Raw genomic sequence first — 576,716 nt, 5'->3', positions numbered from 1 at the left:
ATATAAACAAGATTGTTTTAAGTTGCTGGCTTGTTCGTTTCAAATGCATTTCAAATATCCTGCACTTGTACTCTCCTCTCATAATTACTAGTTTTGATATCATATTTGTGTGTGGATGATTTCCTACCTTTACTGTATATTTGCCTTTACAAGTGAGCTTTCCCATTTCATAATTTTCCACTTTCTAGTTGCAGCCTTTTCTTTTATGCCTAGAGAAGTTCCTGTAGCATTTGTTGTAAAGCTGGTTTGGTGGTGCTGAATTCTTACAGCTTTTGCTTATCTGTAAAGCTTTTGATTTCTCTGTCAAATCTGAGTGAGAGCCTTTCTGGGTAGAGTATTCTTGGTTGTAGGTATTTTCCTTTCATCAGCTTAAATATATTGTGTCACTCCCTTCTGGCCTGCAGAGTTTCTGCTGAAAAATCAGCTGATAACCTTATGGCTTTGATCTATGCCCTCATCTGCTCTCACGGCTACGTGGACTTTAATTACTTTTCCTGATTTCCATTGCTTACCCTCTCTCTGTTTCTTGCCTATGGCAACATTTATTTTAGCCATTTTTTCTGCTCTTGCAGTAAAGCATCAGAACTAAGAAGGCTTCATGTGACAGAGGTTGTGGTAGGCAGTGTTAATGGTCAATAAAAAAAATTTCCCAAACCATTCTTTCTTTGCTGACTTGCAATTTGAAGCTGGAAAAGCACCTATTTATCTTCTCAATTGCTTGGGCAGTTAGAATTGGCCATGTGATACAATTCTGCTCAATGAGACTTGAAAGGAAGTCTGTTAAAAGGGTTTTGGAAAATAATACTATCTATCTCCCTGATAAGCAGAAAAGCTCCTCTTCCTCTAAATTCCATCCCACTCCCCATTCCTGACTTTCTGCCCCTGACTTACCATGCCCCTGGCATTGTAAGTGTCTGTTAACAACTTGGGACCCTGGGGTGAAAAGCAAGAATAAATTTAGCAAACAAGCATAGAAGCGCTTATGGAGGGAAAGGGACCAGGTCCTTTATGATACTGTTGGACAGCCAAGCAAAAGCCAAATATTTACACTTTTTTTTTTAACTTTTGGGGCTTCGTTGCTGTGTGGGGGCCCTCTTCTAGTTGCCACCAGCAGGGGCTGCTCCTCATTGTGGTGTGTGGGTATTTCATTGCACTGGCTTCTCTTGTTGCAGAGCACAGGCTCTAGGCGCATGGGCTACAGTAGTTGTGGCGCACAGGCTCAACAGTTGTGGCCTGTGGGCTTAGTTGCTCTGTGGCATGTGGGATCTTCCCGGACCAGGGCTCAAACCCTTGTCCCTTGCATTCGCAGGTGGATTCCCAACCACTGCACCACGAGTGAAGCCCTACACAGTTCTTTTAACGGGGGAATTATGTAGCGGAGAAACCCATTACATAGCCTTTATGGGGGAAGGGTTTAGCTTCCTTAAACAGAGAGAAATTGGCACCAAATATGGTCCTTTCAGCTTTAGCATATTTCTTTCTCTTTTGTTGCACAGAACATTTCACCCAAAAGTGGGGTTGGAAGGTGGGAGATGCCAGTGCAGTTTGACATTTTTCCAGGAACCACTCCTTGCTTCCAATCTGTAAGCTCTGACCCTTGAGTGTGGTCCATATAAAAATGCTCCTTCACATTATGAAAGTTTCTTCCTGAAAAGTTTTCTGAGACCTGTTATTTTTCCATCCAAAATGTCTTAAACCAGGTATAGCAGTATGTGTCTGAACCTTTAGAATAGCGTTTAAGCTCTTTTCCTTGAAATTGTGGGTCCCAGATGAATCAGAGCATGTGATTATACACGTACTGATTTTTCCAATGATATATGATTATTAAATAAATGGCAACAGGACAGTATAGGTCAAACATTTAAAGTACAGAAGATACTTATGAACTATTAATTTTTGGTATAAATGAGTATTTTGAACATTATCTGATCAAGAGAGGAAGAAACTAGTAAGTTCAAATTACTAAGAAAAAAATGAGGGAAGTGTCTTGTGATTTTTCATTACAGAGAGAGATTGATCTATTAAGTTATTAAGAAGATGATAATCCAAAATAATAGACAAATAGGTTCAAGAAGGATCATTGGTGTGTTCTGATTTCAAGGAAGTTAGGATACATAATTGCCATGCATTTATTTGAAAACAAACACTTACATATTACTTTCTTTCAAAAACTTTTCCCAAAAACTTTTAGACATACTCTTCGGGAACAAAAACAAAAGATTGAACCACCATCTTTTTCTGGGAGAATACTTTTTTGAAGCATTTTGGCCTATTCTAAAAATACATAAAGCTATCTTTGATACTGAAGGAAGTTATGTATTAAAACTGAGAGAGATTGCATATAACATTTTATCAAGCATTATAAAATGTAATAATCCAGGAACATTTAATTTATATGTTTGAACAGTGAACCTAATGTCCTCAGTAATTTCTCAAATATATGAGGAAATCCCTGCATCCTACATATGGAACCACTAAAACATTCTTTAGAATTTAATTTTTCAATAAGCAGTTTTTTTGAAGTGGACTTATAAAGTAGGGAGAAGAAACCAATACATTTTGGCAGTAGCCCAAAAATGTAGTTAACATCATGGACTCCAGACCAAGAGAGAACGGCTAATAATTCTTGGCAGTTAGTCTGTTGGCAACTTTCCAAACTTCTAAACATCTCAGTTCCCTTATTTGAGGTAAGTAAGACTGATAATAGTTTCTGTTTCCCAATGTCATTGCAATGGTTAGGGCTTAGCACAGTGCCTGATAAGTGCATATAACAGAGCACTACCTAATGCCTATAGCATCTCATTTAAACTCCACAGGAACTCTATTTAAAAACTCTTATTTAGAACACATATTTTGGTGAAGAAAATGTTTTCCCAACAGAGCTATAGATATGCTTTTCTTTTTTTTTTAATTGAAGTACAGTTGATGTACAATAGTATATAAGTTACAGGTGTACAAATACAGTGATTCACAATTTTTAAGGTTATACTCCATTTATAATTATTATAAACATTGGCTATATTCCCTGTGTTTTACAGTATATCCCTGTAGCTTATTTTATGCATAATAGTTTGTACCACTTACACATATTGCCCTTGCCCCCTTCCCTCTCCTCACTGGTAACCACTAGTTTGTTCTCTAAATCTATGAGTCTGCTTCTTTTTTGTTTTTTTCCCTAGTTAGTTGCATTTTTTAGATTTCATATATGAGTGCTACCATACAGTATTTATCTTTCTCTGAGTTATTTCACTTATAATAATGCCCTTCAACTCCATCCATGTTGCTTCAAATGGCATTATTTCATTCTTTTTTAAGGCTGAGTAGTATTCCATTGTGTATATATATATACACCACATCTTTTTCATCTGTTTATGGACACTTAGGCTGCTTCCATACCTTAGCAATTATAAATAATGTTGCTATGAACATTGGGGTGCATGTATCTTTTAGACTTAGTGTTTTTGTTTTTTTTGGATATATACTCATGCGTGGAATTGCTGGGTCATATGGTAATTCTATTTTTAGTTTTTTGAGAAATCTCCATACTGTTTTTCATAGTGGTTGCGCCTATTTACATTCCCACCAACAGTGTTGGAGGGTTCCCTTTTCTCCACATCCTCACCAAAATTGTGTTGTTTGATGGTATCTCATTATGGTTTTGATTTGCATTTCCCTTATGACTAGTGATGTTGAGCATCTTTTCATGTGCCTGTTGCCCATCTGCATTTACTCTTTGGAAAAATATCTATTCAGGTCTTCTGCCCATTTTTTGATTGTTTTCTGATGTTGACTTTTATGAGCTGTTTACAAATGTTGGATTTGTAACCCCTTATCAGTCATATCATTTGCAAATATTTTCTCCCATTCAGTAGGTTGTCTTTTGTGGATGGTTTCCTTTGCTGTATCAAAGCTTTTAACTTTAAAAAGTTTTCTTTGTAGGCTCAACAGGATACTCTGTACCACATGTTTGCCATACTCTTTCTGGGACTGTCAGGCCACCTGAATATGTAATTCTTTTATCAATGGCAAAGTACAAGAGGGGAAGCACAATGATGTAAGAATTTTGCAAGTTTATGAACACATCATACCTGCTAACATTATATTGACTTAAGCATATTCCATGCCTAAACCCAAAGTTAAAGGGCAGAGAATACTCTGCAATTTCTAGATAATAATTTAATCCACACAGTTGTATTTTGAATTTACATCATCTTCCCCAAAGGAATTGCCCTCCCATGCATTCTAATGGATATCTGAGGTATTTAAGCACTGTGTTAATATCATAGTAACAATACTTCTCCCTGTATCAAGAGAGAAGCTAGTATATCTTAGATTTCTATACTAGTTTTTGTAGAGTCATGTGATCATTTAGAGATATCAAGAAATGTTAAAGTAAGCTCTTTTTAAGTAAGCTCTGTTACTTAAAAAGGATTTTACCAAAGGAGGTTATAGAGTCTTTTCAGATCCAGCAAACATGTACTATACACCTATTGAATAACAGATTTTTGAAAACGTTATCTCGCTTAGTCATCATAACCATGTGGTCATTATAATTACCATTGCATCAGTAAAGAAAGTGAGAGTCATCCATAGTATCACAGTTTAATTGACATGAACAGAGCTGAAATCCAGGAATTACTCTTCTAATATTCTTTCCCTTGTACCAATCCCACTGCCCCATAAAGACCAATATGCCTTACTTTTTATATAACCTTTTTATATGAAGACTAAAATTTGAGGCTATAACTCAGCCTTGCTGATTCTTTTGGAAAGGGAGTTTGGCAGATTTACAATGTATTCATTTAGTGAACAAATATTTGTTGAAAGCTCAAATATTTGTTGAAAGCCTATTATTTGACAGACATTGTTCTACTTGCTGAGGATTTGGCAGCAAACAAAAAATCCTCTTCCTCAAGGGTATTACATTCTAGTGCAGAAGGCAGATTATATGCAAATAAATGAACAAAAAAGTTCTATATTTATGTAATATACAATATACTTACAAAAAGTAAATAAATACATAGTTTTATACTGTGTGTTCAAAAGAGACAGATACATACAGAGTAAAGTTCCATGTAAGAAAATAAAGCAGGATAAAAGAAAATAAAGGAGGATAGCGTCACAGGAGTGCTACTTTAGATAGGCCATTTGTCAGGAAATTTCTCACCTAAGATGTGACACCTGAGTATAAACCTGAATAGTATCAAGGAAATGTATCTAGGGGAAGGGTTTTCCAGGTGGAGGAAATAGGAAGAGGAAGTGAGAAAGGCCTGAGGTGGAAAGCAGTTTCCCTTGTTTGAGCAGGTGTTTACAAAGTGGTGTCCTTGAACAAGCAGTGTCACCATCATCAAGAAACGCATTAGGCAAGTTTTTGGCCTCAACCTACTAAACCAGAAACTCTGGAATTGGGCACTGCAATCTGTGGCCTAGGTGATCCTAATGTTACCTAATGTTTGTTGAGAAATAGTGTGTTTGAAGAACAAAAGGAAGCAAAGGTGCTGAAGCATGACAAGTGAATGGGAAAGTTTTAAGAAATGAAGTCTGGGCTAAATAATGGAGGACTTTGCAAGGCTCTTGTAAGTAAGTCCTTTGGATTTTACAAATTATCATACATTTTCCAATCATACTACAATAGCATATTCATCCTATAAAGATAATGTAAAGATAATCACATTCTTAAATGGCAACCCACATTGTGTGTATATATATATATATATACACACACACACACACACACACATACACACATATATAAGCAAAATTTGTAATGAAACATTATAACTGACTATTTGCATAATTTGAAAATAAGTTATGCCTGCTGAATTTATAAATACAGCTGTAAAAATTCTATATAAAGGGTTGAGTTGTAAGGAAAATATTTACAAAGAGTTAACATGTAATATAAAAACTTATATCATGGATACAAGCAAACTGCCCATGGATAAATATTTGTGCATGAGGGTCAGCCTAAGAAAGTACACTAAATTCTTGGATCTGGCATGGGATTTGTGTAGTTTAAAAGCACATTAAACAGAGTGAATGAGCACATGAGCCCTGGGGACCTCAGCTTACAACCGGCAACTTTAACTAGAACTTACATAAATCATCCAGTGTCAAGACAACCCTTTCTTATATGGTTGCACCTGCTGGCTGCCTGAAGAAGCAACTAATCTTTTCCTTTGTTTCTAAGCAAAAGCTAGTACCTTATAATTTCATAAATGCAAGTTTATTTCCTAAAGTATGCCATCAATGAGTGTCTCCCAGGAAAGAAAGTAAAGAACACTGAAGCCACCCTGACAGTGTGAGAAAGGATTGATCCAAGTTCCATCACAGTAACATGATTTGGGGTTCTGTTGGTTTTGAACCGAATGCCAGAAATTACTTAACAGGTAACATAGCAGCTATTTTAATGTCTCAAATTCCACCCTCTCTACTCCTTCATTTTATATAAGGGACTTGAGCATCTGTGGATTTTGGTAGGGGGAGTGGGGGATCCTGGAACCAATCCCCCCCACCCACCCACTGTATACAGAGAGAAAATGATATTTTGGAATATCCATGACCCCATCTCTCTAGCAAAAAGGTAACACTAATTTAACTGCTATACCAGGACTGGGTAAAGTTCCTTTTGATAATAACTAAAAAAAAAAGTGCTTCTTCCAATAAATGTAAAGGGAATAGAAACAAGTTTTCATGCATAGACTGGCAACTACATATGATTTTTTCATTTGTATAGGGAGACATTACATTCTGTATCAAATTTTTAAACATGTTCCTTAGGAAATAGTTACTCTGAATTTTATTTTCCAAATAGACAGTTCTTAATACATTAATATAACCTTTTTATTGTGCAAATGCATCACTTAAAAGGGGACTCTCAATCAGTCAAACTTTCCTTTCCAGGAAGAGAGGAATGAAAATGGAAGAAGAAAGAGCATGTAACAACACATTAACTACAGTAATAGTTACAGTGAAACAAACATAAGAAAACAGAGAAAAAGCTGAATAAGAAATCTTAAGTAGACATCTACACGTGGAACAAATCCTACAGAACACCTACTGAACGCTGGCAGAAGACCTCAGACCTCCCAAAAGGCAAGAAACCCCCCACGTCCCCGGGTAGGGCAAAAGAAAAAAGAATAAATAGAGACAAAAGGATAGGGACAGGTCCTGCACCAGCGGGAGGGAGCTGAGAAGGAGGAAAAGTTTCCACACACTAGGAAGCCCCTTCGCGGGCGGAGGCGGGGAGCTTCAGAGGCACGAAGGAGAGCACAGCAACAGGGGTGCGGAGGGCAAAGTGGAGAGATTCCAGCACAGAGGATCAGGGCTGACTGGCACTCACCAGCCCAAGAGGCTTGTTTGCTCCCCCGCCGGAGCGGGCGGGGCTTCAGTCAGAGTGCAGGGAGAGGACTGGGGTTGGCAGTGTGAACACAGCCTGCAGGGGGTTAGTGCATCACAGCTGGCCGGGAGGGAGTCTGGGGAAAAATCTGGACCTGCCGAAGAGGCAAGAGACTTTTTCCTCCCTCTTTATTTCCTGGTGCTCGAGGAGAGGGGATTAAGAACGCTGCTTAAAGGAGCTCCAGAGACGGGCGTGAGCCGCGGCTAAAAGCGCGGAACCCAGAGACAGACATGAGACGCTAAGGCTGCTGCTGCCGCCACCAAGAAGCCTGTGTGCGAACACAGGTCACTATCCACACCTCCCTTCCGGGGAGCCTGTGCAGCCCGCCACTGCCAGGCTCCCAGGATCCAGGGACAACTCCCCCAGGAGAACACACGGCGCGCCTCAGGCTGGTGCAACGTCATGCTGGCCTCTGCTGCTGCAGGCTCGCCCGGCACTCCGTGACCCTCCCTACCCCGTCCCCCCTGGCCTGAGTGAGCTTTGCTTCCACCATTTGTTCCAGGGTTCTATCCATCCTTTTTTATTTTAATAACTTTATCATCTTTCTTTCTTTTTTTCCTTCCTTCCCTCTTCCTTTCTACTTCTACTAATTCTTCCTACTTTTTCTCCCTTTTCTTCTGAGCCAGGTGGATGAAAGGCTCTTGGTGCTGCAGCCAGGAGTTACTGCCGTGCCTCTGAGGTGGGAAAGCCAACTTCAGGACACTGGTCCACAAGAGACCTCCTAGCTGCACATAATATCAAATGGCAAAAATCTCCCAGAGATCTCCATCTCAACACCAGCACCCAGCTTCACTCAACGACTAGCAAGCTACAGTGCTGGACATCCTATGCCAAACAACTAGCAAGACAGGAACACAACCCCACCCATTAGCAGAGAGGCTGCCCAAGATCATAGTAAGTCTACAGACACCCCAAAATACACCACCAGACATGGACCTGCCCACCAGAAAGACAAGAGCCAGCCTCATCCACCAGAACACAGGCACTAGTCCCCTCCACCAGGAAGCCTACAGAACCCACTGAACCAACCTTAGCCACTGGGGACAAACACCAAAAGCAACAGGAACTACAAACCTGCAGCTTGCAAAAAGGAGACCCCAAACACAGTAAGATAAGCAAAATGAAAAGACAGAAAAACACACAGCAGATAAAGGAGCAAGATAAAAACCCACCAGACCTAACAAATGAAGAGGAAATAGACAGTCTACCTGAAAAAGAATTCAGAATAATGATAGTAAAGATGATCCAAAATCTTGGAAATAGAATAGAGAAAATGCAAGAAACATTTAACAAGGACCTAGAAGAACTAAAGATGAAACAAGCAACGATGAACAACACAATAAATGAAATGAAAAATTCTCTAGAAGGAATCAATAGCAGAATAACAGACACAGAAGAACGGATAAGTGACCTGGAAGATAAAATAGTGGAAATAACTAATGCAGAGCAGAATAAAGAAAAAAGAATGAAAAGAACTGAGGACAGTCTCAGAGACCTCTGGGACAACATTAAACACACCAACATTCGAATTATAGGGGTCCCAGAAGAAGAAGAGAAAAAGAAAGGGACTGAGAAAATATTTGAAGAGATTATAGTTGAAAACTTCCCTAATATGGGAAAGGAAATAGTCAAGTCCAGGAAGCACAGAGAGTCCCATACAGGATAAATCCAGGGAGAAATATGCCAAGACACATATTATTCAAACTGTCAAAAATTAAATACAAAGAAAACATATTAAAAGCAGCAAGGGAAAAACAACAAATCACACACAAGGGAATCCCCATAAGGTTAACTGCTGATCTTTCAGCAGAAACTCTGCAAACCAGAAGGGAGTGGCAGAACATATTGAAAGTAATGAAGGAGAAAAACCTGCAACCAAGATTACTCTACCCAGCAAGGATGTCATTCAGATTTGATGGAGAAATTAAAACCTTTACAGACAAGCAAAAGCTGAGAGAGTTCAGCACCACAAAACCAGCTCTACAACAACTGCTAAAGGAACTTCTCTAGGCAAGAAACACAAGAGAAGGAAAAGATTTACAATAATGAACCCAAAACAATTAAGAAAATGGGAATAGGAACATACATATTGATAATTACCTTAAATGTAAATGGACTAAATGCTCCCACCAAAAGACACAGATTGGCTGAATGGATACAAAAACAAGATACATATATTTGCGATCTACAAGAGACACACTTCAGACCTAGAGACACATACAGACTGAAAGTAAGGAGATGGAAAAAGGTATTTCATGCAAATGGAAACCAAAAGAAGGCTGGAGTAGCAATTCTCGTATCAGACAAAATAGACTTTAAAATAAAGACTATTAGAAGAGACAAAGACGGACACTACATAATGATCAAGGGATTGATCCAAGAAGAAGATATAACAATTGTAAATATTTATGCCCCCAACATAGGAGCACCTCAATACATAAGTCAAATACTAACAGCCATAAAAGGGGAAATCGACAGTAACACATTCATAGTAGCGGACTTTAACACGCCACTTTCACCAATGGACAGATCATGCAAAATGAAAATAAGCAAGGAAACACAAGCTTTAAATGATACATTAAACAAGATGGACTTAATTGATATTTAGAGGACATTCCATCCAAAAACAACATAATACCCATTTTTCTCAAGTGCTCATGGAACATTCTCCAGGATAGATCATATCCTGGGTCAAAAATCAAGCCTTGGTAAATTTAAGAAAACTGAAATTGTATCAAGTATCTTTTCCGACCACAAGGCTATGAGACTAGATATCAATTACAGGAAAAGATCTGTAAAAAATACAAACACATGGAGGCTCAGCAATACACTACTTAATAACGAAGTGATCACTGAAGAAATCAAAGAGGAAATCAAAAAATACCTAGAAACAAATGACAATGGAAACATGACAACTCAAAATCTATGGTATGCAGCAAAAGCAGTTGTAAGAGGGAAGTTTATAGCAATACAATCCTACCTTAAGAAACAGGAAACATCTCAAATAAACAACCAAACCTTGCACCTAAAGCAATTAGAGAAAGAAGAACAAAAAAAAAAAAACCCCAAAGTTAGCAGAAGGAAAGAAATCATAAAAATCAGATCAGAAAGAAATGAAAAAGAAATGAAGGAAACGATAGCAAAGATCAATAAAACTAAAAGCTGGTTCTTTGAGAAGATAAACAAAATTGATAAACCATTAGCCAGACTCATCAAGAAAAAAAGGGAGAAGACTGAAATCAATAGAATTAGAAATGAAAAGGAGAAGTGACACTGCAGAAATACAAACGATCATGAGAGATTACTACAAGCAACTCTATGCCAATAAAATGGACAACCTGGAAGAAATGGACAAATTCTTAGAAATGCACAACCTGCCAAGACTGAATCAGGAAGAAATAGAAAATATGAACAGAACAATCAGAAGCACTGAAATTGAAACTGTGATTAAAAATCTTCCAACAAGCAAAAGCCCAGGACCAGATGGCTTCACAGGCGAATTCTATCAAACATTTAGAGAAGAGCTAACACCTATCCTTCTCAAACTCTTCCAAAATATAGCAGAGGGAGGAACACTCCCCAACTCATTCTACAAGGCTACCATCACCCTGATACCAAAACCAGACAAGGATGTCACAAAGAAAGAAAACTACACGCCAATATCACTGACAAACATAGATGCAAAAATCCTCAACAAAATATTAGCAAACAGAATCCAACAGCACATAAAACGGGTCATACACCATGATCAAGTGGGGTTTATCCCAGGAATGCAAGGATTCTTCAATATATGCAACTCAATCAACATGATACACCATATTAACAAATTGAAGGAGAAAAACCATATGATCATCTCAATAGATGCAGAGAAAGCTTTTGACAAAATTCAACACCCATTTATGATAAAAACCCTGCAGAAAGTAGGCATAGAGGGAACTTTCCTCAACATAATAAAGGCCATATATGACAAACCCACAGCCAACATTGTCCTCAATGGTGAAAAACTGAAAGCATTTCCACTAAGATCAGGAATAAGACAAGGTTGCCCACTCTCACCACTCTTATTCAACATAGTTTTGGAAGTTTTAGCCACAGCAATCAGAGAAGAAAAGGAAATAAAGGAATCCAAATCAGAAAAAAAAAAGTAAAGCTGTCACTATTTGCAGATGACATGATACTACACATAGAGAATCCTAAAGATGCTACCAGAAAACTACTAGAGCTAATCAATGAATTTGGTAAAGTAGCAGGATACAAAATTAATGCACAGAAATCTCTGGCATTCCTATACACTAAGGATGAAAAATCTGAAAGTGAAATCAAGAAAACACTCCCATTTACCATTGCAACAAAAAGAATAAAATATCTAGGAATAAACCTACCTAAGGAGACAAAAGACCTGTATGCAGAAAATTATAAGACACTGATGAAAGAAATTAAAGATGATACAAATAGATGGAGAGATATACCATGTTCTTGGATTGGAAGAATCAACATTGTGAAAATGACTCTACTACCCAAAGCAATCTACAGATTCAATGCAATCCCTGTCAAACTATCACTGGCATTTTTCACAGAACTAGAACAAAAAATTTCACAATTTGTATGGAAACACAAAAGACCCCGAATAGCCAAAGCAATCTTGAGAATAAAAAACGGAGCTGGAGGAATCAGGCTTCCTGACTTCAGACTATACTACAAAGCTACAGTAATCAAGACAGTATGGTACTGGCACAAAACCAGAAATATAGATCAATGGAACAGGATAGAAAGCCCAGAGATAAACCCACGCACATATGGTCACCTTATCTTTGACAAAGGTGGCAGGAATGTACAGTGGAGAAAGGACAGCCTCTTCAGTAAGTGGTGCTGGGAAAACTGGACAGCTACATGTAAAAGTATGAGATTAGGGCTTCCCTGGTGGCGCAGTGGTTGAGAGTCCGCCTGCTGATGCAGCGGACATGGGTTCATGCCCCGGTACGGGAGGATCCCACATGCCGCGGAGCGGCTGGGCCCGTGAGCCATGGCCGCTGACCGGAGCCTGTGCTCCGCAACGGGAGAGGCCACAACAGTGAGAGGCCCACGTACCGCCAAAAAAAAAAAAAAAAAAAAAAAAGTATGAGATTAGATCACTCCCTAACACCATACACAAAAATAAACTGAAAATGGATTAAAGACCTAAATGTAAGGCCAGAAACTATCAAACTCTTGGAGGAAAACATAGGCAGGACACTCTATGACATGAATCACAGCAAGGTCCTTTTTGAACCACCTCCTAGAGAAATGGAAATAAAAACAAAAATAAACAAATGGGACCTAATGAAACTTCAAAGCTTTTGCACAGCAAAGGAAACCATAAACAAGACCAAAAGACAACCCTCAGAATGGGAGAAAATATTTGCAAATGAAGCAACTGACAAAGGATTAATCTCCAAAATTTATAAGCAGCTCATGCAGCTCAATAACAAAAAAACAAACAACCCAATCCAAAAATGGGCAGAAGACCTAAATAGACATTTCTCCAAAGAAGATATACAGACTGCCAACAAAAATATGAAAGAATGCTCAACATCATTAATCATTAGAGAAATGCAAATCAAAACTACAATGAGATATCATCTCACACCAGTCAGAATGGCCATCATCAAAGAATCTAGAAACAATAAATGCTGGAGAGGGTGTGGAGAAAAGGGAACCCTCTTGCACTGTTGGTGGGCATGTAAATTGATACAGCCACTGTGGAGAACAGTATGGAGGTTCCTGAAAAAACTACAAATAGAACTACCATATGACCCAGCAATCCCACTACTAGGCATATACCCTGGGAAAACCATAATTCAAAAAGAATCATGTACCAAAATATTCATTGCAGTTCTATTTACAATAGCCAGGACATGGAAGCAACCTAAGCATCCATCATCGGATGAATGGAAAAAGACGATGTGGCACATATATACAATGGAATATTACTCAGCCATAAAAAGAAACGAAATTGAGCTATTTGTAATGAGGGGGATAGACCTAGAGTCTGTCATACAGAGTGAAGTAAGTCAGAAAGAGAGAGACAAATATGCTAACACATATATATGGAATTTAAGAAAAAAAAATGTCATGAAAAACCTAGGGGTGAAACAGGAATAAAGACACAGACTTACTGAGAATGGACTTGAGGATATGGGGAGGGGGAAGGGTAAACTGTGACAAAGCAAGAGAGAGGCATGAACATATATACACTACCAAACGTAAGGTAGGTAGCTAGTGGGAAGCAGCCGCATAGCACAGGGAGATCAGCTCGGTGTTTTGTGACCGCCTGGAGGGGTGGGATAGGGAGGGTGGGAGGGAGGGAGACGCAAGCAGGAAGAGATATGGGAACATATGTATATATATAACTGATTCATTTTGTTGTGAAGCTGAAACTAACATACCGTTGTAAAGCAATTATACTCCAATAAAGATGTTTAAATGGAAAAAAAAAAAAAAAAGATGCTCAGACATTTCACCCTCCCTGATGAACACTCCTTGGGGCACCCCCTGGACCTTATTACACTAACAGAGTGTCCTCCTCTGTATTCATAACTTGGTGTGTTCCTGACCCAGGAGGAGGAGAAAGGAGGAAAGAAAAAAAAAAAAAAAGAAATCTTAAGTAAAAGAGAATAATTAATGGTTCTAAATAATACTAATTTCAATAGAAAGCAAAAAGCCTCTCTGTTGGCAACCTATTGTTAAAATTTCCAATTCCAGCCAATGTTCTGGCTGGAATGTTCTACATATAGGTTTTACCAGTGTTGAGTAGATAACAGCCTAAGCATTCCTCAGGCTCTAGTACTTCCTGATGCCTCATGATGGGGCACCTGTAGGAACTTCTTAGCACTGACATATAGGAAACCTGGAAATTTCTCCGGGAGAACTGATGTCCCATGGAGAAATCCTTGGTCAATAAAGAAACTCACTTTAAAGATAAAATAGATGAAAAGTAAATCTATAGGGCAAAGTATACCATGCTAATACTAAAGAAAGCAGGAGTAGCTACATTAATTTCAAACCAAAAGACAGAGCAGATTTCAAACCAAAGAAAGCTTCAGGGATAAAGAAGTTCATTTACATACTAATAAAAGTTTCAGTTCTTTAAGAAGACATAACAATTCTTACTGTGTGTCAATCTAACATAATACTGTCAAAATAAACAAGGCAAAAACCATTAGAAATGCAAGAAGAAATAGATGTATCCATTATCATGGATGGAGACCTTAGCACTCCTGTCTCAGAAAGGGACACAACTGGCAGGCAGAAAATCAGTAAGGACATAGTCCAACTCAATAATACCATTGATCAATAGGAGATAATTAACATACATAGACTACTTCATCCAACAGCAGTGGAATATACATGTTTGTCAAGCTCATGCACAACATTCACAAAGATACACTACATTATGGACCATAAAACACACCTTAACACATTTAAAAGAATAGAAGTCATACAATGTCTGATCGCTGATCACAAAGGAATTAAACTAGAAATCAATAACTGACAACTGGAAAATCCTAAAATACATGGAGATTAAACAACACACTTCTAAGTGACACATGGGTCAAAGAAGAAATCTCAAAATATATTTTTAAACACATAAATATGAAGAAAAACCTCACAGTTTATGTGAGACAGCAAAAGCAATGCTTAGAGAAATTTTATAGCATTGAATGAATATATTAGAAAAAATCTAAAATCAGTCATCCAACTTTCCACATTAGGAAACTAGAAAATGTAGAGCAAATGAAATCCCAAGTAAGCAGAAAAATAATATAGCCAATATTTTATAATAACTATAAATGGAATATAACATTTGAAAATTGTGAATCACTGTTTTGTACACTTGATACATATACTATTGTACATCAACTATACCTCAATTTAAAAAAGAATTAGAGCATAATTCATGAAATTGTAAACAGGAACTAGAGAAGAATAACAAAAGAAAATCTGGTTCCTTGAAAAGATCAACAAAATAAGCTTCTACCTAGGCTAAGGGAAAAAAACACACCAGTTACTAACAGTAGAAATGAAAGAGGGGACATCACTACAGATACATGGAAATCAAAACAATAAAAAATGAATACTATGAACAACTCTAAGCCCATATTTGATAACCTAGACAAAATGGATTGTACTTTCAAAGACACAATCTGCCAAACTCACACAAGATCAATGATCTGAATAGAACTGCATTTATTCCATAAATTAAATAAATAAATATAACCTTCCAAAATAGAAGGCACCAGGCTAGATGGGTTCATGGTGAATTCTACCAAACATTTAAGGGAGAAACTATACCAATTCTCTACAATCTTTCAGAGGACAGAAACTGAGGAAATACTTTCTCATTCTGTTAGGTCAGCATTATCCCAATACCAACACCAGACAAAGACATTACAAGAAAATAAAACTTCAGACCAATATCTCTCATGAACATAGACACAAAAATCCTCAACCAAATATTTGCAAATCAAATCCAAAAAAGTATAGAAAAATTATACACCATGACCAAGTAGAATTTATCCCAGGTATGAAAGGCTGGTTCAACACTTAAAACTCAATGAACGTAATCCATCACATCAACAGCCTATAAAATAAAAATCACATGATCCTATCAGTACATGCAGAAAAAGCATTTGACAAAATCTAACACCCATCCATAATAAGAATCAGTAACCTAGGAATAAAGAGAGACTTCTCAATTGGATAAAGACTCTTCAAAAGACTAATAGAAACTCAAAGCTTTCCCACTGAGATCAGATACAAGGCCAGAATGTGGCCTTTCACCTCTCCTTTTCAACATCATGTTGAAAGTCCTTGTTAATGCAAGAAAAGAGGGAAAAAGGAATACAGATTGGGAAGGAAGACAAAACTGCCTTTGTTTGTAAAACACATGTCATTTATGTAGAAAAGTCAAAATAATCAACAACAGCAACAAAATCCTGAAATAAGAAGTGATTATAGCAAGGTTGCAGGATACAAGGTTAATATACAAAAGTCAATTTCTTCCCTATATACCAACAATGTAGTGGTGGAATTTGAAATTAAAAACATAATTCCATTTATATTAGTACTTCCAAAACAAAATACTTAGGTATAAATCTAAAAAATAATGGATAAGATCTATATAACAGAAACTAAAAAACTCTAACAAAATCAAAGAAGAAATAAATAAATGGAGAGGGCTTCCCTGGTGGTGCAGTGGTTGAGAGTCCGCCTGCCAATGCAGGAGACACGGGTTCGTGCCCTGGTCCGGGAAGATCTCACATGCCGTGGAGCAGCTAGGCCCATGAGCCATGGCCACTGAGCCTGCGCGTCCAGAGCCTGTGCTCCGCAACGGGAGAGGCCACAACAGTGAGAGGCCCACAAACCACAAATAAATAAATAAAAATAAAATAAATGGAGAGATATTCTATGTTCATGGATAGGAAGACTCAATATTGTCCTGATGTCCGTTCTTGCCAACTTGATCTATAGATTCAATGTAATCTCAATCAAAATCCCAGCAAGTTATTTTATAGATATTTTATAGATATCAGCACATTGATTTTAAAGTTTATATGAAGAGACAATTGACCCTGAATAGCCAACACAATACTGAATGAGAAGAACAAGTTGGAGGACTGGTGCTACCCAACTTTAAGAATTTCTATAAAGCTATAATAATCAAGACAGTGTTGTATTGGTGAGGGAATGGACAAGTAGATCAATGGAACAAAACAGCCCCAAAGTACAACTCCATAAAAATAGTCAAATTATCCTTGACCAAGAAGCAAAAGGCAATACGTTGGAGCAAAGACAGTCTTTTCAATAAATGATGCTGAAACAACTGGTCATCCACATGCAAAACAGTGAATCTAGACATGGACCTTAAACCCTTCACAAAAATTAACTCAAAATGGATCATAGACCCAAATGTAAAATGTCTGTCTTCTAGAAGATACCACAGGAGAAAACTTAACATGACCTTAGGTATGGTGACACATTTTTTGATACAACACCAAGGATACACTCCATGAAAGAAATAATTGATAAGTTGGACTTCATTAAAATTGAAAACTTGTGCCATGAAACACAATGTCAAGAGAATTAGAAGCCATAGACTGTGAGAAAATTTTTGCAGAATATTCATCGTTTATCCAAAATGGATAAAGAACTCTTAAAAATAATAAGAAAACAACCCAATTAAAATGGTCTAGAGACCTTAATGGACACCTCATCAAAGAAGATATACTGGTGGCAAATAAGCATATGAAAAGGTTCCCCACATCATATGTCCAGGGAAATACAAAATAAAACAACAATGAGATACCACTACACACTTATTAGAATTGCCAAAATCCAGAACACAAATAACACCAAACACTGGCAAGGATGTGAAGCTCAGGAACTTTCATACATTGGTGGGGAAAATAGTCACTTTGGAAAACTGTTTCTTACAAAACTAAACATACTCTTACCACACAATACAGCAATCGCACTCCTTGCCATTTACTCAAAGTAGTTGAAAACTTACGTTCACACAAAAACCTGCATATTTTATGGAAACGTTATTCATAATAGGCAAAATTGGGGGGAAAAAAACAAGATGTGGAGGTAAATGGATAAATATACTGTGATATATCTAGACAATGGAATATTATTCAGCACTAAAAAGAAATGAGCTATCTGGCCATGAAAAGATATGGAGGAAACTGAAATGCATATTACTAATCTGAGAAAGCTACATTCTGTATGATTCCAACTAAATGACATTCTGGAAAAGACAAAACTATGGAGACAAAAAATATATATATCAGTGGTTGCCAGGGGTTGGGGTGTAAGGGGACAGATGAATAGGCTGGGCATAGAGGATTTTTAAGTCAGTTAAAATACTCTATGTAATATTATAATGATGGTTATATATCATTATACATTCATCCTAAACCATAGAATGTACTATACCAAGAGTGAACCCTAAGGTAACTATGGATTTTGGATGATTACGATATGTCAACGTAGGTTCATCCTTGGTAACTAATGTACCATTCTGTTGACTGGTGTTGATAATGGGTAAGGCTATGCATGTTTTAGAGCAGGGGATATATGGAAAAATCTCTGTACCTCCCTCTCAATTTGGTTGCAAACCTAAAATTTCTTTAAAAAAACAAAAAACGAAAATTAATTTTTTCATTGTTTTCAGAAAAAAATCAATATTGAAATTTAAAAATATTGTATATAACATCAAAAATATGAATTACATTGGGATATACCTGACAAAAGATGTACAAGACTTCTACAGTGAAAACTATGAACACTGCATAGAAAAATTAAGAAATAGAATCACCTTGTCCATTTATTGGGGAAGACAATGTTGTTAAGACATTAGTTCTTTTCACATTCATCTATAAATTCTGTGCAATACAAATCAAAATCCCAACGTGTATATTTGTAGAAATTTTAAAGCAGTTTTAAAACATATACAAGTGCAGAGGACATAGAGTAGCCAAACTAACAGTGACAAAAAAGAAAAAAAGTTGGAGGACTCATGATGCCTGATTTCAAGACAATATAAAGCTGTAGAAATCAAGACTTGTGAGAGTAGGAGGACACAGACTAACAGAGAAATTCAGGCCCCAGGGAATATTAATCAGTGTGAGCTCTCCTGGACATCCTCATCTTGGCACCAAGACCCAGCTCCACTCAACAGCCAGCAAACTCCAGTGCTAGTGCCCCAGACCAAACAACCAGCAAGAAGGGAACACAGTCCCACCCATCAAAAAAATTGAGATGACAAAAAAATATGTTACAGACAAAGAAGCAAGGTAAAAACATACAAGACCAAATAAATGAAGAAGAAATAGGCAACCTACCTGAAAAAGAATTCAGAGTAATGATAGTAAAGAGGATCCAAAATCCCAGAAACAGAATTGAGGCACGGATGGAGAAAATATAAGAAATGTTTAAAAAGGACCTAGAAGAAATGAACAAAAAAACAGTGATGAACAACACAATAATTGAAAAATGCACTAGAAGGAATCAATAGCAGAATAACTGAGGCAGAAGAATGAATAAGTGAGCTGGAAGATAGAATGGTGGAAATAACTGCTGAGGAGGAGAATAAAGAAAAAAGAATGAAAAGAAATGAGGGCAATCTCAGAGACCTCTGGGACAACATTCAATAAACCAACATTCGAATTATAGGGGTCCCAGAAGAAGAAGAGAAAAAGAAAGGGTCTGAGAAAATATTTGAAAAGATTATAGTCAAAAACCTCTCTAACGTGGGAAAGGAAACAGTCACCCAAGTCCAGGAAGTGCAGAGAGTCCCACACAGGATAAACCCAAGGAGAAGCATGCCGAGAGATATATTAATCAAGCTAACAAAAATTAAATTCAAAGAAAAATATTAAAAGCAGCAAGGGAAAAGCAACAAATAACATAAAAGGAAATTGCCATAAGGTTATCAGCTGATTTTTCAGCAGAAACTCTCAGGCCAGAAGGGAGTGGCAGGATATATTTAAAGAGAGGAAAGGTAAAAAACCTACAACCAACATTGCTCTACCCAGGAAGGATCTCATTCAGATTCGACAGAGAAATTAAAACCTTTACAGAGAAGCAAACCTAAGAGAATTCAGCACCACCAAACCAGCTTTACAACAAATGCTAAAGGAACTTCTCTAGGAAGGAAACACAAGAGAAGGAAAAGACCCACAAAAACAAACCATAAACAATTAATAAAATGGTAACAGGAACATACATGTAGATAATTACCTTCAATGTAAATGGAATAAATACTCCAACCAAAAGACACAGACTGGCTGAATGGATACAAAAACAAGACCCATATATATGCTGCCTACAAGAGACCCACTTCAGACCTAGGGACACATACAGACTGAAAGTGAGGTGATGGAAAAAGATATTCCATGCAAATGGAAATCAAAAGAAAGCGGAGTAGCAATGCTCATATCAGATAAAATAAACTTTAAAATAAACACTGTTACAAGAGACAAGGAAGGACACTACATAATGATCAAGGTAACAATCCAAGAAGAAGATATAACAATTATAAATATTTATGCACCGATATAGGAGCCCCTCAATACATAAGGCAAATGCTAACAGTGAAAAAAGGGGAAATCAACAGTAACACAATAATATTGGGGGACTTTTAACACCCCACTTACACCAATGGACAGATCATCCAGACAGAAAATTAATAAGGAAATACAAGCTTTAAATGACACAATAGACCAGATAGATTTAATTGATATTTATAGGACATTCCACCTGAAAGCAGAATACGCTTTCTTCTCATGTGCACACAGAACACTCTCCAGTATAGATCACATCTTGTGTCACAAATCAAGCCTCAGTAAATTTAAGAAAATTGAAATCATTTCAAACATCTTTTCTGACCACAACACTATGAGATTAAGAATCAATTACAGGAAGAAAAAAAGTAAAAAATACAAACACATGGGGGCTATACAATACACTAATAAATAACCAAGAGATCGCTGAAGAAAGCAAAGAGGAAATTTAAAAAATTCATAGAAACATGACAATGAAAACACAATGACCAAAAACCTATGGGATGCAGCAAAAGCAGTTCTAAGAGGGAAGTTTTTGGGAATTCAGTCCTACCTCAAGAAACAAGAAAAATCTCATGTAAACAATCTAACCTTACACCTAAAGGAACTAGAGAAAGAAGAACAAACAAAACCCAGAGTTAGCAGAAGAAATCATAAAGATCAGAGCAGAAATAAATGAAAAAGAAATGAGAAAACAAGAGCAGAAATCAATGAAACTAAAACCTGTTTCTCTGAGAAGGTCAACAAAATTGATAAACCTTTACAGCCAGACTCATCAAGAAAAAAAGGGAGAGGACTCAAAGCAATAAAATTAGAAATGAAAAGGAGAAATTACAATGACACCGCAGATATACAAAGGATCATAAGACACTACTACAAGCAACTCTATGCCAATAAAATCGACAACCTGTAAGAAATGGACAAATTCTTAGAAAGGACAACCTTCCAAGACTGAGCCAGGAAGAAAGAGAAAATATAAACAGACCAATCACAGGTAATGGAATTGAAACTGTAATTAAAAATCTTCAAACAAACAAAAGTCCAGGACCAGATGGATTCACAGGTGAATTCTATCAAACATTTAAAGAAGAGCTAACACCCATTCTTCTCAAACTCCTCCAAAAACTTGCAGAGGAAGAACACTTCCCAGCTCATTCTACGAGGCCACCATCACCCTGATATCAAAACGAGGCAAAGATATCACACAAAAAAAGAAACTTACAGAGCAACATCACTGATGAACACAGACGCAAAATAATAGCAAACAGAATCCAGCAACACATTAAAAGGATCATACACCACGATCAAGTGGGATTTATCCCAGGAATACAAGCATTCTTCAATATACACAAATCAATCAATGTGATACACCATATTAACAAATTGAAGAATAAAAACCATATGATTATCTCCATAGATGCAGAAAAAGCTTTTGACAAAATTCTACACTCATTTATGATAAAAACTCTCCAGAAAGTGAGCACAGAAGGAAACTACCTCAATATAATAAAGACCATTTATGGCAAACCCACAGCAGACAGCATTTTCAATGGTGAAAAACTGAAAGAATTTCCTCTAAGATCAGTAACAAGACAAGTATGTCCACTCTCACCACTATTATTCAACATAGTTTTGGATGTCCTAGCCACAGCAATCAGAGAAGAGAAAGAAATAAAAGGAATCAAAAATTGGAAAGGACGAAGTAAAACTATCACTGTTTGCAGATAACATGATACTATTACAGAGAAAATCCTAAAGATGTCACCAGAAAACTACTAGAGCCAATCAAGGAATTGGGTAAAGTTGCAGGATACAAAATTAATGCACAGTAATCTCTTGCATTCCTAACACTAACAATGATAAGAAAGAGAAATTAAGGAAACAATTCCATTTACCATTGCAACAAAAAGAATTCCTAGGAGTAAACCTACCTAAGGAGGCAAAAGACTGGTACTCACAAAACGATAAACACTGATGAAAGAAATCAAAGGTGACACAAACAGATGGAGAGATATACCATGTTTTTGGATTGGAAGAATCAACATTGTGAAAATGACTATATTACCCAAAGCAATCTACAGATTCAATGCAATCGCTATCAAATTACCAATGGCATTTTTCATAGAATTAGAACAAAAAATTTTACTGTTTGTACGTAAACACAAAAGACCCCAAATAGCCAAAGCAATCTTAAGTAAGAAAAATGGAGCTGGAGGAATCAGGCTCCCTGACTTCAGAATATACTACAAAGCTACAGTAATCAAGACAATATGGTATGGGCACAAAAAGAGAAACAGATCAATGGAACAAGATAGAAAGCCCAGAGGTAAACCCACGCACCTATGCTCAACTAATCTATGACGAAGGAGGCAAGGATATACAATGGAGAAAAGAGAGTCTCTTCAATAAGTGATGCTGGGAAAACTGGACAGCTACATGGCAAAGAATGAAATTAGAACACTCCGTAACACCATACACAAAAATAAACTCAAAATGGATTAAAGCCCTAAAGGTTAGACCGGACACTATAAAACTCTTAGAGGAAAACATAGGCAGAACACTCTTTGACATAAATCACAGCAAGGTCTTTTTTGACCCACCTCCTAGTGAAAATAAAAGCAAAAATAAATAAATAAAATCATTTGCACAGTAAAGGTAACCATAAACAAGACAAACAGACAACCCCAGAATGGGAGAAAATATTTGCAAATGAAGCAATTGACAAGGGATTAATCTCCAGAATATACAAACAGCTTATGTAACTCAGTATCATAAAAACAAACAACCCAATCAAAAAATAGGTGGAAGACCTAAATAGACATTTCTCAAAGGAAGACATACAGTTGGCCAAGAGGCACATGAAAAGATGCTCAACATGACTTTTAAAGAAAGGCAAATCGAAACTATAATGAGATATCGCCTCACACCAGTCAGAATGGCCATCATCAAAAAGTCTACAACCAATAAATGCTGGAGAGGTTGTGGAAAAAAAGAAACCCTCTTGCACCATTGGTGGGAATGTAAATTGATACAGCCATTATGGAGAAATGGAGCCTGTATGGAGTTTCCTTAAACAACTAAAAATAGAACTACCATATGACCCAGCCATCCCACTACTGGGCACATACCCTGAGAAAACCATAATTTAAAAAGATACATGTTCATTGCAGCACTATTTACAATAGCCAGGACATGGAAACAACCTAAATGTCCATCGACAGATGAATGGATGAAGAAGATGTGGTACCTATATACAATGGAATATTACTCAAGCCATAAAGAGAATGAAAGTGGGTCATCTGTAGAGTTGTGGATGGACCTAGAGTCTGTCATACAGAGTGAAGTCAGAAAGAGAAAAACAAATATCGTATATTAACGCATGTATGTGGAATCTAGAAAAATGATACAGATGAACCAATTTGCAGGGCAGGAATAGAGACGCAGATGTAGAAAACAGACATTTGGACACCATGGGGAGGGATGAATTGGAATATTAGGATTGACATATATACACTACCATGTGTAAAATAGATGGCTAGTGGGAACTTGCTGTATAGCACAGGGAGCTCACCTTGGTGCTCTGTGGTGACCTAGATGGGTGGGATGGAGGGCTGGGAGGTAGGGGATATATGTGTACATATAGTTGATTCACTTCATTGTACAGCAGAAACTAACACAACATTGTAAAGCAACTATACCCCAATTTTTTTTAAAAAAAGAAAATGGGCAAAGTGTATCCACAGTAAAATCACAGGGGAGAAAATGCAAATGCTCAACTTAACTCAAAATTAAACGAAAGCTAAGACAATAATGAAATGCTTTTTAACCTATCAAGTTGACAAAAAAAGTTTTAAAGTATCTGGTGTCAATAAGTGTGTATGGAAATCTGTACTGGAGGGTGTGCAAATATGAGCAACCTTATTTGGAAGATAATTTGGCTACCCCTATTAAATTTTAAATGTTAGAAATGTGGTATATACATTCAATGGAATATTATTAAGCCATAAAAAAGGAAACCTTGCTATTTGCGACAACGTGGATGGACCCTGAGGACATTATCTTAAGTGAAATATGTCAGAGAAAGACAAATACCACATGATGTCACTTATATGTGGAATCTGAAAAACAAGAACAAGAACAACAACAAAATACCAAGCTAACCAAGCAAGCAAACAAAGAAAAACCCCAAGCTCACGGATGCCAGAGGCAGGAGGTGGTGGGGTGGGAAAAGTAGGAGAAGGGAGTTAAAAAGTACAAACTACCAGCTATAAAATAAATGTCATGAGGTTGTAATGTACACCATGGGGACTATAGTTAATAATACTGTATTGTATATTTGAAAGTTGCTAAGAGAATAAATGTTAAAAGTTTTCATCACAAGAAAAATATTTTGTAACTCTGTGTGATGATGGATGTTAACTAGACTTATTGTACTGATCATTTTGCAATATATAGAAATATATATTGCAACAAATAGTAATATTAACCTAAAAAAATACTTGTGAGAGTGGCATAAATATAGCTAAATAGATTAATGGAACAGAAATAGACTCATATATACAGATAACTCAATTTCAACAAAGTGAAAAGGCAGTTTAGTGAAGAAAGGATAATCTTTTCAAGAAATGATACTGGAACAATTGTGTATCTCTATGTAAAAAAATAAACTTCAATCCACTTATAGCACTGTATATAAAATTAACTGAAAAATGGAACATGGAGCCAAATATAAAGCATAAAACTGTATACTTTCTAATGTATGGAAAAATAAAAGAAAGTCTTAGTGACCCTGTGATAAGCGAAGATTTTTAGATATGGTACAAAAGTGTCATCCGTAAAAAATCAATAAAGTTTACTTGTATCAGAGAATGAAAAGACGATCCACAGTCTGGGAAAAAATATTTGCAAATCATATATCTGATAAAAATCACATCATCCATTACATATAAAGAATACCTAAAACTCAAAAATAAGAAAACAAACAACCTGAAAAAATGGGAAAAGATTTTAAGCAGACATCTTACCAAAAAAGATATATAGGTGGCATATAACAACAAATTCAACATTGCTGGTTATTAGAAAAATGTAGATTAAAGCCATGATAATATAACTTTTCATACCTCGTAAGAGATGAAAGAAAGGGAGAAAGGAAAAGAAGAAAAAAAAAGGTAAAAGAAGCAAAACAAACTTGACCCTACCACATGCTTATGAGGTGAGGAGGAACTAGGACTCATTATTCACTATTGTTGGGAATTCATTCTTGTTGGGAATGTAAAATGTTACAACTACTTTGGATAACAGTTTGGCAATTACTTAAAAAGTTAAATATACATGTACCACATGATACAGCCATTCAATTCCTAAATATTTACTGAAAAGAAATTAAAGCACATGTTCATACAAATACTTGTGTGTTAATAACAGCTTCATGTGTAATAGCCAAAAACTGTAAACAACCCAAATGCCCATCATCAGTGACTAGTTAAACATACAGTGAAATAATACTCATCAAGTCAGAGATGAACTACTGATAGTGTCAACAATGTGGATGAATCTAAAAATTATTATCCTGAGTGAAAGAAGCCAGAAAAAAAATGCACACTCTTATGATTCCACTTACCAAAATAAAGTATAGAAAATGTAAACGAATCTGTAGTAACAGACACATCAGTGGCTACCTGGGAATGAGGGGAAGAGATGGGAGGGAGGGATTACAACAGGGCACAAGGAAATTTTAGGGGCAATGAGTATGTTATTACCTCGATTGTGATGATTTTTCAAGTGTACGGTTATGACCAAAATTGTCAAGTTGTACATTTAAAATATGTACAGTTTACTGAATATTATTTATACCACCATAAAGTTATTAAAATTATATAATAAAGAGAATAAGTCACAGAAAAGAAGGCTTTTATGAAGCTATCCTAAGATTTGTTCCCTAAGTATTGTAGTTAAGCAAAGTTTTACTATACAATGTAACCAAATATAAACCCTTGCTCTCTACCTATTTATAGAAAATTTTCCTACCAGAGTTTGTACAATCCCTGCTCCCTGATCTTTTAAAAATTAATGTATTAATTTTCCTATATTGTTTTAACTCAATGTTTTCTCCTAATAAATTAATCATCACATTTTCTTTATAGTTGTTTCTTCATGGGTAAAATTTAACACACTCATATCATATTTAAGTGTAATCTTTCCCTCGTGAACATCAAATTTAATTGTTATTTGTATTTAAAATAATTATTTTAATATCTGCTCTTGCCTAAGCACTTTGAAAATTAGTCCTCTAAAGACTTTTGCTTTACATAAATTTATCTCCTGTGTTTTGGATAAATATTATTATATAGTAGAATGAGGTTAAAGGGGAAATATGCAATTAACCCATGCGCCTTATTATTAAAAACAGGCCCTATAAGGTAAGTTTTACTTCTGTGTCGATTGGATGGGGGATAGAGACTTGCAATGAAGACTTTTGGTTTCCATTTTTTCATCAAGGTAATAAGAATGATCCAGATCAGTCGTATCTTGACATTAAGGCATGTTTAATTAATACGTGGAGTTACTGTGCCTCAGTGGTAGGAAACTTTGTTCCTGGCTCCTTTTTGCTCTGTTATTCTGATTCATCAGACTCTTCTGGTTTCTATCATCAGGGATCAGGGAAGGATCTACTATGGGGTAAAGGTCCTGCTTTCTCTCTCTCTCTCTCTCTCTCCCCCCCCCCTCTCTCTCTCTCTCTCTATATATATATATATATATATCTCCTCCACCTATAAGCAAGGGGTCAAGTTAGTTTCTACTGCAAGTTTTCCTCCAATTCAAGGCGGAAGAATAAAAGTTCCCATTTTGGTTTCACATCTATGTCCTCCAATGCAGTTTTTACCAGAAAAACTTCATTTATTAGACATTTTACAGTTCTTTATAAACCAAACATTTATTTTCTCATTTGACTTCAGTTCTTTGCATATATACTTTTATTTGTAACAATTCCAAAGGGCATAGGAGAAAGTCCTAAATCTTTAACAAGGTATGATAAATCAAGTATAGTCATTAATATGGACAAATGATGACCTATCTGAACTATGGGGGAAAATGTACATTTTCGCTGTGCCTAGCACTATGCTGTACATTACACATATGCTGGATTTTACTTCATCAACTTTGTTATGCTGATGAGTATGTTTTGAGAATCCCCTTCTCAGTATTGTTCCACATAGGAGCTAGCCAAAAGAGGAACTTGTTTAAGGTTTTAAAGAGGATATTAAGCAGCAATATTATTATGTGAAGGCCTTTATGATCAGGCAAAGGAGGACTGATGCATGCAAATCTGTCTGGCGGATTTCAGTGTGCTCTAGCTTTCTTTCTTTCCACATCTACTTCTTTCTGATGGCTTGTCCTAATAAGCCTGCCACCAGCTACTTGACTGAGGATCCTCAGAGGTGTAGAAGCAGTCACTACACAGAGGCAATAGCCTCCCCTAAACCTCTCCAAAACTTCCTTCAGGACCCACCATGGCAACTAGAAGTACATTTGAGACAACTCTCAGATTCCCCTGTAAAAATCAACTTGTGTCCACAAAAACCTCTGGGTTAATGCTGGCTAGTGTCCCCTCATATCCTCTAACTTCCTCTTCTAGACCTTTTCTTGACCAGCTTCTTCCACAGTTGTTTAAAATCACTTAAAAAGGGCTTCCTTGGTGGCGCAGTGGTTGAGAGTCCGCCTGCCAATGCAAGGGACACGGGGTCGTGCCCCGGTCCGGGAGGATCCCACATGCCACGGAGCGGTTGGGCCCGTGAGCCATGGCCATTGGGCCTGCGCGTCCGGAGCCTGTGCTCTGCAACGGGAGAGGCCACAACAGTGAGAGGCCCACATACCGCAAAAAAAAAAAAAAAAACCTCATCCCATAGTCCATATACCAGTCATTGCATACAGACATTAAGCTTTAGTGTTTTGAGACAGCAGCAATTATTTCTTTTGTTTATAAATCTGAAATTTGGACAGATTTCATTTGGAATGACTCATCTCTGCTGCACAAAAATATCTGGGCCCTCAATCAGAATAATTCAAATGTCTGGGGCTTGGAATAGTTGGGGCCTGGTCATTAACCTCTCTCCTTTCTTGTAATAGCATTTCCCTCCATGTGGTATCTCTAACTCTCAGTCAATTTCCCAAGAGTGAGTACTTGAAGGAAGAAGTATAAGTCACCAATATCTTTAAGGCCAGGGCCCAAAACCAGAACAGCATCGCCCTGCCCTGTTCAGGTGGACAAAGCATTTCCAGAGCAGATCCACATTCAGGAGGAGAGACATAAATGCAGACTCTCAGTGAGAGCAGTGTCTTAAAATCTGTGGTTATTTTTAATCTGCCACATTCATAACAGTGGCTCTGCTTCAATAGAGTTTACAAGAGAGTTCATAAGAGTCAAGAATCCAACCAACTCTGCATAGAATCGGGAGCCCATTTTGAAAAACGTGTATGCCTGGCAACATGCTGTCTATGTTTACACGTATTCTCATTACATGCAAATCATTGAAATCTATACATCAATATTTTTTAGAGATGAAAATGTTAAGGCTCAAAAAAAAAAAATTAACTGCTATTGCCTATTAGTCAATGAAAGAGCTGGAGTTCAAATCCAGCCCTCTCAGGCAGCAAAACTTTGCATTCAGTCCCTCAGCACCAACTTTCCCATCCTCACTGTCTGCTGCTTGGAAGCACATCATTTCCTGAATAGTCAGAAAGCCTTATCCCCCATAGAGCAGGGGAATATTTTATATGTATATATGATATCCTCTGAAAATGTATATCAGTTTCTTTCCTTGGAGAAGATTAGGCAGAGATCATCTGGTCATTTCCTCTCAGTCTCAAAGAAGGTTTTTCCTTGCCTTTGGGAAGAGTAGATGCCTGGCTTAATGTCTACCAAGCCTTGAGATCCCAGCTGCTTCCCCACCCGCTTTCAATCCACTTGAGAGAACAGGCTTCCCACTTGAGGAAACCGAGGGTCTGTGAATGAAGTAGTACAAAGAAGTCATTGAGAACACAAGATTTAATGAATCTGATACCTCTGTGATTTAGTAGCAAAAAAGTTATTAACCTTCTAAGGTTCCCTCAGTGAGAAGATCATGATAAAACTAACTTAATAGCATTGTTACAGTGTTAATTTTTATCAGTTAAGATTTTTATTGACTCCTTTGAGTATGAGGACCAAGAGATGAGTTCCACAATCTTTTCTTAACAAATCACTGGTATGGGGGACATATTACTATGATTGACTTACTCTAATTTCTGGAATGGATATTGGGAACAACATCTACAGCGACTGCTCTACTGATATTTCAGTGTACTAAGCTTAATGCAAGGTGCCAATACATTACAAGGTCTTTGATCAAAGTTTGAAATGTTATTAAGCAGCAGCCATTATAGAACTGTATAAACAACATTGATGGAATAGAGATCAAGAGAATACAAGTCACTTTTTTAAAAGAATGGATAAATTGAGTAGCATAGAACTCACTCCTATGCAATTTTACAACTTTGGTTAAAGATCTATTCAAGTCTCAAATGTTTAAACTAGTTATTTGTGTGATGCATGAATGTTGAATGTTTTTCAGCTGTTCATTTTTCTGTCAATTTTTATCTAAAGTATTAAGACACCATCTTATCTTCTTTTTGTTTTAAACTCCTTTTTTTATCCATTTCTGGTTTGCCAAATAACATTTTAATTCAAAGAAAATAGCTAGAGAAGAGAAAAATTCTGTTTGTTTTTCTTGAATTCTTCATTGAATTAAGTTGTAATTGGGCTAATTTTCAAGGGGCTGGTGTCTGCCCTTGAGTAACTACAAAGCAGGAGGTGGAACATTAAATTGTGTGTAAAAATAGCTTTACAACAAATGATTACAAAGGGATTTCTGCCAAATCATTCATTTGGAATTGGAATCTTTGAGCCTTCCTACTGATGTTGGAGTTTAAGTTCTGACAAGAAGATACTGTCTGGTCTTGGCCTTTCTTTTCCATATACTGGAATTAATTCCATAAAACAATGACATTTGCAGCAAGAACTGCTGAGACTGGAAGTAAAATCTGTACAATGCAAGCCAAGGTAATTTCAAATGATTTGTAATTGGAATTTAGCAAAGAAAGATTTTACTTTGTAATAATTTTTCTTAACTTCAGCATAAAACAACTATGTGCTTTGATATCATTAAACAGTAAACATTAAGTATAGAAGTTTTAATACAGTTGAAAGGCAGGTTGGCTTTTATTATTAATGAGGACAAAGAATTTCATAAATCCCTATACTTATAGTGAGTTTTCTTCACCTGGACAAATTAAAGTCCATGAGCTCATGGAACCTGATACCTGACCTTGCCAGTTCTCTCATTAGCTATAAGGGCACTCAGAGAGTGTGTATAATTTAGCACACACTGTTAGTCTTGGGCTCACAGTAATATCTGGGTGCTTAGGACAAATAATATACAAATCAATGTTTCATTTTTGTATTTGCATGTACACAGAGGAGTATGACATGGAGCTCACCTCCCCCCACAAATACATCATAAATACATCCATATACAGATTGATTCTCACAGAACATCTACTGATCACTGGAAGAAGACCTCAGACTCCCCAAAAGACAAGAAAATCTCCACATAACTGGATAGGGCAAAAGAAAAAAAAAAAAGAAAAAGAGAGAAATTGGGAAGGGACCTATGCCCCTGGGAGGGAGCTGTGAAAAAGGAAAGGTTTCCATACCCTGGGAAGTCCCGTCACTGTCAGGGAGATCAGCTGGGACAGAGGGGGATCTTTGGAGCCTTGGAGAAGAGTGCAGCAACCAGCTTGTGGAGGGCAAAGTGGAGAGAGACCTACACCTATGGTCAGTGCCTACCGGCACTCCCCAGCCTGAAACACTCTTCCTCTGGGGTGGGCAGGGGCTGAGTGTTGAAGCTCAGGCGTTGGAGGTCAGACCCTGGGCAGAGGATTGGGGTTGGCTGTGTGGAGACAGCCTGAGGGGGCTAGGGTGTGGTGTGCCACAACCAAGGGAGTACAGGAAGGAGCCTGGGCCCACCAGAGAGGGGGCCCAGGAGGGCATTCAAGGAGAGGGGTGGGTCCACCATAGGAGCTTCTTTCTCTGTGCATGCTCTCAGGTAGCACAGCACTGCCTACATGAGTTCTGGGGGCAGCTGTGAGCCACTGCTGCCATCTCAAACTCCAGAGGCAGGTGTAGACTGCTGCCACCACCAAGGATCCTATGAGCAGGCACAGGTTGCTGCCCCCACCTTCCTGGGAGCATGCACAACCTGCTGCTGCTGCCATGGCCTGGAGCAAACTGCTGCCCCTGCCTTCCTAGGTGCATGCATGGGCTGCACACCTGCACACCTCCTACAAAGGGGATAATGGGCAGCACATGCTGAAGAAACAGATAGCAAGCATCCAAACCAAAAACAGTCCTCACACCAAAAAAAAAAAAAAAAAAAAAAAAAAAATTTACATATATTAAACCCACACAAGCTATGCAGGGATGCTACTGCATTTAAAAAGCCCTCCAAGACTACAGTAGAAAATTATTTCTGCTAAACTCACAGAGTAAGAGAAATATAAGCAAAATGAAGAAGCAGAGGAACTACTCCCAGTTAAAAGACCAAGAGAATTCCCCTGAAGGAACAAACAATGAAACAGACCTCTTCAATCTAATAGACACTGAGTTCAAAAAGGATGTAATGCAAATACTGAAGGAACTAAGAAAGGCTATTGACAGAAATTCAGATTACTGTCAAAAGGAACTACAAACTATAAGGAGGAACCAAGAAAAATGAGAAAATTTATTTGCTGAGACAAAAGCTGAGCTAAAGGCAATGAACAGCTGAATGAATAATGCAGAAGAAAGAATAAGTTGTCTGAAAGATAGAATAATGGAAATTACCCAATCAAAACAGCAGACAGAAAGCCAAATGAATTTAAAAAATGAAAGCAATATAAGAGACCTATGGGATAATAAAAGTGGGCCAATCTACACATAATAGGGATTCCAGAAGGAGAAGAAAAAGAGGATGGAAAATGTATTTGAAGAAATTATGGCTGAAAACTGCCCAAACCTAAAGAAGGAAACAGATATTCAGGTACAGGAAGCATAGAGAGCCCCACATAAGATGAATCCAAACAAACCAACACCAAGACATATTATAATAAAAATGGCAAATTTAAAGATAAAGAGAATTCTAAAAGCAGCAGAGGAAAACAATGAGTTAATTAGAAGGAACTCTCATAAGGCTATCAGCTGATTTCTCTACAGAAACACTGCAGGCCAGAAGGGAGTGGCAAACTATATTCAAAGTTTTCAAAGGGAAAAATCTGCAACCTAGAATAGTCTACCCAGCAAGATTATCATTTAGAATAGGAGGAGAAATAAAGAATTCCTCAGACAAGCAAAAACTAAAAGAATAAAGCAATACTAAACCTATCCTGAAAGAAATATTGAAAGGCCTTCTCTAACGAGAAAAGAAGCAAGAAGATATAGGAAGGAGGAAATCACAATTGGAAAGTTAATCACTTACATTAGCCAGTATACAGATCAAAAAAGAAGAACAACAACAACAAAACCTATTTGTGAAAGTGATGATAAACACAAGGAACAGCAAAAGAATAAACATGAAGATGTAAAAAAGGACATCAAAATTATAAAATGTGGGAAAGGAGAATAAGAAAATGCAGTTTTTTTTAAGAATGTGTTTGAGCCTATATGACTATCAGTCTAAAGCCAGCAGATATAGGAAGGGGTTAATATACTTGAAAAACAGGGCATACACATACCAAAAACATACAAGAGATTCACAAAAACCAAAAATAACACAAGCATAAAATAAAAGGAAATCATCAAACCACAAAAAGAAAAAAAAAAAAAAAAGAAAAAGGACCAAAGAAGAAACAAAGAATCAACTGGAAAACAAGGCAACAAATACATATGTATCAATAATTACCTTAAATGTCAATGGACTGAATGCTCCAATCAAAAGACATAGAGTGCCAGACTGGATAAAAAAACAAGAGCCTATAATATGCTGCCTACAAGAGACCCACTTTAGGACAAAGGACACACATAGATTGAAAGTGAGGGGAGGAAAAAAGATATTTCATGCAAACAGAAATGACAAGAAAGCAGGTTGTCCAATACTCAGACAAATAGACTTTAAAGCAAATGCTATAAAGTAAAAAAGGACACTATATAATGATAAAAAGATCAATACAAGAAGAGGATTTTACACTCCTCAGCATATATGCACCTAATATAGGAGCACCCAAATATATAAAACAAATACTAACAGACATAAAGGGAGAAACTGATGGGAATACAATAATAGTAGGAGACTTTAACACCCCACTCATATCAATGGATGTCTCTCTCCAGACAGAGAATCAGTAAGGCAACAGAGATCCTAAATGATACAATAGAACAGTTAGACTTAGTTGATATTTTCAGGACATTACATCCAAAAAAACCCAGAATACACATTAAGTGCACACGGAACATTCTCTGGGACTGACCACATACTAGGGCACAAAACTAACCTCAACAAATGTAAGAGTATAGAAATTATTTCAAGCATCTTCTCTGACCACAACAGCATGAAGCTAGAAATCAACCACAGGAAAAGAAATGAGGAACAAAATTAATGGAGACTAAATAACATGCTACCAAAAAACCAATGGGTCAATGAGGAAATTAAAAAGTACCTTGAGACAAATGACAAAGAAACCACAACCATACAAAATCCATGGGTTGCAGCAAAAGCAATTCTTAGAGGGACATTCATAGTGATACAGACCTTCCTCAAGAAACAAGAAAAATCTCAAATAAACAACCTAACCTATCACCTAAAAGAATTAGAAAAAGAAGAACAAACACAAATCAGGGAGGAAGTAAATAAAATAGAGATTAAAAGAAAAAAGAATCAATAAAACCAAGAGCTGGTTCTTTGAAAGGGTAAACAAAATTGAGAAACCTCTAGGCAGGCTCACCAAGAAGAAAAGAGAGAAGACCTAAGTAAACAAAATAAGAAATGAAAAAGGAGAAATCTCAACTGATACCACAGGAATACAAAAAACCATAAGAGAATACAATGAACAATTACATGCCAACAAATTTGACAACCTAGAAGAAATGAACAACTTTCTAGAAATATACAGCCTACCAAAATTGAATTAAGAAGAAATAGATGATTAGAACAGACCAATCAGTAGAAGTGAAATAAAGTCTATAATAAATAAAAAACTTCCTAGAAACAAAAGCCCAGGACCAGATGTCTTCACAGGTGAATTCTATCAAACATACAAAGAACTTATACCAATTATTCTCAAACTCTTCCAAAAGATTGAAGAGGAGGGAATGCTCCCAAAGACATTCTATAAAGCCACCATCACTCTGATACCAAAACCAAAGACACCACCAAAAAAGAAAATTACAGGCCAATATCTTTGATGAATACAGATGCAAAAATTCTCAACAAAATATTAGCAAACCAAATCCAAACACATAAAAAAGATCATACACCACAACCAATTGGGATTCATCTCAAGTTCACAAGGATGGTTCAACATATGCAAATCAATCAATATAATACACATTAACAAAAGAAAAGTCAAAAACCACATGATCATCTCAATAGATGCAGAAAAAGCATGGGAGAAAATTCAAATTCATTCATGATAAAAACTCTTACCAAAGTGGGTAGAGAGGGAACAGATCTCAACATAATAAAAGCCATTTATGACAAACCCACAGCCAATTTAATATGCAATGGTGAAATGCTGAAAGCCTTCCTGCTAAAATCTGGAATGAGACAAGTATGCCCACTCTTACCACTTCTTTTCAACATAGTATTGGAAGTCCTAGCCACAGCAATCAGACAAGAAAAAGAAATAAAATGTATCCAAATTGGAAGGGAAGAGGTAAAACTGTCACTATACGCAGAAGACATGATACTGTATGTAGAAAACCCTGAGGACTCCACACAAAAACTGCTAGATCTAATAAGTGAATTCAGCAAAGTAGCAGGATACAAGAAAAACGTTCAGAAATCAGTTGTATTTCTTTACACTAACAATGAAATATCAGAAACATTACCTTTGAAAATCACACACACACAAAAACAAAAACCTAGGAATAAACCTGACCAAGGAGGTGAAAGACTTATATGCTGAGAAGTATAAAATATCAGTAAAGGAAATTAAAGAGGATTCAAAGAAATGGAAAGATATCCCATGCTCTTGGATTGGAAGAATTGATACTGTTAAAATGACAATACTACCTAAAGTGATCTACAGATTTAATGCGATCTCTGTCAAATTACCCATGACGTTTCTCACAGAGCTAGAGCAAATATTCTAAAAACTTATATGAAACCATAAAATACCCAGAATTTCCAAAGCAATCCTGAGGAAAAAAATGAAGCAGGAGGCATAACTCTCCCAGACTTCAGACAATATTACAAACTTGTAAATTGTATTGGTATAAAAACAGACATACAGATCAATGGAACAGAATCGAGAGCCCAGAAATAAACCCATACACCTATGATCAATTAATCTTCAACAAATGAGTCAGGAATATAAAATAGGAAAAAGACAGTCTCTTCAGCAAGTGGTGCTGGGAAAGTTGGACAGCTGCATGTAAATCAGTGAATTTAGAACACACCCTCACATCATGCACAAAAATAAACTCAAAATAGCTTAAAGACTTAAACATAAGACATGACACCATAAAACCGGTAGACAAGTTTTTTCCTAGAATTAGTTTCTCTACAAAACTACAATGAGGTATCACCCTACACTGGTCAGAATAGGCATCATTAAATAGTGTACAAATAATAATTGCTGGAGAGGGTGTGGAGAAAAGGGAACCCTCCTACACTGTTGGTAGGAACGTAAGGTGGTGCAACCACTGTGGAAAAGAGTATGGAGGTTCCTCAGAAAACTAAAATAAAATTACCATATGATCCAGAAATCCCACTCCTGGGCATATACCCAGACAAAACTATAATTCTAAAAGATACATGCATCCCTATGTTCATAGCAGCACTATTCACAATAGCCAAAACATGGAAACAACCTAAATGTCCATCGACAGATGAATGGATAAAGAAGATGTGGTACATATATACAATGGAATACTACTGAGCCATAAAAAGAAGGAAATAATGCCATTTGCAGCAACATGGATGGACCTAGAGATTATTATACTAAGTGAAGTAAGTGAGAAAGAGAAAGACAAATATCACATGATATCACTTATATGTGGAATCTAAAATATGGCACAAATGTACCTATCTACAAAATAGAAACAGACTCACAGACATAGAGAACAAACTTGTGGTTGCCAACACGGGAGGGAGGGAAGGACTGGGAGTTTGGGATAAGCTGATGTAAACTATTATATACAGGATGGATAAACAACAAAGTCCTACTGTATAGCACAGGGAGCTATACAGTAAGTTCCCTACATATGAACCTTCAAGTCACGAACTTTCAAAGATGCGAAAGTGCCCCTGTATGCCAGCTGTTGTACCATATTACTGTACTTTTCAAGGTACTGTACTACAAGATTAAAAATGTTTCCTTTATTTTTTCTGTTTGTTTTTTATGTATTAGTTGTATGACAAGTATTATAACTCTATTACAGTACAGTACTATATAGCCGATTGTGTTAGTTGGGTGCCTAGGCTAACTTTGTTGGACTTTTGAACAAATTGGACTTAAAAATGTGCTCTTGGAATGGAACTCATCTGTATGGAGGGGACTTACTGTATTCACTATCTTGTGATAAACCATAATGGAAAAGACTATTAAAGAAAATAAGTCTATGTGTATAATTGAGTCACTTTGCTGTACAGCAGAGATTGGCACAACATTGTAAATCAACTATACTTCAATTTTAAAAAAAAGAAAACTGAAACAGATAATTTTGGTGATTAAAATCATGTGCTACAGAGTCAAAAGTTTAAATTCCTCCTATTCAATGCTTACATTTAAAGCTTTGCAATGTTTATGTTTAAAACTGTCAAAATCACTTTCATTTCTTCATGTCTCTTTAAATATCTATACTACCATCAAGCTTTTGTTCAAAGAAAAGACACCTGAAGAGAAATTTAAATTTATTTCTTCCTTAGTAGCAATTTGGAGAAAAAGATGAGACAAAAAATTATTCTGGTAATTTACAACTTAAGTGAAATATAAGTGAAATAACACTATCTTCTCCAAAATTATGTTTGTGATTGAAGTAATTCTCTCAAGTGTAAAGTTTAAAGGATACATTTCACATGTAGTTACACATGTTTAATAGTAAACAAAGTACGTTTTTGCACTAGAAATTTTTGGAATTGCAAAAAAAAAAGAAGCCACTGAAGAAATTTGCCATATCTAGAAGAATCAAATTTATTTTTGTCTATTTTTTGTCTATTCTGATTAGTTAGTGGTAGATTCATTGTTTAACAAACTAAGTCATAAATATTCAGTATCATTAACTTCTCTTATCAGCAGAGAGGAGTGCCTTATAAAATACAGTCTCAACAACAATGTATTTTAAGTCCAAGTGTCTTGTTTTATATATTCATTAATTATTACTGAATCCCTGCTTAATGGGAGATTCACAATTCTAATATTATGTTACCTTTCCTTGATCAGAGAGAAGTTGTGTACTTTTTTTTTCTACTTTCTACAGAGACAAGAAAGACATTTCAACAAAAATTTCCACAACCCCTTACTAGCTACATAGGAAAAATCTTTAATCACTCTGAATCTTATATTGAATAACTACAAATTAGAAATAATAATAGCATATTGCTCTTGGGTTAATTGGGTGAATAAGATGAAATATGCCCAGAGATAAAGTGCTTTGAACAGTTTCTGGAACCAAGTAAACAACAAATAATAGTTAACAATTATTATTTTTATTATATTACCCTCTCATTTGAAGATTTTCAGAATTTCCACTGGTTTTAGTACCATATACAGAAATTCTCTCCTGAGCACTCTGTGCCTTTTTATCACAAGGCCTGTGAAATGTGTAATGATGACACTTGCCTGATTACCAGAAATCTTAGAGCCAGATTGATGCCCAAATCCCCTAAACATATTTATATGAATCAAGAATAGCTAGGTTATTTTATGGTAGCAAAAAAATCAACTTTTCAGTGGTTTAATGAGACAATAGTTTATCTCTTACTCCCACAAAGACCACTGTGAACTCTGTAGAAGCTGGAAACCATAAGTTGTTTAAACATTTCAGGCTGAATTGATGTTATGGCTCTCTTTTGTACTGGAGCTAACTCATACTCTATCTCCAGCCAATTGTCAGTATTTCTTCCCCATTTCAAGTTCAGTGGCATAATGTTGGTAGCTTGCAATCAGGAGTCATTTACGCCTCGGATATCACTAAACACTACTAGAACTTTTTTTCTTGTTTCAGAAAGCCAGATGCTGAACATTTACCACCACACTTTACGATAATAAGCACTCTCCTGAGCTTCCTTGCAAAGTTAGAGCATGGAAATTTACACACAGGCTTTTAACTGCTTCCAACTAGAATTTAAATGATTCAAAATAAGTAAAGATGGTTATGGAAGTAATAGTTTAGATAGAATGAGTAAGGAAGGCCTCTCTGAAAGGGACATATTTAAATAAAGTAATGAAGCAAGCCATTTGGCAAAAGGGAAACAGCAGATGCAAAGGCTCTAAGGTATGTTTGAGAAATAGCAAGAAGGCAGCCTGGCTAGAGTGAAGAGAATTACTTGGAGAGCAGTAAGAGATAAGGTCAGAGAAGTAGCCAAGGGCCAGTTCTGTAGGCCCTTGTATGTCAAACTAAAAAATCTGGACTTAATTCTACAGAAAATGAAGATTCACTTGACAGTGTTGAGAAGAGGAGTAACATTGTATCTTCATATTTTAGCAAAGTCATTTTTAGTTGTCCTTCTAAAGACTGATGTCTGTGTTTCTGGATTGAGCAACAGGAAAATGGTACGTGTAATTCCCTGAGCAATAAACACTGGAGGAAGAGCAGGGTTCGCAGGGCAGAGGTGTAGCTCAGTTCTTTGTAACTGTCAGACTAGGATTTGAGTATGATACAGAAATAGGAAACTAGATATGTTGATATATTTCATTCATGTATATTGGCCTACTTTGGTTTAAGAAACATACTATGATGAGAATAAAAACTAGAAAGATTTTGAACATCTGTGCAAGGGGAAAGATTTGTATGCAGTATATTTAAGACAATTTCTTACAATGACCTTCACAGAAAAGGGAAAAGACTGAAACCAATAAGCTTGGAAACTCTGGCTCTGAGGCCATTCAATCAGGAAACAGACTATTTCAGATATGTCCCTAATAAGTATGCAGAATGATTCACCCTGTTAAACAATGCTTCTATGCCTGAGGTCCAGTTTTGGCTCTAACTAGTATGCTTTTCCCAATCCTCCTCAAAGAATTTTCTTTCACTAAAAAAAGAAAATAAAAACATTTCAGGTAACACCATCTAATCATTCCATTTATATGAATTTTATGAAATTAAAAAAAAAACACTTTGTCTAGGGACCATTTTATTTATTCAAAGTACTAGTGGGAATATATTATCTAGATTCTTGTTTACGCCTAAACAACATCTCAGTGCTCCACTAAATCATTAAGCATTTTTGATGCTTTGGTAATCAAACAACTTACTTAACTCTTATAAATTGTCTGCTAGTCTCCCATACACTTCGGGAAATATTCTCAGGGTTTGCTTTAGTTTGTTGTTTGGATATGGCAGACAGACACAAATTTATTATTTATAGTTATTCACTTTAATCAAATCATTCACGAACATGAAAGTTTTCTTTAGCTTAAAGATTTTCCAGGAAGACCTTCAAGATCGCGGAGGAGTAAGACATGGAGATCACCTTCCTCCCCACAAATACACCAAAAATACATCTACATGTGGAACAACTCCTACAGAGCAGCTACTGAAAGCTGGCAGAAGACCTCAGACTTCCCAAAAGGCAAAAAACTCACCCACGTACCTGACCATGTGGCTGACAGGGTCTTGGTGCTCTGGCTGGGTGTCAGGCCTGTGTCGCTAAGGTGAGAGAGCCTAGTTCAGGACATTGGTCCACCAGAGACTTCCTGGCTTGATGTAATCTCAAAAGAATAAAGCTCTCCCAGAGATCTCCATCTCAACACTAAGACCCAGCTCCACTCAACAACCAGCAAGCTACAGTGCTGGACAACCTATGCCAAACAACTAGCAAGATAGGAATACAACCTCATCCACTAGCAGAGAGGCTGCCTAAAATCATAAGAAGGTCACAGACACCCCAAAACACACCACCAGACATGTCCGGCCCACCATACAGACAAGATCCAGCCTCATCCACCAGAACACAGGCACTAGTCCCCTCCACCAGGAAGCCTACACAACCCACTGAACCAACCTTAGCCACTGGGGGCAGACACCAAAAACATCAGGAACTACGAACCTGCAGCCTGTGAAAAGGAGATCCCAAACACAGTAAGTGAAGCAAAATTAGAACACAGAGAAACACACAGCAGATGAAGGAGCAAGGCAAAAACCCACCAGACCAAACAAATGAAGAGGAAATAGGCAGTCTACCTGAAAGAGAATTCAGAGTAATGATAGTAAAGATGATACAAAATCTTGGAAAAAAGAATGGAGAAAATAAAAGAAACATTTAACAGGGACCTAGAAGAACTAAAGAGCAAATACACAATGATGAACAGCACAATAAATGAAATTAAAAATTCTCTAGAAGGAATCAATAGCAAAATAACTGAGGCAGAAGAACAGAGAAGTTACCTGGAAGATAAAATAGTGGAAATAACTACTGCAGAGCAGAATAAAGAATAAAGAATGAAAAGAATTGAGGACAGTCTTAGAGACTTCTGGGACAACATTAAATGCACCAACATTCGAATTATAGGAGTCCCAGAAGAAGAAGAGTAAAAGAAAGGGACTGAGAAAATATTTGAAGATATAGTTGAAAACTTCATATGGGAAAGGAAATAGTCAATCAAGTCCAGGAAGCGCAGAGAGTACCATAAAGGATAAATACAACGAGAAACATGCCAAGACACATATTAATCAAACTATCAAAAATTAAAAACAAAGAAAAATATTAAAAGCAGCAAGGGAAAAACAACAAATAACATACAAGGGAATCCCCATAAGGTTAACAGCTGATCTTCCAGCAGAAACTCTGCAAGACAGAAGGGAATGCAATACATATTTAAAGTAATGAAAGGGAAAAACCTAAAACCAAGACTACTCTACCCAGCAAGGATCTCATTCAGATTCAACAGAGAAATTAAAAATTTAACAGAGAAGAAAAAGCTAAGACAATTCAGCAGCACCAAACCAGCTTTACAACAAATGCTAAAGGAACTTCTCTAGGCAAGAAACACAGGACAAGGAAAAGACCTACATTAACAAACCCAAAACAATTAAGAAAATGGTCATAGGAACATATATATCGATAATTACCTTAAATGTAAATGGATTAAGTGCTCCCACCAAAAGACATAGACTGGCTGAATGGATACAAAAACACGACCCATATATATGCTGTCCACAAGAGACCCACTTTAGACCTAGGAACACAAACAGACTGAAGTGAGGGGATGGAAAAAGATATTCCATGCAAACAGAAATCAAAAGAAAGCTGGAGTAGCAATTCTCATATCAGATAAAATAGACTTTAAAATAAAGACTATTACAAGAGACAAAGAAGGACACTACGTAATGATCAAGTGATCAATCCAACAAGAAGATATAACAATTGTAAATAATTTTGCATCCAACATAGGAGCACCTCAATACATAAGGCAAATGCCAACAGCCATAAAAGGGGAAATCAACAGTAACACAATAATACTGGGGGACTTTTAATACCCCACTTACACCAATGGACAGACCATCAAAACTGAAAATAAGGAAACACAAGCTTTAAATGATACATTAAACAAGATGGACTTAATTGATATTTCTACGACATTCCATCCAAAAACAACAGAATACACCTTCTTCTCAAGTGCTCATGGAACATTCTCCAGGGTAGATCATATCTGGGGTTACAAATCAAGCTTTCGTAAATTTAAGAATGTTGAAATCGTTTCAACTATCTTTTCTGACCACAATGCTGTAAGACTAGATATCAATTACAAGAAAAAATCTGTAAAAAAATACAAACACAAGGAGGCTAAACAATACACTACTTAATAACTAAGAGATCACTGAAGAAATCAAAGAGGAAATCAAAAAATACCTAGAAACAAATGACAAAGAAAACAAAATGACCCAAAACCTATGGGATGCAGCAAAAGCAGTTCTAAGAGGAAGTTTATAGCAATATTATCCTACCTAAAGAAACAAGAAACATCTCAAACAACCTAAATTTACATCTAAACTAATTAGAGAAAGAGGAACAAAAAAACCCCAAAGTTAGCAGAAGGAAAGAGATCATAAAAATCAGATCAGAAAGAAATGAAAAAGAAATGAAGGAAACAATAGCAAAGATCAAAAAAACTAAAAGCTGGTTCTTTGAGAAGCTAAAGAAAATTGATAAACCATTATCCAGATTCATCAAGGAAAAAGGGAGAAAACGCAAATCAATAGAATTAGAAATGAAAAAGGAGAAGTAACAACTGACACTGCACTAATACAAAGGATCATGAGAGATTACTACAAGCAACTATATGCCAATTTAATGGACAACCTGGAAGAAATGGACAAATTCTTAGAAATACACAACCTTCTGAGACTGAACCAGGAAGAAATAGAAAATATGAACAGAACAATCACAAGCACTGAAATTGAAACTGTGATTAAAAATCTTCCAACAAACAAAAGCCCAGGACCAGATAGCTTCACAGGCGAATTATATCAAACATTTAGAGAAGAGCTAACATCTATACTTCTCAAACTCTTCCAAAGTATAGCACAGGAAAGGACACTCCCAAACTCATTCTACGAGGCGACCATCACCCTGATACCAAAACCAGACAAAGATGTCACAAAGAAAGAAAACTACAGGCCAATATGCTGATGAACATGGATGCAAAAATCCTCAAAAAAATACTGGCAAAAAGAATCCAACAGCACATTAAAAGGATCATACACCATGATCAAGTGGGTTTTATCCCAGGAATGCAAGAATTCTTCAATATACACAAATTAATCAATGTGATACACCATATTAACAAATTGAAGGATAAAAAACATATGATCATCTCAATAGATGCAGAAAATGCTTTTGACAAAATTCAATACCATTTATGATAAAAAAAAAAAAACCCTGCAGAAAGTAGGCGTAGAGGGAAATTACCTCAACATTAAAGGCCATATATGACAAACCTACAGCCAACATCGTTCTCAGTGGTGAAAAACTGAAACCATTCCTCTAAGATCAGGAATAAGACAAGGGTGTCCACTCTCACCACTATTATTCAACATAGTTTTGGAAGTTTTAGCCACAGCAATCAGAGAAGGAAAAAAAATAAAAGGAATCCAATCAGAAAAGAAAAGGTAGAGCTGTCACTGTTTGCAGACGACATGATACTATACATAGAGAATCCTAACGATGCTACCAGATAACTACTAGACTTAATCAATGAATTTGGTAAAGTAGGATACAAAATTAATGCACAGAAATCTCTTGCATTCCTATACACAAATGATGAAAAATCTGAAAGAGAAATTAAGGAAACACTCCCATTTACCACTGCAACAAAAAGAATAAAATACCTATGAATAAACCTACCTAAGGAGACAAAAGAGCTGTATGCAGGAAACTATAAGACACTGCTGAAAGAAATTAAAGATGATAAAAACAGATCGAGAGATATTCCATATTCTTGGATTGGAAGAATCAATATTGTGAAAAAGACTCTACTACCCAAAGCAATCTACAGATTCAGTGCAATCCCTATCAAACTACCAATGGCATTTTTCACAGAACTAGAACAAAAAATTTCACAATATGTATGGAAACACAAAAGACCCCAAATAGCCAAAGCAATCTTGAGAAAGAAAAGTGGAGCTAGAGGAATCAGGCTCCTGGACTTCAGACTATACTACAAAGCTACAGTAATCAAGACAGCATGGTACTGGCACAAAAACAGAAATGTAGATCCATGGAACAAGATAGAAAGCCCAGAGATAAAGCCACACACATATGGTCACCTTATCTTTGATAAAGGAGGCAAAAATGTACAATGGAGAAAAGACAGCCTCTTCAGTAAGTGGTGCTGGGAAAACTGGACAGCTACAGATAAAAGAATGAAATTAGAACACTTCCTAACACCATACACAAAAATAAACTCAAAATGGTTTAAAGACCTAAATGTAAGGCCAGACACTATAAAACTCCTAGAGGCAAAGCATAGGCAGAACACTCTTTGACATAAATCACAGCAAGATCCTTTTTGACTCACCTCTAGAGAAAAAGAAATAAGAACAAAAATAAACAAAGGGACCTAATGAAACTTAAAAGCTTTTGTACAGCAAAGGAAACCATAAACAAGATGAAAAGACAACCCTTACAATGGGAGAAAATATTTGCAAATGAAGCAACTGACAAAGGATTAATCTCCAAAATTTTCAAGCAGCTCATGCAGCTCAATATCAAACAAACAAACAACCCAATCCAAAAATGGGCAGAAGACCTAAACAGACATTTCTCCAAAGAAGATATACAGATTGCCAACAAACATATGAAAGGATGCTCAACATCACTAATCATTAGAGAAATGCAAATCAAAACTACACTGAGGTATCACCTCACACTGGTCAGAATGGCCATCATCAAAAAATCTACAAAGAATAAATGCTGGAGAAGGTGTGGAGAAAAGGGAACCCTATTGCACTGCTGGTGGGAATGAAAATTGATACAGCCACTATGGAAAACAGTATGGAAGTTCCTTAAATATCTAAAAATAGAATTACCATATGACCCAGTAATCCCAGTGCTGGGCATATACCCTGAGAAAACCATAATTCAAAAAGAGTCACGTCGCAAGAAGGAAGATATATAGGGACATATGTATAGGTATAACTGATTCACTTTGTTATAAAGCAGAAACTAACACACCATTGTAAAGCAATTATACTCCAATAAAGATATTAAAAAAAAAAAAGTCATGTACCAGAATGTTCATTGCAGCTCTATTTACAATAGCCAGGACATGGAAGCAACCTAAGTGTCCATCGACTGATGAAGGGATAAAGAAGATGTGGCACATATATACAATGGAATATTACTCAGACATAAAAAGAAACAAAATTGAGTTATCTGTATGAGGTGGATGGACGTAGAGACTGTCGTACAGAGTGAAGTAAGTCAGAAAGTGAAAAATAAATACTGTATGCTAACACATATATGTGGGATCTAAAAAAAAAAAAGAGAACGGTTCTTAAGAACTTAGGGGCAGGACAGGAATAAAGACGCAGACATAGAGAATGGACTTGAGGACACGGGGAGGGGGAATGGTAAGCTGGGATGAAGTGGGAGAGTGGCATGGACTTATATGTACTACCAAATGTAAAACAGATAGCTAGTGGGAGGCAGCCACATAGCACAGGGAGATCAGCTCGGTGCTTTGTGATGACCTCGAGGTGTGAGATGGGAGGGTGGCTCAAGAGGGAGGAGATATGGGGAGATATATATATATATATATATATATATATATATATATATATATATATATATATATAGCTGATTCACTTTGTTATAAAGCAGAAACTAACACACCATTGTAAAGCAATTATACTCCAATAAAGATGTTAAAAAAAGAAAAATTTCCAAAAACTGAAGTTATAATTCTCTTTGTTGTGAAGGAGGATAAAACACCACCTCACTTTTATGTAGCACAGCCTCTGTCTCTGCATGTGGATGGAGCTTGGAGTCTAAGCTGTCCTTTTCAAAAGGCTGCAGCCCTTGAAAATGACAGCCCTCTGTCATTTTCCATAGCAGGGAAACTTGTCTGAGGATCATTTGGACATTGTTGGAGGCTTATGTTAGTTATTCTGTTTTGCTCTTTATTCTTCCTATGTGATTCAAAGACTATCCTTTCTTTCTATGATTCATTATTTTGAAGTATAAATTAACAGGAATAATGGATATTGGAGTTGCTTTTTTATCAGCAAATGTGAACATAATCATAGAAATAAATATATAAGCTGAGATTAATGAATTGATTCTAAGTGCCTTGAATGCTATATTATTTCTGAAATCAACCCTATGAAGTGGTTAGTATTAATAGTACCATGTGATAGATACTATAATGCAGGCATAAAATTAAACTTGTTATAGACCACACAGGTAGTATACAGGGAGTCCTAATTTGAACCCAGGAAATCTGACACTAAACTAATTTCTTAGCCGTTAGAGTGTAATGATTTACTCTATGCTATACTGAAATGCACATCAGAGGTAGAAAATCAACTAGGTGTCATATATTATGAGGAACTCTGGCAACATAAAAAAACTAGTAAGTCATGTTTTCACAAGTTTCTTAGGTAATGAATTGCCACCTCAACTTTTTGGCAGTAGAGTATATTTCCTGACCTCAAAACTAGTAAAGGGCTTCCCTGGTGGTGCAGTGGTTAGGAGTCTGCCTGCCAATGCCGAGGACATGGGTTCGTGCTCCGGTCCGGGAAGATCCCACATGCCGCACAGCAACTGAGCCTGTGCACCACAACTACTGAGCCTGCGCTCTGGAGCCTGTGAGCCACAACTACTGAAGCCCGCACGCCTAGAGCCCATGCTCCACAGCAAGAGGGGCCACCGCATTGAGAAGCCCGCACACCGCAACGGAGTAGCCCCCACTCGCCAGAACTAAAGAAGGTCCACGTGCAGTAACAAAGACCTAATGCACCCAAGAATACAAATAAAATAAATACATTAAAAAAAAACTAGTAAAGTAGCTGATTCTTCTATTAAAGTGACTCTTATTGACTTCTGATAACATTTAGCAAACACACTTATTCCTTCACCTTTGCCCAAGGTGGGCTTTACTCACTTCCTAAAATTCATGTTGTCCTTTTACACCCTTGCTACCTTTCTTCAATTTGAGAAATAAAACAGCAACCCTGACGGCCTGAACATGTCTTGGCACTATCAGCTATACCTTGGTGTTGCTAGGAGCTGGTCTACAGCTAGGCCTTGGTGTTCTACTGAACATAAACCATTTCACATAACACCAATTCAGACAAGGCCATTCTGTGACTGTGATGGATCAAGAAAAAACAAAAGCACTAATCACAAAAATGAACACATATCCCGTTACATCTGCTAATATCTGTGACTATGGCTCCTTTACCTTCTGTAGCTTTAGCCTAGCTTCATTCCACCAACCATTTACATAAGATTTATTCAGGAACCAATCGTGGACTTACCCCCACATCCTGACAGCATCCAATGCAAATCAAAGACCTACTTCTTGAACACTCCCCCAAAATACCTAAGTTCAAATCCAAAAATAAGTACTTTCTAATATCCTCTCAATAATACACCCCTGGGATCCCTATATTACATATTCTCCATCATCGCAATGTGTCAGTAAACTCCATTTTGGTCAATTACAGGTGTGCTACAGGTGATATTTAACTTGAGGACATTAATGAGCTTCTAGTATATCTTTGTAATCTTACTATTTTACCTAGAGCAGCATCTGGAATACTTATCTCCTTAAAATCTACAGTCTCAATAAGGGATATAAAACCTTGCTGAGTAAGGTACCTAACATGCATACAAATTCATACACTCTGGTCCTTGCACACATACCTTTATGCAATAATCAAATTTCTACTAAAGTCATTTCTGAACTCAACTGAGGATTTACCTCATTTTTTTTTTTTGTATAGTTCAGGGGTTCCCACTACCCCTTCAAGTTGGATAATTCAGTAGAATGACTCACAAAACTCAGGAAAGTTTATACTTATGATTAAAGTTTTATTCTAAAAGATAGAAATCAGAGCGAGACAAATGAAGAGAAACATAGGTTTAGGTTTAGAAGGTTGCCAAACATGAAGCTTCCATGTCCCAAGAACATGTCATCCTCCCAATAGATTTGTCATGACTCAGGTTGCAGAGTTTTTATTGGAATGTTATTACTTAGGCAAGGTTGAGTGAATCACTGGCCACATGACTGAACTCAATTTCTAGCCCCTCTCCCCAACCCAGAGGTTAGGCTAATATCACCCACCTCAATGCCCCAACACTTTAATCACATGGTTGGTCTTTCCTGCATGGCCAGCCCCCATCCTGAGTCATTTCCTTAACATAAATCATGTATAGATATATAGTCCAAGGGACCCACCATAAATAACAAAACGTTTTATCACTCAGGAAATTCCAAGGATTTTGAGGTTACAACAGAGAAACCAGGGACAAAGGTTAGCTAAATGTTTTATTATACAACACTGGCATTGTACATATATATCCTAACATACTCACTTCAATTTACGTTATCTGTCTTTACAATTGCCATCAGAGAATGTTCCAAGTGAATGTTAGTTATGCGTCATTTGAAATACTGTTGCTCTACTTTTCCCCCCATAAGCTCCTCAGCCCATCAGCAATATGGTAGCCAATGTTTCTTAACTGATTTTTGAAGATGAATAACAAAACTGAATGTCTGCCATATACCTAGAACCAGGGAATGTAAGGGTGAATTCATTAAAAACATCTATACCTGGTAAAGGTTATTCTATTCTCTAAACACCAGACATATTTCTGGTATCAAAAGATTCTGAGTGGGCTACAAATATAACTGAAAATTTTATGGCAGTTTTCCATATCTATATCTGTATGTATCTATCTAATCTACCTACAATATATATAGTATATGTATATTCTGACTTCATTAGTTACTTACAAGGTGCCAGGAATAGTGTTAAAGTTTTTATATATAATTCATATATTTCATGTAAAAAAACTTATCAGGTAAGTCATATTAGAACCTTTTAGCAGATAATAACATTGAGCCTAAAAAACTGTGAAAACTGCAAAAAACCACACACCTAGGAATTGGCAAATCAAGGATTTTCTAATTACAAATCCAACATTTTTGGAATTTCTGCATAGAAAAGGAAGGTGCTAAATACACACAAACATTTCAAGCACAAATGCAAATATAAAAATATTTCCCAAGTTAAAGGTGTTTTCACTGCTTTGACTGTTTCTCCTTGCTCCTTCGGCTAGAATTTGAATGGGGCAACAGCATAAGGAAAGAAAGGGGAGTTAAAGTCACATTTCCTTGATATTACAGTAGGCAACACAAATTCTCTGAATTCTAAACCACTTTCAGGCTAGTCATTAAGCATATCCTTTTAACTAACAACATCTGGGCTAATTAACAGTAAAAATATTTGTATAAATGAAGTGCCCAGGGTGTAGAAATAGATGTCCTCTATCACTGTAGTCCTCCCAGACCACTGCAGTACATAATGGGAGTGAGGTGTTGCTTTTGATCCTGTCAGAGCAGAGCAGGGTCTCACAGGATGACAAAGTGTTTTTTTGCTACTGCATTGCCTTTCTTACTAAGTGCCTGAATTATCAGTCAAGAATAATTTAATAGAATAATACCTATAGGACCAACATATAACTGAAATGCTTATACCCATCACACTCTCTTAGTTCTTCAACCATGCTCAGTATCAGCGATGCCATAAGCCTTACCCAGGCAAAAGGAAACAGAGTCTGTGCTCAGGAGAGCTGAACCCTATCTATGCCTACATCTTTAAAGCTTTACAGAAAGCCCATAAATCCGCAATTCTATGCTCAGTTTTGGTTTAATCTCTCTCTTTTTTTTTAGTATATTTATTTAGTTAGTTAGTTAATATCTGTATTAGAGTATAATTGCTTTACAATGTTGTATTAGTTTCTGCTGTATAACAATCAGCTATATGTATACATATATCCCCATATCCCATCCTGCTTGCATCTCCCTTCCACCCTCCCTATGCCAACCCTCTAGGTGGTCACAAAGAACTGAGCTGATCTTGCTGAGCGATGCAGCTGCTTCCCCAAAGCTATCTATTTTATATTTGGTAGTGTATATATGTCAATGCTACTCTCTCACTTCAGCTCAGTTTACCCTTCCCCTCCCTGGGTCCTCAAGTCCATTCTCTATATCTGTGTCTTTATTTCATCCTGCCCCTAGGTTCTTCAGAAACTTTTTTTCTTTTTAAATTTCATATATATGTGTTAGCATACAGTATATGTTTTTCTCTTTCTGACTTACTTCACTCTGTAGGACAGACTCTAGGTCCATCCACCTCACTACAAATAATTTCATTTCTTTTTATGGCTTAGTAACATTCCATTGTATATATGTGCCACATCTTTATCCATTCATCGGTTGGTGGACACTTAGGCTGCTGCTATATCCTGGCTGTTGTGAATAGTGCTGCAAGGATCAATGTGTTACATGACTCTGCTTGAATTATGGTTTTCTCAGTGTATATGCCCAATAGTGGGATTGCTGAGTCATATGGTAGTTCTATTTTTAGTTTTCTAAGGAACTTCCATACTGTTCTCCATAGTGGCTGTATCAATTTACATTCCCACCAACAGTGCAAGAGGGTTCCCTTTTCTCCACACCCTCTCCAGCATGTATTGTTTGTAGATTTTTTGATGATGGCCATTCTGACCAGTGTGAGGTGATACCTCAGTGTAGTTTTGATTCGCATTTCTCTAATGATTAGTGATGTTGAGCATCCTTTCATGTGTTTGTTGGCAATCTGTATATCTTCTTTGGAGAAATGTCTGTTTAGGTCTTCTGCCCATTTTTGGATTGGGTTGTTTGTTTTTTTGATATTGAGCTGCATGAACTGCTTATATATTTTAGACATTAATCCTTTGTCAGTTGCTTCGTTAGCAAATATTTTCTCCCATTCTAAAGGTTGTCTTTTTTGTCTTCTTTATGGTTTCCTTTGCTGTACAAAAGCTTTTATGTTTCATTAGGTCCCATTTGTTTATTTTTGTTCTTATTTCCTTTTCTCTAGAGGCGAGTCAAAAAGGATCTTGCTGTGATTTATGTCAAAGAGTGTTCTGCCTATGCTTTGCCTCTAGGATTTTTATAGTGTCTGGCCTTACATTTAGGTCTTTAATCCATTTTGAGTTTATTTTTGTGTATGGTGTTAGGAAGTGTTCTAATTTTATTTTTTTACATATAGCTGTCCAGTTTTCCCAGCACCACTTATTGAAGAGGCTGACTTTTCTACATTGTATATTCTTGCCTCCTTGATCAAAGATAAGGTGACCATATGCGCATGGGTTTATCTCTGGGCTTTCTATCCTGTTCCACTGATCTACATTTCTGTTTTTGTGCCAGCAGCATTCTGTCTTGATTACTGTAGTTTTGTAGTATAGTCTGAAGCCCGGGTGCCTGATTCCTATAGCTCCGTTTTTCTTAAGATTGCTTTGGCTATTTGGGGTCTTTTGTGTTTCCATACAAATTGTGATATTTTTTGTTCCAGTGCTGTGAAAAATGCCATTGGTAGTTTGATAGGGATTGCATTGAAACTGTAGGTTGCTTTGGGTAGTAGAGTCATTTTCACAATGATGAGTCTTTCTATCCAAGAACACAGTATATCTCTCCATCTGTTTGTATCGTCTTTAATTTCTTAATCAGTGTCATAGTTTTTATGCATACAGCTCTTTTGTCTCCTTAAGTAGGTTTATTCGTAGGTATTTTATTCCTTTTGTTGCAGTGGTAAATGGGAGTGTTTCCTTAATTTCTCTTTCAGATTTTTCATCATTAGTGTATAGGAATGCAAGAGATTTCTGTGCATTAATTTTGTATCCTGTTACTTTACCAAATTCATTGATTACCTCTAGTAGTTTTCTGGTAGCATCTTTAGAATTCTCTGTATATAGTATCATGTCATCTGAAAACAGTGACAGCTTTACTTCTTCTTTTCCAGTTTGGATTCCTTTTATTTCTTTGTCTCCTCTGATTGCTGTGTCTAAAACTTCCAAAACTATGTTGAATAATAGTGGTGAGAGTGGGCATCCTTGTCTAGATACTGATTTTAGAGGAAATGGTTTCAGTTTTTCACCACTGAGAATGATGTTGGCTGTAGGTTTGTCATATATGGCCTTTATTATGCTGAGGTAAGTTCCCTCTATGCCTACTTTCTGGAGGATTTTTCTCATAGGTGGGTGTTGAATTATGTTGAAAGCTTGTTCTGCATCTATTATCATATTCTTTTTATCCTTCAGTTTGTTAATATGGGGTATCACAAAGATTGATTTAAATACACAGAAGAATCCTTGTGTTCCTGGGATGAACCCCACTTGATCATGGTGTAAGATCCTTTTAATGTGATTTTGGATTCTGTTTGCTAGTATTTTGTTGAGGTTTTTTGCATCTATGTTCATCAATGATACTGGCCTGTAGTTTTCTTTTTTTGTGACGTCTTTGTTTAGTTATGGTATCAGGGTGATGGTGGATTTGTAGAATGAATTTGGGAGTGTTCCTTCCTCTGCTGTATTTTGGAAGAGTTTGAGAAGGATAGGTGTTAGCTCTTCTCTAAATTTTTTTATAGAATTTGCCTGTGAAGCCATCTGGTCCTGGGCTTTTGTTTGTTGGAAGATTTTAAATCACAGTTTCAATTTCAGTGCTCTTGATTGGTCTGTTTATATTTTCTATTTCGTCCTGGTTCAGTCTCAGAAGGTTGTGCTTTTCTAAGAATTTGTCCATTTCTTCCAGGTTGTCCATTAAATTGGCATATAGTTGCTTGTAGTAAACCCTCAAGATTTTTTGTATTTCTGCAGTGTCAGTTGTTACTTCTCCTTTTTTATTTCTAATTCTGTTGATTTGGGTCTTCTCCATTTTTTTCTTCATGAGTCTGGCTACTGGTTTATCAATTTTCTTTATCTTCTCAAAGAACCAGCTTTTAGTGTTTTTGATCTTTGCTATTGTTTCCTTCATTTCTTTTTCATTTATTTCTAATCTGATACTTATGATTTCTTTCCTTCTACTAACCTTGGGTTTTTTTAGTTTTTCTTTCTCTAATTGCTTTAGGTGTGATGTTAGGTTGTTTATTTGAGATGTTTCTTGTTTCTTGAGGTAGGATTGTATTGCTATAAACTTCCCTCTTAGAAATGCTTTTGCTGCATCCCATAGGTTTTGTGTCGTCATGTTTTCATTGTCATTTTTTTCTAGGTATTTTTTTGATTCCTCTTTGATTTCATCAGTGATCTCTTGGTTATTTAGTAGTGTATTGTTTAGCCTCCATGTGTTTGTATTTTTTACAGTTTTTTCCTGGAATTGATATCTAGTTTTATAGGATTGTGGTTGGAAAAGATACTTGATACAATTTCAATTTTCTTAAATTTACCAAGGCTTGATTTGTGACCCAAGATATGATCTATCCTGGAGAATGTTCCATGAGCACTTGAGAAGAAAGTGTATTCTGTTGTTTTCAGATGGAAGGTCCTATAAACAATTAAATCCATCTTTGTTAATGTACCATTTAAGACTTGTGTTTCCTTATTTATTTTCATTTTAGATGATGTTTCCATTGGTAAAATGGGGTATTAAAGTCCCCTACTATGACTGTGTTACTGTCAATTTCCCCTTTAATGGCTGTTAGCATTTGCCTTATATATTGAGGTGCTCCTATGTCGGGTGCATAAATATTTACAATTGTTATATCTTCTTCTTGGATTGATCCCTTGATCATTATGTAGTGTCCTTCTTTGTCTCTTATAATAGTCTTTATTTTAAAGTCTATTTTGTCTGACATGAGAATTGCTACTCCAGCTTTCTTTTGATTTCCATTTGCATGGAATATCTTCTTCCATCCCCTCACTTTGTCCGTATGTGTCCTTAGGTCTGAAGTGGGTCTCTGGTAGACAGCATATATACAGGTCTTGTTTTTATATGCATTCAGCCAGTCTAAGTCTTTTGGTTGGAGCATTTAATCCATTTACATTTGAGGTAATTATTGATATGTATGTTCCTATTACCATTTTCTTAATCGTTTTGGGGTTTTTTTTGTAGGTCTTTTCCTTCTCTTGTGTTTCCTGCCTAGAGAAGTTCCTTTAGCATTTATTGTGAAGCTGGTTTGGTGGTGCAGCATTCTCTTAAGTTTTGCTTCTCTGTAAAGGTTTTAATTTCTACATCGAATCTGAATGAGATCCTTGCTGGGTAGAGCAATCTTGGTTGTAGGTTTTTCCCTTTCATCACTTTAAGTATGTCCTGCCACTCCCTTATGGATTCAGAGTTTCTCCTGAAAGATCAGCCGTTAACCTTATGGGGATTCCCTTGTATGTTATTTGTTGCTTTTCCATTGCTGCTTTTAACAGTTTTTCTTTGTATTTAATTTTTTATTTATTTATTTATTTTTTTTGTGGTACGCGGGCCTCTCACTGTTGTGGCCTCACCTGTTGAGGAGCACAGGCTCTGGACACGCAGGCTCCATGGCCATGGCTCACGGGCCCAGCCACTCTGTGGCATGTGGGATCTTCCCGGACTGGGGCACGAACCCATGTCCCCTGCATCAGCAGGCGGACTCTCAACCACTGCGGCACCAGGGAAGCCCTGTATTTAATTTTTGATACTTTGATTAATATGTATCTTGGGATGTTTCTCCTTGGATTTATCCTGTATGGAACTCTGCACGTCCTGGACTTGACTATTTCCTTTCCCATATTAGGGAAGTTTCCAACTATAATCTGTTCATATATTTTCTCAGTCCCTTTCTTTTTCTCTTCTTCTTCTGGGTCCCCTATAAATTTAATGTTGGTGCATTTAATGTTATCCAAGAGATTCTGAAACTGTCCTCAATTCTTTTCAATCTTTTTTCTTTATTCTGCTCTGCAGTAGTTATTTCTACTATTTTATCTTCCAGGTCACTTATCCGTTCTTCTGCCTCAGTTATTCTGCTATTGATTCCTTCTAGAGAATTTTTAATTTCATTTATTGTGTGGTTCATCATTGTGTGTATGCTCTTTAGTTCTTCTAGGTCCCTGTTAAATGTTTCTTTTATCTTCTCCATTCTATTTCCAAGATTTTGGATCATCTTTACTATCATTACTCTGAATTCTTTTTCAGATAGACTGCCTATTTCCTCTTCATTTGTTTGGTCTGGTGGGGTTTTACCTTGCTCTTTCATCTGCTGCATATTTCTCTGTCTTCTAATTTTGCTTCACTTACAGTGTTTGGGGTCTCCTTTTCACAGGCTGTATGTTCGTAGGTCCTGTTGTTTTTGGTGTCTGCTCGCAGTGGCTTATGTAGGTTTTCTGGTGGAGGGGACTGGTGCCTGTGTTCTGGTGGGTGGGGCTGGATCTCGCATTTCTGGTGGGCAGGGCTGCTTCCAGTGATGTGTTTTGGGGTGTCTGTGAAGTTATTATGATTTTAGGCAGCCTCTCTGCTAACGGGTCATGTTCCTTTCTTGCTAGTTTTTTGGCATGGGGTGTCCAGCACTGGAGCTTGCTGGCCGTTGGCTGGGGCTGGGTCTTAGTGTTGAGATGGAGATATCTGGGAGAGCTCTCACCTCTGTGGCTCTGAAGCTTCCCCCCCCGCCCTGCCCACCCCCCCGTCTTCGCCAGTGAAGGGGCTTCCTAGTATGTGGAAACTTTCATTCTTCACAGTTCCCTCCCAGTGGTGCAGGTTCCATCCCTATTCTTTTGTCTCTGTTTGTTCTTTTTTCTTTTGCCCTACCCAGGTATGTGGGGAGTTTCTTGCCTTTTGGGAAGTCTGAGGTATTCTGCCAGCGTTCAGTCCGTGTTTTGTAGGAGTTGCTCCATGTGTAGATGTATTTCTGATGTATCTGTGGGGAGGAAGGTGATCTCTGCGTCTTACTCCTCCACCATCTTCTGGACTAGTTGTGGTTTAATCTTTTACATGTGGCTCTTATACTCAGCTTGATTCTAGTACCATAATCACAGTATTATTTCTCTACAACTGATTTCAGTACATCTGCAAAAATACCCAGAGATGAAAATCCCAATGATTTAACTGTTCTTACTTTGCAAATCTCCTAGGCAATATAGTTAATAGCCTTGATCTAGAGCACAATTCTTTTGTTTTAGCTCTACTGAGCCCTTTGGTTACAAGTGATAGAAATCCTCTAAAATTAATTTATTGTTTATTATTTGGATGGAGATGACTTGTAATTCAGGAACAAGAAATGCAACTGAATGGTCACCTAATCTATGACAAAGGAAGCAAGAATATACAATGGAGAAAAGACAGTCTCTTCAATAAATAGTGCTGGAAAAACTGGCCAGCCACATGTAAAGGAATGAAATTAGAATACTCCTTAACACCACACACAAAAATAAACTCAAAATGGATTAAAGATCTGAATATAAGGCCGGATACTATAAAACTCTTAGAGGAAAACATAGGCGGAACACTCTCTGACATAAATCACAGCAAGATCTTTCCGGATCCATCTCCTGGAGTACTGAAAATGAAAATAAAAGTAAACAAATGGGACCTAATTAAACTTAAAAGCTTTCTTATAGCAAAGAAAACCATAAACAAAATGAAAAGACAACCCACAGAATGGGAGAAAATATCTGCAAATGAATTGACCGACGGGATTAATATCCAAAATATACAAACAGCTCATGCAGCTCATTATCAAAAAAACAAACAACCCAATCAAAAATTGGACAGAAGATGTAAATAGACATTTTTCCAAAGAAGCATACAGTTGGCCAAGAGGCACATGAAAAGATGCTCAACATCACTAATTATCAGAAAAATGCAAATCAAAACTACAATGAGGTATCACCCCACACTGGTCAGAATGGCCATCATCAAAAAGTCTACAAACAATAAATGCTGGAGAGGGTGTGGAGAAAAACGAATCCTCCTATGCTGTTGTGGGAATGTAAATTGGAATAACTATTATGGAGAACAGTAGGGAGGTTCCTTAAAAAACTAAAAATAGAACTACCATATGATCCAGCAACCCCACTCCTGGCCATACATTTGGAGAAAAACATGGTCTGAAAAGATATATGCACCCCAATGTTCATTGCAGCACTATTTACAATAGCCAGGACATGGAAGCAACCTAAATGTCCATCAACAGATGAATGGATAAAGAAGATGTGGTACATGTATACAATGGATTATTACTCAGCCATAAAAAAGAACAAAATAATGCCATTTGCAGCAACATGTATGGACCTAGAGATTGTCATACTGAGTGAAGTCAGACAGAGAAAGACAAATATCATATGATATCGCTTATATGTGGCATATTAGAAAATGGTACAAATGAACTTATTTACAAAACAGAAAGAGTCACAGATGTAAAAAACAAACATTATGGTTACTGGGGGGAAGTGGAGGAGGGATAAATTGGGAGATTGGGATTGACACAAATACAGTACTATATATAAAACAGATAACTAATAAGGACCTACTGTATAGCATAGGGAACTCTATTCAATACTCCATAATGACCTATATGGGAAAAGAATCTAAAAAAGAGTGGATGTATGTATAACTGATTCACTCTGCTGTACAGAAGAAACTAATACAACATTGTAAATCAATGATACTCTAATAAAAACTTTTTTAAAAATGCACCTGAATCTGAGAGCTGGGACTCTGCTGGGGAAAATAGAGGAACTTTTTCTTCATTTCTCATACATTAGGGCAGTATTTTTTTTTTCTCTCACCTCTGCTTATTTACCTCATCTTTTCTAATTCAGGTCTTCTGCTTATAATGGCCCAATAATATTACTAGCCCTAAAGCTAAATAATTTTATGTGTGGAGTTAATGATTTGCTTTCTTTTGAGTCAGATATCCATTTTGGTCCAGTCAGCTGTGGCCAAGAGTTGTTAAATCACGCAGTGTAGACATACCTCAGAGAAGATGTTTGTGAGCAAATTCTCTATCTTTCAAAGCTTAAGTTAAACTTCCATCTTTAACGTTTGAATAGTGTAAAAAAAAAAAAAGGTGACTTCCACAGAGTATTCAGGATATTATGGAGATTACTTAAGGGCTAATTGGGAATATCAGGTAGTATAAAGCAATTATGCTCCCAAACATTCAACTTTATTTCAGCCAAAGACATCTACCACTTTTGTTTTCTAAGACTTCCTCATAATATTTTATTTGAAAGATGGTTTTTAACAGAAAAAACAAATAAAATAAAATCACCATCTAAAGAAAAGGTTGTAATTCTTTCCCCTTATTTTGATTTTATTTTATACAATGTATAAACCATGTTGATAAAGTGTACTTGAAAATGATATATTAATAGAAGTCCCTTAACCTGAGAGTTATAAAGTGAAATCTTACTTACTCAAGAATACAAAAGTCAATATACTTGCCATTGAAATTTGTCCAGAGAGACCACCACATTTCCCATTAAAGATGATTATGGCCAATATCATTTCAAGTATTATAAAAGTGCATTTTAAATTTAATAGTAGTATGCATAGTGTGTACACTCAACTGTCTAATTACAGAACATTTAAAATATATATGATTTATTAATGCATGCTTTTATTCTTTTATATTACTATAGGTATGTATCCACACATTGCTGAAGTTGAATAAAACTGAATGTAAAACTAATAAGCCCCATGATATTTCAGTATAAAATAATCTGATTCAGGTATATAATCAGGAGAAATAAATTCAAGAAAGCATAGAAAAGCACATGAAATATAAATATGGTTATGTTGAGAACATTTTCACTACTGTATTCTCTCCATTACCTAGAATATTGTTGGGCATATAGGACAACTAAAGAGGACAACATAGAGACAAAAATAATGTGTGCATTAGAAAACATGTGATCGTTTTTACTACTTACCACAGAACCTAGAACAATACTATATAGGTAAGAGTCACTTAAGAAACAGTTATGTGGAACCTAGAAAAATGGTGCAGATGAACTGGTTTGTAGGGCAGAAATAGAGACACAGATGTAGAGAACAAATGTATGGACACCAAGGGGGGAAGTGGCAGGGGATGAATTGGGAGATTGGGATTGACATATATACACTAATATGTATAAAATAGATAACTAATAAGAACCTGCTGTATAAAGAATAAAATAAAATTCAAGAAAAAAAAAAAGAAACAGTAAGCCCCCTATATCTGTGGTTCAACTTCTGCAGATTCAATAAACCCTGGATCCATTCATTCAACAGATACCAAGGGCCAACTGTACTATGACAGTTTATTTAAGAGACTTGTGCATCCATGGATTTTGGCACCCCCCATGAATACAGTGGGACATTGTTGAAAAATTGAATAAATATTAAAAATATATAAAGGAGGATTTTAGAATTTAATACATCCCTTGTTAAGTATGTGTTACTACATGATTTAATAAGCTTCAAGAAATTATTCCACATTTCATAGTATTGCTTCACATGGTATACTAAAAAAAAAAGGAAGATAGATAGGGTTCAAGGGTGGGAGAGAAGTGGTTGTGGTTATAAAAGATAAATAGATGATAGATATAAATATTTATTACATATGGATTTTTCACATGTATATGCTTATGTATTGGTATGTAAAAACTTAAAACAAATTATTCCTTCAATTTAGACATTCACATATATGTGTATGTATTGATAGATGTGTGTCTGTATGTACATTATATATTATACATATTACATACACTAAAAGAGATATACAAAAAGCACTATTCATAATAGTTCAAAATCAGAAAATGCAACACTTTACAGCAATGAGAACTACTGATACAATGCAACAGCATGGATAATTCTTAGACACGTAACATTAAGCAAAAGAAAAAAAGCAAAAAGAATACATACTGTATCATTCCCCTTTTGTAAAGGACAAAAACAGGCAACAGTGATTAATGGTGACAGAAGTCAGCTTCTTGACTACCTTGGGGGCAGTAACTGAAGGGGCAAGAGGGTGAACTTTGGGGTGCTAATAATGCTCTATTTCTTGATTTTGGTTGTAGTTCCCTGGATGTGTTCACCTTTTAAAATGTACAGAGTTGCAATCTTATGATTTGTATGCTTTCTGTATATTTCAAAAATTATTAAAATAAAGTGGTTTAAATTTGTATTTGCCTGATGGCTAATGGTCTCAAACATCTTTTATTATGTTTATTTGACGTCCATATATCTTCTTTGGTGAACTATCTCTTCATGTCTTTTTTTCATGTTCAATTTGGTTTGTTTACTTTTGTATTATTTAGTTTTGAGAGTGCTTCATATAGTCTACATCCTAGACCTTTATCAGAAATATGGTTGAAAATATTTTCTTATACTCAAAACTTGTCTCTTTATAACTTGTCTCTTTATCCTCTTATTGGTGTCTTTTATAGAGCAAAAAATTTAATTTTGATAAAGTCCAATCTTCAGTTTTTCCTTTTATGGATTGTACATTCTGTGTCAAGTCTAAAGATTTTCTCCTACGCTTTTATCTTCTAAAAGTTTTATTGTTTTTACATTTTCATCAAGTCTGAGATTCATTTTGAGTTAAATTTTGTGCAAGTTCTTAGGCTTGTTTGCCTATGGATATCCAGTGACTCCAGCATAAATTGTTGAAAAGATCTTTCCTCCATTAAGGTACTTTTGTACACTGTCAAAAATCTGTTGGGCATATCTGTATGGGTCTATTTCTTTGTTCTCTGTTTCACTGATCTTTGGGTTTATCGTCTGTCAACACACACAGTCTTAATATAGCTATATAGTAAATCTTGAACTTTGGTAGACTAATTTACCCTCTTCGTTCTTCTTTTTCAAAATTGTTTTATCAACTCTAGTTCCTTTGTATTTCAATGTACATTTTAGAATAATATTGTCTATACCTACAAAAAACCTTACTGTAATTGTGATAAGAATTATATTTAACCTGTATATCAGCTTAGGGAGAGTTGGAATCTTTACTATGTTTTCTTCTAATCCATTAATACAGTGTACCTCTCTATTTATTTAGACCTTTGATTTTTTTCCCATCAGTGTTCTGCAGTTTTCAGCATCCAACCCCTGTCCATGTTTGTTAGATTTACATATAAGTATTCCACTATACACCTGTTATATAGCTGTAATTATTTTAAAAATAGCAAAAATGCCCTATGCTGGCAAGGATGCAGAGAAACTGGATCACTCATAAATTGCTGGTGGGACGGTAGAATTGTATAGCCATTCTGGAAAACTGCTTTCCAATTTCTTAAGAAAATGAAACATGCAAATACCATATAACCTAGCAATTATATTCCTGGGAATTTATCCCCAAGAAATAAAGATTTATGTTCACACAAAAACCTGTACATAGAAGTTTATAGCAGCTTTATTCATAATAATCAAAATGTGGAATTAACTTAGATATCCTTTGACATTAAATAAACTACAGTAGACTACAACCCAGAAGTCAAACATGAACAAATATACAAAACCACTGACGCAGTCAACAAACTGGATGAATTTTCTGAAAATTATGTTGTATGAAAAAGCCAGTGATAAAGGATCATGTAGTACATTATCCCATTTATATAAAATTCTTGAAATAACCAAATCATGGGAATGCAGAAGAGATTAGTGGCTGCCAAGGTTTGGAGGAGGTAACTGAGAGGATGTGACTGCTGCCAGTTGACCCCAGAGCTGGACCCAGGCAATCAGAGGATTCTCACCACCTCCCCTGTCCTTGGAATGTACACTCTGCCTACTATTCTCACAGTAGGAGCTATTCCAAAGATATAGCCTTAAGAGAGGAAGGTGTTGTTGAGACCATCTGGACTGTGTACATGACTGGACCCAGTTAAGACCTCTCTGTAAACTTTTAAGATTCTAGCAGGCTGGTGTAGAGATCTACTCATCTTGTAGTCACCCAAGACAAGCCCCATAAACAAGTCTCCCTGCTTATTAAACCTGCCACCTACCAATCAGGAGTGGTCTGCCTCTTTCATTGGTCTCTCGCTGTTCTCTGTGTACAGGGCCAGTTTGCAAACCAACATAGGAGTTGAGGAGGGTTTGAGGGTAGGAGAGAAGTGGGTGTGGCCATAAAAGAACAACATGAGGGACCCCTGTGGTGATGGAAATATTGTTTCTTAACCATATCAATGCCAATATCCTGGTTGTGATGTTGTTCTACAGTATTGCAAGGTATTATTACTGTTGGGAGAAACTGGGTAAAGGGTACTTCAGATGTCTCTTCTTTTTCTTAAAATGGCACGTGAATTTACAACTGCCTTTAAAGAGTTTAATTAAATAAAATGTGCCAATGCAAAACAAGAAAAAAGGAGAGAAGACACCAAAATGTAGAATGTGAATAGTGAAAAAATTAGAAAATGCAAGATTCAAAAAAAGCAATTGAAGAAGTAATCAATGTCCAGTAGTATCAGACTGCAAAATCAGCAGACAGGGATTGTTTCCAAGGTATTTACTTTGTATTACAAGGTATAGTCCAATAATCAACACCAACTATACACTGTAGAAATATTGTTTTAAATACTGAGCAAATGGAAGAATGTCAAATGCCTCAGAGAGGCAAGTTGTATTCGGATTAAGGAGTGATAGACTTTGAAAATATTACTTAACAAATATTAGAAGGAGGTTAGTGATGTCATGCATTTAAAAGGGGAATAGTAAGTGAAGAATAAGAAACTGGGACTCAAACTAAATTCAAAAAAGTTTGCCTATGAAGAGTAGGGTGGAAATAGATTTTTGCTGAAAGAAAACATTGAAAAGTGTTTTTGATAAAAACATTTTCTATGATTTCTCTGTATTAATGCATACTTTTAATCTGGTGTTAATATGGAAAGTAAGCAATAAGTTGGATATTTAAGTTGAAATTACAAAGATAAAATAGTACTGCCTGGATACCCTGTTATATCAACTTGATACCCATCATCTCACTGTTCACCTAATTAAAAGGTAATAAGAAGACTTACATGCAGAGAAGTCATATAATATAGTCACAACCACTCATTTACTGTGGGGCAGTATCAATACCTATTGTAGACTCCAGAACACATAGGGGGCTCAATAAATGTATGTTAAATGTAGAATGAATGGCAGAAAAAAAAGAACAAGAAATGTACTAACAAACAGATCTTTCTTATCATAAAGCCCATGGCTTTTCTCCTATGCTACTCTGTGTTATGATTAGATCTTCTTGTAAGGGAAATAACAGCCTCCCTAAGTATTCAGTAACATAGTTTAAAGTAAACGAAAAAAAATCAAAACCAACACCTTTTTTCTAAACCATGTTGGTACCTAAGATATGCTAATGTGAGAAATAGACATTCTGAAATCAATGTTTTTATTTTTTTATATACAGATTTCCTTATATCATCAGTTAATCTGCAGGTTAAATTTTATGCCATAAGCTTCAATTTATACACACAAGGCTAATTGTGTGAACCCTGTGTCCATCCCAGAGCTAATCAACTAGAGTCTACATTTAGAATAAGATTAACAGCTTTGTGGAAAGAAGGAAGCTTGGGTTACAGCAGCTCATCATTACTCATTAAATATTATAATAATATTTGTGTCTATGATGACTAAAGAAAGCAAGGTAAAAGATAATTAGTTTTATGGTCCTATGTATCATCTTATCGTTTTTCACCTTGTATAACTCACACAGTTACTTTATATCCGTTTACAGCTCATAATCTTAAAATTATAATTATTGCATAATTTAATTAACTATAACTAGGTCATCTCATTTAACTCTCATTACTTTGACATTTTCTAAACTCACAGTCCATTGGAATTAGTTTTCCAAGTCATTAGATACTTATGGATCCATTTTAGAAGTTTCTAAAAGCATTACATTTAGAATCTCTCTTTTCTTTAATAACATCTCTGAAGCTCAAAACTTTTAGCTTTCATATATTTCTTTCTTTAAGTGTTCCAATATAGATGTTGACCTATTGAGTTTGAGCCTACAGATTGTTTATTTCTCTAAACCTTGAATGAGAAAAAAAGGAGTCTCAGTATATTCACATAGCAGAATAGATGGTTAAAAATGCACTATGCAGTAAGGTTCACCATTTGATAGTATCTGCATTTCCATGCCTCAGCAGTGCTCACTCCCTCCTGATTTTATTATTCCTCCCCTAAAAATCATTAGACAAAATCTTTAGAAAATATTGGCTCCACGATGTGACTTGCAGAAGGAGGAGTGCGGATCACATTAACAGCAATAACCTTATCATGGTTCAGTTTCCCTTTCCTCAAATTCATCCCTGGATGTTTTCTATCAGTAGGTTTTGATTTTAACAGATAAACAATCTCTCCATCCTCCTCCCGATGCATAGTGATGGAGTCCCAGGCACAATTCTTCCAGTTAAGTCTTTATGTCATTTACAAAAGCCTAATAGCAAGACTCTGTATTGCAGAACCTGATATTGATGCTTACGCTTTTTTTATATACATTAAGCTGAAAAGTATAAAATGTTGCAAGACGGTAGTAAAGGTAAATTCTCTAGAGCTGGGAAGACTCTGCTAAAAAACTTAGTTTGCCATTTCAATGTTTTTCATATGAAAATGTTATCAGAGTTCACTCACATCTATCATGTCACAAGGCAATTTATTGTTCAGTCTGTTGGCTTTAAAAAAGTGAGCACACAACTGCACCTTGATCCAAAGGAGTACTCCACTGCACCTTGAAGTAATTAAAGCCAGAGTTTCATATCTGTTACTTTAACTCACAATTTACAATTCACAGTGTCCTTGAGTTACTCCTTACTGAAATGTTTGTGAGCCATTTATGTTTTCTTCTTTATTTCTAATTTGGTAATATCAGTTCTGCTGTTCTAAATAACCATGTAGCCATTTCAGAAAGTGCCTGTTACTCTGTCATATCCAAATATCCTCCTACTATGCTCCTCACCCAAGCAGCTGAACACGGTTACAGAAAAACACAAAATAATACTAACTTATCTCACTTTAAATTTATAACCCTATGAACACTCTTAATTATATCCAGAAGGCACACTGTATTTATCTAGTCCATTCACTCTCCCACTTTCCCAAATGACTGTCCCAAACATTATCATTTTTCTCCTAAAATCTTAACCACATCTTTTCTACTCTTCATTTTAATTGATGTACTTGCTTCCTAATTACTGAGAAAATTATACCACAGAACATTTACAGATACTCATCAACACATCCACTCACCTACTACTAGCATCTCTCCTCATAATTTCTGCTTCCTAACTGTGCTCATAAATTATGTGTGTGTATGCACGTGTGCATATTACTTCCAACGCAAATTCTTGCCGGTGTGTTACTGATCCCATTTTCATTCAGCTACTCAAAGATATTGCTTCAATACTTTGCTCCTCTCTTCCCTTTGCTATTAATTACGTTTCTTCTTTACTGAATTATACCCTTCAGTTTACAGACATTCTGTTATTTCTTCCATTTAAAAAAAAGGCACACTTAAAGGTATGATTAGAAGGTGACTATCAAATCAAATAGCTGTGGACATAAAACTAGCCCATACAATTGCTAGTAGGTGACTTCCAAGATTCAATCTTTTTCTAAAAGGCAGATGGTAATTCTTCTCTTACAAGGTTGTTGTGATGTTGAAATGGGATCATATAAAAGTGACTTTGGGGGGCCGTGAACCAAGATGGCTGAGTAGAAGGACGTGCTCTCACTCCCTCTTGTGAGAACACCAGAATCACAACAAGTTGCTGGACAATCATTGACAGGAAAACACTGGAACTCACCAAAAAAGATACCCCATATCCATAGACAAAGGAGAAGCCACAATGAGATGGTAGGAGGGACGCAATGACAGTAAAATCAAACCCCGTAACTGCTGTGTGGGTGACTCACAGACTGGAAAACACTGATACCACAGAAGTGCACCCACTAGAGTGAAGATTCTGAGCCCCACGTCAGGCTTCCGAACCTGGGGATCTGGCAATGGGAGGAGGAATTCCTAGAGAATCAGACTTTGAAGGCTAGTGGGATTTGATTGCAGGACTTTGACAGGACTGGGGGAAACAGAGACTCCACTCTTGGAGGGCACACACAAAGCAGTGTGCACATCAGGACCCAGAGGAAGCAGCAGTGACCCCAGGGGAGATGGAAACAGACCTACCTGCTAGTGTTGGAGGGTCTCCTGCAGAGGCAGGGGGTGGCTGTGGCTCACTGTGGGGAAAAGGACACTGGCAGCAGAAGTTCTGGGAAGTACTCCTTGGCATGAGCCCTCCCAAAGTCTGCCATTAGCCCCACCAAAGAGCCCAGGTAGTTTCCAGTGTGGGTCACCTCAGGCCAAACAACCAACAGGGAGGGAACCCAGCCCCACCCATCAGTAGTCAAGCAGATTAAAGTTTTACTGAGCTCTGCCCACCAGAGCAACAGTCAACTCTATCCACCACCAGTCCCTCCCATCAGGAAACTTGCACAAGCCTCTTATATAGACTCATCTACCACAGGGCAGACAGCAGAAGCAAGAACTACAATCCTGCAGCCTGTGGAACAAAAACCACATTCACAGAGAGACAGACAAGATGTAAAGGCACAGGGCTATGTACCAGATGAAGGAACAAGATAAAATCCCAGAAAAACAACTAAATGAAGTGGAGATAGGCAACCCTCCAGAAAAAGAATTCAGAATAATGATAGTGGAGATGATCGAGAATCTCAGAAAAAGAATGGAGGCAAAAATCAAGAAGATACAAGAAATATTTAACAAAGACCTAGAAGAATTAAAGAACAAACAGAGATGAACAATACAATAACTGAAATGAAAACTACACTAGAAGGAATCAATAGCAGAATAACTGAGGCAGAAGAACGGATAAGTGACCTGGAAGACAGAACGGTGGAATTCACTGCTGCAGAATAGAATAAAGAAAAAAGAATGAAAAGAAATGAAGACAGCCTAAGAGACCTCTGGAACAACATTAAACACAACAACATTCATTTTATAGGGGTCCCAGAAGGAGAAGAGAGAGAGAAAGGACAAGAGAAAATATCTGAATAGAATATAGTCGAAAACTTCCCTAACATGGAAAAGGAACTAGCCACCCAAGCACAGGAAGTGCAGAGAGTCCCAGACAGGATAAACCCAAGGAGAAACACGCCGAGACACACAGTAATCAAATTGGCAAAAATAAAAGACAAAGAAAAATTATTGAAGGGAAAAACGACAACTGACATACAAGGGAACTCCCATAAGGTTAACAGCTGATTTCTCAGCAGAAACTCTAAAAGCCAGAAGGGAGTGGCATGATATACTTAAAGTGATGAAAGGGAAGAACCTACAACCAAGATTACTCTACCCAGCAAGGATCTCATTCAGATTCAATGGAGAAATCAAAAGCTTTACAGACAAGCAAAAGCTAAGAGAATTCAGCACCACCAAACCAGCTCTACAACAAATGCTAAAGGACCTTCTCTAAGTGGAAAACACAAGAGAAGAAAAAGACCTACAAAAACAAACCCCCCAAAATTAAGAAAATGGTCATAGGAACATACATATCAATAATTACCTTAAACGTGAATAGATTAAGTACTCCAAGCAACACACACAGACTTGCTGAATGGATACAGAAAAAAGACCCATATATATGCTGTCTACAAGAGACCCACTTAAGATCTAGAGACACATACAGACTGAAAGTGAGGGGATGGAAAAAGATATTCCATGCAAATGGAAATCAAAAGAAAGCTGGAGTACCAATACTCATATCAGGTAAAATAGATTTTAAATAAAGAATGTTACAAGAGACAAGGAAGGACATTACATAATGATCAAGGGATCAATCCAAGATATAACAATTATAAATATATATGCACCCAACATAGGAGCACCTCGATACATAAGGCAACTGCTAACAGCTATGAAAGAGGAAATCGACAGTAACACAGTAATAGTGGGGGACTTTAACACCTCACTTACACCAATGGACAGATCATCCAAAATGAAAATAAATAAGGAAACAGAAGCTTTAAATGACACAACAGACCAGATAAATTTAATTGATATTTATAGGACATTCCATCCCCAAACAGCAGACTACACTTTCTTCTCAAGTGCACATGAAACATTCTCCAGGATAGATCACATCTTGGGTCACAAATCAAGCCTCATTAAATTTAAGAAAATTGAAATCATATCAAGCATCTTTTCTGACCACAATGCTATGAGATTAGAAATGAATTACAGGGAAAAAAACGTAAAAAACACAAACACATGGAGGCTAAACAATACGTTACTAAATAACCAAGAGATCACTGAAGAAATCAAAGAGGAATCAAAAAATACCTAGAGACAAATGACAATGAAAACACGATGATCCAAAACCTACGGGATGCAGCAAAAGCAGTTCTAAGAGGGAAGTTTATAGCTATACAAGCCTACCTCAAGAAACAAGAAAAATCTCAAACATTCTAAGGTTACACCTAAAGGAACTAGAGAAAGAAGAACAAACAAAACCCAAAGTTAGCAGAAGGAAAGAAATCATAAAGATCAGAGCAGATATAAATGAAATACAAACAAAGAAAACAACAGCAAAGATCAGTAAAACTAAAAGCTGGTTCTTTGAGAAGATAAACAAAATTGATAAGCCATTAGCCAGACTCATCAAGAAAAAGAGGGAGAGGACTCAAATCAATCAAATTAGAAATGAAAAAGGAGAAGTTACAACAGACACCGCAGAAATACATAGCATCCTAAGAGACTACTACAAGCAACTCTATGCCAAAAAAATGGACCACCTGGAAGAAATGGACAAATCCTTAGAAACTTATAACCTTCCAGGACTGAACCAGGAAGAAATAGAATATGAACAGAACAATCACAAGTAATGAAATTGAAACTGTGATTAAAAATCTTCCAACAAACAAAAGCCCAGGACCAGATGGCTTCACAGGTGAATTCTATCAAACATTTAGAGAAGAGCTAACACCCATCCTTCTCAAACTCTTCCAAAAAATTGCAGAGTAAGGAACACTCCCAAACTCATTCTATGAAGCCACCATCACCCTGATACCAAAACCAAAGATACTACAAAACAAGAAAATTACAGACCAGTATCTCTGATGAATATACGCAAAATTCTCAACAAAATACTAGCAAACAGAATTCAACAACACATTTAAAGGATCATACACCATGATCAAGTGGGATTTATCCCAGGGATGCAAGGATTCTTCAATATATGCAAATCCATCAATGTGATACACCATATTAACAAAGTGAAGAATAACAACCATGATCATCTCAATAGATGCAGAAAAAGTCTTTGAAAAAATTCAACACCCATTTATAATAAAAACTCTCCAGAAGGTGGGCATAGAGGGAAACTACCTCAACATTATAAAGGCCATACACAATAATCCCACAGCAAACATCATTCTCAATGGTGAAAGCATTTCCTCTAAGATCAGGAACAAGACAAAGATGTCCACTCTCACCACTATTATTCAACATAGTTTTGGAAGTCCTAGCCGTGGCAATCAGAGAAGAAAAAGAAATAAAAGGAATCCAAATTGGAAAATAAGAAGTAAAACTGTCACTGTTTGCAGATGACATGATACCATATATAGAGAATCCTAAAGATGCCACCAGAAAACTATGAGAGCTAATCAATGAATTGGTAAAGTTGCAGGATACAAAATTAATGCACAGAAATGTCTTGCATTCATATATACTAATGATGAAAAGTGTGAAAGAGAAATTAAGGAAACACTCCCATTTACCATTGCAAAAAAAGTAATAAAATACCTAGGAATAAACCTACCTAGGGAGACAAAAGACCTGTATGCAGAAAACTATACAACACTGATCAAAGAAATTAAAGATGGTAGAAACAGATGGAGAGATATACCATGTTCTTGGATAGGAAGAATCAATATTGTGAAAATGACTATACTACCCAAAGCAATCTACAGATTCAGTGCAATCCCTATCAAATTGCCAATGGCATTTTTTACAGAACTAGAACAAAAAAATCTTAAAATTTGTATGGGAACACAAAAGACCCTGAATAGCCAAAGCAGTCTTGAGGGAAAAAAATGGAGCTGGAGGAAGCCGACTCCCTGACTTCAGACTATACTACAAAGCTACAGTAATCAAGACAATATGATACTGGCACAAAAACAGAAACATAGATCAATGGAACAAGATAGAAAGCCCAGAGATAAACCCACACACCTATGGTCAACTAATCTATCACAAAGGAGGCAAAGATATACAATGGAGAAAGACAGTCTCTTCAGTAAGTGGTGCTGGGAAAACTGGACAGCTACATGTAAAAGAATGAACTTAGAACACTCTCTAACACCATACACAAAAATAAACTCAAAATGGATTAGAGACCTAAATGTAAGACTGGATACTATAAAACTCTTAAAGGAAAATATAGGAAGAACACTCTTTGACATAAATCACAGCAAGATCTTTTTTGATCCACCTCCTAGAGGAATGGAAATAAAAACAAAAACAAACAAATGGGACCTAATGAAACTTAAAAGCTTTTGCAAAGCAAAGGAAACTATAAACAAGATGAAAAGATAACCCTCAGAATGGGAAAAAATATTTGCAAATGAGTCAACAAAGGATTAATCTCCAAAATATATAAACAGCTGATGCAGCTCAATATTAAAAAAAAACAACCCAATCCAAAAATGGGCAGAAGACCTAAATAGACATTTCTCCAAAGAAGACATATAGATGGCCAAGAAGCATATGCAAAGCTGCTCAACATCACTAATTATTAAAGAAATGCAAATCAAAACTACAATGAGGTATCACCTCACACCAGTTAGAAGGGGCATCATCAGAAAATCTACGAACAACAAATGTGGGAGAGAGTGTGGAGAAAAGGGAACCCTCTTGCACTGTTGGTGGGAATGTAAATTGATACAGCCACTATGGAGAACAGTATGGCGGTTCCTTAAAAAACTAAAAATAGAATTACCATATGACCCAGCAATCCCACTACTGGGCATATACTCTGAGAAAACCATAATTCTAAAAGACACATGCGTCCCAATGTTCATTGCAGCACTATTTACAACAGCCAGGTCATGGAAGCAACCTAAATGCCCATCGACAGACGAATGGATAAAGAAGATGTGGTACATATATACAATGGAATATTAATCAGCCATAAAAAGGAACGAAATTGGGTCATTTGTTGAGACGTGGATGGATCTAGAGACTGTCATACAGAGTGAAATAAGTCAGAAAGAGAAAAACAAATATAGTATTATTAACGCATGTATGTGGAACCTAGAAAAATGGTACAGATAAACTGGTTTGTAGGACAGGAGTTGAGACACAGATGTAGAGAACAAATGTATGGACACCAAGGGGGGAAAGCGGCGGGGTGGGGGTGGGGGGTGGGGGGTGGGGGTGTGATGAATTGGGCGATTGGGATTGACATGTGTACACTGATGTGGATAAAATTGATGACTAATAAGAAACTGCTGTATAAGAAAATAAATAAAATTAAATTAAAAAATTTTTAAAAACGTGCCTTTTATAGAATCGGGCACAAAGAAGATATTTAATAGATTGGTAGATGTTGTTTTTGTGGGGGAAAAAAGACACACATTCTTAAATTCCAGTTTTCCACTAGTTATCAACCTTTCCCTGCTCCCCTTCCAGCAATTTCCCATGCCATGGTGTATCTTCACTGTTTTCAGTTTTTCTCTTATTTTTCTCTTAAACCGAAAGCAATTATTTTTTTCCTTCAAGACTCTACTAAAACAGTTTTTTCAAAATCCCCAATGTCCTTATTGTCAAAAACAGCTTTGCCAAGGTCACCAATTTCTTTTACTTTGCTAAAAATATTGATTAGTTGTCAATCTTCCAGTAACTTGAGTTACAGGAACATTTGATGGAAGGAGTATCTTCCATCTTGATATACTTTTTTCTTTTCGCCTTTACATGCTTACAGCTATCAAAGTTACAGATGGCACAACTACTAGGGGGAGCTGTTTATCATGTAGTCACTGTATATTTACATACTTCTTATTTCCTTTTTCGAGCAGATGGCAGTAGGTGCCATAATAAAAAAGATTGTTTTCTGATGTCCCCCCAGAATGGCCATTTGTGTTTGCTGAAGCAAGAGACCTTACCTTCTTGATATTCCTCCTTCCTCACAGGCTACTACTCCTCAGTCTCCTCTGAGAGTTTCTTCTCTTCTCTCCAACCTGTTAATGTCGGATTATTCTAGGGCTTACTCTAGTCTCTTTTGGGCTTATATTACAACTTTAAACACTATATGACAGAGATTACTATGTTTATATCTGCAGCCCAAACTTCTCTTTTAAATTCCAAACATTTATATACAACTGCCTACTATATTTCCAATTGTGTATCTATTTTAACACAGTTGATCATTAAACAATATGGGTTTGAACTGAGCAGGTCCACTTATACACAGACTCTTTTTCAATAAATATGTACCATGCAATCCGTGGTGGATTTAATCTGAGAATTCAAAACTGCAGATAAGGTTATAGGGCAGACGATCAAGTTATGCATGGAGTTTTGACACCACAGGTATCAGTGCCCTATCACCCACCCGTCATTCAAGGGTCAACTGTCTATATGTCCAATATAACAAGCTTAACATTAAACTCCTGGGCTTTTCCACCACCCTGACTTGATTCCCCTAGTGTTCCCAACCACAGCTGATGATAGCAACTCCAACTCAGGCCAAAAACGTCCTGTTAACTTTCACTCATTTATTTTTGTTCACTCATGCCACAAGCAACTCATGAGGAAATATCCAGAATCCACTGTTCTTCCCCCCTTTGCCTTTATTTATCAACTTACTACCTGGTACAAGCCCCCATTATTTCTTATCTGGATTTGATTATCTTCTAACTAATCTCCCTGTTTCCGTCCCTTGATTTCTAATGTCTGTTCTCAGCCTAGAAACCAGAGGAATTAAACTAGATATCTGTCTTCTGCTCAAAACTCTCCCTGGCTCCCCATCTCACTAAAGTAAAACAGAAGAAAATCCTTATAATGGTCTCTGCTAGGTCCACATAATCTGACACTCCATTTCCTTTCCAACATCCACAAAGGCCCTCATCCTTTTTTGTTCCACTCCAGCTGCTGGCTGGCTTGCTTGCTTGCTGTACAATCAGGGACATTGTACAGGTAGTTCCTCCTGACTAGGACATTCTTTGCCCAAATATCTGCATAGCTAACTACCTTTGTAGGGGCCAGGGGTGCTAGAAAAGCTAGAATATTGCTTTTTCAATAAAAATCTGGATATAGTAAGTATAATTTCAGTCAGAGTAGAAATTTCCCTCATGCACCTTTTCTGATCATCCCCCACTCCAGAGGTAACTGCTGTTCTAACTTTGGCCTCTCCCGTTGCGGAGCACAGGCTCCAGACGCACAGGCCCAGCGGCCATGGCTCACAGGCCCGGCCGCTCCGCGGCATGTGGGATCTTCCCGCACCAAGGCATGAACCCGTGTCCCCTGTGTAAGGCCAACTGGCCCGAGGCAGGGGAACACAATCAGATTCACAGGTTGCATCAGACAGAAATTCTCTGCACCACCCAGTTCCAGAAACTGCCCTGGAGACATTCCAGACCACCCAGTTCCAGAAACTGCCCTGGAGACATTCTGGACCACCCAGTTCCAGAAACTGCCCTGGAGACATTCCGGACCACCCAGTTCCAGGAACTGACCTGGGGACTTTGAACCCAGCCCAGCCTTCCCGCCTTTCGAGGGGCGGGACCAATGGTCCCCCAGGATACCCGAAAAGACCACCAAATAAGGAATACCCTGCGCCCTCCCAGATTCACCACACCCTTTTCCCTTCTTCCCCTATAAAATCTTGCCCAACCCTCGCCCGGGTGCGACTTCTCTGGCCCCTTTCTCTCGGACCAGTGAACCTCGCCCGGGAGCACTCCCTAATAAAGCTCACTTGAAGCTTTCCTATGTTTCGCAGTGCCGTTTGTTAAGATCCGACCTTACAACCTGCATCGGCAGGCGGACTCTCAACCACTGCGCCACCAGGGAAGCCCTGTTCTAACTTTTGTCATCATAGTGAAACCAAGTGGGGCCCTGTGGAGCTCCCAAGCACAGAGGCCCTTTTGTCCCTCGTTTCTTGTAGGCCAGACTCCAGCCTCCATGACCTTCCCTGAGTTCCAAAGGGCAGATTCAAACAGTTGCTAAACAGGGGAGGAGTAGCCAAGAAACCACCTAAGGCCAGATTAAAGGGACCAGAGAAGCTCCTCAAGATTAGGAGGAGATGAGGTTAAGAAGTGCAAGTCCTGCTCACACCCTAATCTTGTCAGAGACCCCACCCAGAGCCACTATTATAGAACCCTTCATCAAACCCTCCCAGGTTGGGACACAGCTTTTCAAGGCAGGAGCCCCCTGTGTCCCCCTTTGCCTGGCAAAGCAATAAAGCTATCCTTTTCTACTTCATCCAGAACTCTGTCTCTGAGATTCAATTCGGCACCCGTGTAGAGAAGCCGAGTTTTCGGTAACAGCAGATTGCCTTTATTTCTTAATATCATATAAATGAAATTTAAGTAGAAACTCTTTGTCTTGGCTTCTTTTTCCTCATTTATGTAATTACTTTGTATCAATAGTTTGTATCTTTATATTGGTTATTATTCCATTCTATGAATATATCAACATTTATTAATTTTTCTTCTTTAAAGGGGCATTTGGGTTGTTTTCAGCTTTTGATTATGTATACAATGACGGTAACATTCTTATATAAGTCATTTTGATGACATATCCTTTTTCTTTTTAAATACCCGAGGGTCATAGGGTACATATATGTTTAATTTTATAGGTAAACACCAACCAGTTTTCCAAAGTTGTTGTATCACTATACACATCCTTTAAGAAAGTCTGAGACACTCCCACTACCCATGTTTACCAGGGCCTGGGACTGTTAGCTTTCTTTTTTAATGTTAGCCTTAGTAAAGTTTTGAAATTTTGTTTCACTGTCATTTTAATTTGTATCACCTAATTATGTTTGGAGATGTTGTTTGTTTATTGGGCATTTGTATATATCCTTTATTGTTGCATCAGTTCAAGCATTTTTCCCCTTTCTGTTGGAATATGTAGGCCCTCCATTGCTACTATGCGAGTCCAACAATGAGATATTTTAGCATAGAAATCGATTTGAGTCACAATTTGAAAGGAAGTTAAGAATGCTTTAAAAGTTTTCGTGGACTTTCAACCCTACTCTTAATTGAATATGCTTCAAAACGCCTTAAAATTTCACATTAAAATGGAAGGATATTTCACTCTACTTTTGAGGATGAAGGGGAGCAGCATACATCACCACAAAATATTTGTCTTTGGCATAAGGATTATCTTTAGCTGATTATTTTTAAGAAACAGCAGGCATAGGAGAGTCTCTAAAAACCAAGTAGAAGTTACCCTTCTGAAAGTGACATTTTACATTTATAAGGGAAATCTCCATTTATAAGGTTCTCTCTCTCTCATACTAGGAAGAGGGTCATGGCTAAATCTCTAGAAACTCTCATCAATGGAGAAGGCAACCAACTTAAATCTGTATAACAACTATATCTTTGTTTACAGTGCTTTGCCAGGTAACCTCCCATAACTGGCTTCCCTCCCCTTCAACATCGTCTTTTGTCTTTTGTTGGTGATGGTATTCAAGGTGGTGGTGTGGGCCATTTTGAGGAGTTACTCAGTTTTCTTGGGAATTTCCCATGTATACAGAAAGTACCCATGTTATTAAACTTTTCTTTGTTTTTCTCCTATTAATGCTTTTTTTTTTTAAATGGGGGTGTGGGTCTTAGCCAAAAACCTAGGGTAGAGGGAAAATTATTTTTCCTCCCCTACAAAGATTATTTCGATCTAAGAAGCTATGAGATACACTGGCAATTATAGGCAACCAATGCAAAGACTTTCTTATCACCCCGAAAGAACTTTGACCATCAATTTACTTCCAGGTGTATCTAAAAGTGGGGACTACAGATTATAAATGCGTTAACAGTTGAACCTTAGCAAAATTTTGGAGTAACACTGGGAACCTTATTACTATGAAGTGTAATATAATCTAGAGGTACTGGCATATAAAAGTTATTATCTTTATATATAGATTATCACCCTGTCAGAGAGGAAGAAATTTTCCTCTATCCTTCTAGGTTCTTCTGGCTGGTCTAAGAATTAAATTGACATGAGGCAGATTAACAGGAGAAAAATCAAACAAAAGTTTGATAACGTGTACACATGGGAGAGACCCAGGAAAACTGCATAACTCACCAAAACGGCTGAGACCCTAACCTTAAATGCCATCTTCAGCAAAAGAGGATGTTGTGGGTAGTGGTTTAGGACTTCAAAGGAGAGGAAGGCAATCCACATGAAGATGGAAAAGCAAATGTTTGGTAAACAAGTGTTTGTTGGGCCAGGCAGAGACAATGGGACACAGGGAGGAATTTTAACAAACTTTGTTAGCTTTCTCCCTGCCTACCATAGCTAGTTTATATTATAGTTATCTATGGTGATAGTTCCCTTCCTGGAATACGTCCTCTATTTACATTCTTTTAGACAGGGGTAAGGTCAAAGTTTCTTTCTGAGTCTTTTGGGCTTGGACTGTTTTCAGCTTGAAATAAAACACATGCCAAAGACACATTTTGGGGTGGCAAGTTTTGCTCCCCTACAACCCCTATACACAGAAACATTTACTGTTCCTGCCAGATGCATAGCTCAGAAATGAGCATAGTCCAAGATGCATAGCTTAGGAATGAGAAAAAATATTATCTTTTAATGTAAGCTAAAACAGATAATATGTCAATGTCTACTATAGCATAATTATTTTATTTTTGAGTTGGTTTAATGGCTGGCCAATCACTTACTGATAATATTCATAAGCATTTTCTCAATTACTTAGTAAGGGAAAAGTTTACTGAGATCTTAATGGCTGAAAGTGACTCCCTGAAAATTTGCAACTACCTACTTTACATTTTCTCAGTTGTCAACTGCTGTACAAACAAACGACGTGCATTTAAGCATTGATTTTTTTAAAGCACTTATGAGCTTATTTGGCACTTATTTGGAATTACTCAATGTAACTCTATTTCCTAAAAATTGCTAAAATATATAGAGTATTCTCATTTCAAGGTATCTTTCTATCTCATAAGCTGTTTCATTCTGAGAAGACAAATACACTAGTTGAAAAATGGTACAGATAGAATAAAAGAAGGCAAAAGTTTGCAACTTGATGAATTAAATGTGAACAATCTGCCCATTTGAACTGCTAACCACATAGGTAAACAATTTAAATAAAATAATAAAAATAAGAATAAATAATATGAAAACAGAACCTTTACCTTAACTCTTTCTGAAGGCTGATAGTATCATCAGGGAAAAAGAAAGAATAGAAAAAGGGAAGGGGAAGTGGCTGGAGACGTATAGAGAGAAGGCTATGATTTGCATAGTGACCTTTACTTCCAGATGCTAAATCATAGCCCAAATGCTCCTGGTAAATGATTAGTTTTGCCTCAGTATTGACAGTTATATTTTTCCTACATTAAACTTAAGTTCAATTGACCTTGTGAATTATTTTTTTTCATTTTTACTTTTTTTTTTTTTTTTTGGCTGCGTTGGGTCTTTGTTGCTGCGCACGGGCTTTCTCTAGTTCACGGGCTTTCTCTAGTTGCGGCCAGTGGGGGCTACTCTTCGTTGCAGTGTACAGGCTTCTCATTGCGGTGGCTTCTCTTGCTGCGGAGCATGGGCTCTAGGCACGCGGGCTTCAGTAGCTGTGACTCACGGGCTCTAGAGCCCAGGCTCAGTAGTTGTGGCGCACGGGCTTAGCTGCTCCGTGGCATGGGGGATCTTCCCGCTCCAGGGATTGAACCTGTGTCCCCTGCACTGACAGGTGGATTCTTAACCACTGCACCACCAGGGAAGTCCTGACCTTGTGAATTTTAACCCAACCTTTATTTTTAACCTCCCTCTCTCCTAAAAAATCTATCACCCTTTCCAGACTTTTTCTATACAAGAAAAAATACTGAAGAATTGAATTTTCTAGGTAGTTTGCTCTATGTGGCTAATCTACCCAGTCTCGGAATTAGGCTCAGGACAAATTGCTCTAAGATGAAGTAATTCATATTAGATTCTCCTCGCACTATAAGCAACTATACAGCTGGATGATATAAATGACAAAAATAAAATTAAAATACTCTTTACTGATATCAAACAGTTGATAGCATAGTACTAGAATGATTGAAAGAAAAGTAGTATACAAAATGAGCTTCACATTTATGCTGAGTTTGCCTTGAGGACAATTTTCGAACACGTAGGTATGGTGTATGAAGCAGTAAGGGACAGTCTCACTAGATGGAGGAAATACAAATTGGAGTTCAGGGATGCTAAGATGAGCAAAGATGGTAGTGATATAAGTTACTAAAGTAGGGGGGACCACACAGAAAGATTCCCCAAAATTCTGTGCATGGTTTACCTTGGGATCTTGGTTAAAACATAAGCTACACAGGCAGAGAATGGATTCTGAGGAAGCAGCTTTGGGAAGACTCAGAGCGAAAGTGATTTCAAAGGTAGCACACATAATATGGATTATGCTGACCATAATGTCATTCAACTGAAAAATCAATGACAAGACAATACCTGGAAAATACACAAACACTTGGAAATCAAGCAATACTTTTGTAAGCAATCTGTAGGTCTGCAATAAATAAGCAAAAAATACACAGAGAATGAAATTAAAGAATAATTTTAAAAAGATATCAAGATTCATGGAATACAGTTAAAGCAGTGTGTAGAAGGAAAAATATAGCTTCAAATGTATAAATTAAAAAAGAAAAATATTTAAAAGTGAATAACCCATATTACCACCTCAAAAGCTATAAAAAAAGAAAATTGTTCCCCTAAAATAGACATCCAAAAGGAAATAATAAAGGAATAAGTAGAAATCAAGAGAAAAATGATATAGCAAACATAAAAGTTGTTTTATTGAAAAGATTAATAAAATCGGTAAATTTCTAGCAAGACTGATCAAGAGAAAAGAGAAATAACCAATATCCAGAAAGAGGAAACTTCACAACATCTCATGAAGATATTATGATGTGAAGGAAGACTGTGAATCATTGTAAGTCAATAAATTTGACAACATCAAGAAAATGTATAAATTCTTTGAAATATACCATTTTATGAAATAAAACGTAAAACACAAGGAACTGTCTGGAGTGGCCTCATCTCTTAAAGAAATTGACTCTGGAATTACAAACTCTACACAAACTGAACTCTAGCACCAGATAGTTTCACTGGTGAGTTCTGTCCAACATTTAGTAATGTAATAGAAACAAGCTTACTCAGACTCTTTTAGAAAACAGAGAAGAAATATTTTCTGAGGCCAACAGAGCAATGATATCAAAACTGGCTACAATATTTCAAGAAAAGAAAATTACAGATCAATATTCTCAGACCCTTAGACACAGAAGTCTTAAATTCAATATTAGAAAATTAAATCCAGGATGATATAAAACTGATAAAACCTTAGGACCAAGTGGGTTTCATCTCACTACTATAACTGAACAGTGAATTTAGTAAGGTTGCACATATGAAAAATACACAAACTGCTTATATATATAAATTAGAAAATGCAATAAAATATAATACTACTGGAAATCACATAACTTAAGAAATCCAAGAAATAAGTTTAACAAAGGTTGTGCAAGGACTGATCAGAAAAAAAAAGCTGCTACTATTTTAATGTTATCAAGGTCTATGCTTAAATGTTACTTCCTCGTGTAAGTCTTCACTGTTTCCCTCATTTTACTCTACTTGATAAGCTAATTTATATAATTATTTATATGCTGTATATAAGTGTGTGTTTATAATTATAGGTGACATATGTTAGATTTTATAGAGTCAAGGATATTTTAGTTTTTAAAGGTAGAAATCTAATTCCTAATAGTTTAAGAACAGAGGGACTTTATTGATCCATTGCTTCATGTAACTGGAAAGTTCAGGGATGGTAATATTTCTGTTGTTAGATCTAAGTGTTTAAACGAGGTCTCTCTGACACTCAACAGACACTATCTTTCTATCCCTCAATCTTTTAGCTTTACTTTCATTACTGTCTCTCACTGAAGAGAGTTTTCTTTCATACATTTTGGAGAGTTTCCACTCATTTTCAGAATCTCAATGTTCAAAATTCATGGGCAGAATTTTGATGACAGCAATAAGATGACTCCAAATGCTTTCTGTCTTGGTATCTTGGTTTAAGGTTCATTAAATATATACATAGCTCCATCACGTGAGAAAGGAGGAAGAGATGCTATACAGATAGAAAGAGTAGATATTCATTACAGAGTAATTTAAACAGCAGGAGGCAGGTCCAATGGCTATAACATTTTTATGCATTTTTTTTCAGGGATTAATCCCCAGTACTTAGCACAGTTCTTGACAAAAGTTATTGGTTACTATTTGCTAAATGATTACAGGTGAATCCCAGATGTATTTCACTTATTCCTTAGTCATTGTTAAATTGCTTTCCTCACTTTTATTTGTAAATTTTATTAATTGTGACTTCAGTGATATTTGCCCTTTTATATCACACAAATAGGAAAGTATGTTAGACTGTTCTTAATAGAAAAATATCAAAATCAGGACATATTCTAATTTTTCATTACTGCGGTCTTTAAGTTGTAAATAAAGTTCATAAAATCAGAAAAGAGATGGATCATTTAATGCATTAAGAAAATGAATAATAAATTCTTGTCTTATTAATTCACGTTAATAGGCCTCTTCACTAAATATCTGCTCTGTAACTCAGGTCTAAAATGTCCTACTCACACTATACCCTTTCTCCATCTTATTTGTATTTAGTGAATTAGTTAAAAATCTACACCCTTGATTTAACCTTCCCTAGGTCCCTACCACTGCACTTCCTTATCTCCTTTGGTGCCCACAGCACATTGTATATGCCCCTGATGGTATATACCCACTCTGTTGTACATATTGCCTCTCTCCCTCATGAGAGGAAAATCTGTACCGTCATTTGTTTTAAGTTACTTCAACAGCTAAGAGTTCTTCAGCATGTACTGTGTGTCAGGTATTATGCTAAGTAACAGGAATGTAAAGATACATGACCATCCACTAAGGAAGCTCTTAGGCTACAAGTTACACTCGTTATTTAATATCCAGTATTCCTTGCTCACGGTTAGCTTTCATTTCAGACTAAAACATTTTTAAATGTTGGCCCCAAATTCTTACCTCTTTAGCAGGGTTCTTCTTTTATCTTTACTTATTTTCCCCTAGTATAATTTTTGGCCTTCCGGACAGTCTTTAATTCAACTAGAATTTTAAAAAGAAAAGAGCCAAGAAGCACCTATTACCTCTGTAGGTAAATCATCATTTTGAAAAGTAATTATATCCTCAGAATTTCATCATGTCACATCAGGGTTACAATAATAATAATTGTATAACCAGTGCTCTTGTCTAAAGTTTTTCCTCTTCCAGTCTGTTTCTTATGATGCTTGTCAGATTAACATTAAAATTTGGCTAAAGCCATTGCCATTTTCCTCCTAAAAAATGCCCCAGTTGTTCCTTCTTTCTGGAATGCTGTACATTTAGTTTCTACTTTTATAAATTCTAGCTCTTATCCCAACTCCTCTGTGCTCCTTCCCTTATAGAAAGCACCAGCAAGACTCTTCCCTCTCTGAGATCCTGTGGCCTGAAGAATCTTTTAGAGCAACTGGTTTGCACATTGCATATATTCTCACATATTATTTTGCTTGTCGTAGCTTTTTAACTAGCGTGAATGTTTGTTAAGATCCATATTGTGATAAATTTCTGTGTCAAGTAAATAAAGAACCTTCCAAAACTGATGTATTCAAGAAAAAGTAAGTGCTATCATTAATAACGATAGAAGTGACCTAGAAAGGATTTAGCATTTTTATGATATTAAAACACATAGTTCCTAAACATATTTAATTTCATCTTATCTAGTTTTGTGTCTTAGATTTTAAGATGATAAAAAAATGTGTGTTTTAATTTTATAAAATATGATCCCACATGCATGTAATCATTAGGACAAAGAAAAATTAAATTGTGAAACCATGGATCAATAACTCTTCAGACAATAAAAACATGAAATGAAACAAAGTATATCATGGGTATTTCAAAATAGCAATACTATTTTTTTAGACAATTGAAATGAATATTTCAAATGAAAGGAAAAAAAAGACTACAGAGAATCATTATTTTCACTTTTATGCTATATCCAATTAGGTGAAATTATCTAATTCATTAGAGAGAATAAATAGTGAAGATTAAATTATAGCTTTAACTAAGTCTGTTATGAGGTAAGGAGCCTTATATATGTGATATTCTTATTTTTGTAGAAAAAAATGAAGCACTGCATGAAGGGAGGTTAGTATAGTACTTAATACACTACGTTGTGGTGGATTTTGATTTGAATCCTGGCCTTACCTCCTAATACATGTTTGATTATAAGGAAGTCATATATTCTCGCTGATTGTCAATTGTCTCACATATAATTTGGTATAATAATATTTACCTCAGAAGGTTGTCGTGAGATTTAAATAGTGCATAGTAAAGTGCTCATCATGGTGTCTGACACATATTAATAACCCAGAAATTGGGAGCTATCAATATTTTCAGATACCTTGCAACTTGAAATCTTCTCCTAAAGCACTTATTTCTGTAACAACAGGGAGGTCCTGCTCCATTGTGAAATTTATTCTAAAAATGCCCAGATTTGGGGAACCACATGAGCTGATATTAAAGGAGGTAAAAGCTGAGGGAGTTTCTGAAATTCAATAGCAGATTTGATGATTAAAGCTATAATCTTAATTATAAAAAAAAGATTATTAATACCCCCATTGATTTGTAGCTACCTTTGAGCACAGGATGTTGACTGGAAAGGAGCAAGAGACTAATTTCTGGAGGCATTTAGAATGGTTTGTTTCTTGATGTGGGGCCTATAACATGGTGTTGATCAGTTTGTAAAAATAAACTGAGCGATGCATGTGTGTTATGTTCATACTTACGTATGTATGCTATACATAATAAAGTTTAAATTCCATTTATTTATTTATTTTTGTCATTCATTCAACAAATAATGTATTTTGCAAATATGATAAAAGTGTTCAATTGTATATTGTGTCATTGAAAAACACAAATCCAATAATAGTTCATTTTTTTGGTTGAATAATCATTTTTCAAAATCAATATTATACTTGCATTGATCAAGTGTATGTTCATTGAAATTGCAACAATGTATATTTAATAGTAATAGAGTGAATTTTTAAATTAGAGACTTATGTCCACTACAGAATATTAAATTTCAATGAGTATACATAGTATTTGTTAGAGAAATACGGTAAGGTTATCAGTACAAGATATAAAAGCACTAAAAACATCACATTATGATAGAAAATCCAAAAAGGTGGATATATTAGTTTGTAGATATAAATGGTATATTTTAAAAGTTAGATTAATTATATAAAAATAAATGAAAAAAATTAAGACTTTGTAATGTTCAGACTAGGGCCTAATTTTCCAAGGTAGATTTTCTTTGGATAGGCCAGCTTATCAAATATGAGTATTTTATTTACTTCCTGTGGTAGTTACATACCCTTTGCCTTACTTGCAACAAAATCATTTATCTCAATTAATTCTACATTAAAAATCATAATTTAATTTGGGAGCTGATCATTACATTTCTATGACACTTCAGCTTTGGCTGCCTCCCAGGATTGAACCTATGAAGGCAGGTTTTGAGAGTTTCCTGAAGTGGTAAATGTGCATCACATACCGTGAGCTCTCTTCAACCATAAAAACCTGACATTATTTCCTTCCTGGCTATCAGGCATGCCAATCTTGTACAATAACTATGATTTTTCCCTCACACTTTAAACTGGGCTCTGGTCTTATAATCCTTTTAATGTAATAATATGACATCCTAACAACAACAAAAACTTTGTAATTTGCCAGACTCTGACTTACTATTTACCCCTTATAAAAGTGGTTCTCTTGAGTGTACAGAATTACTCATTATGTAATACAAATTTAAAGCTAGTTCTCATAAAAAATGAAATGTCAGCTAATGAAGTTGGTAATGAAATTTGGAACTATCAAGTGTTTATACTTTTATAATAATTTGAATTAAATGACTTTGATGATTCTAACATGATTTAGGCATATTTATTCTCAACATGACTTACAGTCTTTGCAAGATTAGTTTATTTTACCAACTAAACAGTTCTATTAGAATACATATAATTCATTATGATTATAATTTAGTAAAAAGCTCTGAAATCATAACAGAAAAGGAGGATTATTTCTAAAACTAAAATGCACCCATATAACTATATACCTAATAAGTATCTTCACTGTCTGCTATATTCCCTTACCTATTTACTTAAGACATTCGATCATTTATTATTGTAACTGTCTTTTAATGTTTCCATTTATTCATTCAGACCGTGAGCTACTTGAGGGAAACTTCTGCATCTCATTCTTCTTTGACTTTCCAGATTCTTTATTAGCATCTGAAGCTAAGTTTAGTGCTCCTTAAATATTTTCTTTATGAATACATGAATAAATGAATGAATGAAATATAAACTGTAAATTTTACCAAAGTCTCCTATCTTCTCTGATTTGCTTATTGTTTTGGATATCATAAAGGCACAGTAGTCACCTTCTGTTAATCAATAATGTAATTTCATTTTTAAGAATCAAAGAAAAGGCTGACGTAAAATCAAAGCATCCCAGAACATATGTTGTTATCTCCAATTACTAATAAATTGTAAGATAATTTTAAGGAATTCTCCAAAATGTAATCCTGGCCTTTCAAAGAACAGAAACTGGTTTTATGCATAAGTATAGCTTACAGTCTACAAGAAATATCGTATTCATGAATTTCATGCAATCATGAAATCTGGGAAGGCATTAACAGAATAATATGGAAATTTTTCATTTCTGGTTGGAAGGTGATTGGGACTACATTGCACATTAATAAAATTGATCTGATAATTGCTCAATCTACACTTCGTTTTGTAGTGAATAGCCTGAGGATCAGAACTCAGGAACTTTCGAAACAAAATCAAGAGAAATAAAAAGGCTTTATGAAGATCAGAGTCTTCTAAAAAAAGAGACATTACATAAGCCTAGTCTTACATCCTATTTTCTTTCTACTACACCATTCTTCACTATTTTATGATAAAATTCCTCCAGTCAAAAGGTTATGATTTTGAAAAACATTTTAAACTTTGTTGATGTAAAAAATACATACTGAAATGAGCAAAAGTGCACTAACCTTAAGTGTGCAATGAAAAAAATTTTTTTTTTTTTTTTTTGGTGAGGGAGGGAGAGACAGAGCCTGAGTGATGGAGGGTGAGAGGGAGACTGAGTGAGAGGGGATGAGAGGTAGCCTGAGTGAAGGAGGGAGTGAGGGAGCCTGAGTGAGAGAGGGTGAGAGTAAGTCTAGGTGAGTGAGAGTCAAAGGGAGCCCGAATGAGGGAAGGTGAGAGGGAGTCTGAGTGAGGGAGGGAGAGACGTAGTCTGAGTGAGAGAGGTTGTGAGGGACCCTGTGTGAGTGAGGGTGAGATGGAGCCTAGGTGAGTGACGGGGAGAGGGAACCTGAGTGATGGAGGGTGAGAGGGATCCTGTGTGATCGAGCTACAGGGGCAGGCGTGAGCTGCAGCTGCCATGTCAGACTCCAGAGGCAGATGCGGACATGCCAAGGGTCCCTGAGCCGGGGTGCAGGTCACTGCCCCCACCTTCCTGGGAGCCAGCACTGCCTGCCACTGCCGAGGGTCCTGCAATCTGGGGCCAACTTCCCCGGGAGTGCGTATGGCCCCCGCAGCTGCTGAGGAGGGACCCACAACTAGGTGCCAACCACTGTCCCCATCTCTGCCGGAGTACATGACCCGCTGCCACCCCCTGGGGCCTCACAATCTGGGTCTAACTTCCCTGGGGGATGTGCAACCCATTGCCATCACTGCAGAGGGACCCACCACCAGGAGCCAACCACTGCCCCTGCCTCCCTGGGAGCGTGCACCTGTGCATCTGCACACCCCCTATCAAGGGAATAACAGCCAGCACATGCTGAGGAAAGTGAAATCAAGCATCCAAACCAAAAACAGCCCTTGTGTCAAAAAAAAATATTAAACCCACACAAGCTACTCATGGACACTGCTGCTTGTAAATAGCCCTCCAAGTCTACAGTAGATAATTGTTTCTTCTAAACTCACAGAGTAAGAGACATATAAGCAAAATGAAGAAGCAGAGGAACCACTCTCAGTTAAAAGACCAAGAAAAATTCCCCTGAAGAAACAAACACTGAAACAGCCCTCTTCAGTCTAATAGACACCAAGTTCAAAAGGCAATAATGAAAATACTGGAGGAATTAAGAAAGGCTGTCAGCAGAAATGCAGGTTATTGTGAAAAGGAACTAGAAACTATAAGGAGTCAAGAAAAATTAGAAAATTCATTTGCTGAGACAAAAGCTGAGCTCAAGGCAACTAATAGCAGAATGAATACTGCAGAAGAAAGAGTAAGTGACCTGGAAAATAGACCAGTGGAAATTACCCAATCAAAAGTGCAGACAGAAAGCCAAATTAAAAAAAAAATGAAAGCAATATAAGAGACCTATGGAATAATATAAAGTGGGCTAATCTACACATAATAGGGAGTCTGGAAGGAGAAGAAAGAGAAAAGAGGCAGAGATGAGAGTTTCCCAAACCTAAACAGATATCCACATACAGGAAGCACAGAGGGTCCCAAACAAGATGAACCCAAACAGACCTACACCAAGACATATTATAATAAAAATGAAAAAATTTAAAGATAAAGAGAGGATTCTAAAGGCAGCAAGAGAAAAACAGAGTTCTTCCAGGGTACCCCCATAAGGCTATCAGCTGATTTCTGTACAGAAACACTGCAGGCCTAAAGGGAGTAGCAAAATGTATTCAAAGCCTTGAAAGAGAAAATTCGGCAACCTAGAATATTCTACCCAGCAAGATAATCATTTAGAATAGGAGGGGAAATAAAGAATTTATCAGACAAATAAAAACTAAAAGACTATAGCAATACTAAACCTATCCTAAAAGAAATATTGAAAGGTCACTTCTAAATAGAAAAGAAGCAAGAAGAAATAGGAAGGAGGAAATCACAACTGGCAAGTAAATCACTTAAATTAGCAAGTATACAGACCAAAAGGAAAAAAACAAAAAAACCTATTTGTGAAAGCAATGATAAACATCAGGAGCAAAAGGGATAAACATGAAGATGTAAAAAGGGACATCAAAATCATAAAATATGGGGAAGGAGAGTATGAAAATGCAGATTCTTTTTTTTTTCCAAGAATGTGTTTGAGCCTATATGACTATCCCAAAGCAAGCAGATATAGGAAGGGGTTAACATACTTGAAAAACAGGGCAACCACAAATCAAAAACATACAATAGCTTCACAGAAAACCTAAAGGAAGAGAACACAAGCGTAAAATAAAAGGAAATCATCAAACCACAAAAAGAAAACCAGAAAAAGAAAGGGCCAAAGAAGAAACAAAGAATCAACTGGAAAACAAGGTTTACAAGGCAATAAACACATATGTATCAATAATTACCTTAAATGTCAATGGACTGAATGCTCCAATCAAAAGACATAGAGAAGCAGACTGGATTAAAAAAACAAGAGCCTATAATATGCTGCTTACAAGAGACTCACCTTAGGACAAAGGACACACATAGATTGAAAGTGAGGATGGAAAAAGATATTTCATGCAAACAGAAATGGTAAGAAAGCAGGAGTTGCAGCTTTTTTTTTTTTTTATGGCTGTGTTGGATATTTTTTGCTGCGTGCAGGCTTTCTCTAGTTGCAGTGAGCAGGGGCTACTCTTTGTTGTGGTGAGTGGGCTTCTCATTGTGTTGGCTTCTCTTGTTGCAGAGCATGGGCTCTAAGCACGTGGGCTTCAGTAGTTGTGGCATGCAGGCTCAGTAGTGTAGCTTGCAGGCTCTAGAGCACAGGCTCAGTAGTTGTGGCACATGGGCTTAGTTGCTCCACAGCATGTGGGATCTTCCAGGACCAGGGATCGAACCTGTGGTCCCCTGCATTGGCAGGCAGATTCTCAACCACTGCACCACCAGGGAAGCCCCACATATCAGACAAAATAGACTTTAAAGTAAAGGCTATAAAGTCTAAGAAGGACACTATATAATGACAAAAGGATCAATACAAGAAGAGGGTTTTACACTCATCAACATATATGCACTTAATATAGGAGCACCCAAATACGTAAATACTAACAGACATAAAGGGAGAAATCGATAGGAATACAATAATAGTAGGAGACTTTAACACCCCACTCACATCAATGGACAGATCTTCCAGCCAGAGAATCAATAAGGCAACAGAGGTCCTAAATGATACAATAGAACAGGTAGACTTAATTGATATTTTCAGGACACTACATCCAAAAAATAAACTGAATACACATTCTTTTCAAGTGCACACAGAACATTCTCTAGGACTGACCTCTTGCTAGGGCACAAAACTAACCTCAACAAATTTAAGAGTACAGAAATTAATTCAAGCATCTTCTCTGACCACATGGCATCAAACTAGAAATCAACCACAGGAAAAGAAACAAGAAAAAACGATTACTTGGAGACTAAATAACATGCTACTGAAAAACCAATGGATCTATTACTCAGCCATAAAAAGAAGCAAAATTGAGTTATTTGCAGTGAGGTGGATGGACCTAGAGTCTGTCAGAGTGAAGTAAGTCAGAAAGAGAAAAATACTGTATGCTAACACATATATATGGAATCTTAAAAAAAAAAAAAAGGTTCTGAAGAACCTAGGGGCAGGACAGGAATAAAGATGCAGATATAGAGAATGGACCTGAGGACACGGGGAGTGGGAAGGGCAAGCTGGGACAAAGTGAGAGAGTGGCATGGACTTATAAATACCACCAAATGTAAAATAGGTAGCTAGTGGGAAGCAGCCACAAAGCACAGGGAGATCAGCTCAGTGCTTTGTGACCACCTAGAGGGGTGGGATAGGGAGGGTGAGAGGGAGACACAAGAGGGAGGAGATATGGGGATATATGTATACATATAGCTGATTCACTTTGTTATAAAGCAGAAACTAACACACCATTGTAAAGCAATTATATGCCAATAAAGATGTTAAAAAACAAAACAAAACAATGGGTCAATGAGGAAATCAAAAAGGAAATTAAATACCTTGAGACAAATGACAATGAAAACACAACCATACAAAAATCTATGGAATGCAGCAAAAGCAGTTCTTAGAGGGACGTTCATAGTGATACAGGCCTTCATCCAAAAACAAGACAAATCTCAAGTAAACAACCTAACTTATCACCTAAAAGAATTAGAAAAAGAAGAACAAACAAACCAGAACTCAGCAGAAGGAAGGAAATAATAGAGATCAGGGAGGAAATTTTAAAAACAATAGGAAAAAAAATCAATAAAACCAAGAGCTGGTTCCTTCAAAGGGTAAACAAAATTGACAAACCTCTAGACAGGCTCACCAAAAGAGAGAGAACCCAAATAAACAAAGTAAGAAATGAAAAAGGAGAAATCTCAACTGATATGCAGAAATACAAAAAACCGTAAGAGAACACTATGAATATTATATGCCAACAAATATGACAACTTAGAAGAAATGGACAGCTTTCTAGAAAGCAAAATTGAATGAAGAAGAAATAGATAATTTGAAAAGACCGATCACTAGAAGTGAAATAGAATCTGTAATAAAAAAACTTCCTACAAACAAAATTCAGGACTAGATGGCTTCACAGGCGAATTCTACCAAACAAAGAAGTTAAACCAATTCTCCTCAAACTCTTCCAAAAGATTGATGAGGAGGGAACACTCCCAAAGACATTCTATGAAGCCACTATCACCCTGATACCAAAACCAGACAAAGAAACCACCAAAAAAGAAAAACTACAGACCAGTATATTTCATGAATATAGGTGCAAAAATTCTCAACAAAATATTAGCAAACCAAATCCAACAACACATAAAAAAGATCATACACCACGACCAAGTGGGATTCATCCTAGTTTCACAAGGATTGTTCAACATGTGCAAATCAATCAATGTAATACACCATATTAACAAAAGAAAAGTCAAAAACCATGTGATCATCTCAATAGATGCAGAAAAAGCATCGGACAAAATTAAACATCTATTCATGATAAAAACTCTTACCAAAGTGGGAATAGAGGGCACATATCTCAACATAATAAAAGACATTTATGACAAACCCACAGCCAAAATGATACTCAACAGTGAAAAGTTGAAAGCCTTCCCACTAAAATCTGCAACAAGATAAGGATGCCTACTCTCACCACTTCTCTTCAACATAGTACTAGAAGTCCTAGTCACAGCAATCAAACAAGAGAAAGAAATGAAACGTATCCAAATCGGAAGGGAAGAGGTAAAACTGTCACTATATGCAGATGACATGATACTGTATATAGAAAAGCCTAAGGGCTCCACACAAAAACTACTAGATCTAATAAATGAATTCAGCAAAGTAGCAGGATACAAGATCAACATTCAGAAATCGGCTGTATTCCTTTACACTAACAATGACATATCAGAAAGAGAATGTAAAAAAAAAAAATACCTTTTAAAATTGTACCAAAAAAAAAAAAAAAAAAACCTAGGAATAAACCTGACCAAGGAGGTGAAAGACTTATCCACAGAGAATTATAAAACATTAGTAAAGGAAATAAAAGAGGATTCAAAGAAATAGAAAAGATATCCCATGCTCTTGGATTGGACAAATTAACACTGTTAAAATGGCAATACTACCCAAAGCAATCTACAGATTTAATGGAATCCCTATCAAATTATCCATGACATTTTTCACAGAACAAATAATCCAAAAATGTATATGGAATCATAAAAGACCCAGAATTGCTAGAGCAATACTGAGGGAAAAAAACAAAGCACGAGGCATAACTCTCCCAGACTTCAGACAATACTACAAAGCTACAGTAATCAAAACAGTGTGGTATTGGTTCAAAAAAACAGGTATATGGATCAATGGAACAGAATAGAGAGCCCAGAAATAAACCCACAGACCTATGGGTCAATTAATCTTCAATAAAGGAGTCAAGAATATAAAATAAGAAAAAGACAGTCTCTTCAGCAAGTGATGCTGGGAAAGTCGGACAGCTGCATGTAAATCAATGACGTTAGAACACACCCTCACACCATGCACAAAAATAAACTCAAAATGGCTTAAACATAAGACAAGGCACCATAAAACTAGAAGAGAGCATAGGTAAAACATCCTCTGGCATAAATTGTACCAATGTTTTCTTAGGTCAGTCTCCCAAGACAATAGAAATAAAAACAAAAATAAACAAATGGGACCTAATCAAACTTACAAGCTTTTGCACAGCAAAGGAAACCATTAAAAAAAAAAAACTGAAAAGACAACCTACAGAATGTGAGAAAATGTTTGTAAATGATGCAGCAGACAAGGGCTTAAGCTCCAAAATATACAAACAATTCATACAACTCAACAACAAAAAGACAAAATAACCCAGTCGAAAAATGGGCAGAAGAGCTCAATAGACATTTCTCCTAAGAAGACATACAGTTGGCCAAGAGGCACATGAAAAGATGCTCAGCATCACTAATTATTAGAGAAACACAAATCAAAACTGCGAGGTACCACCTTCCACCAGTCAGAATGGTCATCATTAAAAAGTCTACAGATAACAAATATTGGAGTGGATGTGGAGAAAAGGGAACCCTCCTACACTGTCGGTGGGAATGTAAGCTGGTACAGCCACTATGGAAAACAGTACGGAGGTTCCTTCGAACAGGGGTCCCCAACCCCTGGGCCGCAGGCTGTTAGGAACTAGGCCGCACAGCAGGAGGTGAGCATCAGGTGAGGGAGCGAAGCTTCATCTGTTGCTCCCCATCACTTGCATTACTACCTGAACCATCTCCCCATCCCCCAATCTGTGGAAAAATTGTCTTCCACAAAACCAGTCCCTGGTGCCAAAACGGTTGGGGACCACTGCCTTAGAAAACTAAAAATAGAATCGCCATATGATCCAGCAATCCCACTCCTGGGAATATACCCGGACAAAACTATAATTCAAAAAGATACATGCACCCTATGTTCATAGCAACACTGTTCACAATAGCCAAGACATGGAAACAACCTAAATGGCCATTGACAGATGAATGGATAAAGAAGATGCGGTACATAGATACAATCGAATACTACTCAGCCATCAAAAGAATGAAATAATGCCATTTGCAGCAACATGGATGCAACTAGAGATTATCATACTAAGTGAACTAAGTCAGAAAGAGAAAGACAAATATCATATGATATCACTTATATGTGGAATCTAAAATATGGCACAAATGAACCTACCTACAAAACAGAAACAGACTCATAGACATAGAGAACAGATTTGTGGTTGTCAAGGGGAGGGAGGGGAGGGAGAGGGATGGACTGGGAGTTTGAGCTTGGTAGATGCAAACTATTACGTTTGGGATGGATAGGCAAAGGGTCCTAATGTACAGCACAGGGAGCTGTACTGAATATCCTGTGATAGACCATAGTGGAAAGGAATATGAGAAGGGAGCGTCTCTATGTGTAGAACTGAGTCACTTTGCTGCATAGCAGAGATTGGCACAGAATTGTAAATCAACTCTACTTCTATAAAAATTTTTTTAAATGCTTAGAAACATGAGATTCTGGTTTTATCATCAGTCATGTTTAACTAGAGTGTTTGCTTTATTTTTTTTTTCCCTGAAAGTGACTGTTTTTAGACTCTAAAATTATCCCAACCTCCTGTTACACAGACACACACACAGACACAGAGTACTCAGGCTCTCTCTCTCTCTCTCTCTCTCTCTGTGTATAAATTCTATAGCTCTCTCTCTCTCTAGATCTGTATATTTATCTCTCTGTCTCTCTCGACACACATACAAACACACACACATATATATAACTGCTAGAGTGATGGGGCAACTGATGGAAATCAGTTTTTGACTACTAATACTTTTGTCCCTGTTACTGTTATGATTCCCTCTGTTTATAGATATTGGCAACTAACACTAATACAGGTTGTCTTATAATACAAGTCAATAGGTCAGTCTAATTTAGGCTTTACAAATTCTCATCTCCACAGCATCCTTCCTTTTGTGGTTAGTTTGGTTTCCAGAGCTTCGCATCTTTAGTAATGTATTTTCATAGGTTTGAAAATACAGTAAACACGGTAACACAAGTTTTGACGTATGGGAAGTAGTGATAGTCTGTCATCTTCTGCCCAAACCTCCTATCTGCTCTGGGGAGCAGGGAGGTGGATAACAGGGGCCTTTGGCAAGTGACTGCCAGCTGGCAACCTGTGAAACTCTTATTTATATAAGGTGAGCTGATTCCCTATCTTTAGTTTTGTGCTCTTTAGGGACAGAATATACTGATAACAAATCCTTGGTTTTATTAAGCTTATATTATTAATATTATGACCCTGAGGTAATGGGATTGTTTTTCAATACCTATCTATTGGGATTATGTTTTCCAAGCGGAAAAAGACACCAAAGCTGATCTTACCTTACTGTGTATCTCCCAACCTAATTATTGCAAAAGGAGGAAAGGATTAGAATAATCCAAACAAGGTGCAGAATCTATAAATATCAGTAACCGTGTAGCCAGGTGGATAGGGGTGATACGCACACACCAGGAAAACATTAAAGTCTGACACAGGGGCTGAGGATACCTGGGAAATAGTAGCAAGTAAGGAGAGCAAGAAAGTACCTGAGGGAGAGACGTCTTGCTACAAAGCATGCATTTTCAAGAGTTTTTAAGAAATTCAGATTCAAAGTTCCAATATTGCAGAGATGGTTTTTAATGTGATTCACTGAGAATGCATCACAAATATATTTATATCTTTACACCTCTGACTTCCAGAAAGTATTCTAAAAAGTGTTGTTACTTTGTGTATCTCCTTATGTATCAACTTAAACACATGTTTAAATAATCCGCAGAATGATGAAAATATAAACAGTCATCTTCAGGAAAGCAGGGAGTTTTTAGTGGCTGGATTTTTATTCTGTTTACTTCCTTAGCATTTAAAACCATGCAAGAGAATGCAGATAAACCAGCAATACCCCCAGTTATTCTAAATGTTAAATTGACCTCAGTTACTGAAATCTGAAGCTGGATTTGTATTGATCTTTTCAAGTAATTTGTGATTTCCCTTCAAGAAATCACTCATGTATGTTGCACTACCATACAAGTAGAAGCCACAAACCAGTCTGTCTATTGCTAACCAAATCACTGCCCAGTAAAAGGAAGGAGCAAATTCAACTGTAGTCCATTCAAAGTATTGACAAATACCTTACAGATAAAACATCTGAAATATGGACAGTCTTAAATTTACTGATTATATTTTGTATAGAATTGATTGGTAGTTCTTGCCATCCTTCTTGGCCCAAATAAATTCCTGTCAAAATTCCTGTGTCCATTTCACTCCTGTTATTTGAAAAGATAGCTAAGAATATGCAATGTCTTAAACATATTTATCATGAGTAAAAAAGAGTCTGCAGACTGTTTGCCAATTATTGGGATAAGGCACTAAAGATTGAAATCTCAAACCTGTCTTTCCATCTCAGCTATTAACTCACCAAACATAAGCTTGCATTATGATGAAGTAAAGTCACAAAGTAAAATGAAATAATTAAATATCAATACTTCACATTTAAGCTTCCAAAATGTGTGCACTTGTTATATCCATTTGAGCCTCAAAACAACCCCAAGAGATGGGAGGATTTGGTTATATTATTATTACTTTGTCAAAAGGATGTCAATTCTACTCTCTCCTGTCAAAATGACAAGGTACATAACACAAGAGACAAAGGTTTGGATATTTGCCATTCAGAGCCTTAATTTCTTTCCCATATCATTCAAATTACCAGGCTCTTCAGTCTACTTCTGTACAAATTGAACATAACGCTTGAGGATTTCAAGTCAAAAAACCTGATATAAAAAAAGAGTTTAAGTCTCGTATATGAGGAAAAACTAGATAGAGGAGAAATAGCCTAGAGCAATTCAAGGGAACCACATATGAAAATAAAATGCTTTTATGTAAGCACGGAGCTATTTAGTTTTGAAATAGAATATTCAGCCTCAGGAAGAATAGAGAGGAAGAATTTTCAAAATTTTTATTCCTTAATTGCCAGTTCACTCTAGTTCTAATTAAGTATTTTCTAGAAGTTTCCTTAAAATGTTTTCTACCTCCTCAGTTCTTTTGTCCTATCATTCAAGAGGTCATGTCAGTGTAGTTTTTTCTGCAAGTTTATATATAGGTACAGATATATAGATATAACCTCCACATTATTTCCACCATCATTAGCCATGGTCAGGGATTTGTCACATCACCCTTAGATGTCCATCGCAATCCTCAAATTCATCTTCTTGCTACTGTTGGCTCCTATTGCAATCTATTCTGCTTCCACTGCCAGATTAATCTTCCTAATACCACGCTCATTCCAAAGAAATCACCTTAACTTTTTAGAAGATAAAAGAAAACATATTTGTTCTTAAAATCTTCCACAATCTGACACCAAATTACTGCCAGATACTCTCTGAAACCTCTCCTTTACTTTGGCAGTTTAGTGCCCTAGATGTTCCTGTAAGGAATACAGGTGTTTTGTGCCTTTCCAAGATGCCTTCATCTGATGGTAAATGAAACCATCTTTACGTGAACAACCCATTTCATAAAGTTCAGGTAGGATCTTCCTCTATCACCACTTGAGAAATGGGCCTATTATCCCAGTCTAAACCACAATATTGTATCACTCAGATCACAATCATTAGTTCAGTGATAGATGACAGAATCAATCAAATTTTCTAAAATCTAATTTTCTAATGAATGTTGTATATATGTATATAGCTGCCTTCTTTCCTACTACTTAGGCAGAGCCTATCTGAAAACATCAGTGAATGGAAGAAATTGGATCCCAGAGATGGAAAGAGAGAGAGAGAGTCCTAATTATATTGTTCACGTCCCAGGATTCAGCAATGCCATAATTCATAGCTATGCGAGCCAATAAATTTCTTCTTTAACTTAGTTTAGGTTGGGTGTTTGTCATTTACAAACAAAATGTTTTAGGTTAATATTTCTTCCAGACTCATCCTGATATTCAGGTACGTACCCTTACTAACACACTTCCCCTTTGCCAGGAAAGAGACCTCTCTTCCCTCTACCAAGACAAACACAAGTTATCCTTGAAGGCCCAGATAATTCCTTTGCATTGGGTACAGATTTCCCTGACCATCCCTTGCTCGTAGAAATATCTTTATCCTTTGATCTATCAATTTAACTAATTTACTCTTGAAATAATTTATATGTTAAACAGTTTTATTTTACAATTATATAGCTTATATTCCCAACTATTTAAGCTATTTGGTGGAACAAATAGTGTCATACTTTTTAAAAGTCAACAAGGTTTCTAAAATACTGCCTTGAAATAATATCTATCATTCTTTAAGAGACTAATGTCTAAATACACACTAACTACAAAAGAAAGATGGTCTTATTTGATTTGTTCTTAGGAACATAATTATTCCTCTTTATTCAAGTGGGACCACTCATTTCTGTATCTAAGGCTTTCATAGTCATTAAAGCCTATCAGCTAGAGATAATATGCTTAACATTGGAAATGTGTGACTTCCATACAATTATTTTATAGAATATTATCATAGTTACAAAGTTTTCTTTTCATTATTCATCGTACTCAAGGTCATTCAAATTAACAGCTAGCAAGATTTAGTTTGATATGAGCACATTAAAAACAAAAGAAAGGTTGTGGTAATTATATTCTAAGCACATTGAAAAATGAAACCTTATCTTACTGGTTGCATTAACTTGTATACACTCTGCTATAAAACAAACATGTTTATTTTGATGCAGGTAATAAGTAAATAAAAACAGCATAGGCGACATTTTATTTAATACTTAATATTGTGATTGTTAAACATTTTCTACATTCAAAATGTAGTAGAAAATACTTAGGCTTAAAAGTTCAAAGGAATAAAATGGCTTGCTAAAACCATAGTTTGAGAAAATTTTTAGGGCCCCAGAATTGAGCATGTGAGCATATGAATGACAGTGTGCCTACTTTATTGTCAACTTGAATAAAAATGAGGGCAAAGGGCAGTCATGAAGACATTTCAACCCCTTCTTCAAATATCACCAGCCTCCTCATTCACCATTCCAGTCCAAATAATGATAGAATCTAATAAGACAATGAAATTACACTATAAGATGCTTCACGAAAAGTCCCCTAGCTCCCCTTCTAACCAGACTGCCACTCCTAAGCTCTCCCTATACAGAACTTGTTGGGCTGCCACTAATTAGTTGCTAAATAGATATTTGTGGAATTTCATGATAATGAGGGGATAAAGGAAATATAGGAGGGGAGAAATGATGGTAGCAAAAAGGATAGCAGCAGAAGTATACTATGAAGAAAATACAAACTCACAGAATCAAATGTGAGAAAATTCCTAATCTTTTAACTTTTATATTTCATTCTGTGACAGAAATTGTTTACCAAACCTATTTCCTCCTCCTTCTGGGAATACTGCATTTCTCAGCATTACTTGATGTTAGATGTTACCATGTGTCTGATTTATAGACAGTTAAATGTGAGCAGAAGTAATGTGTGCCCCTTCCAGGCTTGGCCCAGTAAAACAAACAAACAAACAAAAAACCTCTTCATCACACTTCCTCACTTTTTTTTCCCTCATTTTATCTACATGACACAGATGTGTATGATACACAAGAAAGCTACAGGACAAAAGGATACTGAAAATCAAATAACCTTTTTGCTTTTAAGACTGTCTTAACATTCCTAGTCAAATTAATGTCTCTTTTCTCTAGGTTAGTATAAAACTGATCTGGAAACAGCATCTGTTAACATATTATGAAGGGAGAATATCTTGGTTTCTCCTGAGATCATAGAAAACAAACTGGCAATCAGAAAGGCTTATTATTCCCTCTACCTCTTCTTCCTTAGTAAAGGATCAGTCACCAAAGGGTTCATTTGAAGCTATAGGAATCTACTGAGTTGAAGAGAATCTTTCTTTGCGATCTACAACTGGCTATATATTTTCAAAGCTAAAAAGTTAACGCAGTGAGAAGCTGTATAGTATATTATTATTTATAGTAAGCTGCCTTCTTATTATTTTTGTGCATTTGATTTCAGAGCTTTGGTTTTACTTATGAAGATTTGTGTCAGAGAAGCTGTCTATAATGAAGAATCTGCATCCTATTTTGGAGTTTATAACTACTTTTATCACCAGAAAAATGCATGAGTTTAGTGAAGACTTTTTGGAATTTGTTCATTTATTAATTCATTTAGCAAATACTTGTTGCACACCTTCTATGTGATAGACCACGTGTGGAGCACTGCAGATAAAGTAGTGAACTAAAAATAGCCAAAAATCTTATTCTCATAGAATTTATATTCTGATTTGAAATATGCCTTCTGAAAATTGACAAGATGTAAATAACCATGCCTGAAAATCAAAGTATAAGCTCTCAGAAGCAAGCTCAGTGAGAGGAGCAGGTGGTGGAGAGGTCTCTGGGCTCCAACGATTAAGAACGATTTCACTGAACATAAGGATTTTAGACAATAAATGAGTGAAAACAGGGACAGAGGTTCTAGCCAGCCTGCTGAGGCCAATAGGAATACCCATAAATTAAGTGGCCCATCAGACATCCCCCACATGCCCTATGGCCAGATGAGGGACCAGAAAAAAAATAAATAAATAAAGTATGAGCTCGCAGATAATCTCAGACAATGTGGTGTGGGCACCACATTGCTATCCAGAAAGTCATTGCACATTTCCACCCAAAGGATCTTTTTATTTTTTCCTCCAAACAGCCAATTCTAGTAGAGGTAGTGCTAGGATGGACACATAGACTTTGTAATTGAAATGGATTATGTTTCACTAAGTCTGAATCTGTCTGCATTTTTTTTTTTTTTATTTTTTATTTTTGGCTTCATTGGGTCTTCATTGCTATGTACGGGCTCTTCTCTAGTTGCAGCGAGCAGGGGCTACTCTTTATTGTGGTGCACGGGCTTCTCATTGTGGTGGCTTCTCTTATTGTGGAGCATGGGCTCCAGGCATGGGCTTCAGTAGTTGTGACTCGCAGGCCCTAGAGCACAGGCTCAGTAGTTGTGGCGCACGGACTTAGGTGCTCCGCAGCATGTGGAATCTTCCCGGACCAGGGCTCAAACCCGTGTCCCCTGCATTGGCAGGCAGATTCTTAACCACTGTGCCACCAGGGAAGTCCCTGCACTTGTTCATTTGAGTACAGCAGAGGCCCTAGTTTACGACAAAAGCTGGGCTGGAAGTGATTTGGTTAGTGGAGCAATAGTATGCGAGGATTCTAGAGAGAACCTTTCAGTTCCAAGTCTTCAGCCTGTGAAAAGAGTATGTTTTCCAGAAGGAATGGTGGGTATTGTGTTTTCAGATGGGTCAGTGACATGGAAGTCATTTAAGAAAGCTTGCACTGGATGTCTCTATTTCATACCATACTTTGAGGCATGATGAAAACAAATAGGGTGCATCAGAAATTACACAGTGCTTGGAATCAGAAGCACGAAGCCTAGCCTGGATAACAAACAGGAAGAATCTGTATGATCTTGTGGCCTCTCTGGAAATCACTATCCACAATTTAAGTATTGGAATAATATTTTACAGTACTTAGAGTTTTCCAACAATAATAATAGTAATAGCAAATCACAACACTATCCAGTTCTCTTCCTCAATATGCAGGCAGTTCAGCATTGTTGCTAATTACATGGCAATGCCTGGTGACGTTTCTTGGGGAAGGAGAAATTTCTCCCTCTACCCCTACTGAGTTCTTATGGTTGGAGTAATAATAAAATTGACACAGATGGATTAACAGGAGAAAAAGAAACAAATGTTAATTCCTGCGCATGGAGGTCTCATAGAAAATGGGACCTAAGAAGTAGCCAAAGCAGGCGGCTCTTATACTTTTTAGACAAAGAAACAATAAATTTCTGAGGAATTGACCAGACAAAGAAATTTAGGCTTTGGGTGCTTAATTAGTGAAGAATCTAAGCAGAGTTTGGGCTTGTCTGGTAAATTAAAGAAGTAACAAAGTTTATTTATATAAGCTTCTTAGCTTGAATTCCCTCTCTCTGGCAATAAGAGTATCCTTCTACCTCCAGATTCAGGGAGTGGACCTTTCATGTTAGAGATTTATTTTCTGCTTCCAGGGAGACAGAGAGGAGAGTCAAAGTGTCCCTCTTGCACTGGCCATTTCTTAAGTAACTTTAACTAAAAATAATCAATATGCCATTGTGGCACATAATAGAGAAGCCATCCCTGGGTACCAACAGCTTCTTGACACTACTTTCTAATAGTTGAACCACCCTAAATAAGTGAGAATATTTCTAAGTGTCATTTTCTTCATCATAAAGTGGTGTATGATTCTAGTGTCCTTTTAAAAAGGTTTATAAGGATTAAATGAAATAATCAAGAGAACAGCATGTTTCAAGTGCTCAAAAATCATGCTGTTATGATTATTTACTTTTTTGGGTTATGAGTAGGGAATTAATGAAAAGGTATAGAAAACTACATTAAAAACTGCAATCACTTTATAAATGCCATGTATTATTGTGTAATTTGGTTACAGAAAACCAAAGCACACCAGTTTTGTCAGGTTTGATTCTCTTAGGCACACCTACATTACTTAAAGTGATTCTAAATTAGTATTCCCTATTCCCTAGGAATTTTCTTATTCTCTAGCTTCTGGGTTCATAAGACTTCCCTGAATAATTTATTAATTTCAATCTAGAATTTTTTAAGGTATTTATTATTACTCTTTAGATTTGCAGGTAACATTTGAGTAGTTTGCTGATTAGAGAAAGTAATGAGTTTCATTTTGTTGCAAATGAAACTTGAAAGCTTCAGTGATTACAAATGTCTGACTATAATTGCTTTTATTTCAGAGGCTAAGGTAGATTACTGAAGATCAAATTTGCCGAAACTCCCTAACAACAGTCTAATGATTTACAGTGGGCTGGGGGAGTAAATATGCAATCCTTGACTACTGTTTAAGTTCAGTGTTCTTAGAATTACAGAACTTTGGCTCTGGAAGGGGCCACAAGGAGATGTTTAAAAGCCTTTCTTTTAGCTTACTGACCAGAAAGCAGAGGATAAGACAGGCCGTGTGATTTGATCTGGGCCACAAATTATTATAAATAGAGCCGAGATGAGAACCAAGAGGAGACATCTTCTCGCTGTGTTATGCAAAAGAAGAAATTAAATCAGAGAGAGAGAGAGACACAAACTAGAGGCATTGAGACAAATAGAATCCCATTTCAGAAAATACAGGCTGTGAAAGAAAACATAGAGGGAAAACCAGTTTTTTTTAAGAGTACAAATCATAGAAAGTATTGAGTAATTTTTTACTACAGTTAAATATATTGAATTTTATTATTTATTATATCATTTGTTGTCTTAACAAATGTCTTAGAACTCACTACCAAAAGTCCATTAGTGAAAACCAAATTAGAGATGTGTGATATAACAATATTGCCACCATAGTAAAAATAGAAAATTACCAAGTCCATCAAGAATGGGTGAAGATAATAAAATGATTCAAGAGTGTAATACTATCTTTTTCATGAAGTATGACATACAAACTCATAAGGACAGTTGCATACATACTTATCAAGTCAGAGTTTCTAAGAACTCATGAATGAGTGCTGTGTAAGCAGAAGTGATTTGTGTCACTTCCTGCCCAAAATAGTTACAAAGCTCATGTACTTTTCCCCACTCCCACATCATCTTCTGTGTGAATGGAAAGGCCTCTGAGAGCTTATACAAGGGCAGAATCCACATATAAGAGTGTCTATGTCTCTGAATGACCAATGAAAGTGAGAAATAAACATTCATTTTATCAATTCACTTAGAATTGGAGGTTAGATTTAAAAAGCTAGCATAACCTTGTAATACAGTTTTAAATCTAATATCACATATTCTAATAACAGGTGTTACTTTTAGATAATACCATTCTCCAGTTATCTACAATATTTTATTAACCATTTGGGTAAGGTCCTGCTAAATGACAGCTAAGTCTAGTTCACATTTATTTTGTTTCTCCTATTTACAATTGCTCAAAATATTTCTCTATTATACACTCAATCACATTCTTGGCACTGAAGGTGTCTACATATGCAAAACAATTCACAGACAACAAGAAAAAAATAGTTAAGAAGACTGCTGATTCACAAATCTTGCTCTTTTGTTTTTAACTTAACAGAGGTCATTTTCTGAAGAAAAGTAAATCTTTAGATTAACTGGATTAGTTTCCTAGGGCTGCCATAACAAAGTACCACAACTGGGTTGCTTAAACAACAAAAAATTATTTCCTCACAGTTCTGGATGTTAGAAGTCTGAAATCAAGGTGTTGGGAAGGTTGCTTCCTTCTGAGGTCTCTGAAGGAGAATCTATTCCAAGCCTCTCTTCTAGTTTCTGATGACAGATGGAAATGTATCATTCCAAATCTTTGTCAACATCTTCATACAAAGTTCCACCTGTTTCTCTGTCTTCTCATGGCCATCTTCTTTAAGGACACCAGTCACATTGGATTAGGGGCCTGCCCTACTTAACTGATTACATCTACAACTACCTTATTTCCAAATAAGGTCACATTCTGAGGTATATTCTGAGGCTAGGACTTCAACATATGTTAAATAGCAACCAATTTAATTTTTCTGAAAAGGCTGACCAGAATGTAAAGTTCATAAGCATACTTCTCTATCTTAGCCTTACAATTCTAAATATTGATTCACAAATGAAAATAAGGGTAAGATCTACATGTCTATTTCTTTTCCTAAATTGTTTGAAAAAACTCATTATTACTGTTAACCTGAAACGAAGATGGCTCATTTGCTTGTTTTTGGTTTTTGTTTGTTTGTTTATCACACTTCAGTTCCTCCTACTCCCCAACTCTTGCACTAGGAAGAAGGAAGATAACAGTGGAACCCACAACACTGAAAATTTTCTAGCAAATTTAAATTTCAATGACCTAGAGCTTCAGTGGTCTAGCACTGTTTTATCATCTATACCAAAACAAAAATTTCTAAGTTTTCAATAAACCTATAGATACCATCGCCAGGCGCTAGTTCCAATTTAGCCAAAGAACACATTTATTTCCTACTTATTTCTTATAGTTTCTATAATGTGTTGCAATTGTTTCATTAAATTTTGTAGGTCATGCTTAATGAATGTTTTTAATGTACTTATCAAAGAGTTCTAGGTAGTTTCTTCAATCTAAAATTTAACTCATAAATTATTCTTATTTTTGGAAAAGTATTGTTCAAGATCTCTGGGTGCTATAGAACTTGATTTATTGGCTCACCTTGTTCAAGTGAGACCATAGGAAGAGAGACATTGAAGCTAAGAGTATTTACCCTAGAACTATCAGAAAGCTATAGCTGGTGGCAGGCAACATTTTGGTAGGGAGGAAGTTTTATTTGTCAGATTATTCTCTATCCTTTCTAAGTGAGCTGCAAAGACAATAAGGTACTTGCAAAGATTTTTGACAGCACATTACTTTAAAATCTCATCTGTTTCTTCACAAAGCCAGAAATGTGGTTCCACACAAGAAGCTTTTTTGTTGTAATGATCATTTGTGTAGAGTTATATTTGTATTCTTTTTTGATTGAATAAAGAGAGATATCTAATTGTATGTAAGGTGTCAATATTTTAAAAATGCATCCTCGGAAGGAGACAAGATGGCAGAGCAGCAGGACCTTGAGCTCATCTCATATCACAAGCACACCAAAATCCAACTAAATGCTGAAAAACCATTGATAAAAAAGACTGCAATCTACAAAAAAAAAGATATCCCACATCCAAAGACATAAAGAAGAAACCACGAGATGGTAGGAGGGATGCACATGCAAGATAATCAAATCCCATACCACCCAGGTGGGTGATGCACAAACTGGCAAATAATTGTATCACAGAAGTTCTCCCACAGGAGTGACATCTCTGACACCATGCCAGGCTCCCCAGCCTAGGGGTCTGGCATTGGGAGAAGAGGCCCCCAGAGCATTTAGCTTTGAAGGCCAGCAGGGCCTGACTGCAGGAACTCCACAGGAATGGGGGAAACAGAGACTCTACTCTTGGAGGGTGCACACAAGGTCCTGTGTACACTGGGTCCCAGGGAAATAGCAATGACTCTATAGGAGCCTGGGACAGACCTACCTGCTGGTCTTGGAGGGTCTCCTGGGGAGATAGGAGGTGGTTGTGACTCTCTCTGGGGTGATAAAAGATGGTGAAGGCATAGCAGGGACCTACCTGAACTCTGGCTGCAGGCAGATATTTTGGGTCTTTGGTACAGAGACTGGCCCCATCCAATAGCCTCTAAGCACCAGTGCTGGGATGCCTCAAGCCAAACAACCAACAGGGAGGAACACAGCCCCACCCATCAGCAGACAGGCTGCCTAAGGACTTCCTGAGCCCACAGCCACCTCTAGACATGCCCAGTGACACAGCCCTGCTGACCAGAGGACCAAGACCCAGCTCCATCCACCAGTGGGTGGGCACCAGACCCTCCTGCCAGGAAGCCTGCAGAAACCTCTAAACCATCCTCATCCACCAGGGGCAGACACCAGAAGTAAGAAAACTATGATGCTACAGCCTGCAGAACTGAGTCCACAAAGACAGGTCAGAAGCTACCCTGGGGCCAGCTGGTCCCTGGCCCTTGGGTGAAGAGAGGGGAGTATACTGCTGGGACACATAGAACAATGCCTACAGAGGGCCACTTCTCCAACACTGAGAAATGGAACTAAGCTACTACATATACAAAACTACAAAGAGAAATTTAAACAAAATGAGACAGCAAAGGAATATGTTCCAGGTGAAGGAACAAGGTAAAACCCCAGAATAACAAGTAAGTGAAGCAGAGACAGCCAGTCTACCTGAGAAAGAGTTCAGAGTAATGACTGTAAAGATGATCCAAGAACTCAGGAAAAGAATGGATGAACAGAGAAAGAAGTTACAAGAAGTTTTGAGAAAAGAGTTAGAAAATATAAAGAACAACCAAACAGAGTTGAAGAATACAATAACTGAAATGTAAAACTACACTAAAAGGAATCAGTAGCAGAATAAATGAGGCAGAAGAATAAATCAGTGAGCTGGAGGACAGAGTGGTGGAAATCACTGCTGCAGAACAGAATAAAGGAAAACGAATGAAAAATAAATAAGGACAGTTTAAGAGAACTCTGGGACAATGTCAAACACACCAACATTCACGTTATACGGGTTCCAGAAAGAGAAGAGAGAGAGAAAGGACCTGAGAAAATATCTGAAGAGATAATAGCTGAAAACTTCCCTAACATAAGAAAGGAAACAGTCACCCAAGTCCAGGAAGTACAGAGGGTCTGATACAGGATAAACCCAAGGAGGAACATGCCAAAACACATTATTTTCAAGTGCACATGGAACATTCTCCAGGATAGATTTCATGATGGGCCACAAAGCAAGGTTTGGTAAATTTAAGAAAACTGAAACCATATCAGCATCTTTTCCAACCACAATGTTATGAGATGAGAAATCAACTATAAGAAAAAAAACAAAACACAGAAACACATGGAGCCTAAATAATTTTCTACTAAATGAACAATGGATCATTGAAGAAATCAAAGAGGAAATTAAAAAAATACCTAGAGACAAATGAAAACAAAAGATGACAATCCAAAACCTATGAGACACAGCAAAAGCAGTTCTAAGAGGGAAGTTTATGGGGATAGAAGCTTACCTTAGGAAACAAGAAAAATCTCAAATAAACAACCTAACCTTATAACTAAAACCACTAGAGAAAGAAGAACAAACCCAAAGGTAGTAGAAGGAAAAAAAATCATAAAGATCAGAGCAGAAATAAATGAAAGAGACTAAAAAAAACCAAAAAAAGATTGATGTAAGTAAAAGCTGGTTCTTTGAAAAGATAAACAAAATTGATAAACTTTTAGCCAGACTAATCAAGAAAAAAAGGGAGAGGGCTCAAACCAATAAAATCAAAAATGAAAAATGAAAAGTTACAACTGACAACAGAAATATAAAGGACCATAAGAGTCTACTACAGGCAACTATATGCCAATATGGACAACCTAGAAGAAATGGACAAATTCTTAGGAATGTACAATCTCCCAAGACTAAACCAAGAATAAATAGAAAATAGGAACACACCAATCACAAGTACTGAAAGTGAACCTGTGATTAAAAACTCCCAACAAACAAAAGTCCACGATGAGGTGGCTTCGCATGCTTTTAGAGAAGAGGTAACACCTATTCTTCTGAAACTATTCCAAAAAAGTGAAGAGGAAGGAACACTCCCAAAGTCATTCTATGAGGCCACCATCACCTTGATACCAGAACCAGAAAAAAAAAAATTGAAAAAAAGAAAAAGAAAAGAAAATTATAAAAAAAAGAAAATTACAGGCCAACATCACTGATGAACATACATGCAAAAATCCCCAACAAAATACTAGTAAACTAAATCCAACAATACATTAAAAGGATCATATACTGACTAAGTGGGTTTTGTCCCAGGGAGGCAAGCATTTTTCAATATTGGCAAATCAATCCACGTGATCCACCACATTAACAAACTGAAGAATGAAAACAATATGATCATGTCAATAGATGCAGAAAAAGCTTTTGATAAAATTCAATATCTATTTATGATAAAAACTCTCCAGAAAGTGGACATATAGGGAACATACCTCAACATAATAAAAGCCATACATGACAAACCTACACCTAACATCATACTTGATGGTGAAAAGGTGAAAGCATTTCCTCTAAGATCAGGAACAAGATAAGGATGTTCACTCTTGTCACTTTTATCAAACATAGTTTTGCAAGTCCTAGTCACATCAATCAGAGAAGAAAAAGAAATAAAAGGAATTCAAATTGGAAAAGAAGTAAAACTGTCACTGTTTGCAGGTCACATGATACTATGCATAAAAAATCCTAAAGATGCTACCAGGAAACTACTAGAGCTCATCAGTGAATTAAGTAAATTTGCAAGATACAAATTAATACACAGAAATCTGTTGCATTTTTACATACTAACAACAAAAGACTGAAAAGAGGAATTAACGAAGCAACCCCATTTACCATCACATCAAAAAGAATAAAATACCTAGGAATAAACCTGCCTACAGAGGCAAAAGACTTGTACTCTGAAAACTATAAGATGCTGATGAAAGAAACCGAAGATGACACAAACAGATGGACAGATATACCATGTTCTTGGATTGCAAGAATCAAAATTGTCAAAATGACTATATTACCCAAGGCAATCTACAGATTCAATGCAATCCCTATCAAGCTACCAATGGCATTTTTCACAGAACTAAAACAAAAAAAATTTACAATTTGTATGGAAACACAAAAGACACCAAAAAAGCCAAAGCAAACTTGAGAAAGAAAAATGGAGCTGGAAGAATCAGGTGCCCTGACTTCAAACTATACTACTAAGCTACAGTCATCAGAGCAGTATGGTACTGACACAAAAACAGAAATATAAATCAATGGAACAAGATAGAAAGCCCAGAAATAAACCCATGCACCTATGGTCAATTAATCTACAACAAAGGAGGCAAGAATATACAATGGAGAAAAGACAGTCTCTTTTATAAGTTGTGCTGGGAAAACTGGATAGCTACATGTAAAAGCATGAAATTAGAACATTCTCTAACACCATACACAAAAATAAACTCAAAATGGATTAAAGGCCTAAATATAAGACCAGACACTATAAAACTCCTAGGGGAAAACATTGGCAGACATTCCTTGACATAAATTTCATCAGTATCTTTTTGGATTCACCTCCTAAAGTAATGAAAATAAAAGCAAAAATAAACAAATGGAACCTAATTAAACTTAAAAGCTTTTTCACAGCAAAAGAAACCATAAGCAAGATGGAAGACAACATAAAGAATGGGAGAAAACATTTGCAAGTGACACAACCTATAAGGGATTAATCTCCAAAATATACAAACAGCTCATACAGCTCAATATCAAAAAAAAAAAAAAATCATAAAACGACAGACTATCTAAATACACTTCTCTAAAGAAGACATACAGATGGGCAACAGGCATGTAAAAGGATGCTCACCATTGCTAATTAGTAGAGAAATGCAAATCAAAACTACAATGAAGTACCATCTCACACCAGTCAGAATGGCCATTGAAATGTCTAAAAATAATAAATGCTGGAGAGAGTGTGGAGAAAAAGAAACCCTCCTACACTGTTGGTAGAAATGTAAATTGGTACAGCCGCTATGGAGAACAGTATGGAGGTTCCTTAAAAAACTAAAAATAGAGTTATCATATGATCCAGAGATCCTACTCCTGGGCATATACTGAAAGAGAGCTATAATTTGAAAAGATACATGCACCCCAATGTTCATTTCAGCACTATTTGCAATAGCCAATACGTTGAAGCAACTGAAATGTCCATTTACAGATGAATGGATAAAGAAGATGTGGTGTGTGTGTATACACACACACACACACACACACACACACACACACATATACATACAATTGAATATTACTCAACCATAAAAAAGAATGAAATAATGCCACTTTCAGAAACATGGATGGACCTAGAGATTATCATACTAAGTGAAGTAAGCTCGACAAAGAAAGACAGATATCATATGCTATCACTTATATGTGTAATCTAAAAAGAAAAACATATAAATTAACTTATTTACAAAAGAGTGAGACTCACAGGCATAGAAAACAAACTTATGGTTACCAGGTGAGAATACATGGGGAGGAATAAATTAGAAGATTGAGATTAACATACGCACAGTACTATATATAAAATAGATAACCAACAAGGACCTATTGTATAGCACAGGGAACTATACTCAACACTCTGTAATAACCTATTTGGGAAAAGAATTTGAAAAAGGAAAGATATAGATGCATGTATAATTGAATCACTGTGCTGTACATCTGCAACATGACATTGTAAATCAACGATACTTCAATTTTTAAAAAAAGAAAAAAAAGGAGTTAATTGCCACAAAATTTCCAAAGTGTGTTGAAGATGTCAACATATGGATTGAAGAAGCTCGAAAACTCCAAGAAGAATAAATACAAACAAGCACTATCTTAGCACCTATTACTCAAATTGCTGAAAGTCAAAGAGAAAATCTTAAAAGCAGCCAAATGAAGAACATTTTGTGTAGAGACTTTTTTAAATTATTAAAAAAAAAATTATAGCTAACCACTCATGACACTAGACATGATAGATGCCAAAAGTCAAGAGAAGACATTCTTAACATGTTGAGGAGGAAAAAAAATTTCACACTAGAATCTTCCATTCAGTGAATATATTCTTCAAAAATGCAAGTTGAGTAAAGACATTTTCAGTGAGAAATTTGAGAGTTTTCTCAAGGCTATATATATATAAGATCATACAAATAGATGGAGAGATATACCATGTTCTTGGATTGGAAGAATGAACATTGTGAAAATGACTCTACTACCCAAAGCAATCTACAGATTCAATGCAATCCCTATCAAACTACCACTGGCATTTTTCACAGAACTAGAACAAAAAATTTTGCAATTTGTATGGAAACACAAAAGACCCCGAATAGCCAAAGCAATATTGAGAACGAAAGAAGGAACTGGAGGAATCAGGCTCCCTGACTTCAGACTATACTACAAAGCTACAGTTATCAAGACGGTATGGTACTGGCACAAAAACAGAAAGATAGATCAATGGAACAGGATAGAAAGCCCAGAGATAAACCCATGCACATATGGACACCTTATCTTTGATAAAGGTGGCAGGAATGTACAGTGGAGAAAGGACAGCCTCTTCAATAAGTGGTGCTAGGAAAACTGGACAGGTACATGTAAAAGTATGAGATTAGATCACTCCCTAACACCATACACAAAAATAACCTCAAAATGGATTAAAGACCTAAATGTAAGGCCAGAAACTATCAAACTCTTAGAGGAAAACATAGGCAGAACACTCTATGACATAAATCACAGCAAGGTCCTTTTTGACCCACCTCCTAGAGAAATGGAAATAAAAACAAAAGTAAACAAATGGGACCTAATGAAACTTAAAAGCTTTTGCGCTGCAAAGGAAACCATAAAGAAGACCAAAAGACAACCCTCAGAATGGGAGAAAATATTTGCAAATGAAGCAACTGACAAAGGATTAATCTCCAAAATTTATAAGCAGCTCATGCAGCTTAATGACAAAAAAACAAACAACCCAATCCAAAAATGGGCAGAAGACCTAAATAGACATTTCTCCAAAGAAGATATACAGAGTGCCAACAAACACATGAAAGAATGCTCAACATCACTAATCATTAGAGAAATGCAAATCAAAACTACAATGAGATATCATCTCACACCAGTCAGAATGGCCATCATCAAAAAATCTAGAAACAATAAATGCTGGAGAGGGTGTGGAGAAAAGGGAACCCTCTTACACTGTTGGTGGGAATGTAAATTGATACAGCCACTGTGGAGAACAGTATGGAGGTTCCTTAAAAAGCTACAAATAGAACTACCATATGACCCAGCAATCCCACTACTGGGCATATACCCTGAGGAAACCATAATTCAAAAAGAGTCATGTACCAAAATGTTCACTGCAGCTCTATTTACAATAGCCCAGAGATGGAAACAGCCTAAGTGTCCATCATCGGATGAATGGATAAAGAAGGTGTGGCACATATATACAATGGAATATTACTCAGCCATAAAAAGAGACGAAATTGAGCTATTTGTAATGAGGTGGATAGACCTAGAGTCTGTCATACAGAGTGAAGTAAGTCAGAAAGAGAGAGACAAATACCGTATGCTAACACATATATATGGAATTTAAAAAAAAAAATTGTCATGAAAAACCTAGGGGTGAAACAGGAATAAAGACACAGACGTACTAGAAAAAAAAAAAAGAAAAGAAAAGCTTAAAGAAGTAAATTAAGTTAAAATGGTAAGAGATCTTTGGAATGTTTGGGAAGAAAGTAAAATCATAAATTAATAATAGTATTTGATAAATCAAGAATTTATATTATAACATCTAATGTAATCACTAAGACTAGATTTTAAACGTACACAACTTTCAAGATGTTAGAGAAGTGAAAATGAAATAAAAAATATTCAATCCAAACAAAAGTAAAAAGAAGAGAAAAAGACAGGAAGGAAACAGACAAACATTTATTGGATGGTATATTTAATTTCTAACATATCAGTAATTTTCTTACATATAAATCAACTTAATCCAGTTAAAAGAAAAAAGGAAAAATTAGATTAAAAAGATAAATACAGGTTGAAATACATTCATCTAAAACAAGAAAATTTTAAAGTAAAGGAAGGGAATATATGTATACCATGCAGAAGTTAACAAAAAGAAGATTGGAAAATCTGTATAAATATCAAACAGAGTAAATGTTAAGGAGAAAATTATTACTAGAGATGAAAGGAGACACTGAATAATGACAAAATATTCAAATGCTTTCTGCACCCACCCTCCCACCTATCCCCAGATAAGGTGAAGCTATTAAGCTTTAAAATTAATTACAGCCTGGAGCTCTCCCAAGGACAACCTTCCCCATTTCTAAAAAATAGCGACTTCACAATAACAGCAAACATCTAGTTGGTATTCACAGTTCTCTGAATACTCAAAATTATTTTCAGCAGTTGCCATTCAGATAGGAACCAAAAAAAATCCACAATTTGGCTGACTGTGACATCTGTCTTTAACAAAGTGTTTCTTTTTCCTCTTTTTTCTTCTTTCAGTTTATTTGTTAAATATAAAATATTTGTTATATTTAACAAACTATAACTTCTGTTTGTCCTACAGAAGTCCCTTATTCTAGATTTTGCTAATTAAATTGCCATGGTTAAATTTAGAGGTTTATATGAATCAACCTAAAATTTTTGTCAAGAATACTGTATAGGTGATTATGTGAATCACACCAGAAGAACCATATTACCTGGTTGGTATCTGTGATATTAGAAGTATTCGTGGTCTTTGTAAAGATCCATCATTTCATTAGGAGACTGTAAAATGGTGTTATTCTAATAATATTTGATATTTGTTTTGTTCCAGTTGCAAAAATACATTGCTTGTCTACAGAGCACTAATCAGAATGTGCCCAAGTGTGATGTTCCTAAAAAGAATGTCCTATTATGGCCCCTCCTTAGTTAATTTATTGAGCATTTAATACATGACTGGCTTTCTCTAGACTATAAAAACATGGCCAGGAGCAAGAGAGACAAGATCAGTGTTCCAGTGTTCCTGGTACTATGTTGTGGGAAAAAGACAATGAGCTGGTAAATAAATAACCAAAGTAATTTCAGGTTATCATAAGCAGAGTGAAAGAAACTAACTAGGTGAAGTGATAGTGACCTGAAGAAGAGTAAACTTTAAATAAGGTGGTCCAGTTCCCCCTTATATCTTCTCTGGCCATACACTAATCCCCAAAAGCCCATATGCAAGACTTCAGGTACAGAATGAAAACTATTGTCTTAGGACAGAGAGCAGTCATATAAAAATGAAATGGTTAATTCAGGTATGGAAAAAAGAAAGGGGGAGGAGAAATTTTTTCCTGATACCCATCATCAGAGCATCTGCTTTTAAATTCATCTTTTTGAAACTCCTGAATCCTGATTTTTAAAAATTGAAATATACAGAAGTTATGGTTTGATCTGTCACAATCTCCCCATCTTAGTTATTAGAGCAGTGTACTTGAAATAACTGAGAATAAGCTTTTTAAAATCAAGTTTATTTTTTTCTCTATGAACAAGTCTTGTGACCAGACCCCAAAGGAGGAAATCTTGTCTTCTTTTTCTCCCTACTTCCTCAGTCAGAGTCAACCCCACTCTCTTCGAGGTTCCATTCTTAGAAGATGGGAAGGAAAAAAGAGGCAAAGTGGTGACCATATGTGCGTGGGTTTATCTCTGGGCTTTCTATCCTGTTCCATTGATCTATATTTCTGTTTTTGTGCCAGTACCATACTGGATTGATTACTGTAGCTTTGTAGTATAGTCTGAAGTCAGGGAGCCTGATTCCTCCAGCTCTGTTTTTTGTTCTCAAGATTGCTTTGGCTATTCGGGGTCTTTTGTGTTTCCATACAAACTGTGAAATTTTTTGTTCTCGTTCTGTGAAAAATGCCAGTGGTAGTTTGATAGGGATTGCATTGAATCTGTAGATTGCTTTGGGTAGTAGAGTCATTTTCACAATGTTCATTCTTCCAATCCAAGAACATGGTATATCTCTCCATCTATTTGTATGATCTTTAATTTCTTTCATCAGTGTCTTATAATTTTCTGCATACAGGTCTTTTGTCTCCTTAGGTAGGTTTATTCCTAGATATTTTATTATTTTTGTTGCAATGGTAAATGGGAGTGTTTTCTTGATTTCACTTTCAGATTTTTCATCATTAGTGTATAGGAATGCCAGAGATTTCTGTGCATTAATTTTGTATCCTGCAACTTTACCAAATTCATTGATTAGCTCTAGTAGTTTTCTGGTAGCATCTTTAGGATTCTCTATGTATAGTATCATGTCATCTGCAAATAGTGACAGCTTTACATCTTCTTTTCCGATTTGGATTCCTTTTATTTCCTTTTCTTCTCTGATTGCTGTGGCTAAAACTTCCAAAACTATGTTGAATAAGAGTGGTGAGAGTGGGAAACCTTGTCTTGTTCCTGATCTTAGTGGAAATGCTTTCAGGCAGGAATGTACAGTGGAAAAAGGACAGCCTCTTCAATAAGTGGTGCTGGGAAAACTGGACAGGTACATGTAAAAGTATGAGACTAGATCACTCCCTAACACCATACACAAAAATAACCTCAAAATAGATTAAAGACCTAAATGTAAGGCCAGAAACTATCAAACTCTTAGAGGGAAACATAGGCAGGACACTCTATGACATAAATCACAGCAAGGTCCTTTTTGACCCACCTCCTAGAGAAATGGAAATAAAAACAAAAATAAACAAATGGGACTAATGAAACTTCAAAGCTTTTGCACAGCAAAGGAAACCATAAACAAGACCAAAAGACAACCCTCAGAATGGGAGAAAATATTTGCAAATGAAGCTACTGACAAAGGATTAATCTCCAAAATTTATAAGCAGCTCATGCAGCTTAATGACAAAAAACAAACAACCCAATCCAAAAATGGGCAGAAGACCTAAATAGACATTTCTCCAAAGAAGATATACAGACTGCCAACAAACACATGAAAGAATGCTCAACATCACTAATCATTAGAGAAATGCAAATCAAAACTACAATGAGATATCATCTCACACCAGTCAGAATGGCCATCATCAAAAAATCTAGAAACAATAAATGCTGGAGAGAATGTCAAGAAAAGGGAACACTCTTGCACTGTTGGTGGGAATATAAATTGATACAGCCACTGTGGAGAACAGTATGGAGGTTCCTTAAAAAACTACAAATAGAACTACCATATGACCCAGCAATCCCACTACTGGGCATATACCCAGAGAAAACCATAATTCAAAAAGAGTCATGTACCAAAATGTTCATTACAGCTCTATTTACAATAGCCAGGAGATGGAAACAACCTAAGTGTCGATCATCGGATGAATGGATAAAGAAGATGTGGCACATATATACAATGGAATATTACTCAGCCATAAAAAGAAACGAAACTGAGCTATTTCTAAGGAGGTGGATAGACCTAGAGTCTGTCATACAGAGTGAAGTAAGTCAGAAAGAGAGAGACACATACCGTATGCTAACACATATATATGGAATTTAAGGGAAAAAAATGTCATGAAGAACCCAGGGGTAAAACAGGAATAAAGACACAGACATACTAGAGAATGGACTTGAGGATATGGGGAGGGGGAAGGGTGAGCTGTGACAAAGCGAGAGAGAGGCATGGACATATATACACTACCAAACGTAAGGTAGATAGCTAGTGGGAAGCAGACGCACAGCACAGGGATATCAGCTTGGTGCTTTGTGACCGCCTGGAGGGGTGGGATAGGGAGGGTGGGAGGGAGGGAGACGCAAGCGGGAAGAGATATGGGAACATATGTGTATACATAACTGACTCATTTTGTTGTAAAGGAGAAGCTAACACACCCTTGTAAAGCAATTATACTCCAGTAAAGATGTTAAAAAAAAAAAAAAAAGAGGCAAAGTGGGAAGATTACTAGGAGCTGAGATGGAGATTGTGTCCTCTAGTTAAAATGTAATGGGAAAACTCCTATCTCAGATGTTTTTACTTCATGATCCATCAGTAATGTTGATGGAGGATACTCCTCTTTTCATGCTCAGAGTTCTTCAGTTATTACCAGGTTGAAGATTAAAATCTTCTCTTTGAGTTCATACAGGGAAGACATTAGGTGAGGGCATAGATTTTGGTGTCATACCAAAATGTGGTTCAAATTCCTTCTGTACCTTTTAAAGCTGTGTGTGACCCAGACAAGTTATTTAATCCCCTAAGCCTCAGTTTCATCATCTATAAAGTGACAGAACACTTTGTTATGCTTAATTTTTTTTTTTTTTTTTTTTTTTTGGCAGTATGCGGGCCTCTCACTGTTGTGGCCTCTCCCGTTGCGGAGCACAGGCTCCGGACGGCGCAGGCTCAGCGGCCATGGCTCACGGGCCCAGCCGCTGTGCGGCATGTGGGATCTTCCCAGACCGGGGCACGAACCCGTGTCCCCTGCATCGGCAGGCAGACTCTCAACCACTGCGCCACCAGGGAAGCCCCTGTTATGCTTAATTTTATGTGTCACCTTGACTGAGCCCAAATAGTTGGTAGAACATTATTTCTGGGTATGTCTGAGATATCTCCTGAAAAGACTTAGCATTTGAGTCAGTAGACAGAAGAATCTCACCGATGTTAGTGGGCATCATTTGACCCATTCAGGGCCTGAATGGAACAAAAAGAGGGAAGAAGGGTGAATTCACTCTCTCTGCTTGGGCTGAGACATACATCTTTTCCTGCCCAAGGATATTGGTGCTTCTGGTTCTTGGGTTTTCAGATTTGAACTGGTACTTACACCATTGGCCCTCCTTTCTCAGGCCTTCAGACCTTAGTGGATAACACCTCTGGCTTTCCTGGTTCTCTAATTTGCAGATAGCAGATCATGGGACTGCTCAGCCTCCACAACTGTGTGAGCCAAATTCTATAATAAAGCTCCTTTTATGTATCTATCTATATATCCTCCTGGTTCTGTTTCTTTGGAGAATGCTAATACACACTTATATCTCATAGCTGAGTTTCTTGTGAGGATTATGTGAAAAGCAGATAGCACAGTGCTTGATACATAATAAATATTCAGAAGAAACATTCAGAATCTGTGGGCCATTACTTTCTCAACCCCAGGACTACAAAGGCCACACTCACTCTCCTGAAAAGGAAGTATTATCCACTACACAGAACTTCTGAAATACACTTCCCAGAATCCCAAAGAAGTAGTAGGGCTACATCCTAACCTTCCCCGGGGCAGAAATGCTTCCAACTAAAAAGACCATATGAAGGTATTTTATCCAGCCTTCTTTACCTAATCATATAAATCATAATATGGCATATTCATCTTTAAAAATTATTTTCATAAAAACTATAATTTCATTAGAGGTATCTAAGATTCATATACAACAGAACGGTGTGTGGAGGGGGCCCAGTAAGGCTTAGGGACTCTGTTTTTCTTACCAAAGAACAAAATAGTGATAGGTTCTTATTTTACTGATACTAAAGTTTTCCTACAGTATATCGTATTGACAGGTGTTAAAACTTGGCTTGGTTTTCTTCCTCCTTGACATAGGTTAAAATAATTTGTTAGCCACCTGAATAAGGAGCCCTCAAATTCACACATAAATCTCACATCAGCAGAAGGAGCGAAAGATATGCCTCAACTGCTTCAGAGTCATCAAGATTTCATTCAAGAGGAAACAGAGCTCAAAGATGGAGAGAAAACATTCATGTGTTTCAGCAAAGGTGATGCCTGCTGGAGAGGTGAGAAGTATTTGCTGCTTCAATGAGTCAGATGAAACCTACCAGCCTTGATGGAGGCGGACAAGCTTTGCAAAAGATTTGCTTAAATAAACCGTGTCCCTCGCATGGCTCCTAGTGGCTTTCTCTTCAGATGATACCCCTCTTAGGTGCAAAGTTCAGCATCCACATTCAGTCCAATCGTCAGACCTTGGGAGAGAGGTTATAGAACTGCCTTCTGTGAGAAAATGTGGTTTACTCCATGCGGGCCTGCCAACCCTTCAAGAGCTAAGTCAATATAAATTTACAGAGAGGCTGCCCCTTAAACAGTTGACGTGTGTGGGGAAACTGAATTTAATTATATCAGATGACTAGAAAAGCTTTTCATAAATATACAGTGCCTAAGAGAGTGGGCATTACTATCCTAATGTGCATAACGGCCTAGAGTACAGGGATGCAACATTGCCCAAGTTCTCGAGAAATAAGAGAATGCCTGGGATAAAACTGTTTTCTCAGCCTGTACTCCTCTGATATTCACTCTGTATCATATAACCTGAAAGGCTCAAAGTCTCATTTTCAGGTTCAGCCTAAATTCTAACACAAAGTAAATTAGAAATCAATTAATTTAATCAATTGATTTTTTTTTCTGAGACAGAGAACACTACTGACACGTATTGAAGAGATTAGGCCATAATTATTTTTTACAACAAACAATTTTGGAATATGCATGGGGATTTTAGCTCATTGTTAACATCGCTGGTTTTTCCCAAACAAGAAAGTTCCAAAAATGCCAAGGAGAGAAAATGGAATTTTATTTGCGCTCAAGCACTTGGTCAGATGATTTTAACCCAGGACCTCAGTCGTAACTTCATGTATGTTGCACATGAGCACAGGCACACATTTAGTAGCACAAACACTCTTCAGTTGCTCTTCCAGATAGTCTTGAACCCAGTCCTGAGATGTAGCCCTGGGCTTCTCATTCAAGACGTACCACTCTAGACATACCAAAAAAACCAGGAAAACAACCAATACAAAGCCCAATTTTAAAGTTAATTTTTATTTTTATTCCCTTTAACCTGTGTACTACTAATACTTAATCTTTCTCAAGAATTAAATGCCTTCAAATTGCCCTTTGGCTATCAAAATTGTGCTCAGTGTGAGTGCCTTGGGCTTCCCTATCTTCTAATGTCACACTGATATCTAGCAGGACCCTGTGGGGCTACTGGGCACATAGTCTTCATTTCAGCCTCCGTGACCTTCCCTGAGTTCCAGTGAGCAGGTTCAAACAGCTGCTAATTAGGAAAGGGAGGGGATGTGGAGACAAGGGAGGAACAGTCAAAATAAACAATAGTGCAGCCTTGGGACAAGGTCCTGGCTCCCCATCAAGGGATACACATCACAATATCATTGAGCTGTTTTGCAGATACTGAAACCCCCACCAGGTGGGAGAAATTAATGGTATGCTGCCCACAAGCAAGCAGTCCCCAGACAGGCTGGAACCAGAAGGTTGATGATGCTGACTCCCACTTACCTCATTACTAACCAGTCAGAAGAATGTCCACGAGCTGATCACTCCCTCTTTGAAGCGTTACTGTAAAACTTCTCACTACTCCCTCCAAGTTGGGACACACAGTTTGAGGGCATTAGCCCGCTGTGGCGCGCTTTGCCTGGCAAGGCAATAAAGCTATTCTTTTCTACTTCACCCAAAACTCTGTCTCTGACAATTCAGTGTCGGAATACAGAGGCCAGATTCAGTTTCAATATGCTCTGCAGTTACATCTCTTTTTCCCTTTTCCACAAAGCTCCCCACTCTCTCCTTGTGTGAGCCTAAAATCGATGTTAGGAAAGCACTCTCATTGGACTAAAGCACCTGAGCAAAGAATTTCTGATGTGACACCTTCCCCTTAGCCAATCCTTATATCTTCCCAAACAAATGTATATTTTAATCCTAATGATTTTAAAATTATGTAAGTCAAGGCAAAAGATATTTGGGAAGAGATTTCTTTAAAAAGAAGTCTTGGTTTAATGATTTTCAAACATCTTATTTTTAGCTCAAGAACATTTTCTTCAAACAAAACTTATGCAGAATCCCAATGTATAAAATACTCAAAAAAAAAGGCAAGCGGAACTTCTTGTTGAAGTAATGGCAGGAGGACATAAAGGCTAGCTCTATTATTTGCTCTCTCAGGAAGAATAGCCCTAGACACACATCCTCAGAATCTTTAAGAGTTGCTTTCAGAGTGAACTTTGAAAATGACTGAAAATTCATTCTAACATGTCTCAGCTTTCTCTGAGCCTTAGTTAGGAAGAAGAGAGGCAGATCTTCAGCAACGTGCTTCCACCATATAAGACAAACTTAGGACTACAAATACAGTTACACCATTCTCACCCACTGCCAATGTCCTATCTATAGTCTAATCTTCTGTTAGAAGGAATCACAGAAAAACCACTATTAACACCTTTTTCCTTCCACTACAAGACCTTTTTCTAAACTCTGATGCCTGGAGGACCTCAGTTTAATCACTGACCTACTACATAAAAAGGACAAATACCACAAGTGTTGAGGAACACCATACTCTTAAATGAATGTTTGTGATAACCCTGTGTTGAGCAAATCTAGCCGTGCCACTTTTTCCAACAGCGTTTGCTCTGGCTTCTTTCAGGATATTTTCTTTATCTTTGTAGTTTGAAATTGATACATCAAGGTGTAGTGTTTTTTTGGTATTTCTCCAACTTGATATTCTCTGAGGTTACTGGATCTGTGGTTTTAGGAAAATTCTCAGTCATGATTGTTTCAAATATTTCTTCAGTTTCTTTCTTTCTTCTCCATCTGGTATTTGTATCATGCATATGTTATACCTTTTGTAGCTGTCCCACAGTTCTTGGATATTCTTGCTTACTCAGGCTTTTTCCTGGTTGCTTTTTAGTTTTGAAGGCGTCTATGATTGATCCTTAAGAGCAGAGATTCTTTCCTCAGCCAAGTCCAATCTACTAAGGAGCCCATCAAAGGCATTCTTCATTTCTGTTAGCGTTTTTGATCCCTGGCACATATTTTTGGTTCTTAGTATTTCCATGTATCTGCTTACATTGCCAGTATATTTTTGCCTGCTACTTTATCCATTAGAGCCCTTAGCATATTAACCATAGTTGTTTTAAATTCCTTGTCTGATAATTCCAACATTCCTGCCATATCTGATTCTGGTTCTAATGCTTGCACTGTCTCTTCAAACTGTGTTTTCTGCATTTTAGTATATCTTGTAATTTTTTTTATTGATAGCAAGACATGATGTACTAGGTAAAAGGAAGTGCTATGAACAAGCCTATAATTATGTGGCATTGGGGCGTGTGGGAGGCAAACTATGCTAGAGTCCCATGACTAGGGCTGTTTTTCAGCAAGCCTGTACTTCTGGGCTGTGAACCTCACACATGCTTCTCAGCCCCGGCTCCAGCACCCTTAGGTGGGGCTGAACGGCTAGAGTGAGATGGAGTTGGGTGTTTCTCTTCCCCCGGCTCTGATAAGATCCCAGCTGGTTAGGTTTTGGTTAAACAGTTTCCCCTGAGGGTAGGCCTTATAAAGAACAGATGCTCTGGACTATTTCAAAACAATTCCTTTTCACCTCCCCGACCCCCCACCCCCACCCCCGCAGTAAGTATAAGGGGAGATTTCTCTGATATTCACCGTGAGAGCCCAGTAGAGCTTTAATAAATAAAACTCCCCCAAATGTGAGGTTCTCCCCAAATTGGGTCCCCCTGGAGATTTTATCTCAGAGTCGCCCTCACTGAGCCTCCAGCAATGTGTCCATTACCCTTCAGGTTTTCCTACTCTGGCACGGGTTCCTGCAGAGCTTTCTCCTCTGGTAGGTTGTGATTATCTGTATTTACCTGTCAGTTTCCCAAATCTGGGTGACAGTGATTTGCCCTGTGATTTCACTTCTTTTAAAGATCTAGGCAGATATGCTGACATTTCAGTTTGTTCAGCTTTTTACTTGTTAGGACAGAGTGGCAACTTTCAAGCTCCTCACATGCAGAGCCAGAGCCCAGAAAGCTCCTCCTTCCATCTTTGCTGAACCTTGAAAGTGAGACCTTCACGAACCACACAGTGCCCACTCTTTACTCAGGCTGTCCCTAGCCCCCTCTCTGAAAAGGGATTCTCTAGCTACAGCCTTCTCTGATGAACCCATCAGAAAAGGGATTCTCTAGCTACAGCCTTCTCTGATGAACCCATCAGAACCACTGGGAGTAGGATAATTTCTCACTTTTCTTTCCATAGATAATTATATGCGATGTGGCCAAAAAATGATTGTCTATACAGTGACATAGCCATGGGTCATCACCAGTCTCCCTTTTTCTATAAAAGGGAAGCTTTGACTCAAAAGAACATAATTTAATAGAGATTTTGTCCCTAGATCCTAGTAAAAGTAGATATTAATGTCTAATATAACCCTTTTATGATTCACCTGGGCCTTGAAAACAGAGTAAAGACAGAGTCCCTCAGAACAACAATGGGGACCCAATGACTCCAAGCATACACCAGAGACCTTCACAGTCTCAATGTGAAGAAAACCTTCATCTCTCTCAATATGAAATAACTTTAAAAAATAATATTTGCCCTTGGAAGAGGTGATTAATGTGTCATAAATTTAATAATAACGGTAAAGGGCTAGCAGGTCTGGAGCCCCAACTAGAGGAAGTATTGAAAAGGCAGCTTGAGGGAAGGGCATTTTTCTGCCTCACTGGATGAGCACAGGAACCCATATTCCCACCTCATCTCCACTTTCTTCCAGCCCCCAGTGCCTGTAAAGCATGGGGTCAGACAGCACGAATGCCGAGCATATTTTAAGGCTGTGTAGCCCAGAGCTGGAGAATTGTATGGGCAAGGATGGAAGTGATAGGGACAGAGTAAAGAGACAAAGTAGGTGATTAAACAGTTAATCCCACTAGGGGACTGTAAGTAAAGAAAAAAAAGTATGGGAGACCTCTGTAAGTTAATGATTACTCAGGAAAGCAGGCTTGCTCAGGAACAAAACCATGCAACAGAAGCATAACACATGCCCCCCAAACAACAAAACAATGGTGGCACGAGACCCACATCCTGCCCAGTGAACTCAGTGAGTTAATGACTCTTAGGACACGCTCTCTGCACACATAAAAAACAATAATTTATGGAAAGGTGACATTTCAAAGTGAAAGACCCTCATTATACTGAGACCTTAAGTAATTTTTCCATAGTGCCATGACAGTCCTGGCTTGACCATGTAGGGACAAGAAAACTCCCCCGTCCAACCTGAAGGAGGAGCTGATAAGGGAAGCATGACATCTACTCAAGAATGAGGAAGAAGGTGGTCTTTTCCCCCTCCCAACTTTTCCTTTGAGTATAAAAACGTAGCCCACTAAGTTCTCGGGATGTGGCACCCTCTCACCCACCCATTTTTAAGCCTCACAAGCGTCCCATTCTAATAAATCCCTTCTTATCTATCACTTTGTCTCTCACTGAATTCTTTCTGCACTGAGACATAAAGGACCAGAGGTCCTCAGAGCCCCCTGAAACACCACCTAGCGGTTTCAGAAGGATCCTTCCAGCGCAGGTTTCTCACTGTGGAGAGGGACTGGAGTTGCACACTGAGGAGAGTGAACAGAAGGCTACTTAGGAGGCATGTGCAACCTGAGGGCAACAGAGCTGAGTCAGGAGGGAGGTCAGTGCCCTGGAGACTGTGTTCCTGGCTCCAAAGGTAAGACCTAGTTTGCTGGGACTTTAACTGGAAATTCTTATAATGTAATGCCTTTCTGGAATTGCCTTAATCTTCAGCAAAAATATATATATATATATATTATATATATATATGTACAACAAAAATACATTTTAGTCAAATGCTGAAAGGCAGAGTATTTAAATCAAACTTCAACCAAGCAAAGACTGAAGCTGAATATCTTTACCACAGAATAACTTCTGAGATGAGAGTACAGTTGACTCTTGAACAACATAGGGATTAGGGGTGCAGATCCTCTGTGCAGTCAAAATTCCACATATAACTCCCTCCAAATTTAACTACTAATAACCTACTGTTGACTGGAAGTCTTACTAATGACAAACAGTTGATTAACACATATTCTGTATGTTATATGTATTGTGTACTGTATTCTTACAATAAGGTAAGCTAGAGAAAATAAAATGTTAAGAAAATCATAAGGAAAATACATTTATAGTACTGTACTATATTTATCAACACTAAGTTTACATCATCTGTTTACAAGATGAATCATCTGTCAGTACCTATATCAATATTGTCTTATATTATACAAAACAGTGTAGATGTTATATATATAGCTAACGATGGACACCAAAAATGAAAAGATAAACATGGATTTTGTTTTCACATTATTTACAGTATAACAATTAATTCATGCACTGATAATAAAGAAGCAGCACTATGACTGCTTTATGGTAGCCTAGTGTAATCAATAGGATTGCTTCATGGCAGCCTAGCCTATGAAGTGAATAGGCTTCATATTGTTTTTTCTGTGTGCAGAGAGCGTGTCCTAAGAGTCATTAACTCACTGAGTTCACTGGGCAGTGATGATATTCACTCATCACTTTATAATGAGTGAATCATTATAAAAATTTGATGGCATTTAGTATTATTAATACAATCATATTCATAATACAGTATTGAAAACATTGTTACATTTAAAAAAAAACCTGTCATGATAGGCTGATACACAGTTTCTCCAATTATGAGAGAGAGAGAGAGAGGGGAGCATACTGTTCAGTAATGTAACCCTGAAAGCAAAGTTATAAAAGTGAACTAATACACTATTAATTTTATATTAAATATCACTCATTTTATGCCTATGTAAGGATAGGCATCCATTGCAATACAAGTCTTGCATATCATGTTCTACACAATGACACTTAGGTGATAATAATGATGACATAAAACATCTCATACGGTTCTTGCCATACAGACAAGTTTATTGACTGTATGCATTATAATTAGTTATGATTCATTAAGGGGATCATCATAAAAGTTTTTATCTTCATGTTGAGTAGGCTGAGGAGGAAGAGGAGAGGCTGGTCTTGCTGTCTCAGGGGTGGCAGAGGCAGAAGAGGTGGACAAGGTGGAAAGAGAGGTAGGAGAGGCAGGCATGCTCCGTATGACTTTATAGAAACACATCCATACTATATTTCACTGCCTTTGTTGCTTTTTCATTTCTCTAAAAATGTTTCTATATGGTACCAATCCTTCTTCCACCATTTCCTTTAGTTTCAGTGCCTGTATCATAGAAGAGTCCATGTCATAAAAGAAGTCAAAAGCAGTCCTGAATAATCAGAACCCTTCTGCCAGATTGCCTAATGCCAATTTGTTTTCCGGCACTGTTTCTTTTACGTCTTCTTCCTCATCATCTAGCACTGGTTTGGAAGCACTCATCTCCACCAAGTCATCCTCTGTTAACTCCTATTAGCTCTTGAATCTATCCAAGATCTATACCTTGAAACCTTTCACACACACTCACCCCTTTTTGCCATATCCACAATCTCTTTCATGATTTCCTTGATTGGCTCTGTTGTAAATCCTGTAAAGTTGTGCACAACCTCTGGACACAGTTTTTTTTCCAGCAGGCTTGATAACTTGTTTAGGGCTCCATAACTTTCACAGGTTTTTTTTTTTTTATAACAATGGCATCTTCAATGATGTAATCCTTCCAGACTTTCATGATGTCCTCTCTACCGGGGTTCTCTTCCATAGCGTTTACAATCCTTTCCCTAGAGTATTGTGTGTAATAAGCCTTAAAGGTTCTTATGACCGCCTGACCTAGAGGCTGAATTAGAGACATTGTGTTTGGGAGCAAGTAGATCACTTCAATACCTTCAGTGTTGAACTCATGAGGTTCTGGGTGGCCAGGGGCATTGTCTAATATCAAAAAAACAAAAAAACCCAAAAAACTTTAAAAGGCAGTCCCTTACTGGCATGGTAATTCCTGACTTCAGGAACAAAGCATTGATGGAACCAATTCAGAAAAAAAGGGTTCTCCTCGTCCAGGCCTTCTTGCACAATCAAAAGACTAGCAGCTGGTGTTTCTTTTCCCTTCAAGACTCAGGGGTTAGCAGCTTTATATAAGGGCAGTCCTGACCATAAACCCTACTGCATTCACATGAAACAGCAGAGTTAGCCTATCCTTCCTGCCTGCCTTAAATCCTGGTACTCGCTTCTCTTCCTTACTAAATAAATGTCCTTTGTGGCATTTTTCTTCTTCCAGAAAAGGGTACTTTCATCTGCATTAAAAACATGTTCAGGCAGATATTCTTTCTCAGTGATTTTCTTAATGGCATCTGGGAACTCGTCTTCTGCCTCCTGGTCTGCAGAAGCTGCTTCTCTTGCTACCTTGACATTTTTTAAGCCAAACCTCTTTCTAAAATTATCAAACCACCCTTCGCTTGCATTGAATTCTCCAGCTTTAGACCCTTCACCTTCTTTTGCTTCAAGTTGCTATATAATGACTTCACTTTTTCTTGAATCATATTAGAGTCTATAGGTATGCCTTTCTTATAGCATTCCTACACCCACATAAAAGCTAAGCTGCATTCTAAACATGGTCCTTATGCTGGATTCATTTCTGTTGGAATGGCGGGCAGCTGTAGCTGTAGATCTCAATCTGTGGTACGTATCAAGCAATTCAATTTCTTGTAACATCATGACTTTTCTCTGCTTCTTGGAAGCACTTTTAGCATCACTACTGGCACTTTGTATGGGTCCCACGGTGTTAGTAGGTTTATGGTGTTGCACTAAACATGATGAAAAATACATGAGAACTGCAAGAGATCACTTTATACTGGGATACACAATTTACTCCAGAGAGAAACTGCTCAGGCAGAGAAAATCAGCATCACATGGCATTTAAGTGAATACCTGCAACATTTGAGCTCACCACAGCAGCAACAGGAGGTGGCTAAAATATTATTACAGTAGCACAGTGTGTACTACAGTAAATTTTATGCAGTTATAATATTTCATCTTTACATTTGTTTACATTTCTCAACTGCAAATGATGTCATGTATGGTCTGTAAGTGTGTGTGTAAATTTTAATAAATTTTAACTTTTTATAATAAATTTGTGTGTATTTCATGGCAGTAAATAATAGACTAGTATCTACATATATTTTATGTACTCATAACATACCATTTTCTTAATTTTTTTTGATATTTCTAGGCTACATAGTTCATCTGTATTTTCAAATTGTCACAAAACTCCAAAATATTTATTTTAAAAACATCAGCATGTAAGTGGACCCACACAAACCCCTGTTGTTCAAGGATCAACTGTATATCTTAATTTATATTCAAAATTGTGAAATAATATTTGACTATAGGCTATACTATACTGTTACCATTATAATACAATTGACTGTCTTAAAATATAACAGGTTAGATTTTTTAAAGTTTAGCACTAAAGAGAAAAGAAGAAAACCTCAGCACAATCACCAGCTAATGGCTTCTGCAGCCCCTAAACTGCACATTTGCAAAGCTAAGTCAAAGCTCAAGTCCAACCACGGTGAGTGGAATAAGTGAAATATATCAGTTCTGCCTGTATTGTTTCCTGTTGCTGCTGATTATGTTGGCACTAAGTTCTTAAGAATTCTTTTCCTCTAGTATCTCTTCTTTACCTCCTGAACCAAACGTTGATGGTGATTATGCTGATTAATTTTGTGTATCGACCTGACTGGGCCATGGGGTCCCCAGATATTTGGTCAAGATTATTCTGGATGTTTCTGTGGGGGTATTTTTGGATACGGTTAATATTTAAATTGGAAGTCTGAGTAATGCATACTGCCTCCCCCACTAAGGTGGGTGAGCCTCAGTCAGTTGAAGGCCTGAAGAGAATAAAAAGGCTCAACCTCCCCCAGGTAACAACAAATACCTTTTACTTGATTGCTTGCAAACCGGGACATCAACTTTTTTCCTGCCGTCGAATTTGAACTGAAACACTGGCTGTTCCTGGGTCTCAAGCCTGCCAGTCTTCGAGCAGGAACAACACCATTGACTCTCCTGGTTCTCATGCCTTCAGGCTTGGACTGGAACTAAACTAACAGCTCTCCTAGGTCTCCAACTTGCTGATTCATCCTGCAGTCCTTGAGACTTTTCCACCTCCATTACCACAAGTCAATTCTTTATAATAAATCCATATATATGATATTTATTGGGGGGGGATAGAGAGAGAGAAATAGAGAGATACAGGTATAGAGATATAGATACAGATCTCCTATTGGTTCTGTTTCTGGAGAACCCTAACTAACATAGTGATGTTACAGTTTCACCGATGCATTCCCCAAAGGTTTGTACACTGCTTGCAGAAGATGTAAACTATTTTCAGAAGCAAATTTAAGACCCTAACTTATTTTTATTTCTAATATATTTGCAGGTCCTTAATGTTTCACACATTTGAGAAAAATTTGTCTTTAAACCCCAAACAGAAATATGTGGTAATGGAGATATAAACTTGAGTTTCAAGATAACAAAACTGTCTCCAAATTGCCAACTGCAATTGTCATTGCATATATACCCATTTTACCTTTTTTCCTGGAGTAGAATAGGAGGACGATCAAGCAAGCATTATGTAACAAAATACCTGCCCTCACAAGAAATTTCAGCAAGTTCTGGAAAAATGAACTATTTTTTCCTAGGCCAGCATTGATTGTTCATATGTCTATCCTGGTATTAGTAAACCATTTAGTTCATAGTTATGTAAGTAATGTTAACTGCAAAGTACAGTATTAAAGCTATTTGTCTCAAGCAGTGTTTTTTACATGTAATTGCAGTTATTCCAAATTATTTGAATATCATAAGGCAGTTCTGAAATTTCTTGCATATCATGCAGTTTGTCTATGACTGAAGAATAATGATAAAGAGGCCCATTATCTCTCTCGATATGACCAGTAATTCTGGAGTATGTTCTGTGCTATGTTTTCTTTCTGAACACCCAACTGAAAAGTGTGCATAAACATGAGAGGCTTCCCATATCCTTCACAGCCCTCACCATGTGCATTGCCATTAATAACACTTCTATGATGTTAAAATACATATGCAGTTACTCAGTTTCCCAAAAGGTAAGCCATACAGCAAATTTGTGCAGATACTGAGACAAGTCTAAAACTAAGATTTAGTGGCATCCCAAAAGTCAGGCTGGGAGAGTAAAGCAATTAGGAGCCAAAACTATAAGAAAGGCTGGCCCATCCTATCTCCTGGATCTGGCAAAGAATAGCCACTTGCCAAAAGTAGTAAGCAATGACTCCGATCTCTGGGTGGTGATCAGTGCTACTAGAGGTGACCCACAGCTAATGCCCAATGACAGTGCACCATGAGGACATTCCAGGGACTACATGGGCAAGATAGAATCCACGACAAACCTTCCGGTTATACCCAGAGGTTAAAGGACAGTTTCCTTTAATGACAGAAGGGCCAATAAGTAACTGAGTTGCAGTTCAGATTATCTTATTTACAAGGTGACCGACATATGTGTTTCTACATACATCCGTAATGGACATATCACAACCTGGCAATAAAAGATGAGAGTACTGATGATAACATCAAGGCTTCCTTTTTTTTTTAAATCTCTTTAATTTTGGTTTATAAATGAAAGTGAACTCAACTTGATTAATTAAAACATAAAAATAGGAGTTAAAATGGCTACTTGTCATAATCATGTAGAAAAATGGCCTCTAAAAGTAAAACATCCCATTATCGAAGAAAGGTGAGCAATTCCCACGATGAAAAGTTTGCTCCCTTGTTTAATTTGGTTGTGACCAAAACTAATCTGGAATCAAACTCAGGGCAGATAAATAATGAATCGCTGAGTTTTTTTTTTTTAACCAACTGAACCATTTAGATAAGAAAAAAGGGCTTATCTTTTAAATGCTGCACTCATTTCAGACATTTTGCTTCACTGATTTGGGGAAGTAAGACATTTATGTGCTTTTATGAGCTTTGTGATAAGACTTTATACAAAAATGTTACAATATGCATTTGCTTTACTGTGAGAACAGCTCTTGTATCATTGAAAGAGGACCATAAGTCACAATTACCATTCCTTTCTACATGCCAAGTTTTCTGGGTTATTTTCTTTCATAACTCTACTTGGCTACTGACCAAATAGATCACTAATTCTATCAGAGTCAACAGCTGAAGTTGAGTGTGGGTAAATTTAACTTCTCCTGGGTCATTACAAAATTCTCACCTATTAATATGTTTATTGAATTTTGCTTATTACTCAAATATATGTTCAATGGAGAAAGTTTAGAAAACATGGATATATAAATGGAAAAAAAACAGGCACAAATATGATAAACTCTACGAAAAATAATCATGAATAAGTAGGTTTATAAAACTATATTGATGAATCACCAAAACATTGTTACACAGAAGGTAGACACAAAAAAGTACATATAGTATGATTCCATTTTTATGAAGTTCAAATAAGTAAAAATCACCTATTATAACAAGAATAATCACAGTGGCTGCATATGGGGATGTTGACTGGAGGAAGGCACAGGGGAACTTTCTGAAGTAATGAAAATGGAAATATTCTGTATCTTTATAAGATATGGGCTACATGGTTCTATGCATTTGTAAATCTTATCAAATTTCATACTTCAGATCTGTGCAATGCATTACATGTGAGTTACAATTAAACACATCATGCTGTTATGGATTTTCCAGGAGGGCTAAATGATTTGCATCATTGTACTTTGTTGTCAGGTTATTTATAAACTTTTTTAAAAGCTTACCTTAAAATTATACATAGAAAAGCTTTATCAGAATACTGTTAGTTTGTTTTAAAAGTGAACTTTAGGACCACTAGCCATTTCTTTGGAAGTTGGACACAACAGTGTTACTAGAAGAACTTTAAATGGTCCCACCACCAGCCTGGTTAAACAAGTTATCTAATAGTTATTTGAATCTATAAAAATAACTTTATTTATTGCCTTATTATAATTAATTAGGGCATGTGAGCCAATATGAATGAGCCAAATTCAGTCACTTGCCATTTAAATATTTGCTACATCAATTTAATTTCTAGCAGTATTAGTACCAATACCTAACACAGATTAACCATTTATAAAATTCTTTCACACCTGTTATCTTACTTACTGCTCTTAACAACTCCATATGGTGCGTACTTTTAGCCCCATTGAATTGACCTGACATGAAAATGGGCAATCAGTCACGTTAAAGGATTTTTCCAAGAACATGTGTATCAAGTATGAGAGTCAAGATTCAAAACGAGATCTTCTGTTTCCATACTTTGTGCTCCATCCAACAAACTAGATCTGACTAGCGGATGAAAACAAGGTTATTTCTCGACAAATTCATAAAAGCAAGAAGAGAAATGACACACTCTGCTGCTTTAGGGTTAAGACAGTTGCCATGTCTTAAATCATAGACTAACAAAATATCTGAAAAATAATTTTAGATGACTTTAAACAGTATGCAAAATTAAATTGTTTAAGCCTCAAAAAAAGATAACACTGAACTTCATTTTTCTAATCTTTACCTATCCAAACAATGTTTTTATAAAAATTATTTTATTATATAGCTTTCTCCTTATCTTGTTAGTTTAAACTAACTACATATGGTGTACTCATTGCAATTGTATTAACTATTCTTTTACAAAAGCATTTTAAGAGCTACATAGCATTCTACTGTATGAGTATGCTATAAAAATATTTAGCCATGGAATTATGCATTTGTAATTTGATGATGGATATGTTTAAGTTTTTAAAAATCAATGATGATTCAAATTGCATCTTTGATGCATTCGACCATTTCTCTTCTAATTACTGAAAGTCATAAAACTGGTAGAGATTTTAAATTATCCATCAAAGTCTATTCTCCCCTTCTTCCTGGAAACATAGCTGGGGACCAACTACATCCTCCAAATCCCCTTGCTTCTAAGTGTGGAATGTAACAAGAAAATGTGCCATTTCCAGGCCTTGACTTTAAAACATTGCACATGGGCTTCCCTGCATTCATCTCTCCCCAACCACATCCCATTCCACACATGCCTCAACTGAAACCAAGAATTCACAGCAACCCATCTTTAATCAAAACAGATGACTACATACCCTAGAATAGTGCACTGACTTGAAAGGATCCTGATTCCCTGAATGACTGAGTGGAAGGTAACTTCCCCATACAGTTCCAGGACGACTGTGAGGGAAAGAAAATAATGTACAGTGGCCCTTGGTATCCACAGGTTCTGCATCCTCAGATTCAACCAACTGCAGATTACATACTATTACTATCATCTGCAGTTGATTAATGTGTGGATGAAGATCCACAGATACTGAGGGCTAATTATGAGACTTGAGAATCCATGGATTTTGGTATACTGAGGTAGGACTATATTTGTTCTTTAATAGTAACTTTTTATTGGCTCTCTGTTATAGGAGCAGTTACACCTAATTCACCTTTTACTTGTCCAATGGTGGTTCATCTAATAATAAATAGTAACCCCATTTTAGCTTGGTCTGTAATTCATTTCATATTGGAATTTCTTCTTCCTAAAGTCCTAAGATCTATGTGAAGCAACTCAATCAGTTTCCATTTCTGCATCTAGTGGTAATAATATGGAATAAGCAACATTCCTTTTGCCACAAATATGGAAGGTTCTCAATGTTATCTGCTTCCACTAGAGCTTATTGACATTTGACAAAACAAGGCAATACCCACCCTCACCTCAAGAAGCTCACTAGCCCTGTCACTGATACCAAGTTGCTATTCATATAATAATAGGATACATGTGCAAAGAAAGTCTGGAAATCAAGTTAAGGGCCTACTTTTCACACATACAGAAACTGATGTCCAGAGAGGTTAGGAAGCTTGCCAACGGCACATAGATGTAGATGCCACGTAAGTACCAGAATTGGAATTCAAATCCTGATCTGGTCAAGAAAACATTTGACCGCTCTAAAATACGCAAGCATAAAAATTTTCCAAATGTTCTGACTTTGAATATCCAGCCATATTTCCTTTTTTCCCCAATGTTACCCTTCTTTGAAGCCAAATATACTGCAGTCCAGTACACACAATCCTATCAGTTCTTCCAAGCTGAGTGATAACCATTCATTCATTGATCAATTATTACACAACCACCATGAAGTTAGTGCTAGTGAGGCAGATAAAATTTCTGTCTAAGGAAGCATACATCTGGAAAGCTAGAAATTATAATACAATACTCTGAGTGTTAAGAGCTATGTAGGATGGGGGAAATACAAAATGTTTATGGTTTTATATAATCACAAACCCTAACCCACTCTTGAAGGTCATGGAAGGCTTCCTGGAAGGGTTGCCATGAAGTTGATTCCTAACAATGTATAGATGATAGACAGAGAAGGAGGGAAGATGGAAGCACCACATATAATGGAACTCCAGATGAATCCAGTTTAACAGCTATGCCCATCTCCTTCAAATCCATTACCTTCTTACCCTCCCCATATGCTTCTCCTCATATTCCAATTTCTGTTCTAAGTGGTGAGACAATACTAGTCATAACCATGAAAAAAAAAAAGTAAAACACCTACAACACCACAGACTCCAATTTAAATTAAAATTGTTGGAAATAACTTCATTTTACTGCCAATTTACAATTCTTCTTACCATCACATTAATATTCTCTACAAAACTGAAATATATGTGCTGAAAATATTCAGGGTTTTCATGCATCAAGGACCATGATTTTGAAACTTTTCTCTGGAGTTCCTTAAAAGCTTGATGAAGCCTGTAATCATTTGTCTGGATGGAGGTGGTAAATGGGCCTGCAGTGGTGTCTCTGGGTCATGTAATCATCTGCTTCTCTAGTCTCTAGAGTTAAACATGGAACGTTCCCGATTGATAGCACAGGTGCAAGTTATCTCACGTAACACTAGCTTTCCCAAAAAACCTCTTAGTTATAGATGTGGAGGTTTGTTGCATTTTATTAAATGCTTAAATAACTATGAAAAAGATTTATACTCCATGCTTGATAATAAAATAATAGAGTTAAAGATCTGTTAAAACATTACCAATAAAACTTTTAAAGCAGCTTAATATAGGTAAGGAAATATGATATTGTATTTAAAAACATATCATGGAATGTGATATATATATAAAATGATGATGTACAAAATACCTAATGTGTCAACATAATGAAGTCTTCTTTTCAAGGATGTACAGATATATACTAAAAATTCTTTAATGATATAATCTTGTGATTATGCCAATTTTGAAACATTCCAACCTGACATAACAATCTTAAATAATTATTAGAAACATGAAATGGAGCAAAATTAAATATTTTCTACCCATTACTGAAAAGCCAATTTATTAATGATGCACACCAAAGAAACTGTGCTCTGAAAAGACATGGAGAAAATTCAGTATGTATCAGTACTATGAAAAGTTACTGAATGAAAAAGTTAAAATTTAAAACCAGACCAAGTGATCACATTAGCGTAGTCCAATTTTAAAATAAAAGTTTACACAATGAAAAAGCCTCATTAAGAAATCCTTATGTTAAAAGCCACAGATGTAATAATACCATGATAAAGATGCAGTTCTTACGAATCAAACATTTCCTGTTTTGTGGGAAGGAGTACGCTCAGAGCAGGATATTTAAAAGATTTAATAATTAAAGCCTTCATTTTACAAATAGCAAAACGGCAATAATGGTGCTGTTTCCATCACTATCGTTAAGTGCAAGTTGTGTAAGTGCAAGTTGTGTTCTACTGCTCGCAAGAGAAAGTGAATGTTCTCCAATGGGTTCTGCTATCCTCTCTTCTGCTTCCAATTGATTAACTATCACATGGTTTGAAAAAATTAGTAGTTACACAGGTTTAAGCATAGAAAGTTGGAAAAACAATAAGCCACCACCTTACACGCTCAATGTTTTTATATAATGCCATATAATATTTATATAAAACAAAGTTCTTTATTCACTTTTATATGTAATAAGACAAATCAAAGAGGAAAAAAACTTAGAATTCAAAAAGATGGACTGCATAATGTCTCACCTTGACTGTAATAATTACTTTGATCCAGTTTATCAGAGATGTCTCTCAATTGTTTTAAGTATCAACATCAACAGTTCAATTCAAACATTAACAAAATGTTCCTTCTATAAGATAAATGTATTCCCTCAACCCCACCTCACCTTACTAAGTCTCTCAATTTTATCTAGTGTTTTAGATCCAAACAAATGCCATTTCCATGAGCACATCCCCAATAATTTGAGAAATTCAACTCCTAGTCACCTCCCATGGAAGTTCCTTATTCACTCTAAGGCAGTGGTTCTGCTGCTTGAGTCAAATTTGATGAGCTCAATAACAAACAAACCCAAAAAAAAGCACATCTTTTCCTCTAATGACTATGTCCTGACAAAGGTAAAACATCCTACCCTGAGTGTTATGTACTGGTTGGTTACTAAGTACCCCTTTCAAATACACCATTTGAACAGCAAGCCTTCAATTGCATGAGCTGCCCTTTGGGAGCTGTACAATTTACCGTCAGGCTTAGTGTGGCGTTGTTTGCCTACTTTCCTTCTGTCAACATCAACCAGATGACTACACCCCACCTGTTCCAGTGTCCCAGATAGTCCAATAAGTCCTGTCTTATTCTGATTACCCAATATCAACCCTTCTTCTCTGACTTAACCCACCTTTTAGTCCAAATTCAACTGCATTAATCATTTTACACACCTGATTTGACTCTTTCATTAGTCTCAGAGCACCTAGATTGCACTCAGCTGTGTACCCCTGTCTGGTGCCATTCTGTGCATCTGATCTTGCTTTGGTGATGCTGACACCTTTTTGCCTGTTAACATAGAGGTGAGCAGATCCCCCTGCTGGCTCACGTTGGACATGCAGAATTAGCAAGAAAAAAACTTATGTCAAGCCACTGAGATATTTGGAGCGGTTTCTTACTTCTGCATAACACTGCCAATTCTGTCTAATATAGGAATTAAAAGAAGTGTAAAGGATAGATTTAAACACACTTGTATATCTAACAGTATCTGTAATTAGTTACAACTAAGTGGGTCCTTTTAGCATAAAGCAGTGAGCCAAAAATCAGTTTCCATCTACTTAATTTTAAATAGAAATTGATTGACATTTTCTCATTTCAACTGAAAAAAAAATGGTAGTGTTTAGACTCCAAACTTTCATCATTTCTTCTAAATTAATAGTATAAGAAATAGTATTTTTATTCCATAACATCTGTAAAGAGTGCAACTCTACAAGGACACAGTTAACCAAAGGAACAACACTCAGTTTAGGGCTCTAGTCACACATTTGATATTAAACTAGCTATAAATTTATCTGCAGATTCATTATCTACAGATTTACAGATTATAATTTGATACATTTTATGGAATTATTGGAAATCTGTCTCTGAATACTAAAACTATTCTCAATGTTCTTATTAATAAAATGCTAAAATATATTATTCATTTGCATTAAACAATGAAAAATCTCATGATCAAACCACCCAATGATCAAACTCTTTAGAGCAACATGTTATCTTCGACTAAATACTGCAACCTGAAAATATCTACCAAAGGATATTTAGTCAAAACGTGTACCCATAGCTTGTTAGAGGTGTTAAAAAAGATCAGTTTTGGAACTATCGCCTTTTGACTATGTGGGACATGATTAAGCAAATGAAAAGAAAGGTACTTGCTGCTGGAAAAGCTTAACCAAATTCATTAGTGCTCATAATAGGAACATATTTTTCCTATTTTATATTTTTCCACTTTGCTTTAAATTGTTTGCATCCAGTACTTCTATTTATAGTCCTTTAGTGTCTTCAGACATAGAGAACAGACTCATGGCTGCCAAGGCGGGGTGTAGGTGGGGGAGGGATGGATTGGGAGTTTGGGATTAGTAGATGCAAACTATTTTATATAGTTTGGATGAACACCTACATCCTACTGTATAGCACAGGGAACTATATTCAGTATTCTGTGATAAACCATAATGGAAAAGAATATGAAAAAGAATACATATATGTGTATAACTGAATCACTTTGCTGTACACCAGAAACTAACACAACATTGTAAATCAACTATATTTCAATAAAAAATAAACTTAAAAAATAAATAGTACTTTAGTGTCTTGCTCTTATTTCTTTTCTATTTCATTTTCCTCTGTTCAACTTAGTCATCACAGAATTTCATTGGATTTTTATAGTCTGATATTTCTTCTCATGATGCAATAATTTTTGCGTTTCTCAGGATTTCTATGCAAATTTCCACCTTTGTATAATTGTAAAAAAAAAAAAAACAGTGGGAGAGGTTGTGCTTCTGCGGAGGTAAAGGGCATATAGAACTCTATTTTCCACTCAATTTCACTGTGAAGCTAAAACTGCTCTAAGAAATAAAGTTTCTTTTCTTTTTTTTTTTTTTTTGTTAAATCAGCCCAAGTCCCATAAGGACAGACGCACCATACGAGGGCTGAGGATTACCACCGTTCAAACCTCATCAGTGTCGTACTGCGGGGTGGGGGGTGGGTGCGGAGCAGAGCGTTAGCCTCAGAAAGACGGCCTGCTGGGCAAAGGCGGGCAGATTACCCAACAAGCCTAGAGAGCACGACAACCGGCGCAGGTGCACAGGAGCGAAATGCGCATGCACGTACCTTGCTGACTCAGCATCCAGGCTCCCGGGATCCGTCTCTGGGCCTGGACCATGTAGCAATAGGGCACAAGTGGAGATTTCCGGGGGGCAGATCGGGCTACCAGGGTCCTTCCCGTTCCAAAACAGAGTTGCTAATTCCCCTGAAGCCAGCTCTCACCGGAATTCCTTACCCTCGTACTGGGCCGTGCAGGGGAGTCCGCTAATGAGAGACACCTGGGAGACCTGGGTCCCGCAGACGGCCGGTATATCTTCCCAAAAGAGGGCCAAATTGGTCTGGCTCAAAAGACGTTCACTGTCCTGTACCAGGCGTGCTGTCCGGGGAACCGCTGGCCCAGGAAGATGGCCTGCTGGGTGTGGGCAGCCCATGTCCATGCAGAGCTAAAGGTCCTGGTGCCTGAGGTTCGGTGAGCAGAGCGAACTCCACTGGCGCGTGCTGTGTCACTCTGCTTCCAGGCTCCTCGGGAACAGTCCCAGGTCCAGGAGTGTAGGGGTAGGCTGGGGCCACAGGTGGGGACTTCAGGGCGACACACCGGCTGTCCGCGTCCAACCCAGGACAGAGTTGCTAATTCCCCTCAAGCCAGAATTCGCAGGATTTCCGAAGCCATTAGAGGCCTGACCAGGGCTGCAAGAGGTGGGAGACAGCTGCGAATCAAGATTGTCAGACAGGCCCCAAGTTCCATAAGGACAGCAGGGCCACATGCGGTCTAACGGCTGCCACGACGCACTGCAGAGAACCGCTCGCCCAGAAAGACTGACTGGTGGGTGCTACCAGGCAGTATATAACAGGCGGAGAGGTGCTAATGAAAAGCAGGTGCGTCGACGCCAAAGACGCTGCGCTTGCGCAAACGACGCTGACTCAGCATCAAGGCTTCTGCGGAGAGATCCCCGTGCTCTAGCCACGTCAGAATAAACTGGCCACAGGTGGGGGCTTCTCCGAGACACGCCGGGCTGCCAGGATCCATCCCGCTCCTAAACAGAGCTGCGAATTCCTAAATCTCGCGTAAACTCCTTTGCCTGGCCATCACAGGTAGTACCGGGAGTCCACTGATGAGAGACACCTGGGAGATCTACCCACACAGAGGGCCTGCTTATCTTCCCAGAACAGGGCCTTAAGTGGTCTGGCTGAAACGGTTTCCCTGTTCCAGAGGGGGAAAAAAAAAGAAGAAAGAAGGAGAGAGAGAAAGAAAGAAAAACAAGTCACCGGTATTCTACAGGCCATTTGTATTTTTACTGTGTTAGGATAACGCAGACACCTCTATGTAACGGAGCAGGACCCAATGGGGCCTGCCCAGAGCAGGACTCCTCTCCCCGCCCTCCCCCCCACCCCACCATATCCTCCACTGCCTTTTGTCTGTAGAAAAATGTAGTCAAGGAATCAATTTAATCAGAGAAGTGAGAAAATGCAGAAAGGAAAACAGTCAAGCAAGACAAATGAGTAATAGTTTAGCCTTTAAACAAAGTCAAGGACATTTAGTTCCTCCTCGAGGGCTATAGGTAATATTCTGAGTCATGTCCTTTAAGCTGTTTTGCAGGTACGTAAACCCCCACCAGGTGGAAGAAGTTAACTTCCTCCAAATGAGTTTGCCTATAAGCACGGAGACCCCAGACTGGCTGGAACCAGAAGCTTGATGATGTTGATTCCTAATAACCTCACCACCAACAAATCAGAAGAATGTCCATGAACTGATCACATACCCCACACTCCCTTCCCTCAACCTGTCTTTAAAAACCTTTCCCTGAAAGCCTTCGGGGAGTTCGGGTCTTTAAAGCACTGGCTGCCCTGGACTCTTTGCTTGGTGCCCTGCAATAAATGCTGCACTTTCCTTCCCCACAACCCTGTGTCAGTAGATTGGCTTCACTGCGCTCGGGCAAACAGACCCAAGTTTGGTTTGGTAACACCTAGAGAGCCATGGCTACTAAAGGATGGATATAGCATGGGTAATAATATTCAAAACCATAAGTATGATTTACTATGGTTTTTAATTTTTTTTTCACGGGGGGGTGGGTAATGACCTTAAAGGTAGGCATGATTATTTTCTTCACTTAATAATATTGATCAGGGGCTTCCCTGGTGGTGCAGTGGTTGAGAGTCCACCTGCTGATGCAGGGGACACAGGTTTGTGCCCTGGTCCGGGAAGATCCCACATGCCGCGGAGCGGCTAGGCCCGTGAGCCATGGCCGCTGAGCCTGCGCATCCGGAGCCTGTGCTCCGCAACGGGAGAGGTCACAACAGTGAGAGGCGTACCACAAAGAAAAAAATAATAATAATAATATTGAGCAGTATTAGTGAAGCCATTTGCAGCAACATGGATAGACCTAGTGATTATCATACTAAGTGAAGTAAGCGAGACAGAGAAAGACAAATACCATATGGTGTCACTTATACATGAAATCTAAAAAATGATACAAATGAACTTATTTACAAAACAGAAAGAGACTCACAGATATAGAAAACAAACTTACGGTCACCAAAGGGGAAAGAGGGTGGGGGGAGGGATAAATTAGGAAGTTGGGATTAACATATACACACTCTATATATAAAATAAATAACTAACAAGGACCTACTGTGTAGCACAGTGAACTATACTCAATATTTTTAATAATCTGTAAGAGAAAATAATCTGAAAAGGAATATATATATATAAAACATAACTATATATATTTATATATATAAAACTGAATCACTGTACTGTACACCTGAAAACACAATATTGTAAATCAACTAGACTTCAATTTAAAAAATCTTAAAAATGTTTCCTCAAAATTAGAGTATCTAGACAAAGTTTTACAAATGAAAAACAGATTAAGGATAAGGGTGGAGTGAAGTGGTAGTAGAGTAGAGGGGAAGGGATGTTGTTTTAAAATGTCCACCTAAGGGATACATGTGGTGATGGAATTCTGTTACCTTGATTCTGTATTGTGATGGCAGTGGTGGTTACATGAACCTACATATTTAATACAATTTTATCAAAGTAAAGACACACACATAAATGAGTACAAGTAAAACTGGTGAAATCCGAATAAGATCAGTGGATTGAATCAATCTCAATATCCTAATTGTGCTGTCATTTTATAAACCGTTGCTATTGGGAAAAACTGAGAAAAGGGTATACAGGCTTTATCTGTATTATTTCTTACATCTGCATGTGGATCTATAATTATTTCTATAATATTTCAATTGAAGTTATATTATTTTTAAAATGTCATATTACAGTTAATTAATTTATGATCCACTTTAAGATTACTTGAATGTAAAAATATACAAGTTAAATTATTTTTGATAATTATACCTAGTCATTATAATCATAGATCATAGATCAGACACCTAACAGGAGCTTAGACAAACAAGTATGGCTTTGCCTGTTGTGAACAAAGGATATTCAAATCTATGAAAAAATAACAATCTCAAATATTAAAACTAATTGTATTTTTAAAAGATAATATTTCAACTAGACATACTGTTTATTTTTAAAGATAACAAATTTGATATTCTATTTGATATTTTATACTATTAAGTTATCCATGTTTATGATGAGCAAAAGGCAAAATTGGGCCTAACCATAATCATTTGTCAAAGTTTCTTTTATACTTTCATTAGAGACTAACTAATAACTAAACCAATTATAACTTCTAAACATTTCTTGAGTCTTCACATTTAATTTTTCTGAAAACATAAAAACTACAGATTCTAAAATGATTTTGACAGTTTTCATTCTCTTTTAACCAGTTACTGTATTTTATCTTAGGAACTTGGAGAGCTTCTGATTCTTGAGCATGCTAATCTAGTTCTCTGAAGATGACTTTTTATAGTTATTTATAAAGCTCACTCTTTGGTTAAAAACAGAAAGTGGTAGCATTTGTCTTTGTGGTCCTTAAAAAGAGAGTGATGGGAGGGTAACTGGAAGGTTAATTATGAGGAAGCTTAACCTGTAGGCAACAAGTGTAATTATTGTTTTTCATAAAATTAAAATCTTGTATCTTTGAACTGTGCTCATAAAAGCGCACAAAACCCTAGAGATTGGGATTGTTGACATTCTGAGCTCTTCATTTAATTCTAGCCAATGTAACTATATGTGAACGTTTCCTAGAATAAGCCTAGAAATATTTTATCCTAGCTTCTGTTTTTATTAAAGCTCAAGGCCAGGGATGTTTAGCTAATTATCTCATAAGATCACAACCTATGGGCTTAAAATATAAAGTCAAGCTCACAATCACACTACAAGTTATTTTATGAATAATTCTGTGTCTCAGGTCAGTATGTTGGCAACCACTGTTAGAGTTACTGAGTTCATTACAAATTCACATTACAATGTTAATGTTATATAATACACAATATTAACATTTTCCTCAACTGTATTCTTGTGTCCCTAAACTTCAAACCTGAGAAAACTCTCAGAAAGATTTGAATGACGATAGACTCAAAGTCCTAAAGTCCTGTCCATGAAAACTTACTTCCTTATGGATCTGGCAACAAATTATTAATTAGTGCCTTTTAAAAAAATCAAACAAAATAAAACACAACAAAATTTTTTTTAAAAAGAGGATTCTGGTGAATTAAGGGTTTTTTTTGTTTTATTTTGTGATAGCTGCATGTTAAGATTTTTATTTATTTTATTATTATTATTTTTTTTGCGGTACGCGGGCCTCTCACTGCCGTGGCCTCTCCCGTTGCGGAGCACAGGCTCCGGACGCGTAAGCCCAGCGGCCACGGCCCACGGGCCCAGCTGCTCTGCGGCACGTGGGATCCTCCCGGACCGGGGCCCAAACCCATGTCCCCCGCATCGGCAGGCGGACCCTCAACCACTGCGCCACCAGGGAAGCCCTGCATGTTAAGATTTTAATCACCTGCACCATCTATATGGGCTGTGAGGAAATTGTAAAACACCATGGAAACATTTAAGTTTTAAAGCCCTTAGAACCAAATAAGGGGCTATTTTTAGATGTCTAAATTACCTCTGGGAAGGGAAGGAGTGGCTCTTAATAAATTTAATTATTATTTGGGGGCTACAGGAAGGAGTCATATGGTAAAGCTTACAGAGTTCCAAATCTCGATTTGCTATCTCTTCATAAACTCTTTCCATTTGTTTCTTATTCCCTACATCTCAGATTGATCACAAAAACAACTAAATGTTCCATTTTTTACTTTAGCATCAATTGATAAGCAGGTTTAGAAGCTTCATACCCCTACACCAACCCCAAAGAGTTTCTTAAAGTATTTCTCATCTAGACTATTCTCTCCCTTGAATTTTTTTTTTTTTTTTTTTTTTTTGCTTCTCACCGCTGCGGCCTCTCCCGTTGCGGAGCACAGGCTCCGGACGCGCAGGCTCAGCGGCCATGGCTCACGGCCCAGCCGCTCCGCGGCATGTGGGATCTTCCCGGACCGGGGCACTAAGCCGCGTCCCCTGCATCGGCAGGCGGACTCTCAACCACTGCGCCACCAGGGAAGCTCTCTCCCTTGAATTTTTTTTCCTTGTTACATTGAGATATGCTTTTTTTTGAGTAAGAGAGGAAGTAAGATTTGAGTTAGAATTAATGAGCCAGAAATTGTCTGCCTGTGTGTACCCTTCTCCTTGCAGTTAAGTTATGCATCCATCTTAAGTGTCTTAGAGAAAAGGTGGAAGTGCTGATCCTCTCCAGCACTGAAATGCTACGTTTCTAAGAAGACACCTATAATCTTTCCCTATCTTGATAACCTGCACAGTCTCAACTTAAGGGGCTACTAAAAACAAATAAACAGCAAAATGTTTTAAGCCCTGGTGAAAATTTTAAAGCACATGTAAATATGTAAAGAAAAATCAGTCTATAATCCAGTCCTATGCTTTGCTTGGGTGAGTGGGAAGATCTTCTCATAGAAAGATGAAAGAGTAAGTTGATTAATTAATTAATTAACATGAAAAATTGAAAATTTCTTGTTTTGTTTTGGCCCCTTATCTGATGTTTTCTTATTGGCTATTTGACCTTGATGGGATAAAAATCTCTCATATATAAATTTCTCATTTATATAAGTTAGATTGTTTCTAAAATGTCATTCATTAATCAATTATTATGTTCTCATTCAAAAATCCAGCACCATTATATTATCAATACATCCAATTTTTTTCTGTCATACTGGTGAACCCAAAACAGGTATTATTGTTTTCCAGATCTCTAGCTATAAGTGTACTTATTCTCATTAGAAAAAACTGATTATTATTGTATAAAATGAACATGAATTTTAAAAATATGGTCAAAACAAAGCTATAGCCATGATAGTTACCTCATATTCTAGGTGGTTCTAACAAACACTATCACAATGGTAGATTTTAATAACTTGCCCTTTCCCCATAATGAATTGGGTAAAAACACTATTTTATATTAAATAACTGAAAAGTCTATTTTTTTAAACTAAAATGTCAGAAATTACCCCTTTAAAACTGCAAAACAAGCAGTCATTAAACTCTTAAAACTGCAGGTTAAATTTGACACCATATCTAGATAGAAAAAGAATGCATAAAGTCGGCAGATTTTGTTTGAGTTTAGGTGCTTTTCTTCTCTTCTCACTAAGGCCCCAGCCATGTGAGTAGTGAAATTTAAGTGCCATTAAAAAAATCAGTGAATACGGGGTTCTCAAGAAACTTAGATTAGCCAGTGTGAGAATTTTTGAAATTAGTAAAACCTCCTACATGGTTAGGGACATTATCCACACTGAACATAAATGTGATCATTTTGGAGTCCTTTGAAATCCATTTCTCATAAAAGTATTTGGGTGATAACAACACAAATGATTACAAAGTTTTGGCATCACTCTTTCTTAAAGCTTTCCAGAAAAGGAATTCTCACTTTCCATAAATAATATTTTATATTTACAATGAATGTAATCTCTTGTAGTAGGTTAAATTAATTTTTTTTCTTTTTGTGATCAGAGGACATGGAGAACAGTTGGCTACATTTTAATCGCAAAATAAATCACGGTGTACAATCCACAATTTTCAGTTCTGGTTTGCCCCAGTACTCCACAGTATTAGGTGATTTAGAAAAATCACCTAAGTTTTCATTGCTTTCTATTAAAAAAATGTTCACCAAAGTTCAATGCATACCAGTATTTATTTTTGCAACAAATTAATTGGAGTTAAATAACTGAAAACAAAAAACTGGAACTTAAAAAAGTTATTAGGAATCATCATGTTAGATGCAATAATCACATTTTCAATCTGTGTTGGCTTGGGTTAATATATACTTAAAAGTCATGGGACTTCCCTGGTAGTGCATGGTTAAGAATCTGTCTGCCAATGTAGGGGACACAGGTTCCATCCCTGGTCTGGGAAGATCCCACATGCCGAGGAGCAACTAAGCCCGTGAGCCACAACTACTGAGCCTAAGCTCTAGAGGCCACGAGCCACAACTACTGAACCTGCATGCCACAACTACTGAAGCCCGCATGCCTAGAGCCCGTGCTCCACAAGAGAAGCCACTGCAATGAGAAGCCTGCGCACCACAACGAAGAGTAGCCCCCGCTCATTGCAGCTAGGGAAAGCCTGCACACAGCAATGATGACCCAATGCAGCCAAAAATTAATAAATAAATTAATTAATTTTAAAAAATCATGGGGATCTAATAGTTGGAAACTAACTTCATGTTTAACACACACATACACACACACACGTGTACACACATACATGGAACTGAAACAAAAGATTCATGGAGATATATTTACCTATAAATCCTATGCAGTGTTTTCTTTCGTATTTCATTAAATAATGCTTTTTATAACACACTAAATTAATAATTTAAATAATGTGTTGTTAATTTAACAACACATTAATAGATGTGGATGCAACCTTCAGTCAAAAGAGCTAGACTAGAAAAGGAGGCAGATGTGTGCTGAATACTTACAAAGTAATATTGTATGTGCTAACAGAGAATGTACCAGCTGCAACTAGAAAGAGAGGGAAATATTTTTATTTAGGGTGGAAATGTCAAGAAGATCTGCTGTAAAAGGTGACGTGCTGATTCTTAATATATAAATAAGAATCAACAATGGCAGGGATGAGAATGTGGGTAGATGAAGAAAGAGGAAGGAATGTCTGTAGAGAGAAGATGATATTTGAGCAGCATCTTGAAAACTGAACGAGCGTTCTCCCAAAATCCAGTGGCTCTAAATTATAAAAAGTCTCATATACCATGCTGAGGAGGTTGGCCTTTATTTTTTAATAAACAGAAAGATGTAGAACACACATAATGGTTATGACTGTAGGCTTTGGGGTCAGACTGTCTAAATTGAAATTCTGGCCTCACTACCTAGTAGCTATGCAACCTTGAGCTGGTTACTGCTTTCTGTGCCTGTTTTCTCATGTATAAATGGGGACAATAATACTGTTTACCTTACAGAGTTGTAAAAGTTAAATGAGTTAATACGTTTAAAATTTTGTTTTGGCCTATAAAAGCCACAATAAGTTTTAGTTGATATTTATTTTATTATTAAAGCAGGATGCCATATAAAGAAGTGAAAGAAAATGAGGACTTATTGCTGGCTGGTTTGTAAGGGATTAGCAAACTACAATCTGGGGGCCATATCTGGCAGTGGCCTGTTTTCTTGGGGTCAGCCAGCAAAGAATGATTTTAACATATTTCTAAGGGTTGCAACAAAGAAGAAAAAGAATATGCAACAGAAACTGTATATGGAGAATAAAGCCTAAAATATTTACTATCTTGCAATTTCCAAATAAGTTTGTCAATCCCTAATTTCCAGAGTGGGATTTCTTCCACAAGGGTAATAGCAAGTATTTCATTAAACTTGAAGTGTCTTGTTGTCACTTCAAACTATTTGTGCCAAGAGACTAGCAAGCAAGGAAATGGGTCACCATCCAGCCAGGAGTCACTGACCCTGTTCATATTGTGTGCTGTACACAGTAAGGACAGGGAAAACATGTTTGTCACACAGGGGACTTATTGTTGGTACTTTTCTTGCACAATTTTGATGATATGTGGACAAGTGTAGCAGCCAGTTTGAGAATACTGTGGTGACTAGGGGACTAAGATCTCTCTGCAGTGGTGTGGCAGGCAGAATTATGACACCCAAGATGATTACACACCCTAATCCTGTGAATGTGAATATGATGAAACACTACCATCGCCAATAGGTTGCTTCATGTCATAAAAGGAACTCGTGATGTAATTATGGTTACTAATTAATGAATTTAAGATAGAGATTCTTCTATACTACTTAGGTGGATCTACTGTAATCACATGAATTCTTAAAAGTAGAAAAGAAAGGAAGGAGATAAGATTTTAGGACTCCAGGTGCTACAGCTGAGAGAGCATGCATTTGAATGCAGAGTTACTAGCCAGTTACTAGCTCTGAGACCTTGGGCTTGTTGCTAAAATACTCTGAGCATGTTTCCTCATCTGCAAAGTACAAAACAGAATATCTGCACAAAGAGTTCTACCAGAAACAAATTAAACATAATAATTCATGAAAGGGGGCCATACACAAGGTACTCAACAAATATTAATTTCCTTCTCTCCTCTAATTTATTGAATACTACTACATGCAAAAAAACTATGAGGGAATACATAAAATGTATGAGGTTCTACCTTTTAAGGAGCTTAGAATCTAATTAAGGATAGATTTTTTATATATATATGTATATATGTATATATATATATATATATATATATATATATATATATATATATATATACACACACACACAAATATGGCAAATATGACATTTTAGAATAGCCATCTAGGCCTTTGTGAAATTTTATCTCTATTTGAAACTAATATTGGAATTAGATCCATACAACCTTATAGTAATTCTTTTTTATTATCATGCCTTTGCTTCCTGTGTTCGGTTTCCTTCGCACCAAATTTATGCACTGAGAAGTGTGTGCCCTCTCTCCCTAGCATTGCATCCATAGCCTTTACTGCATTCGCACTGTGTGTGATGAATAGATCGAAGTAGGAATGTTTGTCTTCCCAGCATGTTGTTCTCTCTCTGCACCTGCTCCTCTTAACACTTCACTCCCAAACACAGATAATTTCCCCCTGTGGCAACTGTTTCTGGAATGAGCCAAACACAGAGCCAGCCAAATGAACCCATTTGAGATGAATAGGAAATCAAAGGGATTGGAAAAGGAACCATCCCAGGAATCCTGAGCCAGTCTGACCCAAATGGGAAACCTTTCAGACTAGGGGAGCTGCCTCACCAAGGTTACTGCACGTGATCCCGCAGCAGAGCCTGCGGGATCCAGGGAACACCGAGTCCTCCTAACATTGGTAATTACGTGCTGCTGTTTTCTCACTGTGAGCATGGCAGGACTCGCATTGTCACTCTTAGGAGGCTTCGTTTCTCACCTGTCCTCGGATGTTCATGGAGCTGCAGGTCTGAGCCAGACAATAACACTGCAGCAGAGACTGTGCATGGGGTTTTGATTTTTACTTGCTACAGGCAGCCTTGTAGATTACACTGGGGGCCTGCAATTTTTTTTTTTTTTTTTTTTGCTTGGCTCTGATTCTGAAAGAATTTCAATATCCAGGCAACGAAAACCGAAATTAGAACACTCAACAGGCATCACCAAGACTTTGTAGACATCTCTGTTAGCAGATGGAAAATGACTCAACATCTAATGACTGTAAACAGACCATGGTAAGGGTTGTCTGTAGCCCAGCAAGGAAAGACTTTTCCATTTCAGCAGTGGACTTCTATAGCTAATAACTACTACAGGGTTAACTCCTTAGTGATTTTTGACTTGGGGAAAGACAGGTTATTAAGGGGGATATTTTTACAATCTTCTTTTTAAAGAGGGTTATCTCTGATTAATCCTTTAAAATATTTCAAGAGCTCCTGTAAACTAAATGTCCACTTAAAAAAACAAAAGCAAAACAAAAATAAGACTCAGAATTGCCATCAGTCCTTAGGTAGAATAGTAATACCTATGTGCAGTTAGTCAGGGATATTGGTTAATAATTTCTCTGGTTTGGATACAAACTAAAGAGAGTAAGACAAAAATATTTCGAACTCATGTATTTTTTAAAATAACATTTGTTTTACTTTATTATGAAATTCACATAGATTATTGGGGAACATTTACAAAATGCAGACAGGTAGTAAGAAAAACAAGTGCCAACTGTAATCCCAGCATGCAGAGATAACAACTTTTCTGAAATGTAACTTGAGAGCAGGGACCATACAGTGGTCTTGTGCCTTGCATAAATTAAGTCAGCACTTCTCAAACTTGATTGACTATTGGGTCAACCCTGGAACTAAAACACAAACAGCAACCAAACCTACAAACTTACTAAGTCACATTTTCCAGGTGACTGTCCTTGTTGTCTGTGTTTTCAGAAAGCTGCATAGGTGATTCTGGTGCACAGTCATGGGTGAAAATAACTGGATTACATACTAAGAATGATTTTTTAAATGGTGATAAGTAAAATGAAAAGATATTGCATCAAAAGAAATGTGAGTGCATAAACTGGATATGTGATTTCTTTTTCTCAATTGCAGAATGTCCTTATATTGCTTAAAGCCTTAAATCAGCAGTGGAGAACTCCTGCTGCTTTGTGCCAGAAGAACTCCAGCCTTAATCATCTTGAGACTGTTCCATCTGCCTTTGACTAGCTCCTGACCAAAAGCTTTAAGCATCAGATGTCTGTTTTCTGGCTATGGCCTCAAACCTCTCCATTAACTGGTGACGTGCTGTCTGGTATATTCATTTCCTAGTTTTCAAACTCCTGACTCCAAGTCCTGGATTCAGCATCCCTTTTGTATTATTTTTTTCTTTGGAAACAGTTATAACTCATCTTTTTTTTTTTTTTTTCTGCAGATTAGGAAGAGGGTCTATAGTATGTCTCTGGTTTTGGTTTAGGCTTTTTGTTTTCTTCCTCTTAGAAATTCCTCCTTCCTGCCCTGGCCTGGTGGAACTAGCCAGGCTAACCACCTTGGGCTATTCAAAGGCCAACACTCTTGCACATGAGGTTCCTTGGAACTCAGATTCTAAGCCATAAAGAAGAGTTAAATAAAAGTGCCCTATTGGAGATCCTCTTTGGAGGGCCTCTTTCATTCTTCTTCAAGACTCTATGCATAGGTTTGTATTCACTGAAGTGTACCCCTTTATTCATTCCTTAAACAAAGCGATCTCCAGAGGCTACACTGAAAGGGGAAGGACACATGGCAAAATCAGAGGCCAAATCCTATATGGAATTCCGAGGTTTTCCACCAGTAAGCCAGCAATAATAAAATGTAGGTTGGGAGATCGCTTCAAGATGGTGGAGGAGTAAGACGTGGAGATCACCTTCCTCCCCACAGAGACATCAAAAATACATCTATATGTGGAACAACTACTACAGAACACCTACTGAACGCTGGCAGAAGACCTCAAACTTCCCAAAAGGCAAGAAACTCCCCAAGTACCTGGCCGTGTGGCTGACAGGGTCTTGCTGCTCCAGCCAGGTGTCAGACCTGAGCCTTGAGGTGGGAGAGACGAGTTCAGGACACTGGACCACCAGAGACCTCCCAGCTCCATGGAATATCAAACGGCAAGAGCTCTCCCAGAGATCTCCATCTCAATGTTAAGACCGAGCTCCACTCAATGACCAGCAAGCTCCAGTGCTAGACACCCAATGCAAAACAACTAGCAAGACAGGAGCACAACCCCAAACATTAGCAGAGAGGCTGCCTAAAATCATAAGTTCACAGACACCCCAAAACCACCAAAACAGGACCAAACGCAGTCCTGCCCACCAGAAAGACAAGATCCAGCCTCATCCACCAGAACACAGGCACCAGTCCCCTCCACCAGGAAGCCTACACAACCCACTGAACCAACCTTATCCACTGGGGGCAGACACCAAAAACAACAGGAACTATGAACCTGCAGCCTATGGAAAGGAGACCCCAAACACAAGAGTTAAGCAAAATGAGAAGACAGAGAAATACACAGCAGATGAAGGAGCAAGGTAAAAACCCACCAGACCAAAAAAACGAAGAAGAAATAGGCAGTCTACCTGAAAAAGAATTCAGAATAATGATAGTAAAGATGATCCAAAATCTTGGAAACAGAATGGAGAAAATACAAGAAACGTTTAACAAGGACCTAGAAGAACTAAAGAGGAAACAAACAATGATGAACAGCACAATAAATGAAATAAAAAATTCTCTAGAAGGAATCAATAGCAGAATAACAGACACAGAAGAACGGATAAGTGACCTGGAAGATATAATAGTGGAAATAACTACCACAGAGCAGAATAAAGAAAAAAGAATGAAGAGAATTGAGGACAGTCTCAGAGACCTCTGGGACAACATTAAATGCACCAACATTCAAATTACAGGGGTCCCAGAAGAAGAAGAAGAAAAAAAAAGGGACTGAGAAAATATTTGAAGAGATTATAGTTGAAAACTTCCCTAATATGGGAAAGGAAATAGTCAATCAAGTCCAGGAAGCACAGAGAGTCCCATACAGAATAAACCCAAGGAGAAACATGCGAAGACACATATTAATCAAACTATCAAAAATTAAATACAAAGAAAAAATATTAAAAGCAGCAAGGGAAAAGCAACAAATAACATACAAGGGAATCCCCATAAGGTTAACAGCTGATCTTTCAGTAGAAATTCTGCAAGCCAGAAGGGAGTGGCAGGAAATATTTAAAGTGATGGAAGGGAAAAACCTACAACCAAAATTACTCTACCCAGCAGGGATCTCATTCAGATTTGACAGAAAACTTAGAAACTTTACAGACAAGCAAAAGCGAAGAGAATTCAGAACCACCAAAACAGCTCTACAACAAATGCTAAAGGAACTTCTCTAAGTGGGAAACACAAGAGAAGAAAAGGACCTGCAAAAACAAACCCAAAACAATTAAGGAAATGGTCATAGGAACATACATATCGATAATTACCTTAACTGTGAATGGATTAAATGCTCCATCCAAAAGACACAGGCTTGCTGAATGGATACAAAAACAAGACCCATATATATGCTCTCTACAAGAGACCCACGTCAGACCTAGGGACACTTACAGACTGAAAGTGAGGGGATGGAAAAAGATACTCCATGCAAATGGAAATCAAAAGAAAGATGGAGCAGCAATACTCATATCAGACAAAATGGACTTTAAAATAAAACTATTACAAGAGACACTGAAGACACTACATAATGATCAAGGGATCAATCCAAGAAGAAGATATAGCAATTGTAAATATTTATGCACCCAACATAGGAGCACCTCAATACATAAGGCAAATGCTAACAGCCATAAAAGGGGAAATCAACAGTAACACAATAATAGTAAGGGAATTTAACACCCCACTTTCAACGATGGACAGATCAACCAAAATGAAAATAAATAAGGAAACAAGCTTTAAGTGACACATTAAACAAGATGGACTTAATGGATATTTATAGGACATTCCATCCAAAACAACAAAACACACTTTCTTCTCAAGTGCTCATGGAACATTCTACAGGATAGATCATATCTTGGGTCACAAATCAAGCCTTGGTAAATTTAAGAAAACTGAAATCATATGAAGTATCTTTTCCTACTACAACACTATGAGACTAGATACCAATTATAGGAAAAAAAATCTGTAAAAAATACAAACACATGGAGGCTAAACAATATGCCACTAAATAACCAAGAGATCACTGAAGAAATCAAAGAGGAAATCGAAAAATACCTAGAAACAAATGACAATGGAAACACGATGGCCCAAAACCTATAGGATGCAGCGAATGCAGTTCTAAAAGGGAATCAGAGAAGAAATAGAAATTAAATGAATCCAAACCAAAAAAGAAGAAGTAAAACTGTCACTGTTTGTAGATGACATGATACTATATACAGAGAATCCTAAAGATGCTACCAGAAAACTACTAGAGCTAATCAATGCATTTGGTAAAGTAGCAGGATAGAAAATTAATGCACAGAAATCTCTTGCATTCCTATATACTAATGATGAAAAATCTGAAAGAGAAATTAAGGAAACACTCCCATTTACCATTGCAAAAAAAGTAATAAAATACCTAGGAATAAACCTACCTAGGGAGACAAAAGACCTGTATGCAGAAAACTATAAGACACTGATGAAAGAAATTAAAGATGATACAAACAGATGGAGAGATATACCACGTCCTTGGATTGGAAGAATCAATATTGTGAAAATGACTATACTACCCAAAGCAATCTACAGATTCAATGCAATCCCTATCAAACTACCAATGGCATTTTTCACAGAACTAGAACAAAAAATCTTAAAATTTGTATGGAGACACAAAAGACCCCGAATAGCCAAAGCAATCTTGAGAAAGAAAAACGGAGCTGGAGGAATCAGGCTCCCTGACTTCAGACTACACTACAGAGCTACAGTAATCAAGACAGTATAGTACTGGCACAAAAACAGAAATATAGATCAACGGAAAGGATAGAAAGCTCAGAGATAAACCCACGCACATATGGTCACCTTATCTTTGATAAAGGAGGCAAAAGTATACGATGTAGAAAAGACAGCCTCTTCAATAAGTGGTGCTGGGAAAACTGGACAGCTATATGTAAAAGAATGAAATTAGAACACTCCCTAATGCCATATACAAAAATAAACTCAAAATGGATTAAAGACCTAAATGTAAGGCCAGAAATATAAAACTCTTAGAGGAAAACATAGGCAGAACACTATATGACATAAATCACAGCAAGACCCTTTTTGACCCACCTCCTAGAGAAATGGAAACAAAAATAAACAAATGGGACCTAATGAAACTTCAAAGCTTTTGCACAGCAAAGGAAACCATAAACAAGACGAAAAGACAACCCTCCGAATGGGATAAAATATTTGCCAATGAAGCAACTGACAAAGGATTAATCTCCAAAATATACAAGCAGCTCATGCAGCTCAATATCAAAAAAACAAACAACCCAATCCAAAAATGGGCAGACGGTCTATACAGACATTTCTCCAAAGAAAATATATAGATTGCCAACAAACACATGAAAGAATGCTCAACATCACTAATCATTAGAGAAATGCAAATCAAAACTACAATGAGCTATCACCTCACACTAGTCAGAATGGCCATCATCAAAAAAACACTAATTCTGGAGAGGGTGTGGAGAAAAGGGAACTCTCTTGCACTGTTGGTGGGAATGTAAATTGATAGAGCCACTATGGAGAACAGTATGGAGGTTCCTTAAAAAACTACAAATAGAACTACCATATGACCCAGCAATCTCACTACTGGGCATATACCCTGACAAAACCATAATTCAAAAAGAGTCATGTACCACAATGTTCATTGCAGTACTATTTACAATAGACAGGACATGGAAGCAACCTAAGTGTCCATCAACTGATGAATGGATAAAGAAGATGTGGCACATGTATACAATGGAATATTACTCAGCCAGAAAAAGAAACGAAACTGAGTTATTTGCAGTGAGGTGGATAGACCTAGAGTCTGTCATACAGAGTGAGGTCAGAAAGAGAAAAACAAATATGGTGTGCTAAAACATATATATGGAATCTAAGAAAAAACAAACAGTTCTGAGGAACGTAGAGGCAGCACAGGAATAAAGATGCAGAATTAGATAATGGACTTGAGGACATGGGGAGGGGTAAGGGTAAGCTGGGATGAAGTGAGAGAGTGGCATGGACATATATACGGTACCAAATGTAAAATCAATAGCTGGTGGGAAGCAGCTGCATAGCACAGGGAGATCAGCTCGGTGCTTTGTGACCACCTAGAGGGGTGGGATAGGGAGGGTGGGAGGGAGACCCAAGAGGGAGGGGATATGGGGATATATGTATACATACAGCTGATTCACTTTGTTGTATAGAAGAAACTAACACAACAATGTAAAGCAATTATACTCCAATAACGATGTTAAAAAAAATGTAGGTTGGAAATAAAATTCTCTAATGCAAAAAAGAAACAAACAAACAAACAAAACAAAGAAAACAAAGTGATGAAGCACTTACTATCTGGGGCTTTGGGGCTATACTAGCCAATAAACCATACAGTTTCCTCTTGCACATGAGGGCTACAATCTAGTGGGGGCTCACAGACAAGAAACCAACAAGTAGGTAATATGTCCGGTGGTGATTAGTGCTAGGAAGAAAAATAAAGCTGCTTAAGAAGATGTGTTGAGTGGCCATTTTATATAGAATATTTATGAAAAAGTCCTTTTTGAGAAGTTGGGTGACTGTTGTTAATAGGGTGTGCTGATATATAGGATGAGGGAAAGCTATGTATGTGTAGCTGGAGCACAGTGGCAGCAAAAAGGACAGGAGCTGAGGCCAGTGAGATATTGGAGGAGTGAATTCAATTTGAATCTTATAGACTAGAGTTTGGAGTACCAAATTTACTCTTAGTGACTGGGAAGCCACTGGAGTGTTTTGAACACAAGAGCAACATTATCTGACATATTTTTTAAAGAAGGACACTGGTTGCTGGGAGAAGAGCCTGTAGAGGAGGCAGAGTAGAGGGTCTTACAAACATTTAAGTGAGGGTTAATGGGTACTGGATGGGAATTGTGGAAGTGGAGGTTGGGATAAAATGTCAAGTTTTAAAGGTAGAACTGACCAGATTTGTGGGTGGATTGGATGAAGATATGAGAGAAAGAGTAAAGGAGAACTTTAAGGTATGTTATGTTTTTCTGTATCACAAATAATGCTGTTGTAAATATTTCTTGTACATGTCTCTTTATTTAAAGATGGAAGGTCTCTATGGTGTATATCTAGGAGTATAATTTTTGAATAATTTTATGTATGTTTTAATTATTTAATATTTCAATATTGCATTCAAAGTGGTTATAAAAATTGATATCCAACTGTTTATGGGTGTCTTAGTCCATTCAGGCTGCTATAACAGTACAGAATAGACTGAGTGGCTTATAAACAACAGATGTTTATTTTTCACAGTTCCAGAGGCTGAGAAGTCCAAAATCAAGGCACCAACAGATCTGGTACCTGGTAAGGGCCTGCTTCCCAGTTCATAGATGGCTATATTCTCCTGTGTCCTCATATGGCAGGGATGAGGAAGGCTCCTGAGGAAGGCTCCTGAATCACCTCACAAAGTCCCCACCTCCAAATACCATTACACTCGGGATTATATTTCAACATATGAATTTGGGGGGGGAAACAAACTTTGTCTATAGTAATAAGAATTTCTGTTGCTCCAATTCTTCACCAATATTTTGAAGTGTTGGACATCTTAATTTTTGCCAATCTGATGGATGTGAAAGAATATTTTATTACTGGCTTAATTTGAATTTCCCTATTAATGAGTATGTTTTAGATTTATTTACCTTTCATCTTCTCTGTCTTCCTGGTTCATATCTTAGGTTAATTTTTTTACTGGATTGCTTTTTATTATTATTAATTAATGGAGAGTGTGTGTGCGTGTGTACTTAATTTGTGATACATTTTGTGCATCTCTTCTATCTGGCTGTTCCTGAGCTATATCCTTTTATAATAAACTGATAATCTAGTAAGTAAAATGTTTCCCTGAGTTTGCCGCTCTAGAAAATTAATCAAACCCAAGGAGGGGGTTGTGGGAATCTCTGATTTATAGCCAGTAGGCCAGAAGTACAAACAACAACCTGGGCTTGGGACTGGCATCTGAAGTGGGGGAGTGGTGGTGCAGTCTTAACCTGTAGAATCTGACACTATCTCAGGATGGATAGATGTCAGAACTAAGTTGAATTCTTAGACACGCTGCTGGTGTCCCAGGAATTGCTTCATGGTGTTTGGGGAAGCCCAACCTCTCCCCTCTCCACCAACACAAATTGGAATTGGGTCCAAGAACCCAAAGTAGAAGTGCTCAATATTGATGTTTCCAAATTTATCAACTTTCCTTTTTTTGTATGTATTATTTATCAGATCCTTCTAGGTGCTGAGTTCATAAAGTTATTCTTGTTTATCTTTTTTTTTAAGTTTTGCTTTTCTATATTTAGGACTTGATTCTACTTAGAACTATTTTCTGTGTGGTTTGAGATAGGGTCGATTTTTTTTTTTTATTTGAATGATTGTATCCATCAGGATGAACTACTTTTGCAATGGTAACAGTTTTTTAAATAAAAACATTTTTTATATTTAAATTTTTAAAGTTTTCTATACAGTTTTTCAAGGTTACACTCTATGTAAAATTATTACAAAATATTAGCTAAATTCCCCGTGATGTAATACAATACATCTTTGCAGGCTATCTTACACCTAATAGTTTGTGCTTCCCACTCCCCCACTCTATATTGCCCGCCCCCTCTCCCCACTGGTAACCACTAGTTTGTTCTCTATATTTGTGAGATTGCTTCTTTTTTGTTATATTCACTAGTTTGTTGTATTTTTTCGATTCCACATATATGATATCATATGGTATTTGTCTTTCTCTATCTGACTTATTTCACTTAGCATAATGTTCTCCAAGTCCATCCATGTTGCTGTCGATGGCAAAACTTTGTTCTTTTTCAGGCTGAATAGTAGTGCAGCGTATATGGATACCACATCTTCTTTATCTATTCATTTGTTGATGAACACTTAGGTTTTTTCCACAACTTGGCAATTATGAATAATGCTATGAACATTGGGGTGCATATATTTTTTCAAATTAGTGTTTTTGTTTTTTTGGGATATATACCCAGGAGTGGAATTGCTGGGTCATATGGTATTTTTATTTTTTTGAGAAACCTCCATACTGTTTTCCACAGTGGCTGCACCAATTTACATTCCCATCATCAATGTACAAGCGTTGCCTTTTCTCCACATCCTCATCAACATTTGTTGTTTGTGTTCTTTTTGATGATAACCATTCTGAGAGGTGTGAGGTGATGTCTCATTGTGGTTTTACATTTCCCTGATGATTAGTGATGTTGAGCATCTTTTCATGTGCCTGTTGGCCATCCGTATGGAAAAATTTGGAAAAATGTCTATTCAATTCCTTTGCTTATTTTTTAATTGTGTTGTTTATTTATTTATTTATTTTGCATTACGCGGGCCTCTCACTGTTGTGGCCTCTCCCGTTGCGGAGCACAGGCTCCGGACGCGCAGGCTCAGCCCAGCCGCTCCGCGGCATGTGGGATCTTCGTGGACCGGGGCATGAACCCGTGTCCCCTGCATCTGCAGGCGGACTCTCAGCCACTGTGCCACCAGGGAAGCCCGTGTTGTTTAGTTTTTGATGCTGAGTTGTATGAGCTGTTTATATGCGTTGGATATTAATCCCTTATCTGCAATGGTAACAAATTATTGCCCAGATTTCAATGTCAAGACTAGTTTATTTCTTGATATTGGTATGTATGAGCTGTTTGTATATTTTTGAAATTAATCTCTTATTGGTAGCATCGTCTGCAAATATTTTCTCCCATTCAGTCAGTTACTTTTTCATTTTTCCAGTGGTTTCCTTTCCTGTGTAAAAGCTTTTAAGTTTAATTAGGGTATTCATTCCATATTTTTATTCCACTGTTCTATTGGGCATGTTTTGTACTATTATTATTACTGTTACTTCTTAATAAGTCCTTGTGTGTGGCAGGTGGGCCGACTTCTTCAATATTGTCTTTTTGCCTATAATTAGCTCTTCACTAATGTATAAATTTTAGAGGCAATTTGTCAAGTTCCGTAAAAGATCATGATGAGATTTCAGCTAGAATTGCATTGACTTCATAGATTTACTGGGGATAAATTACACATTAAGATACTAAGTCTCATAGTGCATGAACATGTGTATCTGTCTCCATTTATATAGATTTTAAGTCCTTCAGTAACGTTTTATATTTTTCTTCATAAATATCTAGCAAATCTTTCACTAAATTAATTTCTAGGTACTTTGTCTTTCCTTTTTTTTTACCTGTTCTATTTTAAATGGTGTATTTAGTCTGTTTACAGAAATGCTATTGACTGAACGTAGATTTTGGGTCCAGCAACCTTGCAGAACTCTCTTCATTTTTAATTTTTTTGTACACTTTTTGGCTTTCCTACATGGATAATCATATCATCTTCAAAATCTATGCCTTTTCCCCCCAATTCTTCAAATTTTTCTTTCATTCTTTGTATTTCTTGATTCTTTAGCTAAGATCTCCAGTCCAAAGTTGGGTAGAGTCATTGATAATGTCTTCCTACTGACTCTAAAGGAAATGCCTTCAACATTTTACTATTCAGTGTGTTGTTTAAGGTCGGTTTTCTGATACACCTTTTAGCAGGTTAAAAATTCCCTCTCTGTTTATATTTACTTGAGAGTTTTATTATCAATAATTAATGTTGAATTTATTGCACCAGAATTTCATGTGAATAAAATATCCTATATCTTTGACTTTTTTCCTCAAAGATTAAGATGTAGCTTTTTCTATCTATTAATTATTTTCATATCTGGCCTTTATATTACCCTCTGGTTAATTTTCCAAAAATATTTCCAGTTGCATATGGCAGTTTAATGTTTTTTGCTTTCTAAAAAGTGATATCTCAATGAGTTTATGGGCACAGATTAGTTCTTCTTTAAAGCTGATACAATTTAGTGTTTTATGTTTGTAAATCTATATGCGTGAGTAAAACACATGTACCCCCTACAAGTTCTGGCTCATTATATTGCTTGCTAGAGAGACCAATTTAAAAGTCAGAATTTTAAGTTAAGCTAGTAATGCCCTATTAATTTCAAATTCATGATAATTTAATAAAATTGAGCTGAGATCTTTGAATATTCAAAAGACCATTTTGGTTAAGACATTATCAGGCAATGGAAAGTGAGCTAGAGTAAAGGAAGCAGCCAATTACTTCTATTTTCTTTTGCCATAGTTATAAATGTCTCTCAGCTGCTGCATTGCTGGGGCTGTAGATTAATTGCAGGTATTCCAAGACATGGGCATCCTTTTCTGAATTTTGCTTGTTGAGGGCAGAATCAATATCAGCTTCTTTGTGGCTGCTTCCTCATTAGAAACCCTATCTCTATCACCAAACTTTCTTAAAGAGCCAGATGACTGTGGAAGTTCCTTGGAAAAACAAAACAGAAAACAAACAAAAAGCCAGAAGTGGATTTTATTTTTCATTCCACCCCTGCAAAAGGAAGAGAGAAACAATTAAATTTAAATCAAATCACTAGTTCAGTCTTAGGTCCTTCCTCCTCAGAGTTCAGGTCCAAATATTTTGGTGTGAAAAACAGAACCTTCTCAGACTCCTATTTCCTGACTGGTTTACTGCTCCAGTGTTATCACGTGGCTGATAACCTCCCAGTCATTTTTACTTGAGAGCAGGTTCTATCCATGTATATAAATTAGTGACTATGGGCATTAAGTCTTAAAAATTGCCTGGGTGGTAGAAAATATCTGTCTAAAAATATGGTCAAATCTCCATTGGCATAATTCCTAAGTGTCATGTAAAATTGATAAATATGGTATACAGTAAGTCCCCTACATACGAACGAGTTCCGTTCCAAGAGCACATTTGTAATTCCAGTTTGTAAGTCCAACACAGATAGCCTAGGTACCCAACTAACACAATCGGCTATATAGTACTGTACTGTAATAGGTTTATAATACTTTTCACACAAATAATACATAAAAAATACAAAAAATGAAACATTTTTAATCTTACACTACAGTACCTTGAAAAGTACGGTAGTATAGTACAACAGTTGGCATACATGGGTTGGCATCGACTGAACAGGCGAGAAGAGTTACTGACTGGAGGAGGGAGAGGAGGTGGGAGATAGCAGAGCTGTAGGATTGTCAGCAATAGGAGATGGAGGGTAAGCTGCAATTTCGCTCACACCTGATGCTGATGGCACAGGTTCTGTTTCCTTGCTGGATCCAGTTATATCTACTCTCTTAAAAAATTGATCCAGTGATGTCTGGGTAGTAGCTTTTTTTTTTTACTAATAGATGACATCCTGGGCTTGAAATAAAGATATTGTACTACTGTACTCTATACAGTACTGTACTGTAAAGTACACAAAAGCACAACTTGAAGGTTCGTATGTAGGGGACTTACTGTAATATGGGATGAAAGGTTCTAGATGTGTTGCAAGACTTTGATCCTTATTGAAATTTTTTTTAGGAAAAGAGGAAATAATCACTCATTAACCACTTTTTCTTTTTATAGAAGGTATAAAATGACGCTTAAAGGAAATGGAATAGCCTGGACTCTGTTACAAGTTAATAAAATCTCTACAACCTCTACCTCTGGTATCAACTTAGGAACTATGTTCCATATAATTACCAGACCGATGACTAATTAACTCACCAGAGTTATCAGTTTGTCTTCCAAAGTATATTACTTTGTAAATGAACAGCTGAGTATATTGAAAGAACTGTGTATATACCCTTGCTTCTCAGCAGAGAGCACTGTCAGGTCAATTGCCTGTGCAAAATCTCACCTAAGATGTGCGTATTCTAGGCCAGTTAAACAGTAACTGCTGGTGACACCAAGCAAGGTAGGGTATTGCCAAATCTGTAAACCTTGATTATTGCCATGCCATTGTCTGTTTTTCCTTAGAGTTTATACCTCTATTCCCAAATAACTTATTCTGGCAATCCATTTGCTTAAGAATGTTTATAGCATTCTTGATTATGGTACATTACATCAGTGTGGTTACTTTCTCATTTCTCATTGGGAGAAAACAGAATCAACGTCCAAGTGGCCATAAATACTACTTTTTCCCCTTAGTTTTCCAGCCTTTTGGAATGGTTATTTATTTGCAAACACATATCACATTAGCTGAAGTTATTTGTTTGGTTCCACAAGCTATAGTGGACTCTCAACTTTTAAAGAGCAAGCACTTCTTCATGTTCATCTTTGTATCTCCAATTCCAATCATATAGATAGCATTCAGTAATTCTCTTCATACCCCAGTTGAAGTGCGCATTACAGTGTAAAACAATGATTTTTTAATTTTGGTTTGCACCAGATAGTTACAGTTTAGGCCAGTGTTCTAGTACAACTATTATTTTTTTTTAATAAATTTATTTATTTAATTTATTTATTTTTGACTGTATTGGGTGTTGCTGCACACGGACTTTCTCTAGTTGTGGTGAGTGGGGGCTACTCTTCATTGTGGTGTGTGGGCTTCTCATTGTCGTGGCTTCTCTTGTTGCGGAACACAGGCTTTAGGTGTGCGGGCTTCAGTAGTTGTGGCATGCAGGCTCAGTAGTTGTGGCTCGTGGGCTCTAGAGCACAGGCTCAGTAATTGTGGTGCACGAGCTTACTTGTTCTGTTGGCATGTGGGATCTTCCCGGACCAGGCATAGAGCCTGTGTCCCCTGAATTGGCAGGGGGATTCTTAATCACTGCATCACCAGGGAAGTCCCTCTAGTACAATTATTAACAGTGATTCCCTTCTTACTCAAAAGTGTCCCAACTTAGATGGTAAATTATATGGTCACACCATTTATGTATGTTTTTCTGCCACTTAATGGAGTTCCTTTATGGCAAAGGCCATCTTTGCATCCTCAGGATTTAGCTCAGCATCAAACATAGCGGACCCTTGATAAAGGTTTTCAAAACTGATTAGGTTAAAAAATCATGAAATATCATAAGTGATTTTCCACACATGAAAAATTTTTGAGAAAGAAGTAAAAAAGTATCTATATCATTCAGGGAGCTGGCAAGACACAGAGTGCACATTCAAATTGGGTGAGAGTTTAATAAATGGACTCTGTATAAAGAGGTGGAAAAAATGAGGGAAAGAATAAAGGTTAAAATAAAGGAAAGAATAAAAAACATAAAGGAAAAAATAAAAGTTATTCTGTGTAAAGATGTGAAAAAAAATGTAAGGGAAAGAATAATGGTGATTAATAAGGGAGGAGCAAGACATGACCGTCTAGGCTGATGTAGGAGAGGTGGAAACAGTTAAATTCAGGGAATAGGAAGGTGCTTGGAGAAGGCTTCATTATAAGAGCTATGGTTTTCAGTTAGGGAATGCAGCCAGCCCGTGTTGATGCTGCTGACAGGAAACAAAGAGATACATAACCTATTCTTACTCTTCCTTTCTTCAATCTTTTATTGGCTAAATGCAAGGAGAAGCCAGAGGGCAAGGAAGCTTGTTGATATCCATTCATGTCAGCCTCTTGGAATATAGAATATGGTAGAGAAAGAAGAAAGTGGGCCTTTTGGGGGTACACATAAGACTAGGAGCAGAACTAGGAGAGGAAAATTAAATAATATTAGACATGTGTCATGAGATGGCTGGCCAGGGCTAGACTTCCCTGCATGAAGCAGTACCATCTGTGTGCAGCTAATACCTAACAAGCAGTGACAATACATGTGTTGATAGATAATATCATTTGGTTTCTTCAGAGCTTTAAGAAATAAAAATAATATTCTGACTCTACATTTATTAATTCAGTGATTTTCCCTGTGGTCATCTCTGATTCATGAGCATGTAAAGACAGTAATCCAGGGGCTCCTAAATATGCCTTCTTTCAAAATGGAAATATTTTTATTTCTCTGATTGAAAAAATAATGTTTTTTAAAAGTGATGGAAAAATTTAAGAAAAATAGTAAGTAAAGAGCTATAATTCCACTATTCAGAGATAGTTTCCTTATGCATATATGTGCCTGCATATGTATGTATTTTATATTCATGTGGGCATATACACATTTGTAAGTTTTAAAAATATATTTCTTAGATTGACATATACACACTACTACATATAAAACAGATAACTAATAAGGACCTACTCTATAGCACAGGGAACTCTACTTAATACTCCACAATGACCTATATGGGAAAAGAATCTAAAAGAGGGTTGATATATTTGTATGTATAATTGATTTACTTTGCTGTACAGCAAAGTAACACAACATTGTAAATCAACAATACTCCAATAAAAAATTTTAAGAAATATATATTTCTTAAAATATATTGTGTATATATATATATATATATATATAAAATAACATACTTTTAAAGGAATATTTCTGTGTAGATCTTATCCCCTTGTACCTAAGAAATAACTGAGATTAAAATAGATTGCATGGCAGCTCCATGGGCAGATCTGAGGTTTAAACTAAGACATGTCTGATTTCAAGATAGTCATTGGCTCTTTCACTTTAAAATCTTATCTTCTGCAATAAGGGGTGTTCACAGAAGCACAAAATTTAATATCACCTTTTCAAAGTACCCATTTTGTGAATGGTGGGATTAGATGCTGTGGCTCAGTGATTAGTCAGTTTTGAGGTCTGCGATTGAGCTGGTAGGCACTTAAGATCAATCAAAAGACTACATATGTAGCAAATGTACCAAAGTTGCCTGAATAAATTGTCATGACTTGGAATACATCAGAAACTCTACAACTAGTATTTCCTCAGGAAAAGACATATAAAGCAAGCAAGCAAGAAAGAAAACCCACCCACATCCCCAAAATAAATAAATAAGTAGAACAACTTAAATTCTGAAATTTTCAAATAGAATTTTTAGGTTAGGTGCACTAAACATTTCCCTTCCATTTATTGTTCTATCAATTTCTCTTGTTTCTTTCTTTCTTTCTTTCTTTTTTTAATGCCAAGGAAGAATTACAGGGAGACCATATGAAATAACAGCAAATGTAAATAAAATAGCAGTGATTTATGTTTTAACAGGTGCAATAAGTTGATTAGAAAATTGTACTGGAAACTGCTTATTTGATAAAATATATATTTGAAATAACTGGTAAGGAGTTGATAATAAAGTTTTTTTTTTAATATTCTAGCTATTGTACAATAGCTTTCATTTACGGCAAAAAAAGAAAAAAATCATGATATTAGTGCTGAGTTGTTCAATCTTGTACATGACTTTTCCAAAGTCCAAATTATGACTTTGGCCAGTCAGAATAGTTTGCTTTATTTTGGTTGTAATTACGTAGTAATGTTTTCGTGAAAAAGGCTTAGAAATGAAAAAAAAAAATTATGTTTTGGCAAGTTACAACTCCTGAGATCCTCAGTTTCCCAATCTAAAGATGAAAAGAAGGCATCAAATATACACATTCCCTTTGACTGGAAAGAGACCAAAAAGTGGATATGTTGACATAAATATATATCACTATATATTGTAGAATTAACCAAAACAACTGCTAGAAACTACATTGAGAATGATGGTGCTAAACTAATAGCAATTTATAACTAAAAAACAACAGCAGCTAAAACCATGAAAGCCTCAAAATGTACTGTCTTCCTAAAAATTTTGGAATTCCCAAAGTTCATGTGGTTAGTGGGAACTTTGCTATGTTGTTAAATGTTGCCAAGATTTAGCAGTAGATTAATGAAATAGGTTCTTCAGTAAACTCTTGCAACGTGAAACTTTTTGTAACAATTCATAACTCAGCAGTCACAAATAAGAAGCTTTCAGTTCTTATAAGTGAAAATTCATGGTTTGCAGTAAGTGAACTCACAGATCACCTGACCCTCTTCACCAAAATGTGTCTTTAGCTCCCTTGATTTGAAAATGCAGTGTGTAAAAATGAATCGTAAAGGCTTCCTAGGGACTTAGAATTGCTACAGTGCACCATAAGTTACAACCAGCTGGGGATAAACTCCTTTATGCTTTACCAATTTCTACCAAAGATCACAGAGTTAATTTGTGATTTTAGGGTTAGGCAGTTGCACACAAATATGATATTTACTTTGTCTTAGAGTTTGCTTATGATACGAGATATGTGTAAAATTGGGAAATTGTCAAAGGAGAACTAAAAAAAATGGGATGGTTGTTTTTTATAAAGTGGATTTTCATGGAACATTTTGGCAAAGGCCAGTTCAGACCACACACCTTCCAAACTTGAGTCTTGTTAAACTGCAAAGCCATGGATGGACCCAGTATAATTCAGAAGTTTCACAAGTCTCCTAAAATGACTTCTCACCTGAGCCAGGCATTCAAGTGCAGGCCACTTTGTATTGTTTCACAGCAGGATCTTGCATTCTTTGAGTGATGTTGCCCTTTGTTGGAGTTCCCAGCAGGGCAGCTCTTCCACCCAGTTGCAACCAATTTCACTGATCAGTAGTTCCTGGTTAGCTTCACCCTATATATTCAATAATTCATTTGGCAGGTGCAAAGTAGACAGATCTTTAAGAAAACTCAAGATTTTAGGAGAATCAGAAAAAGACTCACTGATTATTTGTTTCTTGATTCTGACATTTAATTTGGATATTGAGGAGGATTTACTAGTCTCAAAGTGTTTATACTACAGAGATTTTTATTACTTAATTTTTATTCTTCTTTTTAAAAAAAACTTCATCCCTGTTGTCTATTTAATGCCTTGGATATCAATAGGTTGTTCAGATCTGCCCAGTCATTGGACTGTGGATTCAGATTTACGAAACATGGAAACAGGGAGTATTTGCTTGCAGAAACCTCTGCCCCAATATGCCCAACATTGTCTGGGGTTATTTCTTAGTTCTGCTACTAATAAGTGGGGTAAACTTGAGGGAGGTAGATAAACCTCTCTGTACTTCATCAATAACCTGGGGTACTAATAATATCACCCTTGTACTTCAGGAGACTAATGATACTAAAGTCATTTAATTAATTAATATATGTATAAAATACCTTAAAGCAGTAGTAAGCATATAGTAGGCACTTAGTGAGTGTTAACTCATTATAATTATTATACTCACTTTTGAATAAATATGTATCTATCATTTGGTAATTGCTTTCCTATGTGACCACAAATTGCTGTTTCTGTTTTATTTTTAACATATATTTTTCTTAAATAGGTAATACATTTTAAAAAGGTAAAATGCTAAAGGATATATAGTGAAAAGTAAGTTTCTTGTCCTCACAGTGCCCCAATTGCTATTTCAACCAGTGATGTTTTATGCTAACATCTATTTATTTAAGCTTTCATTTGAAGCATTAAAAGAACATGGTGAACACAAAATGAAGGATGTTATTCAAAAGGAAATACATTTTTATCTCATTTTTGTTGTTTATAATGATAGTAATAATAATAGAGTAATCTTGAAAAAAAACTGTTTTTGATAGGGTACTTGTTATGTAGCAGGCATTCTGCTACTACTGTGCTTAATGCATTATGTCATTCAGTAATCACAATTTTGTGAGATAGGTGCTATTATTAACGCAATTTTATAGATAATATCTTAAGCATAGCCAACTGGGATTAAACATTATGCTTTTAAAATTTAAGTTGTTTAAGTTGCCAGAGAGTAGAGAAATCCAAATACATTGTGTTTCTTTGAAAGGAATCTTATAGTCTACCTTTGTTTTCTATTCCCTTTTAAATACCACCCACTTTTTTTTTATCAAGTTTATCTAATTTTTCTTGTGCTTTTGGTGCCAAATCTAAGAAACTATTGCCTAATCCAAAATCATGAGGATTTACTCCTGTGTTTTCTTCTGAGTTTTTGTTTGTATGTTTTGTTTTTTTATTAGTTATCTATTTTATACATATTAGTGTATATATGTCAATCCCAATCTCCCAGTTCATCCCACCACCACCCCCTTGTCCACTTTCCTCCCTTGGTGTCCATATGTTTGTTCTCAGTATCTGCATCTCTATTTCTGCCTTGCAAACCAGTTCATCTGTACCATTTTTCTAGATTCCATATATATGCGTTTATATATGATACTTGTTTTTCTCTTTCTGACTTACTTCACTCTGTATGAGTCTCTAGGTCCATCCATGTCTCTACAAATGACCCAATTTAGTTCCTTTTTATGGCTGAGTAATATTCCATTGTATACATGTACCACATCTTCTTTATCCATTTGTCTGTTGAGGGGCATTTAGGTTGCTTCCATGTCCTGGTTATTGTAAATAGTGCTGCAATGAATATTGGGGTGCAAGTGTCTTTTTGATTTATGGTTTTCTCAGGGTATATGCCCAGTAGTGGGACTGCTGGGTCATATGGTAGTTCTATTTTTAGTTTTTTAAGGAACCTCCATACTGTTCTCCATAGTGGCTGTATCAATATACATTCCCACCAACAGTGCAAGAGGGTTCCCTTTTCTCCACACCCTCTCCAGCATTTGTTGTTTGTAGATTTTCTGATGATGCCCATTCTAACCGGTGTGAGGTGGTACCTCATTGTAGTTTTGATTTGCATTTTTCTAATAACTGTTGATGCTGAGCAGATTTTCATGTGCATCTTGGAATACCACCTACTTTTGATGGAGGAAATAACCCCAATCTAGACTCCTTGTCCAGTCTCCAATTCACTTTACATTGTCAACAGTTTGTACATTCCAAAACTCCAATGTTATGAAGTCTCTTGTTTGCTCAGAAGACCTAACTCCCCTCTGCTGAGATATTTACAAACCACTTATCCTGACTCCCAAGGTCTTGATTTGCCTACATCTTAACTAGCAACTTTATTTCCCATAATGCACCTACTTTGGCTTAATTAATAAAGGTTACTTAACAATTTCCTTATCACACAGCTAAAAAATACTAAAACAATTCTCTTTAGGATGTGGAATGATGAAATTCAATCTTTCGGTTTGGATAATTTGGATAGTGTAAAACAAAGTTTTCTCGCATCTACATTCATTTTTTAATTAGGAGATATTGATGAATTATTGCTTGAGGATTGGGAATATAAGCAAGCACACATTCTGATTAGACTTTTCCTGGGAGCCAGAGCTGTACCATGACTGTATTCCTCATCAGGCTGATCAACTCTTGGTGTTCAAGTTTAAAATGTGTAATAGTTCGGTGTGGCCTTGGGTGCTAGGGTCTGATTTGAAGATACAATTTACTCTGTAGTGTGGAGAATGGAAACCATCACTGAAGAGCCCATTTTAGAATTCAGAGACACACCTGCTACCAGAGGAATTTTACATAGAGGCCTACTTAAGGGAAAACACATTGCTGATAATTTTTTTCTGTTGTGATTTTTGGCAAGGAATATTTCACATTTTTTGGAAGCACAGATCATCTGGTCAGGTGAATAATTTCCTCTCCAGTAAATCAATAGTGCCTTGTATGAAACCATAGAAGTCTCATCCATCCCTTTTAAATAAGAATGTTTTGAGATCCCCAAAGGCTGGAATTATGTTTCAGTCATCACTTTATTCCCCTTGCTAAGTGCCTTTCCTGGCACCAAGGAAATGTATTTTGAGTAAATGAATGTGTTCATGCATTGTCTGTCTGTAAAGGGGGCTTTGGATATCAATCTCTTGGAGATGAGTCTACGAGGATTGCTGCAAATTCCCTGGCACTAGAGAATTCTATGATGTAAAAAGAATTTCTGGCTCCTTAACAAAGCCCAGGGATTTATAGGACTAGATAAAATTGCTTCCAAGGCACGCTGGTGATGTACATGTGTTGCACATAAAGTATCTTATTTGAGTCCCAAATGCTCACTACTATATCATGGAACAGTGCCCAGAAGTGTACTTCTGAGCAGAGGCAGACAATGTACACTGTGTTTACTTTGATCTGTGGTGTCAGTGAATCATTTTGTTTTGACCTCTCAATGATTGATCTCAACAGAGAAACAGATCTTTAAAGGAACGTCATAGACCTTAAATAGAATTTTTTATTTGTTTTCTTAAGGGTAGGCTTGGGAATTCAGAAATGTGGAGGAAAGAAGGGCAGATGGTTAGTGTTGAAAGCTCAAAGGAGTTTAAGGAAGAAATTAGTAGAACAGGGCAAAATAATGAAACAAGAGAAATTGTGTTCAGCCCATGTTCCAGAGCTTCTCTTTTTGTTTCCTATCAGATGCAATGGTGCCCTTTTAGTTCCCTTGGTATCCAGGGAACTAATTTTCCCTCTATTTTTCTATTAAATCTTGCTCTTGGGAAACAGCAAAATAGCTCTATGTTAGAGTAATGATAATCTACTTCCTCTCCAAAAATACTTGCATGTTAATGGGAGAGAAACTTTGGATTAAACAAGGAATAAATTGCTCCATATGGTTTTAGACAACAGTGAAGTAGGTGGAGGAGATATTTTAAGGTACATGAAAAGAGACTTACCCAGGCCCTCCTGAAATGATGTACCATAGACAACTCTAGCAGTAATGTTGCTCCCCCCTTAGAAACCAACAGCTGCCTTCCAGAATTGCCCTTGACTCCTAAGAGTTGGAAGCAATTCAAATTTGTTCATGGGATTTTCCCTAATCTGCACTGTGAAGACTGTCCAAAATAGTTGCTTTCTCTGAATTCAGATACTTCCATAACGTAGCAAAAGTTTAATAATTTTTACAGTATAAACTTGAAAAAATTATTTCCTTTTCCTTTGAATTTTATTTTATTTATATTTTTATACAGCAGGTTCTTATTAGTCATCCATTTTATACACATAAGTGTATGCATGTCAATCCCAATCTCCCAATTCATCACACTGCCACCCACACCCCCTGTCGCTTTCCCCCCTTGGTGTCCATATGTTTGTTCTCTACATCTCTGTCTCAATCTCTGCCCTGCAAACTGGTTCATATGTACCATTTTTCTGGGTTACACATATACATGTTAATATATGATATTTGTTTTTCTCTTTCTGACTTACTTCACTCTGTATGACACACTCTAAATCCATGCATGTCTCTACAAATGACCCAATTTAGTTCCTTTTTATGGCTGAGTAATATTCCATTGTATATATGTACCACATCTTCTATATCCATTCATCTGTATATGGGCATTTAGGTTGCTTCCATGAACATTGTGCTGTAATGAACATTGGGGTGCATGTGTCTTTTTGAATTATGGTTTTCTCTGGGAATATGCCCAGTAGTGGGATTGCTGGGTCATATGGTAATTCTATTTTTAGTTTTTTAAGGAACCTCCATACTGTTCTCCATAGTGGCTGCATCAATTTACATTCCCACCAACAGTGCAAGAGGGTTCCCTTTTCTCCACACCCTCTCCAGCATTTGTTGTTTGTAGATTTTCTGATGATGCCCATTGTAACTGGTGTGAGGTGATACCTCACTGTAGTTTTGATTTGCATTTCTCTAATAATTAGTGAAGTTGAGCAGCTTTCCGTGTGCTTCTTGGCCATCTGTATGTCTTCTTTGGAGAAATGTCTATTTATGTCTTCTGCCCATTTTTGGATTGGGTTGTTTGTTTTTTTAATACTGAGCTGCATGAGCTGTTTATATATTTTGGAGATTAATCTTTTGCCCGTTGATTCGTTTGCAAATATTTTCTCCCATTCTAAGGGTTGTCTTTTTGTCTTGTTTATGGTTTCCTTTGCTGTGAAAAAGATTTTAAGTTTCAGTAGGTCCCATTTGTTTACTTTTGTTTTTTTTTCCATTACTCTAGGAGGTGGATCAAAAAAGATCTTGTTGTGATTTATGTCAAAGAGTGTTCTTCCTATGTTTTCCTCTAAGAGTTTCATAGTGTCCGGTCTTACATTTAGGTCTCTAATCCATTTTGAGTTTATTCTTATGTATGGTGTTAGGGAGTGTTCTAATTTCATTATTTTACATGTAGCTGTCCAGTTTTCCCAGCACCACTTATTGAAGAGATTGTCTTTTCTCCATTGTATATCCTTGCCTCCCTTGTTGTACATTAGTTGACCATAGGTATGTGGGTTTATCTCTGGGCTTCCTACCCTGCTCCATTGATCTATATTTCTGTTTTTTCTTTTTTTTTTGCCAGTACCATATTGTCTTGATTACTGTAGCTTTGTAGTATAGTCTGAAGTCCAGGAGTCTGACTCCTCCAGCTCTGCTTTTTGTCCGCAAGACTGCTTTGGCTATTCAGCATCTTTTGTGTCTCCATACAAATTTTAAGATTTTTTGTTCTAGTTCTGTAAAAAAAATGCCATTGGTAATTTGATAGGGATTGCATTGAATCTCTAGATTGCTTTGGTTAGTATAGTCATTTTCACAATATTGATTCATCCAAATCAAGAACATGGTATATCTCTCTATCTGTTGGTATCATCTTTAATTTCTTTCATCAATGTCTTATAGTTTTCTGCATACAGGTCTTTGGTCTCCCTAGGTAGGTTTATTCCTAGGTATGTTTTTCTTTTTGTTGCAGTGGTAAATGGGAGTGTTTCCTTAATGTCTCTTTCAGATTTTTCATCATTAGTATGTAGGAATGCAAGAGATTTCTGTGCACTGATTTTGTATCCTGAAACTTTACCAAATTCATTGATTAGCTCTAGTAGATTTCTGGTGGCATCTTTAGGAGTCTCTATGTATAGTATCATGTCATCTGCAAACAGTGACAGCTTTACTTCTTCTTTTCCAATTTGTATTCCTTTTATTTCTTTTTCTTCTCTGATTGCCATGGCTAGGACTTCCAAAACTATGTTGAATAACAGTGGTGAGAGTGGACATCCTTGTCTTGTTCCTGATCTTAGAGGAAATGCTTTCAGTTTTTCACCATTGAGAATGATGTTTGCTGTGGGTTTGTCATATATGGCCTTTATATATGTTGAGGTAGGTTCCCTCTATGCCCACTTTCTGGAGAGTTTTTATCATAAATGGATGTTGAATTTTGTCAAAAGCTTTTTATGCATCTACTGAGATGATCATATGGTTTTTATTCTTCAATTTGTTGATATGGTGTATCACATTGATTGATTTGCATATACTGAAGAATCCTTGCATCCCTGGGATAAATCCCACTTTATCATGGTGCATGATCTTTTTAATATGTTGTTGGATTCTGTTTGCTAGTATTTTGTTGAGGAGTTTTGCATCTATATTCATCAGTGATATTGATCTGTAATTTTCTTTTTTTATAGTATCTTTGTCTGGTTTTGGCACCAGGGTGATGGTGGTCTCATAGAATGGGTTGGTAGTGTTCCTTCCTCTGCAAATTTTTGGAAGACCTTGAGAAGGATGGGTGTTAGCTCTTCTCTAAATGTTTGATAGAATTCACCTGTGAAGCCATCTGGTCCTGGACTTTTGTTTGTTGGAAAATTTTTAATCACAGTGTCAATTTCCTTATTTGTGATTGGTCTGTTCATATTTTCTATTTCTTCCTGGTTCAGTCTTAGAAGGTTATACCTTTCTAAGAATTTGTCCATTTCTTCCAGGTTGTCCATTTTATTGGCATAGTGTTGCTTGTATTAGTCTCTTAGGATGCTTTGTATTTCTGTGGTGTCTGTTGTACCTTCTCCTTTTTCATTTCTAATTTGATTGATTTGAGTCCTCTCCCTCTTTTTCTTGATGAGTCTGGCTAATGGTTTATCAGTTTTGTTTACCTTCTCAAAGAACCAGCTTTTAGTTTTATTGATCTTTGCTATTGTTTCTTTCATTTATTTTTCATTTATTTCTGCTCTGATCTTTATGATATCTTTCCTTCTGCTAACTTTGGCTTCTGTTTGTTCTTTCTCTAGTTCCTCTAGGTGTAAAGTCAGATTGTTTATTTGAGATTTTTCTTGCTTCTTGAGGTAGGCTTTTATAGCTATAAAATTCCCTCTTAGAACTGCTTTTGCTGCATCCCAGAGGTTTTGGATTATCGTGTTTTCATTGTCATTTGTCTCTAGGTATTTTTTGATTTCCTTTTTGATTTCTTCAGTGATCTCTTGGATATTTAGTAACGTATTGTATAGCCTCCATGTGTTTGTGTTTTTTATGGTTTTTTCCCTGTAATTCATTTCTAATCTCATAGCATTGTGGTCAGAAAAGATGCTTGATATGATTTCAATTTTCTTAAATTTACTGAGGCTTGATTTGTGACCCAAGATGTGATCTACCCGGGAGAATGTTCCATGCCCACTTGAGAAGAAAGTGTAATCTGCTGTTTCTGGATGGAATGTCCTATAAACATCAATTAAATCTATCTGGTCTATTGTGTGATTTAAAAATTGTGTGTCCTTATTAATTTTCTGCTTGGATGATCTGTCTATTGGTGTAAGTTAGGTGTTAAAGTTCCCCACTATTATTGTGTTACTGTCGATTTCCTCTTTTATAGCTGTTGGCAGTTGCCCTATGTATTGAGGGGCTCCTATGTTGGGTGCATATATATTTATAATTGTTATATCTTCTTCTTGGATTGATCCTTTGATCATTATGTAGTGTCCTTCCTTGTCTCTTGTAACATTCTTTATTTTAAGGTCTACTTTAACTGATATGAGTATTTCTACTTCAGCTTTCTTTTGATTTCCATTTGCATGGAATACCTTTTTCCATCCCCTCACTTTCAGTCTGTATATGTCCCTCGGTCTGAAGTGGGTCTCTTGTAGACAGCATATATATGGGTCTTATTTTTTGTATCCATTCAGCAAGCCTGTGTCTTTTGGTTGGAGCATTTAATCCATTCACATTTAAGGTAATTATTGATATGTATGTTCCTATTACCATTTTCTTAATTGTTTTGGGTTTGTTTTTGTAGGTCCTTTTCTTCTCTTGTGTTTCCCACATAGAGAAGTTCCTTTAGCATTTGCTGTAGAGGGGTTTGGTTGTGCTGAATTTTCTTAGCTTTTCCTTGTCTGTAAAGCTTTTTATTTCTCCATTGAATCTGAATGAGTTCCTTGCCAGGTAGACTAATCTTGTTTGTAAGTTCTTCCCTTTCATCACTTTAAGTATACCATGCCACTCCCTTCTGGCTTGTAGAGTTTCTGCTGAGAAATCAGCTGTTAACCTTACGGGAGTTCCCTTGTATGTTATTTGTCATTTTTCCCTTGCTGCTTTCAATAATTTTTCTTTAATTTTTGCCAATTTGATTACTATGTGTCTCAGCGTGTTTCTCCTTGGGTTTATCCTGTATGGCACTCTCTGTGCTTCCTGGACTTTGGTGGCTATTTCCTTTCCCATGTTAGGGAAGTTTTTCACTATAATCTCTTCAAATATTTTCTCAGGTCCTTTCTCTCTCTCTTCTCCTTCTGGGACCCGTATAATGCAAATGATGCTGCGTTTAATGTTGTCCTAGAGGTCTCTTAGGCTGTCTTCATTTCTTTTCATTCTTTTTTCTTTATTCTGTTCTGCAGCAATGAATTCCACCATTCTCTCTTCCAGGTCACTTATCCGTTCTTCTGCCTCAGTTATTCTGCTATTGATTCCTTCTAGTGTAGTTTTCATTTCAGTTATTATATTGTTCATCTCTGTTTGTTTGTTCTTTAATTCTTCTAGGTCTTTGTTAAACATTTCTTGCGTCTTCTCGATCTTTGCCTCCATTCTTTTTCCGAGGTCCTGGATCATCTTCACTATCATTATTTTGAATTGTTTTTCTGGCAGATTGCCTATCTCCACTTCATTTAGTTTTTTATCTGAGGTTTAATCTTGTTCCTTCATCTGGTACATAGCCCTCTGACTTTACTTCTTGTTTTCCTGTGAATGTGGTTTTTGTTCTACAGATTGCAGGATTGTACTTCTTCTTGCTTCTGCTGCCTGCCCTCTGGTGGATGAGGCTATCTAAGAGGCTTGTGCAAGTTTCCTGATGGGAGGGACTGGTGGTAGGTAGATCTTGCTGTTGCTCTGGCGGGCAGAGCTCAGTAAAACTTTAATCTGCTTGACTGGTGATGGGTGGCCTGGGTTGCCTCCTGTTGGTTGTTTGGCCTGAGGTGACCGAACACTGGAGCCTACCCTGGCTCTTTGGTGGGGCTAATGGCAGACTCTACGAGGGCTCATGCCAAGGAGTACTTCCCAGAACTTCTGCTGCCAGTGTCCTCATCCTCACGGTGAGAGAGAGCCACCCCCTGCCTCTGCAGGAGACCCTCCAACACTAGCAGGTAGGTCTGGTTCAGTCTCCTATGGGGTCACTGCTCTTTCTCCTGGGTCCCGATGTGCACACTACTTTGTGTGTGCCCTCCAAGAGTGGAGTCTCTGTTTCCCGCAGTCCTGTCGAAATCCTGCAATCAAATCCCACTAGGCTTCAGAGTCTGATTCTCTAGGAATTCCTCCTCCCATTGCCAGACCCCCAGGTTCAGAAGCTTGACGTGGGGCTCAGAACCTTCATTCCAGTGGGTGGACTTCTGTGGTATAAGTGTTCTCCAGTTTGTGAGTCACCCACCCAGCAGTTATGGGATTTGATTTTATTGTGATTGTGCCTCTCCTACCGTCTCACTGTGGCTTCTCCTTTGTCTTTGGATGTGGGGTATCTTTTTTGGTGAGTTCCAGTGTCTTCCTGTCAGTGACTGTTCCGCAGTTAGTTGTGATTCTGGTGTTCTCGCAAGAGGGAGTGAGAGCACGTCCTTCTACTCCGCCATCTTGAACCAGTCTCCTGAAAAAATTATTTCTTGACCAATTCTATTGACTCTTCACTCTGAGGTTCCCCCACGCTTCCTGGAGGTCCCATGGTACTTTGTAGACATCACACTCTGTGAATCACTTCATGCTTAAATTATTCTCATTTTTTTTGTCACCTAATCTATTAAACTTTTGTGTCTTTTTTGGACAGGAGTGATATTATCGTCATCTCTGTATCCCCAGGGATGGTACAAACTAGCACAAAGGAGTTGCTCAAGAAATGTTTGAACAAGTGAATGAATGATCTCCTCTCACGTACAAGGTACTAACATGGGGGAAAATGTTGTAGAAATAGCCAGTACTTCTTTAGTGCATATATAACTGCATCTTTGGACAAGCATGACACATCAAGGGATATACTTAACACAGCAATTTATTTTTATCTCCTGGAGACTTTTTTTAAAAATAATTAATTAATTAATTTTAACATCTTTATTGGGGTGTAATTGCTTTACAATAGTGTGTTAGTTTCTGCTTTATAACAAAGTGAATCAGCTATACATATACATATATCCCCATATCTCCTCCCTCTTGCATCTCCCTCCCACCCTCCGTATCCCACCGCTCTAGGTGGTCACAAAGCACCGAGCTGATCTCCCTGTGCAATGCAGCTGCTTCCCACTAGCTATCTATTTTACATTTGGTAGTATATATAAGTGCATGGCACTCTCTCACTTCATCCCAGCTTACCCTACCCCCTCCCCATGTCCTCGAGTCCATTCTCTACGTGTGCATCTTTATTCCTATCCTGCCCCTAGGTTCTTCATAAGCATTTTTTTTTTCTTTTTTAGATTCCATATATATGTGTTAGCATACGGTATTTGTTTTTCTCTTGCTGACTTACTTCACTCTGTATGACAGACTCTAGGTCCATCCACCTCACTACAAATAACTCAATTCCATTTCTTTTTATGCCTGAGTAATATTCCATTGTATATATGTGCCACATCTTCTTTATCCATTCATCTGTTGATGGACACTTAGGTTGCTTACATGTCCTGGCTATTGTAAATAGAGCTGCAATGAACATTGTGGCACATGACTCTTTTTGAATTATGGTTTTGTCAGGGTATATGCCCAGTAGTGGGATTGCTGGGTCATATGGTAGTTCTATTTGTAGTTTTTTAAGGACCCTCCATACTGTTCTCCATAGTGGCTCTATCAATTTACATTCCCACCAACAGTGCAAGAGGCTTCCCTTTTCTCCACACCCTCTCCAGCATTTATTGTTTGTAGATTTTTTGATGATGGCTATTCTGACTGGTGTGAGGTGATACCTCATTGCATTTTGATTTTCATTTCTCTAATGATTAGTGATGTTGAGCATTCTTTCTTGTGTTTGTTGGCAATCTGTATATCTTCTTTGGAGAAATGTCTATTTAGATCTTCTGCCCATTTTTGGATTGGGTTGTTTGTTTTTTTTAATATTGAGCTTCTTGTAAATTTTGGAGATTAATCCTTTGTCAGTTGCTTCATTTGCATATATTTTGTCCCACTCTGAGGGTTTTCTTTTCATCTTGGTTATGGCTTTCTTTACCGTGCAAAGGCTTTTAAGTTTCATTAGGTCCCATTTGTTTATTTTTGTTTTTATTTCCATTTCTCTTATCTCCTGGAGACTTTAAAAAAATTCTCTCTGTTGAACTGTATCTTCCTCTGGTTCATTAAGTTATAGTTACTTGAAAAGAAGAGGAGATTCTTCAGTCAGTAAACAAAATGTTCATGGTTGCATTACAGTCATACTTTGAACTTTTTTTTTCTTTCAATATGGAGCCTTCTTCTCAGGCCTGCTGTAGGGGGTCAAAGTGGGGGTTTGAGAAGACCTGGAGCTGTGTGGGCCAGGAGTCTCTTTGTAGGCCTGTGTGTGCAGCTGAAGGGTGTCTCAGTAAAGGTTTTGACATTTGGGAAAAGATGCTAAGGTCTCAAAAATTAATCCCAATCCTGTGCATTTATAAGGTATCTTATATTTTGAGGCTAAGAAATGTTTTTATTCTCTACTAATTTTGATACTGGATAGTGGTTATTGAGGGTAAGCAATCAGTTTGCCATCTTGAGACTGTTTTGTGGAGCTATGTGTTTTATTATTGTTTTTATTATACTTTTTTATTATTATGTGTAGTGGTTTCCCTCACAGCCTTTGGAGTGGCAGGAACTGATAGAGGCAGATGGAGTTCAGGTCCAGCTGGAAAGAGCTGAAGCCTCTGTGGAGTTATCTCTGAGAAGCCAGTAGGCCCAGTGGAGGCCTTTTTACCTTTGCAGCACCCCTTCCTCAGGAAGAACTATAAAACACATAGTCAAATGGGAGATGCTGCTCTGTCATGTTCTAAGGTCAGAACCGCCCTGAGGACCTCAAGCACCTGTCAGGCCTTTCCTGGGCCTTGAATCCACTTCACAGAGACATTAGGAACCTGGCTCTCCTGCCCCAGAGCTTTTGTCTTTGAGCCCAGTGGTGTTTTGTTCATACATCTGCCTTGTGGGGACTTTTTGCCAAGGGAATGTGGGAGTTTTGTACGCTGACTCCTTCTCCATGGAAGAGGCAGGACTAGGTGGGAAGTCTACTTGCTGCACTGTATAGAAAAGATGCCTGTCACAGATGCTGACCTCCAGTCTTTCAGTGCAACCCTGCTTTCATCGTCCCCTCTCTGGGTTAGTGAGGCAGTGACAATCTATAATTCATGCTAGAATAATTCAGTTACAAGTGAAAACCATTTCCTCTAAGTGTCTGGTTGTGGCACCTTTTAAGGAGCTTTTAAATTTGGTAGGTTGAGTAATAGTCACTTACCACAGCAACACAGCACACAACTTGGATGGAAGTCACAATGCTTTGGTTGTATCCTCACCAAGGAAACCCAAGTCTTCCAGACATACCTCTTTGGTCTTCATTACTTTCTCTTGTGGGGGCCAGCATCGCTCAAAAAGTTTCCTCTGGGTCTCTCCCTTTATCCATATTTCATGTGAGATTGACTTCTAGATCCACCAGTAACCAGTGGCAGGATCTTGAACTGTTGCCTGGTTATAGCCGCAGTTTCTTAATCTGTAAAATTTATGATAACAATATACCAATATCATAAGGTTGTTGCAAGGATTAAATGAGATCAAATACTCAATATACTAAACCAGTGCCTGGCATGGTAAATTATAAAGACTACGATTATGACTGTGATTAAGTTTAACTCTGTTCTGTTTCAAAGATATCCACTCGTAATTTAAGTACTACTTAAAACACAATCCCTGTTTTTCAAAAGCAAATACATATGAATAAGGTGCATCATTCATGTACGTATGAGTGTAAAGAATGAAAATATAGAAGCCAACCTGTCAATAGTGGCAATCTCTCTGTTGTAGAGCTACAGGTGTTCTTATTTACCTCATCTTGACTGATTTAAATTTTCTAATTTTTCTAAAGTTAGCTATTAAAATAATTTCAGTAATAAGGTAAATGATATTTTTCTTTATTTTTAATTATTTAATTTTGTAGGTAGAGAGTTTCAGAGAGCAATTTTCCCAATCAAGGGTTCTAAATCTGGTCAGTGTTTTCTGTTACCCTGAGCACTGAAGAGAATTCCACGATGAGACACTAACTATGTCAACAGGTAATAAAAATACAGAGGGAGGGAAAAGACAGTGAACCCATTGTATACTATTGATGATATTCTATTCACTGTTGAAGAGATGTGGCTTTATTCCTAAACAGGAAACACTAGTAAGCAGCTACTAACTTCAGATCTGATCTGACTTCAGAGTTGGAATGAAGCCCTTTCATCTCCCCAGAGCTTCTCTCCCTCCAGATCTTTGAATCCTATAATTCGAGATCCTCTGCAGTTTGCAGGGTTTGATAGATTTATCAGCCTACAAGACAGGGGAAAAATCTTTCTTATTTTCACTATTATCTTTCTTAGCACAGTAACATGTATGTAGGAGGATTTGAATAAAATTTTTGGATAAAAGAAAAAACAAACTACTCTTCTACATATTTGTGCAAATGAGTTCATCAAGTTTCTTCCAGAAAGCAGATTTTGATGGAGGAAGGTTGGAAGGAAATTGAAGTCTACTTTGAGTATATGTGCCCATTATGGAAGGTGAGAATGGGAAGAAACTGCAAAGGAAAGACATGTGACTGAGGATGGAATAGGCTGTGCGGGGAGTGGGGAGGAGTTGTGGGGTGGACATCAAGCTACCTCAAAACTCAAACAAGCCCTGTCTAACTCTGCACGTGGCCAACTGTTTATTGTGGTTGTTTATTGGTGGCAAGCAATAGACTTGATTCTGTTAATTAAAGGGAATAAAGGGAGACTTGCTGGGAATGAAAGAGACTCATAGAAGTGAAGGAAAAACTGAAGAAGAGGGTTCAGCATCAGAGAGGTCAGGGGCCAGTATGATCCCCAAGATGGTGAAAACTAGTTGATAATCTCAACAGAGACATGCCTCTGGGATGAATTTGATCATTTTGTTTTGCCATCTTGGTGTATCTATTCAAGATTCAAAGTCTAGCAAGAGTGTGACTTTGGCCTAGTTTAGATCGTATGCCCATCCACTGCAGGGGGAAGACAGAGAGCTTGGTTAGTGCTTCTCCAGACAGTATGCAAGGGAGAAGGGTATACCCCTTACTCTAGCAAAATTTGAGTTTTATTACTGAAAGGAAAGTAGTTATTCTGTGGCAAAACAACCAGTAATGATGACACCATTTTTTTCTCCTCAGCCACGTGCCTTGTAATAGCTTACACGTTTTCTATTTTGAAAATGGGCATAGCAATACATGTCCCTCTGTAACTCCTGGTTTGGTTTGAGGTCAAGAAAGATAATGAGTTTTGCAGTGAGATGTTATTTAGTAAGCTATAAAGCAGAGATTACAGCCTGCAAAACAAATACGATAAAATAAGAATAATCACTGTTCTCTCCAGAGTTTAGGATCTGAAATAAGGTGAACATTTATCTATCCAATCTGGTAAATAAGAGAACAATCTTTAATGATCCAGTATTTATATTTTACTAGCTTGTCTTCTGCCTAGCAGGTAAACAGATATGATAAATTCAGTCAGAATCTTAATTCATTGCTCAGAATGACTTGCTACTCATCCTGACCTGAGGCTGTGGCTATCATCTCTTTCTCTCTCTCTCTCTATTTTTTTTTCTCTTAAATATGTTAGAGGACATTTATTATTTAATTGTCATCTTACAAGGGAGGAAATACCTATACAGTATTTCAAAAGAGTTGCTAACATTGTAGAAACTATGTTCCTAAGCCTCTTTTCTATCATTGAAGAGGACCGTGAGGATTGAATGTCTACCCTGATATCTTTCAAAGGAGCTCCCTCAGAAGGAGTGATTCAAATGTGGAAGAACTGACATTTTCTAGGTTGCTCTGAGATATGTTTTTTTAAGGAAGAGAATCCTGAATGGAGGGCCTCTGAGAGGTCACAGTTGAACTCAGGGATCAGGAGACAGAGGCTCTGTAATCTTCATAAAATTTATTCTGTTTTTTATAGCAAGGTGTGGTGTTTGGCTCTTTTAAAGAAATAAAAAAAATAATTACTTTTTATTGATTATCTTCTATAACTTGCTTTGTACTCCCAACAATAAGCCTCTGAGATATTTTTTCATGTCAGTACCTTATTTTTTTATATATTAAATAGCATTTCATATTTGGAAATGCCATAATTTGTTTCATGATTCTAGTTTTGATGGACAATTTGTTTCAGAGTTTTTATTATTATAAATAATCATGAGATGATTTTTCATCTATGCACCTCCTTGTGCACATGCATAAATACCTCTAGGGGTAAATGTGTGTAAAACACACATGCACACACACACACGTAGAGTCCTTAATCAATTTCAAATTTTTGTTTATGAATGGATAATCAAAATTTTCAACACTTCCTGAGCTGTTCATCTTTTCTCCACTGAATTGAAGTTCAATTGTATACTAAAATAATAAAAGTAGCTGTACATTTCCACATTCATCTAAACTGTCTAGCCTGTTCAATAGCTCTATTTAACTTTATTCAAATATTTTATTTGCATTATTATAATTTATCATATCATAATTTGAAAGTTATCTTGGCTATTTTTGTACATGTACACTTCTATGAGAAGTGTTGAGAATTTGATTGGAATTGAATTTTCAGATAAATTTGGGAAGAACTGCCATGTTTCTAATACTGTCTTTACATTCAAAAATATTTCCATTAAAAAAAATATTTCCATTTATTCAATCTTCCTTTACATCCTTCATTATATATTATAGTGATTGTAATTCAGTCCACATGTTCATTGTTAATACAGAAATGTAATTAATTTTTGTGTGTTGATTTTGTACCTGTCAATTTGCTGAACTCACTTATTAATTCTATGAAATTTTTTATAGATTCCTTGGGATTTTTCTACATAGGTATTCATTTCATCTGCAAGTAGAGACAATTTTATTTTTCCCCTTCTTATCTGTATGCCTTTTATTTTTTTTTTTTGCCTTGTTGTAGTGGCTAGCACATCCAATATTATGTTGAATAAGAGTGGTGATAGAAGTCCTTGCCATATTCTCAGTCTTACAGAGAAAATATTGTCTCTTACAGTTATTTTTGTTAACTGTAGTTTTTTTTCAGATGCTTTTTATCAAGTTGAGGAGGTCCTCTATTATTTCTCATTTGCTGAAAGTTTTTATTGTGAATGGGTATTGAATTTTGTTAAGATTTATTTTTCTGCATCAATTGATATGATGATATGGTTTTTCTCTTTTAATCTGTTGATTTGATGAAGTACATTGATTGGTTTTGAAAGGTTTAATCAGCTTCATGTACATGAAATAAATCCCACTTGGTCATGGTGCATAACTCCTTTTTCTATATTATTGGATTAAATTTGCTAATATTTTATTTAGAAATTTTGTGTCTATATTCATGAGAAATAGTGGTGTGTGTGTGTTTGTTTCATATTAGCTTCTCGGCGTTAAATAAGTGGAATGGGGAGGGCTTCTCTGAAGAACTGAGTTTGAAGCTAAGACCCCAATAATGAAAAAGGCTGACTTGGAGAAAATTTGAGGAAGATCAATCTAGACAGAGGGAGCAGCAAGGGCAAAGGGTGTGGGGACAGGAATGAATCTGGAGTCTTTGAAGAAAAGAGGGAAGGTCATTGTGATTGGAATACAGTTATGGGGTGGAGGGGGGGATGATACAATATAAAAGTCAAAGAGGCAGGAACAGGACAACTCAAGTTGGGTCTTGCAGGATAGCTAGCTAGCTTACTTGCTTTCTTCCTCTCTTCTTTTTTAATTAAAAATGCAAAATGAAGACCTTAGAGAGTGTAAGAAGATGAATGAAATGATCTGATATACTTTTTTAAAAGCTGCCTCAGGCTTATAAGAATAACTGGATTGGTATAGAGTGAAAGAGAGAAAGCAAGCAGGAAAACAAGTTGGAGGATGCTGTAGTGGTTAGAAAGGGTATGGTAGAGTAAGTGTTGTCATTTTCATTTTAGAGTTGAGTAAGAAGCATAATTAGTTCCAAGATCTTAGTTTCCAAATACCACGCTCTACCAAATGAAATCAGGTCTCCTTGGAGAAATGTTCAAACTTTACAAGTACAAGGTGAACTTGGAATATCTTGTGGTAGATACTAAGAACATACTAAAAATATGATGGAGACATATCAGAAAGATGCCATCTTGAAATGGTTCACATTGGCCAAATATAGTATAATTAGAGCATCAAAACAAATAATGACATTATCACAATACACAACACTGAATAAAATAGGAATACACAAGTCCATTGTAAATATAATAAAATAATAAGTAAACAAATATGGGAAAAGGAAATATCTTTAGTGTAGAATGCCAATCAATAAGCAACATATGCCTGAGAAGCTTAATACCCATTCATTCATTCATCGACAGCAAATTTTTTGTGTGTAACCGGTGGATAACTCCATGTAACAAAGCTCTTACAGAACTAATTTTCTCACTGTTACGAAGTGTTTGCAGGAAAATTGTATAACAATAAATTTCAGCTTTTATTTTCTCTTTCCACTTTTTCTTGATGGTAGTCGGGGGAGGGGGGAGAGATTCATTCTGTAGGAAGTGATTTTTTCCACACAAAAGTTTTCAATCATTAAAGTTTTCTAATAATAAATTGCAATACATCACAGTGATTATCAGCTGATAATTTTCTTAAAAAATAGCATCTATTTGGATCAATCCCTTTATAACCTTGTTTCCCTTTCCAAATGAGTTAATAATCAATATAAAATTGTTTCTAACTGAGCAGACATTAGGATTCCAATACTGAATTTATTGACAAAAATCAATATAATCTAATTTTGCCTGATGTACGTTTGTAATTTTAATGCTTATAAGAAACAACTTGTTATGTCAAGGCAGAAGCTGATGAGGCAAATATTTTGTAATAAGTTTTTATTATTATGGATTATTTTGTATTATAATGTAACTATTTCATTATATCTTGGCATATACATAAAATTAATTTTCTTGGCAATTTCTCAAGAATGACGGTGCTGGTACTGTAAGGGTTTCTAGTGAGTCATTTACTATAATTGTTCTAGTAACTACTTTATAAATGTTTATTTTCAAAGACTTCCCCACTTAACAAGTAATACCATATATGTTCTACCCAGGCAAAGGGAGGTGGTAATAATGATACACTGACAGACAAAACAATTCCTTCTAATTTAAGGTTTCTCTTTCAATGATTATACTAGGTGCATTAGAAATATCATTTATTGGAAGCACATTAGTAAAGCATGTCATTTATAACTGCAGTTGCATTTTAATTGAGTTCTGCAGGATTCCAGAAGTGAAGTAGCTTGCTAAACCATGTCACTTATCGGCTCTATTTCACCACTGACTTTCCCACTTTTTACTAATAAACCTTTCCCATATTTTGCATTTAGGGAAAATTATCTGCAAAATTTCTCCAACTATTTAGAATCTTTATTATATCACTTCGTTATTTTCTACATTGTAGAACCTGTTCTTCTAATGCCATCATATGGGAAAGATATTTTAGAAGGGCTAAATGACAAGGTTACTGTGTTCCTTCTTTTCTCTTCTTTGTTTTCACTGTTCTGTACTGCTAGCAAAATAAAGAAGTTGATAAATCAGACAGTGTGGGCAAAGATTTATTGAAATAACTTATTTATTAATAAGCTAGACCGGGTACCCAGCTGCTTATTACTGTATTAAAATACATTTTCTACCACAAGGGCAAATCTTCATTGTAAATAAGATTGAAGTATTTTTGAGAGTACATGAAAATAGTGCTATAATAACAATTTTCAAATGTGTTAGATTATTTACATAAAGAAATTGTGAGAATTCAGATTTAAGAGACAGAGGTTCAATAGATCTGAGACCTTCATTTTGTGTTTAGGTATTGGACTAAATGGTCTCTTGGCCTCCTTAAACTCAAATGTCCTATGAATATTGGCATTTCTAATTTTGAAATTTATGTTTCTTATTAAATTTTCAAATCATTCTGCTTAAGCTTGGGAACAATTATCTACTTGATGATTGCAATTTGATAAAGTCAATTCAAAATAGCAAACTTTATGGCAAACCTATTATGAGCAAGGAATAATAAAGAAATGTCCTTATGAATCAGGTCAATGATATTATTGCATCAGAATTACTGGACCTGGACAAGATCTTAGGGAGTATGACATATAGAAAACCTTGCTGGTCTTATGGGGCTGACCTGTGTTCTCTCATGAGGTGGTCTCTATAGTTCAGAATTGGACTTTTCTGTCTTTTGAACCAGCAACCAACTCTCTCATATTTGGGATTGAAACAGCAGGCACTACGTCAAACACTAGGAATCTAACTTAAAAAAAAAATTGTCCATTTAAAAGTAAAAGGAAATCAAAAAAGGCTTGTTCACCTGAGGTGGTTACTGTTGAATCTACCAGGTAGTGTCCTGAACCTAGTCTTGACATGGAATGAAAAAAATTCAGATTATGCCACAGTTCTTTATGTATGTGTGTCCTTTAAGTGTGAACAGACTTCAGGGCAAAGATCAGGCTAGTAGTAACTCAGGGGATCAAATAGTGCCCACAAACACAGCACTGTGTATCTGCTCCTAATTTTCAGTGAAATGTAGTTTGAAAGTATGGTGGGGAGGAAGAAAGGAGGTTATTTCTCCCCTTTTCTCCAATCACTCCTGCAGATTACTCACCCCCCAGCACTGGCCTCCTCAGTCAGAGGTCCCCCAGCTTGACTTTCATTTCCTTCCCCCCTTCTTTCTGCAAGACCCAGCTCTGCTGCTTTAACTTAGAACTTGGGTTCATCTTTGTGATAAAAAAAATCAGTAAATGTGAAGTCTGTTTTTCTTTTTACGTGCTAACTGATCTTTGGGTCTTTAGAAACCCACAGATTTATGATTGCCAAGATGTACAGAATATAAAAGGCCAATCATAAATGTGGGAAGACATAGAGAGAGAAGCTTTATTTCCTCATTTTTATATTTTTGTACATAAAATGTACAATACACTGTGGGTGTTTAGTTCAGAGATGACTTGGTTGGGGAAAAACTATGAGACTTTCTTCTGTTCCACAGAGTGGAAGAGAGAAGAGGGAGGAGAGAAACACTGGCCAGAAACAAGAATTTTCACAGAAGAATAATGATGAGGGCGGAAAAGGCCGCATCTCCTGATGCTCCTTGCTTAACACCCTTGGGAGGACCTGTCTCTAACATTCAGCCACTACCTATCAACTAGTCTCAAGGAACATCTCTCCTAGAACAACATACATGGTTTGGAGTAAGGGAAAATATCAGAAGCTAGAAGGGGCTGCAGTTGCTGACCTTGCCATAGTAATAAGACAATTGAAAGGATGTTCCAGTAAGAATCTCGTTAATAGGCCAGGTTCTACAGAGCAACGTTTTGCAGTCAATAATTTACCTCCAGGAAATTAATTAACAGCTGTCCTGATATTTAGATGTTTTATAAAATACTCAGGAGAATTTCAGAAAGTCACAATTAAGGAAAATGTGTTTTTCTTCAAGGGTATATTCTATCCTTGTTACCAAAGGCCTAAATTCAATATTTAACACTCTACTTTCAGAGTTGATTTGTATTAAAAAAGGAAATGTAGAAAGCTCTATTTCTCAAAAAAACAAATTTGATTGTACACAACTACTACTCTCTGCATGCACTTGGGACAACATATACATTGTCTTGTCATTCAGGCAGATTTATGAGATCCACTTCTCCTTTATTCATACAAAAAGGCTGGCTAAGGAAATAGGTTTGAAATCCAATAAATCTGAGTCAAATCCTTAGTTGGCTACTTGTTAGTTGAGTGATTTCAGGCCATCTACTTAGCTATTTTGGGCCTCATTTGCAGATGGGAATTCCATTTCCATGTATAGATGGGAGTAATGAGAGTACTAATCTCATAGAGTTGTAAGAATTAAATAAAACAGTAAGTTTTAAATAAGTGTTAGTTATCATTATTATTAATAGTTTGGGTCAGTACCCGTTATTGTTTTGGAGGTAAGATTCAAAATCAGGTAGTCTGGCTTGATAGCTTGGTCTCATAACCACTGCATTATTCTCTATATAAGACATGAGGAACGTTTGGAGAAGGAGAATGGCCAAGATGAAAGAGGAAGATGCTTTTGCTCATTGAAGTATCAAAGATCATCTTAGAGACAGAAACATTTAGCTTCGTAAAATTTCTATTAAAACGCTAAAAATTTGGAAGCCGCAGGGGGAAAATGGTGGACGGGAAGGCTGGAGAGGAGAAGCCTGAGAAGCTGCAGCAGACTGGAGCCGCCGGAGGACCTGAAGAAGGAGCAGAAAAACCCGTGAAAACTAAGACTGTTTCTTCCAGTAATGGAGGGGGAAATTCCAGTCGCAGCGCTGAGAAGCGATCCGCTGAAGAAGCTGCAGACCTCCCAACAAAGCCTCCAAAGATCTCCAAGTTTGGATTTGCCACAGGTAGTCAGACAACAAAGAAAGCCTCAGCCATATCCATCAAACTTGTCTCAAGTAAGCCTAAAGAAACCGTTCCAACTCTTGCTCCAAAAGCCCTTTCAGCAGTAGCAGCTTTTAAGGAAGATGAGGATAGTGAACCAGAGTAAATGCCTCCAGAAGCAAAGATGAGGATGAAGACTACTGGAAGGGATACACCAACATCAGCAGGACCAAATTCCTTCAATAAAGGAAAACATGGGTTTTCTGATAACCAGAAGCTATGGAAGTGAAATATAAAATCTCATCTTGGAAATGTTCATGACCAAGACAATTAAATGATGTGTTTGGAAACTGGGGTGTGGAGTGGGTGTAAAGTTAAAAGGAACAGCTTCCTCTTTTTTAAAGAATGGTATAAGACTATTTTTGAAGCCACCGTTTTTTCTTTTCTTTTCTTTTTTTTAAAGATTGAGTGGTACACTAATAAATGAGAATTTGAAATTAGAGGTAATTTATGTTTTATATACAGATTTCAAGACATTTACTAATTTTGTAGTTTCATGTGATTACTTTCCAAAGCTTATAGATAATAAAAAAATCAGAAATGAATGGTACCTTTCTAAGAATTGCATATTTTACTACATGCAACTGTTAACACATTAAGAGGGAAGCAAAAAGTTGTCTATTTAAACTGTAGGCAATTACTCTCTAGCTTAACTCCCTTATTAACCTAAACTGTCTGGCTCCCAGGAACAGCCTTATAGAGAAGGGAGTATTGTATTGGGAGAAAAATGTTACTGGACTATTAACTGAGAAAGTAAATTAGATAAAATTAAAATACAGCTTTTTTTTTCCCCCAATGGGCATTTTTTGTTTCAAATCATCATAAGCTAATTATTGCATTGCTATCAGTGGATACAGATGCTTAGCTCTTTAAAAACAACATTTAAAATTTTTATGTAAACTGTTGAGTATTTAAAATAGCCCACTTCACTTGAGAGGGTCTTGGCTACCTTCATTACTCTTCAAAGAACAACCATTTGCTGCCAAAGTAAACCAATATTTTGAATGTGCTTCTCTTGATTTTTGTTATTAGCTAGTTCCTGTAAGCACTTCCACCAGATCTGGAGGCAAATCATAAGGAAGCTGTTTTTTTTAAAATAACAAACCACCACCAAAAATTTAAAGGGACATGATAGTTAAATATTTGGCTGTTCTTATTTTTTAAAGGGTATAAACACACACACACACACAAAGGCAACACTGTATGAGGATGGAAAATAAGAAAGATGCACTTTCTGTAACTTTATAAAAGTATTTATGTTACTAACTTGTGAAATCCAATTTGATTTGCACTTATTATAGGAATTCTTATTTAGCACAGTAATATGGTTTATTTTAACTGTATACATATTAACCAGTGAACTCTCAAAAGCACATTTTAGATACTGAAAATAAAAGGAAAGAAAATGCATCTTTAAACATATTTTATGGAATCTTTGACCACATATAGTTTGTTAATCTATGTGTTGTAGGATTGTGTTTATTTTGTATTTTTGTCTCGTATATGAATTCTTTTTTAACGTGACAGTTAAAGACATCTTTAAAAGCATAGTCACACATAAAAGAAACATATAGTATAATGATTACCTTGAAAACTCCTACAATGTTAGGTTTGGGGGCAGCTTCAGACTGATTGGTGGTACCTACTCGCTGAACTCTTTTAATAGGTAATAATTCCAGAGAAGCAGCCTGTATATATTCCTAATACTTTGTTCACTTGCATTTGAGTTTGGAGTAAGCCCCAAGTAAAACAATGGAAATGCATATAGAACTATTAGTTCTTACTTACATGATTTAATTATATCAAGATACATGAATTTAACTTGCTTTAACATAGGCAAACTTTCCATTTTTGTTTATTTTAGAGTTTATGTTGAAAAAACTTCCCTCTTCTACATTTTCTTTTCTTGACTCAAATGAAATATTAACTTAAGGTCAAGATGGGAGAAACGACTGAGATGAATGTCTTTACTAAAATACCAATAAATTTGTCAAATTCTAAATAAAATAAAATAAAATAAAACAAACATTAAAAATATGCTTAAAAGTTTACTTGTAAAGAATGTGAGTCAGCCTTCAGATAGACTGGTCGGCCCAGTTGAATATATTATAATTTAAAGAAAAAAATTCAAAAGTTGCTAATGTCACCAATTAATCTGTTTATAATAGAAAACAGTGACAACCACATGAGAATCACATTCACAAAGGTCATATCAAATCTGTGTAGACATCAGCAAAGCCAGAATCAGGGCTTGTTTTTGTGGAAGTCCCAGTATATGGGACATATTTAAGGTTCTGTTACTTTAGAACCAAAAATAGAGCCACCCTGTATTTGTTGGGTTTTTTTGACATTGTAATTGCTTTTTTTTTTTTCTTTTTCTTTTATCTTTTTCAGTACGCGGGCCTCTCACCGTTGTGGCCTCTCCCGTTGCGGAGCACAGGCTCCGGACACGCAGGCTCAGCAGCCATGGCTCATGGGCCTAGCCGCTTCGCGGCATGTGGGATCTTCCTGGACCGGAGCACGAATCCGTGTCCCCCGCATCGGCAGGCGTACTCTCAACCACAGCGCCACCAGGGAAGCCCTGTAATTGCTTTTTTTTTTTATTACTCTCTTGCTATTTGTTTTATATCAAGATGAAAATACATTTTTCTTCTATTTCTTTTTAATTTATTAAAAATAAAATGATAAAATAATAAACATTAGATATTAAAAAATATTTATTTATGTATCACTGGTAGATGTCATACTTTGTGATATTCAAAGCGGGCCAAATTATTAGGTTTTTCTTTTTCTACAGATTCTATACTGCCTTGGAATTATAAAGTATGTGAAAGCAAGGCGATTTAGTGTGGTTTTAAATTTAATTTTTAAATTCTCAGCACCCAGTATGTCATATAGCTCTGCAGTAGTTTTGTAATTATTTACGCAATTGCTCATTATTTTAAAAAACAACTTATACGGTTTGTAAATATTCAGCATTTCTATTCTGTATTCATGGTATTTGTGCTCATGCCAAATCATCTTATTTTAATATATACATTTAGTTATTTCTGATTTGATTGTTTATTCCAAGAGCACATTAAAAAGATTATTGATTTGGAGTGATGGACTTCAGTGACTCTCACCTTTCACTTCTCATTGTTTACAGTTGGGACTGTAAATCATCTATAATTTCTTACATTAGTCTGTACTTCACTAGAAGAAGTTGTCTTAGGAAGAAGTCTCTGATTTTGGATTCACCCTGCTGAACATGGTTTGTTCATAGTTATATGTCAATTCTAAATCAGGGTCAACCACAGCACAAAACTGAAATTGCTGCTTACAGCTAAGAGAGTTGCAATAATTACTGCTGGTTGTCTTTGGTGCCCAAAGCTATAATTATTAAGAGAAAATGATGTGGTTTTATTAGAGGTAACATTTTATAACACTAATATTCTTGTTTCAGGGCAGTAAATAAAATGTCTTTAAGCCCATTTGTGAGTAGAAGTTTCAAACCAAATTAATGACAGACTATACATGGGCTGTCCCAGGGAATTTACTCTTGCCATAGAGGAAGGACCAGAGATAACTTTTTGAAAAAAGAGGTACATTGTATTCTTCTCCTAAAAGGACATTGGAGACTACTCTGACCTGAAATGATGTCTCTTGTACAAGAGGATCTCAGCTCAGCTTAATAGACCAAGCTACAAGCAAGCAGTTATTACTCCCATCTCAAACTTGCTATTTTAGTTCTCCTCCTACAAAATAACATATCTCAGTCTGTCTCTTTGGTAGTTGGACTAAATGACTTACAGACATGAGTGCAACAAAACTAGCACAACTAATGCTCAGCCATTTAGCTTTTTCCTCAAACTCACCCACATAAAAGAGAGAACATTAGGCAGACTGGATTTTCTACTCCTGTTCTCATTTCTCCTCTCAACATAGTGCACAGGCGCTGTGAGAAAAGATGAATGATAAAAAGAAAAATGACGAGAGGACATTGACCTCTATAAATTAAAAAAATATTTCTATCAATGTCTGAAAATACAGAGAGAAGGAGCTCAGAGGGACATATAAACGATTAACAACTGCCCAGAGCCCTGATACTACTCTGTCCTGAAGCTAAGTCAGTATCTGCCTCCACCCAGTCACAGTATTATATCAGAATTACATATGGTGTATTTAAGCCACTGTGAACTTATCTGGACACTGAGAGAGACAAAATGCACTAGACAATTAAGATGATGTTATTCAGGCTTTTGCAATGTGGAGAATGCTCATTAATGAGGAACACCTCAAAGAAAAGGAAAGGAAGGTTTTATAGAGGGAGGTAAACAAGGGATTCATCCATGAAACTTATGGGAGTCCTGAGGAATGGAGGGGATGATATTTTCTTGGAACATGCAAGACGGGGTGGCCCTTTGAGGTTGGCTGCTTCACAGAACACAAAAGATGGAGGCATTTTGGAAGACAAAAGGGTGAGAGGATTTCATAACTATCACTGTTTTCTGGGAGCACAAGGCTCAGGTAAAATTCAACATTGTCAGGACCATGTATTCTTCAGATTATTTCATTATGAAGAATCTTATAATGGGGATGTTCACCTCTTTGGAAAAAAACAGTTTTAAGAAAACAGCTTTATGGAAGTAGAAATTACATACAACAAACTGCACGTATTTAAAGTGTACAATTTGATTAGTTCAACATGTGAAGCCATCACCAGGTTCAGGATAATGAACATATTCATTACTTCTAAGACTTTCTTCATGGCACCCATTTTCAATTCCTCCCTCCTACCCATATTTACTAGACACTGATTAAATGCCAGATATTTTTCATATACTCATGTTTACTGAGCCTGGAAGGAGTGATATCCACTTATAAATCTTTCCTTATTCTTCACATTCAAGTCTCACATCAGCAGAATGCAGTGTTTAATATCTTCACTCAGGAGTCAGAGCTACATTTGAATACTAGCTCTGCCCTTTATAAGGTAGTGACATTAGGCACGTCACTTAACCTGAGTCTTTGTAAAGTGAGGATATATTAGAAGTGGAGTCATAGGGTTCATAAGAGGATTAAGCTATATAGTTAGTACATTTAAAGTGCTAAACTCAGTGTACAATATAAAGAAGTAGTAGGTAGCTATTTGTATAAGTATTATACTTCTTCTCTCCTGGTTAATATGCTACCCAAAGCCATACCTCTGAGTAAGTAGAGCAATAGTGCATGGCAAAATTTCACTAATTCAGATTAATGGGAATGTTTAAACTGAATTAATTAAAAAAAGAACAATGTATGGATTATTTTAAAAGAAGTATACATTGGTAACTTTTGAATTCAGGCATTATCTGGAGCTCTGCTAACAACATATTGAATAGAGTCTTTGTTCTAAAAGTATAAAAGAATAGTCATTAATTAGCATATCAAAGCACCAATTAAATGGTAATACTTATTCCTTACTGGGGACTCTGAATAGAGCAGCTCCCCAGAAAGAGATAATCCTTCACTTAAATAAATTAGAAACAGGAGTGGGCAGGATCAAGATGGTGGAGTAGGAAGACTCTGAGCTCACGTCCTCCCACAGGCAGAACAAAATTACAACTACTTGCAAAGCAACTATCTATGAGAACAACCTGAAGACATAAAAGATTTTCTACGACTAAAGATAAAGAAGGAACCACAGTGAGATGATAGGAGGGGTGGAGATATGTTCTAGTCATGACTCACATCACCAGGTTTGTGACCCATTAAAGCGAGGGATCACACAACCACAGAGGTTCTCCCCAAAGAGTGAGACATACAAGCTCCATACAGAGCTCCCAAGCCTGGGGGTCCTGCACCAGGAAGAACCAGAATGTCTGGCTTTGTAAACCACTGGGCCTTACCTTCGGAGACAGCCAGAGAGCTATAAGAAATAGGGACTCTGCTTTTTAAGAGTGTGCCCCAAATCTCACATACTCTGAGTCCTAGCACAGAGGCAGTAGTTTGAAAGGCTCCTGGGTCACTTTCTGATCTCAGAGATAGATTCCCAGAGAGGCAAGTGTCAGCTGGAACTCCCCATGGGGACAGAGACCCTGGTGGTAGCCATTTTTAGGATCTTGTTCTACCACCATAATACTGGCACTGGACAGCACCATCTTGGAATCCTTCCTCTGTCCTATTAGCACCAGGGGCTTATCCTGCCCACTAGTAAGCCTGCAGCAGAAGCACTCTGCTGGGCCACATAGCCAGTCATTTGGGGAGACTGCCTTACCGACCAGCTGGCTCATAACACTTGCACACTGCCAGGCATCATAACCAGTTGCACCAGGAGCCTGCCCTGCCCACCAGTGCACCTGCAGCAATCTCACAAGGCAGGGCCATGCAGCCAGCTGGGGTGGAACCAGCCCCAATTATCAGTGTGCCCACAGTAGTTGGTCTTGTCACAATAATCATGAGGTTAACAATCACAAAAACTAGAGGAAATAATCTGCAGAAAAATACCAAGGAATAAATAAATTTAAAATGTTTTAAGGAATAAAAATGAACAGACAAATATAAAGAAAGAACAAGACACTATAAAAAAGATGAAGAAAAAAGAACAAGAAAGAAAAAAAAAAGAAGAGAAAGAAATGAGGAAAAGGGAAATTAAAGTAAATTCTTTTGGAATTCTAGAAATAAAAATAAATCGTTGAAATAAAAAAAAAAAATCCTGAGCAATTTTACATAACCCATACACAAGAACACTCCGAAAACTGGAGAAAAGCCAGGGAAATAAAAATGTTCTCAGATGAACAACTGAGAGGATTCGCTGTCAGGAAACCTGCCCTGCAAGAAATGTTAAAAGAAGTTCTTCAGAAAGAAGTAAAATGATATAAGTCAGAAAATTAGATCTCTATAAAGAAAGGGAGAACATCAGAGAAGGAATAAATAAAAGTAAAGTATCATCTTTTATATTTTGTAATTGATATAAAAGATAACTGTTTAAAGTAATAACAGTAACAATATATTGGATGATTGTAGCCTATGGATAAGTGAAATAAATGATATCAATGATATAAGAGAAAGGAGAGAGGAATAGGAAATACTCTGTTATAAGGTATGTACACTGCAAGCAAAGTAATATAGTATCATTTAATGTGAACTGAGATTAGTTATAAATGTATATTGCCAACTTTATGGCAAACACTAAACAAAATTCCAAAGAAGTATAATTGATATGATCACAGAAAAAATGGGAATCATATAAAACGTTCATTTGAAAGCAGAGAAGGCAGAAACAGAGAAAGGAAAAATAATGTGCCATGAATAAAAAAAAGTTACAAACAAAGTAGATATTAATTCAATTATACCAATAATCACCTAAAATGTGAATGATCTAAACATCAGTTAAAAGATAGAAATTGTTAGAGCAAAACAAAAAATAAGACCTAACTATGTGTTGTCTACAAGAAACCCAACTTAAATATATAGATATGGTAGCTTAAAAGTACTGAATGGAGAAAAGTATACTATGTTAACAGTACTCAAAAGAAAGAAGGAATAGCTATATTAATTTCAGACAATCAGACTTTACAACAGGAAAATTATCGAAAATGAAGAAGACGCTACATAGTGATAAAAGGGTCAAGACGTAACTGTCCTTAACATGTATACAACTAACAATAGAACATCAAAATGCATGAGGCAGAAACTGTTAGAACTGAAAGAAAAAATAGATAAGTCCACTACTATATTTGGATACTTCAACACTCTTTCATAACTAATACACCAAGCAGTCTGAAAATCAGTAAGGTTAGAGTTGACCTGAATAGCACTATCAATCAATTTGATCTAATTGACAGTTATATAATAATCCATTTAACAACAACAGTAATAATATTACTCTCAAATTTACATGGAACATTGGCAAAGACAGAACACATTTTTGGCCTTAAAATATACAATAACAGATTCAAAACTAGGAATCATTCAGAATATGTTTTAGACTATAATGAAATTAAACTAAAAATCAACAATAAAAAAAGAGCTGGAAAATACCCAAATGTTGGGAGTTCAAACATAACACTTCTAAATAACCCATGTAGCAACAGAGAAGTCTCAAGAGATTAAAAAAAGTTTTTAAACTTTAAAAATAAAAATACAATTTATCAAAACTTGTGGGATGCAGTAAAGTCACGTTCAGAGGGAAATTTACAGTTTTAAATGCATTTATTGGAAAAGGTGAAAACATAAAATCAATAATCTAAGACTAACAATCTATTTCCCTTAGAAAACCAGAGAAAGAAGAGCAATTTAAGCATAAAGTTAGCATAAGAAAAAAATAATATAAATTAGAGCAGAAATCAATGAAATTGAAACTAGAAAAACAGAGAAAATCAACCAAACCAATAGCTGCATCTCTGAAAAGATAAGTAAAATTAATTAGCCTCTAATAAGGCTAAACAAAAATTTAAAGAGAGAGAGAGAAGACACAGATTACATATTTTTTTAAAGTATCATAATGTTCATTGATAGATCCAAGTATATAAAATCAGGGCAGGAACATAACTTGCAAAATTAAGTAGACAATTTTAATACTATAATAAGAGGGAACAATTCAAATTCTCACCATTTGTATAACTTCCACAAAAAAAAAAAAAAAAAACACTTAAGAGCATTTACCATCTTTTAAAACTGATCATTTTTGTGCAAGTAAACTGTTTCTTTTAAAAATACTTGTGTACTTGCCCAGCTCAAGGATATTAAAGTCCAGCACATAAAGCCCATTACCAGAGGTCAAGCTACAGGCAATACTACTGAAATTTGAAAAGTGTTTATCATTATTTATCTCATGGGCATTAAAAAGATAATAAAGATATTTCAACTCTATGCACACATATTTTATAAATTAGATGCAAAAGACCGACTCCTTGAAAGACACAGACTTAAAAAACCTCACACAAAGAGGAACTGATGATTTGAATATGCATATATCTATTAAAGAAATTTAACCAATAATTAATAATCTTACAAAACAGAAAGCACCAGGTCCAGAACAAAACAGAAAGCACCAGGTCCAGATGATTTCAATGAGGAGTTTTACCAAACATTTAAGGAAACAATGCTACCAATTCTCCACAATCTCTCAGTGAAATAGGAGCAGAGGGACTATTTCCTAAATCATTCTATGAGGCCAGCATTCCTTAACAGCAAAACGAACCAAAGAACTATTAAAAGAAAGTAAAATTGCAAACCTATATCTCTCATGACCAAAGATACACTAATCCTCAAAAAAATTAGTATTTTGAATCCAACAATGTATAAAAAGAAACATGCTTCATAATCAAGTGGTATTTATTCCAGTTATGCAAGGCTTGTTGAACATTAAAAAATAAATCATTGTAATCCACCATATCAAACACATTACAGATGAGAAACATTTAAGAATTTGGATTAAGAAATGCACTTACCAGAGTTGATTTTCATAGTTTGGACATATTAAAATGCTTTATTATCTTTATATTTGATGTATTTTCCAATAATAAAAAATCCAGTTTTTCCAATTACCCTCTTTGGGTAATGGGAACCCCAAATGCCAAGTATCTAATCATCTCCAGGGTGGTAAGAGATGGGAGGCCTTTTAGGTATCAGTATAGTTTTATTAGACAGAAATATTTATTATTCAGTTTTCTGAGATGTTCTTTTTGTTAAGAACAGAACTGAATCAGTTTGCTGTACACCCGAAACTAACACAACATTGGAAATCAACTATATTTCAATAAAAATTTTTAAAAAGAACATATCTCACTCTATTAAACTAACACTGTTTTGTCATATAAGCAATAGCAGCAGGAGAGAGTAAGTTTAATTTTTGCACAAACAATTTCATGCAGTTGTCATTAATATCAAGGAAGTAAATGTTGGTCTTAATGCTGTCCTGGTTTCTAAATAAAGAGACGTCAAACTGTACCTTTGCAGAATAGAAATCTGTGCCTTATTTAGCACTGAGAGAATGACGAGAAATCGAAAGCTTCCAGCATGTATTTGCCATTCAAAATGTGCACAGAAATAAGAGTCTCTTGTAACAAGAGAAACATGAAGAGAAAAACTAGAGTTTTCTTTTCTTTTTTCCTTTTACTACATTATAGCAGTTGGAAGTCATTATAATGCTTGTCATTGCATTTGGATAGGGTGTGCCAACTTTTTACAATGAGATTCTATACAAAGGGGCAGGAACTTTTCTTTGAGTGGCATTTCTGCAAGAATTTCAAGGAAAGGAAAAAGAAAAGAGGAAAAAAAAAAAAAAGGAAATGAGGGTAGTTTTCCTTCCCAGCCTTGAGCATGGTCTCTTTCTTGCCTCACTTGGAGTTAACTTCTTGACTCCACAATTACTATGTGTAATAAGTTGACTGTATGCCACAATCTCTTTATAATTCAGTTTCTTTATCTTTAGTGAATAACTACAGTTCTATTCATGAAAATATTCTTATGTTTTGGAAGAAAATAGATAGCAAAATTCAGTTTCATACAATCCAAGAGTTGCAAGGGGCTCTAAGATTTAGTCTGTTTGTGTCATTGAAATGTAAGTTCCTTCCTATCCTTATACAGGAACATAAAAGTAGTGCATATAAGATTTGTAAACAAAAGGGCATTAAGTAGGAATTTGCAGACGTTCCTGTTCCTCTTCCTAGTAGCCCAGATGCAATCTATCCTCTGGAAACAGGCACATGGAATTTTGTGTCTTGTTTAAGATAAAAACTTCTTAAAGAAAGATTTCTCTAACAATTAGGGTCTTTCAACAAGTAAATGAACTGGAAGCTTTCAGGCGGCTGGAAATATTAAAACAGGAATTATGTAGGGGATTCTGGTACCGTGGAGGAGACTGACTTCCAAGGTCTATACACTTGCTATGAGTCTATGGTTTCTTCTGCCTAATTTTTTCCAGCTCCCTTCCTAGTTATACTCTACTGTGGGCCGTTACTAATGCCATAATAGCATTTTTAATGTAATTCATGAAAATTAAATTTTATGTGAAATTCGAAAACATTGTGTATGGCAAACATTTTAGCTTGCTCTTTTGGCATCAGTGAAAATACAAATTACAAAGGCAACAAACGTGACCATGGCTTGATATATAAAAGAGTAGTGTGTAAATGAATTAGTCATGAGATTATCATGTAGAAAATGATAAACAGCTTTTATTAAGGGAAGGGAGTCAATACCCCTTCCCTTTTATCTTTTTCTAATTTTTAGGTCTAGGCCATGAGACCATGTTTCTTAATATTCAGAGGAGATGCCTTGTGAACCACCTTCAGCATGGCAGCTATGATTCAGCATCATGACCCCCACTAACACAGAAGAGTTATTGCATCCTTCCTAATCTGATGCTTCTATGGCCTGTTTTCTTTGACTTTCAAATGAATGTGAAATGACATTCCAAAGAAAATGAATCCAGGGACTTCCAAGGTGGTCCAGTGGTTAAGACTCCATGATTCCACTGCAGGGGCGCAGGTTGGATCCCTGATCGGGGAAGTAAGATCCCACATGCCACACGGTGAGGCCAAAAAATAAAAAAATTAAAAAAAAAACACAAAAAACACACAAAATGAATCCAGCATTACTGGATATTAGCTGTACTTATTATGACTTTTGCAGAACTTATTTGTGTTTTAGAGTCAAGTAAAATAAAATGTGAATCAGTACTTTTTGAAACAGGTCATGGCTGTCTGCTAGAATCACAAAGACCTTGTGTGACACTGAAGTGAATCTCTGTGTCTGGGAATACGGATCAATGGGTTCATTAAAAATCATTTAGCAGAGATAGTTTCCATTAATTTCCATTCTCTGTTCTTCACATTTGGGAGGGCCTGAAAAGAATCAATACGCACAACACTCTGTTATTTACTGGTGAAGGCAGAATTTTCTGAAAAGAAATAAGGTTTGTTCTGATGATGGACATGTCTATTTCAGGCTAAAGTTGATTAGGATATAAATAAATGTACTAGGAAAAGTATGACAGTGATTATACTACAAATACAGGTGTAGGGGGTACCTCTAAAGACCTCTAAATGTAAATTAAATAACATTTACCTGGTTGGTAACATTGGACCGACCATTTATTTAATCTATTAATTTATAAAATGCAGGTGATAATTTCACCTATCTCCTACAGTTGCTGTCGAGATTAAATGAGAAAATATGTTTAAATTATGTAACAAACTGCCTGGAAGATAGTAAGAGCTTGATAAACATTAGCCTTTATTGCTGTTATTATTGTTGTTACAAATTATACAGGACAGAGAGTATGCAAGCAATGCGGTGATAGGAATAGTACCAGACTGCAAATCAGCAAGCCTGTATTCTAAAACTTTTTTGATGACTAAAAACCTGAATAGCTGTTAGCAAACCACTTAACTTCTTTGAGCTGAAGGTAATTTTTTTGTTTCTTTGTTTTGTTTCTTTCCTGCATTCCTGTTTTGTTTTCTCTTGCATTGTTTTGTTTTTGCCTATGTTATAGAGAAGTAGGCTAATGGATCTCTCTCTCATTGTCTCTCTTTCTCCTAAACGCTCTTTAAAAAAAATAGTTGTAAAAGTTGTCTACATGAATATATATATATATATATATATATATATATATGATTCTATAAAGGCCATCATATTGATTGCAAATCCACTTGTTAAATGTCTTACTAACTTTAAATACTGAAAACTTATACATTAGAACATTTTGAAGTGAATAGGATACAAGAGCATGACTTAATCAAGGTATTTAGAATAGCAGTTCTCAAACTGCAGCAATTTTTTCCCCCACAAGAGACATGTCTGGAGACATTTTTGGTTAAGATTGGGAGTGAATGAAGGTACTATGCCACTGGTTTCAAATAAATACAGGCCACTGATGTTACTCATCATCCTACAACACACAGATAGGGCAGCTCCATACAACAATACATTATCTAGGCCCAAACATTAATAGTGCCAGTATTGTGAAATCCTGATTTAAAGCATCGTTTAACAAAAGCAATTCCATAGACTTTTACTGAGGGCCAACTGTGTTCCAGGCATTGAATCTATACAGAGAGTTGGATAAAATAGCTTTTGTCTTCAAGGAGACAGTAAGTCATCTATCATTTCTTTGTAATCATATCCTTGCCTTTAAAAGTAAGCAAATATTAGTCATAAGTCCTAGAAGTACATGTATGAAAGGATAAAGGTCACAGACTTTTGGCTTCTCTATTGGATCAAGATATCAGCTGAGTGGGTTTAAATAGCAATAGTTCTATATTCATACATGTATATGGTCCAAGTCATTTGGAAGAAAATAAAATAAAAATAAATGACATAAACTAAGAAGTAAGAAATACAGTACCCATTGATAACATAAATTCATATATTAATGTCATCTCTGCAAATATACTTGAAAATGACTAAGGAATAAAATCAGAGATCTCAGAGAATTTTTTTGGGCAGAGATCAGAGCACTTAACTGAAATTTTAGTTAAGAACTAAGAATACTTTTTATTCTAAGTAGAAATAACTTTTCACAGAAACTATTTTTGTGAAACTGTCAGTGTGTCACGGAAAAGAAAAGGGCACAGGAGGTAAGTTGAAATTAAACTTGTAATAACTGTCTGTTTCACAGGTTGTCAAGGGGGTAATTATGATTCACACTCACAAAGTGGAAGGTGGCAATGTACGGAAAGAGTGAAACTCCTTACAAAATACCAAATAGGATGGCAGAAATAATCATGTCAGACGCTATGTTAGGAACCTGATGTTTTATTAGGAGGGAAACTGTTAGAGCAGGGGCTGCAAGGAATGGTGCATAGATGATTTAAAAGAAAAGCAGTGGGATGACTCAATCTCTTTAATTTACTGTTTAAAAAAGTATTTTGTTGTCATAGGAACATTTAACATTAGATTTATTCTCTTAACAAATTTTTAAGTGTACGATAGTCTTGTTGACCATAGGTACACTGTCGTACAGCAGATCTCAACAGCTTATTCATCCTTCCTAACTGAAACTTTATGCCCCTTGATTAGTAACTCTCAGTTCCCTTTTCCCCCAGGTACTGGCAACTTGATCTCCCTAGATTAAGTTGACCATAGTAATGGTGTTTATGTGGAGAAACATCTGGGAAAAAAGTTGAAAGTTTACAAATAACTCAAATTTCTGTCTATAAAATTTTATTTTTTAAATGTTTTTTGGCCATTTGGAGCACAGGGACCATATTTATAGTCCCACCTTATACACATAGAAAATTGGGAAGACATACATAAAGCATTGGTTTTCAGACATTGAACAATGGGAAGTGCAGGACCATGATCCTTGAGTGAAATGAAACAAAACTAGGTGAGGTTTATGCTCACTTTGGCTTAAGGCATGAAGGCAATTTTCAGGCCACAAAATGGAGAGGAGAACATGAGCAGAGCCTTGTAAGAGCAATAAATCGAAGAGACAGATGTAAGTTGAAAAGGGAAGCCACAATGACTGAGGCAGAGTACATGAGAGGAAGGGGCTGCATAGAGAGAATGTTCTGGAGACCTGCAGGGGTCCCCTGGAGTCATATGACTCCAATCTGGAGAAAGAAGCAGCAGAAAGCAATAGGCTAAGCAATTCCTGGAGCTCATTCAGGGGTGGAATGTGTGTGCATTCTCACGAGCCAGAGCAGAAAGACTCCAGTGTACACTTGACATCAGGTAGAGTCCTCAGAAATATGTTACCTTAATATTATGGCTGTATTAGCTACTGAAAGGCTAGTCAGAATCTGTCCTAAAAAAGCAAGCCACAGAAGGATCCAACCAATTTCAATTTAACACATGACAGAGCGAAGTCTAACACTATTTAAAGAAATATATTAAAATCCAGCACATAACCACATAAAATTCACAATGTCAGGCGTCTAATAAAAATTGCCCAACATTCAAATAAGCAGGGATATTTAACTCATGACAAGGAGGATAACTAATCAGTAGAAACAGACCCAGAAGTGACATGGGTTGTGGCATTAATAGACAAAGACATTAATTAAAAACAGCTTTTTAAAATATGCTCCCTATGTTCAAGAAGATAGAGGAAAAGTTTGTGTTGATGAGGAGAAAAAATAAAGACAACAAAAAGACTGAAATAGAATGTCTAGATTTAACTGAAAGAAAAAAAATTAAACCCTGATAAAATAAACATGAGATTAGACATCACAGAAAAAAGGATCAGTGAACTGGAAGGCATAGTAACAGAAACTATCCAAAATCAGGTACAGAGAGAAAAGACAGAAAAAATAAATTAAAAGACCATGGGTGACCTGTGGGATAATATTAAGGAGGATAGTGTTAAGCAGTCAGGCTTTCATGTAACTGGAGTCCTAGAAGAAGAGGAAGAGGAAAAATATTTGAAGAAATAATAGCTGAAAAGATTTTCAGATTTGATGAGAACTGTAAACCCATAGATCCAAGAGGGTCAACAGACCACGTGCAAACAAATACAAAGAAAATCATCTCAAGTCATAATCAAATTGATGAATACTGGTGATAAAGAGAAAATATTAAAAGTGCTTGAGGAAAAAGTGTTTCATACAGAACAACAAAAATGATTGCAAATTTCCCATCAGAAACTTTGTAGGCCAGAGATATTATGCGAAGTGAGAGAACACAAAATGCTTTATACTGTATGATTCTGAAAAAAAAAGTTTTGGAGGCAGAAACTGGTACATTATTGCCAGAAGTCAGGGAGAGGGGGCAGAAAATGACTGCAAAGGAGCATGAGGGAACTTTTTAGTAACTGAAGTCAGGACAGTGATGGTAGGTACATAATTGAATCTGTTATAGAATTATATAATTAAATTTATCAAACTTATTGTATGTAACTAAGCCTCAGTAAAGCTGCTTAACAAGAGCAAAAACAATAAAGGTAGCCTGTAGTAAACTCTTTGGCAAAGCACAATTGTGTGATGCAAATCTTTATTTGGTAATTGATCTTCTCTATTAAATCAGATAATTAAGTATTTGATTTTATTATATCGAAGAATAGCTAAACTTGTTATCTTCTCATTTGTTCCTTGATTTATTTGCTGATTTTTGGTTAATGTTCATAGTCCAGAAGAAATTTTAATGTCAGTGAGTAAAAGAGGCATTCGAGCTCTTGAAATATTGCAAAGTATACAAGTTTCTTCTATGATATGAAAAATCCTTAGGTGCTTCAATTCATTGGTGTTCACATTGGAGATTAATATTTTTTGTCACTAATTTATTGTTGGACTTAGATGGTTGAATGCTTAGAATGAAAACATTAGTTTCTTATCATTTTTCTTTCCTTTCTCACCAAATTTTTCTATCTCTGATGTGGAACAGGTCAGAAAGATTTGCTCACTGGATGGCCTTGAGGTGTACGTCCATTTGGTTGTAGGATCAAGGGACTTGTTAAAGTTATTAACCTGAAGATGCCATAGTCTTTCTGCACAAATTCACCCTGGACATGATATATAGTGGATATCCATTCCATGGCTTGGTCCCCACCCCCAAATTCCATGTTTTTGAACTGGGTCTGACCTGTGGCCTGGCTGTATTCTTATGGTTGTGATAAGCCAGAAAAAAAATGGTTTGTACCAACCTGGGCCATAGTTGGCCCAATGTGATGGCCTATTTAGACACTTAGCAATTGTAGTGTCATTCAATTTATTTTTTAAATGTGCTACTATGAAAGATTAGTATACTATTCTATATCCTGTAGATAAATAGTGAATAGTTATTAACTAGAAGATTTAATGGCATTTAAATGAAAGGTAAGAGAAAGTAGCCAAAAGTGAGGAAGTTTTCCATGTTTTTGAGAATAGCCTAAAAATGTGCTAGTGAGATTTCACAGAGATCAGAATCACAGAATCTAACTTTTCTGTTATAACTTCCATCTAGTGCCAAAGTATCTTATAATAGGTAGTCTTTAGTGAAAGTAAAAACCATTCCACTGTTAAGTCTGTTGATTAATGTTCTCAGACCTAGTGAAGTTACATGTAAACTTGTAGAATTTTACTCAGTAGGAAGCAAATCATATCTGTCCAGTGGAATAGATCATTCCATTTTTGTATGTAACCCAGCAATCCTAACATTCTATTATTAAATCGCCTAGAAATATCTTGCTCTTCAAATGCCCTTTTAATCAATTTTAACATCTCATGTGTACCCTCATTGATAAGTTAAATTAAATCTTTTCATGTGTTTATTTTGGACTTTTATGAGAGCCTTTTAAAATCTTCCTGAAAATTACATTTTACACCATGTTTCATATTATTCCATAGCCCAGAAACTCTTCAGTTCATTATATTAACATTGACTAATTTCTCCTCTGTGCCAGACACTGTTCCAGGTACTAGTTCCATCCTTGAGATTTTCACAACGGTTACAGAGTTCATAATGCCATGTGGCAGGATCTCTAATGGAATTACTCAAACAGTCTGTGGGAAAACAGGTAGTGTACATGATTCTGACTGGACTGTTGAAATCAAAGAGAGCTGCAAAGGAGAAGCAGTATTACATCTGAGCTTTGAAATTTGAGAAGAATTTAACCAACAAGGCAAGGGAGAGAAGTACAAGGTGGGTAAGAGGAGGACATTCTAGGTAGATAAATGTAGCAGCAAAGGCAGGAATGTATATAAGAGTTTGGCACATTCATTTAATCAAGAATTTCAGGCTTGCCAGAGTAGATAGCATGTAAAATGAGGAGTGGCTGCAGTGACACTATAAACAAAGGCCCCCTATACTTGGTGAAGAACATTTTATTCCTTGCTAAGGAGTTTAGCATTATCCTTTTGGCAATAAGGATCTATGAAGGTTTTAAAGCACCTTCCTTCATGGTAATCTACATCTTTGGACACTCTGTGTCAGAGTGGAGAATTAATTGAAGGAAAAAGATGCTATATTTATGGAGACCAAAAAATGCTTCCTGAAAGAACTTAAGACAGAATTAAGATCCACATCAGAAACACTGCAGTAGAGGTGGAGTAATTTTCAGATTAATTAGGGAGATAGATTCGACAGGAGTTGATGAGGTATGTGTGAGAAGGATGAGTTAATGAAGCCTCTTAGGTTTATTGCTTGGGTGATAAACTGAGCTGATAGTCTGGGGTGGCAGTTACTCTATAAAGGGAAGGCAGAATTAAGAACAACCTGGTGAAAGAGCTGAGTTTAAACCTTATAAAGGAAATGAAATACAGCCAGAATATATGACTAGGGAAAACATGTGCCCCATCCCCAAGACATCTTTATCTAAAGAAAATTGAGTTTATTTTAACATAAAGATGGCATTAAGCTCACAATATGCTTTGGAGCTGGGCAGACTAGGGTTAGAATTCTGGCTCACCATGAACTATGTGAAATGGAACTTATTATGTAACTTTTCTGGACATTAGATTCCTCATCTGTAAATTGGGAGTAAAAGTGCCTACTTTGTTTAATGTTGTTGTGAGCCAATGACTTTAAAGAAACTAACCCTGAGTCTGGCAGTTAGTAGATCCTCAGCAAATGAGAATATGAGAGGTGAAAATTCCTTTACTCTCCTAGGAATAGTTAAGTTTTTAATGCTACTTCTTGTTTAGACCATATTAAATGAGCATTTGCCCAATTTCAGTTTCTGTGTCCTCATTCTTTCATTGACTCAAACTTTTCACAAATATTTTTGAGAGTCTATTAAGGGTCAGATACTATTCTAGGTGCTGAAGATACAGCAGTGAACAAGATAGGCTTGGTCTCTGCCCTCATAGAGCTTAATAGTCCAATTGAATACCATGAAGGAGATCCCTCCACTAATAAGACCTGGACAAATAAAGGAGAGAATTATAGCTTATCTTTGACTCTCTTCTCAAATAATAATCTGTAAAATAAGTAGATGTCGGGAGTGGAAACTAACTGAATAGAGCTGTGTTTATATTTTTAAAATTCCTGCTCTATAATGGAAACCTGAGGGAACAAAGTGGGCAATTTGCATGTACTTAGGGTTTCACCTCAGATATGATGATGGTTAAGGAGGAATTACACAGAGGTTGAAGCTAGATGGTCAGAGCAAGAACAAATGCTACAAAATGTTTCAGAGGAGTAGATAGGAAGTGGATAGAAAACCAAATTTAAACTTTTAGTTCTCTATTACTCTCTATGCATTATCATGCAGTTCCCAACACTTGCAGTGCCAAGTTCTAAAATTAATGTGTCTTGTTACCAAAACTTTAAATTTAGAAAGGAGGGTGGGTTCTTGGGTGAGAACTCCAAGACGTAACTTCAACAGACATTTCTTGATCTGCAGTAGCAGGAGAACATAAAAGTTCAGATGACCCATAAAAATAGATGACTCCCATATATTTTCCTGCTTATAATGCAATGCTCCATTTATCTAAGTTTGTTATAGATGGACTTTATTTGATTTGAAAATGACTGAAAAATATTTGAGCTCACTTTTGAACTTGGAGATTGCACTTAAAAAAATATCCAGATTTCTAGCTTTTATTGAAAAATCTAGGAATCTGGCTATTCTGGACCTGAACTTTGCATGTCAGCAGCTGTCTGAGTTGCTACCCTATTGAGATGTAGCCTATGTTCTTTCTCTCATGCTGTCTACTTCCTCAGCATAATACATCAGCAGTGTAAGCATTTGATTTTGAGAACCTGCCTAGTCCATAGAAGTTAATGGATACACTGGTGTGAGTTGTCAGTTAGTTGGTATAGTTTACCTTCCCTTTGATGCCTGTGATCGCATTTTTGAGACTCCGTTATCAATTAGGTCGTAGATACATTTTGAGTTTTCAGATTCAATGCGGTCACATGAGATTCAGAAGAGAAGCACCAGGGAACAAACAGTGGTGGCCAGTGCAAGATTTTTTCTTTCACAATTTCTTTTAGAGGTATAATTTAGAAATAAACAAATGCTCATTATTTTCAGTGTTACAGATTGATGGGTTTTGACAAATGCATACACTACTGTAACACTTAGCTCTATTAAAATATAGAATGTTCCATCACCACAGAAGATTCCCTGTGGCCCTTCGCAGACACTCCTCTCAATACCTCCAGGAAGACACTCTTTAAAAATGTCTTTCACCATAATTAGTTTTGCCTGTTCTAGAAACTTGGTATAAATGGACCTATACACAATGCAGTCTTTTGTGTCTGGCTTCTTTTATTAAGCATATTTTGAGATTCATCCAGTTCACTGTGTACTAGTCCTTGGTTTCTTTTAATTGATGAAAAGAACAGCATTGTATAGTTATACCACAAGTTGCTCATGGTTGTCTCCAGTTGGGGGCTTTTATGGATGGTTATAAACATTCTAGTATGTCATTTTATGAACATATGTTTTCATTTTCTTTGGGTAAATGCATTGAAGTGAAATTTCTAAATGTTTAACATTTTAAGAAGAGGTCAAGCTGTATTTCAGTTATACCATTTTACATCCCTACTAACAATACATGGCAGTTCCAATTACTACACTTTCTAATCAATGTTTAGTATTAGATTTTCAAATCTTAGCCAATCTAAGAGGTGTGTTTCAATATTACATTATAATTTTAATTTTATTTGCCCACTTGATTAATGATATATAATACTTTTTCATGTATTTATTTTCACCTATTTCTCTTCTTATTGAATTGTCTATTGAACACTTTTGCCCATTTTTTGATAGGATTGTTTGTATTTTTGTTATTAATGCTTAAGATTTCTTTATGTATTCTGAATACAGGTCATTCTTTGTATCTCTACCTTTATTATCATATATCTATATATATATCAATGACAATATTGATATAAAGATATACAGTTATATAAAATATATTCTCCCATCCTGTGAATTGCCTATTCACTTTTTTTTCAATTTTTTTTTAGATTTATTTTATTTATTTATTTTTGGCTGCGTTGGGTCTTCGTTGCTGCGCACGGGCTTTCTCCAGTTGCGGTGAGCGGGGGCCACTCTTCGCTACGGTGCATGGGTTTCTCATTGCGGTGGCCTCTCTTGTTGTGGAGCACAGGCTCTAGGTGCACGGGCTTCAGTAGTTGTGGCCCACAGGCTTAGTTGCTCCATGGCATGTGGGATCTTCCCGGACCAGGGCTCGAACCCATGTCCCCTGCATTGGCAGGTGGATTCTTAGCCACTGTGCCACCAGGGAAGCCCTGCTTATTCACTTTAATAGTGTCTTTTGATGAGCAGAAATTTTTAATTTCAGTGAAATCCAGCTTCTGATTTTATTTCTGGTATGGTTTGTATTTTCTGTGTCTTGTATAAGAAATCGCCTACCAATTAGCTAGAATCAGAAGTTAACAAAGCTTTGATGAACGCTGTATTGTCTCCAAATACCCATACTTTCCTTCTTCTTGCCCCCAAAGTTAAAATACTATTTTGAATTTTGTCTTAATCATTCTCTTGATTTTCATAATTTTTTTATTATATATATATACAAATACAATTTTGCTATTCTGATTACTTGTGGTCTTAAGTAAATCATATCTCACTGCACATAAACTTTTATAACTTTCAACACTACATTTTTAGGCTTCATTTATGTTCATATGCAAAGCATTCGTTTATTACTTTTTTTTTCTTTTTTTTTGCGGTACGCGGGCCTCTCACCGCTGTGGCCTCTCCATTGCAGAGCACAGGCTCCGGACGCACAGGCTCAGCGGCCATGGCTCATGGGCCCAGCCACTCCGCGGCATGTGGAATCTTCCTGGACCGGGGCAAGAACATGTGTCGCCTGCATCGGCAGGTGGACTCTCAACCACTGTGCCACCAGGGAAGCCCCTAGTTTATTACTTTTTATGGGGTTATATAGTATTCAATTCTAAGACTATGCCACAATTTATCAGTTTTCTTGTCAGTGGACAATTTTTTCTGCTTTCCCTCTAACACAAAATTGCTACTGTAAACATTTTTGCATACATCCCCTGGAACACATATGCCAGAGACTCTCCAGAGTATATAGTTAGAAGCTGAATTACTGAGTTTATAAGTTACAACTTGGCTTTATAAGAGAAATCGTTTACCACAGTAGTTGCACTGATTTATATTCTCACCAACAGTTTATAACATTCTCTGTAACTCCTCATCCTCTCTTGGTGTGGTCTGCCTTTAATTTTTGCCATTTACCTCTTCTACTAATAACTGCTGAGGGCCTATTACATTTCAAGAACTTAATACTTGCTTTACAACGTTGTTTCTTAATTCTCACAACACACCTGGGAAGCTAAGGACAATTATCCTAATTTAACCACATTAAATTTGAGGTTTAAGAAGACTAAATATGCCCAAAGTTTTAAGTTAATAAAAGGATTTTCTTACTATGTCCTATATACTGTGTTCAACACTTTGTAGGCATGATTTCAGTTTAGTCCCCACAATACCTCCTGAGATAAAATCAAGGTATAAGCAGGGCTGTATTCCCTGTGGAGGCTCCTGGGGTTAATCCATTCCCTTGCCTTTTTCAGCCTCTAGAGCCATGTATATTCCTTGGTTCATGGCTCCCTTCTTCCATCTTTAAAGCCAACAACAACAGATTAATTCTTTCTCATGCTGCCATCTCTCTTCTGATTTGTCCTTCCATTTTTATAAACCTTTGTGTTTACATTCAACCCACTTGGAGAACCCAGGATAATCTACCTGTTTTGTGATCAGCTGATAAGCAACATTAATTCCATCTGCAACTTCTTTGCCACGTAACAGCATACTCACAGGTTTCTGGGATTAGGACGCGGACATCTCTGAGAGGTCGTTGTTCTGCTTACCACAGTGAGAGACCAGAATTTAAAGCCCAATCCGTATGATTGCTGGATGTCCTCATAATCCTAAATCTTAGGCTCATATAGCTGGCAAACCCAGGCTGAGCATGAAGATATGTTAGAGTAGAGAGTCTGGTGATATACTATGGGAGGATTTCTTTAGGACCTTCCAGGCAAGATCAGAGCCATTGCATTCCCTCTTTAACAATTACTGTGAATACATAAGACAGTGGGACAGGTAGAGGTCTTTATTTATCCTTGATATTTTTGCCTCACATTTTACTTCCGGCAACTTTCCACTCCGTGAATTCTCCTGGCCAGGCTCCTTGATTCATTTCAGAAACGAACAACATGCTGAAATGCATGGCACAAGGTGAGCCAGATAAACCTCATCTCTCAAATCTCACAAACTGATCCAGTCCTGCTCCTTAGAACACTTCCCAAACCACGTCCCTAGAAACACTAAAGACCAATGAGTAGGGATTAAAAAGAAAAGGTTCCTTGGGTAAATATTTTATTAAATAATTTGGGGGAATGCTGCATAATGTATTTACTCCCGTTTTTAGATTAGCAATGTGCATTAGCATATTAATAACCCCAGGATGCCTGGCAGTAAAACAGTCTATTTAGCTTTCTTGTTTCTACAACTAATTGGATATGGAATCCTTACTTCCGGAATTTTGCCTCTTGGCTCTTGGATCACTTCTAGTGGGACATTTGAGGAATCACATGCTATGGAATATTGTTTCAGCATATTGTCACTAATATTAATTGAATATCCATTATTTTGGTAGTCAACTAATATCCGGAATAGGTACTGGGGTACCTTGACTGAAGAGGGAAATTTAAGTGGGACGGGTTCACCTCATTTATAAAACTTTCAAAATTAGAAATTAGTAGAGAGAGAAAAATCCTTTTTCAAGTAACATTTTAAGTTAGATCTACTCAACGAGATGCCCTTGCCTAGGTTGAACATAGAGCTCAAAGAAAATTGAATATTCAGCAAGGGATATATTTTCCAAATAAGCATTGTTGTGGCCAATGTTTTCTCTCTGTTTCTTTGAAGGAGAAAGTGCATCTTTTCTTTTTATAGTATTTCTAGAAACAATAAAGTTCAGATCTTTCATACAGAAAATGCTCAAGGAAGTTGCTTTGTGGGGGACAAATGTTTTGAACATAATTTATGTAAAGATATGGGACAAAAATGTAAGGAAATCATTACATAATAAGGGTGTAGATCTCAAGAATTGTACATGTAGAAATGCCTAGGTTTTTCTTTGTTGACTTTCCATACTAACAATTTATTATAAATTGTGAAAAAAATTAGAAAATTCAGAGAAGAGCAAAAGGAAAATGGAAAGGATCAGATGCAAATATTATTACTAATTATTGCTAATCTATCACTTCAGTGCATTTCCTTCTAAGTTTGTAGAGGATAAAGAAAAAACAAACAAAACCAAAACCAACCCTTCCCCCCAAAAAACAGTGCTATTTGTGGCTTTTTATTACTTAATTTATATTATAACTATTAATTTGTTCATTAAAAATCCTTTGCAAACATCATTTTTAGTGCTAAAATATGTTCTCTATTGCATTTTATGAATATAACATTATTTTAATCTTAATTTAAGTTTGCAAATTAAAGAAAATCACCTGCATTACTGGCAAGAACTCACCATTTCTCTTTATATCCCAAAGTATATGTAGATGCAATATTGAAAAAATAGTAATTTGTGAACACAGACAAAGAGGGTAACTGCCTTGTTTAAGATCCCATCATCCTATATCAGAAAAGGGAACTAGATCCTCCCCTTCTGTTTTGGATGCTCACATACCCCATCCCAGTCCTCCAAGTAAAATTTCTGCAAGCAACTATCGTTTGAGAATTATTGACCTGATGGGTGATATACCCCACAGCAAAGGATCATAACTGAGAATGCTTCTGCTGAAATGCAGAGAGCCACTGGAGTGTTTCTGTCTCTGCTTTATGCCCTTAGAAACTTTTCAAAGGGCTGACACAGGGCAGCCACCTCAGCTTTTCACAGTGTGAAATGAAGTGGGCAAATCTGGGCCTGTAGCAATTACCACTCTCAATTGCTGTGAAATGCTCAAAGCACTTTTCTATAGACTTTTCACAACCTGATCAACAGCTGAAAACGATCCATTTAGTTTACAAATGAAACAAAGGAAGATGGGCATCCCCATTTCTGGAGTAATCAGCGGGAGGGTTATGGAAACCACCTGACAATGTAACAGAGTAAGAGACTGCCTATCAACAGCCAGTGTGACCAATTCTGACCACAGTGATATAATTCTTTTCCTTCATGGGGTCATCCTGCATCTATCCTTCTTCTCAAACCAAGCACAACTCTACAAGATGCATTTTAGGAAGCCAGAAAAATCCAAAGAAGAATAAGTCCTTTATTTTTGTAGCTTTCAGTTGTGGGTTGTTTCGTTTTAGAAGGAAAAAAAAATATAATAAAATTCCTCATATATATAAGAATCTTTCTTCCATAGTGATTTTAAAGGAAAATTTATTCTAAACCAGATAACTTTATTAAAATGTGGGGGATATTGAATTATTTCTCCATTGACCGGGATAATAAAATCATGGTTTATGAAATTCTATGACTGGGAGAGCAAAGGAAAAGCACTCGCTTTCAATTGCAATAAAATTCATATTTATGAATCCCAGTTTTTACATTAAAGGGCTTCCCATCTATTTATATAAAACCTATTTACATCTACTCATTACACACAAACCCCATAGTAAGTTGGCCAAATGTCAAATCAGTTTTTAAGACCTCACTCAAGCAACACATACGTGATTTCCACTTTTTTCTTGCAGAGTTCTTAAAGATTGTAGTCAGTCAGATTGCTCATGACACTGATCCGAGAAATATTTTCTTCAACCTTTCTTCACTTAGCAAGCAGCTAAGTAATTTTGTGTTCACTATGACCAGTACTGCTAGATACTTTAAAAGAGATTACCTTATTTAATTATCACAATAATGTTATTGATGGGTTGTACTAATAATAGGCAGTTATTAAGCATATTGTGTGCTAGTTGCTGTGAAACTAGGCATTTTTCATATTATCTTTTTTTGTTGTTCGCAAGAAAACTGAGGTTCTGAAGCTCAAAGTTCTGATTATATACTTGACCAGATTTAAACTCTTATTCTGGGGACTTTTGCCTATAAGATGAGGAACTCCTAAAAGCAAGAGGGAGAGGGAAAAGGGGGGGTACATAATCCAGCAATTCAATTCTACCCTCCTTTAAGACAAAATCAGAAATGGTAAAGAGGAGGAGAAAAGAGTGTATTTTTTCACCATTTATTGTGAGGTATCTTCCTCCCCCCCTACTCAATCTCATCAACAGATTTATTTTTTAACTCTTATTTAACAGAGGTAGATTTCTGGCTCTTGTTGAGCACTTTGAACAGAGTACTTTCTGCCTCCAGAAAATCACCTCAGACTTTTTGGAAGGCTCTTTGGCCAGTTCCAGATGCAAATGTGAGAGCTTGGCAGAAATGTAGACTGTGGGAATTATGTACAGTAGCATTCTTGAAGAAAGGTTATTTTGAGTGCAGAAGGTGGGAGCTTAAGTTATTGTTTGCCTAGATTCAGAGATAAAAATACTCTCTTGGATATCACAAATTTCAATTAATATCTTCCAACTTCTACCATCATCCCTAACATGATGATGGGTCTTCCACTTTATGGACTGTGTGCCAATAGAAGGGTAAGTCCAAGGGTCTATAAGTAATGAGTCTAAGAGTAATATCCTTTTATTTTTGATTCTACCATGTGTATTGTCTGCTTTTAGGTAATTAAATGGTTCTGTGCCTCTGTGGTAAAGCAATGAATCACCACCATTCCCATCTACATCATCACTGTCATATTTTCATCACTACCATCATCATCACTGCTGTAATCATTATCATCAGCAATAACTACCTCCATAATAAAATGTTGTTCCATTTTAAGTAATGATACATGGTTTTACTTATTACCTCATTTAATACTAATTACTCAACTAGTAGGTCTCACTATATACATGGTAGGTCTCAACTGGTAGGTCTTACTATATTCATACACATGAGGACATTGATGTATAGAGAAGTTAAGCAACTGATCAAAGGTCACATATTTGGTGTCAATAGCTAATTTTTTAAAAAAAAATTTGACACCTTGCATATCTACAAAGACTATGCTGTTTCTGCTGCACTTTCTTCCTTCAAGTCAAGTTAGATAAAAAATTCCCACTTACATTGTTCTTTCAAGTCCTGACTGCCTTTCAGGGAAGATGCTTGAATATATCCTATCAGTAACCCCTCTTGAAGTATGCTATTAATTCTGAGCTAATCCCACCTTGAAAGCACGTTGGATGAAGGGCATTAGAGGGTACAGCTCTTTGAAAATATGTTCTTTACGTCATGATAGCCTTAAGGGCACCCCAAAGGAATTATAATTAGATTGTTTTTCCTTTTATTTAATTCTATTAAACATGTAAATAATGCTGACCTTATAAAGTATTTTGGAAAGTTATTAGAGACCTGCACTTCTTCAAACTATATTCAATAAACCCATATTAGTGGAAAGCATGTGCATCTGTTCCTTGCTTGTTGAGCACTAATAAATTCTCATTTGCTTCGTAAATATACATTTTAATATGTATGTTTAATATGTACGTTTTAATTTAAAAAATGCATATTATTTGCAGGCTTTGATTTTTGTTGCTAGGCATTGATAAAGATATCTTAAATTTTATTTTGCAAATCAAGCTCACTGATTTTGAAAAAAAATCAATTTTAGCTTAAATTGCAGTTTAGGCTGAAAAAAGAAGCCAATTATGGAGGCAGGTTTTTTGTAAACCTATAAAAACATGAAGTAACTGTTATTTCTAAAGTAAATAATTACTCCAGAAAACTAGTAAGTCTATAATCCTGGGAAAACCACTGAAGGCTGCATAGTAGGGGGGAAATGGCACTAAATCAACAGTCACCCCGGTTCTTCCAGGAGTTTAGTACTTTGTGACTTTGGACAAGTCACCTAATCTGTCTGAGACTCCTGTTTCTCATCCAAATAACAAATGTATGACCCCAGAGTTTCTGAGGTCTCCTTTAACTGAACAATGCAAAGAGTGTATAGAGTTTAGCACTTATGCATTAAATAAGAATATTTATTTTCTAATGAATTTAGATTGTCTTTAAGAATATGAAAGGAAATAAAATAATCTTTCAAAGAAATAAAACCTTGTTCATATGTCAAATTCTTCATTGACATATTATCCACGTAATATAGGTGTCTGTTTCCATACCCTACATAATTAGGAAAACTAAAAAGGTATATAATAATTGCCTAAACAACATTGGCTTTATAGGTATAAAATAGATAAGATCATAAAGGATGCTTGATTTCCAGACAACTAATGTGGCTTTTTTCAATCTTAGACCCTAAAATATAGGTATTATTGTTCACAATTTTTAACTGAAGAAACAGAGGGTCAAGGAGGTTAACTGAACCAAAGACATAACTGGTAAGTGGCAGAGCTGGGATACAAACCCAAGTCTCTGCTCTTATTACTTCCATATCACCATAAAGTTTCCCAAATATAGAGAATAATGACCTCACTGAAAGACAAAGTAAGCACTCAATATAAGAAAGCAAAAAGCTGAATTCACTGTTTATGTAAGTAAGGAAGTCATGCTACTGGGATAGTCTGTTGTAGCAAAGCAATTTGCTAAAATTATATAAGATTTTTGGGAAGTGTTGATTTTGGAATTTTGTTGGTTACAGAGACAAGAGGGCATAGACACCAGTGGTTGAAACATGTTTTGTGTTGATTTCAGAGAAGGGAATGGATTGACATCAGCCTTAGAGGAGTGATCACTGAAGAGAGTCCACAGCCCACCCACTGAGTTTCAAAGTAGCAAGCTGTGTTTACGGAGGCTATTTGTCACTGATCAGTCAGGCTTAAAACGTTTTGATCTTTACAGGCACCATGGCTATAGAACTGCAATAGATTGAGTAAACAGTTTTAAAACCATTTCTAGTGTTTACTTGTTACCATAAGCATCAGCAGTCCCATAACCACCTATCAGTTTGGTGATTCATTGGCAGGATTCATATGACTCAACATAAAGCTATAGTTAAGGTTAAGGTTTGTGCGGTAATGGATATAGTCCAGCAACAGCAGGAAAAAGAAATAGAAGGTGAAGGCTAGAGAAGTTGAACAAAACCTTTCTTGTCCTTTCTCTATAGGATACATTTTTCTCTACAGCTATGAACTGCAGGGATGTGTATGAGATGTCATTGCCCCAAAAATCCTGCTTGAGACTTGGAGTCCAACTTTCTTAAAGGGATCTGGTTACATATTTACCACCTGACCAGCCATGGTGCAATCCAAATGAGGTACCATGTGCCCATCATGAATCTTTAGGTCTACTTTAAACATTGAAAACTTGGTTCAACTTTATCCACTGCTTTAAGTGTATAGAATAACATCAATACTCAGTAACTGAGAAAACATTCCAATAGATTGTTTCTCAAAGTCTAACCACGAGTTATCATCACGGCTGCAGAGATAAGCTAGGACCAAGTGAAACAGATTTGCTACATTGATTACATTTTATCACACCATAAGCATAGAAATGACAGCTTTTTACATGTGTGGGGATTTAAAAAAACTTCTCAACTTTCACCCTTCCATATGGATAGGAAGGGTAACTTCCAGATATCTCATGAGTGTGTATATAGGAATAACTTCTTATGTATTATTTACAAGCTCTTTTGAGTATGGCTCTTAAAGCAGGGAATTTCTTGTAGCACTTGAGTGTTTACTCTGTCATCAGACTGCCTTGGTTTGAATCCTGGCTGCATGCCTTACCAGCTCTTTGATCTTGTACAAGTTGCTTCTCTCTCTGTGCCTCCATTTCCTCATATGCATTGAGAATAACAATAGTACCTACTTCATCGGGTGTGTGTAAGAATTAAATGAATTTATGCATATATGCTCCTTAGCAAAGAGTCTGGCACATAATAATTGGAAAATAATAACTTTTAATAATAATCATTATTAGTATTATTATTATATTTATGATCTCAGTGGGTTTTCATAGTCAACCCATGATTAGACATGTCATGTGTTATCATCTTAATTTAGAGATGGGAGAAACTGAGATTCAAAAAATACTAAAAAATTATTCTTCATGGGTAGCCATTTTGATAGAGTTTAGACTTATGACTTGTTTCTCCTCAACTAAGAAGAGATACTTTAAATCTGAGAATAGAAACAACTACCACATAAGGTTTTGAGTAAAATAAAGGAAGTGAATATCCTGAGGCAAATCTCAAAATTTTGTGGCCATATTTGGATTTGTAACTTACCAGGGCTAACTGTTTGAGGGATGTGTTTTCATCTCAGGAAAACAAGGGTAAGCACCAGGAACTCACATAGCATTACTAGGTATAACGTTCTAACGCAGAGGTTCTTACCTCCGGGGCTCACAGATAGATCTCCTGAGATGTCATATGGGTTTGGTAAAAGGTGCCATAACTTCCTTAGCTTTGTAAATGGTTCTAGAACTTCCCAAAAGACTAAGAACAATTGCTTTTGGATATGAGCTTTATTTTAGTTTGCATAAAAATTTTATCTTTGTGGCAAAGTGTGATGGCCAACTTCATGATTACCAACCCTGTCACATTCTTTGGTGTCAGAGAAAAGAATCAGGGAGTATTACAGTTGGAAGGAGCCACTGACATTACCCTGACCAAAGTTATGATGTAAAAGAAGAAACTAGGACCTTGAAAGTAAAGCAAGGCATTCTGAATGAGTATAATGGTTTATTTTTTAAAAATCAAACTAGCTTATCATAGCTTCATTTAAAGTGCATTGACCATATAGGAAATATTTCTGACTTAAATCTTTGTCTAATCATGTAGTAAAGTCTATTCAGGTCATGGGATGGTTGATATTTCAGTTCAGTGAATTCTCTAAAGCTAAATTGTGAGTATGCTACTTTGTACCCTTAAGCTACTGTGCTAGGAATAAAAGTAATATCAGCCTCTTTATATTGATCATTTATGACTTTGAACACTTTTTACTGTATTTGAAAACTGTCATCTTTTTTTCTCCTTAAAACATTTGATTTTTGAAAAGTTTTCTCATTTTAAAAATGTCTAAGGCATTTTCCCCTAGAGATAAAAGTTTCCAAGTATAATGATGGCCAGTATTAAAGAATTTTCAATAAATAATATTGTTATTTAATAAATATTCTCAGGCACATATCATTAGTATAATGCAAAACATAACTCAAAATCTGCATAAATTACATATTTTATCTCTTACTGAGTTCTCAACAAGATCTCAAACATTTGTTCTAGGTCAGGCACATATCATTAGTATAATGTGAAACATAACTCAAAATCTGCATCAATTACACGTTTTATCTCTTACTGAGTTCTCAACAAGATCTCAAACATTTGCTCTAGGTGACTGATACATGATACTTGTAATCCATACCAAGTCTTCCAAAGTAGGTATTATTATTTCTCCTTTACAGATGAGGTAACTATGTTTAAGCAATTTGTCCTAGGATATATAAATTCTAAGTGACAGCTGGAATTTTAACCCAGATGATTACCTACTCTTCCCCAATATCCTACAGCTTTTTTCCTTATGTTATTGCCTACCCGGGAGAAAGGTGATGTTTCTAATTTGTGGAGATTCTGATGCTGGAACTTAAAATTTACAGAGAAGAGATGTACTCTAATTTTCATTATCTTTTTGAGATCAATTTTTCTTTTCAAATGCAGATTAGATAAATTTATTTAAATGATTTAATAATCTTAGTAACAAACCATGATAATATAATAGGGAAAGACTTTCAAAAAGTAATTTATGGCACTATCAATCACTTTGGCAATTACTAAAATTTGCATAAAGAAAAATAAAGTGAGAATAGAATTTTTAGACCTTAAAAGTAACTCTTCCTCTTATAAGATAGGGTATATTGGAGAGAGGTATAAAAAACAGATTAACCTAAGAGATGAGGACTAGGCCCTCATTCATAATTGGTTCCATGCTTTGTACTATAGGTAAGTAAGATAAACTCAGCAACCTGGAAACCAAATAAAACAAATATGTGATTATTAGCCTAATAGAATAATTTGTTAAAAACACTGGAATTGATAGTTGGTGAAGATGAAAACCTATAACTGAATATAAATTCATTCTAGGTGGAGGGCATTACATTTTCATTCAATGAATTTTTATTGAAGAACCTACCAAATGTCAGGTGCTATGCCAGACTGAGATACAGCAGTGAGCAAAAGAGAAGGAAACCCTTTCCATGCCCTAATGGAACACACTTCCAGATGGGGAGACCAACAGCTGGATAACCAGTTAAATGTGTTGATAGAAGGGGTGCACTGCCTGCTAAGGGAGGACATAGGAGGACACTGGGCCCATATTGGGCAGGTCAGGGAAGACTTTACAGCAGTAGTAGCATCTAAAATGAAAAAAGAAGGATGAGTGGGTTAACTAAGTGGGAGGGGTTAGAGTGTGTGTGAAGAAAAGTTCCAGGATAAAAAGGAACTTACAGGTGGCAGGAATTGTATGGATAGGGCTACCAGGCAAAAACAAGTAAACAAACAAACAAACTTGTCATATTGTTATAGTCAGGAGCTGCCAAAAAGTTCAGACTCTGGGTGGTCATAAGACCTTTGTAGCCCTTATGCACCCTTATCTTGGAAGCCACATTATATGCACAGAAACATATTGAGTCATTGAACAATGAACCATGAACTGTACACATCAAGATATCCCCTATTCATATTCCTTTCTCTATTGTAAAACTAAACATGCCAAGTAATATCTCCCCTCCCCTTGGTGATGTGATAGCTCATCAACAGACCAAGTCCCAGGCAACGTGGCTTTAGTGCACCAAGATTTCACTCATGTAAGTGTTCACTTATCATTTACGTGACCAATTAACAGTTTATTCATTTTGGTGATAGCCAAAAACAAATAGTGCTTTTAAAAAAAATCTGTCTTGGGGCTTCCCAGGTGGCACAGTGGTTGAGAGTCCGCCTGCCGATGCAGGGGACACGGGTTCGTGCCCCGGTCCGGGAGGATACCATGTGCCGCGGAGCGGCTGGTCCCGTGAGCCATGGCTGCTGAGCCTGCGCATCCGGAGCCTGTGCTCCGCAACGGGTGAGGCCACAACAGTGAGAGGCCTGCGTACCGCAAAAAAAAAAAAAAATCTGTCTTGAATGTAAGAGGCAAATGATTGATTTGATGCCTCAAATCTTTTTTGTAACATCCTAGATTAGCACTGGAAAAAACTTCATGAAAATGCAGTAACTTGGTAACTAAGGTTTTCAAAAATTGCTATAAACCAAAGCTATATACATCAGAATACATTCATCCTTTATCAAGATCCCCAAGGTAAACATTATGTGAAGTGTGTGCTGATTCTCATTCATACCAAGCTATTCCTTAAGACTTATCTTCCCACTTTATCAACACACCTTCACATTTGAGTTATTGGGACAGGGCATCACTATATATTTAAATCTGCTTTATTATTTTATTTTACTTGGGCTTTTTCATAGGACCTTTTTTTGACATAGGGAACTTCATTTCATTTTAAAATACTTTTCAAAATCTTGAATAAATGTTTTTCCCTCTGAAACACTAGCAAAGAGAGGAATGCAGGTTCATACTTGCTGCAAGGGCATTCAGTTGATGCAATCATCTGCAATTTTTATATGTCTCTCTAGGAGGAGAAAGAGGAAAGAAATGGAACCAGAGTGTGAGAAATGGCAGATATGTTGACTCCTTGTCACTTAATCTTGGTGCTGAACTTGTACCTGGGAAAGTAAAACACCTCGATGTGGAGACCTTATCTGAATTTCAGTCTCCATTTTGTCCTTGTTTCTTTAAGCTCCACTGTACGGCCTTTATGCCTTTAGCATGACATTTACATATACAGAATACTTGTATTTTACCTGCTCTACTGGAAAATGCATTCTTCGTTAGCAGAGACTGCATCTCCTTCATTCATCCTTGTACAATTTCTGACACAAAGTGGACTAGCAGTATATCCTTTGGGATTGAATGACTGCTACACTGAAATAGATTCCAACTCTCTGTTTAGCCTTCTATGTAGTGTGTTGTTGGGCAGATTGCTTCAATTGTCTGATCCTTAATTTAAATTAAAAAATCAAAAAGGAGGAAAACCTGTTTTGCCGTGTTGTTGTGATCATTAGATACATATATATCATGTTTAGCATTTTACAACTTTGTTTCTTACTCAACGCAAGCATCTAATAAATTTTTGATTGAATAAAGGAAAAAGGCAGGGTATTTACTATCTCTTAAAAGAGGCTTGGGTTTGAGAACTGCTTATATTTCTGAAATGTAACAATAGAAGCATTAACTGATTAATAAATAAAAGTTTTCAGTAGGAAGTTTATTTTCACGTAGGTCAAGACAATGAAGGAAGTCTTCTAAAAGTCACAAGCCCTCAATTATGACCCAGAGTTTGTCCTTAGATTCTGCCTGGTATGTTCAATATAAAGTCACTACTAAAGGTTATTAAATAGGGTTAGGGAGGCCAGACAGAAAGAAAACAGGAAAGGGTGAGAGTTCTCGTGACAAGTGAAGGACTTGTCATGGCCTTGCCCTAAAGGCAAAAATACTTCACTGTCACTTTTTAGGCCTAGTCCTCTGAGTGTTTTCTAGTTGTCTCTTCAAGGTTAAGAGAGTTAATAAAGAGATATGACAGGGGCTTCCTGGTGGCGCAGTGGTTAAGAATCTGCCTGCCAATGCAGGGGACACGGATTTGAGCCCTGGTCCGGGAAGATCCCACGTGCTGCAGAGCAACTCAGCCCATGTGCCCAACTACTGAGCCTGCGCTCTAGAGCCCACGAGCCACAACTACTGAGCCCGTGCTCCGCAACAAGAGAAGCCACCGCAATGAGAAGCCTGCGCACCACAATGAAGCATAGCCCTCACTCGCCGCAACTAGAGAAAAGCCCGCGTGCAGCAACGAAGACCCAATGCAGCCAAAAATAAATAATTAAAAAAAGAAAGAGATACGACAAAGATTTTGAATACCATTATTTGTGTCTTTAAAGTAGAAACTAAAAAGTGAGGTCTAAAGCAGATTAAAGAAGGCTCCAAAGAGAAGGAAGATGCACAAGAAATGGAGTCCAGAGAAACCATGGCATGCTCAGGATTTTAAACCATTTGTCCACAAGCTAAAAACTTTACCTCTTATCATTGTGTCTTGATTGTGTCTTTGGCTTTAGCCTTGATCAGTGCTGCTGTTTCTCAGTGTGAGGGAAGAGGCATGAACTCCCCCAGATATACTAGTTTAACAACAAACAAATTTTCCAGAAAAGATGCCCCCTCAGATTCTCCCAACATACCTTTCAATCAGAGAATAAGTGTGTATAAAAGACAAATGAGCTTTTATTCCTCTGAGCAGATGAGTAACAATTGTTGATACTAACTGCTAGCTATGAGTTCCTGAGCATAAGTATTTGCTCAGAAAAACAGAAAGATGCCCACTTCTCAGTTCTCTTATGTCAATGTTAATAGTGTAACAGAGAAGAATAAACCTGACTCCATATTGGCTCTATTCCTTTAACTCTAACCTTTGTGTTCTTTTGCCTGTGCTTAGTCATGCTGGCTCTGCACTTTTGTAAAAGAATGTTGCCTATAGCCTGAAATATACACAATAGCCCATTCTCAAGGCTCTGACCTTTAAAGATATACACTTTCCCATTCATATAGAGATAAAAAGTTGCAGAACAGAAAATAATATTTGTCTCCTTGGAGGTTTACAGGAACATTGTGACCAGACCTACATGGACAGCTGCAAGAACAAAGGATTCCTGCACCAGGAAGTTTGCAATAACCAGCCACCTACCCTCTCCTTTTAAAAGAAGCCTGAATTCTAACTCGGGTAAGATGGTTCTCTGGGACACAGTGCATCATCTTCTCTGTCTGCTGGTTTTCTGAATAAAGTCGTCATTTCTTGCCCCAACACCATGTCTCTCGATTTATTGGCCCGTTGTGCAGCAAGCACTATGAGCTTGGACTCAGTAACAATAGAAGTTAATGACCTAAGTTTCTTATACTAACGGACTGTGGTAATACCTGCAGGTAGGATGACTATTCTGTGTGTGTGTACATGTGCGTGTGTCTGTGTGTGTGTTGACTATCCAAGCTAAAATCAATCTGCCAGATCAGAATCAAAGTGATTCAATATAATGTTGGGTGTACAGGTTTAATGCTATTTTTATCAAAATCCCAGAAAGACTTTGTAGATCTAAACAATGTTGTTCTAAAATTAATACAGAAAAGCTAGTGAGATACAATAGCTAAACAATTTTTAAAAAGAAGACTAAGGTGGGAGGAATAAGTCCACCTGATTTCTGGACTTACATTTTATAGCTACAGTGACCAAGACTGTGTGATATTGGCAGAGGAAAAAATATATCAATCAATAGAACAGAATAGAGAGCCCAGAAATAAACTCACAAAATATGCCCAACTGATTTTTGACAATGGTTAAAAAAAAAAAAAGCAATTCAAGGGAGGAATTGTAATCTTTCCAACAAAAGGTGCTGGAACAATCGGACATCCAGAAGCAGAAAATTAAACCTCAACCTAAGTCTCAAACCTCATACAAAAATTGATTCAAAATGCAATATTGCCCTAAAAGTAAAACATAAAATTATGAAACAAAAAATTGGAAAAATATCTTCAGTTTCTAGGTCTAGGTAAAAAACTTTTAGCCAATAGCTAGATCTATAAAGGAAATATTTATAGATTGGAATTTATCAAAATTAAAAATGTTTTCTCTGAAGAAGATTGTTAAGAACTAAGAAAAAGATTAGAAGACTGGGTGAAAACTATTTGCAAATTACATATTAAGCTAAAGACTCATACCTAGACTATATAAAGGACACTCAAAACTCAACTATAAAATAATAAAAAATCAAATTAGAAAATGGGTAAAATACAGGAATAGACATTTTACTCAAGAGGACATACACTTGGAAAATAAACACTTAAAAACATATTAAACATCATTAGCCATTAGGGAAATGCAAATTTAAACCAAAATTAACTATTACTATGCTCCTATCACAATGATTAAAGTAAAATCTAGTGATGGTACTAAATGCTGATTAGGATGAGAAAAACTGGGTCACTTGTTTTCCTGGTAGAAATGTAAATGGTACAGCTACTCTGGAAAACAGCTTGCTGTGTCTTAAGTATCTAAAATGTAACTTCCATATGATTCAGCAATTGTACACTTGGGCATTTATTCCAGAGAAATGAAAATTTATGTTCACTCTAGATCATATACAAGGATGTTCATAGTAGCTTTATTTGTAATAGCCCCCAAACTGGAAACAACCCAGAAAACCTTCAATGGGTAAATGGCTAAACAAACTTTGTGTACCTATACCATGGAAAAGTACTCAGTAATACACAGGAACAAACTGTAATACACACAACTGGCTGGATGAATCTCCAGAGATTTATGCTGAGTGAATACAGCCAGTTCCCAAAGGTTACATACTGTAAGATTCCATTTATATAACATTCTTGAAATGACAAAATTATAGAAATGGAAGAAGGACGATTGCTTGCCAAGGGTAAGAAGAGACTAAGTGTTCCAGGGAAGTAGATACGGTATAAAAAGGCAATCTGAGGAAGTCTTCTGTGGTGAATATATGTCCAGTATATTTTCTGTACCAATGTTAATATCCTGTTTATCATATTGTGAGATGGTTTTGCAAGAAATTAGCATAGAGGGAACCCGGGTAAAGCATATACAAGATCACACCATATTATTTCTTAAAACTACATGCATATATAAAATTATTTTAAAATTTAATTTATTAAAAATAAAATTTTGGAGAGGCAGATTTGTCTTAATTTTCTACCCAAATTTATGTGAAAAATGAATGACAGCCTAATATATAATGGTGATCTCTTACTGGAGGTGCTTACGAAAAGGATGGGTGATCAACTCTTAATGATAGGATGGAAGGGAGCCATGAAATGGGTAAAATGTTACACAAGGGAAATTTTGGCCTTTACAATGACTTAGGCCTTACAATGGCTTCTATGTCAAGGGGAGGAATTATGCAATAGGAAATATTAGACTGTGGAGATGTCTTGAAATAGCTGTGTTGAAGAAGGATACAAGAAAAAATAAGACAGATTATATCCTAATACAGACTAACAAACTTCACATCCCTTTTCATAGTTGCGAAAAGTTTCATGGTTTCGTAGCCTCATGACCACAGTTGCGAAATAAGGGGCAAGGTTTCATTCCTCAGTCTTCTTGTATATTCTCCCTGTCGTTTAGTGTCAAATCCCAATAGCACAGTTCTATTTCTTATAAGTCATTTGGATCATTTTACAGTTTGGTTTCCCACAGCCATATGAAACAATTGAAACCAAAACCAAAACAAAACAACATTAAAATATTTTAAAGTTCAAGTTTCTTAAGTTCTATGGCTATATTCCAAAACTTCATAAGTAAAGTGAAAAATAGAAACATCAATTAATATCAAATCTATATTGGATATGTCTTTATAAACTGAACACCTGGATAACAAGGTTAAGGATACTTTCATGCCTTTGTAATCCAGGGATGCAAGTGGGGATACTATAACATAGATATTCTATAAGATTAATTACCTTAGACCTCACGAGTTCAGCAAAATAAATGGGAAAAGTTTGAAGAACATAGTGAAAGTAAATTTAAGAGCATAGAAACTTAAGCATAGAAATTTAAGGTAGAAACTTCAAGGGGAACTAGGCTGTGGTGAGAAAAATCATTATCATTATTTCATCCATCTTGGTGGTGACAAAAATAATCTAGGAATCTTATAACTTAAATTGTGATTTTACTGGCCCTCACTAACTATATTCATTTAAAATAGTTTATTTATATTCCTGTTAGATTGAATCCTAGCAACTTTATGGATGTACTGTTCGTAGAAGCAATCCACCGTAGGCCCTGAGACTTGCTCTTGCTGACCACACCAAGAACGCAGGGTCCTCACCACGTTTTACCCAAGTCATTTCTCAGGATTGTATTTGCAGCAAGCAACCTTGAGGAATGAGATGACGTCTTCCTCTGATACAAACAGCAGACTTTCTAAACACTTACTACAAAGGTGATGAGTCTCTCAATTTGTGTTTACCAGGTTTGGTATACCCGTACCATGAATAGTACTCAGCAATAAAACAGAATGAACTATGATACAAGCAACCCACTGCACGTGCACTATCTGCTTTGCGTCACTCCCATAGGACTTAAGGATCAATGGGAATCAATGCAAATTTTATGCTTGTACTTGTTGCTGTGCTACACATAGTAAAGGCGTTGGTCTCTAACCCAGGAATCTATGTCATATGCCAGCATCCATAAAACTGTGATAAACTAGTTTATTACCTTGTAAATAAGGTAAAATGGAATCCCAGACCCTGAGATATATTTTTTCTGAGAGTTGTGAGACTATGTGATTCCCTAATGTAAATGATACATAGTACTGAAAATGTATCCCTTTGTTTGAGACTCAATTTTAAACATTTAAGAATAAGGAGCAAGTATTTTGTAATAGTCCTTCACTTGAATCATTTAATGGAATTTACAGAGCACTCATATATTACAGAATAAACATCTGCATTCAATTTTAAAGAAGAATCATTTGATTATTTTAATCCTATGCTTAAAATTAAAATAATATGACAAAATGTGGGTTGGGCATTATGAAGCATATTTAATAAGATGGATGATTTATAAATTTGTTAAATTCTCTTTCTCCAGCCATAATAAGTATTTTAAAGGTTTTAAAAATTTATTTATACCATAATGACTTAGCATTATTGACAGTCTCAGTAAATGGTCTAATAATGATAACACATACAGGAGGAATGTGTACAACATTAAACGTAAGTACAATAGGACAACATCTATTTGCAAAGTCACTAAAATGTAAGCGTTTCATGGGTGACAATTGTTTTATTGGTATCGTATAACGATTTGTAGGATATTCATTCAACAGGGAACTGATAAAGTAAACCCCTTTGATCCTACCAATGTATTTCAAATTTACCTACTTTATTCCATCTCTTTCCCTTTATACCTTCATCCAGCTACTATTATCTCTCCCCTGGACTATTTTAACTGCTTCCTGAGTGTTCTACCTTCATCCTCTTTTCCCTGAAAGTTATTAACTTCTTGCTCTGGTCCCTGTCTTCTTCTCCCTCCTTCCTTACTATGCTCCAGCCACACTGTCCTACTTTCAGTCTCTTGTTCAGACCAATGTCATACTTTACATTGGAATTCTTTACCCCTGTTTTTCAGATGATAGGCTCCTTGTCCGTCCCAGCTCTGCACAATACTCATTTTACAGGGAGGACTTCCCTGACTCACTGATTACAATCATCTCCCTCCTTCTTATTACATTACACTACCTTATTCTCCACACAAAACTTATTGCTTTATTGTATTTTCCTTATTTCCAAGTATGTATATACTTATTTATTTATAATCCACTTCTCAGGTATGATCCTTGGCATCAGATTCAAATTTCTTTCGTTCATGACTTACTTCTCATCTTCTAGAAAAGTGTCAGTCACATAGTAAATGCTTCATAACTATTGAATGAATGAATGAATGAAAAGGTAAAGCCTATCAGTATTAGCTCTGGTATCAGAAAGATCAGAATTAAATCCCCAACTCTCCATTTTACAAGCTATATGATATTCGGTTGGTTGCTCACCCTTACTAAACTGTAGTTTTGTCACTAGAAGAGTAGAGAGAATAACAATTCCTATCTTATAGGGGTCTATGAAAAAAATACAGTAAATATAAACTGCTGAACCCACTGCCTTGAAGAGAAAAATTTCTCAACAAATCGCAACAGTGATTTGACTACTAGTACCCATGTCCTAGATAGTTCCTTTTTATTATGTATGGCTCTTGGAGTTTCTGAGCTAGCTTCACACATGAAAGGAACTGTTGGCCAGTCAAACCTTAGGATTATACGAGGAAATGCTCTTCCCCATATCATGGGAAATAGGCAACATCCTACTCCAAAACGGATTCAGAGAGATATTTTTAAAAAGTTAAAATAGTAAAACACTTCCCTTAGAATCCTTCCAGTCTATTTCCATCGTTATGGCTATGTAAATAACTAATATCATGGGGAGAAGGGGTTTCTGATACTAAATTATCCAGAGACCCTGCCTCATCCTGAGATATTGAAAGACTCCTATTTCCACCAAAGCATTTTGCTTTGCAAACGACAGTACTTAAAGCTATCAGTAGGACTACTTGAGATGTGAGAATTCATCAGGACAATCTAAAACAATTTTTCAGGGCATTAAAAAGAACAGAAGAAAAAAAGTGTTATTCAAACGTTTATTCATTCACAGCTATTCATTCTTAGAGGGCTTAGAAGAAAAGGGGACATTGGAAGATTTGAAAGTTTTCTAAGTTATTAGACCTCCCTCTAATTAATGTGTCTTTTCATTACTGTTAATGTTATTCTATAGCACCTAATATTAAAATTATTATTAAGTGAAATGGTGACATGTTGAAAATGAGATAAGTTTAGGAGACACTGGAGACACTGGATAGATAACCAAAAGAGAAATTTTAGAAGGTGGGAGTGATTTCCAGATGATTTTGGAATAATGTTGATAGCTACATGTCCTGCTCAAGTGGACACAAAAAAGTTAAAAACTCAATCTTTAATGTCAACATAGAGCTAGTAAATTAACTCAGCCATGAAACCTATCAGTTATGAATCAATAAATTCCCAATAGTGTTTAAGCTAGTTTGAAATTTATTTTTCTTTACTACTTAAAACATCAAAACTGATGTTCTAAAGTAGGAGCTTGTCAGGTGGAGAAGAGAGAATAGCATGCATTGAAAAAAGAAGGTATAAGAGGGGCTGGATTGTCTTGGAAATGGTGATAAGTATTGAGCCCACTGGGGAAGAGATGAGGGGGATGGAATGCTGGAATTTGGAGTCTGAAAAGCGGCCTGCATCAAGATTATTGATTAAAATCTTTGAATCAGTCCTTTACATGAGCAACTCAGGAATTGTTTTTGTCAGAAGGAAAAGGTAAGTTGGGCTATAAAACAACAGTGTAGATAAAAGTCTAGTATAAGAAAATCTATTGAAAGTTTTGTAACAAAACTACCACTACTTTATGTCAAGTCTTCATTATTTATTTATCTAGGTAATTTATCATCACTCAGAAAATTATAAATGCTCATTCTCTCCAACATACAGCTTCTTTCTCTCAATCTCTCCCCACCAACCCTTACCGTTGTCAGACAGATTTATAATAAAAAAAAAATAAACACGTCTTTGATTATGTTACTCTTTTGATCAAATCTCTTTCAGTGACTTCTCAATTCTTTCTAAATAAATTTCAGAAAAATTTAATTGATAGTCTTTTCTGGGCTCAGTATCTACATCCGTACTTCCATTCACATTCTAGGGTATCTCTCCAAAATTTTCTGCTTCTTTGACTTCACAGTTTTCTTCCTGGAATGTTCTCTGTTCTCTTTACTCATCTCTACCTGTGAAAGTGATACCCAACTTCAGGGCCAGTTTCAAATGCCACATCTATTATTTTCTAATTGCTCTTCCTCAGCGGGATTCCATGTTTTCCTCCTTTGTTCTGTCCTAGACTTATTGGTAAATTTTTAACAGCATTTAATTTTACTTTATGTATTCACTTGTCTTTCTCTCCTAAATTATGAACTGACATAATTAAAATGGACCCTGACAGGGTCCATGCCTTAATCATTCTAAGGAACATATTTAATTATTTATTTTAAAAGCTCGATACATATTTGATGACTGACTGACTAAATAAATGAATATGTGACTCTCATCTAGCTGTACATTCTAGATATTTAAAAATCTAGAGTAAGGTCTTCTCAGGTGGCGCACTGGTTGAGAGTCTGCCTGCCGATGCAGGGGACACGGGTTTGTGCCCCGGTCCGGGAAGATCCCACATGCCGCGGAGCGGCTGGGCCCGTGAGCCATGGCCACTGAGCCTGCGCATCCGTAGCCTGTGCTCCGCAACGCGAGAGGCCACGATAGTGAGAGGCCCGCGTACCGTAAAAAAAAAAAAAAAAATCTAGAGGAATAGTTCATGACCTGCTTTTAGAATTGTATAGTAACTGGGAAGTTCTCAAAAGGGGAGAAATAGACATCCTGCCACGTGAGCTGATGCTCTGCATCCTTTTCAGCACATTATTTTCATATGTAAGGTGATTGATTTACACTTTCTTCTTGACTGGGCAGAGTCAAAGTAGCCTGACAAAAGATGTACTGCAGCCTAATATACAAGTAGGAGAGAAGGGGCTACATTAATGAGTTTGGACAATATATAAGAACTGGTATTAAAACACATAGACTGGCGGGCGTGACGTCCGCGCGCAGGTTTCGTCGCGTTGCAGCTCTTTGCTGGTGTAGTCTTTGTCCGCGCCATGAAGCCTGGTCTGATACGGCGTTTAGCCCAGTGCCTGGGTATCGCCAAGCCGGAGGCGCTGAGAGTACTTGGGACTGTCCCATGTGAAGTGTATTGGCCTGTCTGCACGAACCACAGAAACCAGCAGTACAGTCATGTGCCTGGACCTTGCAGTTTCCTGTGTGAAGTGCCCCTTGGACAGGGATTCTAAAGCTAAAGGTGAACAAAAATAAAATGGCAGCCACATCCGGTGTAAAAAAAGCCGTGTTTGATCGACTCTGTAAACAGAGAAGATTGGGCAGCAGATGGACAAAATAGAGAATGTAGTAGAGATCCCACATAAACCGCAAAAAGATGAAGCTCTGACACAGCATTATGAACAGTGGAAAAGGAAAATTTTGGAAAATGCTGCCAAAGCACAAAAGGCTACAACAGAGTGATTTCAGCTTCCGACTACCTTGTACTGCAAACCAGCAGTGCATCCGCCACCTCAAGGAAGATGTGAGGGCTTTGGAAATTGGTTTGAACTTTTATAACAAGGATCCTATCCTTAATAGCAAAGAAACCAGCATTGGGGCTGAGCAGGCTGGCTCTGACAAGGGCAGCAAATTCATTAGATTAGCCACAGTGCCTGGTTGGCTCAGCCTTGGCTCCCCACAGGTCTGCACTCTCCTACAAAATGTAATTGAAGCTATTTTGCTTTCTTGTTTTGTTTTAAGCAAAAGACAGTCTCCTGTCCTATCCAGAATATGAAATTCAAGCTGAATGGAATCTAAAGATTTTACTTAAGTTTTTGTGTTAATCTCTTGGTTTGACTAAATCAATATATAGTACAACCTAAGTTAATAAATATTATTTTTATATGCAAAAAAACCCACATAAATTTCTTAATAAAAAGAAATATCTCATCAATAATCAGGAAATGAAGAGTCAAAATATATGTCCTTTAAATTCAAATGTGCTTGATTATACTGAAGTACAATGAAAGATATTGAAGCAAACATTCATTCAAAAGACATTTAACAAATCTCTATATTTTCCCAACGTGTTCCTGGTACAAAGGATGCAGGAATGAATATGGGATTTGCCTTTTCTTTGAAAATCTCACAGACTATTTGGGATGATACATGTAAACCCAGGTAATTTCAAATGTGAAAACTTGATACATTAAAAAATTCATGTATGCATCCAGGACACACAAGAAAACCACAGCAGTTAATCTTGAGAGATGAAGATAGTGACTGAATATAAAAACTACACAATTTCTTAGTGATTGCTCATTTTGGATGAAAGTTAGGATTACCATATATAAAGTCAGACATGTGTCACTTTTTAAAACCTGCATAAACCAAACATACGTGTATAAGGGTATTATGTACTTCCGACTATTCAGTTCCTTAATTCAAATATTAAAATTTTAAGGATTTAAAAAGTGAGTAGGAACCCAGAGAAACTATAAGAAATACTAATGGGACATTAGAGAATGTATTAGACTCTATGAAAACCAAGTGAAATTCTCTGAAAGCTAAGACAAAGAAAATGAAGTAGAAAACAAACTAGAAGAGCAAAACTTTATAGATATATATATTCATCAAAAAATGGCAATGAAAGTGCAAGACACCAATATAGGAAAACTGAGTTACAGCTATAAGCACAGCAAAGGATTTGAATGTGTTTCTTACACAGTGAGTACCTCTCATTTTATCTGGTCAAATATATTCTTTATATTTAACAGGTGATGTTTTCCTATAATTAGCTTTTTCACTGACCATTAACAAGTCAAACAAATTTAGACTCTGTTTCAAGGGTATCATGTTGGTCAGATATAATGTAGTTTGCAATAAGAGTTTGAATATTAAATATTTGTTGACAATTTATTAATAACAACCAGGGTAATTTAGAATATCACATTACTTTTAGAATAAATAGAAAGAGTGCCTTAATTCAATGAAATACACTTATAATTAATTAATAATGTAGATGATTAATTTTAAATTAATATATAGTTATTCAGAGATAAACTCATTTATAGATGGTTAATAGATAATATGATAAGTGTGCATAGGATAGTAAATTGAGTGATGTTTCTGAAATTAGTTATGTCCTTTTAGAGCTGCATGGAATGAAAAATAAACTGGTCTTGATTTCTGTGCCATTATTTTAGAAAATATGGAAATCTGGAGTATAAAATATCTTTTTTTCCAGCTAAAATGAGTATAAATTGTCCTTTAATTCCCATTTAAATTTAAATGAATGACTTTAATTTTTGATTCACTGCTTCATAATATAGGATTCACAATGACTGACTAGTTATATTGTTCCTCTCAGACATATAAGCCTGTCTAATTTTATGATTCAGATTATTACATTCATCAACATGGGGTAGGTTTATTCCATACATTAATGACTCTAAATTCTTAAAATAAGTTTATTTCTTAGTAGGGCTATGTAAACACAAAAAGGGTCACCAACGAGGTTCTGCTAATCTGTCACTCAGACTTCATTTTAAAACATGCTTCCAAAATCATATTAGCGGTAGGAAGAAAGCTGGTAAGTCTTGTTCTGGCTCTTAAGGCTACTGTCCAAAATTGACACTACTGCTAAACTTTCACTTGGGGGGAAAAAACATCACATGACTATATCTAACTTGAAAGAGGGCAGGGGAGAACAATTCTACCAAATACTAAAATATATTTATGAGTTATTTGTCAAACTTCAGTGAGATATAGTTGAAATATAATATTGTAAGTTTAAGTGTAAAAAGTGTTGATACACATTCATTGCAAAATTATTACCACCATATATTAGCTAAAACCTACCTCACATCACATAATTACCATTTCTTTTTTATGGTGAGAACATTTAAGATCTACTCTCTTGGAGACCTTCAAGATGGCGGAGGGGTAAGACATGGAGATCACCTTCCTCCCCACAGATACATCAGAAATACATCTACATGTGGAACAACTCTTACAGAAATTGGTATTCATATAAGGAAAACTGAGATGCAGCTGGAAATTCACACACCTACCTAGTCATAGTTTTTGATCTGAGGCTTAACAACAAAATTTCTTCAAGTGATTGTGTGAAACATCAAGTGCGTGCAAAATGTGAGAAATACAAAATAGGACTGGACAGTTTCTGAAAATACTCAGAAAGCGTTTTCTTAAAATGTACAGAGCCACCGTGTGAGATTGCCTCCATGAAGTTGCAACATCACTATTGATACAATTTTAAAGTCCAGGATTTAAAGAGAGGATCACTGTATTTTGATCTTTAACTTGGTTACCTACATTAAAGTGGAAAGAAAGCCCAAGAACTTGGTGGCAACATCATCATAGTCAAGCAACCTAGAGAGATTGTGCTGGCCAAATTTACTCTGTGCTTCCACTAACCTCAGCTGAAAGTGGGCATCTATTTAGTATTGTAAGTATTCAGCATAGCCTCTGCAGAAGGAATTAGTGAGTGAAAATGCTGAAATATTTTCTTTTACTTTAATACCAAACTTTTAAAATGTCACCTCAGTACTTTAAAAATTATAAAATTGTACTAGTGCTCCATGTACTTGAATACATTTTAGACTTATTCCTGCATCTCAAATGTTCATTCGATGCTGATGATATTTTGCTTCAGTCTTGGCTTTGGCTGAATAGAGATTTTAACCCTTATCTATCCAGTGTTTGGACAATGTGGTTTCATTGCACTTAAAAACATTTCTTTGCTGAAGGATTAGAGCAATTTTAGAAAGGAATTACAATGTAGGAAGTTAAAGGTTAAGGTTTTTGCTAACATGGCCTTTCTTTGATCTCAGAGATCGAGTTCTCAGGAGAATTTTCCTTCGTCCTAATCTGACATTTCTGTCTTCCATTTGCAAAATACCTCTTTGAGGCCCTTGGTCTGAAACCCCAATCCCTTCTCTATAATTAGAAATCCCCTCTCTGGAAGATCCTTGTAGGATCTGTGCAATAGCCCCAGTTTGGGCTATACAAAATCAAGAAACATCCAACACTTATGATGTCTGTTCCTGAGCTTCACAGTTATTGGGGTGAGGTGGGAGTGGAAATGGGGTAAGAAAAATGAATTCCTGTGCCTATCCCACAGCCAGAGAAATACATTTCTTTTTATTCAAGTATTCCTTCCAATACTCCCACCAGTGAGAGCTATAGGCCTACTAATTCTTTACTATTGATGTATTAAAATAATAGCTGATTTAAATAGTAACTTTTCTGGCAAGGACAAACATCAGTTTTTAAGAGACAGTGAAACATTAGCTCATAATGACCAAATTTACTCCCTTAATAAGATACCTTCTTTGTCTTTGAAACCACTGTGTCCTCACTGAAAGTTTATTTCCTATTCTTCCCATGGCTCAGAAGTATCATCAAGGAGGTAGATAAGGCTTTAATATCACTTTTATTGGGTCCTAGGGATGTACTCTATTGTATTCTGTTCTTTTGTGCCAGAGCCTTCCTTAGAAAGAAAGGAAGGGAATGATGGTGATTATCAAAATGCTCTACCATTGATCTACGGATACATGGTTAAACACTTGCCCAGTCATTATTAGATCTCATAGTATACAGGCATGCAGGGAAAAAAAACAAGTTGGGAAAAAGAAAAAATGAAAATTCATACATCTCTTGGTATTTCAGAAAATTTTATCCTATCAGGATTCCCATAGGTAAATCATTTGTAGGTTTCCTCACAGAGCAGGGAGGAAAAAATTATAATGCTATTTTTCAATTGGACCTTTATTGCCAGCTTTTAAAAAATTGGATGAGATCCCCTATGTCCAATTTTTCATGGTGCTTCACCAAAACAAAGCCTTTCATAAAAAATATGAGACCAGTTCAAATCTTGCTCTCCCGCTATTAACATCTCAGCCTGAGGATCCTCTTGAATTCCTTTGCCAAGAGTAGCTACCTCTCCTGAGTCCCCAGCACCCTCTACTCCCTCAAATTCTCCAGCTCCCTACCTGGTGCCCCCTCCTCCTCCCAACAGGGTGGACCCCTCCCTGGACTCCCACCTCCATTTCTCACTATGCCTCCCTACGAAGACTAGTCCAATGCACACCAGTAGCGGCATTTAGTACCAGCCTTCTGGAATCAATAAGCTATTCTCCCTTCAGGATGTCCCGAATGGAGAGGGTGGACCTTCTCTTCCTCAGATCTATATAACTGGAAGGATCGATGCAAGGGTTTGAGGGAAGACCCCACCCCAAGGGAGTCCTTAATTTAGTTCAGGGAATATTCAACACTCATTTCCCCACTTGGGTGGATATCCAAACCCTCCTAAACATCTTACTCTCTGGGGAAGAAAAGGCACTGATTATAACTAATGCAAGGGAGGAAGCAAATAAGACCAATCAAAATAATCAGGGAAGGTTGTATTATCAGCCTGGAGTCCAGGCCATTCCCGAAATGGTCCCTGAGTGGGACCACTGAGAGGAAAACAGTTATCAGCAGCACCTCACACACTTCAGGGATTTGATTCTTAAGGACATTCAACGAGCTGGGAAGAAATCCATGAACTGTAGTAGGGTTCAGGAAGTCATCCAGATACCAAAGGAAAATCCCTGGGCCTTCCTTGAGTGCCTAAGGAGTGTCTCCAGGTATACACGAACGTGAACCTGGAGTCAGGGGGAGGGCAGGCCAGTCTTAAGTCCCATTTCACTTCCCAGAGCACCCCAGACAAAATTACAGAAGTCGGAGATAGGGCCCACCACGCCCACTTCCCAGCTGGTGTAGTAAACATTTCGGGTGTTCAACAACCAGTATCTGGAGGCTGATGCAAAGGAAGATAGATGAGCAGAAGTAACTGCCAGTATTCTGGCTTTAGTGATTCAGGGTCAATTGACCTCCTAGGGACAACTTCCGTGCCCGAGGTATCATGTAACATCGATGAGCTGCCTGGGGTTTCAAAGACCACACGCACAGCGGAGAGAAGGGATTAAAGCTAAGCAGTGTGCATACCGCATGAAGGAAGGCCATTGGAAGGGGGAATATCCCAAGTCTCAAAAAGAGACTAAGTGGAATGTCGTGTCCTGGCCCATCCTCGTTGGTTGCACACATGAAAGAAGAGGGCTGAAGGGGCCTGGGGCTCCTAGGAGTACCCTGGAAATTACCCCCAGGAGCCTAGGCTCACCCTGACCATAGGAGGTAAAAAGATTTACTTTTTATGGACACAGGGGCCACCTATTGGGTCTCGAATACCCGACAAAGCAGAATGACCAAGGTTAAATGTAAGATAGTGGGAGTGGAAGGAAAAAAACCACAGAAGTGCAATTTTATAGAGCATTTGAGTGCGATTTGGAAGGGAAAATGTTATGTCACTCTTTCTTTTATGTCCCAGAATGCCCAATTCCTCTAATAAAAGGAGACTTACTATATAAATTAGGATCTACAATTTATCTCAGAGACAAAAACCTTACCGTCAAAATACCTAAGACTCCCTTCTGTTCTGTAGCCCTAGTGCTACCACTCTACTGAGAATAATGGCCTCATTAACCTTGAGGGGATTGAATCCCTCAATATGGGCAAGTGACACCATGGGCAGAGCCATGAGGTCCCCACCAGTCAAGCTGTAACCTGGCTACAATTACCCAAATAAAAAGCAGTACCCTGTGGACTAAGAATGCTGCCTGTCATATCAATAACCAAAGGATGTTGCAGCCATCAGAGATGGCAGCCACACCCAACAGTGAGTCCTAAGGGAACTCAGGATGGAAACGAGAAATGCCAGCCATCTATCAGTCATCAGACTGCAGCCACCCACCACGGTGCAGCTTGAGGAAACTCAGGATGAGAAAACACAGGATGCTGGCCCCAGATAGCTGAGGTGCATATCAAAGGAATACTTACAGTGAGCCCAGACTCTCGTATCTTCCCATACATAGAAAGGCACTAGATTCCTTAACTTGAGATATCTGATTTATTTAATTAACAATAATCTTTTGACTTTCTGACTACCTGCCCTTCGTTGCAAAAACTCCTCTATATCCTGGCTCCCCCACTTGCCTCCTCAGAGCAGTTTTCTCAGTGCTATCTGAGAGGCTGGATCCTGGGCTTGAGGTCCTAAGAATGTCTGCTGAATAAAACGTAACTCTCAACTTTTTTAGGGTGTGCATTTTTTTTGCAGTCGACAACCCTTTAAGCAAGGAAGCTCTAGCAGGCATTGAGCTGATAATAGAAAGCTTACTCAAACAAGGGCTTCTTTTTTTTTTTTTTTTTTTTTTTGCGGTACGTGGGCCTCTCACTGTTGTGGCCTCTCCCGTTGCGGAGCACAGGCTCTGGACGCGCAGGCTAAGCGGCCATGGCTCACGGGCCCAGCCGCTCCGCGGCATGTGGGATCTTCCCGGACCGGGGCATGAACCCGCGTCCCCTGCATCGGCAGGAGGACTCAACCACTGCGCCACCAGGGAAGCCCAAACAAGGGCTTCTTAGACCCTGTCAGTCCGCTTGCAACTCTCCTATTCTGCCAGTAAAAAAAAAAAAAAAAAAAAAAAAAAAAGGAAATACCAGCTAGTTTAGCTTTCCGGAGCTGTAAATAAAACTCCTGAGTGAGGAGATTCACCCAGTGGTGCCCAACACTTACACCTTGCTTTCTACCCTAAACCCTGGGAGGATCTGGTATTCAGTGTTAGATTTAAAAGATACCTTCTTTTGTGCACTCTTAGTCCTGGAATCTCAATACGTTTTTGCATTTGAATGGCAGGATCCAGATAGCAGGAGAAAACAACAGTTGTGCTGGACAGTTCTGCCCCAGGGATTTAAAAACTCCCCCACCCTTTCTGGAAAGGTTTTAGCTAAGGATCTTGGTGACCTTGAGCTAGAACAAGAAACTATATTTCAGTATGAGGAAGACATTCTAATCGCCAGCCCCACCAAAGAGCTTTCCAACCATAATATAATTAATACCTTAAATCATCTGGCTGAGAGAGAGGATATAAAGTTTCAAACAAAAAGCCCAGATCTCCCTCCAGCAGATAGAATACTTAGGATTTAAAATAGAAAAGGGGCACAGGGCACTGTCTAAGGAGAGGAAAAAATTGCCAGATGGCATCCCCTAGTATGAGAAAATGGCTCCAAGGTTTCCTGGGGATGGTCGGGTCTGCCATATATAGATCCCCAACTTTGTCTTAATTGCTAAGCCCGTGTATGAGCAATTAAAAGAGAAGGAACTTGACCCTTTTAAGTGGACCCTTGATTGTAACCAGGAGTTCCTGGAACTGAAAAACCATCTCATGAGAGTCTCTGCATTAGCTTTACCCAAGTTGAGCTGCCCCTACCATCAATATGTATATGAGAAAGGAGGAACTGCCCTGGGGGTGCTTACACAAAAATTGGGACCTCTAACTCAGGTTGTAGCTTATTTTTCTAATCAGTGGACCAAACTGCTAGAGGATGGTCCCCCCACTTGTGGGCTGTAGCTGCTACTTCTCAGTTCCTCAAAGAGGCTAACAAATTAACCTTTGGACAGCCTCTGACAATCTGGAACCCCCACTGCATCCGAGCAGGACCCTGTGGGACTCCTGCATGGAAGCCTTTGAAACAGTTGCTATTCAGGTAAGAGAGGGGATGCAGAGACGAGGGAGGAGCAGCCAAGAAACTATAGTGCAGCCTTGGGGCAGGGTTCTGGTTCCACCTCAAGAGATACACATAACAATATCTTTAAGCTCTTCTGAAGAAATAAAAACCCCACCAAATGGAAGATGTTCCAGAGAGAAGGTCACAGTTTGATAACCTCAAAGCTCATCAGGAGACTACCTAAAACCAGATTAAGGGAATGCAGGCCTTGCACACACCCTGATCCTTATCAGCAACTCCGTCCTTGAACCATTGCTATAAAACTCCTCATCAAATCCTCCCAGGTTGGGACACACAGTTTTTCCAGGGCACGAGCCTACTGTGTCCCCCTTTGCCTGGCAAAGCAATAAAGCTATTCTTTTCTACTTCACCCCAAATCTGTCTCCGAGATTCAGTTTGGCACCAGTGCACAGAGTTTTCGGCATCACCACCACCTCCAACCCCTCATAAAGGAAAGGGGGGAAGATTGGTATTTCCTGGTCGAATCCCCCAAGTCCAAGCCATGCTTCTAGACAACACATCTGTGACTCTGAGGCCCTGTAATGTCCTTAACCCTGCCTACTTGCTACCTCAAGACAGGTCCAAAATTAATTCATAATTGTGAGGAAGTTATGGAACAAGTATACTCCAGCAGGCCTGACCTAAAGATCTGCCCTATAGAGAATGCAGAATTGGAATGGTTCATTGATAGGAGTAGTTTTGTGAAAGAGGGAAAAGGAAAGGCAGTTTATGCCAGAGGTTTCCATCACAGAGTGCCAAATTAATTGCCTTAATCAGAGCATTAGAACTAGAGAAAAGAAAAGTTGTCAATATCTACACTGACTCTATATGCCTATTCAATCCTACATGCCCATGGGGCTATCTGGAAGAAGAGAGGAATGCTGACCTCAGGTAATAAACAGATTAAGAATGGGGAGGAAATTATGTTACTGCTGGAGGCTATACTCCAAAGGAGGTGGTGGTTACTCACTAGAGGCCATCAAAAGAGAGAAGCAGAAATAATAAGAGGAAATAACAGTGGATATGGCAGCTAAACAAGCAACAGAGGATGGGAACAGACTTCAAAAGCCACTCCTACTGGCTCTCCCAGACCCTAACTCCTACACTTCCATATATACACCAGAAGAAAGGAAAAAGGCTTTGAAATGGGGTTACTTTGAAAGCCCAGAATACCCGGGGTGGATGGTTAATGGTCATAAACAGCAGTTCTTCCCATCAGCCATTGCATTCCAAGCCATCCAGGAAGCTCATCAGAGTACACATTACAGGCATGAGGCTCTATATCGATGGCTCAACAAATCCATTACTATTCCCAATTTCTGTAGTCTCCTTAAAGAGGTGTTTGAAGCTTGCCGTAACTGCCTCCAGAATAACCCCAACACTCACCACCCCACACCAATGTCTTGGAACTGTCATGGCTCCTGTGAGTGTGTCATTTAGCTTGGTGATGTTTACAATGAGCGTATACTGAGGCTCAAGGTCTAGTGGAAGTTGACTTGTCCGCCATCTTGGATCCATTTGGTTCTAATCAGTTTATGTCATGTCCTTGGGCTATGTTATACTTTCAAAGGTTGTGCCCTGCTACGCTTCCCTCCTGTTTCATTTGCACTCCACTTAGAGACCACAATCTTCAGGAAAAGTAGAAAGAACAAATCCAATCCTCATAAGAAACTTAGCCAAACTGTGTCAGGAGATTCATCAACCCTGATCTCCCTTCTTCCTAATGTACTTTTGAGAATGCAGATAGCCCCTAAGGGAAAGCTCAGGTTAAGTCTATATGAGCTTGTATACGGAAGACCCATTCCTAAAGGACCTGGTTATAAAGCCAACCTTAGGGAAATGTACTGACTAAAATATGCCTTACAGATAGGGGAAATAGTCAAAATTTTACATGCTTATGGGAATCAGGAATCACCTTCCCCTTCATACATGGGTTTACATCCTTTCTCTCCTGGGGATTGGGTTATTTGAGAACCTGGAAGGCTGGAAAGACATAGACCAGTTAGACCCCAAGTGGACAGAACCTTATCTAGAAATCTTGACTACTCATTCTGTCTTAAAATTACAGGACATACTTCCATGGGTCCACCATTCCAGAGTGAAGACAGCACCAACGCCTGAGGAAAAGTTACTGAGTCACCCATTCAATACACCTGTGAACCTGTTACAGACATTAGGTTACTTTTCAAAAGGACAAATTTACTGATAGAAAAGTAATGTGGTGGATAGGCTTAGTAGTTGGCCTTGTCATTGCTATTGCCTTACTTGGCTTCTGCTGTTCTACCAAACCCCCTCCTCCTGGAAAACATCTCCTCTGTTCATGCTAGATATAGGGAATATTAATACTGAAAGCGAGATGAATGTCTACCATTGTCTATACTTCTTAACTCTTTCTGCCCTATCTCTTACAACCATCAACGCAGAATGGGAAGTCAGTAGTAAATTTCTTGAGAATTACAGCCTGTGGATAAAATCGATCCCAGTGCTGGATCTGTCACAACCACCCTCAAAGTGACACCTATAGATTCAAGGTATTACATTTTACCCCCCAAAATGACAACCTCACTCTCACCTTGGCTAACTAGGTCTACTAAAACCTATCTCTCTTGAAGTTCACATCCCATACTTAACACAGCTTCCCTGCTTGGATCTCACCCCTCACATTAACATCTCTAATGAACAAAAGACACTCACTCTAAAGTGCCATCACTCTAACCAGACTTGCTGCCACCACCCCTATCAACAGCCCCTACCAAAGGGAGGAACTTCAAATAACACCTTAGGGCTTCTCTGGACTCTGTCCCATCAGAACAACCCCAACTCCTCCTTTCCTTCTCTGGGATGAGCTCTAGCCTATCCTTGTTTAGATAATGCCTAATTTGGGGAACAAAACACGCTAGGCCGGCTAAGTTCTCAGAACCTAGGTGTAAGCATTCATAGTGTCACTCAGCCCTGAGCTACAAGGGAAATAGGACCCATTCTGGCAGAAGTACGGATTGCTTTCAGACAGGCGGCCTCCACTGGAGGACAAACATAATATTAGAACTATGATTGTCAGCATTATCTTCAGGGGGAAAAAGCTTATTAGGAGCCTAGCTGTATAACCGTCATGTATATACACACACACACACACACACACACACACACACACACACACACACACCTTCTGGACTTCATGAATAACGATTTTGGAAATGGGCAAGTTTCTTTATTATTAAAATAAATAACTCCTCTGGCAATTTTAATGTGTTGCCAGAAAGTTGAAATTAAATAAATCTAAACCTCCCCATCTAATATCTAGCTTACAGAAAATGCAAGGGGCAGGGGAACATGTTAAATAACACCCTGAGTATGCAATCAATAAAATCCACAATGAAGGAACTTTAGAGTACAATTGATGCAGTAGTATTTTTCAAAAACAACGTAATAAACAAAAGGTGGTGGTTGAGTAGAGACCCATCAGTCAAATAAAATATGTAAATATTGTTTAATCAATTCACATGCTATTCTCATCTCTGTGGGGAAAACACAAAAGGAAGAAAACATTGGAAACTATTTTTTTCATTCTGACTACAATCATTCTAACCCTTAATTACCTCGTTTTTCCCCCAACAGAGACATATTTATAATCAATTCTTTATCGACTGAGCATTATCTGACTTTCAGTAAGCCACATAACCTTAGATAAGCCACATAACACTTACCACAACCTAAGTTTTGTAGGAGGTATTCCTGCAGGGGGAGTCATATGCAATATTTTAGTAATAAACAGCCTTGCTCATTGCCCAGGAGAACACAAGCATTTTTTTTCACAACGTCCCAAGGCCTTTGAGAATGCCCTACAAGTAGTAGGTGCTTAATGAATGTTCGTTGAATAACTACATAAATTGAAAAATAAATGAAGCTTCTCATCATTAGTAAGCATAAAACTTGTATAAGTTTAGCAGCAAGATCAGTCCTTTTTAGGAAGTGAAGTGGTGATCTAATAACTGATATAAGGAGAATTAAGTGCACAAATTAAATATTACCACATAACAAACAACTCAAAACTTAATAGCCTGAAACAACAATAATAAACATGGCTCAGGAGTCTACAGCTCACTTGAGTTTGCTTATATAACCAGAGTTTACAACTTCACTAAATTTAAAAGTGATACACAATTTTTTGGTGGGTGGGGTAGAGTTGCTTTACAATGTTGTGTTAGTTTCTTCTGTACAGCTAAGTGAATCAGCTATAGGTATACATATATCCTCTCCCTCTTGGGCCTCCCTCCCACTCCCTCTCCTATCCCATCCATCTAGGTCACCACAGAACACTGAGCTGAGCTCCCTGTGCTATACAGCAGGTTCCCATTAGCTGTTTTACACGTGGTAGTGTATATATGTCAATCCCAATCTCCCAATTCATCCCACCCCCCACTTCTGCACCCCACGTCCACATGTCCATTTTCTATGTCTGGGTCTCTATTCCTGCCCTGCAAATAGGTTCATCTGTACCATTTTCCTAGATTCCACATATATTCGTTAATATATGATATTTGTTGTTCTTTTTCTGACTTACTTCATTCTGTATGACAGACTCTAGGTCCATCTACATCTCTACAAATGATCTAATTTTGTTCCTTTTCATGGCTGAGTAATATTCCATTGTATATATGTACCACATCTTCTTTATCCATTCATCTGTCAATGGACACATGAAATGTCCATGTCCTGGCTATTGTAAATAGTGCTGCAATGAACATTGGGGTGCATGTGTATTCACAAATTTTTATCTAATATACCACTCATGTTTCAGTTTTGTCACTTGGCTCAATGTGTTTCATTGTATTTGTTTTCCTCCAGTATGTGATGTTGGAATAGGTCATTGAAAGGATGTGACCATCAGTTGTCCCATGAGCTGGACCTGGGCAATCAAAGCCTCCTCACCCCCTCCCCTCTCTTTGGAGTGTATGTTCTACCCATAGTGGGAGCCATTTCAAGGATGCAGCCTTGAGAGAGCACTGTGTTGTTGAGACCATCTGGATGGTATATGTGACTGAACCCAGTTAAGGCCTCTGTATAAACTTTTAAGATTCTGGCAGGCAGGTGTAGAGATCTACTCGCCTTATGGCCACCCAAGACAAGCCTCATATATAAGTTCTCTTGCTTGTTAAACCTGACACCTATCAATATTGAGGGGGTCTGCCTCTTTCTTCAGTCTCTTCTTGCTGTTTGTGTTAGGGGTCAGGACCAACACGCAAGGCCCTGCATGTAAGTGTCATGTCTTCATCTATTTTAATCTTTAAAGTTTCACACAGCCTTTTTTGCTCCTACAATATTGATACAGTTAAAGAATACATTCTATTTTGGGTCAGTCTAAAGCTTTCTCAGTACTAGAATCAGATGCATTTCTTGCCTGAATACCTTATAAGAATTATCTTGTCTTTGTTAGAATATCATACCTGGAAGTGTCCATCTATGCTTCATTGATGATTTAATTATTGATTGCCTGTTTGATTTCTCAACTTTGTAGCTACTATTTTTTTTCCCCTTGCAACTTATTAGTGATCTGTAGAGTGACATTTTAAGATCATGTAAGACATAATATTATTTTTTCTTCTTAGCCTATTGCTTTTTTATTATTATGTAATATTATTTCTCACTATTTTCAATTTTTCCTTGAGCTCTATTTTTATCCTAAAATATTTTTGCTACATCAGATTTTATGAATCAATTATTGATTAATTAATACTTATTGATTTTTTTGATGAAATGATCGATTTCCTATTGTGTCCACTTTAGATATTTTCTTCATTTTGAAAATTTCATTTTATACTTCTCTCTTGCAAACGAACGATAAGGCAAATTTTCTTTGTCCAACCAGTGATTGAAAAATTACACAAGTTGGGATTCCTTATATCTTTAGAATTCTTACCATATTTATAATTTTTGCTTCCTGTTTACCCACCCTTTTTATCTTTTTCTTCTCTCCTGACTTTTCTTCAATTTTTTTCCATATATTCTTCCCTTCTACTTTCTACACTTCTCATTATAAATTGTAAAATATGTTACTGTGTGGTTATTCTTTAAAATCCTACATACATAGTCATAAATACTTATTATGATGTGAAAAATAATTCACTACTTTTGTCATCTTCAGAAACACAACCTAGATGTTATCAAGCTTTAACTATCAGGGAAAAACTTTTATGCTCACTTCTATCTTCTATTGTTTTACTACATCATTAGTTTTAACTTTAAAGAAGTTTCTTAACACTAAATATGTTCATGTTTCTTGGAATTTTACTGTTCAAGCTTCACTTTAACTGCATTTTTTTTTCTTTTGCTCTATTGCTTTTTTCCTTTCCTCTAATCTTTCCTCTTCCCCCTCCCTCCCCTTTGTTAAGTTTCTTGCATTCTCTCTAACAGACCTGAGTTCAGAACCCAGTCTCTTAAAGGCACTTTAAAAAATGATGCCCTTGGATGATGTGAAGATACTGTAGATTCATTCACAAGTCTAGTTGGTAACTTGGCTTAGTTTTGTTTACAACGTTATATCTTTATATTCCAGAGATGCCTGGTTATAGTTTAAAACAGAGATTTGGTTTCAGGATCCTTCTGGGAATTACAATGCTTCACTTCACTTTCTGGATTTACCTAGTGAGCCAGGCTTGCCTCGCCATCCAAGGGAATACTCTTAACTATTGTTACCTGGTAGAAGCCCAATTCCCAGCTGCCACTGGCTGCCTCCAGACCCTGAGCCCACAAGATCAATGGTTTTACCTCTAATTATTTCTTGTCACTTTTATATATGTTTAATTTCTGTTTTTCTTTGGATCCAGCTATGCCATTTTCATATTATAATAACCCACCATTATAATTGCTAGTTATACTGACCTTATCTCTTGAGTTTCTCTGTTCTTTTTAGATCTTGGCTACTTTATTATCTCCTGGGCCTTGGTTTGTAACACCACAGATACACTTTGTGGCCCTCAAATTAGCCTCTTAAAGCCAACACATTCTTCTTGGTTTTAGTGAACAGAAAGAATTTGTTGATTCTGTAATTCTGGCCCCTTGAATGGCAGGAGTCCTTTGACAGGTAGAAATCAGAGCTATCAATTCTCTTATTTTAGTTGAAGTTTCTTTAATTAGCAATAGGTTATATTATTCTTATGAACTGCATATTCCCTAAAGTCTTTGAAAAGGGAAATAAAAATCTTTTTTATGTAAAAGAGTTATCAAATTATAACTTTTTCCTTCCAGAATGATTGAACTGAAATTTTCTAAGTGTGAGCACAATGGCCAATTATTCTGAGCAATTATCTTTTATTTTGTTTCTTCTCCAGAGTCTACATCATAGTGTGGCTAGAATCATCATTTGCTTCATTTATTTGTTTCTTCTTTTGTGGCAAACTTGTTCTATTTCTCTTCCCCCCCCCCCCCCACAGTTCACTAATGCCCTAATATTTAAATTTTTATTAATAGTTTAAGATTTTCTTGAGTTTTAAATTTTTATTTAATTTTTTTTTTGGTCATATGTTTTGGTACTTCTTATCCATTATTGCTGTTAAAATGCAGGTTTCATTAGGTTAATGAAAGAATCTACTGACATTCAGGATCCCATGTCTGTGGACTAGTTGGTTAAATTACCTAAGTAAAACATAGCTGAAGTAATAATTTTAGAGAAATTAGACACAGAATGGGGGAGTTTGGATTAAGAGCTTTAATAAATTTCTCTCCTCTTAGAGTGCAGCTGCGGGATTAAAGGGAATTTCATAGAGCTGGGATTTGTTAGAAAGTTACTGAATGTTAAAAGAAAGATGATAAAAAGGGGGAAGGCAAGGGTTCAGGTTCATCTGGGCAAAATGAATAGGTAGATAATTTCCTTCAATGTTTTGCCAGTTTGCCTAGTTGAGTTTACAATTTTATATGGCTTTGGGTGTTATTTACGATATTCTGAGTGGATTTTTATAAAAATGGAAATAGTTGCTCATACTTTGCATAAGATTTGAAGTTTTCAGTGTAACAGTGACAATAACATACTAGCTCACAGTCATTGAGCATTTACTATATGCAATGCCCTGCGCTCAGAATTTGCAATATATACCTACCCATGAAGTAGTTGCTCTGAGCAAAACAGCTAGTAAGCAGCAGGGCCAGGAGTCAATCCTAGGTCTGTGAACAAGAAATGTTTCCTCATTCTCTCATGCCCTTTCTATAAGTACTTTACACATTTATGATGATGTACCCTGTAGCCTTTCTGAACTCTACTCATCCAGACACAGCAGTTTGAACCTTAGTTGGATGCCTGAGAATGTGAAATTGATGGTTGGTGGCACTGGTGCAGGGAGAGCATGTAGCTTTAGAGCTAGAAAAGCTACTTTCTATCATATAATTGGAGAGCCAAAAAGAGTGACTGACCCTTGAGAAGGGAGGAGGTGTTATTCATCACACTATCCTAGATAAGTGTCCCTTATCATGGTAGTAAATAATCCAGGTAGGCTTACCTTAAACCTTGGAAGGATTCCTGTCTCCAGGGAAAGAGATGTTGCCAGAGTGGCTGCAGCAGAGTGTGTCAGAAAGGAAGAGCCAGCCCGCAGAGATGAGTCCAACACCAAATGGGGCTGCCCAGAGAACTGGATCTGCATCTGATTGACAGATGGCAGTCAAAGCCTGAGAAAGAAGAAATAAATATCAACGTGGCTGATTTGAGACACCAGGCGTTTAGACCCTGGGAAATCCTATCAGCACATCTCTGAGGAATGCTTTACTAGTTTAGATATTTAACAAGAACACAGAGGTTTTCACTGAGGTGAGGATGATGCATAGAAAATGCACCCTGGAGTCCATCTCTAAGATTTGTCTCAGTTAAGCCCAGTTCAGTTGCCTTTTACAGTGATCACAGCGGGAGGATTGTGATTAAAAAACCAAAGGGGTATTTTATAAAACTCTCTATAAGATATCTGGGTATAAACAGCCATCATGTAATAATTTTTAAAAAAACAACACTGATTATCAATATTATTCTACTAACATAAGAGGCCCAAACAAGAAAATGAAGAAACTTTGCCAAGGACACTATGCTGTTTTGACAGCTTGTGAGATCTATTGTCTCAAAATTGTAGGGTGCCATTCCTATCAAGCCCATAAATGTTTTATTTTGCTTACAGAAGATGGAGAATATTTTAAAAATATTTTAACTATGAAATAGAGAACATATACAGGAAAGTACATAAAACAAATTTACATTTTAACAAATAGACATAATAGCCAAGAAATATAACATTTCCAACATTCCATAAGACCACAGTAAGTACACTTTCCCCACATAGGGTAACTACTACCTTAAATTTGCTTTCCTCGTAGTTTTAGTAACTACGTATGTCTTCAAAAATATATAGTTTACTTTTTAAACACTTTATGTGAAGGTAATATATATTTAAATGGGATATCATTTTTTATACATTTTTTGTTTCCCACAACAGTGCTTATAGAATTTGAGAAAGACATATTCATGTAATTAATATAATTTGTTATTTACCAGGTTACTGTACTGAAGCTTCAAATCAAAGTGTAGGGTAGAAAAATCAAGGTATCAACTAAGGTACAAATTTATGGAAAGTTTTTTTCTGGGGCAATGGGGGACTCTGTATTACACATCTCTCAATCTTACAAGCTATGATAATTGCCATTACAAAGTTTAGCATGCTAGAATAATTTATATTTGTGAATGCATGGTTGGATGGTTGTCTCCCAAATGGCAATATGTAATGGACTTTCAGTCCCAAGATTGGAGTCAATTTTTTTTTAGATCCCAAAGAAGAGTCTTTATTTTTACCTCCTCCTTTCTGCTATTCAATTAGTATGTACACTTCTGGGTACCTTCAAAAACAAACAAACAAAAAAAAGCAAACACAACAAAACTTGCTTGAATAAGATACCAAGTGATTTGGATAGAGTTATCCTACATCAGATATCAGATTCATCAAGAGTCCTTTCAGTAGCTACTAAAATATACATTAAAAAAAATGTTGTATATGTGAAGCTTGCATATACAACCTGAGTTTCTCTTGACCACTCCAACTTATGAATAGTAAGGATTCACAGTTTTAGTAATAATTTAATTCATCTAACACTCACCTGTACTTTTTTTTTTTTTTTTTTGCAGTATGCGGGCCTCTCACTGTTGTGGCCTCTCTCGTTGCGGAGCACAGGCTCTGGACGTGCAGGCTCAGCGGCCATGGCTCATGGGCCCAGCCGCTCCGCGGCATATGGGATCTTCCCGGACCAGGGCACGAACCCGTGTCCCCTGCATCGGCAGGCGGACTCTCAACCACTGCGCCACCAGGGAAGCCCTCACCTGTACTTTTAATGCAATATTTTAGTCCACCTTAGGGTCACCTCCAGGTATTTCTGGGAAGTATACTCAAGTATTTCTTAAGGGGTCTGACATCCTCTCTTCCTGCTAAGCAATAGTACTGTGCCATTGTCTCCTGCCCAACATTCACAGATCGCTGCTTTGTTCATTGGACAACAATATCATCTTATAGAGATGAGGAAGCATGTTCCTTAGGATGGTAAACTCTTTGGTGTTCTGCTGCAAAGTGAATCCTAGCATTCCTTTAGTTTTACTTAGTGTTAGTTCATAACCATCCTCATCCTCCTCCTCATCATCATTTTATGCTTATTTACCCTAAAGCTGCTGTACAGAATTTTTAGTGAACAAGGTTTTTAAATTTCCATCTACAGGTTTATTGTGGTTTGTAGGCCTAAGATATGAATCAATAAGGGGCTGATCTATTCTGGGAGACAAATATTAGTGACAAAGACAAAGATGTGCTCAAAATTGACCCTTTTCTCTTAAGACTAAGACTTTCTTAGTCAGATAACATGAGTTCTTTCCTGAAACTTAGTACAAACTCACAAGACTCTTTAGTCTTCATGCCACATACCAGTCTGACAAATGCTCTAGAGATTTCTTAATCCAATGGATGCAGGATTAGCTCAAGTGGGATGCCAAGTGTGCAAACATTTGCTATTTTTTTTTAAAATTTTTATTGGAGTATAGTTGATTAACAATGTTGTGTTAGTTTCAGGTGCACAGCAAAGTGAATCAGCCATAGATATACACATATCCACTCCTTTTTAGATTCTTTTCCCATATAGACCATAACAGAGTATTGAGTAGAGTTCCCTGTGCTATACAGTAGGTCCTTATTAGTTATCTACTTTATATATAGTAGTGTGTTCTATGGTTTTAACTGAGTCCACCATTGAGAGGTTGGAGATATGCTACAGTATATGTTGCCATGGCTACCAGCAAGTTCTTTCACTTATTTGCCTTTCTGTTTGTGAGAGTTCAGTTCTAGCTTTATTAAAATAGGACAAAAAATAAGGTGAGAAGTAGACTAAGGGATAGGTAATTCTGGCCAAACACATAGTTGAAGAGGCCAAGTAGTCAATATGAATAAATCACATACTGTGTTCACAATAATACTGATCCAATAATATTTTCACTAGAAATTCTGCTATATTATTCTAGTACACATTTTGCTACTATAAATACATGTTGGGGAAGTATGGTGCAATGGAAATGAAACTTGGTTTTGAGTCCCATCTCTGCCATTGCCTTCCTTTATCACCATGTGCTGCCCATTTCTCCTTTCCTGGCCTAAGTTCTTAACTATCAAAAAAATAAAAGTTTGGGTTTCCCTGGTGGCGCAGTGGTTGAGAGTCCGCCTGCCGATGCAGGGCAAACGGGTTCGTGCCCCGGTCCGGGAAGATCCCACATGCAGCAGAGCGGCGAGGCCCGTGAGCCATGGCCGCTGAGCCTGCGCGTCCAGAGCCTGTGCTCTGCAACGGGAGAGGCAGTGGGAGGCCCGCAAATCGCAAAAAAATAAAATAAATAAAAAGAAAGTTTGAGGTAAGTGATAGTTTGAGGTCTATATAGTCGTCACAGTCTATGAAACCCACCATTTCGCATGCTGAACCAATCTATTGAAAATTATACTTAGATCTGTCAGTGAAAGTTGAATACAGAATTTTTTGCCTTTTAATGACCATTTAAAATACTTGGTCCACACAAGAGAAAGTAATTTTTTCACAGAAAAGTTAAGCTTTTGGAAAATCACATGGTATATATTGAAGAACATTAGACATTTATACACTGTATTTTCTTGCATTGATATGACCAACATTTCTTTATACTATAAAATTTATAGTACTAATATAGAAGACCAAAAATGCCTCTTTCAAATCACATACAAAGCTGAAGTTCATATCAAAGAGTTTGCTTTTCTTACTCATTTTTTAAGCCAACAACGCTGTATTGATATGGAGGAATCATGAAAGAAGATGAAGAAAACAATGAGGGGAGAGTAGCATTCTTCATCTTATTGCTAATAAACAGCCAATTGTTTATTAAAACTCCCTTTGACTTTAATCTGGAATAAGTGGATTTTAAATATGATTCATCCAGACACAGTTTTTACTGGGTTGGCCAAAAAGTTCGGGTTTTTCCATAACAACTTACAGAAAAACCCGAACGAACTTTTTGGCCAATCCCCAGTAGACTCATAACTGTTGTCTTGGAATTAATATGTCAGCAGAGCTAAATGTGTTTTTCTAATGCTCAGAGGTACTTAGGAGCTGACTGCTAGAATATTAAGCATTTTAAGTTATTTAATTCAATCCCTTGGTCTGATTCCTCCTGCTCTGGTAAGATAAGTACTGACCTAGGTGACGTAAAACAGTTTATTGCTGAATTCCTGAACTATGGAATTCCCTAGAAGAATCCAGGAAAGCAGTGATGATTTTAAATTAACCTCGAGATAGCTGAATTTAATAAAACGAAATGGCATAATTACTAGCCAAATGAAAACATGTTTTATATGCTCTGAAATCATTAAAGGTAGTTGTGATTTTAAAAGAAAGTCACAAATACAGGTACATGTGGAGAGAATAAGCTTTTTATTGGGTCCTTAAAATAAGTTATCATCTGATACATAGGTATATTGAGAAAGAAAAATATTTGTTTCACACCTCCTTAAAAATGTATTTCTGAATTTAGGGTAATAAATCTTTTGCATACTAAGTCATTGTAATTCCACATTTCTCTGCAATGTTCTCCATGAACTCAAAATACGATGCTAAGGTAAGAATTTTTTTGCAAGATTTTTGTTCTGAATTTCAAAATTTAAGATTTAGGAGAGAGTTTATTGATCACTGAAAAAAGACTGTTGTCAATAAAACAGTAATTTGTATTTTAAGCCATAATCACATAAGAGCTTCTGCTGCTGCTGAGAGCTATTGATTGCAGCCTGAAGGGTTCACTCTTTGCTTTTTTAAGGTCTTACAACCATTGCTTTCTGTTGTTAATGAGGCTGAGTTCCATTCTGTGACCCATGCACAGCTCTCACTGATGTGGATGATTGAAAGCCGTTTCCTTCATGAAACTCCCTTGGGTTCCCTGACCTGCACTATGTAATCACCAGGGAATCATACCATACAGAGAAACTTCAGTTCTTTTTGAAGATTGTTACTGCATAAGGTGTATTTAATTAATTGCAATTACTGTTATATGAAAAGGGCCATTTGTAGTATCAATACCATATATTTTAAGCAAAGGCATGCTAGTGCCTTTAGAGAGATGCTAGTGTGCAATTGTATCAGTCAAGAAGACTAGGTTATGCTGCAGTTATAAATAATCCTTACGGTCTTGAGGGTTATGTAAAAACAAGTGTTAATTTCTTGCTCACACTGCATGTCCATCACTGGCTGGCTGGAGGGCATCCTCTCTGTTTTCTTCATTTTGAGAAGAAGGCTAATGAAATAATCAACATCTGTTGCAGCCATCAAGCCATCACATTACAGCCTCCCAGTGGCCGGTGAGCCCTGAGGGAACTCAGGATGGAAACAAATGGCCACTGCTCCAGTCACCCCCACCCCCTACCCTGTACAGTGCAGCCTGAGGAGACTCATGATGAGAAAACAGAGGACACTGGCCCCAGATATCTGAGGTGCATATCAAAGGAATGATTTCAGTGAGCCCAGACTCTTGCATCTTCTCATACAGAGAAAAGCACTAAATTCCTTAACTTGAGATATCTGGTTTTGTTTAATTAACAGTAATCTTTTGATGTTCCAGCTACTTGGTCTTTTGTTGCAAAAACTCCTATGTATCCTGGCTCCACCTTTGCCTCTTCGGATCAGCCTCTTGGAATTATCTGACATGCTGAGTCCCAGGCTTAAGTCCTCAGTTTTGTCAGCCAAATAAAACCTAACTCTCAACTTTTTGGCTGTGCATTTTTTTCAGTTGACAGTTGCCAAGATAGAGAAAAAGAAAACATGAACTTGTGTCCTGGCTCTTAAAACTCCCATCCAGAAGTGACATAAGACTCTGCTCACATTGTACTGGCCAAATAAAATTATATGGCCATATTTGCCTTGAATGAGGGCAATGAAAATATTTGTTCATAAATATTTTGCAATGACTACTAGAGTTATGTGCATATTAGTGTACTATTTAGGAATGTTTTTTCTGAGGATTAGTGACTGTGGGTAGAAATTTACATGCCTTAATTTTATGGAAGGATTACTCAGGATTTATCCAAGGCAGGATTTATCCAAGGCAGTATAAGTGCACACTATAATAAGCTTTGTTAAAACAGAATCTGTAACCTCTGCTGATTACTAGAAATGCCCATTTTAGGCACCAAAATCTTCATTATAGTTGCCCTTTGAGTTATTCTGGTTTTGATATCTATTTTTAAAATGTTTGGAGGGATTATTTAATTTGGGATTTTAATGATATGAAAGTATTCACTGTTAATTGTTGAACACAGAGCCTATAAAGAGAATCTTGAACAGTTTACTGAACAGTTAATATTAATAGATATGTGCATCAAGCTAAAACTGATGAGCCGTCTCCTCCTGTTTCCATTTCAAATCCTAGCAAAAACCTTGATGAGGAATGGCTAGAGCCCCTCAATCTCTTCATTATCCTAATTTTACTTTCAGGCTATCTCTTCCTTTATGCAGTTTTAGCTATACATATTGTATTGTTTGCATGTTATCAAGGCTTTCAGTGTTAATTCTGAAAATTCCTAGTATCTCCAGCTGCGTCAGACTTGACTAGAGACCTAAGCAACACCACTTTATGACTTGCATACTTCTGCTCACTGAAAAGAATTTAAAGTTTTCTTTTGTCCAATACACTCTGAGGAATGCTTGCTGGTGCTTTCTCTCTGTTTGATTTGCTTTCCTCTGTATTTCTCTCAATCACCTCAATTACTTCCACTGTGTCTCCTCTACAGTTCTTGACATTTTTTGTGTGTGGAAGAGATCAGTTTTCATGTTGTGAACATGACCTCAGAAATACTGCCTTTCATTGCTTGAAAATCCCACTCTGGGACAATAGGTAGGTTGCATTATAAAATACCTTGCCGGAATACAAACATTTTAGGTCTTTTTTTGTATAATGGTTCAATGACTCTTGTGGGTAAGCTCCATTTGTTCCAAAGCTAATGCTATTGATGTATAATACTATTTATCTAGTTCATCAATTGGCAAACAACATTTTCTATGATATTTGAACATTTTTTCTGGGCTCCTAGTCCTAGAGAATCTGTTTGAATATGTTTTAAGTAGGATCCTAGGAACTATTTTTAACAAAGTTATTCAAGATATTCTCATGACACCACTGCCTTTCATCTAGATATATTATCCCAAGGATGTAATCTAACTATTGTGTGTTTCTTGTTGTGAATGAAGAAACTAAAGTACATGCAGCAAAATACAGAAATCAAGATCTTACAGTACAGCAGAGGCAAATCCTAGCTATGACATAACAATTGTGTGATCATGGGTGGATCATGGGTGAGTCATGGGTGAGTTACTGACCCCTAGTTTCCTCACCTTGCTGACCTCCAGTTTCCTCATCTGTGAAAGTAGGAAGATCTTACAGGGCAGTTGAAATATTTAAGTGAGTCCATATACGTAAAGTACTTAGCACATTTCTTGGCACATATTAAGAATCAATATTGATTGTTTTTATTGTCTTTGACATTTTTTCCTTTGTTCTCATCTTTCCGGGCCTCTTGGCCAGATCTCACACAAAAAATAAATTCAAAAAATTATGGGAGAAAACTGTCATAAATATATTTGTGTTTTTTTGTATCATATCATATGGTTCTTCTCTTGAGGTTCCATCAGTGGCTCTATCTATTAGCACTTACAGCCGATGATGTTGGTGCCCTACTCAGATACCTCTATTGAGCTGGCACACCATGTCTCAGCTGTCTGTTTTAGCTGCCAATAGTTCCCGCCTTCACCTTTCCTGGAGAATAGCCTTTGGTTGAATGAGCCACCTTTCTTGGAGTTGTCTAGTAAGTTACACTCTCTTCTCCCTCTCTTCATGGCTGATGCCGGGTATAACATCAGCTTTCTTGTCTCTGGGCAAGACACAACTCATGCTCCAGAGCTATACTTGGAAACAGTCTGAGATTAAAACTTCCAAAATCACATATTTGCTGTATTGCTTTCTCTGACCTGTCCTGTTTCCCTTGCCCTATTGCAGGTTTCTCCTGAGGACATCCCTTCAATAAATCACTCATCAGGCTCTGCCTCTAGGGAACTTGATCCAAGACAATGCTCATAGTGTTTTCTTGGCAAGACAGGCTCAGGGTCAGGAATACCACCAAAGAGAAAACCACTGGATTCTTTAACATGGCACCTCAGCGTGAATCACCTATTACATTGTCTGACATATGGCAAAGATTCAAACATACTTGTTTAATGAATACGAAAGAGTCTTTCATTAAATGAAAAAGCAAATCTCAAAACTTCCCTAGTCCTTGCTATGCTAAGCCTAGTTGGTGAAAACTTATCCCTTTGCAAAGAAATAAACCAAGTCTTCCAGCAGGCACTACAGAATCACTGAAGTGAATCTGGCACAGTAAAACCTCTGAAAGTTGAGTAACTACTTTTCAACAAGTGGGTACTTATCTACTAGGTAAGAGGATTGACTAAAATGAGTGTTGTTTATGAGACTTTCTTGTCTTTCAGACTCCAAATTCTACAAGGGACAATAGAGTATGGTTTGTTGTAAATACATTTACATTTATGGTTTGTTGTAAATACATTTACAACATGTAAAGACATGTTGTAAATACATTTATGGTTTGTTGTAAATACATGTAAATACATTTCTCAAGTGCCTTGAGAAATCATTATTAGCAGCAGAGGAAGTCCAGCACCCTGGGTTCTCTTCGCTGCACCTACCCTGTGCTTTGGCCTTGCCTCTTTGTACTTTTCCCTCAGTTTAATTAACAACAATAATAATCATAAAGCTAATGTTTAGTGAACATTCACCAGGGACTTATATGTTTTATTTAATTTAAAACTTTCAGTAATGATATGAGGTAAATACAGACTATTGTTTTGGAAGAGTGACAACTTCTGTGGTAAACAGGGGAATCTAATGAGCAGTGACAGTCATAAATCTATCTTTTTGATGTTGTTGCGTGAGTGAGATGAATAATGTATCAGTGATAAAATGTATTGACCAGAATGGAAGCTGTTATTTGCATAAGACTGTGGGAGTCTTATTTTTTCCATTGGTAAAAATGACATAGCAGGAGATAGGTGTGGCTTTAGCATGTGACATTAACTTGGAAAAGGCAATGACTTTATATCACCCATACCTTTTTACAATAGTGGGTAGCAAACGGGCTGTCATTTCTGACATCGGGGCATTATCACCAAGTTACATGGTGGTTATGTGATTCATAGAATGAAATTTACTTTTCAATAGTTCTATGAAGAATCGCTTAACCTGGGTGCTGTTATTAATTAAAATGAAGAAACATTAAATTTATTTTCTAGCAGCTTACATATTATGTATCAAAATTAGGTTATGATTTCTGGAAAAATGTCTTCTAATATTGCTCTTTTAGAAATTATTCCCATGTAATGTCTGTAATCATGTATTTTGGTTAGAAGCAGTGTTTATAATTGTCCTCAGAGAGTTTATGTTTTAAGGAAGATGCAATATTCGTGAATTTTATCATTTCCAAAATTTACATAATTTTTTAAATTAAAGTTTTAATGTTGATAGGGAAGACACATACGTGATATGCTTTTTCAATAGCAGGAAACTAAACAATAGGCACTAGTCTATTACTTTGATTTACGATGAAGAACTTAAGAGGTGCAGAATTTGAGTGAGTTGCTTAAACTAGGATTAGGAATATGGAAAAATTGGGGGATGTGATGTTTAAGTCACTGAGTATTTCCTCGACAGATGGACTGCATTACTGAATTTTGTTTTTTTCAGACAGTTATTAGGAATCTGGAATACATTCAAAAAGAGCTGTTACATAAAGTGATTAGTTTCTTGGCTTCTAACAAATGCTTCCTTATTCAGTACAGTTGAAATGCTATTCACATTAGGAAAGAACACTCTTAAATTACTGCTGTAGTGCAAAATAGGAGAAAAAAAACCTCACAAAGTTAAATAATTTAATTTTCATGAGTGTTAGAACTTAAGGAGAAATAAGTTTAATCAGGATGATGGAAATAGAAGTTCTTCAGAACTTCTATGCAGTTCTTCAGAAGTTTGTGGAAATTTAAAGAGCCCTTCGAGGCAGAAAGCACTAGCTCTCTCATCACTTCAAAATGTTCAGATTTCCTTCGCCTGAGTGGAGTTGCACCTAGACTAGCTCTGCTCTAAACAGCTGAGATTAGAGTCATGAACTGAATACAGAGAGAAATAAATTGAACAGGTTGAGAAAGCCAGGATGGCATGGGGTAAAGAAGGAGAGAATTAAGAGGTGGAGATATATTTTCTTGAAGAAATTAGATAATATTCATAGAATAGAGGAAGAGGACTAAAAAAGATGCAAGTTCATCTGTGGAAAATTGCTGGAGACAGATGAGTTAGTAATGAAAGACCAAAAAAAGGAATAAAGTGTGTCAGAATGGATAAATCTCTGCTAGGATTGACCATCACAAAATTTCAGTTCCTGGTTTTTGGACTCTAGAGAGGAGGCAGAGTAGGAGGAGGATGTAGAGGGCTACCAGGTGTTCATGTACATGAGATTTTCCTAAATCTGGTGTCCATTACTCAAGGAGGACCTAGATAAAAGTTTAATTGTTTAGTTTCTACTTTTAGGATACAACTGATTCTTTCTTACTTTGTGAAGAAAGGATTAGGCTACAGTATGAATGCCACTTCTGATCTTGGCCTGCCTCAGATCACAGTGTCATTGGCTGCAGAACTGAAAAATGGAACCCAGGTTTCTGACTCCAAGTCCAAAGTAATTTATACTCTATTCTCTTAAATTTCCTTTGATCAGAAATATTTTGTTTTAAAATAAATTGGGAAACTGATTCGCATTACTAAAAGTACTAAATTTAGTGTGAGAACACAGGGTTTTTTTTGCGGTACGCGGGCCTCTCACCGATGTGGCTTTTCCCGTTGTGGAGCATAGGCTCTGGACGCGCAGGCTCAGCGGTCATGGCTCACGGGCCGAGCCGCTCCGCGGCATGTGGGATTTTCCCGGACCAGGGCACGAACCCGTGTCCCCTGCATCGGCAGGCGGACTCTCAACCACTGCGCCACCAGGGAAGCCCCAGGTTTTGTTTTTAATTTCCAGCATTTCCTAGCTGTGAGTCATGGTGCAAAATAGCCTCTGTAATTGTAGTTTCTTCAGCTTCAGTGGGTGTATCTAATTGATCAGAATACCAATCTTGCACTTTTAGTGCAATTTGGTATGATTTGAATGACAAATGAAGACTTTATATGAAATGTTTATTACAGTGCTTGTAAGTAGTTGGTATACAGTAAATGTACTTGTTCCAATTATCTGCCTTTCATCTCAGTCCCAGGTGTACTACCTGATTACATCTAGTACTAGCAGAATGTAGAGAAAGTTTCTTGCCTTGGGGATTTGCAGCGTGCAAATTCTGTACAAATGGAAAATTAATGCCTCTCAGCTATTCCTCAAGAAAGATAAACCCAAAACTGATTTCCTAATTCCTGACTTTTGACTAGTCCCATAGGTATTATTTCACAGATCTATTTCAGGAGATAATTTTCTTTTAAAAAAAAACTTTGAAGAAGAATTTTCTCACAGTCAGGTTTGAGATAAACTTGGGCATATTTGCATCAGTGAACCTTTCTTGAACCAGCTAACTAAGAGAATGTATGAACAAGAGAATATAAAATATAAGACTCTGTAATCGTTTTTAGTCATTTCTTTACATGGATAGAATAATAGACAGCAAGAATCCCTAGACACTAAGAGGGAAACAGAACAGAAACATTGAATTGGAGGCACATAATATTCCCGTTTACTGTTATGTTTTAATTCACTTATTTTATTCATTCAATTACTCCATCATTAATATATTCAATAAATATTTATTGTTGTAATTGTGTTAGAAAAAAGCAGATAAGACCTATGCTCTCATGGAATTTACATTCTAGCTCTGGTATATAGGAATGAATGAATTTTTAAAATGATAAATATTATACACATGCTATACAGAAGTTAAAATGAGGTGCTAAGATAGGGAAGACTAGGTGCTAGTTCAGATTGGGTGGTGAGGAAAGACTTGTTTGCAGAGGTGTATTAATCAGTATAGTTTAATTCCTGTTGAAAATAACCCCAAATATCAGTGTCTTAATGCAACAAAGTTTCATTTCTTGCTCACATCACAGTCCAATGCAGGTTGGAGATAGTTCAGTCACCTGACTCCAAAGCCAATGCCACAGTTTATGTTTTTAGTATGACAGCATTCCATTCCCAGATACCAATTACCAAATCAGTTAGGGTTCGACCAAAGAAAGCTACTAAAAATATTATGGAATAGAAATTTATTAGAGGAATAAGAACTCACACAATTATGGAAATAAAGATTGAGACTGGCAAGTTGGAGATTGAGAAAATCACTAACCAAACTTCCTAAAACCAGGTACATCCAGCTGTCAGAAGGTGACTATAAAAGAGGGCTGGTGGGAAAGTTTATGGAAGCATATTGCCTTTGCATTTGATGTTGCCCAGGGGTTAGTTTTGGCCAGCAAGACCAACAGGTGGGGAAACATCTAGAAACAGAATGGGCAAGAACAACACCTTGCTAATACTCTCTGGGCATCCTGTATCTAACATTATGACCTTAAAATAGTGATTGTTGTTTAAATTATCCTATCCAAATCTTGAGCAAAGTTTTCTTTTTGATAAATCATACCTGATATGACACAGGAAAGGGGATTCTGGGAAACACAGTTCCATCTTATCCACGTTGACATAGTACAAAACTACCATAACTATGGATCAGTTCTGAGATACTGATAATAAGAATCAATTACAGAAAAATTGGAAAAGCACAAACACATGGAGTCTAAATAACATGCTACTAAAAAAACAATGAGTCAATGAAGATAACAAAGAGGAAATCAAATAAGAAGACAAATAAGATATTGATAAACTGAAATGGCTCCAGAATACACTGATTGAGATGGTGATGGAATATTGGAATAATGTCTTCTGAGCAAATGCTGAAAGGATCACAGAAATGGATACAGGCTTTAGAGGACCTGAAACTTTTACATTTTAAGAGAAAGGTTTTAATTGATTCAACAAAAGCATTTAGCAAAATTCAACAACCTTTCATGATAAAATTTCTCAGAAAACTAGGAATTCAAGGAAACTTCCTCAGTCTGATAAAGAGCTTCTACATAAGATCCTGAGATAAATCATACATAAAAGTAGAACAATGAATGCTTCCTACATAAAGTTAAAAATAAGGCGAAGATGTCATTCTGACCACTTTTATTCACCACATGTGAGAGGAGGTCCTTACTAGTGCAATAAGGCAAGTAAAAGAAATAGAGGCAAAAAATTTGAAGGAAAAATTAAAATATCCAAAAATGACATTATTTATATAGACTATCCTAAGTATTAACAAATACTATAGCTAGTAATGAGTCCAACATACTCCCAGGTACAAGGTCCATATATAAGAATCTATTCTACTTTTATATACCAGAAACAAACAATTTAAATATGAAATGAAAAATAACCATTATATTTAAATATCAAAATATTCAGCAATTAAGGGAAAAAAACACTATATTAAAATGGAAAGATATACTATGGTCATTGCTATGTTATGTTATGCAGGATACTGTTTTCAAATTTTAAGATTCCAATTCTCCCAATTTAATATATACATTTAATGCAATTCCAGTCACAGTTTCAGCAGACTTTTTTTGTTTAATTGAGAAACATTCTAAAATTCATAAAGATATGCAAAGGACATAAAATTGGTAAAATAATTAGAAAAAAATAGTTTTTTTGTATTGCCTGAAATAAAGATTTATCACAAAGCTAGATAATCAAGACATTTTGATATTTGCATTATATAGAAAGATAGGTCGATGAATCTAAATAATGAATTCAGATATTGACTCATAGTTTCAAGGTGAAATGATTTTTTAAAAAAAATGCGAAAGCAATTCAATGGAAAAAGGACTATATTCTAAATAGTTGGTGCTGGAACAACATATCTATAATCTATAAGTTGTTTTATATGTTATATGGATGTTTGAATATCTAGCTGTTATCAAAATTATCTAATATTTTCAATCTATATTTTTTCTTAAGCTGATATAAAATTCCTAAGTTATTACATAGTAGTTATATATTATTTTTAATGAATACACCAAAATCCCATCAAATAAATAAAGAATAATATACATATATTTAGGTTGTCTAAGTTTTGGCTATTATAAATTATATTGTACCTCACATTTTTTGAGTATAAATACATATATATTTTTTCTAATGGTATTCTTAGCACAGATTTCAAGGCATGGAATTACTGGAAACAAATTTTTCACTCTTTGAAGCCAAATTGCTTTTCAAAATAGTTATTCAAAGTTACATTGTCCTAGCACATTTCGAAGTAATTGAATCTTAACCACTGAAAGGTTATAAATAGAACAATAACATAGTCTCACTTATAATTTAGGAACGAAAAATGAGACTGGAGACAGTATATATAGTTAGGAATTGATTACATTAGACAATGCAGGAAATGATGTGAATATACACAATTGAGCAGTCCTTGACATCCATTCATTTCTACAATACTTAATAAATATTTATTGGTCATCCACTCTGTTTCAGGCAGTATGCTTGACATAGAAATGATCTGAAGCCCAGAACTTATGTTCCAACAGTAAAAACAAAAACAAGATGAGCTTATTTTGCGATTTAGGAATGCTTGGTAGTAGTTGGATCCGAAGATCCCATTTTCTGGCTTGACGACAAAGTACATAGTATGGTCATTTATTAACCACATTTCTTGCTTTTTTTTCTGAATCTTTACACCCATCATATCACCTGAATAACTTTAAACTCTTCCTTCAAGTGTCAGCATAGATTCCATTTCCTTCAGCAAGGCTTTATGACTCATCTCTAACAGGTGAGATGAATTTTTCAGCTACTCTCCTGCCTCCTAAACACAGACAGGGTAACAATGTCTCCAATATAATACCTTTGAAAGAAGCCAACTGCAAATCTCAACAGAAAAATTGCAAATTTAAGAAGACCTGAATACATTTTCTGTGTATAAGCTCATCAGTCCTCTCTGAAGAAACTTTTTTCCCTAGAACCATCTCATCTATTTCAAGCTCCAACTCAGCACCTTGCCATACGGAGCTGTACTCATTCCATTTTCCCTCATCTTTCTTTAAGGCAGCAAGCTCTAGTTATTCTATTCTCTTGACAGACTTGGATAACATAATTATGCATTTGAATTTATTGTGGATCATACAAAGAGATAAATGGAGCACAGCTTCATCATGTATTGATTCATGCATCATTTGCCATGAAGTTGATTCAGAGAAATACAATTACTGCTGTGATTACTGCGTTTAAAAGTGTTTTCAGTAACATAAAGTGCTAAGTTTTAGAATTGATGGCCTTTTGGGGAAATAGACCTTAGTGTAGATTTTTGAAGTTTTTTTGCTGTAAACCAAACAACACTTAAAAACTGAATCATAATTATCATAGTTCTCTCTTTAAAAACCTGTTTTGTTTTGTTTTTTTTACAGAAAAGGAGGAATACATTCTCCATTATTCCTGTTAGATTATAGTTTTATTGTTAGAAAATGAAAATTGTTTCTTTACCTGGCGTAGTTTTGATTACTCTATATAATTCTAATAGAATGTATAGTATGCTGTATGATGGCTGCATACATAAATGCTTTTTCCAAAATGATATCTTTTCTCTTTCATGAAACTTTCTTGCTTGATCATATAGCATTCAGAAATAATTAGCAAAAAGTATACAAATAACTGAGTTGCTACAATGATGTCTTAGTCTACTTGGAATTTTTTAAATATCTTTGATAATTATTTATAACATTCTGACAGAATCTTATTTTCGGTCAAAAGGTGTTTAGGTGATAAAATTAGTAATTTCTATTCCTCAGAGAGAAGGATAATTGAAAAATCTTACATGGAAAAATACATGTTGTCTTGTAACTGAAGGCAAACTTTTACTAACATCTGTTTTTTTAAAATTTTCACTAACTTATTTTCTTCCACAGAAGTTGCCAGTGTAATAAAATTATCATTACTAGTATTACTTTTCTTTGTTTTCAGTGAGTGATTTTCTTCAAGAACTTATATAAAAAATGCATCTTGAAAACATAATTTTTTTATGAGATTGAACTCAAAAACTACCTCAGGGCAGCTAAACACATCTGCTCTTCACAATTATTTAGCCAATTCTGACTTCTCTCTTTTCCCATTTTTCCCCATATTTATAAGTAGTTCCAATGTAATTTGGTACATGATTATGTATAGCAGCATATATTTCTTAGTTGTTGTAAGATCCATGAGAGTGGGGTTTGTCATCTTTTCCTGTGTATTGCTCTAAGAAAGGGCTGTTATACCAATCCTTACAGTACTTATATAGGTACCATGACTGTAGTAAGCCAGAGAATTCCTCTGGCACAGCCATATTAAACAGGTAGGATTGACACAAAGAAATACGTGTTCTCCCAGTTTTTTGTGAATATATCTCTGTTTCATTTCTGTATTTGTGATAGAGAAATGGGAAAAAATGAGTATTTATTTCAATTACTACAAATATACAACAAACTTAGTAAATTGCAATATAACCAACTTCAGTAAATATCACATCTAACAATTCAACCAATAATTGGCCTCGGTGTAGGAGAAAAAAAATAGAGATTAGTGAGAACTATGGCAATATGGTGACTAACATGCAGGGACAAGGCCGAGTGCTACCAGATACTCCAATTATTTAAAGGAAGAAGGAAATACACGTCAGTTTATATGATAATTTTCTCCAAATTTGAATGTGGGCACATAATTAAAAACAAAATTGTTTAAGACAAGAATATATATGGCCAATATCAAATATGTATACATGCAGAAAATAGACTATGGCCCATCCTTCATCCATAAAACACAGCACAGACAAAAATCTGCTCAAGAAATTCTATTATTATTTTCAATTTGTTTCTCATGTAATTTTGGGCTGTATCACTTGGAAGACAAAGAGATAAAATGTGTAAAATTGATTTATGGAAGTTACTGATCTTTGCTTTTTTTTTTTCTTATAGATACAGAGGAAGTGAATGCTCATTTGCTCTTCACTTTAAACATGCCTAAACTGGTTTATCTGGCGGAATCATATTAATTTCATCATCTTGCATACAGAGGGGATTTGAATGGATTTATGAATTTCTTTTTATCTGATAGTGACTTTTCTTACTATTTCTTTAAGTATCTCAGCAAGACAAGCAGATATTACTTTCTTGTAGAAAACATGTTATTTTTACCGAAGGAAGAATAAAAGCCACTTCTATATGTGGTCAGTTAGTCAATTATGGTTAATGGTGAATGCTGACTATCCTGTAGCCCAGTGATAGATACTTAGGAAAGGACCACAGTTAGGAATCAGGAGTGAGCTGTCCGGTACTACCTCTCCCTTGCTTATTCAAGAGGAATAGGGCAGAGGTTCCTCTAGCTAGGACATCAGGGTTGTGAAGATAGGGGCTTTGAAGGTCATAATAAGAGCAAGGGGAGACTCATCCTAGATTACAGGAGATACTGAAGATGAATCAGCATCTCTGCAAAGTTTAAAACTAGAGAGGTGCCTAGTTACAAAAGGTAAAAAGGGAAATCATAAAGTTGCTCAAACTGGGTGGGTAAAGTGGTTGTCAAGTTAGGTGAAGAGGTGGTTATCAAAGCTAAATATGTAAATAGGTCACCATCAAATAGCAGGTTGTGTGGCAATCTGGTATAATCTTGAGTAAACACAGACCTGTCAAGGCTGCTAGCAATGGATATCATCTAATGGGGGTATGGTGGGAAAAAGACCTAGAAATAAATGTGTACAGATTAAAAACTTTTAAATACAGGCTGATAAGTGTCAGAATCTCTGGCACTGCTATGAGTTTCCCCAAAATATGTCTAAGTAGGAAGTCAACAAATATAAGTGAGTAGGAAACAACTGTTGTTTGTGTGAGGCTCATGATAGCCACACCTCAAATAGCTTAGACTAGCAAGGTGGACAAGATGAATTCTTTCCCCTCTGGATTTAATCCAGTTATAGAAGTTAAAGCGTGTTCCCATCTTTTCCCACATGATAAGAAGTAACTTTTATTCAACTTGATTCAAGGAAGATTTGGCATTATTTTTGGCTGGGATCTTTATCTCATTTTCCTGGTAGTAATGTTATTGGAAGAGAGCTCAACTGTACTGCAAGTGAAATATGTGGCAATTCCAGGCTAAGATCGGATACTTTCATTCATGGTTTAAATGTATTTGGAGAGCTACATAGGTCTGTATGGAGTTTCTCTATAAAGCACTAGACTCCTCTAAAAATCTCTGCATGCATTTTGTTTTTATCAAAAGAAGTTAGTTTTGCAGTTGATAGGAGCGTGCATGCATGTATGTGTGTGTGTGCTTTTCTTTTTTCTCAGCACTATAGCTATTGTCCAGAGATGGCAAGCTTATTTCCTTGAGAATTTTCACTCAGAAGTAGCATTAGTGATGAAAGGTAACAGTAAAAAAATAAACAAAAATGTTTAACATTTTAAATGTTATTATAAACAAACCTTTTAAAAATCCTAATTTAAAGATCTATTGACAAAGCTATGGTTTAAAGCACTTCTAGTATTCAAAGTAGAAAACCCAAAATATTGTAAAAGGTCATTCAATACTTCTTACAGGTACTAAAACAAAGCCTATTCGAGGTCAAACTAGACTGTTAAATACAAACATTATATGGAAAGGAAACATAAGATTTCAGTTTAGTTTGGTTACACTGTCCTATAAGTAAATGTCAGTGTACAAGTATGTAGACAAGCCTTTGTAAATATATTTATATTTGTATGGAAGATTATTATGATCATGAGGAATATTATAGTTTTAAAATTATAGTAATAAATTTTCTAAAACAATCTGTGTATGAACAGAGTCTATTTTCAAGTATGTGCAATTATTATAGTGAATTATCTTAAGTACATTACAAACAGCCTATTTCACTTTCTCTTTCCCCACCCATATTAAACTAAAAAAATAATAGTAATAATTAAGCATCATGCACCTAAAAAAGAAAGGAAGCTAACTTGGGGAGTGTTATGGGGAAAATGGCATAAATAGTGTAGCATCTATTGCTCATACAACTATTATTTTATCTTTGCTCAGGAAGAGAAATTTATCTCAAGATTTTAGTGACTTGAAATAGATGTGTACAAAGAACTTCTCTTGATTGCTTCTGGGAACCTGTTTGACATGTTCTCATAGAAGTTCTCAAATTTGAGCTGGATCTCAAAGAATCTTCTGAAAAGCAAGATGTACACACAAAATTCTCTTACTTGTGATGCCCTACTCCAGCAGAGATATGCATTTTTTCCTTAATGGCTCTTCAGTAAGGTTGCTAGATTAAAAATGGGCTTATCTTTTCAATGGGTTATTTTCTCTGAAGTCTCTATCAGAGGGGTTCACCTACTTTATTTGACTTAGAAAAATAGGCCTACACAATAAATTTCTCTATTTAGGTCTCACATTTATTGGAAAAGCTATCTTTGACTCACTATATGTTTTAAACCTAAGGATGCTCAATACCTAAACCCTAAACATAACAGCATGACTTGTTTTCTTTTATTTTTTCCAGGGAGCTGGCGGGGTGGGGGGAAACTTTATATTCTCTAAAAGAAAACCCCATACACAAGTGGATATTTGCTTTACTTTTTCATCCCAAACTCCAAAGGTTAGAATTTTAAGAAATATCCTCTACATATAGAGGTGAAAAAAAGATTAAGCAACCAGGATTTAGATAGCGATTGTGTCTCTGTAATTATAAACATCCTACTTCTGATTTGAAACTACAAAATAATACCACTGGAAGGAGCCTTGGATATCTAAGACCTAGCAAGATGAAGTACTTCGCCCATGAGCAACCTGTTATTGTTAGTATTAGCGACTGGGTGTCAGATTCCTGGTGCCCTAAATGTCATTCCATCTCTTCTTCTCTTCTTTATGTTACAGTTTGATGAGGTGGCTAAGAACATAAGTTTCAACTTCAGATGGATGTGATTCAAATCCTTTTTTGTATCATATGAACCGCATAGATATGCTATGTAAACTTTCTGAACCTCAATCTCTCTACTGGTAAAATAGGAATATTTGTGTCTGCTTCATAGGATTAAGTTTTATCATACATGGAATGTGCTTGACTAGTACCTGGCCCATGTTATGTGATCAATAAATGTTAGTGATTACTCAATACAGCAGATTACATCATATTATAATAAGAAATATCGGTACCTTCCTGGTGGTCCAGTGGCTAAGACTCCGCGCTCCAAATGCAGGGGGCCAGGGTTTGATCCCTGGTCAGCAAAGTAGATATTACATGCTGCAACTAAGAGTTCACATGCCGCAACTAAAAGATGCACGCTGCAATGAAGTTCCCATGTGCTGCAACTAAGACCCGGCACAGCCAAATAAATAAATAAATAAAAATTAAAAAAAAGAAATATCAGGGTATGACAATATAATTATTAACATAACATCAGCTGAGTATGTGCTTGTGGCTATTTTACCCTTAATGGTAGTGCAATTTGGATACTGACTCACAGTCTCTTGCTTATCATATCCTAGAGTCAGTGATACTATTTAATTGGAAAACTCTGATATAACCTTCTCCCCCAAATCTCAGAGGGTTGATTGTGCTGAAGACCAGGCCCTGATCTTAATTTTAAGAGGAACATAACTTTAAGAAGGCATTAGAGTCTAGGAAAATTACACTGTGGTCTTAGGGCACTTATAAAGGAGAGGTGACTTGAGAGGAGATAACTAGGTATGTGTAGTTAAAAACATTAAACTACCATATCCCCTGTATCCTCTTGCCCTGCAGAAGTGATCCATTTACTGTTACAGAGAATAGCAGCCCCTACCTCCCTTGACTAAAGACTGTAAAGAGGACTCAAAGGAGGCATTGGCATTACAAGACAGTGTATACATTTCTTGGCAGCATCCCTTCCCCTCTGCCACCAGACTAATAACTAGGGTAATATCAGAACACAATCCTATGGCAGATATCAGACTTGCATCGAGAAGAAATCAAAAGGCTTAGATAAGTGGGCATGTTAGAACGGATATATTTAGAAGAACTACCAGTCAAATAAGTTCCTTGGGAGTGACTGGAAGACACTTCTTTTACTGAAACAAAAAGTTGTGAAGGGGTTACTTTCTTGTTAGCTGAAGCTTAGAGAAGAGTCCTCTATAGGCCAGTGTTGATAAGAGATGAAGGTTTTTTTTTTTTTTTTTTTTTTTTGCGGTGTGCGGGCCTCTCACTGTTGTGGCCTCTCCCGTTGCGGAGCACAGGCTCCGGACGCACAGGCTCAGTGACCATGGCTACGGGCCTAGCCACTCCGTGGCATGCGGGATCTTCCTGGACCGGGGCACGAACCCGTGTTCCCTGCATCGGCAGGTGGACTCTCAACAACTGCGCCACCAGGGAAGCCCAGAGATGAAGTTTTAAACCTCAGGTCCCTTGTAGCAACTGGGATAGAAGAATCTAAGAATAGTAAGGAATAGGTAACAGCAAATACATTTTTAAAAATATGTTCGTTATTTTACAATGCGACTTCAGTGGTTTTTGGGCTTCCTTATACAGTCGAGAAGTGAAAATACATATAACTATTAGGACATATACAAATACATCCTACTTCTTCTCCTTTATTGAAAATCTTGATTTGTAGGTTCATGAATGCTAAGATGCATATACAGTAATTCAAGCAAATGCTATTTATGTTAAACAATTTTTTTAAGGATGGAGATTTTTAAGTAACAAAGTAGTAGTTAATAAGTGTTATATATTTCAGGGACGTACATCATGTAAGATGAGGATCAAAAGCATCTTTTGAACGAGGATATTAGCACCTGACAACATATCAATTGTACATGTAACAGATTCAGCCACCACCCCCTAAAATTGTCTGTTTCTGAGTCTAATTTCTCAAAGTCTGGAGAAAGGACTGATTGGTCTAATTCAGATCTAGAACTTGGAATAATACAAGACTGTTTACTAGGATATGGGGGTTCATATTATTGGAACAGAGATAGCTGGCTTACAAAGCAAGTGAGGAAAGGGGAGAAAAGCAGAGCAGGGTTATAGAGAGGAGGAGATAAAAGGGAGGGTGATAGCCCACTTGCTAAGGCACAGCTTCTTTATTTCCCTTGGGTTATCTGAGAAATAAGAGCTTCCTTATAATTAACATATATTTGCTTAAGTCAGTTCTAATGCATGCATGCCATTTGAAAAAAAACCGTTCTATTAATAGTTCCTATTGTATATTTACTAAACTATAGAATTAAATTGTAACTATCTGCAGTACAAAACATCTATTGCTTTGTACATGAATAATATGCTCCAGTTAGATCATGTCTTCTATGCCCTCAGGGTTTCGATGTAATAGGATTATTATATGGGAGGGAAAAATGGTTCTATGTTAATCTGGCTGAACAAAACGCTGGAGCGAGAAGATTTTAGCCATTTGCTTAGCTATATGCCACTGAGACAGAACGATGGCTTTCTCTTAAGCCAGTGGAAGAGCCTGTCTTATTTTGCTGACTGTAGCTGGCACCATTGAAAAGAAATCTATCTAGATGGAAAGAATATGTTCTAAGTATATTTGGAAACCAATATCTTTTACAAAATACAGCTACAAGTATATTGTAGTTGTAAATCAAGAGGAAGCTGCTCTCTGACTTTGTGATATACAGACATATCTATATAGAATAAAGTTTTATAAGCTTTGCCCTTTTTACAGCTCAGCAAATCTAAATTCTTATTTCTCCTTGCAGAGTAAATTGTTTCCCCAGAATATCAAGGTTAGTGAGTATATTTTTAAGGGTTCCAATGGTTGAATTATCAATGTAATACATCCCCCCCCCAAAAAAAGTGAAAAAATCATTTAGTTAGCCCATTTTCCATTTAAGGCTCAATTATGTGAAATAACATGTCTCAAAATTATATACATAACTTGCTATCAGTCTGTATAATTAATGATGTGGGCATTCCTTACATGGGTAAAGTAAAACCTCTTGATCATGAGTTATTAGCCCACTCATATCTTAGGTAAGAAAACAAATTGACATTCTGTAAAATTGTATTATTGTTTGTTTTTTCTTAATTAAGAAGTAGGCTTTTTAAACTCAAATTTGTGACCTTTAGCAATAGAAGATTTTAATGAAGCAAATGGCCAAATCTACAAATAAACACATAGAATTGTTAGAACATTTTAAAGTCTATTATTGTTGTAATTGGGTGAGAGAAAATGGACATGTTTCCCATGAGTTTTGATAACAGTGGTTGTATATGTAAATATGTCTCCCACAGAGTACCTTACTTAAAATTGAATTAAAACAGACTTTCCCCAAAGCCCAGACTTCAATCTAAATGCTTTTAAGTGAAAGGATGAGATATTGTCAGTCAAATTCTACATACTGGAAAAGATATTTTACCTTGAACCAGGAACCTAGGGGACTAGGAATAAAGTATCAATACTAAGTGACTAGTATTTTAGGGAAAGAAAAAAAAAAAAACACTAGGTACATAAAGATAATGACCTTTTCCCCCTTTCATTGCTTTTTCTAGCACACATGTAAGTTCATCCTGAAACCACATGCTGCAAACAACTAATGGGCAGCAAACCATGTTTTTCAGACTCCTTCTCAGGTCAGATGACCATTCTTTATCTTTCAGATTCTGTGTTATATTTCTTAGTAAGCTGGAATTTCTAAAAGAGGTGATTTAAAAACTTGTTTTAAAGATTTTAATATTTATACTTTTTGTAAGTTAATTGAGAAATGTATTTGGCATATAACTTCGGTCATATCAAAATTATAATTTTGAAATTAACATAAAAATATTCCCAGCTAAATCAAGCTGAGTTTTACTTTTTTTTTTCTTTTATTTTAAAGACATGATCCTGGCATCTCTTCTCTAGAAAGCAGAGGTTGGCATGAAAATTGAAGATTCAAATGAAATTGATTGTGATATTTTTCAGCTATTTCTTCTTGTGAGAAATGGTTAACAATTTGAGAAACTATATGTTCACTGCATCAAATGATGAATGATCTGAGTAATAATATTTTATGCCATCTGTACTGGTCCCTAATGATTCCATGTTTATATCTTGTTTTTGTTACTCTTGATATTTTGAATCTGTTGCTGTCAGAAAACAAATCCAAAAAGTACACTCAGAGTCATTTTTAGACTCTATCGTAAATTGTGCTGCATTAATATGATCCACGAAGAGACAAATCTTGTGTGAAGGGAACGGTACTCAGGTCTGCAGGAAGAGAAGAAAGAGGAGGATTTGGGACTGGCAGAGAATGGTGGCAAATTAATATAATTCATATGATTGTGTTTGCTGTTCACAAAATATTTTGTACAAATGGTGCACTGGGAGAAAGGCATTGCTACTTTAACTTTGAATTGGTATTGCTTGCTGTTATTGATATAAAATGAATGAAATAAAAATAGCGGAAACTCTACGAAAACAAGACTGTCCATAATATACTCTAGTGTAATAGAGTAAACAAGAGTAAACCAGTTACTAATATTTTCTTAGTGCAGGAGTCCTGGTATATACTACTATGCTATACTCAACTTGAGCAGATATTTCCCCATATAACAAATCAGTTCCTTACTCTAGCTGAGTTAAATTCACTGAGGAAGGGTGGAAAATAAAAGGACCTGAGGTATGAGAATATGGGGATCATGACAGTTAATAAAGACTCCATTTATGTGATATACATAAATCCTGAAACAATGAAAGAAATGATAATATTTCAAAAAAAGAGGGCTAAGATAAAACAAACTATTCCAAAGACAAAATCCTCTCGACTCTTTAATGAATCAGAAAATTTTTGAAGTCACGATGAACTGACTTTACATATGATGTTAGTCCTTATGCAAACAGGTTTATGCTAAAGTAATCTTTTTTCCTTCCATGCATATCTGTAAAATTCATATGTGTAAATACTATACTGGTGGAATTAGAGAATTAATGTACTTGAGAATTAGAAATCAATTACATTTGCTAATTCTTATTAATCACAGGTCTCATAAACTAAGCATAAGAGCCATTAGCTCTTTTTTTTAAATTTTTTATTTATTTTATTTATTTACTTTTGGCTGCGTTGGGTCTTCGTTGCTGCACGCGGGCTTTCTCTAGTTGCGGCGAGCGGGGTCTACTCTTCGTTGTGGTGCACAGGCTTCTCTTGTTGCAGAACATGGGCTCTAGGGCACGCGGGCTTCAGTAGTTGTGGCACGCGAGCTCTAGAGCGCAGGCTCAGTAGTTGTGGCACACAGGCTTAGTTGCTCCGCGGCATGTGGGATCTTCCCAGACCAGGGCTCAAATCCGCGTCTCCTGAATTGCCAGGTGTATTCTTAACCACTGTGCCACCAGGGAAGCCCCGCAGGGGCTACTCTTCGTTGCGGTGTGCGGGTTTCTCTTGTTGTGGTTGCAGAGCACGGGCTCCAGTAGTTGTGGCACGTGGGCTCAGTAGTTGTGGTTCACAGGTTCTAGAGCGCAGGCTCAGTAGTTGTGGCACATGGGTTTTGTTGCTCTGCGGCATGTGGGATCTTCCTGGACCAGGGCTCAAACCCATGTCCCCCGCATTGGCAAGCGGATTCTTAACCACTGTGCCACCAGGGAAGCCCGAGACATTAGCTCTTAAGAGACAATTTAATTAAAATCTATTACAGTTATTGCAAGTCATGTGTTTTTTGAAACGCAGCAGCATTTCATTTTGGAAATCATGGACAAAAGAAACACGCAAGATTAAAGAGTACAAAATAAGGCATATAAGTGAAGAGAGCTAGGTAAATTATTTGTTCTGCTTAAATAATACAAGTTCCACAATGGCAAAAAAAACTTCTTGTCTACTACTGAATCCAAACCACCTAGATTGTGTCTCCCAGTTTGTGCTCAAAATACGTTAGAAAATGATCTTCTTATTTTCCAAAGCCACTATAAATAGCACATATTAAGAATTACTGAACAGTCATAAAGAGCAACATATTTTATATCTAGATTTTTAAAAATTTTACCTAGAGTAAAAACATTTACAAAGTGTCAAAAACCGTAACATCATTAAAGCTATACTGCCTAACTGTAGAATATTTAGTAACTTCCTGACCTGAGGCAGAAAATTAAAGCTTGGGAACTACAAATGTTTAAATCATGTTCAATCATTTATTTTTCCCTCTAAACAAGGATAAGGTATATATGATAGCTTAATTACCATCTACTGGTAATATTGATTAATCATGAGCAAATTAACTTATTACCTATTTAGTTTCTAAATAATAAAAATATTTCCACTGTTTGTTAAATATGTAAATTTTAATTAATCTGGAAATTATTAGTTGCTTTACCAGGCTTAGAACTAAAGTATCTAAATAAACACTATATTTTTTAAAATGTAGATTAACTTCATATGATCAAGAGAGTAGATTTATATTAACCAATCCCTATTTATTCATTCATTCAATAAACATTTACTGAAGAGATGTTTTGTCAGGTCCAGAATGACTATATAAAGATAAATAAAAGAATGCTTATCCAGTATCAAATTTGACAACTGAAGGGTTGCTTTTAAAATTTTGTAATAGGTATCAACATTTAATTGATTTTTCTATATACAGTTCAAGTTGAGGTTGGCATTTGTAAGAGACTTAGTTGAATGGCTGGGGACAGATTCTCCAAAGCTATCAGATCTAGAGGCTTTTAGATAAAATGCAAGGAGAAGGTGTGGGGATCTTGAGTTTAAGCTGGTGAAGGAAGTGAGAAGTGAGATTTTTGACCAAGACAGTGTAACTGATAAACAATTTACAATTCTATGTATATTAACCTTGTGACCCACAAACCTTTTAAATTTCCTTATTGATATTAACAGTTTTCTTTATAATATATATGGATTTCTGCATACAAAGTTGTATCACTTGCATATAATAACATTCATTTCTTATCATTTATCATACTTCATATAACTTCCTTATCACCTCTATACTACTTATCACATTTCTTACCACATCCTTATCAGTCCTTACAATTTTATTATCTTTGCCTTATCATGCTGTCTAGAATATCCAGTAAAATGTTAAATAGAAGTTGAGATAGTGCACAACCTAACCTAAACCTTAGGAGTTTCCCTAGAAAATCATGCTTTTCTATTTTATTCTATTTGATTGGTTTATACATCTCTGTGTATGTGTATATATGTATATAAAATTTATCGTGAGATTTGGTTTGTTAATATTTGTTTAGGATTTTTATATTTATTTTCTTTGAAGAGATCGACTTGCAATTTTCCTTTTCTCTAATGTCCTTGTTAGGTTTTATTATCAAGGTTATGCTGGCCTTATAAAGTGGAGATTTTTCTTACTTTATCTTTCTTCTATTTTCTTTGAGCTTCATTTAATTTCTTCCCATAACTTTTTGAGATGTAAGCATTTATTTTCACCTTTTTTTGTAATATATATTAACATTATAACATTCTCTTTAAGCACAATATTAGCTGTATCGTACAGATTTTATTACCCACTCTATTTTCAACATAAACAGTTTCCTGATTTTTATTTTATTTCTTCTGGGTAATTTAGTAATATGTAGTTAATTCTAAACATATAGAATATTTTTAGTTATCTTTTGAAAATTGTTTCTTAGCATAATTTCATTATGGTCAGAAAAGATAATTTCTATGATTTCTGAATTTAAAATTTGACAGACTAACTTTCAGAGCCCACACATGATCAATATGGATGACTATTATATATGCAGTGGAAAATAATATTTATCCAGATGATTTTATGGATTGTTTTTAGTATATGTCATTAGCTCAAAAGTTGTGTTGTTTGAGCCTTCTATAGTGTTGCTAATACTTATTTCCTGACTTTTCTATGAATTTCTAAAAGCTGCATTATAATTTTCCAACATAATTAAGGATTTGACTCTTTTTCTTTTCTACTTGTCAATTTTTGCATAAGTTTGAGGTATGTATCATACATATATACACATTATATATATAAACATACATGTGTGTATATGTGTATATATATGTGTGTATGCATATATTTTGCATACTACATTTTGAGATGATGTGCATCCTACATATATACACGTTATATATATACACACACATATGTGTGTATATGTGTGATTGTACATATATATGTACATATATGTATATATATATTTTTCTCCTATCACTTCTCAGAAAATTTTATCGCTTCTCAGAAAATTCAAACTCTTTGGAATCTTTTATCCTGCCTATCTTAGAGCTATTTTTTAAATTTTGGTATAAATTCTCTCTATATTTAAAACTCACAAATATTATGTTTCTCAAGTAATTGTTAATCAGATCAATCAACAATTTACATTTTCTGTTTTCCTGCATCTCTGTGTTTCCATTGGGATTATTTTTCTTCCTTTTAATAATTCTCTTTATATTTCATGTATTGTGTGGGTCTACTTGTGTCACATTTTCCTAGTTTTGTTTTATTCAGTTTTGTTATTCAATTTCACCATTAATTTTGAAAGATATTTAGGATAGATACAGAATTCCTGGTTGACATTTTTTTCTTTTAGAACTTTGAATATATAACCAAAGGTGTTTAGCTCTTATTATTTCTCTTGAGAAATTAGCTCTCAGTATTTTTCTTGCATTTTAAATGTAATATAACTAGGTTTTGCTTTAGATTCAGTTAGTTTTCTTGATACTTATTAATTTAGTATGATATGCAGAAGTATACTTTAAAAAATTTTATCTTGCTGTTTTTTGTATTGCTTCTGTAATCTGTTTGATAGTTTTCATTAGTTTTTGAACATAGAACCATTTCTTTAAATATTGCTCCTCTTCCATTTGATCTCTTATCTCCTTTTGGGACTACAATTCCATACATCACGGTGAGAAAGCTTTTCTATATACTAGGCCAAGTAACAAATAATTTAGGCTTTGCAAATCTCATAATGTTTTTATCATATATACTCTTTTAACTGTTTAAAAATGTTAAAAAGCATTCTTATCTCAAGGGCTGTACAACCACAGTCCACATGCTGTATTTATTTCTAAATTATTTCTTCCTAGTTTCTGAACAAATAGTGTGTTTTTAATGACTTTTTTTTGGTTTGAATGCCATACATTGTTTATAATAAATGTAGAAATGATAAAAACTCTCAACAAAGTGGGTATAGAGGGAATGTACCTCAACATAATAAAGGCTGTATATGACAAGTCCACAGCTAACATCATACTCAGTGGTGAAAAGCAGAAAGCTTTTCTTCTATGATCAGGAAAAACACATGGATGCCCACTCTCTTGCAACTTTTATTCAATATAGTATTGGAAGTCCTCTCCAAAGTGGAGAGGAAGAAGTAAAACTGTCACTATTTGCAAATTATATTATATATAGAAAATCCTAAAGATTCAACCAAGAAAGTGTTAGAACTAATAAATTCAGTAAAGTTGCAGGATACAAAATCAATATACAAAATCTATTGTGTTTCTACATACTAATAATGATCTATCAGAAAGAGAAATTAAGAAAACAATCCCTTTTACAATTGCACCAAAAAGAGTAAAATACCAAAAATAAATTTAACCAAGAAGTGAAAAACCTGTACACTGGAAACTATAAGACATTGATGAAAGAAACTGAAAAAACATTAATAAATGGAAAGATATTCTGTGTTCATAGACTGGAAGAATTAATATTGTCAAAATGTTCATACTACCTAAAGCAATCTACAGATTCAATACAATACCTATCAAAATTCCAATAGCATTTTTCACAGAAATAGAACAAACAATCCTAAAATTTTCATGGAACCACAAAAGACCCCGAATAGCCAAACACTGGGTTTTAATGTTCCAATATTTATACTTCTTTCTTCTTTTTGCTTTTAGTATCATGTTATCTTTTCTTCTCCAAAGAAGTTACTTGTTGTGCTGGGCTCCTGATAATAGCTATTAATACCTTACCCAGATACTTTAGTCACCTTTACTTCTAGTCACCTCTACTTGGTTGTACAGTGTGCTAAATTGTTTCTAAAAGGCACAACAGATAATTGACATAGTGATGGAATCTCTTTTGAGAACTGGACTTATTTGAAAGATTTGAAGTACAAGGAAGAAAATTAAAGTTGGCATCTATATGAAAATAATATTAATGGAAGAAAATAATCAGAATAATAGAAGCAAATAATTATTCAAAGCTGCAAAGGATTATAAATTTTCTGGAATATTGTCTATTTTGCATTCAATCTCTTTAATCCATATAACTTGTGGAGCTACACTTTAGCAAAATTGCTCATTCAATGAAATGATTTATCAGTAAAAAAAGTAAATTTAGAAAATTTGTAATTGCAACAGTTTCTTTTGCTCAAACTAGCTCCTCAACCTTCTGAAGCAAAGATGAATTTGGTTCATGCTCTGAGAGAGTTGAGTCAAACTCATACACTAAAATAAAAGCATTGATTAAATAGACATTAATATGAACATCAGGACAGTGAGATTCTAGAGAACCTTACATGTTCAGCTGGCATTCTGTTAATGAAATAGAACTCCAACTGGTATCTTTTTTATTCAGCTGTGGCTAATTATCTTCCACAATCATATTAAAATATTGAATGCAGCTTGATTTACAATAACACTAAAGGTCTAACTTCGGCGTTATAATCCAAATAATAACACCCACAACTGCCTAAGGGTCATGATACTCGTTCTCACAGTGAAGGAGCAAAAGAGCTAATTATACACACAAGAGAATGAGTTACATGTTCTCTTGTTTTTCCTAGACAATTTCAGGCACAATACTTGTGTGTGTGTGTGTCTGTATGATCCTTGTGAAAAATCCAAGGGAAAAAAAATAATATTCCCCAAAGCGCACACACACACACACACACACACACACACACACACACACACACACACAATACACAGAGCAAGACCTTGACTTTTAAATTCTGATGCTGACCCCCTTTAAAGGGATATTGATGCCTTTAAAAAGCAGTGCTTTTTGCATCAATTATCTGTTGTTAAGTATGAAGAAACTTAGACGTGTGTGCTTATGTGTGTGTTTGTATGGGTTTTGGGATTGGCAGTTCTATGGAAATAAGATGATATGTACATCTTATTTAGGTATTTAGATGTCATTTCATCATTGTATAACAATTCTGATAATGTCAAAGTCAATAAAAAAGGTATGGTCAACAAAAGCACACATCCAACTGAACTAGATTTGATTGTTGCCTGAAGACTGACTATTTGTTTCTAGGTTGAATAAGCACAGAAATATCTTTAAGATAGGTTAGTAGGCTTTCAAAATACTGATTCTCTTGGGTGTCCTTTCTTTTTCAAAAATTATTTTTATTGAGGAATAACTGACATACAACATTATATTAGTTTTGGGTGTACAACATAATGATTTGATATTTGTATATATTGCAAAATAATCACCACAATAAGTCTAGTTAACATTCATCACCAGACAGAGTTGTAAAACTTTTTTTTGTTGTGATGAGACTTTTTAAGATTTATTCTCTTACCAACCTTCAAATATGCAATACAGTATTATTAGGTATAGTTGCCATGTTATACATTATATCATAATGTATATTTGGAAGTTTGTACCTCTGTAAATTGGAATTTTATACCTTTTATAATAATTGGTAATTGGAAGTTTGTACCTTTTGACTCCCTCCACCTAGTTAACCCACACCCATGCCCTGAGTCTGACAACCACCAATCTGTTCTGTATGAGATTGTTTTTATTTTTAAAATCCCTGCATATAAGTGAGATCATACAATATTTGTCTTTCTCTGTCTGACTTATTTCACTTAGCATAATGTCCTCAAGGTCAATCCATGTTGTCACAAATGGCAAGATTCTGTTATTTTTTATGGCTGAATAATATTCCATTATATATATATATTCCATTATATATATATATACATATATATATATATATATATACACATATATATATAAAATCTTTATCTATTCATTCATGGACAGACACTTAGGTTGTTTCCAAATCTTGGCCATTGTAAATGATGCTGCAATGAACAGGGAGGTGCAGGTATGTTTTCAAGTTAGTGTGTTCATTTTCTTTGGATAAATACCCAGAAGTGAAATTATTGGATGGTATGGTAGGTCTATTTTTAAAATTTGAGGAATCTCCATACTATTTTCCATAGTGGGTGCACCAATTTACATTCCCACCAACAGTGCATGAGGGTTCCCTTTTCTCCACATTCCTGTTTAAAAACCTCTGCCTTGATCATATACTATGATACACATACACACACACACAGTTTCCTTTTATATTTGGTGCTATTTGTTTTACAAAAATTGGTTTATATTATATTTAATTACTTGCTTCTTGCTTTTCTCACTTAAAAGACATCCTGAAAAACGTGCCAAGACAGAGATTTAACTCACATTTTAATATATATTGAAACTATTACCTAGATATCTGAAGTCTCGCCATGAGTCTTTCTTATATTCAACCAATTTACCACTTTGTGCTGCATTTTACATAATTTTCTCACATATATCTTCAGGCTCATTAATTTGTGCTTTTACTTGTACTTTATCTTTTTCTTTTATAAAAGTGTTCCTTAGTTCTTTTTCAAAACTTGTTGTTTTTCTTTATCACATCCTTTCCTTTGACAACTTTTAAAAATTCCCTCTTTAATTGTTTAAATATATTTATTTTATAGTTTCATCATGTTGCTTCTTTTTATGAACCTAAGTTATTGAGTGTGCCAAATCTTCTGTTTGTTACATCTTTTTCTCACTTATGATGGTTTGTTTCTTTGTGTGTTTAATGATTTTAATTATAACCTCATTTTAAGTATAAATTATTTTTTAACCCTGTGGGATTCTCATAGGGATTTGTTGAAGTTTCTCCCCACAGAAGTTTTTAATTTTTTTGTTGTAGGTGTTCTATGTGCATCACTTTCCAGTGACAACTTAAAAGGAAAGTCAGTTTGAATATTTTAAAAATATTATCTTGGTTTAGGATTTCTCTGTAGCACCAAGGTAAAGTAAATGTAGATTGCAGGTTAGTGAGAGATGAAGTTTTATTTTTTCTTAGGAGAATTTTTTTATCCTACTCAGATTCAGAATAAAAGTAAATCTTCATCTTAGTTTAGATACCTCTAGAACCCTGAAGCTAGAACTCAAGTTCTAGTAAATAGTCAGTTTGAGAGATGACACCAGGAAAATCAGTAGGGGTGTGGCCAAGTACAGTAGGGAGGAGAAGAAAGCAAAAGTTGCATCATCAACCAAGTTGCCACTGTGGGCAAATAAAACTCAGTCTAGCTGGGAAATTCTAGGAGGAGGTGTAGAGTACTTAGCTATGAATGAGGAAGCAGGTATATTTATCTACCAACTCCCCATCTATCGCTGGCTGAGGGCTCTTCTGGGGGCCCTTGCAGCCCCTCCAGGACTTACAGCTGAGATTGTGCATGTCCCAGATCGAAGAAAAAAAATGTTCTTAGGCAAACTGTGACAGGTGCTAGTTATAAGCAGTCTCATGTGTACAGAACAGCACCAAGAAGATATGAATCATTCATCAGTAACATCTAAAAAACCATTCTTGTCATCTCTCTGGGTCAGTGGATAGAGTGATTGTGTCTTCTTTTCACTAGGCTTGTAGTTGTTGGAGGACCTTGACTCCTACCCTGTGCGGTGTTAAAACCTAACTTGAACCTTTAGTCATTATACAGTTCAACTAACCTTCCAGGGCTGCTGTAATATCAGCTCACCTGCTTACTGCTTTGGCTTTCAGCTTTCGCTTTGCATCTGACACCTGAGATTTGTTTCTTTCTTGTATATTAAGCCATAGATTCAAAAATATTTATCTATGGGAAGCAATTATACTTTATCTAGTATCTCTTGATATTTATAGTGAAAGCGTTTGATGCTAGCCTAGTTCATAATTTTGCTGGAAATAGAAGTCCCTCACCCTTTTCAATAGCAACTTAATATTTTGTGGTAGAAAATGTATTTGATCATTCACAGAGTAATAGGCATTTACTTTTTTCCAGTCCCCCCTTACAGACATAGCCCCAAATAGCATGTCTTTGCATCTAACTTTTGTAACAATGTTTTTCTCTTTGGGATAACATTCCTAGAATGCTAATACTTTGTTAAATCTTATTTATATTTTTAAATTTTGATAGAATATTACTCTACTGAATTAAAGAGGGCAATAACTTATATTTATTATGACAAATGCTGAAGAAATGATTTATTTGTCATATGGATATCAGTAAATATATATGCATATGCATGTGCATGTTTATGTATATGTATATATACACACTGATATAAATATTTTAATTCATCAGATCCTTGAAGAAAGAGGTAATTTAGTCCATCCTTCTTTTGTACAGAAAATAATTATAAAATTAATAAAATGAAAAGGAAAGCACATGAATAGAATAATAAATCTAAAAACTTTGTGCATTGCAAACTAGGAAAGTTGAGATTAAAAGCACCATCATTCAGACTTGAAGAAGAGGAGATAAATCCTCCCAAATAAAACTAACTCCATGCATGGGGTCATTTAGGTGTCTGGTATGAATCCTCAGGAGCCATAACCAGCGGTCATAGCTGCCTGAAGACATCAGTATGGTAATTAAAACATGCTCATGAAATCAGATGAAATAACTGCTTCCTTGGAATTTGATAAATGCTGCCTCTCAAAATGTATAGTGTCAAAGTTATCTTGGGAATGCTTGAGTTCACAGATTCCAGGCACTGTTGACTGAACAGGCTTCTCTAAAACTAGTCTGGTTTATCTCTTAAAATGAGCTTCTATTTCTGACATATACCAAGTGACAAAGATCTCCCAAGCTATATGTCATTATGGTTGCTGCATTTGCAATCTTTCTACATGAACTGAGAACAAGTTATTTTAGACAAAAATGACCAACTCTGATTATTAATTTATTACATTAAAATACTGTTCTCCTATTTATTTTCAAATAATAAAAATGAGATCATGTCTATTTGAATAAACTGTAACTAATGTAAAATATTACATCAACTATTATCAATTCAGAATTTATTTTATTTCAGAGACTACATTGAATTTTTGTCAATATTATTTTGGAGAAACATTGGTTGGATATATGACTAATATAAAGGTTGTAGAGAATATTTAAGACTAGCAAAACAAATAATTTTCATGTACTCCAAAACCTCATTTTGTACAAATTATTTGATTACTAATGAAAAAAATCCTACTTTTATATATTTTAAAAGATACTAAAAAAATAAAATAGTAGTCATTTTTTGTAGTTTATATAAATGAGTTAAAGTTGAAAAAACGTCTCTAAAAGTACAAATATTTGCTATGTGAAAATAAATTTCCATCAAGTAATTCTAATTAATAAAATTTTAAGTATCAGATTGTGACAAGTAAACTTTGACTTGAATGTTTCACTTATATACAGAGTGCTGTAAAATCAAAATTTATTGTGAGTGGGGTTGCTTATATTTTCCAGTAATATTTAATTTCTCTGATGTTTTATTTTGTGGGAAGGGCAAGAATGCCATTAATTTTTAGAAACTGATAGAAGTTTTCCTTTGTGGGTTTTTCTTAACCCTTTGTCAAGGTCTAAGTAAAAATTCAACCCTTCATATAGAAATTTCCTGAAATTTCCAGAAATTAACACAGCAGCAATTAAGTTCTTTGTCCACTATACTATAACAATTATTTTAATTTTCAGAGCATGATTCATGTACTGTCCTAGATTACAGTTCTGCATATAAAATCTTTAGAAGAAGACACTATCTCTTAAATGGTTTGGTATCCTCACTCCACCCAGGGTGTCAGTATGTTTCACATTCTGCAAAATAATATATGTTCACTGTAGTTATGCCAGTGTTAATTATCAAGGGGTGGGCAGCAAGACTCATCAAGAACCCCCAGAGAAACTGTATGAATGCCTGTATTTTCTCATATTTCTCACTTCTCATGAAGTGATCTCTGGCTCAGGAATCATCATTTTGGTAACAGTAACATTAATATTTATTGAGTACTTGCTATTTACCAAACACTGTGTTTATATGTATTATCTCATAATCTTCAGAGCATTCCTATTTGTGTACAAATTACTACTAAAATCTTCCCCCAAGTTTACAGTTGAAGAAATTGTGGCTTAAAGAGATTAAATTATTTAAGGCCAGATAGCCTCTAAGTGTTGAAGCCAGAATTTGAATCTAGGCATTTTCAATCCAGAGTCCAGATTCATAACCACTATTTAATGATACAACTTTACCACTTCTTTGTCCTCTTTGAGACCCTCTTGCAATTCATTTAACAACAAATTTTAAGTCAGACTTTATATACATTAAGAAGAAATAGCATTGACTAAGTAATCTGACTTGTCTTTAAATATAAATGTCAGAGCTTTATCATGTTTTGATCAATCATTTATACTCTATTCTCACTCTGTATTTGGTATTGTACCATAGTATGTCAGAAGAAATTAAATACTATGGAGAAAAATAAAGAAAAGGAGGAAGATAAGAAAGGTTGGGAGTGGGTATGATACAATTTAAAATGGGATGGTTAAGAAAGCAAAGCAAAGGCCAAAAAGATATTCTAAAATCTGTATTAATATCCATCTGATTCATCTAGCCATCATTTATTAAATATTTAATATGTGCCTGTTGCTATATTAAGCTTTTAGGATAGCATAATCAGCAAACACCAATATGATTCCTACCCTCATAGATGTTACCAAAACAAACCAAATAGTTGTAAATAAGTGTAAAATTAAAACTCTGACAAGTGTGATGATCATGAAGATTTGCGGCAGAGACCTTGATTAAGCTCATGGCAATGCGGACTGAAGGAAGGGGGAGAGATGGTGCTGTAATTTGGGGAAATCTCCTCTGAAGAAGAGGTGCCTGAGTTGAGATCTGAAGATAAATGGAACAAAACTAAGTAGAGAAGGGTGCAGGAGGCATGTATAGTACACAGAGGTCAAAAGAGCATTTTCAGTGAAGAAGACGATGTACCAAGAGCTTGTTGCTGGGGCAGGATGACTTAGGTGATGGAAGCTGGTGTGGGTGGAACACAAGACCTGAGGCAGACTGGGTGCTATAACAAAGCAGGCAGAGCTACTGACATTGCCACTCAATTGTGCTGTACATTTCCAACTTCAAATCTACTTTCTCATTGTATTCTCATATTTTCCATTTGAGGCAGATAGAAAGGAATACCATAATGAACTGATTTATTAGTTAGAAATTCAAATGATGCCCCAAATCCTACAACCGGTAAGATAGAATTGAATCCTAGGCCGGGGTCTTTTCTCTAACTCAAGCTAAATATTGAGTTTAATTGCATATTTTATATTTTTTTCTATTAATCATGGACAATAATAATTGACTGTGTAATCTAAAACATGCAACAGATGTGTAGTTTAGTTTTTAGTTTAAAAGGATAGATAAGACTAGTGGTCAGGGCCTGGGCCTTGAAAGTCCTAGGGTTAGTGCAGGCTTGCTGTTAGGTGGGACTAGGTCCCTGGGTGCCTTGCTGCTTTGCCTGGGTGGGCCCAGGACTGGTGCCAACTAATTCGTGGGTGGGGCTGGATTCCAGCACTAAGTCTAGAGAGAGGGCTCCAAAACGTCACTTGCCAGCACCATTGTCCTCTTGGTAGAACAAACTCCCCCAAATGGTTGCCGCCAGCATCTAGGTCCCCAGGGAGAGTTCCAGTTGTCTCCAGCTTCTCCAGAGGCTCTCCAAGATCAGCAACTGACTCTGACTCAAGCTCCTTTCAAATTACTGCCTCTGTGCTGAGTCTTGGAGTGTGTGAGATTTTTGTGTGTGTCCTTTAACAGTAGAGTCTCTGTTTCTTACAAACCTCTGGCTTTCTCATACTCAAGCCCTGAAAGCCTTCCAAACCAGATGTTCTGCTGGCTCAACTTCCCAGTGAAAAACCCTCGGGCTGGGGAGCCTAATGTGGGGCTCAGACCCCTCACTCCCTGAGGAGAATCTCTGCAATTGTGATTATCCTCTTGTTTGTGGTTTGCCTACCTAGGGCTATGGATCTTGACTTTACGGTGTTTCTGCCCCTCCTACCCATTTTGTTGTGGTTCTTTCTTTATATCTTTAGTTGTAGAAGACCTTTTCTACTAGTCTTTAGGTCTTTCTCATTGATAGTTGCTCTGTAAATAGTCCATTTAGGAAGCTCAGCCTAGAGTCTATTACTTCAGTCCTCCCAGTAATTCTATAATCCATTTAGAACCTTGAATTAATCCCCTTTCTGCTTATGCTAACCAGAATGGAAACATATATTGGCTGGTGGGGAGTGGGCTTCAATGCAGCATGTTCTAAGTCCTAGAGGCCTTCTGAATATTGGGGGCATTGAAGGAAGTCTAGCATAGCTGGTATATTAAGCTGATACTGGATGCATGAACCACTGCAAGAACTAATAGGCCAGAAGAATAAATTTATCCCTTTTCTCTGGAACAATTAGAAGCTATGGAATATTTTATTAGGAAAAAAAAACCTATGACAGATCCTTTGAGAAAGGGTTGGAGCCAGGTAAGACCTACTGAGAGGATATCACAGTTGACTAGACTAGAAAGAGGATGAGGGCAGTTGCATAAAAATAGAAAGAAAAAAAAAAGAGTCTGTAAATTACACAACTATTTAGGAATTAGAATTGACAAAATTCAATGATACCTTTGATATGGATAGGTAAGTGAGTGGGAGGAATCAAGAACAATTACTGGGTTTCCGGTTAAGAAGATGCAAGGTGCTATTTACTAAAAAAAAGAACAACTAGAATAGCAAGTGTTCAGGTGGAAGTTAATAATTTCATGTTTGGCCAGGTTATGTTTAGCTGCCCCAGAAGTGAGGCCTGGCTTGAAATATAGCTTTGAAAATTGTAGAAATGTGGACTACATAGTAAACAAGTTATTGAAGTGACTATGTGAGATTATTTACCTTGTGAGAGAGTCCAGAGTGAAGAGAAAAAAGGAAATAGGAAAAGATCTGAGGAACTACAAAATTTTGGATACAGTTCAGGAAGGGCAGCTGGACATAGATAGGATAGAAGTGGTGGAAGCATTTAAGGAAACTTCACAAATTATTTTGTTTTAGTTTAAAATAAAAGGAAAGGGCTTCCCTGATGGCGCAGTGGTTGAGAGTCCATCTGCCGATGCAGGGGACACGGGTTCGTGCCCCGGTCCGGGAAGATCCCACATGCCGCGGAGCGGCTGGGCCCGTGACCCATGGCCGCTGAGCCTGCGCGACCAGAGCCTGTGCTCCGCAACGGGAGAGGCCACAACAGTGAGAGGCCCGCGTACCACAAAAACAAAAACAAAAACAAACAAACAAAAAATAAATAAAATAAAAGGAAAAATACTTTAAGAATGGATATAAAGACATTCATGAGATTATACAAGTAGTGCCAGGATGATTATGGGCATTTCGTTAACAAGCATAGAGGATTAGAATGAAAAAAATGTAATGCCCCCACTGTATTTTTCTTACTTCTAATAATTGTATTCCATACCAAATGGCTCCTTTTTAAGACAACTACTAAAAATTACAGCAAGCTTGGAAAAAGGTGATCAGAAATGAAGAAAATCTAAAAATTATTTTATGTAGAAGAAAGAAGTAAAACAGACTTGATAGAAATATTATAGAAAACATAGGACATATTTTCAAATATTAGGAAAGCTGCTTTGTGGAAGAAAGATTATACTTATTCCATGCAACCACAAGGAATCTAACTAACACACAAAAATTGTTATCATAGGGATGTGACTTGTGACTAATATTAAGGAAGAACATTTTTTTTACATCTAGAATACTTTTAATATGCTATAGATTTAGATATTATGTTAGAATGAGTAATTTGATTTCCAAATAAAACAAACTTTCAAGCAAAGCTTTTTTCTTTTTAATGGAAAAAGACATTAGGTTGAGAGACCATTCCAGTTTTCTTGATTGAAGATTAATGAACTATTGAATATTGAAATATGATGCAATATGAATGTCCTTAGAGATTGTCACACAAAGTTACAACCACAAAAATATTGTGGTGTTATTCTTACTGATACTGCTCCGTGTCAGAATATGGTGCTCTTGTAAAATGGCAGAATCAAATACATAATTTTTGTTGTGCAGAGCTATTTTTTCACAGAAAGGATGTTGCCAAACAAAGTATCATTCATAGCGCATGCCTCCTTCCTTAGGTATGATTCCCAATTTAGCTAGTGATGATTTCCTGCACACAATAGAGGTCTATATTTTGCACTCAGCAGCTGTGATGGGGGCATCTTAATTCAATAGGGCACAGCAGTTTCTTTAGTGGCTGGTCGTGCGGCATGGCTTTGTTAGTCCATTTAGGAAGCTCAGCCTAGAGTCTATTACTTCAGTCCTCCCAGTAATTCTATAATCCATTTAGAACCTTGAATTAATCCCCTTTCTGCTTATGCTAACCAGAATGCATATTGCTCCCTGTATGGATATATCTTCCATACTATATAGAAGGACAACTATATTTAAAGGCAAGGTATAAATATGAGTCAGCTCTTCCCTAAAGATACATTGTTGGAATAGACAAATGTTTCCCTTTGACCGTTGTACATTAATTTATGGGATTTTTGACCAAGAGGAATACATATTTATTGAGATGCAAACTATTCACTGACTAAACTACGACTAGAAGAAAATCCTCAGAGTATTAAAATAATGAAGTTTATTTACAAAGAGACATGGTTTTTAATTATAATATTTATTGTATTTATATTGTTATAAAAATAGTATATACTGATAATATAGAATAATTGGGAAGTCAGGTGTGCTCTGAAATTCAGTTTTGGTGCTGCAATCAAGTATTGTGTTGCCCTGTGTTTTCTTTATTTAAAAACAACAGACTATTTCCGTTTTGTAAATATTATTTACAAAATGGAAACAGACTCACAGACATAGAAAACAAACCTATGGTTACCAAAGGGGAAAGGGGGGAATAAATTAGGAATTTGGGATTAAAATATATACACTAATAAATGGTGCTGGGAAAACTGGACAGCTACATGTATGAGAATGAAATTAGAACACTCCCTAACACCATACACAAAAATAACCTCAAAATGGATTAAAGACCTAAATGTAAGGCCATACACTATAAAACTCTTAGAGGAAAACATAGGCAGAACACTCTATGACATAAATTACAGCAAGATCCTTTTTGACCCACCTCCTAGACAAATGGAAATAAAAATAAACGAATGGGACCTAATGAAACTTAAAATCTTTTGCACAGGAAAGGAAACCATAAATAAGATGAAAAGACAACCTTCTTTTCATCTTTTTTCATCTTTTCAACCTTCTGTCAAGTGTCCATTGACAGATGAATGGATAAAGAAGATGTGGCACATATATACAATGGAATAGTACTCAGCCATTAAAAAGAATGGGAGAAAATATTTGCAAATGAAGCAACTGACAAAGGATTAACCTCCAAAATTTATAAGCAGCTCATACAACTCAATATCAAAAAAACAAACAACCCAATCCAAAAATGGGCAGAAGACCTAAACAGACATTTCTCCAAAGAAAATATACAGATTGCCAACAAACACATGAAAGAATGCTCAACATCACTAATCATTAGAGAAATGCAAATCAAAACTACAATGAGGTATCACCTCACACCAGTCAGAAAGACCATCATCAAAAAATTTACAAACAATAAATGCTGGAGAAGGTGTGGAGAAAAGGGAACCCTCTTGCACTGTTGGTGAGAATAAATTGATACAGCCACTATGGAGAACAGTATGGAGGTTCCTTAAAAAACTGCAAATAGAACTACCATACAACCCAGCAATCCCACTACTGGGCATATACCCGGAGAAAACCATAATTCAAAAAGAGTCATGTACCACAATGTTCATTGCAGCTCTATTTACAATAGCCACGACATGGAAGCAATCTAAGTGTCCACTGACAGATGAATGGATAAAGAAGATGTGGCACATATATACAATGGAATATTACTCAGCCATAAAAAGAAATGAAATTGAGTTATTTGTAGTGAGGTGGAGTCTGTCACACGAATGAAGTAAGTCAGAAAGAGAAAAACAAATACCGTGTGCTAACACATATATATGGAATCTAAAAAAAAAAAAAAAAAAATGGTTCTGAAGAACCTAAGTGCAGCTAGGTGCAGGACAGAAATAAAGATGCAGACATAGATAATGGACTTGAGGACACAGAGAGGGGGAAGGGTAAGCTGGGACGAAGTGAGAGAGTGGCATGGACTTATCTATACTACCAAATGTAAAATAGATAGCTAGTGGGAAGCAGCCGCATAGCACAGGGAGATCAGCTTGGTGCTTTGTGTCCACCTAATGGGGTGGGATAGAGAGGGTGGGATAGGTAGGGCAGGAGGGATACACAAGAGGGAAGAGATATGGGGATATATGCATATGTATAGCTGATTCATTTTGTTATAAAGCAGAAACTAACACACCATTGTAAAGCAATTATACTACAATAAAGATGTTAAAATAAATAAATAAATAAAATTAAAAAATAAAATATATACACTACTATATATGAAATATATTACCAACAGTAACCTACTGTATAGCACAGGGAATTATACTCAATATCTTGTAATAACCTATAATGGAAAAGAATCTTAAAAAGAATATATATATACATACATATATGCAACTAAATCACTTTGCTATACACCTGAAACTAACACAATATTGTAAATCAACTATATTTCAATAAAAAATTTTTTTTAAATGAGGGCACACTATATAACCATTTAATGATGTTTGGGGGTGTATTTGTTAACATAAAATAACATTTATGGTATTAATCAAATAAAAAACCATGCAGATTATATACATATATTTTTTTAAAAGACAGACAAATTACCATAACCTGGTAGCTACTGCACTAATAAAGTAAATTATCATGTACTAGCTATATTGCTAGTGACTTGTAAACTTTAACTCTGTTTACACTTGCTCTTAGTATCAACGTTTTCATGATAATGAACTTTTTTATGATGACTTTTGAGGATGACTTTTGCCTAACAATATGTACCATCTCTTTTAGACAGGAGATCAACAACTAAATTAGGAAAAAGATACTGTAACTTGCTAGTGAATTACTTATTTCCAGTGTCACCAGTAACTTCGCTTTGTCTGTACTATGATGAGAATAATTCTACAGGGACTACTCTTATTATGCTATAAATTTCAATATTATTTCAGAATGAGTAATTTGATTTTCAAACAAAGCTGCAAGCAATGACTTTTTTCTTTTGGGTGGAATAAGGCACTGGGTAGATGAAAAACTATACAACTTTTTTGATTAAAGGTTAACAAATTATTTTCAGTCTTGAAATATGATATAAACTGAATGTCCTTAGAGGTTGTCATGCAAAATTACAACAAAAGAGTTACAGTGTGCTTCTTGCTGATATTGCCAGTGACTTGATTCCATTTCAGCCATGTAAGGCTTCTTATCTCTTGGGGAAATGATATGCTTCAGTTTATATTGCAGATCTCCAAAAGCTGACTTTTTTCATCCTTCTAAGAGACTGTCAGGAGTTAGCCGACTGAAAAATCACAGAAATACTGTTTGTTCTTCCAAGAGTTGTTTTGGCAATTCTCTGCTGTATTGGAAAAACTAACCCAAGGGACAAAACTCTGTCAAAACATTAATGTTATCTTGGAAATGAACAGAGAGCCTAAATCATTGAGTTCCAGCCATATTTGTAAGAGTGGCCGGAGTAATGATTGATATGTGCATCACACAAGTGATTTGGTGGCAATAGTCTAGATAAAATAGTGAAAATAAATTTGGATAGCTTGGTTATTTGTTCTATGGTCATAAATAAAGCATCACTAAATATTTTTATCGAATTATTTGGACCATTATCAATTTAATGACTATTGATAAATAACTTGAAAGAGCGGTGACTCCTGGTCTCTTGGCCTTTTTAGTTCACTTGGTTTGTGCCAGCAGAGATATTACTCAAACAGTAAACTTTAAAACTTAAATGTTACTATTTTTAGCAAAAATGATAATGATTATAGTAAAGGAATTCCACTTTACATATGTAGAACATTTTCAGGTTACTTTGCATTCTTATCCCCCATATGATCTTTATAGTAACTCTATGATATAGGATAAAGTATCACTATCCCTATTTTACGGATGATTAAACTGAAGTCCAGTGAGATATTACAGAGTGCTCTGGCCATAAAATTGGGAATAATATTTAGACCAATTACATGAACTTTTGAAGGCTATATCCCAATCTGCCCATTCCTGACCTCTAAAAAGGCAAAAACTCTATTACATCAGGTCAAATTAATTGAGACAGATAAAAAATCAAGGCACTACATACTATACAAATTGTCCCAAAATGTCTATGATATGTATTTAACCACCAATTTATGTTTAATAATCACATAGTATTTGTTAGACTCAGTCTATACAATAGGGGTTCTCAAAGATTACATTACGAGCTGTATCAGATTTCCCTGGGCATATTTTCCAACACACTCATGCTTCAAGACTATGTCTGTGGTATGGCGGAATCTTTTACTTGGTGAACTACTCTCACCACTGCCAGCGTGTCATGACAAGCCAGTGACAGGGCAGAATAAATGATGAAGATCAGGGACATACATTATCCTATTGAATGTTAAATTAAGGATATAACAGCACATAGGTGAAGTACATAAAACGGGAGGTTCATGATTAGAAATACTGCATTAAGATCTTACAGTCCTTCAGGGAAAAAATGGCAAGGGAAAGGCAAAGTTCCCAGTCCCAAAGCCGCTAGACTACCAGAGGTATGTCCACGAGAGGAAATGGCAGAAATCCTTTTTTTTTTTTTTTTTTTTTTTTTTGCGGTACGCGGGCCTCTTACTGTTGTGGCCTCTCCCATTGAGGAGCACAGGCTCCGGAAGTGCAGGCTCAGCGGCCACGGCTCACAGGCCCAGCCGCTCTGCGGCATGTGGGGTCTTCCCGGACTAGGGCACGAACCCGTGTTCCCTGCATCGGCAGGCGGACTCTCAACCGCTGCGCCACCAGGGAAGCCCCCATTTATTTATTTATTTATTTTTTATTTAAGTATAGTTGATTTACAATGTTGTGCTAATTTCTGCTGTACAGCAAAGTGACTCAGTTATACACACACACACACACACACACACACACATATATATACATTCTTTTTAATATTCTTTTCCAATATTCTTTTCCATTAAGGTTTATCTCAGGATACTGGATATTGTTCCCTGTGCTATACAGTTAGGACTTTGTTGTTTATCCATTCTTAATGTAATAGTTTGCATCTATTAGCCCCAAACTCCCAGTCCATCCCTCTCCCTCCTCTCCTCCAAAGAAGACATACAGATGGCCAGAAGGCACATGAAAAGATGCTCAACATCACTAATTATTAGAGAAATGCAAATTAAAACTACAATGAGGTACCACCTCACACTAGTCAGAATGGCCATCATTAAAAAGTCTACAAATAAATGCTGGAGAGGGTGTGGAGAAAAGGGAGCCCTCCTACTCTGTTGTTGGGAATGTAACTTGGTGCAGCCATGATGGAATATCAGCACTATGGATACAGAGAAGGCTGCTCTAATAGTGATAACACTTTTATATCACTTAGCAAGTATCAGGACTTGATCAAAGTTTATAATCTTGATTATTCCTCACTCACACTCAAAAAGAAAATCTATTTACCATCCTATTATCATCCTAATTCTGTGGAACAACTCTCCAAAGATCACAATCTCTAGCCAGTGCTTCTGATTTTAACAGCTACACTATATTGCTGCTCAAACATGAGACTTGGGACATTAACACATGATACCTATTAATCCAAAGGATTTTGTGGTGAAATAAGATTGAGGATACTGGTTAAAGTTCAGTATAACTGATATTATTAAGCAGACCTCAGGACATTTAATTTGCAAAGGGCATGGTGAATCTCTGGCAGGAGAGGGGTATATATACATAGTGTTTCCCAAAATTGTTTCCTGGGGTACCACATGGGACCACATTCCATGGTGTAAACTTCAAGAAAAGCTGCTACAACTTATTAGTGTAGCCAAAATTTGTATATATTCTTGATAGAAAAGAGTTTTATATACAGACTACAAATATGCCCTCTGATAGGGAAAAAAAAAAGTTTTAAATCTAATCAGTTGCTTATGGCAAATTATCAATGAAAAGTTACTGAAATCAGGATAAAATTGCCCCTTACTCAGTTGGAAATTTCCCATCATTACATGGTGAGAGTATTTTCATTGCTAATGAACCAATTTGAAGGTTCACCTCTGAAAGAAAATAAAAAACAAAAATATTTCTTTCTTCCTCGAGTCTGAAGCCTTCTGTCACTCACCTTAGATTCTCAAAACAATTCTGTTTTGCAATTCACATATAGTAACTACTGTATGCTGCCTGGTAATGGATTAATTCATGCATATGTTTTAAACTCCTCCTCAGATTATAGGTTCCTGAAGATCAGAAACCTTGTTCACACCTAACAAATTGTCTTCACAACACCTGGGACCGTAGATGTTCATTGATTTGTTCATGAATGAAAAGGGATACATATGTAACAAAATTATTTTAATGTGCCTTTACTTTCTTTTTGGCAATATAATTATATCCTCCCCATCTTCCTCCTCCTCTTCCTACATTACTAACTATAAATTATGGGAAAATTAAAATTAAAGAAAGCAATGGTTTTGTATTTTCTTTACTCCAAAACTTCTTTCCTTTTTTTTTGATTGTTCTAGTTCTCACCCATTGAATCACATTTTATTTTATATAGTTTTTTAATAATGTGGATCTAATTTTTGTCTTACATTTTCACTGTGATATAATTTTATATTGTATATATTCTTTTCAATTATCATGTATAATTTTGAAAAATAGTTTATTTAAAAGATGCACCATACTTTATTTAATACTTACATCAGTATTAGCACTACTATTAGGTATATATGTCACTTACTTTTTTTCCTCTATTACGGATGTCAGTAACCCTAAATTCAATCTATGCAATTATAACCAATTCAAAGGACTCATGAGGAACAGGACAACCTGGTCAAAAGTAGACTGAAGCATGGTGAAAATACTGTGAAAGGTTTCTCTCTCAAATTATTAAAAATGTGTGTAAAGTTTAAATAAAGAAACTCTGGTTCCAAAATTCCAAAATATGAGTAAATATATTAAAATTTATTTAGGAAATTAATTGTTTTATTCCAAATTGTAGAAAAATATTTACTAGAGTTTGCTGCATTGAATCTTATGTCATTCAGGGTCATCCATCATAGGGAAAGGAAATAGAGTTTAAAAAAGAGAAAGAAATTGATAAGAAAGAGGACTGAGAAAACATTGGTATAATCTCAAGTAGTTTTTAAATAGACTGAGGGAAACTAAAACATAAAATTATAAGCATGATGTGAACTCTAGATAAAAGAAAATAGCAGCACTGACATGTTGATCTTGACTTTGCACAGCACAGTAGTCTTTCCCAAGTGAAGCACCCTTGAATTTAAATCTCAAGTGGGTGTTTATACTATGAGAGTTGATAGAGTAATAATGGAATTTGAGAGGCCAAGTGGCTCCTTTAACATGCCTATAACTTGGACTGCTATTTGTCTTCTGTCTTATCTTCCATTCTCACTCCTTTGCTCTTCCTTCCTTCTTTCCTCTCTTATTTCTTTCTATTATCTTACCCTCGAGGGCCACTCAGTAGATTAGACCCTGTCCTCCAAGCTGGAGGTACAAGAAAGAACCTCTGTCCCTGCTCTCATGGATCTTATATTATAGTAGGGGAGACATATAAGACAAATAAATAACCGAACGCAATCATGACACAGAATAATAAAGAAAAGGAAATGAGGTTCTGTGGTAGTGACTGGCCAGGTGTTTGTGTGTGTGTGTGTGTGTGTGTGTTGGAAGGGGTGTGGTTTCTGCTGTTTTAGATGGAATAATCTGGGAAAGCTAACTAGAGTAAGTAATATAAATATTCTAACACATGAACAATACAGAAGACTCAGATACAGGAAGACTCTGGGTAAAATTTTTCAGACAAAAAACAAAACAAAACCAAAACCCAGCAGGTGCAAAGATATCATGGCCAGCATGAGGTTGATGATTCAGAGCAAGAGGAAGGCAAGTGTGGCTAAAACATGGTGACTATGATTGAAAAGAAGTAAGTTCTATATCTTCCTGTCCTCTAGGAACATAAAGCTCTGTATAGCAATCAGAGAAACCACTAAACTACACCTTCAACAGCAAGACCAAAAGGAATGATTATAGAGCCAATTTAACTGATTTTTAGAAGCATCAGAATTTTGCAATATCTCAAATGAGCACCATGGAGCCTCCTTTGTGTCTCCGGGTGAAACTCTAGATTCTCAAATTAATTAGACTGAAAATAAATAGATAAAACCCAAAGTATGTTGCCTAAATAGAAATATTAGTTTTGTCAGAATGAACAGATAGTGTAATGTTTATAAAATTTAGCTATTCCTTAGGAAAATATTCCCAGATCACACTATTGAGATTTTCAATAATTTGAGAAGTTAATGAGGGATAAATCAGGCTTAATTTTTTAGAAAATCTATTTTTCATCCAATTTACTAAAGCAAAGCATACTCCCCAAATTAAAAACAGTGTCTGCTTATAGAATTGAAAAGAAAAACAGTGACACATAGGGCTATGATGATACTTTGTATTTTCCAGATACTCACAAAGAAAACCCAGAGAGAGCATTTTAATGTCTGTGTTTCTTAAAAATAAAAATTAAGAAGCAATATAGATTAAATTTGGCTAAATTTTCCATGAAATATGATATAATTCATTGAGAATGAATGATTTCTTCTTTTCTGGAAAGACACTAGAATTTTAACTTTCCATATTAAAAACAAAATCTGAGCTGGAGCCTATAAAAATGTGATAAGGATTGATAACATTCTGAAAAATAGCACAGTTGCATTTTATATAATTGTCCTCAAGGTTGGCTATAATTTGACTTGGATTACAGATCATGTGTGATTTACCATGCATCTTATGTTCTGCTTCATACGTTTCACAAGTTATTTTATTCAAGGATATCTGACCAGATTTCATAGCCCTTGAGAGCACAGAATATGTTGCTTCTTTCCCATAATTTTCTGCAGAGTCTGTATTCAAGAAAATTCAGCAAGTTTTCTCTAATAACATAATTTCTACTCTGATGTTATATAAGTTTTGATTATATCACTAGGATGAAATAGACTTTTTTTCTTTGAAAAATTATACTAATTTTCAAATTTTCTTTGAAAATTTTCTTTATGAAATTATACTAATACCCACCTATATTTTTTCTAGTACTGTAATGATTTCTATTTTACATATAAAATTGTTTTTGTGTAATGTGTAATATAGAAAAGGAACTTTTTTATTTAGCTGTAATGAATGGTCAGTTGCCCCAACACAAGTTAATGGTTAATCTATGTTTTCAATATGAAATACCTTTATAATATATTCAATGCCTCACTTATGTCAATAACATTACTTAGCATTTGGTGAAAGCTTAAAATGTTCTAAAATCTTTCTTATTTTACCATTATCCTATTTTTTATACACAAATCTATATGGATGGTACTATTAAAATCCACATTTTACAGATAAAGATCCTGAAGTGTACACATGTTAAGTAAAGCTGCCTAATGTCCTGCAGATAGAATGTAACAGAGAAAGTAAAGTTTGCACAAATAAAAGTGGTGGAAATGTTAATTAAACAGTATTTATTGAGTATAGTTTAAATAAACACATAAAATTCTTAAAAATACTTGAAATGTTTTTTATCCTATGTCTTTTAGACATTTGCCTTAAAGGTTAAACAATACCAGACACTATTCTAAGCATATAACAAGTTTTAATTCATTTAAACCTCAAACCCACCTTAAAAGATAGTTACTGGGAAGAAACTGAGGCAAAAAGGAGATAAGTAACTTTCCCAAGGTCACGTGGTAGATAGGTTGCAGACCCAGGTTTCACATCTGGGCAAAATTACACCAGTGTGCATGCTCTTAATTATTGATTATATCCAAATATTTTCCTTTGATTTGTCTTAATAATCAAGACGTTTTTATATAAAGATGAAGAAATTAGAATATGCAGAATGAGATTTCTTTTTGAATATAATTGTATAACTAGAAAATCCAATAAAATTCAGAAGCCAGTTAATATTAAAGCAAATAATTTGGTATAGTATTTCTATATATCAGCAATAGCCAGTCACTAAACACCATTTTTAAAATTCCAATTCAAACTAACACATGTGTAATTTTTTCAACAAAATCAACTGCTTGCTTAATATGTTACATCCTACATTTTTCCTTTGAAATGTGTGGTGATATCATACAGAAAATCATTTATTCAAAAGATTCAATGTTTCAATACCTCTAATGAGGAACATGCAAGGTATATGAGCGAAGAATCAGGGAGTTCTCAGAATGAAGATGGTAATTCAGTTGATTCATAGAAAAGGAGTACAAAGTTTCCAGAGGTAAGATAAAGGAATAAGTCCCAGGCAGAAGAAATACATGTACAAAACAGATAAATATAGGAATGCACACTTTACTTTTTATTCAGAAAATGTAAATGTTTTGCTATTTTAAATTTTCAATTATTCCTTTTTCCTTTATTACTATATTTCCTTTCTCATACTTTTCTTAGGATTCATCATGTTTTAATTATCTGAGTTCAAATGCCTATTTTTTGTTAAAATGTTCTTTTTTAATAAAGTTGGCATTTAAGGCTTTATCTTTAATTACAGCTCTAGTAGCTTTTGTCATAAGTCTTGACAAAAGATTTTCACAGTTTGTAATTGTGTAAATATGAGGTTTGTAGCTTTGCAAAACAATTTTTGACAAAATGTTTACCTGGGAATATATTTTCAGACTTTAAAGTGATTTTTTCCCTTAACTATTTGCTATAAATTTCTAGATTTATTCATTTGTTATTTGCTACTATGACCTGTATGATTTTCTCTTTGGGGACTTTTGTGTTGTAGCTTTTATGCTCAACTTTTGAAAAATGCTATATAAAATGTGATAATGTTTCTCCTATCCTTGAGATTTTATGAATTTATAAGCTCTATCTTTTAAAAATATGTTTCATCTATAATGCCCATTTTCTTGTATTTTATGAAGTCTAACAATTAAGTTTAGAACTAAATATTATGCAAGTAAACTCAGAAAATCAATGACTTCAGCCTGTATGGAGTATTATTGAGTTTCAAGAGTAAAATATAATTAGTTGAAGTTAAGAATTTTGCACTAGGTCTATAATTCCAGGCATTTTTTGTACTTACTTAGAGTGTATTTTCTTTTTTATGAATACCATAAAATTATTAGTAGTTCTCTAGGATAGTAACTTAAATTATTTTTAGAACATTAAACTTAGGGAGATTTATTTTAGCATTTAAGCTTATCCTAAACTAGGACATGCATAAGTTTCTTTAATAAAATTTAATCTTGAAAAATATCAGGTTAATGCCATTCTGGAAATGTGTTAAAGAGCTAACATTATTTTAAGTTTTAGCATGAGAATATAAAAAGCAAAATTTTCATGTCACATTTATCCTGTAAACAGTTTTTATTTAATCTTGGAAAAATTGAAGATGTAGTTAAAATTTAAGACTGATTTGATTGATAATATACACATAATATTAATATGTTTCATAAACATGTGAAAATTTGCTGTTGACTCAATATCATACAATGAATAATTATGGTTTATGCATATAATTATAATCACCTCATGACAGTTATGTAGTTTAGGAAGGTTATAAAAATCTGATGTCTCTCATTAGCAATAAATTTATCATTTGTATACAAAAATCACTTTCAAAAAAATTTTGGCATAGTTTTACCTTATGTACTATATTTAGTCCTACAAATGCCTTGCTTACTCATACTGAAGACAGAAAACTTAAAATGATTACCAGAAGTTTCACAGCTAATAAATGGAAAAGGTGATTTACCTTAAATAGTCTGTTTGGATGAAGGCAGTGGTGATGGATCATCTAATTTCTTGAAAGAGCTCCTGATACTTCTGGAATCAGGATCCATGATGCTATAAAACATATGCTAATTAACAATTCTGACGATCAAAAAATTGCAAATAACATTGGGAGCAAACATAAAACTACTATAATTGAAAATTAATAATAGCCCTTAAAGTACATATATAATAGTATTAGTCAACTTCTTTAATCTTTCAGTAAGATAAAAAATATACAGATTTCACTTAGTAATCATTCATGTGTACTTCATCTTCTTTTATATGTTCGTGTCCTTAAACAAGAAGCAAGAAAAAAAGGGAAAAAACATCTAGAACTTAATGACCCATAAATTAAACAATCTCACAATATTCTAGAATTAAATGCTGAGGTTAAAGTAAATTAGACTATTAGCAAAACAAAAATTAGCAATTAAAACTTTTCCAAGAAACAAGTACACCAGAACAAGGTTATGTCACATGGGGAAGAGGGACTGGCTGCTCAGAAACCCAGTAGCATTTGCTTTGGTGGATTCATCACAGTTCAAGGAATGGATAATAGTCTCCCAGGATCAGTTTGTTTGCAATTTAAGAGGAAAGCTGTCTCTGTGCACAGACTCATATTCACAGCAGCTGATGGGTATAAACCACTGATATGTATGAATGAAAATGTCATTGTTCATTTACACAGAGAAATTAATCTGTCAAGTGAATCAGAATGTTTAATTCAGCTTCTCTAGCATATTCTCTTTCTGTAGGGAAAATACATTGGAAGAAACCTTCTTAAGAAGTTTAAGTGGAGAACAAGGAATCAATTAGCTGATTTAAATATCTTTCAGGTAAAGCCTAACCTGTGCAATCAGATTGCTAATGTTGGATTGGCCAGAACTCCATCCACTTTGAACCTTGAACCATGTTAAATGAGCAGAATCAACACACTCTTCCCACCCCCCACCTCGACTCTCATGATTGGTCACTTTTCTACCATTTTAATTTTTCTCACGTGAAGAACATAAACCAGTTTTCTGCATAGCAAGCAGTGAATCCTTATATCATAGGAATTAAAGTGCTGAACTTTACCAAACTAGTCCATTACTCACTTATTCACAATATCTTGTTTTACTCTCATTTATGGCTAATCCTGTATTTTCGATACACATTTTATTAGTTTAGATTTTAGAGTAAAATCTAATTCTGGCTTTTGAGGGTACCTTAATTCAGCCCATATTTGTCTTTTATCTATTAAATGTTATTCTTTTTTTGTTGATATTGAGTTTCATAAATATTTTCAGAATATTTTGAGAATTTGTAGATATGCACACATATTTTATGGATATGAATCTATAGATACATATTTTGATATAGATAGATAATTTCTCAGGAAGTCAGAAAATGCTCATCCAATTTGTGTTTGCAGTAGGCATATGGGTATACAAGCAATCGGGTATTTTTTAATATTGATTCACTTGAAGTTTTTCAATTAGTATGTGAAACGTTATTCATAGTTTACTCATTTATTGAAAAAAAAATGGTCTTCAGCTCAACAATAATTACATGCTGAATTAAATTCTCTCTTTACTCCCTTCCCCTCACCAACCTTTAATGAGATTAGCTGGAGTATTTGGAATGCAAAGTGATATTGTGTAAGAAAAGAACAAACAAACATTTTTATGTAGCACACTCTCCTGCTTTGGGATTCTCTCTAGTGAAGGTTATTTAAACTTAGCTTAGTCAAATAAAGACATTTTTCTTTGGAGAGTTGCCTTGTTGCTGTCTACTCAAGGTAGTTCACTTTTCATTTTTGTATAGTGAAATGCCTGTTTTATTTTTTAATCCAAAGTGTGTTTATTGGGATGGTTTCCCATTCATCTTGATTCAAAGTGCTTTTAGTGCTGCTTCCCTTGGAAGGAGCATCCTTCTGTAAGCCTTGCTTTTCCTCCTGTGGGCTAGCAGAGGACAGTAGAGCAGCCAACACACAAAACTACTGTTTGTGTATGGCTAACGATGGTGGTGATTTTATAGCATCCTGGATATTTCACATCCATGAAGTAGGGATTGGGGTTCTGCACCAGGTACTTCTTCTTGTGTTTCCTCTTCTCTTCTGGAGAGGGATGAAGAAAATTCTTTTCAAGAGGCATGTTCTCCTAGGTAGGTCATCACCAAGTGAAAGGTTGAAATGCCTCTTTGTTTCAACGTTGGTTAGCTCCACAAATGTTAATATTCTGAATCACACATATTACTTTATTTTTTTTCCTTTGAAGTATACTTTTATTTTATTAATTTTCAAGGGCATCAAAGGCTTAAATTAGCAGTTGCAATTACTACTAATTAATCAAATAATGGGGCTTTACATATACACTTTATGGAGGAGACTACTAGCTGATGTCAAACCTGCTAACTTTTCTTCCTGGAAACATAGCTCCACTACATTTTTAAGACTCCAGTGAAATTAGGAATGGTCATGTGACTGAGTTCTAGTCAGTGAGTTATGTACACAGTTAAAAATTTCTTTCCATGATTCTATGTTCATTTGTCTGGGTGGAATGGAAACAAATACTAGAGTGAACTTGAGAGCCAGGTGTTGGTGTGACCACAGGATGGAAGTATCCTGAGACTCTGCTTGGACTCGATGAATATTCAGCTAATAAGTGTGAAATCTTAGACTTAAACAAAGATTTTCTCACTCCAAATTATTATTATTATTACTATTTTGTCATTTGCCATGTTGTCAAATATGGTGATTTTACAGAATATTTGAAAGTTCAGTACCTAGAGTCAGAGAAACCTGCATTTACAATGATTCCAATACTTACTAGCTGTGTGGACTTGGGAACATTTCTTAATCTTTGCCTTTTTTTTTCTATCTATAAAATTGAAGTTATAACAGTTTTTACATTATAATGTAGGATTAGGTGAGAATATTTAAGTTAAAGGCTTACCAGAATTCTTTATACATAATAACCATAAACCAATGAGAGATTGTTTGATGTTTGATATGAAGTCCTCCAAAGAGTGTAAAATTTGGGAACTACCTTCTCTCTCCTAAATTACATACTCCTTTTGCCCATCTTTCTTCATTTATGTCAAGCTTTTTATATAAATCTATGGTTTTCAAATGGGTACATATCAAAATTCTCTCTTGGACTTTCTTCTTTAACAACAAAAAAGAAATAGAAAATTTAAAAATAACATCCAGAATTAAAAACAGAGTATCAGGGCTTCCCTGGTGGCGCAGTGGTTGAGAGTCCGCCTGCCGATGCAGGGGACACGGGTTCGTGCCCCGGTCTGGGAAGATCCCACATGCCGTGGAGTGGCTGGGCCCGTGAGCCATGGCCACTGAGCCTGTGCGTCCGGAGCCTGTGCTCCGCAACGGGAGAGGCCACAACAGTGAGAGGCCCGCGTAACGCAAAAAAAAAAAAGAAAAAAGAAAAAAAAAAAACCAGAGTATCATGTTAAAATACATGTAACAAAGGTAGGTGGTGAAATATATATTCTCATATACATTACATTCTGTTTGGTAGCTTTGTAAATAGTGGAGAAATGACTGGTGGATGAAAGGTAGCATTTAAAGTTGTGTACTGAAATTGCTGTGATCATCAAGATGACAGCAGGTTATAAACTATTAAAATTTTTGAGATGCTCCTGTTTATCAATTTTATAGAGCCTTACCACATATTATTGAAGTTGAAATGAAAAATACTAGAGGAAATGGAAATAAACAGTAAATAGGACAAAGTCAGAATGACCCCAGCTGGGTGGAATATCTAGAGGGAGTACAGTAAGGGTTTGAGAAAAAGAACAAAAGTAAAGTACAAAGATGGCTTTTAGGTTATAATAAAAGCCAGTTTATTGAGCCTGAGGAATGGAGAATTTTTAAGGTACCTCAGACCTGTTGCATGTCTTTGGTACCTGTTGTATGACTTGGCTAGGTCACCTAAAGGAACTAGGGTAAACTGGATGCTTGGTACCTGCAAACTGCCTCATCTATTCTATTTGGTGATAATTTCAGGTCCTGGAGATGATAGAGCTCATTCTTACTGGGTGGTGGTTTTGGGAACTTTCCCTAATACTTCCTGCTTTTTCCCAAAGGGATAAGGCCCAATTAATGGGCTTGGCACTGGTATACAGGAGTTAAATCTCACACCAGCCTACTTTCATTCTTCATCTCAGTGATAATGACTGTTAACAGTCTGAGGTGTTTTTCCAAGTCTTTGGCTAAGTATTATATTTTCATAGGCAGTCAGTACATGACCATTGAATAAATGGATAAGAGCCATGAGGGCTGTAGGAAGAGGAAGGAAAACTAACATTTTATTGGGGATATATAATATTTCATGAACTTTATGATTTTTTAAAATTCAATATTCACAATTGCCTCATTATGTCCCCATTTTTAATGTGAGAGATGTTAGTGAAGTTAGTTACTTACCCAGGACCACACAGTGGGTGAATGGTAGAGTTCAGATGCAAAAAATGGGCTGTTTAAATTTAAGCTTTCAAATTCTGGCTCAGCTATGCAACCGTAGGCAAGTTATTTAAAATTTCTCACCTGTTTCTTCATCTGGAAACTGAGAATGATAACATTACCTCATAGGGCTTTTTCATGAATTTTAAATGGTTCTTTTAAAGTCCTTAGAACAGTACCAGGCACATAGTAAGCTGCATGAACTATTATTATTATTATTATTATTATTATTATTATGCTATGCCATGTTTCCTACTCACTACCACACCACTAAATGCCACCTCCCTTCTTCCTCACCACTAAAAATGCAGTTAGTTTTATTTTAACCTATCTTTGTTGTATTTGGTGAGAGGTGAAAACTAATTTATGTTGAGGCCCTTCTACAAGCTCTGCACTGAGTGTTCTTGGTGATTTTGCAATGTTGTTCTGCTTGCATGTTACATATTAGGTACATAGGGTGGATATCACAGGCAAACTCTCATTAATTTCTCCTCTTTTTTCAGTACCTGGAAGTACTAAACTGCTGCCAGGTTTTTCTTCTTTGTTTATGTATCAATTCTCTGGCTTCCAGAACTTCGCATTTGCTGTTCCCTTGTTTTTGACATGAATGATTCCAGGAAGTCACCCTTGACCCTCTAAGCTTAGTTTCTTCAATTCTATTGTACTTAGAGTTCATCTTAAGGGCAGGGACTGGATAGTTGTTTGCAATTGCATAAACTTAAAAAAAGTTTGTAAATAAAATCAATACTAAAAATAAATATATAAAATATTAAAATTAAATTTAATTAAAATAACATATAAATACTTAAAAAAATAAAATAACATTTACAGAATATTTAAACTAAGCTCTCTTATAGGTTCTTTAAAAATAAGCTTTCAAAATAAGAAATATAAATTTTCAAAGGATAGTAATCTATATTCATTGCATGTATCTGAGACTATTGTGTTGTATCAGGCTAGAAGAACTACATTTATTATAGAGAGTTCCACATATTTAGCAGTCTACTTGGTAAATATCACTAGACAGTTCTAATTCTTCAAATATGCAATAAGTATATTTATTTAATTGGCTGAACTCTATTCCTAAAGATTTAAAAATAGAAGTATTTTTTTAAAAATCTAAAACTCATTAAATGGGAAAAAAGTTCTTCCTGCTTTCAACCTGTTTCTCTCAAATATGGTGAAATCAACTTTTAAGCCTCATCAAGTAATAATTTGTGGATTCTGCATAAGCAACATCAATTTTACTAATAGAGGTAATTTTGTCAGACTACTCTTTGAAAATAGAGGCATCTCACTGGCTTTGTGCCCCTTAGCAGTTATTAGATTGAGATAAGCACCATTTTGGAATTCAGCACTGGTGTCTGGGATCAAAATGAACATAGGATAATGATAATGTTAAATACTTGCGGTTCCTAATGAGTTATATTTTTACAATGGGGCTTGAATTTCCCTGAGAGGAATATGATAGGGCCATATCCCCAATTACATTAAAGTTCACGTCATTGGAGGGTAATTTGTGAGAAATGCTGGCATAGATTTCTAATACCATTTGTGGTATCTAACTTCTAGAGATCTAAAATCTAAAACCCTTTCAAAAGTTTGGATTCATTTAAAACTGTCTTAGAAGTAAGTGATTTATGAGGGCCCTGGCTAATGACTATTTTGAAAAGGATTTCTTTTGAACACTCTGATGCTAATTATATCATGAATTACACTCAGATATGACCAGATAGCACCTCTCGGATTCTGAGTTTCTGAAATGCTGAATTTCTGTTCAAGAAGGTATGGCTGATAATCTAGAGTTTTTTTCTTTAACTATTAACCAGAATCTTTGGTATCTAGCTCCCAAAATAAACAAAAAGAAACAAATGAATAAAGTTACAAAAAGCAAGTTCATATCACTCTTTAAATTTTGTGCCTACTTAGTTATGTTAAATGGAGATTAATTAAGTTAAATGGCTGGGATTATTAAAAGTAAAAATAAAAGCTGTAATAATTAAAACCACCATCCATCTGCAGAACTCTTCATCTTGCAAAACTGAAACTCTGTACCCAGGAACAATAACTCCCCATTCCATGGGGAGGCCCCAATGGTTGCCCCAAGACCTGCCAACCACCATTCCATTTTCTATCTCTATGACTTTGACTACTCTTGGTACTTCATATAAGTGGAATAATACAGATTTTGTCTTTTTGATTGGCTTATTTCCCTTAGCATGATGTCCTCAAGGTTTGAGCATATTGTAGCATGTCAGACTTTCCTTCTTTTTAAGGTTGAATTATATTCTATTGTATGTTTATACCACATTTTGCTTATTCATTCATGTCAGTGGACACTGGGTTGCTTTCCATGTTTTAGCTATGAATGCTGCTATGAACGTGGGTACACAAATATCTCTTGATGTAGTGATCATGTTTGATGTTTAAGACCCTGCTTTCAATCCTTTAGGGTACTCATCCAGAAGTGAGATTGCTGGATCATATCTTAATTCTATTTTTAATTTTTTGAATAACTGCCATACTGTATTTTACAACACCTGTACCATTTTATATTCCCACCAACAGTGCACAATTGCCTCAATCCCTCCACATCCTCACCAACACTTGTTTTTATTTATTCTTTGCAACAGCCATCCTAATGAGTGTGAGTGGTTTTTCATTGTGGTTCTGATTTGCACTTCCTTAATGATTATTGATGCTGAACATCTTTTCATGTGTTTATTGGCTATTAATATCTCTTATTTGGAGAAATGTCTATTCAAGTTTTTTTGCCCATTTATGAATCAGGTTGTTTTTGTTGTTGTTGAGTTTTAGGAGTTCTCTATATATCCTGGATATTAATCCCTTACCATATATACGATTTATAAATAGTCTCTCCCATTCAGTAGGCTGACTTTTCACTCTGTTGGTACACCAGTTTAAATTTTCATAAAGATCAATTTGTCTATTTGTCCTTTTGTTACCTACCTGTGTCTTTAGTGTCATATCCAAGCTATGTCTTTGGATCTAAAGTGAGCCTCTTACAGGACTTACTTCTGCTATCTTGCTGTTTGTTTTCTATATGTCTTCCAGCTTTCTTATCCCTAATTTCTGTCTCTTTGTATTTAGTTGACATTTTTTTTGGCTGCATGGGTCTTAGTTGCTGCGCAGGCTTTTTCTAGTTGTGCCAAGCAGGGTCTACTCTTCGTTGCAATGTGCGGGGTTCTCATTGTGGTGGCTTCTCTTATTGTGGAGCACAGGCTCCAGGCGTGTGGGCTTCAGTAGTTGCAGCACGCAGGCCCTGGGGCGTGTGGGCTTCAGTAGTTGTGGCGCGTGAGCTCAGTAGTTGTGGCTCGCAGGCTCTAAAGCGCAGGCTCAGTAGTTGTGGAGTACGGGCTTACTTGCTCCTCGGCATGTGGAATCTTCCTGGACCAGGGATCAAACCCATGTCCCCTGCATTGGTAAGCGGATTCTTAACCACTGCGCCACCAGGGAAGTCCCTAGTTAATTTTTATCGTGAAATATTTTAGTTCATTTCTCATTTCCTTATGTGCATATTCTGTAGCTATTTTCTTTATGGTTGCCATGGAGAGTACATTTAATATACTAAAGCTAACACACTAATTTGAATTTATTATAACTTAACCTCGGTAACATACAAAACCTCTGCTCATTTACAGATATGAACCCACTCCTTTCAGTTTTCTTTTCTTTTTTTTGCTGTGAATGTACTTTATATATTTTTTTTGATTTTTTTTTATACAGCAGGTTCTCATTAGTTATTTATTTTATACATATTAGAGTATATATGTCAATCCCAATCTCCCAATTCATCCCACGACCACCACCACCCCCATCCCCCACTTTCCCCCTTGGGGTCCATATGTTTGTTTTCTACATCTGTGTCTCTATTTCTGCATTGCAAACCAGTCCATCTGTATGATTTTTCTAGATTACACATATATGTGCTAATATAAAATATTTGTTTTTCTCTTTCTGACTTACTTCACTCTGTACGACAGTCCTAGGTCCATCCTCATCTCTACAAATCACCCAATTTTGTTCCTTTTTATGGGTGACTAATATTCCATTGTATATACATCTTCTTTATCCATTTGTCTGACGATGGGCATTCAGGTTGCTTTCATGACCTGGCTATTGTAAACAGTGCTGCAATGAAGAGTGGGGTGCATGTGTCTTTTTGAATTATAGTTTTCTCTGGGTATATGCCCAGTAATGGGATTGCTGGGTCATATGGTAATTCTATTTTTAGTTTTATAAGGAACCTCCATACTGTTCTCCATAGTGAGAACATAGCTGTATCAATTTATATTCCCACCAACAGTGCAAAAGTGTTTCCTTTTCTCCACATGCTCTCCAGCATTTGTTGTTTGTAGATTTTCTGATGATGCCCATTCTAACTGGTGTGAGGTGATACCTCATTGTAGTTTTGATTTGCATTTCTTTAATAATTAGTGACGTTGAGCAGCTTTTCAACATCATCTTGGCCATTTGTATGTCTTCTTTGGAGAAATGTCTATTTATGTCTTCTGCCCATTTTTGGATTGTGTTATTTGTTTTTTTTTTGATATTGAGCTGCATGAGCTGTTTATATACTTTGGAGATTAATCCTTTGCCCATTGATTTGTTTGCAAATATTTTCTCCCATTCTGAGGGTTGTCTTTTCATCTTGTTTATAGTATCTTTGTTGTGCAAAAGCTTTTAAGTTTCACTAGGTCCCATTCATTTATTTTTGTTTTTATTTCCATTACTCTAGGAGGTGGGTCAAAAAAGATCTTGCTGTAATTTATATCAAAGAGTGTTCTTCCTATGTTTTCCTCTAAGAGTTTTATAGTGTCCAGTCTTACATTTAGGTTTTTAATCCATTTTGAGTTTATTTTTTTGTATCGTGTTACGGAGTGTTCTAATTTCATTCTGTTACATGTAGCTGTCCAGTTTTCCCAGTACCACTTATTGAAAAGTCTGTCTTTTCTCCATTGTATATCCTGGCCTCCTTTGTCATAGATTAGTTGACCATAGGTGCATGGGTTTATCTCTGGGCTTTCTATCCTGTTCCATTGATCTATATTTCTGTTTTTGTGTCAGTACCATATTGTCTTGATTACTGTAGCTTTGTAGTATAGTCTGAAGTCAGGGAGACTGATTCCTCCAGCTACATTTTTTTCCCTCAAGATTGCTTTGGCTATTTGGGATCTTTTGTGTTTCCATACAAATTTTAATATTTTTTGTTCTAGTTCAGTAAAAAAAAATGCCACTGGTAATTTGATAGGCATTGCATTGAATCTGTAGATTGTTTTGGGTAGTATATTCATTTTCACAATATTGACTCTTCCAATCCAAGAATATGGTATATCTCTCCATATCTTTGTGTCATCTTTGATTTCTTTCATCAGTGTCTTATACTTTTCTGAGTAAAGGTCTTTTACATCCTGAGGTAGGTTTATTCTTAGGTATTTTATTCTTTTTGTTGCAATGGTGAATGGGATTGTTTCCTTAATTTCTCTTTCTTGTTGTTAGGGTATAGGAATGCAAGAGATATCTGTGTACTAATTTTGTATCCTGAAACTTTATGAAATTCGTTGATTAGCTCTAGTAGTTTTCTGGTAGCATCTTAAGGATTCTCTACGTATAATATCATGTCATCCATAAAGAGTGACAGTGTTACTTCTTCTTTTCCAATTTGTATTTCTTTTTCTTCTCTGATTGCCTTGGCTAGGACTTCTAAAACTATGTTAAATAACAGTGGTGAGAGTGAACATCCTTGTCTTGTTCCTGATCTTAGAGGAAACGCTTTCAGTTTTTCACCATTGAGAATGATGTTTTCTGTGGGTTTGTTGTATAGGGCCTTTATTATTAGAGGTAGGTTCCCACTATGCCCACTTTCTGGAGAGTGTTTATCATAAATGGATGTTGAATTTTGTCAAAAGCTTTTACTGCATCTGTTGAGATGATCATATGATTTTTCTTCTTCAATTTGTTAATATGGTATATCACATTGATTGATTTGCATATACTGAAGAATCCTTGCATCCCTGAGATAAATCCCACTTGATCATGGTGTATGATCCTTTTAATGTGTTGTTGGATTCTGTTTTCTAGTATTTTGTTGAGGATTTTTGCATCTAAATTCATCAGTGATATTGGTCTCTAATTTTATTTTTTTGTAGTATCTTTGTCTGGTTTTGGTATCAGGGTGATGGTGGCCTCATAGATTGAGTTTGGGAGTATTCCTTCCTCTGCAATTTTCTGGAAGAGTTTGAGAAGGATGGGTATTAGCTCTTCTCTAAATGTTTGATAGAATTCACCTGTGAAACTATCTTGCCCTGGACTTGTTTGCTGGAAACTTTTTAATCACTGTTTCAAATTCATTACTTGTGATTTGTCTGTTCATATTTTCTATATCTTCCTGGTTCAGTCTTGGAAAGCTATACCTTACTAATAATTTTTCCATTTCTTCCAGGTTGTCCATTTCATTGGCATAGAGTTGCTTGTCGTAGTCTCTTAGGATGCTTTGTATTTCTGTGGTATCCATTGTAACTTCTCCATTTTCATTTCTAATTTTATTGATTTGAGTCCTCTCCCTCTCTTTCTTGATGAGACTGGCTAAAAGTTTATCAATTTTGTTTTTCTCAGAGAACCAGCTTTTAGTTTTATTGATCTTTGCTATTGTTTTCTTTGTTTCTATTTCATTTATTTCTGCTCTGATCTTTATGCTTTCTTTCCTTCTACTAAATTTGGGTTTTGTTTGCTCTTCTTTCTCTATTTCCTTTAGGTGTAAGCTTAGATTATTTGAGATTTTTCTTGTTTCTTGAGGTAGGATTGTATAGCCATAAAATTCCCTCTTAGAACTGCTTTTGCTGCATCCCATAGGTTTTGGATCATAATGTTTTTGTTGTCATTTGTCTCTAGGTATTTTTTTATTTCCTCTTTGATTTCTTCAGTGATCTCTTGGTTATTTATTAATGTATTGTTTAGCCTCCATGTGTTTGTTTTTTACTTTTTTTCCCTGTAATTTATTTCTAATCTCATAGTGTTGTGGTCAGAAAAGATGCTTGATATGTTTTCTTAAATTTACTGAGGCTTGATTTGTGACCCACGATGTGATCTGTCCTGGAGACTGTTCCATGTGCACTTGAGAAGAAAGTGTAATCTGCTGTTTTGGGATGGAATGTCCTATAAATATCAATTAAATCTTTCTGGTCTATTGTATTATTTAAAGTTTGTGTTTCCTTATTAGTTTTCTGCCCAGATGATCTGTCCATTGGTGTAAGTGAGGTGTATAATCCCCCACTATTATTGTGTTACTGTCGATTTCCTCTTTTATAGCTGTTAGCAGTAGCCTTATGTATTGAGGTGCTCCTAAGTTGGGTGCATAAATATTTACAATTGTTATATCTTCTTCTTGGATTGATCCCTTGATCATTATGTAGTGTCCTTCCTTGTCTCTTGTAACATTCTTTAAAGTCTGTTTTATCTGATATGAGTATTGCTACTCCAGCTTTCTTTTGATTTCCATTTGCATGGAATATCTTTTTCCATCACCTCACTTTCAGTCTGTATGTGTCCCTAGGTCTGAAGTGGGTCTCTTGTAGACAGCATATATATGGGTCTTGTTTTTGTATCCATTCAGTCAGTCTATGTCTTTTGGTTGGAGCATTTAATCCATTTACATTTAAGATAATTATCGATATGTATATTCCTATTACCATTTTCTTAATTGTTATGGGTTTGTTTTTGTAGGTCTTTTTCTTCTCTTGTATTTCCCACTTAGAGAAGTTTCTTTAGCATTTGTTGTAGAGCTGGTTTGGTGGTGCTGAATTCTCTTAGCTTTTGCTTTTTTGTAAAGCTTTTGATTTCTCCATCAAATCTGAATGAGAACCTTGCTGGGTAGCGTAATCTTGGTTGTAGGTTCTTCCTTTTTATCATTTTAAATATATCATGCCACTCCCTTCTGGCTTGTAGAGTTTCTGCTGAGAAATTGGCAGTTAACCTTATGGGAGTTCCCTTGTATGTTATTTGCCATTTTTCCCTTGTTGCTTTTAATAATTTTTCTTTGTCTTTAATTCTTGTCAATTTGATTACTATGTGTCTCGGGGTGTTTCTCCTTGGGTTTATCCTGCCTGGGACTCTCTGCGCTTCCTGGACTTGGGTGGCTAGTTCCTTTACCATGTTAGGGAGGTTTTCAACTATAATCTCTTCAAATATTTTCTCGGGTCCTTTCTCTCTCTCTTCTCCTTCTGGGACCCCTATATTGCAAATGTTGGTGCATTTAATATTGTCCCATAGGTCTCTTAGGCTCTCTTCATTTCTTTTCATTCTTTTTTCTTTATTCTGTTCCGTGGCAGTGATTTCCACCATTCTTTCTTCCAGGTCCCTTATCTGTTCTTCTGTCTCAGTTATTCTGTTATTGATTCCTTCTAGTGTATTTTTCATTTCAGTTATTGCATTGTTCATCTCTGTTTGTTCTTTAATTCTTCTAGGTCTTTGTTAAACATTTCTTGCATCTTCTCGTCTTTGCCTTCATTCTTTTTCCAAGGTCCTGGATCATCTTCACTATCATTATTCTGAATTCTTTTTCTCGAAGGTTGCCTATCTCCACTTCATTTAGTTTTTTTTCTGGGCTTTTATCTTGTTCTTTCATCTGGTATATAGTCCCCTGCCTTTTCATTTTGTCTGTCTTTCAAGCATTTGAAAGAATGTGAATATGGTTTTCTTTCCACAGGCTGCAGGATTGTATAATTGTTCTCCAGTTTGTGAGTCACCTACCCAGCAGTTATGTGATTTGATTTTATTGTGATTGTGCCCCTCCTACCATCTCACTGTGGCTTCTCCTTTGTCTTTGGATGTGGGGTAATTTTTTTGGCAAGTTCCAGTGTCTCCCTGTCAATGACTGTTCAGCAGTTAGTTGTGATTCTGGTGTTCTCGCAAGAGGGAGTGAGCACATGTCCTTCTACTCTGCCATCTTGAACCAATCTTCACTCCTTTCAGTTACTGATGTCGAAAAATTACATTGTATGTCCAAAAACATAAACCAGAAAAATTTTAGTGCACTAATCTTTTAAATTCTATAGAAAACAATATGTAGAGTTACAAACCAAAGTTATACTAATACTAGATTTTAGTCTAATAATTTTTTTTAAAGTATTAGTATGTTAAATTGTGTAAAAACAAAAAGTGGTGCCACAGACCATTGTTTTAATACTAGCTTTTATAACTGCATATGTATTTACCTTCACAAGATCTTTATTCCTTCATACAGCTTTGAGTTACTGTCTAGTGTCCTTTCATTTTAAACTGTAAAACTTCATTTAGGGCTTCTTGCAAGGCATGTCTAATGATAATAAACTCCCTCAGTTATTGTTTAACTGGGACTGTTTTAATTTCTTCCTTATATTTGAAAGACAGTTTTGTTGGATATAGGAGTCTTAGTTGACTTTTTTTTTTTTTTTTTTCTTTTAGCACCTTGAATATCACCTCACTGACTTCTGGCCTCCAAAGTTTCTGATGAGAAAGCTACTGGTGATCCTTGTACATGATGAGTCACTATTCTCTTTCTGCTTTCAGGATTCTCTTTGTCTTTGTTTTAAAATGCTTCCATTTTATGGTATCTTAATGTGGGTCCCTTTGAGTTCATCTACTTGTTGTTCATTGAGCTACTTGGATATTTATAGTCACATCTTTCATCAAATTTGGAAAGATTTTGGCCATTGTCTCTTCAAATAATCTCTCTGCCTCTTTCTCTTTCTCTTGTCCTTGTGGGAGTCCCACAATACATATGTTGGTCTGGTTGATGGTATTCCATAGGTACCTCAGGTTTTATTCACTTTCCTTCAGTCATTTTTCTTTCTGTTTCTCAGAAGATAATTTCAGTTTTGCTTTATTAAATTTATTGATTCTTTCTTCTGTCTGCTCAAAACTGCCTTTGAATCCCTATAGTGTATTTTTTATTTCTGTTATTGTACTTTTTCAGCCCTATAATTGTTTGTTTGTTTGTTTGTTTGTTTAGGTTTTCAGTCTCTTTATTGATATTTCCATTTTGTTCATACATCATTTTCATGACTTCTTCTTCCTTAGTTATTTGAATATCTTTAGGATGCTGTTTTAAAGTCTTTGTCTAGCAGATTTGTTGTCTAGTCTTCCTCAGGGACAGTTTCTATTGGTTTATTTTTTACTATGATTGGTTCATATTTCCTTGGGGTTTTTTGCATGCTTTGTGATTTTTCTTGAAAACTGGACATGTGAATTGAATAATGTAATAACCCTGGAAGTCAGATTATCCTCCTTTCTGAGAGTTTGTTGGGTTTTATTTATTTTGTTTTATTTTTGATTGATGCAGGTTGTCTCTGTGCTGAGGTGTAAACCTAAGGTTTTCTTAGGTCCTTTCTGAGCCTGTGCCTTTCCCTCAGCATTTATAGTGACTCTGTAATTTACCCCATATATTCAGTTGCTTTTGAATGTCCTAATACTTCCAAAAGAGGAAAAAAGGAAAAATAAAGTAAGAAGGGAAGCACACCAGCCCCTAAATCCCCCAGAAATCACTTCAGTCAAAGGGAAGTGTTCGAAACAATGAAGGGTGGGTAGTGCAATAAAGGCTGCCCACTTCTGTGACTGCAACTCCACGGTGAGAAGGAGCAATCAGTGTTCAGAACACAGATCCCCAGTATTTGTAGGACAGGGTCCTTATTTCCCACCCTGCTTCCTGCAAGCTTCATGCAAGCTTCTCCAGGAATACATGCACAGCTGCCTGCTATTAGGCTAGGTGGTGGGAATGTTATCCATTAATAAACTAAGAGCTGAAATTAACTGAAATTCACCACCCAAGATTTCCCCTGGAAGTTGCAAGTCTTCAAAAGACCCCAGAGTCCCAAAATAGTTACTTCAGACAGTTCTGCCAGTGTAGTTGTTGTCTAGGTGGGAAGATGGATTGTTGGTGCTTCCTATTCCACCATCTTGTCAGACTCCAAGTTCTTTTCAATTAAATTCTTAAGTATATAAAGTGGGGATAATGACAAATGCTTGTCCTCCCAGGATTAATATAAGGATGAAATGAAGTAATGCATATAGTACATAGAAAGTATGCAATGAAGAAATATATATCTCTATGATATCATTCCTATTATATTCATTGTAGTAGACAGTATTATTACTCACAAGTATTCATTTTCCCTTTGATATGAGGCTTGACCATGTGCCTTGCTTTGACCAATGAAATATGGATGGAATTGGCATGTGTCTATTCTGGACAAAAGCTTTAAGAGCCAGCATGAGGTCCTATTTCCTGTTTCTTTCTGCCATCATGACCAATAGTGTGGGGAAGCCTAGGTCCTAGAGTAAATATTATGTGAAGTTGGGTCATTCCTAACCTACAATAGACTTGTCATATGTGCAAGAGGAAAACATTTGTTTTACAAGTTAAAGAGATTCTGGAACTTGTATATTATTACAACATAATCTAGTCTATTCTTAGTGATACACTTTCTCTTCCTCTCGACAACTTCTTACAATTGTATGATGAGTGACACAGAATTTTTGTTATTCTACATCTGCCACAAAAGAAGGAAGTAGAGTGCCCTTACCTAAAGTGGCCTCTGAAAATTTCAAATACAATACGGGATTAGGAAGACCTTCTTTGGCTGACTTAAGAACATGATGAGCACTAAACACATTGTATCTATGAAATATTCCCAGGTGGAATCAGCTTAATCATTTGCAAATTAAGAACTGTGGGTATTTCCCTCTAGCTGAGGAGGAGACAAGCTAGGCAAATCCTGTTTATGAACATTCAGACTAGTATGGGAAATCTCTCAATGTGTGGCAGACTTCAGCAGAATGAGGTTTTGAAATTAAATACTTACAGTAAACTAAAGAATGTTGGAAACTAAAATACAATTTTTAACGTAACAAATACAGTTGCAACTTACAGATGAAACCAGAATATTCTGTGGAAAAATTAGGTGGAAGAGATGTAATAACAAAAGAAAAGTACTAATAAATAGCATTTATTGAGCATTTAGAATGGCCTGGTTTTGCTTTTCATGATATCATTCAATTCTCTCTTCAAGCATAGGAAGTAAATACTTTAAAATCTAATTTTGTAGATGAATTCAAGTTTAGAAAAGTTATGGAAGTTGTCTAAGTTTACATAACTGGCAAATAGAAGACAGAAGATATGCACCCAAGGCTATCTCACTTCAAAGTCAAGATCTCCTTTATTTACTTGCTATATTTACCGTCTCTCTAACGTAGAACAGTTAAGTTAGTCTGAGAATTAATAGATTTCTTAAGGAGGATCAGAGTCTGGATTAGTTTATCAAAGTAGCCTTAAGGAGAAAAGTTTATTATGGTTAATGTAAGCCTTGCATTTTTAGAAGGTCCTTTTCTGCTGCATAGGTGTTAAAAAAAAAAAATTGACTCCATCTAGAGTGACAAAGAGGAAGCCCATCATTAAATGCTGTATTTCATGAGCAGTCTTATATAATTTATATCCATTATATAATAATATTGCTTTAGATATAGGTTTAGATATAGATGTAGATATATAGATAAAACCTGCCCTATAGTTCACTCCTCCAAATACATGTTTTATATAGATGAAAACAATGTCAAATAATCTCTTTCTAATTTTGCTACACTCCATTTCAACAATTTCAAAGTATTCTGATACTTAAAGTATGTTAACTTGAAGTCACCTGAATAAAAATATTAAAGTACCTTTTAATTTGTCTGTTTTCTTCATTGCTTTAGCTTTAATACTTTGAACAGTGCCCAACACTATATATATATATATATATATATATATATATATATATACACAGTAGTGTCTGGCAATAATATTTATTGAATGAATGAACAAATAAGTAAACTGTGATGATCAGTTTAGTTTGTAGTGCTACCTGAAACACGGTATTCATTGGCTATCTATATATATCAAGAGTAGCCTTACCCTCGTTAGAGTCGGGTATCTGTCTCATTTACACAGAGAAATGGGCCCACACTAGCTCATAAAAATTGGGTATAATATATATTTATGTTTTTGCTTTAGGTTGTAAAATAAGCACATGCACTTAAGGTCTAAACAAAATGTTTAAAAAATGGAAATAAATGATAAAACATATATCAGTATGGAAAAATAGAAGGGAGTCAAGAGTGGAAAAATATGTCAGTGAGAATCCTGGAAAACAGAAAGCTTATGAAAGCATGTTGATGGATGGAACAGCTGAAAGCATGCATAAGGATGTTTCATGAGAGACTGTTTTCCCAGGGAAAGATATAGATAGTTCATTCTTAGAGCAGCTGTTTTAAAGGGTGGAAGAAAAGAGATGTAGTTTAAAACAGAGGTAGTCGAAGGTCTGTCTCCAGAACAGCTGTGCTAGTCAGCCCTTTATTCCAATTCTTCCTTTCTGCTTGCATACTGGAATTTACCTCAAAATAAAACAATGTATAAAGAAATGAAAATAACTGCCTTGGGAGAACTAAAGAATGGTGAGTGTTGCCATCACAAAATAAAGTACTTTTTATGTTGTATCAGAGAAAATAAGGTACATCCTTCCCATTGGTTCCCTGCCCCCAACAATAAAGTAAGCCTCCTTTACAACAAAGTTATCTCATGTGGATAGAGGAGCCATTTAGTTTTGCATTCAGGGGAAAGACCTTCTGAAAAAAGGAACTGTATATACCACAGTGAAGGAATCACATGCAAGTTTGCTGGGTAAATCTACCTTTTGAACATGAAAGCAATTTAATACACTCAGGTAAAAAGAAACTCAACCACATAAAAAAGAAAGTTAAAGTAAACAAACTGCTCTGGAAGAAACATAAGTTATAAGGCACAGGAGAAATAAACAAAACAAAAGCATAATTTTTAGGATTAGAGGAATTTGAGCTGTTATATCTGTAATAGAGGATAGTAAGTTATGAAATAAAAAATAAAACACAAAATGGGTGTGAAGGGCTTCTCTGGTGGCGCGGTGGTTGAGAGTCCGCCTGCTGATGCAGGGGACATGGGTTCGTGCCCCGGTCCGGGAAGATCCCACATGCCACAGAGCGGTTGGGCCCATGAGCCATGGCCGCTGAGCCTGCGCGTCCGGAGCCTGTGCTCCGCAACGGGAGAGGTCACAACAGTGAGAGGCCCACACACCGCAAAAAAGAAAAATGGGTGTGAAAATTTATTTAAACATAATTTTAAGTTTTTAAATTAGATGAATTAAGATAAAGACAAGACATTTCTGAGAACACAGATCAAAATAATGAATAGTTTAAAATACGAATAATTACAATTATACTAATAACATTTCCAGGAAGAAAAAACAGGAGAAAAAAGGGAGGTAAGAAAAGCCAGAGAAATAACCAAGGATATTTACAAAACCTAAAAAAGAGTCATACATTTTTAGATCTAGATAATATAAAAATCACACCTACACTCACTATGATTAAGATTTTCAAATACCAAAGGAAAAAAAAAATCCTAAAAGAAAATCTACAAAGAAATGACACTCAAAAAGATTGGAATTACCAACATAGGATATTTAGACTGCAATGAGTATTATATCTGCAATATTTAATTGAAGGAAACTTAATCTTAAAACTAAATTTATATATACAGACAAATTATCAATCAAATGTAAATATACAATTAAGGACATACAAGGAATCAGAAAACTAATCATCCATATATACTTTCTGAGGAAGTAACTTGAGAATATACTCCAGGCAAGCTAATGAAGAAAGAAGAAAAAGTACACAGTCGCATGACTGGTTGATTAATTCTAAAAGTTGAAAACCAACATACAGAAGGTACATTAACATGACAGTCATGTGTACAAAAGAAAATGTATATCATTATTGACAGCATGATAAGAAAGGTATAATTGACAAGTGAGGAGGTCAAAGTGGGAAGGAGCCTTGACAGGAAAGAACAGAGATACTTTTACGTTGCATAAAAATATCAGGGACATAATGTTTAAAGGTCTTAGCAAAATAAACCAACTTTTAAGTTTATTATCCCACTTTACCAATGTTTTCAATAGTGGAACTAAAAATATCTATATCTCTCAGGTTAGGAAATTCAAGTTAGCAAAAAGGAAGAAGGAAATAAAGTGAAGTATAATGAGCTAAATCCTCATATTTCATAATAGGAGTCAACTGAGATTGTTAAAAGAAAGAGAAGAATAATCACATTATTTAATGTTTGAAAAGTAACCATAAGAAAAGAAAATATCAATAGTTGCAAGTACTTGTCTCTGAGATGGAGCTATAAATATGGAAGGAAGGGCTGACAAGTGGTATTTCTTGTTTTAAAACCTGTACTGCTTGATTGTTTGAACTGCTTAAAAAATATTATTTATATCAGGATGACTTTTTGGTATGGAATAACTTGAACACACTCAGTTTGGTTTTCCCACTTGGAAAATAGACAAAGATCATAACAAAATTTTGTTTAAATGTAGAAATGCCAGGAGGAAATATGTTACTCTTTATAAAAAGAACTTTGACATGTTCATAAAAAACTCACCTGAACTGAATTACTACCTACTGGATGATAATTGATAGAATGATTTCACTCCATATCTTTGGACAAGGCCAGTAATAAAACCAGTAAACCAAGAGGACAAAAATTGTTTCTATGTCAGTGACTTCTAATAGGCATAAAATTGGACTGAAAATGGTTATAACATTCAGGTCAACACTGTAGTGTTTAAAAACAGAACACACATTTCTAGCTTAAGGACATTTTAGTAACCTGCTGTCCTAAACACAGCCTTATAATTTGAAGGAATCAAAATATTTAGGCAGATAATTATCCAGCTGTAAATAGGAATTCACTCGATGTCTTTGAAAAGTTACAATCCGAGGTTTTCTATTTAGGCAGATCATATTTTTATTAGAATTTGTGGGAGACAAAAAAAGAAGGTATGGAAATGAAATCCAAACTGAAATTGCTTAATATTGCCTTTCAGTTGGCTGAATAAACTTATCGATTTTGCCCTTCTATAAGAATGAAAGGTTAATGAAAACAATCACACAGCTTTCATTTTTAGGTGCAGAATACGTACTACACAAATGCCTTGAAATGTTTCTCCCTCAAAATATGATAGTGTTGGGCTTCCTTGGTGGCGCAGTGGTTGAGAGTCCGCCTGCCGATGCAGGGGACATGGGTTCGTGCCCCGGTTCGGGAAGATCCCACATGCCGCGGAGCGGCTGGGCCCGTGAGCCATGGCCGCTGAGCCTGCGTGTCCAGGGCCTGTGCTCCGCAACAGGAGAGGCCACAACAGTGCAAGGGCCGCGTACCGCAAAAAAAAAAAAAAAAAAAAAAAAAAAATATGATAGTGTTTATACATCAACTTTATGTGCTGTTATGATTGGGACTATGTTATGCCACAATATCTTTGCTTGTAAGACCTTGACACATTTATAATACTTTCTACTTTGCATTCTAGGTTTCATTATTTAATATGGAGAACTATTTATTTTGGAGGCTAAACAAGAAAATATTTTCTATATCAGCTGGGACAGCATGGCAAAGGAAGAGATGTAAGGAGTTATTTTTTTTCTCTTTTATTGAGGATAAAAAATAAAAACACATATGGGCAAAATCAAGTTTATTATTAGCAGTGCAACAGTAATTTTTCAAAGAATATACTGATAAATGATAGTCCCATGAATTTTATTATTTGTTAGTGGACAGAGCAGAAATGTAATTCTTGAGTCTTTTAAAATCTTCATTAATATATTTTACTTATGTAAGTTTTTTCAAAGAAGTTGTTCTCCCATATTTTTCAAGCAAAATTGTTGTAGAGTGGAATGAAAAGCAGAAGTAATTATTTGAGAATTTCTGTAAATGAAAATAATTTCATCCATAAATGCTCATATAATTGAGAAAATATTTATTTATCTGTGTATGTATATACGTATGTATTGGTTAGTTGCAAACTATTACAAATCTTCATTCCAGTTCTAGAAAAGTCATCTTTCTAATTATAGTCAGCATTAGGTATTTACATGCAATTCTCAAAATCATTAATTGTATTGCTTTTTCTTTCACTAAAGAAATCTACTACAGTAGCTCTCTCAAAGTTCATCCAATCTGTAATGAATGAAAAGTTATATATCCAAAAAGACAAAAACACTAATTTGAAAATATACATGCACCCCAATGTTCATAGCAGCATTATTTACAATTGCTAAGCATGGAAGCAATGTAAGGGTCCATCAACAGATGAATGGATAAAGAAAATGTGGTATATATATACACAATGGAATACTACTCAACCATAAGAAAGAACAAAATTTTGCCATTTGCAGCAACATAGATGGACTTGGAGGGCATTATGCTAAGTGAAGTAGGTCACACAGAGAAAGACAAATACTATATGATATGGCATATGTGGAATTGAAAAAATATGACAAGCTAGTGAATAAAACAAAAAAGAAGCAGACTCACAGATACAGAGAACAAACTAGTGGTTACCAGTGGGGAGAGGGAAGGGGGCAGAAGTAGGGGAGTAAGAGGTACAAACTATTAAGTATAAAATAAGCTACAAGGATATACTGTACAACATGGGGAATATAGCCAATATTTTATAATAGCTGTAAATGGAGTCCAACCTTTAAAAATAGTGAATCACTATACTGTACACCTGTAACATATAATATTGTGCTGCAACTATACTTCAATTAAAAAAAAAGTAACATTCATTTTTTATCCATGAAAATTCTTTCCCAAACTTGTGGCAATATCATTAAAAGGAGGTGAGGGGTGTTTAAGGATAGATTACTCTTGAAGAGTTGTAGAGCACAGCAGCTACAAAAACTTAATATCATTTTGTGAAAAATGTCTCTTCTTTCTGCCTTCCCCCTTTTGACTAAATACACTCTTACTTTCAACGTTTACACCAAAACCATTCCTGTGGAGCAGAGGAACCAGTTCAGATTTTCCATAGTCTGAAGTTAACAGTTAGGAAAACCAAACCAAACTCATTTGCTAGAATTCTCTTTTCCATCATTGATACTCAATTTCATGTAAGAATGTCAGTATCTTGGTGAGATATGTAATTGATGGATATTGAAGTCCATAAATAAAAGTAACTAAATATATTCAAATCATGAAATATTGAGTAATGAAAACAGGTTATCTGGGTCAATATTGAAAATATCTACCCATATAGTTCTTTGAATTACATTTAACTGAATTACATTTAACTGAAGCATTCCCAACTTAATAATTGACTGAATTGACTGAATTGACTGAATTGATTATAATATTTGGGGAGACCTTGAGATATAATGTTTGAAGCAAGGAGCACCAAGTTATAAAGTCAATTTAGTATATAAAATGTGGTGCAGTCTAGTAGGAAAGTTGCAGTGTTTTCTTGTATTTATCAACTATTGCTGCTTGGAAAAGTTCAAGCCTGTAAAAGGTAGTTGTGATTAAGTGGAAAAAACTTTGACCTGGAAGTCAAAACATTACTAGGAGGCCATTGTGATAGTTGACATCTATTTAATGATAATGATGTACCAAGAGCTTACCTGAGGGTTCTACACTACATGAATCATCTCACTGATATCTTACAAATTATTTTTTATCAGGTGGTTGTGTTATTAACCTGTTTTACAGGAGACAAAAACTAGACTTATAGAATTAAGCACAATGTCAAAGGCCACACACTGAGTAGCAGAACTAGAATTTGAACCCATGTTTGTCCATTTTAAAAGTTTGCATTCTTAAATAGCATGCTATACTCCCCACAAGGACATATCAGCTTCTATGACCTATTCATTTTATGAGCTAGATTTCTGGCTTTGGAAAAGCACTTTACCTTGGTTCTCAAACAATCATTTTACATATTCTTTTTTTTTTTTTTTTTTTTGCGGTACACGGGCCTCTCACCGCTGTGGCCTCTCCCGTTGCGGAGCACAGGCTCCAGACGCGTAGGCCCAGCAGCCCGTGCGCGGCATGTGGGGTCTTCCCGGACCGGGGCACCAACACGTGTCCCCCGCATCGGCAGGCGGACTCTCAACCACTGCTCCACCAGGGAAGCCTTACATATTCATTTTGGTACTAAAATCCTAGATGTTGTCAAGAAGGTATATAGTTGTTTTGGTGGGGATGATTCTGAAATGCATGGATTTCAGTTATTAGTACAGGCTATAGGGACAAACTTGATTCAACCTCTGTCTAGGTTGTCAGATCACAGGGAACAATATAGGCCACTTTGATTTCATGGTAGCTCTTCTCAGCATTTACCAAAGTGCTCCTGCATAGGCAGTGCCTCAGTCAATGCTGTTGTCTAGTTAGTGTACATTCAGAACCTCTGAGAGCTTTGGTAACCTGTGTGATACTGTACTGTATATTTCTTCTGGTATTATGAGATTGAAATAGCCTTTAGAAAGAAAATTAGTATTTTCTATCTTTCTCAATATTTTTAAAGATATGGAAATTAAGGTAAGGCCTGGTAGAGTTATGAAATGAAATGGCTCTGGTGAACTATGCAGCTATCCACTGAGGTGGGTGGATGTTTTGACATACACTTTTAGTGTCAGGTGCAATTGGAAGAATGTACTAACAATAATAGCTAATGGAAAAGGCTGTAGAATTAAGAAGTAATAATGTTTTGGGTGTTAGACGTGCAGGTGAACCCCGGTAAACACTCTACTCCTTTGATCCTATTTCACTCCTGTTTGTTTCTGAACAGCAGTCCTCACTCATCCTCTAGCTTTGCTAATAATTTACAACTCCTATGGCTCCCATGATCCCTTAGAAGTAGGCATACACCACTCAAACATAGCATACCAAGTTGACCATGCTTTTTTTAGCCTTAATTTTATTTTGAAAAATTGAGATGGATGCAAAACTTTCAAACATTTACTTTAAGAAAATGCTGTACAATATAATGAATGTACAGAAGGGTAGTTTCTGAATAAATGCCACAGATTCCCTTCAAGAAATATATGTTATGAATCAATTAGACAGAAGTAAACTTCAGATTAGAGCAGTACAGAAATTAGATTGCTCCGACCATCAGAGACGGCTGTCAGGATGTGCAGTGGCATTTGTACGTGTCATGAAGGTCATTATCCTGCATCCAAGCTCTAGCAAGGTCAGGCCTCAGATGCTGTCTTTCACATTAAGAAATTTTGCATTGACAGAAGGTAGGCTAGGATTAAAGGAACTCAAATGTTTAAGCATGTAGAAGACTGAGTTGTGAAAGATTACAGAAAGAGGCAATACTATTATAATGCAGAGATTCAGCTTGAATAAGTAGAAGTTAAAGGGATATTTGATAGTAATTTAACATGTAGAGAAACTATGCAGTTCATAATACATATTTCAAAACAACTAAACTACTGGAAGATTTAGCCATATTCAAGAATGAAATATAATTTTGTAAGATCAGAAGACAGGACTTTGTATCTCTGCCTATGTCTTTCACATACATTATATTTCTCTTATATAAGATCAAAGAAAATCTAATAAAAACTAACTAAATATAATTGAAGAATAATTGAGAACTAGAGTAAAAAATGCAGGCTATAAGTACAGGATATAGAGATCTAAGGACATTTTTACAAATGGTCAAGAGAGGTAGATACAGGCATTCATAGGTAGAGAGATATGGAGGAAAGTTTTGTGGGACATTATGGAGATGGACAGTACTTGGAGGAATTTTCAGGACTTAGAGAACAACTATAGGTTTGACTTTCAAATTCTGAGCACGTGGAATTGTTGACAAAGCACTGGAAAAATCTAAGTGTATTACAATGGGCTAGAGACTCTGTAAGATGCTTCTAAAAAACCTGTAACTTCCAGAATAATGTAGAGACTATTTATAGAATGTTTGGAAGTCCACAAAAGAGCTGTTTTTCAGATCAGACCTAGACCAAACAGCAGTCAGTGGATCTATTAATAAATCAGAATAACACAGGGACTATTTTAAAAAATAAAAATGTCAAAGCCTACTTCTAATGTTCTAACAATTCCACATCTGAAGTAAATCCTGGAACTCTATTCATAAAATGTTCCTCAGTTAATTCTGATGCTTAGCCAGCCTTGAGGAACACTTCATATACAACTCATAAATACAGAAAAATCTGTGTTTAGTAATTTTAGATAGCAAATTGCAGGTGGAGAGAGAATGGGGAGATTGTGGTCAGATAAGCTAAAATTATCTTGGCAGTGACTTTCATTGGTTAATCTGTCAGTCACTGATTATGGAGACATTAAAAGTGCAAACAGAAAAAAAAATTCTTCTTGACTATACATTCTTCATGATTGGCATAATCAGGTCACTGCAGTGTTGGCTAGGGAATTTCTCCAGATTAAGTTGACAGATAGATTGTGTAGTTGCAATTTCGGTTTCAACTAAAGTAGTCAGAATTGAGCAATTCTGTATAATGTTAACAAGTAGGCATTAGGATCTAGTTTTCAGACTTGATGTCATTAAAATACAAACACTAGTTTTCAAATAGTCTTTTACAGGAAAAAGATGAGCTTTTCAATATTATTAAATAGCACATTTAGTTTCTCACTCGTTTGAATACTCTTACTCAAAATTTAGTGAGAACCAATTTTTTGAAAATATTGATAAATTATTGTAACTAAAAGTAGCTTGTCACATTTGAGTTGAAAAATAATAAAAGAAAATTAAAATAAAATAAAATGGGTAAAATATATTTAAAAAACAAAGATTCCATTGAAGAAAGTTACTGTATTATAAACCCTAATTGGGTGAAGTTAAGCTTAAAATCTGTGTTACGCCAAATAATAACTTCCTAAATTATCCAGATTCTAATCCTTGGAACCAGTGACTATTACTTTACATGGTAAAGGGAGACTTTTCAGAAATGACGTTGAGGTGGATGATCACCCTGAATTATCTAGTGGACCCTACAAATAATCATAAGTGTCCTAATAAGAGGGAGGCAAAGGAAGAGCTGACTAAAAGGCAGGAGGCAATGCCAGAACTTTTAGGAGAGAAATCTGAAGATGTTACTCTGCTACCTTTGAAGATGGAGGAAGGGGCCATGAGGCAAGAACCTAGAAGCTGCCCTAACAGCTGGAAAAGACAAGGAAGCACTTCTGACCTGGAACCTCCGGAGGGAGTTCAGCCCTGTTGACACCTTGCTTTTGGCCCAGCAAAATTGATTTCTGACTTCTGGGTTCCAGAGAGGCAAGAGAATATATTTGTGTGGCTTTAAGTCACCAAATATATAGCAATTTGTTACAATAGCAATAGGAAATTAATACAAAATCCCTGAATATAATTGACTCTGTAAGGTCAAAATGTTCTTAAGATAAAAAAATAGGTCTTTCAGAAGGCCACTCTAACTGATCTATAATTTAGAAAACTCTCCCTTTTACACATTTAACTTTGTAATCTCAGTTGCTAAAGTCTCAATGTTTTTTGAACAGTGTAATTTGGTTTATTAAACTATTCCATAGGATGACACAGTCTTGGGACAGTTTGTTAAAGGATTAGGTCAGAGATAATGCTATCTTTTAGCAATTAGCAATCAATTGCTCAATATTTGTTGAGCATATAACATGTGCCTAGCACAGGCATAGAAAACCACAAAAGGAATAGGAAACTATACAATCTGAGTTGAAGGAGCAATTAGCGGTTGTTTAATCCACTTCCATGGACTCCCAGATCATGTAAACCTACTGTAGCCTTATTTCAGTATCTCCACTAATAGGAAACTCACTACTTCACAGCATATTTTATTGTTCGTGATCTCTAATTAATAATACAAATATTTTTGTAAACCCATATTTTCCTTCTTACACTTTTCAGAATTTGATTCTGGTTTTGTTTTATGGCATTCTGCAGAAACCTACTATCTTCTGGGTTTGCACCATTAAGTATCAGAAGGAGGATCATTTGCATGGTATTATCGCTTCCCTTGAGGATAAATTTCCAGGTCCTTTAACTTCTCCTTTTAGTAACATCTTTTCCAGATCCATCACTATTTCTACAACTATGAAAGCAGCACTGAGAGGGAGAAGGGCTTCAGCCCTTGTGCTGTGCCCTTCTCATCTATTCTCCCAATAGAAGTCAGACCACAATCCTAAGGATGTATATTGCACAATAGTAAGTAATCAATATTAGAGTGACATTTGGGAAGGCAAAACCCCTAGTTAACTACTTTGTTAGAATGAAAGCCCTTTATACAGAACAAGAATCCAAATTTCTTACCATGGCAAGGACTTCAAGCATCTCTTCCCCCTTACCTTCTTAATTGCATTTCCTGACAACCACTGTTTCAGCATTGTTAAATTACCTACAGTCTGCCAATGCATCATGCTCCCTTACACCAATATATCTGAGTCATACTTTTGCCTATGCTTAAAAAAAAATTTCTTTATTGAATAATTCTTCCATCTACGTTCATAAAAGGAACAACTGCTCCGTGAAACCTTCTCTGATGCCTCCAGGAGGGGGAAAGGCCTCCTCTCTTAGCCCCATGGGTATATCTCTGGTAACACACATGACTTTGTGTATATGTCTGAGTCCTTCCTTAGACTGTGAACTTCTTTAAGGCAAAGACCATACTTTGCTTTTTTCTCCAGATACCCCTATAGCCTGACACATGATGCATGTTCAACAAATAATTGTTCAACAAATGGTCTCCTATCACTGACTCAGAATATTAGAATTGAAGCTGCAGTTCCTCTGGTAATAATTTTCATCTGCCATGCTTATAGGAATAAGTACAACTTAAGACAAGTGGTCTATTATCTAGAGTAGGGCTCACTTGTTTTATGTCAGAAGGGCAAAGGTGCCAGATCCAAGTTATTTGGCCAACCTAGGACTACATGGCTATGAGCTTTATCTTCTATGACTCAGAAGACCTGGTTTCTTCATTTTAATTTATTGCCCTCTTAGCATCTGCAATTTCTGTTTATTTTTTCCCTTATTCTTTTTGTGATCTTCTGGCTCCAGTCCCTTGACTTATTTTTGACTTCACTTTCTATTGCCTAAATCTGCCAGGTGTTGGAATCTCTCTCTCTTATTCCGACTATCCTGATGTTGCCACACTCCAGCATAATTTGTTTTATTGAATTATTCATATTGTGTTGAATGGTACAGCTTTAAAAATTCATTTCAAGAATATTTACTGCATGGTACTCAGTACCGGGCATATAAGTAGCAGCAAGCATAGTAAACGTATGCAATGAGCAAGGATAGAATAACCTAGAAATAGGTAGATGAGGCAAAATTATGTCTCAAGACACATGCGATTAGAACAAAGGTACTACTGGAGTCAAGTAGGCAGGCCAGACTCAGAATATACAAGAAATATTACAGTGAGATCCATAAGCAGGTGAAAAGCCAGCAAGAATAGCCACAAGAATCAGAAGAGCATAAATGCCAGAAGGCCTACAAGGTGGTTGGTTTGGTGCCTGCAAGTATTTGGTTTTACCTGAAAAAGGTAGATAATCTATTGACTAAGTCCTCAATCTTCCATGTATTATATATAAATGAGTAGTATCAGCATTACTTGGTAGCTTATAAAAAATGCAGATGCTTGGACCTCATCCTGGAACTTAATCACAACAGATATTTTAACAAGATCCCTAGATGATTTCTATGAGAACCACTGGGCTAAGGTATTTATGACAGACAAATTCTAGTAAGTGAAACTTTCTAGATAAATGAGTGTCTAATTTGGAATATGTTGTAAAGCTTATAAGAGAGTTTTTGTCCTGCAATCCTTCTCCATTAGAAGTCTACTTCTGAGTTCATGGGAAAAAGGGAAAGAAAAAAACAAACCTATTTGCTAATCACATATTCTATGCCAGGTACTGTGCTGTGTGTTAGGAATACAATACTTAACAAAAGAGTCCAAATTCTTGTTCCCATGAAGACTACAGTCAATTGGGAAAAGATCCTCATTAACTAATTACAACAGAGTGTGTGCAAAGTCATGATGGGAGAAGAACAGAACGTTTCTGGAGCACAGCAGTGGCCCCCATATTACAGCTCTCTGTTCTATCTGAATGCTGTGGTCAGGAGCACATTGCAAGAGTGCTTCTCTCTCTCCCACATTCTAGAATCCTTTGCTTGTCCCTTGTCTGGAATTACCTTGATAATCTCTATTCCTGATATTTCTGCTTTCTCTGCTACTCAGAAATTCTTTTATTTATTTCATTCACTCTTCACTGCATTACCTCACTGTCCACCCCAAACCTGTCAACCTCAAATCTTTTCACCTTCAACATATGACCTTGTTTCCTATTTTACTGAGCGGATTGAAGCTATCCTTCTTTCTCAACATCTACCTTATCATCTTAGCTTCCTTTAAATATTTCTTCATTTTTTACCTATTTGCTTCTATTTTCCTCTGGTTCTAGAGGCAAAAGGTAACCTTCCTTTTCAGGGCTAGCCTCCCCACCTGTCTCCTCCAAAACTCCTTTAGTTTTCTCTCTCCCTGTTTGGAAGTATCATTGATTGTTCTCTATTCACTTCCAAGCTTTTATCCATACACAGATGCTAGCTCCAATCTACAAATATTTTCACAAGATCTTGGCCTCTATCTTTTATTCCACAGCTTCCTTACTCTCATTATCAAACTTTTGGTCAGTTGGATATTCTCCACATATACTTTGAAATGTGTCATGAGTTTAGGATAGGGGTTATAAATTTTATCTGTTGCTTCTATGTCTTCACTACCAAGATTTATTCCCTTTTTCTTACGTTCAGATTATTTCATCAGTATTAGTGGTAGTATCGCCGTTAGCTCCTCTTTCTCTGCTCTGTGTTTGTGGCAAACATCTCCAGACAATTACAGAATCTCTTCAAAGAACATGGGCCTCCTGCCAACAAATCCTGTTTCCATCATGTATGAGTCATGTGAAATTGGCAAGATACTTAGGCATTCCACCTGAGATTCTGTTCTTGTAATGATAATTATGCTGAGTTTCTGTAAAGTTTAAATAAATTAATCTTTTAAAAGAGCTTAACAGAGTAATGTACAAAGTAAACACTCAAAAATTAAGATATTATTACTTTTTAGCTATCTCTTAACCTATCTTTTAGGAGCCATACCTGTTAAAGGTGTCTAGATAAATCAAATAATTAATCCTGTGCCTTGTATATAATTCATAATCAGTTGTAGAAATCAAACTCTTATCAGGTAGACCCTAGATATACTAGGGTCATGATACTTAGTCTCCCTGAAACTAATTCATTGCATATGTAGTATAGCTATTACCATCTTTTTATAAAGTTGCCGTAGTATTAACTAAGATACTGTATGTTAAGCACTGAGCAAAGTATATGGCAGGCATCAAATCATCATGGCAGGTGCTATCAACATCATCATAATCGTCATCGTCATTTCTCCTCCTTGGCAGTCTGGCTCCTTGCACCATTTTACTTAAAGATTTTCTTGTATGGGACCTCCCAATAACCAAATCAAATGGCCCATTTCAGTCAATATCAGTGACCTACGTTTTTGAAAATCACTTATGCTTGGTTCAACTCCCAGTTTATTTTTCCTTCCTTTCTGACTCATCTTCCTCCTTTCATCTCTTATGTAATAATTTCCTATAATTCTTCAACCTTTTTCACCTCAAAAACACCATCTATTTCCTAGGTTTTAATATTTATTATACATCATCCGAATCTCTAGTCTTGATCCCTGTCCTAAGTACTATAAACATTTCCAAATCCATATGGGAAAATTTCCTTCTGCACATCCAATAAGAACTTTACACTAAACACATCTTATTTTACTAAAACACACCCTCCTTTTGAAAATTGTTTACTTTTTCAAAACCACCATTATCTCAATGCATCCAAATTTTCAATATAATTTAATCATTTGATCAATCAAATGATACCCTAAAACCAGCTTCCACATCCATCTGTTTTTCCCCAGTCTAACTAACAGTAAACAGAGAATCCCCACCAGTCAGGTGATAGGAAATGGAGGAAATAGCATGAATCTCAAGACCTCCCATAATGCATCACTGAGGATTAAAATCACATTCTCCAAGCAAGAGCTTCCCGCAGATGAAGGGAAAAAGAGTATTGAAACAATCACTGCATATCATAGCAGATAAAACTATGAATCTAAAATCAAATATACATGATTTTAAATCCTGGCTCCATTTCTCACACTACTTAAATATGTGGTATTAATAGAAAGTTATTAATCTTTCTGATTCTTATCTTCTCATCTGGAAATTGGGAATACTGATAATGCTTATCTCACATGGGTGTTGTGCATATTAAACAAAATAATACAGAGTTTATTGCATAAGACACTTTCAACAAATGGTAGCTATTATGATTACTGCCTACATTTTTTATTGGCTGTTTAAATAACTATACATAACGTTTACACATTTAACCTTTATTTTAATTCCCACCTTCACCTGGTTAGAAGAATAGGGACTTGGCTGCCTTGTTTCTGTGGGTATCAGGTGTGGTGTTCTAACTCCGATTTATTTTTTGATCCAATAAAATTTCCAAGGGTACCAGCTGAAACTCCTTAATGACTCTTCACAGATATCTGTTCTCATTTCCAGGCATGTAAGGAGAATGTCACTTTCCTAAAGCAGTTAATGCACCCACAGTTCAGTTATAAAAACTTTCTGCATAACTTTCACCAGTAAATAAGACTTTGAACTGGGTGTTGGTGACGTGGAAGCATAAATGTCATTTCTACTTCAACAGTTAAAGCCTAATGACACCTCTGAAAGTAAACAGTGAGCAACAGAAGGGCAAGTTTATTTTCCTGAAGGCAGACAGTTGACAAATATAAAATGCTCTTTGCCGGTCTAATGTTTTTTCAACTCACAAAAACCTATGGTGCTGTAAAGACTTGTTGTCAAGCACATGATTGAGTCACTTTTTCAAAATTCCAGAACTACATAAAGCATCACATGAGGAATCTGGTTCTAGAATCATCTGGGTTCATACATTGATGCCTATTGTGTTTAGAATACTATCCAACTGTGTTTTGAACACTGCTTTTATAGACTTAGCAAAAAGGTATCTCACTTCAACTAGTCATTATTCAGACCAGTAACAATTTTCTTTGCGTTAAAAAAATTTTTTTTTTAATTTTTATTTTATATCAGAGTATTGTTGCAGACTAGTAACAATCTTAAATTATTCTGTAAATTATGATAAACAGAAAATAGAAACAAAATAAAAATAGATTATTTGCCCTAGATTCAGTGGCTAAAAATTAACTTATTTTAGGCTATCATTATTCATAGTATAAAATATTACTAATAACTTGGCATCTTGAAATATAGTGACAGGAAATAATATATTTGTAATAGTCATACTCTTATTTTTAAATATAATTTAGTAAAATATAGCATATGGATAAAATACAGAAAGAAGTCAGTACCTTCAGTGAATTTGATAACTCATATAATAAAATTTTATTTCATTTTGGGGAAAATTTAATAAAATGGACATATGATTTCATAGAATTTTAAAATTATAATTAGGTGTTTTGATATTAAAATATTTATTGTGTCTACGCTGAGTACTTTATGTAGTCTGTGAAGATAAACAATATACAAACTTTGCCTCCAAGGAAATTTTAATATATTTGTGACATCGGATACATATACTCACAAATAAGATGAGAATTAAATTATAATATTTGGTAGTAATTCTATACATATCTGAGTAATGAAAAATAAATGCCTAATGAAAAATAAAACCCAGCATTCTTAGCTTCAAGATTTCAGAGAGGGAATTTGTGCCTTTCCCTTGGAAGATGGCCCAAGTGGTGAATTAAATGAGATAAAATGTTGGATAAATAGGTAACTGTCAAATTGCAGCATAATATGTGGGATGCATATTTCCCACAAATAAACCATATATGACTTTGTGTTTTCCTTTTGCTGCCTTTAGAATTCTAGTTTCTTTAGAATTTTCTAGTTCCTTGTTAAAATTCTGTGTTCACCTATTCTGGAGCATTCGCTGGACTCATGGTGAGGCATACATCATACAATAGGCCAGCCACTGATACAGTTTTCAATCTGCCCTGTTTCAGGAACAAGCAAACGTTTGTGTGCTCCTCACAAGTGGAGTTGAATCTTCCCACAGTCCTCCTGTTAGTCCCACAGGCCCTCCAACCAGCCAAGGGGGCTTACCTTCACTATGTCAGACTTCAAGGCTGGGGCACCCAATATGTGGCTCAAACCACTGACTCTCCAGGAGAGTATCCATCCATGTAATCTCCCTTTTCCTCTGAGTCCCCTCCCAGAGATCTGATCACTTCTCTTACCTTCCTACACAATTCCATGTGGATCTTTCTTACAGCTTTCAATGTACAGGAATCTTTCCGCCAGTTTCCAGTTATTTTCAATGACAGCTGTTTCACGTGTATTATGTATTTTTGGTGTGTTGGTGGGTGGAGTTGAATTCTGTGTCCTCCTACTCTACCACCTTGATCTCCCTTCTCTCTCTTTGCTTTTTTTGAAGAGAAGATTTTCAGAGTCCTTTTTCTTAAATTTTTATTGACCTTACAAGCACTTGTTTTATGTAGCATTTCATCTTACCTCTTACTTGGCCTTGGTTTGATACCAGCCCTATGGGTAAACATAGCTTTCTACCTCCCAATTTATCTTAAATGACTTTAATCATGTTTTCTTCTCAAGAAATTCGCTGGAACTTTTTAAGTAAACAAAAACCTCTTTTTTTGCTAAATACAGTTGTCTGTTCTTAGTCTTCATCTTCCTTGTCTATCATCACCATTTGATAGTTGATCCCTCCTTATCCTCCTGGAAAACTTTCATTACTTGTCTTCCAGTCCACCAAGATCTCCTATTTCTCCTTTAACCACACTGGCTTCTCCTCCTGAGGTTTCTGGACTGAGTCCTCCTCATATGACATTTTAATCCTGAGCTTTGGTCCATGGATCTCCTCTTTTCTATCTGTACTTATTCTTTTTGGGATCTTAACCAGTTTTATGATTTAAATATTATGAAGGCATTTTATACTTAAGCTGTTCCAAACCAAGAATCCTAAACTGCCCTTTCCACACTTCTTATTCCTTCAGTGTATACATTATTTCAGTTTTTTGGACAAAATCCTTGGAGTTATGGTGGCTTTAATAAGTGTAGAATAAAAGCAGAGGAAATGAATAAATTATCAAGTGACTTTTTTCATCTAGACTATGGTGAGATCTAATGATTCATTCTTATCCTACAAAATAATTCTTCTTTCTTATTCTTGTGATGATTCATCCAGTATTAATGTCTCTCATTTTGGAGGATGCCATTTAAACTACTGAGCTTCCTTTTTCTACATTTCATAATGACAATTTCCCTCCTGTTTAGGCAACATGTCTTGATGTAGAGTACAATATAAATAATAAGTTTGCAGATAATTACAAGTGCATCTCAATCTGCTTAACTGAGATAACAACCATGTCATCTTGATTGATGGGCTGAGATCTTCATAGCATTTTAATCACATATTCATTACAAAGGATTAGTCTTACATTTTGTGTGAAATTTTGTTCATAGTGCCATTTCAATCCCAACTTCTTTCAGGCTATCATACTTTCTCACTCATATAACTCATATTATTCAAGTAGCTCACTAACTGGTTTTTGTTTCTTTATAATATAGAATTAAAACACTGCAAGAAATATGATGGGACCATGATATATTTCTCCTTAATTTATTTTTTAAATTAATATAAATCAGTTCATCCAGATAAAAATGTATCATTCTTTCAAATATCTCTACTGATGATAACAAAACCCAGCTTACTTTTTTGGCCAGTTCTACAAGATAGCATGGAGGAAAAAAAAGCAATAACAGTGACTGCAAAGTAAGAGTAATCAAATTAGTGTTCTCATTGGGTGAATTTAGAGTTTTCATTTAATCTGAAGAAACATCTCACACAGGTTTCTACTATTTCTAATCATTTTAATCAACCATTTTAAAGGCAAATAGCCATGGGGTGTGATAGAGTAAAACTGTGAAATTATGTATGGAAGTACTGATGTGTAATAAACATTCATTGAATAAGACTCTTTCCTTTAGCCCAAGTTCTATGGATACATAATAATGCAATTGAGTAACACCAAAAAGAAGGATATATTTTCTTTCCTCAGCTCCCCATACAGAAGTGGAGTTCAAGTCAAAAGAATGGCCATGATATATTTACACATGCCAAACTCTACATTTTCACAAGAGGAAACTTGAGCACGAATTATAATTGTACAGAGGATAAACTCAGAAACATGGAAGGCCCAACTACTCATGTTATGAGACGGGCATAAGGGACAGGATATATTAATCACCTTTTAGAGTGTATTTGAGTGCAAGATTTTAGAAACTTTTATCATTTTGATTTAAGTACATGATGTACAAACAAAGAAAATGTATTACTAATAATCAGATGTTTGTATAAAAAACTAATTTGTCAAAATGTACAAAACAATCAGAATTTTAACAAAATCAATGTTCTATTGACCCTGTTATGTGGTTTAGGTATTACGTTGATAAATCTGAACAGTAACATTTTCATATCTTAAAACTGATTATGCAGGATGTTTTATATGGAGAAAGTTCCAAACTGTTGATACATATATATTTTGGTGCTTCCTGTACTACTAGACCTATGGCCCCTGAATTTTATTATTCAAATAATAAATTATTTTATTATTAATATTTATTTATAATATTTATAAATATTTATATTTTAATTTATATATTATATATATTATATATAAATATTTATATATTTATAATTAATATTTATTAATAATAATTATTTTATTATTATTGTTCATTTACTTTTCAAGGTGTCCTGTATTTCAGGAACTCTTCTAGATGGTATAATGTGAGTGATTTTTGTATCACCTCAGAGGAAAGAGGAATCGCAAAAAGGCTACAGAGAGGAAGTGATATTTGATCTGGGTATTTAAGGGTAAGTAATAATCTATAAGCAGGGAAGGGCATTCTTGACTAAAATAACAGCATGAACAAGGACACAGAGGAATGTTCAGGGTTGCTCAGGAAATTTGGTATATTCGAATTTGGCTAGTGCTAAGTGTATGATCAGATATAGTGATGTGAGAAAATTCAAACATGAGATAAACCAACCTCTTTTAAAGAGGGAAGGAGTACTTATTTTTCTGTTATTTTTCCATAGGAACTTAATATCAAATCTCTCAAAACAACTGAGAGGAAAATATCTCATATTATGTTAGAGGTGAGACAAAAATAATACAATTAAATTTTCTCATGTTTTTAAGAAAAAAATTCACTACTGTCCAGTTAGTTTCTATGATTCTTTCAAGGTCACACAATCGATATAGCTGGCTTAGAAACAGAGCCAAAGTTTCCTTAATTGCGCTGTTGTTTTCTCCTAAAAAATAGTCATTATAGGTGCTGTTGGGCTGTGAGGAATAAAAGAGAATCCAGGCAGAAAATTACCCTACAATATTGTGAAAATGGCAGATACTGCCTCCTTTTTTAGGTTGACGTTGTCAACCTAAGAAATATGAAGCGACTTCTCAAAGAGAAAGCATACTCTGAAGTACAAATCATTTTTTTCTGGCCTGAAATAAAATATTCATAGCAGCAGTGAAGTAGTCAGGTTTATACCATATGATACCATGTCCACACAAAGCTGATTTGCCTGGACACCTGTCCCAGAAAAAGCAAACATATTCTTTCCCTAGCACTTAGAATTGAGGTACTAAAAGGCTGAGAAAAAAGTTCATGTAAATTTAGGACAAAAAGTGGTATCATAGCAAGGTTAAACCATGTGTAGGATGAAATTACAGGCATTGAGTGTGAGGAAACAAACACAAATGGGATTGAGAAATTTTTCAGCTGAGGGAAGAATGGATTAGATCTATAGAAAGAACTGGAGACAAAGAGATGGAGTCCATGGTAGCACTCCATTCCGCAGACGAATTTCACCTGAGGCCCAGCAATACGAAATTTCTTCTTTTGGGGGAGTATGATATTTATGAGCACTACCACATTGGAGTTGAATAGCACTGATCTGGGATATTTGCAGCAAAATGAATTTTAATTAGAACAATAACAACATTATCAACTTGCTTTCATTTCTCCAATACTACTTTATAATAACTCTATTTTGACTATGCTAACTCATATTTTGAATAATCTGTTTTTACCTTCTGTGTTTTTTTTTTCCCTACCTCTTCTAAACAACCCTCCCTAACTATTTTAGCTATTTAGAGAAAAACTGTCCATTTTGCTCTATTCAGCCTCACAGATATTACTGTAAGGTAATGGTAAATGCATGAATCTGTCATACCAGCATGATCAGAAGGAAAGATCCAGGATTACCTCTGGAATTAAGCACTGCATCAACAATTAATCTTTTTCTGGCTGTTTGAAAAGAGCATCATTCAGCTGAGTGGCTCGCTTGAAATTCTGAATGATGCAGGAGTTATTCTACATGGTTTTCCTTTACCTCTTCATAATTCCATTGTTGTAAAAGAAACAGTGAGAAAGAGTAAAACAGGTGTAGGCAACATTCTGTGGCAATAGATACAGAAATTACTTGTTTACTAGCTAGGGATTTTTTTCAGGATAATAAACTATTATAAATCTTTATAACAAATTAAGGTAGGGTATATATTTCAACTTCAAACTCCTGCTTCTATCTCCTCTCCTCCTGTCTTTTTCTTTTCCTCTGTCTCTGTACACACCCCACACACACGCACACACAAAGTGAGTGAGAGGGAAAGAGCTTAAAAAATACATACCACAACCATGCAAAAATTATTTTACTTAAGAATGCTTATAATTCTATAATTCTGGTTATTTAGAATTGGCTTCCCTACTACTTTTTTAAACTAGATGTTTTATTTCTTAAAAATCTCCTAGAATCTTACTATAGAACCACATACCTGAGAAGATCAAAGGAAATTTTAATTCATTCTTTTGGCTCCCAAAATAATTCACTAATTCTGCTCATTTCTTTCAGGTAATTATGTGAGTTAATATTTACCACTTGGTCCCATACTTAAGCAAGCCAGGAGTCATTGTTAGGCCTCATTATCCACATCAAACTATAGTTAGCTTCAAACTCACTGCTATGGTGGATTGAATGTCTATGTCCTCTCAAAATTTATATATTAAAGACTTAACACCCCCCCCATGTGATGGTATTTAGAGATGGTGCCTAGGGAAGTAATTTGTTAGATGAGGTCATGAGGGTGGGGACCTTCCCTTATGATGGGGTTAGTGTTAGTGTGCTTATAAGACACCAGAAATGCTGCGAGCTCTCTCTCTCCTTCCCTCTCTTTCTCTCTCTCTCTCTCCCTCTCCTCTCTCTCTCTCTCCCTCTCTCTCTTTCTCTCCCTCTCTCTCCCCCTCCCCCCTGCCATGTGAACACAGTGAAAAGGTGGACAACAGCAAGGTAGGAAGTGAGCCCTTACCAGGAATCAAACTGGCAAGCACCTTGATCTTGGACTTCCCAGCCTCCAGGACCGTAAGAAATAAATTGGTGTTTAAGCCACGCAGTCTATGGTATTCTATTATGGTAGCCCGAGCAGATTCACCAAATTTTTCACCCACGCTGTTCCTGTTAACTCCCTATAAATGATATGAATTCTTAACTCTGAATGTTTCTTAGAACCGACCTCATATGTTTTAGCTATGAATCTTTTAGAGTTAACCTAAACTCTAAATTTGTTTCTTTGAATTTGTAGCATAGGCAAGTCTTTTCATATTCATATAAATTCTAACCCTAAACTTTCTCGATTAGTTATCCCACTGTTTCCCTCAATGTCACTACTTCTAGAGCTGTGTTGGCAGCTTTCAGGATCCAGTTCAAGCACTGTGCTTTAAAGGAAATATTCCAAAACTATTTTCATCCACACTGGTATATCGGGGCCAAGTGTGCATGGGTGATCTCAGCCTGGGGTCCTTTTACTCTCACCTTTGTGAGGAGTGAAGTGCTTTATCTCCATGGCATCATTTCTTTTGTGGTGTCAGACTTGCAAAAGATGGCCCAGGTTTAGTGCTGCTGAGATTACGTGTTTCTTTTTCTCACATTCTCTTGTCCCTCCTCCTATTTCCCTCCACATACCATCTTTGAACACATGCATACAAATCTTTCTGTCTTACATTTAGACCAGATGATCTTGAACTTAATTATCAAGAACTTGTGGCTTTTGTTTTCTGTTTTATCCTTGGTTTATTCATGAATAACCGTAAGGTCTGAGAATAGTTGAATGGAAGTCTCTTGAAACGCTGGTTTAAGAATTCAGTGAGCCCCAAATACCAATTAATACTTGAAATATGATTTCATCCCACTGGTATTTTTGTTTTCTAATTTTTATAGAGTTTATCTCTACCATTGATTTGACACTTTATCATATGCTGTGCTTTGTTCATTGACATTTTTTCGTTCAGTTTGTTTTATTTTTCTCATTGCATGTCAGAAACTTGAGAGAAGTAAAGGTGGCCTACACTGACACTGGTTCTCTTACAATCCTAGCAAAATGCCTTGTATGTTTAGCAGTTAGTCAATAAACTATTTTTGAGTTGAGTTTATCCAGGTGGAAGAATTTGGCAGTTGGAGTAATAAATAAAGATGTATTTCTAGGGCTTCCCTGGTGGCGCAGTGGTTGAGAGTCCGCCTGCCGATGCAGGGGACGCGGGTTCGTGCCCCGGTCCGGGAAGAACGGACCCACATGCTGCAGAGCGGCTGGGCCCGTGAGCCATGACCGCTGAGCCTGCGCGTCCAGAGCCTGTGCTCCGCAATGGGAGAGGTCACAACAGTGAGAGGCCCGCGTACCGCAAAAAAAAAAAAAAAAAAAAAAAAAAAAAAAAATGTATTTCTGTATCAGTTGTACTGCCATGTTTTAAAAAAATACTAATTAATTTGAGCTACTACTATGAATACTTCAGCAAATTTACTTCAATTCCCTTTTAGCATTATTTGGAAACGTAAGAGTTATGCTGTTGCCCACCACCACTATGTATGTCGTTTCCACAAAAGTGAAGCCCAAATAGTGAAGTGGACATCAAAGGTCTGCAGTTTAGTAATCGCACAATTAGGCTTACAGCTCAGCATTTTTCTGCACAACCTTCTCTAACTAAAGGTTAGATTTTTATAATGTAAGAAATTAAATCCAGAGCTATTTCCTTGGAGAATATTTAATGTAAAATTGTAAAGGGCTGTTTGGAGTAGACTTTCTTTGCCTCTTTTCAGAAAAATGACAGGATATGATTGAATGAAAAAATTAAATACAGAAGCATATTTAGTGGTCATTCTTCCCTGCTATTCTGCTACTCAAGAAGGAAGGCAGGCTTCATAAGAGGAATTCTACTTTGTAAGGCATTTATATTTCCATAATTCTTATGGGAAAAAAAAAACAGGTTTTTTTTTTTTGCAAATAATCATTTGAAAAAGTTAACTTTGGATTTCAGAGATTGTAATTTAATTATTATTACTAAATTATTAATAAATACCCAGGTTCTGATTTTCACCTCTGCTAATGAACAAATATATCAGTTTTGCACTATCAAGCATGTATTTGCAAAGTACAGCTCCAGCTTGAGGCTCTGATTTAAATAATTGCTTTATGTTTTACTGAATCCAAAGATTAATCTTATGGAATAAGCTCACTAATTTGAAGCTCAAAAAATACTGTCCCAGCATCTTGAATCCACTTTAAAAAAAATAGTTACATAACGCAAAACTAAAAAATGATATTAGGAGTGATATTACAGCCCTGAGGTCTCTTCTTTCATAAAAAGAAGCATCTGATTTTTGTAATCCTAGAATGTTAGCTTCTAGTCTCTAAACGCACACACACATCCACACATACTCGTTTATCTTAAAAGTTAAAAAAAAAATAAGATTTTAAGTGTATTAGCTTATTAGAATCTTGTTCATATCCAAAACAACAGAAGAATTTGACTTAATTTAAAGTAACTCTGTATAAAGTACTGGATGGAGTGTAACAGGCTTTTTCTATACATGTAGCAGTTGTCATATTAAAAATTTTATTAAAATTTGTTTCTGTTTGTTTTTATGTTAATTCCAAGGTTGTGACCAGATACAAAGTCTTCTAATAGCTGAGACATAAAGTTTAATATCTTTCTAAAAGTTCCAGGATTTATCATCAAAAAAGTGGCCTGTAAAGTAACATAAACAAATCAGTTGACTCCTTTATCCCCATTTCAAGTATTTTAGACTCAAACAAATAAGGCGTGGTGTCCCCCCAAAAACTTGGTGTCTTCAGTTAGTGGATTCTGGAAGTCAATTCTCTAGACCTCTCTCTATTACTGGCTACCAGGTCATGGAACATCCGTAGTTCTGGGATTTTCAGAGTAGGTGATCTAGTGGCTGTCATTTCTAACTGTATTATTAGAACATTAGAAATAGATCTTGATTTGTATCCTAGCTCTATTAATTACTTGCATATAACCTTAGAAAAATTACTTAAATGTTAAGACTCAGTTTCTTCTTTTGTTAAATGTGGGTGATAGAAACAACTTGTCTGTGAGAGTGAGTTTTGGGTTCATATCCCAAATATGGCACTTACTAGTTGTTCTATCAATGAACAAGTTGCTTAACTTCTGTGTGCTCTATTTCTTCATCTGTAAAAGGGGATAATAAAAGTACTTAGCTCTTAGGGTTGATGTGATAATTAAATGAATTAATGTGCATAAAGCATTCTAAACTCTATGCGGCCTGTATTAAATATGCATAAATGCAATCTATTACTAACTATTTGAGAGAATAAAACAAGATAGTATATATGGAACATCTAGCCAAGTGCCTGGTTTATAATAAATACATAATAAATATTTCCTATATTACTAGCTTTTCTGTATGGATTATCTTAGGTATTCTTGATAATATTAAAAACAAGTAAAATTCTCCATTTCTTTAAAAAATGTACCTTTAACAAATAAAATTATAAAAGAAAATTGAATCAGAATTCCACATTAAGAATATGTTAAGGTTTAAATAAGGTTTGCAATCCACATAAAATCTTAACAAAATTAAATGTTTTCTCATGTTCAGCAATAATACAATGAAATTAAATTCTATAATTATTTTTGAGAAACTTTTAATTCCCATCTCTTCATTTCCTATGTTTTATTTAGAAGAATGTGCTATTGTTTTCTATTTTCCTTCAGTAGAATTAGGATAGCACCTTCCAAAATTGATTTTTCCTCTGAAAGAAATCTTCAGTATTATATTTTGTGGAACAAATTCTTCATATCTTTGTATTATAACTATTATATCCTACTTCTCTTTTTAACTGTCTTCCTTACCTAAAATGAAGTATTAAAATTAGAATCTTAATCACACCTATTACTACACCTGATCATTTAGATATAAAAAACTTTTATGGGGCTTCCCTGGTGGCGCAGTGGTTGAGAGTCCGCCTGCCGATGCAGGGGACACGGGTTCGTGCCCCAGTCTGGGAAGATCCCACATGCCGCAGAGCGGCTGGGCCCGTGAGCCACGGCCTCTGAGTCTGCGTGTCCGGAGCCTGCGCTCCGCAACGGGAGAGGTCACGGCAGTGAGAGGCCCGCGTACCGCAAAAAAAACCTTTTATACCTTAAAATGATAGCCAGTGTAATTAAAACAAAAGGATCCTCAGTGGGAAACTTCATATTAAGTACAAGAAGTGTCTTTTGAGCCAATTCGAAAGACAGTTCTTTATAATTAAAGGTCTTTCATCTTCTAATTTTAAATTCATATCTCTTTCTCTTTCCTTACTTCAGGAAGAAACTTCTTATAATTGTGGCCTTTACAAGGAAGATGAAATGTGACATAATCTACAGAGTCAAGTGGATCACAGCTGTAGCTGGTGCAACACCATGAAGAATAGCAAATACTGATAGACTCAATCAGTTCTCCTGATTGTCTAAGAACTGTCTGCTGCTGGCCCACAATAATATAACAAAGTTTCTCAAGAATGTAAATCAACTACATCATTAACCACGATTAAGCTTAGTGAAGGCTTTCTCAGGACTACATTAATATGTGTTATCCACAAAGTTTGTGGATTAACACTTTGAGAATTATTGATATAAATTACACTTTCTTTGCTCTGATTACAAGCAGTTTCAACAGTACAGAGAAGGTTATCGTTTTTATTTATTTATTTATTGGTGTAATAAGCAATATTTGTCAGTCAGGATCCCAACTGGAAACTCATGACTTAAAATGAGCAACAAGAGATAGGTGCTCTGGAGGGCTATCAACAGGAGCAACTATTGCTAAAAAACTTGGCTTGAGAATTCAAGGGAAGGAAGATCTTCTCTTCCTGGTGAGTACTAGAGTTACAGAAAAGGGCCACAAAAACTGGAGTTGTGGCTGGAAGCAAAGTAAAGAAACCACTGACAACAGCAAACCAGCAGGCAAGAGGTAGGGAAATAAATGTGTTTAATGTTTTCTACTACGCTGCAGGAACATTTGGGGGATCATAGGTGATTAACTGTATCTCAATTATAAAACATATCTGCCAAAAATAGACAGCTAACTGAATTCTTAAATCAATAGTTTTTAAGAATGTATATGGCAGATGAATGTGGGGTTTGATATAAATATTATTTCAACATCTTAGTAAGCAGACACTACTAATTATCCCCCAACATTCATTCCTCCTTTTGAAAATGGAAACATCATGTTTTAACTGGGCAAATTGCAACACACATAGTCTTTAGATTTCTGGACTCCCTTGCTAAAAGGTGTTTCCCTGTGATTAAATTCTGTCCAGTTGAATGTGAACTGAAGCAATATGTATAACTTTAGTTTGATGTCCTTAAAAAACAAACAAACAAAAGCCTGCTTTCCAGTTTCCCTTTTTACCTTATTATGGCCTGGAATGTGAGTGTGGAGGTGGGGAGCCAGCTCTGAACATGTAGGCAAGAAAAATACACCTAGAAGACTGTGGCACAAGACTGAAGGGCCTCTGTTCCTGGTGGGCCTCCCAGAGCAAAAGACCTACCAATTTGTGTGTGTCTATATGAGAGCAGGTATGGGCGAGGGCATGAGGAGATATAACTTTTATCTTGTTTAAGCCACCATTATCTGGAGTATGTTAAAGCAGCCAAACAAACAGAAAAACATAGTTTCCAAAAATCAGAATGCCTATTCGTAAAAGCACATAATTGTGAACGCCGTAAGAGAATTTAGGAGGCAACATCAAATAGTTAAAAGCTTGAGTTCCGGGATCACACAACAAGAATGTGGAAGTGGGATCTGCCACTTATCAGCTGTGTTGAATTTGTTTAATGACAACCTCTTGAAAACTCAGTTTCCCCCTCTGGTAAATGTGGGGGAAAAAAAACCCCAAAACAAAAACCTCCCCCCAAAGAATTTTTATGAAAATTAGATAATATATGTGCAGTTCTAATCACAATGACTGACACATAAAGGACATTCAATAAAATTGGCTATTATTATTTTATGAATAATATCAAGTGTCATGAACCAAGTATTTTGATTAACCAATTATTATTTATTATGCTGAGTGACACTGGATCTGTCTATTCAGTATTGCTAACATGGAATTGCTGTAGATGTTCCAAGAAATACGGATCTTTTGATCTTCTCCAGAAGACACTAAGATGGAATTTAAAAAAGGAAGAAAGGAAGATAGGCAGGCTAAAAGGAAAGAAGAAACATAACTCATAGCAGCAGAGAATTATCCTAGGATGTACCTTAAGAGGTAATCTGGGAGGCACAGCACAAGGCAAGAGTTAACTACACAAGCTTACGACATCAGACAGTGACATGAGATAAGAGGAAGCTTAAAACCTGGGTGCTTTCTGCTAACAAAACTCCTAAATGCAGTTTTGTGGTCATAATGATTGAGAACGCTATCGGTGTAAACCATAGCTGGCTGGTAAGATTCAGGGAGGAAGGGTAATTACTTTGAAGCTCTGCAAAAGGCAGGGGAACCCAAAGAAGTGGTGATGGGGAGTGTTTGTACACTGTGTGTGAGATTCTGAAAATCCATCTAGATTCCAGAAATCATTCTGGCTATTTGCTGCTCACTGCATTGGACCTTCTTGCCTAGAATTTTCGGCTGCGTTAGATAGGCTATAGTAGATGAGAGTCAATTAAAGAATGATGGAATTCAGACATAAACATACCAGAGCCAGGGAAGCCTGTATTAGGACCAAGGATATGAGGTCCAGATAAGAAGACCATTAAGCCTATAAAGAAATCAATTATCATATATGTTAATGTTTTACATAGTCTTCATATTTAAGACTTATTTGCCTCCTTTTCTGAGAATTTCTTTTAACCCTTAAGAATAAAATAAAGTGAGAAAAAGATTCAGATGATAAAATCAGACTATTTACAATAGCCAGGACATGGAAGCAACCTAAATGCCTACTGACAGATGAATGGATAAAGAAGATGTGGTACATACATACAAAGGAATATTACTCAGCCATAAAAAGGAACAAAATTGGGTCATTTGTAGAGATGTGGATGGACCTAGAGTCTGTCATACAGAGTGAAGTAAGTCAGAAAGAGAAAAACAAATATCATATATTAATGCATATACGTGGAATCTAGAAAAATGGTACAGATGAACCTATTTGCAGGGCAGGAATAGAGACGCAGACGTAGAAAACAGATGTGTGGACACGGAGTGGGGGAAGGGGGAGTGGAATGAATTGGGAGATTGGGATTGACATATATACACTACCATGTGTAAAACAGATAGATAGTGGGAACCTGCTGTATAGCACAGGAAGCTCAGCTTGGTGCTCTGGGGTGACCTAGATGGGTGGGATGGGAGCGAGGTCCAAGAGGGAGGGAATATATGTATACATATAGCTGATTCACTTCGTTGTACAGTAGAAACTAACACAACATTGTAAAGCAACTATACCCCAATAAAAAAAATTAAAAATAATTAAAAAAAAAGAATTTCATAACTGAATGAACCCTTAGAAAACATACAGAATCCTGCTTTATTCTCCCTCCACATTGGTCTCTATTTTACAGATACAGAGACTGAGGCTGAGAGATGGTACATGGCTGGTTTGTCACCCAATTAGTCAATTATAGAGCCAAGGCCAATATCAATACCTGTCTGCTACTTTTTGACTATGCACTCAGTATTTTGTATTTCAATTGTTGAGCAATAATAAAAATACATTTTCAAAGGGATTGAATACCAGTTTTTATATCCCAGACTTTCTACATTTTTCAAGAAGAAGATTAAAAAGGCAGTTAGAACTCTACAGCATCATTTGACAGATTCCCCTAGGTTCGCAGATTTTGATAGCATGTGATTTTATTACTATTAGTGTTTGTAGTAGCAGTGTAAGGGTACTTAGCTACCCTGTGCATTTTGAAGCTGAGGCCATTGAAAATGCTTACTGAAAGAATTGGTAATGGCAATTACATAAATATTTAAAGTAAAAAAGCCAGGGAATACAACGTTTTACTTCTGTAATGAAAATCATTGGAAGATAGTATTGAGATCCTCTGTGGTGATTTTATGAAGAAGCATGATGAATTATCTCTGCAATAGAACTGCCTTTAGTCTGGGAAATTTCTAGATGGGGGACAGTCATGTTTACAAAGCTTGTAAGGGAAGAAGAAAACAGGTCCTAATAACCTTAATCTATATCCTGTGGGAGGCGTTCCTACATGTTGCAATAAATCCAAGAAGATTCAAAGAAGTTTTAGTCAGCTTGAAAGGAGAGATGTTGAATGAGACATACCCTGAAGGTAGTTCACCTCAATCTTACACGCATTAAAAACAGACCAGAGTGTTGAGTGTCCCACTGTGTTTGGAAAGCAGCAAAGGGAAATTATTAATGTGTGAGTGTTCTCAGTCCTCCTTCTTTCCTATTAGCTAAAGTAATTTATTCATTGCCTTCTGAACTTCCCTTTCTTCCCTACCATATGCAAATAATTCTAACTTGAAGGGTGTGCGATTATATTAACACAAAGGGTGAAAAAGAAAATTCTTTCCCCTCCTCTTTCTCTTCATTTTTATTTTCTCTTTCTCCTTTCATGCCCTTCCATTTTCTTCTCTCCCTGAACAATACCTCTTAAGCCCCTGGGTAGGGCCAACCAAGATAGGTGAGCGCAGGGATCGGAGAGGAAAGTTAGAGCCTGAACAAGTAAGGATGGCACCCACACAGAGACAGAGCCTCGAGCGTTGTTTTAAAGTTCAAGGAGGGAAAAGCAGCCATCATGTAGAAGAGCTGTCTGGCTCAGAGCATTGAATCTCAAGCAGAGCATGGAGGGTGCTGATGCAGAGGTGAGGATGGCCTAGGACAGAGGTTCAAAGCACATGCAGGATGAAGGAATATCCATGTAGGAAGTGAGAGCAGTGGTAACAACCCAGCCCAGTGATAGTAAAGAGGATATATCCATGAAAGAGGATGTGGCAGCACCCATGGGAGATTGCCTACATACAGGAGATGTGATGAAATAAGTAAATATAATAAAGATAGTGGAAGCCCCATTTCTCACTGTCAGAGAAGGGCTGTACATATACAGAAAGAAAGAAAACTATAATGAAACCAATGATTTTTATATTAAAATTGGAAATGTTAGGATTAACTCATGATTTTCAATAGATTAGATAGATAGAAACATAGATATTGAGATTAAATGTTAGTATATATATATTTATAACACACACACACACACACACACACACACACACACACACATATAGATAGATAGATAGATAGATACACTTCATAGTTCCATATCCTCAGAAGGACTCAGAGCACTGACAGCTCAATACCTCAAAATAAATGAACACTCCTATCTTGGTGTCTTTGTTTCTAAATATTATTCTCCACTCAAAGGAATGAGTGCTTTAGGGCTCTTGGGGGAAATGGCTGAGTCCAGGGTTCAGGCAGACAAGCTTAGAATATCTTTTTGAACCATAAAAGAAGTCCTCAAAGGATGATAAGGATATGGACACAGGATCTTGTTTGAAGGAACGTTCACTGGCTTTAGCCAAATGCAAAAATACATAAGTGATATTGAATAAAGTGTGACACTATGAGTCCTAATTGAAATAAATAAATAAATAGCAAGTTTGATGCGTTATATTTCCACAATACCAAGCACTTCATTACAAAATACTTATCTACAGTGAAGCAAAGTAGAATAAAATACTATTTATCTTAATTAAATTATCAATGTGAATATCATCAGTTATGAGACAAATTAAAATTGGGTGTTGATGGGATCCAAGGTGAAGAATACATCATCTTTTCAATGACATTTTTACTAAAGATGTGTAACCTGAATGTGATCACAGGAAAACCTCAAATAAAACCAAATTAACAAACATTTTAGATTGACTGATGTGGCATGATGCTGACCACTTAATCTGAAATGGTTCTATGAAGGAAAATAAAAGTTCTCTGTATTGAACTTCCAATGTTTCTGTGAGTTTTAGATTGTTTCAAAATAAAATAAAATTGCTTTAACAATAAAAATGCAGAACTGAATAAGTGAAGATGAGGAATTTACATATGTCAGAAAAATATAAATTTAAGTAAAAGATGAACAGAGGAAGAAGGAAAGGTAGGAAGTTAGGAGAAATTTTAACAGTAATACTGTGATTTAGAAACAATTTTTGGTTGGAGGACAAAATTAAAAAACATTGTTTTTGGTCTTCAATCATCATTTATACAGAGAATATTGAGAAAAATAACTGAGAAATGAATTTTCTTATATTAAGAATACATTCCTCTCTTTTGGAGAATTTTCAAGGGTATGAGCAAATATCACAAATACTTTTCTTAATATATTTCTTGTGTACCAACCACATAAAGAAAGTAGATCTAACTGGAAACGCTCTAAGATTCTCTCTAGTTCTATTAGTTCTTTACTTATTTTATTATGAAGGGAACTGAAATTCTACCACAGTTGGATTCTGAATATTTTGATTTGCATCTGCTTGTAAAACATTTTATATGTATATAATATTTAATAATATATAATAATAGTATATATTCCCAGATACTGCAACAGAAAGCAATCTTGATAAATGTGCTTTCACACCTGAATAAAAATGTGTCCTAAACAAGATGTTAATGTATATCATATGTTTTATTTACTCATTTTTTGTTTTCATTTGTGTTTTATATGTTGCTAACAAAATTTTTCTTGTTGAAAGAATGCTAATAATGTTTAAATGTATGTTCAGCTAATCAGTTTCAATATGGAGTTAAATTTAGGCATAAATTTACAAAAATATTGAACACATAAAATGTTCAAGAAAACATCTATTAAAATTTTGCCTGTAGGAAAATTATAGATAATGGATGGGTAGATAGAATGATATAGATATACATATCCATATACTAGGTCTATGTATAGCTAGACCTATATCTGGATATCCATATAATGGTGCATGAAGCATAAAATTCTTATTCTCAAAGGGTGGCAAAAAAGAAGGAACTAAATCTAGAGTCAATAACTTACATGCAACTGTACTACAAGTATTTTGCAGAGTCCACTGTTTCTACACACAGCTAATTTTCACACCCCTCAGGACAGAAATTGATGAACTCCATTTCAGGAGAAATAGTAGTAGGAAGATGAATGAATGAACTTCCCTGTGGCTTTAGTAGTCCATGGCAGTTTTGAATTACTGGATACTCTTAGGACCGCATGGCATTAGATTGATAAGGACAGTATAAAGTCAGCTCCAAAGACACTGATTAAAGCTAACAAAATGGATAAAAGAGTGCCCAAATATATTTAAAGAGAAAAATAATCTTGAAAAAAAATATGAAGCTCCTTAATAGTTAGAAATTTCTATCTCATTTTAAAGTTAGAATTCAAATCAGCAAAGTAAGATCTTATACAGTAACTCAAAAACAGAAAATTTGGGGGATAATATACTAGAAAAAAAATTAAATATAAATCAATCAGCACCTCTGCAGGAAGAATTCATGAAGCACTTACAATTATCTCTGAGCTTTCAAAGCAAGGTATAAACTACAAGAACACTGAAAAAGTAGAGGTTAACATGGGAGAGGACTGGAGTTAAAACAAACATTTTCCTGTCAGCTTGCCTCCTCACACTGAGAAGCCAAAAACTGGAACTGAGTCAAGGATGGTAGCAGAGAAATGTGTTCTAAAGAAGCCTCTTCAACACCTGTCCTGATATATTTTCCTCAATGTCTATATTTTACAAAAACAATATTCATAGCATTGTTTTTCCACTGTAGAACAAGCTTATGTTCCTTCTTCCTTGAAGCTGTTATGGATGGGATGTCTGGTGATACTGAGTTGTCCTAAGGGTGGTCTCTTCTATAGATGAATTGGTGAATCCATTATGGTTCTTGAACCTATACTGTTTATCCAGGGTCATTTGTGACAATGATAACCACCTTAAAGAAATCTAACAGGCATATAAAACCACCATTTTTTTCCTACACCAAACCTAAATAGGAGTGTATGATAGCTCACTGGGGGCAAATTATTTTCTCCTAACTCCTTAATATTTTAGATTCCATTTGTTACTGAATATTAATATGTCAGTTGGCCAGAATAGATAAAAAAGAGTTAACCTGCAGTGTTCACTGTTCATAGGCTAGTTAGAACATATCTTACAGGCAATAAACTTTATGTAACCAAATAGAATTCTGGGGGGAATATGGTAACCATATTTTAAAGCTTCACTATGTATTTTTTTGTAGATATAAAGAAGTTCCTATTAGAGCAATTATTTATTTTGAGACATAAACACTGAAAAAATAATAGTTACATGGACAAAGAACTAAAAGTAAATGGGATGAAACGAATAAAGAACAAAATGTAAGCTGACTCAGATGGAAATATTGTCTGAACCATGAGAGCTATTAAGGAAGTTAGCCTTTATTTTTGAATGAATTGATTAAAATCATAATCAGTTTTTCACTTGAGGCAGTGAAAGAGAATGAGACTTTGAAATGATGCTGCATATGAAATAGCCTTAGGGTCTGCAGTGCTGATGGAGTAAATGCACCATATGTAACATAATTGTCTTTCCAAATATTAGGGATATAAAAAGTCTTGATAAATATTAAGTTCTAAAAAGTACCTGTGGGATCACAACTTCTGTAATCAAAGTTTTGGAAGCAAATGATCAGAGATTTAATTTATGTGCAAGGCAATGATCTTAATACTTTATGCATTTAATGGGATCTAATAGGCTTTCCTTTTTCCAAACCAATTTGACTTGCATTATCCCATCTAATAATCACTGAAACTTTGTGTATCCATCCAGGATGAATTTGTTGGCATCATCATCATCTTAATTACCTAGACTAAAAAATTTAAGCACAGAAAGATTATGTGATTTACCTGAAGTCACAAAAATGGTACAGTTCACATCACAATCCTAAATCTGCCTTTTAGCTGTGCTCTTTTGCTGCTATATCATGCTGCTCTTTGCTCATTTGTTTAAGAAAATCTATGAGATTGACATGTTGTTTGAGTCAGGTAAAAGAAATTAGTTTCAAAATTCTCTTGCTTTTGACCCTATTGTTTAGAAACATTTTTATTAATCAAAAGTAAATATGGCATTTCATGACATTTCAAACATTTTTTAAATTGGGAACTATAACCTAAAAAAAAACCTGAGTAAAAACAGAACATTGATTAATGTATATTTTGCAAATATATTTCATATTGCATCTTTATTAAAATTGATTTTAAGAATATTTATTAAAAAGTGATAGATGTGAAAATTTTAATCAAAACAAGAGTGAAAAAGAAACAGGATTTACTTCCCATTCCTCCATCCTTTTCTCTGCTACTCTCTGGAGGTAACCAGAGTTATTCACTTCTGTGAAGTTTTCTAAAAAAATTATGTACATGTAAACATATACAGAAATATTCACTCATACACACTTTTATGTCTATATAATACCAGTTATTATATAGATAGTTTTATATCATGCAAACTTTGTCACTTTGGTTTTGCTTAATTCAGTACAGGACATTTTTTTATTATGTAATTTTTATACTTGGCTTCTAGAACACTCTTCCTTTAGTTTTTCTTCAACCTCATCAGGTTTTCCATTTCAGATCATTTTATCCATTTCTTCCTAGCCTATAAATTTTGGAGTAAATATTGAGTCAATTCTGGCTTCAAGTTCTTATGTCACTTCTCTCCTTGATCTAAATTCATTCTTTAGGTAATGTCATTCAGTTTCTTGCCCTTAAATATCATTTGTAGAATGATTTCTCCCAAATTAATGTCTCCAGACCTGATATGTCCACTGAACTCTAGATTGACAAATACCACGAATTGGACTCTCTCCTTTGATATCTAAATGGACTCTCTAACTGAACATACTAAAACAGAATTCTTGATTCCCACTCTCAAACCTGGTCATATGGGAACTCATACCATCTAATAAACAGCAATTCTAATCTTCTAGTAGTTCAAACCAAAGAAACCTTGGTAACACCCTTAACTTCTCCCTTTCTCACCCTCATAGCCAATTCATTAGTGAATTCTTTGTTTTATTTTCAAAATATACCTAGGATTTGACATCTTCTTACTATCTTCACTTTTCTATCTTTGGTACAAGGAAATGTCGTATTCCTCACATCCATTAGGTGGTAGATTTCTAAGTGGTTTTCCTAATTCCACCCTGGATTATTACAAAAATTGTTTTTAGGCAGAGCACTGTCACCTAATTTCAAACTCATTATCTCATGGAGACTAAGAAAAGTTAAGCCACAGTGAAGATTTAGCTTTTTCTACCTCCAGTGGGCTTTACTGAAGACAGGAGTGATGTTAAGATGAGGAAGGATGGAGATCTCATAAGCAAATTTCAAGGTCCTCCTGTGCCTATGGTTAAGTTTGACTGTTTACTAAGAAGTATCTCCTAATTGCCAAGATATTAGCAGCAAAACTTGCAAGAAGCATAATCTCCTTCCTGGAACATTTAAGGAAGAATCATTCTAGTTTTGTAATTACAGATTAATTAGACAGTCTCTAGTGTGAAGTTTGAGAACATAAAGCATCTAATCCATTTGCTTCTTCTGTGCAGTCTTTGAAGTTAACTGAGTAAATCTCTTCACATGATGTTCCTATTAGGAATAATCTCCAGTAGACTCCACTGCAGTAATCTTCAAAGTATTTGTGCCCCAGCTCTAAGTTGTCTTTAATTATAGAGTACTTTGCAGGTTATAGAACTTTTTCACATTCTTTATCATACCTCAGTTTACTTATTTGTTCTTTCAATTATATTCATGTATTGATTGCTTGGGATCTCTGGGAAACTTTGCTTGTTCATTGAGATAAATTACAAATGAGGCCCATACAGTCCCTCTCTTCACTGAGCTCAGATTTTCACTTGCTTAATTAACCTTTACTTTCCCCACACTATACAACTCCCGAATCAACTACTTTTTAAAATGTGTTTCGTACTTTCTTCCCTGTCTGATTTTCCTGTTAATATTTCTGTTTAGAATATCTTTCCCGGGAATTCCCTGGGGGTCCAGTGGTTAGGACTCTGCTTTCACTGCTGGCTGATCCCTGATTGGGGAACTAAGATCCACAAGCCGCGCAGTGCAGCCAAGAAAAAAAAAAACAAAAAACAGAACATCTTTCCCAATCCTTGCATGCCAAAGTCTTACCTGTCCTCAAGGGTAAAGATCAGCCTGCTTTCAGAATTCGCTTTTGGTTTCCTTAGCTGCAAATATGCTCTCAAATAGGGCAAATATATACACCTCTCTTTTGACACTTTACTTTTTCTACTTTGTACAATGATGGAAAGAGTTTATTTACAACTTGCTTACTATATAGTGTGCATCTTAAAAACAGGAAATTTACCTTACTTATCTTTGTACCTCATTAACCCTACCCTGCTGGTGCCTGAGACTGTATTATTCAATTAGTGAATGCTGAAAAAATTCTTGAAATATGTATCTTATTTAATATTTGATGGCATATGAGTATATGATGAAAACAGAAGAAATAAAATCTAGGAACACAATAAAATATCACCTTATTCATTCATTTGGCATTATTATTTGTTTGATCTTGAAATTATAATTTTTCTTACCAGAAAAATATTTTTTAAATGATTTGGGGTTTTTTTGCTGCATAGAAAAATGTGGAAGTCATGGAGAAGGAATTTGTCTGTATACGGTGGTATTCTCTATGCCTTCCTTCTTTTTTTGTTTGATTGTTTTTGTAATTTTTAAAATTGGGTACAATTCACACAATATAAAATTAACCATTTTAAACTAAGCAATTCAGTGACATTTAGTACATTCATAGTGTAGTGTAACCAACACTTCTATACAGTATAGATCCAAAACATTTTCACCACTTTAAAAAAAACTAGTACATAAGCAGTTACTAACCACTTCCCTCTTCTTCCAGCCCCTGGCAATCACCAATCTCCCTTCTGTGGCTATGAATTTATCTATTCTGGATATATCATATAAATAAAATCTCACAAAATGCAAACTTTTTTGTCTGACTTATTTCACTTTTTGCCTAATGTTTACAAGGATAATACATGCTATAGTATGCAATAGCACTTAATCTCTTTTTATGGCTGTGTAATATTCCACTTTATTTATATACCACAGTTTATTTATCCATTGGTCTGATAATGGACGTTTGGGTTGTTTCCACCTTTTGGTTATGGTGAATAATGCTGCTATGAACATTTGTGTACAAGAATTTGTTTGAGTGCCTGTTTTTCTTTATAGTATATATGTAGGAGTTGAATTGATGAGCCATATGCCATCTATGTTTAATTTGTGAGGAACTGTTATGGTATGCATGTTTGTGTCCCCCCCAAAATTCATATGTTGAAACCTACCCACCAGGTATTAGAAATTAGATCCATTGGGAGGTGGTTAGGTTATAAGGACTGAGCCCTGAAAAATGGAATTAGTGCTCTTATAAAGGAGGACTGAGAGAGCTCTCTTAGCTCTTCTGCCACGTGAGATCTGGCTCTCACCAGACACCGAATCTGCCAATGCTTTGATCTTGGACTTCTCAGCCTCATGAACTGTAAGAAATAAATGTTTGTTGTTTATAAGCCACCCAGTCTATGGTAGTTTTGTTATAGCAGCCCAAATGGACTAAGACAGGAACCTTGAACATATTTTCCATAGTAGTTCAATAATTTTACCATTAGCAATGTATAAAGGTACCAGTTTCTGCACATCCTCACAAACACTTGTTATTTTCCAATTTAAAATATTTTAATTAATTAATGTTTCCATCCTAATGTATATGAAGTTGTATCTCAATGTAGTTTTTATTTGCCTTTCTTTAATGGATAATGGTGTCGGAAGATTGAATGACCTAAAAGGATGTCTCATTTCCATGCTATTTTAATGGAGATAGGAGTATGGAATTTAAGTGCAATTAATAGGGACACAGTAAACACTTCAGGTTTTCCACCGCAAGTCCAGAAGAGATGCACATTATGTATGTATAAGCCTTGAACTAAGGGAAAAACTAAATTGAAATAGGTCTATCCTAACAATGTATAAATCTAAGCCTCCAGTATTTAATAAGTTAATTAATTAATTTCATTGCCTCCAAGGATAAAAGTCAACACCATTCAGAGAAAGATTAACTAGAACTTCTACAATGTATCCTCCATAATATTCAACATAAAATACACTGAGCATGCAAGAAAATAGATATGGCCCATATGTGAATAAGCAGGAAATAGAAACAGAACCTGATTATCCTAGTTGTTACAGTTAGCAGGCAGGTTCTGATCTGCCCTTAGTAGGGATAACCAGACATTTGAATCTGAAAATAGTTCCCAGGGGATTTTGGTTCACTGATACATTTAGTGACAGTTACAACACCTAAAACTGCTAGTTTCTCACTTCACTATTCTAGGTTTCCATTTAGAACTCTACATGGTCTCTGATACACTCTCTAAGCAGTTTCTGAACTTCACCTTCAGGGTTCTGTTTACGATTTCTTTTTTGTCTGAGTGTCCACTGCAGTTCTCTTTTCTGAACCTACATTGAATGGTATGATCCCAGACTCTACTCGCCTGTTTACAGAGGTCAAAGTCTTCAAGAGGGCCTCTGTTTTGTCCATGGTATAAAAAGGAGCTTTTCCAAATCTTTCTAACTTCCCAGTGAACCTCAGACAACATTTAATAAAAGGTCAACAAATGATGCACCACAGAGATTTAGGACAAATTCATTGTTAAAAGAGAGGCCCCAAGAGAAATATGGCCAGAAGTTAAATCCTGCGACCAGAAAAATTTCTAGTGACTTTTGTGATCTCTTGAAATTTTGGTGGGGAAAGGGCAGAAGAAGATACCTGCTGACTTGATAAGCTGCTTAGTTTCCTGCCATCGTTCACTTATTCAGCATTTAATATACATGAAACATTGGTAGTTACTATAGTGATAAAAAGTAAATAAGAAATAAACACTATTTTCCAGAAGCTTATGGTAAAGAACACAAGCACAAAAGCTTCTATTTTTTAACTGCAATAATTAATCTAGTAGAAAGTGTTTGAGGCCATTTTAGTTCTCTCTTTTAGTTGTAAGGAACAGATAGTCACTCAGGCTTTTTCACTTATGTGACTATTTTAGACACCAAAAGATAGGAGTCACAGTACAGCCAAACCCCATGGGAACTATAACTAACAAAAACTGACAAACCACCAGGAACTGAAGCAGAGAGAAATGGGGAGAGCAGGAGATGAGACTGGGGCAGAGACAGGTCACGTGGTGTTGTCTAGGCCACAGTGAGGATTATCTATTATTCTGTATATGTTATACCTTATGTTTTATTTGGGGGATCTCATGATCCCCAAACAAATTAGGTTATTTCCCTTTTGTGTCTAGTGTAAAACACAAAATCTAGTGTACAAGTTCTAGCGTAAGGTGGGCCCTACCTTTCCCCCACATCTCTGTGGATTGACTTAATATGCTTGTCTCTATGAATGGCAGCAAGGGAGCAAAGGGATTTCCTCTGTTGTTCAACATGCACCTATTGCTCTATTAACCTCAAGGAAGATCACAGAGATCCAGAGGAGCAGATATATCTACAGGTATTCATTAATCAACACTTTCTTATTGAGTCCTCTTATATAAAAGAAAAAGACAGTATAGTCACTCTCCTTGGAATATGATTGTTGTCGCTAGGATTGGCAGTAAACTTCCCAGCAACTACGCTGGGTCCTGTACAGAGTCATAGAAATGTTGTACATTTGGTTAACTTTTGATAGACCAATTAAAGGTAAAATATTAGAAAGTTAGTTCACCCAAAGCCAACCAACAAACTGGTGCCATCTTGTCCCACAAACAGCCCCAATTAAGTTGATCCTTTTATTTCCCTCCACTCTCTCAACCAAATAATTACCTTAAATTAGTCTATTTTGTATTCCTTTATCAAAGGCCAAAATTTCTTTCTCAACAGTACCTTTTTCTTCCTCTTTTTCCAAGGTTAGCATTATCCAATTTTTTTTCTTATTTCTTTTTCCTCATTCTAAGAAAAATTAATATTTGTGTAGAGTTGCTACATTTTCTTCTGAATATTTTTTTTTCTTTTTTTTTTTTTTTTTTGCGGTACGCGGGCCTCTCACTGTTGTGGCCTCTCCCGTTGTGGAGCACAGGCTCCGGACACGCAGGCTCAATGGCCATGGCTCACAGACCCAGCCACTCCGCAGCATGTGGGATCTTCCCGGACCGGGGCACGAACCCGCATCCCCTGCATTGGCAGGCGGACTCTCAACCACTGCGCCACCAGGGAAGCCCTATATTTTCTTTTGAGTAAAGAGGTAAACTCTAAAATCAGGGATCCAGGTTTCTAGGGAGTCAGAGATTCTATAATAATATCAAGTAAATAAATTGTGACTTAAACTATTTTCAAAAACAATAGGACACTTGTTTGGAGAGCAGTCAATTACCACAAAATGAACAATAAATTATATCTATCAATTATTCTATCCAACCCGTTAATAGACAGTCTATAATTAATAGATATTTTACTATGCTATCACTTTAACAGAGATTCCAGTATAAATAATCCCCAGTCTAAGTGCTGGCAATATGAAGAAGAACACACTGTTGCAGCAGATTTACTTTACATTCTGCACATGTGTTATTTATATAATATTAACAAGAAAATAATTATACTATATAAAGTGCATCTGTAATTATTCCTTTAAGTGTAAATTCATTTATAACCCTGTTAATGAGCCAGTTAGAGGCCAGTTATGTGTGAGATTGATTTTAACTAAAACAAAAAGCCTCATAGATGGGAGAAATATGTTGTAGAATGTGGTAATTAAAAGAGGATTAAATTAGAAGCTGGGTTCTCATATAAGTTTCAAGAAATGATTAATAATTGGACAAATGGATGGAAAGTGAGATGTCCTCCTACATGGGACAAAGATGAGAACCAATCATACTTTTCCCAGTGTCAAGGTCAATTTTCACCTTTGGTTATCTTATGCTATGAACTGAATTGTCCACCCCAAATTCATATGTTGAAGCCTTAACCTTCAATGTGATGCCATTTGGAGATGGGGCCTTTGGGAGGTAATTAGGTTTTGATGACATCATGAGAGTCTGGCCTATGATGGGATTAGTGGCTTTGTAAGAGAAACTAGGGAGTTTGTTTTTTTTCCTCCATGTGAGGACCCAGTGAGAAGTGGCCTTCTGCAAACCAGGAAGAGAGCCTTTACCAGAACCTACCCTTGTTGGCACTCTGATCTTAGACTTCAACCTCCAGAACAGTTAAGGAAAAAAAAAAAGTCTGTCATTTAAGCCACTCAGTCTATGGTATTTTGTTATGGCACCCTGGGCTAATACAATTTAGGTACGTAATCATGACTTTTCCCACAGAGCAGGACCAGCGTGTTTTAGAACCTACCCATACATTGTACAACATTAGGCAATTTATTCATTTGATTTTTTACTTTGAGTGAAAGATTCAGAACCCTGGAAAAATCACCTTGTCTAATGAATAACCCATACCATATTCAATGTGTTGCTCTTTTACGCCTCACACACATACACACACACACGTATTTCTTCATTTAGAATGTCTTCCGGATGGGCTTCCCTGGTGGCGCAGTGGTTGAGAGTCCCCCTGCCAATACAGGGGACACGGGTTCATGCCCCTGTCCACGAAGATCCCACATGCCGCGGAGCCTCTGGGCCCGTGAGCCATGGCCGCTGAGCCTGCGCGTCCGGAGCCTGTGCTCCGCAACGGGAGAGGCCACAACAGTGAGAGGCCCGCGTACCGTAAAAAAAAAAAAAAAGTTTGTCATTTAATTTTGCCAGTGATTGGGGATCCAATTCTGAACAAGTTCAATCCCTGCCTTAAGGCATTCATGAAGTAGGTAAAACACACGTGCGTGCGCGCACACACCCACACCATAATTCCATAAGTCAGAAAAGAGGTAAAAATAATATACCATGGAAACTGAGAGGAAAGCAAATAATCTCAATTGCAGAGGCAAAGGACAGATTTCTAGAGAAGATAACCCCTATTATAATTAAAGATAAGTAAAAACTGGCCAAAAAGAAGGCATTCTAAATAATGAAAACAAATATTGTGTGTTCAAGTTTTAAAGTTACTAAGTCTGGAGATAGCAAAGCTGTTTTCGCGATTTGCTCCAGTGATCATGTCAGTTTCAGTTAAAAAAATCTTTCTAATATTCTACTGAATCCCTTCCTGATATCAAATGGTGCCATGATACAGCAGAATCATAGCCCTGTAGTTAAGATTCAGGAAAAGAATCGACCAGAATGCATATCAAAACCTTTACGCAAAAGACTGGCTAAAATGACTTGGATAATCTTCTCCTAAGTTGAAGGCTATACTCTTCCAAATAAAGGCAAAGTACTAAAAACAAACCAACCAAAAAACCCTCTAATTTTGGTCTTCATGATGATGACTATGACTAAGTCAGTTTATCTGCAGTGGTTAAGTGTGATGGCTCCAGAGACAGGCTGTCTGGTTTTGAAACCTAATTCTACTAACCTCTGACTAGCTCTGTGGCTACAATCAAGTTAATTAAAGCTACATGCCTCAGTTTTCTTATCTGTAAAATGTGGCATGAAAATTGCTTCTTGTCACAGTAGCGAGGATTAAATAAGTTAAAACCTTAAGGTCTTTAGGAACTGTACTTGTTACATATTAAGTACTAAATAATTAACAATTATGAGGAGTGATATCAAATTATTTAATAACTGTTGTGTTGTACTGGCTGAACTTCAAGCTTTATCATTAATTTATTAATGATAATGATGGTGATTAATTATGATTAATGATAATGATTAATTAATTTATTAGTGATAATGATGATGATGACAGTACATTTACTCAACGACTTCTATTATCAGATACTGTTGGAACATATCTGACATTGAATTTTCCCATCATCAGAAGCAAAGAAAAGGACTTGGGTGCAAGTATTTTATTTGGGAGTTGATCAAGGAAGCACAAGTGATGGATAAGAGAAAGTGATACAAAGAAGGGAAAAGGGCCAACAGCATGTGTTAATGAGTGGTTACCATTCTAATCTTAGTCCTTCTCAGGACCCTCTGTGAAGCTTAGAACATCTAAAAGTGTTCCCAGCACCCATCCAGGATTTAGAGGCTGGGACATTTATCCACTGACTCCTACTCCACTGTGATTGAAAGTTGCTTTTGGGACCATTATATTTTCCTGCAGTTCTGCAATGCAAGAGATCAACATTTTGAATTGGACTCAACTGGAATTAACAACTGCTTATCCAATTTATCCAGAATGTCCAAGAAACTGAAATATTTTATCACAAGGTGGAGGAGTTATGTAAAGAGCATCTTGAGACTCAAGAAATTCCAAGGAAGAACTTTGACTAATCAGTTTGCACATGAAGCAGCTCCACAAAAGTAAAATATAGAGCAAGTACCCCCAAAATGTTAGCTATTACTGGTATTAGGGAAGAGAACAGATATAGAAATAGTCATTCTTTAGCAGCAGCATACCTTTGTCCTAAACTGTATATAGCCAGCATAGTCCTTTGTCTCAAACAAATATTTGTCTAAAACTCTTTTAAAGAACTGGCCACTTTTGGCCTCATTTACCCCTCTCCCCATGTTTTGGTATTATCTTCTCTAATAGACTGTGAGCTCCTGGAATGGAAAAATGAGGTTTCTTTCACTATGATACCACAGAACTTAGCAAGTGCCTAGCATGCTATATTTAAGTCAGGACAAAAGAAGGAAGGGAAGATCATAGAAAGCAAAAGAGAAATAGTATTTTAAAATAATGTCTTACATTTATTGAATGCTTTTTATATGTCAAGTACTTTATTTTCTAATTTCATCATATTAATCATTCTGTGTGAGTTTTATTAGCTCCATTTTATAGGTAAGACCATTGAGGTTTGAATAGGATAAATAAGGTGCTTAAGTTTTCACAGGTGGAAAATAGTAGAACCTGGACTTGAAATTGTGTCTATTTCCTCTGAAAAATCCAATGGTCATCCAAAATTTTATGCTGCCTCTGAAGAAGGGAAGGGGGAGGGAGACGGAGAGAGAGATGGAAGGAAAGACAGAGCAGGGGGAGGGAGAGATTAAGGGATCAATTCTGAACTTGCCTAGGAGTCAAGGCAAAGTTTGCTCTTACTCAAAAAGCTGTCACAGACTTAACTGATGATTTTTGCATATGAACTAAAAAGGTTTCAGAAGAAATCATGCAAAGATGAAAAGAGTAGTTTCCTGAAACATCATTTTGGAGTTATTTAGTTTAGAGGGTTTTCTGACTTGTTTTTGATTTCTATTTTTGATACAATTAAAATTAGCATTACATGTGCATTTAATTAGGCTAGGACTGTGGCACTGGAGAGAAAACAAAAACAAAAACAAAACTAATCAACCATGGGATTAAAATAGAAATATTTTCAGATTTTTGTCTCTGATAGTTTACCTCCAGTATTGTTTTGTTAAATTTCTCAATTTAGAACAAAGATTTAGATTTAGATTTAGAACAAACAGTTCCAAGTGCTCAAGTCATTTCCAGAGCTAAAACTGCCTGTTTCACATTTTTCCTGTCATACTATGATTTATTGTTTTAATTTTCAACACAAATTTTAGAGTTTTCAAGAAAGGATCTTCAACATGACCCGCGTTTGGGATTTGTTTTGCTCCAAACCTCATTGTACCTTGAAGATATTTATTTTATCAAAGATATAAAGCAAAGCCACTGTTTTTCAGAGTGGAAAACAGTTTCAAATGTCATCCTAGGTTTAATACATCCATGATAACTGTGCCCACTATCTGAGATAATTTGGAGGGTTTGAGACCTTTACTTTCTAGAAATAGTTTCTACTTAAGAGTAAAATACTTGTAAAGTCTGGATATATTTGCAAATAATTCTTTTGGATATCAGATTCCTTCACAATTAAGACCAGACATTAAGAAAAGTTTTCCACTCATTCCCACAATCATTACTGCAGTAAAACCACTATATGAACTCTTATAGTGAGAGAAAGGAAAAACCAAGTAAAAAGAAAAGGCAGAGGAATAGAGAAGTATATAGGAAAGATGTAAAAATGGCTCTTTGAAGATAGTTTCACTCATTTATAAGACGAGTCTCCCTAAGTGTTCACAAATACAGTTCTCTCCTTGATGTTACCCTAAATCTTTGCTTTGGAAAATGTGACAGAGAGAATCTGGATGACAGATTTCTCAGTAATTATGCTAACTATTTATATTTATTAATTTCATAAACTTTTACTGGGTGCCTGCTAGAGGAAAGAAAGTGAGGTAAAATATACTCACAGTCTATGAGCCAGGTATTATATAATCTTGTATAAAAGAAGAGTTTATAAAGTCATGAAACTGGACTTCCCCGGTAGCGCAGTGGTTAAGAATCCATCTGCCAATGCAGGGGACACGGGTTCAAGCCCTGGTCTGTGAAGATCCCACAAGCTGCAGAGCAACTAAGCCTGTGCGCCACAACTACCGAAGCTCACACGCCTAGAGCCCGTGCTCTGCAACAAGAGAAGCCACCGCGACGAGAAGCCCGCGCAATACAATGAGGAGTAGCCCCTGCTCGCTGCAACTAGAGAAAACCCGTGTACAGCAACAAAGACCCAACGCAGCCATAAATAAATAAATTAATTTTTAAAGAAGTCATGAAACTTTCTTAAAAGCATATACCAAGTAAACGATAGAGCATGTTCTGATATTTTCTTGTTATATGTTTACTTGCCTAAGCCCACTTTCATAATTTGTTCATATAAAAGATGTTCAATGGACGTTTGCCTGTCAATTCAAAAGGATCTGCCTGTCTATAACAACAGTGACTGAGGAAGTCAACTATTGGCAATAAAGGTGCCATAAGTGAATGTGTTCTGCTAATAGTCTTTATGTACTTTCCAGACTTAGTAGTGTTCATAAAATAATATGGGAACTATGAAACCCTTAAACAACAGTTAACAGTTATTAACATTAAAAGTTTCTTAAAAACCTTACTGAGGTGGGTCAAGGGCAGGACAGTGAAGGAAGCAAAAAGGACTAAAAGCTTAAAATACAATACAAGAACTATGGACAAAATTTTTTCTGCTGTTGGTTTTATGGGGACTCAAGTGAATATGGCATAGTAAGTAAAAAAGGGAGTGTTTGGTGGTAATGGAGAAAAGGGTTATCTTTTGCTCTTTAACACTTGTTAAGAAATTGCTGTGCCCTAAGGCACAAACTATACAAGAAGTGACTTCCTAAGGGATTCTTTTAAAGGGTTATATTGTTGAGACTTCACAGAAAGAAAAATATTCTAAATATCTCAGAGTTTGCATCAGGAAAATAAATCAAAGCTAATATATAACATTAATATGGATTAAATTCATGTGCCATGTTTCTCTGTGATCTTAATTTCTTAATCATTTTCTTGTCAGGAACATTATAAGATTTTTAGTACTTTTTTTAGAAAAAGTTTTTTGATTATCTACTTAATCACAAAGACAAATATCAGGAAAGCTACAACCACACAAAGTACTAAATATGATGTATTTGCATTATATGAGTTGCATCTAAGGATGGTATCTCTTTAAAGAAATTTTCAGGTGATTTATAATGTGATAAATTTTTCATTTGCAAGGAAAGAAGACATATTAATATCAGAAAAAAACTCATAATATTAAAGTTTGTACTCCATGCATTTATCTAACTGAAGAAAAACTTTTCAGAGTGAATAGACTGTGGATTGGAAAGAAATACAATTTTAATGGAAATAAATATTATGAACTAAACTGATAACTGCTGGGTTAATAACTGAAATGAATGGCCAAGTTTCAGGGGTTTATAGAAGTTAAAAAAAATGGGCTCTGGAGACAGGCTGCCTTGATTTGGATATTGGTTCTGCCACCATAAGTTGTATGACTGTGGGTGAGTTATTTAATTTCTCTTTGTTTCATTGTGCCATCTGTAAAATGGGGGCAATAACAACATCAGTTTCATATGATACTCAGGCACTTAGAATAGTGTTTAGCATAAAATAAATTCTATACAAGGGGTTGTTGTCATTTTCTAAGAAGGGTATTTGTGGTGGGCAGCTAAGACAGATACTGGAAGATCACTGGGAAACTGGAGAGTGGAGGTAATAATAAGAGCTGAAATTTTTAAAATATATATTTGCCTCCATGATAGGCAAATGATAAAAACCATTGGCAAGTTCAGTTCATTTGTGAAAAGGACACATACACAGATAATATGCATACATCAGTACATATTTAAGATAGTACGAGAAAATGGAAGTATATATAAAATATATAAACTTATTTTAAAAAATAAGTTAGGGACTTCCCTGGTGGCGCATTGGTTAAGAGTCTGCCTGCCAATATAGGGGACATGAATTCGAGCCCTGGTCTGTGAAGATCCCACATGCTGCGGAACAACTAAGCCTGTGTGCCACAACTGCTGAGCCTGCGCTCTAGAGCCTGCAAGCCACAACTACTGAAGCCTGTGTGCCACAACTACTGAAGCCCGCGCACTTACAGCCCATGTTCCACAACAAGAGAAGCCACTGCAATGAGAAGCCCATGCACCGCAACAAAGAGTAGCCCCCGCTCGTGGCAACTAGAGAAAACCTGCGTGCAGCAACAAAGACCCAACAGAGCCAAACAAAAAAAAAAAAAGAAAAAAGTCAAATAAATTTTCCTGAATAAAGGACAATTAGAAGCTAAAACATCTAAAAGAGCAAAAATATGTAAGTTTTACAATGTACAGATGTGCATAAAAGTTTAATTCTCTATTGACTTTGATATAGTGTTTGTGTTTAAGGTACCAGGGACACTTGCTGCTACTTCATTGTCTTCTCCACTATCCATTGTTTTTATCTTTCTAAAAATGGAAGCCTTCTTAGATAAGTTATTTTCAGAATCCCACTCAAAACTATTCAAAAATGACATTTTCTCTTCCTTCTTAAATAAAAGCTTTGATAAAAGAATGATAACAGCTTCATGGCAGCATAAGATGACCTTGGTTTTGACCCTCCTTCACAACTAAAATTTGGCATTCATCCATGAACTAAAGTGTCTCTGTTGGAGTTGTGGAATCCAGCAACATACACCAAGGGACCCCAGAGAGGTTCTGCCCCCATATGCATCAGGTAATAGGAAGACAGACTTTAGTACAAGCTGTGGAACCAGCATGGGCATGAGCACTGGCTCCAGCCCTGCTCAGCCACAGAATGGGAGCACCTGAAAAACACTGACTTATGTGGACACACACAGAGGAGAGAGCCTTTGTAGAAGTCCAGGCTTCCAGAGAAGAAGTTTCAGGACTCCTTTGGAGCAAAAAACCATCTCTTCTGCAGGGGAAAGGGAGAGCAGTGAGTGAGCATCTGGCTTCCCAAGCAGTGAAAGAAGCTGTTACAGAAACCCATTTCTCACTCACAGCAGCCAGAGTATTAATCAAGAACTCCAAGATTGGGGAGTGGAGGGGAAGTTAAGGAAAGAGGTAGATAGGAATATCCAAGGGCATTAATGGGACACAGTTTCAGCTGACTGTATCCTGGACTCCAGCAGAGAGCCCACCCATGAGCTGCAGGGAAAATCTCACCCCAAGATCCCCCAAGTAGCCTTTGAACACCCACAATGACCTGAATTCCAAACTCATACCTCCCCCAACTCTGCAGCTGGCTCCTTGTACATGTTCTGTGGGCGGTGGCAAGAGTGAGCTTGGATAGAGAGGGAGCATGTGCAGAAAACAGGCCAGAGTCTGTGGGCAAGGGAGAAACCACAATCTTGAGCTGTAGTACCACCACCTTTGGGAAAACAAAAGAGAGGTTAGCAGCTGCCAGCCTGGTGCATTTTAAGATTGAGAGAAGACATACAAGAATTCTGCCACAAGAGGGAGCAAGAAGTGTGGAGTAGGTATATCCATACAAGGTCAGAGAAAGTCTCAGAATATTGCAACAAGACCAGTGAAAACTATCCCTCACTGATAAGAACAGATACTACACTTGATCTTAGCCAAAAGGCTGAGAAGTGATATACAATGGAATATTACTCAGCCATAAAAAGGAACGAAATTGAGTTATTTGTAGTGAGGTGGATGGACCTAGAGTCTGTCATACAGAGTGAAGTAAGTCAGAAAGAGAAACAAATACCATATGCTAACACATATATGTGGGATCTAAAAAAAAGGGACTGATGAACCTAGTGGCAGGGCAGGAATTAAGATGCAGATGTAGAGATGGACTTGAGGACATGGGGTGGGAAGGGGAAGCTGGGGCAAAGTGAGAGAAGCATTGACATATATACACTACCACATGTAAAATAGATAGCTAGTGGGAAGCAGCAGCATAGCACAGGGAGATCAGCTCAGTGCTTTGTGATGACCTACAGGGGTGGGCTAGGGAGGGTGGGAGGGAGGCTCGAGAGGGAGGGGATATGGGGATATATGTATGCATATGGCTGATTCACTTTGTTGTACAACAGAAACTAACATAGCATTGTGAAGCAATTATACTCCAATAAAGATGTATATAAAAAAAGTATCCCTCATGTGAAGGCAGCTAATAAAGATTGGAGAGGCGACTGCTACTTCAAAAACAACAATGCAAACTCCAAAAAAAAAGTGAGGAATCAAGAAAACATGATATCAACAAAAGATCACAATAATCATCCTGTAACCAAACCTAAAGTACACAGAGACTTGCAGTTTACCTGATAGAGAATTCAAAATAGCTATTTTGAGGAAACTCAATGAGCTACAAAAAAACACTGTAAGACAATTCAATGAAATCAGGAAAACAAAACACAAATAAAATGAGAAATTCAACAAAGAGCTAGGAATTGTTAAAAAAACAACAACAGAAATTCTAAAATTGAAAATGCAGTGAATGAAATGAAAAATGCAATAGAGAACATCAACATTAGAATAGATCAAGGAGAAGAAACAGTCAGTGAATTAGAGGATACAAACTTTGAAATAACCCAGTAAGAGGAAAACAAAGAAAAAAGAATGAAAAAGACCAAAGAAAATCTACATGAGCTATGGAATACCATTGAAAGAGCCAAAATCAGGATCATTGGAGCTCCATAAGGAGGAGAGAAGGAGGCAGAAAGATTATTTAAAGAAATAATGACTGAGAATTTCCCAACCTTGGGGGGGAGACTGGACTTCTAGTTCATGAAGCTAACAAATTACCCCATTATTTCATTACAAAAAGATCTTCTGCAAGACACACTATAATGAAATTGTCAAAAATCAAAGACAAAGAATCCTAAAAGCAGCAAGAAGAAAAGACTGTAACCTACAAAAGAATCTTCATTAAGCTATCAGCAAGTTTCTCAGCAGACACTTACAGGCCAGTAGAGAGTGGGATTATATATTCAAAGTTCTGAAAGAAAAAAATCGCCAACCAAGAATACTCTGCATGGCAAAATTATCCTTCAGGTATGAAGGAAAAATAAAGACTTTCCCTGAAACACAAAAGCTGAGGGAGTTTGTCTCCACTGGGTCTGCCTTATAAAAAATGATGAAAGGATTTCTTCAAGTGAAATGAAAAGAAGCTAATTAGTTAAGTGAAAATATACAAAAATATAGAACACACTGGGAAAGTTAAATGTATAGTCAAATTCGGAAATCTCATTCTGTAATATGATGGCAAGTTACCACTGAACTATAGTATAAAGGTTAAAGGAAAATAGCATTAAAAATAACTATAATTTGATAATATATAGTCTAGAAAACATACAATATAAAAAGAGATAAATTGTGACATTAAAAAAGTAAATGGGAAGGAGTAAAAGGGTAGATTTTTTTGTATTTAATCAAAGTTAAGTTGTTATCACCATAAAATAGACTTTTTAAATCTGTAAGATGTCAGCCTCACATGGTGACCACAGAGCAAAAACCTATATTAGATTCGCAAAAGATAAAGAGAAGGAAATCAGAGCATACCCCCACAAAAAAATAATCAATTCACAAAGAAAGGCATAAAGAGAGGGAAAAACAGCAATGGAATTATAAAAGAACCAGAAAGCAATTAATACAATGGCATTAATAAGTCCTTACATAGCAATAATCACTCTAAACACAAATTTATTGAATTATCCAATCAAAAAGCACAAAGTTTTTACCCTTTGACCAATATCACCCAATTCTCCTACCCCCCAGCCCCTGGTAACCACCATTTTACTGTCTGCATCTACAAAGCTTTTACTTTGCTAGAAGAGGAATAGAGTTTCCAAATCTAAAACATGACATAGTGATTATAGTTAACAATATTGTGTTATATATTTGAAAGTGGCTAATAGAGTAGACCTTAAATGTTCTCACACAAAAAAGAAATGATAATTATGTGACATGATTCAGGTGTTAACTAATGCTATGGTGGTAATCATATTGCAATATATAAATGGATCAAATCAATACCCTCGACATCTTAAACTTACACAATATGTCAATTATATCTCAGTAAATTTAAAAAATAGGAAATAAAGAACAAAAATGGGAAAAAAATTTGATACAAAATTGTTACCAAAAAAACAAAAATGTGTACAGAGGAATATGAAAAAGGGGGAGGGGAGAAAAGTAAATGAGAGGGGAATAGAAGTGACCTTATGCAAAATAATTGAGCCTGCACATGATATGATAGAAACATTTTCCTCACTTACTGAGAAGATTGCAAGTAAATCTAGAATAGTAGAGACTAAAAATAGCTTGGAAAGTTAACAGACTACTGGATAAAATAAATATTGATGTTATCAATCAAAGAACAACAGATAGAATGATTCCATAAGCACATGAAATTTTCTCAAAATTAAAGTTTGCAAGGTGATTAACATGAAATCAAAACTATCTGTCTAAACAAGAGCAGTGGCCTTTGTCATATCTGAAAATTTAAAAAAAGTTTGAATAACACTTGATTTGAGATTTTATTTCAATTTTAGCATGGCCTATGTTAGAAATTTTGAAGTAGCATCACATAGAGCGTAGCGAGAACAGCGTTGAACTATAAAAGTGGAAGAAGGCATTGGAAATGTGGATACTCATAACTGCAAATGTGATGCTGTGGTACTTTCTGGTGTTTATGGACATGTACGACTGGTACCCACATTCCTTGTAAAGTACTGACTTCTGCTTTTCCCACTCCCCACCCCCGGCTCACTTGCATCTCTACTTCATGGCTAATGTAATGGCTGAAGAAGTCATAACTAGTTATTAACTGAACAATTACAACAATTAATAACAATTGTTAACTTGAATATCTCCAAGGTGAAGAGAGGTCAACTAACTAAAATCCATGGAAAACTGAAAAGTTTTAAAAATGTCACTTACATATACTATAACAGATCTATGAAGTACATACATATATGCATTCATAAACATATATATAGTCAATATATAGCTATGTCTATAACAAAATATTTGGTTTGACTCACTAGCAGGGCTTCCCTATGATGTTTCGGTAAACCAGTGAGCATATTTTAATTGTTAAAAAGTGCTGTCATAAACTAAATGGATCAGATGAAGATATGTGCTAAAAACCGTTCAGACGCTCTATGGGGAATATAGGGAAGGTATACTCCGAATCTGCCTGATAAATTTGTTCAAATAGTTGATATTATATATCAAGCATATTTTGATATATAATATCAAAAGCATAAGCATATTGATATTATAATCAATATATTTGCTATCATATATCAAGCATATTTTAATAAATAATTACTTGAAGTATACCTCCCTTATTCTTAAAAGGGTTTGAAGTTGGTGCAAAAAAATAGCAAAGAATTAAAAGAAACACATTAATAAAATGGGGGAAAGAAAAGAACACAAAGTATAGATTATACTCTGAATTCCTGGAACTACTTACTAAGACCAATCTGTAATAGTTTCTCTTCTTCCTCCTCCTCGTCCTTCTTCATCTTCATTAGTTTAAAATCTAAAGAAAAAAGATATCAGCACTTATTTATTGAGAAAGTATTTTGTGGATATATCAAACCTCAACCATTTGAAATCTTTACTGTTTAGCATTGAATGATGGCATAGAACTCCATCATAGTGTATCTTACTTTTACTCGAAGAGGGGCACAAATTATATAATAGCTAATACTTATTCAATACTTACTAAATGCCAGATGCTGTTCTAAGAACCTTACCTGTTGAAACTCATAATTCTGTCATACCAGCCATGTAATAAATACTATTATTATCTTCACTTTATAGAACCTGGTGTCCTGAGAGTTTTAGGTTATAACTTTATATGGAACATATCTGAACTTTACAGAGCCAGTGATCTTAACCACTATGTTACACTGACTGTGAGTATACCACAGATTGACATATTTCTCTCAAACATGATAACCACATAAAAAACTAAAAATATAATACAATACTTCTTGTCACTAAGTCATGTAATAATTACTTATTGAGTAACTATTATTGTCCTAGGAAAATATTATGTTATAAAATGTCCTCTGATACTTATTTTAAAAGATGATGCTCTATATTATTACTCTTATTATATTTGGATTTCTTGAAAATATCTTTGAATGGAAATAATTTTATTTATATTTCAACCAATGCAAATAAAAATCTATATTAAATATTTATTTATTTATTGTTTTCATATATATTATCCCAGGATTATAGTCTACTCCAAATGAAATTCAGCCAAATCTAAATAATTTTAACAATAGACCTCAGGCAATTTTCTCAGTTATTTACACAAACTATAACTGAATAATGAGATGGCAAGTTTTGTTGTAATTTTAAGTCTACCTTGTAATTCACTTAGCTTTTGTTTCCATCCCGATTCAGTATGCCATTGTGATTACAGCATGTGTGTTGGCAACAAATTCATAACTGTGTTATGACTCTGTTTTCATATCTCTGAAACATCCATGAAAGTATGTGTGCATGGGGTAGTTTGGAGGAATTAATGAGATAATGTAGGTAAAGCACTGTTGCCAGCATATACTGGCTTTTAATAGGCCAGAATATAGTGGTTTTTAAAAAGCCATTTTAATAATGAGTTTATAAACCATATTTTATATCTCAAATATCTCTCTTTTGACTACATTTGTAGCCTTGAAATTCTCCAGCACTGGCCTCTTTCATTATTTGTCATATTATACAGACACTGAGCACTTACTGAACTCAAGATGTGTGCAAAGTGTTTGATATACAAAAATCTTGGCCGGCCCTGTTACCTTACTGCATTAGATTTAATAATTAAAGCATTATTTGGATTAGACCAAAATATCACAAACTTCCTTGGGTAAGGTGTTATAGAGAGGGAGAACAGGATGTACCTCTTTCTCAGTACATTTTATCCGTGGGGATAGTGATGAGCCAAGTGACACACCCCTGAATACCAAGGTAAATTTACTGAACACTCTCTTCCAGTTCTAGTGCTATAAATATGTAAATTATAGATTATTCCTAAGTAATTTTTTTTCCTGCAAAATGTTTCTCTACCTTGTCTGGCTTGGCCAGTTTTACAGGCTTCTCAGTTCCTTCTCATTAGGTTATTTTTGTTTGTTTGTTTCTCGAATCAACATACAACAAAACTTAACAAAAGACAGGTGCAAACTATTTGAAAACTCATGAGATATTGTTTTGATAGATTCAGTAGAGGGAAATCCCAGTAACTATTGGCTTGGGGAAATTCTGGCATCTATATTTGGCACAGAACTGAGCAGCAAAACTTATGCTGCACTCGAATTCAGATAAACACACACACATGCAAACATATACAGAAAAATGGTTTTGAAAAGAAGCTGTCTAGATTGGAGAAAAGGTTTCTATAAATGAAGGAAATAGGCTTTCTTTAGGCATGATACATTTGACTGCTTTTTAAATTTTCCCATCAAGCGGGATGTAAATGTAAACTGTAGAATTGAGAGAAATGACTGAATATTTCAGCATTCCTAAACATAAGTATATTCACAAATATCGTTGTGAAATTGGAAACTTGAGAGAAAAGTGTCTTTGTATTATGTTCCTTGATAACTACACTCCTTTTCCATTTTTCCATTAAAATCTGATGGTGCACACACTCGATTGTGACACATTCAACTTGCTTTTCATCAAAGATTATTCATTTTCATAGCAACTACTGAGATTAGGAACTAGCACCATACTCTCTATATTACTTTCCTATTCGTGGAGGAAGGATGGACATAGAAGAAAGTAGATGACCAAGGGCAGGAAAAGCAATCAAAATATACATTTTCATTTCATAAATAAATGAGTTAGTATCAAACATATGCATAGTATAGAAATCAGTTCAAAGTAAATGCTAAATATTAGTAATTATTAAAATAACCCAGGTATCATCCAGGACCCTCCCTGCTTCTTGAGATCTGAGTAAAAAATGCTTGAAATGCCCCAAATTCCATAGATTATGGATGTCCAAAACTGTTAAAAGAATTTCAAGTTTCTCATGTAAATATATTATAAATTTGCATTTATATTTGAAGTCAAAGGCTAATTTATTTTTCTTCTATATTCTTCATCCTCTCATATTTCATAGCAGATAGGAAGTATTCAATTAAGTTGCACGAAAGGTAACATCTCAGGTTAAAAGCATGATTTCTTGGGCATGATAGCATTTAAATCAACATTTTTAAAATTCAATTCAATTAAATATTAAAAAGAGACATTGTTATTAGAAGCAATAAATTTAGTAAGTAAATTTAATTGTAAATGATCAAGGTGTTAATACTGCTAACAACTAAGAACGATTAACGTAAGAAAAGCAAACACGCAGATTTCAGTCTGGTTTATTCGTATCTCATGTAAATTAGGCAGAGAAATATCATGGAGTGTCTAGAAAATCTGACTACCAGGCGAGAAGATGTAAATTAAGTAATTAGAAAGCAGTAAAGCATCATTGTTTTTTTAGTGTAGAATGGGAGATAGCCAAGAAGGAAAGGGAAAGCAGAAGTGTTGAAATGAAAAAAAAATCACTTGGAAAACTCAGAAACTTCCACAGCATGCAAGGCAGAGAAAACTGCTTCTTAATCTTAATACTGAAGAGAAAATAGCCAATCTCTCTTACAATGGTCTATCTACTACTCTGAATTATATCCTGACATCAATAGGTAGTCTATATTTTCATGCTGGACATTGTGAACAGGAAACAGACAGGCAGGTGGCTTTGTGGTCAGGATGTCAGTGACAGCTTAGATCCTGCACTCCTTTCCCATCCTACCTTATTTATTTTAGAAAAGAATCACTTTAGTTACGGGAGAGAGAAATAACACAATACCAAATTTATTTACTTCGTATATAAGAAAGCTAAAAATGCATAGCTGTTTGACTCCAGAACATCTGATCTTTTACAGGAGGCACAGGAAAAAATGACTGCTGGGGCTGCCTGCCTCAATACAGTGATGTATTTTGAGAGTTTACTTTTGCATTTCTTAACTTTATTCCTGTCACTTTAGATGAGGATATGTTTTGCACCTACCATCTGTATGTTGTAGGCAACATTCACTTCAATAAACTCAATAAAATGTTACACTGGTATAGTTCTGACTCTGCCAGTAACCAAAATAAGCTATTTTCCCCCCTTAAATGTGCTTCAGTTTCTCCAGTGGTGAAATATATGAACACGCTTCTTAACAACTGAGAATGATGTTGTGAGTATAGAACATTCTGCTAAAGGTCAGAAGGAGGATATAAGTCAGAAATTTCTGTAGCTGAATTTCAGAAGTTTAGACAGAGACATATTTTAATTGGATCAAATAGGTTACAATACTAGTAAATCCATTTCAGATCCTTCAGGGACATGCTGATATAGGAACGTGTGCAATTTAAAAGTGAAAGAACATTGTGTATGGGAAAACTTTAAAATCATTCCAAAGTAAAGGTAAGAGGTTTATTTATGTTTGCTTATCTACAGTTCATATACTTTCTTGTTTTTGTTGTTGTCATTTTTGTTCTTGTTTTTCCTACTCCTCCTCATTGTCCTTGTCTCCTCCTCCCCTCCCCCTCCTCCCCTCCCCCTCCTCATCCCCCACCTCCTCCTTCTTCTTCTTTCTTCTTATTCTTCACAAAATTCAGTGTTTCCTAAACTGAAAGCACTAAACAAAAAAATAATCATTTTGCAGAATTTCTTAAAGTGACATGCATAGCATCTATTCCAATTATGGTTTTTATGTTTCCTTTTACTCTATTTTGAGGAAATCTTTTGATTTGGGTTTTATTGATGAGGTGGACAAAAATAATAGCTCCCAAATATTCTAATCCATAAAATGAATATGTTATGGGAAAAAAGGCTTTGCAGATATGATTAAAGACCTTGTGTTGGGGAGATTATTCTCGATTATCCAGAGATAATCCAATATATAATCGCAAAAGTCCTTATAAGGAAAAGAGAGTGACAGGAGTGTTAGAGAAGATGTGACAACAAAACAGAGGTTGGTTGGATTGATATGATTGCTGGAAGAGGGCCAGGAGCCAAGGAATGGGGGCAACTTCTGGAAGCTGAACAGGCAAGGAATGGTTTCTCCTCTACAGCCTCCAGAAAAAACGTAGTCGAGCCAGCATGTTGATTTTAGCCCCATAATACTCATTTCACACTTGACCTTCAGAATGATAAAAAACAATAAATTTGTCCTGCTTTAAGCCACTGCATTTGTGGTAACTTTTTATAGCATCAATAGGAACCTAATACAATTGACAATTCATTTTGAGCCCTAACAGTAGACCACATTTAGTCTTAATAAAAAATCACATAGCTCACATGAGAGTGTTTATATAATAGATCAACAGCATATACAGAGGAATATTTTTCCTCTTATAGAGAAAATAAAATAGTATACATGTTCTGCCCAGGGAGGAAGCTCTTCACCCTCTGACACAATATATAAATCACTATTCCCCATTATTAATTTTTTTTTTCTCATTTTTATAGCATGCAGCAGAAAATCAGAAAACCTGAGATAGCAGTATCTATAGCAGAGATGCTAGTTAGCAGAAAGCTTATCAACATAGCACAAGGACCCTGTCACATATACACTTGTGACAGAAATTTCAGAGATGCTACTGGGAGATTGGGACCCTGAAAGTAAAATAGTGGTTCAGGATATGTACTTAACACCTGAGTTTTGAGCAGCAGATAGAGACTGTAATTCATAATTAAGACCCTTTCTTAAAGAAGCTTCTTTCCACTGGTGACTGCAGTGGGCCAGGAAAAGGGTGAAACACAAAAGCAATCAGAAAACCTTATTCAAGTAAAAGAGAAGAGATATCCACATCAGATGGAACAGAGAAAATATTATTTTCCACACGTGGTTTGAGATTTTACCAGTTTCTTCATTGTGAAGGATTAGAATTCAAAACCAGTCTCCTTATTTATTCATCATCCTTGTAAATGTGTGGACTCTTGGATTCTAAAAGTAGCTAAAGCTACTTTTAGAGGGAAATTCATAACACTACATTCTTTTATTAGAAAAGAAAAAAAAGTCTAAAATTTAACCCAAAGTAAGTAGGAGGAAGGAAATAACAATGACAAAAGGAATCAATGAATTAGGAAACAGAAAACATTATAGAAAATGAATGTAAGTAAAAGCTGGTTTGTTGAAAAATTATTAAAATTAATAATCTAGTCCAGTTGATCAATTAAAAACAATACCAGACTAAAATAATTAGAGAAATGAAAGAAGAAACATCCTACAAAACCAACAAACATTAAAAAGAAAAAAGGTAATAATATGAATATTCAATGTCAATGCATCCTACAAACGTGATAACATGAGTAAATTTCCTGAAAGACAATAACTAAAGAAGAATTAGATACGCTGAAATTAAATGAAATTCACATCACAGTTATAGCCCATATATATATATATTCCAAGCCTAAATTAATTCTACATTAGTGAATTCCACCAAATTTAAAGAAATAAAAAATACCAATTTTATACAGACTCCTCCACAAGTGGAAAAGGAGGAACTATATATCAACACATTTTATAAAAACAATTTTAAGCTGACACCAAATTCAGGAAAGACAGTACGATAACTAAATAAAATTACAAAACTATAATGTTTACAAATATAGACTCAAAAATCCTTACATAATAGTAACAACTTGAATCCAGCAATATCTAAAAATAATGTATAAAAATAGTAGTACGTCATTGCCAAGTAGGCTTATTTAAAGAAACCAAGAATTGTTCAATCTTTAAAAAGCAAACATTATAATTGTCCACATCGACAGAATAGATAAGAAAATATATAATCATGTCAATAGGTACAGGAAAAACATTTAAGAAAATTAAATATCCATCCAAGTTAAATTTAGCAGTGAACTAAAAATAGAAGATAACTTCCTCAACTTAATAAAGTACCTTTACAAAAACCCATCAATTAGCTAACATTTAACATAGAAAGATGAAATTCTTTCATCCTATGATTGGAAACAAAACAAAAATTTCCACCCACACCACTTCTAATCAAAATTGTACTGTCCTATCAAGTGAAGTAAAGTAACAACAACAAAAAAAAAGACATTAATTACTGGAAGGGAAAAAGTACTGTCTTTATAGGCAGACAAACAAAACTTGTAAGTAGTAAATCATAAGAAATCTTTAAAAAGAGCAACCAGAACTATATGTACATTTAGCAAGTTTATAGAACACAAGGTCAACATAAAAAATTCTATTTCTACATAACAATGAATAATTATTAAAATATTAAATATTTTATATTATAATTAAATTAATACACTAATAGTACATTTACTGAAAGATATAGGAATGCTGTACCCTAATACCTACAAAATATTGCAAAGAAAAAATTAAGAAGACAAACATCTAATTGTTTTTTAAAGGGGAAATTATTTGTACAGTAACTTCACACAAAACATGCTCAACATCAACCATTTGGTATGAGGTAAAAGCAAATTAAAAACAAAATGAGATACCAATATGCATGCACAAGAATAGTTAGAAATAAAAAGACTGCAAATGCTAAGAGTAGGCAAGGATATGGAGGAAGTTGAACACTAAGATATGGCTAATGGGAAAGAAAAATGATAGAGCAACGTTAGCTATATTCGGTTGTATTTATTAAGATTAACGTTTCATTCCAACATGACTAAGTTATTCTATTCTGAAGGAAAATGAAAGTTTGTGCCCACAAAGACTTACACACAAATGTTCGTAGCAGCAACATTTGTAACAGGCAATATGAGGAAAGTTGATATCAAGAGGTAAATGTATAATATCAAGAACTGAATGGATAAAAGGCAGAATATTCCACATACTGGTATATTATGTAGAAATAAAATGAAAGAAACTAGTGATACATGAAACAATGTGATTAAATCTCAAGATAGTATGCTAAATTAAAAAAAAACTAGACAGAAAACCCAAACAATTTAATATTCATTTAACATTTAATCAAGTGAAAAATTATAGCAACAGAAAGAAAATCAGTTGTTGTCAAGGGACATGGGTCAGGGCAGGAACTGACTGCAAAGGGATACTTGGGAACATTTTTGGAGTATGCATATATATTCTAAAACTTAATTGTGTTGATGGTTGCACATTTGCAAATATTTATCAAATATCATCAGATTATATACTCACTTAAAATAGGTGAAATTTATTGTGAATATATCATACTTCAAGAAAGCTATATTACCTTTTAGAAATGTAAAACATGTAGGGATAGATGTATAAAAACTATTTGCAAACGCTATGCAAAAAAATAAATATTTCTGAGAGAATTTTTAAAAAACAGTATCTAAATCAATTTAGAGATATAAAATGTTCATGGACTAGAAGACTCAGTATTGTTAACATAGCAATTCCCCTTAAATTGCTTTATAGACTCAAAGAAATTCAGGAAGCTAATGGTCTAATATATGTTGAGAATCTAAACATTTTGAAATAAAAGTATAAAGTTGGTCAACTTACGTTATCCCGTTTTAGGACTTACTGTAAAAACTACAGTGATCAGAGAATATGGAAATGGCTTAAGAATACACATTAAATCAATAGATTAAAGTCATCAGAAAAATATCTCTGTGTGTTCACCTGAGTTTTCAAAAGAGGTATCAAGATAATTAAATAGGCAAGAATAGCCTTACCAAAAAAAGATGATGCAAAAACTGAACATCTCTATAAAAAATGAAACCTAACACCATATAGAAAATCTAACACTGTATACAAAAACAAAACAAAACAAAAAACTCAAAAAAGTCATAGACCTCAATATAAGAACTAAAATGATAATACTTTTAAAAGAAAAATTGAGACTATATTTGGGGCTTTGGGCTAAAAATTTTAATAGGCCAAAATAGTATGAACTAAAAATGAAAAAAAATGGAGTTTATCAAAATTACAAAATTGTGCTCTTTGTAGGACATTTTTAACAGAATGTAAACACAGCCATAGACTGGGAGAAATATTCTCAAAATGGATAGCTGATAAAGTCCTATTATCCAGAATATATAACACTTCTAACTTAATAACAAAAAGACAAACAACCCAATTTAAAAAACTGGGCAAAAGATTTGAATTGGCACTTACCAAAAAAGAAAAAAAAAGTACCAATGTCAATTAAGAACATGAATAATATTCAACATAATTAAACATCAGAGAAATGAAAATTAAACCACAATGAAATACCTGCATGCTCACTGAAACGCAACAATTTAGAGGGTTTTTATATTGTTTTTACTTTTAATTTTTTCATATACTAATATTGCTTTTTTTTCTTTTCATGCTCAGTTCCATGTATTTTGATATGTATAGAGTTGTGTAACCACCACCACATTGAGGATGCAGAACAGCTCCATAATTGTGAAACTTCCCTCATGCTTTTGTCACACTTCTACTCACAATCCCTACAACCACTGATCTTCTGTCACTGATATTTCTGTCACTTTTCATCTTTCAGGAATGTCAAATAAATGTATGTTACATCACATAGTACATAACGTTTTGATACTAGCTTCTCTCACTCAGTATAATGTTCTAGAGATTTTTCTGCTCACTTTCTTGCATTGTGTCAATAGTTCCTTTTTACTGCTGAATAGTATTCAAGAATTGCCATAAAAAGACTACCAATACCATGTACTGAGATCACATGGACCAACTGGATATTTTACAACTTAATGGTGGGAATGAAAAATGATACAGCTTTTCTGGCAATCAGTTTGGCAGGTTTTCTTTTCTTCTTCAAATAAAGTTATATATATATATTTACCATATGACTCAGAATTTTCATTTCTAAGCATTATTCAAAAGAAATGAAAAACTTAAGTCAGCACAAAGACCTGCCATGACCATTCATATCTTCATTTGTAATGGTCACAATTTGGCAAAAAACCCAGTGTCCGTCACCTGTTGAAAACATAGACAATTGTGGTGTATTCATACAATGGGACACTTTTCAGCAATAAAAAGGATAAGTGAACCAATATGGATGCATTTATGTTAAGTGAAAGAAGATAGAAATAGCATACTGTATTTTGCATTCCTGAAAAGCAAAATTACAGGTATAAAAACAGATTAACCATTGTCAGGACCTGAGGATAGGAGCAGGGGAGAGGATTACAAAGAGACACATGGAAATTTTTTGCTGTGTTAAAAATATTATAAATCTTGATTTATGACTATACAAATTTCTTAAAATTCACCAAATTATACCCCTAAAAGGGATGAATTTTATTATATATAAATTGCCACAATTTAAGAAAATGACTTCCAAATAGCTTTTATATTCCAGGATGATTTAGCTATAATTCCTATCTAGAAGAATTTCAATAAGACCTCATTCAAAACACTATCATGAAAACAGAGACTTTCCCTTTTATGAAGTATCTTTTAAATGGGCTATAAGCAAATGTTTTTATTATATCTTTACTATTTTCTATTGCCCAATAGGCCACTATGGTTTATGTGTATATTAGCTTGATCTCTGTTTCTTGTATTTTTTTACACTGAGAGGTTGTAGTTGTCCCTTATTAAGTTGCCTTTTCTCTTTTTTCCTCACATAAACTGGACACAGTCTTCTCTTCAAAGATCATCATTCCAGGGCTTCTCTGGTGGCACTGTGGTTAGGAATCCACCTGCCAATGCGGGGGACACAGGTTTGAGTCCTGGTCCAGAAAGATCCCACATGCCGTGGAGCAACTAAGCCCATGTGCCACAACTACTGAGCCTGCACTCTAGAGCCCACGAGCCACAACTACTGAAGCCCGCGCCTAGAGCCCATGCTCCACAACAAGACAAGCCACCACAATGAGAAACCCGCGCACCACAGTGAAGAGTAACCCCCGCTCTCCGCAACGAGAGAAAGCCTGTGTGCAGCCACGAAGACCTAACGCAGCCAAAAATTAAAAAAAAAAATTTAATTAAAAAAAAATCATCATTCCCCGAATGTATTTTAAATGCATAACTATTCTGGAATTCCTATTCACAAGAATGCTGTTTTATTTTCTTGTTATCACATGAATGTTATCATGTAAGTGAAGAAATTATATTTTCCAGGCTTCGTGGAATAATTGCAATTTAAAAAAATCTTTTCTTTACAAATATATGGGTGCTTGTGATTGCTTGAGATATTCATACCACTGAGCCTGGGTAAACCAAGACCTTAGCTATTTATGATCCAATACATATATAAAGAAATAAAACAGTTCTCAGATTTTTCTTGTTGTTTGTTTTTGTAATTATATAAATTGGGAACCATAAATATTTCCATGAGTAATGCCCGTCCGGCGGCCTCACCCTCAGCTGCTGCTCCAACCCAGACCCCAGCACCAAGGTGGGCGCAGAACCTAATTCTCAACATATCTATTGAATGCCTACTGCTCGAGGTACTGTTCCAGACAGGGGATATAACAGAAGCAAAACAGGAAACTCCTTCTGTCATGTGGTTTACATTTTGGTGAAGGCAGACAGAGAATAAACAAACAAATAAATACATGATATAATTCTAAAATCCCATATCCAAATTTCTAAAATAAAAAATCTCTGAAAACTGAAAATCTTCTCATAACTTATTGTCTGGCAAAACTGAACTGTATCTGTCTGAGCTGATACAAACCTCTTTATAATCTTTATTTGTCAACCTTAGTGTGTCTATTCATATATATCACTAAGAAGTGTTAATATGTTTGATTTAGTGGTTGCTATCCTAAACCTTATTGAATGTCCCAGGTGTAAAGTATATATCCTGTAGGAATTTCAGATTAGTGTGTCTTATATAATACCAGGTATACTGATGAATACTATGAAAGAAATTTTAGCAATATAAGGTTATAGAAAGGGGTAAAACCTATTACTATACTGATTACCCTATTGATGTGACATTTGAATAGAGAACTGAATGAAGTGAAGGAATCAAATGAGAAAATTCTTCCAGGCAGAGAGAATAGTAAGGTTGTGACAAGGGAGACAGAGGGAGAGTTGCCACAGAAAAATAAGTCAATGTAACCACTAAAGCAAGATGCTCTGTGGCTGGTTTTAAAGATGAAGGAAGAGACCTTGAGCCAAGGAATGCAAGAAATGCAGCTTTCCAAGTGGGAAAAGCAAAGAACCATTCTCCGCTAGAGCCTCTGGAGAATGTTCAGTCCTGCTGATACTTTAATTTGGACCCAGTGAAACTGATGTTAAACTTTTTACCTCCAGAACCAAAGGAGAATAAATGTGTCTGTTTAAAGCCACCAAATTTTCAGTTATTTGTTACAGCGGCTATTGGAAGCTAATACAACTTTTTAAAAGAGCCACACAGACAAAAACTGTAAAAAGGAGAGCAAAGCCTACTGATCATCTCAAAACTTATTGCCCTACTCAAGGCAGAAGAATAGGGTTTTAGCAATGGATATGATTCTGTATAACTTTTGATTGATTTGTTCATATACATTCTACGTTTAAGTATTTTATTTTTAAATTTTATTTTCTAATTTCCCGATGCTAATATAGAGAAACACACTCTTTTTAATGATGACCTTGCATCCACCATTACTGCTAAGTTGACTTATTCATTCCAGTAGATGGTTTATACATCCTTTGATATATTTTACATATGCCATAATGTTGACCTACAATTAACGGCAGTTTTCATTTTTTCCTTTCAATCTTTATAACTTTTATTTCTTTTTTTTGCCTTGTTGCTCTAGCATTAACACTTCCATGACACTGTTGAAGAGAAGCAGAGATATTGGACACCCTTATCTTGTAACTTAAGGGAAGAGTATTCGATATTTCACCATTCAGAATGATTTTAGCTGTACTTTTTATTTTATATATACTTTTTAAGATTAGGTAAGTTTTTTTCTTTTTTTAAAATAAATTTATTTATTTATTTTTGACTGCGTTGGGTCTTCGTTTCTGCGCTCGGGCTTTCTCTAGTAGCGGTGAGTGGGGGCTACTCTTCGTTGCAGTGCACAGGCTTCTCATTGCGGGGGCTTCTCTTATTGTGGCACACGGGTTCTAGGTGTGTGGGCTTCAGTAGTTGCAGCACACAGGCTCAGTAGTTGTGGCTTGCTGGCTCTAGAGTGCAGGCTCAGTAGATGTAGCACATGGGCTTAGTTGCTCTGCAGCATGTGGGATCTTCCTGGACCAGGGATCAAACCCGTGTTCCCCAATTGGCAGGCGGATTCTTAACCACTGCTCCACCAGGGAAGTCCAGTTAAGTTTTTTTCAATTGATAGTTTGTTGACAGTTTTTATCATGAAACGATGGTGAATTTTATCAAATTAATTTGTTGAGATGATCCTACAGTTTCTCTCCTTTAATTAATGTGGTAACTTATGCAAAATAATTTTCAAACATTAATCTAATTTTACATTTACAGAATGAATTCCAGAACCATGATGTATTTTCCTTTGTGTATACTGTGTTTTGATTTGCTAATGCTTAATTTACATGTTTATTTGCATCTATGCTGATGAAATGTACTGACTTGTGATTTTACTTTCTTGTAATGTTCATTTCAGATTATAACATCAAGGTAATGTTGGTGTCATTAAATAAGTTGAGATGTTCTCCCACTTTCTCTACTCTGGTTTTGTAATGAATTATTTCTTCCTTAAATAATTGGCAGTATTCATTAGTAAAATCATCTTGTTCTGGAGTTTTCTCTGTGGCAATTTTGTTTTGTTTTGCCCTGTTTTATTTTGTTTTAGCATACTTTATTTTAAAAGTAGTTTATAAAACTAACTTTTAAACCATTCCAACATCATATAAGCTATAGGTGTTTATTTCAATGCTAAGAAACAATGTTTAGTAGCATACTTTTAATGTGAAGTAAAATCCATATAAATTAAATTTTCAGGTAGTTAACATAGGCATACACAAAAATGTAACCCCTATGTCCTTATCTTTCATGCAGCTGCATGTGCACCAATCTTACACTTATAAAGACATTTCAAAACGACCAAGAATTTAAATGATCTACACATGCTCCAAACTCATTTTAAATTTCAGTTAACCACTACAAAAAAATGATAGCTATGAACACTACAGAAGTCCTGATATCTTTTCCTTCCACTTATGAAATTTTGCTTTATATTTTGCTGTAGCTCTTGCCAACATTACATAGAAAAGAGTTGGCCTTTGGAATCCATTTACTTTAACCACATCAGCTTTGTTTGTTTTGTTTTGTTTTTACATTATATATACTTTTGCATCTTTTTAATTTCAACCAACTAGGTTGAAATTAGGGTCTTGATATTTAAAACATGTCTGTTATAAACTGCATACAGTCGTTTCATGGTATGTTTTAACCAATTTTATAATTTTTTTCCTTTAATACACATTAAAAATGGTAGGAAAAATGGCTTGAAGTAGTCTCTCAACCTACAAATATATAAAGTTTCATAGACAGAAAACTTCAGTAGCATTACCAAAATTAGAATGATATAAAGTTCAAACACAAAACAAAAAGCAGAACTCAAAAGATATTTTGTATATTTCTATGTCTATGCTTTTATAACAAAGAAGACAATATTGTTACAAAAATTCAGAGGAAATAAAAAACGGCTTTTATTACCTCTTGCTTGGAGCAATCATTTGAAAGCCAAGTTTTGAAGTAGATGCTTTACAAATCATTTACATTACAAATAAAGAAGAAAAATATGTAGTATACAATTTCTTTCTAATTGCAGTATATTTCTCTTATAAAAATGTCATACTTCACAAGATAAACTTAAAAGTCAGATAAGCTCCACATAAATTTGAGTTGAAGGCAGTGATTTTCCTACCTAATTTTAACATATAATAAACAGGTTGGCAGTAAGATCTTCAAAGGTGATTTTTAAAGGAATAATTGCTTTGAGTTGAGTTAATAATAAAAATGGCCTTTATTTGCCTCCAGCAAACCCAGAGGCAAAAGTTACTCCTAACACATTGCAACTTTTGAATATCCCTTAAAGACAAGATGACATATTATTGACCGTCATCTGTCATAACACACAATACATTCATAAATGATACTTTAATAGTAATGGAGAGGCAGTGAGATATAGCAGGAAGAACAGGAAAGCAGGACAAAAGATTCTGGCTCTAGCTCTGCCCCTTATTACTTGGGTATGTACTTTGGGAGACAACCTCTCCAGGTCTCCTGATAGGTTAAATGAGAAGGCTGGATTAATTTCTAAGGCCACTTCTAGTAAGAATAAAGTTAACACATGATTACTCTAGGAAATTTTCAAACTTTGTATTTAAGTATACAAAAAAAAATGTAACCTTAAAAAAACGTAACCTCAAAAATAAATTCAGTATTGAATTTAGCATTTTACGCCTTTTCTGCCTGATATGACTAATCTAGGTTTATGCCAGGTCAAATATCTTAGGTTAAGTTTAAATGCACTTCTTAAAGGCTGTTCCTTTCCTCCTCATTCATTGTTGCTTGGGTGGCATCTATACTGTCATAGTATTAGCTGCATGTCTGACCAACTGTTGGTGTCTGTCAGTGGCATTATTTCCTGAGATGTGTATATCTTCCAGTCTGGTTCTCTTGCCACCCTTCACATTGCTATCCTCTGAAAGATCTAAATATTGATCTGTATAAACCAACTGCCTTCTTGTCACAGCTCTACAATATGTTCAGGTCTGCTGACTTTGGTCTTTTCTAATATCTGTAAACATCCTGGAAGCCTAGGAAAATTCAGCTGTTCCCTCATGCATTTCTGGAAACAAGAGAAACTTTGTTGGCTGCCTCTGTTAATCTCAGTTTAGATACAATTCATTCCATAAATGTCTCCAGTGAATGCCTGTGAAACTACTTGGGAATCAGGGCAGGGTTCTAACTAATATGTCAGAATCTTTAAACTGTGTGGGAGTTGTACTATATCCCCTCACCAGGACATAATCTGAGCAGTGGGCAGGGTGAAGATTTCCTCTACAGAGACATACCTCAGGGTCCTAATTTATCTCTTTGCTTCCTTTATACTTTTTTTTTTTCACTTTCCCAGGCTTATAGAATTTTTACTTAATTTCACATATTTATGCTTTAGAGGGAGGAAGGTGAAAAGAATCAGATCATATATTATTCTCCTTCTAGTTATTAAGATAGAAAATTAGCCCATGATGCTCAGACTTTGAAATGTGTTTTCTCTCAAAAGTGTTGCCATGTTCTTCAAAATTTTGTTTTGAATCTCAAAAGTTTTTAGTGTTTTTCTTTGTCACTTTTTTCTTGAGGCACTGAAGGTGGGTGGGTGGATTTTGCTCCTTGAGCCGGAGGAAAAGCATATGTACAAAGAATGAGCATGTTGAAATGCACCAGGTAATACTTAAAATATTTTTTTTTCACATAACTTGCAATGATTTTCCTTTGCTTCAGTTTTTTAAAGTAAGATACTTTTGGCTAGTGAACATTATTTAGCCAGTTAAGGTACATAAAGTTGATGGAAGGATAGAATTTTGTATATATTTTTTAAGAATATAGGTTCTGGGGCTTCCCTGGTGTCGCAGTGGTTGGGAGTCCGCCTGCCGATGCAGGGGACGCGGGTTCGTGCCCCGGTCTGGGAGGATCCCACATGCCGTGGAGCGGCTGGGCCCATGAGCCATGGCCGCTGAGCCTGCGCGTCCAGAGCCTGTGCTCCGCAAGGGGAGAGGCCACAATGATGAGGGGCCCGCGTACTGCAAAAAAAAAAAAAAGAATATATGTTCTGGGAAATTCTGAAGATACTTAGCTCTCTCCAAAGAATGTAATTTTTCATTTCTGTGGCCTTGAAAGTGTGCAAAAGGAGATGGAAATCGTGTGGATTATCTTATATTCAACTTCTCCTTAAAACAGCCTGGTCACAGGCTATTCTCTGTTGCTTTAGGAAAACATGATAATGATTTGGGCCTAAAATTTTAACTCTCAATAAACAATGTCAAAAATAACTCACAACAACTTTTTATAGCCCAGCTGTTTATCAAAAAGTTTATTCATAAGTCTACAAATATGGACATTACTGAAAACCTATACCCAAAGCAGCATCAGAGATGGAAAACATTGCAATCAAGGGGAGTCTTATACAAAGGAAAAAAATGTTGTTGTCAAATCACAGAACAGGCTATAAATTATTTATAGACTATCAAACATAGCAAGTCTCTGATGTTATTCAATCACTGGAAAGATTTTAATATAGAGAAAAGCCCCATTCTGTTTTGTAATTGAATATTTGTTTTATTATATTTCATTGTATTGGTTCATTGTCTGCACTAGGAGATGGCTATTCTCTACAAAAGTAATCTTTCACCAAGGATTGGAAATTAGAAATGATTGGAAGTACAATATAATAGAATAAACAAATTCATCATCAGGGGAACTGAAATGGATTTTGGTTTTCCACAAATATGTCTTCACTTCTTGTCACAGCTGATCTGCTAGAAGGTCCTGTACCATCATGCAAATATTTCTGAAAACATTATTTTATACATGGTCATTATCACTAGGAGACACGATTAACTTAATGTATGATCATATTATAACTAATGAGTCAAACGAGGTGTACATGAATACTAATCTGAGTTAATTTTGCTATTATTTGAAACAGAAGAAATAAAACAGTATGAGTATAATTTTGTTATAACAAAAAATATACTTTTTAAAATTAATTTAAATACTTTTCAAATGATAATTTTCCATTGCTGAAATAATGGAAAATAGTATGATTTCCATTTGCTTTCTCAATATTTTAAATAAAAACATGTGGTACTAAAAGAAAAAAGAGCCTACATGTTTGCATGTGTGTTTGCGTGTGTTGTATGTGTGTGTTAATACATCTAATGTGTTTTACTACAGGTGCACTGATTTTGTTTAATTTTCCTACATCAATAAATGTTTTCTCCACTTTTTGTTTATTTTTTATTTTGTAAGTACAAACATGATACATGTTTTCATATAAACTTTGAAAAATATATACTTAAATTCAAATTTAAATTCATTAGAATTATATACAATTAAAACATTACACTAGTGACATTTCAAAGATTCAGTAGGTATGTGACATTGTGTCCACTGTAATGGACAGTACAGATATAGAACATTCCATCGTTGCAGAAATTTCTATCAGACAGTGCAATCTGAAACCATTTTTAGTGGCTACACAATATCCCATTGTTGGATATTGTTGTGGTATCATAATTACTTAAGTATTCCTATATTGCTGTATTTTTGCAGCGCTTACAAGTTGATTTTTTGTTTGTTTTTGTTGATGTTGTAGTTATAGCTGTGGTTCTTATTTTATTATTAGAAATAATGCTATAATGCATTATACGTAACTTTTTTACATTTTTATTTTGGGCATACTAATTGGGTGACTTTGGGCAATTATTTTGAAAACATTTGTACACATTTTTTTTCTTCTGTGGTCATAACTAAAGTTTGTATGGCAGAATTATTGGCTAGAGTACAGAACTCTAGAAAACTACAACTCTAAGTATGGGAAAATTATTTTAAATTATTTTGAATTTTAAATAGATTTGGTGGAAGATTTTTTAAATAGTACACATTGGGGTTTTTAAGAGTATTTAACTTTTTTGGGGTCTGAGGTAATTGTGAGCTCACATATTAAGAACTAAGTGAACTAATAAGATTTGGAAAGCTTTCGGCTGGTGTACTTTATACATTATGTATTGTTATGCAGTATAATTATGTGATAGAGTAAACACTGAATGAATTAGCCCATTAAAAGTTTCTGTAAAGTGTTTTCTTTGTAACTGATTTTAATTTTTCAAAAGACTTCCTAAAGCTTCCATTTTCTCCTGTAATTTTGAAAATTACTTCTTTTCTTCTGATTTAAAAATATCACATCTTAACTATAAGAGAAAAGTTGTCTAGCATATATATATATATATATATATATATATATATATATATATATATATATTTTTTTTTTTTTTTTTGTGGTATGCGGGCCTCTCACTGTTGTGGCCTCTCCTGTTGCAGAGCACAGGCTCCGGACGCGCAGGCTCAGAGGCCATGGCTCACGGGCCCAGCCGCTCCGCGGCATGTGGGATCTTCCCGGACCGGGGCACGAACCCATGTTCCCTGCATCGGCAGGCGGACTCTCAACCACTGCGCCACCAGGGAAGCCCTAGCCAATAGGTTTTGAAGTCAGAAGGTACTTTACTCAATTGTGAGTGTTGAGCAACCAGAGACAGTTTTTGTTCCATCTCTAAATACCATTCTCCAAACTCCACTGCGTGGCATAATGGCATAAACACATTAGATAATTGCTTTAGAGTTAAACAAGCCTACTTTCAAACCCAAGCTTCAGGACATACTAATTGGGTGACTTTAGGCAAATTATGCGATTTGTTAGCCTCAAAGAGAAAATGAACAATGAATACTTAGAATGGCACATGGCATATAACAAACTCTCAGTAATTTTTAGTGGTTTCCACTGAAGAGGCTGAACTGAATTAACCCTTGAAGAAACCCTTTTTAACTTCTAATTTAAAAGAATAAAAAAACAGAGGTCCAAAGACATAATGACTTTTTCTAATTTTCACAAAGTAGAAGAGACTAAGCATGTAAATCTCTCATGCATTTTCTATTGTACTATTTTTTTTTCTGAAGATTTTAAATCTATATCTAGTTTACTTCTCAGTCAAATGATTCAACTATCACCCATCCCAAGTACCTGTGAATTCATAAATATCAAGGCAGACAGGCTGAAACACAAAGTTCCTGGAGCCCTAGTGCAGGAAAGAAAGATGTAACAACAGAGTGTTGGGAGGCCACTATAGCATGTTTCTGTGCCAGAACAACAGCAAGAAGTGAAGCTATCACAAAAACTGATTTCAGAATCTGAATGTCATTGTACTAAGAGGGATCCTGTGAGGAACACGATGGTAATGAGATTGGGAAAAGACATGCATAAAATCTGGTTACTACTTCCATCTGGGTTATATTATATCACAGAGTTAAGGGGAAAAAAGCAGTTATTATTATGGCTCATCTAGTACTCCCAACTTTTCATGTGAAAATGGTTTTTAAGGCCAAACAATTTATGGTCCCTACAAGAAATATTGTTAAATCAATAAAGAATATATGAAATACATATGCATTTACCCAAGGGTTACCAGAACACGATTTTAAAATACTGGTGTGTACTGTAGGATTTAGGAAAAAATAGATTCTGTATGCTACCATTCATATTTAAAATTCCTAGGGAACTAAACCTCAAAAAAATCAAGGAAACTGTAAAAACAAATGCGAAGATCAAAAACCTTCCATAAAATACAAATTAGTGGCACAGATTGAAAAGAGAAAGTTATTAAAACCTAGTACAGGAAGAATGACAGACCTTCTCCATTAAATTTCCATACCATAACTTCACCCTTGCCATTGTACTCACGCCCCATTCAGCAGCAGATCCAGAGAGTATGTGTGTAACAATAAGACATTTAATAATAAATGTCTCATGTGCTCCATATGCTCTATTGGGCACTTAAGTATATTATCACTGTGACCGCAAGAAACAGGAGCTATTATCATCAGCTTTCTACACTTGACAAAACTGAGGATTAGTCAGTTAAATTATATGCTTGAGGACATAGCTAATTAGTGGTTGACATGGGGTTCAGACAGGAAACTGCCAATGCCAAATTCCAAGAGTGCTAGAAAAATTTGAATGGTTCAAGGTTTTGAAAACTTTTTGAACCCTTGGAGTGTGGGGGTACTCCAGTCTTCAACATTTTCAGGACCCAAATGAGAAACAAGAGAGCATCAATAGGAAACTTATTTATCTCAAATGTCTATGGCACACATAGGCCTTTTGAAACTAACTCTCTAAAACTTACTTAGCAGTAGAAACTCTTTTTGGGATTGATAGGATAGGAAGCATCCAATCGTTTTCAAAGTCATTAAAGGGAGAAATAAAGACAAAGTCTAATATGTGAGAACTATACCATTGTTTAGATTTTCACTTATTTCTTTAACCTCTGTAAAATAGCACATTTAAGTTGTCAATTTAGAGTATTTGTTGTTCTCATTTTAAAATATTTATAATTCCTAATTTTAAATAATAATAAAATATTAATTTAAAAGGTACTCATTTCCAAAGAATCTGAACAAATATAGACCATATGTATGTTTAATGATTAAAAATTACTCAGCTCTGTATTTAATTAATCATTAATTTTCTAATTAGTTTACTGTGAAATTTTAAAAGAAATAGCTTTAATTTTTTACTATATCCTGAAAGGCATTAGAAAACCTTCAGAAATTGTTTCTCAAACTGTATTCTGCTGGCACGAACACCCAAATCACCTGAGGTGCTTTTTCAAAATGCGTATTTGTAGGACCAGCTTTAAATCTACTGAGGAGAGTATTCAGATTTGCACATACTGAAAGAGCTCTGCAGATAATTCTTATACTAAAAAATGTTTGATAAATTGTCTTTAGATTTAAATTTGCCAAAATTTTAGAGACTGCACTCTTAGAGATGTACCGTATCTGGCATTTAATCATAAAACTGATGTTTTAAAGAAAGGGATATTGAGGGTACAAAAATTTAAATCAAATAGAGTCTCAGAGTATTTAAAGCAAAACAAAAAACAAAAATCATTGATTCAGCCATATATATCAAGAGCCTACATGTACAAGGTAGTGAGTATACTAGGCCCTATGAAAGGCTAAATCTAGAAATATGGTCACTATAACATATTGTAGAGGAGATATACAATTACCCCACTCTTACTCCAAAGCAGATGCTTTAAACAGTAAAGCTCTAAATGTTTTCAGATGCTGTCAATGTTCAAGTTTATGACCTGTGTGTCCGTAACATAAGCATTTGTTACATAATCATGAATTAAACTGTACATGTATGCTTTGCAAAATAAAATAAAATTGCTGAGACATCATTAAAATTATTTTTAATTATTATTTTTAAATGGAAAAAAAGATAGCCTCAAACAACCAAGTTGGCACAATGCTCAAGTAGATACATTTATTTATAGACTTCAACAATTTTTCTCTTCAATTATCTACTGCAAAGCTCATCAGCTAAGTTTAAAATGCACGAAGATACAACGTTATTTTATCCTGGAAAACTCAGTCTCTAAGGAAGGCAAAGAAACGGACCTGGATAGCAGGTCCATTTTCTAGGACTCTAAGACTCAGAAACACCCTTATGGAAAAGTTTTAGCCATTTTACCAGGATTTTCCAGAGACTTATTTCAGTTCAATCTGAAATTAACATTAGGAACGATAGGTGAAAGCTGCAAGATGCAGAGTTTGCATCAGTGTAAAAGAAAATTCATAATTGGAAGTAACTAAATGTGGAATGGGGCTATTGCAGTGCCATGAATTTTTTGTTATTAAATGGAGCCAGTAGATGACCTGTTCATAGAGATATGCTCAATCAGAAGTTTAACTAGAAGTTAAAGTAGGTGTTCTCTAGTTCCCCTCAAATACTATTTTTTTCATATTCTGATATTTTATTATTTAGATGAGTTAATAATCCTTCTGAAATTATCTAACATGATAAAAGATGTCATTCATTAGTGAATTTGATCAAAGATCTACCAAAATATGAAAATTTATGAACAGACTCTCTGGTGTAGCAAAGAAAGATCTCTTTAAATTTCAACCCTGCATGTCCAAGTTAATGAATGCACTTGCTAAAAGAAATATGAATATATATATAATATATATACAGTATATATGTATAAAATGTTCCTATTGTTCACATAGAAGTTGTAGAATTTCTATTGGGGAAGGTTATTTCTTGTAATATATCTGATTAGCTAAAAGATACAGCATATTATAATCTGTTCATTTCTAAAACAGCTTTGTTGAAAGATTAGATTACGTTTAATACTTTGTTGGCTTCTCCCTTCAGTATCACATAACCAAAAGATATCTTTAAACAACATTCTTTCATAAGAATCTTTCATCTTCAAAGAAGATGCAATTCTGGGGTTTAGAATGTTATAACTTTCCTCTACCTGGAGATAGCAAAACAATGTAACTATAACCATGAACAAAGCAGAACACTAAAATTGTTTGGAAAAATGGGTTTGAAAACGTTCAGAGAACTATTCTCCTTGTCACTGGATAAATGTTACCTACTTTACCGCCTTTGGAAACCAATTTCAAGTTTTTTCTGAAAACCTTTTTTCAAGACATTAGAAAAAACAGGTTTATGAATACAGTTTCTTTCTTCAAGCACATTTGAGTATCTAAACGCTTTAGCTTAAAAAAAATTCTGATTATAATTTTATTCTTTTCAGTTGAATCTTAATCATTTTGGTTATGCAACTTAAAACTAAATTTGAAAAATGGAAAGAAAAGGCATGTAAAATACTACTAAGAATTAAATTACCCAAACTCGACTTGCTATCATTATAGTATCAAGTTTTAAGAGGCTTATCTTGCCTCTAATATCACTGCAGAAAATAGTTTTTATTAGACCACACTCTGATTAACTCTACCTGAACATCCTGAAGGTCTGTTCATATCTTTTGCCAATTTTTTAATGCTATTTTTTAAACCAAAGTATAGTCTTTTGCCCATTTATAAATGTTTTTGTTTCTTTTCTTATTGTTGATTTTTCAGAGTTTTCATACATTTTGGATAACCTTTCTTTATCAGATATATGTTTGGCAAAGACTTTTTCACAGTCTGGGAGCTTGACTTTTCATTCTCTTAACAATGTATTTTGCATAACAGAAGATTTCATTTTAATGATATCCAACTTATCCATTTTTTCTTTCATGAATCATGGTTTATTGTTTTTAACTAAAAAGTCATCATGAATCCCAAGGTTAACCAAATTTTTCAGTGTTATCTTCTAGGAGTTTCATAGTTTTGCATTTTACATTTAGGTATATAATCAATTTTGAAATAATGTGAACAGTGTAATGACAATTGTCTAGATTCCTTTTTTTTTTTTTTTGCATGTGGATGTCCATTTGTTCCAGTACCACTTGTTGAAAAGACTATCCTTCCTCCACTCAACTGCCTTTGTCGGTTTGTCAAAGATCAGCTGACTACAGTTGTATGAATCTATCTCTAAACCCTTTATTCTGTTCCATTGATCTATTGATCTATCTTTCATCAAGATATCAGTTCTTTCCAGCTTTATAAATTCAATGCAATTTATTTTATGGTTATTGACAAACATTCTAAAATTTATATGGAAGGCAAAAGACAGGGAACAGACAACACAATATTGAAGAACAAAGTCCAAGGACAGACACTACCCACTTCAAGACTTAGTATAAAGTGACAATAATCAAGTCAATGCCATTGGTAGTTTTATAGGGATTGCATTGAATCTGTAGATTGCTTTGGGTAGTATAATCATTTTCACAATTTGTTTCTTCCAATCCAAGAACATGGTATATCTTTCCATCTGTTTGTATCACCTTTAATTTCTTTCATCAGTGTCTTATAATTTTCTGCATAGAGGTCTTTTGTCTCCTTAGGTAGGTTTATTCCTGGGTATTATATTCTTTTGGTTGCAGTGGTAAATGGGAGTGTTTTCTTAATTTCTCTCTCAGATTTTTCATCATTAGTGTATAGGAATGCAAGAGATTTCTGTGCATGAATTTTTGTATCCTGCTATTTTACCAAATTTATTGATTAGCTCTAGTAGTTTTCTGGTAGCCTCTTTAGGATTCTCTATGTATAGGATCATGTCATCTGGAAACAGTGACAGCTTCACCTCTTCTTTTCCGATTTGGATTCCTTCTATTTCTTTTTCTTCTCTGATTGCTGTGGCTAAAATATCCAAAACTATGTTGAATAATAGTGGTGAGAGTGGGCAACCTTGTCTTGTTCCTGATCTTAGTGGAAATGGTTTCAATTTTTCACCATTGAGGACAATGTAGGCTGTGGGTTTGTCATATATGGCCTTTATTATGTTGAGGTAAGTTCCCTCTATGCCTACTTTCTGCAGGGTTTTTATCATAAATGGGTGTTGAATTTTGTCAAAAGCTTTCTCTACATGAATTGAGATGATCATATGGTTTTTCTCCTTCAATTTGTTAATATGGTGTATCACATTGATTGATTTGCATATATTGAAGAATCCTTGCATTCCTGGGATAAACCCCACTTGATCCTCGTGTATTATCCTTCTAATGTGCTGTTGGATTCTGTTTGCTAGTATTTTGTTGAGGATTTTTGCATCTATGTCCATCAGTGATATTGGCCTGCAGGTTTCTTTCTTTGTGACATCTTTGTCTGGTTTTGGTATCAGGGTGATGGTGGCCTCGTAGAATGAGTTTGGGAGTGTTCCTCCCTCTGCTATATTTTGGAAGAGTTTGAGAAGGATAGGTGTTAGCTCTTCTCTAAATGTTTGATAGAATTCGCCTGTGAAGCCATCTGGTCCTGGATTTGTTTGTTGGAAGATTTTTAATCACACTTGCAATTTCCGGGCTTGTGACTCGTCTGTTCATACTTTCTAATTCATCCTGGTTCAGTCTCGGAAGGTTCTGCATTTCTAAGAATTTGTCCATTTCTTCCAGGTTGTCCATTTTATTGGCATATAGTTGCTTGTAATCTCTCATGATCCTTTGTATTTCTGCAGTGTCCGTTGTTACTTCTCCTTTTTCATTTCTAATTCTATTGATTTGAGTCTTCTCCCTTTTTTTCTTGATGAGTCTGGCTAATGGTTTATCAATTTTGTTTATCTTCGCAAAGAACTAGCTTTTAGTTTTATTGATCTTTGCTATTGTTTCCTTCATTTCTTTTCCGTTTATTTCTGATCTGATCTTTATGATTTCCTTCCTTCTGCTAACTTTAGGGTTTTTTTGTTCTTCTTTCTCTAATTGCTTTAGGTGTAAGGTTAGGTTGTTTATTTCAGATGTTTCTTGTTTCTTGAAATAGGATTGTATTGCTATAAACTTCCCTCTTAGAAGTGCTTTTGCTGCATCCCATAGGTTTTGGGTCATCGTGTTTTCATTGTCATTTGTTTCTAGTTATTTTTTCATGTCCTCTTTGATTTCTTCAGTGATCTCTTGGTTATTAAGTAGTGTATTGTTTAGCCTTCATGTGTCTGTATTTTATACAGATTTTTTTCTGTAATTGATATGTAGTCTCATAGCATTGTGGTTAGAAAAGATACTTGATAAGATTTCAATTTTCATTTTTTTTTTTTTTTTTTGTGGTACGCGGGCCTCTCACCGCCATGGCCTCTCCCGTTGTGGAGCACAGGCTCCGGATGCGCAGGCTCAGCGGCCATGGCTAACGGGCCCAGCTGCTCTGTGGCATGTGGGATCCTCCCAGATTGGGGCACGAACCCGTGTCCCCCACATCGGCAGGCAGACTCCCAACCACTGCGCCACCAGGGAAGCCCCAATATTTTTTGTTTTTGTTTAATTATTGAGAGTTTGATTAATATGTGTCTTGGAGTGTTTCTCCTTGGATTTATCCTGTATGGGACTCTGTGCTTCCTGGACTTGATTAACTATTTCCTTTCCCATAATAGGGAAGTTTTCAACTATAATCTCTTCAAATATTTCTCAGTCCCTTTCTTTTTCTCTTCTTCTTCTGGGACCCCTATAATTCGAATGTTGGTGTGTTTAATATTGCCCCAGAGGTCTCTGAGACTGTCCTCAATTGTTTTCATTCTTTTTTCTTTATTCTGCTCTGCAGTAGTTATTTCTACTCTTATCTTCCAGGTCACTTATCCGTTCTTCTGCCTCAGTTATTCTGCTTTTGATCCCTCCTAGAGAATTTTTAATTTCATTTATTGTGTTGTTCATGACTGTTTGTTTGCTCTTTAGTTCTTCTAGTTCCTTGTTAAACGTTTCTTGTATTTTCTCCATTCTATTTCCAAGATTTTGGATCATCTTCACTATCATTATTCTGAATTCTTTTTCAGGTAGAGTACCTATTTCCTCTTCATTTGTTAGGGCTGGTAGGTTTTTACCTTGCTCCTTCATCTGCTGTGTGTTTCTTTGTCTTCTCATTTTGCTTAGCTTACTGTGTTTGGGGTCTCCTTTTTTCAGGCTGCAGGTTCGTAGTTCCTGTTGTTTTTGGTGTCTGTCCTCAGTGGCTAAGGTTGGTTCAGTGGGTTGTGTAGGCTCCTGGTGGAGGGGACTAGTGCCTGTGTTCTGGTGGATGAGGCTGGATCTTGTCTTTCTCGTGGGCAGGTTCACGTCTGGTGGTGTGTTTTGGGGTGTCTGTGGCCCTATTATGATTTTAGGCAGCGTCTCTGCTAATGGGTGGGGTTGTGTTCCTGTCTTGCTTGTTGTTTGGCATAGGGTGTGGAGCACTGTAGCTTGCTGGCTGTTGAGAGGAGCTGGGTCTTGGCGTTGAGATGGAGATGTCTGGAAGATTTTCGCCATTTGATATTACATGGAGCTGGGATTTCTCTTCTGGACCAATTTCCTGAACTTGGCTCCTCCACCTCAGAGGCACAGCCCTGAAGCCTGGCTGGAGCACCAAGAACCTGTCATCCACATGGCTCAGATTAAACGTGAGAAAAAAAGAAAGAAAAAAAGAAAAAGATAAAATAAAATTAAAAAGTTATTAAAATAAAAACCAAAAAATAATTGTTAAATATTTTTTAAAGTAATTTAAAAAAAGGAAAGAAAGAAAGAACAACCAAATCAAAAAACAAAAAAAGAAAAAACGGACAGACAGAACCCTAGGACAAATGGTAAAAGCAAAGCTATACAGACAAAATCACACATGGAGGCATACACATACACACTCACAAAAAGAGAAAAAGGGAAAGAAATATATATATATATATATATATATATATATATATATATATATCGTTGCTCCCAAAGTCCACCTTCTCAATTTGCGGTGATTCTTTGTCTGTTCAGGTATTCCACAGATGCAGGGTACATCAAGTTGACTGTGGAGATTTAATCCTTTGTTCCTGAGGCTGCTGGGAGAGATTTCCCTTTCTCTTCTTTGTTCGCACAGCTCCTGGGGTTCAGCTTTGAATTTGGTCCCGCCTCTGAGTGTAGGTCGCCTGAGGGCGTCTGTTCTTTGCTCAGACAGGACGGTGTTAAAGGAGCAGCTCATTGTTGGGCTCTGGCTCACTCAGGCCGAGGGGAGGAGGGCGTACGGAATGCAGGGTGAGCCTGCGGCAGCAGAGGGCAGCATTGCAACAGCCTGAGGCACCGTGTGTTCTCCTGGGGTAGTTGTCCCTGGATCACTGGACCTTGGCAGTGACGGGCTGCACAGGCTTCCGGGATGGGAGGTGTGGATCATGACCTGTGCTTGCACACAGGCCTCCTGGTGGCTGCAGCAGCAGCCTTAGCATCTCATGCCCGTCTCTGGGGTCCGTGCTGATAGCCGCGGCTCGCGCCCGTCTCTGCAGTTCCTTTAAGCAATGCTCTTAATCCCCTCTACTCACGCACCAGGAAACAAACAGACAAGAAAAGGCTTGTCTGCTCACCCCTCCCAGCTAGCGGTGGCACACTAGCCCCCTTCAGGCTGTGTTCACGCAGCCAACCCCAGTCCTCTCCATGGGATCCGACCTCCGATGCCCGAGCCTCAGCTCCCAGCCTCCACCCATCACGGCGGGTGAGCAGACAAGCCTCTCAGGCTGGTGAGTACTGGTCAGCACCGATCCTCTGTGCGGTAATCTCTCTGCTTTGCCCTCTGCACCCCTGTTGCTGTGCTCTCCTCCGTGGTTCCGAATGTTCCCCCCTCCGGCACCCGCAGTCTCCGCCCGTGAAGGGGCTTCCTAGTGTGTGGAAACCTTTCCTCCTTCAAAGCTCCCTCCCACTGGTGCAGGTCCCGTCCCTATTCTTTCGTCTCTGTTTTTTATTTTTTCTTTTGCCCTACCCAGGTACATGGGGAGTTTCTTGCCTTTTGGGAAGTCTGAGGTCTTCTGCCAGCATTCAGTAGGTGTTCTGTAGGAGTTGTTCCACATGTAGATGTATTCCTGATGTATTTGTGGGGAGGAAGGTGATCTCCACGTCTTACTCTTCCGCCATCTTGAATCTATGTGCATTATTTCATTAATTCTTACTACAACTTCTTGCATTTTACCAGTTAAAAAAAAAGAAAAGAAAACGAACTTAAAGCAACTTTTCAGGTCACTCACACAAAAGGAGGGAATGCAGGGAATAAAACTCAGGTCTACCTAAAATTAAAACCTGTGTAAATGGTGCGTTTTCCTACCTCACACAGAATCAATAGAATCCCTCTGTTCTTTTCTATATAAGCTGCTTAAGACGAAATCCTCTTACCTGAACCCAACTTACACATCAAAGGAGCATTAGCAATAAGGCATGGCAATATAGCAGGAATTGTACATAGTCATTTAGGTATTTGGAAAGACTTAGGTTGATGAAATCATAAATGTGCAATTAAAAAAATTTAATTGAACAGGAAGGTGGACCTGGGCACTCCTAACATGGAAGGTTTGTGGAACCCATTCTTCATTCCTTCTTTCAAAGCTACATTCTCGTTTATGTCAGATAATCCAGTAAGACAAAGTCTATCTTCCAATCTCATAAAGCAATGGAAACAGAATTTTCACCAATTAATAGGTAACATGAGATTTTTCCAAATGTATTCCTTTAAAGAGTACTTTACAGGCCATTTGAAGTTCTTTTTGTTTTATTTTTTGTTTGAGAGGACATTTTTAAGGGTTCAAATCTCATATCAAAGAACTATGGAAGAGTATAGAATAAAAACAAAAAAGGCTGAGCAGAACAACTTAGCCTAAAAATAATGAAAGAAATCAGGAAAGGTCTAGTCATAAATCCCGAAGTCTTAAACAGATTAGATTCTCTTATTAAGATAGTTAGAATGAGATAAAAGATTTATTGGCTCTAATTTTTTTCTTCTTTATGTAAGCATATGAGAGGAACTTTTTCTGCTTCCTCAGCTAGTTCTTCAAAATAATTTTAGATCACATCTCAGTGGTCAATTCCTGGGTCTCTAGAACCTCTTATTGAGAGTCACTGATGCCTCTAAGCTTTAGCTTGGATATACCAAATATTGAGGTGGTTCTCATCAAGACAAGGATTATTTTAGGATGATTACTATTACCAGTCCAAAAACCTGAGCTTCTGTCTTAATTTCAGAGCTTAGCATTTTCTGTTGGGTACTGAAGCCTGGCTCTGTATCCTTGGCTCTTATACTAGTTCCTGACAGCACTCATTCCCATAATAGTTTATTGTATTTATCTAAGTACAACCAACCTGCGGTGGTGGTGTCAGAAAACTGACCTAGCAGCAACCATGATAAAAAAAAAAGTGATAGTACAGAGAACTTAGATAGCTTCAGTACAAAGACCACATGTAATTTAGTGCTGTATTCCATTTTTATATATTTTCCCTTGAATTCACTTTTCCTATCCTTTAGCTATCTAACATATCATTCTTCAGGTTCCAGATTATACGTCTCTTACTTAGTGAAGCTTTTATGCAACACCTCCTTCTCAAGCACACTGATTTTCAATCTCTCTCTTTCTCTCTTACACACACACACACACACACACACACACACACACAGATTAGGCTATCCTATTATATTGTCTCACAGTACCCTCTTCTTTTCCTTTATAGTATGAATCAGGATGTTATTAATTAATTTTGATAATTATTTGATTAATTTCATTTCCTTCAAAGATAATAAATTTGATGGAGTCTGGGAAAAAGTCTTTCTTGCCTACCATTTTATTGCTAAGGCTAGCATTGTATCTGCAATACACCTGGCAGTAAATAAAACTGAGGAGTGACTAAATAATTTAAGTTTTGCCACCCAGACCCCTGCATTTCCTGGACTATGTCTCTTCAGATATCTATATTTATTTGCACCAAATCTGTATTTACCATCTCTTTGGATGATTGTTGTTGGAGGTTCAGTGTTACACTTCATTCAGTTTTTCCAGCCTTTTTCCTACTCAGTCCCAGCTATTGCTTAACTCTTTGTTTTCTACTGTAACCCTTATATGACTTCTGACAGACTAGTCCTCAGGCTTGCCATAGAATAGACACCAAACTCCTGTTTTGAATTCCTTTACCTATCTCTTTACTTGTGAAGGTACCTAGACATGGCAGATTATTCCAAGATAGCTAGCTTTGTATAAGGCTGTAACTGGTTATTATTACTTTAATCTGCATTTCAACTTCTCTAGAAAACATTGTCTGAATCTGAATGAATTTGATTAATCAGAAAATACAGTTTACAAATAAGTCAAACATTATAAGGTATGAGAAGTAATCATTTGATTTGGCAATTATAAAGTTATTACTCTCCTTGAGAAGAGCAATTTCAGAGATGTGGGAGCCCAAATTAAATTCATAGCATCCATATGCATAGCTTTCAGTTATGCACCTCTATCCTGATAATGCCCACATATATCTATTTAATCAATTACTTTCTCTTCAGTATGAATCATATATACAACTGCCTAAGTTGAAATGTTCATCAGGATAGCACACAAATATTTTAAGTTTGATTTAATTAAAACCAAAGGTATTAATCATGTTTTACCACTACATGACCCCTGCCACCACTATGACCAAGTGTTCATGGACATGCACACACACATGCATACACACACACAGCTATCCTTTATCCTATGTTTCCTATCTGAATTAATGCCACTACCATTCACACAAATCAGAAACCTAGGAGGCATCTTGGACTTTTTCCATTGATTACTCTCTGAATCTTATTAAGTACTAACACTCCTTGATTTTAGCAATATCTAGATCTGGAATTGGACTAGATATGACTCCAGATTAAGTGAGTTATTAACTGTCTGATGTTAGAAAACTTACTTAAACTTCTCCATGTTCCCTGATTCCCAACCTGTTAAATGAGGATAACACTGCCACCTCCCTTGGTGGGTTAGTGTAACTGTTAAATAATTGAGATTATGCATGTAAAACATCTAGAATCTTATCTATTTTTCTTTTCATTACTATTATTTACTCTTCTAGTGCCTTGGTTCAAGACTTTATCAGGCTATAATCTTCCGATATTTCTACCTCTAGTCTTACCCATCTTAGCTTCATTCCCCACACTGCTACCAGAATGATCCTTCCAAACTCCAAACCCAAGCACATGATTCCATCCGGCTTAAAGGCCCTCAGTAACTCCTCACTGCCTCTTGGATGAATCTCTCACCTCCTAGTGCGATGTCAGAAATCTTGGTCTTATTTACCTCACCAGACTTTTGCTCCTCTCTTCCTCGTAGCCTTTGTTCCAACCGTACAAAACCCATAAATGTTTCTAATTTATGGTATGGTATGTCCCTGTGTCTGCTATTTCTTCTTGGAAAGCTTTTCCATGTTTCTTTTGCCAGCTTAAATCCTATGTATCCCTCAATACAGTCTCAACTTTCTTATTCTCTATAGGGCTGAACTTGACCTTCTCAAGACTAGTGGATTATTTTCTTCTTTTTGCCACTAATGAATCTTGTATACACCTATATTACAGCACTTGTGCTTTCTGTAGTGGTTTCTTACTTACGGGTGTACCTCTTCTACTACACTGTGAGTGCTTGTTTTATGTTAGGAATTATGTACTGTGATAGAGACACAATGATGAATGAGACATGGTCACAGATCCTGAACAGTTCAGAATCTGAAGGAGGCAGAAATGTAAATAAGAAGTTTGAACTCAGGGATGTGTTTCAAGTGAAAGTATATAAAAAGTGTTTTGTAATTTCCAATAAAAGAACATTTTCCCACTGTCTAAGAAGATGAAAAGAATCTCAGCAATGGGATTACTTTTGAGCTGTGTGTTAAAAATGTTAAAATTAATCAGGAAAAAAAGGAAGTAAGGGTGAGAAATTTGAAAAAAAGATGTCATTGGTAAAAGCACAGAAAGAAGGCATTGTATACATGGGCAAATGCAGTTTTTTAAAGGCAAAGAGTAGCATCTGAGGGATAATGGCAAAGTTTAGGACAGAAAATAGTTTGATGTTGAGTTATGAAGATATCTGTATGTTTAGTTAAAAGTCTGAATAATAATACTTTGAACAATAGCAAGCTATTGAAGTATTTTTAGCAGAGGAAAATATGATAAGGTTGTGTCAAATACCCTTGTGAAACAGCCAGTGAGGAAGGTAAAGTAATAATATAAGCTGTCTGTGATGGGGACCCAAAATACATGAAGGTAGTTGAGATGGGGCATAATGAAGTACAAAAAATTGAAGTATGTATTACATAGAAGATGGATGGATTCAATGATTCATTGCAAGTAAGTGACGATGAAGAGAGTAGAATCTAGTAAGGCTCTTAGATTTCTTAATTGTAAAAGCAGAAAATACAAGACAGGTATACATGAGGAGAAGTGGATTTGTTGGGTAGAGGGTAGACAATAAGACAATTCTGGAATACAATGAATTATACCTGAAAATCAGAATTTCTCCAGTAAGCAACTGAAGACAAGGGTTTATAACTAGAAAGGCAGGTCTGGGCCAGAGAGAGCAACTGAGAAATTCTGAGTACATAATGGTAATTGAAAAATGAATAAGTTCACTCAATCAATGAGAAAATAAGAAGTCAAGGGGAAAAAAATCCAAGAAACCTAAAAAATTAAGAAGTGAATAGAGGGAAACATATTTATTGAAAACCATAAAAAAACCCATCACAAATCTATAATAAAGTGGAATTAAGGAGAAGCCAAAGGAATAGAGTTTAAAGAAGGAAGAAGTATTCCAAAATGTGAAACTCTTTGGAGAAGGTAAAGAAGATAATGGTCAAAAGTAGTCACTGGATTTGGCAAATAAAATCTCCTTGGAGAATGCAGGGTCAGTAGAATATAATGGAAAGGAAGCTGATAGCAGTAGCTGGGAGGAGGAGGGCAGGAGGTGAGGGTCTGGGAATGTGAGTGAAGTCTTGTATTTTTCAAGATGCTTAGTTGATGGGAGGGTCAGAGAGCTAGTAACTGGAAGAGATATCACAGTGGAAAAAAGTGATTTGTTTAGTTGCATTTATTTTTTAATGGAAACATTTAAGTAAAGTCTATCAGCTAAGATAAGAAGGTGGTGGAGAAGATAAAATTATAAAAGAGGAGGTTTGTCTTAATTACTAATATTAAACTTAGTTTGCTGTCTTATCACAGATATAACCAGCTTTGTAAAGAATACAAGTAAGACAGTTCTTCTCTTCCTCAAAAAGCTTCTGGAACAGTTCTTTTACTCTTCTGTATATAAAGAGCCCATTAAAAAAAAATTCTGAAACAAGATCATTCTCTCTCTTATCCATACATTTTCCATCTTCTTTTTCTTTCGGTATTTCTATTCAGCTGTGTACCTTCCACACCTGACAAGTAAAGATTTTCTTTATTCTCTGTACATTTTTTGGTTTCCTTTTAGCATAAGAATTTACCAGTTTCTTGCTTTGCTGTTGTAGGTATTTGCAAGATGACCATGACTATCAGAAAGGTATTCCTGCTGATGTGATATTGTCGGTATGACTGTGTTCATGATTGGTGATGTTACTGATGTTTTGCTTTTTGTTTTTTTTGGGTTTTTTTGCGGTACGCGGGCCTCTCACTGTTGTGGTCTCTCCCGTTGCAGAGCACAGGCTCCGGACGCGCAGGCTCAGCGGCCATGGCTCACGGGCCCAGCCGCTCCGCGGCATGCGGGATCTTCCCGGACCGGGGCACGAACCCGTGTCCCCTGCATCGGCAGGCGGACTCTCAACCACTGCGCCACCAGGGAAGCCCAATGTTACTGATGTTTGTGGCTTAGAAGTTGTATTCAGTGTTTGATCTCAAAAAATAAACTAAGGCAATGGTGCTCAAACTTTAGCTTACATCAGAAACATTTGCAGAAAACACTGATTTTTGAGCTCCAACCCTAGAGATTCTGTTTCAGTTAGTCTGGGGTGAGCCTCAAGTATTCGCATTTCTAGCAGATTTCTGGGTAGTGCTGATGCCGCGGCTTGCTAACCTCGCTGTCACTTAACACCACTAACAAGGATAATCAGGTTCCCAGTTGGACAGAGTAAGTATAAATGTATGTGGGCAGCATTTTGATACTTGTTAAATAACAGCTATTGACTCCAACTAGCATCATCACTGTTTGAAGAGAGCAGAAATAATACAGGTCATAGACTATTGTCCTTTCAAGAGCACAGGTTATTAAAAGACCAGAATTCACTCAGTAATAACCTGAAACTGAGACTCTGAGATTTGAATGTGTTTTAATGGCTCAAAACATATAGCACCTCCGTAACATTTCAGATTATTGTCTCAGAAAGTACATGGCAATTTTGAAACGTATAGACATGGAAAAAATTGAAAATTTTAATAGAATTCCATTTTAGACATGCCGGGGAACATATCAGAAAATAATATACGTTTTAAATGCACTATCTCTGAGTCTGCCACCTTCTTGACATAGATTTAAGTCAAATAAGCACTTTTTCTTTCTGGGTCATTGTGCTCCGCATTATGTTCTATTGTTTTGTAGCAACAAAGGAGCTAGGGGACAGTCTCTGAGCATCAAAACAGTGTCCCTAACATAAGCACAGTTGCAGCCATTAGGTAATTACTTTTGTTTCCCGGGAAACTAAAATACTTGGATGCAACCCATCTTTGACCACTGGCTGTGTCTCTAGGCAACAGCATACACTGGACCACTGACCTTTAGCTGGAGGTGGATGGCTGTTAAAAAAAATAAATTATATTCCAATTGGAAAATTTTGTTTTGAAAACTTTTTGTTTTCAGTTTTTATGTAAATACTAAAGCAGCCTCCCATTAAGAGTCCAGGGAGGAATGGACCACACTAATCCTAGCCCTTACTCTGTCTAGGATTTGGGCTCAGCTAGTCCTCATTTCAACAAGTCTGCCCCTTACTCAATGTATGACTTGGGCAAGTTACCCATGCTTCCAATGCTTTAATTTTTGTCCCTGAAAAATAAGGATAAAATGCCTATCTCAGAAATTCCCTGGTGGCGCAGTGGTTAAGAATCTGTCTGCTGAGGCAGGGGACATGGGTTTGAGCCTTGGTCCCGGAAGATCCCACATGCCATGGAGCCACTAAGCCCTTATGCCACAACTACTGAGCCTGCACTCTACAGCCCACAAACCACAACTACTGAGCCAGCTCTCTAGAGCCCACAAGCCACAACTACTGAAGCTCATGCACCTAGAGCCTGTGCTGTGCAACAAGAGAAGCCACAGCAATGAGAAGCCCGCACACCACAACAAAGAGTAGCCCCCACTCGCCGCTACTAGAGAAAGCCCATGTGCAGCAACGAAGACCCAACACAGCCAGAAATAAAATTAATTAACTTTAAAAAATGCCTATCTCATAAGACTATAATAAAAACTGCTAGATAATACATGTAAATCTCCCAATACTTCTGACTGTTCCCATATTTCTATCAAATTATCCAGGAGAATAAAAGTAGGGAAAGGATGTGAATAGGTGGTCTGACTGAGAAAGCAAAAATATTTAACTAAAAACAGCAAATATAATCTATTGTACAATAAAGAATTTGTCTGGTTTTTGTCCTGGGTTCCTGGCATGTTGCTTCTAAAATCCTTGGAATTTCTTAAGTGATAGGAGAATCTTCACGTTATATTAATGAATGACTCACTGTAGATCCCTAGAGAGCTTTGCAGTGAGGGCTGGTGACCAGAAAGACCAACTGTATGATTATAGGGTTTGGATTTTGAGCCAGGCCAGCCTCCTGGGAGGATAAGGAGCTGGAGATTGAGTTAAATCATGTGGCCAATGATTTAATCAATTCATCTCACCTATGTAATGAAATCCCAATAAAAACTCTGGATATCAAAGTTTAGTAGAACTTCCTGGTTGATGAACACATTGATGTGCTGGGAGGGTAACAATCCTAATCCCATAATGAGAGGGTGCAGAAGCTACACATTCCCATGAGTCATATGCTCACTTGAGATAATCAGAAAGATATATATATATATATATATATATATATATATATATATATATATATATTTAAATTGCCACCTCCTCCTATCTAATCCATCATAGTAATTGCTCTTTTTTATCTGTGTTTTCTCTTATATTATGAATTAGTAATCTGGGAACCATGGCATATAAATAATAGCCATGTGCTCCCAGTTGACTCAAACTGAAAGCATGGGAAGAGTTCAGGTTGGGAAGCTATGGTGAGTTATGCAAAATCAAGGGCAACAGGTGGTAAGATTCACAGTAGTAAGGGCCCTGTAAATCATATTGTTGATTAATATACAATCAACAATGATAATATTCTGACAGTAGGATAAATAGAAATGAAGTGTGAAGATGGGAATTGGGAAATAAACAGAGTCAGGTACAGTTAAGAGGAGGCTCATAGCTCAGGGTAAAGGAACTAAGTTGTGCAATTGATTCTGAGGTTTTCTGCTTCACATGTGAGGAGTCTGTGCTTCTATCTCATTCCACTTGATCTTAGAGGAGCCCTTTTCCAGAGGCAAAGAAGAGTTTATAAGTTTGTCGACTGTGTATCAGGAAATCTGGGAGATATCTGACTGTTATATTGAAATGCTACTTAATTTAACTTTGTCTTCACTTTTACTACTCCTGAAACTTTCCAATTTACCCCACTGCCAGCCCACTACCACCTCCCTTTTCCAACTCCTCGACTTTCTCTCATTATTCCTTGCGACTCAGACGCTATCTAGTTTTATTAACCAAATTCATTCCAACAAAATCCACTTCACTGATTGGACAAATCTTCCAAAAGGCCAAATTAGCTAAATATGCTTATTTTGTCGGTTATTCATATGATTTACAGAAATTCAAATTAGATCATATGGTTTTAACAACTTTTGAGATTTCTATTACGTTTTAGTTGTCTAACTTTCATGTTGGCTTACAAATAGCTTTTAAAGATTTTTGCAACATGTTTCTCCACCATGTCCTTACAGCTAAATCCAGTGGTAGCTGGAGGAAGGAGAGAGAAAGCTTTCATCTGGAGGAAAAACTAAGGAGAGTTCACTCAGAAAATTCTCTTCTTGATAATCTAGCCACTGGAATAATTGGCTTTTAGCCAATTAGCTCAAAGAGAATTGGCCTGCTTTCTGCAACTTTAGACAGTAAAGCTAAAAGTTTGCCTACCAACTTTCAAAGGAGTGAATTTTTTTTTCCTTTGACTGTATATCAGGTTCCTAGAAAACTACAGAATAAAATCCTGCTACAGAAAAGGAACTAGACATAGCAGTAATAATTGTCCATTTTGCATACTGATTTACAATCTTGAAATATGCATTAACATAGAAAAATTAGTTCATTAAATTAAATAACATGGGGCCAAGTTCTCAAGGAGACTGTATGATGGGATCTTGGATACAAATGAAATTCATGTGTGCTAGAGAATCATAAGAACTGTCTGACAGTCACCTTGTAAATCCCAGCAGGGACAGAGACGGTTTAAAGCTTAGTTAAAAGCAAAATCTTTTCTACTTAAAAGGATTATTTCTCGTCAGCTTGCAAGAAAAAATCCTGATGCAGAAGTGACAATGCTCAGTTATCCAGCGGTACCAAGACCACCAGGAAGTAGCAGCTGTTGGTCAAAGCAAGAGAAATTTAAAATCAGAATTTGATCAGAGTTTGGACTGTGATGACAACTATAACCCTATAGATGCAAGTTCTGCTTCTGAAAGGGTGCACTGGCTGTTAAGAAGTGACAGCATTCAAATGTGAAGGAGTCTAACAATTGCTCCATTTTTCTCTTTTCCAGAAGTCTATTATTAGCACATGAGTTAACACTTGATATGTCAGAAATTCAGACTTGCTTTCTGCTAACTTGTATAATTACCACACTGCCAAATAGTTATTTTTTTAATTAAACCAAAATAAATTAGTTTAGAGGTTGTATATATGTTTCTGTATAATGGAGAGATGATTTATACTTGAAAATATTATTAACTTATTTATTGACTGAAGGTTACTTAAAAACACAAACTTATTAAAACTAAAGTAAGAATAAAAATGTGTATTTTCCACAAATATTTAATTATTCAGATTTATCTATTGTCTCTTTCCAAGTGGGATTAAACACTGAGAAATGAACAGGAAGTTCAACAGTCAGTCTGTGATAGCATCAATGTAAAATTTGCTTTTCAGAGATTTTTAAAACTGTTCTATAAGGTCAAATGGACAGAGGATTTTTATAAATTTAGAGTACACATTCTTCAGGTTATCTGACTTAAAGGTTGTGTGTAGTCTCATAATTTTAAGGAAGTTAATATAGTGGTTGTAAAATAAAATTTAAACTGAAGGAGCTAGGGGTGATGATGTAGAAATCAGGGAGTTTCAACTCATGTAAACATGTGAGGTGGGACTTTTAAAAATTAATGGCGCTAGGGAAATAGAGGGCAAATTTGAAGATTCTTTTCTTCCATTTACTGACTAATCCAATGGTAAGGCAAGTCTACGGCCAGGAATAGAAGATGTTCTCCATAGTATTGGACCGTGACTATTCATATATATATTGTCCATATTTCTTCTTTGAACTTTGAAGTGCCTTACAAGCCTAACTATACTTAATGCATATATTTTTTATCATCTCTTTAAATATCATTCTCCATTAGTTTTGAGTTTAAGGATAAAAGTATAAGGTAACCCATTCTTATTTCACTTAATTTAAATCAGAAATCAATACGGGAGAAAAAAAAAAGAACTTTAAACATCTATAACCATAATTTTCTAAATTCTTGTTTTTTTCATTAAGTTTAAAAAAAAGATCACAAATATTTTCTTGTCTTTTCACTCCTATCATTCTACTTCACAACTTACATTTACTCAAAATCCAGCACTTTGAAATTTACTGTATATTTATGCTTTGCTTACTTCACCTATCTCCTGAAGAGTGTCTCCTAAATAGTAATAGATACCATCACAATATTCAGTAAAGATACATATGTCAAACTGATTTATTTTTCAGTCTCTACCCATGTAAAATGCATAAAATAAACCAGATTTCTGCAGATATTTGACTATTCTAGTGGAAATTATAAGTACAGGTCATCCAGACACAGGTATTGAAAGAGCCACTGGAGGGCTTCCCTGGTGGCACAGTGGTTGAGAGTCCACCTGCTGATGTAGGGGACATGGGTTCATGCCCTGGTCCAGGAAGATCCAACATGCCGTGGAGCGGCTGGGCCCGTGAGCCATGGCTGCTGAGCCTGCGCGTCCGGAGCCTGTGCTCCACAATGGGAGAGGCCGCAACAGTGAGAGGCCTGCGTACCGAAAAAAAAAAAAAAAAAAAAGCCACTGGAGAAAAGTCTCTGTCTCTTATACTAAATTGTTTCTTCTCAAAGGATGAGATAATTTAATAAATGCAAAAAAATTAATCATAATACATGCTAAATCATCACACATGATAAAAGCTGAACTTTACGGTTCATGATAATTAGTTTGGAGGACTGGAGGGTATAACTCAATAGATCTGTGACAAGAACTTAGAACTAAGTTCATTTTATTTTCAGATTCAGCAGCCAAGGCAGATGCTCAAAAAAAAAGTCAGCTAGATTTATTAAAACCTTGTTGTAAAATCCTTATTTTTAAGTTATGGAGCCTCAGAATCACAGTGTGAATTGATATGCCACCTAGAAGATAAACAAATTACTCAGCAAACAAGCTAAGAGAAGTTTGCTTTTGTTTTTCTCCTGCTCCCTTTCCTGGTCATCATTATATTTCCATGTGATTCCATGCCATTTTTCTGTCCCCTGGATGCTCCTTACAAGAGGGTTAGAATAATAGTTTGTAATATTGTAAGCCCCCAACTCACCATTCTCAAACAAAATCAGCTAGAAATATCAGAATCACATTCATCCTTCCAAATTCAAGACAGTAACTGAAGTACCTCATGTGTACTTGCAAATGGATTTGACTCATTTTTTAAATTAATCAATTTTTTAACATGTTTATTGGAGTATAATTGCTTTACAATGGTGTGTTAGTTTATGCTTTATAACAAACTGAATCAGCTATACATATACATATATCCCCATATCTCCTCCCTCTTGCGTCTCCCTCCCACCCTCTCTATCCCACCCTTCTAGGTGGTCACAAAGCACTGAGCTGATCTCCCTATGCTATGTGGCTGCTTCCCACTAGCTATCTATTTTACATTTGGTAGTGTATATATGTCCATGCCACTCTCTCACTTCGTCCCAGCTTACCCTTCCCCCAACAGACATTTCTCCAAAGAAGATATAGATTGCCAACAAACACATGAAAGTATGCTCAACAGTACTAATCATTAGAGAAATGCAAATCAAAACTACAATGAGGTATCACCTAACCCCAGTCAGAATGGCCATCATCAAAAAATCTACAAACAATAAATGCTGGAGAGGGTGTGGAGGAAAGAGAAGTCTCTTGCACTGTTGGTGGGAATGTAAATTGATACAGCCACTATGGAGAACAGTATGGAGGTTCCTTAGAAAACTACAAATAGAACTACCATACTACCCAGCAGTCCCACTACTGGGCATATACCCTGAGAAAACTGTAATTCAAAAAGAGTCATGTACCACAATGTTCATTGCAGCTCTATTTACAATAGCCAGGACATGGAAGCAACCTAAGTGTCCATCAACAGATGAATGGATGAAGAAGATGTGGCACATATATACAATGGAATATTACTCAGCCATAAAAAGAAATGAAATTGAGTTATTTGTAATGAGGTGGATGGACCTAGAGTCTGTCATACAGAATGAACTAAGTCAGAAAGAGAAAAACAAATATCATATGCTAACACATATATATGGAATCTAAAAAAAACAAACAAAAAAAGGTTCTGAAGAACCTAGGGGCAGGACAGGAATAAAGATTGACTCATTTTTTTCTCTGTTCATTGTTTACCACTTCTTCCCTGTACTCAGACCATTATTCACTCATTGTCTGGCAAGAAATTTCTATAGATGTAATGTTGGCATCACTCATGTTGACTCCACTATTAGGGCAATATAAGGCTTTGCTGTTTCTGAGTTTGGAAGAACAATTCTTTTGCCCCAGTTTTAAACATGATGTTGTTAAAAAGGGAAGTATATTCCCCTATCATGTGTGTCCCTCCATGTCCTTTTTCTACCATTTTATAGAGAACTAAAGACACAGTTCTTTCATACCTCTTTCCTCTATCTTCTTACACCTAGCACTGTGTTACGAGTCATTATAATTGGGCCAGAAGACAACCTGAGTAACACACACAAGATTGTACTCAAAATTGTTGCTCTCTCTCGACCCTTTTTCACAATCTCTACATCAAGTCCTCCTCCCAGCAAGTTCCTGCTTTAGCGGATACACCTTTTTGGGGGGGATGCATGGTAAATGGTAGCCCTTATTAATTTATGAATTAGAGGTATTTTTTCTGGAGGACTAGTCTTTGGTCCCAGTGAATCTAGTGGTTTCTATAGGACTCCTCAACCCATCGTGGAAAAAAAAAAAGAAAACTAATAGCAAGACTGTTTTGGAAATTGAGTTTTAATATCTTTCTTTACTTCAGTTAATTCAATGATAAGGCAAGTCTATTATCAGAAACAATACTACATATATCTGACTATGCTATAGTTATAAAGCTTGGGATATCATTGTGTGAAATTCCTACAGAACAGACATTACTAAATTATAAACCAGACCACATTGTCTATTATTGAAATATTTCTAGGAGCTTTATGTACAACTAATAGATGGACATCCACCCTTTTAAATTATTTTTTATCTTATCAAGTGAAAAGAAATTGACTTAATTTAAATTAACGTGATATTGTAAGTAGGAAAATATACTATTGCATTAGCCCTTAACATTTATACTGTTTTTGACCATCACCTTTTTAAAATAACTGTAGGCTAGTCTTATTATTCTTCATTTTGCTGATAAGAAAATGCGGGACAAAGAGAGGTTAAGTGCGTCAACTCAGAGTACACAGAAAGTCAATGGCAAAAGAGACTAATATTACTGAATCCTTAGTGTCCATTGTTGTTCTGCTCAACAGTGCTGTCTCTTATTAAAAAGGACAACCATAGTTATCCCATTTGTAAGCCTGCTATAATTTAGTCATATTCTAACAGATTCAATTTGGTATTTCACATTGATTAAATGATTTAAAAGATATTTAAACATAATTTAAATTATTTATCAATGACTTTGAAGGTGTTGTTTCTTCAAGGCCACAAAGCAAACCCCTTATAAAGCTAATAAATAAGTCAAGATCACATGTTTGCAGATCCCTGTGGCTATCAGCTGAACAGACCTCAGGCATTTGGGGGTGGGGTGGGATTAATTAATTTACATAAGAACTTAAATAGTCCTCAAAATCCAGTCTTTCATCAAATGATTACTGACTGCCTACCATGATCCAGACATATTCTAGGTGCTAGTAGTACGTAATACAGAAAACAGAAAACATCTCAACCTTCATGGAGTTAACACTGTAGCAGGGAAAGACAGATGATAAACAAGATAAGTAAATACAATGTATAGTATGTTACCTGGTTATAAATAGTATAACCACAAAAACAGGAAAGGGAGATAGGAATTATTGCAGGTCAGTGGTTGCGAGTCCGCCTGCCGGTGCAGGGGACACAGGTTCGTGCTCCGGTCTGGGAAGATCCCACATGCCACGGAGTGGCTGGGCCCGTGAGCCATGGCCGCTGAGCCTGCGCGTCCAGAGCCTGTGCTCCGCAACGGGAGAAGCCACAACAGTGAGAGGCCCGCATACCGCAAAAAAAAAAAAAAAAAAAAATTCACATGTAGACTAATACTGTACTGTTAAAAACAAATTTAGATACAAATGTTCACTCACAAAATAGGCATTTAAGAGGTTCTCCTTTTTATCTTTTGTGACTATCATAATGTATCTCTATTTATCATCATTACATAATGTGGGTCCCTAGGAAAAGCCTCTCCAACCAAAATAGTAAAGAAAGGAGAGGTTTAGCCAAGATGGGACCCAGAGAGGTTATAAATTAGTTGATATTTTATCTTTGATGCTATCAATCTTTCATCTCTGACCCATATCTTCTTATTTCCAGGGCTTCTTTTCCCCACACTTGTTCTCTCTTCAAAGACTTAATCAAACCCTTTTCCCAATATTAGTCTCTGACAATTTCATTTCCAAATAAGTTACAATTTTACCTTTTCTAAAGGATTATTTAATTGACTCCTTTTTCAGTAGAGACATTGATAGTCAGATATTTTATAGGGTGCTTCTCTAGTCAAATTTGCCTGATTTTTTTCCAGTGCTGGCAAAGATACTGATGAAATAAAATTCATAGTTTATGGCAAGACAAGAAAAATTTAAGCATAAAAATTGTTTTCTCTGTTTGAGCTTCCTCTTTCCCCTTTAGTGTGTATTGTGCATCTGCATTAACCAGACCTCCCTAGGAGGTAACCTTCCTTCTTAAATCTGTAAGCAGTCATGATGACCCACTACTCGCTTTGTACATGCAGCGCTGGATTGTATAAACTGTCAATACATCATTTGATGTATAACCCTTTGTCTCAAAAACATATATAACTGTGCTTTGACCTTTAACTGGCAGAACAGTCCTCAAAGCTTTCTGAAAGACTATCTCCAGGGTTATAATCCTCAGGTTGTCTCGAATAAAATTTTCCATTTCTTTCTCAGATTGACTATTGATTAATTTTTTGCAGACAATATGCAAATTCTGGATCACTCATAGATTGCTGTCATACACATCAAGCTTCCCTTGAAAACGTTTCGGCAAGAAGTCACAGTGAGAAAATGATATAGACACGAGTGGCTTCCAAGATGTGGCTACCAATTACAGTTCAAAGTTTAAGTTAGTGACAAAATTTTGATGCAAGGTTTGATAGCAGCCTCTAAGGATCCTGAGCTGATGAGCTCCCCAAGATGAGCCATAATCTCAGGAGTTGGGAAGCTCTGGCCTCTACTCACCATGGTTTAAGCTTCTTCTGTGGCAGTGGACCTTAAGAGTTAGCATGTCTTGAGTTCCTGCTGTACAGGAGGTGGTCCTAAGACTTATCCATGCTATGAAAGAGGTTCTGTTCCAAGGTGGCAACGTAGGAACTTCCTGAACTCACCTCCTACTATGGACACATCAAATCTACAGCTACACCCAGAGTAATTTCCTTTGAAAGAAATCTAGACACTAGCTGTATGATTCCTACACATCAGGCAAACAAGAAAATACACACACTGAAATGCATAAGAAAGGCTGAGACACACTCTCACCATAAACCCTACCCCAGGCATAGTGTCACACAATCGGGAGGGAATTCCCGACTGCCAGCCTGTCCTTTCAGTGTTCTCATTTAGTCACATTTGTAGTTCTTAAAACCAGATGAATCTTTATAAGACAAATAAATGTGTACTATGTTTTTAAAGGATGTTTTCTTCTTTAATATAAATCAGAAAAGTTTTAATTTCATTTTTTCTTCAAAAATATATGCGTGAAAATAATAATTCAATTTTTGATATGGAACATACTTTGTTTTCTTGATTGTAAGCCTTAAATTTCATTTTCCTTTTTACTTTTCTTAGGCTGTCTCAGACATAAAGCCTCCAGAACTCAAGTTTTAATTACTAGTGTGAGTGGAGTGGCACTAAGGAAGTGAAAAGAAGCTGAAAACAATTAAGCTAAAGTCATCCATTTTTAGTGAATATACCAATGTTTTCCAAAGTCTCAGTGATGTGGCTAAGACCAGTGAAACATGGAGTCTTACTAAGAAAATATGTTAACATTTCTAAAAATAATAGCTTCTTGAGTCTTCTCAGTTCCCAACACAGACATTTATTGCCTTTACTTACATTGTAAATGTTTCAAGAGGTATTTGAAATAACCCTTAAAGAAGACATAACATGGTTTGTTAAAGTCGTTTTGCATTTCAGGGTGAATGTAGTAATAACACTTTACTGTTGTGGTAAAAGCAATTTTTCTCTACACTTGTACTAGAGTTTTATCAGAACCCACACATCTGAGTCTATGTTTGCTGGAAGGATGGGAACCATATATTCACCATGCTTATATGCTTAGCTTATATATAGAGTTTCTATATAAAGGCAATAGCTTATATATACAGGCAAAATTATATAGATGGCGAAGTTGTGCTATGGACATTGTTCTCCCTCCATTTTCAGAAATTCCCTCCTTCCTACAAGCCCCTCTTCATGCCTTCTAGATTCTCAGCAGGTCTCATTATGACTCCTGTGAAACTATCCTTCATAAATAATCTAAATGTGACTGACTTTGACTTTGGTGGTACATTTATTTTTCAGAAGTCCCTATCTTACATATCATAGCTAAACAGCTTGATCTCATTGTAAAATGTTTTCTTATACTTGTCCACAGTAAAAACATGATGAATCGTGTTATATTTAAAGATTTTTATGCATTTTTATTACCCCTAGAAATTCAGAGAATGAAGCTCTGATGATGAAATTTCAGTTACAATGTTGAACAAATTGGGAGAAGCAGTTCCTCATTGTGTTTTTCAAGTTATACCACATACATAGCCTTTTATCCTATTACCTTTAAAGCTGACCCTGCTTAAAAGTCATATTCTAGCTCTGCTGTTGTATCAAATATAACTACTGTCTGATCACTTGAGTTAACAGAAGAAAGGGAAAGAGGATATCGTGACTCTTTAATGTCTTAAATGTGTTGTAGTCTTTCCAGACTTAGTGTGTTCAGGTAGAAAAAATTTAATTTCCCTTAGTTGTTCATGACAGAGTGTTACACTCCAGTGTATGTGTGTGTATGTGTGTGTGTGTGTGCACGCATGCACGTGCACACATGGACATATGCATGTACAAATGTGCCCAGGCTGATGGTGGTAGGTTAGGTGGCAGTTTCGTAATCACATGAATCATTTACTTGACTCATGATCTCACTGATAATGGGATGAAAGATACTGGCTTCTGTGCGTGATGATGAAGCCAATGACACCACCATTTCACACCTGCAAAGATTTCTTCCCCTTATACCCTCATTCAGCAGCCCATCAGAAGACCAGGTACTCTGGGCTGCATCTCTAAGTGTAGCTGATACTGTCAGAAGTATATGCTCCAAGGGCAAAATACACCTGAATGATAGGGGAATCACAATCAAGAAAGTGTATGCATAGATATGATCAACAGGTATTTAATTCATTCCAGAGTTAAATAGGAAAAAAAATACACCCAACACTGTATTCATCTGTCAGAATGGTAATTATAAGGAGGCTAGTCATGAATCAGATGTTGGAATCTGAATCATAAATAACTGGACCCAACAAAAAAGCACAAATTCATAGAATTTATAGAAAATAAAATCTGATAGTAATGTAGGACACAATTTAAAATTAATGGTTAGGGCTTCCCTAGTGGCGCAGTGGTTAAGAATCTGCCTGCCAATACAGGTGACATGGGTTCGAGCCCTGGTCTGGGAAGATCCCACATGCTGTGGAGCAACTAAGCCTGTGGGCCACAACTATTGAGTCTGTGCTCTAGAACCTGTGAGTCACAACTACTGAGCCCGTGTGCCACAACTACTGAAGCCCATGCACCTAGAGCCCATGTTCCGCAACAAGAGAAGCCACTGCAATGAGAAGCCCATGCATTGCAAGGAAGAGTAGCCACCCCTCGCTGCAACTAGAGAAAGCCCGCGTGCTGCAACGAAGACCCAACGCAGCCAAAAATAAATGAATTAAATTAATTAATTAAAAAAAAGACATTTAAAAAATTAAATTAAATTAATGGTTATGTCCTAATTTCCTTGGAGGTACTGGCATTTTTTTATGACAAAATTATAATGTATATATAAAAATTGTATATTTATTGAGTGCCACAACATATTTGGTACAGTTTTTCCTGGGCACTTCATATGCATGCAATATCTCTTGTAATATTTTCAAAAATATTCCCATTTTTAATATGAGAAAATTGTGACAGACACAGGATAAGTGACTTATTCAAGGGCATAGAATTAGTAAATTATGAAAACAGAATCTGAACCCAGGCAGACTGACTCTATGATCCACTTGTTTAACCACATAATACATCAATCTATTCTTGCTCAATATGTCTTGACCAATTTATCAAAGATAAAAGCAATATTTTAAGCAAACGTACAATTTTTATCTACAGTGAAATATGAAATTAAAAGACTAGATTAGATATAGCTTTTTTTTTATAACATTTACTCAGTGCAGATCCCTCACTCTTTTTCTTTCTATCTCTCCTTGCCTTAAACATATACTTTAAAAACACATTTATTTATTGTATTGTAAACAAAAAGAACAAAGAGTCTCTCTCATCATCCTGTAAAATAGAGGATTAATTTGAACCCAGTGCAATAGCCCACTGACAGTGTGCCCTGAGGGGAATTCAGGGTGGAGGAAAATAGGATGAAGCATTCTGTGTTTGGGAATTATGGGCCCCTAGGTAATTAAGATGCATATCCAAGGAAGAATCTCAATGACCCTAGATTCTTGCATCTTCCCATACATAGAAAAACAGTGAGAAAATTAACTTGAGATATCTGTTTTTTTTGTGATTAGCAGTAATCTTAACAAAGATGTATGCTTGACTACATGTATTTCCCAGGAAAAAATATACACTGGCTCTTTCCCTATTTCTTCGGAGCACTCCCTTTAGAGCTACTGAGAGACTATTTCCCAGGCTATAGTCCTCAGTAAAGTCCCTGAATAAAACTGAAACTCACTGCTCTTTTGTTGTGTTTTTTTTTCCATCGACCATTTGAAAAATTATCATTTAAAAATAGCTCATCTACTATGTTATTTATATATAATGTAGTGCTTTAAATTTCCATTTGTTGTAAGGCAACTGTTTATGTACCAACTGCTTTGACTTGATGACAGGCAATTTGAGGCTATAAGAAACTCCTTAATATCCAGCAGTGTGCATCTGTATTATACCTTAAGTTGGTGAGAAAGTAATGAGGGCATTGAGGAGAATGCTGCTACCTTCATTTGAATGTAAATCTTACTAATCTAATTCCATGCTGTAATCTCAGAACTTTTTCTTTTCCTTTTTGGTATACATGCAGCAACACATTTTTATTTCCATCTTGTAAATGCTCTTCCAGTCAATTATTTCAAAATTCTTTTCCTTGGATGGATGTTAGAAAAGGTGAGTCTTCCTCAGGAAAATCACTGTATTGATGAAATAAAATTCATATGGCAAGACAAGAAAAATTTAAACATAAATTCTTTTTTCTGTTTGGGCCTCCCCTTTCCCGTTAGTGTGTGTTGTGCATCTGCATTAACCACACCTCCTTAAGAGATAACCTTCCTAAATTTTGCAGGGGGTCACAATGACCCACTACCTGCTTTGTACATGCAGATCTGAATTGTATAAACTGTCAATACATTATTTGACTTACAACCCTTTGTCTCAAAAACTTACATAACTGTGCTTTGACCTCTAATGGGTGGAACAGTCCTCAGAGCTTTCAGAAAGACTGTCTCCCAGGTTATAACCAATTTCCTTGGGTTTTATATTGAGATGTTAATACTTTTACCATCAAAATTTAATAAAAGTTTTGACAACTTTATTAAGCAGCCCCAAGTCAATCATTTGAAAATTTTATTCATTAATCCTTTGCATGTCTTTAACTGTATGCTTGGCACTGTTTTAACCTCTTTGCAAATGTTGTCTCATTTAATTCTCATAACTCTATGTTGTAGGACTTATTATTATCCTCATTTTACATTTAAAGAAACTGAGGAACAGAGAGTTTAAATAACTTGTTAAATGACTTTGTGCCCAAGGTAACAGAGGTGGCAGGTGAAGGAGCCAGATTCAAAACAAGACAGAGCAGCTCTAAAGTCTATGTTTGTCCAGCATAGGAAAAAGATCATAGAAAAATTCTATTTGAAAAGTTCCAAACTTTTCATTTAAAAAATGAATTAAATTCAAGAAAATTTTATTTTCCTATGCCACAGGGAGAGGAATGTTATAATTTTTATTTTATTTTATTTATTTATTTTTTTACATCTTTATTGGAGTGTAATTGCTTTACAATGGTGTGTTAGTTTCTGCTTTATAACAAAGTGAATCAATTATACATATACATATGTTCCCATATCTCTTCCCTCTTGCGTCTCCCTCCCTCCCACCCTCCCTATCCCACCCCTCCAGGGGGTCACAAAGCACCGAGCTGATCTCCCTGTGCTATGCGGCTGCTTCCCACTAGCTATCTACCTTACGTTTGGTAGTGTATATATGTCCATTCCTCTCTCTCACTTTGTCACAGCTTACCCTTCCCCCTCCCCATACCCTCAAGTCCATTCTCTAGAAGGTCTGTGTCTTTATTCCTGTCTTACCCCTAGGTTCTTCATGACACCTTTTTTTTCTTAAATTCCATACATATGTGTTAGCATATGGTATTTGTCTTTCTCTTTCTGACTTACTTCACTCTGTATGACAGACTCTAGGTCCATCCACCTCATTACAAATAGCTCAATTTCATTTTGCAGATTACATGATACTATACATAGAGAATCCTAAAGATGCTACCAGAAAACTACTAGAGCTAATCAATGAATTTGGTAAAGTAGCAGGATACAAAATTAATGCACAGAAATCTCTGGCATTCCTATACAATAATGATGAAAAATCTGAAAGTGAAATCAAGAAAACACTCCTATTTACCACTGCAACAAAAATAAAATATCTAGGAATAAACCTACCTAAGGAGACAAAAGACCTGTATGCAGAAAATTATAAGACACTGATGAAAGAAATTAAAGATGATACAAATAGATGGAGAGGTATACCACATTCTTGGATTGGAAGAGTCAACATTGTGAAAATGACTCTACTACCCAAAGCAATCTACAGATTCAATGCAATCCCTATCAAACTACCACTGGTATTTTTCACAGAACTAGAACAAAAAATTTCACAATTTGTATGGAAACACAAAAGACCCCGAATAGCCAAAGCAATCTTGAGAACGAAAAATGGAGCTGGAGGAATCAGGCTCCCTGACTTCAGACTATACTACAAAGCTACAGTAATCAAGACAGTATGGTACTGGCATAATTTTTAAATTGAACCTTATACATAGGAAATCTCATACATGGCAAATATGACATGTATGTACATATATATGTATATGTAAAAAATAGCATAAATGAAGGCATCAAAATTCCACTGGTTATATTATGCTTGATGTTGAGAGTTTCTAACATCTTGGTACAAGTTACTATATAGACTTACACCATAAAAGTACATAAAAAAGATAAAGTCTTCACAGGGTAAGGTCACCTAGGAAGGGCAGAACAACTGCAAGGAGAGGCGACATACTCTCCTTTTGACAATTTCTGTTTGATACATTTTCCAAGCCAGGCACTCTGTTCATTTTTCCAAATCTATAGGATATGAGCTCTAAAATGCTTTAAAATCAGGCAGCTTGAACTGAAGTTCATATCAATGTCCTAAGCTCAATTCTTTCCCCACTATGGCTCATATGGAAGGGATAATGGGCTACATTGGTTCACTTAGTGGGTGTACTTTTGGATGAGTTTTAGAACATATTCAAACTCCATCCCTGCAGAGAGATCATCATCCAATCTTACATTTGCTGTTCCTTGTTTACTCTGTAGGTCTGCTGGTATATGCCCAACTTGACTAACACATTTACCAAGAAAACTTGAGGGTAAAATGGAAATGATTTAGAAACAGTACAGATTCTGAGAGCTGGAGGTGGATATTGTAAAGACTGTGCAGGACAGGAATAGTAGGATAAGGTCTAACTATTGGGACCATACCTGAAGTTTTTGAAACACACAAACATATTCCAATCACAAAAGAAGCTATGTGATAGTTTTGATGGCATAGAAAGGATTTTAGTGCGTATCTTAATATCCAAATTTTTGATTGTCTGACTGTTTCTAGGAGAGAGAAGCAAAGAAAACATTCCAAATGAAGTACCAACCTGTAGTGGAACATCTATAGATTCTCCCATACTCTGCACACACCCACTCTCCAATACCATCCCCCATGCCCACACACAACCACATGTGTGTAATCATATATATATATATATATATATATAAAACTATATAATACCAAACCCACATATCTTAGTAGCAGATCTATCCAGACTAAAACCTAATAAAGATGAATGGCTGACAATTCATGTAATAACTGAAGGGCTGGGGAAGGAGATGAATGGAATAGAGATTCTGCTATTAAACCCTCAGTTCAATGTGAATTTAGTATGGTTTTGAAAATATGAACAAACCTACCACCACAAAGACCTATTTTGCACATTTTCCTAAACTCTGTGTGTGTGTGTGTGTGCATGCGCACACTCCTTTAGCTAATAGTAATGTTGTTAATGATGAAGTGAACCAATCCTTTCTAATTGTAAACTTAAAGCACTGAAACTACATATATTACTATAAAGTCTGGGCTGTAAGTCTGTGTGGAAACCCCTAATCTTGGTGGTCTGAAAAGGATGTCATGGAAGCACAGGAACACCTTTTGCCTCTCTCACTTAAATGTTACACAGAAAGTAGTACTCCTGTTTCCATAGGCCCATTCTCTAATCTTGACCCAGAGACAATTTTATTGTAAAGGTGAGATGTTGTTTTCAAGATACGTGGAAAGCCAGGTCTCCAAGGATAAAGGAAATATTTTGCTTCCAAACAATTATTTATATTCCTCCTCTCATCCAAGATCCATTTTCAATAGTTTGATCCTATTCCTTGACTCTTCAGAAGCTGTGAAGGGTAAGACTATTTTGGACTTGGTCATCTTTGTTGCTTTAAATTTTGCTTGGCAAAGAAATTTTAACACAACACTAGCATGCATTCATTCTTTTATCTAGGATTTCAACACATGAACAGTTGTTGTAGTCACAATTAAATCTTAATTCTCTTTCTTCTTGGCTCATTAGTGCTACAGAACACTTTGTCAGTCTTAACTTCCACATATTTGTTAAAAAGTCACTATGTCTTCTCTATCATGTTCTTACTAAAAGTTGAAAATTCTAAATTATAGCATATATTGAACCATAACACTTCTCTACCATTGTAAGTTGACTTTCACAAAAGCTGTTACAATTTGGAATATCTTGCCTGAGCTTAAAGCATTTAAACATTCCACTGAGTATAAAGTATTTCGGTGTGATACTCACAAGAGATGCATTAAGTCACTGATAATATGATTCTATTAGTGTAACTAATGCTTTCATTAAAGGCAATAAATCCTGCACTATGACTTTCGTGTGTTTTGTATTTTTTCCAAAATGCTATTACATTTTTTTTATGATCTTCTGAAGACATTAAAAAAATACGTGTTCTTAGTAGAAAACTGAAGGCAATAAATGCTAAAGATGTGTAACTATCTCTTTTAAATGACTTATCTATTGTCACAATTTTAAATTATCCTGTAAAATGAGAATTTTTTGGAGGAGCCTAAATACCCAAGTGCAATGACTAGAGTGTTCCTATCTTAAAATTTAAATAGATTAAAGAACTGCTTCTTGAAAAGACCTCATAACTTGCAGTATAGGAAAAGATATACTTTATATTAGGCAGTGCTTAAACATTTATTGATTACTTATCCATGCTTGGCATTCTCAAATTATTAAGAAAACAAAAATTTCAAAAATTTGGAAATAAAGCAAAAAGATGCATTTGTGCCCTTTCAGTGTTTTACTGGCACTTGCTGTATGGGTCTAGTAGTCTCATTTGAAGATTATTTAATTTAACTCTTTAGGAGTATTCACTTTTCTTTGACTTAGTATTTACTAGTGGATAGGATATTTTGCAACTCTTTAAAGGTTGATATTAACTTTTATAAAAATGATAGTAACGCAAATGATCTTTGTACAGTAGCACATCAAATGGATTTTGTCCTATATAAATGCAAATGATTTATGCCCAAAGAAAAGATAATTCCAAAGTTACAGTTTTATTACTGTCAAACATTAACCAGCTTTGAATCTATTTATCAGTCTTATTCCAGTGTTCTTTCTTTCAGTGCCTATAAATAACTTTATCTCTCCTACACTCCTTTGAACCAACATTTCCTTCTAGCTGGCTGCCTCATTAATGACTTAAATAAATCTTTGACACATGCTTATATTTTGAAGAGAGTCATGTTCTTTATCTTTTGAAAGTCATATTTTAACAGGTTTTTGTTCATCTGGCTGACTCTTCTCTCCTTATATAATATATAAATATATATATAATGGGGCCTAAATTGCATAAAATCTGCCACACATTTCTACAATCTACTTCAAGCCTTATTCCTTCTAATTATTTATTAGAGCTTATTAAGTCTCCTAATTTTATTCCTCATTATTACTTACCTTAGAATTTCTTCAAAAATCTTAATTTCTAAACTTTTTCCTCTTGGGTTTACCCCTGAACATTGGCTCCCACTACCTGTCTGTATTTTAGAATTATAATCCTAAATTGGGCTTATGATTAAATTCGTCAGTCTTTCCTTCTGTATATCTTTATTTTTAGGCGTACTTATGTTTCACCATTCCTAGTTTATATAAGCCTTCCTTCATGTTTTTCTTCTACTTTGTGTGGTTTTCATTCTATTATAGTCCTATTGCAGTTATTTTTTAATGTAAATCTCTAAATCCATTTGGAATTCATTCTAGTTCATGAGAGAAAAATGGGCTTAATAATGTCATTTCCTTGTGTTTCTTCATTTATCCCAACACTGATTATTGACAGTTCATCCTTTCTCCATAGATTTGAGTCACACACTGTGTGACAAGAGGGAAGTCTGACAGTTGACTGCCATGGACTCCACAAGGTGACATTTTTCATAGATCAAGATCATATCCTCAACCTTTTATGTCAGAAACCAATTCACCCAGGGACAATCAGACTCTCAGTGTTGGGTTCACACTAGATTTATGCATAATGCTAGTTTACAATCATTTTAGTTCAATTATGTACGGAGAAGAACATATGCTTTAAGTGGGTAGAATATTATAACGCTTCTTAGAACACATCCTACTTAAAAATCAGGATAGCTATGACATCTATCAGTAATCAGGAAGTTAACTGGTGTAACTGGAGTGACAATAGAGAAACATAGATAGCTGGAGAGATACTTAACTCAGGTCATGGGGAAACCTAAAGAAATAAAAATGCCATATATGTGATAACATACTCTGGTGACCAATTTGATCATATGCACCATATTCAACATCCAGCCTAATCACTGCTGCCTTTTCTATGCTGTTGAACACCTTCAGTACATACAGTCTTTCTTTAGATAAATGAGTATCATAGATTGACATATAACTATTCTTACACATAGCTGTTCCCTCACCACTATGTGTATATTGATTTAATTGGTTGAACTCATCAAAGTCAATTTTTTCCATTAAAGCATCTCACAATCTGCTATGTCCTGCTTACAGTGGGAATTTAAAAAAGTAAATTGTTGCCCCTGAAAGTGAATTCTCAAAGATGACTATGAAAGGGTTTCCCTGGTGGCGCAGTGGTTGAGAGTCCGCCTGCCGATGCAGGGGACACGGGTTCGTGCCCTGGTCCGGGAAGATCCCACATGCCGCAGAGCGGCTGGGCCCGTGAGCCATGGCCGCTGGGCCTGCACGTCCGGAGCCTGTGCTCCGCAACGGGAGAGGCCACAACAGTGAGAGGCCCGCGTACCGCAAAAAAAAAAAAAAAAAAAGAAAGATGACTGAAAAATTGGATTCAGTAAATCCAAGCCAGGGCCCATATATCTGCATCTTAAATAAGTACTATGCATAATTGTGCTTACACTTGGTACCTCAAAAGTTCTTTGGGCTTCCAACACTTCAGTTCCGAGCCATGGCTATCATTTATTGAATTACCTAATCATCACTATTACTAAGGGAAAAGCATTCCATTTGCTCATAAACCTTGTGAGAACCAGGTTATGAGTTGCTTCATGTTAAGGGTGAGTGGTCTCAGGTTAAGGATGGCAAGGTTTTTAGACCATACTTTTGGACAGGGGCAAATTTTGCAGTCCAGCTGGCAAGTTGGGTTTTGTATTCATGTACATACTATTCACACTGGGCAGGAATCACGAATAGAGAATGGTTATGGTTACATTCTAGGATTAAAGGCAGAAGTTCAAGCCACATGGGAAGTCAGTTTCAGTCACACAACACAAATCAGTTTTGTGGTCAGATTAAATGAGAGAAACAGAATATTCAAGACTTGGAATGGGCAACTGGTTCACTGAGTACTAAAACTGGCAGGTGGCTCCTGATCCTAGAACAAAGACTGCCTATCTTCCTCCCTGGCTTTAAGCAACCATAGCACGTGGTTGGAGAAGACCTAATTAGCTTGCTTTATTCTCTCCAATAAGGTAGGGATCTCTGGGTGAAGAGAATTGTCCTGCAAGTCTACTTTTTCTGGCAGATCCTCAGAGTTAAGCAGATCATTTTTGGCATTATCTCCAAATCTCTAGCTTCTACTCTTATACCCTCAGTAATGTAAATTTTGTACAGGCCAATATTTAGCAGGAGATTCTCATTTTTAGGAAGCGAAGCAGTAATATAATGCCTAGTCAATAACTAATAATATCTCCTGTGAGCTCTTTTTCTATATGACACAAATATAATTCTCTAAAGTTAGCCTCTTCTCTGAACATGTGAGACTTATTTCTATTATATGGAAATCATTACTACCTTTACCTTAAACCATAAAACAAAACTATTCTTTTGGAGTACAATCATTTATAAGAGTGGACTCTTGGCCAGCAGACTAAGAGCTACCAAAAGAGCCTGGACTGGATTGGTTCTTAGTTTTCTTTGAGTTCAATATTCTAAGATTTTGGGATTTAGGACTGCATTATTTTCTTTATATTCTCATATCTTGTTAGTAAGCTGTATTTTTCATATTTATACACACCTTACCAAAGTAGGACAAAATAAGATGTTTTGGTCACTCTACTTTCTTTTTCTACATCTATTATTGACAGGAGAATGCAATAGGGGGAACAACATGGCTTTGTTCTCAGCTGAGCTATTTTCTTTTTGATTATTTTGGTCCTGGAGACTGAAAACAAATCTTCTTTAGTTGCTACTAATTGTTTTGCTTTCCTTCTATTTGCTTCATTACATTCTTGAATTGATTTCTTTTGTCTTTGGGTACATTCTGCTCTGATCTTTTATTTCTCAGAAATAGTTAAGTGGGTGACAACTGTAAAAGGAAGAAGATAATTTATACCTATTTCCTATGTTTCAGAGTTTACCACCAACTGCTCTCCCACTGCATCAAACAGTCAAATTATTCACTTTGACTTCTTGGTTAGTACTGACAGTCAGTATTCAGGAAAATGGTGGTCTTGCTGAAGGTCTGTTTTTTGGGCTGAATAGTAAATCGTGACTTACTTTTCATTGCTCACTTTGTCCTCTTAATGATGACAATATGAGGGTGAATATGTTTTATTTGTTGAAGCTGAAAGTCAAATTCTAATAAAGACAATATCTGTTCTGACTCTAAGTCAAACCTGTCACCCATTCTAGCCCAATATTCTGTCTTTAACAAGAAAGTGTACTGAAATGAAGGTCTAAATTTCCATTATGATCTGATCAGAAATGGTCAGGAATTAACTCAAACATCAAACTTTAAGCAGATTTTTTGATAAACACAAAATATTAATTCAGTGTATCAATTCAGCAACTAGTGATCTATATACTATGAAGCTCAGTATTATTTAGCAGTTAAGGTTATGGACACTGGTGCCAAATCACGAGTCTAAATCACCTGCTCTGCTGTTTGCTAGCTTTGGACTTTGAGTAGCTTATTAAATTGCCTCAGTTTTTTACTATGTAAAAAATCCCATCTCACAGGATTAAATTATACAATGCATATAAAGTATTTAGGATAGTTTCTAACACATGCTAATTATAAGATGAAAGCTAGTTATGAAGTTATGTACCAAAGAATATGCTAGGTATGTGAGGGTTCAAAAGTTCCTTCAAATATGATGTCTACCCTCAAGTATTAAGAGTTTAAAAAAAAATGATGAGCTTACTTGAACCATTATATCTAGCATCAACATGGTTGGCCGTCTTAGAGTTTTGCCTGAACCCCACCTTTTTCAGAATGTTCCTCTACTTCTTCCTGCTCCCTCTCCAAGGAATTGTAATTTATATGGATTTTGTTAAAATTTACATGGGAGGCAAGACAACTTAAACTTCCCAATTAGCCATTTGTCCTCTCTCCAAGATTCTCCCCTTAATCACACACTAAGGCTTTAACCTCTATTCCCTTCTCTCATAGTCATTCAAACTCCCTCCTTCCCATAGTCTAAACTGGAGCGATTTTTCTCAGCTTGCAGACCTGCTCAGCAAATCAAAATCTCTGCAATTAGTAAGCTACTTTCCCTTATTCCCCAAGTTTGACACATAGTGTCCCCAGTTTATCAAAGCACACATATACAACAAGAAATAAAGTGTTATGAGACTTCAGAAGGGAAATAATTTATTTCAGCTAAAGCTGATGGGGGTTGTGGTTCATGGAGTAAACTACATTTGTGCAGTAAAGGACTAACTCAGTAGACTTGGGTTGTTAGAACCCTGCACGTTCCAAAGACTGGACCAGCCTCTGGGAGATAACCTCCAAGTCCTTGGGATATCCTGCCTGATAAGAGTTGTTGTTTACCTGGGACTTTGAGTTATGCCACATTGTTAACCAGTTTCATGCAAACATTGTGATTTATGGTGAAGGGCTTGAGCCATGCAGTGTCAGTTTGACCTCAGGAGAGGCTGGAGACTGAGTAAGTAGATCAGCCATGTGGGCACTCCATGCCTATGTGACTGGTCCCACTGGACACCAAGACTTGGTAAACTTCTCTGGTTGGCAATATTGTGTATATGTTGTCATGCATCATTGCTGAGAGAATACAGTGCTATCTATATGAATCCACTGGGAGAGAACAAGTAGAAACAAATAACTGGTCTCTCCTGGACCCTATACTATGTGCTATTTTCTTGTGCTGATTTTATTTTATTTTATTATTAATTTATTTATTAATTTATTTATTCTTGGCTGCGTTGGGTCTTCATTGATGCACACAGGCTTTCTCTAGTTGTGGCGAGCGGGGGCTACTCTTCATTGCAGTGCATGGGCTTCTCATTGCAGTGGCTTCTCTTGTTGCGGAGCACAGGCTCTAGGCACACGGTCTTCAGTAGTTGTGGCACACGGGCTCAGTAGTTGTAGCTCGCAGGCTCTAGAGCGCAGGCTCAGTAGTTGTGCCGCACGGTCTTAGTTGCTCCAAGGCATGTGGGATCTTCCCGGACCAGGGCTTGAACTCGTGTCCCCTGCATTGACAGGCGGATTCTTAACTACTGCGTCACCAGGGAAGTCCCTCTTCTGCTGATTTTAATCTGTACCCTTTCATTCAAATAAACTATAGCCATGAATAAAACAGTTTTTCTGAGTTCTGTGAGTTTGTATAGTGAATCTCAAACTGAGGGTGGTTTGGGGGAACACTAGTGACAACATTTTTATTTGGATTTTCAGTTGGACTGAATGAATACAGTTTCAGAAATGTAGAAATGTGAGGGCAGAGGATGGAAACAGAAAGTAACAGGAACAGAGGTTACCTGAGATGGAGGAAACTAGAAGAATCTAGGAACATAGAGAACACTGTACCATGTAAAAGCATCAATGAACAATTCTGCCAAATATTGCATTAAATCTGTTTTTTTAAAGCCCATTACCTCAAGAAGAATAGACAGTAGGGAGAGGTAAGATTTCATGAAATGTCTTTCTCTGTAGGACTTACATGTGGAATCTAAAAAGTAAACTAAGCTCATAGATAACGTGAAATTTACAGGTTAGTTCTGGCTAATAAAATAAGATAAATAGATTACACACAGCAATTCTAAACTGCATTAAGCTAGAATTTCCTATCATAAATAGGACCTCACTGGACATTTCTTAAAAAGTACTATAGGAAAAAAAAATTATTTCACCATAGTCTTTAAAATTGTTCTCCATTAAAGTGAGTGATTCTATGTTTTGGGAAGTATATAATTCCCTTTTTTTATGGATATGTTTCATGATTTTATAAAACAGAATTCAAAGTTGATCATGAATCAGAAACTTAAACACCTACAGGAATAGAGAGGGGCTGATTGCCTTACAGTCAGCAGGAAAAACAAGCAAAGTGAAATAAATTTACACAATTAAAGGAAGCTGTATAGCAGAGTGATTAAGAGGATGAATTCTGCAGTCAGATTTGCTCAGTTTAATCCTGGCATGTACTTGGGCAAGTTTTTAATACAATCTGTTCTATGTGTTAGTTTCCCAATCTGTCAGTTGTGGTTATTATATTAATTTCACAAAACTGTAAAAATTAAATTCTATATAAAGTACTCAGATTTGTGCTTGACTCATAGTATACACCCACCATGTAATAGTTTGTTTTATTTTTTCAGATTTTGTTATGTTGTATTTTCATTTTCATATTTCTCAAGATATTTTTTGATTTTTATATTGGTTTCTTTGTTGACCCATTGGTTGTTCAGGAGTATGTTGTTTAATATCCATGTATTTGTCATTTTTCCAGTTTTCTTCTTGTAATTGATTTCTGGTTTCATATCATTGTGGTCAGAAAAGATGCTTGATATTTCAATCTTCTTAAATTTATTGATACTTGTTTTGTAACTAGTATATGATCTTTCTTGGAGGATATTCCATGTACACTTGAAAAGAATGTGTATTCTGATGCTTTTGGATGGAATGCTCTATGTATATCTATTAAGTCCATCTGGTTTAAGGCTGGTGTTTCCATATTGACTTTCTGTCTAGATGATTTGTCTATTGATATAAGTGGGTGTTAACATCCCCGACTATTATTGTGTTGTTGTCAACTTCTCCCTTTATTTTTGCTGATATCTGCTTTATATACTTAGGTAAGTCTATGTTGGGTGTATAAATATATTTCCAAATGTTATATCTTCTTGTTGAATTGATTCCATTATCATTATGTAATGTCCTTCTTTGTCTCTTGTTACAGTCTTTGTTTTAAAATCTATTTGTCTGATGAAAGCATTTGTACCTCAGCTTACTTTTCTTTTTCATTTGCAATGAATATCTTTTTCCCTCTCCTCACTTTCAGTCTGTGTGTGTTTTAAGATCTGAAGTGAAGTGAGACTCTTATAGGCTGCATGTAGATGGGTCTTGTTTTTGTACCCATTCAGCCACTCTATGTTTTTAAATTGTTGATAGGTTTGTACTTATTGCTATTTTGTTCATTGTTTTCTGGCTATTTTGCAATTTCTCTGTGTTCCTTTCTTCTCTTGTAGTTTCATGAATTTCTGTAGTTTTATTCTTGGATAAGTTTTATTCTTTTCTCTTTATCTTTTGTGTATCTATTATAGGTTTTTGCTTTGTGGTTCCCATGAGGCTTGCATATAACAGTCTATCTTAAGTTGATGATAGCAAGTTATGTTTGAATGCATTTTAAAACTTAGCATTTTTGCCCTCTCCCTCAACACTCACATATTTTATGTTTTTCTTGTCAAATTTTACATCTTTTTATTTTTGATATACTTTAACTAATTCTTGTAGTTACAGTTATTTTAACTACTTTTGTCATTTAACCTTTATACTAGCTTTACAAGTAATTAATCCACTACCTTTACTGTACATTTACTTTCACCAGTGAGATTTTTACTTTTATAATGTTTTCTTGTTACCAATTAGTGCATTTTCTTTTCAGGTTAAAGAAGTCTCTTTAACATTTCTTGTAAGGCTGGGTTAGTGGTGATGAACTGCCTTATTTTTTTTGCTTGTCTGGAAAGCTCTTTATTTTCCTCCAATTCCTAATTATAACCTTACCAGGTAGAGTATTCTTTTTCGAAATATTTTTCCTTTCAGCACTTAAAATATATCATACCACTCCCTTATGGGCTACAAAGTTTTTGCTGAGGAATATTCTGATAGTTTTATGAGGCTTCCCTTGTATGTAACAAATTGTTTTTCTCTTGCTGCTTTTAAGATCCTCTCTTTATTTTCAACTTCTGTCATTTTAATTATAATGTGTTTTGGTGTGAGTCTCTTTGGGTGCATCTTGTTTGGAACTCCCTGTGCTTCCTGGATCTGGATATCTGTTTCCTTCTACAGGTCAGGAAAGTTTTCTGCCATTTATTTCTTCAAATAAGTTTCTGCCCCTTTCTCTCTCTTCTCCTTTGGGACCCTTATATATGAATGTTACCCTGCTTGATATTGTCCCATAGGTCCCTTAAGCAATCTTCACTTTTTTAAATTCTTTTTTCTTTTTGCTGCTCTTTTTGGATGAATTTCACTGTCTTGTCTTCCAAATCACATATTCTTTCTGTTCTCCATCTGGTCTGCTGTTGAACCCCTCCAGTGTATTTTTTAATTCAGTTATTGTATTCTTCAGCTCTTTGACTTCTGCTATACATTCTTCTATTTTCTATCTCTTTGTTGAAGTTCTCTCTGTGATCATCCATTTTTCTCCCAAGTTCGAGTCTCTTTATGACCATAAATTTTAAACCTCTATCAGGTTAATTACTTATCTCCATTTCATTTAGCTTTCTTTTTTTCTGGGTTTTTATGTTGTTCTTTTGTTTGGGACATATTCCTCAGTTTCCTCATTTTGTTTGACTCTCTGTGTTTGTTTCTATGTATTGGGCAAGACAGCTATCTTCCCCACTCTTAAAGGATTGGCCTTGTATAGGCAATAAACCTTATTGTTTAATCTTGTCCTGGCTTGGTTGTCTCTTGAACTGTCTCTCCAGTTGTTTCAGACCTGTGGGACCCAGAAGTGCAATCCCCCCAGCCACCAACGTCTGGCATTCAAGAAGCATCTCCTGTATGGACTGCTCATGCCTGCCAGCTCTCATGGGGCTACAGGTGTGGCACAGGGGGTGGGTCACTTGCCTACCACCTCTGGCTGGGCCACAGGCAGAATACTGAAAAGAGCCAAGAATTTTAATGTTTTAAGAAAATTTTCAAAATGTTAAAACATTTTTTAACCAAATACAATACACTGGTGGTCAAATGGACCACAGACTGATAATTAGAAACCACCCCTTTATAGATAAGAAGAGTTCTTCTAATGTAGTAACACTATGACTATTTAAACATCTAAAAGTTAATTTGTAGAGTAGATGCAGGGAGAAGATGTTTAACTATATCCATTTTTATTTTATTGTCTTAATAGAAATAAGGAAATAAACAGGAATTATTAGTAAAATCCATCATCTGAAAAGCCAAAAAGTGTTCCTCCTTGTGAACCAATTCTAAAGGCATTCTAGTTTATAAAAATTACCTGGAAGAACAGTAGTAATGACAGTTCTGTAAGCCCTTTCCTCTGTCCCTCCTTGGGGACACCACTCATATTAATTACTACTTTAAATAAATTTTTAAATAAATTAACACTCTTCCACCCCACCTTCAGCATAACACAAAACTAGAATACAGGAAACTAAAGAACTATCAAGCTACATTTTTATATTAACACACATTTTTACAATTAGTTTGAAAAATTTTAACTATGGCAGCAAGGGGTTCTGTGTTGACTATCAGTGAAATCTGCAGGTTTGTCAACTTGGAACATCTCAGAAGTCCAGCAAAAAGAAAGACAGACAGATTGAAAGAAAGAAAGACACTGCCATCCAACAACTACAAGAAAAAAAAAGAAACCTTTGAACAACCAAAACTAAACTTATTAATCTTATTGTATTACTGCAGTAGGATAAAATTACCTTGATAGAGTCTTAGTTGTGTCCCAGAAAGGGAACGTCAGGGAAGGATATTTATAAAATTTCAGAGCCTGAGCTTAGTGATTTTAAGGAAGGTGTTTCAAGAAAGAGAATTTGTTAAGATGGTGTAATTATAGCATAATAGCTTTGGATTAGTTGGCACAGTGAGCAAATATCTTGAAGTAATTCTTGACAAGCAACCAATTAGTCCTGATAAGTAAGCTATTTTAGTTGGTTCACAGTCTTATCTTCAGGAGCAAGTATTTTCTGGTCAAGTAACTAAGGTGGTTTTGCTTATTCTCAATATTATTTAACATATAGATAGGAAAATATGCCCAGTCCGAGTACTGTCCAACATAGAGACAGGAAATTATGTTGACTTCGGTTTTCAAGTTGCATATGGGTAAACTTTTATTTTAAGGTCAGGTTTTTCATCCTATAAATTCTCTTAATGTTAAGCATTTTTTTATGAGGAATAAACTATTATATACATTATATACATTTACTGAATCCTAGGATTATTTTTATTATTGCATTGTTTAACGATTTTTATGGTAAATTGTTTATTGAAATATCAGTCTATTAAAATATCCACTCAGTGAGAGCTAATAAACCTGGATGTAAAGAAGGTGTATATTACGTTACAAATATTTGGCCACAAGCACGCACTCAGCATTTTTTGGTAAAAAGAAATCATAAAATATGATGAACTACTATATGCAAGTGAAAGGAAGGAATAAGAATCACTTGTCCAACTTGATATTCCAGATGTCATTTCCACGTTTTATTTTCAGTCTGGCCAAGGAAGTTGGAACTGATCTAAGTAAATAAATATCCATTCTCCAAACTTTTCTTTTTTGCAAGTAGTTAGCCTAGTGTTATGTGATTTCGACCAAGCTATTCATACTTTTGTTGTAATGCTCACAACAAAACATTCTAAAATACACATCGCTTTATAAAAAAGCTTTTACCTGTTGCTTGGTAAACACGTGATGTTTACATACAGAATAGTAATTGATGGTCTTATTGTGCCCACAAGACTGTTATTCATGTCAGAGTTTTCTGCTGACTTTATAAATAACAAGAACATCTTTTGAGTGCTTTAAAATCCTGAAGCCAAATTTAGAGCACTGGAATATTTACTTTACATACATGTACTTGTTTCCCCAAATGTGAAAATTAAAATTCTGTATAGATATATAAAAGTTGTCATTTGTATTAAAAGGAAGGAAAAGAGTTTCTAATGTGGATTTTAGATCTCACATTTCTGTGACCTGAAATGAGGAACTATGAAGAAAATTATCTTTTAAATAGTTTACAATGTCATTGTGGTTTCAAATGATGAAAAGTTAATTCCAAAATGAAAATCATTTACTCCCATCACTGGGAAGAATGAGGATGTCACTAGACCTCAGGGATCAGTGAAAACATGGGCTTGATTCTGCCAGGACTCTCATTCCACTCTCAGCTTTGCACTTATCTTTGTATCAGTTTCACTTTGTTGCACTACTGAGCACTTTCAACTACATGGTAGGAAAAATAGTCATCAAGAGCTCTTGAGCTTCATAACTTTTGGCTTCCATTACTGTTAAGTTTCTTTCTCTATTTCCAGTAAGGGAAAAAATGCCTCAGATGGTTTGGCTTTGGTCAGGAACTCTCCACAGGACCAATTATCTGTGGCCAGTGATAGGAACACATAATACATTTGCAGTTCCCAATATAGCAATATAGATGTGAGTGGGTGGAGGGTGATTTTTGGATAAAAGACAAAGATACTAAGTCAGCTATACCAAAGATATTGATTGTTTTCATCTCATCTGAATAACAATAAGCATTCTTCTCTGAAGACATATCAGTTACACAGTATTGCTTAAGATAACAGAAAAATTGACTCAAACTGGGTTAAACAATGTATATAGAGATAGACAAAGAAAACATACGCGAAAAACCCAGAGGTATAGTCCAACAATTCAATGTTTCTAAGAGCTCAGTTACTTTATGTCCCTCTCCTCTGCCTCTGCAATGCAGCTTGAGCCAAAGGAGGGCTGTGCTTGTGATTGCAAGATGATTGCTATAAGCTCTTCGACACAGATATCTTTGTACCAGTATTCCCACCAAAAGTCCTCTTATTCACTTTTATTATAACAGCTTAGACTCATTTCTACCCTGGAAATGTCACACTTGGCCAGGATACTGGAACGCTCTAACTGGTATGTCCTCTGCTTTTGGAATTTGGAATGGAGTCAAATGGATAACTAACATAATTTGGGGGCTACTGGATATCAAGAAGTAGAGGAGTGCTTACTGGGAATGTAACCTAGGCTATCTGTCACACATCCATCCCTTTACTCTTATCTTTTAATTATTCTATTGCTATTTTATTTTATTTGACTGGAAGATAAAACTTAACTGAAGCCATCATCGTTAAGGCTTAAATATGTAACTCACTCCTTCTTCCTTATAGGAAACCAAACAGTTATGAAATGCTGGTTGTTGATCAAATGCTTGATATTTCAATGAAAACTCTTAAGGTTAAATTAAAACTCACAGTTTATATTTGAGACTAAATTATTCCTGTTCTCTCTTCCCCACTCTAAATCTTTGGGAAGACATATTTGGGTATGCCTGAGACAGAATGAGAGAAATAGGACCAGGTCCGTAGAGAGCATCCAACTCAGTTCACCTGTCTCAGTAGAGGGATGAGGAGAGCCAGCCTACCTTAGGTGGCAGCAGGAAGTATAAGAGGAGTCAGAAAGAAAGAGAAAGCACTCTGAAGGAGTGCTGATTTACAGCATGGTGACCTGTCCATTTATGCTGATCAAGAACCAACAAAAAAGATGGTCCCTTCTCTCTTGTGGAAAACTTCAAAAAGGAATGAGGAGAGAAGCAAAATCTCTCCCCTCATTACTTCCCTGCATGAGGAGAAAGGGCAGAAAATTCCTGTGTTTAAAATTTCTGTGAGGAAAGAGACAATATTTCTACAAACTGTAATTGCATCCACACTTCTTTAAGTAACAAATCTCATGTTAGGTAGGAGACCACAATTATGTATGTATGTATGTATGTGTATATATCTATATATACCTCTCTATATATAGTTGGCCCTCAATATCTGTAGGTTATGCATCTGTGGATACGGAGGGCCAACTGCACTCTGCCACTTTATATTAGGGACTTGAGCATCTGTGGATTTTGGTACCCAAGGGGGTCCTGAAACCAATCCCCCATGGATACAAAGGGATGACTGTACATATTTCTCTTTTATCTTCTGTAAATGGTGCATGTCTGTATTTACTTTGAACTTATATTCATTCAACGACTGATTTAGAACATGGGAAGTGGGAGAGAGAAAGAAAAGATCAATGATTGAGCTGGCTGAAATGGGACCTCTGCTGGAGTTAGAGTAGGAAGAAGGGAAATAGGCAGAAACAAATTTGTCAACCAGTTTATTTACTGTATTGATTATGTGATGATGAAGACCGTGTACATTTTCATTACGGACAGTTATTCCTAAGGCTTGGGAGTTTATCGATCTATTTGAGAGTGAAAACTTTAACAGACTTTAAGTTACTAAGTTACTTTGTCTTTTTTTTTTTTTTTTGGTCTTTCTCAGAAGTAATTCATCAATAAGACCCATTTATATGTACAATGGCATTATGGTGCTTGGTAAAGAAATAAACAGAGAATAAAACCTTGGCCTAAGCCCTGAAAATGCAACACATCTCCTTTTCACTCCTTCTGTCATTATTTAGCATTGGTTGATTGACTGACTGATTAAGAGGCATCAATCATCATCAGAGGCAAGGAATCTAGTCTCTCAGGCCAGTAAGTAGTCATTGTATAAGTAAGTACTGATCCCTGGAGATTTTATAAAAGCAGATTTTTTTTCACTCTCTCCCCTAATGAAATTTCCTGATCTTGTTATATACTACATTATTTCATCTTAAAAATCTCTAGTGGAAATGAGGACTCTGTCATAAGTCACTGGATGCGCAGGACAACAGGGCACACAGGACTACACAGTGGCCTTCCTAGGTTTTGTCACTTGCCTAGATTAATGTTAGAGCCAAAATATTAAAAGAAAAGACTCTTAGGACAGTTGGTTCTTCAAATGTAGATGTTTGGTTCTTTATGTAGAAAGGCTGGTCAAGCATGGAGGGCTAGGCAAATAGGAGGTTTGAACTGCAGTATGTCAAGATTAAAAGGGAACAGAAGGTCTTTGGCAGGTGTCAAATAATTATAGTCAAGACCATTTCCCACACAGCATTGATAGACCTTTGTTTTGCCCCTTCACTTCTCCATGTTGCTTTCTGGATTCCAAGTGAAACTCCTCTGACTAAGGACAATATTTCTGTTCCTCTCACTATTTAGTTAGGAATTACTTCACTGGCTTGTCCAATCTGTCTCTAACTTTGTTCTTAGAGGTCACCCTTGCCAGATATGTCATGGAAGCTTGAGGCTTTATAGATGATCTTTTTCCTCAAGAAATTGACTAGTACACATGACTGGACTTAGTTTTCAAGTATTTCAATGTAAAGTCCACCACATTTAAAGCTAGCTGATATCAAAACAATTTAAGGAGAAAATCACAATTTATTTTTTAGGGAAAGGAATATCAGCAATCACTGTGTTAATCTTTTCTTCTATAAGTGAAAAGAAAAATGTTATTTTGGTATTTGACTTCTAACAAGATTCCACATCCTGTCACCTCAGTTAAACAAATTAAAAGACCCCCTTCCTAAGTTTTCTATTAATTTATGTTGTTTCACAGATAGCTATGTTAGTCAATTACTCTATTGTAATGATTCTAATTACCATGTGTATTCTGAGAATAGAACTCTTATTACTTGATCATCACAGTAAATTTAGATACTTTTCTATTAAGAAGAGTGTCAATTCAGATGCATGCAGTTACGTTTGGAGTGTTATTAAATATTGATAGTCATATAGCAGTCTAATTTTAAAATAGAATGGGAAATTAACTCAGGCATAAAAGTTAATATCTGCTATCTTCCCTCTGATCACTACTCAAGTTCATTAATGGATGATGGCATTGAATAGATATATGGCTACATAACAGCAATGTGTTCTTTTATCTCCAGTTGGCTGTGTTAGAATGGGTATATTAAACCAAAGTATCTTCACATTTTGGGTTCATTTGTAAAATTTGTTATCTAACTAATTAGGCAGTTTAGAAGCCCATTACATTGATGCTCCCAATGAATCATATCTCTTAGCACTCATGACCTATTTATCCCCTCCCCTTGAAGCCAGGCTGGGCCTGTAACTTGTTTGAACTCTTAGAATGTGGGCAAAGCAACTGTCCAGGTTCTGCCTGAGACAAAAGAAGGCCTGGGAGCATCCATTTTTCCACTTGGATACCCTATGGAGATACAATGTGAAGAGAGACTCCATTAGGAAGGGCGGTTCTGAGGCTACAATGAAGAGAGGAAGAAGCTCAGCCATCTAAGAGACCCAGTAGAGCTCAGCCCCTAATAGACCTATCAGCTGAATGCAACCTCATGAAAATCCACTGGCAAGGAGATCTGAAGAAATAAAGTAAAAATAAAATGGCAGTCATTTGAGAGTCATAGTTTTTTTTTTGGGGGGGGGTTATTATTTAGTAATAAATAATTAGAACATGTAGAAATGGCAAAAACTAAATATCTCCCCACTCCCTACCCCTACCCCTATCCTCATCCATGTGGTATACAGTATATGGATTTAGACCTTTGAGGTTTGATGCAGGCAACTGGAGTCTGGTGTTCATCCACTTCGAGGATAAAATAATGAGATATATTAATTGGACAAAACAGGATCAGGAGTCTCACTGAATAAATTAGGGATATTACGTATGGAATGTGTTTCTCAAATAAGATCCCCTCTAACAGGCCCCCTCCACATTTCATGAAGTAGTTACTATGTTGGCTTGAGAAAGTAAGAAATTATGGGCAGACAGGATGTTATAAATTTTTAGTTCTTAAAATCCTTGTGAGAGTCAGTTTCTTTCTCTCTCTCTCTCTCTTCCCCTCTTCACCCCCCACCTGGCCCCTCATTTCTTTCTCTCTCTCTCTCAGTTAATCTTGAATGGGATATTCCTTATAATTTCCTAAAATTCTGCCTGCCAGTTGTCTTAGTTTTAATTACTTCACTACAGGTCCATACAGAGACACTAATTTTGTGTGTGTGTAAAACTGGACACAATGATTTGCATATGCCAAAATGGCTTTACAATATGCTCTTTGGCTGTGTACTGAATACAACATGTTGGATGTATTTTTGTCTAAAAAAACTCAGTCTAATTTCACTATTTTGATAAAAATGAGTGGGTTTTGCTGAGAATATTGAGGGCTCTCACTAGATTAACTTTTTAAAACACTTGTACATATATCAAAAACACTGGTTCTTATTATATTGACTGTAAAGCTAACTTTTTATGACTAATGAATATGATTGTGATGCATATGATGAAAGCTCACTATATTAAATATCACACAGGAAATACTTAAGTATCAAATTAGAAATAAAATAATACTTGTGTTTTTAAAATGTTAGTATATATGAAAATCACCTGTTTAGTATGTGAAAATAATTCTTGAAAATGCATAGCACTAGGTCATACCTCTAATTTCTAATGAATAACATGTACCATTATAGAATTTCATTGAAACAATGTTCAAAGCTACTTAGTAAGTGAATTAGTAAGAATAATTAAAATATGATATGAATAAATTATATTTTCTTTTTGCTTAGAATTCTTGTGGTACTAGCTCAGTAAGAAGTCTGGTTTCTATAATATGTTGTTAGACCTCTACTCATGGGTGTATCTGCAACCTCTACATTTTTGGCTTCAGTGTTCTGTTTTCACTGCATCCTGAAAGTTGACTTGAGTTGATTATCATTTCAATTGCTGTTTTCCTGGTTTAATATGAATAATTGTTATATTTACATAATACATTTTCCTTGTTGTGGTTTTTGGCTTATTCCTACTGCGTGTAAAGATGCATATTTTCAGCAACAGAGTTTTTAAACTATACATTTTATTAACTAGATTTTTATCATACTATCAATATTAAAGTTGGTATAAATAAAAATATTTTTAAAATTCTTGAACAGTGAAACATCACTAGTGATATAATATCTATGAATTTGTAGTGTCTCTAGAAGTTGTAATGTAATATCAAAGGAAAAGTATTCAAATTATTTGGGTATGTTTTTAATTTATGGGGGTGTCATTTAGTAATATAAGATCATGTGTTAAGTTTATATCTCTTATTAAATATTTATTAAATAATTCATTTACGTTGGTACAAAAATGTTATATTTTTATTTATACTGTTATGAAATTATTTTATCATGGGATATGGAGGATGTTTAAAGACACAATGTCCTGAAAGGAAATAGCACTTTCAGTTTAGGCAGTTGTAGTAGAGTTCACTAAAGGCCTATTTAGGAAAACCACAGGATATAGTACTGGCATAGTACTAGCAACAGTGGAAGCACTTACAATGACTTGGAACATGGGCTAATACGGTTATCAGAATCCAGAGAGGACAACTGTATGGAAATGACTTCCTTCCAGGAGCAGAGGCTTGATAGAGGGATAGAAAATCAGTAGGGAGAAAGCTGGGAGAATAAATACTTTAACCTCATTCTGACTGGTGTCCATCTCCTAAAAGTGCTTCTTGTTATGCTAACCCAGGCCTGAAGGCAAGGGGGCCCACTATGTAATCCATAATGGTCATCTTTCCAGGGTACAGAGGATTATGAAGAAGGGTAGAGAGTGAATCTGGAAAAACAAGTGAAATTATCCAGAACAAATGGGTAACTTAAAAATTTTTGGAGAACCACTGTCTTAATAAATTGGATATTTATATAGTAATTAAAATCACGCCATCAGTGTATTCATAGACTGTATTGGATGTGCATTGCAGGGTTAATTTCATTGTAAAATTTAAATACTCATCTCTCTAAAAGCTGGGTATTGGTCCCACAGCATCTTGGGATGCTAATTAAAGAACTCTACTAAAGTCTTATCAGTATTTTAAAGAACTCTACTAAAGTCTTATCAGTATTTTAAAGAACTTTCTCTCATTTTTCAAGGTCACTTAACATTGATTTTATATCCTGAAAAAATTAACAATTCTATATACTTCAGATTTAAATGGGAAGTTACCAGGGGATATCATTATTACATTTTTTGAATCACTGATGAAAGAATGACATTTTAAAAATCACATCTGTGTAAACTTTCAGTAGGTATTCATCCATGATATTAGTGAAGCATGGATGTAATATAACTGAAAAATCACAAAGTAATGAGTGTGTTTGCATACTCTACTCATGTATTTTACAAGAACAAAAAGGAAAATGGTAAAATTTCCTAGTTATGATAGTTTATAGGTTACATTTTGTGATATTTATTTGATCAATGTAAATGGTCCTAATCATAGTGAAGCTGGACTTGGTATGCAATAACTAATTTGATAAATAGTTTTAGAAGAGGAAGGTAATGGAAAAAAAGAAACTTCAAATTTTGGGTAGGTGGATTGAAAAATGTGTACAATTATTGGGAGTCTCAGTGTTAGCCAGTGGAGACAGATAAAATTATCTTAAATCACAAATGGTTTATAGATCATCATATAGTCAAGTTAATACTGGGCTAGGAATCAAAAAAGAAACACAAAATTGATTTCTCCGTATAGCCAAGTGATCTGGTTAGATAATACAGACATGTTGTCCTTTATTTTTCTCTCCATAAATTGATGGATTTTGTGATCATGTGCCTTCCGTTTTAAATTATTTCACTTAAAAGTTAAAAATATTAACATTATTATGCCAAATTAACTTCAAGTTTCTCTTGAAACTTGGAAAGTTATAAACTAAACACACACATTTTTAAAAAAATTCCCAAATAGTTTGAGTCCTCCTCGATTATGGAAGAAGTCATAAATTTAAACAGATTTTAACTAATCTTGAGTCTAGCTTACTGGACTGGGGAGCTATACCTTCTTTCCTTTCAGTCCTGTTTTTCATTCCTTGGATTCTTCATAGTCTGTCTCTTTACTTTTTTTTTTTTTAAAGAATATTACCTATTTATTATTTCTTCCAACTCAACATGGCGATTGTATATTTTCTCCTTATAACCCATGGTTCTCTCTGACCAGAAACATCAGCATCACCTGGGAACTTGTTAGAAATGCAAATTCTCAACCCAGAACAATTGAATCAGAAAACCTGGAAGCAGGGCTCATATTGGTTTTTACTTTCCTGGCAATGACCTTTTCCCTCTTGTCCACTTAACAATTTCTGACCTATTTTTTAATGATTTGGTTCAGATACTATCGATTTATAACATAACTGTAGTTTCTGCCTCTGGAGGAAAGGTTTCTCGTAGTGATCTTTTTATCCCCAGTGTCAAGCACCGTTCCCCAAGCACAGAATAATTAATTAGTAATCAACAGGGCTGGGACTTCACTGGTGGTGCAGTGGTTAAGAATCTGCTTGCCAATGCAGGGGACACGGGTTCGATTCCTGGTCTGGGAAGATCCCACATGCCGCGGAGCAATTAAGCCTGTGGGCCAAAACTACTGAGCCCGCGTGCTGTGACTACTGAAGCCCATGTGCCTAGATCCCATGCTCCACAAGAGAAGCCACCACAATGAGAAGCCCGCATACCACAACGAAGAGTAGCCCCCGCTCGCAGCAACTAGAGAAAGCCCACGCACAGCAACGAAGACCCAACACAGCCAAAAACATAAATAAATAAAACAATCAATAGGGCTAACTTTATTACCCCTTTGAATTACCTGAAAAGATACAACAGTATGAAAGAATGTAATACATTTGGGTAACTGCATAAAGAGTATAATGTTTTACGCCCCAAGAACTCATGGTCATCTGGTAAGGTAAACAGGAGGTAGACCACAAAAAGTTGATAAGACATGTTAAAGAGTTTGGACTTCGCCTGAAAGCTCTATGTAAAATTTTAGGCAGGGCAGAATGTTAAATAGTTAATGTTATGGAAGGACCACATCACAGTGGTACTGAGGTTGGTAATAACTAGCTTCACTTCGTATATATAAATACAGGGAAAAGGAATATCTGAGACAAAGAAAAGAGCTGTTTAGATTCTTCCATCTTCCTCTCAATCCATGGGGAAGGGTGCTAAGCAGTGGGGCCTATCCTATGGTTTATGTTCTAATACTTAAATTTAGGAGAGGGAACTTTACCAAATAAAGACAAATAGTGAGACAGAAAAATATGTTTTGAGAAAATTGAGGGTCAGTCTGAGAAAACCAAGATCAGTTGATAAGTCTAAAGAATTGGAGAAGACAAAAATATCATGACCAACTCCAAAAACAACAGAAAACACAGATCTGGAGTAAGGAAAAATGTTGAACGTGAGAGTAGGTTGTGTGCAAATTGAAGAGATTCTATATGAAATTATCTTTATTGTAGTCACCTCACCCACAACGTATGTCAATGGGCCTGACTGGTTTAATGTACAGAATCAAGGAGGGAAACATTTGAATAGAGGCTCTGAATTAGAAAAAGAAATGAGGCATGAATGGAGAAGAGTAAGTCATACTTCAAAAACTTGACACATTTATGATGAGCTAAATGTGACAGAAACACGTGAAAAATATTCTATGTTTATAAAACTCAGAAAAGAACACAATATACATTCCTTTAAGTAAGATTTATCAGAACAGCAGGGCTAAAATAGTAATTGCCTATTTAATTGTCTCTTTTATGAGAGAATCTTAAAATACAAGCAGTTTCTGTAACATCAGTCACATGTTTGATAAAGGATTTAAGTAGGTCTAATGATGAAATGTTGACTCAGTTAAATGTGACATCCACAAAACTGATACAGAATGATAATTCCAACATATTTATTTTTCATTTACCAGCATAATAAAAACACTGTTTTTGACACTGTATGTATCAGTAATCAGAGCAGTGAGTCATGTGTAATAGCAAAATGATGCTTTGCATTTCATAGTGTCTTTCAAATTAATTTTCCATGGCAGCATCATTAGCTCCAATTTATAGATCAGAGGGTACTGTATACAACTATCAGAGTGAACAGACAGATTTTGAGTGAGCCTGAATAGTGACTGCTTCAGTGTTTTTGAAGCATAAATTCCTTGCAAGTCTATAGCTTGTCCTCAAGCTTGTCCTGGATTCATTTTCTTGTTCCTGGTATGTTTCTCATTATTTACATACTGGAACGGGCCATGAATCTGTTCTGGATCCCTCAGCATCTGCATTGGAGTGACTCATAAATAGAGAGTTTTCTTCCCTCTATACTTTTACTGATTAGTATGAACACCTGATATTGTTCACGTTACTTTGTAATCACCTTTAATTCTTTCTGGTCTTAGCAGTTGGATATAAATCTTAAAAAATGAAAGTTAATGATGATTATTATTAGTTCATAATGGTCTTGAAGTTCATAGTTCATAATGGTCTTGACGTCTTAAAAATGATTGCCCTATTTGGACATTACAGTACTCCTATCATGTAAGTATGATTTGGGGTGAATGTAAGGAAACTTAATCTCAAAAAGTTTGAGTAACTTGTCTAAGATCAAACTGTAAGTGGCAGAGCTAAGACTGAACCAAAGTCTGTCAAATGCTAAAAATTCCTTTCCCACTATATCAAAGAATTGACTACACAGTATAATGATTCACTTTAAGTGGCTGAGAAACACTACCCTGCTCAATGTTATGGTTCAGAGAAACTAGAGATGGTTTCTCAGTGCAGGGTCTTAGAACCAGGGAGATGAGTACTAATTCAGCACCTTAATTTCCTCAGTATGTATATCACACTTCTTTTATTTTCCTTATGATCTTTCTACTGATGGGAAATCAAAACAACTTTAGTGACACTAGACAATGAAGACTGAACTTTTAGTGACACTGGACAATGAAGACTGAATTTTCATTTTTTCCATCAGATGTTTCAGCATTTGTTCTACCATATAAACTTGAAAAGAAAGGTATAATAAACAACTTATCTGGATTTTCCTCAATGGAATATCATAGTGTCCTAAGTGATTTATATTTATTCCCCTCAATAAATGGAAGCAGCTTTTGAAAAATATCACATATTCTTTTTAATCTCTAGCTGGAATCTGTAAGGTTTTTCTTTTCCAGTTTGAAGTGAAGAGATAGAAATTTGAGACAGAAAATATTGAATCATTATACTTACTAGTGGTTCATTACACACACACACACATGCACACATTTGGTGTTTTGTCCAACTGAGAATTAAATATCTTAAATTTTATCACTTTACCAGCATCTGCTACATATACAATATTTCATTATATCAAACAACTTATGAGAATGCAGTTTCCCTTATCTCTGATATTCTAGTCTTTTTGATCCACTGACCAACCAGCCAAGCTATTCTCCATTCCCATGAGTCAAACTATATTCCTACCTTGGGCTCTTCTTTCCACACAAAGTGGATGGACGAAATAGTAACCGCTGGGAGGACTTTTTTTCCTACCTGCTAGTTTCAGGACCGCTCCTGATTTTGGCTTTAGTACAGCAATCATCCTTTATTGGTGTGCATCCCATACTAAGAAACACTTCTATTAAGCAAGCTTTGCCTTTTTCCTCCTTCATTAGTTAGTCATAAGGTAACCCAGTGTGGACACAGGTTTGAGCTGAGGAAGAAGTCACAGTGTGACCGTAATGGATGACAGGGAGGTTACCTACTCATGTATTTGTGTTCTTTGGTTCTGCTTGTGATTGATCTTGAATGTACCTCTTCCACCTAATGATGGACTTATGCTGGGCCACCTATGCTTTTGACTTGTTGGTTCTGACAGAAACTGAATTATGAAGGAGAAGCTCTGATCACATGGTTACTTGATGTGTCAAGTGACCCATATTGATAACAGATTCTCTGTCTCTACAATGCCCATAGCACATCAGAACTATTTTTGTATACTGTACAATTATATGCTGCAGATGTCAAAAACTGGGCCCATTAGCTTAGAGTTCTAAGTTGTGATTTTCATATTGAGGTTGCCATGAGATCCAAACAGGGTATTTTCCAACAGCATATAGACCTCTAATGTCTGTTGACTTGTATTGTTCAAATGACAGGACTGCTTGAATTGCCACCTGGACCTCAGAGTCCTTTCATATTCTGAATTCTGCTCAAATCTGATAGTCTTTTATGTCTGTCTCAGTCTACTTAGGCTGCTATAACAAAATTCCATAGACTGGTAGCTATTTATTTCTCACAATTCTGGAAGCTGGGAAATCCAAGATCAAGGTGCTGGCCAATTCAGTTCCTCGTGAGAGCACACTTCCTGGCTTGCAGATGTCCACCATCTCTCTGTGAGCTCACATGACCTCTTCTTTGTGACCATGAAGACAGAAAGAGAGCTCTGGTGTCTCTCCCTTTTCTTATAAGGGAGCTAGTCCCATCAAGAGGGCCCCAGTCTCATGATCTCATCTAAACCTAATTATCTCTCAAAGGTCCCATCTCCAAATGCCATCACTTTGAGGGTTAGGGACTTTAACATATTAATTTGGGAGGGAGGGGAGACACAATTCAGTCCATAGTAATGTCACTTGGTAAAAGTGGCACAACATTATTTACAAGTTTAGAATATGCTGCTGCCTCCAGAACCAGCAAAAAACTATCAGGTATTGTGCTTCTTTCTTAGCAGTATGACATATAAGATGCAATGATTCATCCTTTATTTTTTTTATTTTATTGGAGTAAAATTGCTTTACAATGTTGTGTTAGTTTCTGCTGTACAATGAAATGAATCAGCTATTTGTATACCTCTATCTTCTCCCTCTTGGACCTCCCTCCCACCCACCCCCAACCCCATCCCATCCATCTAGGTCATCATAGAGCATCGAGCTGAGCTCCCTGTGCTATACAGCAGGTTCCCACTAGCTATCTATTCTATACATGGTAGTGTATTTATGTCAAACCTAATCTCCCAATTCGCCCCACCCTCCCCTTCCCCTCCATGTCCACATGTCCATTTTCTACATCTACGTCTCTATTCCTGCCCTACAAATATGTTCATCTGTACCATTTTTCTAGATTCCATATATATGCATTAATATACAATATTTGTTTTTCTCTTTCTGGCTTGCTTCACTCTGTATGACAGACTCTAGGTCCAACCACACCCTTTACTTTAGAAAGTGTCCCAGCATCCCTCAGACAGCTGGATCCCTAAAAAATTCACTGATATGGTAAGGCTTTGAATTTTTTTAAATCTCCATGTTCTAGAATACATATGTCTTGTCAAGACTTCCAATGTACTTGTTCATTCTTAGTCATCTACTTCAATTAACAAGATATCATTGACAGAATGACTAATGTGATGTTCGGAGGATCGTATAGATTTTCCAGGTCCATTCAGACTATAGTATGACAGAAGGCAAGAGAGTTACTCAGCTCTGGATCAATAACATACATATGCATTGTTTTCTGTCCCATGAGATTGTGAAATGCATCTGGTCCTCCTTCATAAGAATGGAAAATAGCACATTTGTCAGATTCAATGGTAAATTACTTTATAACTGAAGGCATGATTTAATCCCATCTTTCATGTTACATTCCCTTTGGTTCAGCACTCTCAGTACCTATTTCTATACATATTTATCATTGCTTTTATTATATTAGCCACACTTTGTAACTCTTTCGCAATATAGTCCCCGTGGCTTTCACACTTCACCTTAAATTTGTGATTATCTTCAACTTTTCACTGATATCAATTACCCCAACAATATCATTCAATTCCTTAGTCATTATTATTTATATTTTTCAATTAGAGCATTACAACTACCAATACATTTCCTGCCTCAACTATCTTACCTTAGTTTAACATAAATAAGTTCTAATAACTGTACAGCCACATTATAAGGGCTATCATTGTTCCACTTACAAGCAGTAATGATGTTCTCATTATCAGCCTGCTGGTGGGTGATCCATGTCCAGTGTCTTATTTTAGAGCCTGCTTCCTTAGAGCATGCCTAATATCAATAGTCTTATTTGAATTCCCTTGGAAACAGACTCTAAGATGGAGATCTTTGTGTTGCATCAACACCTGTGGTAAGGAAGTATAATTGTGTACAGTGAGATGTTGAACTGGGATGCAGTATGACAAAAGGCCTTAATCAATCCTACAGAGAGCCCTGGACTTGGAATGGCCCTTCATAATCATCCTGTCCTGAGAAAAAGCCAGTCCTTTATATGGTTTCATGGACCAATAATTGGATGTGAAATAGGAAAGGAGTGACTTAGGGTAAGTGGCTTTTCCTGGTTAATGACAGTTCCTGAAGAGGAACTCAGCTTATCATTGTTATTTCCCAGTATACTCTGAAGCTGGGGGAGTATGTATCTAAAATATTAGTTTGGGACGGCATTCCACAGGTTCCAGTTCAACGGCTTTAAAGAATTCCATGAGAATGAGAAAATACTAAATCCTCATTATTTATACCAAAATTTTATCCAACAAACATGTATATAAATCAGAGACAGAAGTAACCTAATCACCAGAAGAATGGTGGGTCACAAGATAAGTGAGCAATGGATATTTCCTGCTGAAGGGAATACTGCTAAAACTGTTGAATAATCAGAGCTACTGGCAGACTAGAGACCTTTAAGTATTGTTGTATCCTAAATAACATTTCTATTATTCTACAAACCTAACTGTATAGTTGCTGGGATAGTTTCCTAACCACTCATGTCTCAAAGGATCCTCATCACACGTCCCATGTATAAAAGTATTTGTATGAATATTCTTTCTTTGCAACTAAGGTAACTTAGTTTTTACAAAACAAATACTATTTAAGGAAAAATAAGAAAACTTGACCAAAAATTATTTCAGGATTATTTATTATTCTTGATTTTTTCTCCTTATTTGTATTGTCAGTTGCTTGCAAATATTTTTACTATCAGGGTCAAATTAACATAATAAATGTATGATTTTGAGTCTTTGAGTCTCACTGTCTGTGATTTAATTTCCATGACAAATTAAATAAATGTTATCATTTGTAATTCATATAATTTGTTGTAAGGAAGTAGAATTAGGTCAATTAAATTTACATCAGGGCAATATGTTGTTTTAAATTGTTATTTAAACACAAAGCCAAAGTTGATATAAGGAATTTGCATTATTAAGAGCACAAGATTTATTGTTCTCTATAAAATCCATATTCATCATTTTTTGGACAGCTAAGAAATATAGTCTATTCTAGAAGACTATATTCTTTTCATTTTTTCCCCCAGATTTTTGGCACTGAGATAGTTTAGAACACTAACTGGGCTTACTTTGGTAAATCATATATTAAAAGTAATCTCTCTCTAATGAGTACATGGAGAGTATTATACTGAATTATATTTCATTTCATTTAAACCCTTCAATTTATGTAGTTGACATAATCCTGTAGCTCCACATTTACACCTAGGATAAAACCACTCTTTATTTAAGTCTTTTTATTTTTTTTTTTCAGCAGAATGGATTGCATTTAAGTGTAAATTCAGTTTTATGAAGCTTAGGAAATATGTTTTTTTGACATGTAGAAATTTGAAAAAGATAATGAAATGATGCAACACAGAACAAGAAGAAACCTTCAGATCTTAACCAGTTAAAGAAGGGATATAGTTTCATAAAGGAGCACAGTTATAATAAAATCAGAAATAATTTAAATGTGATAAAGAAAAATGAAGAAAAATTATGCCAGCATTATATTTACATGAAAGAAAGGAATTAGCTGACTCTAAATAACTGTGGTAAAACAGCTGCTAGAATTTTATGAAGCTCTTTTTAGCAATATTAACCTTTTTTGCACATACTTTTTTGTGGTCTGGTATTCCTATAAGCACAAACTTTTTAGTCTTTTTACTATTAAAAATGATATTGTATTGTTACTAGAAACTGGGTATATCATATACAATTTTCTAGGGGACAGGTGCTAGCCTGGTATATGTACTTGGATGAGAAACATTAGAAATAATGCTTAGCAATATTTGGAGATAGCAAAGTAAAAAAAATTAGAAACAAAATGCATAAAAGTTTACATCTTGACTAAGGATAAGTTCAGTAGAGCTGATATTCTAAAATTTTGAAAAGCCTGCTCATTTTTGCAGGCTTTTAATACACAGTATTAAATTTTTATAGTACTGCTCATGTCACTAGAAAAGAGGCTTAGAAAAATGCCTCCTTGTTTTCCATGAGCTTAGTGATGAACTTTGACAGGTCACAAAAGAAATGGGATGTAAAGCCGTCTGTGGGGTGCTAGGAGTTTGTACAAAGCCAGATTATTTTTTCACCCTATTTTATTTCCCACACCCTCATAAACAAGTAATGCCACATCTTCAGCTTGCACCCCACTCCTAACCCACGATGTAACTCATTATTTGTTGAGGAAATATATTAATAGTAAACATTTAAATATGGAATTAAATATGACAGTAACATTTATTCTTATTTGCTTGGCACAAGTGGCTACTTGATTAATGTAGGCTAGTTACTATATTTAAAATGAATTTGATGAGATGTTTCAGAAAATATTGTTGGATGGACCCGTTGTTTTTAATATATGGGCAGAGAGATATACACACATATATACAGAATATAATTTTTATCACAGTAACCACTACAACTTTACTAAGACACCACAATTTTTACATGGTCGGCACATTTGAAAAAAGGAATGCAATCACAGTGTAAAATAGGGAACAGTGGACCTGTTATATATATGGTTTGGATATTACTTAAATATTGGCAAATCAGTAAGACTTCCCTAAATATGCTCTTTCTTATATTCATGGCTAATAGGTCTGAAAATTATTCAGGTGAACTGCCCTTATTTTCAGTTAATCACAGTGCCAAAGTCCATAGATACCCTAGAGACACTTAGAATACAATTGGACTGGCAAACATTTTTTGCTGTATTTATTTATGTTTCTTGTGACAGAACTAATATATTGTGAAGTTTGTCCTTAATATGATATATAGACAGATGCTAAAAGAAGTTTGAGAAAAATACAAAAGAGTTTCCTATTCACCTACATCAAGCTATCACCCAGAATACAGCTGGAAAATATTGAGTAGGCAAAATTCTTTACTCATGTTAGAAGAGATACCTGTACAATTTATAGTTCTTAAATATAAAAATAGATGTTCAGAAAAAAGATAAATTATAGCAAAAGCAAATTAATAAGGCATAAGTATGTTTGTGTCACTCAAATATTTTTTATAAATTTCATAGAATTTTATAAACAGGTTATAAAACAGGTTATACTATAAGAAGATTACCCAGTGGTCTTGTACTGTAATTCTATCAAAAAAGGTGGAAAACTTATGAAATTATAATTGAAACTCTACCCATTTTAAGAAAACTTTCTACTATGTGATTCATGTTAGGAATGAGCCTTTCTATGAAGTAATTACATCACTACTCTTGCAAAAGCAAATGCAACCCAAATATTCTATACCTCATAATAATTAACTTGTATCTACTGAAAATGGTCAATGGTGTGGCATCAACAAAGTGCAAATATTTGCTGAAATACAATTATAATACCAAAGAGAATCGTTTGGTATAATTCTACCCTTAGGTCTCTAGTGGAAATGGTTTCATCTTTAGGTCAACACTTGTTGCATTTCCTGCTATTCTACTGGCAAAATCTTCATGCACTTATTATAAGGCTGTGACATCAGGTAAAATTCACCAGAGAAAGCAGTCATTGTTTTCTCAGTAAATTTGATAATATTGACATATAACACATTAAATTCTAGTCACTAAGCTGGCTTATATAGTTTTAAAAAGATATGAATTCTGCCCTGAAAAAGCTAAAATAAATGTAAAACTAATGAGGGGAAATGTTTATATAATGATACTTCCTTATCATGCTACAATGAAGGAATAAACAGATTTGGAAGAGTGAAAAAACAACAAAAGACAAGACACTTGAGATGGGTGGGGAGGGTCACATGATGGGTAGCAGAATAGGAAATAGGCACACTTTATGCATAATCTGGAGTTGGAAAGCTTATTTTACCTACTTCACAGTTTAGTTCGCTTTTCCCATGGATGATGGTAATAGATGGAAAGGAATTTCCTTTTTTCCAATGTAAACACCAATGGTTTCCAAATCGTTATTAATGGAGTTGTATTAATGACTACAAATATTTTTTTTCAGGATATTTTCCCTCAATGCAAGAGCATATTGTGCTGCCTTACTCACTAACACTGCACACTTGCCCTGTAGGCTCCACTAGCAATATTAGAAACATCTTAGAAGTAAAACAAATTGGGGCTTCCCTGGTGGCGCAGTGGTTGAGAGTCGGCCTGCCGATGCTAGCAGACACGGGTTCGTGACCCGGTCCGGGAGGATCCCACATGCCGCGGAGCGGCTGGGCCCGTGAGCCATGGCCGTTGAGCCTGCACATCCGGAACCTGTGCTCCGTAACGGGAGAGGCCACAACAGTGAGAGGCCCGCGTACCGGAAAAAAAAAAAAAAAAAAAAGAAGTAGAGCAAATTAATCACTGAAAGACTTCTTTAAGATCACTCAATGAGTGAGGATGCAGGTCCCAGCTGATATTTTAGTTTACTAATTAGTTTCAAGTGTACAAGAACCTTCTGAGATCTGACACTTCATAATTTATGAGAAATTATTTTTTTCCAATGATTATTGACCAAGAAATTTTTCAACACATGGAAACATCAACAGTCCTGTATTGTATGTTTACAAATATTTCCATGGTTGACCTAGTTGGAAAATATTTAGGAAATCTCTTTAATTTCTTTGAAGAACATTGTGGCCTCATACTGACAATTTTAGAGTATATTTCCTACATAATATTAACACTTTTAAAAATTTTAAATCAATTGGTTGTGATTTTAAGGAACAGGCCCTTTATTCTACTGTGTTTTTTAAGACCAACCAGATGTTGTTTTAGGGTACAAATTTGCAACAAGTAGTAAATAAGCCCTACAGAGCTAATGCACAGTGTACTGAAGATACACAACAATATTGTATTATACTCATCAAACTTACTAAAAGACTAGATCTTAATTTTTCCATCTACTAAAAAGAAATTATAATTATGTGATGTGATAGAAGTGCTAATTATCACTGCAATGGCAGTCATATTACAATATAGAAATGTATACATGTCTACAACATGTTGTAGACATTAAATTACACAAAGTTATATGTCAAATATATTTCAATTAAAAAAAAAGACCAATCAAATGCCTGAGGATTATAACTCTTGGTGAAATGTATAATTTTGATAAATATTAAAATGGAGCATTATAACTTAAGTAGATTCATATAATTTTAGTGCAAAAATTGACTAAATAATTTCTAACCTGAATGTTTATATTATAGATAAGGAAATGGGTTAAAAGTATGGTAGTATATTTTTGCACACTAATTGCCATGTATCTAAGAGAATCTTGCTGCTTCTCTCTCTGGTTCAAATAGGATGAAGAATAAATTTGAAAAAACTACCCACTGAGAAGAAACAGAAATAGAATTCAATCAAGTTTGACAAATATTATTGAATGGAATGGAAACTAATAATTCAAAGTAAAAAATATCGCTATAATTTTCCATTTGTGGTGTTAATTTTATCCTAGATAACATAATGAAAACATCTTAGTAACTTGTTTTTATGAAGACTGTTTTCCCCAATCTGACATTGTTAAACAGCTTTAAAAAATAAAAGATAAAATGTACAGTCCTCGTGTATTATAAACAACTCTGATGGCAGGAAAATATCTAATCATGTTTGTTAATTTTTATGTCATATTTCACCTTGAGAGTGGTTTCATACAAAAAGGTAAAGCAGTGTCCACTCACACTGTTGCGTTTCCATGGTAACAAGCTCTGACAATAAAATATTTTATTGTAGTTATGTTGTTTTACTTATTGGCATAAGTCAAGTATGTTTCCAAGTTCCTCACGTCGAAGGAAGGTCCTTTATGCCTGAAAAAGGGATATCTACCATGGATATAGAACAGCCAGTCTACCATTTCTCACGACCTACATTACAGGAGCTGTCCTGACCCAAGCCTATCCATCAGAAAAAGGGTTCTTTCTAACACTGCGATTGCTCCCATGGTCTGTTCTGGTCTGTTCCTGGTTGAGATGGGTGGAGTGGGGGTTTTCTGAAGAAAGGAGACAGTACTGGGCTGAAACCTCTGATATCTTTTTATATTTTTCTTCTCATTTCTTCTGTGAAGTTTGTCCTGGCTCACTTTCCCCACTTTAATGAAGTTAATACTGATTTTTTTTTAACCCTGCTAAAATTCTATACCTTCTGGTATCATTATATGCATCTCATTGGATTAAAATTAATTATTGGAATAAGTTTCTCAGGATTTGTTTAGAATTTAATTATACTAATAATTTCAGTATATTTATTTACCTTATCTAGTATTCCAGAATATAATCTGGAAGGTGATATTTTAAATACCTGATATATGACTACAGGATGTTGAATCTGGCTTTAAGTACAGTTTCTTTAAAAAGTGACAATATTTTGTATTTTTCCAATAAGGGACAATTTAGTTCATTACATATAGTAAGGATAGGCCTGGTAGGATGTAATTAATGTTTGTAATTTCATTTGATTTAGTTTAGAATTTTCTTCTCATTTTTAATTATATTTTACACTAAAATGAAAAAAAAATTATCTGCCTCATTGACTTTACTAAGTTGATTTTGTAAAAAATACAGATATTGCAATTATTTTTCTCACTTCCACCACGTTCTTTTAAATGAGTTTGATAACCCTTTTCTCCTCTTTGTGCCCTTGTGCCTTTTAATTATGAAAATCAAGGTTTACATCTTTGGTATATTTTAATGGCATGAATAAAACAAGTTTGTTTTTTAAAATAGCTATAATTAATAGTACCTGATTCTTTGAGCTTATAAAACAAAAAAAGCCAAGAAAATTAATGTAGAAAATGTACATGTAAATTTAATTACATCACAGTCCTACCATAAACATGATCTTGTAAATATTTCTATACCAAATTTTCAAAATTAGAGGGTAAAATGTCAGTAATTTTAATGGTATTTAGAATGGCAAATTTACCCATTAACTCTATCAGAAAAAATACTGTAGGGAGAGTGAGAAATTTATACGGGTAAGAAAATAAAAAAAGAGATACAGAAAACTCAGAAAATAAAAAAATGTTCTTGTCAGGTATTTCTATTTGCTTAAGGCAGGAAACTACATTTCTATCAGTAGAAATCAGCATAAGATGCAATGATAGATGATACGCCATCTCCAACAAGCACTTACAATGAGACTGACTTAGAGCGCTCATGACCTATTCCCTTAGTAGAAGAGAGAACCAAATTATCTTTCACAATCCTTTTAGTGACGGCTAGAAAAAGAAAATAGAATACAAGTCATAAGGCAGCATTCTTACCCAACACAAGTTAAATTACACCTTCTCTGAAGTAAGACACTATGACATATATCTTTTATTTTAGTGGAATTCATTCCATGCCTTGCTCTCAGTAAGCACTCAAACAAGTTGATTGCTTAGTGAATACCAAATCAATGAAAAGTTCTGAATAAAAGAGATAATACAGTAATTTTCATAGCCTTATCATTTTAAAGATAATTCACATATATTCTCACATGGAGAGGGAACATGATGTTATAGGCTGAGCTGAAATAATCATTAATAAACCTGTGCTTAAATTCCAATTTTATCAATAATTTGTCCATAGTGAGTTCACTCAAATTTTCTTGGCACAAATGCTTTATGTGGGGTGGAGGGGAAGATGTTGAACTAAATAATTTGCACCCTCTTTCCAGTTTCATAGATCTAACAATATCCTAAGATAATATTTATATTGAAAATTATACTGTCCACTGCAATTAATTTATTGCATACATATATTACATATATGTATCCTACACATAAACTACTGCATAACAAATTACCATAAACTTAGTGCCATAAACCAATGAATATTTATTATCGCACACTTTCCATGGGTCAAGAGTCTGGGCTTGACTTAGTTGGATTCTCTGCTTAGGGTCTCACAAAGCTGAAATCAGGTGTTTGCTGGGCTGTGTTCTTATCTGGACACTCAACTAGGGAAAGGTTCATTTCTAAACTCCCTCAGGTTGCTGGCAAAATGCATTTCCTTGGCTATAAAATTCATGACAGTTTGCTTCTTCAAAGTCAGCAATGGAAAGGGAAAGTTTTCCATTTCTTCAAGTCTCTAGCTTCAGCAAAGGCTAGGCCCTCTTTTATAAGCTCACCAAATTATATCAGGCCCACCCAAGAAATTCTCTCTTTTGACTAACTCAAAGTCAATTAATTAAAAGTCAACCTTAATTACATGTGCAAAATCCCTTTGCTTTTGCCATATATCAATAAAATCTCAGGGGTGATATACCATCAACCTTGCCATATTTTATTTGTTAGATGCAGATCACAGGTCCTGCCCACACTCTAGGGAAAGAAATTACACACAGACATAAATTGTAGGTGGCAAGAATCATTGGAGTTTCTTTAGGGTATGACCATCACACTAGCTCTATAACAAGCACTGTGCTAAACCCTAGGATTAAAAAAATGTGAGTAAAACAATACACTTTTCCAAGAGTTTATAATATAGCTGGAGACACAGGTAAGCATACACATACGTTTGTAAGGATTACTGGTACCATGATAGAAGGGATATGAATGAGTGGTTCCATTCTAGCTGGAAACAGAAGTGAATAGGGTTCTTAGAAAAGGGAACACCTGTGCTAGATCTTGAAGTCTTGCTCATAGACAAGATAGAGAAGTAGATTTAAGGAGTGGATCAAGAAGCTTCAAGATATGTAAGATGGCATATCATTGTGTATCAGAACAAAAAAGAGTTTGATCACTCTTTCACTAGTGTAGTGATTATACTTAAACTTGTAAAATATGTGTACAATGCACAAATCAGGATGTGCAGTGTTTTCTGTACAGTGAATTCTGTGATTCCCAGATCTCTACCTTAGGACTGAGACCTTCCTTACGAAGGCTGCCAGAACTTTTGGCTTCTGATAAATCAAAGCTGAGTCTCTCTATGGAAATTCCTTTTAGCGGAAAGGAGTTGCTTCTATCACGATTATGTCCCATTGCTGGCAGCAGCTCACACCCAATGACTGGAAGATACAGTACAAAGGTCCTTACTTCAATTCAATAGTATCATCTGAAAGAGTAAGTGTGCTATGTTGTTTAAAAGATGGCTACAATTCCTTCCATGCTCCCTCACAATGTGACCTTACTACTACTCTCATCACCAAGAGGTGGCATCTATCTTATGTCCCGTTGAATATGGGATGACTTTGTGGCAGGGTTTGACTAAGAACACGGTGGAATTTTGTCCCAGTTGTCCAAAATCCACACCTCAAGAGGCCTTACAACTTCTGCCTTCACCCTCTTGGAACATCATACCAAGATCACCATGTTATAAAGGAGCCCAGGATGAAAGATCTTGTGGAGAGAGAAAAAAAGAGAGAGAGAGAAAGCTGTCTCAACTTTCCCAACCTACCTGTCAGCTGAAAATAGTTGCATGTATGTGCCAAGACAAAAGCAGCAGAGGAAGCACCCAGACTACCCATAGAATCATGAGAAATAATATATCATTTATATTTATGCCACTAAGTTTTGAGGTCATTTGTTAGACAGCAATAGATAATATATATAAATGTGTACTAATAATACTAAAACATAGGTATTGGCTTTGGGACAAGGCAGTGAGTGGAGATCTGAAGAGTGTTAAGAAAAAACTGTTATTGGAGACTAAAAGGGCAATGAGGAAACTGCTATATGAGGCTGGAGAAAGGGTGACCCTTGCTTATGTAGGGCAGAACAAATGGAGAGATAACTGCCTACAAGTAACCTGGTAGTTTGAAGATATGCCTAACAAATTATGGATCTAAGATTTCTATAGAAAACTTTGAAAGTACTAGTTTTTGTTTGTTTTGCTTGAATTTATTCAGTTCCGTATTTCTAATATACAGGAAAAAAAGAAAATGAATCATTTTGTAGAGAAAAATTAGAGAACATATAACTTGACAGACTTGTTGGATTGGAAAATAAAACGGTTTCTCATCTGCTCTTCTTCAGCCACCAAAAGATATTTGAAATTAAATTAAAAGTTGGAAAATCAGGGACAAAGAGGTCTGGGAAGAGGCTTGTAGATGTGAGCAAAAACAATGAAAATCATTGTTTTGCATATTAATACTCAAAAGAGAAGATCCATCAAAAAAGAGGCACTAACAATAAGCTGGCATAATGATTCATTCAGATGACAATTGCCAGCACCCAGTCCTGGAGCAATGGGCTCTTGAATGGAACAGCCATGGTGGCAGGATGGAAGCTATGTATAAACCCAACAGCATGAGTTACCACTCACCAAACCTTATACAATTAATATTTCGGCCAGCAGCTGTCAGCTAGACTATGCCTCTGATAAGATATTGTGGGGACCAGCTATCCAATTAATGGAAGACCAGTTATCCAATTGGTGGAAGAGGAAATAAGTACACCTTGACTAGAACTGACGTATTCTGAAGAGGGATTTACTTTTCCTGATTGTAGGTCTCTGTAAATACAACTATCTGAGGATCCTCAGAGTATTTGCTCCAATAGCCCTAGATTCTACAAAATATTGTTTCAGACCAAAGTACCCACTTTCCAGCAAAGTATGTAGAAAAGAAGGCACATATTCATAAAATCCACTTGTCTTCTAACATACTGTATGAACCAGAAACAAGTAGCCTGATAGAGTGATGGAACAACTTTTTAAATATCCAGCTGGAGTGTCAGATTGGAGATGATATCCTGGAAGGATTAAGTGTCATTCTCCAGCACATAATATATCCTAGAACAATGGTAATAATACGGTGTTTGTATCCGTATATAGAATACCCAACTGAGTTCAGTAATCCAGTGTAAAAGTAGGATAGAATCACTCTCAGTGATGCACTCAGTACAACTGTATTTCTCTCACTCAAGACTCAATGTCTTGAGGTCCCAGTTCAAGAGATGAAATCATTACACCAGGGGTACAGCAAAGTCCCATTAAACTATAGGCACTGCCACTTAGTCACTCTGTGTTCCTTGTGCCAAGAGAGCAGAACATTAGGAGGAGATAAGGCTGTTGATGGATAGTGGGGATGGGGCATGTACATTTGGCTTTATACAGCAGGGTATCTTTTGACAATATCGTCACTAACTTTGAAGATATGAAGGTCATGGAGATCAGGGATTCACACCCCTTAGGGATTACAAGGTAAAACACTATGTAAGTGCAAGTACTAGCTGAGGATGAAGGGAACTAGAATGGGTATTAGAGGAGGGAGATGATGAATATCAGCTGCAGCTTCTGAGACTACTTTGCCCTACTTACCTTCCACTTACAAGTTGTCCCAGGATAAAAACCAATCAGAATTCTAGCAAAACTGTTCCCTTCTGGATGGATTAACTATATAAAGCAAGTCAACCAAAGCTACACAAAGAGTGAACTAAAGTGGATGCTGTACTGTGTCACTCAGATACTCTTGCAGTGTGGAGGCATTTATTCCCACAGCAGCTGGACGTGGTAGGTGCTGCTGCTCACAGCTTAGTCCCTCTCACAAATTTCCCTGAGACAGGAGCTACCTTGTTCAAGGGTACCCCACCCACAGTAGTTAACATCCAATGATGATTAATGTAGGAGCACAAAGCCCGGGTCCCCTTGCCTCAATCCAGGGCATCTCTGAAGGTCATTTAAACAGTGAGAGCCTCTTTCTTTGCTTAGGAGTGGTAATAGTACAATCTGAAGTACAGAGCTATAAAGAAGTGGACTGGCACATTATCCCCTTTGTGGGTGGAGCTTCATATTTCATGCTGTATTTTATCTTACTAAACTTTATCTTTCAGTGCCCTTGTTCAGTACATCAAGGAGAAAATGTGGCCTGTTATACAGTCCCTTTGTCGAAATGGGATAAGTCACCTTCTTATTGTCACTAATGTAGAGATTCACTGTCAAGGGGTTACTTCTGCACCAAGGTCCTTGGCAAGAGAACACGGTTCGTAATTGCTCTTGGCACAAAGTGAGTAATGTGGATAACTAATGAATCAGGAAGCCCCAGAAACAATACATGCAACAAGAGGATGGTCTCCAAAATGAGGCATGGACAATTCTGCGTATTTTGTTGAATGAGCAGATCATACACTATGCTTAAAACAAAATACATATAAACATATATTTATTTATTTATTTATTTTTGTGGTATGCGGGCCTTTCACTGTTGTGGCCTCTCCCGTTGCGGAGCACAGGCTCCGGATGCGCAGGCTCAGCGGCCATGGCTCACGGGCCCAGCCGCTCCACGGAATGTGGGATCTTCCCGGACCGGGGCACGAACCCGTGTCCCCTGCATCGGCAGGCAGACTCTCAACCACTGCACCACCAGGGAAGCCCTATATTTGACTTTTAATAAGTCTCTGAGTTAAGACTGAGAGTCTAGTTCCTGATTCCAAAAATGTGCACTTTCTAATACCACCACCATCAACAATAATTTTAAATATCAACTTTCTTACTTTAAAGTCCTCACAGAGCCACAGAACTGACAGAATTTAATTTATATTTGATGACTTCATAGACTTGGAGTGAAACTATTTCTCAGCATTTGTTCCTTTTGTGCAAAGCCCTAACTCCATGGCCTCTCCTTAGAGAATGCTTCCTCCATTTTCTTGATCATTTCCGTTTTTCTACTCTGACCACCATATTCCTAGGTTTATGTGAGATCTGGGTTCGGTCCAGTAATGCACACGCAGAAGGATACAGGTGAAAACTATTTTCAACAATCTGCATTATATATTTAAAAACACGTAGCTTTAAAAGGAAAAAAAATGATAAGAAGAATCAAACTGAGGGTGGGGGAGCTGAAAAAGCCTACTTGATATTACTTAGATTGTAATATTTGAGAATGTGTCTCTATCTCTTTAAGATATGAATTTTTTGGAAGTTATTTGTTTTTAAATGAATACTATAGTAAATTTGATTAGCCCCTCCTCTACTTTTCCAAGAGACAAGTTCTACTTTGATTTTTTTAAAAATTATTGCATTTCCCTTCCAACTTTAAATGTCAGTTCTTCAAATACTTATTAATTTGTGATCTTTTGATATGCTCACTCAATAAGAGAGGAAAAACATATATTCTTTATCAATGTATATTTTCAATTTTCCCCTTTGAAATGAGGTCAATATGCAGAGGAGAGTCATACATGCACAGGCTCTAAGACTCTGCACTTGACACTTACACAATCAATGTTGAATCAATAAAGCCGGTAGGTAAGAACCACAGAACAAAAGTTCCAAGTACCTGAATTTGGTTTGACGCTTTGACCCAGGATTATAAGATACTACATTTGCACTTGGTTTCAAGTAATTTTCAATATTAATAATAGAGATAACACAACCCAAATAGTCCATCTATATATTAGAAATGATAGCTCCTGATGAGTTCAAGTTTTACCATATCAAGAAAATTTCATTCATCAGCAAATTAAAACAGCTGCATTTGAAAAAAAATAAGTTTGGGATCTTTGATTAAACATTTTAATTAGAACTCTAAATTGAGGAGACTGAACTTATATTTTGTAAGGTCAATGGCCATGTAAGTAATACATTTTAAACACTAGATATTATTCCAGTTACTATGGCTATGTAACAAACCAAACTTCCAATGTTAGTAGTCTAAAACACCAGTAATTTAATTTGCTCACAAATCTCTAATTTGGGAAGTACTTGGCATGGACAGCTTGCCTCTGCTCTGCAGAGTGGCTCAAATGCTGAGGATAAAGTCACCTGAAAGCTTACTCACTGCATGTCTGACAGTTGATGTTGGGATGGCCCAAATAGCTGGAGACTGAAAAAAACTGGGCCTTCTTGGACAACTCCATTTTTATGCGGTCTCCCCATGTGATATCTCCAGCATAGAAGCTTCAGGGAACCAGACTTCTTACGTGTTGGCCCAGTAGTGCTTGTTCTGTGAGAGAGAGCCACATAGAAGCCATGCTGCCTGTTTAGACCCTTGGGAGTCAGGCAGCATTAGGTCTGCTGTACCATATTGGTCAACAAAGCTACAATGCTGACCCGTAGGGAGAAAACTTAGACCTCTAGCTCTCAATTGAAGAACTTTAATGTCATATTTCAATAAGAATGTTTAACACGGGATGTATACTGCTACGGCAATATTTGGAAAATACAATCCCTCCATAAATGATTAAGCTTACTTTAGAGTTAACCTAGTAATATTACTAGGTTTAATATTATGATGTTCTAAGAGTTCATGGGAATTAAAAAAAAAAGTTACTGATCCCTTAGCAAATATTAGGTGCTGCAATAAATACATTAAGCACAGCATCTCATGCTATCTTCTCAACTTTCTGAGACCCTTTCTAAAGTTTTTCTCATTTTGTAGATAAGAAAACAAAGATTAAGTAAGTTAAATAATTTTCCACAGGTATATGGTAGATTTACACTTTGAATTCATATTTGAGTTCTGAGTGATTACTCTTAATAGTTCTGCTACATCATCCTGGTCCCTCATTTTAAGGAAACGTTTAAGAAATAAGTTGATTGACTCATGAGCACACAGCTCCATGTCTATTGACCTGAGACTAGTGTATAAGATTCCTGAATCACGGTCCATACCAAACTGTTTCTAATGAGTAAAGCAGATGTAAGAAACACTGAGAGTTACTTGCAAGGATTTTTTTAGAAGGTGACATAATATTTAAATGGATCAGAGTAGGGCCAGAGTTTACTCTGGATAATGCGCTGGGCAGGCTGCCAGATCCTCAATGATCAATTCTCTTAATGGAAATGCTTACAGAATTGTTCTTATTACAGACTCATAGAACCTATACCAATTTGCGCTAATGTACCCCTGTTACCTCCAGATGGTGCCCTCAGCCTTCGAGAAAGTCCTCAGCTGAGCCACCACACCCACCAATAAATAAAAATCCAACGCTAGGTGAACACAGACACTCTTGGCCACTTTTGACCCTTTTCTGTCTCAGTTCAGCTCTTATAATGTGTTTCTGGTCCTCTTCTTCTATGAAAATTGAACTTCAATAAAACAAAAAGAAAATTTGGTAGTTTTTAACTGTATACATGTCCATTATAACACATGAGTTTTGAAACAATCATTTGCAATAAAATAATTAACCCATTAATGACAGAGAAAAGATTTAAACTTGAGACTTTTGAACTAAAAAATAATTGTTTTCACTCTCCAATTTCACTCCTTTTGTGTAAAATAAATATGTCTTGATTTCCCTAGGATAGTCCTCATTTATACCTGTTGTCCTGTTGTGATTACTGTTAGTGTGTTCTTTGACTATCAAGTGTCTCAGTTTGAATGATAAAGTCATCTTCCTTGAAGCCTATAAACCAAGTGTAAGCCATTAAGTCTCCCCTCCCCAGAATTAATTTGAAATTCTCTGAGTGGAATACTTTCCTTTCTGTAAAGGAAATTGGGACACTGTATCTGTGCATACACATGCACATCTTCCTTCTTGTAGGATTTGTGAGTATTGCCATGATCTCAAAACACAAAAAGCCCCTCCTAGATCCAGTCTAACTCCTAAACCCTCTTTATGCTGTCTTGATCTTAATCTTAAAGCACCTGGTCCATCTGTTTTACATAAATTTTTTGTTGTTGCAAGTCACAAAATCTTGTCTCAACTTCACTTAAACCAAAAAAGTAATTTAACTAATTACATAACTGAGCAGCTCAAAGGAAGTGGTCTGATGGGGCACCTTTAGATCCAGAGCCTCAACAAAGTCATTAGCACATATTCTCCCCCTTTCTCTCTCTCCCTCCATTAGTTGCCTGCTCTTTTCTCTGTATGACCTTCATTTTTCTCAAGTAGTCTTGTTTACTGTGTTTCCAAACAAGTCACAAGCAACTCCAGGCTTACATTATATGAATGGACCTCTCTTCACCAACAATAGTACTAGAAAAGAGTAGAGGGCTGATTCTTACTGAGATGATTTGGGTCACATGCTCATTTAGGAACCAGTCACTATGGTCAGGAGTAGAGAAAATTCTAGTTTGCCACGCTCACAATCAAGTGTTCATCCTTGGATTTACAAAGTGATATTATTTCTAAGCCAAAGACATTGATAGAGAGTGGGAGGATGGTGCTTCCCTGAAGGAAATAAGGATGATTAAGGGGAAATGGGTGCTGGAAAATTAAACACCCAGCTGTGCATAATTTTGCTTTTTTGTTTGTTATAAATTATATATGCATTAAGTGGGGGTGGAGCTTATATAATTAGAAAAGTGTTATTTTTCCAAAAATGAAACAAATTAATGTCCAGTACAGTTATATTTTAGAAAAAAACCAAAACAGGTATTTCTGTGCTTCTTTAGTGCATGGCTATACTTTTTCTGTCCCACAGGAAAGGTGCTAAATATCTTTGGACATACTTGGTGTTCTTTTCTGGACTAATTCTATCATCATTCTCTGCCTCTAAGCACTGAGGCTGTGGTTAAAAAATAATCCTTTTCTGCTTTGTTTTATGGGATATATCTAGACCAGGTCATATCTGCTTATGTAGGACACCAGTAATGATGGCAAATTCAAGACTGCTTGTTTACTAAAAGCTGGGCCTTTTCTCATCCTTGTCTTGACCTGTACCCTGCTCTACCAGCTTCCTGAACAGTTCATCACCCACTGTAGGCAAACAGTGAATATTACAAGCTTGTTGAATAATACTTATCTATTCTTAGATTTTAGCATGTTCTCTTTATAAAACAAGTGATTGAAAAGAAGATGCATTATCCTAGGAATGGTGTTTCATTTTATAGTAGAAAAAAATCATGGCACAAGGAATTCAGATTTTTTTTTCCAGTTTGACAAATTAATAAAGAACTCAAATCAACTTGATTTATTTGTGATACAATAACTTATTGAGTGCCTCCATTATGCCACACCCATATTCACTATAGTTAACTGCAACGAGTACCTAGTCTTAGAGCATAGTCTGTTTGCTAAGGCACATGGTCAGAGAAAACTAATTTATGCATAGCATATGTTTTTAAATCAGAGATGAATATCAGAATTAGGGAACTTTATCAAATGCACATGACTGCATGTGCTCCCCAAAGGCTGAGACAGTCTGGAATGAGACTTGAGTAGTACAGACTTCTAAGTTTCTTCTCAAGTGATTTTTGGAAGACATGACTGATTAAGTCTGGGTATTATATTCGAAGGTGTTCCAGACAGAATGGGTCCGAGATCCCTTGAACCTTTTCCAATACCACAACTTTGAGTAAGTAGTGAGGTATTCTACTTAAACATGCACTCCTTGAGTAATGTTGCAAACAGAGGTTAAAGATGCATCAGTAAACTTTCCATTCCATTTCATTCCTATTGTTGACAGAGTAGTAGAAGCTGTCAGAGATTCCCCAGGATTTATGGAGTACTGGCTTTGTGGGAATAAAATATACAAAACTGGGCAGATAAATAAGAGTGGTAGTTAATTCTTTTATTTTGTTACATTGAGAGTTAATTTGTGGAGTACATTTTTGTTGCAGTTTTAAAATTTGAATCTAAAATGTTTCTCAAATGCTATTATTTGTATGGCCTACTGGATGTCAGGCAAGAAACTATTGTGAAAAGTCATAAAAATATCACTATTGTCCAGGGAAGTTGCAAACATCTGTAACTGGAATTCAGATCTCCTCCTTCTCCTTTTTCTCCTTATTGTCTAAAAGCTGAAGAAACTTGAGACAAAATGGGAATTTATTAATTCATGTAACTCAGAACAACCAGGATTAAGGGAAACAAATAATGTTCTTTGTCTCTGTTTCCATAACTCTATATGTAGGCTCCTTAACTCTATATGAAGTGGGAGGAGGGGATAAAATGGCCACAGTTAACTTCAAGTTTTCATTATTACAGTTTAGCAATCTCAGAGAAGAGAAACTCTTCTTTTCCCAATTTAGGATACATAAACGTGAGAACGGGGATCTGATCAACCTAGTTTGCATCATAAGCTCAATCCCTGGGAACATTCATGATGGCCAATCCCTATAATACTATGATTAGAATCTCTACCAGAATGGCACGGTAGATGTAATGAAGAGAAGCAGTTCCCCTAAAGAAATGTGCGTGTGTGTGTCTGTGTGTGTGTGTGTGTTGGGGAACAGTTGATACTGGAGTTGCTCAAACAGAAGAAGGAGAAATAGGTGTTGAGCATAGTAAATCCACAGATGCCTACTGCACATACTTTCAGTACTAACAGTCCAAATAAAGAATGTGTCTTCGCACTAAGCTTAGACACAGAAGTTAGGATTCCTCAGCAAACATTTTGTTCTCTGGGGTGGTACATTAGAATGCCTACAGAATTCACAGGAAAATATTGGTTTAATATTGTTTTTAAGAAAAGATCTTATGGAAAATAAAATAAAATACAGAAATCTAATATTTCATTTATTTGTGTTAAGAGTATCTCCAAGGGGTTTGTTTTTATTACAGTTTTCCATTTCTCACCAACATAGCCCCAAATGATGTTAATGCTATCATTGCTTGTTTTTGATCTGAAATATATGGTGTAATGTCCTTATCATGCTGCCCAGCTCTGTCACAACAGTCCATTACCTGAATGGAAAACTCCTAGTAATGTGAAGCTTCCTTTTCTCTCTTTTTTTTCCTTCAAGTTTCATTGAGATATAATTGACATACAACACTGTATAAGTTTAAGGTGTACAGTATGATGATTTGACTTACATACATCATGAAAGTTTAGTGAGTATCCATCATCTCATACAGACACAAAATAAAAAAAAACTTTTTCTTGTGATGAGAACCCAGGATTTACTCTCTTAACGACTTTCATATATAATATACAGCAGTGTTAATTATATGAATCATGTTGTATTTTATAACCCTAGTACTAATTTATCTTATAACTGGAAGTTTGTACCTTTTGACCACCTTCATCCAATCTCCCCCGACCACTGCCACCACTACCTCCCACCTCTGCTAACCACAAACCCGATCTTTTTTTTCTGTGAGTTTCTTTGTTTTTGAGATATAATTTACCTACAGCACTGTGTTAGTTCCTGGTGCACAGTTAGTTCCTGGTGCAATATAGTGATTCAATATCTCCATACGTTATAAAATGATCTCAGTGAAGCTTCCTTCTCTTAATTTTTCTCTTCTTTCTTCTCTTCCTCCTTCATCTTTAAAAATCTGTCCTCTTCAGTACATATAAAGAAATTTAATCCTTCTCAAATAGCAGTGATTTTTGTCACATTTTTCCACTAAGGAACATGACATATAAAAATAATTTGTGAGGACCTTCAAGATGGCGGAAGAATAAGACGCAGAGATCACCTTCCTCCCCACAGATACATCAGAAATACATCTACATGTGGAACAACTCCTACAGAACACCTACTGAATGCTGGCAGAAGACCTCAGATCTCCCAAAAGGCAAGGAACTCCCCACGTACCTGGGTAGGGCAAAAGAAAAAAGAAAAAACAGAGACAAAAGAATAGGGACGGGGACCTGCACCAGTGGGAGGGAGCTTTGAAGGAGGAAAGGTTTCCACACACTAGGAAGCCCCTTTGAGGGCAGAGACTGCGGGTGGTGTGGGGGTGGGGGGGCTTCGGAGCCGCCGAGGAGAGCGCAGCAACAGGGGTGCGGAGGGCAAAGCGGAGAGATTCCCGCACAACGATCGGTACAGACCACCACTCAGCAGCCAGAGAGGCTTGTCTGCTCGCCCACCGGAACCGGTGTGGGCTGGGAGCTGAGGCTCAGGCTTCAGAGGCCCGATCCCAGGGAGAGGACTGCGGTTGGCTGCGTTAACAAAGCCTGAAGGGGGCTAGTGCACAACAGCTGCCCGGGAGAGAGTCCGGGAAAAAGTCTGGAGCTGCCGAAGAGGCAACAGACTTTTTCTTGCCTCTATGTTTCCTGGTGCACGAGGAGAAGGGATTAAGAGCGCCACTTAAAGGAGCTCCAGAAACAGACGCAAGCCGCGGCTATCAGCACAGACCCCAGAGACAGGCATGAGAAGCTAAGGCAGTTCCTGCCGCCACCAAGAAGCCTGTGTGCAAGCACAGGTCACTGTCCACACCTCCCCTCCTGGGGGCGTGTGCAGCCCACTACTGCCAGGGTCCAGTGATCCAGGGACAACTTCCCCCAGAGAACACACAGCGCACCTCAGGCTGGTGGAACGTCATGCCGGCCTCTGCTGCTACAGGTTCGCCCCGAACTCCGTACCCCTCCCTCCCCGCCGGCCAGAGTGAGCCAGAGCCCGCGAAACAGCTGCTCCTTTAACCCCGTCCTATCTGAGCAAAGAACAGACGCCCTCAGGTGACCTTACATGCAAAGGCGGGGCCAAATCCAAAGATGAACCGGGAGCTGTGCGAACAAAGAAGAGAAAGGGAAATCTCTCCCAGCAGCCTCAGGAGAAGCGGATTAAATCTCCACAATCAACTTGATGTACCCTGCATCTGTGGAACACCTGAATAGACAAAGAATCATCCCAAATTGAGGAGGTGGACTTTGGGAGCAACAATATATATATATTTTTCCTTTTTCTCTTTTTCTGACTGTGTATGTGTATACTTCTCTGTGTGATTTTGTCTGTATAGCTTTGGTTTTACCATTTGTCCTAGGGTTCTGTATATCCGTTTTTATGTTTGTTTTCTGCGTTTTTTAGTATAGTTTTTAGCACTTGTTATCATTGATGGATTTGTTTTTTGGTTTGGTTGCTCTCTTCTTTCTTTCCTATATTTTTTCCATTTTTTATTAGTTAAATTTTTTTAAAAAAATAATTATTATTTTTAAAACTTTATTTTATTTTATTTTCTCTTCTTTCTTTCTTTCTTTTTTTGCTCCCTTTTACTCTGAGCCGTGTGGATGACAGGCTCTTGGTACTCTAGCCAGGCGTCAGGGCTGTGACGCTGAGGTGGAGGAGCCAAGATCAGGACATTGGTCCACAAGAAACCTCCCACCTCCACATAATATCTAACAGTGGAAATCTCCCAGAGATCTCCATCTCAATGCCAAGACCCAGCTCCACTCAACGACCAGCAAGCTACAGTGTTGGGACACCCTATGCCAAAAAACGAGCAAGACAAGAACACAACCCCACCCATTAGCAGAGAGGCTGCCTAAAATCATAATAGGGCCACAGACACCCCAAAACACACCACCAGACGTGGACCTGCCCACCAGAAAGACAAGATCCAGCCTCATCCACCAGAACACAGGCACTAGTCCCCTCCACCAGGAGCCTACACAACCCACTGAACCAACCTTAGCCACTGGGGACAGACACCAAAAACAACGAGAACTACGAACCTGCAGCCTGAAGAAAGGAGACCCCAGACACAGTAAGCTAAGCAAAATGAGAAGACAAAGAAACACACAGCAGATGAAGGAGCAAGGTAAAAACCCACCAGACCTAACAAATGAAGAGGAAATAGGCACTCTACCTGAAAAAGAATTCAGAATAATGATAGTAAAGATAATACAACATCTTGGAAATAGAATGGAGACAATACAAGAAACATTTAACAAGGAACTAGAAGAAGTAAAGAGCAAACAAACAGTGATGAACCACACAATAAATGAAATTAAAAATTCTCTAGGAGGGATCAAAAGCAGAATAACTGAGGCAGAAGAACGGATAAGTGACCTGGAAGATAAAATAGTGGAAATAACTACTGCAGAGCAGAATAAAGAAAAAAAAAAAGAATTGAGTACAGTATCAGAGACCTCTGGGACAACATTAAACACACCAACATTCGAATTATAGGGATCCCAGGAGAAGAAAAGAAAAAGAAACAGACTGAGAAAATATTTGAAGAGATTATAGTTGAAAATGTCCCTAATATGGGAAAGGAAATAGTTAATCAAGTCCAGGAAGCACAGAGAGTCCCATACAGGATAAATTCAAGGAGAAACACACCAAGACACATATTAATCAAACTATCAAAAGTTAAATACAAAGAAAAAATATTAAAAGCAGCAAGGGAAAGAAAAACAAATAACATACAAGAGAATACCCATAAGGTTAAAAGCTGATCTTTCAGCAAAAACTCTGCAAGCCAGAAGGGAGTGGCAGGACATATTTAAAGTGATGAAGGGGAAAAACCTACAACCAAGATGACTCTACCCAGCAAGGATCTCATTCAGATTCGACAGAGAAATTAAAACCTTTACAGACAAGCAAAAGCTAAGAGAATTCAGTATCACCAAACCAGCTTTACAACAAATGCTAAAGGAACTTCTCTAGGCAGGAAACACAAGAGAAGGAAAAGGCCTACAATAACAAACCCATAACAATTAAGAAAATGGTAATACGAATATACCTATCGATAATTACCTTAAATGTAAATGGATTAAATGCTCCAACCAAAAGACACAGACTGGCTGATTGGATACAAAAATAAGACCTGTATATATGCTGTCTACAAGAGACCCACTTCAGACCTAGGGACACATACAGACTGAAAGTGAGGGGATGGAAAACAATATTCCATGCAAATGGAAATCAAAAGAAAGCTGGAGTAGCAATTCTCATATCAGACAAAAAAGACTTTAAAACAAAGACAAGAAAAGAGACAAAGAAGGACACTACATAATGATCAAGGGATCGATCCAAGAAGAAGATATAACAATTGTAAATATTTATGCACCCAACATAGGAGCACCTCAATACATAAGGCAAATACTAACAGCCATAAAAGGAGAAATCGACAGTAACACAATCATAGTAGGGGACTCTAACATCCCACTTTCACCAATGGACAGATTCCAAAATGAAAGTAAATAAGGAAACACAAGCTTTAAATGATACATTAAACAAAAGGGACTTAATTGATATTTATAGGACATTCCATCCCAAATCAACAGAATACACTTTCTTCTCAAGTGCTCATGGAACATTCTCCAGGATAGATCAAATCTTGGGTCACAAATCAAGCCTTGGTAAATTTAAGGAAACTGAAATATTATCAAGTATCTTTTCTGACCACAACGCTATGAGACCAGATATCAATTACAGGACAAAATCTGTAAAAAATACAAACACATGGAGGCTAAACAATACACTACTTAGTAACCAAGAGATCACTGAAGAAATTAAAGAGGAAATCAAAAAATACCTAGAAACTAATGACAATGAAAACAAGACAACTCAAAACATATGGCATGCAGCAAAAGCAGTTCTAAGAAGGAAGTTTATAGCAATACAATCCTACCTTAAGAAACAAGAAACATCTCAAATGAACAACCTAACCTTACACCTAAAACAATTAGAGAAAGAAGAACAAAAAAAACACAAAGTTAGCAGAAGAAAAGAAATCATAAAGATCAGATCAGAAATAAATGAAAAAGAAATGAAGGAAACGAAAGCAAAGATCAATAAAACTAATATCTGGTTCTTTGAGAAGATAAACAAAATTGATAAACCACTAGCCAGATTCATCAAGAAAAAAGGAAGAAGACAAATCAATAGAATCAGAAATGAAAAAGGAGAAGTAACAACGGACACTGCAGAAATACAAAGGATCATGAGAGATTGCTACAGGCAACTCTATGCCAATAAAATGCACAACCTGGAAGAAATGGACACATTCCTAGAAATGCACAAACTTCCGAGACTGAACCAGGAAGAAATAGAAAATATGAACAGACCAGTCACAGGTACTGAAATTGAAACTGTAATTAAAAATCTTCCAAAAAACAAAAGCCCAGGACCAGATGGTTTTACAAGCAAATTCTATCAAACATTTAGAGGAGAGCTAACACCTATCCTTCTAAAACTCTTCCACAATATAGCAGAGGGAGGAACACTCCCAAACTCATTCTATGAGGCCACCATCACCCTGATACTAAAACCAGACAAAGATGTCACAAAGAAAGAAAACTATAGGCCAATGAACACACATGCAAAAATCCTCAACAAGATACTAGCAACCAGAATCCAACAGCACATTAAAAGTATCATACACCATGATCAAGTGGGGTTTATCCCAGGAATGCAAGGATTCTTCAATACATGCAAATCAATCATTGTGATACACCATATTAACAAATTGAAGGAGAAAAACCATATGATCATCTCCATAGACGCAGAGAAATCTTTTGACAAAATTCAACACCCATTTATGATAAAAACCCTCCAGAAAGTAGGCATAGAGGGTACTTACCTCAACATAATAAAGGCCATATATGACAAGCCCACAGCCAACATCATTATCAATGGTGAAAAGCTGAAACCATTTCCTCTAAGATCAGGAACAAGACAAGGTTGTCCACTCTCACCACTATTATTCAACATAGTTTTGGAAGTTTTAGCCACAGCAATCAGAGAAGAAAAAGAAATAAAAGGAATCCAAATTGGAAAAGAAGAAGTAAAGCTGCCATTGTTTGCAGATGACATGATACTATACATAGAGAATGCTCAAGATGCTACCAGAAAACGACTAGAGCTAATCAAAGAATTTGGTAAAGTAGCAGGATACAAAATTAATGCACAGAAATCTCTTGCATTCCTATACACTAATGATGAAAAATCTGAAAGTGAAATTAAGGAAACACTCCCATTTACCACTGCAACAAAAAGAATAAAATATGTAGGAATACACCTACCTAAGGAGAAAAAAGATCTGTATGCAGAAAATTATAAGACACTGATGAAAGAAATTAAAGATGATACAAAGAGATGGAGAGATATGCCATGTTCTTGGATTGGAAGAATCAACACTGTGAAAATGACTATACTACCCAAAGGAATCTACAGATTCAATGAAATCCCTATCAAACTACCACTATTTTTCACAGAAGTAGAACAAAAAATTTCACAATTTATATGGAAACACAAAAGATCCCAATTAACCAAAGGAATCTTGACAAAGAAAAACAGAGCTGGAGGAATCAGGCTCTCTGACTTCAGACTATACTACAAAGCTACAGTAATCAAGCCAGTATGGTACTGGCACAAGAACAGAAATATAGGTCAATGGAACAGGATAGAAAGCCCGGAAATAAAGCCATGCACATATGGTCACTTTATCTTTGATAAAGGAGGCCAGCATATACAGTGGGGAAAAGACAGCCTCTTCAATAAGTGGTGCTGGGAAAACTGGACAGCTACATGTAAAAGAATGAAATTAGAGCACTCCATAACACCATACACAAAAATAAACTCTAAATGGATTAAAGTCCTAAATGTAGGGCCAGACACCATCAAACTCTTAGAGGAAAACATAGAACACTCCATGACATAAATCACAGCAAGATCCTTTTTGACCCACCTCCAAGAGAAATGGAAATAAAAACAAAAATAAACAAATGGGACCTAATGAAACTTCAAAGCTTTTGCACAGCAAAGGAAACCATAAACAAGATGAAAAGACAACCCTCAGAATGGGAGAATATATTTGCAAATGAAGCAACTGACAAAGGATTAATCTCCAAAATTTACAAGCAGCTCATGCAGCTCAATATCAAAAAAACAAACAACCCAATCCAAAAATGGGCAAAAGACCTAAATAGACATTTCTCTGAAGAAGATATACAGATTGCCGACAAACACATGAAAGCATGCTCAACATCATTAATCATTAGAGAAATGCAAATCAAAACTACAATGAGATGTCATCTCACACCAGTCAGAATGGCCATCATCAAAAAATCTAGAAACAATAAATGCTGGAGAGGGTGTGGAGGAAAGGGAACACTCTTGCACTGTTGATGGGAATGTAAATTGATACAGCCACTATGGAGAACAGTATAGAGGTTCCTTAAAAAACTAAAAATAGAACTACCATGCGACCCAGCAAATCTACTACTGGGTATATACCCTGAGAAAACCATAATTCAAAAAGAGTCATGTACCACAATGTTCATTACAGCTCTATTTACAATAGCCAGGACATGGAAGCAACCTAAGTGTTCATCAACAGATGAATGGATAAAGAAGATATATATATATATATACACACACATATATACATATATATATACATATATATATATGTATATATATATACACACAATGGAATATTACTCAGCCATAAAAAGAAACGAAGTTGAGTTATTTGTAGTGAGATGGATGGACTTAGTGTCTGTCATACAGAGTGAAGTAAGTCAGAAAGAGAAAAACAAATACCGTATGCTAACACATATATATGGAATCTAAAAAAAAAAAAAAAAAAATGGTCATGAAGAACCTAGGGGCAAGACGGGTCAAAGACGCAGACCTACTAGGGAATAGACTTGAGGATATGGGGAGGGGGAAGGGTAGCTGAGACAAAGTAAGAGAGTGACATGGACATATATACACTACCAAATGTAAAACCGATAGCTAGTGGGAAGCAGCTGCATAGCACAGGGAGATCAGCTCGGTGGTTTGTGACCACCTAGAGGGGTGGGATAGGGACAGTGGGAGGGAGGGAGATGCAAGAGGGAAGAGATATGGGGATGTATGTATATGTATAACTGATTCACTTTGTTATAAAGCAGAAACTAACACACAACTGTAAAGCAATTATACTCAATAAAGATGTTAAAAATAATAATAATTTTTACCTTCTAATTGACTAATTTAAAAATATTTTAAAGTCTCTGAAATCAGAATGAGCTTCACAGTTGCTATCAAAGGAGTTTTGCTAGCCGATTTCTCTTACTATATTTTCTTGAAAATTTCTTATGGATATAATGGCTCAAATTATAATTGACAGCAGTGTTATTATCAGAGTAATATGAAATTAACACTCATTGGATAAAAGGAGCTGAACAAATACATGTTATTTGAGAAGAGGGACAGATTGCCTAGATTTAGTTCCTGGTTCGGCTTCTTATGAGCGCTCTGCTTTGGGGCAAATTACTTTGACTCTGTGCCTCAATTTTCTCATTTGTAAAATAACAATACTATAATTAATTATATTTCAGAATTGTTGTGGACTTAAATTGGTAATGAATTGCATTAGTGCAGTGCTTAGAATAGTCCCTGGTACGTAATAAGTATTATATGTTTTGTTCTTATTGTAATAATCATCCTCATTATTGTTAGGCTGTTGTTAAAATTCTTATTTATAATACTTTCAATCTGCAAAGAACCCATAATGATAGAATAAGCAGATTCTCAATCTCAGAACAGGTTTAGTTGGACTATTTAACCCATCTGGTTGTAAAATACGTAACCCAGAGTGGATCTGTTCAAGCATTGTATAAAAGGACACAGATTTATTTTAAATTAAAAATAATACAAATCAGAAGGACCTTAGAGTCTGATATTAGGAAAAATGACACTTGCTAATTGACATGATTGTGCTATCTTTAAGAAGCTTAACCAGGAAATATCTATAAATTGAATTTTTAAGAGGCCTACAAAATGACACCTCTGTTTTGTTTTGTTTTGCTTTGTTGCAGTACGCAGGCCTTACACTGTTGTGGCCTCGCCCGTTGCGGAGCACAGGCTCCAGACGCGCAGGCTCAGCGGCCATGGCTCACGGGCCCAGCCGCTCCGTGGCATGTGGGATCTTCCCGGACCGGGGCACGAACCCGTGTTCCCTGCATCGGCAGGCGGACTCTCAACTACTGCACCACCAGGGAAGCCCGACACCTCTGTTTTTGATTAACCACCAGTATATTGGTACAAAATGTGAGGGTTTTTTTCTCCTACATACTAGAGTCAGTTGGAATAACTGTGCACCTGGGAATGTGCTAAAACCACAACAGTAATAGAAGTTGATTACTTCACTGAAAGTTGATTGGATTTTCCACTGTCGGGCCCTACTTGATACAAAGAGTTGAAATCATGCAGCTACTAAGAATATTAATCTAGCCATAATATGCCATGATGCAAATGCAATAATTTTTTTGAGAGAGAAGAGTAATTTTTTGAAAGATAGAAATAAATTCTGAGGGAAATTATTTTAAATATAAGACCATTAAAATCACTTTGACTTGGGCTTCCCTGGTGGCGCAGTGGTTGAGAGTCCACCTGCTGATGCAGGGGACACGGGTTCGTGCCCCGGTCCGGAGGATCCCACGTGCCGTGGAGCAGCTAGGCCCGTGAGTCGTGGCCACTGGGCCTGCGCGTCCGGAGCCTGTGCTTCGCAACGGGAGAGGCCACAACAGTGAGAGGCCAGCGTACCGCAAAAAAATAAATAAATAAAAAAAATAACTTTGACTTGATGTAAGACTATTTCTCTTAGAAAATGAAAACATTTGTCTTGATCCTTTAGAGACATCCATTCAGTATGCAGAATATGTTTTCTGCTTTGCTATTGTCATTGTTAATTGTTGATTTTTTTTCTGCTCTACTCAATGCAGGGTTCTAATTACAAAAATCTGGTTCTGTGATATATGTTTGAGGGCTGGTTGTCATAATTATAGTAAATAATAACATAATTTAATTGGCAGGAGAAAATTAGTGCACATTTCTATAAGTCAAGGACTGAAAAACACATTATAATTATATATGTGTTTTCATGTGTGTGTTTCTACAAAATATATACTCACAGAAAAATTGAAAATGTTTTTGTATGTCTTAATATCCAGCAATTTTGTATGATATAAGCTTAGCGTGAACAAAGGGAAACATCCACCATCTATAACACTGAACACACTGCACAGACAAGCTTTAAATATAGCAGAGTAGGGAGAATCAAATCTTGTTGAGAGATGATTCCACAAAGAGGGTTGCTTATCTAATTTTGCCATATTTGGACACTAGACTCCACAGTGACATGATACTGTCATCTACGCATGACAGTACTTGAAATAATTCCTTAATTTGCATTGGAGAATATGTGAAAATAATTTATGGAGAGCACGGTGATAATATATCATTAAAAACATGACCTTTTTCATACTGACTCATCAAGGATATGTAGTAAATTTTGGCATCAGTCTTCAGTTCCTCCTCACCAACAATTTTATGATCACCTTTAACCTGTATGAGGAAATAGTTCTGACCTGAACTGGATTAATTATTTTTCTCTCACATACCCCACATTGTTGTATTCAATACAATCTAATCTTAGACATCGGATTCTTTTTTCTAGGTTCTAATTAGAGGCAGATTGTAACTGTTGCATTGCAGAATTTAACTGGGTACTAGCAGACACTGAGAATTTGTCATAATTCAAAGGACAAATATAAGAATTTAGTACAGTGCCTTTTAAAATTGATTTCCAAGGAATAATGTTTATCCTTTCAATAGATTTTTCAAAATACTGGTGGCCTGCTTCCCTACCGATCTCAAGAATGTTTGCATGAAGCTTAGTTTTTTGTTCATGAGCCACTTCTCTGTTCTATTGGCATATGGGTCTTGTCTGTCCTGATCAGTATCCTCCACACGCTGGAGCCATGGAAGTCGTATTTAAAAACATTTTGGTGGAAAATGTCTCTTTTGCTTGAAGACAGCATTGAAAGGGTTTGGTCAGAAATATCATAATTTATCCATTCATGTCAATACTGCAGAGCATACATGTACTAAAGTCTATAAAATAAACCGTTTAATGAAACAGTTACCCTCAACTCTTGACTGCCAAGGTCATTGCAGAACTTCAGTTAAGATAACCAAATAAGGAATTTAGTATTTTCATAACTTTATCCACATCAGAGAGTTCAGTGGGGAATGTACAAGTTTGGTGACTTCAGCTTTAACTTGCCCAATACAAACTAGAAACTAGAAAAGAAAATGGAATTATGTAACGTAGAGGACCATTAGGGGACCAGCAGACCATCTGAAATTGTATCAGCACGAGTAATACTGTGATTACATTTGCATGTGAGATATAACTGAGGATATCCATAGTTTTATGAATATTTTTAAAGGGCTCTGTTACCAAGGAATGTTTAAGAACCAGTACCATTCTGGTAATTCTGTGCATCCAGTAAAGTAGAGAAAGAATGAACACAGAAACAGTCACTCTGCAAATATATGTTTATGCACATGATAAAAGAAATCCATACGCTTACATGTGTACAAATAAATATCCAGCATCTGCTAAATATCCCATTAACTTTTAAAATTCCTACTAACAGACACTAAATTTTCACCAGGTCAGTTAAAAGTGTGCTTTTAGTTTCAATAGCAGAAAAAAAATCCTTGTACTTTCTTGGTTTCCCTAAATCCTTTTATATTCTGGTGATAATATTTCAAGGTTTAGAAAAGTCAGTCATTATAAACCTCAGAAGTTTGTACTTCTGTTAAGAGGAAAAAATAAATAATGAATAGCTACATAATATAGTTAGGAGGATTATATGAATAAATACATGTAAAGCTCTATTTAGAACTTGCTAAATTCACTATAAATATTCGCTATCATTATTATAAAGGAACAAATTATGCTATTCTCTGAACATCTTCAGAAAACAGAAAGATTATTTCTGTAATCTATAGTTCATAAATCTATGGTGTAACTGCTGCATTGTGGTATTTGACTGGGTCTTTGTAGACCTTGATAATTTGTCATACTTCAGAACACAGACAGCATTTTAGAATTTCCAGCCTAATCTAGAATTCCAGTAACAACTCAAAGGGAGTCCCTTGACACACCAGGAAAGACCATGTGAAGAGGATGAAAAGACAAGGTTCAGACTTGGGGAAATATGTGCCAACAATATATCCAACACAGGATTAGTATCTAGAATATATAAAGAACCCTCAAGACTCAAATTTTTTAAAATTCATTTTAATTAGAAAATGAGTAAAAGACATGAACATATCTTTCATTTAGAAGGATACGCAGGTGGCAAATAAGCATGTTAAAAGATTTTCAGTATCATTAGCCATCGAGGAAATGCAACCACAAGGGAATATCACTGTACACTTACCAGAATGACAAAAAATAAAAAATTCTGGGAACACTAAATTTTAGTAAGGATGCAGAGAAACTGAATTACTTGTACATTACTGGTGGGAATGCAAAATGGTACTGTCACTCAGGAAAAGTTAGGTGGTTTCTTATAAAGCTAAATGTGTAACTACCATATGAAGCAGAAATTACTCTCTTGGACATTTATCCCAGAGAAATAAAAATGTATGTTCACATAAAAACCTGCACACAAATGTCCACTGTAGCTTTATTTATAATAACCTAAAACGTGGATACAACCCAGATGTTCTTCAAAGAATAAATGGTTAAATAATCTAAATATTTCTCAGCAATGAAAGAAACAAACTACTGATACATGCAACAACTTGGATGAAACTCCAGGGAATTATTCTGAACGAAAAAAAAAAAAAAAAGAGGCAATCCCAAAAGGTTACTTCACTTATAATTCTATTTATATAACATTTTTGAAATGACCGTGTTATGGGTTGAATTGTGTCCCCTCAAATTCATACGTCGAAGCCCTAACCCCGATTACCTCAGAATGTGACTGTTTTTGGAGACAAGACTTTTAAAGAGATAATTAAGTTAAAACGAAGCCATTAGGGCAGGCCCTAATCAAATCTTAACTGGTGTCCTTGTAAGAAGAAGAAATGTGGTCACACAAAGAGACACTGGGTACACACATACTCCAAGAAAGATCATGTGAGGGCAGAGCGAGCCAAGAAGAGAGGCCTCAGAAAAAGTCAAACCTGCTTACTCCTTGATCTGGGACTTCAAGCCTCCTTGGGCTTTACCACCTACTTGTAGTTATAGAGTTGTTCTATATTTTGGCTGTGTGGTAGTAGATACACTAACCTATGTACACATGTGATAAAAGTTTATAGAGCTAAATACACACACAAATGAATACAAGAAAAACTAGGGAAATCTGAGTAAATTTGGTAGATTATAACAAGGTCAATATCTTGATTGTGATATTATACTATAGTTTTACAGGAATTTACATTTAGAAGAAAAGGGCACAAAGGATCTCTCTGTATTATTTAGTATAAGAGCCTGTGAATTTAAAATTAAACTAACAGAATTTTTATTAAAATATGTATTTTGAAAATAGGGCCCTGCATCTTCTCTGTTACAATTAATTAAGGCTATTTTATAATTTGTGTTATTTATTGTTGTTGGGATTTTTTCCCACTTATTTTGCCAGATAATTACTCAAAGGTAGACAAAGACAAAATGGTCTTTATTTGAGGAAAATACAGGTAATTCAATATCACTGAATTAGCAATATAAGTTTATTCTATTTACAAATTATGGGAGAAAAAAGCATCATGTTATCATTGTAGTTTGAATTTCAGCCAACAAATTCTAGTATGTATGTGAAATGTAACTTGCCTACCAACACTTATTTATTCCTTTGTGTTTTTGTTTGTTTGAAATTATCTTGAATTATATTTTGAGATCTAATTCTAACTGTAGGAATTTAATGAGTCACTTTAATTCTCATCAGTTTCTTGGGGATGAAGGGCAGGGTATTTGAGGACTCTGTGTCTATAGTGTCTGTGAGGGAGGAGTACCAGCTAGTCTTTGTTACCTGAACACACTGAATCCTTTGAGATATGCATTTTACCACTTCATACTCAGTCTTTTATCAAATTAACTTACAGGTAAATCATCCATTTTTACCACTGCAAGGTCTCTAAAGTTTCAGCTTTCTTTTGGTAAATATCATGCCACTCTCAAGGGTGCAGAAAATATTTGGTTGCTCTTATACCCCTCTAGGTCTAAATTAAACTTTATGCAGCTTTTAAAGACTCCGTACTATTCACAGGTAAAGAAGATATCATTCTACTATATCTGCATTGGGATGAGAGCCAATCTCAAATCTATCTGCAGAAATACTCCACATAATGATATCTGTATGAGTTTTCTATAACTTTGTAAAAAAAAGAAAATCACATTGAAACTTAGTGGATTAAAACCACAGACATATTATATCACCACTGGATCAGGAATCCAGGCTTAGCTGTTTCTCTGGCTCAAGAGTCTCTCACAAGGCTGCAAGCAAGATAACGTCCAAGGCTGCAGTTATCTTAGACCATCTCACATGGCTGTTGGCAGTACTCAAGCCCTCACTTCCTGTTGACCAGAGACAAGTTCCATTTCTTGTGGATTCCTCCATAGGACCACTCACAACATGGCAGCTTGTTTCCTCCCAAGTGAGGGCACCAAAAAAAGAAGAGATCTGGCAAGATGGAAGCCATAGTCTCAGGAATGCCATATTTTATTTAAAAGAAGAAAGTTACTAGGACCAGCCCACACTCAAGGTGATAGCATTGCACAGAGCCTGACACTCAATGTTGCAGATCTCTGGAGGCCATCTCAGAGGCTTCCTACCACCCTAACCTACTGCCCATATACTGTTCCTGTAGCCTGTGCAAAGGGGAAATCTGGTTTCCCTCAAGGAAGACATAGATCTGCTTTCTCAGGAGAGACATAGATCTCCTCTGCTCTGGAATGTCCCGCTGCCCTTTAGCCTCCTCTTCCTCCTCATACACATAAACAAATTGATCCAAGGATGGGGACAAGTCAAGATATAGACACAAAATTTTGTGTTCCTTCCCCAAGTTTACGATTTCCTTTATCCCTAAGAATTTTTATTTAACATGGAAGTGAGGTAGCTTGCCCCTTCATCTATTTTTTTCAAATCTATTGTTTATGCCCTGAATCCTTCAAGGCTTGGATTTTTGAAACCCAAGAGCATAGCATTGACTTCATTGATTTCCATATTTTGCTGTGTCCTCCTTTCTTTGAGGAGGTAAGCATAGAACAATCTAGATCCTGATTAAATAGGGGAAGTATCATGGAGTAATGTCAAGAGTGAGGGAAAAAATTAGCATATCAAAATGCATCAAATTTTCATCTCATCATATAATTTTATAAAGTAATAGTGATTCCAAATAATCACTGTTAAAATTAAAGGAATCTAAATAATGACTTTCAAAAGAATAAATAAAGAAAGGTTACTAAAATGTAAGACTTTTCACAGAAAATTCTAAACAAATTACATTTAATGATGACTTACTAGACCATTCCCCTTCAAAGCAGAAAGAAGGCTTAGATGGTCACTGTCCTCATTGCTGTTTAAAACTGTTTACACAGCAGCGCTATTTACAATAGCCAATGCATGTAAACAACCTAAATGTCCAGTGACCGATGAATGGATAAAGAAAATGTGGCATATATATACAATGGAATATTACTCAGCCATTAAAAGGAATGAAATAATGCCATTTGCAGCAACATGGATGGACCTAGAGATTATCATACTAAGCGAAGTAAGTCAGAAAGAGAAAGACAAAAACCATATGATATCACTTATATGTGGAATCTAATATATGACACAAATGAACGTATCTACAAAACAAAAACAGACTCACAGATATAGAGAACAGACTTGTGGTTGCCAAGGGGGAGGGGGTGTGGGGGAAGGAGTTTGGGACTAGCAGATGCAAGCTATTATATATAGGATGGATAAAAAACAAGGTCCTACTGTATAGCACAGGGAACTCTATTCAATATCCTGTGATAAACCATAATGGAAAAGAATATGACAAAGAATATATATATATATATATATATATGTATAACTGAGTCACTTTGCTGTACAGCAGAAATTAAATACAACATTGTAAATCAACTATACTTCAATAAAAAAAATTGTTTAGAAGGCTCTAGCTAATGCAATAGCAAGAAGATGTAAATACTGGCAAGAAAAGAATCAAATATATCTTTACTTGAAGATGATATGACTGTGAGAAACACACAAAAATTTGGTAAGAAGACAATATTTGTAAATAGTATAGACGTATATGCTTAAAGAACATTTATTATATATATATATATGTATGATTGAAGAGAATCATACATCCCTAGAGGCCATTCCAAAGTTGATAGCTTGAATATATTTGCATATAAATACACTCATGGCTTATTATATTGTGGAACTGTTTAGTGCATCAGTAGAATTCAATGTAAAGTAAAACAGAAATCAACAAACAAAAATAACTTTTTTTGTATTTTAAATACAAATAACTGTGTTCAGATCTTTGTTGAATTCTTGTCACCCTAGACACTCTTGGCTCTGTTTTTCTTCTGTTTCATATTTGGTTTTTTTCCTTCTCTTATTCTATTTCTGGCCTGCCTACACTCAGCCACTTCTTAAATATAGGGATTTTCTAAGTTTCTTGCCTTGTCTTTATTTTACCTTTCTTAACACTGCTCCCATGAAGATCACTTTCAATCTCATTCAGTATCATAGACTCATGACTTCAGAACTTCCTTTCATATGAATAATATTCATATCCTCAATTAGACCTCTCCTGAGAATTCCAGCCTTACCACACACTATAGCCCAGGGATGTCCTCAATGCTCAATATGATATGCAACTCAAACTGTACAGTGCAATACTGAACACACATCTTCATTCCCCTGAAAAAATTAAAACAAAACTTAACTCAGTTTATTATCATGACTTCACTATTTCAGATAAGATCATTACCCATTTACTAATCACACAGGTTTGCATGGTTGAAATCATTCTCGAATTTATATCTATTTCTTTATCCTCTTTATTCTGTCTCTTTGATACTGCTAAAATCATTATTCATTTTGCTTTTCCACTGTGGTTTTCTTATTTCAGGTCCTCTTTAACTCTCACATAGACTATTAAAGTTTTTTTGTTGATACGTTTTTCTGTCAGTAGTCATGGCCTCCAATACATTCTGAACCCCACTGCCAGATCTGTCTTCCTATTGCAGACATTTTATTCCATCAGACATATTAAAAACAAAACAAACAAATAAACAACAAAGCTCAATTGAATCCCTCTTTCCTATACATTAAGATCTGGGTACCCTAACCTGGCAATTCATGCCCTTTTTAACATCTTATATCTTCCAACTCTTATTCTCACCACCTAAGCTCTAGTCAAACTGAACTACTTATTTTTGTCCCTATACAACTTATCCTTCCTGACCTCTGAGATATGACTTATAAGCCCCCTCTATCTGCAATCCCCTTCAACATCATCACATGCTATAATTTACCTATTCTTTATATACAGCATAAGTACCATCTTTTTAGTGAAATTCTCTAGCCAGAGTAACATCATCTTTCTCTGAGCTCCACTAGCACTTTAACTGTGGCATTTTTATAGCATTTATCTCATCTATGTTATATTAAAGTTATATTGCAGACTTGTGAGATGCTGAAGGAGAGGACCCTAAGCTGTGCTCAGACTCTAAACCCATAGAAAGTCTGAGATAATAAGTATATTTTGTTTTTAGCTGTTAAGTTTATGGTAATTGTTGTGCAAGAGTGTAAAAGTAAATACAGATTTAGATGCCTCAAAGTGGGTGTTCTTGTCAGATACCTAAAAATGTGAGAGCAGCTTTGAAATAAGGTAGAGGCCAAAGTAATTTTGAGGAGCATGACTGAGAAAGCCTAAACTGCCTTAAACAACTGTTATTAGAAATATGGACTTGGAAGATATTGCTGGCAAGGGCTCAAAAGGAAAGGAGGAACGTATTTTCAGAAATTGGAGGAAGGGAAGTCTTTGTTATATAGTGACAGAAAACTTAGTAAAATTGTCTCCTGCAGTCATATGGGAAGAGGAACTTAAATACAGAACTTGTTATATAGCTAAGGAGATTTCTAAGCAAAGTATTAAAAATGCCACCCTGATTGCTTCTTGCTGCTTACAGTAAAATGTGAAGAGAGATTATTTGAGGGAAGAACTAGTAAACAAAAAGAAACCAGGGCTTGATGGTTTAGAAAACTGTCAGTCTCTCTACATGGCAAAAGCTATTAAAATTAAGTAATTGCTTCTAAAAATGTGGACTAGAGAAAAAGGGAGTATCCATAAAACCTTTTACTAAAACCACAGAAAGATCCAGGGCTTCCCTGGTGGCACAGTGGTTAAGAGTCCACCTGCCGATGCAGGGGACACGGGTTCGTGCCCCGGTCCGGGAAGATCCCACATGCCGCGGAGCGGCTGGGCCCGTGAGCCATGGCTGCTGAGCCTGCGCGTCCGGAGCCTGTGCTCTGCAACGGGAGAGGCCACAACAGTGAGAGGCCCGCGTACCGCCAAAAAATAAATAAATAAATAAAACCACAGAAAGATCCAAAGGTCACTGTATTCAGTCACACAGAAACCCTTTCAGGAGACTAAGCATGTGCCTCACATATCCTCTCAAACCATAAGGTCTCTGGGAATCTTAAGGGCATTGCCCCTTGGTCATTTCAAAAGGAGCCAAAGATAGAGAAGGGATTATTGTTCTTAAAAAAAAGTGGATGTGGTCTTTGTACAACAAAGTGAAATTTGAAATACATTGCAGATACCCAAAGTTCTTAAGAAAACTGTCTCAATAGAGACACTACTATATGGAATTGAAATTGACAGAACACAAAAGGGCAGGACCCTGTTGGACCCTCAAAATGCTATTGGTGCAAAGTCGGTTGATAAAACTATTCAGCTGCAAACATATACAAACCATGTTTTACAGTTTTTCAGTTGTGGACTTTGAGTGAGATGGAAGCAGCTATTCAGAATGTTTATTTTGCAAAGTTTTAAAAAAATGAAGTGTAATTTTTTCTGCTGACAAAATTCACTGGAAGGGACTGTGTCATCTACCTTCTTGTTTGCAAAGATCTTTATATTTTTCTGATATGTTCAAGAGTGTACTTAGTATTTTCTGAGAGGGATGATTTCATGGTCTCCTCTGCATTAGCAGGAAAGAATACAGAAAGTGAAGGAAATGACAACCAAGTAGACTTTTGTGACTGATAGTTATTATAAAAAGGCTTTTTGAAAAGGTTGATTTTGTAGTATGTTTACTAACAGTATGCTTTTCTGCAGAAATCTCCCCAGGGTGAGAGATCAGTGAGAGTGAACACAACAGCAATGCAATTTACAGATGTAGTTGGCAAGTCAGAGCCAGAAAGCTTTCTGGGCCAAGAGAGGACCAACTACCACAGCTATTACTGAAACCTTGATCTCCTGGTTAGGATCAGTGGCTCTGACCATAAAGAGTAGTATTTTTGAGGTTTTGGTACAGTTTATTAGATTTTTATTGGTTTGGATGAGTCACTAAATAATTTATTATTGAGTTCTGTCTATGTACTAGTATAATAGGCTAATATAAATTAAACCATACTTATACAAAAATTGTCAATGGCCTCATCACATTCAACATTACATATTTAAAAATCCATAAGATTTTACACAATATAGTAGCTGCCTATATTGTTATTCTTGCTGTGTTCCAACTTCACATTTTATTTTATTTTCTGGCTTCTCCAAATGGTTGAATTCTCCCTTCAGGATATTCAAGCAGTGCAATTTTCTCTGGCTGAAATATTCTGATTTATCCTCCTTCCTGAAACACACACACACACACACACACATTCATGAAATTTCAAAAAGCAATTTCTACTCCTCATTTAAGTAACTTCTTTAACTCAATCTAAGTTTGGTCAATCTCTTAAAAAATTTTAAAATGGATAGTGTTTTCCATTCATTGCACACTACATTTCACCATTATTTACTTGTGGGATTTTTTGTTGTACATCTGTCATTCCTATTAGACTCTAATTTCTATGAACGTAAGGACTGTGCCTGTTTTATGATGGTTAATGTGTGTAAGGCACTGTAAAAGGAATGTACAAAGTATTCAATCAATATCTGGGGATGAATTAAATATCAAATTGTTAATAGATATTTTGCATAAGTATATACATTTATATTTAATGTAATATCTCCATTAGCACTCTTCTTTCCCCTTTTTTAGGGGAACTGATATCTTTGGAATTTATTAGAAATTTAAAATTTCTGTTTATGTAATTATACATTGCCAATTTGCAGTTAGCCATTTCCTCTTTCAGTCATGTCCTCAGCTTCCTGACATAGGAAACCTTAATATCCTGGTTAAAGGGAGGAATAATGCAGCAAAATAGGCATATTCCTTAAACAGAAAACACTAAGTCTTGCATAATGTTAGAACCAATAAAGTAATTTTGATTAAACCTCTGAAACTGATTTTTTTTTTATATTGCAATATTTATGCAAGTATAATTGTTGCTCAGCTTTCTCGTCCTGTCTATATTAGATTCTCTCATCCTTCAGCCTGGCTGTAACTGGGAGCCTAGAGGACACATTAGTTTGCTGCTACTCACATGTTTTCAATTTAAGTTTTATCTGTTATCTTCTTTGCATAAATGGCCTCTACATAGCTGCCAATTATCGACAGAGTCCAGAGGAGAATATAGAGGGACTGCTTAATATACTGCATGTACAAAAGTGGGGGTGGGGGGAGAAAGGAAAATGGGAATCATTTAAAATTTTATCTGAATACTCTCTGTTTCCTGACAAAATATACCCAATACTATCAGCCTCTACTTTTCTGGTTCTATTTTTGTTTTTTATAGCTATATAAATATAAAAATATTTACCAGAATAAAGTGGGAGAAGCCAGGAAGGAAGGCTTCTGGTCCCTTCAACGCACTAATTAATTTAGTTAAATCAAGAGATTCCCTCTCTTTTTCTAAGTTTCCATGTTCTCATCTGAAAAATGAGTAAAACACATATCTGCGCAAAGTCAGAGAACTAGACCAGGCCATGTCTAATTGAGTCTCTAAGCTCTAGTGTTCCCCATCTTAGCCTAATAAAAAGATAATATATCAAAATGGAGCTACTGCTTAAATCATAAAGCACGAGTCTTGCCTACTTTTAGGACCAATGAAATTAAGTTCAAATTGAAACTACAAAACAAATTGTCTTTTTAAAAGAAATTTAAATTAAAAGTCATTGTGGGTGTCTTCTCTTCACAGAACTAAAATAAATAATCCTAAAATTTGTATGGACCCCCAAAAGACCCTGAAGCAGTCCTAAGAAAGAAGAACAAAGCTGGAGTATCATACTCCCAAATTTTGACTACACCACAAAACTATAGTAATAAAATCAGTATCGTAGTGGCACAAAAACAGACACATAGATCAATGGAACAGAATAGAGAGCCCAGAAATAAACCCATGCTTATATGATCAATTAACTTACAACAGGGAGGCATGACTATACAATGGGGAAAAGACAGTCTCTTCATTAAGTGGTGTTGGACAAACTAGACAGCTGTATGTAAAAGAATGAAACTAGAACATTTTCTCAAACTGTATACAAAAATAAACTCAAAATAGATTAAAGACTTAAATATGAGACCTGAAACCATAAAACTTCTAAAAGAAAACATAGGCAATACACTCTTTGACATCAGGCTTAGCAATATATTTTTGGATCTGTCTCCTCAGGCAAGGGCAACAAAAGCAATTAATGGGATCTAACCAAAAAGCTTTTGCACAGAGAAGGAAACTATCAACAAAACAAAAAGGCACCCTAATGAATGGGAGACTATATTTGTAAACAGTATGTCCAATAAGGGATTAATGTGCAAAATATATTAAGAACTCAATTCAATATGAAAAAGAAAAACAACCAGATTAAAAAATGTGCTGATGACTTGAATAGACATTTTTCCAAAGAAGACATGCATATGGCCAACAAGCACATGCAAAGATGCTCAACATTACTAATCATCAAGGAAATGCAAATCAAAACCACAATGAGATACCACTTAACACGTGTCATCTTTTTCATCAAAAAGACAAGAAATAACTAGTGTTGATGAGGATGTAGAGAAAAAAGGAACTCTCATATACTGTTGGTTGGAAGTAAATTGCTGCAGACACTATGGAAAACAGAACTGGAAGTTCCTCAAAAATTTAAAAATAGAACTACCATATGATGAAGCAATTCTTTAAAAATTATCTTTCCTTTAGCTTGTTGGTTCATTATGTTTATGTGCTCTAATCAATACTGGTTAAAAATGTAAAATATAATTTAAAAATTAAACAAAGACTTACATATTTAATTACTCAGTCTTTCAATCCACTTTTTTTCAAAGTATGCATTATAATACATAAATAATACATTAAAAACAAGTGAATTTTCAATTATTTTACACTCTACTCAAAAGTCTGTGAAATACAGGTCTCTAATGCAAGAGAAAAGATTCCAGTCTTTGCAGTTCTGAGTGAATGGGTATGACCCAAGTAGGCAGCGATTCTGAGTTGTCTTTGTCTGAAGGCTGGTGCCTGCTTAAAATGCTGTGTGAGTTGATGACTTTATCCATCCTCCAGTAGGAAGAAGATGCAGATATTGGCAAGAAATAAGCCAAATTTTAAAGAATCTGTAAGAGATCATGAGCATTGAGGTCTTTGGATTTGGCAGCAGAGTACTGGAGAGCCAGAAGAGGGCTAGAAGTCAGGATACCAGGTTTCCTGTTCTGTCTGCATCAAAAGTTGTGCATTTGGGGGGCTTATTTTACATCTTTTTAAAAATAAGACACTTCTAAGAGATAATATTTGAAGCCCATGGCAGCAATGCTGTTCAATGATTGGGGCACTGAGCATCTGCCTTTTTATTTAGATTTGACTTCCCATATCTGGTTGATCCCCAGACTTTCTACGATGTTTTTGCTAACATACTAGTTGCCAGCATCCATCACTAAAACTTGGTCTGTGGTGGGGCTTTGGAATCTGTATTTTTTAAAAAAACCTCTCCAGAGGTCAACATAGATAAAACAAAACCTCACTAAACTTGGCAGAGACCTGAAACACCTGGTCTATCCTATGCCTCAGAGACATTTTTTTCCCCATTTTAAATTTAAAAATAGGTATATACAGTCCTGGTTTTTTTTTTTTTTTTTTTTTTTTGCGGTACGCGGGCCTCTCACTGCTGTGGCCTCTCGTGTTGCGGAGCACAGGCTCCGGACGCACAGGCTTAGCGGCCATGGCTCACGGGCGCAGCCGCTCCACGGCATGTGGGATCTTCCCGGACCAGGGCACGAACCCATGTCCCCTGTATCGGCAGGCGGACTCTCAACCACTGCGCCACCAGGGAAGCCAAAAATAGGTATATAAAATTATAGAAAACTTGGAAGACACAATAAGGAAAAAAAATCCCCAATCATTCATAACATCAAACCATAATATAAATACTATTAATATTTTGATTAACTTAAAAATTTGTTGCTAATATAGACCCTATTACATAAAGAATATATTATATATTTACAGTATTATGAAAATAGATTTATACATTATGCCATTAAGACATAATGAACATTCTCTCATGCCATTAAAAATTCTTCGAAAATAAAATGCAGTAATTACATTTCTTCCATAATATACAATTTATGTAATGAGTGCTATTTATCATCTAGCTTTAAATTTTTATAATTATAAATGTTTGTGATAAATACTTTGGTTTGTCAATGTGAGTCCACATCTTTTACTATTTCCTTGGAGTAGAAAGTCAAAGAATTACACTATATTGGAGAAGCTATGTGGAACATTGCCAAAGCCTGCACTGTTTGACATTGCTCTGAGAATGTGAAAGGTAAGAAGGAAATGGGCAAAGTTGTGTAGAAAGTTATTTAAGTACAACTAATAGAACCTTAGATTTCTCCTTTATAGAGAACAACTACAGAGATATGCATCCTCAGCAAGGCTGTATTTCATAAGTAAAAATAGTTATGGCTGGGTAAAGAGACTCTGCATATAACCCCAGTCTTCCTTATTACTTTTCCTCTACTGGCTTTTTGTGGCATCTACAGGCATTTTCAGAAATTTGTTGAAAGCTGTGTCAAGGATGGCTAATGTTTGACAAATGCCACTTTGAAGCATATTTGATTATGTTTTCTGAGATGGATCATTTCAATAAGACCAGAAGTATGTTTAATAAACCCAGGTGCATGATTGAAAATAATATGTATCTTGTATGCAGAAATGAACACAATTTTTGAATGTTATAGAAAACCCTGAGTTAATACTTCTGAGATAAGCTATCAAGATCAGCTGTTTACCTTGGCTGGAAATACTGTGAAATGTCTTTCTATGGCTTTTTTTTTCTTATTTCTTCCCAATATTATTTTTTTATAAATTTATTTATTTTTGGCTGTGTTGGGTCTTCGTTGCTGTGCGCAAGCTTTCTCTAGTTGCGGTGAGCGGGGGCTACTCTTCGTTGCGGTGCATGGGCTTGTCATTGTGGTGGTTTCTCTTGTTGTGGAGCATGGGCTCTAGGCGCATGGGCTTCAGTAGTTGTGGTTTGCGGGCTCTAGAGCGCAGGCTCAGTAGTTGTGGCGCATGGGTTTAGTTGCTCCGCGGCTTGTGGGATCTTTCCAGACCAGGGCTCGAACTCGTGTCCCCTGCATTGGCAGGCGGATTCTTAACCATTGTGCCACCAGGGAAGCCCTCAATATTGTTTTTATTTAATCTCTCGGTGGTTTATTTTCTGAAGGCCTTTCTAATGTCAGTGGTTCTCCTAGATAGGATTTACAATTGGTGACTCTCTACATGAGAAAAAGGTAGTCCTTTCTACCATTAGCACTCACATCCTAGAATAGACTAAAAATTAAAAAGTCACTCTAGAAGAATCCATTTTAGTGGTCAGTTCTTAATGACAATTTCTAGGCAGTAAAGTTGGTTTGACTGGCAAATAGAAGCAGCAGGGTGAGAAAGGAGTAAAAGTAAACTGGGGATAAACATTTAATCAGCACGTCTATTGTGAAAGATAGCCTGGCAGACTGAAGATGGTCTCACTCCATACCCTATGAAGGGATTCAGGCTCTAGCTGAGCTTGAGCCTTTGTCTACACCCCATGTGCTGGGCTGGTATAAGCAGAGGAGGGTGTTCTGATAGACCATAAATTTGCAGCCTTTTTCAATTATAAATGTGAGAACACCAGCTTTTTGATGAGAGAAGATTTTGAAACCAGAAGGCCTTCATCAATCTTCAGTTAAGACTTGTCAGGTAAAACAGGTGACGATTTAATCGTTCTCAGCAAGGCAGTTTGTTGCTCTAAAATGTGTGGTTTTCTTATCGTTTCTTCCTCTGCAATCTACTTAACAGAGGAAGTGTGTCAACCAACATGCGTTGTAAAGAGAGTAGTCTGAGATTGCAACTAATTCCTTGGCCCTGCTAATTGTACTTATACAAGGTACACAAATACAATTTGCAATTGGGTTTTTTAATCATACACTTGAAAATTTACAAGAAACTTCCTCATTTCACAGTTAAGAAAAGTCCAGTGAATCCATGTGGCTTGCCTAAGTCCAGACAGCTTATGTGGGGCAGAGCTGCCACTGGAATTCCTCTCCTTACCCCAGGTCCATTTCATTTCATCAAAAAATACTGTCACCTGCTTAGAGTATTTGATGAACAGAGAATATCAGATGCTGCAGCAATTCACAAGCTCTGGAACAACCATAATGCCTTTCAATGACTGTTGACTTGTGTGAATTCAAACCAGTGACCCTGTGCTATTAAGTCATAGAGCCCTCTATCACGATACTAAATGCTTACCAAAAATAAGTGACTTTTCTATTAGTAGCAGTCCACACCCCATAAACATACCAGTAAGTCATATTCTATTTCATTTTCAATATACGTGGGAAAGTATTTTTATTACTTATTATCTTTTAAAAAGTATTTCCAGCCTAAAATATCTCAACCTTGCCTTCTTCATGTATCTTTCATCACCAGGCAAGGCCCCAGGCCTGTTCCTCATGCCCCTTCTCATATATGTGATTTTGGTCCTGCAAATGTATGTGCTCACACTGAAGACTAAGGCAGGATTTTGTTTTTGTTTTTATTTTCTAAGATGTCGAATCCTTTGCAGCATTATTCTTTTTTTTTTTTTTTTTTTTGCGGTACGTGGGCCTCTCACTGTTGCGGCCTCTCCCGTTGTGGAGCACAGGCTCCGGACGCACAGGCTCAGCAGCCATGGCTCACGGGCCCAGCCGCTCTGCGGCACGTGGGATCCTCCTGGACCGGGGCACGAACCCGCGTCCCCTGCATCGGCAGGCGGACTCCCAACCACTGCGCCACCAGGGAAGCCCTGCAGCATTATTCTTATCCTCCTGGATCCACATCTATTTTTTTCATCAATTGTTTTTATTTTGTAGAAAACCATTATTTTCTTTTTTTCAAAGTAATGAAGCAGTTATGACATAAGTTTAGAGACTAAACTCACAGTGAGAGTTTAGCATTTTCTCACCATTACAATTAATTCAATTTCTCAATCTAGTTCATACTTCCTAGTGTATTCTGTATATTTTAAAATATATTCCAAAGGATATTTTATGACCTGTGGCTTTGAGGGCTTTACATTCTTTAAGGGCTTTACATTTTTATTAATGCAGCTTATCTTTAGATATATACTTTTTGCAAATGCTCTGAATTTACATATCATGTGTTATTAAGTTAGGGAGTCTGTTATCACAAGGACCCAAATCTCTCTTTCTTAATAAATTAAGTACTTAGAAAAATACACTAAGTATATCCGTGCTTATAAAGTTACTATTTAATTTAGCAATACATTCTTTCATCTTTTCTTGTTTTATAACAAGAAAATGTCTAAATATATTTCTTAGCAAAAAATATCTTTCACATAATAACTTAAACATTGAGGAAAATAAAGATTATTATAATGCTTTCTAATATAACAGTTTTCATGTCAAGAAATAATCACAGAAATTTGAATAATTGTATCCAAATAACGTATAATAGCATAACCAATCATACTGAATTACTTTTGAGTGATACTATAGCACATCCAATTTCTGGACTGGCCATGATCTCTCTCCACTTCAAGCCCTATCAGTGGTTTGAATGCCGCCCGTAGATCACCTCATCCCTCTCCGTCCATTATCCAGCTAGTTCTCACTCACACTTTATGGCTCCCAAACAACTCAGCTCTTCTAGGAAGTTGTAGTAACCCTTGATTAAATACCTTGAGTAATTCTACCAAAAGAGGTGTCAGGTAACATTATGAAACATCATTTAAAATTAGATAATACTAAATAAATGGAGGGAAATATAATGTTTAAGGATCAGAAGATTTAGTATCACAAAAAGATTTTGCTTTCCCCAAATTTGATCTGTTAATGAAATGCAATTCTAAGAAAAATCTTGTTTTTTTATTTTTTAGAAAAATTGAAAGGTTAGTTCTTAGATTTATATAAAAATATGGAAGCGATAGTCAAGATAATTTTAAAGATGATAGGAAATTGTAGCACAACTACCTAATATAAAGTTTTATTATAAATATATGATAATAGAGGTGCTATGGTAATTGCACAAGAATAGAAACACAGACCAATGGAACAGAACTGGGAGTCCAGAAATAATCTCATATATACGTCAGCACTCAATTTATTGTGATGATGGCCCTGCAGAGCAGTCAGAAAAGGAAAGTCTAATCAATATGGATAAAATATTAATATTGGCCCCTTCTTATCATAAACAAAAATCAATTCAATGTAGATTTTAGAGCTAAAAATTTTTTAAATCTAAAAGGTGTTCATGACCTTGGGATAGGCAAATCTTTCCAAACAGGATATAAAATGTAATAACTGTAAATAAAATCACTGGTTAAAAAATGACATTAAAATTAGGCACTTCATTCATCAAAAGACAGGATTTGGGGAATGAAAGGCAATATACAGAGTTAGAAAAGATATTTGTAACATTGAATATAACTCCCAAAGGACTTGTATGAAGAATATGAAAAAGACTTCTACAAATCAGTAAGGAAAAGACAGGCATCCTAATAGACAATGGGCAAAAGACAAGAATTAGCACATCACAGAAAAGGCTATCCAATTCACCAATAAATGTATGAAAGGTGCTCAACTTCATTAAAATCAGGGAAGCACAAATGAAAGTCAAAATGCTATACCCGTACACATCCATCAGAATGGGTACAATTAGAGAAACTAACAACACTAAGTTTTGGGAAGGATGTATAGAACTATCATATGCAGCTTATGGACATGTAAAAAGTATATCAACTTAGGAAAATTATTTGTGGCTCCCTAATAAAGCTAAAAACATGGCTCAGCATTTTTCCTACATATATCCACAAAAACGTATATGTCAAAATTATTGGCATAAAGTTGTTCACGATTTTTCATTATCATCTTTTACTGTCTAAAGGATCTATTGTGATGGCCCCTCTTTGATTCCCGATAATCTTCCTTCCCTCTCTCTCTCTCCTCCCCTCTCTTCTCTCTCTCTCTCCTTCTTTCCTCTCCCTCTCCTTCCCTCTCTCTTCCTCTCTCTCTCTTTTTGAATCTTTCACAGGCAACCACTCTGCTCTACTCTAAGCTTCTCCAGAGTTCATTGCCTCTGTCCTCTCTGGTTCAGCTCTTTATTATATAGATCCAAGTAGCCTCTGCCTTTTTCAGTATTTCTTCTTCCCTCGTTCCCAGGTACCCCAGAATCACAAAACTTTTGGGGCCTTAACCCGCAAGCAAGAAGATTCCTCCTTAGAAATAGAGAATTACAAACATTCATAATTGAATATCTTTTTATTCCTCTCATATTTAGACTAAAATTCCAAAAGTTCCTAGTAACATTTACTTATGGAAAGAATAACAGCTGAAGACAGCACTAACTATCAGTATGTTGTGACTTAGATTTTCACACACATTTGGGAAGTACAAACTGCAGGGAGAGGGAGACGGAGGAAAAAAAAAAAAGATCATAAAAGTTTTAATGGGGAGAGTGTCATTTTTCATGGGAGGTGGGAAGAGTGCAAGACTCCAACATAAAGAAAAATAAATGACCGTGTATTTGATAAATGGAAAAGAGGACCAGATAAGGAAAAGGGAAACATTTTATTTTCCAATTTTACCTGTGCTAAATTGTCTATTCCTTACCTCTAGACTTATAAAGAGAATAAAGCTTTAAATATTCTTCAAGTTTTAGCCAGCTTTGTTGGTAGACTGATCACTAAGAAGGGAAAACAAGAAATTAAGTAACCAGTATATCAAGTATAACTGTTAAGTCAACAAAATAAAATGTTGGAGCATAGACTACATAAAAAAGTCTACATTTATAAAAGTGCTCACTTTATAATTTTCTATTGTAATACTGGCTTTGCTAATACAATATTTAAGAAAAGTGTTTGATTTTCTTTCTCTTTTATTATATTCCTTATTTTCATATAACTTATAAATATTCAGGATTCCTAAATTAATAAGCTTCTCATCACAGCACAGTAACTGCTCTTCATCAATTCTCAGTCTTAATAGTTTGAAACATCCATTCACGGTGCTTTCAATATGTATCCATTCATTCATGACTCATTCAATCAGGTCAAGTATACGAATATGAAACCCACTGGAATGAAGCCATAGTAGAAATTCAGTATTTCTACTATGCAATAATTTCCAGCAGCAATGGAAACAGGCAAAAGAGGTTACTTTACAAACCTAGAAGGAGGTATACATTGGTGGGGAGAGAAGAGAATTAAAACATGCACTCAAAGTAATGATCACAGCATGCTAACATAACACCTAATATCCCACAGGGAAAAAAACATTATATGCATTCATAATACTACAGTGCATGATTAGGAACTTTGTCTGGGGCTTCCCTGGTGGCGCAGTGGTTGGGAGTCCGCCTGCCGATGCAGGGGACGCGGGTTCGTGCCCCGGTGCGGGAGGATCCCACATGCCGCGGAGCGGCTGGGCCCGTGAGCCGTGGCCGCTGGGCCTGCGCGTCCGGAGCCTGTGCTCCGCAACGGGAGAGGCCGCGGCAGTGGGAGACCCGCGTACCGCAAAAAAAAAAAAAAAAGAACTTTGTCTGTAAGTGTTCTCCTATACCAAGTTAAGTAATTTAAATCTAGAGTAATTTCAGAAGATCTCAATGGCAAGCTTTGGCAAAGTCCCAAGAGTGCTTTATATTATGCTGAGTGGTAAAAGACTTCACAGAAAACTTTAATAATCTCAAGGTTGGAATTGAATAATTTTAATATTTAGGACTTTAAAAACAAAACGAATGTAAATAGACATTCTAAGGTAAATAACCTCTTCTAAAACTGTTAACTCTCTTAGCATTGTTTCTGCATCTGTTAGCATAATCAATATTTGGATTCATTTTTACAATACGATATATGAGGTCATTTATTTACTCATTATAAAAGCATTTAGTGTATAGGTACTATGGGCAAGTTTTTTGTCGGAAGGGATAAATATAAAAATTCATGAAATACTTTTTATGCTCTCAGGAACCACAGTCTACTCTATTTGTTTAAAATTTTGTAATCATCAGGGCTATTCTCTCATATTCCTGATATAGTAGGATAGTAGGATAGAACTTCTAAGCTCCCTAGCAGTTAGGCATGGACATGTGCCTTCCTCGCACTAATGATATGTAAGCTGAAATGTCTTGTGTTTTGTCTATGTGAAGACTGTTTCTTTACTCTTTATGTGGTAACAGATGAAGTTCCAAATGTGGATACTTCATCAGTCTGGGGCCCTGATTAAAAACAATGTCAAGTAGAGCCCTCTGCCACCCAAGATGGCTATGAAATCTGAACAGGAAATAAATTAATATTTGCTGCTTTAAGCTTTCAGTTTTACTGTTGTCGTTGTTACAGCATAATTGAATACACTTATTTTCTTTTGTAATCCTAGTTATTTGCATCTCAAGGATCCTCTAGGTAGTTCTATCCATGAGCTTTTCTGTATTCTGGATTCCTAGGTACCAAGCAGCATAACCAGAACCATATCCATGCCTATATGAGGTAGAGAAAGAGAAGTAATAGGCTATTCCTGACGGAGAGGGACTGGGGTTACATGGAGAGTTGCTCCCTTGGGATCTGTTTGCAACTATAGGGGAGATTGAACATGGAAAAAAGGCATGAAATAAATAGATGTCAAAGAGAGTCTGCAGCAAAGAATATAAAGGACAGAGAAGGGATTGAAAAAGTATTGCAACTGTGGGAGAGATTCAGAACTCCAAGTGGATGAAGAGTGAGAGGAAGTGGGTCCAGAGGAAATGAGGAAGCCGACTGTAAATTTTACACAATAGTATTATTAGAAGCAAATATCAGCTAACATTTATTGAGCATTTACTATGTGCTAGATATTTTGCTAAATACTTTTCACATTTAACCTCATTTAACCCTTATAACAACCTTAACGAAATATTGATGGATACTATTATTTCTGCTACTTTAAAAATGAGTGAGCTGAAGGTTAGAAAATTTCAATAATTTTCCTAAAACCAGAGAGTTATTAGGAGAAGCTAGGACTCAAATCCTTTCGGTGTGTATCTAGAGTCAGTACTTACATAACTGCCAGTTATATTTCCTAAATTAAAACAACAAGGAAGAGATCAATGGACTTTCTTTTACTAGGGATTATAGCGAGACTTCAGTCTCTGCTTTTGCTTAAATTTGAGATTTCAGGAAGATTCTCATTCCCTTTTCATATTTCTCTTTCTAATTTAGTTCCTATGAGCTGCTTATACCAAATCTAACTCTACTGGTACTTGTGTAAAATAAAGCACTCAAAGATGCAGAATTGTTTATAAGGAATTGTTGACTCATACCTACTCAACCTGAACCCCCAAATATTGATTCTGATAGCACCAGATAGGGGCCATCACATTCTGGGGCCTTTTATGACTTGAAAGTATAAGGAAAAGGAAAAAAAATAATTGCTTAAAGGCTGAACTTACTCTTTGAAGGAGAAGTATGCACATTTTACCTGTTTATTCCTAAATAATAATTTTTTTTACTTTAACATTTCTGATAGTGGTTCCTATTTTTATTGCCATTAGGCTTTATTTTCCTCAGCTAGTCTAGCAGTCTAGCAGGAGTAATAGTTTGAATGCTTGCCTAGTGATTTTTGAAAGTCTATTTTGCTTCTGACGATTATTACAAAGCCTTAAACTTTGTAAAATTTTAATATTGTTTTTAATATTGATTATTTTAAAAATTGATTTCTCTGGAAGATATAACTGCTCAAATATCCCCCCATCCCCCAGCAGCACAAACATTGGATAGTATCCATGCTTTGCAAAATATTTTCTGCAGCTACCTAAAATTCCCTTTTTGTTTTTTTGTTGACTCCGTGGTTCAGCAGCAGAAAGAATTTCTTAGTTTGGTATAAAGGAAAGAACTGCTGGATTGACATGAAAAGCTACTGATTCTATGTTACTCCTATATTTCACTGATAATCTGTGTTGTATTCTATGATTTCACAGCCCAAAGTTTTGCTTTGTAATTATGTCAGGCTAGTTATGTGTTTGAGATACTTAATCATGGCTTACAGCAGGGATAGTAAATGGGGTTCATTAACTGAGCCACTATTAGACATTTGGGAGTGATTACCTATCCCAGGCTCAAGAGAAAAACGAGTGGAAAAATGTATTATTATGTTTACCGTGTACCGTGGTTGTAGGAGGAGGTAAGACAACCTGAATATATTATTATTTCTCAGACTTTCCATATATGAGAATATTAACTTATAAAGAAATTCTATTTGTCTTAATTTTTGTTGTACATCTCACTTTTATATTATCAGAGTTTAAAGTTATATATTATGCTCATCTTGTAATGTAGTTTGAAATTCGAGCTTCACAATTAAAAACAAGCAAAGGTTTAAAAAAAATCCTTATACTTCTAGGAAAAATCGAAATCTAGGAAATGTTGCGTCAAGTGTCTGCATCAGTCTCTGGCCATGCTTACTGCTGTCAACAGAAGAGTGTCAAAGACAATTATCATCCTAGTGAAGGAGGCTGATTCCTGTCTCATTTGTCAGCGACAGCAGAATATGAGGTACAAACTTCCCTAGTTTCTCCGAGTCCAGAAAAAGAAAAAAAGAAATGTCCATTTGACAGACACATAAAATCCTCATCAATAAAGAGTAGCAGCAGGGCAGGGGTGGGGTGGTTATCTGCCTTCTCCTACTATTGATTTACCTCCTTCTGATCTCAACTTAGACATATCATCTCCCTTTCGGGGAGTAATCTTTTCACTTCTGTATTTTCATTCTCCCTGAACATTCTCGTTAGCATTGATGCTAGGTCTTGTTGTGAAACTATTATGTTTTACAATTTTTCACTGTGTGATAAGCAGTATAAGCCCATGCAAAGCCAATACAGTCTGTTGTAGGCTCTTAGATGGAAATCATTAATGAAATTAATATTAAATCTATTTGAAAAATACACTAAAATTTGCTATGGATATCTTTTGATTATTGTTTTCTTTTTCTTTTGGAATAAAAACAAATAAATGCTGATTAATTCTTTTATTTCATAAATGCTGTTCTCAATGAACTCATCAATGAGTACCTGGAAGCTTTGAAATGATAAATATAAAATGATCTTAGTGAGAAGCAAACAATTGTTCAGTATTGAAAACATCACAAAGGAATATTTTATTTGGTCTGTAATTGAGAATAATCTTTCAGCAAAGCAGGAAGTTTAGACACTTCTCTGGGAAATCATTTGCTTTGAAAGACTTCATTTTTAGCACATGTTTCATATACTTCTAGCCACCAGTATGATCAAATTGGGGCTTGAATATGAGGTATATGACTTACGGTTGTCCCTTAACATTTCTGAGTTTCACCTTTTACATTAGTCACTATGTATTTTACGAGGTTGTTGTGAGACTCAAAAGAATGCATGAATATAAAATAATGGGATGGATATAGCCTGGTGGTTGACTGCATTCAGGTGGCCCTGCATTCAGATTAAGTCCAGCTTTGACCTGGGACTTCCTGACTTACTAACTGCACAGCCTGGGAATGTTACTTAAAGTCTTGAAACCTTAGTTTCTTCACTTGTAAAGTGAGAATAATAATAGCACCTACCCTACTGGATCGGGTATGATGTTTTGAGATAATGCATGTAAATACTAAGCACAGTGTCATGTGCACAGTCGCTCAATCAATACTGGCTATTAACACTTTTGTTGTAGAAATCAAAATATGAAAGGTGTTACACTATTTTTCATTCATCTTTCATTCTTTCATCTTTCAGCAGCCTTGGGAATGGTCACCCTGATCCCAAGATGTTTTCTTTTCATCATTTCTGCACTGATCTTTCAGAGCTCCACTTCCTTGTTGTCAGGTTTTGTTTTTTTTTTTCAGGATTTTCAGTGACCTCCCTGTACCCTCACCTCCATGTGCCTAACACATTATGTCTAAGCTCTTGGAGACAGAGTTACACATTGTTTCAGTGACCTTGGTACGGTCTTGTGTTCAAATAATAACTACATCAAGAATTAGCCTCTGGAAATACATTTACTCCCTTTGCACCTCATTTTTTTCATATGTAAAAGAAAAACAATGCTAATACCTACCCTGTACATCCTTTACACTTGGAATGAGATAATAAATCCCTTAACACGGTATTTGGTACATAGTACATGTTTGGTAAAAGCTAGTCAATTTTATTCTTATTGCCAATCAGCTGCATTTTCAGAAAGTTTCTCCTTAAATGTCTCCGAAGGTTGCCTATCACTCACATCTACTCTTTGGTTTTCTAGTCATCCTATGGAATACCACTGAGTTTTAAATGCCTTTTTAGATTGAATAGTTCTTCAAAAAGTGTTTCCTAATAAAAATTTTCAAACATCATCATATATTTTGCTTTAACTATGAACAAAATACTTTTTATACTAATTAGAGTTTTCTCTCCAATGATCTCTGATATTTTCAAAAGATGAATATTTATCTTCCAGTCAAGAATAGAGATTCTCATCAGCAATAATCTGCAGAGAAATACTGATGGAAAACTATAGGAGACTTTGTGAACTCTGCTTAGAGCAGAAATATTGTTCATACATGTGTTACCTCTGCATTTTAACACCTTTTATAGGCAGTTATATTTAGAACCCTTATAGCAAAACCAGGGAAGATTTTTAGAAGTAAATTGCAAGCAACTTGCACCAACTGCATATATTCCCTAGTTCATGGAGGACCTCAGCTGGAAATAATCTATTTTTGAGTCATTTTTCAATTTCTACATATTTCTAAACCACAATTGTGACAATTATCTGTTGAAAATGATGATTAAAGTGAAGAGGAAATATAGGGACCTACGATTATTCATGAAAATTTATTTTTTGTGTGCTTAATTACTGTTTCATAGCTCCCTTAGAGAACAGCAGGGATATTCTTACAATACACAGTCTCGTGGAGATCCACTGTGTGTTTTCTTTGCATTTTCATTTCAAAACGCCAGGAACAGGGTGAGACAAATGAGTTATCTAGGGTGCAAAATTTAAGGAGAAATGGCCCTCCTCTGGTCTTATGGAATTAAAACTGATTTAGTGTGTATGGTCATTGGTGAAATCTAACTGGTAGACATATTGGCCTCTCCTCTGGGGGCAGCTAATTTATACAGATATAAATCTGTATCTTCTTCAAGCTTTGGTTAAATGTATGTTACTAAATGTAAGAACTAACAGAGTTGCCCTGAAAATGCCATCTCCCTACCCCCCAACTTTATATACCTCTCAGGATGGATATGTAGCAGTTAATCTGTGCTAGTCATCCTTCAAAATTTTATGCATATTTTGACTCATTTAATTTTCACAACAGTCCTAGGGTTAATAAGCACAATTATCATCCCCTTTTCAAGATGAGGTACACAAGATGAGGAAGTTACGTAAGTAACTTCCCAAGGTTATGTGGTCCATAAAAAGCAGAGTTATGATGTAAATCCAGACAGGCTAGTTCTGGCTGGCATCTATGCTCTATTGCTTCTTAAAATACAGCTTTAAGACAATCTGTTGGGGTTTTACACTAGGTATTAATGTTGATCTCAGTATTTTTAGCTGCATGTTTGTTTTATAAATTGAGTTTTGTGAATATTGCTTTTACTTTGCTACTTCTCCTTCCCCCACCCCTTTTCCCTCTATTTGAGTGTTTATTCCACCCTTGCTTGGATCTCATGTGAAAACTTTTTATTTAACTGTGTTGAAGCGAATCCCATTTCAGGAGTTCAAATTTTTTCCTGGAGTATTTTTTCTATGGTTTTTATTTTGCTTGAAACTTCAAAAGAAGTTGAAAGCAAGCACTTCCTAGAAATCGCTCATACATAAAAAGCCAGACAGGGTAGTTTAGAGTTTTTGCAAAGATTTGCACTATGAAATTTTTAACTATATCTGGACCAGGGAAGTATGCCAAGCTATGAATTTTCTTGGAAATTTTTTCTTTGATTACACTTATTTGGGAATTACAATGAAAATGTTCTTAGGATTAATTCAGAATCTTTCCAGATTTTCTTGAAATCAAGGGAAAAGTATTAGTAGCACATTACAGTAACTCATAAAATGTCCTCCCATACGTTTATTCATTAATTCAACCAACACATTTATATAAACAATAAGAGTTTGAATTTTGGCTCATCACTTAGTAGCTGTATGATCTTGGACAAATTGCTTAATTATTTAAGTTTTTATAAAATAAGAATACAAATAATACCTCTCTTCAAAGTATACCTGGTCATTTAATGAAGAAATGCATACAAAGCACATGGCAGCAGGCTCAGTATATGTTAAGTTACTAAAATTTGTCCTCTCACCTCTTATATCTTTCTCTTCTAATTTGCTCAGAATTTTACTGCTGTATAAATAATATTGTCACAAAGTCCATGCATAATTATAGTAGGTATCTATTGTTGCATAAGTAATAGTGCCCAAACTTCATTTTAAACACAACAAAAATTTATTATTCACACATCTTCTGAAGGTCAGGTATCTGTGAGGATTTTTGCTGTGTGGTTATATTCAAGGTCTCTCATGAGGCTGCAGTCAAACTGTTCAGTGGGGCTATAATAACTGAAGATTTGACTGTGACTGGAAGTTCTCCTTCTAAGCTTACTCATGTAGTTATTGGCAGGAAGCTTCAGTCCTTCATCATCTTTATAGAGCTACTCCTGAAATGGCTTCCCCAAGAATGAATGATAGGAAAGGAAGACAGAGAAAGAGAGAGAAAGAGAGAATAAGATGGAAAACACAGTATGCTTTATAACTTAATCCAAAGTGGCATACATCCATCTGACTTACTCTGTTGGTCACACAGACAAACTCGTACAATGTGGAAGGGTACTACAAAAGTGTGCAAATACCAGTAAGTGGAATCACTGTGGGCTATCTTGGCGGTTGGTTATTATAATCATTTCCCCTATTAACAAAACTTCAAAGCCTCCCTTGTTTTTCTGCGTTAAGTTAGAATTTTTATTCTTGTTTTCCATCACTTTGACAAAGGTCCTCGATACCACTTCCCCTGTCCTCCTACACTCCTACCTGTATTCCATGACTCTCTTCTATACGTTGCATGTTGGTTCTTAAGCATACCATCCATACCACACAGCTTCATGATTTTGCTTACTACATGTTTTTCTACTAAACTTCACTATACCCTCTTTCCTAGGAAAGAAACTGAGGCCAACAAGTTTATACACAGCCAACTCTTTTTCAAATAAGTCAATAATATTTTACTATATATAATAACAGTGAGAATATTATTACCACATGCCCTTCTTAAATAATCTGCTGGAAGAGATTCACCTAACTGAAAGGTGACTAGAAAGTGTACAGTTAAAGGATTAGGAGTGAGCCGTGAATACATTTGATGGTAGAACTAAGACCAAAACAAATGTGAGAGCTATATAAAAAAATAAACTCTTATCATAGAAAAGACATTGACCACCTATTTTGAAAGGCCAAAGGGAAAGTTGGAAGATTGTGTGGCAAGGCTGATTTTCTCATCTTTAATGGTTAAGAATCAAAAGATTTCTTCATAACTAATACGTCAAGTAATAGAGTAGTGAATATAAAGAGTTACTCTCTGAAAAATAGAGTTTTAAGAAGATAAAGAATTCAAATTATAGTTATGAACTTCTCAGGGTCTCACAAGCCTAAAATCAAGGTATTGGCTGGGGCTACAATTTTATCTGAGACTCAAAGTCCTCATTCAAATTCACTGGTGTTGGCAGATTTCATTTCCTTATGGAATATGACCAAGGGTTCTATTCTATTTCTTGTCGTCAGCTCTCAATTTCTAGAAGCCACCCAGATTTCCTTGCCATGTGGCTTTCATAGGCAGTTCACAACATGGCAATTCACTTCTTCCAGGCCAGCAGGGGAGTGTCACCTGATTAGGCGGGGCCCACCCAGGATGTTCTCTCTTTTAATTAACTCAAAGTCAAACTGATCAGGAATCTTAATTACATCTGCAAACCATCACCCTATAATATAAAATGATCATATGAATGATATTCAATCATATTCCATATTCTGCCCACCCTCAAGGAGAGGGGAATATATAAGGGACTAAGTCACTGTAAGTCATTTTAGAATTCCACTTATCACAAAAGTATTTTAATTGAAAAAAATCAAAATTATTTTCTATATTTCTAAGTATATACATAAGACATCTTTCACAATAATCCAATAACACTGAAGGATTATTTTTTTACTATATTCTCTTTTACACATGAATGTATATCCTAGTAAAATTAAAGAAATTGTGTTAAATAAATTGCTTATTAAGTGAATTTGAAATAGTTTCAACCACTGTTTCAGTGCTCCCAGAGAGAGACAGCTTATAATTTGAATTTGTTTGAACATATCATGTATTTCAGTTTTTGAACTTATTTAACATCATTGATAATCATGACTAAGGTTGCCTCAAGTTAATTCTGAATTCCCTACCTACTCGTATCCCCATCACAAGCCCCAATTTATTGGAATGATAAACAACAATAGACACAGATTTAATAGAAACCATATGATTCATATAGAGAAGTTAAAGATGTTTTGTGAAGTGGGAGTTGGGACCATATTAAATTAATTTTATACATTAAAGTTGGAATACACCTCTAGAATAATTGTTTAATGCAATTATTAATAAATAACCATTAGGGCTTCCCTGGTGGCTCAGTGGTTGAGAGTCCGCCTGCCAATGCAGGGGACACGGGTTCATGCCCCGATCTGGGAAGATCCCACATGCCGCGGAGCGGCTGGGCCCGTGAGCCATGGCCGCTGAGCCTGTGCTCCACAATGGGAGAGGCCACAACAGTGAGAGGCCTGCATACCACAAAATAAAATAAAATAAAATAAAATTAATAAATAACCATTAATTTTGTTGCCTGTGCACATATTTTCCTGAGGTGATTGGTAATTTGTTTCATCTTGTATATTGATCTTTTCTTTTCCTCAATTATCCCTATAGTTACAGACACACTCTTCAGTTCTTTCTACTTAATAGTTCTCTACTGAATCGTAACTAAAGGAGGATCTGTATCTTTGTTACAAATAATGTTACAAGGTCCCTTGGCAATATATTTGTATAAAAAAAGGGATTTCATTAGAGAGAGCATATTTAACTAAATGGTAATTTTCTATCTATCCACATTGTTGAATATCTAATTATTATTTGTTTAACCGTTTATTGCTTTTTTCATAATGGTTAGTATCAAAGAATTTAATGCTGAGAGGGACTTTAACATCATTTGATATATGCTTTTCTCTAGGGAGAAATTTTCTACAAAGCACTCCTGACCAAGCACCATTTAATTTAATTTAATTCCATCAGTGATGGATAAAACATAATTCTCAATGCAGCATTTCTATCACTGAACTCCTACAATTATTCAAAAATTATTTCCCATCTTAGTTGAAATCTTGCACATTGTGTCTGGCTCAACCTTCTGGAGGAAGAAAAATGCATATGCTATACTCAGTCCTACATGTTCAAAAACAATTTTCACTCCCAAGGCTCATTTTCTCGGGGTTTACTCCTTTCGGTTCTTTCAAACACTCAGTTGTCTCATTCCCTGTCAGCTCACTTTGTCCCAGTTAGGGGCAGGAAAAACAATCAAGCTTAAAGCCTGCCAAATTGGTAGCATCAAAGCCAACTGATAAAAGTCATCATGAGAATGAGTGCCCCTATTTCTAAGCAAAGGATATTTTTATGCAGTGATTCCAATCAGTAGGATTTGGGCTCATTGAGCACTTGACTTATTGACACTATTCTTAAATGAGAAACATTCTTGAAGTGTACCTAAAAAGTAACCCACAGGAAAGTCCTCCACAGTTCCTTTTATAGACACATTAGTGTCCCTTTTGATCACATGCTTTCTCCAGTGCACAAGAGGCTCTTAATCATCTCCTAGCCCTTTCCTTGAGTTGTTGCAAGTTGAAGTACATTGGCTCACTCATCCGTTAGTAATAGGCAGCCTTGTTCTCTGTATTTTGACAGCTTTTCTCAATACCGTTTTGACTGTGATAAATATTACTTAATGCCTGTTATATTTATATTAATTAAGCATATTGCATTAATACACATAAACATTTTCCTTACAGTATCTTTCACCTTATACAATTTATACATTTAAAATGTAACCAAACTATAAAATAAATATTTAATTTACTATAAAATAAATATTTATTATAATAAATTTCATCTAAACCAGTACTACCAATTTAGACCCCTCAATATTAGTTTTGGATTCAAATATTGGGTTCACTGCCATCAGTACAATGGCCATGGAGAAATTAATTCTATAAAATGTTGATTAAGAATATGCACCATTTGTGTTAATATGAAGATTAAAGATAGCATGAGTAAAAATGCCTAATATAGTACCTTGATTGAGGTTGAGTATTCAATATATGCTAGTTATCTGCATGTTTCTGTTCGTCATCAAATGTCCTCCTCCTCTTTCTCTTCTTCTTGTCATCTTCTTCTGTTTCTACTTGTTAAACAAAATTTTCACTGTCCACTTTTAAATTACTTTAGTTTTCTTAAATATGAATGTAGTTCTTTGATTTTTGTCTGTTCAAATTCATTTTGTGTTTGACCATCTATTTTAAAGTAGTGATGTCATACTGAAGTGTTAATTTAACAAAATGAAATTTTCAATTTTGAGTTACTCATAGTTTGATAGGCATGTTTTTGTGTTTTCATCAGTCATAAAGGTGTTGACTATTCTAGCACTATTGACAGAATGCTATATCTCTCAGAGCTCACATCTGTCCTAATGCTACTTAAATGGCACTAAATGTCTGTCACATACGGCCCCTAAGTATCCTGTTATTATCATTTTGGTGTTATTTATTATTCTTCATTGTACTTGCTGATTTAATTGACTATTTTCTCCAAAAAGGGAGTATGAACCTTGAAGTCAAAGAACAAATCTTGTTCACAATTCTATCCCCTTTGTCTAGCTCACATAAAGTAGGCTATCAACATAATCATTTATTATTCCTATTTTACTCTTTTCAAATTGACGTTTATCTACTGACCAACATTTTTAATCAGAAAATAATTTCCAATTTGATACCAAAATTATCCGAGGTTTGCATACCTCACTGTTTTGCTTTATGTTCAACATATCAAAGTACAAAAAGGTATTATTTTCCCTGGACTTCTGGAAATAATCCCATAGCTACTAACACTGATGCTCCTGACAACTTGCTTGTCTGGTTCTTTTAAGGCAGCTAGGTTATAATCCCTGTTTATTTAACTACCTAGTGTAGCATTCAAAATAAAGACAGAATTCATAGTCTAGAAATAATGAAATATAGGAAACAGTAAATTTTAGAAAGCATCTTATTTGTAATTTCAAAACAGGCTGAAGAGAAGGGATGATAAGGAACTGAGTAAAAAAAATAAAGTAATATAAAACCCATTAACATAACTAAATCAGGCAATTTCATTAGGAAGAAATTGTGATAATGATCAGTACAGAAAATAAATTGAATGTTTTATTACTTCCTGTTTAATGAAAATCATGGATATAGACAATAGAAAAGAGACCCCCATCTATAGATAAGTTCTGTATATGAAAATGGAACAAGAGCAATAATCAAAGATGCAAGAGAATAAAATATTTTGACTAGAAGAAAACAAATTCCAAATCAGAGTTCAATCCAAAATTAATTCTACATGGAGGAACAAATGAATGTTAGAACACCTTAAGATTGAAAAGAAAATAAGCATAATAGTTTTCAGCTTTCTACATGGGAAAAAATTTTCTAAGTATAAAAGGAACATAAGAATTTTTTTTAAATAGTAGGTAAAACCAGATATAGTATCATGTGAAACAGAGTATTAACATTAATGATTACCACTCAGTAAATTAATTATAATCAACTGGTGAGCTCTATGTAGTCTTTAATCCTCTCATTAATGCCAATTAAGAATCCTAATGCCCTTTCTTACTTTGAGAACTCTTTAATGGCTGACCATTCTGAGTGCTTTATATATTTTCTCTAAATTCTACTTAAAATATGAACTTTTGTTCATTAGTTAATTTCTCTCTTCTTTTATGCTGTTATAGGAAAAACAGAATAAGCCGTATGGCATCATCAACATTGTGCTCAGAAATAGCTCAGTGAACAAATTTATTAGGTACTTTTCTTACTTTCTACATCACAAGTGACAACGCCCTCCACTACTTAATGAGTCCCTTTTTCCCCTAAATTCAATAGTCATTTCCCACTTTCCTCAAACCCTTACAAACAGCCTCCATAAGGTCCAATATGCTTCCAGCAATACCTGGTCCAACAATCAACACTACATATTTTAAGTTTTGTTTTGGCAGCAAGTTGCTTCCAGGCACCAAATTCTGTTCTATTTATTAGTGCAAAACAAAGCACCCCAAAGTTTAGCGTCATAAGGCAGTAAGTATTTTATTATGCTCAAGGCTCTGTGGCTCAAGAATTTAGACAGAGCACAGAGGGGATGTCTTGTCTCTGCTCCATGATGTCTGGAGACTCAGCTGAAAAGACTCAACCAGCCCAGAGCAGGTTAACCAGCTTAGGGCTGGAATCATATGTTAGCTTCTTCACTTACATGTAAAGCATCTGTGCTGAAATGACACAAATGTTGGGCTCAGTTGGGACTTGGCCAAAGCACCTATATAAGTAGTCTCTCCTGTATGTGTTTTGGAATCCCACACAGCATGGCAGTATCAGGGCAGTCCAACTTCTTTATGGAGGTTAAAGGCTCTGAGAACCAGTGTTCCAGCAAACAACCTGGAGACTTCCTGGCATTTTATTATCTACCTTTGGAAAACACAGCATCACTTTTGCCATACTCTATTTCAGTAGTCACAAACCAGGCCAGATTGAAGAGTAGAGTTATAAATCCCTACCACTGAGGGGCAGGAATATAAAAGAATTTGCAGGCATATTTTAAAATCACCAGACATATAATAATATTAAATTCCCTGATTACTTATATAGTGAAGTACTTTTCATATGTGCACTACCATTTGGAGTTCTTCTTTTGTAAAATGTCTATTCATGTTTCACCTATTTTTGTTGGTCATCTGCCATTTGGTATGATTTATTTATTTTAAAATTCAGTCTAACTCCTTACTATCCATTTAGGTCTTACAATATATGTATATTTTAATTTATTTATTCAGACTGCTTTGGTTATTTTTATAAAAAGTTTGCTCCACATAAATTTAGTCAACCATTACTCAAGGCAAGGGTTCCTGCTTTGTTCTTTGGAAGAATTTAGAGTCTTCTTTTTTATAATATTTAATAGTCTGCAATTTCATGAATTTTTTTGTCAGGTAAAATTGATGGACACGTTTATTCTGAACACTCATGCACTTTAGTTTTTGTAATTCTTATGTATTTTTGTTTTGATTTTTCCTTCTATTTGCTCTGTTTTTTAAAATAAAACATTTATTAAGATTACACTGGACCCTTTGAATTGATCTTTCACTCATATTTCTCTCTTTCTCATGATTTTCAATGGTTTGTCAAAATTATTTTTCAAAAAATCTAATAAAATATCTTTTCAGCCATTTATTTTTAATTCTGGGGGATTTCTTCCATGTTTTCTGTTTTTTGTTTTGTTTTTTTTCATAGTAGCCAATTCTTGCTTTATGGATTGAACATATAGTTCAACTGAACATATAGTTCTATTGATACAATTTTTTCTTCTTTTCAAGGGGCAAAAAAATGTGTTTGACAACTCTGAGTTCAGCATGGGGCTTTTCACTGAGTGAGCTTTGCTACTGATGAGGAATACCAAATGCCAAAATTAGAAGCCTTTGTACTTCTTACCCGGCCAGGCATGCAGAAATTCTAGAGGACAAGTATATATATAAATTATTTCAGATCTATGATATATGGTCATTAAGTTAATCCCAATATTTGCAGCCCCAGGTTTCATTCTTACTCTACTTAGTGTCTGGCTAGTCTGAGCACCAAGAGACTGAGTTTTTGCCACAGTGACTTGCCCTTTCTTGATTATATCCTATTCTTCACATACTCTAGGATAAGCATTTCTCTGATCTACTATATTGGTTACCATTACTCTTCTTCCTGCCCATGAGAAATTTATTGAAATCTTGCTTATTGATGCTTGCCTTCCATTCCTTCTCTTCTTAATTGAAGATTTATACAATTTTTATGTCTTTATTCTCATTTTAGTGGAATCTTGGTAGAGAGGCATAGGTATTTATTCAGTCTTCACTCTATACTAGGAAAGTCAAAGTACTTTTTGACTGAGAACCCAAGATCCCCTGGGAAAAACTGGGAAGAGGATAGTCTCTAGTTGCTGCTTTACAAAATCTGGACAATAGAGGTTAGATAAAATATATGAGTTACATATTGAAATATAGGATTGGTATATATAAATTTTTGAGAACAGTTCAGAGTGCTATAGCTTCTTTTCTATTTTAATAATTTCAACCCTAGTAATCATATCACATCTATTTATAGAGGCAGTTTTGTTATGAAAGTATTGACTTAATCCTAATCAACTTTTATAGTTGAGATACAATGTAATTTAACAGAAAAGAATTAAGTTTGTACCGGATATATCTTACCTGAATACTTGTGAATTCATTCTGTTAATGGAATCCATGCATGCAACAGAAGCTGAACAATAAATACCTCTGAACTATTTTAGAGCCTACATACCCGTGATTAACTGATGGCTAAAATAAGGATCTAAATCCGCTGTGTCATTTCTTTACCATGAGAAATAAATGATAGAAGTAAAGCATTGTATTTTGTCAACTTGTCACTGAGGTAATTAATAGAAGAGGGCACTGAGCCTGAATAAGTGTGATAGGGGAGGAATGAACTGATTTGGGCTAGTAAGGAGATGTGGTTGTAAGAGACATTTACATAATTAGTATGCAGGCAGGTATGGACTGCAAAAAGGGCTCAGATAAAATTAATGGCTTAAAAAATTCTGAGAGCAGAAAAAGCCATTAACCATTATGCTCAAAAACAAAACAAACACATGCTGCAACCTTTCTTATCTTGGTGTGAGGAAACAAATGATGTGCTAGGAATAGCAAAATATAAGAAACCATTTTCTCAACTGATAGAAATGAAATATTCTGATTTACCAAATACTCCTAGAACTTATCATAAAGAAAATAAATTCACTTTCTTCAGAAATAAGCTCTTGGGACCAAATCAATACAATTTCACATCACTGAGTATTTAAAATATGTGGCTTTCCTGAGATTTGACTTTAATCTTGAATGTATCATTGATTGCTACAATGTGATGTGGGCCATAACACAGGTTTTACAATATACCCTGAAATTTCTGCAAATTCCAGTAGCAGCAAGAATATTTATACACATATAAATAAATTTCAAGAAATCAAAGGAGGGCCATAAAATAAGTAAATCCATATCAAATGTTGATTTCAGAGAAAAGAAAGATTACTTTTGCTGAGGGATATCAATAGTCAGAACATTTTAGTTTCAGGCCAGAACAAAACAAATAAAACAAAAATTCAAATGGCCATAAGCTAAAATGTAAAGCATTGATTCTTATAACTGAAGCACATCAGACTACATAATGACATGGATAAGAGCATATATTCTTGAGTTAGGTTATTTACTAGCTAAGTTACTTTGGGTAACTACTCTTTACCTCGTTTCCTTATATATAAAATTGTATATTAATTATAATTTCCTCATAGAGTCCTTGTGACTATTATATGCATTGGTCTTATGAAGCACATCGAATAGTGCCTAGCACATTGTATTTGCCATATGAATGTCATTTATTATTAACAGTATTATTATTAAAAATCTAGATTTAAAGCTAGTTTCAGGCTCAAGTTATTCTAGGTTGTAAGAAACTTCTCGTTATAATTTTGTTCTACTTTCCTTTATAATGTGTACATTTCTTGCAGGCTTTCTTGAAGAAATGTACCCTAGACAAGATGGCCACCAGCAGCAGTGAGCTTACATCCTGGTAGTATAGCTACTTCTGCAGAAAAAATAACATTTGTTTCATCCAATAATTTCAACAAGATTTCTGGTTAAGTTTCTCACTAGATTAGTTAGCATGGAACATGAGCACACTACCAAATAAACCATGGTTAATGGGGTAGTGAGTGTCTTCTTTTGGACAGGCCTGAGACATACTCTGACTACTACAAGTGGTGACTGGGTCAACCCTTCTCAGATCATGTGAACTAGAAGACGAAGAAATAGGTAGCTCCCCAAAGGACAACTGGAATGCCACTACAGAAGAAAACAAAAACACACTGAGTGTTCTATAATCACAAATATCCATGTTATAAGAAATCAATGCAGATAAAGAATTAGGTAAGATCATTGATTTACTAATAATCATGTAATTTAGTTATGTTTCTCTGCAACAAATTCATTGTGATGCTGTGATGGGGATCAACAAGCTACATTTTCTAGACTCCTTTGAATGGCTTCCTATTGTATTCCACTATTGGGAGGTACTAGAGAAACACTGGAAGGCAAGGAGCAGTTGTTTGCCCTAGAAACAGTACTTGATTTCAGCTTAACTGCTTTTTTCAGCATCCCCTGAACCAGCGTTACAGCACCAACTTAGAAGCAGCAGTTGGAACATATCCTTTACTCAGGGGTGTGAGCCCCAGTTCAGCAAGGCTATTCCTCTGAACTTATAAATTTTGATAGCCCCAACCTCTTCTCTTTGTCCACTTAAGCCTCTGGGGTAGGATACTTGGGGCAGAGGGGCAGAAGGGAACAGATAGCTACATCTTAATTTCTTTGTTTGCCACAGTGTTATTACTTTTGTTGTCTGTCCCCTATGTAGTCACTTTCTATTTTAATAAGTAGTCTAGTGTTAATAGTGTATGTGAAATTAAATTTTTTTGTGATATAGCCATGACCCACCAATAACAGACCTTTTCCTACATATTTGGTAATATATATGTTGCCTGAGCGCCTCCAATTTTGCTGCCCAAATAAGTCTTTTACCTCTATAAAATCCAGTATTGACCTTGTCCCATCATTTCTCCTGATATCCAAGGTGAATTCTTTGTCTTTTCCACTTCAGACTATGAAGTCATATACGTCTGTATAAGATTTCAGTGCCACAATGTATTCTCTGTGTGAACCTAGGCAATTTATTAATCTACAGATATGTTTCTTTAGATACAATTCAGAGATAATAATACTGACCTCACAGGGTTGTTTAGAGGATTAAAAGGAATATAATATGAACATCTAGCATAGAGAATTTCCCTGGGTGTGCATTTAACAATGTCAGTTTATTTCTCATTCAATGGGAAAACTGACTGTGTAGCTAAACTAATAAAGTTGGATAACAAAACAAAAATATATAAACAAGAGAAAATATCTTCAGAAATCATTATAAAGTAACACAACAGACGTTAAAATAATATCAAGAGTCCAGGTGAATTGAGTTTTTCTTGACAATAAGGATTGTAAGTTTTCTTTTATGTTGTGGTTAATGCAAGAAGCATCAGGAAGGAGAGTCCCATGGCTAGAAAGGGGTGATATTGAAACTGAGCAGAACCCTGCACAGCCTTCCTGGGAACATACCCCCACTCCCCTCCATGTCTCCCCTCTCTTGATCATAGAAAAGCTTTGGCCTTCTGAGTTCCAAGTAACAAATTTAACCAGAGGAGTGAGAAAATGCAAAAACAAAGAAAAACAGTCAAGCAAGACAAACTAATAATAGTTTAGCCTTAAAACAAAGTCAAGGACTTCTAGTTCCTCTTCAAGGTCTATAGATAATATCTTGAGGCATATCCTTGAGTTGTTTTGCAGATAGTAAATTCCCCACCAGGTAGAAGTTAACTGCATGCTGACCACCAGCACATAGACCCCAGACTGGTTGGAGCCAGCCAACTAATAACTGAGATTCCAGAAACATCACCCTGTTACCTCACCATAAACCAATCAGAGAATGGTGCACAAGCTGATCACACACCTTGCAACTCTCTCCCTCACACTGTCTTTTTTTTTTTTTTTAATAAATTTATTTTTGGTTGCATTGGGTCTTTGCTGCTGTGTGCGGGCTTTCTGTAGTTGCGGTGAGCGGGGGCTATTCTTCGTTTCAGTGCGCAGGCTTATCATTGCAGTGGCGTCTCTTGTTGAGGAGCACAGGCTCTAGGCATGTGGGCTTCAGTAGTTGTGGCTCGTGGGCTCTAGAGAGCAAGCTCGGTAGCTGTGGCGCATGGGCTTAGCTGCTCTGTGGCATGTGGGATCTTCCCTGACCAGGGCTTGAACCCATGTCCCCTGCACTGGCAGGCAGATTCTTAACCACTGTACCACCAGGGAAGCCCCCCTCATACTGTCTTTAAAAACCCTTCCCTGAAAGCCATCAGGGAATTCAGATCTTTTGAGCATGGGCTGCTGTTCTGCTAGCTTGGCACCCTGCAATAAATGCTGTACTTTCCTTCACCACAGCCAGATGTCAGTAGATTGACTGCTTCGAGTCAGATGAAGGGACCCAAGTTAGGTTAGGAAACCATATTAATGGCGTTTATGTTTGAACCAATTTGAACTGCTTATAAGAACAAGTAGTACTCACCTCTTCCCAAATCTACACTCAATGATGTCACGTTCTAAAACTGGACATGCTGGAAGTAGTTAACACCCAGAAATTAGGAAGCTAAAAATATGTCATTTTTTCTCAGAGAACCGGTTGTTGAATATTTACTAAAACACCACTAGAAAACTGTCCTTAAAAAATGCTCAGTAGGGCTTCCCTGGTGGTGCAGTGGTTGAGAGTCCGCCTGCCGATGCAGGGGCCACGGGTTCGTGCCCCGGTCCGGGAAGATCCCACATGCCGCGGAGCGGCTGAGCCTGCACGTCTGGAGCCTGTGCTCCGCAACGGGAGAGGCCACAACAGTGAGAGGCCCGTGTACCGCAGAAAAAAAAAAAGCTCAGTAAATCTAATATTAATTACTAGAGATGATTTTTTTCTAGAATGGGTTATTCAAAGTACAATGCTAGATGAAGAAACAATAATCACTAGGTATCAGTTTAAGTTCTTTAAGTCAGACTGATATCAGGACCCTCTAATAATACAGTAAATACCCACTAATGTCAGAGTTTACTATTTGGCAATGTAGCTTATTATATTCTTTTGGACAAGAAGGAGCAACATGGACCAGGTCATGGAATAATTTCATAAATTATTATATGGCAGATATACTCATAAATTACTAATAAATAACAAAGTTTTAACCTGAAAAACTCATTTTTGTCCATGTTCTGGTAATATTTCATCTGTGACTTGATTTGTTCATCTGCCGAACAGATATGTGGAATGACACAGAACTCTGAGTACTAGTTAATAGGCTAAATAATAAGATAAAAACCTAAATAAATGTTAGTGAATCACAATTACCAATCAGGTTTTAATAAATGAAATGGAATAGGGAAGATACTTAAATATTATATGCTCACACATAATTTACAATTCAAGGATGAGAATGATGTGTTTCAAAGGCCAGGTGTCACTATAACAAGCAGTGTTTAGCTAGTTAGGCCTTAAACCAAGGGTCAGCAAATTATGGCCTGCACAGCAAATCCAACCTATAGCCTTACTTTGTAAATAAAGTTTTATTGATGTATGGATATACCCTTTCATTTATTGTCTGTCTACAAGTGCTTTCTCGTTGCAACAGCACAGTTAAATAGCTGCAAAAGAGACAATCTGGCCCACAAAATCTAAAATATTTATTCTCTGCCCCTTTACAGTAAATGTTTATTAGCCCTGCCTGAAACCAAGTTAGCAGAGCGATTTGGCTACAAGGAAAATGATGATTTTCTCTTATAAGTCTACTGTCTGGATAGATAGTAAGAGCCCTGCTTTTCTCTAGTTAGATCACACTAGAAGCATAGTTTTCATACATATTTTAATAGGAAGAAAGTAGAGGGTGTGCAAATACAAGATATCAGATTGATAAAGAGGTTCAAAAGTATATTTCCAAGTGTGGTTGAAAAAAGCTGGAGGTGTTTTTTTCCTAAAGAATGGGGAGAAATGATTAGGTAGGATAATTTTGGCAAATAAATCGCATCAAATTTGGCAGAGTCTAACATGTGGAGAAATGATTTGGTCTAATCTCATATAGTTTAAAATGTAAACCCAGAGATTACAAATTTTATAGTAAGGTATATTTTGACTTGAATCAGCAAGAATGTTCAAATATTTAGAACTATCTGAAAATGAAAAAGTTTGGTTCTGCAAAGAGCGAGATTTTCCTCCCAGAGAGCCATGCAGATAGACCAGCTGGCAGGTTATAATCGGGAGATTCACAAACCTGATAATGGTAACATAGCCATATCTGCAGTTGAGCTTGTAGTGGTTCAGATTAAAATAAATATATACTATACTAAACAAACCACATAGAAATTGAGAAGAAAATTGGCCTTGGGCTACACATAGATAAAAGTATTCCTAGTTAAATGTTATATGTGTATATATATATATATATATATATATATATATATATATATATATATATATACAGTTTGAAGCTATTAATTTTTAAAACATAACCAAAACAGTGATATTCCCTTTTTTGGATAATTTTAAAGTAACCTTTTCCTCTCATTACTTAAAGATTTATTTCAGAGTTTTTTTTCAACTCCTCCTAATTGCAGCTCCTCATCTCATATGTGGCTCATCTGACGTATAATCTGCTCATTTGGTGCATAGAAAATATAAATAAGGAAATTTTAAGGAATCCTATTTTTAAGTAGTTCTAGGGAAAAGGCCATTGTATCCACATATATGTATAAAATGAAACATAGCCTTAATAACTGGGGATAAATAGCTTCACTGTTTTAATAAAAGAATGTATTGAATTTATGATAAAGCTGAGTCTCTGGGAGTTTCTGAGTACCACCATTTAGGAACAGTATTGTGTCAAAAAATAACAAGAAAGCATATTTGACATGATTTATGGATCAGAAAGCCCATTGAGGGAAGTCTCCCAAGGTGTGTGTGAGAAATGGTCAGTTTGTTTTCCTCTTATTGGTGTACAGAGGAAATAGTTTTCTTGCCTATATCTCCAAGGATGGCACTAAGCCCCACAAAGCAAACACAGAGGAACATCAGACAAACTGCATGGATCTGTCTGTCTGTAAAAACACTGTTTTTAAAAATTTGTAATTCATGGACTAGATGTTTCCTGATAGGTATATTTTTCAGTTCAGGGATTTAAAAAAAAAATTCTGCCATGTACTTTTATTTTCATTTTTACTTTAGTCTTTTGGTTTTGTAAGAATGAGCAATCTCTCTATTTCTTTCCTGTAAGTTTGTCTCCAATGCTGACGTGAGCACAAAGACCTTATGTGCTGTGTTAGGAAATATTTTGTGTCTTAAGAATAAAAGTTTTCATTAGACTTAGTCAATGTATCACAGATATTATCCTTCCTGGCAAGAAGAACACAGAAGCGCAGACACTGTTGGGCTATGGTTCTCAATGGAAAAATAAAGCTTTTCAAAATGTTTTAGTCATTGCCATGGTGGATGTTTCTTTAAGTCATTTTTACAACGTGCTTTGATGAATTCTAAGAATCCGTATTACATTATTTATTCCTATGGCTTACTGTTAAAATCATATTCATAATATTAACTATCATTCATTGAATACCATGTACCAACATTATGAACCAGAAAGTAATTTATATTTAACCCTCATAACAATCCTGCAAAGTAGAAATGATTATCCCATATTGCAGATGAAAAACAGACTCAGGAAGGATATAAATTACCTATATCACAAAATTAGTAAGTGGTAGAGCCAGAATGCAAACAAGATCTGCCTGGTTACAAAGTCAGTAATTTTTCTTCTATAACATGCCAACATTATAAACCTTTTCGGTTTGAGGTGAAATGCACTCAATATCACATTTTAAAATATACCTATAAAATAAGAGCAACAAGCTAGTAATGAGTGTTATTCTCTGTTTCAGCTAGGATAGTCAGGGAATGGATATGATGACTTAGAGTAATTAGGAATGACCTATTTTTGAAGAGGTATCATTTGAACTCAATGATGAAGAGAAGTCAGCCTTGTAATGGTTTATAGTGTTCCAGATAAATAGCAGTATGTGCAAAGACACTGAGGTAGGAAGGAGACTGGCATATTTGGAAAAAGAAAAACGTTCATATATAGTTTTCTTGTGTAGATGTGGCTTAGATGTGGGGTTAAAATAAAGAAAGAAATCTAAGTCTTTCACCCAAGAGGACAAATTCAACTGATAATTTAATAAAATTTGCAATTTTAATTTAATAGAAATTTTTATCTCCCAAGAATTCTCTCTGCTATAAAATCATTTACTTATAGTTTATCTTAATATATTTTCCTTTGTTTCACTGAATCTCAGAGAGTATTAATTTGTTTACATATTACTACAACTGGTATAAATATTGTATTCAGCTGTATGTTATATCATATTCTTTACTAGTTCTGCCATTTTCCAAAAATTATATCTTCTTACAACATAATCTGTTTAGATTTGACAAGGCAAAGACTTTGAAAAATAAAAAGTAGGATTATCACAATGATAATTTCTAGAATGGTTCTATTAACTTTTCTTTTGTGATGACTTGTAAATGTAGGTGTACATGTATGTGTACATGTACTAGAAGTATCTTTCCCAGAGAAAAGACTGACCATTTATGTTCAGACTTCAAAATATATACATACATATACACAAATACACATACACATATACAAATACACATCTTTCCTGATCTTGGATTTTATTACCCTCTTGCCTCCATTAGACATACAACATAATGATCATAATCACAAACGAAGACTCAAAACATAATTAACATTGTTTGCTATCTGAAAGAGAGCACAGAAAACCACATAATTGCAATGGGAAGATTTTCACGTCTCTAAAAGGAAATAATAGGATGGATTTACTTTTTTCTCACGACTTCTTTCCAAATATTTACTTCTGCTTGGTCAGGGTTGGCTTTCTCTTATTTCTGCACCGACATACATGCACATACACGCACATATGAATATTAAAAAATCTCATTAAATGTTTGGGTTATTAAGGGTAAGCAGATGGTTCTTCATGGCTTTTTAATGTTTAAATTGTATTCTGATTCATTCATGTAAGTATAAATTTCCATATTAAAGCATGGACCTTCCCCTCCTCAAAAAGAAAGCCATTAGCTACACTTACTGAGCCCATAAAAATTAACATGCAAACATAGAAAACATAATTGCCAAAGTATTTATGGAACTCTCCTTAGCATAAATATTTTTTGCCTATATATTTCCAGGTAAATCTGGCAGCAGATGAAATGAATCAATCCAATCAGAAAATACAAAAACCATTTACCAAGCCCTACATCATCTATCAATATAATATACCAGGATGAGTGCAGAACAAGTTACTAGTGTAGATTTGTACTTATTGGGCATTGAAGTAGAGGAAGAGTTTGTGGATATTGGAAATAAAGGCTTAGAAATACTTGAATATGATCAAGGTTGAAGTTTATGTAGTTATCACTTCCTGAAATAAAGACTTAAAAATCCAGAAGATCAAGAAAAAGTGCAACAGAAGGTATTAAGTTTTTTAAAATATTTTAACACCCTGGGGGTAGGATGTCATTCATGATACACTGAAGAAGTAAAATCAGAAGTTCAGGGAAGGACAGGAAATTCTGACTAGCGAGTTCCTTTTTGGTACTCTTTGCAAGGTTTGTAACCGGAGTCAGAGTAAAGAAACCTGAAATCGTGAACAATGAGGTGAAAACCATTTCTGCTGGTTTAACACTTAAAAAAAATATAGTAATTATGACTAGAGAAAATTTTAGGAGAGAACAGGGCTGACAAGTCTAGTGAACTGTCTTTTTTGCAAAGAGCTTCTGTGTCTTTTTCTCTTTTCTAGAGTCAGAGGAAAAAGCCACATTATTTTCTAGTTTGAGTTGGCCAAGGAAACAATCTTTGAAGTAAAATTTGGTTATACTTCATTCTATATCTTGAAAATTAATAACACGTTGCTGTCCGATCTGTTATTTTCAAACTATCCTTCTTGTTTTGAGAGTAATATTAAAAAAAGACCAATTTTGGTTACCATATTTGGGAGTAATCAAAGCCAGAGTTTGTGTGAATCAGAGGTCAAAAAGAAAGACTTTTTAAAAATAATTACCTTTCACCCTAGCTATCAAATTTTAGGGCTAAAAAATATAAGTTCTTGTCTAAATTGGGATTCCTTAAAAATGAAAGGGGGAGGAATAGATCCTTAGCTAGTCAGAACATCAAGACCACATAGGTAAATGAAAACTGCCCACGGAAAAGCAAACATAAAGGTACCCCGTACAGAGGCAGTTGCTTCATCTTTGTATATCTATTCTGCTGTCCTAATGCTTGTGGCATGCATTCTATGTGGCATCTCAATCTGAAATCTATTTGTAACTCAGTAGCTTCTCTCCTTCTTATTATTATCTGTGTTTATCCCCTCAGGTAAGCATATCATAGAATCATAATAACCATTCACAGGTGACACCCATCAGCACTTTCAACTTTCTCTCTCTGTTTGATTAGAAAACAGATGCATTACTATCAGACTAAGCTTGTTTGCTTTCTCTTACTGAAACAAAACAAAACAAAACACTGAGAAATACCTGGTTGCATATTTACAAAGGGCTGGAAATAGAACATTACTGGAATTTCTATAAGATAAAAGCAAATATTTATATGTCTACATATCTGAAATTCTGTCACCATCTTCCTAGAAGCACATCTCAAGAACGTCCTTTTTTTCCTTTAAAAGTTAATAATATAAAAATTTTGGTCTCAGCTTCTCTGGAGGAGGGGGAAATGACTCATTCAAAAATTTACATTGATCTCTCATCCAAATATATTCTGAATGATAAAACTGATTTAACTTTCCTCTATAAATGTATTCTTCAGTAAAAAGAGATTTCTTGACAAGTTAATAGCGACTTCCTGCAGTCTGCTTGAATATTATTGTTCAAATATCAGTTTTTTTAATAATAAATATACTTATTTGTGTATTTCCTTTTGATGAATACTCCACTCTGTTTGCTGCAGTTTTAAGGAGGAAATAAATGAGCTTCTCAGAATCTCTACGGTAAGGGAAGAGGAATTATACTCATAAACAGTAGCTGCAGCCTAGAGTTCACACCATTAAGAGTTGTAAGTGGATACTATAATATTCTAACCCCTCTCCAAGTTTAAGCAGTAAAATATCTGGAAAAATCAGAGGCCAGTTAAATACATACATTTAATTGGTAGCTGTCCACAACTATACATAGAACAATTATCTGAAATATGAATTTAAGTTGGAATAATTAATTCCAAAAATGTCCATCTCATTTTGAATTAGCAGTTGATGTTGATTAGAAGGATTCTATTAAGAAATATGAATATAATGGTGAGATAGATGTATAGAAAGAGGGAAGAGACACCATGGACAATGAGTGGGGATTTGGTCATGGTTCCCTCTGAAAAAAGAAGAAATCTCAGCTTTTCCCCAAGTTGAAAGTGGGAAGAAACATCTCAGGGAGATATAGCCCTAACACAGACTACTGTTCCTTGTACAAGTGTGTTATAAAAAGGAAATATGAAGAGTCTGGCTACTTTGTACAGGGATGAGGAAACAGAATTTCCATCTGATATATTCCCCAGACAATATGCCAAACCCCCTTTGATTCAGAAATAAAGTTATTTAGAGGGACAACAAATCTAAACGTTCCTTCCCCTCCCCCTGCTAGCTCATTGTGTCACTCAGAATGAGGGTGATACTTGCTATTGGGCTGGCCAAAAAGTTCGTTTGGTTAGTGAATACGTTGTTCAATAAAGTTCTTTGTGAAAATGAAAAATGCCTTTTATTTTTACTTAAAACCAAACGAACTTTTTGGCCAACCCAATACTATTGAGTCCAGTCCATCTGATCACCATACCTTCCTTACTCCCTCCTCTACACCTTCTCTCTACCAACCAAATCCATCTTTCATATTACAGGTTAGAATTATTTCCTAAAATATGTATCTGACCATGTCCCTTTCCTACTTAAAATCATTTAGTGGAACCTGATCACCTATGGTTTTGAACTCATTAGAATGAACTGCCTGCATCTACAAACCTGTTATGTCAAAACTCCACAGTTCCCCCTAATGCTCAGTGCCTTTTATATCTGATTTGTTAATGTTGGGTATATCCTAAGCACTAAGCATGCTTCATAAATCCACATATGTGTCATTTTATTTATTCATTCACTCACTGAATATTTCTTAGGTACCTTCAGTGTGTACAGAGAAATGGTGGGACAGGGTATAGAACAATGAATAAGGTAGTCAGTCTCTGGCCTCAAGAAACTAGGGAATCAAGCAGGTACTTTCCCCCCTGACTGAGTTAAATTCTTCTCTTCTGGCTTCCCACAGCATCCTAAGCATGCCTTTATCTTAACTCTCCTCAAAGTATAGAGAAATATCCTGTTTACTTTCGTGTAATCCTAATATACCATGAGCTCCTTGAGGGCGTATAAACATTATTTGCATCTTCATCCCCAGCACATGACTTGGTTTTATAAAGTCTGTCGAATTTAGAAGTGCCTATATCATGTTTTGAAGATATATAATAATTGCAGTCTGCATAAAAAGTATGGATTATAAAATAAGAGGTCATAGGATTTCACATTAAAAACCAGAATTAATATAAAATTTGAAAAACCTTAGAGAAGAATAAAAGTATAAATTATACTGCAGAAGAGAAAACTATACTAAGGATCTGTCACCCACATGCGCACACACACACACACACACACACACACACACACACACGATAAGATCAGAGAGAAATAATGCGACACGTAGATAACATTAAGGAATGGAGATGAAATAACTGGAATATAAACTACACTAAGGATCTAGGGGTCTACCCTGGTGCCGCAGTGGTTGAGAATCCGCCTGCCAATGCGAGGGACATGGGTTCGATCCCTGGTCCAGGAAAACCCCACATGCCTTGGAGTAACTAAGCCCGTGCGCCACAACTACTGAGACTGTGCTCTAGAGCCCGAGAGCCACAACTACTGAAGCCCGTGTGCACTAGAGCCCATGCTGCAACTACTGAGCCCATGCGCCGCAACTACTGAAGCCCACGTGCCTAGAGCCCGTGCTCTGCAACAAGAGAAGCCACCACAATGAGAAGCCCACGTACCAAAACAAAGAGTAGCCCCTGCTTGCCACAACTAGAGAAAGCCCACGCACAGCAATGAAGACCCAACACAACCAAAATAATAAATAAAATTTAACAAAAAAAGAATCTAGTTATTACGTGACCAACTTGAAGTATGGAGATGAAGTGTTAGAGGATGGATGAATGCTGATGAGAAAAAAGTGGTGTATCATCAGTCAGTGAGAGAAAAATAATGATAATTTAGCATAGAAAATTAAGGATAAGAAATGATTACATGAAAATATAGAAACTTGAATTTGATTGAGGAATACAAAAGAGAAAGATATTAAAAAGAAAAAGGACTTTTTCATTTATATGTTTAAGTAAATTATGGACAAAAACTAGTCAAGAGTATTTGTGATAAGGAAACAGAATGGCTGGTGACTACATACCATTTGGGTTTTAATGGGATAGAAAGTTATTAAAAGTAAAGCTAGAGGGGAGCAGCATTAAAGTCAGCATAAACAAGGAGTGGATTTTATGCAGGCAGAAGTGTTGGAGCATCTTGTGGATCATCAAGTTGTACACAGCAGCAGGGATGTGTAGCATCAAGATAGCAGATAGGAGGAAAGAGCCCTGAAGCCAGTGAGGGATCAAGAAGACAGAAGGCATGCATACAGGAGGCAGTCAGTCCAAGGTCAAGGAAAGACGTTGGGAAATGGTAGCTGAGTCAGGTAACTTGGAGAACTGAGGCAGGTAACGGGCTTCTAGGAGGATCCTACAGGGAGCATTTGGCTGCAGCGAGAATGAAAAATTGTTATCATCTGCTCACCCTTGGATGATGCTTGGATTTTGAATTTTATAATTGCTACTGAGTATAAAGAAAAAGAAGAAGCCTCTGTGGGTAAGGAAACATTTGTTACTTCCAAGACAAAATACATCTGAATAAGTAAGAAAGGGATTAAAGAACAGCCAACAATGTGGTTAGAAGAAACTGCACATAAAATAACGCAGGCCACACAAACAGCAAGGGCAGAACTTCTACTTGTGTCGAATAATGATTACACAGGGTTAGAGCTAGTATGAAGATGAAGTTTTACCTACCATCAGTAATTATGCAGAAGAAAGAATAGATAATAGATATTACTCAAAAAGTAATACCACAGGGTTTCAAATATATCATCACCAACAATAAAAAATTACTTAAGGTTTTAAAACCCAAAACCTCTCACTCATGTATGAAGATATCAGTTAATTAATAAAAAGCTGTCAAATAATAGAAAACGGCTTTTATCCATCTTCCTATTTTCATCAATTTGAAAATCTATGAGGAAATGGATAGGAGAGATATTGAATCTCAGCATGTAGCCTCTAGTAGAGAGTTAGAGGATGCACATGAGAATGTGAAAACAACTAGTAACATTTCAATGTGCAGATTAAATGATGCTGAATAGAAATTACAATGACAATAAAAGAGCCATGAGCCCATTTGACAATATATACAATAAAACTTAAAGAAAAAGTGACAACTGTGATAATGAATGTGCTTCCCAAGGAGAATTAAACATTTTCTCAAGTGACTAAACTTCAAAAAATTAATTACTTCTTTAATATTTTATATTTACCTACTATTCTTAAAATACCCCTGGGAACAACCATAATTGTTATGTGTAGGAATTTAGAAAATACATGGTATCATTTTTGTATACAATTTGGGTTCATTCTCCTTTGAAAAACAACTTCTGTCTGACAATCAGCTTTCAGGCCTTTGTTCAGGGGAAGCCGCATTATCACATTAAAACCCAAAGGTCAGACATCTGTGAAACATTGTGTTAAAAGACAAGAAGCTGAGGCAGAAAAATTCTCTCTGCTTCATCTCAATATAAATTGCAGATCAAACAGTGTTCTAGATTGACATTGGCCATCCAATCTGAAATGAACTGTATTATATTTAACATCTAAAATGTCATACTGGGCATTGCATATGGTTTTAATTTTCAACTGCCCAGCCTTATATTTGGTATTTGTACTTTCCAAATGTGCTTTTTGACCTTCATATAATAGGATTTTATACCTAGGAATGAACAAGCAAAAGCTTTGTTAAATTCATTGTAGCCATTGATTGCTTATTTGCTTATTTAAAATATACCTTATTTTGTGAGTAAATGATAAAAATATAATTTTAATTAACTCATTTTTAACAGATGGTAACTTACAAAGCTTAGCATTCTGTGCAATGGGAAATATTTGAAAGTGGAAACTTGAAAACCATTTTTCAGCAGACTCAAGAATTAAATATAATTCTAATAATTACCATATATTTGGTGTCTATGCCACATATTTTATATTGAGTTGCTAAGTCTTGCAATACAGTTGTTTTAAATGTTCTCAATTTAGTAATTCTCTGGAAAGAGCAGTTTACTATGAAGATAAAATAAAATCCCTTACAGAAGTTCATTTTGAAAAAGCAAAAATTTTTAAAAGAAGAATGTTTTATCTCTTGCCCTTCACCTCAGGTTTTTCCAGATTCCTTTCCAGTATCTGTCCACCTAAAAGTAATGTTAAGGGGAAAAAAATGTTTGGAGCTCCTATCAATATAAATGAAAGTTAACCAAAGGAAAAAAAAACTTTATGTAGAAGTGATAAGCATGGAAGAGAAAGTACAAGGGACTGAATAAAAGGCAATGTACAATAAAGTTAAAGAATGAGCTTTGGAGTCATGCTAGCATTAGAGAATCAAGCTGACCAATTATTAGTTTTGTCAACTTGGAACAATTCACTTCTCTGAGCCCCAATTCCTTCATCTGTAAGATGAGTTTGACAATGCTTACTTCAGAAAACTGTTCTAAGAAATATATTAGCTAATGCCTAAAAGCAGACAATACAATGTAAAATCAATAACATGTATTCTTTTCCTACTAAAATTATTTTTTAAATGAGCCATATTTATTGTCCTGCAATCGGAATATAAATATCTTTCTCACTGTTGTATCTGAATAGATTGTACCTGAATAGAATTTTCTACCAAAAGGAATAAATCAAGTATCCCTGAAGAATTGGTTGATTTAGGTGTGGGTCAGAACATGTACAAGATGTTCCTACAACATCTTGTAAAACCAGATAACCAAAATGATATCAAAGGTTACTAGGGTCATGTCAAAAAAGTTTCAGAGACCAATTTGAAGAGCCTCTCCTAGGATACAATTGAGACAATTAGACCATCAATTAGAATGATAATGGCAATAACTAAAATTCATCAAACGTATTTAAATCTATGTGTACATGATGATATCGAAACAAAACCAACAAATTAAAGAAACAGATCAAAATGAAATAGAAAAGCTCATTAGTCACTATTAGAGAACGATAGTTAACTTATTGTGTTAAAAACTGAGTTATAAAGGGAAAGAATCAAGAGTTTATCTTTCCTTAGTATAAAAAGTGTTCCTCAGTGCAAATAAATAATTGATAGGAAAGTTATTTTTATAAAACTATGCCAATTACTTATTAAATTAAGAAATGATAGAAATAGAATACCATTATTATCCAACTTCTAACAATGTAATGGCTCCTAGAAAAGATCATCAATGGCTGTTAATACCTCATAAAGACAACCAGACACCATGTATCTCCTGATAGAAACATCCACCACCTAAGAAATGTTCTTGCCAAAAAAAAAAATGGACCTGACTGTTTAAATCTAATTTTATTTTTTTCCCAGAAATATAGAAGACAATGTAACGTGTTTTCAAGAAATATGACTAGCCCTCCCATTTGCTGTGTCTTCCACTATGATTTAACAGAAGGACTTGGAGTCATGGCATGTGGGATGAGATTCTGTCTGTCATTTATTAAAAACAGGAAATTTTGATCAGGCTGCAACTTCTATGAGCTACAGTTTCCTCTAAGAAAGTAACTGAACTCTTAGCCACCCCCTGTATTATGAAACGTTAGGAAAATTAGAGGAGAAAAGTGTGAGCAGAGAGTGAAATTCTGTTAACTCAGTTAGAGAAAATCACAGACTAAAAAATAGAGGGAAAGTGATGTTTAGTTATTAAAACTGCACTGCTTACAGTTTGGATTTAATAACCTGGTAGATGTAACCAAATTTGAAAAATGCTCAATATTTCCATGGAGTTTAGAGGTTTAAAAACACTTTCTCATTCATTTCCCCAGCTGATCATCACAAAAGCTCATTAAATATCAAAAAAGTCATAATTTCTTCTTTTTACAGATGAGAAACCTGAAGCTCAAATGTTAATTAATTAGCCGAATACTCACAAAACTGTTTCACATTTTTCCATTTAATTCATTTATGCATTCATTTATTTAATTAGCACAAATTTACTTAGTATTTTTCATGTTCCAGGAAGTATACTAGATATTAGGTATATAGTGGTGAGCAAAAAAGACAAGGTAATCTGCCTTCATAGGATTTACCTCACATTCTAGAGGGAGACATGGACAGGACAAATGTAAAAGAAAGAGAGAGACAAATACCGTATGCTAACACATATATATGGAATTTAAGAAAAAAAAATGTCATAAAGAACCTAGGGGTAAGACAGGAATAAAGACACAGACCTACTAGAGAATGGACTTGCGGATATGGGGAGGGGGAAGGGTAAGGTGTGACAAAGCGAGAGAGAGGCATGGACATATATACACTACCAAATGTAAGGTAGATAGCTAGTGGGAAGCAGCCACATAGCACAGGGAGATCAGCTCCGTGCTTTGTGACCGCCTGGAGGGGTGGGATAGGGAGGGTGGGAGGGAGGGAGACGCAACAGGGAAGAGATACCGGGAACATATGTATATATATAACTGATTAATTTTGTTGTAAAGCAGAAACTAAAAAAAAAAAAAAAAAAAAAGTGCTATACAAATAGCTTAAGAAAGCCTTTGTAAAGGTCTTCTATTGAGACTGAAGAGATAAAGAGGAGCCAGCCAAGTGAGGAATGAGAAGAGTGCTCCAGGCAGGAGGAGGAAGATCATGTTTCAAAGCCTCTCACCTCCTATTTACTAGTCTAGCCTGGCAGTATTAGTGGCACTGTGTGTGTCTGTTGTGTGTTTATGCGGGGCAGGGTAGGTTGGGGACTCTTCCCCCTCTCTATCATAGGTCTCACTTCCTGGGACCACAGCATTTTAGCTAAGTTTACTGTGAAGTTTTTCATAAGACTATAAAGCGGGAGACAATGAAAGGGAGAAAGGTGAAAATGGTCATGTCTAATACTCTTGTATACATGGTCAGGAAATCTTGGCTCCAGGAAACTTCCACTTGCACGTGGATTTTCTCGACCAAACTGCCTAGACTGAAGAGACAGGGGCCACGTCAGTAATATTTTCCATATATGGTGGCTCAATTCCATCTTGCAAAATGTGACACTCCCTAATTAATTATGGCAACAATGTGATACCTCTGTGAGGTTTCCTGATATGCAGAATTTTCTCTCTTCTCGTAAAAACTGTATTTTGCATTAATGAGTTATAAAGGGAAAGTTATAAACATTAGACTGTTCATAAAAATAGACTATTAGACTGTTCATAAAAATCACTGAAAACCTGTATAAGTTCTCTGAGGTTTCTTTCACTATATAATAGTTTCCTCCACCCCTGCCACAGGAAAGATATTAAGGCATTTTGTGTGAAAGTGTGAGGAATGGAAAAATGAAAAGAGCTGCTCAAAAAAACCTGCCTCCTTCTCATGGCAGTCAAATAATCAACATTTCCACAAGTGTTTTATTTCAAAGCAAGTTATATCTAACAAAGAGAAATTTACTAAAATGATTATGTGTTTCCAGTAAGCCTCATCTCCAACTGCAGCTAAATGTAGTTGGTTGGAATTATAAGCACAGCAGTATTTTATATATTACTGAGATTGATTTTGAGATTTGAAACTCTAGTGTGGTAAACCTGGGGGAAATGACTAGAGGCAATCATAGATGGGACAAGTAACTCTTATTCATTGCATACAAATAGTTTTACATACAGACCCTCAAATCTGTTGACTGAAAAATGGATTTGGCTAATTCCAGAATAAGAGACTAGCCTCAGAATGATTATGTTGAAGACTCCTAGAATAGAAAAATGTTAAATAGTAAAGTGTTATAGTCATTAACAAGCAGTTTCTAACACAAACCTAGAAGTTGGAAGGATCTGTGCTTTTCCCTCTGCCTAGAAACTTCTGCCTCTTAGTCATATGTCTTGTCATATGTCTTGTCTAACAAATATTTACTCACCTTTCAAGAAACAGTTTTAGCATCACCCATATTTTGGCAATAAAAATATTTCTTACAATTATTTGAACAAAGAGCAGGTGATAGTTAATTTTATGTGTTAACTTGGAGGGTGTTTTTGGATGATAAACATTTAAATCGGTGATTTTTGAGTAAGCAGATCACCCTCCATAATTTGGGTGGGCCTCATCTAATCAGTAGAATGACTGAATAGAACAAAAAGACTGGCCTGCTAGACTGCCTTTGACTTGATCCTGAACATGGCAATCCTGGGTCTTCACCCACTGGCCTTCAGACTAGAACTGCACCATCGATTCTCCTGAGTCTTCAGCTTCTCGGCCCATCCTGCAGATTTTGTACTTCCCTGCCTCCATAATTATGGACATGGAGACACTCTAACAAAAGAATACTAATCATGCTCTTTGTAAACATGGGCAAAATAAATGGGATGGACTGAGACATCATCTCTTTTACATTATTATCAGTAGTATTAGTATAGTACTATATTGGAACTTATCTTATTATGTTAGGGCAATTTTTATGTCAATTTTTTATATTTTTCATCATTTTTTCTTCCTATTTCTGTAACATTTTCAAATAACTATGAGTTTGTGTTAATTTAAATTTGCAATTAAATAAACCTTGTATAATGCTAACTCTGACATTTATTACTATAGGAATTACTTCCCATATATGACAGGATATGATAGGATATATATACACATACACACATACACACACGAATGGATACATTTATAACCCACAAAATAGGGGTCAACTATTCAATATGGATTTATTAACATTCTTAGTATGAACCTGACACTTTATGAGGTTCTACTGGTTAGGATTAAAGTTGGTTGTGAGTAGCAAAGATTTGAAAAGTAGCACCTTAGCCAAAATAGACATTAATTCTTCTATAAAAGAAAAGGAACTAAAAATTTGATAGTCCAGAGTGAGTATTGTCAGGATAGCAGGCTTATTTTCTTTGTTCCCTGGAAGAGTCTCCACATAATCCAGGATGGCTATTAGAGCTTTAGCCATCACATCAACATTCTAAGCAATAGGTAAAAGGGATGGCTCCTCTCCCCTTTTAAGGAAGCTTTATGGGACAATAAAAAAATTTCTATTTACACCTCAACAGCCAACCATTGCAAGAGATGCTATGAAATATATCCTTTTATTGTGGCGGCAATGTCTCCAGTATTTTGTTTAGTTAAGTAAAAAGCAGAGAGATGATACCAAGAGGAATCCGGTAGTTTCTGCCATACCATTGGGAGAATCCAAAATAAATTCCTTACCATTTTTTTTTATTGGAGTATAGCTGCTTTACAATGTTGTGTTAGTTTCTGTGTAGCTGTACAATTAAGTGAATCAGGTATACATATACATATATCCCCTTCCTCTTGGCCCTCCCTCCCATCCCCAGCCCCCATCCCCCACCCCCATCCCCCATCCCATCTATCTAGGTCAACACAGAACACCTAGCTGAGCTCCCTGTGCTATGAAGCAGGTTCCCACTATTTTACACATGGTAGTGGATATATGTCAATCCTAAACTCTCCATTCGTCCCACCCTTCCCTTCTCCCACTGTGTCCACATATTATAGAGAAACTCAAATCTGGTTAAGAAGTCAAAACTATAATGTATGAATCTACTTTAAAAGTTAAAGTATAAATCTTGTAATATGGATCATGAGGGATGGAGGACTTCAAGAAATAAAGAGCAGCCTGACATGAAACAGAAACCACAAAATTTAGGCCCTAAGTAAATATTTGTTGAACGACTGATTAGCAATCCAAGGGATATTCTCAATATCAGTGCTGAAAGTAAGTCCAGCTCAATGTGATACAAATCTGTGAAAAACCATAGATCAGCAATTCACCTTAATGCACTGAATCATCTTTAGTATGAGAATTCTGGCTCTCAGAACTACCAGAGTCCTTAAAAGAACATCTAGTGAAATCCCTTACCTTTAGTAAAGAATTATGATTCTCATTTTAGAGGTAAGAGCCAGAGATACCAAGTGACTCAGATATGGGAACACAGCTCAAGTCATCACTTGAGATCCAGAATACCTAGTTGTTTTTTCCATTTTACTGCTTATTCGGCGAGCTATATTTTCCATTTCATTGTTTATTCAGCTGTGTTAACCCTATTTGGGAACTTTGCGGAATAGTTACATACTAAATAGACACTTATGAAAGTTGTATTAATCATATCATTTTTGAAGTGTGTGTGCTTTCCCTTCTAAGAGGGAATAATGATCAGCTATTAATTAGTAAGAAACTTCCTAATGAACAAAATCCTTCCTTTTCCCATATACAATATTATTTCTATTTGACAAAGCTTATAGCATCTCTAGAGACAAGTCCAACAGCCCAACATGTGGGAAAATAAATACACCTCATTAATCTTCATTATAGATCTGTGAGAGAGGTTACTATTGACATAAATTGCATGTAGGGTGAAAACTTGAAAAAAATTAGAGGTGAAGTAAGGACTCAAAAGCCTTTTTCTCTTTGTCTCTGTTCTTCCTTTCAGGAAGAGTAAGAGACAAAACTATGGAGAGCAAAAGAAAAGATAAACAAAATTACATCATGCACAGTGTTCATATTTTTGAAAATGTCCAAAGTTTACTTATGACCTACCCAGCATAGTTAACTCATTATCCATGTTTCTTTGTGTTGATGGCTTTATTTTTTACAGATGGCTGGTAATTACAGTGTTAATTAAAGGACCAATCACTAGTTTTTCTTGAGCTTTTCACTGATATAATGGGAATAATTTATTTTGAGCACAAATAATAAAATTGCTTTAGCACAAAGGTGAAAATTAGGAGCACTATAAATTTTACTGGATGTTGCTTTGCCAGTGGACAAACTTTTCAGCAGACAATTTTGTACTGTCCTGTTCAAGTTCTATAGCAATTCCACTGAAGTTTCAGGATGTGTTTCTCATTGCACTCACTAGGTACCATCATGAAATTTTAAAGAGGAAACACTATCAGAATAGACAGTAGATGAAGAGGAATAACATTATCAGTTGTTAGAGTCTAAAGTTCTTTAAAGGTCATTGAGCCTGTTTCCTTCCCTTCATACTTGAAGGCATTTCAGCCTGTGGAGGTGCAGCTCATTCAAAATCATGTAGCTGGGTAAAGGTGGATCCAAGCCTAGATACCAGTCTCTTAATTATGTATCCAGTTCTCTTTCTTGTTAAGGAAAAAATCTATTTAATTTTAAAAACACTAAGAAGATCACCAAAAATATCAGTAGAAGGACTACCCCCCTACTTTTCATTCCTTACAAGAAAAGTTTGATTTGTCCAGAAGCAGATGACCTTCTTCACCTGTTATTTGAATTCCAATATAATTTACCCTTGTTTTTTCTTCACTCTTCTTATATTTTCATTGTGTTTCTATTAACCTAGGAACCTACAATTATGGTAGGTCAGAATGTGACTCACTCTCAAAAATCATACAAGACAGATATGGCAGAAACATAATTTCATTAGTGGAAAGTGAAGAAGTACATACTGAAGTTCAGCTTGAAAATTGTTCAAGAGAGAGAAATGCCCACATTCACTCCTCATCCTATTTGTTCATTAATTTTGGGATAATTACATTCATTTTGCACACCCAGATATATTTTCATGAGAAACATAGTAAAGTTTCATAAGTATTAAATGCACCATTAAATATATTTTTAAATTTAAATTATAATATGTTCTGATTTGTTTTTTCTATTTAAATAAATCCCTTTCATGTAGAAATATACATCCAACTGCCCTTCCTTCTTCCCTATTGAGGAACTGAATGTGTGTGTATTTAATAAAAAGAAGTACTGATTAAGTAGAGGAAAATTTTAAATTCAAGTTAAAATTCAGTCTTGAAACACAAACTATTCTTTGTCTATATTATTGTTCACTTTTAATGTCCTTCCATGATCCATTTCTCTTGACAAGGCAGTAACATAAAAGCATTCTAATTATCTATAATAGAAAATGCAATTTCATTCCCAAAGAACAAATAAAGCATGATACTAAAAGGTGGCAGGAATAAAACTGACCCAATCAATTATTAAATAGTTAAAGAAATGTGGCCTTCAGAGCTATGGTTAGATAATTGTAGATGGTTCAAAGTTATGGAATCACATTCTGTTTCAGTATATGTATTGGTCAACTCGGACTGCCATAATAAAGCACCACAGACTTGGGTGGCTAAAACAACAGAAATTTATTTCTCATAGTTCTGGAACCTGGAAATCTAAGATTAAGGTATGAGCAAGATTGTTTTTTGTGATGCCTCTGGGCTTGCCTCCAGAAAGTCACCTTCTTGCTATGTCCTCACATGGCCTTTTCTCTGTATGTGACACTCCTCGTGTCTCTTCCTCTTCTTATAAGGAGAGCAGTCCTATTGGATCAGGGCCAACCTTTATGACCTCATTTAACCTTAATTACCTACTTAAAGGCCATATCTCCAAATAGTCATATGGGGGTTAAGGCTTAACGTATAAATCTGGGGGAGACACAATGGAGTCCATAACAGTATGAACTTCAAAAACCATTATAAAGTATTGTATACTATGGATCAATAGCAGTGATTACAATTTGCATTTGGATCCAGTAACCCTGGACTATCCATATGCCATGTTATTTTTATTGTCCATCCTCCCATCTATTTTAATGGCTATATCTCTGTCCAGGATTGCCATGGCATTCTGGGTATATGAATAGTATAATGTGAAGCAATCTGAACTGTTCTTTTTAAAATATTTTTAAATATTTATTTATTTATTTATTTTTATGGCTGTGTCGGGTCTTAGTTGTGGCACAAGGGATCGTCCTTGAGGCATGTGGGATCTTTCGTTGCAGTGCACAGGCTTCTCTCTAGTTATGGTGTGCAGGCTCCAGAGCACGTGGGCTCTGTAGTTTGCAGCACGTGGACTCTCTAGTTGAGGTGCAGGAGCTCAGTAGTTGTGGTGCGCGGCATCAGTTGCCCCACGGCATGTGGGATCTTAGTTCCCCGACAAGGAATAGAACCCGTGTCCCCTGCATTGGAAGGTGGATTCTTTACCACTGGACCACCAGGGAAGTCCCCTGAACTGTTCTTATTGTCTAATCGATATGCAGATAATAACATTAGTATCTACAATTAAGAACTCACTACATGCCAAGCAACCTGCTAATTTATTTATATTTGTTATCTTATTTAATCCTCCTAACAAGTCCATTAATTCTATGAAGTATTATTATTATTATTTTCAGTAATTTACATAAGAAAACATAATAGAGAAGTTAAATCCTTTGTCAAAAGTACCACCTCTGCCTCCCTAAGGCCTATGCACCTGTTAGAGTCTGCCCAAACCCTAATTCTTTGCTTAAGCCCTCAACCCCTATTTAACTGATAAAGACCCAAAATGTAAAGCTCAGTTTCTTTAGAATTTTGTTGTTAAAGCCATCATAAGTTAAGTCAAGCATTGCAGTTTAAATTCTCTTGCCCAGACGCAGCAATTAAAAGTCGAATATGCATGGTGTGACATATTCCTCTACAAGCATTAATAGTTCTCTCCCCATCCACTAAAATTTAAAAGCCAAGCCACAGGCCCTGGACAAATGGACTCCTCAAGTACTACATGTGTTCTTCTTCCCCAAATGTGATTTTTATCCCCTAAAACTACAGATCTCCCCTATTTTGCAGGTTTAGGGCCTAGAACCATAAACCAGATGGCATGGAGGTCACTCCATGAGCAAGTTCATTCTTACTGGGAGGAAGTGAGAGGGAGAGGCAGGGCCAAACCTTCTCTGTTTTTCCTTCCAAATTCACCAATCAATTGATACTCCTACCTCCCCTAGAGTGAAGTATGTGAGAAGCAGAAAGAAACCAGTAGTGCTCACATCAAGGCATTTACTCTTCAAAATCCTGCCTCAATAGTAATTATAATTTACAGACTAATTTATATAACTGCTGAAATTTGATTTAACCAGAATTATGAAGAAATTCCATTAGAGAGATGCAGAAGCGGATATGCCATTGTGTGTGTGTGTGTGCATGCAATTTCAGGTCAGGTCATAACAAGAGAATTGCATCCTCATCTGCCATAAATGGATATAGGATGATATTGAAAATAGAAAACTCAATTTTAAGCATATTTTATATATATGAAAGGAAACAGAAGAAATAGCTGAAGAGTTCAAAGTAGTTGCTTCAAAGTAGCATAACTCAGGGGTGGGGCAAAGTAGTTGCTAGGAAAATATCTTTTTTATTTTTTAAGATTTGTAGTATTATTTGACCCAAATATATATATATAGCTTTGATATAAATTTTAAATACCATGGAATAATAAGAAAAGAAATATCCAATCTTTGTCTGTTATTCTAATGCCTAATTTAGCCAAGAAAACAAAAGAAAAGGGAAGAAGGAAGGAAATAAAGTAATTCAAAAACAACTAGTTCTGGTAGCAGGTAGAAACTTATGGTCAAGATTAAGACAATGACATTGCATCTCTGTAGGTGCTTTTTTATAAGGAAAAAACAGAAAATGTTGCAGCATAAATATTTTCAAAATGCATTTTTAGAGATCCATGCCAGCTCTCAAGTTCTCTAGAGTTGCACTGTCCAATATGGTAACCATTAGCTACATGTAGCTATTTAAAATTAAATTTAAAATAATAAAATGTAAATAAAATTTTAAATTCTATCCCTCACATTAGCCACATTTCATATGCTCCAAAGCCACATATGGCTTATGGCAATCTTTTTAGATAGCAGAAATAAACATTTCCATTATTGCATAAATTTCTATTCGGAAGCACTGCTCTAGGCCTTGCTGTTTATACGCTGAATTTGCACAAGACTATACCCTGAAACCCACTATCCTGAAGAGAAATAAACAAACCTGCCAAGGTATCAATGTCTTTATAAAATCAAATATTTTTAATGTCATTTAGAAACAAGTCTGATATTCTAGCCCTGAACTGGGACTACTTCATTCAGATTCCACAGGCATTTGTTAAGCACTAATTGTGTGCCAGGCAGTGTGCTGGATACCAAGAAAACAATGTTACTCAAGATGCTCAAAATCCAGACGTAACATCAGCAAAATGATGGAATAGGAAGCCCCAGACCTCAGTGCACTACAGAAACATCAACATACAGCCCCAAAAGCTTCTATGAGAACTCCAGATATCAGTTAGGAAGATGCAACACCCAGGCAAGCTCAAATCCAAGAACAGCCTCAATGAAACAGGTAAGAAAATTCCAACCATGCTCCCAAAGCAAGCACAGTTTGCAATTGGGAGGAAAAGTCCAATTGCGGCTTCTCCTTTGGGAAGGAAAGAGAAAGGGAGAATGTACATTCAAAGCTCTAGATTGTGGGGGGACTACTTTCTGTCTCACCTGACTCAGGGCACTGACAGGGAACTGGCATACCTTGAGTGTCGGGGGGCTGCAGAGAACAAAAGAGAATTCAGCAGATTGTGGCAGCACTAGAGAAGTGGTAAAACTGCAGACAAACAGCCACCATTCACCATGATCAGGAGTAAGCACCCACTTTGTGTCTTCCCCCTAGAGAGGGAAAAAAAAAGAGTAGAGCATAAGTCCAATGTTCTCGCTTTTGTGGGTGCAGTCTGAGTTTGGTTTCTGTCTGCAGTCTGGTTTCTGTCTGCAGTCTGGTTTCTGTCTCATCTGATGTGGAGCGCTGACAGAACAGTTATACTTTGGACACTTGGTGGGTGCACAGAGCTTGGTGGCTTCAGGCAGAGCCAGAGAAAAGCAGCAATCCTTTCTAATTGGGAAATCACATACACAAGCCAGAGAAGGTACATGCTCAGAAAAAGTTGGAAAGACCCCCAAAAATCTGTAGCTGGGGTGATGGGTAAAAGTCTTTCCTTGAATGAAGCCAGTCTGTAAGACTGGAAGAGGTGTCTATGTTTTTCAACTGTGTGAATCCCAACACAAAGTTACAAGGCACATGAAGAAACAGGGAAATATGGCCCAATCAAAGGAATAAAATACATCTCCAGAAACTGACTCTAAAGAAAGTAGCACAGTATTGTTAACTATGTTCACATTGTTGTAAAGCAGATCTCTAGAACTTATTCACCTTCATTAAATGAATCTTTATACCCATTGATCAACTCCCAATTTCCTCCTCTCCCCAGCCCCGGGCAGCCAACATCCTACTTTTTGTTTCTAAGAGATTGATCACTTTATTGATTTCATATAAGGTATCTAAAGTTAGATTTCAGGTTATATGTTTTTTACCACAATAAAAAAAAGGAATTTAAAAAAAAAGATGCTCAGGATCCATCTGGGCTTTGAATAATTAAATAAGGCTATACACTACTGTTCAAAACAATGTGATAAGAGCTATTATAGGACAGTATAGAGTGATAAGGGAGAATAGAAGAGAAGCACTTAGCTAACGTCTAAGGCTGTCAGGATCATCAGGAAAGGCCTTCCAGAAGAACTAGTATCAAAGCTAGGGATGAAAAACTAGTGGCACTTTCCACACAAACATGCAAGTTTAGAAGATGAGGTAGTATTTATTTCAGTCAAAAGGAAGAGGATGTAAGAAAGGTTAAGGGCAACAGAAAGCATGTTTTAATTTGTAGTGGGGAAGTATGGGGTAGAGGGAATGGTGAAGTGATAAGGAGAGAATGAAGAGAAAAATCTTAGTAAGAAGTTGTAATCAGGGACTGTATCACGTAGTGACTAGTAAAATATTTAAAGAGTATGGTCTCCCAAGCATTCATCTAATAGTCTGTAATTTTCATATTTGTTTTAGTCACACCCTGAACAATACTCTCCACATCATATACAGTATGTTGAATGTATTAAATATTCAATAAGTATGCACCGAAAGACAATAACGTAATGTAAATATATGCTTGGATTTGCATTTTAGAAAGTTCTACTTACATTTGGAAAAAGGAATTGTAACAAGCTATCATAATATTAATTCTGAACAGTCTTTGTACTTGCATCTGAAAACAACAACCATAATGCCATATATATTATGAAGCATACTATATACCTGTTAAGGCTAATGTATATATCTATAACTATAGCTAAATGTCTGCATGCATGTGTGCGTATAAAATATGTTTATGATGTTAGCATAATAGTATTTTAATGATGCATTTATATATTTCTCCTCTGTTGACAGTTTTATTCTCACTTCCAAAATTTGTATAACACTCTTATATATAAGACTATTAGAGAGTTGGGGCCAAGAGAGTAAACATATGCACCCTCAGCACATTCTTAGTTACTTCTTGCATAAAAAGTTTAGGTGCTAATGGTATATCAAGAAGGCAGTTATCAGTTAAATGAAATATCTATTAGCCTGGGAACAGAAGTTCCAACAAAGGCACAGACTGCATTAACAGTTGGATGGGCATTATCCATGATACGTTTGTCCTTGGTGTTCAAAGATAATAGCTAGTGGATGGTTTTCTCTCAATATGTGAACATATATGGAAAACCACAAGTGTGTGACCAGCTGCTCACAGGTGAAAGCTCTATTGAGCCCTTCATTTTTGGCAGCTCAACCCCTTTGACTCATGCCCTACATATGCCATGGATTGGGAAAATGTACAGAATCCGCTATTGTTTTACACCAATTCAATCAACTTGTTGCTGTTTCCCACTACTGCACAGCTGTATCAAAGGGTTTGCATGCTGCCTCAGGGGTCACAACTATAAGATCTATAGCAGATGATTTTTAGGTACAGCGTCAATTGTGACTTTCAGAAAAGCTGTTTGAGAGCCACAGCATACGTGACTGGAAGGGATGACAAATTTTAAGTAAAGCCTTTAATTTTATAAATAAGAAAACATAAGTTTATAGAATTTAAATTGATAGGTAATAATGCTACATTGGTTAGTTACACAATTGAGGCTGGTGCTCTTTCCAATATATAATGTTGTTATTAAAGTAGTCCATTGACAAAAGCATTCTTCCTTTCCTTTCCTTTTCTTTTTTCTTCCTTTATTCTGTCTTTCCTTTTTTACTTCGCCCTTCCTTTCTTCCTTCTTTCCTTCCAACCCTCCTTCCTTCCTTCTTTCCTTTTATTTAGGCAACCACTCATTTGCTAATTCACTTATTCACTTTTTTTTTTTTTTGCCAAGCACCTAGAGTGTTCTAAGATCAATGCTAATTGCTAAAGCATAAAAAATATAAGCTATAACCACAGCTATAAAAATACTAGCTAAGGCTTCAGGAATAAGAGAGTATAGACTCACTTTTCCCTGTTCCTTCTAAGTATAATTATATACCCTGGAAATTATTTCATAGACAACAGTAAGAGAAATCTGAAATCTGAAAAAAGAATGTGTACTGGCTAGAGAGTGCAGGATTTGAAGAATAACAACATGGCAAGTTACCTGGGTTTTCTTTTCATCTCCCATATACCTTGGACTGGGCAATGGAGAGGACTGCCACAAGAAATGACCAACAGGCATAAAAGAAAAAAGGCAAAAAGAGAGGAAGAAAGAAAGATCGATAGCAAGACAGAATAAGAAAGAGAGAGGGAGGAAGAAAGAAAAAACAGACCTGCTCTTTCTAACCAAAGGACTGGGAAAGTAGAAACCTAACAGAGATCTGATGGGGAACCCCAAGCACTTCTCCACAAAGAGGGCCTCTGTTGATGATCCAATTCACCAACAGCAATGGCAACAGCAAAGCCTCAGCCACCCCAGCCCCTGCTCCATACCTTAGGTCAGGTGAGTACTGTGATCTCCCAGCAGCAGCAGAAACAAACTTCTAGCTCTCTTATCACCCAATCCAGAACCAGGGCCCAGAGAGTGGTCCCATCCTCTCATATCTACTGCAATAGCAAAGCCCTGTGACTTCCTGGCTTCTACCCAGTGGTATAAGGGGACTAGGCCCAGTGGATTCTTGCCTCATCCAGAATACTTCTCAGTGCCCCCACAGATGGCTCCAATAGGGCTTAAGCAGGAGTCCCAGCAGCACCGGAAAACAAAGAAGACAAAAATAACATTGCAAGGGCTCAGAAACTAAACATTCATAGGAATTAAAGTCAGAGAAGTAGACTATAACTTACACACTAAACTTAAACAGAAAAACTGCCTGCTAAAATAGAATACTTAGGAAAAAGAGTCCCCCAACAAAATAAATGTCCAGGATACAATTGAAAAAACCATTCATTATACCAAGAAACTGGAGAACCAGAATTTAATGAGAAAAGATAATCAAGGAATGCCAATATGGAGATTAATCTTATACTGAAATTATCTGACAAGATTTTAAAAGCAACTGCCTTAAATATCCTTTAAATCAATTACAAATTCTCACAAAACACATGAAAAAAGAAAATTTCAGCACAGAAATAGAAGTTACATAAAATAACTAAAAGGAAATTTTAGAATTGAAAACTACAATAACTGAATGTTTTTTAAAAGAACTCACTAGTTGTACTCAATAGTGTCAATGAAAAGGAAGAATCACTGAACTTGAAGACAGACCAACAGAACAGAAGTTTCAGTAGAAAAATTTAAAAGAGCAAAAATTCATATTATCAGAATACAGAAGAAGAGAAAGAATGTGGTACTGGAAAAGGATTTGAAGAAACAATGGCTGAACACTTGCCAAACTTGGCAAAAGAAACAAATCTACACACTCAAACATGTGAGAACCTCAAACAACCCCAAAGAAATCCACACCAAGACATAACAAAATTACAATTCTAAATATTAAATAAAAAGAAAAAAATCTTAAAAATAGCCAGAGGAAAAGAATGTATTACGCATAAAGGAACAGCAATTTAAATTACAATGGATTTCCTATCTGAAACCATGCAGGCCAGAAGGAAGTGGCACAACATTCTTTTTAGGTGGTGAAAGAACTGTCAATTCTAAAAAGAAACCAGAAATTCTATATCCAGTGATGAAACTATCCACCAGGAATAGAGGAAATAAAGACATTCTCAGTCAAAGGAACACTAAAATAATTTGTGCTAGCAAATCTACCCTTAAATAATGACTAAAGAAAGCTCTCTCAACACAAAGAAAGTGATAACAGAAGACAAGGATCTTTAGAAAGGAAAGAAGAACAATGAACTGGATAGTAAATATAATAGACTATTCTTCACATGAGCTTCGTTTAGCAAATATTTTGATTAAAATAAAAGTTATAACTATCTGATGTGGTGCTAAATGTATTAGAAAATTATATTTTTAAAATGGAAAGGGTAAAGGGACCTAAAGAGAAGCAAATGTTCTACACTTCTAAGTTGTAAAACATTGACACAGGGCTTCCCTGGTGGCGCAGTGGTTGAGAGTCCACCTGCCAACGCAGGGGACACAGGCTCGTGACCCGGTCCGGGAAGATTCCACATGCCGCGGAGCGGCTGGGTCCGTGAGCCATGGCCGCTGAGCCTGCGCATCCGGAGCTTGTGCTCCACAACGGGAAAGGCCACAACAGTGAGGGGCCCGCGTACCAGAAAAAAGAAAAAAAAAAAAAAAAAAAAAATTGACACAATAGCTTGTGATAAGTTATATATGTATACAGCAATACCTATGACAACCACGCAGAAAATTATACAAGTGGATATACTCAAGCCATCGTAAATAAATAAAAATGTAACTCTAAAAGATGTTTAGGTAATCTAAGAAAGGCTAAAAGAAGGAAACAAAGGAACAAGAAACACAGGAACAAACAGAAACAATAATGACAAAATTAAACCCCAACATATACATAACTTCTTTATATGTTAAAATGTCTAAATACACAAATTAAAAGACAGAGATTGGCAGAATAGATCCAACTCATAATTCAACCATACTCTGTATACAAATCGTTAACTGAATTAAGAAAAGATGATTAATCTTATAAGATACCTTGGGATATATAATTATAATACAATACCTTGGAAAAATTGTAATGAGTGAAGGGTTTTTTGATATAATTTCATTTGACATACAATTTTAATATAGGCAATAAGTATCTTTGTACATGTTAATAAAAATATTGATATTTAGATATTTAAAACTGACAAAATAACTGACAAAAATACCAGTAAATCACTGCTTTCAAAATGGCACAGTACATTGTGACACCGAAATAATGAAAACCTGTATTTTAGTCACCATGATTTTTAAAAAATTTTACTTACTTGGAAACTAAAATAACTGTCTAAATTATTGCTTTTGAACATAGTGTATCTATGTGATATAAAGGGACATGTTTGCCAGGATTGAGTTTTATTTTTAAATGCATTTCATTTAGTGGAAATATAAATTTACCTGAAGATTTATGACTTTTTTCTCATAATCATATTTAAACAGAATAAAAAAATTTCAAAGGGATGAGTAATTTCTACAGCAATATTGTAGAGTAGATGTATAAGGATGAAATGGGAGGAAATCCCTAGATTATGTCTTTGTTCTTCCCCTTGCTTTTCCAAGCCACCCACTTTGTGCACCTATGAGATATTAGCTGTTCCTGGGTGAATCTCTGTGGCTGTTGAGTGGTAAAAAACAAATATATTTAGCACTTAGCTTAATCTACGAAGAGAAACAGATAACTCTTCTTGAACTGAAAGGGAAAGATTTATATAGATAAGGTGAAATTATCTCCTTCAAAATTAGAGGAAAGCAATGGGAATAATCTAAACATGATTATAAGTGCAACAGATACATAAAAATGAGTTTGAGAATGAAAAATAATCCCTTTAGCTTTCAGGCTTTCACCATGTTGATTTGGTTCATTACTGTCAGAAAACAAAGAGTAAGAAGCTGGAGGGTTAGACAGTGATTAGAAATGATTCAAAAGGCAAAATATGCTTTCTCATGAGGGTCTTGCAATTTGGTTCTGATGGTTCATATCCAAATTGCATGGTTGCTTAGCATTGTTAGAAGAATGAGACTGAAACAGGGAATGGAACAGGGTGTAAGATAGAATCTATCCATCTGGAACTAGCAAACCAAGGCAATACCTTATGGTCTGCAATTTAGATGCTAAACATGGAGATTCTTCCTAAAACAAGATGTCGTATGTTAATATGAAAATTCCAGCAAAGCACAGTTGTAGCAAACATCAAACTATCACTGACTCTCAGAATCATAGCTCATAGTAAAACAGTAATAGCTTTATGAGCTAAATGTTAAGTCTTTGGAAGGGTATTTCTTAGTTGTTTTAGTGAAACCCAAAATTAGAGTTTTAAGTTTAATGACTAAGTTGACATTGAAAAATGAATAATAGGGCATTGTGAAAGGTAAAAATTGTAAATCATGTTAAACAACCATGCAATTGGAGGAGATAGTTTATTGGAAAACAAGTTTAATCCATGTTGTATACATTTAAGCATTTACTGAGTACTTATATGACAGACTATTCCCAAATAATTTCTGCAGTTATTCATGTTTTGGCTTTAGTTAAATATGACTCCTAAAAGCGGCTGATGGACATGGAAACTAAAATGTTAATAACATCTACTATGTGTCGAACATAGATCAAGATATTTTCCAAAAATTCTTTTACTCTGTTTTTCACAAGAAACCTGCTCATCATTATCCCTATTTAATAAATGAGAAAACAGAATTCATGATTTCATTTAAATTGTCCAAGGTCACAAATGCACTAGGTAGTTGAACTGAAATTGAACCTGAATCTCTTACTATAAAGACCATGTTCTTTGCCTTTTGCCATGAATTGTGCTATAATAAACCTGATTTTCAGCATCTTCAGGGGGCAACTAATTTCCTCTGATGAAATATGACTCTCTCAGCTGTTGAAAATGTACAATGTTGAAAATGCTAGTCACTGAAATGCTATAATTGAAGAGAATCTAAAAAACTATTTGTACTAAGATATGTCCTCTCTCAACTGAAATTCCCGATAAATAAAGCTTTTAAAGTTTCAGAAACCATAAATATAAGGCACACATATTTTGGGGGTAAAGCACTACTATTGCATGTAGGTAGAACAGAAAAAAAGCAAAATAACAAAGCAGGGACTTCCCTGGTGGCACAGTGGTTAAGAATCCATCTGCCAAAGCAGGGGACACAAGTTCGAGCCCTGGTCCAGGAAGATCCCACATGCCGCGGAGCAACTAAGCCCATGCGCCACAACTACTAAGCCTACACTCTACAGCCCGCAAGCCACAACTACTGAGTCTGCGCGGCACAACTACTGAAGCCCGTGCGCCTAGAGCCCACGCTCCGCAACAGGAGAAGCCACCACAATGAGAAGCCCACGCACCGCAACGAAGACCCAATGCAGCCAAATAAATAAATAAACTTAAAATAAATAAAATAAAATTCTAAAAAATGTAAAACAAAGCAATTTCAAATCAATTTTAAAAACATTTACTGAGAATCAGGTAGAGAATAAGATGCTGATGACATAAGAAAAACAGGCCTTCAACAAAGGCTGAATTTTATTGCTGAAAATCTCTCAGGTCTAACTCCAATCAGTTCACATAGAAAGAGCTAATTTGGTGTCAGACATATTTCAGATTTAGGTTTGCAACTTACTACAGTAGTTCTGTGGCCTTGGTAAAATTACTTCAGTTAGGCTTTCCTGAGTTTCTGTTTTTTTTCTCTTAATCGGGAATAATGAGTTAGTTCAGAGAGTTTCTGTGTGGCAGTTAAATGAAAGAATTTTTTTTTAAGTCTAGCTTAGTGCCTTGAATTAATAAATGTGAATTTCATCCATGCAGAACAAAATGCCCACAGATGCCAGGTTTAAGGAGGACTTAATCCATTTTCTTTTCCAAATTTCAAAATTTGCATATCAGTTTAGAAGTTGCCATCGCTTTTTTCAAAACACAAAGATGATCAGCTCTTGAAATGTTCAGAGAGAGCAGTTATGAAGGAAAAAATACCTAATTGTGTCAGAGCAAATTATCTAGCTTTGTCAATAAAATATTACTGTGTCCTGTTAATAAAGTATTTAATCTTCTGCCTGCTTTCTTTTAAACAAGGTGAGGTTATTGTGTCAAATACTTTGATTTGAACGTTAAAGTTTTTCCAAAGTCTAACTGGTCCACCTCTAGTTGGTGTTTAAGATAGTTATCTGGAGAGAGAAGTGTTTACCTAGAGTTCGGCCTCACCAGTTCCAGAGAATTCCTGGAGACACTTGGCTGCTTCACTGTCTTATGCAATAAATATACCAAGTATTCCCTGAAAATTATTGGCAGCCTAGCTTTGTAATAACACACAGTGGTAAAAATAAAAATAAATGAAAAAAACAGAGACAAACCAAAACCATTATCCGTATCTTCCAACCTAATACAATGCAAATCATAAAAAATCCCAGCAGGCCTTTTGATAGATATTGATCAGCCATTCCTAAAATGTATATGGAAATGCAAAAGATCCAGAATAGTCAAGGGGAACTAAGATCCCACAAGCCACGTGGTGTGGCCAAAGACAAAACAAAACCAGAAGAGTCAAGTCATATTTGTAAAGGAAGAAGTATTTGGAAGACATACACTTCCCAATTTCTAAAGGTACTATAAAAAGGTGCAAAAATCAAAACAATGTGGTGCTGCTGTAAGACTAAGAATGTTGATCAATGAAATAGAATTGAGAGTCCAGGAAACACAATACATTTTTAGCCAGTTGATTTTTTGACAAGAAGTGCCAAGACAATTACATGAGAAAAGAATAATTTTTTGACAAGTAGTGCTATAACAACTGAATGCCCATATACAGGAAGATGAATTTAGACTCTTATCTCACATTGTACACAAAATTAACTCAAAATGAATCATAAATGTAAGAATTAAAACTATACAGCTTTGAGAAGAAAACATGGAAAAAACATTCCATAACTTCAGCTAGGCAAAGTGTTCTTACTATTTAAGACACTGTTAAGAAAATGAAAGACAAGCCACAGCCTGGGAAAAAATACTTGCAAATCATGTATCTGATTAAAAAATACTTTTACATAGAATAGAAATAACTTTTACAACTCAATATTAATTAAAAAATTAACCCAGTTTTTCTAAGTGAGGACTGTAAAATATTGGAATAGATATTTCACCCAAGAAGATGTATAAATGAATAATAAACATATGAAAAGATGGCCATCATAATTAGTCATTGGGGGAAATGCACATTAAAACTACAACGAGATACTACTTTACACCCACTAGAATGGTTATCATTAAAACTACTGAGCGTAACATGTGAAAATGTGGAGAAGTCTGAAACCCTCGTATATTGCAGAGGAGAATGTAAAATGGTATCGCCACTTTGGAAAGATTCCTTGGTACCTCCTTAAAAAGTTAAACATAAACGTACCAAGTGATTCAGTGATTTCATTACTAGGTATCTCCTCAAGAGACATGTAAACATATGTTCACACACACACAAAAATCTTTTCTGGGAATATTCACAGCAGCATTATTCATATGTCAATCACCAGAAACAGTACAATTTCCATCAACTGGTGAACAAATAAATTGTTTGTGGTATATCTCCACATTGGAATATATTCATCAATAAAAATGAACAAATTACCAATGTATGCTACAACATGGATGATTCTCAAAACACTGTGCTAAGGCAAAGAGGCCAGATGCAAAAACACCTACATATTGTATGTTTCTGGAATGTCCAGAAAAGGCTAGTCTACAGAGACAAAGGAAAAAAATCAGTGTTAGTCTGGGCCCGGGGCTACAAAAAGGGATTCACTGCAAACAGGCAAAGTGGATCTCTTAGGGGTGATAAAAATGTCTTAAAACTGACTGCACAATTCTATGTAAATATAATAAAATCATTGAATTTTACATTTATGATTGATAAATTTTTTCACATAATTCATACTTCAATAAATCTGTTTTTAAAAAGTAAGTAAACCGATGGGAATTTCTTTTTCCCAGAGCAAGACTGAAAACACACACACACACACACACACACACACACACACACACACACACACGAAAACCAAAGCATATATTCACTGGTTGATAAAAGCAAAAGTATTTTCCTCATCAAGAGTTTGAGTGTCAGACTTCCCTAGTGGCTCAGTGGTTGAGAGTCTGCCTGCCGATGCAGGGGACGCGGGTTCGTGCCCCGGTCCGGGAAGATCCCACATGCCGCGGAGTGTCTAGGCCCATGAGCCATGGCCGCCGAGCCTGCGCGTCCAGAGCCTGTGCTCCGCAACGGCAGAGGTCACAACAGTGAGAGGCCCACGTACCGCAAAAAAAAAAAAAAAAAGTTTGAGTGTCAACACTTTTTGATTAATTATTTGTATTGTCTGCCACATATTTAGCTTACTGCATAGATGTTCCAATCAGCTATACAATTTGCCTTAATGCATTAAAACACCTACACCAAAGCAATAATTATTTACCAAGTTTTTAAACAAAATTTTCATCATATATTTTGTGAATGAAAAAAACCCTAAAAAGTTACTATTACCAAAAACAATTAAAAAAAAAAAATCAGCAGACTAAATTGTGTAAGCTCTCGGAGGGCCTGCTTGGAGAATAGTTGAAATATAGAAGAAAACATCCAGCAACTAATGGTCAAAGTGATATAAACACAGAAATATTCCTATGTTTAGGAAGGTAGAAAAGAGGAGATATTTTTGATAGTTTTATCATAATGAATAAAATTTTCAAGCAGCCTTTGAAAATGGCCTAGCACATATGTTTTATTTACCTGCATTGTTATTGCTTTAGCCTCTGAACTAATAAATATCAGAAGAGAATTACATTTAGTACTCTGAGAGTGACTGTGACATGGAAAGCAAAAAATCAGTGAAGTTATAGAAAAGCCTGGTGTTAAAATACTAGGAGAAAATTAAATCGATTTTAAGATATTACTTTTCAGTTAATTTTTACTGTGTAAGATATACAAACACATATGAAGATATGTATAGAGATATAGACAGATGTATGTGTATCTATGTCTATATATACCTATTTATATATAATGTTTTATTCACTGGATTTCCCGTGACTCATTTAGATGACCTTGCGACAGGGCAGAGAAGATGTAGAAATACAACTTTAAATCCTAAAACAATGCTGGCAGAGCTGGCTATACCAAACAGAGCTTTTGTACAAATAGAAATTAGTCCCCAAAGCACAGTATTTTGTTTTCAATGTTTTATAAAGTACTGGAGGTATTTTTTCTATAGACAATTGCAAACACATGTCTTATCTTATTATTTATATTTACTTAATGCTCTATGAATCTCAGATGAATCTGCTCCAACAATCATTTCATGCATCCCAATAAAGCAGCTGATACTCCATCTGAGTGTTAAAGTAAGTGCTATTTTCAGAACTGTTTCACGTGGACTACACAAAGAAAGCGTCAACATGAGTGAGGAAATTTTCTATTTCTAGGAACATATGCTTTATAAAACATTTTCCACTTATTCAATGACTGAATAGATGTTTCCACCTTAATAAATGAAAATATAATGCCCATATCAATTATATGCTTAAGGGAATTTGCTTTACATCCTTCCTGGTTGTGCTGTTACCTTCTACAACAGGGGAAGATCGGTTGAGCAATACAAAATTTTTTAATATAATTTATGGAGGGCGTTAGAGTTTGATAAGCTGCAAACAAGAACTCTTTAAATTTAAAAACACATACAATTTACACACTTGCAACCTCTTTACTGCAAATGTGACTTTTTTAAGCTACGGAATTTTTTTTTACCCTGTTGGTTTTGTTGAAATTAATGTAAACTTTTTGTACATAAATTACAGGATGTATGTATCTAATGTACCTAAAAGTTTATGAATCATCACTGTCCAATTGAACTTTCCATTGATGGAAATGTTCCAAAATTTGCGTTGTCCAGTATGGCAGACACTAGGCATACATAGCTATTGAGCACTGAAATGTGGCTAACGTGATTTAGACAATAAACTTTTAATCTTATTTAACTGTAATTGAATTTAAATAGCCACATGTGGCTGTGGCTTGTGGATTAGAAAACACAGAAAGAGGAGGAAACTTGGAATCATACTTTTTTATTATCTATAGTAATTTTCATTAGAATTCTAGGTCAGATCTCTATAAATCAGAGTCAAGTGGAAGGTTAAACAGAGCTGGCAAATTTGGGTTTTGTTTGTTTGTTTGTTTTTGTTTTTGGCCATGCCGCGCTACCTGTGGGATTTTATTCCCGACCAGAGGTTGAACTCAGGCCCTTGGCAGGAAGAGCACAGAGTCCTAACCACTGGACCTCCAGGGAATTTCCCAGAGCTGGCAAATTTGTGCTATGTATAGTCCAAAGTCAACTTGCATTCAAGTTCAACTTGCAGTATGTCATTTTGATTTGCTATTTATTGTTTGCTCTTTTAATGATTTGGTCTTCAGTTTACCCTAAAATATTTGAATTTAGATGTGAAGTGAGGTCATTTCAAACATTTGAAAAGGATTTTATTCAAAATGGAATTTGTGATAGATCAAAGGGACCCAAACCTTCAAACATAAAGAGAGTGATAGTCAATCCTTGTTACTCCAATCAAATGTACTTTTCAGAAAGTGTCATTTATTTTCTCCATTGTATTGTATATGTAGAATATTTAGAAAGTTCTAAAAAGTAGACTCATCAAGCAGGAAGGACTCAGTCAAGCAAGAAGGTCCTTTATGGAAAGCATAGGTTGTCAGAAATTGTACCACAGCTCACTGTTGCTTTGTTCTTTTTATGTTTTAGTTTTCTACTATTTGTGTTAGTTTCTAAGACTATGTCTTCAATTTCTTTTATCTCTTATTATGCAATGTTTAATCTGCTATTAATTCCATTTAATTTCATCCGTCACATTGCAGTTTTCACCTCTACAGGTTTGATTTAGGTCTTTATTACATGTTTCATAGTTCTGATTAACTTTTTTCAGAGCTTTATTAAGATCCATTTAAAGTGTAAATTGAGTGGTTTTTTTGCACAGAATTGTTCCACCTTCCCTATAGTCTAATTTTAGAACATTTTCATTTATTTACCCAGTAAAAGAAACCCCATGTCCATTTGCAGTCTCTCCCCATACACTAGCAACCTTCCCCCATTCCCGTGCCAGCTCCCAGCCCTGGCAACCACTAATCTATTTTCTGTTTCTTCAGATATGCTTAATCCGGACATGTCACATTAATGAAATCATACAATATCTGCTCTCTTTCAACTGGCACTTAGCATGTTTTCAAGGCTCATCTATGTTTTAGCATGTATTTTTACCTCATTCTCTTTTATTGCTGAAAAATACCCCATTTAACGGATGTAGATTTTTGTTTTTTTCATTCACCAGCTGAAGGGACTTGGGTCATTTCTACTTTTCAGCCCTTGTAAATAATGCTGCACTATGGATATTTGTGTACAAGTTTTTATGAGCATGTTTTCATTTCTCTTGGATATATACCCAGGAGTGGAATTGTGGTTCATATGGTCACTATATGTTTAACATTTTGAGAAACTGCTGAACTGTTTTCCAAAAGCAGATGCACCATTTTACATTCCTACCAGTAACGTGAGCAGTTCACTTTTTCCATATCCTTACTTCTTATTATCTTTTTGATTATACCTCTGCTTATCTTTTTGAACATAACTGGTTTAAAACCCTTGTCTGTTAATTCTAGCATCTATTTCTATTCTGAACAGTGATTGATTTTTCTCCTAAACATGGGTTTTCTTTTCCTGCTTTTTTGCAAGCTTGGTTTTTTTTTTTTAATATCTTCATTGGCATATAATTGCTTTACAATGTATTAGTTTTTGCTGTACAACAAAGTGAATCAGCTATACATACACGTATATCCCCATATCCCCTCCCTCTTGCGTCTCCCTCCCACCCTCCCTATCCCACCCCTCCAGGTCATCACAAAGCACCCAGCTGATCTCCCTGTGCTATGCGGCTGCTTCCCACTAGCTATCTATTTTACATTTGGTAGTGTGTATATGTCCATGCCACTCTCTCACTTTGTTCCAGCTTCCCCTTCCCCCACTGTGTCCTCAACTCTGTTCTCTATGTCTGTGTCTTAATCCTGCCCTGCCTCTAGGTCCATCAGTACCATTTTTTTAGGTTCCATATATATGCGTTGGCATACAGTATTTGTTTTTCTCTTTCTAGCTTGGTAGTTTTTAATTGGATGCCAGACATTGTGAACTGTACCTTACTGGTTGCTGGACATTTTTGTATTTCTATAAATATTATTTAACTTTGGTCTATCATATACTTAAATGATTTGTTAACCGTTTGATCCACTTGGGCCTTGCTTTTAAGATTTGTTAGGTGGCACTAGAGGCGTGAGGTGTCTAGGGCTAATGCCCTATTACTAAGGCAAAACCTGTCTGTGTACGCCAACCAACGCCCCATGGATTATGAAGTTTTCCAGCCTGTCTGGTGGAAGAAGTTACTGACCCTAAGTGATCTCTGGGAATCCTTAAAACCCCTTCGGGGTAGTTTCCTCAAACACAAGATGCTCAGAACTCAGCAGAACACTGGAGAAAACTCTACAGAACTCCGAGTTCTCTCTCTGAGCAACCCTCTCCTTTCTGCTATACTCTGGAGGTCATTACCTGCCTTGGTCTCCCACAAACTTTCGGCTCCAACCGGTCAACGCAGGCAATTCGCTGGGCTGTGCTTAGGTTTTCTCTCCCAAACCCGCATCCTGGAAAATCTTTGAAAGGCTGTAAGCATTTTGAGCTGATTATTTGTTTCCTCAGTCTCCAGGATTAGTTATCCGTTATTGATGCCAAGTGTCTCGGAAGACAGACCCAGCGTTCTCCTTCAAGGGCAGATTTTTTTTCTTTTTCTTTTTCTTTTTTAATAAAGGTAACTCTGAGAGTTGCCCCTAAAAGCTAAACAGAGCAAACGTCTTTTCTCTTACTCAGAGAACTAGGCAGCGCGCCACTGAGCGAGCTCACGCCGCACCTCCAAGCCTCAGCACCGCCTACGGGTTACTGCGCAGGCGTAGAACTTCTGCGCGCCTGCAGCGCTCAGCAACAACTGCGCCTGCGCCAAACAACGGGGCGCGCTAACGCGCCAATCTGCGCCTGCCAATGAGAGTGCCCAATGGTCCTTGATTCCCGCCCACTGACAGGACATCCAATCGCCTGTCCCGGCGCGCGGTTCGCGGCGGGTCCAAAGTGGACTGAGGTTTGAGCTGAAGCGCGGCCCGGGGAATGATGGAGGCGGCAGAGACTAAGGCGGAGGCCGCTGCCCGAGAGTAAGTGTGTCTCGCCAGGTGGCAGCCGGGGGCGGGCTGGGGCGGACCTTGCGCGGTCCCAAGTAAAATCAGTAATTCCCCTCCACCCCTTACAGCGGTTGCGGGTCGACTAAGCCGTGAAGTGATCCTGATACCAGCCCCCCAGTCTTAGGTTCCTGAGGTGACGGTTGCGTCTCTCCAGGAGTAAGGGCTATGAGGGACTGTCCGTCCCCCACCACGTACACACACACCCCAGAGGTGTGTTCTGAAAGGGGACCGTTCCATCTCTGTTAACCCTCCATATCTCTTCGCAGATCGACCATCCTAACAGGAGACTTTCCATCCCTAGGAGACATGCTGGGAGGGCCATTCAATTTCTGTCAGCCCTGTCCAACACACACTCTCCCAGTGGATTATTTTGTCCCCATCCCCGACTCCTAATGGACTGCTACGGCCGCTAACAAGGGAGAACTCTGGAGAGCCTAGACCCAGGGGTCCAGCCCCCTGTCCTTAGCTCCTCCTCAAGTACTCTGATACCCTGCCCCCAAGCTTGTGTCCTCTGCGTGGCGGGGCTCCCCTCTTCCCTGTATATTTCCGTGACTGATTTCAGAAACTCAAACGGTTTCTATTCAGTGAGACATTCCCTATTTAAAATCACAGCTCCTTCCCCACACTCCTATTCCCCTTGCTTTGCTTATTTTTCTTCACGGCACTTACTACCTCCATGTGTCTTCCATACAAACACCATTCCTGGTCCCAGATGGCCCTTCAAGCCAGTGCTAGGCAGGACAAGACTCAGCGTTAATACACATAATCACATATGTGCATGTGCACACAAATTGACTAGACCTAGGACCCCAGGAGTCTGCAGTTTCTCCTGTTTTCTTGCCCCTTCAGGGCCCTGGCCAAGGTGGCAGACATCCTGGAGCCTCTAGGTCTTCAGGAGGAGGCAGAACTGCCTGTGCAGATGCTGGCTGAGTTTGTGATGGTGCGTACAAGATGGGAGCTAGCCTTTCACAAGCCAGGGACTGCTCCTGGGTCCTCCTATTGAGACACTGGGCAGCGATAATGGTGAGCAGACTGGAAGGTAACCTTGTTGGCCTATAGTACAAGGAGGTAAGAATATTACCTGCGTCCACCCTCCTTCTGAACAGGACTCCCGGAAGAAAGACAAGCTTCTCTGCAGCCAGCTTCAAGTAGTAGACTTCCTGCAGAATTTCTTGGTTCAGGAAGGCACTGCCCAGGACCTGAACCCCTTGGCTTCTGAAGACACGAGCCGTGAGTGGGCAGGGGGTTGGAATAGGGGCTTCCCTAGTGAAGAAGGAAGAGGGACATCAGTCAAGTCAGCTGTTTGGCTGACAGGAAGACTGAAGCCCCAGTGTTGCAGGCAGGTGGGCCAACCTCACTTATTCCCTCACTCTTGGCTCTTCTCAGGGCAGAAGGCAATTGAAGTCAAAGAGCAATGGAAAGAGCTGAAGGCCACCTACCAAGAGCACATGGAGGCCATCACAAGTTCCCTGACCCAGGCACTGCCCAAGGTGGAGGAGGCCCAAAGGAAGCAGGCCAAACTCCAGGAGGCCCTTGAACAACTCCAGGCCAAGGTGAACCAAGGATGAGGGGAGGAGAGGGCAGGCAGAGAGGAGGAGGAAAAGGGTGAACATGCTGGGTTGGACCCACTGGCTGTCTTTTAAAATCCAACCACATGGATGAGTAATATTCCATTGTATATATGTACCACATCTTTTTATATATATATATAAATTTATTTATTTTATTTTTATTTATTTTTGGCTGTGTTGGGTCTTCGTGTCTTCGCGCCAGCTTTCTCTAGTTGCGGCGAGTGGGGGCTACTGTTCGTTGCGGTGCGCGGGCTTCTCATTGCGGTGGCTTCTCTTATTGCAGAGCCCGGGCTCTAGGCGTGTGGGCTTCAGCAGTTGCAGCACACTGGCTCAGTAGTTGTGGCTCACGGGCTCTAGAGTGTAGGCAGAGTAGTTGTGGCGCACGGGCTTGGTTGCTCCCCGGCATGTGGGATCTTCCCAGACCAGGGCTTGAACCCATGTCCCCTGCATTGGCAGGCGGATTCTTAACCACTGCACCACCAGGGAAGCCCCTGTACCACATCTTCTTTATCCTTTCATCCGTCAATATTACTCATCCATTAAAAAGAATGAAATAATGCCATTTGCAGCAACATGGATAGACCTGGAGATTATCGTACTAAGTGAAGTAAGTCAGACAGAGAAAGACAAATATCATATGATATCACTTATATGTGGAATCTAAAAAAAAAAATGATACAAATGAACTTATTTACAAAACAGAAACAGACTCAGAGAATGAACTTATGGTTACCAGGGGGAAGGGTGAGGGCCAGGGATAGATTGGGAGTTTGGGATTGACATGTACAAACTGCTATATTTAAAATAGATAACCAACAAAGACTTACTATAAAAAAAAAAAAAAAGAAATCCAAACATAAAAATGCACTCCTCCTCTCCTTGTTCCCCTCCTTTGCTTACCTGCAGAAGCAAATGGCCATGGAAAAACTCAGAATAGTCCAGAAGCAGTGGCAGCTACAACAGGTTGGTCCATTCACCTGGGAAAATACCTCTTCTCGACACCATGCTATTGCATGGGCCAAGTCCTAGAAAACCTTTATTCTATTTCCTCCAGTGAGGCATTATAGCATGGGTACCAACATGGACTTGAATCCTAGCATCACCACTTACCACTGCATGATCTTGGGCAGTCACCTAACTTTCTCTGCTTCTGTTTCTTAATCTGTGAAAGAAGAAAATAATAGCATCTACTCTATAGAGTTACTATGATGATTAAGTAATTGGTATAGCAAGTGCTTAAAATAGTGCCTGGCACATAGCAAACTAAATAAGTGTTATCATCTTCTTTGTGCTCCTTTTCTCCAGAATGCCTCACCTTGTAACAACACATTCTGACCCTTCCTTTTTTCTAAGCCCCTGGTCCTGCCTAAAGTGAGTAGAGTCCCTCTTTCCATCTATGCGTCTGAACCCCCAGCTAGGTCTAGGCTGTAGGGTTTGGGGAAATGGCTCTAAGACGTCAGCATCTGAGGAACCGTGTCTACATTCTCACTCCTGGTAGGAGAAGCGTCTGCAGCATCTGGCAGTGGTTTCTTCAGAGGTGAGGGAGCGTCAGACAGGAACTCAGCAGGAGCTTGAACAGCTATATCAGGAACTTGGAGCCCTGAAGCAGCAGGCAGGGCAGGAGCAGTACAAGCTGCAGAGGTGAGGCCGGGAACATGGGCTACAGACCCAGGGTGGTTCAGCTGAGGTTCGCTGTCTTCACACCCACCTCCTCCTTCCAGGCACCAGACCTTCCTCCACCTGCTATACACCCTTCAGGGTAAGCTGCTATTCCATGAGGCTGAGGCAGAGGTGCCACAAGAGTTGGATCTTCCTAAGGATAAGCCCCAGCAGCTGACCCAGCCCCAGGAGCAGAACATTCGGGACACCATGGGGAGAGATGAATGTGTGTCCTTCAAGGTGAATGAAAGATGGAACAGTTGGGCAGGGAGGCAGAGAGAAAAGCTGGGAGATAAATCTTACTCACTGCTCATACCTTGTCTCCCCAAGGCCAACAACCCACAGCCTGCTGGAGATACAGGCTTACCATGGCTTCCTGGGAGACAGCAACATGGGGAAGGATCCTAGATCAGGTCAGACTCCAGCTCAGGCTATGGTGTCCCTGGACTGTAGGTATGGCAGGAGCGAGGGTCTCTGGTCTATCTGTCTCTGTTTCTGTGCTCCACTATTCATGGAGGGGATGGGACATGGGGAGGAGCAAGGAGTTTATCTTACAGATGAAGTTTTGTACATTATCCCCATATCCAGCCTACCCTGGGCTAAACCCTCTCTTCCTCTTCCCCAGCTCTCTGGCCTCACCCACATTGCAGGATGGACTTAAATTCCTTGAGTGCAGCCTGATTTTTGACTACATACCAGGTCGGGGCAGGCTCTGGATTCTGTTTATTAAAAGCCCTGGAGTTCTCTCAGTTGCCTGTTTGTCCGCTTATCTTCATATGTTGGTGGGAAGAACCACACTCATAGGCCAGCAACAAGATAGGTGCTGGGACTGGTGTGAATAGAGAGGGTACAGATGGGGAAGGGGCCCTGGCCTGGGGCATCAGGGGTTGCTTGCCCAAAGGGATATACTACAAACATGCTGAGCTTAATTCAGGGAGAAGGTGAATGCTTTATGCAGGTGATTAGATGTTGGAGGATAATTTTAATTACTGATCCAAATGTTTACTGAATCTCTGATTTGTGCCAGGTCCCTTGCTATGAACTGGAGCTACAGCAGTGGGCTTATCTGACCAGTCCCTGCCTACATGGAGCATAATGAGAATGAACAATTGAAAAGATAAATAGGATGATTTCAGGGTGTGTTAAAACAGGGTAGCAAACTAAAACAGAGTAATACAATGAAGATCAATAGTGAGAGTAGAGAGACCCCCATCTGTGTATATTGGCCTGTGTCTATGAGTCAGTATTTCTATTTGTGTTTGTGTGTGTGTGTTTCTGTGTCTTTGTTGCTTTCAGTCTCCATTCCTCTGTGTGTCTATCGCTGGGTGTGTGGACAGGGGCGGGCACTACTGTGTTTGAGAAAGAGATTGCATTCCTGATTGAGAGTGTGGAAACTGCTACTTCAGAGAGAAAGAGAGAAAAATGACAGTTCTCAGAGCGTAGAAAACTCATTTTCCATATGAGAAAAGGACCTTCATGTGAGAGAAAGACCTAAACATCCCCATGAGAAAGACACTGGGGCCTTTTGTTTTTGGTGAGAGAAAGTTTTAAGAGTCAGTGTTCCCTGTCTGTCTCAGACTGGGTCACCTTCTCTCAGGTGGAGATTGAGATCCTTGTGCATTCTGATGGTTTGCCCTGCTTTACTAAGGTGTCCCTAGTTTTCTCTCAAATTGTCTTTTCAAATGTGTTGGCCCCATTTTTTACGTATGAAATAGAATAATTATCAGAGGTCTTTGGGCTCAGAGAGGATTGAGGATACTCCACCAGGGAGCACACAAATGCCCACAGAGTGGCTTCCTCAATCTACTCATCCCCCTCCCTCCCACATGGTTCCTGCTGTAGCCTTCTAGTAACCCAAATATCCAGTCCCCTTTTTCCCTCCCTCCTACTGGATAGGCTCCCTTACCCCTACAGTCTCATTTCCTTTCTAGTCTCATGTTCTCCAAAATGTCTGCAGCACTAACGAGAGAGCAAGAGTACATATATATATATGCACCCCAGGAAAAGAGTGTCTACTAAGGGACACTGGGGTGTGGGTTGGGATGTTGTGGAGTTTCCCTATCTTTGCATACATTATGGCTGTCAGAAAGTCAGCAGGGAAGAGAAGACACTCACATGAAGCCCACCAAGATGGGGGTGAAGGATAATACTCTGAGATACTCCAAGCCAGGGACAGGGGAAGGAGATTGGGCAGATGTACAGTAATCAAGCACAGAGGTCTGCAAACTTCTGGGAACCAGATTTCTCTCAAGGAGTGTGAAATGCATCAGTCCACACTGAGGCCGAAGAGGAGGGGAGGCTTGATTATCTGTTACGTTCAAAGCCCTTGATTCGCCCATGTGGCTGGAGCCTCAAGTTGGCCGGAAGTGTCTTGACTGACCAGCTCAGGAATTGGGACTTGCTATCAGATAGAAGATGGACTTCAGCTTCCAGCTCTTCTCAGCCCTCTGTTAGGCCCTTAAAGACTATCCTTGTTCATTGATACTTGCACAAGGTAGATGTGTGCAAGGAGGAATACTACCCCTGGGAAATCGTGATCTCTTACACAAAGACATGGAAATCTATGAGTCCACAGAAGCTGCTGAAAAGGCCCTGCTGCCTGCCAGAATTTTTTCTCTTCCTCTTTTCTATTGAAGGGAAGGACACAGAAACCAGTGAAGAGTGGGGGCGGAGGGGAGACTAGGCAGTGAATCAGCACAGTCAAGACACTGTTGCTCTGTCTTGACCAGAAGTCTTCTTGATAACCTAAAGTGAAAATTAAGCTTACTCTGTTAAACCAATAGGAAAACTTTCTTTTTCTATTCTCTTTAAGAATAATGTTTTCCTTTTTTTTTTTTTTTTGCGGTACGCGGACCTCTCACTGTTGTGGCCTCTCCTGTTGCAGAGCACTGGCTCTGGACTCGCAGGCTCAGCGGGCATGGCTCACGGGCCCAGCCGCTCTGCGGCATGTGGGATCTTCCCGGACCGGGGCACGAACCCACGTCCCCTGCATCGGCAGGCAGACTCTCAGCCACTGCGCCACCAGGGAAGCCCAATGTTTTTCCTTTTTAAAGATAATTTTGTTTAACATTATTATGGTTAAACATTATTTTGTTTATTTTTTTCTAGTTTCATATTTTCTAGGTATTGTCAATTTTTTCTAGCAATTTTTTGTTTCTAATCTTTTTAAATTGGTATGAAGTTGTCGTAATCTTTTTAATCTAAATCTGCAGCCTGTTTTAGGATGGCCTAATGTTATATTCCTGATACTTTTTTTGTGCTTTACTGATTTTTTCCTTTATACATCCCTTCAGATTTTCATTAATATTTTTTATTTTCTGAATATCATCTTCTGAGAGGGGTATGTTCAAGTCTCCAAGTGAGAGTAGATTTGTTTTTTTCTCTTACAAACATCTGGATAGTTTTAGCAAAGCTAATCCCCCTCATTCTATCTTTATAATCTTGAAATTTGTGAAACTAAGCTCATTTCAAATATTCTACCCTGTCATGAAAAGAAATCTATCTTCCCATTTTAGAATCTGTCCTTAATAAACCCCATCCTGTCTTATAGAATTATGTAACTTCTTATATTACAATTTTTACAACTCCTCTTTGGGCCAAATATGTGTAAGTTTTAAAATATAAACTGTGGTATTAAATCAACTAGTTTCCTTATTCCCAGCACAGTATTTAAATGACCCTTTTGATACTTCGAACATTGGGCTCTGAAAAATTTAGTGAGTTTTGACACACTTTGCTCTTGAAACCCTGAATAACCAAGGCATTAAGTCTGAAAACTATAGTCTCAGGAATCAACATCTTGAGGCCTTTTTAAACTGTCATGGGGGGGGGGGTAAATTCTTTTTATGTTGTTAAATTGAATTTGTGTAACTGTTGACATAGATATAAAAAAACTTGTTAATCTTTATGGAGCTCTGCAATTTTAGATGCCATATTCAAACGCATTTCTAAAATTTTAAGTTGTCAAATGAACTTTAGCAAGCACATTTACGCAAGGTATGCATAATTCATTTCATCATACATTTTATAGTGATTATACTCATATGATAATTATTTAAATGAGTTGATTACTGTGTACCTAAAATCATGTTTTGAGATAGAAAAAAGAAGGGGAAAATCTAGAAATATGCTTTCAGATGGTGACAGAACTTTTGGAAATAAAAGATTATCACAAACATTATAAAAGAAATAAACCATAAAATTATATAATCTAGTGCACAAATTTTTTATGTACTATAGGTAATGTTAGGAAAAACACACAAGTTGGAAATCAAAATAGGATTTATTTTATGAAAGTTTGTTTAAAATATCCTATAGAGTCTCCGTGTTATGAAATTATATTGCAAAAACTTTGGGTCTAATCTTAATAACCAATCATAAATAGCAATTTTATTAATAAAAATACTAGGTGTATTAAATTTTTGTCCTGTTTATGTAACTTAGTAGACAAGAAGTTATGCTTTATATGTGTCTTTGAGGGAAAATACTTCTCTTTAGGGACAGGGACCTGTCCACAGTCTCCATATATGTAAGCCTTGGATTTACCTGGCCAGGTATTCTAGAAATAAAAAAGAATTTGCAAGAATTTATTTACCAAAATTCAGCATTATCTCTAGTTGTTTCATTTGGTTACTCCAAGTGAAGATATTATATGAAGATAATAGCGTTTGGGGCAAGATATATTAATTTCTTGGTTGAAAACTACTCTTGATGATGATTGAAATGCCTAACTTTGTTCCAGTATGTCATTTTCAACATGAGAAAGAAGGGGAAAAGGAAAGAAATGGTAAATTTAGTTGAGGAATTTAGTCATAAAATAGATAGCATTTGTGTGTGTGTGTGTGTGTGTGTGTGTGTGTGTGTGTGTGTGTGTGTGCGCATACACATATAAAATTGGCAGGGATAATGTAGATTAGCTGGAGGAAGTGAGAGTGACTGCATGACAGATATTTGCCCTCTTTTTTCAGATAACCATTTGTTCTCTGTGATTCCTCTCTATAGGAATATATATATCTTTGCATCCACAAATGAACATATATCAATACCTTCACACTTTAAAAGTACTTAGTAAATGTTCATTGGATCATCTTCAGGGAAGATTTCCCAAAGAGCTGCCTCTTAAGCTCAATTTCAAATAAATGAAATTATCCAGAGGCAGATTTCATCATTTATTGAATGTCGGCTATTACTGAATGTCAGTTCTGAGAATTTAAAAAAAACAAAACAAAACAATCTGAGTTTAAATTTAGAGATAGGAAGGAAAAATTTAATTTTAACAAAAAATTATGTTTGTCATTAAGGACTAAGAATTGAAATGTTTTGGTGGCACCAAGCATAATCATACATACTAAGCAGAAGGAACATTATAAGTAAAGTATAGGAAATGAGAAACTGGCAATTTCAGGAATGCAAATTCCTGACAATCAGTGCTTGGAGCATAGGATATAAGGGAGGAAATGGGAGTAGTGAGTTGCTGAGAGCCTTTTGCCTTTACCCTGCTGGCTATAGGAAGTCAAAGCCTACACCTGGAAGCCAAGGAAACCTATCAAAATTTTATTTCCTACTTGGGTAAAAAATTTTCAAGTACCTTTTAATCTATTGCAATAGAACTCTCAGAAAGTCATACCATTGGTGAGTACACTTATGAATTTAGAGCAGAATGCACATTTAGAAAGCAGTACAAATGCTTTCATCCTCCTCCTGAGCTAAACGTATCTCCCTGTCTAACCATTGCTTATTATTGGGACTTGCTATAATGACAGCAGCAAAAGAGCTGAAATCCACTTAGGCAATTAGATATCATATTAAAGCAACATTGGAGTAGCAGGAGAATGGAACCTCTATTTTAGATGTTGATACTTAAAAATAAGTATAATACAATGATCATAGTTATTAGTAGCTGCATATTATACCCACTAAAATAATCACTAAAGCAGTTCAGTGATACTAGTATTCATGGATGATGACAGTTACCAATCCAAACAAGTACACACCAACTAGAAACTAATGAACCACCTATCCCAGAGCTCAGTGCTTTCTGGTGACAGAAGTCACCAAAGCCTTTAGTCACTGAAGGCTCATGACTGAGAACATCGGAAAACATATTCAGCAATGGAAAATCACTCATCGTGCCTGAGAAATATTCTACTTATCAAGGTTTTAGGGATTAACAATTGAAAATAGGAGGGGGAAAAAAGCTCAGCCTTAATATAAAATGTTTATATTAAATAATAGTAGATAATAATAGACCTACTTCACATCAATTAGAAAATGAGTATGGTTTTTAAACAGTATCCTATGACTACCATAATTTTAATGTTAACAATTATGTTGAACAATATTCAGAGATTACTGGAATGTAAAGATAAGAGAAGCTTTCCATTAGGTGCCTATGTCACCCTTGGCACTCACAACAGACAGTTCTTATTCTTTTGGAAAAGAAAAAGACAAGTCTTATTTGGTTAAAAAAAAAGTCTGGTATCATAAGAGATTTTCTATTTTACTCTTCCACCCCTATCTCTACTCCTATATCTCAGGAATTTTCAGGAACTAATTCAATAGCTAAATTTAACTCTGTTGGTGTGTGGTGGTGCTGGTGGTGGTGGTGGTGATCTCAAGAAGTAGAAGTAGTTATTGAAAAAAAAATATTACAATGAAAAGGAAGGGCTAGTAGATATTCAGTTAATTCTAATAGTCTAATAATATTGTATATCTCTTGTATAGAAGAAAAACTAAAACTGGGATTTCATGTGCCTGAAATTTGTTTTATATCTAAATAAGATAATTTTTTTGGGGGGGGTGGGATATTGCACAACAGTGTTATTGGTATGTCACGGTACATGTAATTTAGCAATCACATTGTCTAACTCAAACACGTGGCACAGTCTGGCAGATGGTAGTAAGGATTTGTTTATAAGGCTCACAGTTTCTTGCAAATGTCTTGCCTTGTTCTTCTAAAATTTTGTGTGTTTGTGTGCAGATACCTAATCATATTCATATAAGGTGTGCTATTTTATATTTTGACACTAAGTTGTTGATTACATATAGATTTGTTACCCTGATAATTTTTTCTATTAGTATTCATTCAATGCCTAAACAACAAACTTTTCTGAGTACCTATATGCCAGGTACTATTCTATTCCTTTTATTAAAATATATTTCACATATAACATTGTATAAATTTAAGATGTACAACATGTTAATTTAATAGGTTTATGCATTGTAATGTGATTGTCATTGTAGCAATAATTTGTAATTCTGTCATGTTATATAATTAATCATTTATTTTTAGTGGTTACAATAATTAAGCTCTAGTTTCCTAGTAAATTTGATGATTATAATACAATATTGTTGTCTATATTCTCTATTTTGTGCATTAGCTCTCTAGGGCTTGTTTACTACTTATTACAATTTGTACCCTTTAAACAAGGTACAAACTATTTCTCTACCCCATATCCCCTGGAAACCACCATTCTACTCTCTGTGTTTACCAGTTCAGCTTTTTAGAGTCCATGTATGAGTGATATAGTACAGTATTTGGCTTTCTCTGTCTGAGTTATATCACTTCACATAATGCCCTCAAGGTCCATCTGTGTTGTTGCAAATGGCAGGGTGTCCTTCCTCACAGCTGAATAATACTCCAGTTTGTGTGTGTGTGTATCACATCTTCTTTATCCATTCATCCACTGATGGGCACTAAAATTGTTTCCATATTTTGTCGATTGTGAATAATGCTACAATAAATATGGGGTGCATATATCTCTTTAATATCCTGTTTTCATTTCCTGTGGTTATATACCCAGAAGTGAAATTGCTGTATCATATGGTAGATATGTTTTTAATTTTTTGAGGAACCTCCATATTGTTTTACACATTGGCTGAAACAATTTACATTCCCACCAACAGTGTACAAGGATTCCCTTTTCTCTACATCCTCACCAACACTTGTTATCTCTTGTCTTTTTAATTATAGCCATTCTAACAGTTGTGAGGTTATATCTCATTGTGGTTTTAATTTGTATTTCCCTGATGATTGGTGATGTTGAGCATCTTTTCATGTACCTGTTGGCCGTCTTTGGAGAAATGTCTATTTAATTCCTCTGCCCATTTTTTAAACACTTTTTTTTTTATTGAGTTGTATGAGTTTTTTTTTTAAATATATTTTGGATATTAACCCATTATCAGATATATTGTTTGCCAAAATTTTCTCCCATCCTGTAGGTTGCCTTTTCATTTTGTTAATTGTTTCTTTTCCAGTATAGAAGCTTTTACATTTGATGTAGTCCCATTTGTTGATTTTTGCTTTGTTGTTTGTGGTTTTGGTGCCATAACCAAAAAATCATTGCCAAATCCAGTATCAAGGTGCTTCTTCCATACATTTTCTTCTAGGTTTTGAATTACTTTTTGTGAGTACTGTAAGGTAGGGGTCCAGTTTCATTGTTCTGTATGTGTTTATCCAGTATTCCCAGCACCATTTGTTGAAGAGATTCTCTTTTCCCCATTAGATGTTTTGGGCTCTTTTGTCAAATATTAGTTGACCTTATATGTTGGTGCTTAATTCTGGATTTTCTATTCTGTTCCATTGGTCTGTGTGCCTATTTTTATACCAGCACCTGCTGTTTTTAGTTGCTGTAGCTTTATAGTATAGTTTGAAATCAGGAAGTATGATACTCCAGCTTTTTTCTTCTTCCTCAGGATTACTTTGGCTATTTAGGGTCCTTTATTGTTCTGTACAAATTTTAGAATTGTTTTTTCTATTACAGTGAAGTATGCCATTGGAATATTTTTCTTTTTGATTTTGGTTTTTATAACAATTTGCATAGCTAATTAAATTTGAGAAGATATTTCTCTTTTAATTTGATCACATGATCTCACTTTGGAATTTTGATGAGGAAATTGTGTTGAATTTATAGATGGCTTTGGAAACATGGACATTTTAACAATATTAATTCCCCTTATTCATAAACACATAATGTCTTTCCATTTGTTTTTGTCTTCTTCAGTGACTTTCAGCAAAGTCACATATTTTTCATTGTGCAGTTTTTTCACTTTGATTAAATTTAGTCCTAGGTATTTATTGTTTTTGATGCTCTTGTGAATGAGATAGTTTCTTTATCTCTTTTTCAGATATTTCATCATTAGTATGTAGAAATGCAACCGATTATTGTATGTTGATTTTATAGCTTGCAACTTTACTGAAAGTTTCTATAGTTTTTTGGTTGACTCTTTGGGATCTTGTGTATAGAAAGTTGTATCATCTGTAAACAGCAAAAATTTACTTCTTCCTTTTTGATTTAGATGCATTTTATTTTCTTTCCTTGCCTAATTGCTCTAGCTAAGACTTCCCCTAATATATTGAATAAGAGTGGTGAGAGTGGGCATCCTTGTCTTGTTCCTCATCTTTGTGGAAAAGTTTTCAGTTTTTCTCCATTGAGTATAGTGTTAGCTCTGGGTTTGTTGTATATGACCTTTATTATGTTGAGGCATGTTCCTTCTGTACCCAGTCTGTTGAGAGTTTTTATCATGAAATGATGTTGCGTTTTGTCAAAAGCCTTTTCTGCATCCATTGTAATGATCATATGGTTTTTATCTTTCATTCTATTAATGTGATATATTTATTGATTTGCATGTGTTGAACCATCCCCACATCCCAGGGATAAATCCCACTTGGTCATGATGTATAATCCTTGCAATGTTTTCTTAAATTCAGTTTGCTAATATTTTTTGGAGATTTTTGCATCTGTATCATCAGGGATATTGGTCTATAGTTTTCTTATAGTGTCCTTACCTGGCCTTGGTATTAGGCTAAAGCTGGCCTCATAGAAGGAGTTTGGATGTGTTTCCTCCTCTTCAACTTTTTGGAAAAATTTGAGAAGGATTGGTGTTAGTTCTTCTTTAAATGTTTAGTAGCATTTTCCAATAAATCCATCTGGTCCTGGACTTTTAATCTTAGGAGGTTTTTTGATTACTGATATAGTCTGTTTACTAGTTATTGGTCTGTTTAGATTTTCGAGTTTTTTCCTTATTCAGTCTTGGTAGGTAGGTTGTGTGTTTCTAGAAGTGTATCCACTTCTTCCCAGTAATTTAATTTGTTGGCATGTAATTGTTTATAGTAATCTCTTATGATCATATATATTTCTGTAATATCGGTTGAAATGTCTCCTTTTTCATTTCTAATTTTATTTATTTGAGTCTTCACTTTTTCTTAGTGAGTCTAGCTTATGGCTTGTAGATTTTGTTTATCTTTTTGAAAAAACAGATTTTAGTTTCATTCATCTTTCCATTGTTTTTCTGGCCTATATTTCATTTATTTCTACTCTGATCATTATTTCCTTCTAACTTTGGGCTTAATTTTTTTCTTCTTTTTCTGTTTCCTTCAGGTGTACCATTGTTTCAATTTCTTAATATATGCATTTATTGCTATGAACTTTCCTCTCAGAACTACTTTTGCAGCATCCCATAAGGTTTTATATGATACAGTTCCATTTTCACTTGTTTTGAGATAATTTTTTTTGTGTGGTACGCGGGCCTCTCACTGTTGTGGCCTCTCCTGTTGCGGAGCACAGGCTCCAGATGCGCAGGCTCAGCGGCCATGGCTCACAGGCCTAGCCGCTCCGTGGCATGTGGGATCCTCCCGGACCGGGGCATGAACCTGTGTCCCCTGCATCGGCAGGCAGACTCTCAACCACTGCGCCACCAGTGAAGCCCGAGATAATTTTTTATTTCTCTTTTGATTTCTTCTTTGATCCAATAGCTGTTTAGTTTCTACCTATTTGTAGATTTTTCCAACTTTCCTCTTGTTGATTTCTAGTTTCATACTGTTGTGGTCAGAAAAGGTAGTTATTATGATTTCAGTCTTCTTAAAATTGCTAAAATGTGTTTTATGTCCAGTCATATTGTCTATCCTGGAGAATGTTCTGTGTGCACTTGAGAAGAATGTGTGCTGCATGGAATGTTCTATATATGTCTGCTATGTCCATTTGTTCTAAAGTATGGTACAGTTCCAACATTTCTATGTTGATTTTCTGTTTGTGTGATCTATCCATTGCTGATTGGGGTATTGAATTCCCCTACTATTTTTGTATTGTCTGTTTTTCCCTTCAAATTTGTTAATATTTGCTTAATATATATAGGTGATCCAATGTTGGGTGTGTATATATTTGCAATTGTTATGTCTTCTTAATTTATTGACCTCTTTATTATCATATAATGACCTTCTTTGTCTCTTACTCTTTTGGGCTTGAAGTCTATTTTGTCTGGTATAAGTATGGCTACCCCTGCTTTCTTTTGATTTGCATGGAATATTTTCTTCCATTCCTTCACTTTGAACTTATGTGTATCTTTTTTTTTCAATTGAACTTTAGTTGATTTACAATGTTACGTTAGTTTCATGTGTATAGCAAAGTGCTTCAGTTATATATTATTTTTTAGATTCTTTTCCATTATAGATTACTACAAGTTATTGACTATAGTTCCCTGTGCTATACAGTAGGTCCTTGTTGTTTAGCTATTTTAAATATAGTAGTCTGTATCTGTTAATCTCAAACTCCTAATTTATCTCTTCCCCCGTTTCCCTTTTGGTAACCAAAAGTTTGTTTTCTATGTCTATGAGCCTCTTTCTGTTTTGTAAATTAGTTCATTTGTATCATTTTTTAGATTCCACATATAAGTTATATATGATATTTGTCTTTCTCTGCCTGACTTACTTCACTTCGTGTGATAATCTCTGGGTCCATCCATGATGCTGCAAATGGCATTATTTCATTCTTTTTTATGGCTGAGTAATATTCCTGTGTGTGTGTGTGTGTGTGTGTGTGTGTGTGTGTGTGTGTGTACCATATCTTCCTTATCCATTCATCTGTCAATGGACATTTAGGTTGCTTCCATGTCTTGGCTATTGTAAATAGTATTGCTATGAACATCGGGGTCCTATGTGTGTCTTTAGATCTGAATAAGTCCTCTGTAGGCAGCATATAGTTGGGTCTTATTTTTTTTTAATCCATTTTATCATTTACCTTCATGTTGTTTTGTAACTCCATTGTTTTTTTCCTCTCTGTTTCTGTCCACCTTTGTAAATTGGTGGTTTTCTGTGGTAGTATGCTCAGTATCACCTTTTTTAATGTTTTATGCATATATTTTATAGTTACCATGAGGCTTACATAAAAATATCTCATAAATAAAATAAATAAAATATCTCAAAGTCCATTTTGTACTAAAAACAACTTATCTTCATTCTTCTATAAAGGCTCCACCCTTCTACTGCTCCTCTTTTAGGTTTTGGGTTTGTTGGACATATAATTAACATACATTACATTATATTAGTTTCAGGTATACAACATAAAGATTGCAAATTGATCACCATAATAAGTCTAGTTAACATCTGTCACCATACATAGTTACAAAAAATTTTTCTTCTCTCTTGCAATGAGGACTTTTAAGATGTATTATCTTAGCAACTTTAAAATATGTAATACAGTATTATTAAGTATATTTTACGTTTCTGCGTTTTTGGTGTCCCAATTTACCTCTTTTTTTTTTTTTAAAGGTTTTTTTGACGTGGACCATTTTTAAAGTCTTTATTGAATTTGTTACAATATTACTTCTGTTTTATGTTTTGGTTTTTTGGCCACAAGGCATTCCCCAACCAGGGATCAAACCTGCACCGTCTGCATTGGAAGGCAAAGTCTTAACCATTGGACTGCCAGGGCAGTACCTGGCTTGCAGTATCTTAGTTCCCCGACCAGGGATTAATCCAGGCCACCACAGTGAAAGCACTGAGTCCTAACCACTGGACCGCCAGGGAATTCCCCCAATTTACGTCTTTTTATGCTGTGAATTAGTTAACAATTAGCTAGTTTTAATATTCTTTTCCTTTAACCTTATAATATAGTTAACTGGTTAAAACACTATTCTAATATAGACTTACAGTTTTCTAATTCTGACTGTTTTCTTTCTCCCCACTGGTACCAGTGTGTTATGTACTTTCATATGTTTTTGTGTCACTGATTGACATATTTTCATTCCAGGTTAAAGAACTTTAAGTATTTCTTGCAAATTAGGTCTAATGGTGCTAAATTCCTTCAGCTTCTGTTTGTCTTGGAAAGCATTTATTTCTCCTTCATCTCTGAAGGATAACTTTGCCAGATAAAGCATTCTTGGCTGGTAATTTTTATATTTCAACAACTGAATATGTCATTTTACTCTCCTCTGGCCTATAAAGTTTCTACTGAGAAATCTGCTAATACCCTAACGGGGGTTTCTTAGTAGGTTACTTTGGTTATTCTTTTTTTCCCTGCCTGCCTTCAAGATTCTTTCTGTGTCATTGATTTTTGACAGTTTCTTTATAATGTGTCTTGGAGAAGAAGGTCTTTTTGCACTGAGATAATAAGGTGACTCTGTTACCTTCCTGGACTTGTATGTCCAATTCTTTCCCCAGGTTGGGAAATTCTCAACTTTTGTTTTTTAAATAAATATTCTGCTCCCTTCTCCCTCTTTTCTCCTTCTGGAACACCAGTTATTCCTATATTTGCTTTTCTGATTGAAAATGATAGCTCTCATGGAGTTTCTTCACTATTTATTTAAATTTATTTTTTATTGAAGTATAGTTGAATTACAATGTTGTGTTAATTACTGCTGTACAGATGACTCAGTTATACACATATATATATATATACATTATTTTCATATTCTTTTCCATTATGGTTTATCACAGGATATTGAATATAGTTCCCTGTGCTATATGGTAGGACCTTTTTGTTTATCCCTTCTATATATACCAGTTTGCATCTGCTAATCCCAAACTCCCCCTCCTACCCTTTCCCACCACCCTCCCCCTTGGCAACCACTAGTCTATTCTCTATATTCCTGATTTTGTTTCTGTTTCCTATATAGGTTCATTTGTGTCATATTTTAGATTCCACATGTAAGTGATATCATATGGAATTTGTCTTTGTCTTTCTGACTTACTGATAATCTCTAGTTGCATCCATGTTGCAAATGGCATTATTTCGTTCTTTTTTATGACTGAGTAGTATTCAAGTTTCTTCACTATTTTAAAATCTCAGTTCTCTCTCCTCTTCTAATTGAATTATTTCTATATTCCTATCCTCCAAGTCACTTATTTTTTCTTTTTCCTGTCTCTCATGTTATCAGTGCTTTCTACTGCATTCTTCATCTCATTCACTGAATTTTTCAGTTCCAGAACTTCTGTTTTTTAATTTCAATCTCTTTGGTAAAGAACTCTTTATGTTCATTATTTTTAATCCTAAGTTCATGGAACTGCTTTTTAGGTTTTCTTGTAGCTCATTGAATTTCTTCATGACAACTATTTAGAATTCTTTATTAGTTAGATTGCAATATTCTGTGCCTTTGAATTTCGTTGCTGGAGAATTATCATTTTCTTTTGGTGACACCATCTTTCCTTGATTTTTCTTAGTGTTTGAAGGTATGCATTTCTCCTTTCGCATTTGAAGTAGCAGACATTTTACTAAACTAAGGCTTTCTGTTTACTTTGAGTCTTCTGTCTCAACAGGTTGGCTATTAGAAACCTTTTTTATTCCAGAGGGTGGCGCTCTAGCTCAAGTTTGTGGTTTCTTCTATAGGCACTGGCTCTTAAATATGCACTAGGCAGTGGGCACAAGGAGTCCGCAGCGGAGTTGGGGAGGTGGGGACTTAGCAAAATCTTAGGGTTTTGGGGGTGTCCACGGGGTCAGTGGGGGATCCTCAAGTGGGGCACACCCAGAGGCAGTGGGCAGTTTTCCTTTGAAGTACCAAAGCAGACAGCAGGAAACATGACACTTTGATATTCTTGTCAGCTTCCTTTCCTTTTCTCTACCTCTCCCCAGTCACAGAGGTCCTTCCTCAGAAATCCGGGTGCTGCTGGAGATAAATGGGTCCCTCTAGCCACAGCCTGCACAACTGATGTTGACATCACTCTCTGAGGAATGAATGAAATGATTTTGGCCTTGTGTTATAGTCTTGTGGTTTTTTTTGTTTTTTGTGGGTTTTTTTTTGCGGTACGTGGGCCTCTCACTGTTGTGGCCTCTCCCGCTGCAGAGCACAGGCTCCAGATGCGCAGGCCCAGCAGCCATGGCTCATGGGCCCAGCCGCTCTGCGGCATGTGGGATCTTCCCGGACCGGGGCACGAACCCATGTCCCCTGCATCGACAGGCGGACTCTCAACCACTGCGCCACCAGGGAAGCCCATGTTATAGTCTTTATATCTCTAGAAACTTAGTTCCCAGCAACTAGGGTGTAATTTATAGTAACTATCTTTGTTAAAAGGCTTTTCAATAAAATAGTATTTTCTGTTACACATGTTATAATATTTAATTTCAGTTTAGAAACTTAGGTTATAGAGCTGTTTGATATTGTGTTTTGTTTTTCCTAGCTAGTTATCTTGAGCTTTAAATATTTTTTTGAATATATGTCCATTTACATATATTCTAAAATGTGAAGTCAGGCATCATTTTCTCTTTATAAATTTAATTTATTTTGTGTTATTTTTTTAAGGAGTCATTTATTTTAATCATGAAGACACCTGGAAACTACAGGAAATTCATGTCATTTTGTTGTAATACTGATTGCTATCAACAGTTTGCTATTTTTTACCTGAGTATCCTGTTTATTTGTAAAGAAGCTAAATGACAGCCTGGTTCATTTTTAAATTTTGTATTAGGAGCAGAGTTTTCACTTAGGACTGTCTTAGAATTCAAAAGATGCTTGCTTCCTGGATGTTTGTCTTAGTTTGATAATATTAAAGTTTTGTGATGAACAGTATACTTGTTTTGTTCAATCTGTTTTGAAGTATATCTAATATTTTCTATATTGGTAAGTATGTGAAATTATGCATAATGTAAAATATAGAAAAATTGAAAATCTAAACTCTAGGTATCACTGTCTTCGTAGAAGTATGTGTGTTTGGCAGAAATCTGGATAAAGAATCTCCAACCTTGTAAAAATCCTCCAAAGATTTCCATAAAGTTTCATACTTTAGTCCTCAGTCCCTGGAACTGCAATCTCTCTAACCCCTTGAGACATTTTGTATTAACATATGATGTCCCTCTTGCATGACATACTATCTCATTGGTGTTACTCTTCTTGTGCTATTGAATAAGAAACACCAAACTCCTAGTGTTGTGCATACTTTGTCAAACAGTGGTTGCTTGCTTCTTTGTAGATGGTTTTTGAGGAACAGCCCATATCAAACTGAATTTTCTGATATCCTTATGTATTTAACCTATGCTATCCTAAGTATATCTAACATGAGAATAGCCCTGTGAAGGCAACCAGAGTCTCTCTGAACGATCTTTCAAAAATCCACTTGAGGGGCTTCCCTGGTGGCGCAGTGGTTGAGAGTCTGCCTGCTGATGCACGGGACACGGGTTCATGCCCCAGTCCGGGAAGATCCCACATGCCGTGGAGCGTCTGGGCCCGTGAGCCATGGCCGCTGAGCCTGCGCGTCCAGAGCCTGTGCTCCGCAACGGGAGAGGCCACAACAGTGAGGGGCCCGCGTACCGCAAAAAAAAAAAACAAAAAAACCCACAAAAAAACGGAAGTGATTTATCTTACTGTGTTATTACGTTAAATGACGTTGGTGGAGTGGTACATAAAAAATATTGAATAGTGATATAGAACAATGATTGGGGCAGGAAATGAGGAAAATAATAAAAACTCTGTGTTTTAATAAGGTCTGGCAACGCTAAGTTTTCTACTAGGTTATTGGTGGTAACATGGGGTTACTCAGAACCATAAAGAAGTACTAGAGAAATAATAGAACAGGGCATGCATCAGGTGGAATGTACCCCAAAACACAGTTCTTATATTTTACTCAGCTTCAGAAATTATGGATCTTTTGTAAGTTTTCTGAATTTAGGAATTAGTTCTTTTATTTAGTCTATAGCTTATAAATGCTATTATGTGACCTTACTCCTATCTGGGAGAAATGTGACTTTTTTCTTTACAATTAAATGAAGTAAGGAAAAGGTGAAAATGTTCTATTATCTTGTTTGTGCTGATGCTCAGCTAGAATTTAACACGGTGGTCTGTTTGTAGGCAGCATTTTCAAGCATTCCAAGTAGATTTATGTTTCTCTGAGTTATAAAGAGCAAATATAATATAATTACATGTGTGTTGGGAAATAATGCTCCATATATATTTAAAAAACTGATTCTCTGATGAAACTCATTGGAATCTTGCTTACTGTTCATGACAGCAACACCCAGATTGCCACTCTCATTGCATGAATCATCATCACACTGGACAAGGTAACCTGTTCACCATAATACACTGGCTCAGAGGAAAGGATGTTGTTTCTCATGTGGAGGCCACCACTGCATGCCAGTGGCATGGCCCGTGTCAACTACTAACAGGTTGACTACATCTGTGATTTCTCACCACTTTAGAATTTTTTCAGTTATTGATGTGTTAGCTCGAGGTATACTGACATGTTTCTTAAAAATAAACTTATGGTATATCTTTGGCTTTCCAGACTGGCTACAGTTTGACAGCCTCTGCTTCTTATGGCAGAAACTACTCAACAATGAGCTGATAGTTTAACTCTACTTCTCTCAGCTTTTCCTGGTCCATACACCATAATAAGGCAGTTTGATTATTAAATGCAGCTGTCCCTAGAATGAGATAACCTTCACTTGTCTGCTTCCTGGGTGATAATCATGAGGAAAGGCTGGGGGGTTACAGAGACATATTTGAAGATTTTGCTGTGATCATTTCTGGGCATAGTATGTCATTCTTTATACTAACAGCAACTAGGACAGTGTGGTTGGCATACCCTATGGCTGGCAGCCTGGTTGAAAGACTGCCTAGGGGATTTGGAACTGTATCGTTAGACCATTCAAGATAGCTATTCTCTTGCTCTCTGTATAACGCCTGCTCAATCAGTCCCGGCTTTACTATCCAATCCTGTAAATTATAGGTCTTAATCAGTAACTGCCTACGTGCTTGTCCCCTGCCCTGACACTCGTTTCCCTGATAACTGATGAGCCAACCTGATGTCAATTTCCCCTATAAATGGTAGCCTTCTCACTGGAGTAGCAAAGATTGCTGCCTTGTCCTGCCAGCTATTTGACATACACGATGGGGTGTCAATCCAGGACCTTTTGCTTCTGATTTGTAAGATTCCCTATCCAATAAATCGTGGATGTCTCTGGGCTCTTTCTTGGGTCTTGAGACTGGGCAGTTAAATGGCTTGCAGGCCTATAGGGTGTAGCCCAACAGAACTAAATCTGGTTAACTTTTATGAAAATATCTTTTTCTACTTGCATCCAACCCTTCTGGACAAAGGTCTGTTTGCAAGTAGGGGAAGGTTGGGGGGAAAAGTGAAATTATAGCTACTGAAATGAGACATACTGATTTTATGACATTGGAGGAAGAGCAAAAACCCCTAAACCTGGGAAAAGAACAGCTTAGACCACAAGAGGTGCAGGAGAGTTGTATTAATGATCTTTTTTCTTCAGAACTACGTGTGTAGCTTTTCTCCAGAAGGAAAATGCTCTGGTGCTGCTCTAGCAAACTTTACAAGTATCTTGAATTTAACTGACTGCTGAGTCTGACAATAGTAGCAAGCTGTTTTGTTAACTTGTAAGTAACATAGCATGTCAGACCCTTCACAGGTTAAGACTCAACAATGTATAATTGACATCCATTACATGTATAATTAGCTGACAGTTACTGGAGAAATGTTAAGCCTAAGATAATCAATAGCAAAAGTTTTATTTTCAAATACAGAATACATTTTTGAAATTGTATTTCCTTTGAAACTGGCTTTATACTATTGAACATTTTGAAGTTTTCGATGACTATATAAATACTTGAAGTGAATATCCTTGTCTACAGCATCTTCCCTAAAAGTAACAAAACAAAGGTGATAATTGCTATTATATAACTTTAAAAAGATTTACATTTCCAAATTTTTAAAGGAGTAAGTGAATGCTAACTCTGTGATTTTTTTTTTTTTTTTTTTTTTTTTTTTTTGCTGTACGCGGGCCTCTCACTGCTGTGGCCTCTCCCGCCGTGGAGCACAGGCTCCGGACGCGCAGGCCCAGCGGCCATGGCTCACGGGCCCAGCCGCTCCGCGGCAATGTGGGCTTCTCCCGGACGGGGGCACGAACCCGCGTCCCCTGCATCGGCAGGCGGACTCTCAACCA

At 36.1% G+C, this 576,716-nt stretch overlaps 1 protein-coding gene, 1 long non-coding RNA gene and 3 pseudogenes across 5 annotated transcripts; 2 read left to right on the top strand and 3 right to left on the bottom strand.

Annotated features, from left to right (window-relative positions):
• Nucleotides 1-178,060: 178,060 nt before the first annotated feature.
• LOC132439378 (uncharacterized) lies at nt 178,061-553,960 on the bottom strand. The gene is made up of 6 exons (XR_009522347.1): nt 553,647-553,960; nt 538,574-538,708; nt 370,483-370,551; nt 299,720-299,811; nt 247,523-247,688; nt 178,061-178,266 (listed from the first exon to the last, which is right to left on the bottom strand). It is a non-coding gene; the product is annotated as an uncharacterized lncRNA (long non-coding RNA).
• LOC132439377 (PEST proteolytic signal-containing nuclear protein pseudogene) lies at nt 186,958-187,699 on the top strand (annotated as a pseudogene).
• LOC132439376 (small ribosomal subunit protein eS27-like) lies at nt 301,623-301,874 on the bottom strand (annotated as a pseudogene).
• On the bottom strand, nt 366,525-366,648 carry LOC132440081 (U2 spliceosomal RNA; annotated as a pseudogene).
• Nucleotides 553,961-554,252: 292 nt separating the features above from the next.
• Nucleotides 554,253-572,573, top strand: ZWINT (ZW10 interacting kinetochore protein). Of its 4 annotated transcripts, none has more exons than XM_060033664.1 (9): nt 554,253-554,296; nt 555,173-555,263; nt 555,430-555,553; nt 555,710-555,876; nt 556,801-556,857; nt 557,393-557,535; nt 557,616-557,793; nt 557,884-557,966; nt 572,397-572,573. In XM_060033664.1, exons 1-8 carry the CDS (start codon nt 554,253-554,255, stop codon nt 557,959-557,961), a joined length of 882 nt encoding a protein of 293 aa, XP_059889647.1. In that variant the 3' UTR covers nt 557,962-557,966; nt 572,397-572,573. The 4 variants fall into 4 exon arrangements, with proteins under 4 accessions (XP_059889647.1, XP_059889645.1, XP_059889646.1 ...); XM_060033662.1 differs by lacking the exon at nt 572,397-572,573 and adding an exon at nt 558,581-559,135; XM_060033663.1 differs by lacking the exon at nt 572,397-572,573 and adding an exon at nt 558,179-558,262.
• The last annotated feature ends 4,143 nt before the right edge of the window (nt 572,574-576,716 follow it).

Source organism: Delphinus delphis, chromosome 16, assembly GCF_949987515.2.
Source record: "Delphinus delphis chromosome 16, mDelDel1.2, whole genome shotgun sequence".
Lineage (NCBI taxonomy): Eukaryota > Metazoa > Chordata > Mammalia > Artiodactyla > Delphinidae > Delphinus > Delphinus delphis.
The sequence above is the reverse complement of the archived record's forward strand: the minus strand, read 5'-3'. Positions and strand labels throughout refer to the sequence as shown.

Coding starts and splice junctions, on each gene's coding strand:
- ZWINT (XM_060033664.1), top strand. CDS start 554,253: ATGATGGAGGCGGCAGAGACTAAGGCGGAGGCCGCTGCCCGAGA. Junction 556,858..557,392: donor AGCAGTGGCAGCTACAACAG/GTTGGTCCATTC, acceptor CACTCCTGGTAG/GAGAAGCGTCTGCAGCATCT. Junction 557,794..557,883: donor ATGAATGTGTGTCCTTCAAG/GTGAATGAAAGA, acceptor TGTCTCCCCAAG/GCCAACAACCCACAGCCTGC.